The following is a 576,716-nucleotide window of genomic DNA, read 5'->3' as shown; positions in this document are numbered from 1 at the left end:
TACTATGTTTTAATCTCAATAGTGTAAAGGGGTGACCTCAAATATGCTAATTAATTGTTGCAAACGATCTTTTAAGTTACAAATTCAGACACAAAAAAAGTTCTTTCTCTGAATAAACAATACCTTTTTTGTACGATGGATTTGGATTCTTGACCCTCGAAATACGGGGAATCATCGCAATCTGGAAAATAGGGTTACAATAGTTTTATCAGGAGAATAATCTAAAATTTTGATCCCCTTTAATGTTAGTTTTACGCATTTAGTCATACCTGAAAAAATTTATAAGTAAATCGAAAAATGATTGCGCGTAGTTATAAAATTTATGCAACGGTAATTCCATGACAAAAATAATATTTAGTGATTATTTATTTTAATTAATACAAGTCGAAAAAATTCTGTGCACAAATGTTTGCATCATTTTAAAGAATGTAATTTTATATGGCAAAACTTGTACGAAATCGGTCGAATATTTTCTGAGTTATCAAATTTTAAAAATGTCGTATATTTGAGGTTTCCCCTTTTAGCCGTTAATATCGAGTCCTAGTACATGATCATTATTCACAGGGTGTTCCGTAATTTCTATTTATTTATTTTCTTGCTATCATTCATTGCAATTTTGATTATTATTTTGTAAGACTTCGCGAAATCCTAATTAAAATAAATTGCGTGACACGTATTGGTTATGTTGGAGGTCTAGTTTTTATATCTGGTCTGTATCTGTAGTTTGAAGGCCCTCGATAAGAAGTATTGAAAAAAAATATCCTGAATTAGACAATGATAATTTACCTAAAATATTCATTTAAAGTTTAAATAATATTAAATGTTTAAGAAATAAACTTCAGAAATTTACATTAATTAAGCGTAACTTCCTTTCTAAGGACGAAAACGGTTCTTTTATGCGTTGTTATTTAAAATGAATGCACTTTCAGTTTGGCATTATTTTAAATTACCGAGTACTCTCAGTTTATAACAACCCTCGTTGAACAGCAGATCCAAGTTTTTTTGGGGTTTACGACTACCAATGTTCAACTCCGTAACCTTGTGATTTTGAACCCAGAAGACAAAGGAACTCCCTGTATCAAGCTAGTCTTCAAGGAGGACGTTTTGAAGGAACTAACACTCGATTGCGTTACAAGGGGTGGAAAACCAATTACACAGCAAGGGGATTCTAAACCATGATCTGTCTACCACTGAGGATGTTTTATGTCAGCTTTGTGGTCTGTGCGAGCCCGCAGCAGAATTCGTATCAATCAACTACCATTGGGATTTAATCCTGTGTCCTCTCCTCACGAGGCATCATCATTTGACATGTTAAAAAAAAATTTAGGTGATGGGGCGTAAAATTAAATGATTTCTGCTTAGTGGTCCGTAAATATCAAAGATCCGTGAGACCACGGTAGACCACTGCTAATCCACATTTAGAGGTGTTGCAATATGAAAAAACTACCACTTTAAAATTAAATCAAAAAATTATATGAATAAAGCTTGTGACACAATTAAAACTTCTTTCTGGAGTTCTTTTCTTCGGTATAAAAAAAATAAACTAACTTTGAGACTCTATATTGGAATTACGGATTTAATTTGACATTATAATGGGTGCTAAAGTTATTAGTGTGTTTTTATCGATCCTACTAAAGAACTTCAAATGCATTTTTTTTTCCATTTATAATAAATAAAAACATTTTTCTTCTCTTTGAAAACATGGACTTGAAATTCAAAACTGTAATAATTGAGTGGAATTTTGAATAATAAATAATACTAACAACAAAAAAGAGAATTAAAAAGAAACTACTAACTAAAATAATTAGATTACTTTATTTGAAAAGTAAACATAACCTTAAAAATAGCAGAAATACAGCGCTTATTATTAATTATTTACAAATATGCTCTTTGGCAATACAATTTCCAACTGAGCAGAATGGATATTTTGAAAAATGTAAAACATGTTTCTTTCATTCCAATCATTAAAACATTATTTAACAGTTTCATGATAAAATTAGGTTTTGTGTAATTATACATTTATCACTTGGGATGCACAGCCTTTCTCGGAACAGAACTGTGGAAAAATGATGCATTCAGTTTTTATGCCAGTAAGCAATAAAAACATCAATTTATCTAAATTTGCCACTAATGCTGTATAATTAAAACCTCAAATATATATTTTTTTAAAAATGTGCTTACTTTCAAAGTAAAGAAAAGTTGCATTTTTCACATGCTCTTTTTTCACACATAATTTAATATAGCGTTTGTCCTAAATTAAACTATATCATAACAAACTTTATCAAGCCCAAAAAAGGAAAATACTTTTAGTACTTTTTGTAATATATATAAGCTAATTACAACTTTAAAATCATAATATAGTTTGAATAAGGTATGCTTGAACATCCACAAATGATCTTAAAATATTCTGCTTTAAGAAATATCCACATGTTTTTAAGAATTATATTGAAATTTGTTTGAAAAACAATTAGAAGTTATTTTTATACAAGTTATACAGCATTATTTAACAATATTTTTTTCAGCTATATAGTTGTCAGTGCTCACTGACCACTGGAGGGTCACAAGGTTGTGCATGACCACAATGAGATGATTTGATTCTGACAAGTCCTAAACCAAAGCCAAAATAAAATAATTATTTTTTCTTGTCTGATATGGTGTATTTATCATAGTTCTTGGTTGGATCATAGGGTTCCCACCTGGAAGCAGGGAAAATATGCTTGTTTCTTTCATACCAACTACGAAGAAGGACCTTCCCCGCGTGGGATTCATCTTTTTCAACTGTTGCGTCACTCACAAGGCGAACGTCGTCATGGACATCAAAGCTGAAGAGGGGACCACTTTTTCCCCTCGCTTTTGTTACAATAAAATCATAGAATGTGTAATGATGAGGGATTATCAAGTCCTCTTTTACGTACATCAACTGATCCCCTGTGACTGCTCTCAGTTCGTGAAATTCCTTCCTTAACACTTCTAGGCATTTCTATAGAAAAGAATTCAAATTATTTCACATAATTTAATTTACAATTTCAAAATATTACTTCTGGTGTCATTCAAAGCAATAGAGCGAAATTAGGAAATTTTGCCACTAGTGGTTAGCTGTAGAATTTTTAACAGTAGCCCCTTTTCTAAAAATTGAAAATACAAAAAAAATAAAAACTTCTGATATTAATAATGTTATTTCTTTTGAAGTATTCCTTAAAATAGGGTCGTTTTTAAAAGGAAAAATAATTATAAAATCTAATATAAAATAAAGCAATCTTCAGAATATTATAAAAAATTAATATAATAATTGCATATTTATTTAAAATAATAATAATACTAACTAAATGCACATGAAAGCTTTATACATGAGAAACGTTTCAATGAAAAAATGGGTGACTGAGTGGCAACTGGCAAACAATTTTTTAATCGCTCTGCAGAGGATCAAAATTGCGATGGCATGTCATTGGATCATCCTCAGGGATATTTCCCATACTGTCACCAATAGCCCATTGTGGAGCTCCAGTGAGACATAAATAAAATACTTACTTACCTAGCCATTCATTTTGATCTATATTCCAAGCAGCCATGCCAATTTTCAATTGATGTTTATATTTTAGTAAAAATATCTATGAGATGATCAGTTGTCATCAGAATTTCACATGAAAATTTACCTCAATCTACAGATTTCATTGAAAAAGTGATCAACATAATAAAATATCTTACACGCAATATTTATGAAAAGTTACAATAAAAATTTGTTTCTTCAGATGTCGATCTGCTACAGGGAAGATTACCTATCTCTTTTACACTTGAATAGTGACAGCAATTCAATTTTATGAAAGTAATGCACCCAAATTTCTATTCAATAAAATATATTATTTTTACTTAATGAAATATATTCAAGACAATCAAAATCACGTATAAAATGTTGTTATGTTTTGATTTAATTTTTAATGTACTTTTAACAAAGTAATTCCATATTTTCCTCTATTGATAGATGCAAAGAGTTAGTCTGTCACATTAGAATTGCTCATTTCACACAGGGAGCGTAGGCAAACTTTTTGACAAAAAATAAGCCCCTTTTAAGCACTCAAAAAATATTTTTAAAATTTTATAATTAGGATATGTGCACTCAGAAAAGTGTTTTCTTCTTATAGTTGAAAATTCTTTATATATACATTAATAAAATGTAAAATAATTTTCTAAGACTATAAATGATCAAGATAAAATAATTAGTTTCTGACAAAGAACTCTTTTCTTGGTTATATTGGTCACCATAAAATCGAAAAAAATCTCATTTTAAAAAAAGGAAAATTAAGCACTTTATTAAAACACCCAATGGAAAAAGCAACTTTAAGGGTTTTTAAAACCTGAAAGCTGAAAATAAGCACCTTTATGCACTTTTTAAAATTGCTACGCACATTGTCACAGTTCCAGGTGTAATCTTTATAATAAAAAAAAATTCTTCATATTTAAATTTTTTTAATAAATGATTGAATCAATATTACGCATTAAAATTATTAATTATGCCTTTTTCGTACAAAGTGATTCAGTTTCAAGACTCCATAATTCACAATCAAAGAATTATACTAATTAGTAATGCAGGGTTTCCATTCAATTTCAGAAAAAAATAATAAAACCAGTTAGCAACCATTCTTTGGTACTGTAAGCATTTGAATAGATCAGATAGACAATAACTAATTATTTAAACTTAAGTTATTTAGTATTTGGAATGACTTCTCATTTTGATAAGTATTTGTAATAAAATAGCTAGCAAATAACTGCAAAATTACCAGTAGGAATTGATAAATACTGTGGCCCTTCTTCATTTTCACACTTCTTCTATGACCAGAACCATCCCAATAGCTGAAAGTAATCTCAATTTCTTCGTTTTTTAATTTTTCTTGCTTTTGGACCCACTCCTGAAAAAATCAATTAAAAAACTACAGAAAAGTATCATGTTGATCATAATCCAATAATAAAATATGCTTCGAATCTTTTCAACAACTAGATGAAATACATTTTGTATACAAGCATGTGATGTCATGGAGATAAATGGTACCACAAACAAAAAAGTAATCGTAAAATACTTTATTACATTATATATATATATATATATATATATATATATATATATATATATATATATATATATATATATATATATATATATATATATATATATATATATATATATATATATATATATATATATATATATATATATATATATATATATATATATATATATATATATATATATATATATAAAATATATATTTTTTAATTGAACATGTAATAATTTTTTATTCTAACATTATGGGTGATATTCTAGCATTGCATTGGGGGAAGGGAAACGCTCAAATTATTTCCTTCTTGGCCTCTTGTGAATAATCATCACACTAAAAAAAATAATTAAAAATCCTGAAATCGGTATCAGTCCTTGCCGATAAAAAGATAGACGACGAAATCACGTGAATCGGACATCTCGAATGTGTATTTTGCTTCGAGATTAGGTAGTTGTAATAAATAATATCGCATAAAAAAATATAGGATTTAAAAACTATGGAGAAATAGCCATAGCAATAACTGCCAAAAATTCGAAAGAATTATTGCCTTCAAAAGTAAATGCACAATTTGAATTCTCCAGAATGTTTGAAACATATCGGGATATTAAAAAACCAGGTAAAAATCAATATCAATTAAAAAAAACGAAAATACAATCAAAACATTACATTGATTTAGAATACTTTTGACATAAATTGAGTGCGTCAAAAGTGACTATCTAAATGCATGATTCAAATATTATGTACAAATTTCTATAGAAAAGAAAAGTATATATTTTTTTAACTTTTCAAAAGAGAAATCTTTCTGCAAGAATTCTGTAACGTTCTGCGACAATGTTGCCATGTCACTGCGACTCTGCCACTGGGAACTTTGTAGCAAAATGTATTAAAAGCATTTTAAAGAATTTCAGAAAATCAGCTTCAAAATGTAAAAACATGGCTCTTCTTTAAACAACTTTATACAGCAGACTTATAAAAAATAATGTTCTAATAAACAATTATGGTGTTCTTCAATCAGGAAAAGTTCTGACAATTTAACTTTACATACTCTTCCACTCAGACCTTAAAATTATATTGAAAAACTAAAAATTAAATATAAATCAAATTAAATTTAACTAATGATGCTTTATTTAAAAAAATGCATACCTGGCGAAGTTCTTCACGTAATTTTCGTTCTTCTTCCTCTCTTTCTCTATCAGGTAAAAAGCTAGTGTCCACATCTGGATTTTTAGTAATTTTCTTCTTTTTTATAGCGGGCTCTAAATTGCTGTTGTCCGAATCTGATAAAGCTTTTACGTCTTTAAACGACGAAACACTTTCCTCTTCTTCACTACATTCTTCTTCTTCCTCATCATCCATTCGAAAAGAAAGAGCTGCAATCTATATTTTTAAAAGAAAAATTACGTTACAAGTGTGAAATGTATACAGGGTGCTCGAAAATGGGTCGAACAAATGAGAGATATGATAAAATTCTCCAAGAGGGTGAAAACTTACCATAAAACATGGGGTCACAAATAATGTTAAGAGGACAAAAACTGCACACAAAAAAGAACCACAAGCCTGCTAAGAATCTAGAGGAGGTCAGTTGGGGTTTGACCTACCTGTATTAAGCACTTATACGCTGTTTGCTTTCAGGTCTTTATATCGCTTTTAGGCCATTGTAGATTATACACAGCAGGTATCACTTCAAACAACTCACGTAATAATCATCAATGGTTCGTCAGCCCAGGGTGGGCCTTGGCATTTTCAAGAAGTTTTTTCGAGGCTAACCTTTATCCCGTTAGCATTTTTCAGTTTGTGATTTTTAAGATCAAAAGAATCTTTTCTGGGCCATCTATCCATCTTAAATTCGGCCTGCCTCTTTTTTGTGTGCCAAGTGGTCAGGCATTGAAAACTCTTATCATGGCACAGTCTTCATCCATTCTGATAATGTGGCAATGTGGCCTGCCCATTTTATAACTCATGTAATAACTAATCAAATAAATCAGTCTGCAGTAGGCCTGGGCAATATACCGTAATACCGTCATTTACCGGTATTTCTTTGATACCGCGGTAATGATATTCGGAAGTATATTCTTCGGCAATACCGAGTTATTGAACTTCGGTATGCCTGCACCTCTCGGTACTCACCGCTAGCCAATATCTTCGGCCGACCGGCGGCGAGGAAGTGGCGGTATGGTATGGTATCTAGGAGGTATTGGTATGGCACGTGATTGATTTAGGGGTGAAGAACTCAAAGGCTTGCGCATAATATTTACGGTACCTCCTCTCGGCAGCTAGAAATTTCTCCTACAATATATTGTGGTATCATTTGACTTTAAAGCGCATGCGTCATATCCGTGGTATTGGCGATATCGGTTTTCAAACACCCGCGCGTTATATCAACCCTCCATGGTATACTTAGTTACTGATTTTGGTTTCATTTTGAGAATAGCGTGCTTCTGATTTTAAAAATATCCGAGATTGTCGGATCTCCTTGTGATGTTTATAATTGTGTTGATATTTATAATTGTTGATGTTTATAATTGTGTTGATGTTTATAACTGTTTTGATGTTTATAATTGTGTTGATGTTTATAACTGTTTTGATGTTTATAATTGTGTTGATGTTTATATTAGTAATTGATGTTTATATTAATAAAATTTTTCTGTTTTAAAATAATGATGCTTTATAATTAGTTGATTCCATGGGATAATTATGCTGCGAGCTAATATAGGATAAGTACCCCCATTTTTTTTAAATGATGCTCTTTAAACACATTAATTTTTAATTGCAAAATAGTCTTAGCATTTATAATATACATAAAAATTTAATTACCGCGGTATATCATAATATCGTGATATGAAGCTCACAATATACCACAATATCGAAATTCTGACATTGCCCAGCCCTAGTCTGCAGTTAGCAAGTTTAGCATTTAGACTTTCATAGTTATTGACTTAGCATAGACTTTCGCAGTTATTGTTTCTCAACATTACGTCCAAACCAGTTTGGGATTCTTGTAATTTTCACACTTTCAATATGGTTCACAGAAAGTTTCCATCTTCTTAATTTATTTTATCTTCACTCTGAATATATTGGGCGAAATCTGGAGCTCTTTGTATAAAACAAAAATAGGGTAGAAGCACGTATAAAACAAAAATACAGTAGACAAAAATAAAGAAAAGAATGGTAAAAAAGTTTGAATTATTCAAAAGCTTGATTTAATGAAGAAAATAAAATTACCATGAAATTACTAATAATTTTAATGATGATTTACTTCAGCTGAAAATTATTGCAATAAACTAGAAATTCATAAACATTCAGCTATGTGTGAAAAGGTTGGGGTAATGTAATGATGAACCACAGTTTGTTAAAAGAAGTTGGAGAAAAGTAGACCACAATTCTCATGCAGGCAATATGATGTATTTTGAGTCGTTATCAAATGGAAAGTTCGGAAAGCAGTCGGTCGAACTATTTAAATAAAAGTGCTTTAATCAGTTTGCTTTGAGGGGATCAGCAGCAGAGTGAATCCAACAGTCTCTGTGTCCAAAGAAAGCTGGTTGGATGCACTCTGTACTCATCTGATCTCAATCTGTGTTACTTTTTTCTAAGGGGATCACCACTACTTCACATGATGCTTGTGGACACATCAGAGGGTCATACAATGCATATTTGTCGTTGCTTTGACAGACATCAAAAGCATTTCAAACAATTCTTGAAGTTATCTTTTTTTCTAATTTTAGAGCATCCTATACTCAAGGTAAGAATCTTTTAAATTAAGATTAAATAAATTACCGATATACCAACTGCTGCAATTGTTTAAGAAGTGGTAGACAGTTAGCTAAGTTTATAGAGCAATAAATTAACAAAAAAAGATGCTTCTCAGTAATGATTCACATGGTCAAAGTGAAGAGCAGAAAATATCTTTGATGGATGGAGCTAAAGAATAAATGGACCTTGTTGTATGAAGAAAAAGTTAAAGATAAAAAGAATAAGGTTCACACTAGCAATGAAAATTTAGTGATGTAAAAAAAAACACCTCAATTTTTTTAATTTTTTTTAGTGATCCATAATTAGAAAATGTTGAAAAAAAACCTTAAACTATACAACTATGTAGTTACAAGGAAATCTTAGAGTAAATTTTTTATTATACACTGACAATGCACGATTCTCACATCACATTTTAGAGCAATCATTTTTTTATGTCCCCTATTCATGATAATTCCATCTTAAAATCACAATGTTTTTGCTTTTTAATTTCAATTTTATTGCTAATTCAGATGTTTTTTTTTTTTTTTTTCAATTGCCTTCTCAGCAGTTATTTGTCATAGATTTCCACACAGTTTTTAAACTATAGATTTTTTAAATATATTAACGATATGATATTCTCAAATCATACAGTTGAGTAATCAGTTTTTGATTCACTCACTTTGCAATGGTTTTATTGAAAATCCTGGTTCTGATGATTGCATTTTTGGCATCTTTCTTTTTTATTTTAAAACAATATAAATGGCACAAAAAATGTAAATATTTCAAACAACACATTTGTCTCCAATGGTTATGATTTTAGTAATATTTTTTAATGACTTAGCAACAAATGTCACTTTGTCCTCATATAGGCATGCACCTTTGAAAAATTCAACCATCAATGTAATTTATTATTTCACTAAAATTTTTTAATTTTTTTGATAATTCAAAATTTTTTCTTACATTCACTTTCAGTTTAAATCAAGAAGGTCTGACTTTAATACAATAATAGATAACTAAAATGCATTTCAGAGATATTATATGTGAAATAAAGTTTTTCAACATAAAGCTTTTTTACAAAAATAAATAAATGAAAAAGAAAATTGAAGACAATATTATTGTTGTTGTTGTCATAGGCCATTAAGGCAAGGGGTGGGATTGTTTTTGTTTTCCAGAAGAGCCATCTATAGCCAAAAATTCTATTTTTGCACACACCCACGTGTCACACCTGTTTATAGGGCGGACCCTTTCATACATCCATTCATTCATCCATAGATCATAATTTTGACCTGAACCACAGAATGATCAATCACCAATTCAGCATCCCCAGAGGTATAATTTGTTATGGAAACGTGGAGGACTTTGTGACCCAATGGGCTTAACGTGCACCAGTCACAATTTACTAAACGGGGAGTCTTCGGCCAGGACAATATTGATTAATCAAAATTAGAATTGTAAACAAAAAATTTGCAAACTTGTCTTTTCTGTCTTTCTTTGGCTTCTTGCTTTTCCCTCATTTCTTTCTGCCTCTGCAATTCTTTCTCGTGTTGTTTCTGAGCTAATTGTCTTTCTCTTTCTTTGACTACATCTTCCTGCTTAGCCTGAAAAAAAAGCACAAAATTTAATTACATATGTCACAGTTTGTTAAGAACTGTATCTGTAAAGATTAAAAGTTCTTCATTTGATACACAACTCATAAATAAACAAATCAAATTAACTATATTGTTTTAAAAAATTTGTATACAATTAAAAATCTACTTTTCAGAATAGAATTTGAAATAAATATTTTTAACTTACATCTTACAATTTAATAGCACATTATGGGAATTTTAAAACTTTGTAAGAAACATTTTATAAATTTTTTTTTCTAGAAGAAAAAAAAACATAATATATTTTGTATATAATCGATAAGATATTCAATATACCATGATTAAATTAAGTTGTAGATTTAATGTTATTCATTTGCATTTTCATATATTTATTGAACTTTGAATAGATTAGAAAAATACTTTTTATTATCTTCAGAAAATCTTTATAGCAAAATAAATATACAGTCATAATTAAATTTAGAATATATACGAAATCAATGAAGTCTCATTGGTCAGAATAAAAGAAATCTTTTTATCTTTCGAATATCTTAATAAAAAAATAAATATACAGTTGAACTCTCATTATCAAATGCCCAAACATGCGACACTTTGTTTTATAGACACCCTTTTTGTAGAACGTTAAAAAGGTTCTGACAAACGTTTCATCATTATTATGGTCAGTGTTGTCAGATTACTGTTGTAAGGAAGAATCCAAAATATAGCCACTAAAAAGGAACAATTAAATAGAAAATAAAAATGCAAAAATTTTTCTTTGCATAATATTGAGATTTATGAAAGAAAAATAAAACACAAATTTCTTTTTAAATAATAAAAAAAAACACTTTATTATAGCTACTGTTAATTTTGAGTAATTTTACGCACAGTTTAACGATTATACATTAAAAAATTTTATTTAAAAAGTTGGCCGGATTACCATTTTAATTTTCCGACATACCCCTTTTCCCGAGGATGTCAGTTAAATGGAGTTCTACTATATTGACAGATTTAAGTTTAGAATATTGCAGTGAAGCCAGTATTGGTCAGTTTTATCTCAATCAGCAATGCTTTTTAAAAATAAATTCTAACCAAAACAAAATATAAGAAATAAACTCTCTAAACTTTTGATCAAGTAATGGATTTCATACATAGCAAAACATGTTTCTTCCTAAATTATTTACAGTAAAAGTGGTGTATTGAGAAGAAAAGTGCATATAATTTTGCTGAGCTCTTGCACATTGAGAAAGTTATGTAGAATAAAAATTTAATACAACATGAAAATACCAAACTGCAAGCAAACAAAAATCTTATGCACCACATAAATTATCTTAATTTTGATCAACATGGCTTACTCTTTCATAAACTAAAAACCGTGTGGGATTTTAAATAGAAATCGAAAATGTTTATTGTGACAACTGCCTAAAATTTCATTTACTAATATTTCCCTCTTACAAATTATTATGGTACTAAATCAAAAAAATTACTATGATATAAATTATTTTTCCATGCAAACATTGCACTATAAAATCAATTACAATGGAATTAGGATTTAAAAATAAAGTTCTTTTTTTAATCCACTGTATTTCAATTGGAGTTTTCCTTCGTATGTATTTTAATTCAAGTATTTTAAAAAATTGCTCCTAGTTACATAGATATTTTAAATAAAACTTAAAAAATTTAACTGGTGACAAATATTTGTAATTAAATGGAGAAAAAATGCTTTTGCTTTTTTAAAGATGACATTAGGACCACAATTAATAAAATCTCCATTCGAACAAAAAGCTAAAGAAGTTAAAACTATTTTCATTGCATTTAAAATGCATAAATACAATAAAACATAACCATCTGATCGAACTAAACAAAATAAAAAATCACATTATTAAGATAAATATAAAAAGTTTTCATAAGTACTTTTCCTCCCCCTCACAAAAAAAAATTAAAAGTGGAATTTTTTTACTTGAATAAACATTCATATTAATATTTCAATTAAAAATTCTTACAGGTTACAAACCATATTCAAAATTCCATGACTATAAAGGTAACTTCTTAACTATACGTGTTCCATAACCAATAAATAAATAATGCCATAATGAAAAACAGAAAAATAAATAAGCAACATCAACATAATTCAAAAGCCAAAGAATAAAATTTTCTCCCATTTTATTCTTTAAGCAAAAATTGTCAAAAAGTCAAAAAATTTTATTTTAATTCAATCTAAATCAGGGAACCATACATATGTTTTAATAATCTGTCTAAATGATGTTCATTTGACAGGTGAGCATCATAGAAGATATACTTTAGTATGTAAGTATACGCAATTACCAAATTGAATCGTAGCAACGAAACTTTTCCAATATTTTTTTCTTATTTAATCAAACATAAATCTAATAACCACATAAAATTTATAATAACATTAAAATGTATCATTAGTATTTTATTATATGTTATTTTGTAGGCGTGGAACTGATAAAAAATAAAAATCATTAAACTTTATTTATATATGTATCTATTTTTAAAAAAAGCATGTTTTACTTAAATTTTTTTGGAAAATTGGTTCAAAATAATATGGTATTAACATCATTAGTCATAGAAGAAAAGTACAGATAAACATTTTAAGACAATCATTTAACAACATTGATTTGGCTCTCATAAAATACTATTCATTAAAATATTGAATATTATGGGGCTGAAACTATAAATGACACACAAATAAAGTTTTATGAATAATATCATCAACTTCTTTGTAATTACCTTCATTTCGTCCAGAGTCACTAAACCAATGGTACTCGATTTCAACTGCTGTTCAACTGCATCATAATGAGCAGCGAATTTGTTTTCAATATCAGACAATTTCATTTCTTCTTCAATTTTTCTTTTTCTATGCTCCAATTCTTCTAGAGCTTTTTCTCTCTTTTTTTTCAATTGTAAAGCTCTGCCAGCTTCACTGGCTGCACCTTTATATAAGGCCATGGTTTAATCAGATATTCCTAAAATGAAATTAGTTATATGTTTAAAGGAAACTAAAGAAAATAATTGTATTTTCCATTTTATCAGCACATACAATAAAATCAACTAAGCAAACTCACCAAATGCCAATAAATTCAATTTTTTATAAGAAAAAGCTGTTTAAAAAAATTAATAAATTAGCTGAATTTACTTGAAAATAAAATAGTACCAAAACTTTTAAACTATATGGAAGAAGAAAAAAAAAGAATTATTTAAGAGAGTGCTGATTTTAATATGATTTAATAAATCATTTGTAGCTATTTTACACAGACTTTAGATATCTCACTAAATTTTTAACTACAGTTGAATTCCTCATTGTTATTTTGATACTATGAATTACAATATCATCTGACTACTTACATAATATTTTATCATATTTTAATGCTTAATAAGTGCAGAAATGCAATAGTTTGCTTCATAAAATATAAATAAAATTGAATGGAATACTGCTGCGTGATAACTGAGCAATTCTTAGATAGTATTCCATCGTTGCATAAGTAATTTTTCACAATACTTTCCACAATAATTTTAAATTTTTCTGTTAGTATACGCTTATTGAGTATCCATAATACAAGAAAGGTTTAAATTCCAAATAATAGAGTTCATTGATTTCTTTTTAAATTAAAGAAAAAAAAAGTTTCAATATATTTAATTGTATGAAGATCAACTTTAACAGAAAAAAAATTAACTCTTTAACAATTGTAGTTGATAAAAGCATGAAAAATAAAGAAATTACTGAACAAATTAAAAAGATTTCAACTTTTCAGAAATTTTATTTTTAATTACGCTTAATTAGATATACTATTTTAAATTTAACAATATTTTAACCATGCTTCTATAGACTTAAGTATTAGATAAATATTTATTTATCTACAATTTTTTGCGAAACTTCAATGAGTTATAAAGTCATAACTCTTTTGAAAGGTAAAACTCATTCCAACATCAGATTTTAACAACGCTCAAATTTTTCCCTCAATTAAATGTCAATGGAAGTGAGATTTAAAAATATTAAAAATAAAAAAAAGTCGAGAGTTGCTCAAATAACAAAACGTCATTAAAATCCCTAGTTTACATTAAAAGAATGTTAAATAAAACAATGAAGATTTGATGCGCGTGGTTATGTTCTCTTATGTTTCAGAACGTTACTGAAATTTTAAAACTAAAATAATGTCTTGGTTTTAAAATTATTTTTGTGATATCACTGATTTTAATATTATAACAAGAAATTTTTACATTAATGGCATAAAATTGCACTATACTTTTATAAAAGCAGCTCAGGAACTTTATGAAATATGTTCTAAATATCCAAATGGAGTATAAATATTGAAAATGAATATAGAAAACTTCCGTTAAATATTCGTTTAAATAATATTATAATAATTTTTAAAAAAAAATCTTTATAGACGCCGATTCAACAATTTTTCTAGAAAGCAGTTGTTGTTATTGACAAAACGACAGGATCGGTTCATTTTCTGGAAACTTTTCATCTGCTAATAAATTTTGCATATAGCTTACTTTCTAGCAGTTATTTTTAAAACAAATTTAATTAAACTATTAATTTACTATTTACTACTTAAACTATAAATTTTATTAAATTAAAACTATTTTTCGTAACTCACTCTTACCCCGAAAATACATTTGAATTATAAAAATAAATGAACCGTTTTATGTTGAAAATCAGTTCCAGGGCTGAACTGTTTTTGTTTTGTTTCGATAATATTTCCCGCGCGTTTTGTAAAGGAAATTGTGGAAATAAAGGAAAATAAATCTCTTGTTATAGATATATATATATTTTACTAAAATTTAAATTATATCACTGATTTGAATGTTATAACTTTATCAATATATATTAAAAGATGGACGTCACAATTAATGAAATAGCGGAACAATTAGATGAATTTTGCATATCTGTTCAAGATGAAGAAATATTACGAAAACGTAATAAAGCAATTTCTTTTTTTTTTTCTTTTTTTAATAAATAATAGCTGATTTTAGTTCATGTTGTTTTTTAGTGTTATCATGGAAATTATTTTACTCTGATATATTTGTCGCGTCTAATCTTTGACATCAGACTATCTACTAATTGAACATAATCTTTTTTCCTTTAATAATACAGGATTCGAAGTCCTCCTATAAATTCTATACTTCCTAAATATATATTTTAAAACCTTGAATAACACCCTATGCTGTCTCATATTATCAAATTAGTCCTATAAATCCTATTTTTTCCACATTGTTCTGTTCGTATATAATTATCGATGTAAAATACTTGGTTTTTTGTAAATTGGGATAGATACAAAAAATTCGAAAATATTTGGATATTTATAAATTTCTCAGAAAATTGAATGGTTATTTGTTTACAATGTTACATATATTTATGACAGTTAAGTTTTGCCTATATTGTTAAGGGTTAATTAATTATTTACTTTAAGAAGAAAAAATTATTAATAAAGTTTTGAGAAGAAAATGTTTTTCAGTTGAACATGTAGATTATAGAAATCATAGTGCTATAGTAGCGAATTCTTGCAGTTTAATTCTCCTTGAATTCACATTTCTATTCATAAATCACTATATTCGTGGTTTTAAAACTAACTTTTAAACTAGGAAAGTTTTGCCAGAAATATATTTTTGAAATGCAAAAATTATTTGTTTGTTAAATAATTCATTGTAGACAGTTATTCGTGCAAAACTTTTCCTGCATATGAATATTGCACTGTTCCTTCTTCGATCTATATTTAGTTGTGATAACTTTCTGAATAATAATGATGCCAATTTGTGAGCAACTTAAATTGGTTCTTTCATAAATATTCTTTCGTTGTTTCTGAGAAAAAATGCCACTTTTAGGAGAAATTAGAGCAGTAGAAATGGGTGAAGGGGTATTGTAGGAGGGAGCTTCGTCAGAAATGCTGATGAAACTGGCTTATTTTATCAGCTCATGCCAGATAAAACAATGGCATTTAAGGGAGAAAATTGTAAAGGCGGTAAAAAATCAAACCAGAGGTTAACTGTTCTACTTTGTGCAAACAGTACTGGAACAGATAAACTGAAGCTGTTCGTTATAGGCAAATACGCTAAACCTAGATGTTTTAAGAATGTGAAAAGTTTACCAGTTGACTACAAGGCAAACAAAAGAGCCTGGATGACAGAAGAAATATTTAACAACTGGCTGCTTGATGTGGATAAGGAGATAAAAAGAAAGAAGAAAATAGCTCTCTTAGTTGACAACTGCACTCCTCACAACAATCCTCCAAATTTGAAAAATATAAAATTGTTTTATTTCCTCCCAAATTGCACATCGATTCTACAGCCATTAGATTTGGGAATAATAAAATGTTTCAAAGGATACTATCGAACAAGATTAATTCAGAACGTTGTTTATAATCTGGATAATAAACTCCCAAATCCTTATGCAGTTGATGTAAAAAATGCATGTGATTGGATTTCCGGAGGGTGGAATTCATTGACACAATCCACCATCTAAAATTGTTGGAAGAAAGCTTCTTTCTTTGAGGATAAAAGCAACGGAAACGCAGAAACTGAGCTTACTGAAATCACTGATGAAAAAGAAAAATGTGTGGCAGGCTTAAATTCGATTGTCAGTGATTTCCAAAGATCATCTAATACATCATTTCTGTTTAACGCAGATGAATTTTTAAGTTTAGATAATGATGTGTTGGTTTTCAGTGGTGCAAGTCATGAAGAGATTTTAGCAGAAGTTATCGTGGGTGATCAAAGTGATGAGGAAGAAGCAGCTGACTGTTCTCAAAACAGGACTCAAATTTCACCCGAGAATGCCATATTGCTAATTAACACTTTGCAAGATTTTGTTGCAACATTATCAAATGTAACTGATGTTCATTTGAATTCATTAGATGGACTGAAATCTATGAGCATGGAAATGGCAATTGCTTCCAAAAATAACCAAACAAAACTAACCGATTATTTTTCTAAATAATTTCTGTTTTGATTCATAAAATTGTAAGTAAATTTTTCTTGTGTGCTGTTTCTTAATTCTAAGTAAAATTTTCATTTGGAGCCTATAAAAGAAGTTTAATTTATCATTAGTTTTAAACGTATACTTTTAAATTTCAAACCTGTCTATAACGATAACCTGCCTATAACAATATTTTATTTAGGTCCCTACAGTATCATTATAGACAGGTTTTACTGTATTTTAAAAAAAAAAGCACTTATTCTCTTATATTGGAAGATATTATGTTCAGATAAATTGTGTTTAGCAAAGTTATGTTTACTTTAAATATAAATAAATCAATATTTATAACTGATTTGTCAGTTCCAGGAAAGGGCCAAAACTTGGCAGAGATACTGAAATGGCGATCTCTCCTAAGCTTCTAAAAAGTTTCAATAAAAAATTGATCTTATCAAAGCTGATGAAATATCTGATTCAATTTTTTGACGTAATTTAAGTTACCAAATAATTTTACTTTTTAACTGTTAAAAAATATGCAATTTGCATGTTAAGTTACTATTTTAAATATTTCCATCCTAATTCTGTCTTTCATTTTCAGTTAAGGAGCTTTGTTTTGTTTATAGTTGTTCAGCTGAGGATATTGTTGCTGAATGGGTATCCTATTGTGTATCAAAAACTGTGAAGAAGGAGTGCATTCCACCCACACTACAACTTCTAGATCAGTTGGATAAAGAAGTACATAAATAATTTCATTTCATAATTCATTAAGTTGAATGTTTAGTGTTTCCTACTGCTAAATTTAAAACATGTTCTAACAGGGAGTGAAGCATTTTTTGAAAGTGCTTAACAATGCTTAATTTCTTTTTTTTAAAAGACCATAAAGGTGCTTTTTTCATTGGGTGTTTTTAACAAAATGTTTAGCTTCAATACTCATTGTATTTACATTTTAAAATTATTAAATTTTTTTTGATCATTTCATGAAGGAAATACTGAATCAAGTAACAAATAAAAATAAACATTTTTAGGGGCCATTCACTAATTTACACTTGTAATAACAATATATTAGTTTGCTTATTTCTTTAGATATCTTTATAAAGTCGGTATGATTAATAATATTTATCTTGTTAATGTTTTGTTGAACAAGATCAGGGCTGTAGGGCGGATAATCAAACAACTCCCAGTCAAATTTCGTCAAAACAGCTGCTGTACGTCGAGCCGTATGTGGACGAGCATCGTTGTGTAGGAGCACAACACCTGCAGTAAGCATTCCACACCTCTTGTTTTGAATTGAACGGCATGTCGCAGTTTCTGCAATATTTCACAGTAATGGTCAGCTTTTACTGTTTCACCACGTGGAAGGAAGTCAATAAGAGGAATGCCCTTCCTGTCCCAGAACAACATGCACATCACTTTCCGTACTGACAGCGTCTGTTTGAATTTTGTACTTACCGAAGATCCACTTTGCTGCCAATGCATTGGCTGCTACTTGGTTTCCGGGGTGAAGTGCGAAATCCAAGTCTCATCGCCTGTGACGATCCTGTTGAGCAACTTGTAGCCGTCATCGTGATACCGTTGCAGAAATGTCAATGCTGCTCCAAATAGACCCATTGGCAAAAGCCTAGTGTTGCAATATCTTGAGCTAAAAATACCGTTTCATTTCCATTTAAAGTTGTTTTTCTGTTAGGATAATGTTTCTATAAAAAAAATTTAAAAAAACAGGTGTTATTTGAAAATTTCAAAATTTTGTTTCTGAGAGAGCTACTTATTTATTTTTACATCATTCTTCAGTGCATAGATCATAACACATATGTACAAAATTTTATTTCATTCACTTAAACAGTACACTCTTCAGGAGGTTGCATGCTGACAAAGTTATTTTATTGTCACCCTGTGTATCATGGTTTTTATTTTAAAATAAATCACTGATCCAATGATACACATCAACTGATGTATATCTAAAATTTCTGACTGTGATATCAGACATTTTAATATTTAGATTCTATTTGAAAGTAATATTAATGAGTTAGAGATACAAATGTTTTAATCTTTTGTTCTGGTGCTGATATTAAAAATGCTAATAAATGTAAGCAATATTCTTAATAAATTACAAAATAAATTATAGAAGATTCATAGGAATGCAAAAAAAAAAAACACACACAGTTGGTTACTAATACATTTTAGTCATGGCAAACACTGAACCCATTGTATAAACAGGACTTTCACATTCTGATACTCAGAAAAAGGTTTTGAACTAGATCTGTAACTCACTATTACTGAGCTTGGCTGATGAAAATATTCCAGCTACTTTTTATAAAAAATTCAATAGCCTTTGTATCTGTTAAACAGCATAATAGATCAGAGGTCTGTCAGGGCCGAATTTACTACCGTTTAGCGGTACCTTCACAAATTCAATTTTAGGTAAAACGGTAGTTTCACTAATTCAACTTTAGGAAAAACGGTATTTTCACAAAATACTTTTTCTTAAAATTTTATTTTTGTCTCCCTTAAGAAACGATAAATCTATATTTTTACCATGTTTTAGTGTTGACTTTTTAATATAATTTTTAATTTTTCACAAATTATGTCAAAATTTTCACAAAATAGATACTTTTAAGAAAAACCTAGACAGACCCCTGTAGATAAATGTAGTATCTAGCTCCTACTGTGTATTAAATTTAGTCATTTGTAATTAAAATACTGTGTAATTTATAATGTCATAAATTTTTTAATTGATTTATTTTTATTTTTTAGAAAGAAATGAACTCCAAATCTTCGAAATCAAGAAAATCTCAATCAGTATCAACTCCAGTTTACAATTCTAAAACAATTGATTTAAAGTATCCTTTCATATTTGAAGTAGGAACAAACTAATTAAAAATAGTACAATTTTTAATAAAATAATTTATTTACTTAAAACACTGTTTTACATGGTTTCATGCTACTAATTTTTGTTTAATTTTTTTTTATTTTAATGGCGGGCACTTGGAACTATTGTCCATTGGCCACAGAAAGTGCAAGAACTGCCCAGTGAGCACCTGTATCGAAGCCACAGCGGTGGAGCAGAGTCGCCCACGTCACACTACCAAAACCCGTTTATAGGGCGGGTCACATTCAGACACAAAGGAGAAAGGACATAGAGCACAAATAGAGAGAAAGAAACATCCATGCCTTGCCCGGGATTCGTACCCAGAACTTTTCTGATGTAAGGACAGTTCCCTGCCCCCTACACAGGCCAGTCGGCTGTTTAAAAAGTATTATATCTAAGATTTTTATTCGCTAATGTTTACATTATTCAGTTTTATAAAATATTTGGATTATCTGCTGTTTGCTTTTTTTTTTTTTTTTTTTTTTTTTTTTTGTTTAAATATCTATTTTAAAATTCTTAATTATTGAAAGCTGTAAATAAAATCTATTTTCATTACTTTGTTTATGCAACTGTAGTTTATTATCAAGGTAATTGTGACTTTGAGCAAAAGTATGATAGTTATTCTAATATAGTTAATTTCAGTTTGAGCAAATCATTTCAAAATTTTGGTGTTAAAAAAAATTGGGGTGAAGGAATATTTATTTTAAAATGAGGCAGCAGATTTGTGAGATGAAGCACCCGAGATAGGTGTAGAAAAAAAATTTCTATGGCTGAAATACGATGAAAAAAGGTTTCATTATTGTTGACATTTAAAATTGGTGTTTTTAGTCTGATGAATTTCTCCTCTAACCCCCTATACAAATGTGTGTCCTTAAAATAACCATAGATCTTCTGAACACTTTGAATCTCCAACAATGGTAAGGAAGTTAACACAATAGATTTAACTCTTATTTTCCATGAAACAATGAATATGTACACATTTATTTATTCTGATTAGGACAATCGAAGAAATTTGTCACTTCTTGATAAAAGTCCACAGTTTTCTCCCAGTTCTATGACACCTTCATGGTATAGTATGATTTTAATGTGTTGAATTTATACTTTAAATGTTTTATTATTTTGTGTTGTGTAAATGTTTTATTACTTTAGATTTGATTTTGCTTAAAGCTCAATAATTCATTACTTTGTGAAAAGTTACCATTCAAACACATACTGATAAATATAATTTATGCAGGATGTTTCACAAAAATTGGGTGAAATTTTAAGAGGTGATTGTAAACATCGAAACAAATAACCTTCATTGAAGAATGCATGTTCAGAGTTGAAACACAAAAGGCTGTTGTACAAGGCAAAAATATACAAAGAACAGATAAGTGACAAAAGCAAGTTGTATTGACATTACGTAATAGGGGATTTGAAAAAGAGAAAGAAAAAAAAACCCAGCTATTAACTGTTGCTACTCATGCAATTCAAGTGTGAAGAAAGATTTTGCTTTTTTGTATGTGAACTTTTGCCTTATTTGATGAAACACCCTGTATAATAAAACATTTTAAATTAATTGAAAAAAATTAATTATCAACAAATTCTCTTCAGTAAATGCAAATGTAGTTGAGCCACATAGTATAAATTGATGTTACATAGGTGGACAGCAGCAAAAAAATTATTCTGGGAAACAAAGGCTGCCGCGTGGGGTTGTATAGGGGAGAGAAAAGTTGATCGCCAGAGCTGGTGGTATCTCGTCATCCGGAATCTATCGTGGACAAATCTCAAATTTACATCAGATGTACATCAACAATGTTGCTCAAAAGGTTACGCTAGATTGATCTTCAGGTCAGGAACTTCGAAGTTGTTGCATATGGAAGACATCTCTAAGTTGCCATAGCTAAAAGAATTCTCTGGGCTCCATAAACATGACCAATCCTTTTATTTAATTGTTTCAGTTATAAATAGAATACATCAACTGTTCATGATTTATAACACATTTTCAAGTCCAACATGTGGACTATGTCCTCCCTGTGTGCTCCAGGGAGAAGATAGTAATTTAAATTAACATTGCAAAGTTGCAGAAGATTGTATTGAATTTAATGATGCGTCAAATAATTAGAAAATAAAGTACAGAATTTAAAATAGTGATATTAAATACTTCGAAGAAAATCAAAAGTCTTAGAGCACACAGGGGGAAAAGCATCTAACATGCAACCAAAAAAATAATCAACCGCTCTCGAGCGTCCTGCGGTAAATACTTGTCTATCTCCAAAAGATAGTGTCCCCTCCTTAGTGGTAGCGAGAATCTCTAAAGACCAGCTAGGAGCCGAGCCCTGGAGATCTCGCAAAGGCAACAAAGAGAGCGCTTCAGTTGGAGACAGCCCAGTAGGTATTTAGAAAAAGCGAACATTGTGATGATCCCATGATCACATCACAAATTCCGATCATGGGATCATCACAAAGGCATTCCAAAATCATTGATTTAAACAAATTGAGAAATCAGAATTATGGATCTTTTCGCTAGTATAACACAAATGAAAGTAAATTAGTGTGATTCACTTATTATTTTTGTAATGTGCAAGAACTATTGTAACTGTATTTAATTTTGCTTTCCCAGAAATTGGATTCCTGTACAAATTACAAATAAAACGCAGCAATAGTTTTATTATTCTTACTAATTACCATATTTCTTGCACTATTTGCAGCTCCCGCCAATAGATGTAAGTTGATGTACTGTATATTATTTTCTGGTCCTTATGATCTAGTCAATCTCGAGCCTTAGCACAATTTAATGTTTTTAATAAAGAGCTTCTTTCTCCATGGTGCTTAAAGATGCTTATTTTCGTTTTTTGAACGCCCTTAAATGTGCTTTTTTATTGGGTGTTTTTAAAAAGTACTTAATTTTCCCTTTTCAAAAATTAGATTTTTTTCTTTATCATGTCGATTTTTGCCACGTATTAGGCAAAAGCGCGGTTTTCACATTGTTCTTTTCAACATTCAAACACAATGCATTTCAGTGTACTGTCGATCTGTGGCGTATGAAAGCCCCAATCATTTTACATGTTTGATGAAATACTTGAGAGTCTGCATGTGCGTATACTGTATACTTAGCTGGGCTCAGTGAGATTCTTGAACTCTCATGTGCTACTCTGCTGCATTTTGAAAGATATTCTCAATTTCAGACTTTATTTTCCACCCTCTGAAATAAAACCGAAAAATCTCTTGATCTCTATGGTGGCTAATATAATCGAGAAAAGAGTTCTTTGTCAGAAACTAGTTATTTTATAATGATCATGTAAAGTATTTGAAAATCATTTTGCTTTTTGTTAATGTATATAGCGTTTAAAAAGTGCTTATTTGTTGTTGAAAGATTTGTCTACGCACCCTGTTCTCCTCAAGTAAAAATTTCATGTTTTATTTTTCAGTTTTACACCATCCCGAAAATATGGATCAAGGAATAATGCCGGAGACGTTTGCCTGTCTTTCGGATCTGCTGATGTAGAGTGGAAGCATTCTGATGAAATTTTGTGTAGCATAACTGCCTTTAACGAAAGCATTGCTCTTCAAAAACCATATAATTATATGTGTGAAAAATTAAGAGACTATGCTTCCATTTTGAATGATATGATTCTGGATGCTGCAAAGTTGTTTGAAGAAAAAAATAATATTGAAGATTGGGGACATATTCAATTGCCATCTATGGTAAACAAAAAATATCTTTTTCAGGGTGCATCTTTTTTCAGGAAAAGGAGGCTATTGGGAGACTTTTCTGTGCTGCTCGTGATGTTTTTTTAGCATAAATCGGGTTGACAACCCCCTGGATCATCTGAACACAGTTTTTCCTTAAGAAAATTTTAAAATTATGAATTGCAAATTTGATTCATCACTTTTTAATGAGTTCAATTTTGCACAGATTCCATTGTATTTTGATTCTCGGTCGCCTTTTCAATGGCTACCAAATTCTGCATGATTTTGAAAAGCTCAATTTTTAATACATTATTATGATCCGTAAATTTCGAATTTGAATCATCATTTTTCATGCCTTATATATATATTTACTAAATCATTTATTGATAAAAGGGAAATCTTTTTAGAAAAGGTATCCTTTTTTTTCTAATGGAAAAGTATTTATTTTTTTTACTGAATTCTAGTAATTAATTTTCTACGAATACACTAATTTTTTTGTTATAAAAATTTAGTGCTAGAACGCTAACGTTTATATAAAAATTATCATATTTGCCACCAGCTTTACTAAATGGATCATGGTGTATGACAATAAGTCATTTAATAAAATTGTAGTCATATTATTGAAACATTTTTGTTCTTATTAAGGCAACTATTTTCATGCTTTAGGCTACTAAAAGCAAATATTTTGTTCATTTTTTTTTTCTGTGGCAACCCTGCTTTTTGAATTTTACAAAATAATGATCAGCACTCAAGAAAAGCTTCAGCATGACCTTGACCTTGTTTGAAGAAAAAATATGTTAGTTACCCAAATATTCCGGATAATTGGATCTCTACTGTAGAATTTAATCTTATTTTATTAACATTCAATTATTCTAAGATACTTGGAAAATGTTGCAATTGTTGTATTTTCCAACCTATTCAGCCATTACTATTGTTTGATCATCTGATTAAAAATTTACAAAACATCTCTAAAGCTAATATTATAATTTTTTAATTTTTCACCTCGCAAAACAGCTTTCAAACAAAAATTATTGTGTGTCTTAATTCTTATTACATGTCTTTTTTATTCTATTTTTGTAATGTCATATCTGTGTTTTCATTTTTTTTTTTTTTAAAGTATTTAATTGTTGATTTTATGAATAATTGTAATAACTTCGATGAATGTTTGTTTCTTAAAACAGGAAACAGTTCCGGTTGTCGGGCGTATTTGTTCAGACAATACTGGTCGATTAAGTGCTTCTTCGCTGCTGTTAGAAGGATCTCAGGAAACCAGCTCTGGGCAATGCATTCCTTTGGATGTTAGCAGTTTAAAACAATTTTCTTTCTTCCCTGGACAGGTATAACATTAAAAAAAAAATTACCATTTTCTTAGCTTTAGTTAGAGTAAAATACAAAACTTGTATTGATAAAACTACTTTGTCCTTACTTGTTCTGATCCAAAAAAATTCAAATTCATCAAATGAAAAAGAATTAAAATTTCTTTAAATCTCTAGCACTAACTGTTGAGAAAAAATAGACAACAAAATCACACGAATTGGAGACTTCAAAGAGATGTTGCGAGATTGCTTGTTGTATTAAATACAGGGTATCCACGCACATGGAAAGCCGTGAATTTCGGTATTGAACAAAATTTGTCATGATTTTAACTATTTTTTTTAAAAAAAATCATGGATAGTCATGGATTTAGGTCACCGAAAAATTTTATTTTTAAAATGGAATTCCCCCCCCCCCCCAATTTTATGGTGTTCCGAATATCTAAATTTGTAGCAAGATCCTCATTTAGAGTCATATTTTATTAAAATATAAAAAGTTTTTATCATGTTCTTTAAAAATTATGGTGTTTTTTCAAAAAAATGAAAGAGAAAACATTTCTAGCGCAAAGTATCTTTTGAACTTCTGCGATTTCAGAATTATTATTTATTTTTTTTATTTTATCAATTTAAAAATATTTACTATCGGTATAAATTGAGTGTTTCAAAAAATTAATATACTCTTTAATGCGCAATTTGAATTTCACAGGCTGAAATAATGTCAAATGAGAATTACCAGAATTTTAAAAAGTGCTTGGAAATTCGTTGCTGGAAAACTGGAATCGTCACATTAAAAGTAAATTAATCAAATGCAAGAAGACATATTTTGAAAATAATTCTGCTAGGGAAGAAAACAACATATTTTGAAATATTCTCAGGGATGTAAGAAAAAGCAGAAATCCGCTCTTTTTTTCCCAATTTTATAAAATCTCTGACGAAGTTCCAAAAATTTTATTTTTTGGGGGGTTCAATTATTACAGCCCCCCCCCTCATAGCTGCCGAAGCCCAAACCGCCTGAACGATAGCGTACGGAGAACGAACCTTTTTTCCCTGCAGTTGGAGAAAGCATGATCCTCAGGAGAAAAGGGGTAGAACTTCGACAAGTGTGCCAACCATGACTTCCACTGTGGAGCAGAAGGAATGAGGCTCTTGGTTGCTGAGAAATTCTAAATTCCACCTTTTGCCTTGTGTCTCATATCATTTGATGCATGATTTCTATAGGAATAATCATCGACTTATCAACAGCAGTCGATTTGATTACTCTTAACAGCCAAAACTTTGCTATCTCATATTCAAAAATAAGGGGAAGATTTATACATAGAAATAAACCATCAATAGTTTTTAAGAAATATAACTTAAATCATGATGTACTTCTGAAATGACTTGTAAAGACTTAAGCATTTATTGAAACTTCTTTTATATGTTGATACTTATTTTACTGTTAAAAAAAAAATATTTAAGCATATAGATTATCAGTTTTTATACCTCAGTTTGCCTCACTATTTAAAAAAAAAATGAAACAAATTATCTTTTTTTACTGAGGCAAAGAATTGGCATTTTTTAACATCCATGTATTCTCAAATTTAGATTTAATTTTATGCAGGTTATTTCATTTTAAAGTTTCTTTAATAACTTTTCAGATTATTGCTGGTACTGGGGTTAATAACTTAGGAAAAAAGTTTATATTAAAAAGCCTATTTGAGGTATGTATTTATCACCAACAATGATATATTTGACTGTCTCTGTTATGTCAAAACCTTTAACTTATTGAATAAGCTGCTTTGTTAATTTCTACTCTTTATTATGCAGTGAATTAGATCTTTTATCACAAGTGCAACTAACTTGCTCCATTTCATATTAACTTAAACTTAGTTGCTCATCTTAACTTCATAATTGAACATCACAAAATTATGCCTCTTTAATCTAAAATTTCAAATAATCCAAATTGATGTTATTTCAAGTTAAGAATCCTACAAGTTCTGATGATAAAATAATTTTGCAGAATCATCGTGTGTACTAGAGTTGTTTAAGCGTCTAATTTAAATGTCATATAAAGTGTGATATAGTTAAAGGAAGGGGGGAGTGCAAATTTGCATTGTAATGTAACAACAAAAATTTTAATGTGAGAATCCTAATGTATGTGAATCAGTTAATCGCACAATTTGTTTCCATTTTCACAGAATGTCTAGAAATAACTGGACAAAGTTTCAAACCAAGTATTTTATTTCCAACCAAAGTTTTAAAGATTTTTATGTTAAGTATTTATTCAAATATCATACAAACATGCGTAAGAAAAATGGTCCAGTTAACCATGCATAATATGATATTTCTGCTCACAGAACAATGTGTGGCATTTTTTACTTTAATTTTTACAACACAATAATGGCCTCCTTATTCATCAGACTTGAGTCCAATGTATTTCTTTGGTCCATCTTTTGACAAAAATTTGTTCTAGTCTTTAGATGAATTTCGCATTCCTATAAAAATGATTTGGAGCGAATGGTACTAAATATTGGTTGGTTAAGCTGAGACTAATTACAAAAAATTTTGTTTCATATTTACTAGTCTGCATTAATGCTAAAAGTTGTCATTTCGAAGTTTTTTTATTGTATGTTGCTGGTAGCAATGTTTCTTTGTTTATTTGACAGTTTGGTTGTGCCATTGCAATAAGCATTCTAATTATTTTGTATATGTCTTTGAATTATTTCTTAGCTGCAAAAAAAAAAAAAAAAAAAAAAATCCAGATGCATTTCAATAAAACATGAATGATATAGTCTCATCCTGTTAAGCAATAAAGTATTTCCAACAAAATTAACAGCATTGCCTTTAGATTATTCTGTTTTCTTGTTATTTTCTATTGTTACTCCTTACAATACATTCTTAGTTTTCATAAAATTTACCCAGCACTTATGATAAGTATTTAAAAAAAAATTTCTTGTGCAGAATTCTCTCAATTATCCAGGTTAATAAGTATAGAATAAACATGTCCAGGGTAACAGAATAAAAAGACAACCATCTATTCTACAGTAGAATGTGTATTCAAAAGTAATTATTTTTTATGAAATATTATAAATATTAAAAAATGCATAATTATTGTAACTTTGCTATATTTTGTGTCTTTTTTTTTTTTAATCAGTTGGTAGTAAAATATATGACCTCCCCCTTTATTGTGTATTTATAAGTAAGTATGAGTTATCAGGATTTGTGTTTTTATTTTCATCTTCTTCTACTTGAAATACAATGGAAATAAATTGAGTTATTGCACAAATGTAAAAATTGGAAATCTTTTTTAGGGCTTGTACCCACCTGTCTCTTCTAAAGCTCCTGACTTGGCTAACTGCATAGGTAAGCTTAACATCGTCGTAAAACTTTTAATTTCATTTCAAATTACACTTTAATATCCCTTTTACTTAATATGTGTACAAAAAAATTATGTTTAATTTTAATGCACTGTAAAATGCAATTAATATCTTAGTGTAAAATAAATATTTTTGTGTGTTTTAAATAGAGATATATTGAATAATTTAATGCTCAAACAGTGTCATGAAAATCAAAAATTATATTTTTATTGGATTTTAAAAAAAATTTGTATTAAATAATATTTTCAATTAACTGTATTTATTTTTATGGAGTGTTGTGAAGGTCTTAGCTGTGATTGTGGATAGTATGTCTATGTGGTGCACATTATGATGCCTGACATTGGACAGTGTGCAAAAAAATAAAATGAGACACCCTTGAATAATTTCTGATCTAATCATGCACTACGCCTCAATCTTCGTGGACGTGTCTTCAAATATACTAATTAATTAGTGAAGATGATATTTTAATCAGACAGAACAACATACTTTCTCTGAATAAACATGCCTTTTTTTCGATGGATTTGAATTCATGACCCCCAAAATATAAGTCAGGTTTGGTAAGGTCAAAAGTTTGGACCCCTTAATATTAATTTTACTTTTTTCGTATTTCATCATATTTCTACTTTTTAAGCGAATTAAAAATTATTTCACTGAAATAAAAAATTCGTTTTTTTAAAGATAATTTCATGCAAAAAAAAAATTTTTAGTAACTATGGGGACCATATTTCCTCCTTCCCCAATATTTTAAGGGCCAGAAACCAAAATCCACCAGAAAAAAGGTATGTTTATTTAGAGAAGGTACGTTTTTGTATCTGATCTTTTAACTTAAAATATCGTCTGCACTTATTAATTAGCATATTTGAGGCTTGTTAATTAGCATATTGATTTTTGACTATTATTATATTAAACAATAAAAAAAATTTTCTTAACGTTATATCTTGCATGGAATTATTTTTGCATAAACAAATTTTATAACTGATTTAAAGTTATCGAGATATTGTATTGTGGAATGCAAAAAAAAGTAAAATTAACCTTAAGGGGTCCAAACTTTGGATCTCTCTCTCCTAACCAAACTATTGGGACCCTATTTCATTTAAAAAAAGGTATGTTTATTCAGAGAAATTGCGTTTTTGTGTTTGATTTCGAAACTTAAAATATCGTTTTCACTTATTAATTAGCATATTTGAGATCACTCCCTTGAATCATCAAGTTTTAGTCCTAGTAGTGAATATCTGATCATTAGATCTTTAGTTATTCAGGCTGTTTATATTTTGCATTCTGTACAGATCCTAACGCTCCTTAATTGGGTAATATTTAATATATAGCATTCCTTAATTTGATTTTTTTCTTTTAGATATGCAATTAAAATATTCATTTTTTACAATAAAAAATACAATTGGAATTACTGAAAAAAATACAGTTGAATCGTATGCATGTCATTCATTGGACAGTAAACATGTCAATTCTTTTATAGTTGTTCAACATTTCAGCAATACAATATCTACAAAGCATATTATCTTTAAGCAGTCAAATTTTTATCCTTTGCAAGAGAATCATTCACGTTTATACAAGATTTTGACTTCATGTTTGATTTTGTAGCTTACTTAGTGAGAGACTTCCCTATATTAACAATAATATCGGATTTAAATATAAATATGATTTTTTTTTTTTTTTAATTTAATGGCAGAACCTGAAAAATTGCTTACTAATTATATTTAAGGAAAATTATATTGAACTTTTTCAAAACTTTCTCATTAAATTTACAGTATTTAAAAATAATTGTTGTAACTGACTAAATATACTAAGAAAAATCCACCATAAATTCAAATGATTTAAAATTGTGAGTTTTTGAACTTTTTTTTTCTGTTGCATGTTACTACTTTAAATAGTTAAAAACTTTGCATGCATGCAAAGTGTTGTGAGTTAGACAAAAATTTTTAAATTTTATTTTTACTATAGTGTATGCATTGCTGCCAATTCTACTGGATTTACCAGTGAACTACTGGATTTTGCCATTTTAACCTGCTCTACTGGTGTAGTAAATTTTTAAATATTTCGGAAAATTCCCTATAATTGATTAAGTTTTCGAAAAAGGTCCCTATTGGAATAGAATTAATACACAACTTATTGCCTGCTTGAATATTTAAATAAATATTAATACATGAAACGAGACTCATTTATAGTAATCAGCTTAAAACTTTTCGCATTAACTATTAATAAAAAAATATTCGTATTTGCTTTTCATGAAAACTACTTAAAATTGAAAGTTACAGTAAGGGTTAATAATAAAAAAATCAAATTCATTTAATGCAGTCCATAAATGGACAATATTGCAGACCTTTTATCGTTATTAGTTTAATAAAAAAAATTTCATTTTGATGATAATAAAAATCCCTAAAATTTCCTACATAAAACATATTTAAAATATTATGTAACAGCTATCGTGAAATTTATATTGTTAGGTAAAAAATCTATTGGATTTTTTTCTATCCATGTTGGCAGATATGATGTCTGTAACTAAGTCTTGTGTTTCAATAATTACGATAACTTTTCTAGAGTCTTTGAGTGTTGTAATAGCTGCTGGTCCATTTGCAACTTCTGACACATTTTCATATGAACCACTTTTTGATCTATTGAAATATATCAAGTCACATCAGCCTCATGTTGTTATACTGGTAAGTATGTAAAAGATTTAAAATTATTGTAATGAATATTTTATTTTATTATTTAAAGTATACTTTAAAAATATTTATTATTAACTTGTAAAATAATTTCTTTAAATAAATAATTAATAATAAACAAAAGTTTAATGTTTTTAACAAAATATTAAATATATATATAAATATAATATTTTGTTTATAATAAGTTTTTAACTAAGTTAATAAAACGGTTGTAAAATCTACTCTAATTACTAAACATACTTCTGTTAAAACGAAATGTGTTGATAATATTTCCAGGAGTATTCCAAGAAATCATTTTCTTGTCTTAAGGCCCTTTCTACGCTGAAAGACAAGTCAAATTGAAGGAGCTATGGGTGGGAGAATGGGAGGAATAGGCGCGGACATAGGGGGCGGAGATATACTGAGCGACCATGAAAGTCCGGGTTACACTTTTTGGCAAAACTCAATATTTAAAGGGAGCGCCAAAAATAGATCACGCAACTACACTTATTACTTTTTCACTGTTTTTGGTGTATAAAACGGAGGTAGTGTGGTTCCTTGTTACTCCTCTTATTTATTTAATTATTTTTACACCATTCATATTTCCTCATCATTCCAAATATTGGTAATATCAAATAAAATTTAAAATAATGTATGACACTGTCGTTTATTCCTTCATATTAGGAATGCCTTAAAACATTTACTCTGCTCTAGAAAAAGATTTATATTATAAATATTAATAGTCTAACAATAATTTTGTATAAATTGTTTTGGGTCTTTCAATCTTCTTTCTGCGTATCCCCAACAGTAAATAAATATTACAGCCTCGATATCATTTTGAATTTTCTTTCACTCACGTAACTATGTAATATAGCGTGTATACAGTAATTACATCTCCGAATATTTCAGACCATATTTTACTTAAGAATTAAAGAGCGCAAGGGTTTTACTAAACCGGGGACAATTAACTTGCATTTAATGGTGATCCTAAAGGTATATTCAAAGGTTTGTTTTATATTTCTGATGTTATTGAAAAATGTGAAAACTGTATTTTTCATGATTCACGACGAATAAATCTTAATGTCTTTTTCTACATTCTCTTGGAGTTTCAATAGATCTAAAAAAATACAACTGAAAAATTAAATTATAAACTTTCAAAAATTTAATTTTAATGCATGCAAAATTTTTTATTTGAAAAAAAAAGTAAGTAACTTTAAAATAACACAGTTGTCATTTAAGGATTAAAAGAAAATGCAACATAATGTGAAATTAATATTTTTACAATGTCTAAACAAAATAATAATTCATAAAATCCAAGTTTAAATTAAATATAAAAGATAAATAGCGTAATTTCTTAAATGTGTGCTCCGTATATTTTATAAAACAATGTGTAATAACAATACTATAGACTAGTTTTTTACATGTTATCAGTTATAAACCGTTATACTAGATTTTTTTTTTGTTAAAGCTATCTTTATCATTTGAAATAGTGCTGCAATTCTAAGACAAGAATTTTGTTTTAAAATTTTTTAAGCAGAACTAACGTATAGTTACCATTAAATTATAATTGACAAAAATCAAAGAACAAGCATTTTATCAGAGACCTCTACAATTTTTAACAATCACAGGTGGTACTTTAGTAAATGAATAAAAGGTAGCATATACTTTCAAATGTAAGCATTAATAAGTTTACGAGCAAAACAAAAAGCAAGTAAAAGAAAAAAAATCTATATATCTAACTGATTCGAGAGGTCCTAGCTAACAAAATTATATACTTACTCTAGCTTTTGAATTGGATTCTTCAAAAATACTTGTAACAACGAGTTAGAGGATGATGTTTTAACATGAGAGTTATCTTAATTTTATTATCTGCTGGGTCTTAAAAAATAGTAGTAAAAAATATATTTTAATATATCATTTCAAAATTAAGTACAATTAATTTTCTTTAACTTTAAATTAATAATTTTATAAACTTTTCTGCATTCAGGTATAGATACTTTAATTTTGTAGATGAAAATAGATTAAAAAAAAAAAAGCAAACAAAACTGTTAAGCTAGTCTCGCTTTTTATAACACATTGCTTCGTTTCATTAGGAAAAAGCCGAACATTTATTTGCTAAAACGAGTACACTATTGCGGTAGTCAACCTTAAAACCGAAAATTAAACATTTTCTTTCATTTTAATTTTCTTAATTTTATTTTTATTACAAAAATTTTAACGCATCCCATAATTTGCGACACAGAAGAAGTAAGAACCACAGAGCCTACATAGTTTTCAAATAAAACAGAAATCTTTGTACAAATTAAAGAATTTTTGATGATTTGGGTTAAAAAGTGTTTGATTTAAGTACTTCACAAAGCAAAAGAATAAGTAAAGCAGTTTATACAAAGTAAAATGTATCATAAAAACTAGATGAGAAACATTCAAGTAATTTTCTCTAACGAAATCATGCTTTATTAATACTCAAGTACAGATCTCGGCAGTTATCAATTTATCTCTTTTTATTAGATATAATATTATCATTTTGATAATAATGTATTTTAAACTAACTCTACGTATTCCATGCATACTTTTCCAAATAAAAATGTTTAGCGGGTAGTAAAAGGGTATCCTCTTTTCTTTATTATTTTATTCTCAGACTATTTACAATGACGCGGAAGTAACACTCCCTTCTCCTTCTAGTTGAGGGGAGAGTAAAACTGGTTCTTGAGCCCTGACCCCCCAACCCCTAAGAATTGTCTCCAAACAAATGCCAAGAAGGCTTTTGGAAACCAGCCTCAATCAGAACCATGAGCTTGTAGGGAATAAAAATAATTATTTTAATGATTATCTATAGTAATTTTTTTTTAAATTTTTAATGCTTTCATAATTTATAATATTATTTTTATAAAATTAGTTTATTTTATTATTAATATTTTATTATTTTCAGTTTATTTTACATTATAATTTGTTTAAATTATTATTTTTATTTTCGCCTCAATGCTTTAGCATGAAAAGCATACTTATTAAAATTAATTTTTAATATTTTTTTCTTCAAATTTTGTAAAAAAATTAAAGAATTAAAATCTAACTTAATTTACTTTTTAATCCAAATATATGACATACATAAAGAAATTCCATGATTAATGCAATTACTCTCACCTAATAAACATTAAAACTAGTAGACATTTACAATAAAACAAGCTAATCTGCTCTTGATATTTAATTACAATCCATTTAATTACAAAAATGTATAAGATGTAGAAAAGGGATGAAAGAGTTGAAAACAAGCGAAGATATTTATCTCAACTACATGTTTATTATGCCATAATGTTTTAACTAATAAAATCCAATAAATGCGTTATAGAGTATTTGAAATCAAAATCTCGAATAATATCTAAGTGAAGTTCTTAAATCAAGTCATTGTCCCTTTTCATCTTTAGTTATATTATTTAATCAACATGACAGATTGGGTCACTGAAGTATTCCTAATTCAATAACATCCTAACGAAATTAAATACTTAATATCCCCTCAAAAAATAGTATACTGTCCCCTCAATATATATTGAGGGGATATTAAGTATTTAATTTCGTTAGGATGTTAAAAATAACAGGCAATTGCGAGGATTGGAGAACGAATCGAGTATGAAACAAAGCCTTCTAGTAATTCATATTATCACAATATATAATGTATTGCTCGATATGTGTTAATATATAATATATTGCTCGGTATGTGTTAATATATTGCTCGGTATGTGTTAATATATAATATATTGCTCGGTATGTGTTAATATATAATATATTACTCGATATGTGTTAATATATAATATATTGCTCGGTATGTGTTAATATATAATATATTGCTCGATATGTGATAATATCCTATATATAATATATTGCTCGATATGTGATAATATCCTATATATAGACTATCAGCAGCGTTTATTTCCGATGACAACAGCCAACAATACATTTGAAATTTAGTGCAAAAGAAATTAAACTATAAAAACTGAGGTATTAGTGAAAAAAGTGAATTAGAACAATATCACGAGTAATTGAGTAGTTCCGGAGTGCGAGGATATGGAGAGCGACTGCAAACAGAAAGATGTACTCCCAATTTTCTAAAAATACATTGTAGAATCTGTGAAGAAGCTAACTATTTTCAATGGTAGTTTAATTTATTCTGCTTCAAAGAGTGAAAAACAAGAATTATATTATGTTTAACTTTTCACTCTTAAAAATAAATAACTTAAAGCTATTATATCGAATTTAGTTTTTAAAATTTTTGAATAATATAATTAAAACAGGGGATCCGGGTAAATACCTTAACCATGATAATCCTAAATGGTAATAAAGAATACTATATATATATATATATCAGGGGTCTGTCCAGGCCGAAATTTGCTACCGTTTAGCGGTACCTTCACAAATTCAATTTTATTTAAAACGGTAGTTTCACAAATTCAACTTTAAGAAAAACGGTAGCTTCACAAAATACTTTTCCTTAAATTTTGTTTTTGTATCCGTTAAGAAACATTAAATCTATATTTTTACCATGTTTTTGTGTTGATATTTTAATATAATTTTTAATTTTTCACAAATTATGTCTAAATTTTCACAAAATAGGTACCTTTCAGAAAAACCTAGACAGACCCCTGTATATATATATATATATATATATATATATATTGTGTGCACAAGGGATGCTTGCTGTGAGTACTTTATTCTTTAGACATAACTCAGAAACGCATTTTTCTTAAAAACAAATACATAAGTTATTGAATCAGAAAAATCCCCAGAATGATTAAAGGAGCCAGGATAGCCTGGTTAGTAGGGCACTGAGCTCATGTCCAAAAGGTCGTGTGTTCGACCCCAACCGGCCGAACATTCCCTGTGTTTGCATGGTGACTGATGCACGTTAAATCTGTCGATTCGTAAAGTCCTTCAGGAGTTTCATTGTCTTTTGGATTGGTTCAAATTACAAGGCTATGGAGTTAAACATTAGTAGTCGTAAATTTAAAATTGGGTCAATTGTTCAACGATGGTTTTAAAATATAATTATAAAAGATCAGTAGTAGCTCAGGATAAAAAGCTCGCCTCCCAAATGAGGAGAACCAATTTCGAATCTCAGCGATGGCTGGTAGATATGAATTTTGCACCTGGCGACCCCCCAACCGCAGTACTGTTTTAAAATATATCAAGTGGTGGACGGACCCTGGGTTAGAGTCCCCGTGCAGTTGTGCTAACCGTAAGAAGTTTTCCTGGTTTTTCTCTCTATGTACAGCAAGCGTAAGTTAGTACCATTAAAACACCTTTCACGGAGACTAGTTTCTCCCAATGCTTGATCCAAGAGTTCTCTTGTCTTCTGGGTTGGGCTCAAAATTACAAGACTATTAAATTGAACAATGATAGTTGCAGACTGAGAACTAGGTCGGCTTTTCAACACCGGTTATAAAATTAAATTAAATAATTATAAAGATAGCTACGGAGGCCCAGGGGATAAGGCATACGCTTTCCAATTTGGAGACCCAGGTTCGAGCCCAGAGGTGACTGGTTGATACGAAGTTAGAATTCCATCAGGGTTAGAATTCCATTTTCAGTTGAGCGAAATGTGGGAGATTTTTGTGGTTTTCTTCGCCATGTAATGTGAATGCCGGTTATTAGTTTAATGAAGCTACGAAGGTTAGTTTGTTTCAAAGCTGGATCCAGGAGTTCCATTGAATTCTGGTTTATTGTTTTAGATTAATCAGCTTCGAAATGATAAGAGACTTTAAAAGTTATGACTAATTAAAATAAGTCTAACATTGATTTTATAAAAAATTTGCTGTATAATTTCTGATTAAAATAGGTATTTACAAGCTAATTTAATCTATCATGATTAAATTAATATTAGCCGATTCTTCACTACTTGTAAAAGTATTGAATGCCTGTTATATAAATTGAAAACAAATCGTTGAGCGTAGTAAATGGCATACAAATATTTTCGGCATGCTCATTTAAAATTTCTTCAAATTTAAAATCTTTATTGTAAGAAATGTACTCACAATATTTAAAAATATGAATATGTTATCAAAATGTTTGGCAATCCTTGGTAGTTTAAAGTTATTGTATGAAAAAAGAATTTACTAGAAATTAAATGGTTATTAGAAAACGAAGCAGGAGTATTAGTTTATCGACATTTCAGTTGCTGATAGATATGGTTCCATTTTTTATGGAAGATTCCGATAAAACAAATACATTGAAATGTTTTTGTGATAAGGAGAGCTATGTGTGTGTATATATATATATATATATATATATATATATATATATATATATATATACCTATCTATATACATACATATATTATGTATGTATGTATAATAATCGGTCAAAATAATCGAAACAATCCACTACTAATGCATTTTTTCATATTTTTCAAGGAATACTTAGAAAATTATTTTAGAACTTTTGAAGTGTTAAAGTCATGCGTTTTCTCATATATATTAATAAAGTTTAAAGCTTTTAGAGATTTGAGGGACCGGTAAAAAATTAGGAACTAAGAATAATGTTTCTGAATACCTTATTCGAAAACAATAAGCGAAAAGCTTGTGAATCATGTCAATAACGTTGATTATCATATGAAATAACAATCGTATACATACTAATATAATTAAACTTCTGTTATAAAACAATCTGATTTTTTTAATATTTTGAAAAGTTGTTTTATTATGCATCAGAAAGTCTTATTTTAGTTTTATTATACATAAAAGCTAAGCAAGCGAGGCATGTTAGTTCATAGTAGTCCACCATCTCATTTTAGTTGAAAGATCGTCTTCTCCCCTATATTAGTCCCTGCTAGTACAAGTAACACATTTGAATAGCCAGAAAAAAACCGGTTTTATGCATATACCCCATAGTAACAGGAAGGGATGGATACAGTTTCTCGTTTTTCTTATATTCATTATTTAGCTTATTTCCTTTTTCTTTTCTTTTCAGTTTTCGTTTCTTATACTGTTTACGCTGTTTCGAAAATATAAAGTAAACGCGCGAGGGAGGCGAGATGCGAATACATGGGGATGGGACATAAAGATTGTAGGAAATTGTATTAGTATAAATTATTTATTTCCGAAATCTTATCAATAATGATTTACTATATTTTATTTTCTTTAAAAAAACTGGCAACTGTCAGGAAAAAAATTAAGATTGTAAGGAATAAAATAAGATTTCACTATTTGTGATTACAAAATATTCATAAACATTTATTTTTTTCAGAGAAAAAAAACTGTCCCGTATCTTTATTATAACTGTCCGAAAATATATTGATACTTATGGATTAAAAATAAGAAATGATTTTCTTACCGGTTTTCAATATTTCCATTTTTTTTCTCCCTTTTACTTCTTTTTTTTTTTTTAGTAATTGTCGTTAAACAGCCAACCCAATTTCCAGTTTATGACTACCAACTCCGTAGCCTTGTATTTTTGAACACAATCCAGAAGACAAAGTAACTCTTCAATCAAATATTGGGAGAAAAGTTGCCTTCGTGGAAAACGTTTTGAAAGAACTAACACGTCTTTGCGTTAGGTGGACATGAAAACCACGAAAACCTACCACGGATAGTCCTAATGGATCCATGATCCGTCTGATTTTTTATTAGCATTGCGCTCGGTGTGAGCCGTGGGCGGATTTCGTATGACCACCTATCACTTGGATTCCAAATCGAATCACCTCATTTGGAGGAGAGCACTCTATCCCCTAAACAACCACGGCTCTTCCATTTTGATATGTATGTTACCGCCAAAGTTTGTAAGTCAACATTCTGTGGAATGTCAAGGCGTTGTTATACCTAAACTAGCCAGTGCCTGAAAGGACTCTTATTTCTCACATTTTCTAAGCATTCAATGTAATGAAAAACCTGCAAAGTATAAAATATGTCTATGATTCATTTCGAATGTAATGAAATGTAATTCAAACGTCTTTGAAGCTTACCATATCAGAGCAAGTAGATTAATTTTAATTTCTTCATTTGTATATGAAAATTTTGTTTCCCTTCATATGGCATGGATTCTTCAAGGCATAAATTTTGTTTTATCCAACTTTCATTTTCTCTATGCATCTTGAATACATTTATTTTATGGCACTCTAATTATTTTTTACGAATAACATTTAAATTATTGAGGAATGCGCGTGATTTACAGAATAGCCTTATCAGGATCTTTTTTCTTACTTTGCCTAAATATCATTTGTCATTCTATAGAATGTGTAGCTATTACATATAGTGTCTAGGGAAAGTATGTAATAATTCTCATATTTCGTGCTTGGCAAAAAAAAAAAACTGGCATTCTATGCAATGTCATGGAATGCCGGTGTTTTATACTTTACCCCGGTAACAAATGTATTATTTATTGAATGTATTATTTATAAGAAAATGTATTATTTATTGAAGGGGTAAATCATGTGTTATTTTCTGAATATAAATTCATGTATCTAGTTTCAAAAGTTTAATTTAGAATTATTAAATAATATAATTTCTCATTCCATCGAAATTAGATTATTCCATTAAATAATCAGCACAATTTCCCATTAGAAAATTTATATTTTTTCTGAATTTTTTTGTTAGTTTGCTATAAAATTGCGAATAATAAAAAAATTAATAACAGTACATATTTTTACTTTTCAGAAGAAAATAATGTTTACTATTAGTTGAAATAAAAAGAAAATTGTATTTTGCTAATAACCTGAAAGTTGTAAAAATCGCAGAATCAATTTATTCCAAATAAAGCTTCATATAACTTTTCCCCTGAATTCCTGTTTTTAATGTATGGGTAAATGTATATTTTGTAAACTCAATTTAAATAAAATTTATTGAGAGTAAATCAGAAAATTTCACAGTTAATGTTTTTAAATTTGTGAAATTTTTTTACCGATAACTCAAAAATAATTTATTAAAAACTTTTGCAAATTTTCCGATTTGTAGATTTCTATATTTTAATGAAAGAAATACAGAATCATTCATTCAGGGGAAGGGGGTTGATTATGAGACGGACGCGCTGCCTTGTTCGCTATCGAGGCTCGGTGAGGGGTTACTAACTGCTGACTAAATAATAATAATAAAGTATAGTGTCTTTCTATTTGTATAATACCAGATTTCAATGCATACCCATAATATTAATTCTTATCTTTTATTCCGGAACTTTAAGAATCGAAGGAAAGATCAAAGACGTAAAGCGTTTTCCAAAATAAAATTCGCAAAACATTAAGAAATTTCTACAAGTAAAGAAACTTACTTATTCTACCAGTAAGGAGAGGCTAAAATTTGGCTACTTTTTTCGAATGAACCGCCATTCCTTAAACCAATCAGTGACCAGCCGACTAAGGGGGTTGCTTTTACTTCACTTCGCATAATTAGGTAAATCAACGCCTTCATTGTAGGTGGCAGCACAATAACTCAGTTAGCTTAGATTTAAAGTTCAAATTTCGTGATATCTTTGTACCATTTTTCTTGGTCAAATTTAAAAATAATTCTGTTCTTTTTTTTTAAATGAAAGATATGAATTTAACCTTAATTTTCCCTTCTTAAAAACTAGATGAGAGAAAAACTACTATGGATAAAAACTGTTGGAAGTTGGAATGAGTTTTTCGAATTTAAAAAATAGTAAAAAAAATTTTTAATTTAATTCCAGACAGGATAATAAAGACATTTTTATTTTCTTTCGTTTCCAAAAAACAGAACGTTATTATCTTGAAAATTGATGATTTTATGCAGTACTGAACTGTCCATAGAATAACGTGGGGGTTGCTTTTCTCCCGATCGAGCGAGCGAACGGCCTTAACTATTTTTTTTTTATGTATATATTGTATTAGTATATTTCATGAATTAACCATTGTGTATAAGTTATTTTTATTATGATTTTTACAAAAATCGATTATAAATAAGTAAAAACTAGCAATATTTATGAATGGTCTTCTTGGTTTTTTAATAAACATAAAAAAAATTTAAAAATTACTTAAAATTTTGTTCTTTTTTATTTGGTTTAATATACACTATTATTTTATATTTATTTAGATTGGCCCATTTGTAGATATCAAGAATGAGTTGATTGAAGTAAGCAGTTATTCTTTACAATACTTACTATTATTATGTTAGTTCGTTATTTTATACGGAATTGCATAAAAATTTATGATATTTTCTTTCAGCAATATAGATTCAAATAAATGTTCACATGTAAAATTATTGTTGGACTAAAAAGCATTCTGAATCTAAGCAAATTCAACTGAAAAAAGTTACTTTAAAGTTTGTTAACCTATCTTATAAATTAGCTATTGGGATAATACAGTGGATTCCCGATTATCTGAGTTAACGTGGACCACGATTAACTCGGATAAGCGAAAAACTCAGTTAAAGCGAGGAGTATAAAAAAGGAAAGAAAAAGAAAAGTTATAAATGTAATATATTTAACAAATGCGAAATTTATACGAATGTACCACATACAATTCATATTATAATTAAAAAGCTTACTTAAAAACACTTAAAGAGCATACTTTATGAGAATGTAAGAGTTTTAACTTAAATAAGTCCTTAATCGATTTTTGTTTTTCATTACTTATCAGCTTTTCTGCAACAATGTTTCACCCTTTTTTTAGGGATAACAGGATTGCTGGTGTCGCCTCTTGTTCTATATATTCAACAGCTTTTAGTCCATCTGTATGAGAGATTTTTATATGTTGATTTTCATCATCACTTCCTCATCTTCGCTGAATTCATTTTCAATATTGACGATCATGGGTAATCTCGTGTTGTTCGTCAGCTTGTTTTCCGGAGTGTTTGGAAGATAAAATTCAGAATTTTTTTCGGTGGTAGTTTTGAAAATAAACCAGTACAAAAAAATTTCTTTAAATATTTTATAGCTTGGTTAAAGAGTAAACTGGGATGATCGGGGCTCTACTGTGGTTTTAAAAGATCTACATAATCTTAACGACTATAGTTAGCTTGTATTTGTTAGTAAAAGCAGAAAAGAGATTAATAAGTTCTTCTAGACATGTAATGTTTGCATGATCTTAAATATGTATCAAATATGATCACAAAATGATTAAATATGATCTGTAAATATGTATGAAAGAGTGGTATTTCATAGATGCTAACTTGCTGCGGACAACTGATTAATATTTTTGAGTGCTGGTCTTTTAATGTATGATTCTTGTTTTAACAAATTCGATTTTTACACTTTTTACTCACCACTTCTTAGGCTTGTGTAATATGCCACAAAAAAAATTTTTATAGACTATTAATAATTTTCCTTGTAATGTGTGGTAAAATATTTTTCAATAGCTTTTTTTTTTATTGTATATAAGAATAATGAAACTTTTCATTTTTTCCCTGTTATTTAGAAAAAATGTAGCGGCAGTTTTTTTTTTATTTTTTATTCCATAATTTTTAATTTTACGGAATTATTGATTTAAAGAAATATTGCTTAAATATGAGTTCTAATTACATTATTGTTAATATATGTTGCACCGTTAAAATTAAAATTAGTGATTTTTGAACTATCTTTTACATGGGGAAAGATATTAGAAAACAGATTGATCCATCCAACAGGAAATAGATGACAATTTAAATTTAAAGAAGCTATTTAAACGAAAAATAATGTTTATAATATTAAGATTAAAATTAAAGTAATTTTAAGTTATTATAATCATTAACTTATATTTAAATTCAACTTTAAAAATGTACATCAGACTCCAAAACTTTTACATCTGACACCGAAGTAAAAAGTTTCAAATTAATTATATACCATATTTTGTAAGTCAAGAACTGCTTAGAATTCTTTATTCACATGTCAGCTTCAAAATTCAGTCAAGTTTATATTAAAATTGCAAACAAATTTACAGAGAAGACAATTTGTAAATGAGTTTTCAAATTTGCAGAAAGACAATTTGTAAATGAGTTTTCATCTTTTGCTTTTGTGTGATGGTCGTCCAACACCAACAATTTAATCCATTTAATTTGAACTTATTATAATCAGTTTTTATAAAACAAATTGTTTTTTGATAAGTTATGATGTACTAAAGAGTTTTTCTAGAAATTTATGCTCATGGAATTGTCCAGTTGTAAAAACAAGAACAATGAACTAATCTAAACTAAGAAAACATGTGGTTAGATTGAAATTCTTTAAATATTTTAATTTCAAATAAGAAAAAAAAATGTAAAGAGTTTTATCTAGTTTTTTTCTATAGAATGTGCAACCAGAATTTCGCATTTGCAACATTCATTTTTGAAAACTGAATATCCGTTTAAAAAAAAATAATGCTAATTCTAAAACAACAAATTTTATAAAGAGCACTGTTTGGATAAAATACAGTATTAAATGGCTCTATAATGAAATATAGATATTTATGATGTATAATCAAAAGGAATTATTTTCTTTTGCTTAATGAAAATATATTAAACAGTAATTATCCTAGGTTTTTTGGATGAATTTGTATTTATCATTTGGTATACTTTGTGAAAAAACTACTTAAAATAACACGTTAAAATATTTCTAATTCAATAAAAATAATATATTCTGCAAGCTAAACATATTTTCTCCACATCTATCTGAATTTTTTAAAAATTAATGTTGTACCAAAACATTAAAAATTTAAGAAATGAAAAACAAAATCTTGCTGAGCTGTTATAATAAATTTAGTCTAATTATTTTTTCAAGGTGATATATTAAAAAAATAAAAAATCTTAATTAAAATACTAATATTCGCACTTTTCTTGTACCCATCCCTGCACTTTTTGAAAATAAAGAAAGTACTCTGACCAGAAAATTTTAAGTTTTTTACCTGGAAAAATCAGAAATTTGAAGCCTGATTTGAGGGGCCACCCTGTTCTTTTTTCAACGGATTCCGATTTCTTACCCCCAAAATATAGGGGCAGCCTCAATCTGGGAAATATAATCCCCATAGTTTATTCAAGAGAGCTATCCAAAGTTTGGACCTCATGATGTTAATTTTATTTTTGCTTATTTTGCAATATCTCGAAAATATCTTAAACAAATCGAGAAATTCTTACTCAAAATTCGTTTACCGAAAGACATTTTTATGCAAAAAATAAATTTTACCTAATATTTATTATCTTTTTATTATTTTATTTAATACTAGTCGGAAAAAGTTTAAATTATAACCTATAAAAATTTTTACATCATTTTAATTTTGCATAGCGAAATACAAAATTTGAGCAAAATTGGTTGAATAGTTCCTGAGAAATTAAATTTTAAATATATTACTTTTTCAAAATTCTATGTCTTAAGAACTGTTCAACAGACTTTACTCAAATTTTGTATTAAATACCGACTTTAAAATGATGAAGAAAATAATTTATCTTACAATTCCAAAATTTTTTCGACTATTAATAAATAAAAAATACTAACTGAAATGTATTGTGTGCATGAAATTACCTTTGTATAAATGAATTTTATAATTGTGTGGTAAAATTTTTCAATTTGTTGAAAAGCTCTTGAGATATGGCGAAATACGGAAAGAAAATTTTTTTTTTTTAATTATAAGGTCCAAACTTCGAATCTTTCAGCTGACTTAAATATGAAGACCATATTTCCCAGATTGTGGCTACTTCCTATGTTTTTGGGGTCAGAAATCAGAATCTGTTGAAGTAAAAGGTATGTTTCCTTAGAGAAGTGTGCTTTTGTGTCTGATTTCGTTTCTTAAAATATCATCTGCTCTAATTGATTTACAAATTTGAGGTCACACCCTCGAACTATAAGGATTGAATCCTAGAACGTGAAGATCCGATCATTTGATCAAAAGTTATGTTACAAAATTTTTATATCTTTTATTTATTTTCTGACTTTGCTTATGAATCAATACTGATAGTTTATGTAGACTAATAAATATCTGTACCATACTCAAATCAATATCTGTGACATACTCAAATGCTGTATTAAGCAATAAAAATTATAGCAAAATATTATAATTTGAAAGGGAGGATTGAACTTTACAACAGTTAAAAACATATTAAAACTATTTTTTGGTATGATTTGTGTCTCACTAAATTCTGTTCTTTAGAATGGAGATGTTAATGAAATTTATGAAGAGGTGTTTAAGAGAATAACATCAGAAATTGTGAAAAGTATAGATCAGTAAGTAATTATTTTAAGATTTTAGATGCTTTTTACTATCGTATCAAACTTTTTTAAAAAAAAATTAACATATTAAAAATCAAGCAGAATAATCAACAAAAACTGGATTTTATATTGAAATCAACATTTTCAAACTTAGTACACAGTTTTTTTTTTTTTTTTTTTTAACTTAAATCAATTTTTTAATTTTTTTTCATGTCTATAAAGTTCTTTCATGTTCAAAATATACTAATGTTCTATGTTTTCTGTATTAAAAATTTTAACAATTATGTATCCGGTAAATTTAAAAACTAAAAATTGAATTATAGTTTTTCACATATATGTGTTTTAATTTTTGTAACAATTTTTCACAGTAATCAAAAATTGCTATATTTTCTTTGTTAGTCTATTATATATTAGTTAAAAAAAATTTAAAAGAAATATATTTCTTCCTGATAGCGCAAATACGAGGGTTCTTCTTGTTCCTTCGTCAAGGGATGCTCACCATGACTGTATATATCCAACTCCACCTTATTCCTTGAGTTGTACTTCAAGGGTAAATGAAATTTGAATTATTTTGGTTTAATAAAAGCACTCTGTTAACAAAATAATAATAATAATTCTGTTTAATAATAGCAACTCGTTAAACTAACCGGTTCTCATTTTTTGGAACCACTTACTATGAAACATATTTTAAACAAATGTAATAACTTAAAATTTAGATATAGCACTATTTCTATAGCTTTGGTCCAATGTTAACTTAATTAAATAGATATAATCCACATAATAAATTACTTCAAGGACATAAGTTTTCTCATAAATTTAGCTTGGAGCTAGTTGTAGATGCAGTATATCCACAAGCTTTATGCATAATACCTTTTCCCCCAATGGTTTACGACCAACCGAACCACATATATATATATCTGTGTGATATAAAAAATTTTAACATATATTTTTATGTTATTTCTTTTTTGTTTGAATTCTCTTTTTCAATTCACTGTTCTGACCGAAACCCATTCTCATAATTAGTAATTCACATTTTCTTCTAAAAGTAGATTAAAAATTACAGAGCTAACAATTCTAAGTTTTTCCGCTAAGGAAGCGTGAGATCTGAGAATTCCGGTAACCTGATGTGTGGGCCTATTGCAACTCATGCTGTTTCCTTTTAAGCATGTGACTTAAAAGATGGAAAACTTACGAAACTTTTCCCTAACATAAAAATTAAAGCACATTGATTTTAGTGTGATTTTGATGCATTCTCTCAATACCAATATTGTTTACTAGCTCTGCCTTCACAGCATTATACATCTACTGAAATAAATTTAATTTTGTACCATTTTATTTCTGAATTTACAGTGGATACAAGTGCATGATTTCAGACTCCTGTCCACTGTAAGGCAGTTATAAAAAATATATATATTTATGCTATAACATTTGTTACAGATACTGCAGGTAGCTTCTGATCCTTGTGTAGTGAATATTGAAGGTGTAATATTTGCTATCTCCGCAACTGATATTTTGTTTCATATGGGAAAAGAAGAAATATCTCAGTAAGTAAGGATGTTAAATTTATTATAGAAAAAGTATACTCTCAAAAAAAAATCGAGATAGCATGTTCAGAACTAAATGTGTTCTAAATAGTAATAATAATGATTAATTAATTCCTAAATAGTATTTTAAAACCTAGAGTCATGGAACATCAGAATAAATACTAATAAATATGTTAGCATAATATTTCACACTAAGTCTCAATGCAGCAATGATAATTTTATTTTTAAAAGCAACACAAAAATAATGATGCTTTAAATATAAAAGAATTTGTTTACAAAAAGCTTACATTAATAGAGTTTATTTTAAAAAATAAATAAAAACTACCATCGTGACCTGTCGACATCATTTTCAAAATTGCTCACCAATCAATTTTTCTATTCAAAAAATAGCTACCAAGTCATCGCTTTTCATGTTCTCGAAGCATTTTATGAAACGTTTTAATGTGTGGGCAGCATTTTTTCTTGGGATGCAGTAATGTTGAGTGGTAATTTTTCCAAAAAAAATTCATTTTTTACTTTGAAACGTATTCAACATAGCAAGAAACTCTTCCACATGGGATTTCAAATTAATATTAGGTGGATATGGAATGCTAAGAAACAAAGTAATTTTTTTTTTGTTGATGTATCAAGGTTTTCGAGATATCGAGAGTATACTGTATATTGAATAAGTAATTAGTCATAAATTTAGCTCATGATATACTGCTTACAAATAGTATATAAAATATATTTGTATGTAAGCCTGTAAGTAAGTTCTTTTAAAGACATAGCTCATTGATCTTATAAAACTTTTGTTCTGGTATAACTGTCACTGTATTAATATTGTCTACCCTCTGTAAGCTAAACATTTACTTCATAAATAATGCATCACTTTTAAGAAATCTTGATTCCTTTTTTATCTTTAAAACAAAAATGCTTCAAAAAATATTTTACCTATTTAGATAAAATGATAGATGGAAATTTTTTTTTATCATGAAATCTGTAGAAAATGCAAAGTATTATTAGTGTTATCAAATTTAGTAATTTCAGATGGTATGGGTATAATGTTCGAACTTACAATTTGAATTCTGTTGAAATGGTCTCCTTCACAAGTGTACAGAGTACCATCAAAAGAGGGAAACCTTTAAATATTGAAAATCAAATTTAGTAGACTATAGCGCCCAATTCGATTCATCGGAGAAACTGTATTGAGATGATCTTGACCTGGAACAGGCTTTACTGCATTTACACGTAAAATAAGGTACTAATTAATGCAAAAGTCCTTCAGAAAAAGAAAGAAAAAATTTAAACATATTTGAGGGACAGCTTGCAAGTCCAACTGTACTTTTTTTTCTTCCTTTTAAGTGGAGGCATAGAGGACCATCCAGCTGGCTGCCTCGAGCAACTACTATAAAAATATAATAAATACGTTGAAGAAAGTTATTTTCAATAATTTAATGTTTTTCAGATGACTGGAAATTTTGCAGTCAATTTAAAAGTGTAGTTATTAGTGTATACAATTTGATTTCCTCTTAGATTTTTTTTTATTATTACCCTAATGATACTTAGATTTTTATGTATATTAGAAAATAAAATGATTACAATCCTATTTTTTTTAACAATCTGCTGATTTTTTTCTTTATTCTTGACATTTAAACAAAAATTTATTTAATTTTATGCTTTATTAAAAAGAAGAAAAATACTTGTTTCTTAATACATTTGCAAACAACAGAATTTTCCTTACTTATACCAGACATTATTTTTCACTTAAGTAAAAAAAAAAAAAATAGTTTTGAATCACCCTCTATTCTTTTTTGATATTTGAGTATATTTTCATTTATTTACTTGATTTTTTAGTGTCTCTTTTTTTCCCTGATTATTCGCTTCTTATCAGTTCTTGAAATCTCATTTACAAATTTTGTTGTGGTGTCTCACTGTCTTTCTTTTTATATGTTCTGCATAATAAACTAAATATTTATTTATTTTTAAAGTGGACAGATGCCAGATCGATTGGGAAGATTATGTAGTCACATACTAACACAGAGACAGTAAGTTATAGAATGTATTCTCTTGTATACATGTAATAAATTTATTATATAACTGGTATCATTATAACTTGTGATTCAACAAATAGCGATTTGGACGAATAGCAACATTTCTTTTTAAAAAAAGTTATTATTGAAAATAAACAAAACCAACTTTATTATTGGTAGGGGGTAATGAAAATATACTATCTATTACAAATATTTAATATAAGCAAAAAAACAGCTATGAAAAATAAAATTGAAACAAATAGAAAAAAAATCCTCTTAGTTCTTAAAACAAAACTTTAATGGTAAAAATAATTTTATTTTATATTAATTTATAATATTGAAAGAAATAAAATAAAATTGAAAGAAATAGAAAAAAAATTCTCTTAGTTCATTAAACAGAACTTTAATGCTAAAAATAATAATTTTATATTATAACCGTCTTAAAACAGCCGACCTAATTTTAAGTTTACGACTACCAATGTTCAACTCCGTAGCCTTGTAATTTTGTTCCCAAATCAGAAGACAAGGAAACAAGTATTGGAATAAATTTGCCTTTTTGGAGGACTCTTTTATAAAACGGAACCCACATTTGTGTTACATAGAGTGAAAACCTCCCACTGTTAGCCTGGCAACAAGGGGACTCTAACTCATGATCTTTTTCCCACTGAGGATATTTTACATCAGCACTGTGGTCAATGTGATCTGGTTGTGGAATTCGTATCTACCACCCATCATTGGGGCTTGAAGGAGCCCGAGCCACCAAGTATCTATAAAACTTGAAGAGATATAGTCTATCAGAAACAATTTTGAAAAGGCTGCGCTATATGCAAAAGTGAATCAGAAAATATTTATAAAAAAAAAATGATATCTTAATTTTTGAAAGAAAAAATATCAACTGAGCATCTCAATTTTCAAATTACTATATTTTCAAGAAAAGGTGAAGAAAAAGAATAGACAAATAGAAATACTCTTAATAATAAAACGACTATAAAAACAAATGTTTTTTTTTCTTTTTGAAAAAGTGCTGAATAGGAACCGAAACAAAAATGGTTCTTAACTTTTAAACTAAAAATTTATTGCTAAAAATCGCTGCTGTTGCATTATTTATAATTTTTTGCATTGATCTAAGTATTTTGTTTTTTGGTAGATTATTTATTAGACTGATCAATGTATACTTTTTTAAATCCTAAGAAGTTCATGTGTATAAAGGGACGCAATTAAATAATTGAATATTGCAAAAAAAGAAGAAAAAAAGGTTAATGAATTTTGGCCAATCACTATTGATGTCAATGAAAGCATTATAAGAATTAAAATCATCTGACACCAGTTAATCTGAGAATGAGGTGAAAAGTTGCTCAAAGCAAAGGAATATATTTCAACCCCAGTATACAAATTAACTAGTTTTTGATGTTTTTAATCCTATCATTGCTCTTCCCAACTTAATGATAAGTCAAGAGTTAAGAAACCATACACAATTTTAATTAGTGATATCTAATGTGCATTTTAATTAAGAAATTTAGAAATATCTATTAAGGGTGAACATAATTTACTAACAATAAATTCTATGGTAGTTTAAAAAAAGAAAAAAAACTTTATTTTGATGTTGCGTTGTTCTTACATTGATAATTTTTTAATTTAGCTTTTATCCATTGTATCCTCCTAATGAAGAAGTGAACATTGAGTATCTGCATTATGAGGCAAATGCTGGACTTCCTGTTATGCCCCACGTCCTTCTCCTTCCATCAGATTTTAGGTACTTTATTAAGGTATGTACATAAATTTATTCATTCATTGGGTTTAGTTACTTTTGCAAGATACTCCTCTGCTTTTCCACTTGTTTTGATTTATTTATAATTTTTACCTGACCTCCATTTTTTTTATGATTTTTATCTGATTTCCGCTGTTATATGATTAAAAAAATTTGGATTTCAAGGAAGTGAAGTTTTGAAATGAGGATGAGCGGCATTTTATTAAAGCACAAAAAAAAATCTATTTTTTTTCTTTTCTTGTCTTGCATAAAAAGATTATTGCAAAAAAATTAATCATGCAGAACTCTCAAAACTCTTGCATTTTGAAAACACCTCAGATTTAATATGAAATAATCGTGACTAAAGCGCGTCAGAAAGTGATGTATCAAAAGAGTGATTCAAAATTAGCAAATCATTATGGTATTATATCAAATAGAAAATCAGAACTTTATGGAAATTCGAAGCACTAACTGTTGAAACCGCTCTCAACGAATCCGTGTGGACGATAAAATCATTGCAAATATAAAGCATTAAAAAGATGTGTGGTTCAAAATTTTTCATTCCAAAACAATATTGCATTAAAAAAAAAACATGTCGAAGTTCGTGTCACTAATAACTGACAAAAATGCGATTGATAATACCATGTAGATGGCCAATAATCGTATTAGTTAAAAAGTGATTCTTCAAATGCACGAATAGAAGTTTGTTGATCGAAATAATATCTTAAATTGTATTATTTCTATCGATTCTTCCATATTAATTGAGGTTTTAAAAACCTAGAGAAAATCCATATTTAAAAAATATTTCACACGCAAGTTCACTATGGTTGCTAATTGAGTGGGTCAAGAAGTGATTACTCTAACGCATGATTTGGAATTTACAAAGATGAAAAACATACTTTGATGAACTGCATTATTGGCCAGATCCCATTCTTTGCAAAAATTTTATGTGATTCAACACAATTTATTTGTCACCAAGCATGACAAATGCATAGCTGCCAACTCTACTAGATTTTCCAGTAGACTACTGGATTTTGCCAGTTTCTCCTGGTCTACTGGTTTGATTTAAATTCTCCTGATTTTTGTACATTTTAGAAAATTCCCTAAAATTTAGTAAGTTTCCTAAAAAAATCCCTATTGCAGGGCTGATTGTGCTCCGGAAAAAATCCTGATTTCCGGATTTTTCGCTAACAGTGCTCCGGAAGTTTCCGGAAATCGAAAGTACAAACGTTTCAAAAAATCATAGATCACTTAAGTTTCCGGAAATCAAATTTTTAAAGGTGGAACTTAAAAACACAGTTTATTTAATTTGTTTGTAAGGGAGAGCCACAGAGATACTTTATAAGCTTATATTCATGATTAATATTCATTTTTTATCACTAAATAGTTGTTATAATCATAAGCTCAAAAAAAAAAAAAAAAAAAAAGACATTTGTGAATTTTAATTACTTCTCCAGGTCATCATAGGTATGTGTAAATGGTATAGTTATGTGTAAAATTTTAAATATATTTTTAGTAAACTAAGAAATATTGAGAAAAAGGAAAAAAACCTTGTTTAAATTTTTTTCTAATTTTTCAATTTTAACTTCCCCCCCCCCTTCAAATTCAGGAAATTTTCCGGAATTTTGACTTGGGCTCACAATCACCCCTGCTATTGAAATAGAATTTTTGTACAGATTATTGCTTGCTTGTTAGAATATTTAAATAAGTATTACTAATACATTGCCAACTAGAAGGGGGAAGGCCGGAGAATGTTTTCTCTCGCTTCAACATTCCGTCTGATCTAGAGGTCTCCGTTGAAAACCGCTATAAGACTTTTAAACGCATCAATACCGCATTTTCATTATTTTTATAATTCAAAAAAGATTTTTAAGAAATTCTCAGTAGCATATTTAAGATTTTTAAGTTTAAAATAATATTTCTCAAATTAAGTTTGGAAAATAAGTCTTTGGGATTTTGAATATGCAATATTTCAATCAAGCTTTTGGTTATTGCTCAGAATGTAATATAGTTCCATATTTTATGAAGAAAGGAATTTCTTTTAAAATTATCATTAGCAGAAATACTGCATACTGGTAAGACGTGCTTGAATATTATTCCAGTATGTGATGATTATTTTCCATTTCAATTCTTTTAAGAAAAAGCAACGACTAAAAAACTGCAGTGAAAAATTAAGAAAGCAAAATGAAGAAATAGAAAAATTATAACACTTTGCTTATATATTTTATATTAGTATTATAATAATAACATTCCACTATTGATAATTTTTTAATATTGTTTGAAAATATTCAGCCATTTTGATTAAAGATTTTAATTTCATAAGTATTAATTCAATTTTGAAGTTGTATAGAAACCTCAAATGAGTTTTAAGAAACAAAAATTTTTACTTTTTTTTTATCCAGTTTATATTTGGAATTTACACTCTACGTGTTAGCTAGTTTAGGTTCAAATTTTACAAAAAATAGTCTCTGATTATGTTACAGACAACTATGAATTTATAAAAATTGTGATGCAGATTTTCTAAGTAAAATCTGTTACCAGAGTTATTATAAATTCTGATTATTATAAAAACAGATTATGTATGCAAAGTTACAGATACTTTTTTTCTGAAAGCTGCTCTAAAGCAGCACTATTACTTTTGTAAAAAACATTTAGTGCTGGCAGCACATTTTGTCTTTCCATTTTGGTTGGGTAAACAGTCTTTAAATTTAACTTAAATGCAAGTTTAACAGCATTCTGTTTTTCATACTGAAACATATTATTCAATTGGCAAAATCTTGGCTCCAGTTTTATCATAATTTGATTTGCATGCAGTAACACAACATCTATTAGGCATTGTAAACAAATTAAAATTTGATAACAACTCCAAACTTTAAACAAATAAGCATGTAACCGATTAATTAGCACTAAACAAGCATGTAAACGATTCAATATATACAAAGCACGCCACTTTGCTTTACTAATTCTTTCACTTCGTCTTCGTTTCAGCTACGTTCGCCGGTCGGACGGAATTCGTGACGTCACAAGTAAATATGAGCTAGTTCTCTGGCCTTTCCCCTTCTAGTTGGCCATACATAATGAAATTAACCTCATTTATAGAAATCAGATTAAAACTTTTTTGTTCTAAAATGTTCAGTTTATTTTTATTCAGAACTCTTTTTTTTTAAATTAGTTGGAAAAAAATATTTTATCTATCTTTGATGAATTAAATGCGTATAAATATTTGAAATGAGTAAACATAATACATAACATTTCAAGTATGTTTAATGTCAATCATAACTGAAAAATATGACAATTTGTCTATTTTGATTACTAAAAAAATCCCTCAAATTCCCTATGTGTAAAATATTTAGAACATTATACAACAGTTATTGTGAAATTTATATTATTTCGTAAAATCTGCTGGATTTTTGCCTATTCATGTTGGCAGCTATGCAAATGAAAAATTCTATTGGATCCAAAACTAGTGAATAAGGTTGCTATTTCTGTGGATGTGGTCTTAGATCTAGAGTTGACAACAAAAAAAAATTTATTGCCCGACAGTTAATGTGTTTTTCTTCCGGGTGGCGTATCTAAAACCTTATAATTCCCCCCCACCCCACCCCATAAAACATAACCTTAAAGTTTCTAGACTTTTTGTTTTCCTTCTAGGATGTAAATGGTTGCTGTTGCATCAATCCTGAGAGATTAACAAAACATTCTAGTGGTGGAACATTTGCAAGAATGAAAATAAATCGCATAGATGAGAAAATATATGCCGAAAAACATTCTATTATTGACTATGTTAAGGCAGAAATTGTCAAAATATAAATATACTTCTCTCCATGTATATGCTTTTGGTATGTATATGCTCCATGTTATGCCTATGCAAGTTCTTAATAAATATCTATATTTTATTACCTTTTCTATATTTTGTTTTTAAAATAATTTAAAACAAGAAGCTATATTTTTTCACTCTTTATGTAGACCAAAAACATATTTTCACTCAATAATGAAGTCAAAGATTGCTTAATGGAAGCATTTAAAAATAATTTTATTATTTTTTTGTAAAAATAGAAAAACCACATTTCTTTTATAAATTATTCAGAATACAACATGTTCACAGTTTTCTCATATTGAAGTGGTTGCTATACAAGCCCTCTTTACATGTTCAAATGGAAAAAGAGGGGATCCGGGATTTTAAAAGGAATAAGAAATGGATGCAAAAAAGCTGTTTACAGTGAAGTTTTCTACCCAGGATATTAACACTACTTGGGGGGTTGATTTATTTACTTTCAGTTTCCCTTATCTTACATAATAAAAAATATTTTTTTCTAAAAAAAAGAACAATTTTAAAAATTGGTTAAATCAAGACAAATCACAGTTTAGCTTTAGTTAATTCAAAGTGACTAAAACGATATGAAACTTAGCAAGCATATGCCTGGCATGTCATTAATATATTACTGATTCGATGTTATTCTGGTGTATCGCATATTTTCTGTATTGTTAGATTTTGATTTTATTTTGCTATTGAACAGTATTTGTACATGTCCCAATATTTTTATAATTTATACCAGCACAAACCCTGTTTTTCTCTTTAAAGTCTAAGATAATTTATCCTTAAACAACTATTCAAAAATTGTGAATGTATGCTATGCAAAAAAAATACCATAGAAATTTCAGTAAGTTGTTTTCCAAAAGTTACAACACTGTATAAACAAATAGAAATTTCATTAATAGCTAGTCTATGATTTGTTTGGGTGAATAATGGAATTCTAATATTTGGATAAAAAAATGTAGATGATTTTGATTTCATTTTGCAAATAAAATGAAATCAGTAAATTATTTTATTTGAAAGCAAATTGTTTGAAATATTTTTCTTGTTTCAAAACTCAAAAAATGAGATACATAGCTAAAAAATTAAAGGTTCTTTTAGAACCCTGTAAACTTTACTTTTGACAAAAATTTTGCTACAAATACTTCAGTCTCTTTTAATTCTAAAAACCTTAAGTAATTCACATTTTCTAAATTCAATATAAATGTGACTATAAACCCATGCTTTGTCACTAAGCGCATCACACGCTTAAAAAATAATTTTTTTCGTTTTGTTAGTAATCACTAAAAGCAAACAGCATTCTCAGAAAAGCTATATGTTCTACAAACCATTTTTTTAAAAACCTCTTAACTTTTTTAAATTTCTATAATCATAAAATTCTTATTTTTTAGTTTTGCTTCAATAATTTTAGAATGAAAAGTTGATATTGTTCAAATAAAACATGTTTTAAATTATTCTAAAATAAAACTACTTATTTCCGAATTATTTAAAATGTATAATTAATCTCGAATGTATTATTAAAAATTGCCTCATTATACTAGTAAAAAACTCCTAGTATTCCTTTTTTACTAGTAAAAAAATATACTTTTTTGTCCATTGTTAAAATTTTGTCGATTTACTATTTAAACGATATTATTTTTGTGAAAAATATACATCGAAAGAGGAGTTGAATAAAATAATGGAAACACTTCAAGATTAACACATTTTTTGATATTTCTCAGAAATTAAATGGAGAATCAGTTTGTAAATTTTGAAGTGTCGTGCAATTTCTCATACATAACATTGAAGTTTAAAGCTTTTTGATGTTTGACAGACCGTCAATTAATTACAAATGGAAAGAAAAAACAATTTGAAAGCTCTATGCCTTAACTGTAGTAATAAATTTGCTACAACTATTATTTTGGTTATTATATATATGGACATTTCTATAAAAAATATTTTTTTTATCTTACATTTTTTGACTTTAACTTTAAAATTTGTTAGAAATGCACAAGATATGAGTGATTAAAGTAGTTTTTTTATACTGTGCATGCTCGGAAAAAAATTTAAAACTTTTTTTATAATTTTTTAGTGAATCATATTTGGCACCTAATTAAAAAAAGTCTGATTTGAATATCTCAAAAATTTAAAAAGTTTTAAGCAAGTAGTTTTCCTACTTTTCAAAATGATAAGAGATTTTCCACAAATTTCCTTTTGTATTATTAAACAAGATTTATTAAAAATGACAGCAGCCTTGTTGGGGATCATCCCTCATAAAAGTATCTTTCTTTATGCATGTTTTATTTCCTAATACCATCACACTTTGTTGTACGGACCATCATTAGAAGGATATTATAATTTGTAAATAAATCTTGTTTCATAGTACAAAATGAAATTTGTAAAAAAAAAAAATTATAATTTTGAGCTTTTTTTTAAAAAGTAAGAAAATTGCTGGAAATTTTTTAAATTTTTTCCCGTGCGTGAGCAGTATAAAAAACTACTTTAATTATTTGTATCTTGCACATTTTTTACCGATTTTTTCTCTAATTTTAAAGCAATAATTTTGTACTCAATTTTAAATTGATCTAAATTTTCTGTTAAATATTATTGAATATTTTCAAAGTTATAGCAAAAAAAATGTAAGACAAAAATAATAATTTTTTATTTAAAAAAAAAATATTCCATCTCTATAAATATTTAAACTGGGTTTACAAAATTTTGTGCAATTATTGAATATAATAACCAAAATAATAGTTACCAATTTATTACTGCATTTTTTGACATAGGATGTTCAAAAACATTTTTTTGCTTTCGTAATTTATTGACAGTTTGTAATCAAATCTCAAAAAGCTTTAAACTTCATTGATACGTATGAGAAATTGCATGATCTAAACACTTCTATATTTATAAACTGATTCTCTTAAGTATTTTTTGAGAAATATCAAAAAATTTGTTAGTATCGAAGTGTTTCCATTATTTTGTCCAAACCCTGTGTATATACATTTGGGGAAATTTTTTTAGCAGTCTCCTATGCTGGTTGATACAAGTTATCTGTTTATTTTAATAAGCATGAAGCTGCTAGTTTTCGCTTTCTTATGAGTTAACTTGTTGAATCATGGTTGACGAATACTAATTTTCCTGATTTCTATAGTTTGTTTTCGATTGAAAAAAGCTTTTGAAAACTTTAACCAAGTTTGTTTGTTTGTTTTTTTCTATTTTCGGGACCCAACTCCTGATTTTTTTGCTCATGGTCACACTTACTTATGTTCAATAATAAAATCTGAAGAACTTTTACTAACTTTGATTGCTCTTTATCTGTAACATATTAAAATTTATTTAATTGTTTAAAAATAGAAGGTTGATTTGAATTGAAGCTTTTTTTTTTAAATATTTTAGTGAGAAAAAAATGCAACCTTTAGAATATCAAATAAAAGTGTTATTTTGCATTTTTATCTTACAATGGAAAATTATTTCTACAGAAACGTAATGCAGGTTTTCACTCCTGCACTGTCTAGCGACATATTTCTAGGTCTTATCTAGCGACATATTTCATTGATCATGCAAGTAGCCACCCATGCTTTTCTTTAGAAATTCACATGGTGTGTAGTGTTTCTAAAAAGTGCTTACTTTCGTTTTTTAAAAGCCCTTAAAGGTGCTTTTTTTATTGGGTGTTTATAAAATGCGTTTAAATTTCCCTTTTCGAAAATAAGATTTTTTTTTTCTTTACCATATCGATTTTTGCCATGTATTATGCAAAAGCGTGCTTTTCACATTGTTCTATTCAAAGTTTTCACAATTCATTCAACCACAAACTATTTGGGTGTACCGTCGGTCCTTAGCGTGTGAAAGCGCCAATCATTTGACATGTTTGATGAAATACTCGGGAGTCCACATGTGCGTCTACTGAGTTGTGTTCGGTCAGATTGAATGGAATCTCATGTGCAACTCTGCTGCATTTTGCAAAATATTTTCAATTTCAGGCTTCATTTCCCACCCTCTGATATCGAACCGAAAAATCTCTTGATCATTTTATAATGGCTAATATAATCAAGAAAAAGAGTTCTTTGTCGGAAAGTAGTTATTTTATCATGATCATGTGAAGTCTTTGAAAATTATTTTGTTAATGTATATAGTGCTTAAAATATTTTTTAAGTACTTAAAAGGTGCTTATTTTTTGTTGAAAGGTTTGGCTACTCACCCTGATTCAATTTTCCACCTTACAAAAAATTTATAAATACATTTTGGATTTCTCAAGATTCTTCCATACCCACCAGAAATTTCCCTTAAATATGGAAGCGAGAAGCATTTTTTTGCGTCCCATCTCATTTGAAGTGTGCAAGGCTCCAATTTAGTTTGAAGTAAATTAAAAAGTCTAAAATAAAGAGAATCCTTGAAAGATATGCTTTTCAATTAAAAAACTTCATTAGCTTCAAAAATTAACCTCTTAACGATTGGTTAATTTTCAAGAAAACAGTCATAAAAGTGCCTACTTTTTTTTTTATCCCTGAAAATTATATAAAAATATGTGTATGAACAATATATTCATTTTTTATTTGTTGTTAGCTTGCCAAAATTCTATGACTTAATGTTGGTTTTCCAGCAAGCAAGGAAAATTTTAAAAATATGTGTTTTAAACATTAAAAAAGAATTTTATTAAACTTACGTATAATATAAATAAAGATTAGTAATTTTTTTCTTGTGTGATAAATTTCAAAGCATGAGATACGTCAGAATCTGGACAGTAGTTTCCTTCCTACATCTCTTATTGTTTTTCATCTCTTCTGGAGCAACAAATTTGGCATTCTCTTGATGGATGACTGCCATCTGGTGCATAAAATGAGAAATAAAATGTTTTCCGGGAAAAAGAAATGAATTAGTTTTATTCTTATTGGCGCATTACTACTGAACACTCCAGCCCGGAAGTATCACGGGAGCGAGAAATAGAGTGAGGAACCTCACCCCGTCATTTTCACGGGAGGAAGAAGGAAGGGGTTAAGGTGGGAAAAATGGATGTATTTCAAGCTCCCAAAGCAAACATCTCATTATCAAAACAAACCAAAATGATAACTTTGATACTTGGTATCGGTTTTGAGAGCGCGAAACGCATAAACTTTTTTCACCTTAATTTTTGAAGTTTTTCTATAGACAAGCATACTGAAAAACATAATTAGAATTCTGCTCATACTGAACAAGTTTAAAAAGTAAAGACTTATCATTCAAAATGGATCCCACTCCAAAAAAAAAATTTAAGCATCTTAAATTTGCAAGTGTAAGTTATGAGGCTAAATAAAGAGACAGATCTATTTTTTCCTTATTTATTATTTACATTATTTACAATATCAAAGACTATCAGTTCAGTAACAAATAAGAAAACTACACAGAATTTGTATAATAACATATAAACAAAGTAAATTTTTTCCAAAAGAATTGGAGAAAAATTATTACAACATCTATGAAATGTTTGAAGATATCGAAGAATATCTTTTTAAATTTTAATGATCACCAAACATAAACATATAATTTTAACGCAAGTCTGATAATGTCATAGTCTACAAATAATTTCAATTGAATTATTTGTAGGACAAAATCCGAACTTTAAAAAATCATAAATAACTTCTAGAAATACTAGTTAAATGTTTAGAAATAAAAGTATGTTCACCACATACGTTGTCTTTTCAAAATTATACTAACTTCAAAAACTTTCATACCTGAATTATTTGTTTTTACAAAAATAGGTTGAAAATACCTCATAAAATTAATATGTAACAGTATTTAAATGAATTATTTCACCATTTGGGATTTTACACTAATTAAAAGTACTAATTTTAAGTACTTAAAAATATTTTTTAAGTACTTAAAAGGTGCTTATTTTTTGTTGAAAGGTTTGGCTACTCACCCTGATTCAATTTTCCACCTTACAAAAAATTTATAAATACATTTTGGATTTCTCAAGATTCTTCCATACCCACCAGAAATTTCCCTTAAATATGGAAGCGAGAAGCATTTTTTTGCGTCCCATCTCATTTGAAGTGTGCAAGGCTCCAATTTAGTTTGAAGTAAATTAAAAAGTCTAAAATAAAGAGAATCCTTGAAAGATATGCTTTTCAATTAAAAAACTTCATTAGCTTCAAAAATTAACCTCTTAACGATTGGTTAATTTTCAAGAAAACAGTCATAAAAGTGCCTACTTTTTTTTTTATCCCTGAAAATTATATAAAAATATGTGTATGAACAATATATTCATTTTTTATTTGTTGTTAGCTTGCCAAAATTCTATGACTTAATGTTGGTTTTCCAGCAAGCAAGGAAAATTTTAAAAATATGTGTTTTAAACATTAAAAAAGAATTTTATTAAACTTACGTATAATATAAATAAAGATTAGTAATTTTTTTCTTGTGTGATAAATTTCAAAGCATGAGATACGTCAGAATCTGGACAGTAGTTTCCTTCCTACATCTCTTATTGTTTTTCATCTCTTCTGGAGCAACAAATTTGGCATTCTCTTGATGGATGACTGCCATCTGGTGCATAAAATGAGAAATAAAATGTTTTCCGGGAAAAAGAAATGAATTAGTTTTATTCTTATTGGCGCATTACTACTGAACACTCCAGCCCGGAAGTATCACGGGAGCGAGAAATAGAGTGAGGAACCTCACCCCGTCATTTTCACGGGAGGAAGAAGGAAGGGGTTAAGGTGGGAAAAATGGATGTATTTCAAGCTCCCAAAGCAAACATCTCATTATCAAAACAAACCAAAATGATAACTTTGATACTTGGTATCGGTTTTGAGAGCGCGAAACGCATAAACTTTTTTCACCTTAATTTTTGAAGTTTTTCTATAGACAAGCATACTGAAAAACATAATTAGAATTCTGCTCATACTGAACAAGTTTAAAAAGTAAAGACTTATCATTCAAAATGGATCCCACTCCAAAAAAAAAATTTAAGCATCTTAAATTTGCAAGTGTAAGTTATGAGGCTAAATAAAGAGACAGATCTATTTTTTCCTTATTTATTATTTACATTATTTACAATATCAAAGACTATCAGTTCAGTAACAAATAAGAAAACTACACAGAATTTGTATAATAACATATAAACAAAGTAAATTTTTTCCAAAAGAATTGGAGAAAAATTATTACAACATCTATGAAATGTTTGAAGATATCGAAGAATATCTTTTTAAATTTTAATGATCACCAAACATAAACATATAATTTTAACGCAAGTCTGATAATGTCATAGTCTACAAATAATTTCAATTGAATTATTTGTAGGACAAAATCCGAACTTTAAAAAATCATAAATAACTTCTAGAAATACTAGTTAAATGTTTAGAAATAAAAGTATGTTCACCACATACGTTGTCTTTTCAAAATTATACTAACTTCAAAAACTTTCATACCTGAATTATTTGTTTTTACAAAAATAGGTTGAAAATACCTCATAAAATTAATATGTAACAGTATTTAAATGAATTATTTCACCATTTGGGATTTTACACTAGTGCGGGGCAACAATTTGTAATATTTTATATCTTATAAGTATTAAAGGTACAATATTTATCAATAACTATAATACTGTGATAATTATTTTCAGAAAGAACATCAAATACAACAGTGTAAAATAGGGATTATGATAATATCCCGAGTATTATTGAAAACAGTAATTTAGTACAATATTATTGTTAGTGTTGATAAAAATGATATTAAAATATAAAAATAATTCATTAAACCTGGGAAAATATTGATGTTTCCTGAAAACATATCACATTAATGAAATTCCAATATATTGCCCAGCACTTCTGTACAGCACTAATGCATAAAAAAAACACAAAATTTTTTTTATATTTAAAATATATATAATGAGCTTTCAAATTTTGCCCACCTAACTGTTGCATTAGAATGATTTGTTATCCAAATAGTGTCTCGTTTATTCTTATTTTGTTTATAAAATAGCTTTTTAAAAAAAGCAATTCTTGTTTTTTTTTGCGAATAATTCTATGAATTGGTAGAAGTTTTTCATAGATTTCGGGAGGTTTCCACTTTAGTTAAAGCACAAAAATAATTGCCAACAACTGGACAATGGTACACAAGGAACAAAAAAAGAGGTAAAACTTGTAGCTAACTCGGGCAAGCAACAGTAGCAATATTGGTAACCGTTTGCATCAACTGAAATCAACGAGAGAAACTACTTAGTTCCAGTATTTGAAATTAAAAAAAGTATAAAGCAACTTGCCTTATTCTATCCTTGAAATTTACCTGATTCTGCGATTTTTTTTTTTCCTCTGGTACCACAGTTCATTATTTATAGTCAAAATTTGGGAACCATTCAAATGCAAGTACCCTTGCGGAAATCTTCCCCCACTATATATTATTCTCTAAATTTATTGCGAGGCCTGAGGCATTCGGTAAATTCAATTGACACAAACAAGTACCCATATGGAAATGTCGAACTAGATTTCAATTTTTTACTTTTGTTTTAAAACAAAAAATAGGCAATAAGTGAGTGATGAATTATTCTACAGCAATTCTAGTTGGTATACTAGTAATTACCCACATTTTGGAGAGCTAATTATATTTTTATAAAAAAAATATTGAAATAGAGTTTTACTGTACTTAGGCTTTACAGAGTTTTTGGTGGTGTCAGATCGTGCTTTCAGTTAATTTTAAAATGAGGAAAAAGTCTTATCTCACAATACTGCAAGATGAAGTGAGCGTCCCATAATTGGCTTTGTATCTAGTTCTCTAACAGCTCTTAGTGCTTCTTTAGGATTTTCAAAGCATACTCTAGCTTCACCAGTAGGCTGCTGATGTTCATTGTACCGGCGCATAATGTTATCTTTTGTAATTCGAAAGCCACCGAAAAATTTCAGCAACTCCTCTAACCCAGCATTGAAGTGCAAATTATTTACAGCCACAACACAGCCAGGAGCTCCAAAACCAGTTGGACCCATATCAGGATTTCTACCACTTTCAGGCCTGGGCCCTCTCATCCTCCCCATAGGAGGTCTAATGTGCCTGTCTCCCATAGGTCGCATGGGTCTTCCTCCTCGCATTGGGCCAGGAGCCCTGACACGTTCCATAGGAGGACCATCCATGAAATTATTATCTAATATTGGTGCTTGAGCTAGTAAAGGTCGTCTAGGAGGTCGATTATCATCAGCAGGCTTTCCTAATAATGGTTCAGGTGGTAACGTACCCATTGTTAATATTTCATCAAGTTCTTGAATAGAAAGAGAGTACATGTTAATACGGCAATTATGCAAAAACTTGCCATTTTTGCTTACAGCAATGTCTACTTCACGTTGAGTTGAAACTTCAACAAAAGCTTGACCTGTTGGAATGTTATTATCAACAATAATATGGATACCTAAAGCAGTGATATCCATGTCCCTAAAGAATTTGCCAAGAATGTTGCTATTGACACTTTTAGGCAACCCTCTTAAACCAATGCAGAAACTACCACGAACAGGTTTTGACAGTGGTGGTTCAGATACATCGTGATTTTGTAACGAATCATCGAAATCTGGACGACGACCACCAAATTTATTAGGAGACATTCGAGGTTCTCTATGTAGAGATTCATGTGGAGGTTCCCTGTTAGGTGGCTCTTTCATTGAAGGTTCTCTCATAGGCTGCCCTCTCATTGGAGGTTCCCTCATTAAAGGTTCTTTTAGTGAAGGTTCCCTTTGTATAGGTTCTTTTAATAGAGGCTCTCTGGGCATAGGTTCTTTTGATGAAGGTGGTTCTCTTTGCATAGGTTGTCTCAGAGGAGGTTCTCTTGGCGAAGGCTGTCTTTGCATAGGTTCTCTTAAAGGATGATCTCTATGTGGAGGTTCTCTTTGCCTAGGTTCTCTTGATGGTGACTCCTTTGTATCAGGTCCTCTAGAAGAAACACTTTCACCTCGAGCAAATTCTAACATATCTTTGTTAGAAATTTTAATTGTTATGTATCTATGGCCAATAGTCTTGCCATTCAATACAAGACCCTGTTTGAAATCTGCCATGCTTGCAAACTTCACAAAACCTGTGCCAGAGCACCTACCATCAGCTTGTCTTTCTAAAAACATATCGAGGATACGAAGATCAGCAAAAAATCTCACGACATCCTGCTCTGTACACTGAAAAGGAAGACCTTTCAATTGCAATATCATATCTTCCTCTCGAGGTGTTCCCTTTGGGCGATGTTTCATAGACTGAACCGCTACAACAGCCGATTCAAACGCTGATACTGGACAGGGTATTAGTTCAATTTGAGAATTCCTTATGAAAACAGGTTGAGAATTCATAGCTTCATTGAAATCTCTGGTGCTCGAAAATTTAACGAATACTCTTTCAACTCTCTGATTATTTCCCTGAATGCAGATATTGGATGGATTCAGAGGTATGTTACGAAATAAGTGTAATACGTCTTCTATTCGTGTATCAAATGGCACTCTGTGAAGCTCCATGGTTTGAGTTCTTGGACCATGCCATTGTTTTCTGTCTGCAGTAGAGCGAGGTGGAGGACCCTCACTATTCCTTGAAGGCATATTCCTTTGTTCAGGAAGTAGATTATTTGATGCAACTGGTTCATTTATATTGTGACTATAAATTATAGATGGTTCTTCAGGAGGATCAAGGTCCATAGGAATTGCTACTGAACCCAGATTATTAGTCTTAGGATCAGAAACATTTTGCAAATTCTGAAGTGTGTTTGATAAACTATTCCAATTTTTATTATTCATTGGGGCGCTTTGTTGAGGCCAGTCAACTCTAGACATATTGGAAACATGCTGATAACCCGTAGATAAATTTTGCTCTTCGTTGGTTTTTGGCAATATTTGAGGCTCCAGCTTAACACCAAGTTTCTGAAAAACTTCTGGCAAAGGAAAAGAAGGTGGTTTCAGAGGCAGTGTCGCATCAGGTGCAGGTTCAAAACGAGACTTTCTTTTTCTCTCAGCAGATTGATTTAAGGTCGCTGGTGGTATTTGAACTTTTTCTGGTGCAAAAGGTTGCTGATACGCCCCAGTATCAAAAGTCTTCTGCATATAAGAATTAGGTGATGCAGAACTTGTTTGGTTTAGCACAGCAGCAATGTTCACTTTATCTAAACCAAAACTTCGATCCACTGAATTAATTGACAAGTTATTAGCAGGTGGATTGTAATAGGGTGTTTGATAAGCTTTGGACATTGAAGGATTATTTGGATCTGTGTAAGGAAAATTATTACTAGAAGGAAGAGCCGAAACAGGATAATCTTTTGATGAAGCAGCAGTTACAGAATTATTGTAATAAGCATTGTTAGGTGCCACAGAATAATCTTTAGAGGCCGATGGATTTAGAGAATTATTAAAAGAGTAGTTGTTAGCACTTTTTTGATCTGGATAGTTATGATAAGCTTGATTGTTACTTTCTTGACTTGTATCTGGAAATGCATGTGATCGACTGCTATTATGATCTTCATCAGGAAATCTGTTTCTTTCTGAATAACGGTTATCACTGTATCTATTAGAGTCTTCTTTTGAATACCGTCGGTCATCTCTACTATTCCGATCACTCCTTCTATCTCTAGAATCTCTATCACGGCTGCTTCCACGACTAGAACGAGGTGGACTTCGACTCCTATCTCTCTTTGAAGAAAAGGACCGCCTGTTATCAGGACTCCTACGTCGATCTCTCGAATCAATTCTTTCCCGGCTGCGCCGTCGAGGAGGTGTGGGACTTCGACCACGGCGTCGATCACTTTCAACAGGGCGACGATCGCTTTCGATGGGACGTCGATCACTTTCAATAGGTGGGGGTGCTCGTATAGGTTGCTGGAATTGCTGAATATTAGGAAACGGCGGAGGTTGCATAGGAGGGACAATTTGTGCTGACTGTAAAGCCAAATTTTGCTGTCGTGCTCGCTCAATCACCCTCGCCATTTCCTGCCTACTACTAAGAAGCAGTTTAATCTGCATTTCATGTATTTTACCACCATCTTTTGCCATGGCTAACCTGGCATCCTCATCAGTGCTGAAAGCTATAAAGGCATCACCCATTTCACCACCTACAATATGGACACCGCCCTCAGGGATCGAGAGACCAGCAAAATATCGACGAATATCCGATGAATCTGCTGCCCATGGCAAGTTTTGCAATCGAATGATAATAGACATGTCTGCAAAGAGAAAAAACAACTAACATGAACAAAATTTTAATAAAAATATATTTATTAAAACAAAATTAGAATAAAAAATACAAGGAAAAAAACTTAAAACAATAAATTTTAAAACTTGTTTTTTTTTTATGAAATTTATTTATATAATCTTCAAAAGTTAGCAAAAAATTCGTATTTTAAAAACACCATTTTGAAATTTTCTCTCTAAATTGATTGTTTTCAAAATTTACAAAAATCGTAATTATATAGATTAGTTTAGAAAGTTATCCATATTTAAATAGTTATGTAATGAATAATCATTCTCTAAAGAAATTATCTATACTCAAGCTCGCATAAAAGACAAGCATTTTTTGCATCCAGTGAATCAGATAAAAAGTTAGACATGCCACAGCAGATTAGGAGTGAAAACGAAAAAAGCTGAACTTATTGCTGTAGCAAAACTTCAGTTATTAAGTTTGTTAAAATACATCACGATATTTTCGAAATTACAAAGTGAAATAAAATTAAGAAGAGTTATTCTATCAAATTAAATATAAATTTTAAAAATTTATTTTTTGATAAACATATTCAGTAACTTCCTTTCACATTCACTAAGAGATTCTACTGTTAGTTACAAAACGTTATAACTTATTGAAATCTTAATTGCAATTATTTCTTGCTAAGAGCTGATCTGAAGACTTAATATTCTCTTGAAAATTGCAATTTGATTTAATATTTTTAATTAAATTGTTTCTCTAACTTTACTTTGAATGAATGCAACTAGACATTTATTAAATAAAATCAATTTGTGAATAACTCCTTCATTAACCAATGTTTTTTTTTAAAGAAATTCGAAAATTGCTGAAATAATAATTAAATTATAATCATTTTAAGTAAATAATACTAAGAAATTAATTCACATTTTTATAACAATTAATCTCCTTAGTTCTTCCTTGCAAGATTTCATTTCATCTTCTAAAAATAATAAGTAAGCATATGAACCCAATTCACCCTTCTTAATTTTTTATGGTAAGAGAAAAAAAAAATCTTTTATTTCTATTTCTAATATTATTCGAAAGTCCTAAAATTTCAGCAACCATATATTTAGTGGTAGAATATATACCTAAATCACCTACGTACAATTTGTGAATGGTCGCTCAGTTCAACATGGCAATTTTAAGAATTGTTAAGTTTTTAGTAGAAATCAGGTGACAAAAGCGTAACACAAAAATGTCTAAAATTATACATGAATTTCAAGACAAGCTTAACAGTAAGAAGAAATTTTTTTTATCTGATTTTGAAAAAATTGCAATATGAAAAGGTTAGATATATAAAAAAAAAAACGTCCAATATTTGTAATCTACATATCTTACTGCTGAAATATCAATTATCAGTAAAATAAATGAAAATGTGTTTTTTTTCTTCTTTTAAATAATACTATTAATATGTTCTAAATTTCTTTAGAAACTTGACTAAGTCTGTTAAACTTTGTAATATTTACTTAGCAATTTTATTTTAAGAAATTTAAAGGAATAATTTTGATAATTTGGTTAAATTGACACTCAGTAAAAAAATTATTTTTATTTAGATAAATATTAATCTACATAAATACAATAAAAAAAATTTGAACCATCAAATTTTTTAGTAGAAAAAAAAGTAATCAATTAAGGAAAATATAAAGCGAATTCTAAAATCTTCTAACTAGCTTTTGTTTTAACATTAAAAAAAAATAATAATATGCATGTATAGTGCGAAATAAATAAATAAAAAATATATTTAAAAAAGAAACATCCTGAATAACTTTTGAACTATTAGGACTCAATGTTTTAGGGGCGGAGTGACCTCAAATATGCTAATTAATTAATGCAAACGATATTCTAAGTTACGAAATCAGACACAAAAGCGTACTTTCAATATTATTTTTTCCATTAGAACCATATTTTGATTGTTTAAAATTTAAATCAAAGGTATATTTATTCAGAGAAAGTACCTTTTTGTAAAATTTGATCATTAGATCAAAAGTCATTCAAAACATTCGTTTTTTATTTATTTTTGTATGTTTTTAAATTAAGTAAAATTTTTAAATTTTACGTTAATAACTCTACAACGTAGCTTTTATATGAAAACAAATTATTTTATATTTGCTCTTGCTTTAAAAGTTCGCAAATTATAAGTTAAAATATGCGAACATTTAACGCTTAATAATTAGGCAGAGCGCCAAAAGAATTTTAATCACGGATTTGGTGTAATGTTATATTCCATGAAAATTAGTTTCATTATATAACCACCGTTGAACACCCTACACAACCCTGAGTTTATAACAATGCTCTGCTCCGTAGCCTTGTAATTTTAAATTGAACCTAGAAGACAGGGGAACTCTTTGATCAAGCATTGGAACAAACTAACCTTCCAGGAGGACTTCTTAATGCAACTAATACGCATTTACGTTACAAGGAAAGAAAAACCACGAAAGGAAAGGACACGGTTAGTTCAGGGGATTCTAACCCATTATATGTCTACCATTAAGGGTATTTTACGTTTACACTGAGGTCGGTGCAAGCGGGATATGAAAACTTATTTTATTTTATTTTATAACCGGTGTTTAATTTCAGACCCAATTATGAGTTTCTGATTACCAGTGATAAACTCCGCGGTTTTGTAATTTTAAAAGAAATGAAACCCAGAAGACAAGGGAACTACTGGATCAAGCATTGGGACAAACTAGCCTTCGCGGAGGACTTTTTGATGGCCGTATTTAAGTTGCATGGAGAGGAAAACCATGTAAACTTTTCACGATTAGCCCGACGGCAAGAGGATTCTTATGCATGATCTGTCTAAACCAATGAGGATATTTCACGTAACAGTGTGACCGTTGCGAGTCAGGAGCAAAATTCGTACCAACCAGCCACCGCGACTCATGAAAACTAATTTTATTTTATAACCGTCGTTGCCGACCCAATTTTGTGTTTATGACTAACAATATTCAACTCCGTAGCCTTGTAATTTTGAAAACAATCCAGAAAACAAGGAAAACACTGGATTAAGCATTGGGAGAAATTAGCCTACGTGGAGGACTTTTTGATAGAACTAACCCGTATTAAATGTTTTCTAATACATGCGCGCTCGGCCTTAAACATATTGCGACTTTTACTAGTTGCATTGCGTAAGAAAAAAAGTTATAAGGGGGTGGATAAATAAAACAGCTCGGTCAATTACACTTTTATTTGCATGTCGAGTGGGATTGTAAAATCAGGCATATTTCATGTCTTCACTTTAATTATCTTATTCGTAAAATACTGTAGCATGCTTATTGCATAAAATAAAAATAATGAGATGTTTACCCAAATGAGTTTTTTTTATTAAATAATTTATAACTAAGTATACAATCTAAAAAAAAAAGAAACACAACTTCAATAATTTTCACTAAAGAGGTGAATCTATTTAGAAAAAAAAACCTCCAGAAACTTAGAACTTCCCCGTCTTTATGATGCTCTATTTTGAGTGCAAATATAAATAGGCAAGCGATGACGTATTCATATACTTATACATTGAGATACGCAGAGAGGTGATGCACGCATGCTAATGCAAAAGTATAGCAACCTGCCTCTAGTATGACTCGACTTACAGCCTGTTTAAGGTAGATGGAAAACAATTCCTAACAAACCAGGCAACAATTACCATGTAAGATATTTGCTCTTAATAATCCCACCATTTTAAGAAGAAAAAATAGATAAGTTATAGAAGTTCATATGACACATCGTAAGATCTTTTCCAGACTATTTATGTATGTTCGGTCATTCACAGTAACACACACACATATATATGAAAGTTATTCATGTTTAAGTGCAGGCAAATTAATTAATTTTAACTATATTTATATTTCAATCATCTCTTCACCACCCTTTAAACTATTAATCTTTGGAATAATTAAAAGTTAGCAGGTCTCAGTATTTATCAAATAACACCAACCTTTTTATAAAAATACTAACGTCTGAATAATATTACTCATTTTTACTAAAAATTTTGAGTGCGACTTTTATTTTTCATTCACCATTACGATTAAATTTTGAATGCTTCTATTTAAAATTGCATAACGTGATGAAAAAAAATTTGAATATCATTCAAATTTTTACAACGTTATTGAATTAAACAAAAACATTTTTTTGATGTTACCTGATTAAACAGCCTTTTAAATGGATTCATCATCATTAAAATTCTGGAATCTTTAAAATAGGGTTAAATCAGAAAAACGGCTAAAATTTTGAAAACTTTCGTGTCAATTTTTGCTTATTTCAGATTATCTTTGGAAATATTTAAGCTAATCCTTTGCTCTTAATTATGAAACTCGTTCCTAACTAAGATAATTTAATGCAAAAATTAAATTTTTATGACCATTATTTAATTTTATATTTGTCAATAAAAACTTTTTGACCTAAGGGCCGAAAATGCCTCATTACAAAATGTGAATGAAAATGTTCAATTAGTTTCTGAGTAAAGAAGTTTTATTTCAATTTCCATACGTCGTATTCCCTTCGCGCATTGTCTTCGCCATTTAAAGTTGCATTGATTTAAGTGATGTAAAAATATGCGTACCTTACAATCAAAATTTTTTGATCGATCTTACATTTATAAACAAATATATTTTAATAAGTTTCATTATTATGTGCAAAATAATTTTTTTCCTTACAAAGTTAGAGAGTTAAGGCGTAATATGTGGAAAAATTTTTTTATTTAAGAGATCGAAAATTTAATTAATTGAAATTTTGATCTAATTTTAATTCAATTTAAAAGGATAAATAAAGTATTGCGTGCAGCATATTTTCTAGATCGCGACTTAGTCATTATTTTTTGATTTACCAGTAGTCCAGTAGATTTGGTAGTTATCCAATAAAAAGTTACATTAATTGTTTGTCATTCATGAAAGAAATCAACGTACTCAACACCTCGAGAGTCCCAAAAGAATCTTGCGAGTCCTTTGATAGCAAATAACAAAGATTTCGCCTACGCTAGGGGTGCACTACCTGCGGTCCGCCAACCCTCGATATGCGGCCCGCAGCAGAAACCTAAACAAAATGGGAAAGAAAAAAAAAAAATTTTTTTAAAAATAAAAAAATTCAGAAATTTAAAATTAAATAGTTTTTGAAGCACCCTATCTCAATGCAGTTTTTCGATCGCTTTTTTTTTCATCATTTTTAATTTTAATCGTTTTAATTTTAATCATTTTTAACCCGAAACATTCTTTAAATCAAAAATTTTAACTTGCATTTATTTTAATAACTAGAATATTTATTTATTTTTTTAATTTAATTCTATGAACAAATTTTTTTAATGTTATTATTTATGTTTAAATGGACTTTTAATGGTATTATGTAATATGATAAAAAACATGAATTTTTTCACAGTTTAATTATTTCAATTTATCTCATTTTTTTTCTAATAAATCGATTCTGATTTTCTGATTCCATTTTTTCTTTTTTTTTATCCTAAGTAATCAGTTTTACAGTTTCTAATTTTAAACATTTAAAAGTATTTAATTTTATGCAAAGATATTACAAGGTTAACTGAAAAAAAAAAAATAATTTAGTGCTTAGAACAATGATGTTAATATAACAATTACTGTCAATATATCTGTCTAAATACTTTGTCATGCAGCCGTTCATTGATCAATCTGATGCGCATGTACTATCAATCAGGTAAATCCTATAGATTGGTGGAAATCTGAAATTGCTGGGAATGTTAAAAAAGCTGTATTAGATATGATTTCACAGTTATTTTCAGGTCAAGCTTCTTCTGCATCTGTTGAGTGAGTTTTTTCGACAATGGGTTTAGTACAATCTAAACTGCTCAAATCGCTTAGCAACTGAGAAACCTGGAAAACTTGTTTCTATTTAAACAGTTTAGCAACAAACTACTGTATTTATGTCATTCTCAATATTGCTTTCATTAATTTCAAATCACTGAATGTCTATATTATTAAATTAAATAACCCAGAATTGTGCTGTCTCTTTTATCAATAAGTATTTTTTTTCTCATAATATATTTACAGTATCTTAGACATTATCAGATTTTCTATTAAGAAATTTTGTGAAAAAAAATTCCAATGAGTACATAGATTTTTTTAGCTTAACTTATCTATTTTGATATAGGATTAAAAATGAATATTTTAATATAAAAATATATAGATTACATAATTAATTATTGATTGATGAATGACTATACTAATATGAACACAATCTGTTACATTTATCCAGTAATTTTTGAAATCAAGAGGGAAAAAAAAAATTCACAATTTTAAACTAAAATTACGATTTGCTAATTGAAACTTTGTTTTAATAGTTAAAGTATTCTTTAACTTCTTTATTTCATCTAGTCTTTAAATTTCAATCATGCATTTGTTTCAAAATGGTTGCTATGCATTCAAAGCTATGTATTATAATAAAAAATTGTTTTAGGTAGTTAGAGCTTCTAAAATATTGTTATAATATAGTTTCAATATTAATTTAATTTTGATTAAACATTTATAAAGTTTTTTTAATCATAAATCAAAGTTATTACAGTGTATTTGAATAAAAGAAAATCCGATTTAAATAAATAAAAAAATCACAAACCTTGCCTTAAACTATTTACCTCTATAATTACGCAAAATAAACTAATAAATTTGAACATTTTAAGTTTTTCAAGACAACACTGTGTTTCTATACTTTTTTTTCTTTCTATTTCTTTGTATAAAATTCAACGACATTTTAAATAGTTTTTAAATGTATGGACTTTTCTCAGATTGAACATTAAGAAAGGAAAGAAATAATTGTAATGTTTGACCTTTACAACAACTACTGAGTAACTCATTTAACTTTATGTATACAGAGAGAGAGAGCTGGGTACTTATAAATTCCCCCCTCCATCGAATGATGATGCAACAATGATAGAAAGCACTTCACAATTCAATGAATGTTACACAGTTTTTCTTTTTCCAACAACTCTTCGTTAATGTGTCTTCCGGCGTTAGTTAATGCAAAACTTACGTATTTATAATTTAATGTATTGTCACTTATTTTAAGCTTTGTTAAAATTTTTAGCCTTAGCAACGAAACATAAATGCTTTGTTACAATGAGGAACCTGCATGCGTAGGGTAATTGCGTAATCTTCATTATTTTGAATAGTCTAATACAGCGGTTTCCAACTGGCGGCCCTCGGGCCGCATCCGCAGCCTTTTTTTGTGGCTCGCGGACTAAAGTATAATAGTTGTCATTTTTTGATGACAATTATCGTAAAAAATCTATATGGGCTTGATAATACTTCTCTTTCGCTGAAAAAAAAAAATTTCGTTTCTGTGAAATTTAAAATACCAACGGCGCAAAAAAATTATTTCTCAGGTTTTACATACAAGAAAATATTTATTCAAATACAAAAATAACCGTGTATGTTGCTTACTAATCTACTTCTAAATTTAATTTCTAATTTAATACGTTTGTTTTGTACAAGTTGATAAGAATCTGATAGTAATATTAAATGTCCGTCATTTGACTGGTGTTTTTAATTGCGGCCCCCGGCCTCATGTAAGTTGGAAACCCCTGGTCTATAACATAAAACTCTCAAACAAACTATCAAATCAGTATGTTCAAAATTGACCTGTAATTTTTAAAATCATAACTCAAAATTAGCTTAAAACGAAAGTATCTTCACGTGACTCAAAAAGAGGCAGGGATTGTTTCTGACTTCAGTATATAGTACATGGTAAACAAAATTGGCCGAACCTAAACTTGTCATATGATGCGTTGTCTTACAAAGGAGTTTTATTCTATACATATATATTGTTTTATTGCCAAAATTGAGTTAACTTTTTGGTTTAATGCAGAGAGAGAGAAAGGATGTTTGGTTTGAGAATTTATATTTTTAAATCAAAAATATCAATTTTGCAATTCTAAAGTGCTGAAAGAAATAAGAACTGTTTCAGAATTTTTCACCTAATGGTTTCATCCCAGATAGGAAATGGAAATATTTAAGATCTAGATTTTTAAGTTTTTTACTGGAGATGCAAATAATTCCTAATCCCTTATTTATTTATTTTTAGTTATTTTTTTATTTTTAAAACCGTTTTTCCTGAAAAACTACAAAAAATAAATAATTATTTATTTGTAATAATTTTTCTTGTGTGCAATATTTAATTTACTCAAAGTAATGTACTGGACGCGAAATATGCATTTGAAAATTTTATACCATTATTAGCTAAAATATTTTTGCAAGATGCATTTCACAAAATAAAGTTCATACAAAATTTACCAAAAAAAAAAAAACACACACACACACAATAGCGAATTGCTTGTGTGCGTAGAAAACTTAAAAGTGTGATGTAAATAAAGTACATTTTCTTGAATAATTGAAATGAAATATGATTTTTTAGTTTTCCTTCTTTAAAATTTAAATATTGTTAAAATTGCTAAGTTTGTTTCGAAGTTTGCTGTTTTAGTGACAATGAATAAATTATAAAAAAAAAAAAAATTTTAATTTCCAAAATTACAGAAATAACTTTGAAACATGATTTTGTAATTTGAGGTCTGTTTTTTCCCCCCGATTGAATTCTCCTCCCCCTTCTGAGAAAAATTTCGTAGGTGCCCTTGAATGCAAAAGAAAAAGTGAATGCGGGAAAAAAAAAAAGTTTTATACTACTTTCCTAATTTGTACTTTTTTTTCAATGACCTTTGAAAAGCATTATTATTATTTTTTTATTATTATATTATTACTATTATTTTATTTAAATGTTGGTTTATTTTTTCGAATAACATACATTAAAGTATGAATTATTTTAAAAATTCCATGCTGGTTTGATCGCAGACTGAGCAAATTGAAATAAGATTTTAAATAAAAAGTTTAAAAATTTTCTCAAAAAATGGCTTAATTTTTATTGTTTACTTCTAAAATATTTTATTTAATTGTTATTAGAAGTGACGCAAAAGATTTCAAGGCCTATTTTTTATTTTAATTCTTTTTACATTTTTCCTCCGCCCAACTACACAAAAATAAAATGCATTATTTTTATTTCTAAAATTTCGATTTCAATAAAGTAAAAAACAAAAGAACGTATGTTTTAGCTAACGAAGTTAAACCAGAACGAATCGGAATAGGTAGTTTAAATTAAAGAAAAATATTTATAAAAAGGAATAACCTGTACAAGACTCTTAAGGAAAAAAATCCTTTTCAAGAATAAAATAAGAAAAAGTTCGCAATTTCCCCCAACCCCCTTCTTTTTGGTCATCACGTTTGATGGCTTTGCACCAATCCTGTCATTTTTCGCGTTTTGGTACATTCATATTTTTATTATTAAATTTTATATGGTGCGTTAAATGTAAAGCTATTACAACGTGATATAAAACTATACTTGTTGTAAGTGCTTTGGAGTTATTTTCATCAATGTTCTACGAGCTGCTTTTACTGTATCAGAAGGTGATGGGAGTCGTATTTTCCCTATATTTTGACGTCATCAGCCGAGATGGGAAAACTAGAGTGCCTGCATTGAAAAAGAGTGATGACAATATCCAAGAGCGCATGCGCTGCCGTCTAGGGGAAACTGCGTTTTAGGGGGCGTGGCTAATCTAGCAATGTTAAATATTAATTACAAAATAACTAGTTAACCCACTGAACTAAAATTGGTGTCTATCGTCATAAAATGGTTCGAAGTTTTATATCAAAAAATACCACGCAGGTTCCTCATTGGAATGATAACACTTATGTCCGCATTTGGATTTATCTTTAACCGATATATTGAAACTGGCAAAATATAACAACTTTTGGTGCAGGTCGATAGATTAATTCGTCAAAATTTATTTATAACAGGTATTTTAATACAGTGAAAGAAGTTAATTGAAATAATTTTTGTTTGAAGATCAGTTTTTTTTATGTCACTACCATCCCTTATAAAAAATTCAAAACATATCAGTGTGCGTATAGCGGCTTTCAGAACTCCACCAGACATCAGTCTCGCGTCGTGGCGGGTACCATGGTTACGAGGAAAAGTCGCTTCGAATAGGGGTGTGGGGGTGAATAGTTTTGTCTTGATCTTTGTATAGGTCAACGTGAGTAAACTAATCGGTACATTCATTTCTCCATTAGAAAAATGCTATCATTTGTTCTCCTCAGAGCAGCACTATAGCCAAAATTTTCAACAACAAATAAGCACCTTTTAAGCATTTTTAAGTACTCAAAGAATATTTTAAACAGTGTAAAAAATATCATAATGAGGCAGGGATAACAAGTTTTAGACAATTGACAATTTTATCCTATTTTAATCACCATTTATTTATAACAGGTAAAAAAAAAAAATGTAGACATTTAAAAATTTTGCCAAAAACCCAAAATTTTTGCATAAGGATAATTATTATCCATTATAAATATGAAGTATTTTTAAATTAACATACATGTAAAATAAGTGTTCCATCTTTATCTAGTCCCTTAATTTGCTTACTTATTGAAAAAAAAAAAAACAATTATCTTATTAAAAAAACACTTAACAATCGTTTTATTCTTTTATATGTAAAATCAGTTTTCATATCCTTTCATTTTTATACATCTTTTCCCTCGAAGCAAGTGATTACGAAAAATAGTTTTTAAGCCCTCTGTACTTCATTTTTCAGTTTTGTATGAATAAGACCGAGATTAGAAACTGTTCTTTCGATTGATCTTGACCTTCTTAGCTATTATAACATAACAAAATACATAACATGTAATTAGGAAATTTATACTAGTAACTGTGTTAAATATCGATAGTAACTTAATTAAACCTTTGAATTGATTAAGTTATTAACTCATTCAAACAAACATTTATATTTTTCGTAAATTCTAATAAGTTGACTTATCAGGGAATATATTATATTCATGATTTATTGGAAATATTCCTGTACATAACTACAAGCAGGAGTACTGAAAATTCTTTGTCCCTTCCTCAGAAAAATATTTTTTTATTGAAATTTTTCGAAAACTTTTATCATTTTTCTCTTTTAGTACAATAACTTTTTAAAAATATTTTTGGAAAGTATTGTTTATATAAGAAAAGGAATTTGTTTGAATTTTAAAAAACGAGCATAGGTTAAAAATTATTAGAAATCGAAATATACTGAAATAGTAATAATTTATTAAATTTAAGGTCCGATTCACAAACGTAAGGAATTCAAACAAATAAATACCCAAACTGACATTTAATGTTTTTAACGAGGAAAATTTTGCTAAGTGACACATTTTTTAACAATAAAACACTTTGTACGAATTTTTGCTCAAAATCTTGTTTGTGAACATTAATAATATTTCTTTTTTATTAAGTCGAGATCAGACAATTATTGGCGACCACTTTAGTTTTACTTACTCTAAAAAAATCAGCCTAAATTGTTGCGTAAAATATTTAAAATCAACATTTAGATTGATAATTAACCACTCATAGTTATTACTTGAAATATATTTAAGAGTACCATGTTTTTAGAAAAACCAATTAATAATTTAATTAGGCTATTTTTATAAATGATATATAATAAAAATTGTAATAGATAATGCAAGCATTGTGCATGATTTAATGTTAAATAAGGAAACTTGTCCCAGGTTTTTGTCAGATTTCGACAATTTTTGACATTTAAATTTCAAACCTGTAGTTAGGATATGCGTACTAATAAAAATAGATTTTTCTTTTACTGTTAAAATTTCTTCAAAAATACATTAATAAAATGCAAAATAATTTCTATATATTAGCCACCATAAAAACAATTTATGCGCAATTTTAAAGATATTCAATATTAAGCGGTTCTTTCTATTTCTAAATTAATAATTACATTATTTAATTATGTAAAAGAATTCATTTAAAATTATAATTAATTTAAATATTATTTAAAAAGTCTATCGAGCGTATTTTTTAGAATTAAATGAAAGTTATTTATAAAACCATATTTAACAAAAGATTAGTATTACTGATCATACCGAATTTATAAAATTATGTAACGAATTAAGCAATCTAATAAATTCATATTACAAATGTAAATTAATGATTGGCCCTAAAAAAATGTTTATTATTATTTGTTTCTTGGTTCAGTATTTCTTTAATGATTTAAAAAATATTGAAGTAATTTTGAAATGTAAATACAATGAGTATTGAAGCTAAACATTTTTGCCTAAGTAAATGTTTCCATGGTCCCTACATTCATAATATTTAACAAATCAGAGATAATTGAAATTTTTCAATTGAAAATCAATTGTTTGTTAATAAAATCATTAAAGAAATGAATTAAAGTTTTTTGGAATGACATATTGTCATTAGAATTTTTTTGCAAAACTAAACATAAGATTTTTTACTGCATTTAAAATATTAAAAGCTCCTCATTTTATACTTTTTAAAATCTTGTTTCTAAATAATATTGGGTTATCTCATAAAACAACTTAAGAGTACTGAAATTTTTAAAAGTAATAAGCCAAAAAACAAAAATTAAGTACAATGAAAGCTTATAAAAATTTTACACTTAATATTCTCAATTTTTAACTTAAATGAATGAAAAAGGGGTGGATATTTTGAGGTGATGAAGCTTAGTGATTCTTGACTGGTCTAGAGGCCTATATGAAAAACGTAATTAGTAAATGATCCCCAAGTCAAGTTCAGATGGCCATAAGCTATTAAGCATTTTTTAAAAACATCCAATGAAAAAAAGTACCTTCAACCCTGTATATTTATTATCAGCAGAAAACAAATTTAAAATCAGTGAAAGACTCTTGCTCTTAGCATAATAAATAAGGATAAGCATTATGAATAAATTAAATTATTTTCAGAAAAAAAAAAAACGCTTTTTTTTCTTTTTGTAACTATTTTAAACAGTCAATTGAAAAAAATATTTCTGTGCTGTTTGTGCTCTGCTGAACGCATTTACACATAGTTTAAATTAAATTTAAAAGAATACTAGAGGTTCATTATACGTAAATAAAATTCTTGCTGAAATATGTTAGCCCAACAAGTGCAGATAATTTTTTAATGGTCAATAATCTCCTTTTAAATGCCACACTTTCCGGTAGAATAGGTTGAAATTTATTTCTCCATTTCATAGAGTACCGTACCATATTGAATGACCTATTTAACAAGAGAAGTTCATATTTTGCGTTTTCTTAGTGAGTGTTAAAAATCTTCACCTATTTGACGAAAATAGTAAAAAAAAAAAAAATTGGAGGAAGGTGTGACATGACATGTTTTTCTTATCTGAAATTTTTCTTTCGAGAAATTTAATAGATAACTAATAAATGTAGTTGAATAAATGATTCACTTACTGATGCATTTAGCAAAATATATATTTAAAAAATGACGATCGGACTAACTTTATTAGATGCTATCGAAGTTTAATGTTCAAAAAGTACGATTTCATAACTGCACGCATGACATTTCTACCTAAATAAAGGAGGTATTGTTTTCATTTTTTTCCCTCCAGGCTATTTAATCAATAGAACGAACAGTTCAAAGGTAATTCTTTTTGCATGAACTCACGGACACTATTTTTCACGGTCTCAAATTTTGAGACAAAAGCAAAAGTTTTTTCTTTTCTTCTTGTACGTTTAAGAGCACTTTTTACACATAAGAAGCCCATTTCAATTTAACTAGTGTTAGGTTTCATTCAACTAGAGTAAAAATTCATAGGAAACAATATTTTTCTTTACAAGCAAGTTGCGTACACCCCCCCAACTCTTAAAACCGAACTTCTAAATTTATATTATAGATTCCAGCTTTATTTCATTCAATATAGAATTAAAAAAAATACACGAGAAACGCAAACTCACTTAGTTATATGATTATGCCAGATGTGTAAAATGGTGGTACATTGAACCTTTTTTTTTTTTTTGCATTAAATCCTTATAATTTCGGAACTTGTCCGAATAGTCTCATTCAATCCAAGGGAAGATATTTTCTTTTACATCTAAGCTATTTTTACTTTTTTTTCCCTCTAATTGGTACTTAGATATCAAAACTCTCACTATCTTATTCATTATTTTTGTCGCAATTCAGTGTTTCTGACTTAGATGAAAATTGCATCTCGATCTCTATTAATAATCATATGTTCTTATACGTGTAAATTTAGACATAAAAACCCTTAAAAAGTTACAAAAAATGTTATAAGTCTGGACTCCTAGACGTCCCTTTCTTATAAAAAAAATGCCATTTTTTAAAATTTGACTTTTTTAATAAAATATTTAATCAACGCCTCAAACTATTTAAAAACCTATAATTATGTTTGTTTTTTTAATCCCTCCTTAAGTTTTGATTTATTTCATAAATCTTTACGTATGTACTTCATATACACACAAAAAAATAAGTGTATTTTTTTTTCCCTCTATAGGTAGCAGCACTCTTACCTGGAAATATTTCCAAGGAAGAAAATGTCGTTACCATCAACATACTTGCTGTCTGAATGTATCAACCAATTTCCTGTTAGGAAATGCTTCCCTAGATGATTAGTAATATTTACTCTTATTCTTAATGGCAGCATGCTAAAAATAAATTACTTCTCAATTTTTAGATCCCTAAATCCCGCCCCAAAGACATGTACATTTTAGGACTTCCACAAGCACAAGAATGATTCAATTTACACAGATGTATAAACTATAAAAATGTATAAACTATTCCTAACATCAGGTGTTAGAAGTAAAAACTTATCAACCAGGCGCAAGAATAAAAAGTTAACATGTATAATTGTTGTCCAATTTCATGATGGAAGAAACAACTAAAATCTCTTCCCCAGGATGTATCTATCAAGCCTTTTTTTTTCTCTCTCTCTCTCTTTGAATGAAAGTGTTGTGTACCACGTTTGTTAATTTTTCACAGTAGCATTCAATTTTCTGGTTCTGTAATGCTAAATGAAAACATTATCTCTTTGTAATGTCACCAATTCATTAACCTTGATTTCTAGGTGGATAAGGCTTTTCGCATTAATAGTCTATCTTAGAATTAGCACTTTTTCCAATTTTTTTTTCATTGTTCCAACTTCGCCTTTTTAGTTTGTTACCTTCAATACTTATGAGGAATATTCTTATCCAAAATTATTATATTTATCGTGACATTTTAATTAAATTGAATACTGCTATGCGATTGCACAAAACTAAACATTGCCTAAATCCTAGATTATACTTTGATAATGCGTAATTAATGCAAATGTGTTTTTCAGTAACGTAAAAGTAGCAAACAAGGCTCGTGAAGTACTGTGTATTTTAAAAACAAAAAATAGAAGTGTATACAATAACAAATTGTAGGGAAAAAAAAATTTTTAAGAAAAAGGATTCAAAATCTGATTTTACTATAAAATGAAAACATTAATTGGGCATTTTCATCTTTGAGAGAGCAATAAGTTTTTCTATTTGGTTTGTGAATAGTGAACTAAGTATAGAAGCATTAGAAATGCAATTTGAATGAATAAGCTATAAATACCTATCATTCTTTAGATTAGTCAATTGAATAGTGTTCTAAGAAATCGTAACGATGTGTGATTGGCAATTCGTTCTTGCATTGAGATCTATTTATTTTTATCACTATCACTCAAAGATCAAATTATACTTTGCTGCACATGACCATTAACATGAGCTTATGTAACTAAGCTAAGACCTCTAGCATAATTTAGAAACAAAATTTAATTGAAGATTGTTTCATCTAATTTGGGTATGTATTTCAGTGCATACTCAGGGGTCTGTCCAGGCCAAATTTACTACCGTTTAGCAATACCTTTACAAATTCAACTTTAGGAAAAACGGTAGTTTCACAAAATACTTTTTCTTAAAATTTTATTTTTGTATCCCGTAAAGAACGATAAATCCATATTTTTGTGCTAAAATTTTAGTATAATTTTTAATTTTCACAAATTATGTCTACATTTTCACAAAATACGTACCTTTCAGATAATCCTAGACAGATCCCCGATACTTATACTTAAAGCTAACAGGTAATGAATGTACAGTGAAGAGCTTCCACCATTTATGAATGTAGTTTTCGTAAGCTTTAAATAAACACAATAAAAAAAAAATTGAAAATAAGGTTTGGAGTTATTTACATTTACTCCAATTTTCAGAAATGTAATTTTTCATTTTTAAAAATTAAAACTGTTATAGGAGTGTCTGTATATAAGTCTATGAGTAGTACCATAATACTTATTTTCCTATTATAAAAATATTTTTCTTGTCACATTTTTTAAAACATAATTTGTTCATGTACATATTTTTTTATTCATTTTTTTTTAAAATTCATAAACTAATTTACTGCAAGTAAATTTCTTTTCTAATCTTTAAATTACACAATTTAATTAAAATAATTTGCGTTTAAAAATAATGCTTCAAATCAAACACGGTTTTTTTTTTAAATTTTCTCTAATTTAATTTCCAATTTAAATACTTCCGGTTGGAATATAACAAAATACCAAATGAAAAAAATATTTTACTTTCCTATAATTTTTTTTTTCAATTGTGAGCATAATGGCGAATACCTATTACGGTAAATTAACATAAATATGCAATTTTTAACATTTATCTAGCATTGCATTCATGCAAAAATATCTTGATAAATTAATATGCATAAATTTAAGGCTAAGGAAACTAAAAATGCTTAAAATAAAGCATGCCATCCTGTTTCGTTAAATACTATTACTTTAATTTCTTCCGCTTGTTATTTATAAAATTAGTTTAAGAACTGAATAAGATCAAACTTTTTGTATGTCCTGCTAAACAGACATTATGCTCGATAGAATCCAAGAGCATAAATGAGAATAAGATGCTATTCTGATTTATGTTCTATATTTTATCTTTCCTTTGAAACCACGGTTTTGTACTACATACACACAGCATGCTTTCATTAATTGTTGTAATATCTTAAATTTTTTTTATTATACATTTATTGAAATTGTATTTTAGATATTTTTCTACGTATCAATACTATTTTATATAATGCTACATTATATTAATAAACATGTTAAACTGAAAGTTCTATTATGGCGAAGTTTTTAAATTTTAACTTTTATTAAATCTTCAGCACTATTTTACTTGAGCTTACCTGTCTCATGTATAAAAGGTATGTTTTATTTTTGCAGCTCACCTGAAATTTTTATTTCTCTTCATCATTCTATGATTTAATTGAAAAAGCCTTATTACTTTAAATATTTCGTGCTCCTAGATGTTAAAAATCGTAGAATTGAGATTTTTTTTTTTTGGGGGGGGGGGGGAATACTTATATTTCTTACTCATGTAATTAATGCTGATACATACATATTTTTAATTTATATACTGACCTGCAAGAATAAGGGAGGAATATCTCTCTCTCTTATACATGTATTATTAAAAATTTAATTATTAGAAATTTTAATGTAATGTATGAGCATATTTAAGTATTCTTATGCAGTCGAACTTCATTAACGCGAAACTGCTCAACGTGAAACATTGATTTAAATTAAACTAATGTCTGGTCCCGTGAGTCAGCAATCAATTGTTGGTGTATTTTACATGTTTAACATGCAATTTTTAAGCTGATTCGCCTGACATGAAAGGAAACTGGACACGACACACTTAATAAGCATGGAAATAAAATTCTTATAATTCATTTTGAGAAATGCTATTTGTATTTTCTTCCTTTGTTAGAAATAGCAGATCGGCAAATAAATAAAATAGTTGCCACCTTTTAAGCTTATTTTGTTTGGTTCATAATAGTATTGTTTGCATACATTAATATAATACATAACATGTATTAATAATATGTAAATTGTTTCCATGATGGATCGGATAAAACAAAATTCGGTTAACTTGAAATAATTATTATGATAGTCCTGTCGATTTCGCGTTAACAAGGTTCGACTGCATTAGTTTTTATTTTATTTATTTATTAAGCATGCAAGGATATTAGTGCCACATAAGTGGACGTTTCATAAATTGTCTATAGAAAATCTTATCAGCTAAACCGGTTTGCTTGAAACATTTTTAATGGTTTAGTTAAATCTAAATCAATATAATTTAAGATAAATTTTAAATAAAACAAAAAAAGTGATTAAAAAAATACAGGAGCACATCAACAATTCTTGCAACTCAAAATTTGCTTAGTTGGTATGACAAAAACCAAATTATATTCAGTTTGTACTAGGTAATAGATATCTTTTATAACATGTTTTCTTGTAGGAACTTTAAAAATGAGTCATTTAGATCTTAAACCAATCATAATTGTTACGAAACCTTACGAAAATTGTTCAACTATGAGTAAGATGAAATGAAAATTCTTCAACACCTATTCTTATAAAAAGTATTCTATTTCGAGCCGAAACCATGCAATTCAAGAGGGTTAGTAACACAAGAGACCATATTAGCTTAAAATATATGTACGGTAAAATTCAGCTTAGTGGTCCAACAAGCATTATCAATGTTTTCTAAAATAGCTTAAATATGGACGTTATTCTCATGTACATACCTGGAAACCTACAATTTTTAAAATGCAGATTATATGCATTTTCAATTTTTTTTTTATTCAAAGAATCAACAGTACAGAGTATAATGTTCCTCAAGTGGAATGTAGTGTTTTAAAGCAATCAGCTCAAATAAATCCGAAATAAAATAAAAATTTGATGCTCAGTAAATAACGGCAGTAAAATGGGGTGTAAACGCAGACTACGTCTGTGTAAACAGTTATTACTATTTAATAGTTACAAAACAAAACCACTAAAAAAAACTTGTGAATTGAGTTTTGTTTCGGAATTTAATTCTTTAGTTTTAGTAGAAATGAATGAAAAAATGTAAATGAAGGATAACTCAATTTTTTTAATAGAAAATTAATGAGTTATTAGCTCAACACACAGTTTGAAAAAGTCTTCATTAGATTATCTCATACATAAGGTTAAAGTATTGGGTTGTTCGGAAATTCATTTCATTTTTTTATGGACATGAAAGTTGATTTCCTTAGAGTGAATAAACATAGAATTGAATTATATATTGTCAACACTGGCCCAATGCCTTTTGCCATGCATTAGCATGATTCCACGTTCTTTAAATTTTTGTTCTTTGCTGGCAAAATACTGTTCCAGGAGATAGTTGACCTCTTCATTTGAAGTAAAGGTTTTACAGTCTAAAAACATTTCTAGAGACCTGAACAGACATTGTAGACTACCCATTTCTTGTCCATAGTGATGATGCGCTTCAAAAATGGATCATTCTTTTGAAGTTTTCGAAGCAAATCCCAGACATTAAAGCAGAAATTTCTTTCCCTAAAGTCTTGAGGAACCCATGTCAAGCTTTAAGATAAAACTTAAGCGTTTCAAATGATTATGAATGGTCGGTCGAGTTAGAAAAATTTAATCTATCAGTGATCTCACCAGTTATTTCCGGTTCACATCAGTCAAGGTCTTTATCGTTTATTAAGGCCTTCAATTGGCTTTTCCAAACGTGCTGCATCTTTAACATCAAAATTTCCGCATTGAATCGCTTTCCATATTTGAAAGGGCACCGACCAAACACTACTGCGTAGCATCAATCGAACTTTTTCACAAGCATGCCCTGCTATATCAGCTGTCAAACTATTTAATGATTGTGCGGCTTAAATGTGAAGTTGGTTCTAAAAATACAATTAAGGCCTCGTCGGGAAAAACGAAATTACTTACCGAACAACCCAATATTATTTGAAATAAAACCTATGAAATCTTATTCCCTCACTTGCAACTCGTATCACGTACAAAAAAAAAAAATTCTTCCCCAATTAAATACCCATACTTGCATCTCTATATTTAAATGGTGCCGTTTCTATGTATTAAATTTTTGGTCTCTAAATGGGTTTTTTATTTAGCAAAAAAGTCTGAAACTCAGAAATCATAATTTTCGGACTTATAAGAGATTCAGAAAGTTTGATGTTTTCGAAGGTATTATTATTTGGGTAGAAACAATGCAAAAACATAACAAGTTCTGATAGAAGTGCAAAACAAATTTCAGTAAATTTGAGGTTTTTCAGTGTGCAAAAGGGAATTGGATAAGTGTTAGGATGACACTCTCATTACCTGATTTAAATTTAGGAGGCTAATTTGTTTCTTAAAATGTATAAATGTTTCTATTTCCCCTGATGAGATAATTAAGAAACTTGGATTGTTGTTTTAATTCTGCTTATGGGAATAAACTTCAGAAGCAAATGTTTATTTTCTTTTCACCTTACGTGAAAGATAAACACTTTCGTAATTTGAATTATGGATAAAATTGTTCTAAATTCTTTTTATGGGATAGTTTATAAATATCTATTGTTGTTTTAATTTTATTTAAGGGTATAAACTTCACAAGCTTACACCCATGCTATTTTCTTATTTCCTCTGTGAAAAAAAAAATTACTTTTAAGTGAGGGATCAATTCTTATACTTTTATGAAGCAAAGTTTGAAAAAATGCAGTTCAGGACTAATATTCTTATATACTCATTAAAATAATAATTTTAAATATGTTTATAACTAAAATCATTGTACTCACTCCTTGCTATAATCCCATATATTTTAAGCGTGACTGCTTTGTTTTTCTTATCTAATACCTTTTTCAGTATCTTATTACAAAAAAAATTAGAAATTTCTGGCACATTTTTTCTTGTCACTACTTGAAAATAGCCTATTTGTAGAGAATTGCCCAGTGGATAAAATTAAGTTTTAAAAAAATTTCCTTTTTGTGCTTGCTTTCTTTTCTTTCTAACTATAAAAATTTAGATCCATGCCAAATAATTATGCTATAAGAACTACAGTGAAACCTCGCAGGAGTTATCACTCCCCGTTCCACAGTAAAATGGTAACGAAAGTACATAATTTTTAATAAACGATTTTAATTTTAGTCAATGTTATTTTCTTGATGCAGAAATGCCATCGAGGTATAAAATTAAACGTCAATAAAAAAAAAAAGATCCCCATTGAAATAATTATGAGTAAACACAAATTTACCAATTATGAATGAAAGAACTATTCTAAATAAATAAGCAATTCTGCCTTTTGTTTAAGCTTACATTTAATTTTATAATATAAAAATAAATTAAAAGATGAGGTTTGTTTGAGATACTTAGCTTTTTCCAAAAGAACTTTTTTTCTGATTTAACTTCAGACTGTAAAAATAAATTATTCATAGCACAGTCTTTAGTGTGCACTCTGACTGCAACTCTAATTAAGAGTCCCATAGAAATATTTAGAATACATTTTAATCTACTTATTTGTTGTTAAATTTTTTGCTTTGACATTTTCAGCATTTGGTGTGTATGTTTGCCTGGTCGCTGGGAGAGGTTTTCACTAAGTCCATGGGAAAAATTCTGTGCCTAATAAAAGTGGTCATAAATAGAGGAGGTTGCTACATAGAGGCGGTCTTCCCTGGAGGTTTCATTGTATATTGTATTCTACTGACAAGCTTTACACTGTATTTGGAGGCAACATTTAAGTGGCAAAAGAAAAAGAACTTCATAAAAATTGTGTGAGGTTTAATCAGAAGTTATGTTGTAATAACTTTTTTTTTGTTACCATGTTTAAGCTAAATGCATGTCTTAGCAGAGTTACTTTTAATGTATGTAGTGAAACAAACTTTGACCACAGGAGATTTTTGTGTTCGATAAGGTACAGTATTGTAAGGAGCATATTTTAATAAAAGAGCTCAGAGCAGATTTTATTAAAAATTGTCTAGAGCTATATATAGATAACTGGATAGAGTTGAACAGGATTTATGAGTTTTTTTTTCTGTTTCTTTCTTTCTAAGTAATTGTTTTTTATTATTTTTTTAATTTGAGTATTTGTGTTTAAGTTTTGAAATAAATTTTCAGAACTCAACGTCAGATCTTTCTGTTAGTTCTGACACTACAATATATGTATTTTTTAAAGCAGAAGTAAACTACATTTACTTCAACCAACACCTACCAGCAATAACACCTAAGTGTTGGGAAGGGATAATTGTCTTGGTTGTGAACAATCTTGGCAATCATTTTTTAAGTGCAGGCAGCTTGATTCTGTTTACAAAAATTTATCATGCTTTCATTAAATGTACATGTTTTATCTCTCTCTCTCTCTCTCTTTTTTTTTTTTTTTTTTTACCTGGACCTACAAATATTTAGAATGTCATGATTGTTACCATAGCAAGATATCTTCATATAGAACAAAAGTTAATTATTTCTACTTATGCAATGTTAAACCATGGGTTCAGTGTTATCATTAGCTGTTTTTGAAATGGTAGCCCAGTCTGCATGTCCTAATTCAGAGATAATGGCAAACTAAAAAGTGCTGTCCTCTTTTTATTTGGGGGGGGGGGATGATCCTTTTGTTCCTTTTTTTAATCTTAAGAGATTGCTTTGTATTCTTTCTTGGTAACCATAACTATTGCAAATTATTTTTAGGCTAAATTAATATCAAATATCATTGTTGCTCATATTTGAGAATTTTCACTTTAAGAATATCAATATATTTAAGAAAATCAGTGCACTTTTCTATTTCTTGGGATATCTCTGCTAGTGTATGAACTTGCTTGAGTCTTGGAAACTTTCTGACAAAATTTTGATATTAACCCAATTTATTTAAAAATTGCTTTTTAAAACTAATATTGACTAATAATCCTTTGTATAATTTCATTAATATCCATAAACATCTAACTGCATTTATCTATTGTGCTATTTTAAACGAAATGAAGAGGAAAAAATTTTATGAAAAGAGTTAACAACCAGAAAGATTCAGATACCAAAGAAGACTAAGGACAATTGTAAGATCTGTTTCTTTTTTAAAGAAAAAAAATATGACCTTTTCTATGCCTTTAAAGTTGAGTAGTACAAAAGGGGAAGGGACATAATCAGAGCTCATTCTAGGCAGAAAAAAGGGCAGGGTGCAAACGTTTAAAAAAAGGGCATTATTATTCTAAAAGGGCAATAATTTCTTTCTATGGGCTTTTCACGTTCTATGAAAAAACATTGTCAATTAGTGAAAGAAATTTTTTTTATTTTACTAACAGTAGCAAAGCAATCATATTTACTCATTTTTATTAATAAATTAACATATATATCGAGTTATTGAGCTAATTAACTTAGCAATTTATTTAAAATGCTTGCATATATTTATAAAATAATAAATGTATGTTTTTAAGTGTCTGTAGTTATGATTTAATAATTAAATTGATTAATAATAATTATGATTTAATGATAGTGGAAGCAACTGCAAACTTTCTAAGACAAGTGCAACAAGGGGGTGTGATGGCTATTTTTTCCGTCATATAAATCTATGTATTGACAGCAATGACAAACTAAATAAAAATAGTTGAAAATTTAAGAAATCCATTGTACAGTTTGGAGAAAAAATAAAGAAGGATTGAGGAAAGAAAGGGTTTAGAGTCTATTACATCAGGGGCAACAGGGTGGATTCTTTTGACTAAAAGGGCAACAGGGTGGATTCTGTTGACTAAAAGGGCAACAGGGTGCTGCGCCCTGTTTACCCTGCCTAGAATGAACTCTGATATAATTTTCACATCTATTTCATGGTGCATACCTCTGACATCTTAAGATTTTCTAATTAGATTCATAACTACTGAAAGAAATGTTATAAGTTTGTATTTAAAAAATGCATGAAAAAATTTCAATATACAGCTATAAAATAATTGCTTACTAAAAAAGTGTCTTAACCTGCCTGTAATTCAAACTTATTAAATTGCTTTCTCAGTCGAAAAAAAGAAAGAAATTTTTTTCTCATTTTTAAGGCTTTTTAAATAAAAAAAGGCACATAGAACAATTTTTAAACAAATAAATCACTCTTCAAGTACAAAATTGTGCAAATTTTAAATATAAAATTTACATGCTAAGAAAGATTAAACGTTTGCTGTAATGTAATTAGTAACAAACTTACAGTCTCACCATTATCAGAGGCACAATATAATTACTTTCATACCTTGCATGGATTTGCAAATTTTACGGACTAAAATCATGAAGGATTTACAAATTTTAAATTACATATTTGTAGTCGTGAAATATTTCTTTGTATTAAAATTATTTAACTGTCAACCGTGACAAAGTCATTAACTATGTCAACACTTCTCGATACTCAGCCTGACTTAACCCTTCGACTACTAACAGAACTCATTTGTCCCAACAAATGTTTAAAAATTACTAATAGACACATGTATCCCACCATGAAGTACGGCCGGGACATATATATTTCCCAGCCTCTAAATTGATAACCACTTGACAGAAAAATCCTAAATTTGCCTTATTTGTGACCTATTTTGTCCTTTTGAATAATAAATGGGACAAAAAAAATCATTTTTTAAAATTCGTAGTCAAAGGGTTAAAATCTAAATATTTTAAGTCAAGCTTTAAATTTTACATATTCAGCTTAATTGATAAGCAGATTATGTACAGTACTTTGTGTGTGATTATTGATTTCATTTCCAACAAAAGAATGCATGGTCTCATTCAGACCTGTTCCATAAAAAAAGAAGAAATTATTATATTTGATCTCAATGTGAAGCAATTTACTAAAAACTCAGTTCTTTGATTAAAAAAAATCTATTAACAGACGAATTCTTTTTAAATCATAAGGGAACGTAAAAACATTCAAATTAAATATATATATATCAAAAGAATTTTTTCTCTTAAAAATTCATATCATGAAAAAAATTAAATAGTTAATACAAGATTTTGTTTATGATGAAATAGCTAAGTTAACTGACTCTAGTTAATTCTCAAAATGAAAACAAAGTTCATTTTACATCTTTGGTTAGTACTAATATTTAGATTGAAATATACACAGTTCATGAGTAATTTATTTACAATAATAAAGGGGACTTATTTGACGCTTCATAGCTTTTGTGTATTTTATGATTATATTACAATTGAAAATATTTCCTACATTGCAGCTTTTATTTCTTTTTTTTTTCACAATACTGTTTAGTTTGAGAACTTCCATTTCCTTTTTTATAATTAAGCTAATGATATTCTCAAAACTAATAGCAAAATGAACGTGAAATATCTTTTTAGATCACTACATTTAACTAACTAATTCCAAAATTAAAACATAAGAAAAAAAAATAAACTATGGAAAAAATAGCAATGAAAAATGGTCACTGAAAATAATTATAATCTATTATCTTTATTATATTTCTATCATCCTAACTGCTTAGGCAACATATTAGCCTACTGTTTGAAGAATTCAATGATAAGCTTAAAAAAATTTCTCTTTATTTTACTCACCACCAGACTTAATTATTACCCATAAAAATCAAGGCTAGAATAAGGCACAAGCAGAAGAAAACATTTCAACACAGGGATGACAGTAGTCAGAAAGTAAAAAAGAGGAAATCCTAGAATATATAAATATCCAAAAATTTGACAAAAGTACGATTTTTAAACTTGTAAACCATGTCATTATAAATCACATGCATGATTTTAAATTGAGAGAATATGAATCCCGATGAGGCATTTAAATCACGTGAATATGAAACTCTATATCGAATTTAAAAAAAGCAAAAATACAAATCATGATGCGTAATTTTTAGATCACGTAAATACGAACCACGATGCATAATTTTTAAATTGCATGAACACGAATCGCTACATAGGGTTTTAAAAATGCGTAAATACAAATCACAATATTGGATTTTTAAATCTTGTAAATAAGAATCGCAATGCACGATATTTAAATCAACTTAATAGGAATCGCAACGTTCAACTTTTAAATAGAAATAATACAATGTTTGATAATAAAATCACGATTTCATAAATGCATAAATACAAAACGCAATATTGGTTTTTTAAATATCGTAAATAAGAATCGCAATGTGCAACTTTTAAATAAGGTTAATACGAAAATCGATGAGTGATATTAAAATCGTGTGAATAAGAATCGAGATATTTGCAGAGTCTGGATATGGGATTTTCATAAAGCTTGTTTGTATTGTTTTTGTTAAGACATAATAAAAATAAAAATTTACAAGATTAATTGAATGAGCAACTAAACATTTCAACTGCAAATACACCTCTATTTTTTTCGTTTGCTGTCACACCAGAAAACAGGAAGCAGCGATGTCTGAATTACGAAAGACGAGCTATCTGGAGGACTGATAAAAATACTGAAAATCTTATTTTCTGTGCATAAAATCAGAGAAAATAGCTAAAATAAGCAGGGTTGCAAAAAACCCACCTGCCCAATAAAACCCACCCTAAAGTGGGTTTTTCTAAGATTGATATCTTTTCTTATCCTGTTATATATAAGAGCTATTCTATTGAAATATATATGTAGTCTAGCCTAAACAAAATTAACCTATAGTTAAGAAACTAATTGTGTTGGAGACTGGAGAGTCACCTTGCTGGCTAGATTTGAGTGTATGGCCATTGATTATTCAGTGCCATAGATTCGTTCTCCATGCAAATAAAATATTTTCCTCAAATATTTCTTAAGATTAAAATATAAATAAAAAGAAATCCTGTGTGAAATGACTTGAATTCATCAGTAACAGGAATGACTTGACATTCATCAGTAATGTAATATGCCAAACAAAATGATGCTTGGAAATGTTGAAAATTTTGTTTAGTATCCTAATATTTTACTGCAAATAGTATGATTTGATATAATCATGTTGGGAAAATGCAAATATCTGTTCTTAAATATCTTTTAACAACTTTTTTTTCTAATTTTACTGACCAAAAATGAATTAATTTTAAATCATAAGCAGTTAAACTCAAATTAAAATACAGTTTTATCAAAATTATTGCTTTTTGACATAATGGTAAAAACCACGGTATAAACCGTCATGTGTCAAAAACTTCCAACCCTGATTTATTTGTATTAATTATCTATATGAAGTCAATTTATAAAATTAAGCCTAATTATTAATATTAAAATAAGCTTTTTTAAAATAAGGTACCTATCCCTGCCCTCTCTTTTGAAAACCCCTACATAAAAAAAGCAAAAAAGTCCAATAGAACTCAGAAAAAGCTCAATAAAACCCACCCGGGTTGGGGTTTTCTACAAAACCCCAAATAAATGAAAATAAATAAAAACCCAACCCTGAAAATAAATAAAAATGCGGAAAGGTTAGCAGTTAGGGTGTAGTTTGAATTTTCTGTTTATCTTTGAAAATGGTAAATAAATATAACTATTTTATTTCAACATCTGAATTTCTTTTTTAAAAAAAAAAAAAGCGGGATATTTATTTAAAAAAAAGAAAGCGAAATTCAAGAGACAAAACCGAAAAAATCTCATCCCTGTCAACAGATCCTAATATATTAAGGCTTACAAATGCACACGTATAATTTTTTTCAACTTTTAAATACTTGTTTTCAATTCAATATTTTAAAAACAATTATTTTAGTAGCTGCTTTATAGAAATTTGTTGCATAATGGTTCATTAAAACTAATCATAAAAGTTTTTATGATTAAATTGTAAGTAATGCTTCTCTTCTAAAATAACTTTTAAACATAAATATCATTTATACACATTTAATATTGAGATAGATAAAATTTTTTAATATTGAAGGAAAATAAATTATACTACATAAATTATTATAAATCATACATTTAGCTGCCCTGTTCCGTAAAAATTGAATATCTTGAGACTTAATTACATATTAGTGCTTCGTGTGTGCAATGTTTTTTTATTTGCGTATTGTTCTCTGACATGCCAACTACAATCGTCAAGGTGCCAAAAAGATTATTAACTTGCAATTTTTTAAAAAAACAACAGGTAAACATTTGCTCGGGAATACCTTTCAAGTTTCTGTGATGTTTAATTTAGTTTCTTCTGGGCTGCTGCCCGGATCTGCTACAAATTATTCTGCTACAAATTACAATATGGAAATCTCCCTGAAGTCAGTGATTTGCTCAAGACCTTGTATAAGCAAAAACACAATAAAGGTAAAAATTTCTCATTAAGATTGATAGAAATTTTTTATAGAGTCAATGGTAGATTAACAAAGATTATTCGCACCAAGCTTAGATTTAAAAAGTCACTTATTAGTTTACTGTATTTAACCAATGTTTGTTTCATTCCCATTTGTATGCTTAATGTTAGGATTATAAAAAAACAATACATTCATAAACTTACATATTGAAGCTTGTTGTACAACACTCAATCATTTATCAAACTGAAGGGAAAGCAAAATAGTCATTTCAAATTCACAATATTACAACTAAACAATTTCAAATTAATTGACAGAACTTTTCAGTTGCAAAGGCTCAAAACTAATATCAAATTTTATGTCTTTAATTTTGCGACTTTTTATGAATCATGAATAATAACGGGAAGTTTTAGCTTGTATTGATTAATAAGAATTATAAATAAAAGGGATTACAGTTCTGAAAAAATGGATTCAGCCTGGAATCGAAGGTAATGCTAAATAAAAGTGTTATAGAATTGTTTTCGTTTTCTTTTGTAATATGAAAAGTAAATAATGCTTTTTATGAATTATTTACAAGATTCTTACGCCTCTGAAACTCAAAATGTTTATAGATATTTTTAAAAAAAAGTAATATTAGGAATTTCAATTATGTATCATATACTATTCACGAATTGATTAATTAAACATGAGACATCATATTTCACTGCCAAAATGGCGTAAATCGAAAATGGCGCACGATAATAAAATGAGAGATTACCTAAAATTTACTTCTTATTTATGTTCTCAAAGATGATTAATTTATGACGTCATGCAGAACAAATAACATCCAAAATTAAAGAAAAAGAATAATGTAAAGCTTCAGTATAGGTTTTAAAATAGTCGCAATATAATCTTCTTATTCAGTAGATCGCGAAACATTTTCTTTCACCATATTTTGATTCTTTAGAGGAGTTATTGCCACAAACAACAAGCTAAATGTCTGTTGCTTGGCTATGGTGAAAAGAAATTTTAGCAGCACCTAGCGTCAAATAAATAAACTATTTTCTCTCACGAGAATAATTTGGAATCGATTGCATTTCTTTTTCGTTTTAAAAACAAATAAAATTCAATTTATTATTATTTATTATTAAATTTATTACATTATTGGATGAAATTAAACTTGTCATGATAGTTCCTTAAATTTCGCGCTATTTCTTGTTTTATGATTTTAAATCGATGTTACTGCTCAGCCTTCCTCTACGAAATAGATCTGAATTTATACCTAAAAGAAAAAGTAATATCTCCTAATAAACTACAGAATTTATGTAATTGTATATAGCAATAGTTTGCTAGATATTTGATAATTGAAAACTAGTAACTGTACTAGCTCGCTTTCTCATGCTTGATCACAAAACTGCTATTTTCACTACATGTTATTTTTTTCGCATTTTGCCCACGTTAATTATTTGTTGTTGTTATTAATTTACGTCGCACTAGAGCTGCACAATGGGCTATTGGCGACGGTCCGGGAAGCATCCCTGAGGATGATCCGAAGACATGCCATCACAATTATGATCCTCCGCAGAGAAGATGGCACCCCCGCTTCGGTAGCCCGACTACCTACACATGAAGTCGAGCACTTTACGGTAGAACAGCTTAACGAGGACCAATGCCGCACACCCTCGGTCCCTACGTAGGCTGATCCAAGTGGTCACCCACCCGCACACTCACCGTAGTCAGTGATGCTTGACTTCGGTGATCTGCTGGGAACCGTGTCAAAGGCGGCGCCAGTAGGGGGTCAGGGGGGCTGGAGCACCCCCGTCGGGCATGGCCAGCCCCCCCCCCCCCCATCGGGAAAAATTTAAAGTCTCGTCGGGAAAATAGTCTGGTCACATTTTTTTTTCTAAAAAATGTCAAAAATTCATTTACAAATGCCTAATAAAAATTTTTGTAGTTGACTTTTTATTTATTTATTTTTAAGAATTAGTAACAAAATTTAGTAAAATATATTGTAAATTCTATGTAATTGTAGTTTCACTCCACTACTCCTAACTTTGCTCATACATTGTTAAACTAGAGTCCGGATGCGATCAGACATGGTTGAAACTGAAAACTTTTCGAAGACCCATAGAAATCCTTTCCCCTCAAACACATCTTGATTTTCTTGGAAACTTATCTTTCAAACTGCTATTCTTTTTTCTGGAGAACTGAGGAGGGGATAGATAATCACCCCTCTTTACTGGGAGAATAACTGACAAAAGCCTGAGGGACAGAGAGAGAGAGGCAGGTCCTCTTTACAAATTCTTTTTTATATAACATATGTTACATAAAAAAGAATTTGTAAAGAGGACTGTTTATTAATGGTTTATGGGATCACATAATTGCCTTGTGAAATTTTCAAGCAAAATGAAAGTAAAAGAATAAAATAAAAAAAATTCAGTTTTAATTTTTTCATTTTTTTAATACTTTTAAATGAGGAAAATCATTTACTTATTCGGATTCAAGGTTTATATTTTAATCAACGCATTAAATAAGCAGTCGGAAAAAAAAGAAAAACAAACAGTAACAAAATATTTGTAATTTATTTTAATTTTTTTGGCAGATTTAATTTTTTTTTTAATCATTTTCTTAGCAGTAAAAAGATTGTTGATTGATTCAGAGAAACAATTAAACTGTCCGTATTCAATATCTTAAAATATATATTAATCAACATAAATAGATTCTCATTGACTTATTTTATGTACAGTGTATGAAATGGAAAAAGGGAACACCTTGATTAACTTTTGATTTAATCGTATATTCACGTATAAAGAGTCAATACCATATTTTTACGAAAAAGAGCACTAAAGCGCATTTTGTTCAGGATAAACATGCAAGTTTGTCAAAAGTTTAGTTTTAGGTTTTTAATTTTCAAAATGCGGAAACAGCCGCAATCTGGAAGATGATAGTGTCCAAAGTTATGGCAAAAAGAGAGATGGAAAGTTTGGGTCCTTTAATTTTAACTTCATACTTCGATTATTGCGCATTATCTCGAGAACTTCTTGAGTGTATTGAAAAATGTATACATTAAATTACAAAAAAAAAAAGAAGAAAAAAAATTATACACAAATTTTTAAGCAAAAATAATTTTAAATAATTATTTGTTATTTTTTACTAGTTTATTAAATAATAATAAAATATATTGAATTGTATGCTCTACATATTTTTACATCCTTTTAATTTCAAAACACAAACTTTCAGAGCAATCGATCGATTAGTTTCTGAGTTCAAATTTTAAAAACGTCGGTTTGTTTAAATTTCATTTATCTTTAATTATTCAATCAATTTTATTCAAATTTTGTATTTTACAATTTAAAATTACCTTCCACAAAATAATATAAAAATTTGTATATCTTGCTATTTTATTTTATTCTATCCGTCGTTGAACAGCTGACCTAATTTTCGGGTTTACGACTACTAAAGTTTAACTTCGTAGCCTTGTAATTTTGAACCAGAGCCGTTTTTAAGGATGGGCCCATTTGGCCCTGGCCCAGGGCCCCGAGTTCTGATGGGGCCCCCGAAAAGTCTAAAATCTCATTGCATTAATTGTTTTTTTTTTTTTTTAAATTCTAACTCATTTATTATTTATAACTCAAGAGGGCCACCAGATCCCACTTTTTTCTTCTTTTTTTAAAGTTTTATTCAGAGATTTATTCAGATTATTCTTTATTTTTTACATAGTTGGATGCTTTTTAAAATCTAATCGAAGTGCTTACAAACATAAAATAATTGTTATTCTTCACTTTTCTAACCAAAAGAGCAATAAAACGCTTTTTCTACTGATGAAAATATCCCCACTTTTGTAGCTACCACCCACAGAGTTGTTAAATAGCCTCCTCACTTTACATTGTGAGAATATGTTTTTAGCTTCTTGATATTGCCTAGGGCAGGGATGGCGAACCAATGGCACGCGTGCCATTTATGGCACGAGACACAATATTTTGGGCACGCCATCGATCACAATTGTTATTACACTATGAATTGTTATTACACAAATGTTATTACACTATTAAGCATATGTAACAATTAAAATAAAATTCACAAAAGCGAACAAAATAATAAACAATCATTGATAAAAGAATTAACAATTAATGCTAAAAAAAACAATTAATAACCATAAAAAACAAGCTAAAAATAAATAACTAGCAAAAAAAAATAATAATAACTGTCCTGCTTAAACTAACATCCTACAACTTAATATAAGTTATTTGTCATCTAATCTGCAACAACAGAATTCACATTGATGTTACTTTAAGTTGTTTTAAGACATGGCAAAATGTATTTCTCTTTCAATGTAAATAAAGAGTTTTGAGCTGATTATTATAATTAGAGCCCGGATTTTGATGACCTAAAAAATCTCAACTAATGCCCTTAAAAAGTGCAAAAAATGCCCTTAAAAATCCAAAAATTGTGCAAAAAATGCCTTAAATAAAGTAAAAATATTGAATTAAAAATTTTTTTTGCTCTCTAAAATTATTATGAGTCATTTAAAAAATATAAAGCAATGCAATACTTGTTCTACGTTCATTAAAGTTTGAAAAATTCGTTTTATATTCTAAAATAACAAAAAAAGGAAAATATATTGACACCAAAATATTTTTATTTCGTATAGAAACTTTAATGGATATAACAACTTCCATCTCATAATATTACTAAATATCAGAATTACATTGGATTATTAAATCTTTTTTGATAATTTGAAATGTAAACGAGCGTCTCTTGTCTGAAAGTAAATTTTCATTCCTGCAGAAGCTTCTTTCAACGTCTACTGATGTTATAGGTGAGTACTTGAAAAAGACGGTCTCACTTACTTACAATTCTTCTTCAATTTGAAAAGATTTTGCTTCACCTGTTAATATTCTATAGATTTTCTTCATTGTTTGGAAGCCAGTGTAATAATGAAAATTGATAAAAAAATAATAAAAATTGGAAAAAATTAACAAAAAACTTTAAAAAATGCATTAAAATGCAAAATACGCCCCAAAATTTAAAGAAAATTTTATAAATCTAAAAAAATGCTCTAAAAGACAAAAAATGTCCAAAAATGCAAAAAATGCAAAAAAATGCAAATGTCATCAAAATCCGGGCCTTAATTATAATTAATAAGTATTTAGTACTATTATTTTCCAAATAATCACGAAGTCAAAATTATTTGGCACGTCTATGACCTCATTAAACAATTTTTTAGAAAAATTGGCACGTTGGTGTATAAAGGTTCGCCACCCCTGGCCTAGGGGCTCTTTTCTCCTAACTTCGGAAATATCAGATATCCACAGAAACACCCTTTTGTTTGATTTCTGGTCATAAATTTCTAAGAAGAAAACATTTCTAGGGCTGTAGATAGGGGGAGGGTCTTGTTAGAATCTGTCTTGAGATTTCCATACTGTCCTTAAATTGGGACTCGTTCCATTCGAATTTTTCTCTCTTACAAAATTTAGAAGATATTTTTTCTAATTTATTATAAAAGCTTTCTTTCCTTTAATCATCCTAAATGTTTCAACTAGCATAATTGTTTACTTTATTTAATTATTGTAGTTGATTTAATTCTGTTATTTTTCAAATCAATCGTAAGAGAATGAAATAGGAATTTCTATATCAACTTTTTGTAGGATATTAAGAAGACATAAATCTTTCACATGGAGGTAAGCAAATGTTTCTATTAAATCAATTTTTGTAAATCAATCAAAACGTGAAAGATTTGAGCAGTTTTTTTATATATACATTGAGATTTTTTTGTTTTGTTTATTTATTTAAATGGCGGGCCACTATTCAATTCCCTCTTTGACTGGCCTGTTTGCCAAAACTCTTGATTTGGTCTGTTCCGGATAAAATTGATATAACAAATGTAATTTAATTTTAATTTTACTTACTGCTAATAGACAGAAACAACATATGATTTTGTTTAATAGAGCATTGAAATCAAATGATCATCAGCTAAAAAAATGTTAAAACATGAGAAAAAAATTGTCTAAAACTCCTGTGTGATCAAATTTTCCATGTTTCCCCTAAATATGAAATATGTTTAATTTGTAATATTATAGTTCGTACACGAAATTAATTAATTTAGTTAGCTTACGATTTTATTGTTTATTGATCATTCTATTTTTAACTCCTTTTTGTTGTCATTATGTGTCTAAAGTTAATAAGGCTTCTCAATTTTTTCATTAATAAGGCTTTTAAATTTCCTAATCAAAGTCGAAGCAATTTCTTAAAGTTATAAATCGAAACTATATATAAAAATTTGACAGCTTTGTTTTTATTTTAACAGTGTGCATTTAATTTAATGAAATAAAAATAAGTAAAGAAGTGGAAAAAATGTAAATAAATGACTGAATAAAATAAAAAAACTTCGTTGTCATATCATCTTTTGAATAATTTGAGTATTAATAAGTTATATAAAAATAAGCAAATTTTTAGTTTAAAAGGTAAAAAAAAAATTTGATTTGTTTAAAAGGTAATTATGCTCCATCATTCGATCATGAGACTATTTAATATCTGTTCCTAAGGATCAGAATTCTTTTTCATTTTACTTTATTGTAAAAATGATATATACTTAATATTTTCATGTGATATGCTGCAGTTTTAAGTACCTAAGAGATGATTGAAATTGTCAATTCAAAAATAAATTAATATTTAAACAATTAATACGTAAAAAAATAATTGTCGCAAGCAAATTAATATTAAGTAAGAACGAAACAAAAATGATATCAATATATGCTGAATCACTACTGAGACAGGTGGGATGAACGACATAGAAACCAATTTGATTGAATAGTAAAACTAGAAGGTGTTTCTAAAATCCGGAAATCAATCAAGCTTCAATTTTTTTTTCTTTTTTTTGTCACGAAATTTATCAGGGGCTATTCGTTAGATTTCAATATGTGTTATGTTTTTTCATAGATTAAATATTAAACATTAACAAATATTTGTCTTTTAAAACCTTTCACTCTATAATAATTATTAATTCTATATTAATTCTATAATAATCTTATAATAATTATTCTATAATTGTAATTCTAAAACTAATTACTAATTGATATAAAGCGTTAGTGTGTTTATATTAAATGTCTTCCATCGGCGGAACCCCGACATTACGATTAAAGTTTATTAAGGTAATTACGAATATTATAACCCAAAAACAGACTATTTTTAAAATATTTAATTCGAGGAACGTAGATTTCTCCTCGTTTTACCATTTTCAATCTTAAATAAGGTTTTATATCCGACAGTTAACTTTGCAGTCCTTGAGTTATATCTAATCTAGTTTTGAATAATTTTTGGTGTATATACATAAGCTGAAAATGAATAAGATAAGCCGAATTATGGTTTACTTCTAAATCATAGATTCTCAACCTTTTTAACGTTGCCGCCCCCTTAAGGAGCAAAAAACATTTCAACGCCCCCCTTTGTGGAAATCCAGTTATTCAGAGGATGGGACTTAGTTAGGTGTGCTGAATTATAAGAGTCAACTTTTTTAAGCAATTTTTTACGCTCTAAATTTGTTTGTTTTTTTCTAAAAATAATGTGTACATTAACTATATAATTTTCTCACGGCAATTAATCGCACTTTATTTGTTATGATAAAGATAAATACGTTTAATGAAAAAAAATACAGCAAAGAAACATATGCTTGAAAAGAATAATTTATTCTTAATTAGATAATCAAAAAAACACCCAAAATAATTTTTTAACACTAAAAAGTAGTATTAACGAAACATTAAAGAAACTATGTTAGTGGGATGATTGTATTTAATGGTTCAGAACCAATTTCTTCACTCTCGGTTCAATACTGTTAGTGAGATGAAGACGCAAAACCCCTTGTTGCACAATTTCGAGTCGATTTCTCTTTTTTGTGACGAGATTCGTAACAACACTGAATTCACGCTCGACAAGTTAGGAGGAAGAGGCGATTGATGTTACCTTTAAGCAAAAATTCTCTGAGACGATCACCACTTCAAAGTTTCATTAGTTAAAAGTTCGACCAATTCCTCGTAAATCTGAGCTTCTGCTGTTTCAATATTCACAAAAGGGTCGATAACCCATAAAAAAATTGAGGGACTTCCAAGAAACAAAACATCTTTAAAACGGTCAGAAAAGTCCATGTGTAAAGAGTCAAGGTGTTGACTATATTCTTTTGCATCATCAGAGCAAATTTCGTCTGCTTGTCTGAACTTATTCCAACCAAAATTCTGCTTCCACAAAATGAGTTTTTTTTAGAAAGGCAGAAATGACTGATTTTGTAGGGATCAAATTGAGCTCGTCGCTTTGAAGTGGTAAATTTAAGTCATTAAATTTTACAGATAAATCAACCAAAGTCTTTCTTAAATTATAGCAATCCGCCTCTCAGAGCTACATCTCTGTTTTCAGGGAACTCTAGACCAGAGTCGAAAAGATTCCAATACCTATTGAGACAGAAGCTTTTGGAAAGCCAGCAAATCTCAGTGAATAGTAGCAAACGATTGAATTTTTCATTGTTTTCTTAGACAGCTGTCTGAATAATCAATCGTAGAGCATTACTGTGAATTTTGCTCTCAGCCGATATCATGGGTGAAAGCCCTTATATAGCAAGACGGAAAAGAGAAAACCCTGGTACGTAAAACATTTCATTCCAGCATTTTTTTCGAAAAAAATGAAATATCTGTAACTATCAAGATTTCTTTTATAATTCTGGCATATATATAAAACTGCTTCTTTTCCAAGATAAAGTAGATATTGTTGAAAAATTTAAAAAAGGAATAAGTAAACTCCTCCCCATAACTAGCTATAACTGGGATGGTTTTACTACCAGCCTTTCCTCTTTTCCGTCTCGCTTTCACCCCTGGCCGATATGGCTTGACTTGACCTTGTGGCTCATCTTTCCTTCGGTTAGACTCCTCCCCCGAAATCAATTGTTTTTCAGCATATTAATTTATGCAATTTCTGAATGTATGCAATGAATCATTGCATATTGCAATGATTGATGCAAACACTCGCAGAAATTTTTTTCCCTACCCTACTAAATGCTGTCTGTGAACACAGTGAACAGCTAAAATATCTGGTACCTCCCTTTCCAAAAGGGCGATAAACCCACAATGTCGACCCACCACTGCGGAAACCTATCAGTGACAATGGACATAATATTCGCAAGAGGAATGTTTTTCTCTTTAAAATAATCTTTGACAGTATTAAAAATAGATTTACCTTAGATATCTGTAATCAAGCTTCTTGCAAAAAATATCTCTTGAATAATTTTTCCTACCTTTACGAATCGGACCTATGCTTAAAGTAAAGCCTACATTACCTGGCAAGGTTGATTCAACAACTTAAAGGGAAAATTCGTTGGGTATCAAAAGTTTGCATAAAGAGTTGCTTCAGCCATCTCGTCATTTCGTCGCCGCACTGTATCGTTACTTATGGGATATTTTTTTATCACATTGGATGCGGCTGGTTGGTGTAAAACTGTTTCTAGAACTTCCTTGACAATCGGCAGTATAAACTCTGCTCCGATGGTATGAGCTTTCCCAGATTTAGCAATAAGTTTTGATATATTATAAGAAGCTATCAAATCATCGTCTCATTTTTGTGATAAGGTTGCTAGTAACCCTGAGACCGAAGGTGCCTTCAGAAACGTGAAAAAAGATGTTCGTGAAAAATGACAAATCTTTATTTTGTTTGTCAGGATGAGTTTTTTGCGAATGCTCCTGCTTAGGGTAAGATATCATTACCTCATTAGATTAAAATATATTACAAAGTAAACACATGGGTAGTTGAGAGTTCAACAGTGATTGAACAAATCCTAACTTTAAGTACGGGGCACTGTATTGACACTTCTTTTTGTCAACCAACATTGTTGGTTGCAGCAAAATATAAACGATGAAAAAACAATCAACCAATTACTCAAAATTAATAAATAATTTAGGATAAAGAACAAATTCGCGCATGTACCTGACCAAATAAACTATGAGATCTAATCGAAACTGGGGGAGAAACCGTAAGGAAGCTAGCGAAGACCATTATAAGAAACACGGAACACGGATCAGATCAAGCATTCATACTGGAAGCTTATGCACTTCAATTTCCACCAAATGGCTTGAATAAGTCAGAGCTGATTCATGCGCTGAGCTGTGTTGGTTCGGATCGGAGAATAGGTGTCCTATAAGTTCGTTTTATTGCTAGTATAAATGGTGCATCGGATAATTTTTATTTATTATATTAATTTAATATTTTTTTCCTTAATATTAATTTCAGATTAATTTTATTTATTAAAAAAATCTTAATTTAATAATTTTATTTGTAAGTTTTAAAATTAAATTTGGATGACAAAACATGCTCATCGCCCCCCTACAGCCCAAAACATATCCAACGCCCCCCTACTGCCCAAAACAAGTTCACCGCCCCTCTGCATACTCCCACCGCCCCCAGGGGGGCGCTATCGCCCCCGTTGAGAACCAATGTTCTAAATGAACTGAAGATACTTGTTATAAACGTTAAAAATGGTAATTTGGAAAGCATTTTTCAAGAATGTCAAGTATCCAAATGACTTAATTTATTGAATTTAAAAAAAAATTTTAAAAAATATCCGCAAGGCAGGTTTGTATGGATGGGTGATCGTGTAAAGCTAAGGGTGGTGGCGCTAGTGGTAAAATTGCTCTTTCCAGACTTCCGGGTTACTGCTTCCGATATATTTTTACGCCGCAGATTGAAAAAACGCGCCATCATATTATTGCATCATATCTTTTGTAGTATTTCACATGTACCGAGTTCTTTCTTTCAGCCTTTAAACTTCAGCATTATCATATTAATATTATAATCATTAGAATATTTTCTAATTAAGCTAACTTAAAAATAAATTTTTCGCGACATTTTATTCAAATGTAGCCAAATAAGGGATAAAATACAAAACATGGCAAACCTTAAGAATTATTCACAATGAGATATTAACTTTCCAAAATTTTTTTTGGCCTTACGACCTCTGAGAATCAATACATTTCAGAAAGCTCTTATGAATGGTACAATTATGTTTAGATTTGAACTCAAATTACAATAACAAAACTGCATAGAATATTAGGCTTGTTCACACATCGCCTCGTAGTCATAACATGAGCGGAGGGATACACCGGAAATTTTCTAAATTTCTTCCGGTTTAAGGACGCTTGTTATTGTTTACATTAGACTACCCATCCATATTTGGGGCTGATGATTATGAAATCTAACACAAAACTGTGAGATCGGGGGCTCTATTCCAGCTGATGGCAGTTTTAATTATTATTTCTTAATACTGAAAAATGTTTTTCGTATTTTTTTAAGTATGCATGTTAATAACTAGTAATTTAACAATTATTTAAGGAACTGGAAGGCTCCGCTACCTGTTCATTTTGCTCACTAACCCTCGTGGTTGCTTCTGCATTCATTGCAGGTTTAGAGGAAAAACGGTTTATTTCCCTTTTTTTCTACAAAAATTACGATTGAATTACCATTTACATTTTGAAGGTGATTAAATTTAAGTAAATCAATAAAATTGGTACCAATCAATAAAATTGGAAAATTGGTACCTGCCGCAGAGTTATTACTCAATAAAGTTAGACTCAAGGGATAGAGCATTCTCCTCCGAATGAGGTGCACCGAGTTCGAATCCCAGTGATGGCTGAGTGATATGAATTCCACACCCGGCTTTCACCGACCACAGTGCTGACGTGAAATATCCTCAGTGGTAAACGGATCATTTCTTAGAGTTCCCTGGGTATCAGACTAACCGCGGGAGGATTTCGTGGTTTTCCTCTCCATGTAACTCAAATGCGGGCTATCAAAACGTCCTCCACGAATGCAAAAATTTCTTCCACTACTTGATCCTGGAGTTCTCTTGTCTGCTGGATTAGGTTTAAAATTACAAGGCTACGGAATTAAACATTAGTAGTAGTAAGTTCGAATTTTTGGAATTTTTTCTAGTTGTGCATAAATTTTTTATTGTTTGAGTAGAATATTTAATTGAGAACACTGTAGAATCTTATGATGGATGTGTATATATTGTTTATTTATTATCAGAACAAATATGTCTATGTCATATTAATTATTTTTCGTATATTAAAAATTATTGCTTATTTTCAAAATTATATTAGCCCCCCTGTCGGGGCATTGCTGACCCCCTGTCGGGCTAAGTCTAGCGCCACTCTTGAACCGTGTCTTAACGATTAGTCCACTGCGGGACTTTTTTTTTCAGGGAAAGGGCATATACCCCAAGAGCACGGGAGGTCTTAGCGACCTCTTTGAGATTTTCCCTATTCGGCAAATTTTGCTTTTGGCCTTTCGACATATATTTATGACCTTTCGTTTTCTTTCTTAATTTTTATTTATTAGAAAATGCAATTAGAATCAGTCAATTTTATACGAACTTCATTTAAAATTTTAAAGAGCGAATCAAAAAATAATGCACGACAAGCATATATATCAGGCTGATCATACACATCATGCATCCATTTCACAATTATTGTATTTTCCTAAATAAATCTTATCCTCTCTTTGCCGTTGGAAAGCTCATTATTCAAACAAATCGTCATGGACCTAATATTTTCGATTGAGCCAGTTTCATCAAAAATTGAGAGTTAAGGCGAGGGAGGAAGTTAGCGACGTTCTCTTGGAAAGCTTTCTCATCATTTTAAATAAAAATTCAAACGTTATGTAGACTAGAGCCCCTGAATTAGTAGTTTTGAAGTAGTAAGTAAATGTACATTATTTTCCAACCGCAAGGACCAGACGGCGCTTACCAGACTTACCAGCAGCCACCTTAAGTCTCTTTCTTTCGAGGGTAGAGTCTTCTCCCCAACATATCCCGGACTGTCTAGGACTGGACAAAAGGGACATTCTAAATAGCCCACTTTTGGTGGCCGACTTCCTCCGGGTCATGAATTTCATGGACATTGTTTAGCCCTGCTAATTTTGGGGATAAGGAAGAAAGAAGAGGAAGACATTATTTTGCATCCTGAACCGGTAATCTTGACTGAAGACAAGTATTTGGAAAACTTTTATAGAGGAAGAGGATAGCTTTAATGTAGACGAATGCTGCACGAAGTTCAAAAAATAAATAATAATAATCAATTTAATTACATACTCAAAACGTACTGCGGAAACTTTTTAAAAAAATTTTGAGTTTATAAAAATGTTTACAATTAAACAGCGCAAACGACGCAAAGTTGATTATTAACTGGGGTGCAGCGTAAACCCACCTCCTCGTGGTGTATCCTCGTCAACATATTTATACGGCTAACTGGTCTGGTTTGAATCTGAGAAAATCGCAATTTCTTTTATTGGGTCATTTGTCGCTCCCATTCTTTAAACGACCCAGTAAGAGAAATTGTGATTTTCTCAGACTCAAAATCAGCACTCGAAGCCATACATAACGGTAAGACATCAATAACGCAAGAAATTAATACCCATCTCCATTTACTAAATATCCGCTGCACTCTCCAGTGGATCCCAGCTCATGTAGGAATCGAGGGGAACGTATGCGCAGATGCCCTTGCGAAGGAAGCACGCGACGAAGATCAACCTCGAGCTGTCACCTGTGCTGCTGTCGCCAGGCGAAGGATATTCAACCAGCTTTTTAGCAAGGCAGCAATCCTCGATCTAAACTGCCCTAGAAACCTCTCCACTACAATAGCTAGGCTACGTACTAGATATTTCAAAGGTATGAAGATCTCACACACCAATATAAAATCCTATCCCATCTGCAAGTACTGTCCTCATTTGCAACTAACTCCAGACCATGCTTTTGACTGCCAGGCCATTATCGGCTCCCTCTTTCAACTTGGAGCACCCCCCATCGAAATTCTCCACAGCCATCGGGCTCCAGAACTTGCAAATCTTGCTATCAAGACTTTTGGAGGACTCTAATCTTTGCACTAGCACTGCATGCATAGATACGACAACAACACAACTGGTCTACAATTTTTTGCATGCGTTCTAAATTTTGTCCAAAGCTTTACGACGGTCATCGGAGAAGGGGGAAGACGGAAGTTGTTACGGGGCATGACTACCTGAGTGAACATCTCCATACAATTGGTATTTTCGACTCCCCTCGAGATCTTTGTTCATTATGCGATCTGGGAGAACCTCTGAATAGAGCTCATCTGAGTCGATGCGAGGCACTTCGTGGCTCTGCCGGCCGACTCCGAGACCGCCCTGCATTGGAGAGCTAGAGAATGCGCCCGAGGCTTCAATGACTTCGGTCAATATTTATAATTGCTTGCTCATTGTTTTGCATTGGCTTGTTTTTATAAATGTAATATATGCCTTGCAATTGGAAATAAATAAAAAAAAACTTATTTTTTTTATATCAAAGGAAAATTCCTGCCACCGTCACTTCTGTTTCAGAAAATATTAACAGAATATGCTTCTCATTGACATAGTTCGAAAACTATTAGATGAAACAATATGAGATTTTGCACTTTTCTAGGAAAATATATCTGACACCAAATATTGATGTGGCTATTTCGAGCCACTAATTTTTTTCTTCTTTTTTTGCAGAAACGTATTTTTATGTCTTTAAATGGATAAATCGTCTATTTTGAAGTAGTAAGTAAATGTACATTATTTTGCATTCTGGACCTGTAATCTTGACTGAAGGAAAACTTTTAGTTTATTTTCAAAAAGAGGGAGCAACGTCGGAACGTCGCCAACATGGTAAAATGGGTTATATTAGTTAGTAGTTTTGATTCATACGTCCTTGTGAATAGAAAAAGAGCTTCATAGAAAATGTGACTTAAGATATGTATGTATGTGTGGCCTTCTGACACAACTCTGTTTCAATCACTGCTACTCTTGCAAAAGAAAATTTAAAAAAAAAAAAAATCATTTTTAGCACATTAATATGTAAATTAGATGAAATGAAACAAAATTTCGACTTTATAAGTTAAAGGAGGAAGCATAAGAAATTTAGCATACTACTAACACCATATTAAAAATATTTACTTCCTTTTTTCATATTAAATTTATATTTCACGAAAAAGCTAGCACAGACTTTACAGAGATAAACTGTTTTAACTCTGCTGACGGCGTTTATAGCACCTGTGAAGCCTGTCATTCTGGTCCACTTGTTGAACCAGAAGTAAGTAGATGGAGCCTATCTGTGAAGAACGGCTTGAAGCACATCTAGCTTTAGATCAATCACGTTGTCAGGGAGGAAAAGTTGACTACAATTCGCGATCGCAACACTCGAATACGCCATCTGGGGAGAGACCGGTTTCATGCCTTTAGCCCTTCTCCCTTCCCTCTCCTCCTCTTTTCAGTTATATGGGAATGTACTACGATATTTTTCCCTTTTTTTAATATTTTTCCTTTTTACTTAATAAAAATATTTTAAAAAATTTCCGTGATACTTTTCTTTAGAACTATGTTTAATGTAGTTTTCAGTTCCATATAGTTTTTCAAGTTAAAAGATTTTAATCTATAGGAAAATCAAGAGAGAAACTAACGTACTTCCTTCCTCTATGACTTTCCACACGCTAATGGGGAAAGCATGTGAAGTGTTGCCATAGGAAAAGAGTTCTGCTCTACGCCACCTGCAGCCCATTTCGATCGCCAATCTTTTAATTTGCCACGGAATTGTGGAGCCTCAAGCTTCATGACCCACAACAAGCTTCTGTGGGATGCTTCTCTTTAGTAAGCAAAAGGTTAAAAAAAATATTTAACATCATAAAAATCATTAATTTTTAAAACTTAATCAAACAAGTCCATTTTAGGGTTATGGAGCCACTGAGGAAAGATTTCAACCTTTCCATTATTACCTGTGTCAGTTTTCTTCTTTTATAGAAAAATCTTGAATAAAAATTATATAACTTTATAAATATAGTTAAATTATTAACTATATTTATAAAGTTATAAGTGAATGGCAAGACCAAAATTTTTTTTCCCAACATATAAAGATTTACAACTTTGAAAAATGCAGATTACACGCACATTGTATTTTGAATTGAACACACTAATGAAAATAATTTTATTTGCAAAGAAATGTAAAAAATAATTAGGAATAATACTAATTTCTAGGAGCGGTTCAAAGCATTAAACAATTTCCAAACCCATCGCATCTTGGACATCCATTTTTTGCAGAGGAAAAAATTAAAATAGTTTTTATTTCTCAGAATTTCACAATAGAAAAAAAAACCTTTCATATCAGCAAAAATAATACATGCACATATTTTTCATTTCACAGGTTGTCATTCACTTGGCTAAATTAAAATCAATGATTCATGCATTTCTTATTTGTCTATAACATTAAGCGAGACTTATTTACTAATCATTTGCAAAATGATTTTTATTTTCTTAGCATTTTTTTTTACATTTAACTTCAGCTCAAAATGATTATTCATGATCTTTTTTTGTTGCATAAATCACAATTAATGGAACTTTTATAATCATTGAGGGGAGCAAATATCCACGGTTCCATGCCATTATCAATGACACTACTATAATTGCTCGGATCCCAAATTGTATTTCTATTTTTACAAAGTAATATTTGCTGAAAAAACGAAAATTTATAACCAGATAAGTATATCCCCTCCACATACCATTAAAAAAAATCTTTCAAATTGAACTGATTATCAGAAACACAATGTATGATACTTTCTAAAATTTTAAAGAAATTTAATGTTATAATAAAAAAAATGTCAGAAAATTTTAAACAAGCCACAATAGAATTTTAATAAAAAATTTACTTAAAATTGAACCAGTTTTTTCTCCCAAATATTCTGTTTAAAAGCAATTTCAGTAAAAATTGTTTTAAAAAAATTATAATTTTTTCATTACAAGATAACAGAGTAGCACTAAGGTTAAGAACAATGGTATGGAACAAGTATTATTTTATCAGTATATTGTATTAAGTTTAGTGCTGTCGGAAAAGAAAGTTTAGTGAGAGTGTTATACAAACATTAAAAAAAAAAAGACTAATTGAGAAACTCTGATTTAAAATAAGTCCCCAAAAAATTCTGTCTTGGGACAGGAATTAACGAAATGCAGCAGAGTACGAATATTTGAGAAAATTATACTCTGTCAGTAAAAGGTTATCCCTAATTAATGTGGTCAGTGATACCAATCTTAGTTAAAACAATTTTCCAATAACATCCAAAAAATTAAAAAAAATCATAAAATTAATAATGCAAACAAGAAATTACAATACAGTTTTGAGAAATGATACAATTAAATAGTCTCCATTTCTCCACATTTTTCATGCTTCGGTGCTCGCCAATAACACGCTATTAGATACAATGCTTTATGGATAGTTCAACTGTATTAATTTTCTAGTTTTCATTAAAGGTTTGACATATTTCATCGTAAAAATGTCATATATGCTAACATGGTAGCAATTGTGACAGTTTTAAATAATAAAATTAAAATAAGATTTTTTCTAAATAAGTTTTGGAGTAGTTTCCAAAAGCTGTTGCAAGCAGAACTAAAATCTGACTTGTTACACAATATGTAAATTCTCACTTAATTTAATTTTAAAAACTGTTTATAGAAAAAAAGAGATAAGAGTTCTACAATATGAAATTTACATGGCTTTTTTATGACCTAGAATGTAACTTTTAATGAGTAATTAAAACATTACATCAAATTTTAAATGTATACTTCGACTAAACTTTCTTTTTTCAAAAATCAGTTAATTTTACTCTCACTAAATTATAATAAATAAATATATGAAATGCAGCATAAAAAGGAATTTTTTTTTTTTATTAAACACAATCACAGATGGTGATAATTTTGACAAAATGAATCAAAATACAGACAAAAATGAAATGAGTAGATATTTAAAGAGATAAAAATAAGGTAATGGGACAATGGTCACTTCCAAAAACATCTTTTCTAATGACGTTATCACAGAGATGATCAGTTAACTTCTTGGACAAAACAAAATAATCTAATCTCCTGAAACAGGAAAACAAAAACACTAAATTAATATTTACACTCATTAAATTAGATTAAATGCAATAAAATTTCCAATCAGAAAAAGTTTAGCAATAAAAAAATTATTCATTGGAAAGGATTTTTTTTCATTAGTAAAGTTAATAGTTAAAATAATTAAATTTTACACAGTTTGCATGTTATAGTTATCAGACTGTTCTGATTCACCGTTAACTTTGAGCCCAAGAAGGCTATAAATACACGTAACTGTCTATACGATGTTCTTTCCTATTTCTCCTGTCCCAGTGTATGTTCCAACTGTGTAACTCTCTGTGTTCTAATAAACATGTCTTTCTCTGATCCACTGATCTCTGAATTTCATTACATCAACAGTTTCAACAAAATTTTACTCTATATAAACCTCATTTCAAAATCATTTTTTTTTTAATGCAGCAAAATTTTCTCAATAATAAAAACTTAATTGAATTTGCAAAAGTAAACTTTTTGGGGTCATTTCTTGAAGAACAGTTTTGATGAATCATAGTGATTTTTTACCAAACTGTTTTGTAAACAGCTGCCAAAAGTCATTTGTTGTTAAATTAAGATTTTGCAAATCAAGTCTTTATCAATTTTACTTTAATAAGTTTAGAGAAATCCTTTTATGTTTTACAACCAAAAAAGTATGTAGAGATACTGTCTGTCTATCTCGTTATGAGCTCTCAGTGCGTCGAAAAGCCGGCTCATTTCAGGAAGCAGTTGGGGCGGCTACCGCCAAGTATATTAGTAGTGGGGTATTAGATGAAACTAATAGCTAAGTGAAAACGAGTTTTTAGCTCCCCATACCAAAACACTATTTTCTCCTCATAATAAATAGACTAGTCTATTACTTTCGCAACCTGCACCTACAAGTCTCCACATCAGATGTGATAAATAGACAGTACATAAAACAAAATTTCTAGAATACATGTTATTATATATTTATATATCTGAGTAGCCACTCAAATCAGGTTTCAAATTTCCCTGATTTTTCCACTTAAAAATCCTAAAATTTACAGGTCGATAGCCCTTTTCTCTCCTCATAAAATGTAGGATGGGTACAAGAAAAGTGTCAATATTATAAAGTATTTAATTTAAAATATTATTTTTTTAATGTTATTTTATCATCTTTGACTCACGGTATAGAGTGATAGCCAGGTCACCTAATCGGAATGAGGTGACCTGGAAAGGTTCTCTATTCTTTAAGAAACCATTGGAGCTTCATGTGGCATTTTAGTTTAACAGGGTTATAATGGACCGAATTTTGATGCAAGCAAAGTATTGCTAAGGTGATGGTATTTCAATTGTTTGGCAATAAATTTTGGTCTAAAAGTGGGTATAACACATGGTAAAATAATTTTAAATAAGAAAATAATTTAAATTAGTAAAAAAACTCAAAGAAAAAATTCCAATTTTTCTTTAAAAATCACTGATTTTTCTAGTATATAAAAAATTCCTTGATAATTCTAGGTTTTCGAGGTGGGTGGCCACCCTGATATATATACATGTAGTTTACAGCTATTTCTTTCTCATACACAAAATGATTTAAAAAAAAAACATGATTAAAATCATACATTGATAAGAAAAAAATAATAATTTAACTTTCAAATATTGAGATGGAAGTCACTTACCATCCAACATTTTTTGCACGTGCATTCGCCATATATGTCCAGAAAGTGTAGGCATCCCCTGCATCAGGATATAAATGGCGAAATGAATCAATGAAGCCTTCAGACAACAGGGCAGAAAAACCTTCTCTTTCCTCTTTAGTGAAACCAGCATTTTTCTTATTATTCTTTGGATTTGCAAGATCTAATGAACAATGTAATATACATTAATTATAACTGAAATTGTGTTTTATATACAGACAAGTTACAAGAATTTCCTTATTGTTGCTTTACCAATACAAGATTTAATCTGCATTAAAGGGCTTGAAAATTGCAATGCCAGGCATACTAGAGCCACAGAAAATTATGTTCTTTAAAAAAAAAAACAAAAAAAAAACTTATATGTTTGAAATATTTAATCAGAAATAACAATTAAGCTATCCCTTTTAATATTGACAAAAATCTGTGAAGTTGCTAGATAGGATGGATAAATGATTGTAAAGGTGAAATTATATTTGATAAAACCCAAATGTTATTTATTTTAATTATACAAAGAAGATTTTATATAAGAACATGGCTTATTATATTTATAAAAAAAATAATGAACTGTTTTTTAAAGACTGTTACTAGGCACTTTAAAATAACAGCACTAGCAAAACTAAAAAGTAGACATCAAAATAAGATTTTGGAGTCACATAGAGCCTTAAGCAACAATGTGTAAAATTATAAAAGCAGAGATACCACAGGTGACTAAAAATGTAACTCAACTAATTTTTGTTTATTTATTCTCTTTAATTATTCAATTCTAATTACCACTATTACTTACACTTCAAATTATTCATATTTAGAGCAAAAACATTTGTTGCATTCACTTTCAATAGTTAACTCAAAAAAAAAAAAAAAAAAAAAAAAAAAATGCTAGAAAAAGTTGCTGAGAATATATTTTAATGAAAAATTTATTTTATTAGTCACCGCTTTTTGGATTTTTTGTTTCCTGTGGCAACCCATCACAAATTATAGAATCTGCAATGTAACATCACAATAAAAAGGCTTTTTATAATATTCAAAGCAAAATAAATGCAAGAAATTTTTTGTTAAAAAATTAAGGTGTAGAAATTATTAATTTCATGTTAGAATAAGATGTCAAACAATACAAATTGAAAACAGGAATTTTAGATATTAATGCAAAGATATTATTTACCGAAGGAGAGAACAAATAAATAAAATAAACTTTGAAAAATAATTATAATATTAATAAGAACAAAAAAATTTATGAACAGCAAGTTTTTATTTGTGATTTAACCCATTTTTGGCCAAATGTGCGTAAATGCATCATTTTGATAAATATTTTTTTATTAACACTGTGGCAAATATTTTTCAATAATTTTATTTTTCTGCTGTTTTTAAGGTTTCTGAAGACATCTATAAAATATTAGTAATTCAATTGGAGTAAATACTTTCTGTTGAGAAATTTTCAAAACATGCCTGTTTTTTATTTTCAAAACTGTTATTGAAAAAATCCATCTTTTAAAACTGTATAATTATACCACTTGAGATTTATTTTATGTTTCCATAATGGGTTAAAGTTGTAAGTTCTGAAAGTAAAATTAAAAAAAAAAAATAATAAAAAAAAAAATACACAAATTTTTAATTCAAATTTAATGGTGCGTTAACGCACCATTGGATGAATGCATTTGAAATAGGCAAAATTTGAAAAACCCCTTTTTATGCAAGGCTTCAGAGTTTTATTGAAAGTTTAAAGTGATTTCTATAAACATTTACTAGATAGATTACTAATTCTCTCTATACCATACATTACTCACTCTCTGGATACCATATTCTTCCTGGTATCCAGAGGTATATTTTATTCTGTATACTCTTTCTGGATATATTACACTTCCTCAAATAGATAAGTACTGGTCTTTAGATGAGTATAAAGGACTGTGAATAATTCGGAAATGCAAGAGTCGAAACAGATTTAAAAGCATAAAGCAAAATATTTATTTGTCGGTTAACTCTTGTCCTGATAAAACAGCCATATTTGCTAAGCTACACCCATTTTTTATGCACATAAGTCAAAAGTATCTACAATTTGGAATATTTTCTCTACATATGTCAATTGAAGAAGAGGTTACTGCCTTATTACAGATGGCAGTCATCAAAAATGTTTGTAAAGCAGAAGCTTGTAAGGTTTGGATTTAAACTTTGGTATTTGTGCTCATTTGACATATACCTTTTCCAATTCATTCCTTATAGAGATGCTGTGGCTAACAGTAATAAACAAAATATACCATTAGGAACAAACGTTGTTCTGAAGTTACTTAGCGTTCTTTCAAAACCTCAGACGTACAAAATTAATTTTGATAATTTTTTCTCTGCCTATGGTTTATTCGAAATTTTGAAAGAAAAATGTTTCTTTGCATCTGCACAGGCTGCGAAAATCGTATAGCTGGTTGTATATTGGATGACTCCAAAAATATAAAGAAAAAAAGCATATTTTCTTTTACGTTTTTGTATTCAACGAGGATGCAGAAACATGTGCATTAAAATGGAATGACAATGCTGTGGTAACAATTGTTACTAAATACAGTACCATTTTGCCCCTTGTAAATGACAAAGGAAACAGTCGCAAAGAAAGAAAAGAAGTGATTTCACAACCCACCGTTATTTCGGATTACATAAAGCATACAGGAGGTGTAGACCTACATGACAATGCCATAGCTAATTACCGTATCAAGATTCAAAGTAAGAAATGATGGCGGCCATTATTTACAAATATCATTGATAGCGTTATAGTAAATTCAGGGAAGCTTCATAGAATTTCAACTAGCTGAAAAATATCACTTGAAGACTTTAAATCTTATACAGCTATTGCCCTATTAAAATATGATTCCAAGAAATATCCATCTGGATCAAAGTACATTACAAGTTACCCATCTTAACAAAGGTCCCCCATCATCCGCAGCTATACCAAAAGAAATATGGACTGATAAAATCGGACAAACAAGAAGTAAGCATGAAAAAAAGCCTGCAGACGATGTAAAGTGTGCAGAAACCACACAATATATTTATGCATCAAATGAAGCCCATTTGCATCCAAAATGTTTTGAATGTTTCCATTAAAAACATAACTGTTGAATTAAACAAATTGTTCATTGATCTGGCCAATGCCGCATATACACACCATTTTATTTCAAAAATAAAATATTATTTTCTACGCACAAACTTATTTTTTGTTAAAAGAATGTAATTTAAACATATTTCAATGAAAATAATACCGTACTTTAAAAAATTTCTACCCTTGGCCTAAAATGGGTTTACATAATTAATATACAATGAAAACAGAAAAGTAAAAAAAAAATTTACCTATTTCTTCATGAGCAACATTTAAGTCACCACAAAGGACAACTGGTTTTTTTTCATCCAAGTTCTTGATATAGGTGCAAAAATCCTTATCCCACTGCATTCTGTAATCTAAACGGACCAATTTTCTTCCGGCATTAGGTACATCTGTTTGATAAAATTGAAAAGTCATTCCTCATTTTAAAAACCGTTAACTCACAATGCAGTTGATTTGCAGCTCATACAAGCAATTATTACTTAGTAATTAAGCTGAAAGAATCCCTAGCAACAATTTTACCTTGGCTATTGTATTGTATTGTATTGAGTTCAAAATTGACTCAATATGGGTCCTATAAGAACATGCATCTAGGGACCAATATTGGGATGTCTAGATTTTTTAATATTGGCATTAGAATAGCCTATATAGGGCCTACATTGGCTAAATAGTAGATACAAAATATCTGGTGAATGTGACAATTCTATACAGGACCAATATTGGTTGTAAAGTGGCTGTAAAATATCGAGTGAATAGGAAAATTAGGCCAATCTCAGAAAAATGAAAGCCGTTTGAACCCTTACTGAGACAAGATTCATGAATACTGGCCCAAAGAGGACCAGTGTTTTCACTACAGTGCGAGAACGCGAGAATCTCGCATATTTTTTTATATTCTCGCATTAAAAAATGATTACTGAGAGAAATTCGTGCATTCTATAAACCAATTTCAAAATTCGCGAATTTCTCGCATTTTGAAAAAAATTTCTCATTTGCGCCATTTAGAATAATACGTTTCACTTTTCTTCCTGGATCTTTTATTATTTTCAACATCTGCCCCATTATCTAGCTTCCCTATTTACCAGTATTGTTCAGAACCTTTAAGAACAACAGAACACCATCCTTCCGAACCACGGAACCTCTTTCAGAACGCATTTCTCTGCAACCACGTGTTTACCGTAGGTAAGGTTTCTTCATGTAAGACGTTAAAATTTTTTGCTCGTTAATGTAAGATGGACAAATACCTTGTAAAGCCAATATCTTCTACTCCGAAACGGACAAATGAAAATGAAACAAATGTGGGTAGAAACGATCAAAACGAAACAAATACGCATTTGAGCAACCTAATGAGAATAGCTGATGAAAAAGTAAATGTAGAACATTTTCCATATGATGATGCAGCAAAAATATTCAATGCTTTAATTAAAATGCATTATAATTAAAGAAATTATTTTTTTTTTCAAGTCTCTTTGTGTTTTTTTTTTTTTATTATTATAATTTTTGAGATCTCACCCTGTTTTTGAGAAAGGGTGAGAAATTCTCACCCATTTTTTTTCTGAGATGAAAACACTGAGGACCCAAGTTATTTTGCTGCTAAGTTATATCACTTATTGAGAGGGAAAAAAAAAACAATTGCTAATAAATAATTACTAAGGCAAATAAAGAAAATTGCTGAGGGGAATAAAATATAAGGAATGAATGAAAAAGAAAAATAGCTTTTGTTTCTTAACTTTTCCATAATTACTTAACACTGAAAATCTCGGCATTCTAGATTTCAGTATTTAATGAAATAATATCAGTAAGAGAAATAGGAAGAAAAAAAAAAGTTTTTCATTCATGATATTCCTTGATTACAATCAGTTTCTATTATTTAAGCCTAAAATGGATAGCAATGTAGATCTGCATCGTAAGTTTAATATCTTATATCTCATTAAGTAACAACTGTTGCATAGTATTTTATTTATTTATTGTTATTATTTTTTAAATAAAGCAATTTTATTGTTTCTAAACAGCTTATTTCTTTTTCTGTGACAATTTTCATGAAATTCATGCATATTCCATAATACAAAATTCTTCTGAGAAACAGTGTTAAGAAATTTTAATAAATATAAAAGTTAGAATTCTAACATCGTATTTCGTTACATGAATATTTTACAATTGGTATTTTGATTCTAATAATTTTGAATTTTGAGAATTTGATCGAGACAATTATATTCTTGTAATAAACTCAATTCTCATTAAATCAATAAATCTTATCAGTAACATAACTACACATTGTGAAGTAAGAACAGTCCGCATTTTCTTCCAATAATCAAAATTGAAAATATAATCCCCAGTGTTCATCTGCACTTTGATCTCTATAAATGCACCTGCTTTGTCCTTTTAGTAAAAATAAGCCTCGATCCCTTAAAAACACTGCCTTTTTATTCATATTCCATTTTTAAGAAAAATTAATGAACTGTTGAAATAAAAATTACAGGCAAAATTATTTGCGTTTATAGGTTTAATTCTGATTACTATTACAAATATTCACTTTGCTCACTTCATTTTCAACTGATTAAATTTGTATAAGTTTCTCTTTTTTCAAGGGGGTAGTATAATAATAATAGGCTGAGCGGTAGCGCTGCCGTGCCGCAGATCCCTGGTTCGATCCTCGGGCCGGGCAGGGTTTACTCAGCCTTTCATCCCTTCAGTGGGTCGATAAATGAGTACCAAGCATGCTTGGGAATAAATTTTTTAAGTGATTTTAAATAAATTACTACGTTAAAAAAAAATTCCATTTTAAATGTTTATTTTTTTTAAATAATTTTCAGCATTAATTATAGAAAAAAATCTTTTAAGCTGTTTATCAAAAAAATTTTGCTTTTCTAGTTCACTTTTTTTCTTGGAAAAAAAAATGCACAGAAATTGTTTCTTAGCATACCTTTAATTACTATTATTTATAAACTACACATTTTTCTCTTATTTAAATAATGAGTGAAAATTACTTTTTGAAATATACACATAAAATAGTAGATGACGGTAACTTTAAAATTGTTGAGGATCAAATTCAGTTATTACATGATATTACGCATTTTGATATACAGTAGAGAACCAATTATCCGGGATGCTCGGGACCATCGCTATCCCGGATATCTGAATTTCCCGGTTTTCTGGATCGACCAAAAAGTGTCGTTAATCGATGTTTTATCGAACCCGAAGTACAAGGAAAAAGTGTAATGCATAAAGTAAGAGAAAAAAAAAGGTACTCCTAACTTTAAAAAGAAAAAAAAAAAATGGTAGAAATATAACATTTAAAAGAATAAAAAAATTTGCAAGTTTAGACAAGAAAATCAAGTTTAAAAAATACAAAATTCTCATATTTATTTTTTAAAAATAATTACAATTCCTAAATTAAATAATATAAACAAAACCAATGATTAAATAACGCAATATATTTCATACCTAATTATACGGGGAGAAACGATAAAATAAAAAGAATACTTATTAATCTAAATAAAAACACTTGAAAATTATCGAACCGAAACGATAGTTAAAAAAGGCACTAGCATAAATATTAAAACCCGGAACAAGGCAAGATCAACGGAATTCAAAAAAAAAAAAAAAAAAAAACCTAATGATAAAATTTATGAATAAAAAGAATTAATTTATTGAGTGCGAAATTTATCGCGAAAAGAAAAAAAATCAAACGTAGTGGAATCAGAAAAACAAAACTGTAATCTGCTTCATAAAATAATCCTATGTTTAAATTAATAAACAATTCTCCTTTTATTTTATTTTTTTTTTGTTGATAAAAACAAGATTTTTAATTACAGCAGATGTGATTCCACACCAAGAAAAACTTGCAATTGATACCGCACTTCCAAAGAATGAGAATTTATTCAAAAGAAAAAGATTTTATTTTTATTAGTCGATGTCAAATAAATATATTTTTCTCTTTTCTTTTTCTGTTCACTGATATGCTTGCAATGCATTTTCCCCACCCCTCTCGTAAATCAGGCAGAAAACGAAATCAGCATGCCACACCCTAGAGTTTGATTGACGGCCTAAAGAAAAAAATCAAGCATTTCTCCCTTCCCTGCCTTCAAGGTCACGGAGGAAATGACGTTTCTCTGGGAAAACGGGGAAAAAGATTTTCCCCTTCCTTACATTTTTCCTCTACTCAACTTCAAGGATGAGTCCAATTTCCGCTTTTTTCGTTCTAGATTAAAATGGCGGGAAAATCGAGCAAAATTTTTCCCGGTTTTCTGGATACCGGATAAATGGTTCTCTACTGTATATGATATTTCACTAAAGATGCATAAGAAAGTAGAGTAAAAATCAAAATACATTTACATTACGATTATAGTTCAGTAAGGAAGCAGTTCTTTTTAAAGAGTAGGTAACTAAATTATTTTGGGTGAATAACAGTTGAGGCTTTTTAAAGTGAGTTTATTATGAATATTGACTAAAATATCTTAAAACAGGAGATGAAATTAAGAAAATTTAGACACTGGTCCACAGGACTAGTAGTAACTAAAAAATATAGTTAGTCCATACATATATTATTGGTCTGTTTACATGGATCTATTAGACTTTTAAAACAGGATGTCCACTCAAATCAGTTTTAAATTTCTCTGATTTTTCTAGGTAAAAATTTTAAAATTTCCAGGACAATAGTTTCCCCCCCCTTCATTTCTTTCACACAGTGTAAGATAGGTATTTTACCCAAAAGTAAAATGCAAATTTTCTCAAGTATTTTATTTAAGAAGCTTTTTTTTTTTAAATATATAATATTGAAAAAATAATTGGATTAGATTTATCTTAACAATTTAGCAACATTTTATTTTTCATTTTTTTAATTCATATTTTTAATGTCTTATGACAACTTTTTGAAAAAAATAAAATAAAATAAAGATAGACGTGAAGAAAATAACATGTTTAGCTTGTAGAACATATAGTTTTTATTGAATAAAAAATGCTTTAATGAGTTACTTGAAGTAGTTTTTGCAAAAAGTGCATCAAAAGCAAATACAGAGTGCCAAAAAAAAAAAAAAAAATTCTTGGACAGGTATTGTTAAATATATTTTTATTAAGAAAAAGAAAATAATTCCAGACAATGATACACTAATATATTTTGTAATTTATTTCTGCTTCGAAATTTAATAATTTATTTTCTTTTAAATATAGAGCTATTTCCCAGTTTTTTCACACTATTTGCAAAAACTGTAGAGAATTCAATGATTATATTTTCTTTAAACCAGTATCTAAACTTAAATATTTGGATAATGTTGTTGCTTTGGAATTAGCACTATTATTTACAGAGATATTCAGCATTTAAATGCAAAATTGTCGAATATCTTGCTGTGCGTACTCTAAAGAGAAAAGCTACATAAAATTCCTTAAATTTTTGTCTTTTTTTAAAATAATCAAAATATTTAAAGAATTACAATCTAGCCACATGCTTTAATAGTTTGGATTAGTTAATTGTTTTTCCCCCCGACAACTAGAAACAAGTATCTGAAGAATATAGAAAGAAAAAAAAATCTATTTTCCTACTTCTTAATAAACACATATCAATGAAATTTTCAATATTCCATATTTATACTTCATTTAATATGTTTCCTATACATTCCTTACTTTTTGACAGCTTTTTAGGGAAAAGGAGAAACAGTATCGGAAATATCATCTCTGGAATGTAAGGAACATTTACGAACTTTCGACAGTGGGATTAATACACAATTCGAATTTTGAATCAAGTATTTACCAATAAAATAGTAAAATTGTTGCTTCATCGCCAGAAAGAACAAAGCAATTATAAACTTTCGACATTGTGATTGACAGCATAATTTGAATTTTGAATCAAAAATCAACAAAACAGTAAAATTAAATCTTATCAAAATATAGCTGGTTCCATTTTTTAAAAATGTTTTAAAAGATTAAAATGAAATTGAGAAAATAAGCATCAATTGGTCTACAAACATTGCTGTTAGTGGATTGTAAGAAAAAATGTTATAGGTTGACTAGGTGAAAAAAAAAATTAATCGATTTCATAGGGTGAGAGTATGAAAGCTTTCAGAAAAGGGTGTGAAATAAAATGTATTGTTATTGAGTTAGGACCAAATAATTTGTGAACTTAAAAAAAATATCCCCAAAGCATCAAAACGAGCTCAAATGATTCCAGTCCACAAAGACAAAGAAAATCCCATGGTTTTATGAACAGGTGCAAATATACTTCTCTCGCCCTACAGCATTGTCTCTAAAGGGGTCAGAAGTTTCTCAAATTCTTTAGCAATCTGGATGAGTTTCACAGTAAGGTAGGTTGGAAAAAAAAAAAAAAAAAAAAAAAGAATTTTTGAACTTTTTTAGCGAGGAAAAGTTGCCAATTGTATTAAAACAGTATAAAATCTTTCCTTTGCGTACTTGAAATTTAGAAAAACTTGAAAAATCACACATTTAAAATAAAATTTCAAGTTGGCTACAGCTTTTGAACAAACACGCTTTAGTTTTTTATGCTTGTATGAGGGTTAGAATTTCTAAATAAATTTAATACCTGATGAATAGCTCAATTTTTTAGTGTTTCAGAAAAAAAAAGTTAATTAGTTTTTAATAATTTTTACCGATTATTCGTAATTTTTACTTAGTTCTTCATAACTGTGGTATTTCTCCAATGCTTCAAGCACCAGCAAAATGTGTGATTTAAGTGCATGAATATCTTCACTTAAGTCGTGTAGCATTTGGGAAGGATATACGTGTGAAGGAATGACTTCAAAGCAATCTGATGGCACAAAATTTCTGGCAGTTTTTCTTCTTCTTTGGAATGGTTTGTCTTGCTTTTAAGATAATTCTTATATACAACCCAAGGACTAGGTTGACAAAAGTTAGCAGTCTAGAATGGGGTAATAGAACTGGAATTAAAAATGTATAGCAGATATCGTTGGCGGACAGGATATTGTTGTAGCAAAGACCCAATTTCGTACCACAAACGATGAACTTCAAAAGTTACAGATTATTTGAAATTATTTCGTTAATAAGAATTCTTGTGTGATATAACTTTTCAAAATGCCGCGAGAATTAAGTGAAGATGATATTAAATCACTGATCAATTACGGAACATCAGAAAAATACTAGTTTCCCTGTCAGTCCCAGGCTTTAGAGAGATGTGTCAAACTTTTTACAACAGCTAGAATAAAATATCTTAACATGAAGATCTAGATCAGTTCAGCCTCTTTTCTCTAAAAAAACAAGACTTTAAATGTGTAGTAGACATAAAAAAGAAACCTTAATAGTTCACTAAGCCAAAGAATACTGCTCATCAAGATATCTCAATGAGAAATCGTCATTCAAGTGCATTTGCTAACATTTAAACATAAATAATATTATTAGGCCTATGGGGTGAAATTTAGGAGTTTTTGATCTTGAAGAATGTAGATGGCAGCACTTTATTGGATTTTTTAATCATTTAAAGTTTTTCGAAAGGGGTCAGCACTAAATTTATAAAGATCTGGTAATTTATATCTTATTTTAATTTTTCTAACTGTAACTATAGATTTCTTATATGTACACATGCTCTTATTAGTATTTTCTCAGTGTACTTTTGACTTGTGCTTTTTTTTTGTAATGTATCATTGAATTTTCATCTTTATTTCAATATTTGAATTCATTTTCTTATTTTGTTCTTTTATCATGAAGCCTTAGGGCACAGTCAGTTTTGGTTTAACTACTGACTACAGAAAGGTTCCAGTGTGTCCCCTGATGAAGTGCTGTTTTGGCTAACATACATATCCTTAAAATTTAGATTTTTGTTTCTACCTTTTCATTTAAAGAGCAAACAGAAGATACTTAATAGACTTTTAATTTCTTTTAAGCAAATGTTTTATTCTTATTGCAATACGCAACTTTAAGACTCAAAGCATTCCCAAATTCATATTTTTCAGACCCACTCTATTTTCAGTGACTATCTTACCTTACTTACTTTAACGGGATCATAATACAGCAAGTTTTGATGCAAGCACAGAATTGCTAAGTTGACAATAAATTTCCACCCAAAAAAAGTGGGTCAAATGGATAGTAAAATAATACTGAATTTCCCCCCGATTTCTCGAAAATTTTATCCAAATTTCCCTGACTTTACCAAGAAAAAAAAATTCCCCGATAACTCCAGGTGGGTGGTAAGCCTATAAAAAAGTTCAAAATAGAGAATGTGTAGTGTTCACAATTATGACAAATGCTATTTTGCGACACAAAATCAAAACAGCCTTCTTTAAGGTCTGAGTTAAAATTTAGTGGTTCTGGACCACCGTAAATTTCAAGCTCTGCTGAAGTTTGAATTTTTCAGTGAATTTATTACAGAGATGCAACTTAAATCAGGAAAAAAAAAAATTCCCTTGTTGCGTTAGCTATAGTGGGCTAATTGTTCTAATTTTAATTGAGGGAAAACTTAAAAGGAACAGCTTTTAAAAATACTTAAATATCCTATAGATTACGTTTTGAGTAGTCACCATTTTTTTAAAGACAAAACAAAATTCACTGTATTTTCCCAGTAAGTAAAGAAAAAATATAAAATTCCCTACATTTTTAGGTGATTTATAAATTTTCTGTATTTTCCAAGATTTCCCTATTCTCACCAGGGAGAGGCGGCAACCCTGTATTACATAAAATAATTTTTAATGAAGAAAAAATACTTACAAGCTGCCACAAGGTAAAATGCTTCATATTCAGCAGTGATCACACGACCCTCTTTGTCATGTTCTTCAACTCCTAGATACAATAATACAGATACATCAGTATCATCTCAATAAACCAGTGGTTGGAAAAACTAAAATTTTTTTTGCAGCTAACTGCTTTACTAAAAATGTAGTTAACGACACCTACTTTTTATATGTATATAAAAGTGACGATGATCTGATCTGAATTAGATCAGATTTATGAGTTTATTCCCATTAAAAACTTTCAAAGTATATATAGATCGCCTCAGAAATTAATCTGATGTTGCCACTCAACTTGGCGCTAATAGGAAATGTCTTAACACCGCGGTAAAATCAGAGGGTTTTTAAATGCAGATAAGTTAAAGGCAGGGCATCTGCTACATTTTAAGATTTTTAAATTCATGACTTTCCATGACTAATTCCTAGAATTTTTCATGACTTAATGAAGTTACTATTTTTTCCGACAAAAACGCAACAAGAAATTCAAAAACGCATTATAACATCATATATTGAAATGATAGGTATAACCAGAACTGTTATACTTTGTATATTCATATTTAAAAATTTTAAATTTAAAAAAACAGAGTAAATAAAGAGTTGAAGCAATAAAATAGCTGAAAAAAATACAAAAGCAAAATTTTTTTTGTAGAATTGTATTCTAAAGATACTTTTCTTGTTCATCTGAAAGGAAAGAAATACTCCTGATTTTTCTGTTCTCATTTCAGAATAAAAAAAATTCACCAATGACTGGCTTGCTTCAGCTAGAATTTCAAATTGATAAAATAAAAATAATAACAAAAATTCTGAAATCACAGAAATTTTAAAGAAGAAATGATTTCGCTCTAGAAATGATGTTTTTTCTTTCATTTTTTGAAAGAACACCATAACTTTTAAAGAACATGATAAAAACATTTTATATTTTAATAAAATATGACTGTGAGTGGGGATTTTATTACAAATTCAGATATTCAGAACACCATGAAATGGGGGAGGCAGGGTTGCCACAGTAAAAAATGAACAAAAATAGTTGCTTTTAGTAGCCTCAAGCATGAAAATAGTTGCCTAAAACTATAAAAATAGTTGCCTGAACAGGAGCAAAAATTTATCAAAAATAGTGGTTGATGTCAGAAATTTTAAATCGTGATACATCGTCCTTTAGACATCGGGATTTAGCACATGTTCAGAAATTACCTATGGGAAATCAATCAAAAATAAATAAAAAGGAATAAATCTATTACAAAAGAAAATATTAATTCTAAACATATTCTACTATAATATCAATATCATTGCTTAATTTTTTCAATTAAAATAATAAAGAAGTCAAAGTAAAAGCAAACCCAAGATTTATTTCATTTTTAATTTAAGAAAAATGAAATAAATCTTGGGTCTAAAAATAATAATACTGTAACAAAATATTTTACATGCGTGCATTAAAATTAAAAGAAAAAAAAACGAAAGTAGAAAACAAACCAAAAAAATGTTCACTTTAGAAAAATTATTATTTTTTTAAAATTATTTGTTGGAAAAAAAAACCATGCTTTTGAAACATCATTAAACCCTCTTTTATTCAATTATTTTAAATAACATAAAGTAGTATTAACTAATGGTCAAATTCTGTACTGAATAAATGTAAAAATATTTTTACTTATTTATTATTATTTTCATTTTTGAAAATAAAATTGACTAAAGAGATTTATTTCTTTAAAAATGACACTGACTATCTAACAAATCATAAAACAAATATTGAAAGAATTTTAATAAAATTATAAATAAATAAATAAAAAAAAAAAAAAAAAAAAAGAAAACTTTAAGTACTAATGTTAAATTATTAAAAGGCGTCCAAATACTACTAAACTCTTCATTTAATTTTGTAAATTTTTTTTTTGTTTTTTAACTAATAGCCAAATTTTTTTAAAACTTTGTTTTCAGTTTCTCAAAAATAAAAGCAAATTAAATAAAGGTAAGCTTTATTTATTAAAGGTAAGTTAGGTATTTATTAAAGGTAAGTATTTTTTTATAAATAAAAACAACTGAACATTTATTGGTTTAAAAATAATCAAATTATTATACTTATCTACATTAAATAAATTTGAAAAAAAAAAAAAAAAATAAATAAAAACTAACTTTTTATAACAAAATTAAGTACAAAATACCCCTATTAAATTGTATCGCTTAAAATGAAAAATAATAATTGAAAAAAAAAACGTATGAAGAAACTTTTTTAATTTATATTTTCTTTTCACTGATCTATTGAGTTCAGAGTGAAAGTTTAAGATAACAGCGATTGTGCAGCAATCGCAAAGTAACAGTAGGTCTCCCAATAGTCGCCTATTCCTGAAAATAGTTGCTTTTTTTAGCCTTTTCAGGCAAAAAAAGTCGCCATAGTCGCCTAAGGCCGAAAATAGTAGCATTTTAGTAGCCTGTGGCAACCCTGGGGAGGGGTTATTTTTAGATTCCATTTTAAAAATTAGATTTTTCAGCGACCTAAATCCATGATTTTCTTTAAAAAATAGTTAAAACTAAAAATAGGTAGTTAAAACTATGACATTTCATGACAAATTTTGTTCAATACTGAAATTCATGACTTTCCAGGTGCGCGGATATCCTGCAAAGGGATTTAATCTCTCCTGCTGCCACCTTCAAAAACTACTTTTTAAATGTAGTAATTACACAACTACATTTTAAAGGTGAGTTTTCTAGAAAACTACTTTCGTTTTCATGCACCCCAATTTAACTGAGTTTTATACAAATTTTAAGTACAGCTGCAACTACTGATAATACAAAGATGAGTGGATAGGATGATCATAATGTTGATCTTATTTTGAATGAGCCAAAATCGGTGTTGACAAACAAAGATTTTTTTAAAGATAATGACATTTCCATAGAACAAAAATATCTTGTTTAACAACAAAGAACATTCTATAAAACAAATAAGCTAATTAATCATTCAAATATGACTTAATTTTTCTAAGCAGAACACAAAATTGTATACATCTAACTTTGTGGTTTTGAGTAAACCGAAGAGATGTTTTAAAATCAAAAGTAATATTTCATAATTAAATTATGCTTTCAAGTATGAAAGAGAAAGATTTGAAGGTGAAATAAAAGGTTTTATTACATTAGACGAGACTATCTACTATAAAATCAGTGACAATTTATAGAGCAGGAAAACAATTACAGTTCACATTTAAGTATTGTCATGTCTATTCTCAATCAACATAGTTTTTGATGGTTAATGCAATGGATTTACCCATAGTTTTAAAAATCTCAATATATTTAATAGTAAGGCATTAATACTATACAGGGTTTCGAATTTCTGACGATTTTCATATGTGTCGATTTCATTGTAAATGCTATCGGATCTTTTTATTGGAAGTTAATTGCAACAAATTTCCACGTAGTTTCTAAATTCGTGATTTTTTAAAAATACATTTTTAGAGTTTTGAGTGGAGAATTTAAATAAACACGTTTTGATATGATTGATTTGCAAGAAATTCAAATGACCTCTGATCCTAAGCATTCCTAGGAGGTTTATAAAATTGAGATATTTTTAGCACATTATTAGGAAGTGCGAGTATCAAATTGCTCATTTCGATAACCACTTTTTGATGTGGTCTACTTGTGCCAATTTTATCGCTAACATAAATTATTTTACAGTCGTTCTTTTGGCAATTATTGCTACCTATTTCAACAAGGTTCAGAAAGTTTACATTTTTAAAGGTTTAGTATTTTAATACACTATTGCCACTCTTTAAATTCGAACCTATAATTTAAATACATATTTTTTGGCGAGCTTTACTTGTGCTGATTTCATCTAAAATACAAATTGATTTTTGATCGTTTTTCGCAGTTATTACTGAGCTTTTCTATCTGAATGAAAGAGTCCTGATTGTTTTAAATACACTATTATGACACTTAAATTTCTAAACAAGCAAAACTTTTTTTAAGGGGGAGAAAAACAACATTTTATGACATGCTTGTTTATTCTGATTATAACATAAATTTAAGAGGTTTTTCTAAAGTTTTTTTTTTGGCAGTTATTGCTACATTTTACCATGTGATTTTGAATATTCCGATACTTTAACACAGTATTATAAACTGAAAAATTTGATTGTTTAAATTTTTCTTCTGTCCTTCAAAAAATAGTTAAGATTTGTAAAACCTTACAATCTATTTAAAATAAATGCTAAATTTTATTTTGCACTTTAAGGGTTTTGTTTCAATTAAGCATTTTAAACTCCACAAACTTTCCTTAAAATAAAGTAGTTAGCTTTCAAATATTTGCTCACAAGAATATTTATTTACTTTTTTTAAAAATTTAATTACATGAACATTTAAGTTTTTTGTTAGAATCTATGCTAAAACAGACTTTTGTATTATGTAATGTGATAAAAGAAAACCATGATGTTTCTCATTGTTCATATTTATTTCAATTCATCTAAATTTTTGCTGATAATAAAATGTATTTTTTTTTTAAATAATTATTTTTGCTGTCTTTAATTTTAAATACATTCACATGCGAGCTTTCATCAGTCAAATCTGCTGTGCATGTGGCCTTTCACTCAAGAAGGTTGTGCACCCTTACGTTACAAATATTACCACAGCATTGTTGTAAGTTTGCGATAGGGGTAAACTGTTAATTTTCAAATTCCTGGTTGTTGCTAATGCTTATTTAAAAGCAGACTTATTTTTATTGCAATGTTGATGGGCTTAAAAACTTGCATCAATCGATACACAAAATTACTTTCGTTTGAACCTTGTTCCTATTCTTAAATAATGGTAAAAGTAGTTGACAGAAATAGCAACCAACTACTTTTGTTGGAAAAGTAGCACACTGCCCTAAAAAAAAGCAACTACAACAGTTTTGCTATTTGTAGCAGCCAGGGTTGGGTTTTTGATGTCAAAAAGTGGTTTTTGACATGACAAGGGTATAATACTGGTTTAAATCGTCAAAAACCCATCAAAAATGTCAAAAACTGAAGTTTGCCAAGAAAATATATAAACTTCAAAACTACCAACAGTTGCCATGCATTATATTGAAATTTAATTATACTATAGGTAATCAGCAGGTTTTAAAATATTTTTTAATTAAAATTAAGGTAAAATAACAGATTTAAAATCTCAGAAATTTATATTCAAATGCATGTGCAGAAAAATTTTGCACAAAAATTGTTTAAATATTGATATTAAAATTTTTTTTCTTCTTCTTTTTGATACTTAAGAAAATTAAAAGTTTATTATTATGCATTTTTGACATATAAGGAACATATAACTAATATTTATAAGGAACCTACAAGTTATGTTGTATAAATACAAACTTGATACAAGTGTATAAAATTTTTTTTTTTAATGTTATACCGAATATCTTTATTATCCAGTATGTTAATTTGAATTTAAAAGTAGTTATATTTATGAATAATGATAAATATAATTCATATTGTTTATTATATTTATTTATAATTATTACACTTATCATTTTAAAACAATTTTCATCTCTTAATTTTTTTTTTCTCTACTTGTATTAAGAATACAAATAATGCATATCTTGAAAGCAAGAAGTAATTATTCAACAGCTGAATATTTAGATATTCAGCAAAACTATATCGTATTCAGCAAAATGAAATTCACAAGTATTTGGATAAACTAAATTTTCAGCATAGTAAATGAATAAGCTGAATATACTGTAAATCGACACTAACTACTCCGTGTATTTAACAGAAAGCACTTAAATTTGTATTGTCTTATGTTAAAAAGATTATTAAGAAGATTTAAAGGAATATTAAAAAGATTTTTCTTTAAAAGAAGATGTCTAATGTACAAAACTGCTAATGTTTATCTTTAAAAATGTCTAATTTTTAGTATAATCTATACTATACACTAAATTTGGTTATAAATAAATTTCTTAATAATATCACTGCAGATTTTCAATAACACATGAAAATGAATATACATAATACTACAAAAGATGTGAGTTTTCAAAAGTACAAGATTTTGGTTACTATTCAAAATATAAGTGTTTCTTCAAAATTTTAAATTTATTTTTTCTAGAACATATTTAGAAACACTATCGTTTAAAAAATATATAAATTTTATGTATTAATTAAATTTCACATATAAATATAGGTTTTTGACATTTTCGAAAGTGAGGTTTTTGACGTGACGGTTTAAACTGTCAAAAACCTGCCAACCCTGGTAGCAGCATTGTTAATTGATGTGACAGTTTTGCCACAGCAATTAACAATATAATACTGTAAAAAAGTTAAACAATTTAAAATTAGAATAAGATAACTATAATTTTCAGATAAAAGGTATGATGGTAGAAATCTTTTTTCTCTGCCCCTAATGGATAAAAAGAAACATGGTTGGAGTAAAAATATATTGTTTATAAATTAATTACAAAGGTAGATTAATTTATGCATTACATTATATTTGGTTTGTGAGCAAAATCTGTTAACCAACATTTTTATTGACATAAAATGTATTGAACATTTATAAGATAATTTATTTTAATATTCTATGATTCTTTTTCAGTTAAATAAAAAATAAGTTTTGCGGATTTTAAAACTATTTCTCTTAAAACAAAATTTTATATAAATTTTAACATTTACACTTTATTTTTGATCTTCTTATTTTTGATCTATTTACATATCCTGTTATATACCAAAACAGCTTTCAGATCATATAAAAATAAAGCCCATAAAATTTAAACCAAAAAGGAAAAAACATAAATAAGAATCCAGCAGGCTGGCTTTTTCCTCTTGAAAAAAAAAAAAAAAATCTGAAAAGAACTGATTTGTAATAAGATAACTAATTAACAATTAATTTCATTATTAAATTAACTACTCAGATAAAAGGTCACATATTATTATGCATCAGCTTCAGACTAAATGATAAAAAGGAATAAATATTTTAGAAAACATAAAATTCTAAGAAATGAAAATTCTGATTTAATAAATTTTGGAGAGCTACCTATTCCATAGTTGACAGAAACAGGCTTCTTCTTACTCAATAAACCAACTCCAGAATAACCGTCTTTATCACCAGCCAGCCAGTATGAGTGATAGTTCGGAACGTTAACCTCCTTTGGCAACATTTTTTCAGAACATTTAGTTTCTTGAAAAGTAACAATATCAGGATTTTCATGTGTAACATAGGCTAGACCATTCTTCTAAAAATAGAATTTAAAAAAAAATGAATAAGAAAAATCAAATGTAAAATTTAATTGCTATTTGAATTTGATAGTTACCTCTATCCAAGCTCTAATACCGTTTACATTCCAAGATGATATTTTAAGGTTCCAGGGTTTGCCAGATGGAGAAGTGGAACTATTGCCAAAATCAATTAATGTGACATCAGGCATTTTGTCTTTTTTAGACTGGCCTTTGGACTTGGGTTCACCCTTAGGCATTTTTGGGGATCTTTCACCACTCTCTTTGGAGTCACCTTCTTTCGATCTTTTACCACCAGATTTTATGTTTTTGGTTCCACCTTTTTGGGTCACTTTTGTTTGTTCTTCACTTACCATTTTATCAAGAGTTGCATCCCGTTGAAGTGTCACTTTTAAGACTTTGGCTTCATGTTTGTTTTTTTCTTCTGCAGAGGTTTTCCTTTTACGCTCAATGGATGGAAGATTTTTCACCTGCAAAGAAGCTTCTTGTTTTTCATCTTTAACATCAATTTTCGAATTTTCCTTTTTAACCATATCTTGACTAGGCTCACTAGAATCTACATTAGATTCTTTATTACAGAAGTCTTGAACAGTATCTTTTTGATTAGCTTTCCTCCTACCACGTTTAGAAGGCACGTTTGATTCTTTGCTAGGAATATTTACGTCACTTGACTCTTCTTCCATTTTTTCTAACCCAGAAGATTTATGGCATGATAGAACATTTGCTTTCTTTCGTCCACGCTTGGATGGGACTTTATCTCCAGTTTGATGCTCTTCACTAGGTATTTCTTTAGATGCTTCTTCATTAAAATCAATTTTTTCTAAATCGGAAGATTTATCAGATTCTAATGGGTTAGCTTTCTTTTTTGTACGTTTCAATGGAGCTTTTTCATCACCTTGGAGTTGTTGATTCTGATTGTCTTCAACTGATTCTTCTTTAATCTTGTCATTATTGGCTTTTCTTTGCCCACGCTTCGATGGAACTTTTTGTTCAGCCTGCAGCTGCTCGTTCTGAATATCTTCACCTGGTTCTTCTTTAATCTTCTCAGTAATGACTTTTCTTTGCCCACGCTTCGATGGAACTTTTTGTTCAGCCTGCAGCTGTTCGTTCTGAATATCTTCACCTGGTTCTTCTTTAATCTTCTCAGTAATGGCTTTTCCTTGCCCACGCTTCGATGGAACTTTTTGTTCAGCCTGCAGCTGTTCGTTCTGAATGTCTTCACCTGGTTCTTCTTTAATCTTTTCAGTAATGGCTTTTCCTTGCCCACTCTTCGATGGAACTTTTTGTTCAGCCTGCAGCTGTTCGTTTTGAATATCTTCATCTGGTTCCTTAATATTTTCCATATTAGCTTTTCCTTGTCCACGCTTGGAAGAAATTTCTTCTTTAGCTTGAAGTTTTTTATCAGATGCATTTTTACCATTTTTCTTTGGCCGGCCACGTTTCAAAGGAACTTTTTTCTCTTCAACTTCGTTTTTATCATCAGAACTCTCGACTTTATCAGGTTCTGTTTTGTCTTTATCACTGATGAATTCAGATTTACTTTTTCCAGAAGTATTTGATTTAGATGACTCAGTAGTAACAATTTCAAGATTCTGTTTTGCGAGAGATTTTTCGTTACTTTTATCAACTACAGGAACTGATTCAATTGTTTCAGTAGCCACTGGAACATTTTCAGCAGGAACATCAGCTTTCTTCCTACCACGTTTCAGAGGAGCTACTTTACCTTTCAGATTAGTGTCATTTTCTATATCATCATTAGTTATTTCTTTTGCGTTTTCTGTTTCCATTAGCTTATTACTAACTGAAACACTTATAGCTTTAGAACCATCAGAACTATTAGCTGTTTCTTCCACAGTTTCTGAAGATTCATTCAGATTCTGAAGATGTCCATTAGATTTATTATCTTCTGTAGGTATATTAATATTATGATTTTCATTTGATTTTTTATCACTCAATTTGTTTAAATTATTATGATTCAGGTTTTGATAATTTTTATTCACTTCTTCAGATTTCATGTTTGTTTCACTTCCATTTTGCATTACCTCAATAGTAGTTACCTTTTTACGACCACGTACCTAGATTAAAATGAAATAATAAATAACAATAAAAAAAGATACTCGACTAGCTCTCAGTATTAGTAACATTATTTCAGTTTATCATCTGATAAATCCTAATAAAATCTTTATAGATGCACTAAAATATTAAACTTAGCGATTATTTTATGGTAGATCACTATACTGAAAGTTATCCAAAATTCCAAGCATAAAATCTATTTGGCACCTTGGCGATTGTAGTTGACGCAGCAGATCAGAATACGGAAATATCCCCCATTTATTAAATAAGATAAAACTTGAAGGAGATATTTCTGTATTGTGATTTGTCACACCAACTACACTCACCAAGGTGCCAAATTAATTTCAAACAGGAAAAATAAAACATGTTGGGATTTGCTCCAGGGTGGCTACTAGTTATACCCTTCAAATTGGTCGCGTACTGTAATGTTTTTTACTTTCTCGCAGGCCAATGCAAGGCCTTGGCAATTATCCTGCCACAGATCACAAATATCCACACTTGAATTAACCCTAGTATCCCTAATAAATTATTCTGGATTCAAAGATTAATAAAATATTTTTTTAAGTCAGATTTCAATAATTGTATCAAACATAATTTATCTGTGATAAGTACCAAAAATGAAAAAAAAAATTCCCATGCTTCTATTTTCCACATTTTACTTAATTTTTTAAATCAGAAAAGAGCCATAATAGTTTTTTTCTTTTTATTGATATCCAACTGTCCATCGAGACAAAAGAAAGGCTACGATTATGGACATCTGACCAACAATCACATAATGTAGTTTCGTTTTTCATAAATATTCATTATGCAACTAAACAATGCTATACAATTATATCATAATAAAGGTACCAAAATATTTAATGAATTGAAGATCGGATATGCAATTATAAAACATCACGCAGTCAAATTTAAAAGTTACCGAGTTTAACAAAGATCCTAACTAAAGCACATGTTCTGATTACAAACCAGGGCCTAGAAAAAATATTCGCAAATAAATAGATATTAATTTTAATAAAAATGTAATTAGACCAAATACATGATTAGAAAGCTTATTTTTATACCGATTTTGGAGGCATCCTGATTGTGAAAAAATAAGGGACCTAAGATAAATTATAAAATCTTATGGAATGATAGAAAAGAAATTGCAATAACTAATATTTTACTCCAAAGGCACTTGTTCGTAAAAATTAAAACTGAAACTGAAAATGAGAGTTGAAACAAATTTCCTACTGCGCGCCAAATGATAACAGAAAATAAAATAAAAAAACTACTTCAACTTTTACTTATGCATTTAGTCGGAACATTTATGGAGTGAAAAAGGCTGCCGCAAGGCTGCGCTCTGTTGATTAGCATAGTTCCTTAAGTGCTGATGACACTAGGCAACCAAGTGGAGGCAACTAAGTTAAGAAACCGGTTTTTGGTTTCTCGTTTGTGATCACACGTTACAACCTTCGCTTGTTCAACCAACTCTGAATAGTCCAATACCAGAACGGCACTGGTATTGGACTATTGTAGTATATAACAGTTCAATACCAGAACTTATATTTTTCAATAAAGTTTATTGCTAACAACTCTTTTAATTATCATGGAAGCGATTATTGACGATGTACTTGAAGTAGGCGTTGAGCCGATAGCTGAGTTTCTGAAAGAAGAACTAGAACAGAAAAAAGGTGATTGAAAAGCAAAATAATTTCTTTCGTTTGCTTTCAAAATTTCATTAGTACTCGGAAATATCTGTCAAAGAAATATCTATCAAAATCTGTCAAAATGGGTTCAAAAAGCTTAGCGTTCAAGCTATATAATTTTGAATTTTCAAATATTTAATCTATCTTAATAATCTTATTTAATATTTAATCATATTACTATAGTAATATGATAGTTTTTTTTCATTCACTTTTAAAATTCAATAATAATTTGTAACTTTTAATATCTCCACAGAGGAAATTAGTTTATAGGGAATTAGTTTATTCGCATAATCTTTGTTATTTATGTCCCAAAAACAAGAATACGTTTGAAAAATTTCAAAAAAAAAAAAAAAAAAATTACATATACCACTAGAATTCCATTTAAAACTAGTCATAGTTAGAAGATTAAACCAAGTTCAAATTTAAGAGATAAAAATTCAGGATGCGTCAGAATCAGCACGTGTATTTTGTTTACTAAATGGTTGCTAGTTAAGGTTGAAAGTATTTGGAAACTACTATATGACACGTTTTAACTAATCTGGTTGCTCCACTAAAGTTGAAAGGTTTTAACTTCAGTTGCTAGTTGAAAGCAGGTTGAAAGCAACCGGGCAACCATCATATGACACGTTTCAACTTCACCGAAACCGCTAGTTGCTTTCAACTAGGTTGCCGTAACGCTCGACATGAACTATAGGAAGATCATAGTAGGAGCCTTAGCCTTTCAACGTAATAGGTACAGTCCACAAAAAAAAAAAAAAAAAAAAAAAAAAAAAAAAAAAAAAACGAATCACCCTGAATAACTTTCGTTCTAATGATCGAATTTTCACGAACTAAGTGTCAATCTTAATGGTTCCTGGGGGTGACCTTAAATATGTTAATTAATTAGTGCTAACTACTAATTAAGTTACGAAATCAGACACAAAAACGAACTTTCTCTGAATAAACATATAATTTTTTTTACATATTTGGAATCTAGACACTTAAATTAGGGGGGTAGACAAAATTTTAGAGAAATTGGGTGGTAAATTGGGCCGCAATAAATGTTTATATATTTGGCGATAGTCCAGAAAACCGCCAAAAAAAGTCACTTGTGCGAATGAAAATTTTAAGATAACCCATTGACTAATTCAAAAGAGGAATGCTTAATTTTACTAGGTTGCTAGGCAAACAAGTTGCTAGTAAAAAAATTGAAATAATATTCTGTGATTGCTCGGAGAGGTTTAATTTATTGTTAATAGAAAATATCTAGTTTCTGGGAAATAAACAATTTTTTAGGAGATTTCTGTCCAAAAAGCAAAAAGAAATTTATCTTAATCTCCTTTGAAAAGTAAATTTGAAGCGATTTATAAATTATTTATGATAGTTTTTAGAATTTTAATACATGAACTTTTCATCTGATATTATTTTGATTATGCTGTTTTTACTATATTTATTCGAGGATTTCATACTAAAATCAAATGAACATAACTTATTATAGCTATATACGAAATTTTAGGGATAATCATTTTTACAGCTTTAATCGAGTTTTCTAGGCAAGAAAGTTTGAAGGAAAAAAAGTGCTTGAAAAATAAAATGTAGATTGTGTAGTAATTCTAATGCACATTCACAAGGTTTTCTATAATTTACGATATTTCTTTTTTCTATAACTCAAGGAATTGCTGAATGCTTAGTGGCATTTTAAAAACATTGAAATATGTTATGTTTAAGAATAAGATATTGAAATAATATGTTGCATATTGTATGATTCATTGTTTAAGAAATCGCTTCATTCTTCTAGATATTTAAGTTACATGGTTTTCTTCAGATAAATAAAGATGATTAGCAAATAGCATCCTCATGTATCGATACATTCTGAAACTTACGTTCGCAAATTCACCATAAAATGTCACACAGCATATTCTTCAATTACGATAAGCTACATTTACCACCAAATACTGTTACTATGATTATTTTTGTTAAACAGAGATTGTAAAATCCTTAAGATACTGAAATGGGGGCACAAAAACTTAAAAGGTAAAATATTTAATTTCATTAACTCAAAATATCTGATCTCAAAATTTTAATTTTTAAGTTAAATCTAACTTTTACAATATTGATGCTCTTACTCTTTTAAAGACCACGTGAATCCTGTTAAAATATTAAAATGCATATGTTTATTTTAACGAGTGTAAAATCCTTATCAAAATAATGATCAAGACCCAAACAGTATACTTGACGATAAAAACTCAATTGGCTTCAAAACGTATGAAGAGAGAAGTAAAAGTCGACATGTTTCGAGTGTTCAAGTATAATCGCCCATTCTCAAGACTTTTCAGGCTTCAATAACTTGTGACTTTTATTATTGGACACTCTAAACATGTCTATTTTTATTATCATCTATTATTTTTTTAAATCAATGAAGTTTTTATATTTTCGATTCAGTTTCTTGGGATAATCCATTTAGTTACACAACATATAAATTATTTCACTCGATATTAAAATAAGTTTTATACAAGTTATGGGCACAGGTTCTTAGATTGAAAAAAATAATTCACTACTTTGTAAAAAAATCAATGCAGTGCAATTTTTTTTTTTTTGCTGCAAGTCTTAACATTTTAATTTAAGGACATAAAAAAATTCCGTTTACAATTGAAATTTCAAAAGTGGAATGTGAAAATAGAATGTCCCCTAGCACCAGGAATCGAAATTAAATAGTTACAAGGAACTACTATTTCAAACAAGTTAGCGTTTCCGTCCTACTCGAAGTTGTTTGAAAAGGTATTTTTTATATATGAGTATTGGGATTAGGGGTGCTTATTAACTGGATTACCAAACGATGCAAAATCAATGAATAAACAAGTTTTCCTTTATTGGGATTTTTTCAAGTTAATGAAAATAAAAGAAAAATTTTAATTTTCCTGTACTTTTAGTCATATTATACATCTAAATTATGTTAAAAGTACAAAAAACAACTACTTACCAGTGAAGGAACAGGCATGTTTCTTCACTGGGAATAGATTTCCCAGTGAATGAACAGTATGTGTAAAATATGATTTTACATGGATAATTAGTAGTTCTGCGATATAGAGGACACCTAAAATTCAGTTAAAGGTTGTATGAATAATTCCTATAACAATTTCATTTCAAAATGCAAATTTAGTTGCTAAATTTATTTAAAGAATTATAATAATAATTTATTTATTATTTATCTTTATAAATGTAGTGATTAGTTATTACATCATACCTCAGACACCTTAATAAACTATGTTTACTGACTAAATATAACAACTAAATATAATAATAAAAACTCGAATGGAAATTTTTTTTACAGGCTTTCGTGCCAATAATTAGCTAAATTATTATTTTATTGCGGTGTTTAATTTGCTGACTGGAACTGGTAGGAAAAATCCATTTAAAGACAATTATCCAGGTGAAAAATGGGTGAAGTTTTTTTTAAGGCGACATGCACCGATAACTCAGTGCAATGCGAAGATAATTTCAAAAGGCAAAACTTCCCTCAGAGAATAATATTCGAAATACTGGTTTTAAGAACTTTAGAAGAATCTTTAGGGGGAAGTAGTTCTGGCATCCTTTTAGAAAACGACTGCATTTACAATGCGAACGAATCAAGAGTTGAATACTGCCCTCAAACGGGAAAAATCTTTGGCCCTAAAAATTATAAGGATTTATATTTTAAAGTACCTAGTAAAGAAAAAGTTCCTCCATTGGTAGTTTTTCCTTACTGAAGAATTCTTTGAGATATTACAGAATCAGTCCCTGCTATATATTTCATTGGAAAAAGCGATTCATGAAATGAAACAATGACCGCAGCAATGCTTCACAAATATATTGCAGATGTTTCTACACATGGCTAATTAAAAATGCTATCAAATTCCCTATTTTGCTTGTTTTGGATAGGTAAAATCTCATATTAATTTGAAACTGAGCAAGTTATGTTCATCAAAACAAATTTTTTAGTTTAGTTCTCTAACTAATTTAGGGAAATCTTCCGTTAGATCTTAAAAGAATTGTAAAGCAATGTGTCGAGAAAATTTTACATCCATTTTTAAATAAGATTTTGAGGCATCAACTGATGAAGTTAAAATGCTTTTATGAAATGCGATATTTTTTCATTCGATGTAAAAAACGTTGACTTTTACAAATGCATGCAAAACAGACGCCAAGAGTTAATGAGCAAGACAACTTATCAACAAAATACATGCTTCGAGAGTAACGATGCACTATTTCTTCAGAAGCTTGAGAAAGAAATCTCACAAGTTACATTGCAAAGTTTTAAAGGAACATGGACGACAGAAAAGTTTAATCTCCCAAATATCCAAAAGCCTGTGCTTTTTTCAATATTGAAGAATTTATTTCAAAAAGAACATTTGTTTAATCAAATTTTGGCACCGAAGCTGATACATACAACTAACATTGATAATGAAAGTATCTTGAAAACTGATTTTGATATAAGTCCTCTTGAGGCATTGTTAGTTGCGAAAACAATTGGTTCCATAAGTAAATGGTAAGTACTGCTGAAGACCCACTAGATATAAATCAATGAGGGATGGATTTTACTCAAACTTCGAAACTCCTTTTTCTCATTTATCATCCAGTGAGGAATTCTAGAAATGGTACTGGAAAATCAAAAGAAATTTCGAAGATACATTTACATTGGCCAAAAATTTGGAAAAAAGAGGAAGGTTAAATCAAAAGAAAAAAATTACTTTTTTGCATTAACTTCAGAAAAAGAACGAAAATTTAAAGAGATTGAAAGAGCTGAAAAAAAGTTAAAGCAGAAAATATGACGAAGAAAAAAAAATACTTAAAAAGATTAAAAAGTAGCTTAAAAAATATGGGGAAAGGAGTTAACAAAAAAGTGATCTAATTATAATAATAATAAAAACATCATCTGATTACGCAATGATAAACATTCATAATTTAGAACGGACTATTAAACTGTGAGAGAAAAAAATGAAAAACATTTTTTTTTAAAATTATGTATTCAAACATATTTTACTTTCCATTCCATGACTGAAAAAAAGTAACATTTTCCACGTTAACTGTGGTCATATGTTGTAATTCCAAGAAAAATCTTGTTTTTAGACATTTGTGTGGCCTATGGATTCCTAATGAGCATCAAACATTCTCTAAATTAAGTGTTCATTCACTGGAAAATTTAGTGTTTATTCACTGGTAAGAACTGCTCCTTCACTTGGTTATCTTACTAATTATTCAAACCACCAAAAGCTTAAAACAATATTATGTAAGTCATCTAACTTTTTTTTGCATAATTTGTATTTAATAACAAATATGCCGACACCATCATTTAGCTAAAATAACAAATTTTGAAATTTTTATGATTTTTTCTTAAAGGCAAGCTAAGCTTAAGTGTTCCTTCATTCGTTAATTTACCCTATAAGATGTTGAGAAATTTGCGATTTGTGAGAGATGCTTAAAAATGTTGACTACGTATTTTTTTTAATATTTATAAAATATATATTCAAGAAATTGATAAACATATTATTCCAAATCTATGTATACGTATGTATATTATTGAAATTGTATCAGTATTGAAATTGTACCTATTTTATAAAACTAGACATTCCTTGAATAAAGTGTTTTTTATTCAAAATGCTTTATTCAAATTTCTTTACTAATTTGCAAATAAATTATTAAGCGACTAAAAAGGAAACATTGTATTTTATAGTTAGAAATAAATAAATGTAAAAAGATTAGCAAACGATTATTAGCGAAAAAAATATGAATGAAATTTTACACTACGCGCGCGAAGTCAAGTTCCTCGCAAGTTTATCACATTTTAATATTTATCGCCCCATTTAATCATTTCTTTATTGTCGCCAAATTATTTTTTTAAAAACAATTAATTTTAATTTTTCCCAGCTTCTAATAAATGAAAACAGTTGAAACTTTAGATTTTTCAATTGAAAAATATGTAGATTAATATGGTATAAAAAAATTCATACCTTATAATACAAAATTTTTTCATTCTCAATTTAATTAAATAATAAAAAATAATTATTAAAAATTATTTTTTTCATGAAATTATCTTTGGGTAAATGAGTTTTATGAGTGGGAGCAATTTTTTGAAAATTGTTTAGTTTTGAAAATATGACTAAAAACGTAAAAAGTGAAATTAACATTAAGGGGTACGAGCTTTGGATCGCTCTCCTGACCAAACTATGGGGACCATATTTCCCAGATTGCGGCTACCCCCTATATTTTGAAGATTAAAAATACAAATATGTAAAAAAAATACATGTTTATTTAGAGAAAGTACATTTTTGTGTCTGATTTCATAACTTAATTAATAGTTAGCACTAATTAATTAGCATATTTGAGGTCACCCCCTGGAACCATTAAGATTGACACTTAGTTCGTGAAAATCCGATCATTAGAACGAAAGTTATTCAGGGTGATTCGTTTTTTTTTTTTTGCGGACTGTACACTGATTAATTAGGCACACTGATTGCCACCTTTACATTTATCTTTTATTGATGATCATCATGGGTGCCGCGAACTTATATTTTTAGAAGGGAGAAATAAGTATTTAGCCGAATGAAATTCCTAATTTAACTGTATCATAAATAGTCATGTAATTCATTTGCCTCAATGAAAAATGATTTTAATTTGATTCTATATGCACCACTGATTTATTATTCTAGTAAATGAGCCGCGATTAGTCAGTAAGGAATGTACTATTAGGAAAAACTAGGGTTCGATACCCCGTGGCAGCTTGAAGTCCTGCAGATCGACAGATACCATCTTGTTTGGGAAGTAAAGTCTGTTTGTTCTCAATATTTGACCTCTTTGCAACAATCAGGCCATTGGTAATGAAATCAAACTTCCACTCCACAGCAAGTTCAGTCACGACATCGCACTTTGATGCGAAAACCTGTTAGTTTTGTCGGCTGCCAGGATCAAACTCTTCTCTCTCCACCAGCGGTATGAGTGGCAGGCCGCGCCACTGGAGCGTGCCCATGGAAGTGGACAGCTATGAAAGTCGAGGTGTTATGGCTTCGGCTGGTATGGGTCTGAGGGGATTTAATTATCGAATATGTCAACCTTCATCTATCGAAAAGTACCTCAAGATAGAATCAAGTTGATATGTCTTAAATACTAAGTGAATTGGTATTTAATATTTGTAGTGGTAGTTATGCCACAGGTCTCAGTGACCTTCAAGTCTTTCAAGAAGCCACCCTGACTTTTTAGAGGTACAGAACTGAAATCTTAAAGCCATAAGATGTTTCCTCTGCCAACAAACAAATTTTGATGTTTATAATCTCGCTTTCTTTAACAGTATTTTTAATAAAACTTTTGCTCAACTATCATTACTTAACGTTAACTAAAATAATAATTTTGATTCCCTAATGTGTATGGTCTTTATTTCATTTTTCACTAAGATACTATAACTATAAGTGATGTCCCGTAAATAGTGTGACAAAATTCTAAGGGATGTGGGTAAGGCTACACCATGAAGTCAATGTGATGCAGAAATGTCATCATACGCAGCTAAGGGCATTTTACTTATTATGTACGTATCGTTCGTGTACCTCTAAACCGATGCTTTTACTCATCTCAAATATCTTTACTTCGTGTTAATTTATATTTTCTTATAATTATTATAGAAAATTGAATTCAAATAAGTTCAGAAGTTGCTGTTATTATTGTCATTCACCTAAAGTACTTCAAGTGGAGGTAACAGCACCGGCTCAGAGGCTTTCGGTATTTATAATCTGTCTGATATTTTTTAAGTTGATTTCAACCTTCAGGCTAATTTGAATCGAGACTCCTTCAACATAGCTGAATTCATTTAGGCTTTATTATTGCAATAAGCATTTACAATGAGGTTATTTACAACAGGCTCTCTCTATACTGGCCCAAACTTCTTGAAATAAGTCAAGTTAATGGAACTATGAAGGATTAATTAACCTAAAATGTCATAAATAGGCTATTGCGAAATGATGGCTTGCCACCTTTAACTAAGTTATTCACGGCCCATGAATATACGTTACTGTGAAGGACCGGAATGGGTGGTTGTTGACAATCGCTTTGGTAAATGTCCGAAATATATACTAGGTTTAGTTAAGTGCCAGTATACATTTGCCCGGTATACCCTACACTGATGTTTTTATTCTTAAGGTCAAGTGCCACTACCTTTACGAAAATTTAAGGTATATTTAAGGTTGATTTGAGGTATTTTTGAGGTTGTTTTGAGGATGCTGAGAAAGCAGCAATAAAAATTATATCTCGTAAAGGTTGTAACTAAGGTGTACGAGTTTGTTTTATATAGACTTCAGCTTGTTTTGAGGTTGTTTAAACTTCACTTCAAATCAACCAGACTGATAAGGTGATTTTTAAGGTATACTAGGTTGATTTTCTTACACTTGTAACAAAAGAGGTATTTATTGAGGTATATGAAGTCATTTTATTTATACCTAAGCTTATTTTGAGGTTGTTTTAAATTCACTTCAAATCATCCAGACTGAAGAGGTGATTTTCAAGGTATACGGGGTTGTTTTTCTTACACTTGTAACAAAAGAGGTATTTATGAGGTATAAAAAAATCAACCTTATTTCAACTAACGAGAGTGAGGTATTTACGAGGTATAAAAAAATATACCTTATTTCAACTGAAGAGAGTGAGGTATTTATTGAGGTGTATGAAGTCATTTTATTTATACCTAAGCTTGTTTTAAGGTTGTTCAAAGTACACTTCATACTAACTAGTTCACTTTCCAGAGTTCCGTACGAGCCGGCAAATGGCATGTGTGTTGACAATCGAAAGTATATTCGAAATTCGGTAAGTGTTCTTGACATTTATTAATTTAGTTTTATCACTTTTAATCAAATATGCTTCAATTTTGAAACTTAAATTTTATTATTTTTGTTTTAACGACGTGTCCTGATCTTAAATAATTTAAGTTGGAGGATATTCGTAGAGGCTATTATTGTAGGCTTATCAATAAGAGAGAACAATCGAAATATTTCTCGTCGCTGTTTAGGGTAACGTTACTGGTGAATCGCTATAGCAGGTTACGCACAGTATATTTTATTGTTTGTAATTTATTCAAATGTAACTATTATTTTTATTTTGCTTAAATGTATATGTTTTAACGTTGCAGTATGCAAGCTGATTAATTGAGTAAAATGTTCATAATTTCTTTTATAAATAAATCATTGAAATTTGAAAGATTTTTAAAGTAGCAATTTTGCTTCGAAATTCTACTATAACTGTATGCTTATCGTTTGCTTGGATATCTATTGCAAAGTTTACATTGTTGTTTATGAGTGAAAATATGTATAATTACACTGCATTTTAAATCTGATTAACATACAATTTCTTTTTGTAATATATATATATATATATATATATATATATATATATATATATATATATATATATATATATATATATATATATATATATATATATATATATATATATATATATATATATATATATATATATATATATATATATATATATATATATATATATATATATATATATATATATATATATATATATATATATATATATATATATATATATATATATATATATATATATATATATATATATATATATATATATATATTTACAGAGCTTATCGACAGTTCCCTGATATTGCTGAGATGACCAAGGCTGTAAATAGAACATGTGCAGCAGCGAAGAAGGAGTGACTAGCAAGCTACTGCTCAGCCTTTCCCTAGGAAATAGTTCACAATTTATACCATAAAGAAAAAGTAATCTCTCCTAATAAACTACAGAATTTATGTAATTGTTGATAGCAATAGTTTGCTAGATATTTGATAATTGAAAACTAGTAACTGTACTAGCTCGCTTTCTCATGCTTGATCACAAAACTGCTATTTTCACTACATATTATTTTTTTCGCATTTTGCCCACGTTAATTATTTACTAAGCAGATTGTTATTACTTATTAGAATATTGAGCAGAATTGAATTAAACCTGATTTCAAGTTTATATGACGTTTCAAGGTTATGAGCTTTTTCATGCGGATGTTTATGGTTCACTACTTAAATTAGCGAATTTCTTAAATCTTAAATTTTTTAGAAATAAGTCAGTATAGTTTCTTAATCAATTTTAATGCCGAATTGCTAAACCATTTATTGTTGAAAGTAATATGCATTTTTTTGAATTTCATCCTATGGGATGTGTTTTTATATTTAAACAAATGTTTGTAACAACTAACTATTAGTTTTATTCTGCTCGGTATTATAAGTTATATAGGAGATATTATACTCAACTTATTTTAAAAGTATTATTTCAAATCATTCTCTCTTAGACATTTTCCTCACATAAAATTACTCACAACTTTAAAATAAATGCTCTTTATCAGCTTGTAATTTGTTCTATTCGATTGAGTGTAAAAAAAGAATAAAAATTGGTACATAACTTTAAAATTTTAATTTATTAAACAATTGTTGATTCTTGATTACATTGACTAAAAATATTAAAATAACTATTTTTCAAGAAACTCTGATGTGATTCACAATAACGGAAGTTCTTTTCAGAATCAGTGTCAAAAATTTATAAAAAAGGTATTAGTTTCATGAAGTCTGACAAAAAGTTTAAAAATATACTGGGTTTATTGAGTTTCAAGATTTGTAAGAAAGAAAGAAACAAAATCTAATGACCAAACTTACAAGTACCATAATGATACCAGATGTATAGAAAAATAAAAAGCGTTAAAATTGCATAATAAGATCGGAATTATATATTTGAATTTCTGTAAATGTTGTTAATGGTAGTACTGATGTCTTCAGTGTATTTTATTTTGTGGTTGTGGTACCTGTCATGCTTTTCAGCTACGAGGATTGAATAGAAATGGCAGAAGAGTAATACTATTTATCTGAAAAAGAAAATTAAATTCATCTAGTTAATTTAAGTCATAAAAAAAAGCAATTTCTAATATTTTAACATTTTTAGACCTGTCACTATTATTGTAAATATGACTTTCTTACTAATTCGTATTTCTTTTCTCTTAGGTTCCAATAATTACAAGTTTAAACAGGTAGACGGAAACAATATTTAAAATAATTTTGCTGGTTTGTAAAAAAATTAAATTTTAGTTTTAAATAGAAGTAATTTGAATTTTAGCTGACTAATTATTTAAATTTGTAGTTTTATAGCTTTAAAAATTCAAGCATCTTAGACAACTATCTTCTAAAAATATGAGTTCCCATAAATATCTTTTACTAACTGTAGAATTTGGATAAGTGATATTTTAAGATGATTTAATTCAATCTATTAAAATTACAGAAGAATTATGCATTTGAAACTTTCTTTTATAGCTTAACAAAAGAAGCATTTACAGCCGAAGCCATTTAATATTAAAACTTCAGGTTGATAAATGAAGATCTCTACTAGTGAAAGAATGTAATGATATACATTATTCTTCATATAATATATATAATATCTTTATATATATTATATTTTTTATATAGTGAGGTTAAAAATTAATAAACTAGGTGGTCCGTATAACACCTCACCTTCGTAAGTACTAAAAAAAAGACAGCTTTGGGTTGAGCTACATAAGCCTGAAGTGTAAAATGTCGCATCTTTGGTTGATAAATTAATACTTCTAAAAATACAAAAATATATACTTGAGGTTACGAAACATAACCTAAGGTAGAACATGGAACACATGACGCTAATAAAAAATAACCTTTCCAAGTGTTGAAAATACACTTCAGGTTGATTTATAACAACCAGAAGTGTAAAATGGCACACCTTAGGTTGAAAAATATATATCACTACAAGCATAAAATTAGATACCTGAGGTTGAAAAATAATTACCTGAGGTAGAACAAATACACCTGAGGTTGATTTATAATAACCTGAAGTGTAAGACGACACACCACAGGTTGATCAATATATACCTCTACTAGCATAAAATTAGATACCTGAGGTTGAAACATATATACCTCTTGAGGTATATTTGAGGTTGATTTTGAGGTACTCATTTGCACCCTTTTCAAACTAACGACGTAACCTCCTTTATACCTTTAAAATATACTTAGTTTGTACCTCGATTTTTTCATAAGTGTACTCAGAATGCATTTAATCGGTACTCCGAACACCGACGTTTCTCCTCAGCAGATGTTAAAATATCCAATAAATATAATAATATCAATGAGTAAATTAATATGAAATGAATTAATTAATATCAAATCGGATGTAACAAATATTTTGGACATTCACCAAAGTGACAATGTGATTGTTGACATTCACCCGTGAAAATCGACATTCTCTTGAGTTCGGTCGGTTCTAGTTTCACTACACTTTGAAAGTACATAAATTACAAGACAATCACATTTTCCAGAAACGCATTTTATTATTTATATTTAAACATGCTTATAACATATGAAACAATGTTTTAACAATTATAATCTACCACTCTTTGAAAAATGAAAAACAATACGCAAAGAGATAGATAGAGAGAGACAAAGATAGAGAGAGAGTAAGAGCTAAGGGTGTTTGTTTTGCAGGTGTTAAAATTATAATTGTAAATTTTTCTTTTTTAAAACAGATGATGATGACACAAAAAAAAAAGTAATGGGCGGTCTGCATCTGTTTGTGCTTTTCAACTCCTTTATTTTGAGATAGGCTCCCAAAGTGCCATCTGGTGAACATTTTGGTAACGAACTTGGTCCCCGTGCTGACCAACTGGTAAGATTTTAAAGGTTACATACAAACTTAGATATTTTGTTTCCATTAGACAACGATACACAATGCAATTTCGCCAGTTTTGAAGGACAAATTTACAGGTTGAATATCATGATGATTAACATAAGAACGTATGCTTTACAAATTTGTTTTTAAACAATCCAAATTATAAATTAAATACTTTATTCTTAAAAGAATGAAACACTTGAATCAAAGTGTTCCAAATGATGATTAGGCAGAAAAATCTCAACTTACGCTGCACTAGGAAATGTACCAATTTCGTCAAATTAATTAGAGTACATAGTTCGGCGAAAATTTTTACATTCAAAAATGTATACATTTTTTAAAAGGCTTGATATTATTCAAAGTACAGAAATTGAAAGGATGAACCGAGCTTTGTATATTTTTAGAACGGATGTGAAGAAAAAATGCTGTAAAGTTAATTTTTGTGGCCATGATTTATCGATTGTGTTGAATTAAACTTCAAAGTGATTTAAGTGAGAAAATGTTAAACCAGGACTGGAAATAGGCTCTCGTAGAGGAATCTTGAAAAAAAATTTTTAGGCTTACCCTGGGTCACCTAGCTAAATATAATGAGGATAAAACATGGCATACAAATTAATCGCAACTGTAATTCCTATCCTACATGCTTTAAGAGGAACTGTAACTACTCTCTCAGTCCCGCGAGATCTTATAACAAAGTAAACAAAGCAATCCGCCACTTGGCAATACCTTTGGTCGATTGGCATCAAAATTATGACAAACAACCCTAATCCATCAATACGAAAAGAATCGCTCACTCAGTGGGAAGGTAATACTGGCGATTAACAGCAAACGTTTATGTTTACATCTGCTATCAGAACTCGCTGTAAAAGAACAATTATTTACGATCTAGTTTGTTTTTCTAATAAATGATTTGGAGGTAAATGATAATCAAATTTATTTCATGAATTGGATCATCATATAATGAATAGTTAATGAATAGTAACAAATGAATAATTTTTCTACATTTAACAAAACCATACATTTAGTAAGGTGAAAATGGGTAAAAAAGAAATGCAACGTGAAAATAAATCGTAAAATACATAGTTTTAAAATTTTACATGCAGAAGATCAAAAACGGTCTTCTAGTAGACAGCAGCTTTCAAAATGAGTGATATTAAAATTTTGATAAACTTTTTTTTTGCCTAACTTATATTTTGGATTGTTTAATAACATTTATTGTCAACTAAACAGTTATATAATAGTTATATAATACAGTGTTATACATTTACATTTACACAAAACAACTACTAGCATTAGTTATTCACACTTAACGCTGACAATTATTAACATTTAATGACTATGTATAAGTTAGTATCTTATTGACATCAAAACGCAAATAATAAAATTAATTGCTTTTTATTACAATATATAATGTGCAACATATAACAATGTATTTTCATGCAGCAGAATTTGAAAAGATAGATTCTTCATATAGCCTAATTTTATAATTTATATTGATGTAGTTCAATTTGGGCAAATGTAATTTTAAAGATTTATTCTGTTGTTCCTTTTTTTTCGAAGTAAAGGGGGGCATCAGTGTTCGATAAGGAAAAAATTGGTCGAAATTATGCTTTACTCCACAATAAAAGTCTTCATTGTTTTCGACCACTAAGAAAATGTATTCACATTATTAGAATTCAGCGAATTATTATTTTTTCCCCTCTAGCCTTAATAATAAAAGGGCATTGATGAAGTAACATTACGTCAAAAAAATTTATTAAATCAAAATCGGAGGAAAATTTTTTTTTTAAATGAGGCAATAATTTTGAGGACAATTCCAATTTCTTTTATCTATTTGCATACTTTCTGCTTAAACAAATTTTAAACAGATGTTGTTTTTGGCAATGGGAATTACATTTTTAAACAAATTTTTATGACAATTTATTTATTTCTGATTTTAGAAGATATAAAATAATTATAGCATCGTAACTTTTTTTCAATTTGTTTTAGACAATTAGAATTTACTTAGAAAATTTTTCTCGTTTAAATATGGCAGATAAACTTAGCGGATTAATTTAAGATTTTAACATCTGTTCTTTTATGCAGATCATTTCGGCCATTTTTGTACAAGCAGCAAATTTTGAGTTTGATTTAAAAAGAATTTTAAGATATCTTAGATTTTAAACATCTAGGCTTTAGTAGCAATTATTACTTGTATAGTATTAAAAAGTTTTCTTTTTAATACTTAATGTATTTGAGAATTACAAAGACAATTTTTGTATTTCATTTAAGAGAAAAAAAAACATGCCAAATGATTTGAAGTTTTGGCACATACGAAGGAAATGCAGCCGCCATACAAAATACAAAAAGGCACAACAGTTGAATTGAAGGGTGGGAATTCTAAATATATGATTTAAAACGAAAATCTACTCTCGTTGTTTACAATAGAGTGTTTCTGGTAAACAGGCACAATAATGTGTAAACCACTTTTGCTTGTGTTGTTAGACTGGAAACAAAAGCTGATACAACATGTTAAGTTAATAAAAATGACAAAAGCATTGCAATTTATTATCTGCACTACCTAAAACTTTTGCCTACCATAAAAAAATTACATGCTATAGGTAATAATAGTTTTCTTTTTAATTTAGAAGATAAAATGTGTGAATCGTTTTATCCAAAGAGTTAATACAGAAGAACAAAAATAATGGAGTTAACTTTTAAAAAAAATCACACAATAAGGAGTTAATTTTTGTATATCGAAGAGGCAATGCTAAATTATTTAATATAAACACATATGCGAAATTATTTACAATTATGCTGTGATATAAATCACTAATTTGCTTACGATGCGATAAATAAAATTCTGAACACTTTTTTGATTAATAATTGTTTTAAAACACTCGCATTTATCGGACACTTTTTCTCTACGGCTTTTGCGCTTGCATTAAAAAAACACACGTACAAAATATTTCTATAAAAAGGTTGAGCTTGATCAGCTACCCGATATACTGTCTGCCTTTGTGTATGGATCCCGCCAGAGGGCATATCAGGCAACCGTAATTTCCTAGCTATGCAGTAAGAAAACTGTAACTTTAACTGTTGCTTAAGTTAGGCACGAGCAAGATGCACTGACGGAAACGCGATCTCGTTTTAAAATATAGTGCATTTTATTTTTTTTCGCAGCAGCGGGATTCAAGTTGTTCGCGATTTCCCTGTCACAGTACTATCACAAATTCGCTTCATGAAAATGCAAATACACGCTTGATTTCTTTTTATTATACTTTCAGCAAAAATAATACAACAAAGCAAGTGCAAAAGCCGCAGAGATTCTACATTTCGAACACTAATTTTTCGCGAACGTTGACACATTCGCAATTGCTAATACGCGAATACGCACTCGCTTAGTAAATGCATGATAAAAATGGACCTATCTATATGATACTTTAGATTGAAATTCACAATGCGCAAGTTTTTATAAACATTAATCCAGAATTGTTTTTGGATTTATTTTAATTCATTCAGACATTATTTTTTCTTTCCAGAGTGAGAGGAAAATTCTATAGAATAGTTTCGAGAATGTACAAATTTTACGATCAAAAATCTATAGGTGATAATTTGAGGAAACGTATTGTGATTTTCATCTACTACAACATTTACCTTCATTAACAATGCAAAACAAGTTAAAAATATTTACATTTCGAACAAAAACGAAAAAACTATTGGGACTTTAAAAGAAATACATATAATTCAGTTTATCTAGTTCATGTATAATCTGTCAATTTCAATCAATCGCAACACATATTAGAATCTTTATGCAAAAAAATAAATTTCTTAAAGAATGCCCAACACACGCCAACATACTAAATCTTATCAAAAATGGACTACAGTTATTATTTTATTCGAAAGGATTAAAGGCGCCAGAAGCCTAATCCGATCTTTCAAAAACTCTACATTTTGACGCATTTAATTCCACAACACGAAGATACATCATGCAGAGTGTGTGTTATGTACGAAAACCAGTATAACAGGTAATAAGTGTTATTTTTTAATGACTCACTCAAATCATTTAGGAAGTTATTCTTTTAGCCATCTTAAACAACAGTAACTTTTACGTTTCAATTTTCAAAGTTGAATTTTATCGGGTATTTAAGAATTTGAATCACGAAGTTAGCTTTTTTTTTATCTATTAATAACTCTTACACATTACAAAATTAATAATGGAAAACTCTATTCTATTGAAATAAAGCACCATTTATGACACAATTTATATATATGCAGTTTTCAATGTTTATACTATTCAGCTTAGAATAGTACGACAAAAATATTATTAATGTTTTTTTGAGACATTCAACCTTTGACACATGAAACTTAATTGACAGTTTTGGGACACTTTTTTAACTTAAAAAAAATAATTTTGGATAAAAAAAGATCAATATAAATATATAGAAATGAAGAATTTTATCTTATCTAATTAGATTTAGTGTTGTTAAATTCTTTCGTTTAATTGTTTTACAATCAGTTTCAAATAAATAGAGCTACATTTTTAATAAAGTTTACTTATTTTATGATTTAAAAGAGTAATTATGAGTTTTGCAGACAATTAAGTTCAGAATATTTCGAAAACACAGTTTTGCATTATAAAAATAATTGTGAGGAGAAAGATAAAAACTAATTACTTTAATTCAGATTAAATATTATTTTTGAAATCTATTTCAAATGACTGAAAATTTAGAATCAACAATTATTGGATGGTTCATTTCGTTTAGCATTAAAATCGTTATAAGCAATTAAACTATAAAGATAAAAACTTCTTTACTTAAAATCACTTAAATTTAGAGTTTTTTTTTTCTAATAAGGATTTTAGCACCAATAATTATCAGTTCTGTATTTTAGAGCACCAGATATTTTACCTAAATTAGTTTTACCCACTAAATTAATTTAAACATTTCTTGTAAGCTAATCCGCTTTTCTACTCATAAAAGATTTTATACGCTCTGCAGTTTCACTGTTGACAAGATCCGAGCTCTTCAACCCCCCCTGCTTCTGAATTCATGACGATTGTAAGACGACACACTGCGACTGTAACGTTTGAAGAAATTTTTGCAGTTTTTCGTACTGTTTGGAGTTTTTCATAGAATTCAAACATTTTTATAAGGTTATTTTAAATACTTTTTCAAATTTAAGGAGGTGGGAGTCGCGTCATTACAGGTTTTTTTCGAGATCCACCTTAATCCTTCATATTTTTCTGAACGGAAATGTTCGTGAAGTACGAAATATATTTTTCCCATAGATATTTTGAAGAACTGCGTCAATTCATAAGTAACAAGTAAAAGTAACTGTTATTTAAGATAGCATCCGTTTGAAAGCCATTGTTGGTTGCTCTTCCTAAACACTCGGGTGTTTAGTATTGTTTAAGCACTTTAGAAGGAAAATATAGTTCATTATAACAGATTTGAAACACATGTCCATCGCCTCGACAAGTATTCTCACTGATAAATGCGTATAAAGGAATTTAGGACATGAAATTTAAGGTCAGACATGTTTAAGGTTACGATCGAAGTTATTGTTTTTATTTTTTGAAATTCTCAACAAATCACACACACATACAATACTTTACAAAGAACACATAGACGCCATTTGACGAACATGACTTTTCTCTAAGTAAGCTAAGGTGTCAATTTGTTTTAAAGACAAGTGCATTATTATATAGAATGGCACTCATTCACGGTTTATGCGAAATACTTCCACATTTTTCTGCTACGCATTTTAAAACATACGGAGTGCACATTTTTTTTTTAAATATTTTTAAATATGAGGTTATGTACACATTATCATTTACACAGATTGTACAAAATGCTTTGCGGCAGTTTGTAGAAAGAAGAAATTTAAACCATTAAAAACATGAGTTGACACCTAAATTTCATGCAATGAGAAAAAATTGCTTTTGATACAAGTAAAGTGAATATTTATACATTATATATATAATATTGTATTTATATATAGATTCATATATTTATATAATATACGTCATTAATTTTTATTTACAGCAATTAAATATATGTGAAAAAGGAATGCTTTTTGGACCATTTGGGAAACTTTGTTCATATATGGATATCCAGGGAGCAGAGGACTAGTGGGGGAGAGGAGCGGCGAGGGGTCGGAAAACAGTTGAGTTTAGTTGTTTCACTGCAAGGATAAGAAATTTCAAAAGCCTTAACTTAGTTGAAAAAGATGAATTAAGTTTGTTATATTTCCATTGATTCCACTACTAGGTATTAAATATTACTTTTCGTTAAGACAAGGAATAAAGGATTTCTGATAATAATTTTTTTTTAAAAATTAAAAATACTGAAACTTTGAAGTATTTGTCAAGTACACATAATTTAATAAAGAATATCTATTTCATTATTTGATAATTCTTAAATATTGCTTCATTCAAAAACAAAATAATGATAATTATTGGATCTAAATTGTATTTTACAACTAAAAGATAAGAAGTAGTAATAAAGAAAGTTAATTGTGTCGATTGGAACATTGCAACTTTTTATTTAAAGAATGTTTAGATTATAAAATAAATTTGAAATTATGATTGAAATTAGTTTAAATAAAAGTTGTAAATTTGAAACTTTTTAAATGATGTGAAACTTATATTCCAGAAACTGTTACAACAGTAAGAATGAAAACATAAATTCGCATCATTTAAGAATCAAAATTAATTCATTCAATTACCACTATAAAACACGACAAACAGGTAACAAAATTTACTAAATAATGATATGATAAAAACTAGCCTGACATAAAAAATAATTTTGTGATACATTATGAATTTTACAAAGCAATATTTTCAAAAAAAATAATACTTTTTTAAAATAAAGAAAATTGCTTATTTAGTAACCAATATAAATCAAACACTATTTTCAGTTGTATTCGAAACGCTTCATTTCAAGCCATGACAAGAATATTTTACATCCATTTATGCACTAGCTTTTCCACTGAGTTTCAACACATGTGGAATTTCCTTACGCACCATTCATATTCTTTAAATGAAAACTCGTAAGTTGAAACTATTCCTTCCATTCTCCATAGACATTGGTGAATCAGCAAAAGTAATATCGGGTTCGTAAAAGGTAGTTCTGTTTTGTGAACTCTCGCCGCTGATGTAGTGAGTTGAGTCAAGGTAAGGAGTTCTGCGCTTAGAGTAGTATTTACTTTAATTGACCTACAGTAGGAAGTTCCTCTTTTATTTGTTAAATATCACAATTCTTTCAAAAGGGTGTCCTGAAGCGAGCACCTCTACGGGATTCTATTAGTTACTGTTGAGGTGGTGATGGACGTCTTTTTGAGAAAAAATTATCTGTCTCCAAATTTATCAGATCTGAAACAGTTGTAAAAGTGGTGATGGAAGTAAAAAATATCTTTTAATTAACTGAGCAGTTGTGTAAGCTATGTTGATGGTAGAAAAAATATCTGTTTTAAAGAATGAATGATAACTCAAGTTAGAAGAAGTTGTGTTATTAAAAAAGAATGGATCACGAAAATGAAGTGTTTAATGATAGTAAAATATGTGTCGCAAATGAGTTAAATGGTTCATGTCTGAAGCAGTTGTGCTGTGGTAGGAAATGGGATATAAAATAAAAAAATGGTGGATTATAGTGAAAATAGCTTCATTAAATTTCAGAATTGAAATAACTGCCTTCATAAAAAATAGTGGAAAAATGAAAATGAATAATGATTATTTCAGAAAAAAATATCTGTCTCGTATTATTTAATTACGGCTCCTGTCGGAATCAGTCGTGTTGTTTTAATAATAAAAAATATACTATGAAAGTTAAAACTGTTAATTATAGCGAGTATGATCAATTGCAGTGAAAATAATTTAGTTTGCAGTTGGAATTCAATTTTGAAACAGTTTTGTTATTCGGACCGTCATAGTGAAAAGTGTTGCTGAGTAATTAATTAATTAAAACACCCAGAATAGGAATTGTATAAAAAAAAAAAAGATTCCAGTGCAGAAAAAATACCACTCAGGGCGATTTTTGAATTCGAACATTGGAACGAAAGAGTTATATTTTATTTAAAGTTCCTCTAATACGCTTTTTTTAAATTCAAAATTAGTTCTGAAATAATTTTGTCATTAAATAAATCTGAATTAAGATTATAAAATGAATAAAGTGAATTATGCACGCAGTCATTGCTTTTAAAAAAGTAGATTTTTTTAAAAAATTTATAAGAGAAATTAAAATGTTAAAAAATAGTATATATTGATAATTCAGTTAAAGGTTTTTAGATTGGGTTGATAATTCATTGAATTTTTATAATTCCAATAAATCTTATAATTCTCTAAAAGCATTCTCGAATAATACTTCAATAATTGGATGTGTTCGCATTGCGAATACACTATAGGCATAAATTAAGATCAACAGAGATATGAATCAATAAGAGAGTAATAGAGAATACTATATTTAATTTGATACTATATAGTAATAATGCTTACGAGTACTTAAAGAATAAAGTTTTATTTTCTGAAGCATAAATGCAAGCAAAAATGTTCTATAAGGGTATGCAAAAACTATTTTAAGGACGTCAAAATGTTCCAATTCATAAGTGTATGTAAAAATAATCGATTTCATAAATTGATGTAAAAATAATTTATTTCATAAATAGGTGAAAAAATATTTAATATCGCAGCGCGTGTAAAAAATGTTCAAAATCAATAATTAAGCAGCCAAAAAAGAACTGTTCTGATCAGGTATTTTGAGACTGATAGTTTTTTCTTGTTTTTCGATGTCCATGAGACCACCGGAATCGACCACTAATTTATTCGAAAAAATGTTATAAAACGTTGAAGATTAATGAAGGAGCAAACATCCTCGTTTTGTTTAGTTTGGAAGCAGCAACAACTTCTTTTTTTTTTCAGAAGAAAAGTCCAACAGTTTGTATTGGAAAATAAGTTCTTAATTCTCCTCTAGGTGAGTGCAGTCTTCAATTAAGCACTTATGGCTAACACAGGGCTGAAAGAGAAGAAGAAGATGTTTAAAAAGAGGCTAAAGGAAAAACACAGGGTGAATAAAAGTACAGAAATGGATATACTCAGGGCTTTCAACCCTTTGAAAAAATGTTGGTAGCCGAAAAAATAGAAGCACCTCATCCGCTTTACCTCTTTGAAATTTCGTGGAAAACATTAAATCAAATGCTTATTAAAATACTTATTACGACATAAAATATTAGAAATTTTTCAAAATAAAATACCAAAATAATACAAATCTTCAGATGCGTAATATAAACAGATATGCGCAATTTCAAAATATTATATTTTTGCAACTAAATACGTATATTATCTTAGAATTTGCGGTTACGCTTCATAAGATTCAAGTTCGTTTTTTTTTTTTAACGCAAATTTACAAAGTAAGGAGCAATTTTGGCAATTCGTCCGAGTCTGCGGTACCCGAAAAATTTCGGAGGAAAATTCTGAAATTCTGAACTTTGCACAAAAATGACGCTATTGCTGTGAATAAAAACAAATATTTCCTCTTATTAGATATTATCATGATATAACATATTATTAGTGAGATATTATTAATGCCAGGTTAATTTCGAAAGTTAACTTTTTGATGCAGATGTTCGATTTCGTTGTGAATTTTTTACTGTGAATGACCAAAATGAGTGGTTGTTGACTATCACGTGGTCGCCTTTGGTGAAATATATACCTGGTCTAGTTAAGTGCTACTGCCCGGTATACCTTAAACCAGGGGTGTCAAACTCGCGGCCCGAGATCAAAATTTTTGCGGCCCTGTCAATATGTCCGACGCAAAGTAAAAATAAAATAGAAATATTAATTAGAATAGAAACTAGCATATAATATTATAATATACTTTATTTATAAACTATACGGATCATTTTAAATTGTACGCGCAAAAATGTAAAATTCTAATTGGCTTGCAGCACCTCTCATTCCAGGGAAACTGCATCGTATCAAAAATACGCAGAAAAAATTTCTAATCTTAGAACAGAATTTGAAACAAGGTTTAAAGATTTTAATTCTTTGGAAGACAAGTTTTGTTTGTTTTCTTCGATTTTCTCAATAAATATAGACTCAGTACCCAGTAATATGCAAATGGAAATGATTGAGATTCAGTGCGACTCAAATTTGAAGACAAAATACATTGATGTGGGTGTGCCTGAATTTTACAAATACTTACCTGCTAAGTTTGAATATACTCGAAAATTCGCATATGAAATTTTTTCCATGTTTGGAAGTACTTATCAGTGCGAGTAATTATTTTCTGTTATGAATGGAAATTAATCTCCTGTCCTAAACCGTATTAATAACGCTCACGCTGGGCCAATTTTGAAAGTAGTCTCGGCCAATAAAATTTCTCCCAAACTAGGAAAGATAGTAGCAGAGAAGAGATGTCAAATATCAAACAATAATTTTACTTTATATATATTTATTACAATGTACTATAGAAAATAAAAATATTTGTTTCCTTGAACACTAATATTTTTTTTTTTTGCGGCCCACCTAAAGTTAAGCATTGTTTATTTGGCCCAAGTTAGGTTTTGAGTTTGACACCCCTGCCTTAAACTGATGTTTTTTTTAAGGTTCAGTGCCACTGCCTGGTATTTATTTGGACGGCATGCCCTACATCAATGTTTTCTTAACGTCAAGTGCCCAGTATGCATTTAATCGGTATTTCAAACACTGATGTTTCTCCCAGCCTATCCTCAGAAGATATTAAAATATCGAATAAATGTAATGTTATCAACGAATAAATTAATATCAAATCGGATATGGCAAATGTTTCAGACATTAACCAAAGTGATTGTTGACATTCGCCGGTGAAAGTAGACATTCTCTTGATTTTGGTCATTCACTGTAATAAATTCACATGGTTTTTTTTTTAATAATTTTTTTCGGCTATTATACCCATGGATTTCAATGTAATTTTTAAAATGCCCGTATTTTTTTGAATGAAACTATATTGACTCAAGAATCTCTTGAACATGAAATTTTATCTTTATCTTGAATTGCGAACATGAAACTTTATCTTTAAATTTTCGAACACGTTAGTTCGAATTTGCATTTATTATCAACTTGATAAATCAAGGGTTAACTATTGCAAATCCACAATTATTTTTATGCATTTCATCATGATTTTTTAAATGATCTTTAAACACGATATTATAGCAAAACACGGAATTAGAAATTTAAGGAAAACGCGATAGTGCGAATACAAGGAAAATTAGGATTTTTTTCTCCGATAATTTTCAAAAACACGGGCAAAAACGGAAAAAATATCGTTAGGGCAACATAAATTTTAAAATATTAAAAAATTTTCAGTTCTTAATTAAAACGCTAATCATATAGTCACCACTCAAAATTTACGAGTCGCTAATAGCGACCGTATGTTAGGAGCCCTAGATAAATATTTCTCAAAATAAGATCAGTATTTAAAACAACAAAGACAACAATGTTAGATTTCAAAGATTCAGAAAGAGCAGATTCCGAATTAAAATCAACAGTATTTGCAATCAAGTATGAGGAACTGAGTCGATCAAATGTGTAAATTGAGAAGGCTAAATTTAACAGCTCTATCGATAGGAGACTTGAATATGAAGGGTCGGGTGGTTAGAGAAAAATAGTTAAGAGCATTGAGTTGCTTATTATCATTTGGTGTTTAGACACTGAAGAAGGTTCTTGTTCAAAGAACAGAAACTATAGTATGTCCATTTCTGTACTTTTATTTGTGCTTTATTCACGTTGCGCTTTGCTTTAATTATATAAGATGATTTGATTGTTAGAAACATTTGATACATGAAATTGTTATGTTAGGCTAGATTTCAGATTAAATTGTCGCACTAAAGAGGAAGGTTACATAAGAAAAAATGAATAGAATTGATTGATAACTTGCACAAAAAGGTTATGTTAAACAAAATGATTGACTTTAGTTGTTACGTTAGGCACGAAGGTTATATTTCACAAAATGGTTAGATTTGACTGTTACATTGGATAAGGAAATTGTGCTAGGCAGAATGGTTAAACTTTAGTGTTTACATGAGACAAAGAAGAATTTATTTGCAAAATAATTTGATTTGATGTTGCAGTAAAGAAGAGGTTATATTTGATTAAAGAATTATATTGTTATAATAGAAAAAGAGGTTAAATCGGATAAAATGATTAAATTAATTGTTGCATTAGGCAAGAAGGTTGTATCAGACAAAGTGGTTAGATCGCTACATTAGATCTTATAAGAAAAATCATTATAATTTATGCGTAAAACTAATCTCGTATTGAATGAAATCGACATTTTCAACCAAAATGATGATTGCAGATAAATTAATTTTAATAAGTATATTTATCTGAGGGGGTATAATTAAATAAGCTTAAGTTTTTTAAGTTCTAGCTTTGGAAGTTTTCCTTCTTACGAAAAATAAGCACATATTAGCATTATTTTTCAACGCTATTAATTTTTGTTTTAGATCTTGGATTCATATTTATCAAAGAATATTTACACAAGCATTAGGCATTTCTATCGTTTATTTATTCATTTACTGTTTTATGAAAATATAGAAAGAGAAAACATTATTTTAATAAGTTGCGAATATATAGTATGCGGTGTTGGCAATGGATGCCAACCATTGGTCAACTAGTATCTGGTAACTTTAAATTTTTATTAAATTGTTTTTTCCTAATATTTTTAAATCGGAGCATTGATGCGACATACTTTTATCACTGTTTAAAGTTTTGATAGTTTCTATATTACTTCTCAAAATTTCCGTTATTAATTTATGAGGTTAGATTTTATACCATGGAATATAGCTACATTGAAATGAATTACTTAAAATATTTGTTTACGATTCATGCAAAGGATACTAGAGAAGGTGTACAGCTCATGTTTAATTATCAAATTTCTCTTATGAAACAGTAAGGACTTCATGTAGACTTCTGGGAAGAAAATTAAAATTTTGCATCCATTTCTTTTATTTCAATAAAGATGCAAGAATCACAAAACAAACATATACGGCACATCACCATTTAAGAGTGGCAAGATTTGGAGGGAATATTACACAAACAGAACAGTTCCTTTAGAACAGCACACTGTTAGAATTCTGAAATTGCGGTAAAATAACCGGCAGCAGTCTGTCCATCCGATTAACCATAAAGTTTATGGTTAGGTCAATTTTTTTAAGCTTTTACGGTGTTGAAAACGTTTACAATTGGTACGGGTAAAAAACCGTGAATACAAAACTACAGGGTTTGTTACCATTCACAACTTGCATAGTGTCTAAACCACAAGAATAAAACTTAAATGGATATTGGAGCTTTGCGGGTGATGCTCCATTTATGCGTGAATGATAGTTTCGTGTTGTGTTCTGATAGTCCACGAGCGATTAATTTTCAAAGTGGCCGGATCGCGCTATTAGTCAAAAATGACATCACAATGTGTGGGAAAGAAGATGGCATGCATTGGCTGGCAATTACTTAACTTTGGCTGCAGATTTCGTTTTCATGTGTGCTCTAATTTTATTTCATTCTTGTAAACGTTTACGTAATATCAGTATAAAGTTTAATTTCAACGACTTTTGACTGTAATAGAAATTATCGTAAAATTGTATGAATTGTAAATATCATTACTTTTGCACAATTATAATAATTAAAAGAAATATTTATTTAGTCGTATGTATTATACATTCTAAACATTTGTTAGATTGTTGTTTGTTTGTTCCAAACATTTGCTACATTGTTGTTTGTTTGTTCTAAACATTTGTTACATTACAGTTAAAAATTTGAATAGAATTTTTATTTGACTGTTGTGATTGAAAATGTTAAAATAACAATGAAATAAATTGCTATTTAACCATTTTTACAGAAGAATTTCTAACAATGTAAGAAAAAGTAAACAATTGATTTACTTTTAAAAAAGTAAGTCATTGACAACTTGCTTACTCATCAACTTTATTTTTATGACGGAAAGTTTAATTTAAGAAGAAATAAGAGTATAACCTATAAAATGAAACACTTTTTTGCCATACAGCAGAGTTGTATCAAAATGAATTGCTCTTTGACATTATGCATAATCAAATGATATCAGATGAATTGCACAGTTTCTGTTAAATTCACCAATTTATTTTCTAAGTTATTTTTTGAGAAGCAAATTTTAGATTACTTAAAAAAAAATAGTAATTAAATGTAAAAGTAGTTTCTTCTTGTTTAGGACGTTTTGAGAATCCACGATCTCTTTAACTTGGTTTTAGCTATCGGCCCGACCTCGGGGCCACAACAACAAATACACAACAACTTTTAAAAAGTAAATCATTGACTTACTTGTTTACGACTCAAATTTATATTTACGATTGAAGGTCTTATTTGTGAAATAAGGCAGAATGGGGTGATAGAACCTAAATAAAAACAAACACTTTTTACAAAATGAATTACTTTTCGATATTGACTTATGCAAAGGATAAAGTGTACAGCTTTTGTTTAATTTATTATTTTCCTCAAGAAGTTAGTTTTTGGGGCAGCAAGATTAATGTTTGCTAATGTCTGCTTAAAATGTTTAAAAATTAAATGTTTAATAATCGTAATGTTTGCCTTAAAAATTTAAACGTCTGATTTGTGATTTGCGACTCAAACTTAACTTTAAGTACGAGGGTTTTATTTGTGAAATAAGGACAGGTCATGTAGAAAGGAAAAAAAAAAAAAAAAAAACAGTTGTGGAAAATGCATGATTTGTGGACATAGAGGACGTAATTATCATGAAAATGAAAGATAAGTAAAAAAGAGTCCTTCACGAGAATTAAGAATAAGAAAACCTTGGTAGTAAGAACTGAGATTTAATATCTCTCTAAATTTTAACTAGAACAACTCAGAAAATGACGCGAAGGAACATTTTATTTCAAATCGATACCAATTCGAGTTTTTGTGAACAGTTTAAATAGTGTCAGAAAACAACAACTTATAATTGAAAAAAACTTACACTAAGATCACGCGCATTCACTCCATGAATGAATTATTTTCGATTCCGAAAACAAATATCGGTGTACTTTGGATATCATCAGTACATTGTTTACAATCAGAGTACGAGTAGAGGTTAGTTTGTTGGCGCCAAAAGTTAGAAGGTTATTTATGCATTAATTTTTAAATCTCTGTGAACTGTATTAAATAATTGTATAATGTATAATTTCCATCCACTTTTTGTTATGTTAAGCCTTATTTGAATGGATCTTGATATTCTCTCCGTTCAGCGCGTATGTTTGACCTACAAACTAATTTTATTTAACGAATAGCGTATCCTAAATGAATGTTACTTACTTTATTGTATCGTAAAAATAACTTTACTGTGCTTCTTATCTTAGTGTAATAATAAATTTTTTGTTTTACTGAATATGGTGGCAATATTTCATTCCAAATAGTGTTAAAAAGCATTCTTAGGTTTTAACTAAACCAGTAAATATCTTTAGTTCCTGGTGTAGTGTAACGCTACTTTGGTGTAAAGTAATAGTCACCCTTTTGGTGTTAAGATTCACTTAAAGTTTTTTCAGTGTAGGAAACCGTTAAGATGGGTATTTCTACCCGACCGACTCGATTAAGCCTAAGCTCACCCTACTTTATCATCCAAGGCAAGCAAGCAGAGAATCTGTAATATTAAAATGAAGAGTTTGTCTTTCTGTGTGTCTCTCTTTAATAACTTCTGAACCGGTTATGCTAGTGTCGTGAAATTCAGACAGTGGATGAAAGGAGATAATTTCAGCCCCTAATCCTTAAATCGTTCAAAAATTTCAGTTATCTCGTCCTTGAATAATAGAATTTTTTCATTGCCTTAGAGCTCGATATGGATACAAATAAAATTGCAGACGAAACTTTTCCTTCCAAATATTTTGAAGATAGCATCAGTGATGTTAGCATTCTTATAATTCTCTTTAATCAAAAAAGGAGTTTATTGCACGCTCTCTAATATTTAATCTATTTATTCGCTATGTCAGATAAATTCAATTGTGAATAGTACCATAAGTGAGCTACGTCATAAAATTACTATTCCTTAAGTAATCTGAAACCACGTACTTATTTTTGTTATAATTATGCTTTTGAAATGCTTTTCTAAGAGATTAAATAACTTAAAACTAACGATAATTGGAATAAAAAGTTATGTACTGATAAGCAAACTGAATGTAGAAATAGTATTAAATCGTTTCAGAAAAAGGTTGAAAAATCACCATACTGTTATGGACGCCAATAATGGTTGATAAATTTTGGTGAAAGGCAACATCAGGGCAAAATCATGAAAGGTAGTGGTTGAAAAAAAAAAAGCTGCGTATTACAGAGCAAAATTAATAGAGAAATGATACAAATTGATTTAGGAAAAGTATAGTAAATTGCCTTGTTAATACGACCTGCGTGCGAAAGTTGAGCACTTTACGGTAGAGCAGTTTAACGAGGACCAATATCACACACCCTCGGACCCTAAGCAGGCTGATCAAAGTGGCCTCCTACACTGATCGTAGCCAGTGATGCTTGAATTCGGTGATCTGCTGGGAACCGTGTATTAACGATCAGTCCACTGTGGGACACACAAAGAGAAGGTAAAAATATCTCCCCTCTTCTTATAAGATGAAAACTGATAAAAATTTTCAGTCTGTTTTCAAACGGCATCTTGAGAACAGTTTGGAGTGGATTTTGAAAGCTCCGTGTCTCGGAAGTGACTTAATGTTAAAACTTGGAGGAAAGTGACTGCGAACGTCAAGGAAGGAGTATCTTCGAACGCTTAGATGTTACGAATGCAATTGGCTGAGTCCTCAATTTAGGACTTGTGCCCAGCAATTTAATTTGATCTGACCGAAAGTGTTTAGATTCGTATGATTAACTATAGTTGATAACCACTTTAGTATCAATAAGATACCCAAGGCAAAATTCTTGATGGTTCCATCAAAACATTTTGATGGTTCACGTTGGTTTCAGTGCGATTCATGATGGTGCAACATCATTTGATGGTCACCATCATCCAACATTTTCCATTATGCATTCATGGTTTTTGATATGCCGGCAAATTTCCATCATTCCATGATGGAAAATGCTATTTTAAGTTTGATTCTCATGAATCAACAATCCGTGATGGTTCCAACTATACATTTCCATGACGGTTTAATGGGAATAATTGTTGGTTCTCAGGAAGATACCAACAAAACAGTCTTCTTATGTTGGTTCATCATAAATCAGTCCGAATTCGTACATTGGGATGATGGCTGTTCATGATCATTTTAACATTTGATTTCTAAGAAGCTATGATGGAAATTTCTGTTGGTTCAACACGAACAAACCATCTAAACAAGCTGTTATTCTTACGTTGGCCAATCATAAATCATTTCAAATTCCTACATTGGGATGATGGTTATTTACTTTTGGTTATCTTCGAAAAATATAATGGTTCATGATGGAATTATTGATAGTTACCATCAAGTTTATGTTGGTCCCTCTATGGAAAACCATCAAAAATTTTGACTTGAGTATGTTATTTATATATATATATATATATATATATATATATATATATATATATATATATATATATATATATATATATATATATATATATATATATATATATATATATATATATATATATATATATATATATATATATATATTATTATTATTATTTTTTTTTTTAAATTCTAATTTATTTGAAAGTTACTGCAATTTTAAGTGTTTTTTTTGCGAATTCTTTCTTACTCTTTTGCTTCATTTTATATTTTGATTTGTTGTTCAAAATCTTGAAGACTTAATTTGAAATTATAAAGGTGTGAGGAACAAGAAGTTTGATGGAATAAAAAATTAGAAGTCAATTGTTAGTTTGAGAGTCATTAACTCTTTACTTTGCGTTTTATGTTACAAATCGCTTTTGACTTTCTCATTCACATCTGGGAAGTCTTGAGAATGGGTGCCTACTTTTGAGTGCTTGAGGCAAATCGACTTTTATTATAATAGTCATATTTTTTTGGAAGTCAATCAAGTTCTTATTCCAGTAATACTGTAAATTGGCTGAGATTGAAACAAAAAGTGAATGATTTTAATTTCCACTAATAATTAATATTTTTTAAAATTAAAACAGCTGTAAATGAGAGAGCTATGGTTCCTTAAAGTAACTTCGGGCTTGCATAACACTGCAAAGTTAATTTAACTTGAAATGTAGGTGACTCAACTTACTACATTTAATGGTCACTCTTGAAAGGAGATAGGTTCGCTTAGTGAATTGTAATGAAAAGAGATGGTGTTATAATACCTGCGAGCGCTGCGTAGGAATTCGACTTGGATAACTGGCGATGCAACGCTTTGCTTGGCAGTCATAGGATGGAACAAACAGCGCCATGACAGCCCTGTGGAAGTAGAGGATGAGCGGTAATGTTGCCCGTGTGAAGTGCTGGAAGTCGCCAACTTTGACTGCTCACTGGCTAGCGCAGAAAAATTAAATAGTGAAAATGTGATTTTCAAATGAACATAAACATAAAAATAAAATGTAAATAAATAGTCCTTTGTGATCGGATAAATTCATAATTTGCCAGTCGAAAAAAATAATCGTGCATAGTGCTCAAAAGAAAAAAAGAAAAAAAAAACGTTCTGAATAGACTTTTGATCTAATAATCGAATTTTTATGTAGTTCTACTCATCTTAATGGTTCGAGGGATGACTTCTATTAATGAGTGTTATTTTAACAACGAAAACAGAAATAAAAACGAACTTTCTTTGAATAATATATTTTTTCTATCGATAGATCTATCGATAGAACTTCTCTTTAATTTTGATTTATTTACTAATTTTTCAATTTGCACACTGCGCATACTAAGTGTATTTATAATTACTATAAATATTTGTTTATACAAAGTGGATGTTTAATTCTGCTAATTTAGGTTTAGAAAGTACTGTTTTATGATTTCAGATCTGTATTTTCATTATTAATAAGCTGCGGTGGACAGAACTTCTGCGAAATAAACCCAAGCTAAGAAGCACCAAACAAAGAGTGCCACGGTCACAGGTTCGGGGTTCTATCCTCGGACCGGGCAAGGTTGACACAGCCTTTCATCCCTTCAGTGGGTCGGTAAAATGAGTACCAAGCATGCTTGGACCCTAGAACACTGGGAGTTCAGCGTTTAGCTGACCTCCGAACCGGAACATCTGCGTCTGTACCTCAGAGCCGAAGGTCAAGACAACTGTGATGGGCACAGTTGGTCTTGGCCCTTCATGAGCTGTCGCGCCACTGATTTTCAGTTTAAAGAAACACTTTTGCTGTTTACTTTTTCTTCTTCGAAAAAAAAGGAAACACCCGTCATATAAGACAAAGGCAAATAGGTTAAGGGCAAATGGGTTAAGTTTATACATAGTTTTTATACTAGTCGAAATTATTGGACGAATGTTAAAAGATAATGTAAGGAAAAACGCGATTACACTTCAACATAATTTTTAAAATAATATTTTGAGTTTTACACTTCTCAATAGACTTAATTGTACAGTAATTACAGTAATATTAATAGGGTTGCTTACCGTTATGACTGACATACAGTTGATTAAATACAAATGACTATACACGAATATTATGAGTATGACTAACTGTTGATTAGGGACAGCATCTTAGTAATTTAATCAATTTTAGTCATTATTAAAAAAAAACTAAACAATTCATTGTTTAAATTTTTTTGAAAATAAAAATGAATTCTTCTAGCACGTACCCCTAGCGTAGTTCTCGTTGATATTGGACTTCTTCGTCAACTGTTTGAAAAATCTCTTCTCCAAGTTGTTGCTCTAAATTTGGAATACAAAATATAATTTAGCATAAAAGATTTTCAAATAATAAAATAGTGTATAAGAAATATCTTTATTTATAAAAACTAATTCTACAATTTATATATTACTATTTCCATCTAAAAGCAAAAATGGTTTGATGCAAGAAAATCCTTTGATTTTTATCAAAGAAATAATTTTCGATATGAACAAAAACTTAAACATTTTTTTAGAAATCTGTATAATTTTTAAACGGCTGAAAAATTTGTTCATAATTAGAAATTCAAACTCAATAAGTTATACGGTAGGTACATTATTTGGTACTAATTTAAGATTATAGAGAAGGAATCGTTTACTGTAAGATAGTATTTATGCTTTTTTTTCAAATTCGACCCATTTTAGGAAAGGTATTAATCTAAAACATAATTGACGCTATTTAAACAGTGACATCATTAAATCTTATTTATACGAGTATATTTATAAAGCGTGCAGAGCGCAAAAAAGAAAAAGAAAAATAATAAACGGACCACCTTGAATAACTTTTGATTTAATGATCAGACCTTCACATTCTAAGGCTCAATCTTAATGGTTCGAGGGAGTGAAATCAAATATGCCAATTAATTAGTGCAGACAATATTTTAATTTGTATTAGTGCAGATGATTTTAAAATATACGACTTTTTAAAATTTGATTTCTCAGCATATATGCAACTGATTTCGCTTAAATTTTGTATTTTGCCGTGTAAAATGATGCAAAAAACTGTACATCTTACAATTAAAATTTTTTTCTCCTTTATTAAATAAAATAACAATAGATATTTACTAAAATAAATTTTTTGCATGGAATTTTCTTTGGAAAAATGAATTTTGCAACTGTGTGTAAAACTTTTTAATTCACTGAACAAGTTCTCGAGATAGGATGAAATACCCCAAAAGCAAAATTAACATTAAGGGATCCAAACTTTGCACCATTCTCCTGACCGGAACTAAGGGACACAATATTTTCAAGATAGCAGCTACCCAAATACAAATTCGTGGAGAAAAAAAAAACGGTTATTCAAAAAAGTGCGTTTTTGTGTCTGATTCCTTAACTTAAAGCGCAAGTGATGGCTTGCATTAATTATTTAGCAAATTTGAATTCATTCCCTCTAACCATTTAGATTGAGTCCCAGAACGTCAAGATTAGATCAACAGTAGTTTAGGGTGGACCGTTTATTTTTTTTACGCACCGCATGCATAAAATTTTGCGCATAACTCAAAAAAAGCAAACTATCTATTTGAAATCGAATCGTTTTATTTGAAATCGAATTCATATTGAAGATAACGTTATTCCCCCTTGATGACGATGATTCGACAAAACAGACATGGTTGCAACCAAAACAACCGTTTCAGTATTACTTTTTCCAGCTGCTTATAAAACGTATAAAAAATGTATGTTATAATATCTGTACAAATTATCGTAGGTATGTCAAAAGTTACGATACATAATTAACAGAATTAAGAGTCATTTTTTTTGTTGAGTGACTATCTTGTAAACTAAAATTAGGACATAGAGGATTCTATTTTGAAGAAATATCTACTCATCCAGAAATATCTAAAAATAAAATTTAGTAAAAATATAAGAAGGTTGACAAAAAAAAATGTTTTCTCCTGTTTTACTTCTTTTTAAATGCTAAAAAAAGTTTTATTTTTGAAATTGTCGAAAAGCAGATAACCCCAATCCATCTCAACTAAATTTTTATAAAGGGAAAAATAGGATAAATAAAACCACCGATACTTTTAAAACTATGAAAATTAGAATTGTAAAAATAAAATAATTTAAAATCATCATACTTAACCTTTTCATTTGTAATTGCAAATTAGTATTCACTTCAACTAAACTTTATTCCAAATTTTAAATAATAGCATAAACAACAGATGAAAATGTATTTGTGAGAAATCAATAATTAAAAATGAGGAAAAGAATAACTTAAAAAATAAATAAATTTCCTTAAAAAGGTATTACAAAAGACGGTTGCGTCAATTTTATTCATTTGTTTATTTAAATGCTAAGAAAGAGATCAATTTCGCACCATTTGAAGAAATTTTTTTTCTTACTTTTCAAATCAATCAATCATTTTATTTTATTTCATATTTTCTTCTGCATCAGCAAATTAGCATATGCTTTACTTAAACTTCAATCTAGATTAAAATTAATAACGCAAACAGAAAATGAAAATGCATTTGCAATTATTATCCGCAATCATCAATGAAAAAAAAATTTAAAGAAATAAATAATTGCTATTAACATTATAAAGATTCTTAAGTATGCCCTAGTTTAATGAATTAGTTTATTTTAAATGTAAAATAAGAGCTCATTTTTGCATGGGCAGGAGAGCGGACCAATCAAATATTGGAGTTTTTTAAAACAATAAAAATTATTATTTTTGCAATTCATTCCTTACCACAGTCTCATTATTTTTATTTGTATAAGCATACGTAGTATACATATTTTCAAAAACAATAAATGTATATATTAAAAGACATTGAATGAAGGGGAATGGTAGACACTGAGAGCAGTGCATAAAAAGCAGGCAATTATACAACATTTAGCATTTTATATCAAGCTTTCAATCACACAATCAAACCACGTTGATTTACACAGAGATAGAGCACATACCTGCACTGCCGAATACACCTTTTCAAATTCCAAAATAAAGCACAAATTCAAACTATTATTTTTTCGTAAAATTTCTACAATATTTACTATAAAAATTTCCATTCATTTAAAAAATCTTTTTAAAAATTTCAAGAATAATTTTTGATTTTTATTGCGAAAAAATGTGTAAACTTAATTTAAATGCTATTTTTTCTCAGCTGCATACGTCAACAGGTAAATAAATGGTATTAGAAAAATATAGTATTTCATCTAATACTTTTCAAACCCTAATATTGTTACTTATAATTATATTAACTCCCGTGGAATAAAATATTGCGTGCCATATCTTTCCAATGGAAAATATTTATAGTTTTCATTACCAGAATTCAAACAGTAACTATGTTATTCTTTTCAGTCATTTGAAAATGTGACATTCGATTAGACAAATCATTTTTATACATTTTCTTTTCAATTGAAATCAACTAAAATTGAATAATTTCTTAAAAATTCAGAATAAAACGATAAAGAAAATGACTGAATCGTAATCATTTCAGGAATTTTTGAATTTAACAATTCAAACGATTGTCCACTTAAGAAAGTCTTCGCAATTGTGTCGATTCATAAATTTGTTCCAATAGTAGAATATAAAATTTCAATGAACAAAAGTGTTTTAAATTAAATTTGGGATGTGAAAAAAACTGTGAACTCAGTAGTGCAGGTGCGAAAAAAATGAAGAGAAAGAGAGATAGAAAGAGGTAATACTTTTATAAGGAAGTTGTCCGGCACTTATGCAGTGTGTTGCTGCTGCATGCACAATGAAAAAGGACAAAACAATTACAACACAAATACTCAAGGCGAAAACACCTATTAATACATTTTTTTTTAAAAGAAAGGCAAGCATTTTATCTCACAGCTGCTACGGGGAAAACATTTAAAAGCAATGAAGGCGGGTAATGTTTGTTTCTTTTAAATCTTTTCCTTAATGTATGAACATTAATATAAAGAAAATTATTATGGTAGTGTTGTATAGATTTTGAGTCGAACTATCAACTTGCTATATTAGTTTAAATACAGAAAAAGTGACTCAATTGGGCACTTTCACTTCAAGAAAGAGATTACGGATACCCACATATGTGACCCACGAAGTCAGTGCCTGCTGATCTCTTATAAGCAAAATGGCGTGTTCATCTACGTTTCTCCACATAAGTTATATTATTTAACGTAAAGTTAATTCAATACAGCGCTGTATCGCACATAGAATTCATCGAAATATAATTCCTTCTCGTCCATATCTTTTACTTAGCTTAGATTTATTATTTGCTTATGTACTTTATTGTAACCATGATATATTTTTGTTTTGTGCACCTGGCAACTTCGATGCATAATTAGTTTGTTCTATATGGCTTCATGCCTGATTTTTTGTGAAGCAAGAAATATATTGCGAGAGAATTAAAATCTTGGTGAAAGAATATAGAATGTGTCAAGAGAATCGATACTTGGCGGGCTGGGATAGAATTGAAAAAAAAAACAGTTACTAACGTAAATAAATGCCACGTTTCAACAAAATCGAGGTCTAAGTCACTCGCAGGTTAATAGTAACAATGCTCAATAATCAGTATTAATCAAAGTTTTTTACATCTCTGAATGACTGCATAAATTTTGTTTATAAACATCAATGTTCTCAGTTGTTTTGTTATAAAGTTTAATGTATCGTTTGAAAAGGCGTCAACAATAAGTAAGTGTACATTACTTTGATTTTAAACATTTCAGTGTTTAAAGTGATATTCAAAATCGATAAAAAGATTACGGAGGTTAGTTAAAAGGAAATATAATCTTTTCAAATAGAATAGGTGTTTCAAGATTGTGCGATTTCCTCACTCTCCACTTCCTCTGCGTTACCATGGTTCCGGTAATTCTGGTAAATATTGTTTTCTTCCCACATAAGTATGGTAAGTAAATTTTTGAGCAACTCATATATAATTTGTGTTTCATTGTATATCATAATTATACTCAAGTAGCATAATTATGTAATCTACGATTAATTATTACAATTGTTGAGATAGTTATAGAATGATTATCTTTGACGTAAATGTAACATTAACACTTAAATATAACAGCTGTGAGATATTTTAGTACTGAAACATCCATTTTACACATAAACAATGAAAGTAAAATAAAATCATTTTAGTACATGTATAAATGTCATAATTATAATTTTATACAAAAGCATGCAAAATATATACAACGATCCACATATAATATACGGAGTACATGGGTAAGTAATATAGTTTAATTATTTGCATGGATATATAACATATGAATAAAATTTCATAATAATTTAATACAAACCATCAAACGATAAATTGAAAAACATTCTTATTTCAGCTATAATTTCTGTTGTTAAAAGCAGCAATTTTTGAAAATCTCTAATTAAAATATGTTAAAAAATTAAATGAAATGAGATATTTTATGGATATTTAGAAACTGCAGAAAAATAATAAAATGGTTTCTAGGAGTTCTACAATAAATGCTTAGTCAGGATAATGAAAACAATCTTTCATTTTAACATTATTTAATATTAGATTTAAAATCAACTTAAACTTGCGTGTCACTTATTTTTTTAAAACTAAGACAAATTCAAGTTCGAATAATTGTCTTATTATAAAAGGACTTTTATTATATTTGTGTAGAAATACTTCTCGGTCATGTAGTTGGGATAATTTCAAATTAATTTTAAAATATTTAAAACTAAGTTTATATAATTTCACACTAAATTTAGCTACGTTAATCAAAGCTTAAAAGTTACTATTATTAAGTTTGAAATAAAGTTAATTATTAAGTTTTTGTTTTTAAGGAAATTAAATAAAAGACACTTTTATAAATAAAATTAAAAATTTCCTAACCAGACCACATTCTGCATAATATAAGAACTCAATTGCTTTTTGAACTGCTTTATAAAAATATACTTCTTGTTTTTTTTTATTTAACATTTAATACTATTTTATGAAAAGCTAAAAAAAATGAATTAATGATTTTATTCAGAGAATATCATCAAAATTGTCCAATTATACAATTAACATAAAAATAACACTTACATGCAAAAACAAATTCATAATTTAAAATCTAAAAAAAATGACAGTAAATGTTCATTATTATGTTATTATTCCGAGGAAAATACCTTCATTCGCCAATAAAGCTGAAGTTTTATAAACAGATATATTTCACAGTTAGAAAAGAGTATGTAAAATTTCTTTTGTCTACTTCAAAATCGCAATTTAGTTACAAAATGCTTAAAAATTAAAATTTCACTTCTACGCATGTACTCTTCCCATACCCACACATGTGACCTATGACGTCAGAGCCAGCTAATCTTTATCAGCAAAATGGCGTATTAAAGTTGAGCTAAATTTCTCTTCATAATAAGTTGAAATGTTAATTAACAATAAGTTAATAAAATACAGATCCGTAACGCACATCGAATTTAAAATTTAATTCTTTCTCGTCTACCTCTTTTACTTAACTTAGATATATTATTTGTTTATGTAATTTATTGTATATATTTTTATTTTGTATATCTGGCAACTTCGATGCATTATTAGTTTAATGATTGTTCTTGCCTATTTTGTGTTAAGTCGCTGTGTAAATATATAATGAAAGAATTGAATTCTTTCGGAAAGAATCTTTGTGAAAGAATTCTGAATGCGTCATTTAAGAGTATGGATGCATGTTTGACTTGGCTTACTCTAAATAGAATGGAAGGAGCAGTTGCTAACGTAAAGAAATGCCACGTGTCAACAATGAATCAGGATCGAGATTCCCACCCAATGTCACTTGCAGGTATCTCATTGATTTCTATTTTTTCTGGTCACAAAAGAGTCACATATATTTTTAATCAGATGGTTTTTCAAAAGAGATACGTCAAAGTTAGCTCCAGACGTTTGAACAAATTACAAATGATAGTTACAAACTAGTTTGTACCATAAAAATGTATTCTCTAGTTTTATTGCGATAATTTTAATTAAAAAATATACATAATGAGTGATATAATTTTCGAGTCAATGATTACAAACGCTTCATTGTAATCGTTTTCTAAGTTTTATTTTAAAATAACTTTTGAATGTTTATAAAATACGAAACAAATGTATTTAAAATATTTGAACTTATTCCTTTAACTCATTTTCACAAAATTCATAGAAAATATTTTTCGTTGAACTAGATAAATTTTCTTCATTGAACAAGTTTTTTAAACGTCTTAAGATTATGCAAAAATTATTTTTTATCCGTTGTTTCCAAAACTTCAGTTTGATTGGCAAGAAACAAACAGGGTGTCTTTCTTATTACATTTACAGAGCATTTTTTTCTTATTTATGTTAAGACTCTTCAATTTTCAAAGATACTAGAAATACAATAAAATAATATTTGAATGGAATAAGAAAATATATTAGTTCATAATGAACTTCTGTTAATTCCGTCATATGTTTCAACATCGAATTTAATTACAAAATAATTTAATTTTTTTTAGAACTTGTGCTGTGTAATTGATTACAATAAACATTGCTTTAATTTCTTGTGAAAATTAATTATAAAGAATTTTATAAAACAAAATTTTTTAGTAAAAGTTATTTATGAAACATTTTTGTAATGTATGGAAGAAACGTATACCATTATCTGGCTGCATTATTATTTTGTTGTTATGGGCAACAAATTCTCCCCATCCAGCTTCAATTAGATGGGTACCCGTTTGTCAGGAAAGTAATGGCGCATTGTCACCATGATGTCGTCGAATAGGAAATTTCGGAGCTTTAACCTCTAAAAATAATAAGCCTCGGTCCTGACCGGCCCGGATGTAAAAGGTTTGGAACATTACATCTGTCTTTTAGACGAAACTATGTATTTCTTTATAGACTAAACTTGCTTGAATCAAAAAACAAAAGGGTCTATCAGTACCATTGTTCTACCAAAAACGTATATTATCATTGCTGTTGCAAGTATCCGTACCAAGAAGAAAAAAGAAAAGTCGTGAAGTTTCGAATGAATTTTAATGAATTCTCATGCATTTAGAGCCCGAAGCTTTGTGAAGTTAAGGTTAATAAGGTTTTTGTCGTCAAAAATATCAACAATATCGCCAAAATGGTTGATAAGTAGGTAACGGTTTCACTATCATTCCCTTATTAGTCTGTTATTGTGAGCTGTTAAAACCCTGTAAAGTCGCCGAACTAAAATGTGGATTCAAGGGAAAGGGTGGATGGGAAACAGAAAATAATTTTATTATTTTTCCGTGGAAAATATGAAAAAAACAACAACATATTATTTCATTTTTAAGGAACTTTTTCGTATTGAACAGTAAAATCGGCGCTCCTCCCGAAAAAGGAACGAAAACTGTCAATTTTAGGCTTAGAATCTAAAGCGAAGATTGTCAACATAGGCTTATCCACTTTTTATTCCTACCGCGTTTACTTGTTCAGACTATAAATATCGTTATTAACTATTTATTTGTAATCTGTACACTGTACTCAACTGGGTCAGCCTATGTTATTTCTGGCTATATCTGCCCAAACCATAGTAAATTTGAAAAAAATAAAATTCCATTATAATAATAAATTACAATTGATTATTAATGTGAAGGGTGATATCTACCTTTCTGATGTCATCTCCTCCATTCTCGAAGTAGAGGGTCTTTTGAGCGGGATTATTGAGTCTGGCCATTTTCATGGATCCTTCGTTGTTGAGGGAGGACGAAAGACACGGATACTTTTTCGGATCATGAGGGTGAAGTTTATACCACCTGGACTGCTCATCGATCACGGAAGAATCTGAAAACGTTTCGTTTAGAACACATTTTAGAACATAAATACTTTTGTTTTTTACGAATCGTCACTTTATTAACTTTCAGTGAAGTTCTAAACGTTTATTTTATTTCAATGAAAATTCCACGATAAGGGCAATAGAATACAGCTAAGTACAATGGAGAACTTGTAATTTGATCTTTGTAACTTGTGCCGATCACAGAAGAATCTGAAAACACCTGTATAACTTATTATCGACTAGAACACCTTATTCTGTAACATTTTTAGGATCGAAATGTTTGTTTTTACTCATCGAAATCTACGTCACTTTAACAACTTTGAGTCCGAAATGTTTATTTTATTTACAAAAAATTCTATAATAAGCTGAAAGCAATGACAATAGAATACAAGCAAGGGCAACCGACGACGGCAATGGATTCAATGTTGGAGAATTGAAGACTTGGAATTTGATTCCGCCAAAGAACAAAATGAGTATTTTTTGAGCCTCAGATTATTTAAAATCTAATAGGTTTTAAAGATAATAGTGTTAAGGCGCAGTTTTTCAAGGATAAGATGGAGACAATGGTAATAGAATAGTTCAGATACACTTTTGAAGAGAATTGTAATCTCTTTTCATTTAAGACTCAAATGGATTTTTGGAACTGGACATTGTTTAATAATATGGAGGACTTTGGACAACATTATAATAAGCCACCCTTTTACAAATTGTTGACATTTTTATAAAATTGTTCCTTTCTTGTGCTCCTACACTGTAAAAAATAAATACTCAAGTTTCGCAATTATTTCTTCGTTTTTGACGAAATTGATTCCTGGGTATATGTCATTTTGTCAAAGTGACGAAATAACTATCTTCACTTCCTTGAGGAAATGAATTTCGTCAATAATAAATAAATATTTCGTCATTCTATTTTTTTTCCAAAGATTTCGCAGTGCCTAACTTTTCCCATAATCACTTTATCGTGGTCACAGTATAGCTGGCTCAATGTCCTTTTCATAACACATGAGAGACAGAATGAACAGAGAGATACATTACACCCCTGCCAGAAGCGGGATTCGAACCTGGGATCTTCCTGTTACGTGGCCAATTGCTTGACCTCTATACACGTCGATAGGCCTGTTTTGTTACATTAATTTTGATCGTCTAGTCTTCATTCTAATTAACAATGTCATAATATACTGAGATGAGGTTTCGTTTTGAGGAAATATTTTCGTCATATACTTAAGAGTTTCCTTTTCATCACAAATCACGTGACTTCGTGGCGAACTATTTCTCAAAATTAGCGAATTGTAGCTCCAGGATTGCTGAATCGTCAAAAGTGAGAGCTTTATTTCTGAGAGAGAAGATAGGCAGTTTTCAAATTTCCTACTTTCAAAACTACTATCATCATATAAGAGAGAAATAAGAATTTAAAAGAGAAAAAAAGTTTATATTCTTAAGTATAAATATCTATAGTGTTGTCCAGCTATTGTGAAATTTTATTGTGAAAAGTAAGTTTTTTCGAATTTGAATTTAAAGGCTAAATTTAAAAACAGATTGTAAATATTTTTAAATTATGCAATTTACATTAATGCTTAACCATTCATTAATAAAATTGGCAATTTTTAGTAATAAATGGTTAGACCAGATATATAGCATAATTTATTTTTAGTGTCTCTAATAAAAATAAAAATAATAAAAAATTACACAAGTATTAGGTGCAAGCAATATTATAAATTCAATAACAGGCCCTTAAACCATAATTACATTAATTAGAAAAATGTGAAGAGGCTTAAAATGTATTGCCAGTGTTCGGAAAGGATTTGCAATCGTTTCTTTCTCTTGGTGGCTGCAGTTGTCAAAAAAGTAATGATAAAAGGGTTATTGTAGGCCTTTTCATTGCAATTTTGAAAGCAGCGAGAAACTATTGAAAAAGATGTGTTTTTCTAATAGGGTTGTGGAGCTAGAGACAATGATCAGTGGTATTTAGAGACGTTAAGAAAGTTAAGAAAGAAAAGCGAATCTCAACTACCCTTCAGTGTTATTATTTTGCATGACAATGATAGACTTGACAAGTCGAAGAAATTAAGGTACTTTACCAGAAGTTGTAATGGAATAACCAAACATTCACCTCATAATTCAGATTTGTTCTCACTACGTGAACCACTGTACCATATGGACGAACAATTTAAGGTGTGAATGATTCAAGGTACATTCTCACTGCTTGCAATTTTTTTCGCACCTTATGCCGTGAGGATGATCCTTCAAACACCAACCAACAAATTTTCACGAGCATGAAACATTGTTTTATAGTGGAACAATTGTCTCAGCAATTGCATACTGTATTTTTCAAATTATATGACTCAATTTTTGACTCGTTATATATTGACTGCACATAATAGTCATAAATTCCACCAATTATATTGTATCACCAATAAAAGTGAATGCAAACTGATTGGTCCAAACTTAGTTTTGATTCAAACTTATTGAGTAAAAAATTCCACGTGTAGTCAGAAATGTATAAACTGACCTTTGAGATCGATGATGACCTCTCCGAGAAATTCTGGAGGTCTGTTGATGTCGTAGTTCCAGACTGATATCTCTAGATGTTTCTTCTTCAGTTGTTCCAGAGAAACCTCCGGATAGACCATTGTCTGCTTCCATTCCGGATTGCTGCATCGTGAAAAGTAACGAGTGCGCCGTTGATTCTCGAAGCTAGGAAAAAAGAACATATAAATTTATAAAATGCCTCGTGCGAATCTTTCTATACACTAAAAATAGATCCTCCTTTTAATTTTAAGACCTAAAAATCGCTCTTTCACAAAGATTCATAAAAAATCAATATTCCAATTCGAAGATTATTTTCTAAAGTGAATGGGTAATAATGTTCAGAAATAAACGCATTAAGAAAATCACCCAAATTCCCTATAGTCTGTATGGGCGTCATCTGTTAAAAACGAATCAAGATGGCTAAATTTTCCCTTTTGGATGACGTTCGATTACATTAAAGATTTTCTTACCACCCATTCCCTTTCAGAAATCCTGAATAATGAAGACGGAGCAGAACAATGACTTTTTCATGCTATAACTACGGCCCGAATGGTTAAACCTCAAGATCCTGACTCAGGAAACCCCCCTTTTTAAAGAATTTATAATAAGATGTTGTCCGCACTTACTCTCCAAGTACGGAAAGTGAAATTTTGCTTTACAGTTGTCAGTGTGTTACGCTTTATGTTTGGAAAAAGCCATTGTTCAGTTTCAAGTCAGGATGACGGATGAACTAGTTACCGAAAACTGACTCATAAAGAACCCTTACTTATAAGAGGGGCTCAATCCTTCACTTATAAGAGGAATCTGTATATTTAGGTCTGAAAAAGTTGAATACAGATAGTTTTATGAGCACTGAAGTAGCGTTAGCAACAATTTTTTTTATTATATTGCATGGTTTATATTACATTGATTTTAAAGATAGAATAGTAAGAATGCTATGCTAAAACTGTACGTAAACGTTTTTAGTTGTTTTTAAAGATTAGGTGTCTCAAAAATAGTTTAGGTTTGCCATACAGTATGGATCTTGACAACTTCATGCTACAAATTCATCCATATTCATGCTGAATAGGAATTTTTGACCTAACTAAATAATTACAGTGAGCGGGAATGATGGTATGTATTTCTTATGTTAGTTGATATTAGTTGATGGTAGTTGATATTTTTAAATTTTTATTTTTTTATTTTTAAAAATGTAGTGTCAATTAGAGTCAAACGGTAAAAGAATTTAAACGGTATTGTTCAGCTCTGAATTTTTTAAACTAATCTTTTCAATTATGCTTTATATATAAATTTGCAACATAAACTGAGAATGTATAATAATATTCGTTTAGTAATTCCTTTTACTAAAAATAATCAAATTAATTCATTAAAATGTTTCATAGTAGCGAGACTTATGCTAGATCATGATCTATGAAAGCGTTATTCATCTGTGCTTACCATCTTTCAGGTAAAAGATAACACTTAACGTAAGGATCTGGAAGCCCGCTGTTATCTCTGGAAGTCACTAAATTCCTCGCTCGAACGATCGTAACATACAGGATCTTCGCCTTAGAATCATGACACACTTGGAGCTGAAAGAGTAAGAAATTCTATTAAACTGACAAATTAACAAAAATGGAGTTCGGATTAAAAACTGAATCATTACCTGTATTTCGCCAGAAATGTTTTCTGCTCGGTATTTCTCCTAAGAAGAACAGATATTCATTCACATACAGATATTAGGCATGATGTATTGCGAAAATATATGAATAAGTATTGAATGAATAATTGAATTTTTAGTTGAAGCACTCTGTTTAAGATCTAAAACAATTAGCGCTTCTGGATAAATAAGTTACGAAATCATTTAAAAGTGCTTTCTTTAAATAGAAATAGCATTTGAGTCGACCGATTCCGAAAATATAGGTGGTCTCAATTTGAAAAATATATTGAATACTGTTGAGTCTGAACATCAGCCAAAATTTTGTGCTTTTTTATGTTTCTCGCGTATTTTGTCGTATTTCTAGACCTATTTATATGAATCTGAAGCTTTTTTTCTGCATACTATTATGATTCTTTTTATCCTGCAGGCACCAAAAATTACTTGTTAAAATTTTTATTATTTGATTTTATCCACTGGGATAAAAGATTTTGTATTGAAAGATTAAAAAAAAGATTGAATTCTCTAATCTAAGTCATTTTAAAGGACATCACCTAAAGTTTGAAAAAATTTAGTTATGCAAATCGAATACAGAAAATTAAGTTAAAAAAAAATTTTTTTTTGAACAAAAATATACAAATTAACAAAAAAAGAAAGAATAATTGTATTGAAAATGTACACAATGCCGTAGAGCTAATAAGAAAATAATTTTGACACCCATTATTTCTGAATGTTTGAATCTTGTAAATCAACTGTTAAATCAGCGGTAAAATGTTAAACACAAAAAATATTTAAAGTTCGAAATCGAATATTTAGTGACATGTCTTTGAAGCTTCAGCGACCCTCATGCTAAAAGGTTTTTCTATCATTACGGACAAAAACTTATTGGAAATAATCTATCAGTCTGATGTAAAATTACAGAGAGATAACAATCTGAAGAATCTGTAAAAATACTGAAAATTGTTTGCACGGAACTCCTATAATTTTACAGGGAAAAATAAGTAATTACTTCTCTAAATTTCGTAAATTACTTTTTAACTCTAGGACTCTAAGTTCTTTTGGGCTTTGAAGTCACCGGGAATTATACTCTAGAGCTGTGATTGCCAATCTTTTCATCACCGTTTTATCAACGTTAGCCCGTTGAGAGGGGGGGGGGGGAGAGAGAGGCGTTGGTTGTTTATAAATTCGAGGCTCATTTCTGGTGGAATCAACCAAAATAAAAAATTCTCGTTTGCCGTCATGTAACAGATTTTCCAGAAATTTTTCTTTTTGTAGGAAAGTACTTTATGAAAAACCACTAAAATAATTTTTTTCAGAATTTTTCAATCAAAATTAGGGTTAGGGGGCCATTTTGAAATCTGACTCATTTGAACAAAATGGCGTCACTTGGCAAGGTGTTTCATGCTTTCTTAACCTCGATAACTTTTTTATTTAGGAACCAATTTTGGGTTTTTCAGTATCATTAGAAAAACTACCAGCTGATCGCGGCGATGAATGGTCGATACGAATTCCGCATCCGGCTTGCACAGTCCACAGTGCTGACGTGAAATATCCTTAGTGGTAGACGGATCATGGGTTAGAGTCCCCTTGCCCTCAGGCTAACCGTGGGAGGTTCTCTTGGTCTTCCTCTCCATGTAACGCAAATACGAGTTAGTTCCATCAAAAAGTCCTCCACGAAGGCAAATTTCTCCCAATACTTGATCCAGGAGTTCCCTTGTCTTCTGGATTGGGTTCAAAATGACAAGGCTACGGAGTTGAACATGAGTAGTCGTAAACCCAAAACAATTGGGTAGAGGCTGTTCACCGACGGTTATAATAGAAAATAAGAGACTATGTGATATAACTATTAAAAGGATAAATATATATCAAAAAATGTTTTATAATTTGAACTAAAAAAATTTAGGGTGACATTTTTGGCAAATTTTAAGATTTTTCTGCAGAGAAGTAACAACACTTACCATTTTGATTTTTTTCTCATGATGCTTAATAACACAGTTTTTAACATAAAAAATTAGGAGGATGCTTTTTGTTTTTAATCTTTAATAAAATAATCAGTGGAAAAAAACTTACAAAGAATAATAAAAAAACTAAAATACAGTTAAAATTTTTATAAATTTATAAAAATACTATATGATAATTACTTCTATTTATTTACATATTTTTTTATAGTATTCAATTTAATTTAATTGACATTTAAAAATGTTGCATCATTCGGATTTTTTCACTTTGAAAATTTTCATCTAAGCACATATTAGGTGTTATCAAAAACCTTAATAATTGTGCTATTATTTATAAAACCATTCTCATTCGATAAATTAAGAGCATATGGTTAAATGTTTTGATTTTCATTATAAATAGATTGTGGGATTCTTAGTTTGGCTTTTTCCTCTGTTTATTTTTTTAAAGACAAAAACTAAAAGCACCCTTCTAATTTTTTAATGTTGAAAAGTAGGTAATTAAGCATCATAGAGAAAAAAAAGTTGTTACTTCTCTACAAAAAAAAAAGTTGTTACTTTTCCACGAAAAAAAAATTTCCTGAACTTTTTTTCAAAAATTAGTTTCAGTGCAAATTTTAACACATTTTTTTATACATATTTAGCAATTTAATAGTTTTATAACGCATAACTGGTACTTTTATCTTGTGGCTTGCCAAGTGACGACATTTTGTTAAAATGAGTCCAACTTTACTAAGTTTGGTCGAAAAACTCTGAAAAAATAATTTCAGAGGTTTTTTGCAAATTAATGTCCTACATGAAAATCTGTCGACAATTCAATGCATCCATGGGTCGATTTAACTTGGATATGATTGCTTTGATGTAATAATTTTAATTTAATTGTATTTAAACATGCCTCCAAAATAAAATGCAATTACATTCATGCGCACTGATGAAGTTTTAGGTCTCTTAGTTTCCGGTTAACCTCTGGTTCATGGAAATTTAGAAACCGGAGAGAAATACACCACAGTAAAAAGAAAGGAAAAAATTTAATTCTACTCGAGTGGCCCGGTACTACATGATTCATGGACCGATACAGGCACTCGGGTTGGGGACTACTACTCCAGAGTATATTCCAAATCACTAAAACTCAAATGGAAGACCCGAGTTGGCTCGTTCGCCTCTCAATGAGGTAAACTAGGTTCGGATAGCTGCGATGGCTTGTCGATACCGCACCGACTGCAGTGCAGACGAAACATATTCTCAGTGGTAGAAGGATCTTAGGTCAGACTAGCTATGAGAGGTTTTATGTGATTTTCCTCTCCATGAAACACAAATGAGGGTTAGTTTTTATCAAAAAGTCCTCCACGTAGGCAATTTTCTCCCAATATTCCATTCAGGCGTTTCCTTGTCTTCTGAATTGGTTTCAAAATGACGAGGCTAAGGAGTTAAACATTGGTAATTGCAAACTCCAAAGTGGGTCGGCTGTTCAACGCCGAATACAAAACATAAAATAAAAAAACCCAATGGGAGAAAAGACAATACAGCCAGATACCCAGATTCTAGCTGAGGGAATCGAACCCCGTCCGTAGCTCAGTAGGCGAAGATTCTACCCACGAAACCCTATGGGTAACTGCTTACCAACGAGATAAATTACAAGCATGAAAAATATGTGAAAGAAAGTTCTTTTAGAGAAATACGCAATGAAAAACCGGTATTTTCCGTAACCTTGTTATAACTTATATTTGTTTGGACAAGATTTTACGTAATTTGACGGAAATTCTCGCTGCCCTTTTACAGTGTAGACTTAAAAAATAACAAAACAAACTGATCGTTAAAAGAGATTGATTTGAACCTTGTTCTCTGTGGTATCTCCTTTTCCCGTGGGTGAGCCAATCCTTTGTTGTCGATTTGAAGACTGTCGGTAACCTCTAGAAGGGGACGCCGAGCCACTCCTTTCAGACTCCAGGTAGTTTGAGTTATGAACTCCTACAATCAGTAAGATTAGATTTGCATTAAAGAAAAATATAGTATATATATATATATATATATATGTATATATATATATATATATATATATACAGTACAATAAAGACAAAAGGTATAAAAAGAAAAAAGAGAAAAGCGAAGAAAATTAACAAGTTTTATTTACTGCGCATAAGCAGCAAGTACATAGTACTTATAAAATAAGTTAAAAATGTGGAGAAGACATGGAAAATAATAAAGATTTATGAAAAGAAAAATATATAATTTCAATAATTTCTCTTTTCATGAATCTTCATTACTTTCCATGTTTTCTCTACATTTTTAACTTTATATATTCTTGTTTAATATAATCCCTTAAAAATGAGCAAAGATAATAAAAACACTAAAATTACGCTTTAGAAAGTTTTTTGTTATTTCTTAAGCACTTTTTCCAGTAGTTTAATATTTCAGAATAACAATTATACTCATGGATGACCCAACTTAAGCTGATTTAGGGTTTGAATCCATTACAATCTGCCATTATCAGTAAAACATTAGAAACAATCCAGCACTTTCAAACGAAAAAAGTGCGTGCCATGATTGGTGTCTGTATTGATTTGACTTTTTGTGAGGCTGATTGGTGGCTATGGTTAGGAGTCCTCTTTGATAATGAAATTATGTTTCCAATAAATTCGATATGAATGAAGGTTCAAAATGGTTACAGTTAGGCAACATATGATTACGAGTTATTCTTATCATAAAATACATTTAGATTGTTATTCGTGAGTAGCTGTTGGTACTGATAATATTCCAAAACAAAGTCAGATTGATAAACTGTTTCGATATTCCTCTTTAAAACTCTTAAATGATTTTTACAAAGAGCTGTTAAGGCCTAAACCTCCCGAAATTATAATATAAATAACTATTTAAGGTATTACAGAACAAACTCCACTTATTGGAATACACTTCTTAACTTGGCTGTGAAAGTTTCTAGGAACAACTTTTAAAGTTTTTTTCGGAATGCTCTTTAATCTTTATTTTCTTAAAGTCTTTGGCATTCTTAAACCTTGTTCGTTCAGCAAATCCCTTTATTTCTGTAAACCAAAAAACAAGAAAATAGTAAATCTTTTTCTTGTTTTCGAAACTGAAAAAATTAGCTTAAGAAACAAGTTTCAAGGATGTCAAAGACACTTAAGAACTTTAAGATTGAAGAGCATTAAAAAAAAGACAGAAATTTCTATGCATATCCAAGCACAAAAGAGCATGACGGTAAATTGGAGTTACTTCGGAAAATGAGCATGTAATGTATAAAAAATGAGTCATTCGAAAAATGAGTATGTAGTGAGTTAAATGAATATGTAATCCACATGAGTAATATTGTTATGTTATTTACTGATCATCCTAATATTTCACTTTGCATGAAAGACGGGATATGTAGCATCGATTGTTTATATTAAATAAATGTAAAGTTGAATACTAATTAAAGTATAATGTATCGAAAACTGGTAAAACGCAGTTGGATTTCTAATAGGAAATACTTTGTTAAGTATAGATGTAAGAAGTAAACTATTAGAAGAAGCATATATTCAGTAATAATGTTTTCAAATTCTACATAAATACACAAGTGTCCTAAAATACACATAAGAAATAACTTTGATAGAAAGCACAAGTTTTAAGTAAAAAATTGGAAAGTTTTTAAGTTAAGTCTATAGTCTATAGTTTCGTTAAGTCTATAGTAAAGAGTTAATGCATATTGAGTAAATGGTTTCCGTGGTTTTGCTACCAGATATGCACTTTTTCGTTCGAATTTTTGAAAACCAGTTTGCATAGATAGGCGAGAATTATTTTTAAAAGCTTTCAACTTTCTTCTTCAATACGTAGATGGTTATGGGCTAGTTGGCGTAAACCTTAGAATTTAAATAATCCCAAAATGAAAATAAATTCTGCTGTGTTAAATCACATGGCCAAGGCAGAGCTTTGGGCAATTTTACAAGCCATTTTCTCGATTAAAGAAAACGAAATTAAGGACACAATAAGAATATACTCAGACTCATTTTCAGGAATACAAGCCTTAACTAAACCTGCCGATAGTGACTACATGACTACTATAATCAAAAACAATTACACACAAAATATAGTCTTACACTGGATTAAAGCCCATGTGGGGTTTAAGGGAAACGAAGAAGCAGATAAATGGGCGAAAAAGGCATGTGAAAAGGAAAAAATAGACATATTCAATCTCCCTTCCAAAAGATCGGTCAGACTAGATTGTCGAAACCAAGACGTGATAACATGGCAGAATAGATGGAACAGCTCAACCTCAAAGGGCAGACATACTCAAAGTTTAATACCTGAGGTCTCTTATAAAGTTCAATATAGCGACTTCTATATAAACCAATTTTTAACCAATCACGGCACACAAAAAAACTATCAACGAAGATTTCATAATAAACCTTTAAATTGCGATCAATGCAGAGTAACAGACGACTTGGAACACATTCTACTAAAATGCCCAACTTATGAACATAAAAGAAAATTATACTTTCCCAAAAATCTTAGCTACGAAAAATAAAGAAATACCAAAAAAAGATAAAAGAGGGTATAAGGGAAATCATCAAAGATCACTTTGAAACAAATACACTAGAAATAATTTAGTTAAGATGAAAAACAACTAATTCCCTAAATAGAAGTCAATGGAAACGTGTGCAAATAATAGAGTGAAATATATGACGAACGCAATATACCTCATCATGTTCATCTTTTCATCTGTATAAAGAACATTTTAGCTCATCATGTTATAATTTTGTAAATATTAATACCCGGATGCCCCCATAGGGGGCGGGACGGGGTATAGACGGGGTATAGCAATAAAATCCCAAAATAAAAATAAATTCTGCTGTGTTAAATCACATGATCTGGGCGGCCAAATGGGATAATCAAAACAGAAAATAACGCGACTTGGAACTGACTCAATGCTTAAAATATTGTTCAGCAATGAAGACGCGTTGTTCAAGTTACATAATAAATAACAATGGACTGTTGGACAACCACACGTGATCCTTATTTCTTACCTTGTCAACATTTTATTTCACACATTTTTACAAATTTCAAATATTGAGAGAATTTTTGACTCTATCCTTTAGGTACGAATCAGACCAAAAAAAAAAAAAAAAATATTTACCTTCATCCGCCATGGAATGGAGGTGGTAGTCAGCGCTGTCGTAGTTTCTGTTGTAGCCGTCCGTGTCGCCCCTTGACGTCCTGTAGCTGCCTGACTGGTGATAGGACTGGTTGTTGGACCGTGAGTGACCGCTCTGCTGATCGGAGTGACCGCTACTCCGAGACAACCGAGATTGATTCTGCGGTTGCTGATGATGGTGATGATGATGATGAGAGGATGATCGAGAACTCAACATGTTGAAGTCGCTGCAAGATAACATATTAAAAACTCTTCGTATATCTGTTTCATGGTGACAGATGTTCGTGGCTGGGATTTAAAGGCACTGAAATCTAGCATGGATACGAGTTGGAAAACGAAGAGTTCAATTTGCTGTTAGTAAACTGAAATGGAATAGTTTCGAATACGAGAAGAGTGTTAGTCTACAAACATTTCAGATTCCAAGACCAATAAGTAAGAGTACATTGTAAAAAAATGTTGGTGTATAGTTGCCACCCCATTTTATATTGATGTAAACTAAAATTTTCACAGTGTATATAGTTACATTTTTATTCATTTTTTTCACTGTTATAGTTTTATTTATTTATTTTTTTGTTTGTTTACTGACAACACACATTTTCATGCGCATTCGAATCAATTTAATGGTTTCATTTCAGAAACATTTGGTTTCAAAAACAGGCACATTTTTAGAAAAAATTCCTTCAAACAATCGTTATTTTATAAAATTTTTTTGCAATTTTATCTAATTTTTTGCAAGATAATTACAGTTCTGTATTGAATAAGGTATCTTAACAGCAAAAATGGTAGCAATTCTTTTCAGCGAATGAGATTATTAGATTTGAAACACTGAGGGTAATTTTTGGTTAGCCGGGTACAGGGAAATTCAATTATTATATTTTTACTCTTTTATTTTATTTAATTTTTCGTTAAAGTCCATTTTGCTCATTTTTTATAAAAAAAGACTAAAAAGAAGTGGATGGAGGTCTACATTTTTTGGCGAATTCTTGCATGCTCTCGGCTAACCGAAAAGTACCAAACTGAGTCTCGAAAAATTAGCCCAGAATTATCAACAATCAGACAAAGATGTTAATTGAAAAAAGTTAACTATCATTGTGTCCATATTATGGTATCGGAAAAAATAGGTAATACATTACAGCAAGTGTTCTCAACGTTTGTGTTGGTCATATTCTAGAATTCCAGATGGATAGACGTCAATTATTTTTTAAGAAGAATTTATAATTTTACATGGAATTTTCCTGAAAACTGAAATATTTTTATCGGGCGTCATTCTGCCGCAAAATCATAGGATTAGGATTTCTTATAACATAAGACATTAGAGACAATTACAGGATTTCTTTAAAACAGCTAAACTATAGGGCATCAAAAATATGCTACACACCATCAATTGAATAATACTGAAAATTTTTGCTAATTACTTCATGGATAAATTATTTTGTACAGTGATAACGTATGTGTACAAAGTACTGAAGCTAAAGTAAAGGCTGATTTGCTTTATCATGGTTAAGTTGGTTTATCTTGGTTCAGAAATGAAAAGAGGGTGACTCGTAAATTTTTGAAAGCGATGGAACGAAAAGTCTCGTTTTGAGATACAAAACAGAAATTTAAGCACAGACATTTTTTTCGTCTCCTTATTAAAGTTTAATCTGATCATTTTGACAGTATATTTTTAGTTAGATAAAACAAAGGGTTACTCAAATGAGAAATGGATTTGTGCGCTAATATATAAAATACAATAAAGTTAGCAGAGTTAAATGGATGAAAGATAAGGGAACTACTAACTGATCATACTTTATTAGCCTGTTCAAAGGAAAGCATATGAAGTGAATGTAAAGTCATGCTAGAAGGATGTAATAAGAACAGAACAACATGAAATAGTAATATTCTTTGTGGCAGAAAGGGGCAGCACAGCGTCTTTTTTTCAGACAAATCGCTGCACATATATCACGAGTCGTACCTTTTCGACTAACATGAATCGAACATGTCAACCGAAACAATAAATTATTGATGATCATTATATTTTTTTTGCCTTGTGTCTCGACATATCTGATGTTACCAAAACCGTGAAACCATTTATCCATAGCAATTTTTCTAGACAGTATTCACCATAAACGGAAATCATTTGATGAAAAATCACACTCACTAGCTGCCTCTAAAAATCATAATACTGAGTGTTGTTCTGATCTGGACGTATCTATTTCAGTACGACTTTACATTCAATTTAAATGCTCTCACGTGAGCTGGTGAAAAAGCTCTCAGCACTTAGCAGTGAATTTTAACTTAATTCACATGGACATAACAATTTTTCAATTGCGTAACACTTATATTTTCATCGTTTTACTATACTTCCTACGACTCTTGTAAGAAATTAAAAAAAAATCAAATTATTAAATTTAAAAAAAATTTCTGAGATGAAAATGATTCTTAAATTTGTGAAAGAGAGAGGGGATACCTGCGAATGACAATTTCCACTTCGTCTCCTGAGGAGGCGATTATTCTCTGAACTTCTTCGTAGGTCTTCCCCGTCAAAGGAACACAATTCCACTCCAACACTTGATCTCCTACAGAAATTACCCACATTTATTGTCATTTATCAATAAAATAAAAACATTATTTAATAATATAAAATCTGATTCTACGTCCTTTATCTTATAATCACCTTATTCTTAAATTTTCAAAAATGCGTCTTGATTTAACCTAATTTTGAATGCTTAGTTAAATGCAAATCCTACTTTTGAAGAATCCATTTTAAATAGAATAATACATATGTACCATTATTTAGAAGAGAAAGTTCAAGATGGTATTTGGAATAGAATGGCATCGCACAAGAATCGATTTATAGAAGAATATATTTAAAGTAAAGTGGAACTATTGACTACTGCTGTTCAAAGTAGAATGATACCATTCAAGAATCTATTTTGAAATAGAATGATATCATTCCAGAAATTATGGAGTGAGGAATAGTATCACTCGAGAATTAATTTAGAAAAGAATTGTGTTCAAGAATCTTTTAAGGGTAGATCTTGAAGAATCTTCATGATTGTTCATAAAATTCTACAATGAGTAACCGAAATGATAAGTTTAATTGCGATAGAACTTAAAATAGATAATTATATATTACAGTCATTATAAGATGTAGCAGAATTATTGCGAATATTAGTACGTGCCTCACTGTGTTCATTTACGAAACGTAGCGTAATGCATCTTTTACATTATCTATATATTTACTTTAAAAAAAACGTCATCTGCTACAGCTGTAAGCGATTTAAAGAACGATGAAAGAAAGTCTCTCTGAAGTCAGAAAGTAGCTTGAATTTATTGAGTTCCAACACAAAAGATGCAGGGGCTCATGAACAATTACCAAAATGTATCAGTTCATGGGATATAGTAGTGGAAACAAGAATATCTTACCTTCCCTGACTTCTCCCAGCGTTTCGACGACACCTCCCGGATATATCCGGGCGACGTATGCTCCAATCATTCCATTGCTCCCTGGGATCTCCTTCCCACCAACCACTTTCATTCCCAAGCCATTACCTGCAATTGGAGAAGGAAATAATTCATTTTGAGGAATTAACGACGCCGGCCACGCACTTGAGGCCTGACTTGCTCTATAGATGACTTCATTTGGAGGAGAACGTTTATTGCCACTTCGACTTATTGCTTTAGTAGATTGGATCACAGTTCTTTAAACAGGCAGAAAGTTTCTCGATTCATTTGAAAAAGAGACTAAAAAACGATTTATATAGGGTTATAGAGAAGTAAAACTAACAGGAAATCTGAAGAGGGATACCTGCAGGTGGCGTAGTGTGGGTTTCTCTTGAAACGTGGCGTTTGTTTACATTAGCAACTGTTCTTTCCATTATATTTCGAGTAAGTCTAGCATCGATTCTCACAAGTGACACATTCTAAACTCTTTCACAAAGATTCTTTCCCAACAATTTCAATTTCGTCACTATATATATGAGCAGATACGTCACACAAAGACAGGCACCAAGCCACGTGGAGCTTAAGCAAACTAAAGTTGCATCGACGTTGTCATGCACACATAACAAAATGTGTCACGGTTACAATATAATACATAAACAAATAATAAATCTAAGTTAATTGAAAGATGTAGACGAGAAAGAATTACAGTTCAACTCATTTGATGTGTGATACGGCTCTGTATTGAATTAACTTATCGTTAATTAATATTCTAACTTATGAAGAGAAACTTAGCTTAACTTTAATACGCCATTTTGCTGATAAAGATTGGCTGACGTCATAAGTTACATGTGACGGTATGGGAGGTCTTCTTCTTGAAGCGCAAATACCCAATTGTTAGATTTTGAAAGGACAAAATATTTTATGGGGGCATTCTAGAAAAATGAATATCTCAGGATTCCGTTAGAATCTCAATTTTTTTAAAATGGATTATTTGATGTGTTGATGTTGAATTTCTTATCAATGATATAACAGTTGCGAAGCTCTTGAAAGTGATAAATTTAGGGTATGAGAGCTCTGCGCTAATAATCATGTCAAAAATTTTAAATGCATTTTATTTTTCTAATTCTATGATTTTGACTTCTACAAATAGAAATGGGGTTTGCCTGAATCACTGCATTAAGGAGCCATGCCTAGTTCCTAAGTTGCTGTATCTATCCATATAATTAAAATAGGAAACAAAAATGACTAGTTTTCAACACCAGAAATGAAAATTTTTAAAATTAAATTTTCATGATTATTAATTTTTTTTATATATATCTGGATCTTCTAGAGCTCCTTCTAGAATTGGGTCACCTAGCGTTCTAGAAATCCTAATCAAATGTCTCCAACCCTTTTGACTGCTCTGGTGTTTAATGTGAATGCATAGCTTCCAAAGGGCAACTGAGAATTTTTGAAAAGTCCGACGAAAGAAAAAATGAATGTGATTTAAAGCTGTTTTTAAGATCTGAAACAGAAAGAGCTTTACAATTTGAATAAACATTTCATATTTACTTTATTTATGATGGGGAACTGTACTCGAACCCAAAGCAATAATATTACTTTTGCTTTACCCTGTATGGGAGTTAAAAACATAATTATGTTTGGCATGTTTTCTTCTTTGCGTAAGAAGCTGTTTGTAATTTCCACCTTCTTCAGTAGAAGTATTTGTTTTACAATAGCATTCCCACAACAGTTCATTGTGGGCCATGGAGATTAAAGCATTGTTTCTCAGTATTTATATTTCAATTGATGAGTTAAAATTTCTATTGGTAGGAAATGTTTACGTGAAGATTGCATTTTTTTTCAGGATGCATTATCCCAAGAAAAACCTCATACTAATTTTTTTTAATTATTATAATAACTTTAAGACGTAACGGCTTTTTCGAATTTCAAAACCATTTTGATTTTTGTTTCATTTCATTAATGAAACCAAAATTGGCTTGTTGATTTTTAAGGCGAAGATCTTCGATAATTTTTTTTCTTTTGAGAAATTAGCTTGAAATAAAATATAACACGTTACTGTCTGAAATGAAAAATATATCACTTTGATGTATTTAGTTTTTATATTAAATTAAAAATATTCAGCACTTATTTTACCACTCTTTATAATGTGCCATGAAACAAAACGAATTAGTTATTTTAAGGCTGTTTTACGAAGGCTCTGTTGTCACTTTTTTTTCACGCACTTGTTGTAGTTTTTTTCCGAAAAATGAGCTATTTTCCTAACAATGACTGATAAGTTGAATTTAGTCTATCTTTAGTCAGAGCCCTCTATGATATTTCTGAAAATAATGCAAAAAGTCATTATGAAGAAAAGCCACAGTTTTGTAAAAATGAAAAGCGTTTGTGACCTCATTTTTTAATACTTAAAAGGTAATCCAACCCTTTATTATCTGGTCTTATAAAAATTAGGAAAAATTAAGAATTATTCATTGATTTTGATGATTATAGATTGATTTTAAGAATTATTCAGTGATCTAGATGGAAAAATCTTGCTAAAACGGTGATTTTTTAAAATTGAGAAAAAATTTTAAAATATTTATTTTATTGTTTCAAAGCACAGATAGTTCTTTATGGCAAGATTGTATGTATTGTTAAAAATTGTTGCTTTGCCTCAAATATAAGGCGTTTAAGAGGATGTTATTCCGCTGTAAAAAACCCTTCACTTATATAAGAAGTTCAAAATTGAAATAATCGAAAAAGCGAGTTCAGACAAACTTAGAGTTAATCAACAAATACTGAAATTATTTTCTTCGAAATATCATAATGCAAACAAGTTATGACATAGGAGTGTGGAATTTATCCTGCATTTTAATATTTTTAAATCATTTATTTAGCATGTAAAACTTCATTGTTTAATCTGAACTCATTTTTCTCTTAAATTGAAATTTTTATCCAACTGTATACCGTCCTCTTAAACTGTGGCTTATTTTATTTTACTTGTCGAAATAGCTTCGAAAAACGCTGTTAAGTAATAAAATGTAATTTCTTTTTATCGTTGAAAAAGTGAATCAGTACTTACCACTTACGGAACGGTCTTTAGGATCTCGAGTGAGCAAAATTCTTTTTACAGGAAAGTCGTACTTTTGACTGGTTTTCGAGTTCTGAAAAAAATATACACAATACTTAGTACAGCACATTATTTGTGCTCATTTTTAATTTTATAGTTACAGATGTGATTTTAAGAGCTCTCTTATTTTAGGTTAAATTTTTGACTCCATGTTTTTTCTTTTCTTTTCTAACACGTTTTGAGGATTTTTTACGACATAATATCTAAAGAAAAAGTGGGAAATAAGGGCTCGACTTTATTAAGTTGGTAAAAAAACATCCTGCAATTACTTTTAGAAATTTTGCAAATTCATTTTCTCAAAAAATTTAAACTATAAAATGATGCGTTTATTAAATTCGGATATGTAACTTAATATTGCACTTATGCTTGTTTGTAGGTTTTTTGTTTTTAAATATTTTGATTTCTTTTTTGCTTAAACTGACAAAAACTGATCTGGATTAAGCTGAAAAAGTATTTGAGCGTAAATTGCGTGAAAATAAACATATTTCATAAAAATCTGCAAATAGTCAACGGTAATAATACTAAACTTCCTTTCCAAAAATGCTGATTGCACAATTCTATTTGTAATAATTTGTCAGAATTTTTCTAATTCTGATCAGGTGACTACTTTGCAATTTTCATATATGGCAAGATACTGCTGCGTAGAGTAAGTAGCAATTGGGTATTTGCAACTCGAGAAGAAGATCATCGATACACGGACACGTGACCTATGACTTCAGTGCCAGTTGATAGCTTATGAGCAAGATGGCGTCTTAAAGTCGAGCTAAGTTTCTCCACATAATGTGACATTAATATGTGTATTTAACCAACTAACGGGAAGATTATTAAATACAACACCGTATCGCACAGAAAGAATGCTAAAATATAATTCTTTCTCGTCTAGGTCTGTTACTTGACTTAGATTTATTATTTGTTTGCGTATTTTAATGTAACCGTGATATATTTTTCTTTTGTGCACCTGGCAACTGCAATACATAATTTGTTTACATTTTACACTTCGCGTATGTCTTTGTTCTAAATAAGAAAGATATGATGAAAGAATTGAAATATTTATGAAAGTATATAGAATGTGTCACTTAAAAGAATTGATATTCGAAGGGCTTGACTTGCTCAAAATAGAAATGGAAGAACAGTTGCCAACATAAAACAAATGCCACGTTTCAACAGCCAATCAGGATTGATCCACTCACACTACTTCACTCCAACGGCTCACACTACTCATTGTAGGTGGCATAGTAGTAGGCATTGTAGGTACTACTCATGGCATTTGTCGATTCACGAGTCAATCAAATTACGACACATACGCGTGACGTCGCTTAAAGGCATTTAATTAAATCTGATATAAATCACATGGTTAGGTATAATTATCTTCTCGTTGCATGTACACCAATATTAACTTAATTTAAAATATAATTTCAAAGAAAAACTTTTTACTCAAATCGCTCGAAAAAAAAAGAAAAGAATTAGTTCAAAATACTGCATTTTTTTAAAATTCTCCGAATGAAAGCTTTTTTCCGATTCGGAGTTGAGTTCGAGATTTCAGAGTCGTTCAGAAAACGAGTCGAAGTCAAACATTTCCGGTTGCTCAACTTTGATTATATGCTGGCACCTCTGCCTGCGCAGTATGACTATTTTGTTTTACTCGATTCTGGAATCTAACAGAAACTATTGATGTTATCGAACACTATTCGAACGTTTAAAGGACTTCTCATACTTGATGTGCACTCAATGAAAAATGACACCTCAAAGCTTTATAATTTCGCTTCACATAATTAATTAAAATCTAGTTCATGTAATTTATTAATCAAACTATTTATTAAAAATATATGTGCCTATCTTTAATTGTATTTCTATGTATATTGGTTGACGAAAAACTAAATTATTGCAACTGTCGGAGTTTTTTGTTTTATCAATATAATTTTAATTTGTCAAATAGATGATGTTATAATTGTTGTGCTAATTAATTTTAATAATCGTTACATTTTTTAAAAAAAATCAATGTAATTTTCATATCTCTATTATTTTTTTTAAGTAATCTAGTATTTGTTGAAAATTTATAATTATTTAGACATTAACTCATAAGTCAAATTCTACGAATGTCTGTTATATAAATGTCTGTCACAATCTTCAATCGTATGTAATGTTTAATATATATAAAATAAAGTCATATGGCGTAAACTAAGAATTTTCCTTATAGCTTTTTCAATAAGAGGTGTGGTGTTTGTATTGATAGTCTAAAAAGTTACACCCTTTAATTTCATAAATTGCATTCCACTCTCGATAATCTATTTCATTGAATCCATTATGTTTCAATATGGAATAGCTTTAACAGAAGTTGCTTGAATAAGAAAATTTTATTTTTTAAATAAGAGTCAAACAATTTTTTTTACCTCATTGTAGGTATGCAACTACGCACACATTCTTGAAAATTTAAATTTTTTTGGTTCTCTTTCAGTTATTTTTAAAGAATTTGTTAAAAGTATCGCTAATAATAATAGCTAATGATTCGCATGACATAAAAACGTAATACCACACTAGCATAAGAATAAATTAATCGTTTTTGGATTAAAAAAAAGTAATAAACAAATAAAGAAAAGAAATTTATTATTTTTCATTTATTACTTTACTTTAAAGTTTATTTAATTTTTTGAAGCATTTTTTCTAAGCAATTTTCCCTCGAAAGTACAATTTCGCGCCTAGTAATTAATATACCAAATATTTTTTGAATAACCTAGAAATCTGTATAAAGATTAAAATAATATCAGCACGCTTGAAAAAAAATAAAAACCAATACTATGTGGTGAAAAAGGGAGCCATCAAAAACGCTATTCTAAATATGAAATAAATTCTATTTATTTTAATATAATATATATTTAAAAGTTTTTTTTTTCAATGTCCACCTGTGTTAACATCCGTCAATTCAGGCATTTAGAGGGCGATTTTGTTGGCCTCTCTTTCAGGGGCACCTCTCTTTTAGGTGGGCTAACGTCGCTCCCACAGATAGTACAGAGAAGGAAAGAACATCCATGCCTTGCCCGGGATTCGAACCCAGAACCTTTCTGATGCAAGGGCAGTTCCCTGCCCCCTACACAGGCCGGTCGGCTACATAGTTTAAAGTAGTACATGAAATTTCAAACTGATTTCCAAAATAAACTGGTAACCCCGACATGGGTTTATAAGAAATATATTTAAAATGAAGAATTCTTTTGTAACGTTTCGTTATTCCTTTCTCATGTAATCCATTTGCTTTAAGTAAATAGTAGCGTTATTTTAAAAATGAATTTTAAAGAAATTTTCTTGAAACGCTATAATTTATCTAAAATTTAACTTAGGATTCGATTCTGAATTTTTTACAGGACATAAGCAAAGGTATTATTTTAATACCAACACATTTGTGAGATAATGCAAAGAATTTTAAAAATTTAACTTTCTTTAGAGATACTAGGACACCATGATGGTCATAAAATTCCCGTTAATAACTTGAAATAACTTTGAATAGGTAGTTCAATATGCTCTTTTTAAAGCTATATTAGTTCGGAGAAATTGAAAAATGAAAAGGATTTTTTAAACTAGAAAAAAAAAGAAGAAAACAGCTTAATTTTTTAGATTTTTATTGAACTTCCTTTTTTTCTCGACCAAAACAAAATGTAATATATTTACCAATTATCAAGTACTGGAATGATTTAATCAACATGTCAAATTCCAAGCAATTACAAAGCTTTACACTTATAGGTTAAATATAAATCGAGAAATCTTGCACGCATAATGATAAAAAACGTGATTTGAGGAAAATATATTTAAAGACAAAACTTTGAATAAATAACTTTAAAGATAAAACGTGAGTTTGAAGACTATCCCAATTTAAAAAATGGGTCTATTATTTTTTGTTTTGTTTCCAGTGAGCGATTGTTAGTACTTTTGCTGTAACTTTGAAAGTTTTCTGTGCATTATACTATACATGGTGACAAATTACTCAGAATAAAACAAATCATCACACATATCTTTTCAAAATTTCGATAATTTTGTGAGAAAAAACAATTTAGGCCTTTTAAAAAGAAAAGTGTAGCTTCCGTTTGTTTTTCTGTCGTCGCAATTTCGAAGGCTACTTCATAACTGCTGTGCGTAGCATGACCTCATTTGGACCTTGTGCCACTAAACCCTACATTCAATCAATTCATAACTGCTGTGAATTAGAAAGCTGTTATGACTGTCAAGTTTAATGTATCTTTAGCCAGCGTCTTCTGTGTTTATTCTGAAAAGGGTGCAAGACGGAATATGGAATATGGAAAAAAATCCATAGTTTTCAGAAAATGATAAGCGTTTGAGGTTTCATTTTTTTAATATTTAAAAGCCTATTCCATTGCCGCATTATCTAATCTCATACAAATTTGTAAAAAAATGAGAATAATTCATTGATTTTGACAATTTTAATGTAGGTAGAGAGATATCGCAAAATCGGCAGTTTTTATTAAAAGAAAATATTAACTTTTAAAAATGCTTTAGATATTTGTTCGTTCTAAAGTCCAGATAATTCTTCCCAGCATATAGTTTAAAATTATTGCTTGATTTCAATATTAAGTCACTTAAAAAACTGTCAGTTATTATATACTGAGCATGACAACCACTAATAAAGGTGAGAACTGAACTTGGGTAACAACTTGAGTGAGAAAAAAACTTTCAGCTTATTCGAGAGTAGCACGCAGGAACGATGTGACCAATTAGTGTAGCTGATCTTGCCAGACCATGTTTGTATCGAAGATTAAATTCTTATTGTTGTTTATTTAACCTGGCTGGCTTTTTATTAACGTACTTTATTATCTAATTTTCTATTTATCAACTATGCTTTATTTCAGCGTTTTAGAATATCTGTATTAGTTAATCAATGCTTGTAGATTAGACCAGTGGTTCCCAACTTTTTTTTCCGGTTGCGGAACTCTTTATGATATTTTGGGGGGAACACCAACTTTATAAATGAAGTTCATTAACGACTGTTAAGATACAAACTATAAAAAAAGACAACGAATTAATATAGAAGAAACTGCATCATTTTTTGGTATATATTTGGTATTTAAATAATTTCATAAAATTAACCGAAATATTAAATAAGTAATAGATCATCGGTTGAATGCAAACATAGTTCCAATTTTCAAAAATCAGAGAAAAATGATCCTTTATTCTTCAATTTAGCCATTTTATTTTGAATTGTAAAGTTCGATGATAAATAATGATGCAATTATTTGTAAATGCATATTCTTTTCGTATTTGCTTTCCGTTTTCGTATTTTCTCAAAACAATATATTGTTGTTGGAAAGTATAAATATTTATTTAAATGTTGTTATTTCTTTTTTCATTTTTCGGAATATATTCGGTATTTAAATAATTTCATACAATTAACCGAAATATTTTTTAATAAATTATAGATCATCGGCTGGATAAAAACATAGTTGCAGGTTTTAAAACTCAAAACTGGTTAAAAAAAATTCCGAACCTATGGAACCTCAGTGACTTTTTCGCGGAACTCTAAGGTACCGTGGAACACCTTTAGGGAACATACGCCAGAAAGATTTGCAAAAAATATTATCTAGCGTTGCTGCTTCTAAAGAAACACTAAAAGCTGAGTAAAGAGAGTGCAGAGTGAAGATAAAAACAAAATAGGTTTGCGTACGTTCTTACTTGAGCTTTCCGCAGGTAGGTGGACTGGTGACGATCTCCTGATGACTGTGAATGTGGTGCATGACGTCGCACGTCATCCAAAGGCTCTCGACTGTCAACGTAGTCGTCGTCGTAAGGAACTCCACCTGCAGATAAAAAAAAAGAATTTTTAACCACCAGCAAAAACATTAACGAACTGAAGTTTCGAATCATAAAACTGGTCCAATAGAGTGGTGCTTTGTAGCATTCTATAGCACAATATGAATTGCTAAAGTTTTCACGTTTCGTATCAAAACAACGATCTGTAGCGTATAGTGCCGATTTGACGTCTTGATCATAAGACTGGTGGGCTGAATCACATAATATCGAATAAATGCTTAAAGGTTTTCACGAAAACAACTATCTGTAGCTTACGGTGTGAATCTGATGTCTTTAATCCTAATATTCATTACAAGACAGACGCTTTGAATCATAATATCGAATATTTGTATAAAGATTTTCATCAAATCAATAATCTGTAGCTTATAGTGTCGTCTTGAATTATAATATTGATCATAAGACTAGTGCGCTGAATCATAACATCAAACAAAAAAAAATGTATGAAAGTTTTCAACAAAACAGCTATCTGTAGCTTACGGTGTCGATCTAACATTTTGAATTATGTTATTGATCACAAACAGTGTTTCCATATCTAATATTAATCGTTTAAAAACGATGTATAACAAATTTATAGAAAAAAAAGGGTTTCAAGGTAGAATACATAAACCTTTGAATATATGTAAGACAGGCTTGTTCTATGTAAAAAGCTGGGAAGATTGTCTCTTATTTTATAGGTACTTATAATATTGTATATTATATTATACTAGCTGTACCCTTCTTGAGTTGCAATGCTTTCAGTTTGAATTTTAATTTTGTATTTAAGTGTGTAAATGAGATTTGCGATTATGATTTGAAATAAGAATTTTATTTAATGGTGAAAAAACCAGTGATAGTCTCAACAGTTAATTCTCTAGGATATCGTTAGTGCATTTTCAAACAGACATGTATGGTGATGCACACGCACCATGAAACATATTTCGGATGATGATCTGAAAAAAGTCTGGATCAATGGCGACATCAGGTATTTCTGCTGATATGAGCTGACCAATTTGTCATGGTGTGATTTTTTCAATTAGCCAAATCATGTGGCAATTCTCTTTTTTTGCCATTCAATAGAATACATCAAACACCGTGTCACCCCAAAAACATGACGCTTCGCAATAAAACCAAGTATAGAGCCTAATATTTGTTTTAAGTCACGTGCGGTAATGCATCATGAAGATCCGATGATGTTTGAGTAGGCTACAAAAGCTCCTTAATTTTAGCTCAAGTAGGGTTCCATGTGAATGTAATAAATGAATCTGGCTGCCCATATGCACACCGATACTTGTAGCAAAGAATGAAGTCATTTGGAAACACGAACGTACCAACATATATTCGCCAAGAAAAGTTTCTATTGATTTGCTTGACCCGATAACACCGTTTATAATGGCTCGGCTGGAGACGTTAAATCTGTTAGTTTCACTTTGCCTCCAGAACAGCAAATTTCAGCTGTTTCATTCTTAAATTTGAGTGTACTACAAAACATGCATAATTGATCCATTTTTTCGATGATGACGGTTGGGTGAAGACTATAGTTGGTTGTCGGATCATTATAGTGAAATGTACTGAGATTCAAATCAGAGTATTGGCAGCGTCTGAATAGTGAAGTGCGTTCTTAATTGATTTTCATTCTTGCATCTCGTTGCTCTGATACTTCCGACGAACGGGCTAGAGTAGTGCGTAGTTGATTCGTTAACAGTCTTCTTTCGCGTTGCTCTGATGTTTCCAACGAACGGGCTTGAATAGTAGTAGTTGATTCGTTAATAGTCTTCTTTCGCGTTGCTCTGATGTTTCCAATGAACGGGCTTGAATAGTAGTAGTTGATTCGTTAATAGTCTTCTTTCGCGTTGCTCTGATGTTTTCAACGAACGGACTTGAGCAGTGCGTAGTCGATTTGTTAACAGTCTTTGCTCCAGTTGCTCAGACTCGATTCTTGATTAGTTTCAAGTCTTTTTTCCCGTTGCTCCGATGTATCTGAAGCACGGGTAGTTCTCTTTTTGCGTGCTTGAGATGACTAAGAACGATTCGTTTAGGCTGCATATTTTTGCAAATATTCTCTCTCAAACAAAAAGAAATGTAAAAGTTGACAGCTGTCGCGAATTTGCTAAATCGAAAATTCACATATTTATTTTAGATAATAAAAAAAGCAATAAAAATGAAATAAATAAGAAATATAATAATGATAAAATTTAAAACAAAAATCTATTTCTTAAATGAAAGAAATAAAATGAATGTGAATTCGAAAACTTTGTAATAATAAACAATCTGATAGTTTTCAAATGACAACTGTCAGCAATGAAACCTTCAAAAACTATATTTACTTGTGCTAACCTAATTTTTTATTTTTTTTATCTACAATGGCAGACATGAAAGACAAATTTGTTGCTGAGAACAATACAGAGAAAGAACAAAAACGGAAACAAGAACTACATAAAGAGTCTATAGGTCATTAAAAAAGTATCTCGCCTGCCAATAACGTTCCCACAAGAGCCCAGGAGGAAGTGCAGAGCAACGTATCAGATGGTTAGCGTCCATTTCTTCTTGCAGGTTACATAATGGACAAAAGGGGCTTGAAAAGATTTTGATTCTGTATAAGTGTTTTGATAAACAGTCATGGCCAGTGGCAAGGCGAAAAAGAGCCACAGATTTTTCTCCTGGCCATGACGGAATATCTTTAATTCCTTACAGTCAGTCCTTATCTTTATTTGCTTCTTGGAGTTTTGCCTCAAATGTTGTTCGAAGAGAGATTTTTATTAGCCTTTTTGCGGTGTAGAAAGGAACTGGCTTAAGAGATATTTGTAAAATCTTGGCGGCTTTTTTGGCCAAGAAATCTGCAGTTTCGTTACCTTGAAGTCCACAGTGCGCTGGTACCCATTGCATGGCGAAATTTTTGTAGTGTTGGTCAAGCCTGTGAAGGGCTTGACGACAATGTAAAATGTCGGCAGATGCGGGGGCTTGGGAGGAAGCAGTAGCTTGGAGTGCGGCTTTGGAGTCAGAGAGGATGACTATGTTATCGAATTTCTCAAGGTGATTCTGAAGTTGTGATAGAGCAACGCTTATTGCCGATACTTCTGCATCGAAGGCTGTTCTGGACGAACCGAACGGGGTGTAAAATGTAACCTAAAATTGCATACTAAATATAAATAATTGTTGAAAACGTGCAATTTGAATGACATTTGCTTTTGCCTTTATTTTTATTAAACATTTTTCACAACTTGCGATCGCAACATTCGAGTACGCCGCCCTCTAACGGAAGCCTGAAAATATCGGGCATTAATTCAATCATAACCATTGGCAATGACGGACGCCATTTTCTTAGCAGCAAATAAGAAGCAAAATTTCCCTAAGGAAACGGTAGAAGAACTTGAAAAAACTAACCAGAACATGTCAAACATTGAAGCAGAACACGCCAAGCATTTGAAGAATAATTTCTCAGTAATTTTTACCTTTCTATTACCAACAACATAACTTCGGATTTCATGATGACTTGCTGTTACAGATGTGTGTATTACGGTAAAATTATTTTTTCTGTCTTAAATTCATTACAAATTAAAGTGGAGTCAACATTGCTCTCGTCATTTCAATGAATAAATGTGAATTCAGAACGTACAGATCTGTAATAGTTATAGAATATTCTTCTTCTTTATAGAATAGTAAATATTTCTGAATCTATGTAATTCGGAAAACAACAATAAAGAATCCTCCGAATTACTTAAATTAAATAGTATCATTTGTGCTGATTATTAATAAATTTTTATCGTTTTCTTGGTAATAATTTTTTAGTTTTGAAAGAATAATTTCAACTAGAATTCAGCTATTCTGTTTTCAAGCTACGTTATTGAAATTCCTATCGAGATCATGCAATTATTAAATTTTGATTTATTGTTACCTAAAAGTAATGAAGGAATAATCTATGTAGATATTATTTGAAAATAAAATTTTCAAACGATGAATATTTCATTTGGAATTCTCCGGATTTATAAAGAAGGTGAGTGTTATGATTTTCATAATAAAAAATTTGCTTGTAATTTTTTTTTCTTATTTGACAATAGTTCTCCACAGAATGGTTTTACGTCTGACTAAGAACTATAAAAATGAAAAAAGGAAACAATATGACAGTTTTTTTATTTCAATATGAGGAATTTTTAAAATCGTTTTTTTTTTATCCTAAGAATTCTTTGTTTTACGTTTTTTGGTTTATGATTTTTAGATAAAAATTGTCGTCAAAATAATTTTTTTGAAAAATTAAATGGTATAACATTATGTGTTTATGTATACTTCTTGCATATTCAAATGTTTGAAGTAATATGATTCAGAAAAGTATGGAATAAAAATTCGGTGCTTATGTCTTAACGCCACCGCTGCTACAGATTTGGCAGTTTTTAAGTGCCGCCAATCTGCACCTAAAATTTTTGCGACAAATCATAAAATAAAACACTTTATTTAAAATCAAAGTAGTCAATCGGTTTTCGGTGAAAAATGGGCAGATATAAAGTTTAACACAGATTCAAAACAAACCCTACTTTCGTTCACCTGATGATGTCGCCATATTAACGCTAATAAATAGGATTTCAAATGAGATAACATTTCCAAAACGTACGTTTACCAAGATAAAGTTTCATGTCATGGGAATTGGTACATTTTCGCTTTTTTGGTAAAATATTTCGCTCCTGAAAAAATAAAATTGCATCTGGTTTTGTTTATGGTAAATCCCAAGGACGAATTTTCGTAGCACTAAAAAATGGCGACAAAAAAGAAATTTTTTTTTATTCTTTATTTTACGTCTTTTAGTTTCGAAATAATGATTTTTATTGAAACTTGAAATTTTTTGATAAATATTGTTGCCAAAAAACTTTTTTTTACAAAGTTAAATTTCATAAAATTATGATGCTTTCGTATACTTTTTGTTTATTTTAATTTTTGAAGTAATATGATTCTTAAAACTATGGAATGTAAGGTTTAAATAGGTCTTTCATGTTATATCATTAAATTTAGTAAAACTACTTCTCTGGCATTAGGTTTTAACTCTTATAAGAAGATGCATATTTTTTTCTGTTTATTTACAAATATTTTTTCCGATGTGTTTTGGATGTTCCTTCTCTAAAAAAAGAGATACCATTTTGCTTTCGCTTGCATAAAAAAGATTATTAAACATTTTTCTTTTTTTAAGTTTAATAAGCCACAATAAAGAAGGATCGTTACAATGCTACACGCTACATTAAAGACGTCTCCAGAGTAACTGAATGACTGTTCTTATAGAAAACGCAGGTATTCGTCTCATACAACAACGCCTACTAATGTTCATAGGAATCGCGAATACTAAATCCGTGATGAAACCAATAGTTACGAAATCTATTCTCGTTGAGTTCACGTGCTTGTGCTCACCTGACATAAAGAATCTTGCGCGAATTGGGTATAACATAGCCTACGTCACAGGTTGTGTTGTTCCTACTAAATTTAACCCATGAACGGCATTTTCTGCGAGCCTAACTTCAAGCCACAAATAAACAAACGAAGTGTTCGATGGTTTAAATAGCTGCTCGCCAGATTTTATTGCATTATAAAGAAAAGTTATTGAAACTAAATACAACTAAATGAACAACAACAACTAAAACAAATAACAACAACTACTAATAACAATAACTAAATAAACAACAACTAAATTCCATTCGTTTAGCATTGCGTCATATGTTGTTCCTACTAAATCGAAGTAGTTGTGTTTTTTTCATATTATACCCAATTATAATTAAATTCTAAAGTATATGTAATTTACTTTTCTAAATGAATAGAGCTATAAGATAGAAAATATCACTGTTGTCATCTTCAAGATATTTGAGAACTGAATCGCTTATAGCAAAATTTAAAACAATGGGTCAATGGCTAACTTTTAACCAATCAGAAAATTCCATTTCTATTTTCGTTGATACCGCTGGAACGCTTTGTCGCAGAATGTTCTAATGTTGACAGTGACCTTCCTCGTGCTTTGAACTATCTGTATGCCAAGTTTCATAGCTTTCTGTCGGATGGTTTAGGAGTCTATGAAGGGCAGACAGACAGGCAGGCAAGCAGGCAGGCAGGAAGGAACACATTCATTTTTATATATATAGATTAATAACTTTTAATTAAAAAGTATTTGAGTGAATTTTATGTATAGTTTGCGTTAGTTATGCTTATATTATCACCACCTACTTTAATTTTAGTTTTATAGTCTTGCACATATGAAACATATATTAATGTAAGTATGAAATATTATACCAGTGTCAAATATTATGTGATTTTGTAGGAGTGCCCAAATCTGGAAAAGTTTGGGAACCCCTGGGTTAAGGTAACTTTTATTTCGAAAGAAATACTTACTGAAAATAAATGAAAATGTTTCTTTGTTTCTATTGACTATGGCAGAAAGAATGCTTGAGAAACCAAGTGAATTGAAGGCAGAGGATTCATTTCTTGTTTTTCTGAGGGACCACCCATGGCCAGGAATACGATTTCAGCCCCAAACACGTGTCTCATTCCATTTTGACCTGAACCAGAGAAGGACCCATCTCCAATTCAGTATCCCTAGAGGTATTGATTTGTTATGGGAACTTGGAGGACTTAGTGACTCCGACAGATTTAACGCGCACATGTCTCCATTTAATTAACGGGGCTTTTCAGGCGGCGATATTGATGAAATAATGATTTAAAAATAATGCTTTGAACAAAAACAATAATGAATAATATGCATTAGAAATATTTGGATGTGGTGTTCATCATCAGTGATAATTTTAAAAGGGATAAGAAACAAAGTGATTAATTTAAAAAGTCATAAAAGGCCCAGGTTCTCACATTTGAATTTATTGCACGAATGAAATCTACTATCACTAATATCTAACATCCATATAAAAGATGTAAATTGGGATATTTTTTAAACCTTTTGATTCAAAGATATGGTAAATCACATTATGGCTCAATACTTACATGAGAACATAACTTCTTAAATTTGGGAATTCGATTGTTTTCAAAATACCACATGAAATGTTTTTTTCCGTAAGCTCTTCTTTATCTCCTACGTTTTTCAATAAGATCTTTATATTTTATGTCCTTCAATAAGTTCTTTATCTCTTGCATCTAACAATAAGATCCATTTATCTTACGTCGTTCAATAATATTTTAATATCTCAGATCTTACCATAAGATCTTTATATTTTATTTCTTTAATAAGACCTGCATATCTTACGTCTTATAAGAGATCTTTATGTCTTACGGTGGGGACTGACAGCAAATTTAGGGTTAGCAGTATTTTATGTCACACATGATTAATATTTTATTACGTTACCTGATCTGGAGTAGTGCTGTTTGGAGGGTGGATCACTGTAAGGCTGATGGTGCAGTGGTGTGCTGCCTAGGTCTTGCAGAAGTTTCCGAGACCGGGTAGGCATATCTGGTAGCAGAGGCATGGGCGCTAGATCCGCCTCGGAGTCTGTCACCGGGGGTGAGTAATCGTAGAATGGGTCATTAAGGGGATCTAAGGGGTCATCCTCCAAATATCCGTATTCGTACTGCCAGGGCTGGCTATGAGAACGACTAACCCCATCATATCTGAAAAAAATTGAACAAACTCCATATATATATATAGTATATATATTAATAAAAAAGGGAAGCACGCATCTGTAAAACTCTTTTAACTCAAAATTAAGTTTAAACTAAAGAGCTTGGTTGAAAATCTTGGATAAGGTACAAATTAGCGATAATTTCTGCCCCTCCCCGAGTGAAATATGCCCCATTAAAGTTTTAGTTCATTTAAACTAACTAATTCGTAAAGTAACGAAGACGCCTGGGCTTCTAATGAAATTACCTAGCTGATTGGAGTTTTGTAGTTAGCGAGGTGCATTGCAAAATGATAACAGCAGTTTGTAAAGAGCCGTATTATGCAATCAGCTACCAATAGGCGTGGCGAATCAGAGAATAGAGCAATCGCCTGCCAATTAGGTGACCTAGATACGAACCCCAGTGATGGTTTTACCACGGTCCCCACCGACCGCAGTGCTGACTTAAAATATCCTTAATGGTAAACTTATCATGTGTTAGAATTGTCTTTCTATTTAGTTAAATTAGAAAGATTTTTGTGGTTTTTCCTTCCCATGAAAACATCATGCGGGTCCATCAGAACGTCCTCCATAAAGCTTGTCCAACTGCTTGATCTAAAAGTTCTCTTGTATTCTGGGTTGGGTTAAAAATTATGAACTATAGAGTTAAATAGTGACTATCACAAGTCTAAATATGACTCAGCTATTCAACGCCTTTTACAAATTGAAATATATATTAGTCTATGGCGTATATACATTTCATTAAAAAAAGTATTTATTTGTTCATTAGTTGAACGGAAAATAGTTTTACTTTCTTCGTTAAATAAGACTCGAAAGCATTGACTATGACCCTTTGTTAAAATATTCAACGACCTCATATGAAACACATCTCTAGACGTCATTTCTCATATTAGAGAGGAGAAGAGAGACAATAATGCTCAACGAAGAGGAAGAACTACAATGTAATAATTAAACACGCAACAGCGCCATCTTTAGCTCATCGCGGAAAGACTATTTTCTCAGCTGACAACAGTCAAAAGGATTAATTTATGATACAAGTTCAGGACCAGACGGGTTTAGCTATTGTGCAAGGTTGTACAGGTGTTTTGTTAAAGTTTGGCCACGTAAGCAAGTTTCTTGAGAGTTTTCATAATTAATTTCGCATTTAAGTAACTCAAGACGAATCAGTTTGGGGACATTACAGGTTAATTAAGAAGCTGAAAAGAGGCCGTTTACAATTGTTTCTTATGAAACTGACTTAATGAATAACGAGGGTAGTAAAGGTTTTCTTTCTTTTCTTTCAACTTCAGAGCTAACAAGCACAGGCAAAAGTTTAACTGATATTCAGCTCAAATGGAATGATGCCAATCTAAAGTTACAAAAAAGTTGGTTTAAGATTTTTATTACTTGGTTAAGGAGAAGAGAGGATTTTTCGTATCATTTACAGAAACTAGTTTTGGCATCTGAACAGTGCATTTTCAAATTTATGTTAATTTTCATTTAGCATTTATAGATCAGTTACGCACTTCGTCACTCAAACATGGCTAAGCACTTAGCCTTATTTTTAGTGTTCTATCTTTTAACGACCACGTTGGCTAGAATACCAGGTAATTTTGACTCTGGTCAGATGACGTAGACAACGCCTGTGCTGGTACCCCTTTCTCTGAACTTCAGTCAACGAGAGGACTTTCAGTCACGGCAGATTTAACGTTGCTGCCAGCAGTTATTTTGTTGAATTCAGCTATTCAACCAGTGGTGTGGGGCACTTCAAATTTAAGCAAAACAACAAAATTAATTCGCCGAGCTTAAAATGAATATGAATTTTAAGCAAAAGCATATTACTTCGTTTAACACGTTCATTGCCAGCCGTGTGCAGGTGGTTATACTATAATTTATCATTGAAGAAGGGTATTCTATAAAGATAGAACCAAAGTTAAATTTTCTTATTTTAGCAACCATTTTAGTTTTATTATACGTTTATTTTAATAAACAGTATGCTCCCACGATTTGCCTGATGCCAAGGGGACTCTAACCAATGATCCGTCTACTACTGAGGATATTTCACGTCAGGACTGTGGTTGGTGCAAGCCGGATGCGGATTCGTATCGACCAGCCATCGCTGGGTATCGAACCCGGTTCACCTTTTTGGGAGGTGAACGCTTTATTCCCTGAGCCATCGCGGCTCTGTTATGAGGTTTTATAAGGATCTGTGACTTTATAAGAGAAAGGAGACAGCTGACCACTCGGACAAAATTTAGTAGTAAGCAAATTTGATACAATCACAGCTTATATTTTAATTTAACAAATCAAATAGAATGATAGCAGGCAAGACGAAAGACATTTTTTTCTCGCTATGATATAATGATATGACTAAAATGATATCACAAAAGAAGAAGGACAATCGGATTTGTATATTTTCCTTGCTTAAATATTTTGCTATTTTAATCAGATCCCTTGAACTGATATCCCGCAAGACATTTATTTTCCTGGCCTCAATATTTTTCTAGTGTTATAAAAACTCCTAAAATGATAGTATGTAAGATAAACGATGGTTGGATATATTTTCAAGATAAAATATTTTGCTATGATATTAAGATCTCCGAAAATTATTTCATGCAAAATAGAGGATATTCGGATACATTCTATCGGCTTAAATATTTTGCTATAATAATAAAAACTTTTGAAATGGTTATCATGCAAAAAAGCATGCTTGGATACATTTTCTTGAGTAAAATGTATTTCTTTACTATAATACAATACAATACAATTTCTTTATTATAATAAAGAAATGGTAGCAAACAAAATAAATGATGTCCATAAGAATATGGCATACTCTTTGCTAGATAGTGAAAGACAAGTATAGAAATACACGTACTATAATTTTGATTTGACCAGACAAGAATCTTTATCATTGCCTAAACACCTTTTTGGCGTTTTATAGTCACTGAGGGAGATTCTCATCTAGAGAATCGAATGTCAATTTCTGCACTTGATTTGAGCTTTAAAATGAATGACGGTGGATACATTTTCTAAACTTTAACCAGCGCTATGATATCAAGATCTAAAATGATAGCATGCAAGATTAGACGATGCTACTGTTACGTCAAGCATTCAGTTATCATAATTTTGCGATCTACCTACACTTGTATGTCATTTTGATTTATGTTGCTAAGTTAACTTTCAAAAAATTCTATGGCTGACAACAGCACTTTTATTTTTTAAGTTGTTTATTTTTATTTCTTTTAGAATTCGTTTTCCTTTTTCAGCGAAATGTTTTTAACCTAACAGAATTCTTTGCCGACTGATATATGAAGAAAATAAAGTAAATATTTAAGTGTTGTGAAAAGAATCTTATTTAGTTGTACAAAGTACTGCAGCTACAGTGTATATATTTCTATCTAAAATGTATTGATGGGATACTAAGATCTTAAATGAGAGCATGCAAAATTGAAGATGGTTCCACAAATTTTCCTTTTATGGCAAAAATATATTGTTAATTGAAGATTAAACTGTTGAATTTGCATGGAGGAAAGTGATTCTCGAATGATACGCAGGCGGAAGAGGAAGAGTAATCTAGGTCATGGTAGATGCCCATAGATGTAAGTAGATGATGGTTGGAAATATTTTCCTTGTTTCAGTTTGTTGCCATCATATCAAGATCTCAATTTATAGCGCGTAAGATAAACGATGTTTGGATAGATTTTTCAGGCTGAAATATTTTGTTATTTGAAGATTAGACTGATGAATTTACTTTGAGGAAAGTGATTCTCAATTGATGTAGCGATACGTGGGCGGAAAAGGAAGAGTAATCGAGGTTGCGGTAGATGTCCATAGACCTAAGTAGATAATGGTTGGATATATTTTCCTAGTTAAATATGTTGCAATATCAAAATCTGAATTTATAGCGTGCAAGATAAACAATGTCTGGACATATCTTTCCGGATAAAATATTTTGTTATTTGAAGATGGATGAATTTACCTTGAGGAAAGTGACCTCGAATGATGTGGCGATACGTAGGCGGAGGAGGAGGAGTAAGGGTGGCTGCGGTAGACGTCCATGGCCTGCAAAGCGTCCTGGTCCCGGGTCGACTCCTGCGACGACCCTCCACTCTCCAAAGAAATGGGGCTGGTGTAAAGGCGGTCGCCATACGCTGGGCTCACATAGCCTAGAAAAATAATTCTCATTTAGTTGCAATCAAAAGAGATAAATAGAAGACAATGTTAAAGGAAGTCCCAAAATGTTGCGTTTAAGAACATGTTGATGGGGTCTAGACTAATATTACGAATATGACAATTCGACAAATGGTAAATACGCGGGTTTGGCTTTTACCATGTTACGCTACAAGATTTTAGATGATGTGTGATTAGCTTTAACAAATCGAAGAAAGTGTTTAGAAAATATCAATGAATAGAATCAATGAAAAATAAAAAGATTCGTAAATAGCTTTCTTATATTTACATAGGGTAAACCAACTAGTGAAGGAACACACCCCAGTGAATGAACATTTGATAAATATTTTTTAAAATTAATATTTTAAACTTTTCTACTTAGATTGATTGGTAACAGTAGCTTACTACCTAACAATAGGAAGTCATCGAACAATGCATTGGGTTGCCTGATCATATAGTCTTCTCTGGAAAATTTTTTGAATTTGTTAGTATCTGTTCAGCATCTTGATTCTATGACAAACTTTTAAGGTCACTGTTCGTATTTATTATTTTAAAGTGCAATTAATTGCATACAATAGTTCTATTTTCCTCACTGTGAAGAGAGGAATTCAAAATGTGGTTATTGGAGTTACGTTTGATTTATTTTAAGCATCATCTCATAAGCAAGTATTGAGATTAGGGTTTTTTTTTTTTTAACTGGATTACCAAACGATGAAAAACCAATGAATAAACAAGTGTTCCTAAACTGGGATTTTTTCAAGTTAATGAAAATGAAAGAAAATTTTTGATTTTCTTGTACCTTTGGTCATATTATACATCAAAATTATGTTAAAAATACAAAAAACAAGTTCTAACCAGTGAAGGAACAGGCATGTTCCTTCTCTGGGAATAGATTTCCCAGTGAATGAACAGTAGGTGTGAAATATGATTTTGCGTGGCTCTAAGATAATTAGTAGTTCTGCGATATAGAGGACACTCAAAATTCTGTTAAATGTTGCATGAATAATTCTTAAAATAATTTCATTTGAAAATTCTAATTTAATTGCTAAATTTATGGAAAGAATTATAATCATAATTTATTTATAATTTATCTTTATAAATGTTGTGGTTAGTTCCATCAAACGTTAGACAGCTTAATAAACTATGTTTACTCATCGAAAACTAAATAAATATATTGATAAAAACTTGAATAGAACATTTTTTGCTGGGTTTTGTGACAATAATTAGCTAAATTATTATCGTAATGCGGTCTTTAACGTCATGACGGATACGAGTAGGAAACATCTATCTGAAGACAGCCATCCAGGTGAAAAATGGATAAAGTTTTTTTAAGTCGACATCCACTGATAACTCAGTGCAATGCGTAGATAATTTCAAAAGGCAAAACTTCCCTTTCTAAAACTGAGAATAATATTCGAGAGTGGTTTTAAGAACTTTAGAGGAATCTTCAGGAGGGAAGTAGCCTTGGCATCCTTTTAGAATGTGATCGCATTCAGGTGTTGAATACTGCACTTAAACGGGAAAAATCTTCGGCCCAAAAAATTATAAGGATTTATATTCTATAGTTCCTAGGAATGAAAAAGGACGGACAACAGTTTTGGTTAACATTTCAGCTAGTGGAAAAAAGTACCTCCATCGATAGTTTTCTTTACTGAAGAATTCCTCCAGGTATTACAGAATCAGTTCCTGCTATATACTTCATTGGATTCATGAAGTGAATCTATGACCACAGCAACATTTTACGAATATATTGCAAATGCTTCTTTCTACCCATGGCTAATAGAAAATTCTATTACATTAATTATTTTGCTTCTTTTGGATGGGCATAAATCTCATATCAATTTGAAACTGAGTAAGTTTTGTTTATCAAAACAAATTCGCTGGTTTAACTTTCTACCTAATTCTACTTGTGTGTTCCAGCCTTGTGATGTAGGTGTATTTCGAGCTTTGAATTCTTAAATGAAACTTCAGTTAGATCTTGAAAAAAAAAGTCGTAAAACAATATGAAGAGGTAATTTTACACTTTTCTTAATAGGCTTTTGAGACATCAACTAATGAAGTTAAATGCTTTTATAAAATTTTCAAATGTTTCCATTTGATGTTGAAAACGTTGACTTTAACAAATGCATGCAAGACAGACGCAAGGAGTTATTGAGCAAGAAAGCTTATCAACAAAACACATATTTCGATAAACGAGAACTTCGAGCTTAACGATGCACTAATTCTTCCGAAGCTTGAGAATGAAATCTCACAAGATATGTAACAAATTTTTAAAGGAACATTGATAGAAGAGTCTAATCTCCCAAATATCCAATAGCCTGTGCTTTTCTAAATATGGAAGAATTTATTGCAAGAAGAACATTTGGTTAAGTCAGACTTTGGCACTGAAGCTGAAAGAACTAACATTGATAATGAATGTATCTTGAAAACTGATTTTGATATAAGTCCTCTTGAGGCATTGTTAGTTGCAAAAGCAATTCGTTCTATTATAAGACAAAAAATGGTAAGTGCTGCTGAAGACCCACTAGATATAAATGAATGAGAGATGGATTTTTCTCAAACTTCGAAACACCTTTATCCCATCAATTATCCAGTGAGAAATTCTAGAAATAGTACTGGAAAATCAGAAGATATTTCGAAGATACATTTACATTGGCCAAATATTGGGAAAAAAGAGGAAGATCAAATCAAAATAAAAAGAAATAAATTACCTTTTGCATTAACTTCAGAGAAAAGACGAAAATTTAAAGAGACTCAAAGAGCTGTAAAAAGAGTTAAGGCAAGAAAGTATGATGGAGAGAAAAAAATACTTAAAAAGATTAAAAAAAAGCTTAAAAAAATATGGGGAAAAGATTAAACGAAAACGCGATTAAATAATAGTAATAAAAAATCATCGGATTACACAATGATAAACATTCATGATTTAGACTCGACTATTAAACTGTGAGAAAGAAAATTAAAGAAAATTACTTTTATTCGGTATTCAACCCCATTTTACTCTCCATTTTATGAATGAAAAAAAAAAGTAAAATTTTCCACGTTAGCTGTGGTTAGATGTTATAATTTCAAGAAAAAATCCTTGTTGTTAGACATTTGTATGGCCTATGAATTCCAAAAGAGCATCAAAAATTCTGAAAATTAAGTGTTCATTCACTGGAAAATTTAGAGTTCATTCACTGGTGAGAACTGTTTGTTCACTTGGTTATCTTACTACATATTAATAGAGTCACCAAAAACTTAAAACAATATTATGTAAGCTCTCTAAATTTTTTTACATAATTTGCATTTAATAACAAATATGTTTTGCACTGCCATTTAGCTAAAATTACAAATTTTGAAATTTTTGTGATTTTTTTAAAGGCAAGCTAAGCTTAAGTGTTCCTACACTGGTTAGTTTACCCTACCTACAAATGTTGATTTTTTTAAAAATTTACTAAACTCTTGTTGTGAATAATTTATTTCGGTATTATGGCTTAATGATAAAAAATGCCTTGTAAGGTGAATAAAATATTTTGAGCCATATTGAGTCATTGTAAGGGTCTCATTATTTTAAGATAAAAATTTTTAGTTACTGTCGTAGCAGAATAAAATAAAAAAAAACTGACCACATGAAGGAACTCTTTCAGAAACGATGCAAATAAAATGCATTTGTAGTATATGTAGAGGTTTAATATAAGTTAGAATCACTTGATCCTCAATTTACCTCAAATTTACATATTATAACATGTATTAAATACGATCAATAAGATATTTCTTTTCCTTCGGAATATCCCTAACCCTCCCGGTACTAGTTCTAATGAAGAAAAGCACCATTGTTACACGAATGTACAGTAAGCGAAAGAAAAAAAAGAGAATTGGTCCACCCTGAATAACTTTTGATATAATGATCGGATCTTTACGATCCAGGACTCAGTTTTAATGGTTTATAGGGTTGTACTCAAATATGCCAATTAATTAGTGCAGACTTCATTTTAAGTAACAGAATCAGACAAAAGACACAAAAACGTACTTTTTCTGAATAAACAGACCTTTTTTTGACGGATACGTATTTCTGATATATAGGAAGTAGCCGCAATCTGAGAAACATGGGCTCCATAGTTTTGTCAGGAGAGCGATCGAAAGTTTGAACCTCTTAATGTTTATTTAACTCTTTGCGTATTTCACTATAACTCGAAAACTTCTTAAGCAAATTGAAAAATTTTTGCACAAAATTATAAAATTTGTTTATCTTAAGACCATTTCATGCGAAAAATAAATTTTAGTAAATATTTATGAATTTTTATCTATTAATAGTTGAAAAAAGTTTGAATTGTTAGGTATACATTTTTTAAAATTATGTAATTTTACAAGACAAAATACAAAATTTGCGCAAAATCGGTTGAATAGTTCCCGAGAAATCAAATTTCAAATATACGACTTTTTTACTTTAAAATGATGTAAAAAATTGTAAACCTTACAACTCAAAATTTTTTCGACCATTATTGAAAAAACTACTAAAAGCTTATTCAATAAAATAATAAAAAATAACAAATATTTACTAAAAGTTATTTTCTGCATATCGTTATCTTTGGCTAAACTAATTTTATATTTGTGTTCAAAATTTTTTCAATACGCTTAAAACGTTCTCGAGATATGGAGAAATACGCGAGAAGTAAATTAACATTAAGGGGCCCAAACTTTGGATCGCTCTCCTGACCAAACTATGGTGACCCTATTTCCCGAATTGCGGCAACCCCCTATATTTTGGGATCAAAAATCCAATTCCATTGAAAAAAAGGTATGTTTATTCAGAGAAAGTGCGTGTTTGTGTCTGATTTCGTAACTTAAGATATCATCTGCACTGATTAATTAGCATATTTGAAGTCACTCCTGAAACATTAAGATTGAGTGTTATAACGTGAAGATCCGATCATTAGATCAAAAGTTATTCGCGGTGGTACGTTTTTTTTTGACTTACCATACAATGGGTCAAATATAATTTTCCGTCAAAATATTTAAAAAAAAATTAATGTATATAATTAAGGATTTGTACTCAAGGAACGAATATCCAATGTGTTGACTTTTTACCGCTCAATCTATTTCACTGTGATTCTGAACGCGAATCCTAAACTTACTGACAATAAATAAATAAACAGAAATCCTCTTCAATCTCAAAATTAAAATAATACAAAATTTTTATTGCTTATTAATGCTTCTATAATTGCTATAATTGCTTATTAATTACATAATTGCTTATTAATTATAATTTTAAACTTCTGAGAATGTTACCCAGAATTTCTCAATTTTTGACTCTATTCCTCTTCTGCACACACAAATCCACTCCTTTTCTCCCATATTTTAATTTTGTTTTTTCCTCTATACACTCCATGCTCAATAGGTATAGAGAGGAAAAATTCTATTCAAACTTGACTAGATGCCAACACTTCCAAGGCTATATCCCATTTTTTTTAAAACAGTTCAATGGTTTTTTAATTAACAAAATTCGATTTCATTTACATTTTTTTTAAAAAAGGAAAAAAAGTAAATTTTTTAAATAATTTTTAAAAGTAAGTAATTATTATTTTTTTTAAAAATACAATTAAAGTTAAATGAAAAAAATGTCTAAAAATTGTATTTTACTGACCTGTGGCATCTCTAACTCTGGCGATTTTGTATAGCTCGTCGTGTAACCTGGCGTTCTCTTCTATATGCTGCCTTCGTCTCGCTATTTCTGCTTTAATCTTCGCTTTCTTCTCTTCCCTCTCGTCTTCGTCTTCTGAGACATAAGGTGACGGGTGCCATGACCGTGGTTTCCTCAGGTGGTGGTGGCGCTGCGCCATGCTGTACCCACCCGTTGTCCGGCCATAGGGGTCTAAACCCATGCCGAAAGACATTAAACCCGTGTCGGTGTGTCGACGTAGCCTACGAAAGACAAAGTTGAAAACAAACGTCAAATTAATTTCTAAACATAATTTTATATAAATTAATTTGATATAACTTGGAAATGTAACTGTTATGCTTAACAATTAAATTGTCAAGTTACGTCAAATCAACTGTTGAACACAATTTTTGTTCAAAATGGTTTATTCTGTTAAGTTGGATCATTTTGAGACATATTCAGATGTCATTAAGGAACTTTTCTATTCACTGTGAAACTTCAATCTGTTATAACTTCAAAGAATGGTAGCAAAAACAGTTCTTTTTGTGCCGTAAGAATGCTTGGTGTATATTTGATATTTTAGTAACTTTAAAGTTTATAATAACTAGATAAGAGTTATTTTTAAAAAATAATTAAAAGTACGAGCAGAAACTTTAGAGCAATATCTCCCCGAATTTGATGTTGAATATTCAAAAAATAAAAAAATTGCGTAAAGAAACACTTTAAAAGACATTCAACTTTCACATACAATTTAAAGGGCGTATGTTAGCTGTAAACACCTAAAATGGAAGATATTGTGCCCACGGGCATGCACACCATACGCATATTATTTCCGCTTCCTGAAACACTATTTCAACACACCATTATCACCAGTAGAATGTTGACAATCACGTACGAGTTTGTTTTTTTCCACGCTGTTGTTTCCTCCGTAATTCCGTAAATAATCTACTCCACTTTTGTGCCATTTAATCGAGAAGAGGTAAATACATTCAAGTTGAAGACCAGGTAGAACCACGAAACGTGAATCTGTTTGGGCAGACAAATTGGCCACCGCAGGTGACTTGTAAAAAGATTTATACACCTTCTATCTGCAATTAAATAATAATACGGACGATTCAATGCAATGTTGCCGAATGCAGCAAAATAAGCTTGGAGTCGCGAAACGGTGAGTCCTTGCAAGTAAAGGACAATGTGGATCTGCGGAGAGATGCATTTGTTAAGACTGACCAGCTAGTTCTCACAAGCGGCTAGTCTTCAAGAAATCTCTAAATCATACGATTTGAAAAATTATATGATATCCCATAATTTGAAAAAACATAATCTCTAATGATGTATCCTAATAATACTATTTAATAATAACTAGGAGGCTTTGCCCCCTGATCGCTGGCGCTCACCAACCCCCGGAACTGCTTTCACAGTTCGTTTCGGATTGCTTCGCAATCCAATGCTCGCTTTGCTCGCTCATTGGATACGTTCTTAACGTCTAGTTTTTGTATACTTTTTTGACTACTGAAGTTCCGAAAACTTTTCCCTGTAGAAAATTCTAAACCTGTACATTTCAATATTAATTTGAAATTGCAAGCAGTTCACATATTTTTCTTAATCACACTATTCTAAATTTCAGTTGTTGAGAAAAGTAACTGTTGTAAGTTTTGTTTTAAAGTCTTTCCCACCAGAGGGCTAAAGCCATGTGTTGTAAAACAATATGAAATAGTAGCCTGCCACTGAACGCCGGATGTAAAGTATCGGCTTTGATGAAGATAATTTTGTATTTTTAATTCTCTGAAGGGCGCCACCTTAATAATATGGAATTTGTAAAATAAATGTATATATTTCTGATTGTTGATGAAGCCCATCATTTTGTGTTTTCATCAGTGTTCAGAAGCACAGCAACTATAAGTTTTTTATTTTATCACAAAAAAATAAAATGTATAAAAAACAAAGAAAAGAGTAAGAAAATGAGTATAGTCATAGAAAAAGTTAAAATCACAATATAGTATTTGTCAGTTAAAATAAAACTTTTTGTTTAAGTCATTGCTAACAATTCAAATTTCTCCGAGGCAATTCTAAAGTATAAATTAAGGTAGTATTGTTAAGTTGAAACACAATATTTTTAGTTTTGAATGTCTTCAATTCAATTTTTCACAAAAACGATTGTTTTCATTGTTAAGTTCAATGTCAACAATTCAAATTTTTCTGAGGCAACTCTTAACCTCTAAATATTATTTTTTTATGTACACATTTCTAAATGTCAGTATTCATCTACAAAACAACATAAAGTCCACAAATTTTAGCATGAAGTTGCAAAATGTAATGAAAGAGGGTCATAGCAATAATGAAAGTAGAAGTAAAGTTACTACTGTAAAATTAAAACAATATTTTTAATCAATGAGCCAAGTTCTTCAAGAAGCGGTTGTAGAAGTAGGTTTTTTATTTAAAACTTTTCATAGAATTTCGTTAAGAACACAATTGTTAATTTGGGCATTTGGCGATACAACACTTTTAGAATTGAAGGATTTGTTACGTCAAGCGCTCAGGTATCATAATTTTGATCTAGTTGCGCTTCTATGTCATTTTGATTAATGTTGCTAAGTTAACTTTCAAAAAATTCAATGGCTGGCAACGGCATTTTTATTTTTCAAGTTGTTTATTTTTCTTTTCTTTTAGAATTCGTTATTTTTTTAGCGAAGTGTTTTTTAACCTAACAGAATTCTTTGCCGACTGTTTTCTGTATGAATGAAGAAAATAAAGTAAATATTTAACTGTTGTGAAAAGAATCTTATTTAGTTGTACGAAATACTTCAGCCAAAATTTGGGAGCCACGTAAGAGAATTATATATATTAGATCAGAAACACATCATTAAAAGGCAGAATGCTTTGGTGTTTTCAAAACAAAGCAAACGTTGCCACCGGCGGAAAAGAAATACAGCCAAAATTTGGGAGCCACGTAAGAGAATTATATATAATAGAATTTTAAATCTTTACTATTTAATTATCTGTCACATTAAAATATTTCTTATATAGCGTCCGAAGGAGAAAAATGCTTATGACGAAGTGTCTCAGAGAACTTTATAATTCCCAGGTAAAATATAACGATTTATAAATGAAACATAATTATTTACAAATAAAATGTAACTTTTCAGTGATAAAAAGTGATTTATATTCATAGATAAAATGAAATTATTCACTGATAGAACGTAACTATTCCCAGATAAAATGTAACTATTTCTAGATATAATATAACTATTACTATTCACAGATAAAATGTAACTATTCGCTGATAAAATATAATTATTCCCAGATAAAAGAAAACTATTCACATATAAAATGTTACTATTCGCAGATAAAATGTAATTCGCAAATAAAATGTAATTAGCCGAAGATAGAATGAAACTATTCTCAGATAAAATGTAGCATTATATAAAATTTGAGGAAACATATTGTAGAATATGTTTATAAAAGTTGTGTGAACAAGACAAAAATTGTTATCTCAGTGATATTGAAAATAATACAAAAAAAATTATCTGAATAATTTTTTTCAAAAAGAAGCATTTTCTCTAAAGACGAAAAAAGAAAAAGAAGATCCATTTTGAAAAAGTTTAAAAAGAGTTTTGTGGATCTTCCTTCATTTACCGTTTGGTATCTGTTTGATCGATACGGAATGTCATAAATAGAAACAGAGACTCCGTTGCTAAGTTTCCCGCAACGGACATTCATTTTTTGAAAGGAATATTTTGTAATTTAATAAGAATAAATTGCTCACTTGCATTCATGAATAGAGTGCACTCCACGTTGACAGACTTTGCTTTAGATTAAAATAATTGAACTCAAAGCAGCACACATATTGATAACTTTTTTGTAAAAACATATAAAAAAGTTTAAAAAATACTTGTGTTAGAAAAGAACAGAATTAATCTCTAATGGAATGAATATTAGAAATAACCATTTAGTGTTCACCATAATATCTGATTTAATAAGGCAGTTCTCTTGAAGTATAAGTGAACAAATAGTGCACTCTTGTTTATGAGTGCTTCAAAAGAATTTATGCTTCATTTTGTGTTCATATATGGAGAAAGGTTCTTGGTTATAAAACCGAAAGTATTAGCACAAATAATAGTTCATTCTTTGTACAATTATTTGTGTTTCACGTCCACTTCCTGATTTGTTGAAATAGCCGCCATACTCACCGGACTTTTTCTTATTTATTTAAATCAAGCCTACGTTCAAAAAGACTATGTAATGATAGCAAAAGTGATTGAGTAGGTTATTTTGTTTTCTGAGATCTTATGACTTGAATAAAAGAAATATATGGAATAGAAGATGGGATAAGGATAGAGGTATATAAAAGGAAATGACGTTATAATGAGTTGCTTTTTGAATAATATATCTCTATCCGACTAAATAATTCTCTCACCTATACAATTTTCTTCTGATTTTTTCCCTAATGAAATCAAGTTTGATAGTAAGTGGACCTTTTAATTCAAAGAAATTTCTTAATATATTTTGAAGTGGTATTGCATTGTGTGTAATTGTTATTTAAAATAATTATATTATTACATACTAAGTAATACTATTATCATTATATAATAAAAACAATATTATTATAATATTCTCATACTATTATACTATTATGTAGTTTAGGAACCTCTATTCTCCTTACAGCATGAGGAAAGAATTCATTCTCTAACTATTCTAAATATACACTAAAATGCATCTGTCTCTGAGAAAAGTGTATGAATTGCACTAAAACTATTATGTAATTTATAAACCTCTATTCTCCCAACAACATGGCAAAACAATGTATTCTCTAATTTTTCAGGAAAGTGTATGCACTGTACTAATACTATTATGTAGTTTACGAACCTCTATTCTCCCTACAACATGATGAAACAATGCATTCTCTAATTATTCTAAATATACACTAAAATGCATCTGTCTTCGAGAAAAGTGTATGCATTGTACTAAACCTATTATACAGTTTACGAACCTCAACGTAGTGAAGCAGTGCTTACTCTAGTTCTAAATATACAAGAAAAAATGCGTTTTTGTTTTGAGAAAAGTGTATGTAGTTTTCGAATCTCTATTTTGATTTCCGTTTGAAAAATTTTAGCTTTTCTTCTTCACTAATTTTGCACTTAAAGAGCCACATATTTATTTACTTAAAATTATTGCAACTACTAAAATTGAACTTATTTCATCAGAAAAAAATTATTTTAAATATAAGATCTAATTTTAGGTGATTTATTCTTTTTTTTAAAAAGCGTTATTATTTTAGTAAAAATGAATACCTTTCCGTATGTTTTAGCGCATAATTAGAAATAAAATGAAGAATTCGAATCTCTGATTTCATAATTTTCAGATTAGGGAGCATTGAAAATACTCATAACCATAATAATACAAAATGAGTTTCAAACCTGGAACATCAAAATTTAATGGTCTATAAATCAGAGGAATTTGAATTTTCTCCAGATCAATGGCAATTGTTTTAAGTGCATTCATCGTATCTGTAGTGTATTTTTGGTGGCAACTACTTGACACTAAATTAATGTTGTGAAACACCACAGATAACTTTTGGTTTTCTTGTTTTTAATCACACCAAGAACCAAGCGTAGTTCCTAGCGTAGTTAAACATCAATATTTTTTTTCTTTTAACACTATTTGGCCATTACCATTACCACCATTTTTTTACTACCACCATTTTTTTACACGATAATACTAAAATGTATAATAACAGTAAGATATGATACTCATAGGAGTCGGTATTGTTATTTTTCCGATAAAATATAAAAGAACCATTCATCTAGGCCGCATATGCAATTTGAGCGAAACCGGTCGAATATTTCTTGAGAAATCGAATTTTAAGTATCTGACTGTTTTTAAATTCAATTTCTCAGAAACTATTCGACCGATTTCTGTATTTATTCATGTAAAATTATATTCTTTAAAATGATGTAAAAAATTACCTTACAGTTCAAAAATGTTCCGACCCTTCTTGAATAAAATAATGGAAAATAATAAATATTTACTAAAAGTTATTTTTTGCATGCAGTTATCTCCGGAAGTAAAATTTTTTCAGTTCCCTTGAAAAGTTCTTGAGATATAGTGAAATACGCAAAAAGTAAAATTAACATTAAGGGGTCCAAATTTCTCTCCTGACCAAACTATTCGAACCCTATTTTCCAGATTGTGTCTACTCCCCATATTTTGGTGGTCAGAAATCTGAATCTGTCGAAAAAAAGGTATGTTTATTCAGAGAAAGTATGTTTTTGTGTCTGATTTCGTACCTTAAAATATCTTCTGCCCTTATAAATTAGCATATTTGAGGCATCGAACCATTAAGATTGAGTCTTAGAACGTGAAGATCCGATCGTTAGAGCAAACGTTATTTGGGGTAGTCCCTTTTTTATGCTCACTGTACTTGGATCCAATCCCACCCTGCATATCAGTAATTTTCTTGATGATTTCGCTGTACTACATTTGTGGACGCTGTGATGAGAGGTCACTGCGACCTCTCCAAAAATGTTCATTATACGAGAAATTTTGTCATCAAATTTAGACAAATGAAACAGTTGACAGTTGAAAGCGTTGCAAATGGAACCATAAATTTTTTTTGTTTGTAATTTATGTAACAAAGAACATAATTTTTTTTCCTTCTTACAACTAATGAACTGTCCTTTTACAATAAGTGTTTTTTTCACTGCTTCCACAGATAAGGGGCCGTAATAACAAATTAAAACCTGTGAAAAAATAATAAATTTTATTTTAGGGGCATGAAAAGGGAAATTATTTTTCAGTTTAATGCTAATTTCCTGCAGAAAATATATAATACTATATGATAGTGATAAAATTTAAATTTAATTCGAGAAATTGAAAATTATTTCTTCTTTCAAACGGATAAGAATGCGACTTCCATAGTTGGGAATTTTACCTTAAATTTTTTAAAACTGCTTTTAGAAGTTAGACAGAGACGTTGAAATTTCTTTTTTGCTGTAACGTTGTTTGCAGTTATAATATTATCGTAAAGTAATTACACTAAAGAGCAATTACTCTATGCTGAGTTTTGCTAGAGTAATTTTTAAGTAATGCTTGCTAAAATTGCAGTTTGCAGATTTTTTCAAAATGCAAATAAAGCCAATTATTACTGAAAAGGCGTGCATATAAGAACGAAAATGAATTAATATTCCGTACCCCAAAGAAGATAATAAAAATGTTAAGAACTTATTTATCCCGTTTTTTTCTCCCAGGTTCGAAAAGTAAATAATTCGAATTAAACGCATTTCCGAAATTCCATCCACTCGCATTAAGCAAAAAGAAAAGGAAGAAAGAAAAAAATAGCTGTTGCAATGCGGATATTGTTTTTCGTTTCAACCATTTCGCATTTCATTTAAAGCTTCTACCATTTGTCCTTTTTTTCTTGCGTAAAAACCTTCCGAAAACAGTTATGTTCCTCTTCATCTTTTCAAATTTCTTAACTCCCGCACGAAAAATTATTACAATATCCGTTAGGTGGCGCTCACACTGGATGGCACGTTGCCAAAACAGCTTAAGAAATAAAGTAAACGTTTTCGTAGCTTCCGAAGAATGGAAAGAAAGCAATGCACGTCGAATAAATGATTTTATAGGTTTTACGTCCAGGCTTTTAAATAAACTCGACAGGCGTGCTTCAATTTGCAGTTTAATCTCAAACCTTACCTTTCACGCATTAAAAGACTTATAACTGAATTCATAAATGCAAGCGATAAATTTTTTTTAAAATTTAGCTTTACTATAAAAAGGAAAAGATTAGTGCAAATTATTTCAACGAATGAACATAATTGTTTAATACTTTATAACTCTATTCTAAAGTCTAATGGAAGGGTAAAATCGCATTTTAACTGCGTTACATAACAGGCTTGTCAGTTTCGATGGAAATATTTTCCATAATCTCGAAACTCGTGTGAAAAGTATAAATTTCTTTTATCGGTATGCATTAGTAAAATTAAAAAGGCAGTTAAAAATTATAAAGAAAAAGATACAGAGATACAATCACTACAGAAAATAGATATGAATACAATCGATATTAAATATCAACTTTGACTTTCATTGATATTATAATTTGCATTATAATTTTTTTGTATAAAAAATATACGTTATTCATTAAATGTTATTCATAATTAAAGTAAAAGGAGATGTTTATAGTTGTCGATATGATGGCTTTAAGGCATTCTAAAATTTTTGAAACTTTCCCGGTGTGTGATAACATCAGAGTAGAAACATTTTTATCTAAAATCAGTTCTATAAAAACCAAGTTCTTTAATTTCAGCAAAATCCACAATACCCTTTACGAAACATAGACACTTCTAATGGCAAAATAGATGATCAGGAACATTTTTGAGCAAGAAAGGGTGTTTCTCATTTGTCATAAATGAATACAATAAAAAAATACAAAAAATGCTATAAAAATACTTAAACATAATGCGTCAAAGTCAGAAAATGCGTATTTCACATTTGCTATAAATGAGTACAATAAAAACACAAAATGCAAATGAATGAAATAAAATAAGAAATACCTGAAAAAAGATAAATAAAAAATACGTTAAAATTGAAAATACAAAAATACAACAAAAAAAAGTACCTAGAAATATAGCAAATAAGAAAATATACACTTTTCATACTTCATAAATGATTGTAATTAAAAAAACATAAAAAATACGAACTACCAAAAAAAAAAAAAAAATGCAAACGAAATACAATAAAAATACCTTGAACTAAAAAAATGCAATAAAAATACATAAAAAGATTTGTATGAAGATTATAATTCTTTACTGCAGTGAATCCCAATTTCTTTCAGCTACTGAACCCTAAATAATCGAACTTCTTTTGGAGGAACACAGATTTTTAAAAAACGTTCATTAGCAGGTGTAAATATTCTAACAGAAAAAAAAACCAAAAGAAAAAAAACTACAAATTTATTTAGAAATATTTAATGTAAAAGGAATTTTTTCATTGCTTCGTCTTCAATTTTTTAAAGTTAGGATTGCAACGTTGTTGCTGTATTAGTAAAGTCTAGTGATTTTTTGTCAAAGTTGAAATTGAATAAAATAAGTTAAATTATTGTTTTTGAAAAAGAATTGTTGCAAACAATAAGACTGGTTATCAAAGAAAAATAATTTTCATTCTTGAATTCGTTTATTTTATTTTGAATTTCAAAGTTTGATGAGAAATTCTGATGCAATCATTTGTAAATTAATATTTTTTTCAGAAATTTATTCAATATATTGTTATTGAAAAAAGTATTTTTTAAAATTTGCGATTTCTTTCTTATTGCAATTTCACTCAAATAATTTCTTAAAAACAACATTAATATTATATAAATAATGGATTATTGGTAGAATACAAATAAATGTATCACAGATTTCAAAAAACATCACTGGTTAAAAAAAAGTTACCGAATCCCTGAAGTTTATACGGAATCCTAGGGTTCCACGGATTACCGTTTGGAAACTGCAGCTTAATAGAGTATATCATAAGCAGCGGCGCAAAAAAAGCTTGACTATTAAATAAACTTCATAAATTTCTGTCTTGTCTAATAATTGCTTTTTTTTTAAATTTATTTTTGCTATTTATTTACTAAGCATCTTCAGGAAAGGGAATTTTTATTGTCTAGAAAAATTTTCCATCGCATTTTTTTCTCCTAATAGGAGAGTGTTGTCAAGCTTTCCAAAAAGAAATTCTCTGACGTATTAGACAGCTTTTACTTCTTTTTAATAAAGTTAGTATTCAATTATGAGGAAAAAAGTTTATTAAGAGAGATGCCACTTAAACTAAAGAGCCCTCAAAAAAAAAAAAGAACCAGTTTTTGATTTTTATTCTATGGATAGATGCTTTGAAACGTTTTTCCAGAAAAAGGAAAATGGCAAGATCATTCAGTTCCTCGAGATCAACGTCAAAAGTTTCAGACAATTCTTTCCTTGTTTCAAAATTTTTATTTTTCATTTTTAGTTCTAATAAAATGCAAGTACTGAACCGTTCATAAAAGTAAAATTAAAGTTTAGTTTAAATAAAAGTACCGTACCACTAAATGTTGAAATCCAATCAAAACTTCCAAATTAAAAGAATGGGAAAGACATTTCTTAAAAATCTGTTACCGCTCTTTACCAGTTATTATTATTTTATTTACCCTGCAAAAATGTTGAACACTAAAAGATTTTTGTGCATGAAAAGTTAACAGCAATATTAATTCTCAAATTTGGTGATATTTTCCCCATTCGTAAGAAATTATTGAGTTTTAATTGCTTTTACCCAAATTAAAAATAAAAAAATTGCTTCAAAATTCTAAAACAGGATAACTTAGAAGTCAATCATTTGAGCATCAGTCAAATGTCACCGATGACTTTATTGAAATTAAGTTTTAAAGAGTCCTCTGACGATCAAGAGATCAAGCTAATTCCTATCGTTCGATAAGAAAACAAGGCATGAAGGAGGAACATTATTTCGAATAGGCCACAGGACATTTTGACACAATCTATCACTGAAAATGTTTTTTCTTGGATAGCGATAATTAATCAGTTTGTGTGAAAAGTGTGTGTATAGGATGCCTCAGATATTTTTTAATTTATTGGTAAAATATATATTTAATGGCTCATGAAAAAGGTTTTATTGACAAAGCGTTACAGAAAAAATTATTTTGATAACTTGCAACAGAAGTTAGAATACTCAAAAAAGTCTACGAAAAAACATAAAATCTTGGATCACATTATACATTCCATCTAGTAAAATTTTTTGAAGAAGTAGAAAAAAAAGATGTAAAAAATATCTGAAGAAATATGATTCTTTGGCACTGACTTTGCAAAAAAAAAAAAAAAAAAAAAAAAAAAAACTACCCACCTGTGACATTTTTATTCTTACCATTTTTTTTTTATAATTTTTATTTCTTTTACCTCATGGGGTTGTTTAAATTGGGTGAAGGTGGAGTAAGGGGGGCTTCCGCTGTCGATTGATCGTTTGGCTCTCAGAATTCCAAGCGAGTTCTAAAACTGACATTGGATTCGACATAAGAGAAACTGATATTGGCATCACGCCAGCCAACCAATCAGTCGTTTTGCTCTGTATAACATTTCAAGGGAAGGCATAAAAATAAATGTTTGAAAAATTTAAATCTAAAAGTAAAATTTTTGCTATGTCCCTTATAATATTTAGCTTCTCTTAGGAGAATGCTGTTCGAAGTTTATTCTTAGATATTTAAATGTTAAATGCAGTAAGGAAGAATTACTTTAAAGTTTTATACAGAATTGAAAGATAGCCGGAAAAATATATATTTTTATTCACAATCTATCCATTGTCATAAAAAATGATATTGCAGACTGTGCCTATGAGCCTGATTTTAGTCCGAAAATTTTTTGTAAAAAATAGCAATTTAATCTCTGAAATAATTCGGTACAACTAATAAAAATAACTGGTCAAATCTAACTGATAGGAATTACAATGAAGTGGTTAGAATCACTCATTGAAAACAACTGATACACATCATTGATTATAACAAGCAGACATGAATCTTAATATAAAAGAGTCAGTAAATCATATCTGGAATCATTAAATCTAAATAATACTAAGCATTTACAGAATTATCATCGATTTAGTATTCAACTTTAGATGAAATGGAAAATCGATTCAGCGATGTACTTTAATGCTTCTGGTTCGAGCCATAAACATTGCACAAATTTGCAGCAACGTTGTTGTCGTGTCTATGCATACAATGCTAGTGCAAAGATTAGAGTCCTCCAAAAGTCTGGATAACAAGATTTGCAAGTTCTGGAGCCCGATGGCCATGGAGAATTTCGATGGGGGTGTTCCAAGTTGAAAGAGGGGGCCGATTATGGCCTGGCACTTTGATGAAGTGTTAAATTCAACCATGTAGTACGTACTAATATAATTTAACTTGGCTCTGCATATGATTTTATTTTGGAACCGCTGACCTATTTATAAGCAACCCACCCGGTTTTGGGTCTGCATAGTTTTGAGCCAGCCTTGTAATTTTGAACCAAGTCCGGAACACAACGGAAATTCTGAATCTAGCCTTTTGTGGAGAACATTTTGGTGGAATAACATTAAGCGGGGAAGGAAAATGTATTTTAAATATTTATATTTTATTAACTATTTTACATTACAATGCGTAATACATGAGATGAACGAGAAATATACACAAATGCGTATGTTACAAATGTTCAATGAATCATCTTTTAGCCTGGTTCACTTTTCTCAAAACGGCCGTTCTAAGGACATTTTGGGGGACATTTCGTTAAATGTGATTTTGATCTGCTGAATACGAATTCGATGTTTCCAACTTTGATCGGAAATTCAGAATTCAAGATGGCTGTCAACAGAGTGGAAGTTCATTCAATTATAATATTTTGTCTCTACCGAATGTTTTGCATCCAACGCAGTCATTTGCTTGTAGAACACAATAAGAATCGTTATATACTGCTTAAATTGCCATTTACAGTTCCTGGACATATTATTAGAGGCACTATAGGATTCTATGTAAAATCTTAATTATCAGGTGATAACTATACAGCTTTGTTGTTTTTCAGCGACTGAAACCGGTTTGTACTTGTTAATTAGTGAACATTGTAATTCAATACGTTAAAAAAATAATACATTAATGCAAATAGGAAGTATATATAAAAAAATCTTCTAAATAAAAACCCACTACATGTTTGTTTAAATATAAAAGTATTGCCTATAAACTCGTGGAAAACATGCAATTATTAAAAAACTACAATGCGTCGAATAATTTGGTCAAATTATTATAATATACTAAAATAATACCTGATATAATAAATATTCTATATTCATGTAATATATCGTCTAATTTATATCGTCTCATTTAACCCATTGATACACGAGCAAGTGCAAACCGGTTTCAGTGACGTAAAAGCAATAAAACTGTATAGAGTATCACCAGATAATTAAGATTTTAGATATAATCTTAGTGTGCGTCTAATATTTTGGCCAGGGACTGTAATTTATTATTGCTTTTGTAAAATACTTTGTAGATCTGATGATTTGACAGAAATAACAGGCATTTCTATTTTATTATTACCACGTTTATATAAACTTGCCTTCGTGTATGTCTGTCCGGGTGGAATTTTGTAATCGATTTTAAACTAACTTCCCGACTAGCTACAAACTTCAAATTTGGTACATAGTTCAAAATTGGATGACAATGCATGAAAATGAAGAGAAAAAAAGGCATACAAAGTAAAATAAAATTAAAATTTAAAAAAAAAATTATTTTCGAGATTGTCTTTTGTTGTCGATTCCATTATTTCAAATTAGTATTACATGTGAGGTGAAAAGATTTTTATTGTCGGAGTATTTTTATTGGCAGAAAAATCACGTGGTAGGATCCAGTTTTTCCTCATTCATTTCCAGATTGTTTTGGTTGTCATCAGCATAAAACTAATGAAAGTCGTAAAGGTATTGTTTTTCTACAAAGATTTTTGTGTCCCTAATTTAAAATGAAAGTTCTATTATTATAGTAGTGGTTTTGTAGTAGTCTTGACTACTCTTGACTAAGAAAAATAATCTAAATAAAAATATATATTTTCAAAAACCACGTTCTTTGTAGTGAATAATAATAATTGAAAAGTAATAATTTTTAAAAAATATAAAATAAAAAAATTATAATTTAAAATAAAAAAATTCAAAATAAAAATAATATTTTTAAGAACCACGTTTTTGTAGTGGAGAATAATAATTGAAAAAAATTGAAAAACGAAAAACATGGGGCGCATGAAATACATAACAGTACATATACACATACACATTTTCTTATTCATACACATGCACAGCCACATATACATCCTCATACATATGCATATACACAAACATATTCCACATCCACATTCAGATACAATTTCAGATATACATACACACACTAATATAACATTACTGTTATGTATTTCATGCGCCCCACGTTTTTCGTTTTTCAAATTTTTTTAAAATTATTATTCTCCACTACAAAAACGTGGTTTTTTGAAATATTATTTTTATTTTCTTTAAAAATGCATATTGCTGGTGAGTCTGTATATTAATTCTGCCAAAGCAACATGCTGTGTGGCATCTCCTTATAATATCTGGTTTGAGTGGTAAGTGCTGCTTCCTCTCCCTGCTTGCTTTGCCTTGCTTTGAAGCTCTACACGCCTGAATAAAAGGAACAGAAATTTACGCCACACATTTGAGTGGTGCTTTTACTTTGTTATAGAGTTTTTAATCAGTTTTAGCCTCGTTCATTAAAATTTTATCTTCAAATGGAGTCTAATACACAAGTCTTATTAAAACCTTTTTTTATGTCATATAATTTGAGTTTTTGTAATCAATGCATATTTTTTAAGCTTTTGTAGAAAAAAAATATGATTCTAAAAGTGTGTCTATAACATGATGCGGGAGAAAATGAAAAAATTTATAAAATGTTTTTTCATCTTTTATTGACTATTAGGTTATATTTGTTACGCATCCTTTTATCCTCGAATCTGAGCACTTATTATGCATGATTATTTTCCATCGCCTGACAACCCTAACTCTTCACGTGATTGATAGATTTTGAGAGAATTTTCATTCAAGCTTTTAAATGCATGTTTGGCATTGTGCGTCCTTGAGGTCAGTATTAGAAGTTTACAAATGTTTCGTAAAGCACCAGTTTATATTTATGGGGAAAGATAATAAGTTAGAAACCTTGTGCCCACTTATATTATTTACAAATGCCTACATTTGGGAGATGAGCCTACTGATGCCAAGTAGTATTAAGAGTCAATGAATGAGTCAAAAAACGTGAACAATGTACGGATAAAGGTACAGAAATGGACAAACTATAGCTTCGGTTCTATAAACAAGAACCTTCCTCAGAGTGAAACACAAAATGACAGTGACAAGAGAAGCACATGCAAAGTGGTTTAACCAATAGAAGAAGAGAAACAAGTTTGAATAATTTAATAAAACGAAAGCAGATAAAAAAACGAGTTTGGCTGGAACTTCAGGATGCGAGAGGTAAAAATTAAATAACGAAGGAATTCCGATTGAGAGTTTTCACCGATTGAGAGACGTTGGGAAATTAGAAAGATCCTCAAATAAACTACTAGAACTTTTTCAAAATATAAAATGATTACCAGATATCAAAGTCATTAGATGAAGAGCAATGTTGAATGATTTTTGCAGAAGAAAACTCAAACTTAAAGTTAGAATTTAATCTGTTTCTGATCTCCCCTTTTTTGTTATATTGTTCAAACTTGTTCCTCTTTTTCTATTGATTAAACCACTCTGAACGTGTTTGTATCTTTATTTTCCCAATGCCAGTTTTTAGTTTAGACACCCAAGAAAGTTCATGTTTATAGAACCAAAACTATAGTATGTCCATTTTTGTACCTTTATTTACGTTGTTTTGTTTTATTTATAATTTGCAGCTCAAAGCATTATCCTATCCTCATTTGGAATATTTAAGTCTATATTTTTCTGAAATTACACTTAACACTTACTCAGTGGTAAATATAGTAAACACTTACACAATGGTAATAGTTTAACACTTGTACTAGCGCTATTGTCAAACACTTACATAAGCGCAATTTTCAAACACTTACATAAGCGCAATTGTCAAACACTTACATAAGCGCAATTATTAAACACTTACACTGTATTAATACATATACTTTTACACAGTGGTAATATTCAGAAACCTATGCAGAGGCTTCTATCGCCTGGTGGGGGCTTAAAAATATCTCAAATAAATGGGTATAGGGTATGCAAGCTTGAGGAAGAACTAAAGGTGGTTTGTACCCTCTAATGGCAACCATCCTATCGTTAGTCTCGAAGTTCTAGAGCACACTAGGTCAATACTTTCCTCTGCAGAAGAGATTTACTTACCATAAAAAAACATGATAAATGAAACATGCATTTGATATGTGCAGTGTTTTACTGTCATGCTATTTACACAAAAAGTTTGCTTTACGACATTATACAGAAACTAGTGGGCTGCGCCCCCTGCTCGCTAACGCTCACCAACTCCCGAAAATTGCTACGCAATCTTATATGGTTTGCTTCGCAAACCAAGCTCGCCTCGCTCGCTACTAGCTTAGGTACATTGCAAATGCACAAAATTCTAAGAATTCAAAACAATCATTCAAATCCATATAAAAATCTTTTTTTTTAAAAAAAAAATTACATCTTTTTAGTAAATACTAAGTCATTAAAATAAATTTGAACTCAAACAAATGACATGTAATTCGTTAAACCTATTAGAAATGTGCTATAGTATAATTCGTGAAATAAATCAAAAATCGTCAAATAAATTCGTAATATATAAATTCGTGAAAAAAAGCGCTTTCGACAAAATACTAAAATAGAGATCTATCGACAATGACTACTCACTTCTGCCTAGCTTAATAGTATGAGATTGCCACAACTGATGCTCTCTGGTTATTTCAGTTTCCGTTTTTAAAAGTGCTATATGTTGAACCACCTCAGTAGATTTGGCATATGACATTTTTAGCGGAAATCATTGGTCGATTCGCCGTGTAAGAGAAATAGTAACGTAAACAAAACAGAGCAAACGTTGCCACCAGCGGAAAAGAAATACAGCCAAAATTTGGGAGCCACGTCAGAGAATTATATATATTAGATAGTACTTAAAATAAGGAATAAAAAATTAAATTTAAAAAAGTCATATTTATCAAACAAAAAGTTCAATTTAGTTTGTATATACAGGAGGAGCTTAGCAGATTGTTTCGCAGCCAATCGATGCTCAAAATATTTATTGTATTAATATAGATCATCAGATCTAGTTTTTGATTCTACGGCAATAAAATTTTAAAATTGCTCAGTTATCCCATTGTAACTTCTTAAAATAAAAATCTTGTTTTTGAATACTTAATTAATTTTGACTTGCTATAAAATACTTTAAATATTTTTTTAACAAAGGGAGCATTTAGTAACATGACGAAAAGTAAATTTTTTTATATTGTTTTATAATATGAAATAATTTTTTCGCATTTATTATTTTTATTGTTTACGTTGACGTACACATTTTTAATTATTATTATTGCCAAGAATATAACCTATTTAAAAGTAAATTTACCGTTTAACTAGGTGTCACAAAATGTTGCATAATAAGGTAATATTATATGATAAATTTATTATATATTTCTTTTAAAATTTTTATTTTACTACTTCTTTAATTTTGAATAATAATCAAACTTAGAAACGCAAGTGTTACGGAGAATAATGAAAAGAATGATGAGGAATAACGGATGATAAATAGATATGACAGGTAAATATAATCAAACAAGGGATAAATAAATGAATAATTTACAAGTAAATGCCTTCATAAATTTTGCTATTTTTGTGCCAATGATAGCCAAAGATATCTAGATTTTCTTATGCTTATGGATGGCCATATCATGTGACTCTTTTGTCCAATGAAAGTTCTTCAAGCGGAGGGACGACAATTATTTTTATGATACATAGAGTTAATAAAAGAAAACAAAATTTGCCCGTGAATAAGGATAACAACGGAATCTCATAAAACAATGTATACATTTTTGTTTTTATCTTGATTTTCCTAGTTTTTTAAGGATTATATCATGTGATTTTTTTGTCCAATAAAAATGCACGAAATGATCCATGTGACTATTATTTATTTATTATAGATAGAGATAATTGAAGAAAATAACAATTTTATCGATGAATAAGCATAATGAAATAATATATACATTTCTATCAATTTATAATTCATCTCATTTTTCCTTGAAACCACAACGTATTATGTGGTTAAAGACAAAACGGTATTTTGTAAGAAAGAATAGTTATTTTCGTCCCTTGCACGAAAATCATCTAGGGATGCGGTAAAACGTGTAAGCAACAGCTGTGACTTTCCACCCGTTGTCATGGTGACCAGCAAGAAATCCGAAAATTTCCCCGGAGGAGCTTATATTAGGGTGAATAATTTAAATGTGTTTTAGAATAAAAATAGAATGATTTTATCTCTAAGATATTTGAGTTTTGTAGTATGCTGCTAGAGCTATTAAATTTGAATATGTTTAGAATCTTTTAATAAAAAGAAATATAATTAAAGTTGGAAAGTAATTGTGAATTATTTTTACTTTAATATGAAACATATTATATTTTATACAACTAATTTATACTCATGAGAAATACGCTGTAGAAAAATAAGCAATTCTAACATTATAAATTTATTCAAAATAAGAATTAGGTAAAAAAATATGTAGTATAATATACTTTCCTTCATTATTAATAAGTTGTACTATGAAATGAATACTTTATAATAAGCTACAGAATATTTTATAAATATTTAAAAACGATATCAACTTTAACTTTTAGTTACTATCACCAAAGCATAAATTTAAAATGAGTTCCTTAATGATCTAGAATTGCAGTTCAATATATCTTTGTGCTCCGTATGTTCTCAAATTTTATTAACTTGCTGTCGTTCTTTCTAATGCCAAATATTAGCGAGGCTATTGGATGAACCCCAGCAAGGCACAGCTTCTTTTTTTCAGTGGTGCCATCTATGGCTAAGAATCACGTCACAGAACGTTTATAGGGCGAACTCATTCGTTCATCCACAGATCGTAATTTAGACACGAACCAGAGAAAGATCCAATTTATTACCCCCAGAAGTATTGATTTGTTGTGGGATCATGGGGGTCTTCATGACCCAAGAGATTTAACGTGCACCAGTCACCCTTTACTACACAGACCGTCTTCGTTCGGTGGGGATTTATATTATTTTATAAGTGATATTTTTTATCTATATACTTTCTAATATGCACTTTCTCTCTTGGGAATATTCAAAATCTGTAATTGTGATAGCTTTTCCGTTGTGATCCTCAGAACATATTGTTCAGAGTTGCCAAAATTTATGTTAGAAAGAAAGGTTCTACAACTCTAAGGAGTTCATTTATGTTTCAAGAATTCCAATTAACTCATTAACGTTAACTTTCTAAAATTCTAATAAGCTCATTAATGTTTATTTTCTAAAATCAGACATGTTCAATAATGTTAACTGTCTCTAAAATTAATAATTCCTTTGTGCTCTGTAAGTTCTTGAAGGAAGTTTATGTTTATTATGTGAAGGTGCAAAGTAAAATATAGGTACGGTGCGCGCAAGAAAAAGAAACTGTCCACCCTAAATAACTTTTGATCTAATGATCGGATTTTCACGTTCCAGGGTTCAATCTTAATGGTTCACAGGGCTGACCTCAAGTGCAGACGATCTTTTTAGTTACGAAATATGACACAAAAGCATAATTTTGCTGAATAAATATTAATTTCTTTTAGAAGTATTCGGGTTTCTAACTCCCGAAATATAGGGGGTAGCCTCAATCGGGGAGACAGAGTCTCCATAGTTTGGATCTCTTTATTTGACTTTTTGCGTCTTTCGACACATTTCTAGAACTTCATAAGCGAATTAAGCAATTTACATACAATTATAGAACTCGTTTATCCGAAGGTAACTACGTGGAGAAAATATAACTTTTAGCAAATATTTATTAAAAATTTGAATTGTAAGGTATACAGAATATTTTAAATCATTTTAAGGAATCTAATTTTACATGGCAAAATGCAAAATTTCAGCGAAATCGATCAAATAGTTCCTGATAAATCAGATTTAAAAAATTTCTTTTGTGCAAAATTTGATTTCTCGGAACTGATTTCACTCAGATTTTCTCTTTTATCATGGAAAATTGTATCTTTAAAAATGTTGTAAAAAATTGTATGCATTAACTGTTCAAAAATTGTTTGATTGTTGTTAAATAAAATAATAATAGAAAAAAATTTACTAAAGGTTATTTTTTGCATGGAATTATTTTCTTGATAAATGAATTTTATAACTGCGTGCAAAATTTTTTCAATTTGCTTAAAAAGTCCTCGAGATAGAGTGAAATACGCAAAAAGTAAAATTATGGGATCCAGAGTTTGGACCACTCTACTGACCAAGCTTTGGAACCCCCAGTTCTCCCTACATTTTGGGAGTTCGAATACTTTGTCCAAAAATACTTCGATGTTTATTCAGAGAAGGCATTTTTTTCTTGTCTGATTTCGTAACTGCACTAATTAATTAGCATATTTGAGGTCACAGCCTTGAACCATTCAAATTGAGTTCATAGAATGTGAAAATCCTATCATCAGATCAAAAGTTATTTAGGGTGGTTCATTTTGTAAGGGGCATTGTTCATACAGAGTTGTGTTAAAGGGAGGGCAAACTCACTTATTGCATTCGACTCCAAAAATAAGTGTAATTAATGGCTTCATTGGTTTAATTTAAAAATTAGATTGAATTGCTTTATTTTATAGTTTTAAAATTTCAAGTTATTACAATAATTCAGTTATTAAAACCCCAGGTACTTATCAACAGACCTGACACACAAATATTTAAATTTAAATGAAGCACCTCCACAATGCAATTTTTGCTTTTACGGTAAAACGTTTCCTGACTCAGTCTATGAAATTTAAATCTAAAAGGCGAGAGTACTTTAACTGCGACTTTCCGACTTTATGATTTTTAATTTGAGACACACCTCCCTATAGCCAAACCATGGTTCTTGCGCCAAAAATTGACATCCATCCATTAAATAGTAAGAAAATGTGCTTTAAAGATGGTGTTTTGTATTAAACTTTATACATTCGGCGTAGCTAAAAAACTGAATCCAACTCATCATCTGTTGTTAAATTTCTATCAGAAATGTCCACACTGAATTAAAAGTTCACGATTACTAACCTTGAACAGCTAATTTATTTTTATTGTTCCTTTGCTTTTAAAATTCCTGAAGAAAACCTTTATTTTGTTTCATTCATTTATAATTTGCTTTGTTTAAACCATTAAAAGCAGATTTGGGGCAGTTTTAATCTAAACGTGATGGAGTTTAAAACGCATTTCGCAGGAATAAAATGGTTTTTCAAAACTTAAAAAAAATATGTCTTGTAGTGAATTACTTAAGTTAAGAATTCATTTCACAATTAATTTGTGAAAAATTTAAACGTATTCCTCATTATCTTCGAGTGCCATAATTGTAATCAAATTAATAATAACTATTTAACAAATATTGTTGAAGGTTCATTAAATATTTTCTACAAGCCTTTATTAAATATCTTAATTTATGTTAAATAAGCTTTAATCAATTGATTAAAAATATAGTATTTGATCAAAAATATTTGATTGAAAACATAGTATAAGTAATATTTTTATTTCCTATATTGCAATCTATTTTCCTAGATTCTCTGGAATTTTTTTAATTAAATTTTAACTGTGTTGAGGAGAAAACTAATTTTTAGCGGATTTATTTTAAGCTGAAAATGCAACAGTAAAAATTTTAATCAAAAAGGTATTCGACTCTTTATTATTTCATACCCCGAGGAAGGTTTACTTTTAATAAACATCGATGCAAATTTGGTAGTGAATGCCTAGTCATTTATACTTAGCGAAGCTTAATTATTTGCTTCAGGTAAATGTTAGTGGAAGGTATTTAATGTCTGTCTGGATATTAACCGGTGAGTTAAGGCGATGATGAAAAAGAAGAAAAAAATGTAAAAGATGCTTAAACAGGACATATTAAGGTAATATTCTTAGAATAGTCGTTGCAAGGAAATAAATATTACTAAGTAGAGGTCAACGACACGTAAATAGATTTCTTTAGAAATAACAGTGAAGCAAAACTGTTTTATAATATTGACTGAAGAGCAATTAAGATGGGAGAAAAATAACTATTACCGAAAATTTAAAAACTATTTAGGTGCTTATATCACTATTTATGAAACAAATCACGTAAACTCAGCGATTCTGCGGCATTGTCGTATTAAATACGTCAGAATTCGTAGAAGGGATTCGTACTTTGAAATGCGTCATTCTCTATAGAGACAAAAATAATATTCATAATATATTAGTAATAGTATAGTACACGAGAATTAGGTCGGTGAAATTGACCCAACTATTAAAAAAATGACATTGCTGCTTTTACTTGATGAAGTATTTGATTAGTTCTAATTAAAGACTTAGAAACTCTTTTCTTAAAATTCTTTGCTTTGTTCATCAAAAAGTGGGATCAATCTAATATTAATAAAAAGATACAAAGGGTAAAGAATTCGTAGTTTGTTTTTCTTTTCCACTTTTGAAATTATCTTTTCGTTCTTTTCTGAACTGTTTGAACACATTATTTGAAGTACAAATTTATATTCAAGCGTAACTTCTTACTTTTTGAAAATTTAAAATATATTAAGTGATTCATATTAATTTAAATAGAGGCCCGATTTTCGTAAAAAATGACCTGAAATTTCTAAATTATTGAGTGCTTAAGGAACCATAGTTTCCTAAGTTTAGCGGAATCTTTGAAAACTCAATAAAAACTTTCTTCAATATCTTTAACTCTTTCAGGGGTGGGGGGATTAAACAATGTTATATATTAAACAGCGTGATTTTTAATCAACTACTTTTTATTTTCACAAAAATAAAACAAATTGCTGCATTTTGGAAATACGTACGCTGACAACAATTCACTTGGTTTTCTTTTTCTAAAGTTTTTGATTTAAATTTTGTGTCCCAAAAAACCGGCTAAGAAGTGTTGCTTTGCGATCTTTAGTTTTGTTTTCACTTGCAATGCTTGGTTTTGCAATACTTTAAACGACGCACAATGAATATAATATTCTACTTGAATGGGATCAATTAAGTCCTCATAAGTTATAGTATAAGATGTGATAAATAGCCAATTCCGTTTATTATTAGATGCTTTTTTTCTTCTTTTTTTCAGGAAATCAACTCGATTTATTTTAAAGAAGTTTGATTGCAGAGATAAGAATTATCTTCTATTCAAGCATATGAATTTATAAGATGGCGCTAATAATTTCCAGGATTGATTTAGTAACTCCAGAAAATATCATGTGAATTACATGCTCATTTAATATGCTTCGAACTTAACTCCACCTCATATTATTTATTTCTGCATAGAAGTATAGATGCAAAGAATAATATGCATCGAACTGTATAAGAGGAGAATTGACAACTCCCCTGTTGTTTTATTCTTCTCAAAATTTAGAGATGTATCTATAATTTTTTACGGTTTACGACTACTAATGTTCAACACCGTAGCCTTATAATTTTGAACTCGTATCGACCAGTTATCTCTGAGGTTCGAACCCGGTTCACCTCATTACAAAGCAAACTCTCTATCACCTGAGTCCTCACGGCTCATGTATCTATAATTAGAATACTTTGACCTGCTGTTGTTGTTATTGTCGTCGGCCATTAAGACAGAGGGGGTGCGATTGTTCTTGTTTTTCAGTGGCACCATCTATGACCAAGAATTCGACTTCCGCCACATTCATATGTCACACCCGTTTATAGGGCGGACCCATTCATTCATCCGCAGATCGCAATTTCGACCTGAACCAGAGAACTATCAATCTCCGATTCAGTACTCCAAAGGTATAATTTGCTCTGGGAGCATGGACTACTTTGTGACACGATAGATTAAATGTGCACAAGTCACCATTTACTACATGCGAAGTCTTCGGCAGGTTGAATTCGAGCTCCCGCTCTCACGAACATGAGTCCAGCGCCCTGCCAATCTCGGCCTATTTTGACTTGCTCATTTATTATGAATGAGCAAGCTCAGTTCGTATTTTGTTTGCCTTATGCTAACAATAAATAAGAACTACCGCTGACATTGATTTTTAGCAGCTTCATAGTAAAGATTATTCCATTTTATAGTGAAAAATATCTGTATTATTATGGAATAATATAGAATTTACAGTGGAATAGTATTATAGAACGATCTATGCTCATATTTTATTTAACTATAAATTCGAATGCTTTGATCCATACATTTATGAGGAATAAATTTATACGTTAAAGGAATAACAACAAAGGAATAAACAAATAAAAGATGAATAAACAACCTCTGTTTATTTTTCGCTTAACTAACGATAACAATAAACAAAAATGATTTCTGGTGTAGTTCTTAGGAATCTTAATGTGAAAATTATTCTATTTAATAAGTAGAAAATTGAATCGAAATGTAGTGGAATTGTATCCTGCTAATAGTTAAATAGTGCTTACAAAGTGTAAAGATGACATTTTATTTCTCTCGTCATTCAAAATGAAAAGTGTTCAATTTTCGTTTCGATTTTCGTATTATATTGTAATAGTCTCTCTTGTTCATAATATAAACAGTCATTTTAGGTGAGGATTCATTTTACAGCTGGAAGGACAAATCACTGTTTGTCTCACTCATGATAATGACACATAAGAAGTACAACCGTAGACTTCTCAAAGCAAAGAGTATTCCATTTTGTTAGCATAAAATGCCTTTTATTGAGTGGAAATATATACTTAATTCACGATAGAATAGTTTCCGTTTTATAGCGGAATAATATTTCTTATCGGATTTATTTTATAGTGTAATAATAACTATTTTAAAGTGGCACATTATTAGGTTTACAATGATATAGTATTCGATTCTCTGTGGAACAGGGTTGATTTTAAAATGGAAAATAGGAATGGCATCTATTTCACAGTGTAATAGTTGCCATTTCATACTGGATAAGAATTCATTAAGTTAAAAGTATTCAATACAACTTATTGCGTTTTTTATTTTGTCCGACTGTATCAAATGTTTATAGGGTATTTCGTATGTTATTATTTATACTAATGTTTTTCACGCAATATATTTGGAAGTAAATTATTTTTATATCAGGATTGGAACTAATGTGAAAAAAATTACTAATAATTGCGTCTTTTCATGTTAAACCTAATATTCTATGAAATAAAGACCTTTTAATAAGCCCCCATTCATCTCCTAAGTAGTGCAACGAAGATGGAGAGGGTACTACCGTATACTAAGAACAAAAAGATTCAGTTACCCAAATGTTGAAAATATTTTATGGACTCCTGATGGAGAAAAAAAGGAGGAAAAACAGTACTAACATGTACATAAAAGAAATGTCCAAAGCCAAGAGTGCTTGGTTTGATGTGACACTGTTTGTCCCGAGGACACATTACCAATGATATAGCATGAAACGGACTTTCTGAACTAATAATTTTGAAATATCTTCACTATTTCAGCAAACTGCAAACTAAAAGAATACTTGCAGACTTGAGAGACACGAGTTTTTATGAAAGGCGAACGAGTCATTCGATTTTGAGCTTTATGTGTGCCAGTTTGAAAAAGAATAGGATGGGTGAATGGGCAGTCTTACCTGGCCAAGTCTCTGGAATATTTTCTCATGGCCGGCGAGTCACGTGTCTTCGAGAGTCCTAAACTATTGACGGAAGTGTCTCTGAGGTGTATCCTGTCTGCTGTCATGTCCGTGAGGGAGGATCTCCTGGGATAGGTTGAAGAACCCCGGAAGAGCGCTGAGCTTCTGGTGTAAGGAGAGGAACTATAGAGACCGTCCGTCCTCAAGTGGTCGTCGATGGATTCGAACTCAAACGATTTGAATGGCATACTACTGCTGGGCTGATAAAATTTGTACCTGGAGAGGGGGTCATCCTGTCACACACAAAAGAAAACAAGAGTAATTAGAAAGGGGTTAAAAATTATATTTGAAAGAAAAATAATTCCACAATTATAATATTGGAATAAGTTTGAATGTTTTCAAAATCCCACTTAACATGTTTACACTTAACGCAAGAAACTTGGGTGTCACATAGAAAGATGAATTTGGTTTTTAATCTCAATTATCATCATAAAGCTAACTGTCATTTTCTGAGAAGTTGCCATTGTAAAGGCATATTTTTAAAACTTGAGAAGCAAAAATGAGTCGAAATATTATTCAGTTACTCTTATGAACTTTTATTATTTGATTTTTGGAATTCAATATTTATTCAATACCTTTATGACTTGTAATCAATTTTATGCTGATGACAATCATGCCAATATGGAAAAGAATGAGGAAAAACTGGATCCTTCCACGTGATTTTACGCACGTGATAAAAATGCACTGACAAAAATGGAAAACTGCGACACCATCATTAAATTTTTATGTATAGTAAGAAAAAAACTAGCTAAATTGGTAAAAAAAATAAAATCGACATATACAATGTAAAAATACCTCTCAATCAAATTCATTTTGGAAAAATTTAAGAGCTGCAAAGAGTTTAGAACCTAATTTTGAGGGAAATGCTTGCCTGTCGCAGTTTTACCAAATGAAATTCCTCAACGAGATTTAGCTATAATGAAATTCATTTAATGAAATAATTAAAAAAGTTTAATTTAATTATAAGATTTAAGTTCACAGGGGTCTGTCCAGACATTTTGTGAAAGGTCCGGATTTTGTGAAATTGTGAAAAAAATTACTCACATTCTTTCAACCAGGGTCCTGCTTTTATGAATTTGTGCAAATAGGGTCCGGTTATTGCAAAAAACTTTTTCAAGGAGTTTTTAAATTGTAAATAGATGCAAGATTATGCTCAGCACTGTAAAATTATAATAAAAAAATTAAGTTTTCAAAAATAAAGAGTAATTGTTGCTTCTATATTAGAGATGCAACATACAAATATTTGGTATTCAGCCTATACTGCTGAACGCAGAGTATTCATTTCGGATGAATAATGGTAGAATCGTCTACCGAAGACAAAACTTTATTCGTTTACATCCAATCTTTCTTGTTTTCTGCCCTGGGAAGAGTTTATTCAATTAAAAAAACAATAATGAAGATAAACAAATTTGTAAAGGGTCCGATTAAAAGAAAAATCATTTTGTGAAGGGTCCGTTTTTAAGTTAAAATATTTTGTGAAGGGTCCATTTTTATGAAAGGATATTTTGTGAAGGATCCGTTAACGGACCCAAATTTCTTCTAAACAGACCCCTGGTTCACCAAAAAGAAATTCATTAAAGAGCTTAACAAAATGATTTATCTAACAGATTTAGCTTCGCCAAAGGAAATTCAGCTAAAACGCTTAGCTTAACGAAATGATTTAACCTAATAAACGGATTTAGCTTCAAATGAAATCAACTTAAGAGTTTTAGCTAAAACAAATAAAATTCACCTAACGCATTTAGAATTTTTCAAATGAAGTTAAAAGGTATTTAATTTAATCAAATGAAATTCATCTAAAAGGATTAGCCTAATCAAAAGATATTTTGCTGTACTAAATGAATTTAACTCCAGAGTTCGAAGTTTACTAAAACAATGAAATGAAATCACTCATTTTTTTCCTAATATTAATTTTCCAACTGCTAATAGTTTTATCATAATTAATTTTTACTAGTTAACTATAATAAAGTTGAATGGATTCATTGAAATATTAGGATTTTTCGGGGAACGATGTGTAGCTTTACTTTTCGGTTTCTCATTTCGTTATGAAAATAGTTTCAGCTCCTATAACTCCAGGTTGCCGATGAGAAAGTTCTTTTTTTTCCCTTGAAAAAGTAAAAGTTTCAATTTTGAAACTTCATGAATAGAGAGTAAAAGAAACAAGACACCAAGAAGCTCTTCTACATTTTCAAAACTTGTTTCTTTCCTTTCGAAGCGTAAAAGGACCGATGCATTCCGAGATTCTATAATTTTTTTTCTCTCTCTCTTCCGCTTCTTCAATCTCTTCAAAAAGAAAAAAAAAAGGAGAATTTTCTTCTTTCCACTTCGATAAAACACTTCTGACGTTGAATTAGATTGTAGAAGAATTTTTCAAAGACGTCCAAAAAGGGTTTCTGTATGTTGAGTTAAGCACGTTGTCGGCCATCTTGGATTCCGGAGCATGCAATTCGCGCATATGGTAAACAAAAATGAGCCGTTCTATTTTTTTATCAAACGTGAAGAAAAAAAAGAGAGAAGGATTGTTTTGCATTCTTTAAAGAAACATTTTGTAAAACTTTTTAAAATAATTTTTAACATTATTTTCTAATGAGTTCAAAACCGACTTGGAATAGTAGTGATCGGAAGTAGAGCACAACAACTACTGTAGTCGCTACATTTTTGTAGTTTGTAGTGTAGAGTGTTACATTTTTTTTTCAAAAAAGATGCAGTGAGTAGTACGATACAAAAAAAAACAGTAGCTTGTAGCGATTCTTGGCAACTACTTTTTCAGGTTAGCATAATAAAGAAACAGATTTCTAACATTACTAATTTTTCGAATTTGATGGGCAGAAATATTCGCGGGTCTGACAATGGATGCAATTTAAAATCCCAAGAATCGCCCATTTAGAGAAAAGTATCGCTCATGCAAACATGAATAAGTATTTCTAATTAATTCTTCGTGTTTAATGTAAGTCAATTTTTTTTCAAATCCATTTTGATCATACGTGTTAATTAATTTCTCGAGCAATGATCGGTTTCGTAAAGTAGTGAGTATATCTCGAAAGTAGTTTGTAGTTAACTACATTTATAAAAAAGTAGTTGTACTTAACTACATTTGTAACAAAGTAGATTCAGTCGTAAACTACAAAAATAATGTAGTTTTTCTGACCACTGGTTTAGAACAACAATAATGAAACTAGAAAAACCACTTTAAAATGAACTGTACTGAACTGAAGTTTACTGTACTGTTTTTTAATTTATGTTACACCTGGCGTTGAAAAATCATCCCATTTCTGGGTTTACGATTATCAATACTCAACTCCGTATCTATGTAATTTGGAGAGCTGAGAAAACAAGGGAACTCTTGGGTCAAGCATTTGGGACATTTGCGGAAGAATTGTTTTTTTACTGTGATCAGGACAATGAGCACAGAGAATATTTTACGTCATCTCTGTGGTCGGTGTGAGCCGGGTGTGGCATTCGAATTGACCAGTCATCGCATTCGAACTCGGTTCACCTCATTAGGAGGTAAGCGTTCTATCCCCTCAGCCACCACGGCTCCTAATTATCAACCTCAATGCTTTTATTATGATAATTGTGGATATATTTGCAACATTTGAGAGAAAGTATTTTGACATGAAATAACCATAGAGACTTCTCCAAAATTTGTCTTGACTCGGGTTTGAATGATACCGTTTCATATATATATATATATATATATATATATATATATATATATATATATATATATATATATATATATATATATATATATATATATATATATATATATATATATATATATATATATATATATATATATATATATATATATATATAGTATTTTTCAATTCAATTTTATTTAAATTTTTAAAAATATACTAAATGAAAAAAATTATCAACACTGCTCATGTCATACAGTGCACCTCAAGTATAATGCAAAATAATTCTTTATGACGTGCAAAATTAACCGATAACCGACTAAAAAACAAGTATTTGCCACAATATGAAATAAAAATCAAAATAAAAAAGACAATACACACCTCTGTTAAGGACTGAATTTTTTTAACACATGGAAACTAACAGAACTCGTTGAACAATAGAATTTGTTCAATTATCAATACGAAACCTTTCCCCAGCTTTGAAGGCTGAGGGAAATGCGCGCAAAGAAAATTAAACATTTAAGAGGCTCTATTCATCATGCGTAGTCTATTATTGTATAGACTCCGTAAAACAGTGCTATAGAAACAAAAAGAGAGCAACTAGTTTTAATGTCCACATTAGGATTTAGACCCGTGAATATTTGTTACATTCTAACTTAAGCAGACCCAGTCATTGCTCACACATCACATCACCCAACAGTGATCAAGCATTTAGTCTCGTTTTTAGAATTCTATTTTTTAAAATACACGATAGGAATACCAACTAATTTTGATCCTGGGCAGACGACGTGGACAGCGCTTGAGCTAGCACCCCTCTCTCCAAAATTACACAGCAGAACCAACGAAAGAACGTTCTGCCACGACACGTTCTTTCACTTATCTTAAGACACTTATTTAAAGCACACTTTGCTGTGTATACTCGCCAGTTGTTTTCTCGACTAACAGGATCTAATTCACGACTTCCAACCAGCGGTGGGAGTGACGCCTCAACAGACTATTGTTCACAGAATGTATTCTGAATGAAAAAGGATGCGCGGCTAGTAATGAAGAGTATTTCATTCTAGAACATCACTTACCATGAAGTCATCCCTGCCGAGTGAGGAAAACATGGATAGTTTTGTGTCGGAGGCGTGTCTCCTGTGTCTGTTGCGCCTGGCTTGTGGGCCGCCTAACCGACCTCCGCCGGACGTCAAAGGCAACGTCGTGGAGCCAAGCTTCCGAATAGGGTCGTATGTAGACGTCTCTGGCCATGAGGATTGCGAGAGTAGCCCAGATAGGTCAGGGTCAGTGATACGGCGTCTAGAATTAAAGCACAATTATGAGGTTTCTTAAACATGTATCAAAGGACATCCATATCATAAAGGCTTTCTCGAAATAAGATCGAAAATCTCAGAGCTATAATCATATTAACCTGATTAAAACAAATTACTCTTCTTTACTATGTATTTCCAAGGGGAGAAAACGTTTTGAAATACAGGAAAACTGTGTGGAATTGCTGATCATTTTTGAAAAGAGTCTCTTAATCGAGAGTCCGTCGTTGTGTTGCTTTAGTCTGACGTTAACTAATATTAGGTACTACTACAATAACAATAAAAGAAGAATTAATGTGCATGCCAGTCTGTATGTCGAATCTCTTATAACACCAGAACCGTTTGTGTTAGTACTCGGAAACGTGAACAGTGAGTACTAGGGTTTATTTTAGCCCTCGATCATAAAATTAGTTTAAAAAAACCAATAAACAAAACGAAATTTTCTCTTTCGTGAAGCATTATGAATTCAAATTAAACTGCCAATGAATATGTCTTATAAATGATTCAAAAGTTAGCAGTAGAAATGCTTGTCAATTTACAGTATTATGTGATCAAAAACAATTTTCGAGTTCATTGCATGTTCTTCAGATTTATTTTTGGTTCATTGTGTCATGTAAACTCAGGCAAACGTTAACTTGGGATAACACGACCCAATTCGTAATTTGAAAATTATATCAAGTCACGTGAATACTTTTCTTTTAGCTATGCTTTCAAGCGCTTTTTTCCCCCTCTCCAACTTTTGTTCTTAACTCAGTATATTTGTCTGTTCTTGCGTTGCCTTGAATCTCTTATAACTCTGGAACTATTTGTGCTAGGGTCCTGAAATATGGACAGTGGGTGAAAGTGGTGACATCGATCCTGAAAATCATTTAAAGATTTCAATTGGGTACTTGCCCAGACTTATGACATCATCTCCAGCTGATCGCCTATAAACAAAATATCGTGTTAAAATTGAGCTTGGTTTCTCCACATAAGTTAGAATGTTAATTAATGTGAAGTCAATTAAATACTGAGCCGTATCGCACGTCAAATTTGTACATATATAATTCTTTCCCATCTACATCTTTTACTTAACTTAGATTTATTATTTGTTTGCGTATTTTATAGTAACTGCGATATATTTTTGTTTTGTGTACCTGGCAGAGTCGATGCATAATTAGTTTGTTTATGCTATACGTGGCTTCATGTCTGTCATTGTGTTAAGTAAGAAACACTTAGTGAAAGAATTGAAATCTTTGTGAAAGAACATAGAATGTGCCACTTAAGAGAATTAATACTTTCGGCCTTGGCTGACTCGAAATAGAATAGAAAGAACAGCTGCTAACGTAAACAAATGCCACGTTTCAACAAACAGTCAGGATCGAGATACTTACATTGCGTCACTTGCAGGTATCCCATTGGAGAGTTGCGTGAAAAATAAGCTTTTCGGTTAGTATTAGCTTCAGCCTGATAATGTCTCAGGCAATTTTCCAAGTATGGTGTTCATTTTTTTTTAGAGAAGTTAATCTTGAATATTTCAAGATTTTCTTATGAAATTTTTAAACAAAGCAGATAAAAAAGCGGTGGTTTTTGAATATCAATAATAACATCAAAGGCACATAACTACTTTCTGTACCAATATCAAAGTAAAGTTTTGTTACGCATTTTAAGATAAACTTTATTATGAAATGAATATAATTCCTGTAAAATTAGATGAGACTATATCAACTCGATTCCTATAAGTAACTCGGAATATTTTTTTTAATTCCTTTTTCTTAAAAACCGATAGAATAGTTGTTTTTAAAACTTAAAAAAAAATTATTAAAAAATTAAATAATGGAACGGTAATTGTAAGAAATATAACTTATTTACTAAAGTGTAAATTCATCCAGTAAATTGCTAGAATATAAAATGTTCGCCGCCATCAATAACACTGGGAAACAAATATTTATAAAATATACTTGATCTTGCTTCATTCGGATGTGGGGATTTTGAATCTGAAATTGTTGCTTCTAAAGCTACAGATTTTTTTAAATGACATTTTTAGCCTATTTTTTTGTCGAAATGCACAGATGCTATATCTAAGAGGGGGTGACGTAAATGTTGCGAGAAACTTTTGGGGAAGGATTAAAATTGCTTAGGAATGACATCCTACGAGGAGTTTCCTCTATTTATGACCTGCTCAGAAGCAAGTAAAGAAACAGTTTGTAGAAGCCCCCTCCCTCTTACATATAACATTTTTAAACTTTGAAAATATTTTGACAAACAGTAGACTGAAAATGAGATTTTAAAAAAAAGAAAGAAAACTATAGCTTTCAGAGAGAAACTAATTGAAGATTTTAAATCAGTGACGTGAAAATTCCCTAGATTCGTTAAAAAAAATCTCATGTAACAGAAAACAAAAAAAGTGTAGTCAATAGTGTAATTTTATGTTTGCCCAACAATAGCAAGTACAGTTTTAAGTTGTCTTTCAATTTTGAGAATGATCACGTAACACTGTGGAACAAAAATCATTTTTCGCGGTCAAAAATTAAAAAAATGAAGTTATAAGAAGAAAAAATCTCAATATGGTTTTTTGTAGTAAAATGTCCAAGGAATATGACACTGTATTTTATTTTTTTGGTTTATTAATGGAAATAGCAATTAAATGGAAACAAAATCAAAATAAAAAAAAAATTACATTTTTAGTTAAATTTTCACTAATATGATAAATCCTTATAGTAAATAAAAATATTAAAACTATGCATGATTTATACATAAATTTATTTCTAAGATATATATGATTTCATTATTTTACATAAATGCTATTGAAACCAGAGCCATTTCCCTATTTCTGCCCTGTACAATGAAATTGTAACTTTAGGGTGCTCTATAAAAAAAGCCTTACGTTGCCGAGGTAAAAAAGAAATGTGTACATTTGTTTGGTATATATACTCAAGAACTAAAGAAAAATTAGCTGCGAATATTTGCGAATTTGGCTGATATATCGATTTTTATAGTTCGTGTCAATTTTATAATAATGATAAAATTAATGAAAAAAATTATAAAAATAAACTTGAGATTATTATTTTTGTTATAACATTTTCAAAATTTTTTATATCTAGAAAAATAGATTCATTATTTTTTTTTAAATTCGATAATCGAATTTGTAATTAACAATCTTAAATATTTTGATTCAATTTATTTAGTTTAAATTTGTTTTGATAAATATTTGTGATTTTACATCCATTACTTTATTTATTAAAATTATTAACCACAAATTTGTAATCAAAGATCTCAAAAACTACTAGTAAATATTTTTATTTTATTTATTTACAATTTTTTCAATAATCCTCCGCCATTTTGGATCCGCCATTTTGTTTTTTTGAAATTTTGACTTCATATTTGAAATCAGTGACCCAAAAAACCTATAGGTGATCAAATTTTAGAACATTGAAGTTAATTTTCTAATTTTGACCGCATTTTTCTGATTTTGTCCCACTGTGCGTAATAGTGATTGATAAAATTTATTATTTTTTGCTTTTTTGTTTCTTCAGAACAGGCATTCAGATGATCAGATATTACTGAATTAAAATCAGTCTGAGAAATCATTTCTAAACATTTGAATCTTTCCAAAAAGAATAAACGAATTTCGATTTTTCAAGTCAATTTTTGAAGAACATGTTAAAATGAAAACAAAGTTTCTACAACGCATAGTTCTAATATTCTTTGGTGCTTAATAATTTATGAAATTCTTTTTAAACTAGATTTTTTTAGATAATAAATTGCTTTTGGTTTTGAAAGTTATTTCTTAAAACATGAAGTTACTAAATTCGTGCTTCTCAATGTATTTTATAGTTTAATGACTTTGGTCACGCTATTCTGGAATATTTTTTTTCCAATGCCCACCTGTGTTAACATTTTTCGTCAATTCAGGCATTTACAGGACAGATTTGTTGGCCTCTCTTTCAGGGGCACCCTATTAGGTGGGCCAACGTTGCTCCCACAGTGAATGAACAATTTCAATATCCTTACAGTTTCAGTTATCTTTCAAATCTTCGTTATCTTTCAAATACTCGGGTAATAAAAAAGCTACCAATTTTTTTTAATTGAAAGACATGTAAAACATAAATGTTAAATTTATGCTTAGTTATTAAAAGTATTAGACTATTTTATGATTAAAGCTTAATAACATGCTTAATAGTTAAAGTTTTTTTTAGATGTAATAAAATATTATAAAACCCTTGTATAGTATAAAACTAAAATTTAATTTGAGGTTTTACATAATTAGTAGTAGTTCTCAAATATTGAATCAACGAATTAGAAACATTTCATTTATTCTTTGCTTTAAATTTAAAAAAGGAATGTTTTTTTAAAAAAAAAAATCTGAAATTAACTGTTAAACTAAAAACTACTCAAGTACACGAGGATTAGCTTAAACCTTTTTAAAAAATATTCCTAAAGGTTCAGTTATTACGTTTTGAAGTAATGATTTCAGTTCTTTTGGTCATTATCGTATCGATGTATTCATTAAGTTTTTTTTTCTTCCAATTGTTCGAATCCATTAATGCTTTATTCCAAAAGTTGAATACTTTCTAAATATTTCTTTCGTGCGATGAAGGTGACTTTTCTAGAAAAAATAAATGCTTCGAAGTTCCGGTGAAAAAAATTAAAAATACCATCAAAAGGCCTTTTAATTTAATTTTATATGAATCTGGAAGTATATTTTCAGCATTCGAGAGGTTATATAGCCATTTATAGTTGAAGTAGAAACTTGCATTTTTTCAAATGAAGGAAGTATATATATATATACTTCTTTTATTTGAAAAAAATGTTTCTTATTTGAAAATATGTTTCTTTTCACATTGTTTACGTTCAACATTATTTTCTTGACCGTTTATATAGTTTCAAAAAGGAGTCATAAAATTTTATTAAAACTTTCTAGTACAAATAACTAAAATGAGCATTTTTATCATTATTATTTCCAGACAATTATATGTTCGAAATTTCTTATAATTAAACTAATAAATGCTTTAATAGTTAAAAGATTTGAAATTCTATGTTATTTGTGTATTAGTTTGAAAAAAAGAAGAATCACGGTTTACCCTGAAAATTACGGCATAATATTTCATATAAATTATATCTAAGAAATATGTTGAAATTAATTTTTAAATTTTGCAAAACTTCTTTTCTGTTTGACTAATATAGTTTCCAACCCTAAAGTACCTTTGAATTATTACTTTTTTTAAAAAAATATTCTGTCTTAAGGTAAGGAATTTCAAGCACGGTTAAGCCTACAACTTTATAAATGATAGGTTATTTATAATTCGCGATCGCAACGCTCGAGTACGCCCTCTATCGGGAGCCTGTAAATATCAGACATTAATTTATCCCGTTTTCATTTAGTTCCATCAAACTCATCGGCTATGACGGACGCCATTTTCTTAGCAGCAAATAAAAATCAAAATTTCCCTAAGGAACAGCTGAAGAACTTGAAAAAACTAACCAGAACATGCCAAACATTGAAGCAGAACACGCCAAGCATTTGAAGAACAATTTCTGAATAATTTTTACCTTTCAATTACCAACAACATAACTTACAATTTCATGATCACTTGCTGTTACAGATGTGTATATTACGGTAAAATAGTTTTTTCTGTCTTCAATTCATTACAAATTAAAATGAAGTCAACATTGCTTTCGTCATTCCAATAAAGAAATGTGAATTCAGAACGTCAAGAACTGCAATAGTTATAGAATATTCTTCTTTGTTATAGAACAGTATATATTTCTGTATCTATATAATTCGGAAAACAACAATAAAGAATCAACCAAATTATTTGAAATAGTGTCATTTGTGCTGATGATTAATAAATGTTTTATCATTTTCTTGGTAAGTATTTCTTAGTTTTGAAAGAATAGATAATTTCAACTAGAATTCAGCTGTTCTGTTTTTAAGCTACATATTCAAATTCATATCGAGATCTTACAATTATAAAATTTTGATGTGTGGTACGTTATCTAAAAGTAATAAAGGGATAATCTATGCACATATTATTTGAAAATAAAACTTTCAAACGAAGAACATTTCATTTGGAACTCTACGGATTTATAAAGAAGGTAGGTGTTATGATTTTTATAATAAAAAATTAGCTTGTAAAACTTTTTTTTTCTTATTTAATGATAGTTCTCTACAGAATGGTTTCTTACGTCTGATTAAGAACTATAAGAATAATAAGAAACTATATGAAAGTTTTTATTTCAATGTAAAGAATTCTTAAAATCGTTTTTTATCCTAAGAATTCTTTATTTTCCGTTTTATAGTTTATAATTTTTTGATAAAAATTGTTGTCAAAATACTTTTTTTGAAAACATAAATGGTATAACATTATGTGTTTATGTATACTTCTTGCATATTCTAATGTTTCAAGTAATATGATTCAGAAAAGAATGAATAAAAATTCGGTACTTATGTATTAACGCCACAGCAGCTACAGATTTGGCTGTTTTTAAGTACCGCCAATCGACACCTAAAATTTTTGTGACAAATCATAAAACGAAACACTTTATTTAAAATCAAAGTAGTTTATCGGATTTCGGTGGACAATGGGCAAAATATTTCGCTCCAGAAAAAATAAAATTGCATCTTGTTCTATTTTTGGCAAATCCCAAAGACGAATTTTCGTAGCACTGAAAAATGGTAACAAAAATCGAAGAACTAATCATTTTGGAATTCTTCTGATTTATAAGCAGGTAAGTGTTAATTTTTATAAAATTAAAAATTTTTAAGTAGTTTTTTTCTTGATGATAGTTTTCTATAGAATGGTTTTCTACATCCGATTATGAATCAAAAAAGAAAAAACATGAAAGTTGATTATTTTAATATAAGGAATTTTTAGAATTGTTTCTTTTTTTGTTTTGTATCGTAAGCATTCTTTACTTTACGTTTTTAAGTTTCTAAATAATGATTTTTATTAAAACTTAAAATTTTTTGATAAAATTACTTGTCAAAAAACTTTATTTACAAAATTAAATTACATAAAATTATGAAGCTTATGTATACTTTTTGCTTATTTTAATGATTGAAGTAATATGAATTTTAAAACTATGGAATGTAAAGTTTAAATAGGCCTTTCAGGTTATATCATTAAATTTAGTAAAACTATTTCTCAGGCATTAGGTTTTAACTTTAATAAGAAGATACATATTTTTTTCTGTTTATTTACAAATATTTTTCAGATGTTCCTTCTTTAAAAAAAAAAGAGATACCATCTTTTTTTCGGTTGTATAAGAAAGGATATCAAACATTTTTCTTTTTTAAATTTAATAAGCCGCATTAAAGAAGGAACGTTGCAATGCTACACGCTACATTAAAGACGTCTCCAGAGTAACTGAATGACGGTTCATATAGAAATCGCTGGTATGCGTCTCATACAACAACGCCCCCTATAGTTCGTTGCGATCGCGAATATCGTTTTCTAATTTCTATGATTAAAAATCTGTCATTGATAGTTTGTTAACGCAAAAACTTTGCTTTAATAAAAAAAATTATATTTTAAAGTGATAAACGAACTTTTGTAAGCGGAAGAATTTTTAAAGGAATTTTTCTAATTATTCAAATCCTGTCACTATCTTTAACTGTAGTTTGAAACCGAAAAATAACTGTGTTTTATTAAGAAGAAAACATCCCACAAAAAGTATTTTTAAAATAAAGAAAAGAATATAGTTCTGTAAGCAAGCGATTCTTTCATGAAAGAGTTTTTAAAACCTTTTCTGTCGCACGACAGGATTTGCGACCTCAACGAACTATAGGGGGCGTTGTTGTATGAGACGAATACCTGCGATTTCATTCAGTTACTTTGGAGACGTCTTTAATGTAGCGTGTAGCATTGTAACGTTTCTTCTTTATTGTGGCTTATTAAATTTAAAAAAGAAAAATGTTTAATATTCTTTCTTATGCAAGCGAAAACAAAATGGTATCTTTTTTTTTAAAGAAGGAACATCCAAAACACATCGGAAAAATATTTGTGAATAAACAGAAAAAAAAAACCTATCTTCTTATTAGAGTTGAAACCTAATGCATGAGAAATAGTTTTACTAAATTTAATGATATAACATGAAAGGCCTATTTAAACTTTACATTCCATAGTTTCAAGAATCATATTACTTCAAAAATTAAAATAAACAAAAAGTATACATAAGCCTCGTAATTTTATGAAATTTAATTTTGTAGAAAAGTTTTTTGACAGCAATTTTTATCAAAAAATTTCAAGTTTCAATAAAAATCATTAATTGGGTATACTATAGCCTACGTCACAGGTTGTGTTATTCCTACTAAATTTAACCCATGAACGGCATTTTCTGCGAGCCTAACTTCAAGCCACAAATAAACAAACGAAGTGTTTGATCGTTTAAATAGCTGCTCGCCAGATTTTATTGCATTATAACGAAAAGTAATTGATATTCGATTTTTGATTAATAATTGATTTATGTGGATAGTGGCATTTATGGGGATAGTGGCATAGAATTTAGCATTGCGTCATGGTAAATGTTATTCCTACTAAGTGGAAGTAGTTGTGTTTTTTTAATATTATACCCAATTAGAAAATGAAAAACGTAAAATAAAGAATGCCAATAAAACAAAAAAAAAATCTTTTTTGTCGCCATTTCTTAGTGCTACGAAAATTCGTCTTTGGGATTTGCCAAAAACAAAACAAGATGCAATTTTATTTTTTTAGGAGCAAAATATTTTACCAAAAAATGAAAGTGAGCCAATTTCCATGACATGAAACTTTATCTTGGTAAACGTACGTTTTGGAAATGTTATCTCATTTGGAATCCTATTTATTAGAGTTAATATGGTGACATCATCAGGTGAACGAAAATAGGGTTTGTTTTGAATCTGCGTTAAACTTTATATCAGTCCATTTTTCACCGAATACCGATTGACTACTTTGATTTTAAATGAAGTGTTTTATTTTATGATTTGTCGTAAAAATTTTAGGTGTAGGTTTGGCGGCCCTTAAAAACTGCCAAATCTGTAACAGCGGTGGCGTTAAGACATAAGTACCGAATTTTTATTCCATACTTTTCTGAATCATATTACTTCAAATATTAGAATATGCAAGAAGTATACATAAACGCATAATGTTATACCATTTAATTTTTCTGAAAAAGTATTTTGACGACAATTTTTATCAAAAAATTATAAACAAAAAACGTAAAACTAAGAATTCTTAGGATAAAAAAAGCAATTTTAAAAATTCCTCATACTGAAATAAAAAAACTGTCATATTGTTTCTTTTTTTATTACCACGTTTATATAAACTTGCCTTCGTGTATGTCTGTCCGGGTGGAATTTTGTAATCGATTTTAAACTAACTTCCCGACTAGCTACAAACTTCAAATTTAGCACACAGTTCAGAATTGGATGACAATGCATGAAAATGAAGAGAAAAAAGACATGCAAAGTAAAATAAAATTAAAATTTAAAAAAAAAATAATTTTCGAGATTGTCCTTTGTTGTCGATTCCATTATTTCAAATTATTACGTGTCAGGTGAAAATATTTTTGTTGTCGGAGTATTTTTATTGGCTGAAAAATCACGTGGTAGGATCCAGTTTTTCCTCATTCATTTCCAGATTGTTTTGGTTGTCATCAGCATAAAACTAATGAAAGTCGTAAAGATATTGTTTTTCTATAAAGATTTTTGTATCCCTAATTGGGTATAATATAAAAAAAAACACAACTACTTCCACTTAGTAGGAATAACATTTACCATGACGCAATGCTAAATTCTATGCCACTATCCACATAAATCAATTATTAATCAAAAATCGAATATCAATTACTTTTCTTCATAATGCAATATAATCTGGCGAGCAGCTATTTAAACGATCAAACACTTCGTTTGTTTATTTGTGGCTTGAAGTTAGGCTCGCAGAAAATGCCGTTCATGGGTTAAATTTAGTAGGAATAACACAACCTGTGACGTAGGCTATAGTATACCCAATTTAAAATAAAAGTTCTATTATTTTAGAAGTGGTCTTGTAGTAGTTTTGACTACTCTTGACTAAGAAAAATAATCTAAATAAAAATATATATTTTTAAAAACCACGTTTTTTGTAGTGAAGAATAATAATTAAAAAATAATAATTTTTTAAAAATATAAAATAAAAATTAAAAATTAAAAAAATCATAGTTTAAAATAAAAAAATTCAAAATAAAAAGTAATATTTTTAGAAACCACGTTTTAGTAGTGGAGAATAATAATTAAGAAAAAAAATTGAAAAACGAAAAACGTGGGGCGCATGAAATACATAACAGTACATATACACATACATATACACATTTTCTTACTCATACACATGCACAGCCACATATACATCCACATATATATGCATATACAAAAGCATATTCCACATCCACATTCAGATACAATTACAATTACTGATATACATACACATATTCTCAAGAGCACACATACACACACTAATATAACATTACTGTTATGTATTTCATGCGCCCCACGTTTTCCGTTTTTCAATTTTCTTCTTAATTATTATTCTCCACTACTAAAACGTGGTTTTTAAAAATATTACTTTTTATTTTGAATTTTTTTTTCATTTTTATAGTTCTTAATCAGACGTAAAACCATTCTGTAGAGAACTATCATCAAATAAGAAAAAAAAATTATTTACAAGCAATTTTTTTTATATAAAATTCATAATCTTCTTCATAAATCCGGATAATTCCAAATGAAATGTTCTTCGTTTGAAAATTTTATTTTCAAATAATATCTACATAGATTATTCCTTCATTACTTTTAGATAACATACCACACATCAAAATGTTATAATTGTATGATCCCGATATGAATTTCAATAACGTAGCTTGAAAACAGAATAGCTGAATTCTAGTTGAAATTATTCTTTTAAAACTAAAAAATGATTACCAAGAAAACGATAAAAATTTATTAATAATCAGCACAAATGATACTATTTCAAGTAATTCGGAGGATTCTTTATTGTTGTTTGCCAAATTAAATAGATACAGAAATATTTACTATTCTGTAAAGAAGAAGAATATTCTATAACTATTACAGATTTGAACAGATATCTGAATTCACATTTATTCATTGAAATGACGAAAGCAATGTTGACGTCACTTTAATTCGTAATGGATTGAAGACAGAAAAAATTATTTTACTGTAATACACACATCTGTAACAGCAAGTGATCATGAAATCCGAAGTTATGGTTTTGGTAATAGAAAGGTAAAAATTATTGAGAAATTGCTCTTCAAATGCTTGGCGTGTCAAATGCTTCAATATTTGGCATGTTCTGGTTAGTTTTTTCAAGTTCTTCTACCTTTTCCTTAAGGAAATTTTGCTTCTTATTTGCTGCTAAGAAAATGGCGTCCGTCATTGCCAATGGTTATGATGGAATTAATGAACGATATTTTCCGGCTCCCGCTAGAGGGCGTACTCCAGCGTTGCGATCGCGAAAAGAACACTTGCTCATATAATCAGGTTCTACTTCCATGTCGCTTACAGATATCCAATTGACTGCTTTTTCTGGGAGACATATTTTATTATTAACAAGTATGTACAGTATGTCTAGAGGAAGATTGACAGATTTTAATATTAAAGATATCAGAAACAAAGGATGACTTAGGAATGTATGTTCATTGCGAAAGCTGTAAAAATTTTATACAGAAATTTTGGAAATTAGTTTCAAACGTTGCCAACGGTACTGTACACTGTTCAAATTTCTTGATAATGAATTCAAATAAATCCATCATATTTCAAAAACAGAAACAGATAATGTTCAATGGAAAACATAGTGCCGCCTAATTCTGTGTCATGGCATCCTTTCATTTTCAAGCGCTAAAACAGAGCGCTAGGGAACGGGATAGCCTCGTTTATTGGGAGTTGGGTAAATGTCCAAGAGGCCATGAGTTCGATCCCTACCGGCTTAAAAACTCCCAGTGTAGTAAAGGGTGACTGGTACACGTTAAATCTGTCGGCTTATGAAGTCCTCCCTGCTCCTATAACAAATCATACCTCTGGAGGTACTGAATTGGAGAAGGATCGTTCTCTGGTTCAGGTCAAAATTACGATCTGTTGATGATTGAAAGGATGTATGAATGGGTTCGCTCTATAAATGGGCTGTGACGTATATATGATTGAAGTCATATTTTTAGCCATATATGGTGAAACTGGAAACTAAGAAATGCACACACTGCCTAAAATTCGATTAGTTTCACCTAGAAGGCTTGCTGGTATTGACAAATGTCTTTAGAAACGACAATGACAGAACAGATAGCTCTGGTGGTCTTCGATGGCTAGCAGCGTCATCTGTAGGCAACTTTAGTAACTAATTTCCAAAATTTTTATGCAAAATTTTATAACTTTGTCAATAAATTTACCACTTGTTTCATTCCTCGTTGACCTTTAGTTTTTGAGATTTTCATTTTTGAAATGAGTCAGTCCATCGTTGTAAAAAAAAAAGAAGTAAAAAAAAAAAGAGGGAGTGTTTACCGTTGGTCAGTGACCGATCTAAGTTCCTCCCGCAGTTGCTGCTTCAATGACATCAGGTAAGAGGGCAGCTTGGGGCCCGTGTCTGTGGTGGCGTGATCCAGAAGGTAGGAGGCGGAGGTAGATGGCACAACTCCCACTCCGCTGCTGCGCAAGTAGGAAGATAAGCTGTGGGGTGCGCTTAGGTCCCGACGACCCAGCATGGTTGTCGTCTGCAATAATGTGTTTGGATTTAAATTTTATTAGCCATAAACTACAATGTCATACAAAGGCATAATTATTCAGTTATTTACAAATCAATTTCTTTTTATGGCTCCCAATTTATGCTCTTTTTAACACTTCCATTGCGGCTATAGTACATCGTTGTCCCACCCTCTGCTCTGCAGTTGAAAGAAGAGGCAAATTCCCTTAAAACCTATTTGTAAATTCATATTGGACACGCTGCAATTTTGTTTGCGCTGTATTGTAATCTTTCAATTACAATTTAAAAAAACCTTGTGTAGAGGACAAATTCCTGGAAGACGATTTATCTCATCCGTGACGATGAATAAGCAAGCTGGTACTTTCGTGCTCACAACAGTATACACTAAAACAATAAAAAAAATGCCTTCTCGATATTTAAGGAGCATAATTATTCGAACGGGGATGAAAAAGTTCCAAAATTGTGAAATGATTTTTTTAGCAATTTGCAAGAAAAAACGTTGCGTCAATCGATGACTTACTCAAAAAATGTTAAAGAAAGTTTAGTCTTTGACAATAGCTCTTAATAATGGATTTTTGTGGCATAGAAATTGTACCTCCCAGGAATGTTTAAAAAAAAATTACCTCACCAATGTTTGCGAACTGCAAGTTGGAAAAAAAACCGATGCAAATAATACTTTAAAAATATTCTTTAAATGTAAGCGTTCTTGAGTATTTAGAGCAGTGTTTCCCAACGTGGGCCCACGCCCCACCGGGGGGCAATTTGATTGTTAAGGGGGGCAATTCGAAAATGGACACGAGTTTAATCCTTTTGCTTCGAGCCATTTAAATGCAATGCTAGATTTCGGAGTCAAAATTGAAAGAGCAAAGCAAATTCTTAAATAATTGCGGCTAGATAATATTATAAATTCGCTTGACAAGACCAAAATATCTACTGAGTTTTTGGCGTCGTCAAGTTGACCTCTCTGCGACAAATGGCAGGCTTCAAGTGGACCCCCAGAAAAAACCATACTATAGGAGAGAATTTAATAAAATCGTCAATATCAGCATTTCTTAAAATGGTTCTTGAGAAAGATGCAAAAGTTATGCCACTCAGTAACAATACTGTTAGCTGAAGAATAGACAGAACGAGTGAAGATATTGAAAAACATCTTATTGAAAAGCTGAAAACTAGAAAATTATCAATGCAAATGGATGAATCAACTTTGATAGACAGTTTGGCAGTATTGATAACTTACGTAAAATATATTAATAAAGGGCATTTTGCTGAAGAAATGTTGTTCTGTAAAAGATTAGAAAGTAACACTACCTCCAAAGATATATATAATGAGCTAAAAAACTACTTCGATGTCAATAATATATAAATAATAACATAACATCTTGTGCTGTAGATGGTGATCCTAATATAATGGGCAAGAAAAATGGCTGCTAGAAATTGATGAAAGATGAGAATCCAGGAATGATTTTTGTGCATTGTGTTATTCATAGGGAAAACTTGGTAGCTAAAAATAGCTCGCCTGTTCTAAATGAAGTACTACATTCAGTAAATGAAGTACTACATTCAGTAAATGAAGTAGTACATTCGGTGTATCAATGCTATTAAAACTAATGACAAATGAGAGCGTCTCTTCAAGCTATTTTGTGAAGAAAAAAATGCAGACCCTATGAGAGTTTTACTTCACCCTGAAGTAAGATGGCTCTCTAAAGGGAACTGCTTGAAAAGATTTGGAAAACTGTTTGATACTCTTAGTGATTTTTTAAGCGACAAACCTGAAATGAAGTATCTGTTAGCAATCGATGATAAAGCATTTGTGAGTTATTTAGCCGATATCTTTGAATAGCTAAATATATTAAATAAGCAACTTCAAGGAACAAAAAAACTCTTGTTGATGTAAAAGCAAAGACATTGGGTATCATTACCCTTATTGAGTTATGTCAGAAATATATTAACAACAAAAACTTTGAGCAGTTTCATTGGCTCCAAAAGTGTGAAGCAAATGATACTGTTTTACTTGTTATTGTCGATCATCTGAAAATTATATCGGCTGATTTAAAAGAAAGATTTTCTAGTTTAAAACAAATTGAGTTTTCTATATGAATGATACAGCCAATGTTAGAGGATTTGTCTGATATATCAAATATGTAAGAAGAACTAGCAGAAATGCAAAATGATGAGTCAGTTAAAATTTCATTTATTATAAATGGAGTGATGGCATGGTTTTGTGAGGAAACAGAATACCCAAATCCAACCAAATGTGCAAGAAAACTTTTGTTAACGTTTCCATCTTCATATTTAGCTGAATGTGGATTTAGTGCTGTAAATGATTTACTCGTAACAATAAAGAAATAGCCTGGATAGAACACAACTGGGAGACTGAAGCTAACCAAATTGAAACCTAACATAAAATCTCTGTGCACCAAGCGCCACACTAAATTAAAATATTAAATTATTATAGAAAAATCTTTATTAAAATTATTTTGAATTTGAATTTTATTTTTTCATTATATGTCTTGAAAATTTTACTGTGTTTCGTTAACAATTTGATAGGGATTTCTTCCGAAAATCTATCATTTAAGTTTCCTAAGTGAACCATTCAATTTTTTTATATTTGAAATTATGTATATGTTACATTGGGGGGCATAAGAATTTCAGAAGGGCTTAGGTGGGGCATGGCACAAAAAAAGGTTGGGAAACACTGATTTAGAGTAAATAGACACAGGCAGACTTTTGATTGCGTACATAGTCTGTTTCGCAAAGACAGCCTCAAATATATGTTTTTTGGAAACTTAACTCAAAACAAGAAATAAAAAAGAGCAAACATTAGGGATTGTACAGTTATCAAAATTCATAGATTTCAGTTGAGAAAGACGGGTGCCTGGAACCAGTTTGGGACAGAGAACAGTTGAAAAAGACGATTGTCACCTTTAAGCTTCAATCGACAATCAAACGAGTCTATGTATACTCGTCTTCCTTCACATCAAGCTATTTTGATGTCAAAGGTAATCTTAACGGAACACCCCGTATCAAATAAAGTGAAATCAATATTAAAACAAACAATTTTTTTCGCGATGTTGCCTGTTAGATAATTAGTTAAAATTCCATGAAAAATTTATCTTAGAACAAAAACTTTTTTTCCCTTCGTGGGAATTATTTGTCGGAAAAATACCCTTTTTTTTAAAAAATCTATATGACATTCTGATGAATGTTATTATGGAGAATGATATTTATCTAACATATGATAACAAAAATGCTACAATAAAACAATATTTGATCCAAAGCAATTCCATTGAGAATATAAATTTCAAAGTAAATATTACTTAACATTCTCGATAATCTGTAAACTGATACTAAATTATTCTTTGTACTGTGTGCCAAAAAAAAAAAAATACGGACCATCCTGAATAACTTTTCTATCTAATCCTCACATTCAAGGATTCAATCCAAGAGGTGACCTCAAATATGCTAATTAATAAGTGCAGTTAATATTTTAAGTTATGAAATCAGTCACAAAAACGTACTTTCTCTGAATGAACATACCTTTTTTTCAACGGATTTGGATTTTCGACCTCCAAAATATAGGGGGGTAGTCGCAAACTGTGAAATACGGTCCCCATTGTTTGATCAGGGGGGGGGGTGATTCAAAGTTTGGATTCCTTCATGTTAATTTTACTTTCCGCGCATTATCGAGAACATTTCGGTTGTATTGAACAGTTTTTGCACACAGTTATAAAATTCGTTCATCAAAAGATAATTCTATGCGAAAAGTAAATAGTTATTATTTTTATTATTTTAATAAATAATACTTGACATTTTTTTTTAAATGTAAGGTATACAATTTTTTACATAATTTTATAGTATGTTATTTTACGTAGCAAAATGACTTAAATAGTTTCTGAGAAATCGAATTTTAAGTATCTGACTTTTTTGAAATTCAATTTCTCAGAAAATATTTCAACCGATTTCGCTCAATTTTGTATTTTGCCATGTAAAATTATATATTTTGAAATGATGCAAAAAATCGTATACCTTACAATTATTTTCTCAGAATAATAATAACAAAAAAAAATGTGGTTGCTAAGGCATCTTTAAGAAAGACAACTATTGAAAACTATTCTTTTTAAGGAATTATAGCAGAATGCTTGTGAACTCACTGATAGACCAATGGAGGATGGTATTGATGCTAAGACAGAGGAGGTTGTAGTAGTAAGCGAAGATCCAAGCAGTCCACCGTAATCTGTAGACGTAAGAAATTTAAGGTAAGTGTCCGTCGAAGAGGATAAACCTAAGAAATCCAGGTCCGAACTCGTTGTCGTGTTTAATGCTTTCGTCAAGGACATTCCGTCGTCCAGTGATGTTGTCCTGAAATCACATTTAATTGTGCTTCATGAGTTGCGTCTACAACATTATAGTTTATCTTCTTTTGATTCTTTCGACTTGTTGGATTTTAGGATATTTTTATTTTATTTTAATCTGAATAAATATTTGATGATGGAATATCATTCATCAGCACAATACTTTTTAAAGAAGGTAAAGAATTATTGCTTCGGAGAATTGACTCTTAAGAGGACCGAAAAGAGATTTTAGCGCTTTTCCCACAAAACAAAAGAAATGCAATAGCATGGATAAGTAATTTAATACAATTTCTTTTTTTTTTTAGTTTTCTTTTTTATGGTCTTTCGAAATCTAATTCGACTTAAATTTGATTTTGAGGTGTTTCTTTTTATAGGTGGCTAAAACTTTGTAAAAAGATTTATTTTTCAGAACGATACTCTTTATTTACATGACAGCAAAACATGATTTTAAAATTCAATAAAACGTGTTTAAATGATTATACAAGGTCCGGCTATTAATTTCCAGGACTGAGGTAACTGTAGGAGAAAGAAAAGCCGAAATATGGCGCTAATGATTGCATATTGAAGAGTGTTTCCTTGTGCATGTGCAGTGCAATCGGCGCCATTCTGAAGTGAGTGGTTCTCGTGGAAAGGCGCATTAAAACGGAGCTCTTAAATTCCTGTTGTCGAAGTGAAATGGAGCAAAGAATTAACATTAAATTTTGCTTCAAATTGGGCAAGACAGCTACAGAAACCTACAAATTGTTAAAACAAGTTTATGGCAAGGAAGCATTATTTCGCTCAAGAACTTTTGAATGGTTTAAACGCTTTTGAACGCAAAAGCGTGGAAGATGATCCGCACACAGTTCGGCCGCAGTTCGCACGCAAGCCGGAAGCAATTGAAAAAGTTCGCGTCCACACATTGCGTTTGCCTGTGAGGCGATTCTTAGAACAGCATGGTGTCGTTGAGTCGCAGCATCCACCTTACTCGCCAGACCTAGCACACAGTTTTTCCTGTTTCTTAAACAGAAAAATTCACTGAAGGAAACAAGATTTCAGGATGTCGAAGCCTTCACGAAAACTGTAACGTCACTAATAAAGAGCATTCCAAAAGAGGACTTTAAAACTTCTTTCCGAAATTTGTACAGCCGAGCACAGACGTGTATTACGGCTTATGGGGATTACTTCGAATAATATTAAATGGCTATGTGTTTAACTTTTTTTTCTTCTGAGTTATTCCATGAGTCCTGGAAATTAATAGCCAGACCTTGTATTATGATAGTTTAGTTAGCTAAACTAAACGCAGTGGCATGACAGCCCATGAAGGGCCAAGGCCTACTGTGCATATCCCAGTTTTCTTGACCTCGGGATCTGAGGTGCTGACGCAAATGTTCCGGTTGGGTGGTCAGCCGAAAGCGGAACCTCCAGTGTTGAGTCCCCAAGCATGCTTGGTACTCATTTTATCGACCCACTGAAGGGATGAAAGGCTTAGTCAACCATGCCCGATGCGAAGATAAAACCCTGGACCTGTGGGACGGGAGCATTTAAGTAAGCTATATGACATTAAAAAATCTTATTAAAATTGGTTCGTACTGTTTTGCGGTATTTGTGCCGGTATTGCGGTGAATAGTTAGATGCACAGTTTCACGGATAGTTAGCATTAGCGTAAGAAAATAGATCACGCGATATGTGTTGTTTTTATTTAAGTAATTTTTTGATACTTTTTAAAATTATATATAAAAAAAAAGTAGGGTTCGGAATGTTAAAGAGAGAATACCTCTGCGGTATCCTCCTGTCCCATGATCTCTCTGAGGATGTGGAAAGAGGCATTGCACCCATCGAGAGTGTGCGAGTTCGATCCTTGGTTCGACGTAGGGGGACGGAGGTAGGCTCTTGGTCCAAAGGCACGGGCGGCAGACGACGTCGTATCTTCTTCCCGGCCTCCATATCCATACTCTCTTGATCCTAAAAACAATAATTAATGACATTCGCAATTTATTTACATAATTTTATACAAAAAATTCAAGATTTGAAGGGAATGGATCGAATTGTTCTTGTGAAATAAAATAAAATAAAAATCGTTTTCGAGATGGCTACTTTATGAAAAAAATTAATTTAACATTATCCTCTTGACAGATGATTTTCGTTCGTACAGAAAAGCGGTGAATGAAGAAGAACGTTTCCTGCTTAAAAGCATCCAGAACACATATATTCGTTCTTATTTTGTACGAGAGAGAACAAATTTACCTGAGAACAAATTTTCCCGTGTACCTGCATTATGCTTTCCCTCACCTTAGTTGAAGTGATAGGCATTTGAAGTACGTTAAGTGGTAACCAGTATAACATCTAGTTATCTGTTTTGCCTTTGAATCTCTTTAGAGATTGGTGGCAAGGATATTTGGAAACACATGTTGTTACTATTTTAGATTTGCCATATATTAAGAAATTTTCTTTATGTCTATTTAGTGTGGATCTAAATATCGATCCAAAACATCAGTTCAATTACAAGATAAATTTGGAACATTTTATATCAACTGGGCCAGTTGCCTTTTAATAATTTTGGATTTTTTTTAAAGAAGAAAAAAAAAACCCCGCTGAGAACTGCCAAAGTTAAATTCTGGAATTCCCTGAGCCTGGAGGTTTACACCTAGTTCAAAAGAAAACAATCAAATCAAAACTCATAGCCGGTGTTCAAATTATTAAAAAAAAGTTGGACTAAATTTTATACTGCATAACTAATACTAATGGTTAATTTGGACTAAAATTTTGTGGAAATATTTTAAAGAGGGCTGCTGATGTAAGGATCAAATTTTAGGGTTAATGGATTGACATTTTTATCAATATCATAATATTATAGAAGTTGGCAACCAAAATTGGATTTATTTTTAAAGTTTTAGCACTTGTTTGAATTATTCAGTTTTAATTTTTTAAAACAGTCATATCACCCAGTTGAAGTATAGTAAGTCATAATTTTTCAAAAATATGCTTTATTTAATTTTGTTTTACATTTTAACTATTTGACGCAAAAAAGTTCACTCAAAAAAAGGGAAAGTGGAAAAAAAATTAATGCTTCTAATGTTTGTGGAGAGGCGGAACTTGTTGTTTCTAATGTTTGTGAACGATACATATTGCTGTGTTTAATGTCAATGGAATGAATCGAACTTAATAGAACATTATGATTCAAACATCCAGGAATCGTGCAGTTTCAATGTGTGGGGAGGTTGGAACTTACTGTTTCTGCTTGTGGAGAATAAAATTTGATCTTTCTAATGTTTTTTAAGTATTGGATATTAGAATCTAGGATTTTTGGTGAATGTGGGAAATGGAACACTGTTTCTAAAGCTTGTTTACTTAAAAATATATATATATATTCAATTCATTGAAACGGAATATGTGAAGCATAAGAAATAATGCTGACTACACTATTTTTTGGGATATATACGCTCGTGATAAAACGAAAATCTAACTTTTAAATATTTATAAAGTGCATAATGGCAGCATAAAAGTGTTCAAAACACTTTTCTTTAAAGTGTACTTATGTTTTACTTCCGTTTTTATGTATAAATCTTCTCTTTTTTTCAACTGCTAAAAAAATAATAAAAGAAGACTTAAAAAAGACTCCTATCACCGGTTCAAAGAGTCATTTCTACAAGTTCTAACTAATTTCTCTTTAACTCTACTCAAAATTTCGGATATAGGAGGAAGAGAATCTCTAGTCGCTCATAAGTGTCCCTCAGACCACATTAGAATGCTGCCTGATGGACGGGAGATGGTAAACAAAGAATAAAATCAAAAGGGAAAAGAACTTTTAACTTCTCTTAGGAAATGGTAGAGCAATTTGGATAATGGCCGACTGTTCGCATTGTTTGTTTCGTTCGGGAAAAGACTCGTAGAAGGAGGCGTTGCTTCAGAGTTAAGTGGGAAATAAATCGGATCAGAGATTTGGAACTGTTAAGAAAGAGGAATAAAATTTGCTTGTAAATGCTGATTTGTTGATCTGATTTGCCCGACTGTAAAAAGTCTTTGATGGATGGGAACGGGAACATTTTCTTATGAGAATCTGAAAGATTATATGTATGTATGTATATATATATATATATATATGTATATATATATATATATATATATATATATATATATATATATATATATATATATATATATATATATATATATATATATATATATATATATATATATATATATATATATATATATATATATATATATATATATATATGATGCACATATAAGGAATATGACAATTCACTATCCCTTGCTCCAAGATCTAATACTATAATACTAAAAGAATTTTTTTTTTTAAAAATTACTACCCAGCATTGCTGTTAGCATTTTAAAATGACTTTGCACTCGCATTGACTGTTTTGTATAGTTCAAAAATTTAATTGAGCTTCAAAATTTCATGTTTCTGCCATGTAACAAACAATGTTTCCAATAATAACTAGCCTCAAAACTTCCCATGAAATTTTCAATATCTAATTTTTTTTATCTCAACCGGCGTAAGCATTTCCAGAATACACGCAGAGGGTATTATTTACAAAAACTTCGTTTAAAATATTTTTTTCTGTCAATAATTTGTTTGTCCCAAGAAAATCAGTCATTTTCCTGGCTACTTTTGTTTAGTGGTTTTTAACCAAAATAGATAGCGCCAGCGATCAATATCTTATGTTAATAGATTGATTAGATACGCTCCTATATAAACATGCCTTGTTGCATGAATAAAGAACCAATTTTCTGGTTCAAAATCTATTTCAAAACTTTTTTCAAGGAGAGTAGGTTTTGGTGTTGTCATTTTCCTGGCTTCTCGAAATCATTAATAACATAAACTGCATAGATTTATCTGAGTTATTTTAAAAAATACTGTTGTTTTCTGCAGAATATGAACGTCTTAGGTCAAAATATAAAATTAAGTAAAGTTATATGCTATAAAATGGCGAATTTGTCATTATCCTGGCTGTCATTTTCCTGGCTCATGAATGCCAGGACATTGAAGTGTTACCAGAAATGTTTTTTAACTGCTATTACTTTTAGGAGGTAAAGCAAATATTAACCTAATACCAAGTTTGTGTATGATTGTAATATGCTTGGATGTAATCAAAGTTATTTATTTATTTAATGACTGATTATTATACACAATTTTATTCTGTACATATCAGCAAAAAAAAATATTTTGTTTCTTTCTACAGTGGATAAAAAGAATTGATTTAAGCAATTTATGGTCCATCTAACATAAAGGCTTAAGTTGAGTTACTTACTATTAACTTAAAATGACTGTTTTTTGGACTTCTAAAGTAATATGTCATTTTCCTGGCATTCAAGATTTGGTGAATTTCTATTTTATTTTTTTTTCTCTAGCAAATGTCAATAAACTGCACTGCAGTCTGTAAGATATTAATAAGTGTAACTAAAGAAGTATACAAAAGAAAATTAGATTATTTTGAAGACTTTAAATTTGAAGAAATTTTTTGGTCCGAATTGTCATGTTTAAAAGGAATCACCCATATACATATAATAAAATTCTTTTAGAGTCTAGATCTAGATAATCCATGAGTATTTGGCTAATTCAAATAAATAGGCATCTTATTAATTTATATCAAGTTTAAATAACAGATTACGTTGACTTTTTCCATGGATGACTATAGGGTTTCCCATAGCAGGGATATTAGGATTTAGCAAGGATATCCTAAAATTAATCGAACGTCATTCAAATGGGAAAATTTAGAGATTTTGAAGTGTTCCAAAAAATATTGTCTTTCAAACAACTGGGAATTTTTGGTTGGTGATGATTTTGAATATCAATGAGAAAGAGACTGGTGCTCAATAAAAATGTATGGTTTACGGCAATTTTCTTAGAAATATAGAGAAATTTCATCCTGCTAAATTGTTTTAAATTAAACTAAACTTCCCCCGCCCCCCTATAGCTGCAGAGGAATTGAATCCGTCGCATCCAAAGTCGGTATTTCACCCCGCAATTATTTAGGGATTGCATGGGAAGGGTTTTGATTATGGTTTACACGTCAGAATGACAGAAATTCAACGACATGGCCTGGAACATGGCTGCACACAAAAAGACTTAGTTTTCGAAAAATATTCTATTGACGGGAAGTTTAACTAAATGTGCAAATGGGAGTACGATGTGTATCTCAAAATTGCATTTTTTTTTAAAAAAAAGATTATAAGTTTCGAAGTCTTACTTTAATCCCAGACTTGGCGACATATTTCGATAAACAAGGGGAACGTTTATTCTTGAAAAGAAAAAAAAAACTATATGACGCTGCAAGAGCATTTGATTTGATTGGACCACTAAAAATGGCGATTCTTATGTTGGCATGTCCTTAACACTAAACATACCATAACCGGTCAAATGACCGCTTAAGAACTTTCGCATCGAAAATCGTTTTTGTGCCCATTTGACTTGATGATTTTTTCTAACAATTATATACAGTTCTATTATTGTTATTTTGCATTTTGTTTGCTTCAAATAAAACTTGTCGTGTCCCCTATCTCTACCGCAACCGGTCATTTGACTGGGAGAAAAATGTATTGTTTTACAAGGTCATCGGATCAGAAGTGACGATGTTCAACGTATTGCACTCGATGAGTTCCTTCGAAGACTTGTTGCGTAGTTAGTTTAATCAGAATAACTGTGAATTCAAATTTCAATAAAGTACTTCATATTTTAGAGTGGCATGTTTGTGCAAGAAAAAGTCACAGAAACTAAATGTTTCGGTAAGTAGCTAATATTTTAATTTGATAGCTTCACTCCATTTCTAACTAACTGCTAGTTTTTACCCAGAAAAATATAAAAACAATCAAGACAGCACAAGTTCTTAGAAGAAATAATATTAATTATAAGAATAATTATGCGAATTACAATTCTTATAATTCTCATATTTTCTTATAATTATAAGAATTTTAGAAATAATAATAATTAGAAGAAATATGTTTTCTGAAAATGTACAATGGAAGCACCCGGCATATGTAAAAAATGCTTCGAGCAATGAATTAAAAACTCTTATTCTTTGCGTTTGTAATACATAAAAATTGGCAATATACAATTTTCTTTAATTATAATAACGTTTTTTAAGTTTACTTCCTTTCTAACATCCACGTTTCATATATTGCATCAAGAAACATAAAATCCGCTCAATTGACCGGTTGTTATAGAAATAGGTATAGATTAAGTGTTGGTATGTTTAGTGGAAGGTGACCTTGAAAAACACCCGAAATATCTAGGATTTGTATTACATCCAGAGATCCTTAAGTAACACATCGACCATCTTGTACTAAAGGCAAAGAAACGTCTTAATATACTTAAGTATATATCAGGAAGAGACTGGGGTGCTGATGCCGCGACCCTTAGGAGCAACTACACCACTCTTTTACGGCCTATTCTAGAATATGGATTCCCTATCTACAGTTGTGCTTCCCATACAAATTTGCAAAAACTAGAGAGAATCCAACTCAACGCTGCGCGGATCATCACTGGCCTCCGAAATTCCTGTCCTGGTGATATTGTACTGTTTGAGGCTGACCTACAACCTTTGAGCCTCCGAAGAAGGACATGCATGGTAAAATATTACAGTAAACTCTATAGTTTTGGATCACAAACAGGACTTCGGATTTACTAACGAAGTGGCAACAGAGTCAAAGGCTCGAGCGAAACAGCCTTTTCAGTCAAGTATTTTCGTCCAACATAACTTTTGGAAACGTGGAACAGCACTTCCTCAAGCAGAACATAGACCCTGCGGAAGGTCTTTCGGAGGTGTCTTTCCCCACCTATCTCCCGGTGGCTGTCAACAAGCAAAATGATCACCCTGCAGTTCTTAGACAAGCAGCACTTGAGAGAATCTACACTATCCCAACGGAGGCTGTTCAAATATATACGGATGGATGCAAGGACGAAGACAATCACACCGGGAGCGGGATCTTCATCAAAACTCAGATGAGCGAAATTAAGATCCAGAAAATGAATCCCGACCACTGTTCCGTTTTAGGAGCGAGCTTATCTCCATCGATGATGGACTTGCCTCAATAATGTCACTTTCAATTCCGAAAGAGATTTGGATCCTTACCGACAGTAGAAGCGCGATTCAGCACTTGGCTAGCTGGCACAGAGCGAGGGACAATACTAGCACGAACATCCTGTGTAAACTTTTACACCTCTCCAAATATTGTCGAATTCATGTACAATGGATACCCTCACACGAAGATATATCAGGCAATGAAATGGCAGATAGTCTTGCCAAGGCAGGTGCAGCTGAGGCCACTGCGCCTCCAGTGTCTCTTACATCCTCAGAGCTCTTCTCCATTACTAAAGCCAAAAATCAATCAGCATGGCTCACTCCACCCAGTCACAATTGGTACCAGGGTACCAGACCGGGTAGCTGTTTGACAGCTGACAAAGACCGTCAGTCTCAAACCGCCATCACACGTCTCCGCTATGGACACCTGAAATCACTGAGGTACTCTGGAGGAGAAAAGTGCTTTGCCTTCTGTACCAAGTGCTCTTCGGCCCAGGCATCCCCTGAACATCTACTGGACTGCCTCGGTCTTTTAAAACAAGACCTAATTGAAAGACCCTTACTTGTTTTAGACTTTTTGAAGGTGAACAATCTCATGGACCTTGTCTAGCTAGGCTAGAAATGGGGATTTGAAAGAAGAAGAAGAAGATGTTTAGTATTAACAAATCAAGTGAAAGATAAGGAATTTTTACTTTTGTTTCATTGTAAAAGAAAATCGTCTACGAGTAACAATATTTATTATTCTTTCATCTTTTTCGTTAAATGTAAATAGAAAAACGTGTATTAGTTCAGTTTTTTAGATATCATTTTTATTAATTCTAATTACTTGTTAATTTATTCTTCAAAGAGTTTTGTTTTCCTCATTTCACACGATTTAAGAAACCAAGCAAAAAGAAGGCTGTGCAAAGTTGTTTTAAGAGATGGTGATGTTGATATACGTTCGCTCTGGGAGTTTGACCTCCATTTGGCGTGCATTTAGATTTGTAGTTTTACTGGAATCATAGACTTGGCAACATATTTCGATAAACAAGAAGAAAATTCGTTCTTGAAAAAGAAACAACAATATGACGTTGTAAGAGTATTGGTTTAGATTGGACAACTAAAATGACACATCCTATGCTGACAACAAATTAAATGCGAGATAAGAAATGGTTTTTACTTTTGTTTTATTGTAGAAGAAAATCGTCTGCAAGAAACAATATTTACTTTTCCTTCAGTTTCTTTAATTACTAACAGAAAGACGCACATTTGTTACGATTTTTGGATATCATTTTTATTAATTCTTATAGCTTGCTAATTGATCATTCAATGAGTTTAAAGCTGTGCAATGTCCTTTCAAGAGTTGGTAATGTTGATATACGTTAGCGCTGAGAGCTTGGCATCCATTTGGTGTACATTTCGATGCAAACAGCTTGCAACAGAACATAATTTATGCAAGAAATTCCTTATTATTTTCAAAGTTTTAGTCACAGATGTTGATAAGAAAGTAATGATAATTACATCAAACATTCTAGAAAAAAGAATTGTCCTTTAGATTCAAATCCGCCCCACTAATTTATTATTATCTATAATGATGTTACGATATATTTAAGGTCTGGTAAATCTAAAAATTTACTACTGGAAATAATCTAACTTTTAACCAAAATGGAGGAGGATTAACTTTTACATGTTTTTCATGTTAAAGTAAAATCCTCCTCGCTCTTTTAAATAAGTATATCGCAATAAAATAAATTTTTTTCTAAACAAAACTGACTTTCCTGGTCTCACAATATGTTGAATAATGCTTGCGTATTAATTTTTCCATAAACATTGATTCCTTTTTAAAATAATTTAAACATGGAAAACATATTAACCCTAATACAGATCGTATAATATTTTCTTGAAATTCAATGATTCCTTCTCTGGCATAAAGATGTTGAAAACCTAGTGTAAGAGTAACTCAAGTAGAAAGATCATCTCATGGTACCTGTCCGGGCAATTTGTGAAAGTCGAAGTTCTTAAAATAGAGTTCCTGATAACAATGGCTTGTTCCAAATCCGGAAAAGAAACTTTTTCAAGCCGGATAAGAAAAGGAAAAAAAAAACATCGTTTCCATAGTAACAAGTCTTTTCAGAAGAAGAGTTTCTTTTCCATCATCTAGAAATTCATCCTTATTTTTCTTTTCTTTTTGAGGTCTCTTTCTAAAATGCAGTCCTAAATTTTTCAGGAGTTTCACCGAAAAATTGTGAGGATATTGGTTGCTTTTCAGGATGTCGTTACATATGGAAAACTGCTTTGGTAGCTATGCTCAATTCGTAACTGCGAAATAGCGCTTTCAAATTTTTCTGGTTTCTGATGCGTAATGGCTCTACGTATTTGTGAAACCCATGCATATTTACATAAATTACTTTCCTGAATTCAGTTTTTTTTAATAAAAAAAAATACCTTTCAGGTTGTTTTTTAATGTTTATTTGTTTTTTAATGTTTAATGATAGAAAGCTCCATATTCCCATTTTTTATTCATTGCAATTAGCACTAAAGTTACAAATTGTACAATTTTTTACCAGTTAAAATTTTTTTTGTTAGTTTAGGACCTTTTTTCATCCTATTCAGCTGAAATTTGATTATTAGCTTTTATTAACTTTTAAGTGCTTCATTAAAAAAAACTAAATAAAGTAGAGATGTTAATAGAACAAATGTACTTTTTATGCATAATATTATTCTACCTTCTAAACTATGAGTCCAATCAACTCATAGTTTACTTTCATTCGATTCAGTTTCAGAAGGAAAAAATGTAGGAAACAATATTTTTTATGTACAAGTCCTAAATTGGACTGATATTTTTCAAAAATTTGCATCAAGAAAACTGCTAAGACAAAAAAAAAGAAGCTCTTGCAGCAAATTCCTGCTCCTAGGCATGCATTTTTCTTTCTGTATTTCAGGTTTTAGTTCAAAAACCTTTTCACAGATGGCGCCTTTTCTACTCTCTTTATTTTGTGTGCTTATTGTGTCCTCCGATTATGATACATGATTGCTATCGTATTGTGAAATTATCTATCTTATTGTTTGTGGATTACAACTTATGATGGTCATTTCGAAAATATTGAAATTTGACTTTTATTCATTACAAAATTTTGAAAAAATGTAATATCAATTGAATTCCAATATTTTTTTTTATTTGATTTGCATTATTCGTTTATTTTGGACTAAAATAAGGGATTGGGAAAGGTCAAATTTATGCTTTGTTTACATGAATTAGCTACAAATAGTCCTTTTTTTATTTTTAAAAAAGCTTCATTCTCTATTTTAAAATTTTTTTAAGAACGACACTCCGAATTAGGACGCTATGTGGATAGCAAAGTTTAAATTACAGATCCCTGTGTCAGCGGTTCCTAATTCCTTTCAGCTATGGAACACTAAATAAAAGCCTTTCTATTAGCGACACCCCGACTTCATACTAGAACAACTGCTAACATATTTACTAAAGAAAGACTACAAATTATATTGGAAATCTACGCTTATAATAAAATAAAGAATTCGTGCGTGTGTGTGTGAGTATATGTCTGCATATCGAATTGTTGTAACACCGTCGGCGCTAGAACAACATTAAATATGAAGCTAAATGATTTCAATTGTAAACATTTACGAAATCTTAGTTCCGATTTTTTAATTATATTTAAAACTAGCTCTTCTTACGGGATGAAAAAAAGTATTATTCAACACTACAAAATCATGCACAAAACTAAAAGACACAATTAAACTGATTCCTATTTTTTTAATATTTTTTCCCCGTTCTTCGTGGCTATATGTTATCAGGTTAAGCAAATCATATTGTTAGAAGTTCATCCCTTCAAAATAAATATGAATTATATTCGGTATCATTTGGCATAATGCTATTGCTTGAGGTCATTTCCCGATACTCAAAAAATACTATAATCAACAGATTTTTCCTATACATTTCATTTCGATGGGCTTCCTCCTTCCTCAAAGGTACAAATATAGAGAGATATCGAACTTTTACGTAAGCTTCTTAACGTAGGATTAAAGCAACTGAGCAGGCTCCTTTAGATGCTACGTATCTTTACGTTACGTCAGCGTGATTTACATTACACTGTTGTTTTGTGGCTACCTTCGAACTAAAACCATCGACATGGAATACGAATTTGAAGAAAAGAATCGTGTGATCTTACAAATATTGATTCATTCAAGAAAAATGTTTTTAATTGGTTAATGTTTAACATTATGGTTGTATAATTGCACTAGTTTCATAAGAAACTAGATATATTTTCGCTATTTCAGAATTATATTTATTTTATGCGATTTGGTTAAAAGAAGTTAAATAATCAATAGAAGTTCAATAATATTTTTTTTAAATAATAATAATAATCTGCATCGCTGAATTCATCAAAATCTATAATCTACAAAATTTCTCTACTCATTCATAAGCTGTCTTATGTAGAGCAAAGCAGCTTGAATCGTATGCCACAGCTTTAAGGAAACAGTCTACAACCATATTTGTTTTGATTTTGTGATCAAATGATATTCCAATGCTTTTTTAACTTACAGATTTTAACAAAATCTCTTACTTTTCACTTAGATAAGTTCACGGGTGCGTGCACAGTTTCACCAGAGCTGACGCATGCGTACTAGAAGTACGCATGCGTCACTTGCTTGATTGCGCTATTACTTGAAATCTTACTCACATGAGCGTACGGAAGCTAACATAAATTTTGCGAAATCTCCCTATTATTGACGCCAGTAATGTTTAATTAAACGTGGTATTAAATACTACTGGTATTGCAGTTATAAGTAATGGTAATGAGGACCTATTACACTAGTATGGGTGCATATTGTAGGACTGCGCTAATAGGGTTTTTTACCACACTCCAAAACGGAAGTGTACCATTATATCACCATATTTCACATTCATGGAAACTAATGGAAAAACATTTTAATTATTTCCACTTCATATTCCATAGTGCGACTTCATAGTGTCAGATTTAACATAATATGCGAAGTTCAGTTCATCAAAAAGAACCGATATTTCGATGGTCTGAAAAATATTTTCATTAGTTCTTGTAAAGTTTCCGTTGAAGTTTATAGAAACTCGCTGTAAAAGTGTAATGAGATACCTGCAAGTGACGTAGTACGGGTATCTCGATCTCGATTGAGTGTTGAAACGTGTTATTTGTTTACGTCAAAAACTGTTCTTTCCATTGCATTTCGAGTAAGCCAAGCCCGTCAAGCATCCATTCACGATATATCAATAAATGAAAAGTCATATCAATGAATGATCCATCCTATATTCTTTTGCAAACATTCTTTCACAACGATTTCAATTCTTTCACCATCTATTTTTTATTTAACTCAAAGACAGGCATGTAGAACATAAACAAACTAGTTATGCATTAAAGTTACCCAAAACAAAAAATATTTCACGGTTATAATAAAATACATAAACAAATAATAAGAAGACAAGAAATTATATTTCCATAAATTCAATGTGTGATAAGGCACTGTATTTAATTAACTTCGCGTTAATTGACATTCTGTAGAGAAACTTAGCTCAACTCTAACACGCCATTTTGCTTAAAAATGATCAGGTGGCAATGACGTTATAGGTCACATGAGTAGGTGTCCGTGGTCTTCTTCTTGAAGTGCAAGTACCCAGTTATCAATGTAAGAAACACGTGATTTTTTATACTTTTTGAATCCTTCCCATGCATTGCGAGATTATTAACATTGATTTTACTTTTGATAATCTGCATCCAAGGAATCATAAGAAAGTTCTATTTTAAATTATATGAGCTGAAGCTAGCAAATCACTCGATTTATAAAATCTTTATCATACCCCGTGGAAAATTCTTTCCTTGGAATTTTGCCCGTGGACATTAAATACTGATTGGATATAAGTTCAATTGATCTTATGTAATTTAATCAGACTTTTGGATTATTGAATAGATGTCAATATAGTTTCATGTTTAAAAATATAAAAAAAACATAACTGGCTAAGAAAAAAGACATTTTTTCCTGGAACTCTTATGACCTTTCCGCAGAACCCTGTGTTTTTGCGGAACGCTCTCTGGAAAGTGACAAAAATTGTAACGATACAAGAGACACTTCATAAAATAATTTCGCGAATTCACATCGCAAAACCGATTCTTTTAAAGATATAAATAATTTCTACGTGTGTCGTTCTTTAAAATGATATCATGTAGTTGGAGATCGAATTGTAACATTTTCCCCAAAATGTTATTCGATTGTTGGATTTTTCAGGGAAAAACGTGACTGAAATTGTAAAGATACGAGAGGTATTTTAGATGTTATTCTGGAAGAATATTGCTTTAAGCCTAATCATTTTCCACTTTTACAAATTTTATAGAACAACACCACTTGTTATTTAATACACCTTATAGATTAAGTTTCAATTAATTCTTCTTTCCCTACATCCTGCCAAATTCTGACGTGCACGAGGTCGGGAAAACTTTTTTCTAAATATTAATTGGAGGGTACTTAAATATTGACTACTAAGGGATGCCTTTGAGTATAAGCTGTAACTTTTCCAAAGAATAACAGTAGAATATCGAGCTTCTTTTGACGAAAAAAGATGTTGAGCGATAACGGAACTTTTAATAACGCGATATATTGTGAGAAAATATCGATATTTTACGATTTATGGAGATATTGTATTTATAACTAATTTACATACATTGAACACTATTTTCTTGCCCAAATGGAGAAAAAGAGACATGTTTCTGAAACAGTTATATTAACCATAATTTCTAAAATAACCGAGTCATTTTACTAACTAAACGCTATATAAATTAAGAGATAGAAAAAATACGTTTTTTTGTTGTCATATTTAAACAAAACCACACATTTTTATGAATTAAATGAATGATGCCTTCGAAACAATACGTTTTTGTCAAGTCCAATGAAATTAGTAACTAACTCGTTGTTTTGTACGGAAAATATATCTACATAGAAAACAAATATAGATGGCTCATAGTGTAGTCAGACCGTTTGATCACGTGATAAATGCGTTTAATTAAATAAAATGACGAAATTTTTCTTCATTGCCGATGCATTTTCATTGGCCGTGAAAATCACATGGTAAAATCTAGTTTTAAAAATATCTTTTACAGTTCAAATATCGTGCCTTTAGTTTGAAAAAATATTCACGATGAGAGAGATTTTCAATATTTTCATCGCGATAAGTAAGAAAATATTGATCTTTCACCCTATAGAGTGAACAATACATCGAGAAAGAATCAAAAATGTTTTCTGGCCTGTAAAAGTTGATGTATCTGAAGTTCTTTTTTTTTGCATTTGACAAAATGTGAGCTATTTAGTTTATGTTGCAGTAAATGATAATAGGAATTTTATCACTGTTTAATATTGTAAAGTTATAATAAATAACTCACCCTGTTTAATATTGTAAAGTCATAATAAATAATAAGTAAAATAATCATTAAAAAAATACTAATGAAAAAATACTAGAAAATACTGACTAAATGATTTAGTTTCTAAAAGAAAAAAAACTAAATGCTTCCTTAAATACACTTTTGTAAGATCAGAAACAGTCTTTGCATCAAGTATTTTTTATTAAATGTATTTCCAAAGTATTGCAAATGTTTTACTAATGCAAAGTAAAAAATAGCACCCCATAAATGCTGCAAGCGTTTTAATTAGTTCACAAATGTAATTAACGGTTTAAAAAATATCTCGATAAAAACATTGTGGTAGCTATTTCATTGTTATTAATTTTACTTCAAGTTAAATTTGTAAAGAATTGTTCAACGGGTATAATTTTAAAGAGATTAAAAAAGTTTTTAGAGAAAAATAACGGGACGATATAATTTTAAAGAACTTCAAATGCCTTTTTGTAAAAAATTACTAAAGAGAAAAGTAACGCAATTAATAAAGAAGAAATTGGAAAAAGCTTTTTGCGAAAACTAACGCAAAGAAATCATATTGAAGAAATGAACTGATCTTTCTGCTAAAATTAACGCTAAGAGATAATTTTAAGGGAATTAAAACATCTTTTTGCGAAAACTAATGTAAAGAGATAATTTCAAAGAAATAAAAAAAAAAAAAAAAAACTCCTTTGGAAAAAAAAAAAAAAAAAAAAAAAAAAACGAAAATATATAATTGAAAAAAAAAAAAATTTAAAAAGATTTTTGCCAAAAATAACGTAAATATATAATTATAAGGAAATGAAAAATTTTTATTCGTAGAAGTAACGCAAAGAGAAAATTTTAAAGAAATTAAAATATCTTTTTCTGAAAAACGCAAGCAGAGAATTATTAAAGATTCGAATTAATAAAGCTTTTTAAGCTTAAAATAATGTTAATAATAAACTAACAGTTTGTCATCAAGAAAACGTTTTCCGCCCTATTAATATTCTTTTCAATTTGAATAAGGCTCCTTATACGAACATATTTTCAACAGCGTTATTAAGAAATAAAAAAAAAGTTATAAAAATGTAACAATAAAATTCCTCCTCTGACATTAAGATTTTTTTTAAAAAATATTTCCCCATCATTTGGGTAGCGAAATTTCTCGAATTAGAATAAAGTTGAACACAGAAAGGGGTGAACTAAGCAAATATTTACGACGTACTTCCATCCAAAAGCACATTGTTATGCAAAGAACATTTTGCAAACTAGGGGAAGAAATTTCTCCTGCCTTCTCGAACCTTTTCTCATATTATCCCCAGCGTAGGGAATATTGTTTTCTTTTCGGGGAAAACACACATCAAGATGAAACTCGAGTAACAAAGCCTCTTCCATCTATGGGGGAGAAAATGCTTTTGAGACTTCTTGAAAACTGAAAAGAAGCACTTTTTTTTTTTTTTTATAATAATAGAGAATTTTATTTTATCCTCGTAATTCTTTGTTAGCATTCGGGAGAGAAAGTCAATAAGTAAGTTATACTTCCTTCGATTGTTACTCAGTTTATTTAATTTATATACAATAAAAAAGATTTCGCAAAAAGTCGTTTGATTTTGAAATAGAAAAACTTCAAAATTTTTTTTAACGAGTTCGCGTTGCAATAACATATTTAATTTCTCAAATAAGTTGTATTTTTACTGTGCCGATAATATTCCCGAAATACTTCATATCGGTTTCACTTTACTCCATTTCGTGAAATAAATGTTATTTTTAACTTACAGAATCGTTTACAAATCACCCTTTTTAAACCTATTTTATGATAATAATTTCACTTCACATTTAAAAATAATATCGTCACATACGTCACTCCACGAATCATGGAGGGAAAAAGATACCGCAAACAAGGAAGGCAACATAAGTGTCATTTGTCATTGGGATACATGCAAGTGACGTAGTATGTGGTATCTCGATTCTGATGGGTTGTTGAAACGTGGCATTTGTTTACGTTAGCAACTGTTCTTTCCATCATATTTCGAGTAAGCCAAGCCCGTCAAGTGACACATTCTATATTCCTCAAGAAAGATTCTTTCTCAACGATTTTAATTCTTTCGTTATATATTTACATAGAGACTTAACACAAAGACAGGCACGAAGCCACGTGGAACATAAACAAACTAATTATTCCAGGTAAGTTGCCAGGTACACAAAACAAGAATATATCACGGTTACAATAAGATACATAAACTAATAATAAATCTAAGTTAAATAAAATACGAGAAAGGATTATATTTCAACACATTCGATGTGCCATACGGTTCTGTATTTAATTAACTTATCGTTAATTAACAATCTAACTTATGTAGAGAAGCTTAGCTCAACTTCAATATGACATTTTGCTGGTAAATATTAGCTAGTGCTCACGTCAATTATAGACTTTTGTCTTTTAATCTAAGATTCCTTTAATATTTTCGTTTCAAAGAGCAAAATTTAAAAGACTGAATTGTAAACTAAGAAAAAATTTCGTTTGTTTTGTAATAAATTCTAAAGTTAAGTATGAAATTCCAAAAGCATCTTTTTTATAACAATTTGTTATTTCAATTAGCGCTCTAACGAATAATCGCTTCAAACTAATTTTTGTTTTAAGTATTTTAAACGTGATTTTCCCAACCATATTATTTATCGCACAATTTCGAGAAATTTCTACTAATCTCTAATTATTTCAAATTTTCTCAACCAAGCTAGTATTTATTTCTAGTAATTTATATTTTTGCAACCAGAAGTGGAAAAAAAACTGACAAACTCATGACAAACAAATTATTTACAAAAAAATATTTCATAATAAAACATACTTTACATATAAAAGAGAGAAAGAAATATTTCGTAAAAAATTTTTTTTGTTTGATTTGCGATTCAGAAGCCTCAAAATCTGTTTACTATCTAGATAAAACTCAAAGACGCCTCGAAACAATATTTAACAGTAAGGATTTTTAACATTTCCGTATTTATTAAAATGTTCAGTATAAAATTTTCAAAGTTGAACTTTTAGAATTTTTAGGGAGAAAAATGTGGGAGGATTAAAACGGAAGATCCCTTTAAATTTTGAAAATAAAAATAAAAAAATAATAAAATGAGTCTTCAACTCTGAACTGGGTCGGCTGTTTCACGTCGGTTATGAAATATAATAAAATTTTGTCAAAAATTGTTAGTTGGAGATTTTTACTTGTAATGATTGTCAAATTTCAGTAGCGTTTTTTTTTCTCTCCTTTCATAGATATTAATTTATCACTTCCAATATGCATACTTTTTTGATCTCTTTCCGCCAAGGATTCTAATAAATATACACTAAGTACGTTAATTTCAAAAAACTGTGTAAATATAGTACATTATGTATCGCAGAAATCCAATCCTATTCTTAAATAAAATTCAGTTAAAAGCCAGTTTAAAGACAAACATGCAAAAAATATAGTAAAATCTATGTCAAACCTGGGAAAGCGGTTAAATAGCAAAATACCACCATTTGTTTTCAAATACATATGGAAAAAAATTAGAGAGAAAGTTAACTGAAATACGACCGGAATACAAGCAACACTTTTGTTTTGATAAATAGTTATTCACAGAAAAGCACAAATGAATGTAGGATGTCCTCTGAAAAAGTCGTGTTTCGAATTCATATTCTATTTCATTTAACTTTTTCTCTAATTTCCTATAAATATGTTATGTATCACAAAACTAATATCATTTAGGAAAAACATTTTTTTTGTTAGTGCTATAAAAAGGTGCAAAAAGTAGAATAACATTTCAATTCCACTTGATATGAATATCTTGAGCCAATTAAAACAAAATCGCGTTAACAACTTTTAGAATAACTTAAACAACGAACATCGAAATTTCAGATTTTAAAACAAGAGAAAAATCTTCCAGTTTTCGAAATAATTTTTGAATTTTTACCGTTTAGATCCTGTATTGGTATTAATTTTTAGGAAATTAAAGTTTCATTATGGATGCCATTTACCTTAACACAAATTACAAATCATCTTAAATAACACACAATAAGAAATGTAAAGGTAAAATATGTTTTACCGCATGCTAAAACAAAATTCGCCTGTTCTATGACATTTCGGAAAAAAATAACTAACAAAATTATAGTTAACCATCCTATTAATGTATTTCAACCTTTCGTGATGGAATTTCTATGACCTTAAACACGGCTAAATAAACAAGTAAAAAACCAATAAATGCTCTGGAAGAGTTTTGAATAAGATAAACACCGTAGCAACAACTGTAAATAAATAAATTGACTTGTTCATATTTTTTTTTATCATTTATATTTACCAACTTTGAATCAACCGTTCAAAAATCATCCTTAAATAAACAGCTGTAATGGCAAATAATTTTAATGCTACGATATCGTGTAAATTTTCTGAAATCTTATAAAATTTGAAATTCAACTATTAATCTAGCTCTAACATTGAAAGAAATTTTTGAATATAGATTTAGGGAACATGGATTTAGGAGCGCCCCCTGTAAGATTTATCAGTGCGCCATATCTCAGATTTACCATGAAAAAAAATTCAGATTATAATATGAATGAAAGAATTAGTGGATAAAGATATTCGGATATTTATAATTTTTAGTTTAATTTAAATTTAATAAAATGAAAATAGTAATTACGACGAAAAGGTCGGATTTAGGAACTAAGTTGAAACATTGCATGGAAAACATAAGTCACACTCTTACAGTAAATATATTCTTGTTATTTTGTGTGTCTTCCATCTCTCCATTATGTGTGTGTGTGACTGTGTTTATATTATTTTCATGCAGTTATGGGCCAATTTTCTCTCATTCTAAGTTATTAAAATAGGATTACATTCCTTTTTTTCTCTTTAAAATAATAGAGAGAATTTAATAAATAATTAAGAGAAATGAAACTATGGAAATTACATAGTATTTTGAGGGTAAATGGATATGGAGGCTTATTTCAACTAGTGTGATTGCTGGTACCAAAACTGGTCTGGCATGAAGAAAAAGAAACATAAACTAAGGCCAAAGAATCAAAATTTTGGGGCATTATTTAACGAAGATTCGGGTCAAATGTAAAAAATAAAAAAAATATTTTAGAATTTTGTCAAGAGGCATGGATAGGTGAACTAAAACCTGTAAGAGACGTAGGCATGGGTAGAAAGAGGCATGGATAGGAGAAAAACTAATCGTAATGGAATATAAGAATGGGGTAGAATATTCCATTTAATCGTAAATGGACTATTCTACCCCATCTGCTGAATTCGACACACATTGTTCCAAGTCCTACTGGGACTTGGTTTGATCAATACTTTCGGACCGTTCTTTCAATGCAAAATTCGTAGACAATCAGGACAGATGGAAAAATCGTAGTTAGCGACGAACTATACTTTGAGTACTCAATTTGCTATCAATGTGTACACAAAAATCTTAATTTTAAGTAAAAATAATTTAAAACTTTATCCACACAATATGAATCTTTAAGAATATGATTATCAATTAGATACTTGCAATTAACCACATGGTTGTAAAAGACGTGTAAACGTTACAGCATAGAGGCTTGGGTTTATTATCACGCTGAATCAGTTTTCGTTCAAATTTAATTGGATACCTGCCAGCTACGTCAAGCGTGTGTCGTACGTGATTGGCTGACCTACGCATGACGTCGCTTGCAAGTATCCAATTACAACTTTGTTATCATTTATCAGCAACATTTTTTTTTCAAACTTATGTGTTTAAAATTAAAAAAAACAGCCAGTGTTTGTGAGTTTGTACCTTTCGTGGTGTGGGGCTGATGGAGGTGTTGAGTGCCGAGGGGGAGATTCCGCCCACCATCCCTGGTTGCTGGACACTTAGGAGACCACCAGAAGATGAAGTATCGTAGATGGAGGATGCTTGGGAGGAGGAGATGCGCGCACTTCCCGGTGCCATCATGGGTGAGATGGGTCTCTGGAAGGAAGGGGTTGCAGTTCCGATGCTAGGGGTGGTACGGGGGGCCTGGGACTTGCTCTTGGGCGTCTGTGCTGCTATGGCGACCGCTGCATGCATCTGTTCCATAGTAGGCTGAGGCAGACGCCTGTGAACCTGTGCAAGAGAACATATATATATATATATATATATATATATATATATATATATATATATAAATATATATATACAAGGTCCGGCTATTAATTTCCAGGACTGACGTAACTGTAGGAGAACGACAAGCCGGAAGATGGCGCTAATCATTGCATATTGAAGAGTGTTTTCTTGCGCATGTGCAGTGCAATCGGCACCATACTGAAGTAAGTGGTTCTCATAGAAAGGCGCATTAAAACGTAGCTCTTAAATTCTTATTGTCGAAGTGAAAATGGAGCAGGAATAAACTTTAAATGTTGCTTCAAATTGGGCAAGACAGCTGCAGAAACCTACAAATGATTTAAAGAAGTTTACGGCGAGGAAGCATTATGTCGCTCCAGAATTTTTGAATGGTTTAAACGCTTTTGAGACAGCGCGAAAGCGTGGAAGATGATCCACACACAGGTTGGCCGCAGTCGTTACGCACGCCGGAAGAAATTGAAAAGGTTCGCTTCCACACATTGCGTTGCCTGTGAGGCGATTCTTAGCCCAGCATGGTGTCGTTGAAATGCAGCATCCACCATACTCTCCAGACCTAGCACCCGCAGACTGTTTCCTAAAAATTCTCTGAAGGGGACAAGATTTCAAGATGTCGAAGCCATCAAGAAGACTGTAACGTCACTATTAAAGAGCATTCCAAAAGAGGACTTTAAAACTTCGATCCGAAATTTGCACTGCCGAGCACAGACGTGCATTATGGCTGATGGGGGTTACTTCGAATAATATTAAATGGCTATGTGTTTAATTTTATTTTCTTCTGAGTTATTCCATGAGTCCTGGAAATTAATAGCCGGACCTTGTATATATATATATATATATATATATATATATATATATATATATATATATATATATATATATATATATATATATATATATATATATATATATATATATATATATATATATATATATATATATATATATATATATATATATATATATATATATATATATATATATATAATATAATATAATATAATATAATATAAATAAGCCTCCTAACCTTCCGCTGGGATTGGGACTGCTGCTGCTGCTGCATCGGAGCTCCACCAATGACGACTCCCGGTTGGTGCTGCACGAGAGATGTCTGTTGCATAACGTGTTGCTGTTGTTGTTGCTGTTGCATATCGTGCAACAAAACCTGCTGCTGTTGCTGCTGACTTTGGAGCTGCTGATGGCTTTGTAGTTGCTGCTGTTGTTGTTGTTGCATCTGCTGTTGAAGATGCGCTTGCTGTTGTAGTTGTTGCTGTTGCTGTGCTATCACCTGCTGTTGTTGTTGTATCATGAGCTGTTGCTGCTGAAGCTGGAACTGCTGTTGCACGAGATTCTGGTTCTGGTCCATCTCCGTGCCATCTTTGTGAGAAAAAAAACATATTTTACGATTTGCTTCTTTTTTCTTGTCTAAACACTTCACAATAGTGAACAATACTTATTAATAGTTACATTGATATCTGCGTAAAATCTCATCGTCCAACAAACTCGGTGCGAAATCTGCGAAATTTTCACGAAATCACTTTATGTCGTAACCAATGCTTATTTAATGGGAATTAAATTGTATATTTAATTGTATGGTAACCAATTCATATTTATTGGGAATTAACCAAAAAGTTAAAAAACATTTTCACGAAAAATTATGGAATTAGTGTTTTAGTACGTAAGATTAAAAAAATTGTGTCACAGTTTATTTGTAAAATTTTTTATTGATCCTCATCAATCAGCTTCCATTTTTTGGTTTTGACAGAAAATGGTCGTCAGGATTTTACACGAAAACAGTAAAATTTTATTTGTAGTTAGTAAAGATATGCAAATTCAATAAGCATTTTGCAAGGTTATTTTTCTTTTTATGGTATTAAGATGATCAAGTTGAAGGCTATTTTTACAGAGTAAAAATAATAAAAGTTAAGGCTATTTTTACGGAGTTAACATAATGTGAGATATTCAAGCTTTGTAGAGCAATACGTGGAGTGAACGTTGGAAATATTAGTACAATATTCATCAGTCAGGTTACGCAATGCGCAAAAAACAAAATGAGCCACCCTGCATAACTTTTGATTTAATGATCAGGCTTTCGCGTACTAGGGCTCCATCATAATGATTCACGGGGGTGATGACTTCAAATATGCTAATTAATTAGCGAAAACGATGTTTTAAGTAAACACAAAGAAGCCTTTTTTTTCTGAATAAGCATATCTTTCTTGACGGATTTGAATTTCTGAACTTTAATAAATGGTGGGGGGGGCTTAATCATAATCAGAAAAATATGGTCCTTATAATTTGATCAAGAGATCGGCTGAAAATTTGGACTACTTAATGCTAACTTTACTTTTCGTGCACTTCACTATATCTCGAGAAGTTTTTAAGCGAACCGTAGCAAATTGTAAAATTCGTTTATCTGAAGATTATCCGAAGACTTCATTCGCTTTTTCCATTTATCCATGCAAACATATTTTTTAATAATGATTTATTATTTTTTATTGTTTTGTTTAATAGTAGTCGACAAAATTTTAATTCTAAGGGTTATACATTTTTACATCTTTATCAAGAGTATAATTTCATGTGTAAAAAAGCAAAATTTAAGAAACTATTCGTCTCAGATACTATTTGACCGATTTCGTTCAAATTTTGTACTTAATTTAAGAAATTACATTCTTTTAAGCGATATAAAAATGTGTATTTTTTACCTTTCAATTTTTTACGACTATTATTAAAAAAAATACAAAATAATAAAAAAATTATAAAAAAATAATAAAAAAATCATTAAAAATTATTCTTATCCCCCAAAAAATTATTAATTAAAAATTGCGATTCACTTAAGGAAAATCTCGAGAAATGGCGAGATACGCAAAAAGCAACATTAATATGAAGGGGTTCAAACTTTCGACTGCTTTTCTGATTAAACTATTAGGACCCTATTCCGCTTATTGTGGTTACCCCTATATTTTTAAGGTCAGAAAACCACATCCATTTAAAAAAAAGTTATGTTTATTCTGAAAAAGTACACTTTTACGTTAGCATATCCTCCCCCCCCCCGGAATCATTAAGATTGAGTCTTATTAAAAGAAGATCAGATCATCAGATCAAAAGTTATTCAGGATGGTGCGTTTTTCTTCCCATTTTTGATCACTGCTTATCCTGGATTTTTTAGTCTTTTGCCCTGCTCATATTTTCATAAATTTATAGTTGACAGTAGAGAAAATATAGGAACCATTCTAGAAAAATTATTGCATACAAAAGGAGAGGGAAGTCATGACAAAACACTGTTAATGAACCATTTGCTATTAAAACCCTGAATGTTTATTTTGGTAAATTGCCAATGGCTGGACTTGTCAACATAATTAATCCACGTTATTAGTTTTGATGATACGTTGGAAATTACTTAAATCACGTATGCAGAACAGATTTAAAAGGAAGAATTACTTGGTATAATTGACGTTGGGGCCATTCCGCCACTACCAACTATGCCGCTCATTTGCTGTTGAGGAGCCGTTGTCGTAGTTGTAGCCACTAGACTCCGTTGCTGACCGTCGTCTAGCGTGGGCGTGGTAGCCAGACCGAGCGCCTTGTTGAAGTCGGCCAACATGCCCGATATCGTCCCGGAGGTGGCTCGTGGTATCGGCCTCAGCTGGTCAGCCTCCTGGCACTTCTCCATTAGTTCTTGCTCCGCAGCTTCAAGTGAAGGTGAGACATCCATGATGGGGGACAGATCAGTCCCTGGGGACCAGTCCTGCTGCTCACCCACCTTTTGACCCTTCTGTCCCTTCAGTTGTTGCTGCTGCTGTTGTTGCTTCTGCTGCTGTTGTTGCTGTTGCTGTTGTATTTGCATTTGTTGTTGTTGTTGGGTTGTCATCATCATTCCTGGAACCAAATCCATGGGCTTCGATTTCTGAGAATTCATTTGCATTGACAGTTGTTGTGGTCCTACTTGATTCACTTGCTGTTGTACCTGCTGTGAAAAGAAACACGTTCGTAAAAGAAAATTAGCGCCGTAGATCAGGTTTAAAACTAATGGAAGAAATTTCAAGAGTGGTGAAATAGTTATTTTCATTTTATTTTTAATTGAAAATTATACAAAAAACTAACAAGCTATTATGCAGTATTACTGGTGTATTTTTCAAATTTATGTTCACCTATTTCATAAATGTTTAAAGATAGGAAAAATATGCAAAGATACGTAAAAATTTGATTTGATAGAAAAGGAAATACCGTAAAGATTAATGGTGTACATGCATTGAAAATGATTTAATACCATTATTCCTAAATTTTATACTTGGATATCCTGGGGGTATTCTCCCAGGGTGGCCATAAAGCAACAAAAATGTAAAAATATTTAATTTTTATACGTTATTTTGCGAAATGTACTGGGCAGATAGGGATACTCAGAAAGTGTGTCACTCATTGAATACGTTTGAGAGCCTCTGACTTAAACGTAGTCAATTGCAGAAAACGGTATTTTGAAGAGGATTAAATGCATATATGTAAGCGTAATTCTTTTAAGAATTTGCACTCAAATCAACGGCAAATTTCAAGCGATTTTGCATTAAAATATCAAATGCATTTTGAAATTAACTTTTTAACTACCTCGAGAATTAAATACACTTTTAGTTAGAAAAATATCTAAGGATTTGTTGAGATAAAAAAAAATAGACCGCCACTTACTGCTTGTTGTAAATTCCATTGATTTTGTGGTTGCGATTGCAATGGCTGTCCTTGTTGCTGGGGCTGAGAATTGGGCCACATAGGCTGCTGTTGCTGCTGCAGCGTCTGGGACAGCGCCGTAAGAGGCACGGTCCTAGGGATGGTCCCACTACCCCTCCCCATGCCTCCACTCACTGCACTGCTCGGTATTAAGGAACCAGACACAAATCCTCCACCACTTGACGATGTGCCCAAAAGAGATACAGATTGCTGACCAGTGGTCAATGTTGTCATGGGTTGTTGTTGCTGCTGAGGCTGGAATGGCTGGCCCATACCTGCAGGAAATTCGAAATTAAGAGAAAAAAAATATTTAGCAATCGAACATATTTTGCCAGTTTGAAAAGTGCCCCTTAAAAAATCCGAAGTAATGCAAAAAGTTTAAACGAGGTGGATAGCTTTCAACTAAATAAGTCAGTGAAATTATAGTTTTTATTTCTAACTGAAACCACACACACACATAAAACAAAGGTATGCTGAAACAGAGATTATTTTGAACTTAAAGAAGATTTTCTCAAACATTAGAAAGAATTCAGGTTACTATTTTGAAGTAAAAATATGTTTAGAGGTGCCTCTTGGCAAAAATCGATTACTTTTGTGCTACGCCAGGTCAAAAACAAGGCGCTGAAAACAAAACATAATCAAACATAAAACTGGAACGAAATGTATTTCCTAACAAAATAAAACAACTCATTAACGTAAAAATGAAAAGTTATGTTATCTAAAGTGTGCAGTAGAAAAGTAAATATTGGTCTATCTTATTTACAGGGTTTTTTTTGTGGGTTGCCATAAATGAAACAACATTGCTCAACCTGTCGACTAACTTAGCGATAATCCAATAAGGGACGCCTCGAAATAAAGTTTAACTATTTTAGTCATTGCTTAGACGAGTTATGAAATAATGAGTTTGACGTCTTTTAATCAGGTAAGTCAAAGATATGATTGCTTCCAATCTAATAAAACTTTAGGCGCAGCTACAGTTATGACGAAGGTTATTTGTAGACCCTTGGGTTAAGCATTATGTTTAGTTTCAGTTTTGCTTAAAATAAATGTATAAGTTTCACTCATTATAGTATAAGGTTGAAATTCAAAAATATTTGGTGCACATATGTGAATTTCACAGAACTTTTTTTCGGTACTATTTGAATGTGAAAGTCTTCACGTCGAATGTTTTGTCATTTATAATAGCGAAAAGAATTCTGTTAAAGTCCCGGAATATTTGGGAAGCAGAAAATTTTCGGATTTCCATATGTAAATATTTTGAAGAGTCGCCTTATCTTAACGACTTTTTATCTTTGTTTTCTTTTTATTTTCTGCAGCCAATTTCCAAGACATCAGATGAATAATGATCAGTATCAAAATGTAAATAGGAGGCCTTTTTTATAGCAAAAACATTTTGTTTTGGAATGTACGGGAAAGTATTTTGAAATCTGAAAGCTCTTCGAAATCGAAGAAAAATTAATAAGTAATTCTAACCTGTACGATATCCTATGAAAGTCAAAATATTGATAACGTTGGAATATCTGAAGAAATTTATATTGGATAAAAAATGAATAAAAATTGCTAATTTATGGTAATTTTAAACAGAAGACTTTTGAATAAAAATAATAGGATTTTTAGATTCGAGAAGGAACATTTATTTCAAGTCTTGGTTTTTGCAATGCATTTTGTAATGCAATTACTAACTTTTTTGCAGCATCTTTCAAATATTTTAAGATTATAGTTTAGATTAACTAGAATCTTATTAAATTAAATAATAAGTAACTTATTACAGTCATTTCTTTTTAACTTACATTTTAAGTCATAGATTTTTTTTGTTGTAAGAAATGCATGAATTGCATTATGGGCTGATTTCTTGACTAATTATTCTGTTTAATAATTTTGTTTAATAAACAAAATATGTATTAATATTTTTTTATTAAATTAGAAGAGTTTTATGTAAGATATTTTTATTAAGTACTGACCATCCTTAATCTATATTTTTAGAAACCTAGTTAAAAATGAAGTAAAAAAATATGGACACGAGAAGTCGAAAAATAATATTTGAGTGAGGAATAAAAAAACAAAAGGCGGAACTGAAAACATCAAAACCTGTTTGATTGCACGAAAGAAAAAGGCGATTGTTAAAAATACTTTCAAGCTTCATCAAACAATCAAACTGGTTTTGATGTTTTTCATTCTGTTTTCCTCACCAGGGCTTCCATAAATTTTGATAGTGTTTTTGACTTTCGGTGAATATTAATTCGGTATACTAGTAGTAGGTAAAATTTTTTTAGTTCATTTTTGACAAACATTTTAAGAATCTGCTTTTTAAGTCGATGCTTAAAGGAGCCTCTTATAAATAAATGTATTTAGCATTGTATTTCATAACTTGATGAATTTCTGCACTGATTTAGAAGGGCTCAAACCATTATAATATATATAAATCCGATCATTAGATCAGAAGATCCAGAAGGATTTGGAATTTAAATAATTGTAAAAGTATAAGATTTGAGTGAGATAATTATTTACAAAATACTTAAACATCACAAATGTTAATCAAAAGTTGACAGGCAATGCATTTTATTTTAGTTAATCTTTGCATTCAACTATGTATGTAATTAATTAGCAACATCAGATTTTCCGCCAAATGAAGTGAAGTTGTGCCAAAGTAGGGAGATATTCTGGCAACTTTTATAAATGGTTGATCTCACTAACTCCATTTTACCAACAAAGGATGTAGCGAGTGGGAACATTTGGTTGTCATGGTAACCATTTATCGTAACGAGTTAAAGTATACGATGAACATCTTCTTTAAAGGTTCTTTTTTGTTCCCTATCATCAGACGAGATGAAAAAATATCACTCCAAATACGGTTCAACCGGACGTTATAGAAAAATACTCAATAAAGAAAAGAAAAAAAGTTGTGTGGTAATGAAAGTAAAGGCGAAAAGAGAGAGAATATCGCTTCAATATAAATAAGAAATAAAATAAATAAGATTTTGATGTTTTTTCACGATGGATACTTGGAAAACTTTTAGCAATTTAAAATAGTGCATAAAAAGTTTTGGCCATCTAAAGTTTTACTGAAAAACTTGTAATTAGATGTCAAATATGTGTTAGCACCTTTTTTTTAAATGAAAGGTTTGGGAATATACAGTGATAATGTCTTATTTACATTCTATATCTTAGAAAAGTTTCCATATAAGTACTTAAAAAGTTTCTAGAATTTCGAATTGTTCACAGGACAATACATTTAAACATCTTATTTTCTGAATGAAAATTGAGATTTTTTTTTTTCATTATCAAAAACGTTTTTAAAATTTCCATCTAAAAGAATTCATAATGTGGCTTGTTATTATAGTGTCCTAAGACTTTTTTTAAGTAGATTAGATGTATCCTTTATTTAGTAAGTAAATGTTTGATTTGTTACAGCAGGAAACCATCAAAATTGTTTTCATAACTTTTATGATGCATTTTGACTGGCTATATGGTTTATTAAGTAAAAGAAAAACGACCATTTTTTAATAAAATAGCTCACTCATTAAAAGTTATTCTATTTTTTTATTCAGTAAGGAAAATTTTTAATGATATTAAGTTTAGTTCTATTATGTGCAATTAAAATAAGCCTTGTGTGATATAATTAATATGTAATACATAAATAATAAATAAGTATAATTTAAATTATATTTATGGGTAAACAAAATAGAATCTTTAATCATCAGAAGTTATTAAATTTTTTTTGCCGATCTCACGCTTAGAACAAAATTTGATTTATACTATAATTCATTTTGCAAAGTACCCTCTTAAAAAAACTCATCACTCCACAAAAATTTATCTCATTTATCCAAATAATATTTTTATGCGAGTACTTAAAAAAAAGCTCCCCCCCCCCTTTAATATAAATCTTTATTTTTTATCATAAATTCCTGGACTGCTGTTCGACCGGTGCCATCACGTGACGTATATCGGGGCAAAATCGTTTCCAAGACGACGAAGCGTAATCAATTAGCAATGACACGGGTTACTCGCTCTCTCTTTTACGTGTTGTGCACTGAAGTAAAGTGGGGGGGGGGGAGAGAATTCATGGGCCTTTGCCCAAGAATGAATGTTGGGGTTAAGCCTATCAGTCAGGAGATAGTCTTAGAGAGAGCATTTCTGAAAAAGCATGTCAAACATTAAAGTGTATCGTCTGCAACGATATCTTCCTTCATTTGTATAATTACTTAACTCATTTTATAATTTAACTTATTTAACTAAAGTATTTGCTTTAATTTTACTATTTCTTTATTGTCTCTTTTTATACTTAAGATAGAGTGATAAAAAATGGGCCGGGATAGCCTGGTAGGCAGGGCGCTGGACTTCCGTTCGTGAGAACGGGAGTTCGAATCCAACCGGCCGAAGACTCCCTGTGTAGTAAATGATGACTGATGCACATTAAAATTTGTCGGGGGTCATGAAGTTCCCTTAACAAGTCGGTATCTATGGGGGCACTGAATTGGAGATGGATCTTCCTCTGGTTCAGGTCAAAATTACGATCTGTGGATGAATGGGTAATCCCAATAAACGGGTGTGACGTATGGTGTGGCAGAAGTCGGCGCCACTGTAAAACGAAAACAATCTCGCCCCTTGCCTTAATCGCTTAGGACAACGACAACAGCGATAAGATTAAATGGGCTTCTAGTTCTGACCTGTTTTTGGTAAACACCTGATTGGGGAAGATTTATTGATCCCCTTAAAATTCCCTGTTCATTTTCCGGGATTTTATTATAACCTTTGAATAGCTGTTTTGAAAGGTCACGGGTGGGTAATAGTCATTGATGACTCCTTTTTAAATAAATTATTAAATAAAATGATAAATATTTACTAAAAGTTATTTTTAGCACAGAACTATCTTTGAATAAGCAAATTCTATAAGTGTGTGCAAACATTTTTCAATTCGTTTAAAAAGTTCTCGAGATATGGCGAAATACACTAAATTAAAATTAACATTAAGGAGTCCAAACTTTGGACCGCTTTCTTGAAAAAAAAATGTGGGGACCACGTTGGCACCAGATTGCTGCTATTCACTCTATTTTGGAGGTCAGAAATCCGAATCCGCTGAAAAAAAAATGTATATTTATTTTGCGCTTCATTTCGTAACCTAAAATATCGTCTCCGCTTATTAACAAGCCTATTTGAGGTCAATCCCTTGAACCATTCAGATTGAGTCCTAGAACGTGAAGATCCCATCCTCAGATCAAAAGTTATTCTGGGTGGTCCGTTTCTTTTTGGCGCACTGTACATTCTTGATAAATTCCACTATTCTGTTCTTAAATTGATTGAGTAAACTTTCTAACATAATTTTAATTTGTACAAATACCTGAAAATGATCTTGAAAAAAAGTTGTTATACTTTTTTTTTTAATTAAGAGACACACAAACTTTTCGCGGGATCGTTTCCAAAATCTTTAATACCCTCCCCCCCCCCATTGATGACCCACTAATAACTATTTGGTTGTTGCTCAATCACCAGTGATTTTTAAGCTCACTCATAAAAAAATAACTTCTAATGCAGTATGAGTATAACAAAAAGATATTTTATAAGCAGTTTCTTTCTCGTACGAAACGTTGAACACTATGAGAACATCTCAATCAAGAAGAATGAGAGAGGTACTAAATGAAAAAAGCGTCCTCCTATTTCAAGAAAATTTATCATTCATTTTGAGTAAGAATAATGTCTGTAGATCCTATTCTTTTCTTAGTGTTCAACCGCAGATTTTCTGGTAGCATTACAAAGCTCTCCTTCCTTAAAATCTGAACTAGATCACTCGATTTCATCAATGACTCCATTTCCCTAATAGTGTGGGTTTTAATGTCCAACAACTAGCATGAAACTCGGTCAATGAGAAATTGTCAGTAGATTTTAATTCCTAATTTCGCTTACTGAGATTTTATATAAAAACAAAAAATCAACATGCACTCTTTTAGTAAATACTCAATACGATTTCGTGAACGTTTTAACTGGATACAAAAAGAGTTGAAAGCGATCGATTGAAGTATGATCAGTTGGCAAGTATGTTAGGCGACGTCAGCTCAGACATCTTTATACCAAACATGTACCTATTAGAATTGAAACATTGAATTTTTTAAATGAATCTTAAAGATTTTTTTTCCATAAACACACGTACAATTTATTCAGAGCTTGCGAAATATAATTTTAATTTATCAAAAAGAAAAAAAATGATTCAATGCTCATTGATTCATTGTGTTGAAATACTTTAACTTTTTCTATATTGCTAAATTTTCCATTTAGGGAATTCCATCTTAGTATAAAAGTAGTATATAAGTAAAAATTAAATTTTTCCACAGGCATTTTTATAGATATGAATAAATTTTTATGTATTACTATTTGGTACTAAGATATTCCAGGAATGGAAACATATTTTAAAAATATTTTTCAACAAGCATAGTAAACAATTTCATAGCCTTATGTGATCATTATTGATCTGATAAAAACCAATAATAATCATTATTTGATTGCATAGGATTATTTGATTGAATAAGTATCATTAAAAAACGATACTTATTAAGAAAAAAAAATATTATAAATCAGGAAAATCCTTTTTTGCTATGAAAGATGAACCGAAGATCTCACAAAAAACAACTTCGCATCTAAAAAAAATAATAATAATTCCAATGATTTCAATGGCAAAGTCGTACCAGAACATTACTTGAATATATACAAAACAAACATCTAAGGATTTATTATCACTGAAAAAATTAGTTTTTCCCCCTTTCTCTACCAGGAGGGATTGGAATTAAGCGTCCCACAATTTTGAGACCAACTGCATAATATTGCAATGAGCTCAACATTGCACATGGCCCACATTTACTTCGCATATTAACTGGTACTTATCGTTTTGAAGATGGGCGAGTTTCGAATCTCCAGGTTAATTGAACCGACCCCAGTTCTACACATAGTTCTAAAACCAATGAGCCTCCAACATTCTTGGCTATTAAGTCGTTAAGGCTCAGTGGATAGAGTGTTCCAATGAAGTGAATAAGGTTCGAATCCCAGTGATGGCTGATTGATACGAATTCCGCATCTGGCTTGCACCAACAAAAGTGTTGACGTAAAATATCCTGAGTAGTACACTTGCCGTGAGGCTAACCGTGGAGTGTTTTCACAACTTTAAGTAAATGTTCCATCGAAGAGTCCTCCGCGAAGGCAAATTCTTCCCAATACGTGATCCAGGAGTTCCCTTGTCTTCTGGATTGGTTTCAAAATTACAAGGTTACGGAGTTGAACATTAGTAGTCGTAAACTCAAAACATTAAGTCGGCTGTTCAACGACGGTTATAAAATAAAATATTCAGAGAAATACAAAATAGAAAAATTTTCATTTGTGAAAAAAAAAGGAAAAAAAAATATGATAGGCCATGAAAAATAATAAAGTGCTTTTTCGATTTTTGAAAAAAGAAAGATAACATTTCCTCTACTGAGGATATGTTAAAAATTATATGTGAATCAAACAATCGTGAACCAATAGCTAAAAAATGTGCCGATATAAATAAATGTCTAAGAATATTCCAAATGTTGTCGAACTCTTAAATTAATATTAACTCTAAGCATCATGTGAAAAATGCTTTTGAATTTAATAGTTTATGCCAATTAATAAATATAAAGGATAGTTCGCCATTAATTAGGCACTAATCACAATAATACTTTAAAATGTTAAACTAATATTACTTTGTGAGATAAAGAGCCATTTTTTAATCAGGTAACATATTGATTTAAAAAAAAGTAAAATGGCTTTGTTCCTTTTCAAACTACTTTCAAGAAAACCATTATTTTTAATATTCATTTTATATCTCGAATTCAATTTATTAATTAGTATTTATTAAACTTAAATTTTTAGGATGATTGAGATGTTTAATTTAAGATGTTTCCAGAGAAATCTTACAAATATATCTTTCCACTAAAACTTTAAATCAGTATGCTGAGTAAAAAAAGTTTATGTACAAATTATTAAATTTCAAATATTCCAATTTAAAGTAGTTAGTTTTCTTTATTATTTTATTAAACCAAATTTAAACTCAACATTGGGTCAGTTGATCGATACGGTGAGAGCTCCAAGCTGTTCGAAAATATAATAATTTGATAAATTTAAACGGTTTTCATCTTACCGACAGCATTTTTTGTCACTTTTGAGCAAAACAAAAATTCCTTTTTTCATCAACATAAAACATGCATTTAGAAATTGAGATAATGATTAGTGCATTTTAAGAATAATGATCAAATCATTTCAGGTGCAATGCTCCCCAAGTAAAAATAGTTTGCATTTTATTATTATTCGGGATTTTAACTTTTATTTAATGAAGTTTAATTTTCTGAAACTAATGTTTTAAATATGAATAAAAAATTATTATTAAATAAATAATAATGACTTAACGTAAAGACTATTAATTGAATCAATCGAAAACTCAACCGTTAAACGATACATTTTTTAAAGTTGAAGAAATTTGGTGCTGGGTTCAAAAGCTTGAGTCCAGGAACTTTCCCATTTTATTAAATATCATTAACTATTCAATGTATACGTAATTATTTTTAACTTAGTTCATAAAACATCCAAAATAAAAAATATACGATGTTTCTAAATTAGTGCTTTTTAAAAAAAAAAAAATATTTTTTTTATTTTAATATTTAATTCATTTTTGAATCAACATGATTTAAATGTATCCATTTTTGTTGATGATAAATGTTCAAGGAATTTTTAGAAATTCAGATTTCAGAAACACTTTCAATCTTTCTCTTCCCTTTCATGGAAGCTGTTTCAGTATTTTTAAAAATAATAAATACCAGAGAGAAAACAAACTCATTTAAAAAATTGATGAGAATCTTAGTTTCAAACTTCGAAAATTTACATAATTTTTCTAAGAATAGTATAAATAAAGAAATAAAAAAAAACAAGTTTCATTGAATGAAGAGGTTTTCTTAAAGGAAGATTTAATTTAATTTTTATTTAAATTTATTTTCTAACAGTTTCTAACATATTTATAAGTAAATAAATTTCTAGCCAACATCGATTTATTGATTATGATTTAAAACAACTATAGTACTATAATATCAATTACAAAATTGTCGAAAACGATTAGTACAAATCTTTTTGGTTATATTAATGTCGATATTGATCATTTAATTATAATTTCTATTAAATGATTTTTCAAAATCGCATTTCTATAATTGAATTTTTATTTGACCTCAAAAACTGATAATATTACAGCCTTTTATGTACAAAAAATATGTAACATATTCTTCATTTAGATAGCTATTTTTATACTTTAAGCCAAATATTATGCGCCTTAACTTAAGCAAGTTTAGAAATTTATGTAAAAAATTCGATGTTTAGCTTTTTTAAAATGAAACATTGAAATCAAATAAAAATGCACATTTATAAAAATATAAGAGAATTATAATTAAATTGAAATGTACAAGTAAATTAAAATAGAACAATAGAAACATATGAGTTCCATAGAGGGATTTCATCACGTGACACCCCGCTTGCATTTATGTAGGAACTTTGAATATGATCAGGACATTAAAAAGGTCGCTTGTCAACTTAAACATCCAGCTCTCAGAATACACTCATCTTGTAAATAATATGCCATTTCATTTTATAAAACTAGCCGACCGGCCTGTGTACGGGTTAGGGAACTGCCCTTGCATCAGAAAGGTTCTGGGTTCGAATCCTGGGCAAGGCATGGATGTTCTTTCCTTCTCTGTACTATCTGTCCTTATTGTGTGAGCAACGTTGGCCCACCTAATAGGGTGCCCCTGAAAGAGTGGCCAACAAATCTGCCTCTCAGGTGCCTGTATGACCTAGGTCATTATCCAAGTGGGTATTGGACAAAAGAAAGAAATTTTTTTTTCATAATACTTCGAAGTACCCTGATTAAAAAAACAACCTTTAATTCAACTACCGATTGCACTGGACGATTTTTTTATATCATCGAGTAGTTCATTGAAACTTGAAAAGATTGGAAAATTTGGAAAGTATTTAATAGTGCGACTCTAAAATTAAGTAAATTAGCTTATTACCGCTGCCCTTAAACTAATTAGAAGAAATATCACATTTCGTTTAATGAGCCAGATTTATTTCAGGTAGCTTGCATTAGGCCCAGAGAAGTGAACGCTTATTGCAAATAGATTTTTTAAAGGTTTATGTTATGAGCCTAAGTGAATTCTACCTGTTTTAGTAAATCTTTACACATTTTCTAATTAGTCTAAAGAAATTAAGGCTTCTTGTAATAACCTAAAAATAAAAAGCAGATAAGAAAACACGGAAGAATCTAAATAGCTTGACTAAATAGCTTGCAGGAATATTGCAATATTCCTGCAACATTAGAGTGTTCGCCTCTAATGTTGGCTGGTCAATACGAATTCTGCTTCTGGCTTATACCTACCCCAGTACTGACGTAAAATATCTTCAATGGTAGACGGATGATGAGTTAGACCCTTGTCAAGCTAACCATGGGCGATTTTCCTGTTTTCCCTCTCAATGTAACTTAAATGCGTGTGAGTCCCATTAAAAAGTCCACCAAGCACGTTCGTCCCAAAACGTGATCCAATAGTTCACTTGTTTTATGGGTTCGTCTCAAGATTACAGAGCTACCGTGTCGAATATTGGTAGCAGTAAACCCAAAATCGGATCATCTGATCAACGTCAGTCATAAATTAAGATGACGCGGATATCTATCGGCTTGATTTCTTGAAAAAATTTCAAGAATATATTTATCTATATTACGGCCACCTTCCTTACCGATATCTATCAAAACAAAAAATAACTGGTTTTCTTACGGTAGTAATATTCGGGACTGATGTTTAATGTTACATTTATTGCATAGATACGACAATAGCGTTTATATTCTTAAAATGGGATATCAAAATTATTACAAGCATTTATCTTGACTCACTCCTGTTTCCCGAGGGAAAAAAGGCATTAGCTTTAATTGAAACGATACAAATCTCCTCATAATTTTGATTTATTCTCCATCTTTCCTTAGAATTCACCCATGACCAGAGGCTAAAACATGTGATTAACCATGATAAAGAATCCATCTTTCAAGGGACCCATACTTTATCCCCAAATTCTTGGGAAAAAGAAAGGAAAGAAATCTATTTTCTTCATAAAAATATAAGTGACATTTTCCCTTTATATACATAAATAAAACTTTATTTCTTACCAAAGTGACGATCATAAAACAGAAACGTTCCGTTTTACGCGCCAGAGGGCAATAAACAAGATACAACGTGAGGTTGGCTTTATGACGGATTTGGATATTTTCGCTGATTTTGCATTCTAGACTGCTTAGCCTTTAGGTACAACTTGAGCCATTTTTTTTCTCCACCAGGGTTTTGATTCAATGCTAACAGAAAACGATAATGGTATTTATTCCAAGTAGGGTAGGAAGCGAAAAGTAAATAATTTATTTTACGACGATGGGAAAAGGTATAAAAGTTTGTAGGGAGGATTAGCTGTCCTGTAAAGTTCATACTTCATTTTCTTATATTTCTCAGATTGCTTCGTGAAAGCAAACAACTTATTCGCGGGAGGATTAGAGATTTTCGATTTCCGTTTTTGAGCGTTGCTGCTCTACTTTCCAAATCCCGTTAGTGAAATGTTAATCCGGAGACTATGACTTGTTCTTTGCTTTTCATATTTTAATATTTGCTTTTACGTATAAGCTCATTGGAACAACTAAAAGAAAATATCGCTTTGCTCATACATGCCTGCAATACTTGCATGGCATTTAGCTGGGAACTTTTTCTAAATAGAAGCGTACCGATTATCCGGACCCATTGAGATCAAAGCCGATCTGGATAATTGAGCATCTTTAAAAAACTTCTATAAGAATATTTTTAATTAACCTTTCTTCAGACTGTTTCCAGGCTTAGGATTGGTAATTTTATGTAGTAGTGCAAATTATAGATTGCTACAAATAACGTGTTTGAAAGTTTTAATTCTTAAAACTTTTATGAAAACCCTTATAAGAAACTACCCACATTAAAACTGAGTGGAAAGAATGTAAAGATCTTTTCAACGTCACCTAGAACCAAACGAAACCATTTTCGATCCCTTTCAGATATCCTGAAAATAAAATGAAAAAACCTCTTCACGATTTGTTTTTTTGAAGAAAGTGGAAAAAACGCACGATCCTTAAACGATCCGGATAATTGGACAATCTGCTAAATTGGCGTTTGGATAATCAGCGTTCTACTGCATTTGAAATAGTAAGAAAGAATGTTGTTTTGTTTCTAGGTGCTCGCAAAATTTTGCTTCTGTTTACTTGCTGTTTTACTATATATACTACTTTAAATATTTTGGAGAGTTTCATACTTCCAGTTTCAGCCTATGGTCCATCTACAAATTCTCTTTTTTATTTAAATACTTGAATGAGTAAGAGTTGATTCATCTTGCCGTTTTGGGAACTGCAGTTTGCCCATATATTATAGTCAGGATAGCCAATCTGACAAAAATATTTAGAACAGTTATTTTCTTTTATTAAAAAAATAAAATAAGTGGTTGTCAAAGCTTTTGATTTTTTTTATTCTTATGATTCATTATGGGTAAAAAATGTCTAACCACTAGCAATTAAAATAGAGCAGAGCAATCAACAGGCATTGTAAAATTGTGGAAAATAAAAGCTGAACAGTTTAACTGTCAGCACAAAATATATTAATGAGAACGCTTCGACCCCAAATACATTATATATAAGACCGAGCTTAATTCACAAAATACATTAGGCTAAACTACAGTTAACTAAATTAAGAATATAACTTTCAATAGACAGCCTGAGTCGAATATACAAAATACATTTATGTGAACAACCATGTCGAAATAAATCTTAAAAATGTAACTGTCAGTTGTGGAATATAGTTCACTGGGCCCAATGCAAGCCCCACTCCAATACATGATACTCAAAATACCTGATACTCTTAAATTCATTGACTTTTGAGCATTCATTCATTTCAATTTTATTTTTCATAAATTTTGAAAAACTTATATTACAATTTCTCTAAAAATGATTTCAAAGTGGAACCATTCGAACTATTTTTCCATAACTTTTTCGATTTCCGTAACTTGATTCGAATCCGGGTCACCTCATTGGGAGGGGGGGGGGCAAGATCTCTAACCCTTGAGTCACCACGGCCCTACATGATAATAATGACTTAATCAGACTTTCATCGGATATACCCATGCTAGAAAACAATTAAAAAGGAAATATTCTGTTTTTTTGTTTTGTATTTTTATGTGCCAACTTAGTTGAATTGAATGTGTGAAATTCTGCTAGTGATCTTAAAAAACAAAAACAAAAAAAAGTCACAGTTATTGGTGCCTGAATCTTAAAACAAATCTATAATTTTAAACTGTATATATCTGTATTCCGTAAAGAACTATTTGGGCTTTAGAACGAACAAATAACTAAAATATTTTAAATGTTAATCAACTTTTTCAAAAATCGCCAATTTTGCGACATTTTCTATCTAGATGAGAATGATCAAAATCAATGCCTTATTATAATTTTTTACAAATTTTTATAAGACCAGGCAATGGAGCGTTTGCGTCACTTTTTAAAGATTAACTTTTTAAAGATTAACTCTTTAAAGATCACAAACACGTTTTATTTTCTCAGAACCATGGCTTTTCTTCATAGCAAGAGTCAGCCCCATTTTCAGAATAAGCATAGAGGGCGCTGGCTAAAGAAAGACTAAACTCGACCTAACAGTTATAAATAAATGTTGAAATATTCGCAGCAGTTTTGAAAATACCATATTATTCGTAAAAAAAGAGTTATTTCATGTGACAGAGTTTTTATAACAGCCTAAAAGAATTTATTTTAACGTCTGTCATACAATTTCATTTAATTTGATTTGCATATTTTGCTCAATGATTTTTAAAACTACCATGTCTCTATAAAGTTGATTTATGTTAAGCCTAAATTAAAGGAGTTCTTTTTATTACAAATAAATATTCTTTATAGATTTGTTTCGTCGTTAGCGTGCTGGATTCATCATTTATCAAGCGAGTGTCAACTCTACTGTAAACACTGCAGATTCTTAATTTTACTCTGTTACAGACTTTACCTGAATCCTCTTTTCTAATTCGTGATGGCTCAGGGGATAGAGCGCTCGCCTGCCAATGCGGGGAACCGGGTGCGAATACCGGCGGTGGCTGGTCGATACGAATCTGCATCCGGCTTGCACCGACCACAGTGCTGACGTGAAATATCCTCAGTGGTTCAAATGGATCATGGGTTAGAGTCCCTTTGCCGTGAGGCTAACCGTGTGAGGTTCTCGTGGTCTTCCTCTCCGTGTAACACAAATACGGGTTAGTTCCATCAAAAAGTCCTTCATGAAGGCAAATTTCTCCCAATACTTGATCCTTCCCTTGTCTTCTGGATTGGGTTCAAAATGACAAGGTTACGGAATTGAACATTAGAAGTCGTAAACCCAAAAATTGGGTCGACTTATCAGCGACGGTTATAAAATAAAAAAATAAAATAAAATCCACAATCCACAACCTCTCACCGATCACAGTATTTACTTAAAATAACCTTAATGGTAGACGGGTCATGGGTTAGAGTCCCCTAGCCGTGAGACTAACCGTAGGGGATTTTCCTGGCTTTCTCTCCATGTAACGCAAATGGGGTTAGTTCCATCAAATAGCCCTCCAAGTAGGAAAATTTCTCCATTGCATTGCATTCAATTGTCTTCTGTATTGGGTTCAAAATGACAAGGTTACGGAATTGAACGTAAACTCAAATTTGGGTCGGCTGCTCAACGACGGTTATGAAATAAAATATAAATAAAATCAGATTAAATTATGTACTTAAAGAAAATTAGCTTTTCATAATAATCACATTTAAGAGCAATGAGCCTCTTAAAAGAACTCGTGAATAAGTCTCTTTTATTTTGCAAATCAAAACACGTGGCTAGAAAATTACTATGAAACATCCTGTCGGACAAAAAAAGAAGAGAATAATTTTTTTTTTCCTACTAGAAGCATGGTTGATTTTCAAGAACAGAGACTATCAATATCTGTCTTCTATGGAATGAGAGGCAGACGAAAGGGTAGACTAAGTTTCGTGAATAGCATGCTGATTATTTCTCAAAATAGGAACTTATAAATTAGAGCTTTGATGTTCCAGATCAGAGTCACGCGAATGTCACACTATCCAAAATGAAGTTGACAATAATGTGCAGTGATTACCCAGATTTCTAATAAATTTCATAGATGCACTTCAGACTTTTCGAAACTCTTGATCAGATCAAAATCAGGATAAAAACTTTTCAAAAAATATAAATAACGTGTCTAAACATGTGTTCTCCCTCTCCTGTATCTCAAATAGTATTTCTAGCACACACGAATGGCGGCTTCCCAAATTAAATAGAATAATGTAATCTTAATATATTTTAATGTGCATAATATCTGTGCACCAACTTACATATTGCAAAGTGCAAATTAATTAAGACAATTATTGTTATTATTATTTTTTTTTTTTAGATCTTCACGTAAAACACAATTTGAGACAAATGTTGTGCGTATTTTCTTAGCAAATGAGGCTGTTATCGTTGCAAGGTAGGGTGAAAGAGGAAACTGCGAAACCCTCCCACTGTTAACCTGACGACAAAAAGGTTTCTGACCCATGATCCGTCTAGCACTGATGTTATTTTACTTTAGCACTAGAGTAGGTGTGAACCGGGTGCGGAATTATTATCGACCAGCTGTCACTGGGGTTCGAACTCGGGTCACTTCATTGGAAGACTTTATAGCCTGAACAACCACGGCTCTAGTCTCATGCTATTGAAAAGTACTATGAACATTCCACAAGCAAACCTATCGTAGAATCCATAACTACCCAGCTATTATGACAACTATGTATTGCGGCATAGTGTTATTCCATACATGCCTGACGGAACATTTCAACATGGCCATAATTCAAAAATGGCGCAAAGATCCATACAGAAAAGTAGAAATCTTATGTAGTTGATCAAAAGTAGTTGATTCTCATGAAAATTCCTCTATTTTAAGTATAATTGAGAGATTGTTGAATATTCTGAAGATTTATTAACCAAATATTGATACCAACCAAACCAAATATTGATTGAACCAAATATTGATTCTAAAAATCTAACTTAATGAGTGATTTCATGACTTAAATTTCGATAATAATGTTATTTATGTTTTTGAATTGCAACAATAAGGTAATTTATTCTTGTCAAATTTCAAAATGAGTTACATAGTTCGTCAACAGGTGCTGTTGGTAAATGCGAAAAAAATTATAAAACATTTTTTTAAGATAACTATCATGAGTCAATGCTCTGAGAGCAAAATCATCATCACCATCTATTGACATACTTTGTAACTATTTTTGAAATTGGAAGAGGAAAAAAGTTTCGCTTCCCAAGCAAACCATACATTTCTATCTTTTGTTTTTTCTTTATTTGATTTTTTAAATCATCACCCTATTTTAAAGATCCCAAAAATACCATAAAATTCCTTTTTTTGTTGTATTTTTTAAATTCTACAACTATCTACTAGCATCACCATAGTATTATACCAATTCAAAATTTGCACTCCGAAAGCTTGACGATTATTTTCCCAGTGCTTTAAGTAATATTTCCCTTGCTGTACTTTCATCTGTCACTAAGTTCATAACTGATATCTTTGAACAAACTCAGCTTAGTAAAGTTTCTATTATAAGAGATTCGATATAATTCCGCTTTATTTCGTGACCGAAACGTGTTATAAAAGTAAAATAAAGTTATTAAAAGTAACTTTGAACTAGAAAAGTAATATTGAAGTAAGAAGGGAATAAAATTACAAAGTTTGCATTACTTAGAATGTTTTGGAGCAATTTTAAACATTATTATTAACGACAATGCAATATAATGAACTGATGATGAAACGTTTATCATAAATGATAATGACAACGAAACATTTTTAAGTGTTCATCATTCATACTATTTCACTCCGAGTTGAAAATATATTTTACAGCTATTATTTGATCAGTTGAAAATTTTATAAACAGACAATTTTTTTTCTTAAAATATTAGAATGATGCCCCATTCAAAACCTTATAAAATGAAACATAGCTTTATTGTGAAATCTATGAATGAATAAACCAATCGTTAACTATAATAAATAATGAAAATAAAAAAACTTAAATGTAAAAAAATGTGTACAAACATAATACATGTTTGTATGGTTATTAAAAAAGTAGTATACAAAAGTAATAAAAAGACTAATTTTTAAATTTAAAACAAAACGCAAAAAATTAACATGAAAAAGTAAGGTTTTTTAATTTCCATATTGTTTTAAAATGCATGGAAAAAGATTTAAATCAACATATCCTAACTGGCTGAAACTGATTTTTTTTAAAATTCTTTATATTGAATTAGGAGGGAAGGTAATGATTTAAAGTATCATGAATGGATTGCATATTTACTAAAAATAAAACAATTACTGATTATTTTGTAATTTTTTGAAGAAAGAAAATTACAAAAGGAAGAAATAGTGAACAGTAAAAAATGCTTCATTGTTGATTTCACATAGAGTAATTGTGCTACTCACTATTGTTTTCTAATTCATTGTGAAAATTGTTAAGTGAGTTAATTTCTATGAAAAGTGTCACAATGAAGTGAATAGCAACAAAAGAAATTCAAAAGAAGCGTAGCACACTATACTAAAAAATTGCAGCTGCTTTTTCATGGTGTCAAAATGAGAAAATATACGATACGATTTCTTATCTAGACATATGCAGCCGACAACAGCAACACATCGAAAAGTATTGAAAATTAAACAAAAGCTTGGGAAATAATTATAAAGTATGTCAAATTCTTTCTTTAAATGATGAAACAATTTATTGCCTAGTGCTGTTTGAATGACGCCCACAAATAAACAATTTGGGTTTAACTGTGCATTTTACTGGTCTAAGGAGGCTATAATAAAAAATATAAGAAACACCCCATTTACAGGTGCCTGAATGCAGACTACTGACGTCACAGGCCTGGAAATGTACGCCATTTCTGAAGTTTAGAACTCTTTTTTGCAATGTAAACGAAAAATAACCACGTGATGGGAAGCGCGAAGTATTAAAGCACCTTCTTTTCAATCGACAATGCTTTGCTTGAAAGCAAGCTAGGAGAATCGAAGGTGAAATCAGATTTTCGCTCTTCTTGTGACGTCACGAGGCTGATGTTACGACTCATGTCAATGGAGAGTATATAGAAAAAATAAACCTTACATTAAATACAGAAACAATACCGAGACTTTTAGAAACCTTACAAGCGTTTGATACATTAACGTTTTGTCCATGTCATTGTATTTTCCACGGCAGTATCGTCATTGGATGGATTGTCTTTTCCATACTGTTTCAGGCAATTTGTGTTATCCTTATTTTACTGACTTTCATAGTTTCCACTCAATTTGAATAAAATTCTGTTATAGTCATTTGATAGACTGTCTTTCCCATACTTCTCTAGTTTAAAATTGTATTATCCTCATATGATTGATTTCCATACTGTTCTAATTAATCTGTATAAAATTTTGATATCAATTGATTGACTGCCTTTTCCATGCTGTTCCAGTCACGATACTCATGTTGATCTGACTCAAGTGAGTGCAGATATATTTTTTGAGGATTACAGCCCAGTTAGCGAGCAGCATTTTGGCAAACGTTATATTTTCATTTTTATTTGTTTGGCATGAAAAGGTTGGCAAATTAATCCTTTTTTAAACTTAGTAGAAATGTTAGTATGTGAGACTTTCTACCTTAAAGATTGAATAAAGTCGTGAAAAGAAAGAAAGGATAGCAAAAAATCTCTTTCTCGTTATTTTCTTCCTTCTTTCTTTTTTTCCTCTTCTTTAAACTTTGTTTTTGCCTTTTTTTCATGCATGCTTATGTCCAGGCGCTACCTTTTGTTTGTGCTGAAAACTTAATGATTAAGCCAACCTTTACACTTAAAGTGTTAAAAAAGTGATATAAAAGCCTGTTCAAATAAACCTTGTTTCAGTGATGGTCATAAAAAGTAAAATAAGCCTTGCGAAAGTGAATTTCCTGGAACGATTTCTACTCATGATTTGCAACTGATGATTCATCCTCGATTCCAGATTTTTCTTGCCTTTATTTGTAAAGACAGATTCAGTTCTTATATTTTAAAGAGCTATTTATGCAAGCTAAATCCGAACTTCATTGCGCGTCAACTAGCATATTTAAATTGAACACTGTTTCAAGCCTGCATGATTTATTTTCTAATCATTTGGAAAACTTGCTAGGCTTTGCGAAAAAAATGGTTTCTGATATTAAAATCAACTTTACACTGTGATCTAGGAAATAGTGGTTACGTTTTTGCCGTTTTGGAAAAGTAAAACAGTCATTAAATTAATGTAAAATAATGCTTGCTGTGAGCCAGGAGATAATTCATCGAATGCTTGCAAATATGTATTGATCAGATCTAACGATAGGGAGGAAAAAAAAACATAACGGTTTCTTAATTTAAAGCAAGGTTTATTTAAGATATATTTATCATACATTTTTTATTACAGCCACGGGAGAAACGGTTAGACTATATTTTGAGGTGCCCATAGGATTATTACCAAGTTAGTCGCCAGGATAAGCGATGTTGGTTTACTTATGGCAACCTGCATTAAAACTTCTAAACAGTCGATATTTTCCTTTTTACTCCGCACATAAAATGAAATTTATTTCTATTTTTTTTTTTTTGGAGTTATTTATTTTGATATGAAATTCATTTTGTTCATATTGCATTTTTTTTAAATATTTTAATTTAGTTTTTCGTTTTCGGTGCCATTTTATTTAGCAGGGCAATGCACATAAACAAAATGCAATTTGCGCCAAAAAACTGTTAATTTACATTAAGCGGCATCTAACACCTAAACATATATTTTTTACCGAAGAAACTGCAAGTTATGTTTTTTTTGTATTTTAATTTAAATACATATTTTTTATTCCCAAATTTCAATATAAGTTTTCTTATTCGGCTAAAGAAAAAATAATTGTTTTTATTTATTTATTTTTTAATTTTTATTTTATTTTCAAGGAACCAATTTTACATAACCTCATCAAATTGCGTTTTAAAATCTTATATTAAAAATAAAATTTCGAAAACAGTGTCTTAATATTAAAATGTTTATGCACATTAAATTAAATCAATGTTTTCCCTTTCCTCTATCGAATTTATTTAATAATTTTATTTAATAAAAATCCTCAACTGGCACGCGAACTACCGTGTTATGAATAACAAATAAGGCTGAAACATACAAAGATTTTCAATAATCCGTTTTAGTAAACCAAATGAAAAATTTCATTTATTGCGAATATTTCCCAATATTTTTTTTCGTTAATAAGTTTTAATGACAGTATAGTTATTTTTCTAATTAAAATGCATAATGTCTTCCCAATATCTTTCTAAACTCTCTAGTACCTAATTTATACGTGAATGATTCCATTATTTTTGAAGCAGGTTTTAATAAATTAAACTTCTAAAAGTATTCACAGTTTATAATTTCAAATTATAATTAGAAATTTCTTCTGAAGTAAATGGTTTTTTATTATGCGTATTTACTCTTTTCAAACATATTATTTGTTAAGGATTTTTCAATAATTAATTATTAATTTTTTCAATTGTTTGGTGTTTAAAATTCAATAAAAAATTTAGTTGAAAAAACACCGAAGAGCATTTACACTCACGCTCATTTTTTTTCTTTAAAAAAAGAATATGACACCTTATGAAATAAAAACAAAAAAGAAGAAATCAACATTTAAGATGAATGTTTAAAGTAAAAGGTTGGCAAAAAAACAAAAAAAAAACATCAATTAAAGAAAAACATATTCAGGCAAACTTAGGAAAAGGGATACACAACAATCATTGGAAGACAGAGAGAGAGAGAGAGAGATAGAAAAATAAACATCCAATATAGATTTCATTCCCATTCAGAATATTTACAGCCAGTTGACGGAATAGATACAGAGAGATGAGAAAGAGGCATTCCGGTGGTAGTGTGCAGGCCCCAACACATTGACATTCCTGGGGGGGAGGGGTGGGTGATATCCACCTAGATGGGGGGGAGTGTTTTGTGGGGGATGCAATACCTCTCCAACGGAGTAAAGATGAAGCTGTGTCCGGGTTGAGGTCTCCGTCCCATGTTCCATGGGACATCGGTGAGGTCAAGTCTTCCTCTTCCTCAGGGATGGTGTACACCTCCCCCGGGCTGCGGTCGTAATAGGGGAGGGTGGAGCTACCTCCTCCCCCCCTGTTGTCCTCGTCGCTGTCGTAAGCATCTTCCTCGTCGTCATCTTCTTCTTCGAGCATCAGTCGTATGCTGGATGTCCGGTCGCTGAAGCCGTCGTCGTTAGCATTCGCGATTCCCGGAGAACTGTCCTCCCCCGAGAGGACTGACCTTCCCCAGTCATCGTCGTCATCTTCCATCAGGAGATAGTACTCGTTTGGACCTGTCTCTGTAGGGAGGGAAACTACATCATCTACTGAACCTGGATGTAGGTACTCACGTGACATGGTCTCGTCCTTCCGGTTCGGGTCTCCAGCAACCTGCGTGAGGCAAGAAAAAATGAGACAGACATCAGTTGCCAAAAAAGAAAAAAAAGCCTTGAAAGTCTGTTAATTAAAAAAAAATCCTAAATCATTAATTACAATTTTATTTCGTTTTTCAAAAAAGTTAGTAGTATTTTATTTACGTCACTCTAGAGTTATTAATAACGGGCTATAGGTAACGGTCTGGAGGAGGATTCGAAGACATGCCATCATTTTGATCTTCCGCAGGAGGGAATGGCTCCCCTTTTTTGGTAGAAAGTCAAGCACTTCAAGATAGAACAGCTTAACGAGGACACATAGCGAGCACCATCGGTCCCTACGCAGGCTGATCAAAGAGGTCACTCACCCACTTACTGACTGCAACCAGTAATGCTGGAATTCAGTGTTCTATTGAGAACCGTGTCTTTACAATCAGTCCACTGCTAGGCAGTTTTTTTTTAATTTTTTTTAAGTGAATGGGATCTTAAAATGCAAAGTCATACTCGTATTTTCCTAAGATTTTAAATTTCAGATTAGTTTAAAAACATTTGTCAGATTATTTTACTTTTAACTTCTTGTCCAAAAGAGTACCAGAACCCTAAATTAAAGTAATCTTTTAAAAAAGAAAAAGAAAAAAAAAGCAATTGTTTTATTTTTATTCTGAATGAATACCATTCTTTGAGAATTTCGAGAGTAAATATTTTTGTTCTAAATTTCCTAAAAAGAATGAAGTAATTTATTAAAAATAAACTATATTTTTTTCTGATCCGGTGATAGTAAGAATTGCTTTAACTTCTCCAGTTCCGTTTCAGTCGTAGTTTTCTAAATATACTATTTTTTTACTTTTAAGTCCTATTATTTTAGGAATTATATAAGACTTATCTTTGGAATTCATGCATTTCTACTGTCACTCAAGTCATTTACAGTTTGAAGCTTTATATATTTATTTCTATTTTCGTATTTTGTAATTTAGTATACTTTTACTACATATATATATATATATATATATATATATATATATATATATATATATATATATATATATATATATATATATATATATATATCCTATGTAATGTGAAATAGGAGCGAAAAATCATACATATACACAGTTCTTGAATTAAAAGTCTTTAAGATGCTAAATTTAATATTATTTAGGATGTTAACTATCTTTCTTCATTCTTCTTACTGAATAAAAAGCTAGTTTTTTTTTTATCACCAAGTAATGCATGAAATTCGAAGTCATATTTATTAATTAAAAAATATCTCATTGAAAACTTTCTAACTAAATGAAGGAAACCAAAAATATCACGAATTTATAACGAAGGTTTATGCTTTTTTTAAAAGTTCCGGGTCGCTATGAACATAAATGGTGTAAATTTATGGCAAACTAGTCTAAAGAATGTAATGAAGAATTATCTAACATAAAACACATCCAAAATAACACAAATTTAATAAAAATAAAATCAAAACTAATCTTAAGTATCTATTGAAACTAACATAACAAATGAAGTTTAAAACAACAGAAATTTAATAAGAATGAAATCAAAACTAATCTAAAAAATTTAATGAAACCAACACAATAAATGAAATCTGAAATTGAACAAATTTAATAAGAATGAAATCGAAACTAGTATGAAAATTTAATGAAACTTACACCATAAATGAAGTCTAAAACAACACAAATTTAATACGAAGATTTACAGTGTTAGAAATTTGGAATCATTTATGATCCATAATGGAGTGTCTTGAATTTGCTACAACTTTAAATACAATACTAAGTACAACCACAATCGAACCTCTTTAAAATTTGGATTCATTTTAGTATGATTAATGTGAAGAATCAAATTAATTAAAGCGTAAATATGGTTTGAGAAAGTACTTAACTATAGCTCCTGTGTTATGTGTATGGTACTGATATTATAAATCAACTTTGAATAGATTTTTCTGAGTTTCTATTTGTGATGCCTAATGAAACATATTTGTAATTTTTCTTTGGAAAAATTAAGAAACAGACTGAAATTTATAATTATTTTTCTTGTTGGGTAATATTATTTCTGCTAAGAGTTTAGGGAGTTAAAAATCCCTTACGTTTATCTCTCGAATATTCCAGTAAAGCTTTTAAATACGTTAATCAAAAGTCAATCTAATTTGTAAAAATTATTTTGTATAAACACCTTTTCACTTTACGTATTTCGTGGCCCAGCGTTGCAGAAACAACACGATTCGTTACATAAGCGTTTTAATAAAATGTTCTGAATTCTACTACACTTTCTGGAACAACAATAACATATACTTGATAATATAAAAACTAAAAAAATACTGACTTAAAGAAAGTCGACTTCGTTACAAGTGCTGGAAAACAGGTGCCCATTCTCAAGACCTACCAGATATGAATAGCGAAAACAAAACAGATTTCATTCAAACATGTCTTTCACAAAACAGAGTTTTTTTTCTTCAAATTCCCATCTTGTGAATTTTGAGAATGGGTGCCTGCCTTCGAGCACTCGAAGCGTGTCTAATTTTTTCTCTTGATTATTTTTGAAGCTAGCAATTTCCCCCCATTATCAAGTATACGATAATATGGTTTAACTTAGTATTATATGGTTGAAGCAAATACGAAAGATTTTATGGCTCAACATGTTCCAAAATTCTTCACAATTTTGCCCTAAAAGTAACTTTGCCTAGATAGTCCTATACTTGAACTTATTTCTGGTTTTATTAAAGGAGAGCAAAGAATTGATGTCTAAAGTTTCCTTCTCGTTCCCTTGAGCGTTCTAGGCAGGGGGTGAAAAGAATAAAGACAGGAAGACACCAACTTCCTCAGGAAAATGATATCTTTATCGATTAATACGTTGAGGTACAGGAAAAAATACTATTAGTTATATATTTGTATTTTGCGTGTGGGCGTCTGTTTGGTAGATAAAATATCCCAAGTGTTAATAGTAGTGTGTTAAGAGTATAAAGTTCAGACCATTTGATATGATTAAAAAAATGAACTGAGATTTAATTAAGAGAATAATTCAATGAAAATTCTAAAAGAAATAGAAATGACGCTCAAAAATAGTAAAGACTTAATCTTAAAATACAATGATATGTTACAATGATATGTTATACAATTGAACCTTAATTGTGTTCAAAATCAATAGTTCTTAATAAAAAACGACTATAACTGTCTCTATTTGTACTCTTTGCAATCAGAACACGCGTCTCAAGGTTATATGATTTCCTCACTATCTGCACTTTTTCCCTCTCCGTTACCATGGTTTCGGCAAGTTTTGCCTTTTCCCAAAGACAGACCTTTCACTAAGAAGTTGGAATGTACTGGCAGGGGGGGGGGATAATTTGCTTACAATTTTTAGATATCATTTTTATTTTTTGAAGCTATGCAACGTCGTTTCAATAGTTGGCGATGTTGATATACGACCTTGGCATCCATTTGGCGTGCACTAAGATGCAAACAGTTTCTCTCCCTAGAAAGAATGGTTTTTTCTTATCTTGCAACGGAATGCAGCTTTTTTTATTTTTCTGACTTATCTGAGGTCTTCATTGTACTTTTAATTTCATTTTTATTGTTTATTGCATCATAATGTGTTACAGCCATTGTTTAATATTACATATTAAATGTTGCGCCCAAGTATGACATTTGATCATATACCGAATTCTTTTTTTAAAAAATGAGATTATTACTTTTTTTCTTCTTAATGTAATAAAAAGTTATTCATTTATTAATTATTAAGTGTTTCGAATATCATTCGCATAGACATATTGAGATTTTTATCAATAGTAGTGGAATAGGGTATGTCTATCGCGATGGGTCTAATCATATGCTGCACCACTATCATTAAGAGAGTTGCTGTACATTTTAATGCTTGTGTAGATTTGATTGAGCTTGTGTGCAGTCTGTTAGCCTTTTCGAAAGCTTTTTTTCCTTTATTTTAATTTTTTTTTCATTTTCATAATACTTTTTAAAATATGAATAATTTGTTTGACTTGGCGATATACGATGCTATAAAAGAGGGGAAAATAGAGGAAGTGGTTTAGTTTAAAGTGTCGCAGTTTTGGCAAAATATATACTCGGATGGACGAAATAGGTGGATTTTCTTTAATTTATTTTTAAAAGTTATATTTTTAAAGAATATTTTTAAAAGTTATGCAATTTTACTTTAACTACGGCTCTTTATTTTCTTATTTTAATATTTTACTATTTATCACATAATTTGTGAATAATATTTGAATGAAAAAAAATTGCATATTCACTTGTCATGTGTTATGTTGTAATAGACATTATGTTAAATATTAATATTAATTGCTAAGATATTCATTTATTCACTTGCTTATTCTGTAACTTTTTATACTAAAGCAAATAGCTAATGCTAAAATTGATTAGTCTTGAAACTTTGCTATAGGTACTAATTGAAATAAAAAAATGCTATATATTAAAATGCAAAACGAATGGAAAAATGGTATGCTAGTTTGATTTAGAGAAATGTGAAAGAATCTATTATTGTCGTCAATAATGCTTTGCTAATTTTAGCGATACGTTGTTGATATATGTTCGGTGCTTGGAGCTTGGCATGTACTTGGCGCGTACTTAGATGAAAAGAGGCTTCCTCCTTAGGGATTTGCAATTTTTAATATGAAATCAAAATTGACTCTTCCCCTTACACTTTTCTTTTAAAATTATTCCACTCAGTAATCGTTCACGATCAATTTAAGAGCACATATAGTATACTTGTATAGCAATTGGCGATGGTAAGCAAAATAAATATAGGAGTACCTATAGTATGCATGTATAGTGTAGTTAGAATGAGCTTCATTCAAGATTTATATTCAATAAAACTATTCAATTATACAACAGTTTCAATAAAGCTAAGAAAATATAAGGGCACTTTCTTTTTCAAATTCGACCTGTCTTTTTGTCTAAAATGGCAGATGTAGTTCTACATGTTCCACAAAAAAGATTTATTTTGAGTAGTATTAACTATATTTTTATGAATAGCTTTTTTTTTTCTTTTCGGAGAAGTTTTAGCTCTTCATAAGGATACGAAGTTTCTATGAATAGAAATCTTTCGTCGATTATGTATCAACTTTGTCATTTTTTTATTATCTCCATTTTTAAAATGCTTACGTTGAAATCAAAGTACATCAGCTATTTGTGAGATGCAATACGCTATTTCTGAGCATTGCTAGGAAGCGGGAAAAAGGGTTAACGTAAACATATCACAAAAACTCTCAGATTTGGACAATTCAAACCATCTATGATTTGAAATTGTATAAATTTATGTGATTTCTATTTTTGAAGTTATCTTTCGAGAATGGAGAATAAATCATAGCGAGTCAGAAAACAGTAATAAAAAAGCCTAGTTTTAAAAAAATAAGCAGATATTCTAGATATGTTGCTTAATAATAGTGAATGAAAAAAATGCATTTGTCTAACCTTTGAATGGAAAAAAAACTGGTATATTCCTCAATGAGATAAATACCGTTAAACATTCACTTATACTAATGTTAAAATATCTTTAGTTAAAAATTAGAATATTTGGAATAAAATTTACAATGTATTTTTATGTCATTTAAAAAAACATCAATTTTTATATATCACAGAAATAAGTTGACAATATGCATCGATAATATAAGTCATTTATATAAGTTACGTGGTTATATAAGTATTTATATATGTTACATTAAAATAAATGATACAAATCATAAAACAGTACCATAAAATGGAATAATTTTGTCCCAATTTTCCCTTTTTTAAATACATTTAAACATATTCATCCTCTTTGCATATGTTTTACAAAATTTTTCACGAAAAAGAAAAATTAAAGAAATATTTAATAAATATTTCAAAATTATATGTATTTTCTAAACTTTGTTCTCTCTTCACAAATATTATACTTTTAATGAATGAGACAATCTTATCTCAATAAAATGTGACTTTTCTAGTTTCTTTTTCAACAACAGTTTTAAGAAGATCTTACATTTAAAATTACGACTTCTCAGGAACTACTTGACTGATTTCGTTCAAAGTGTGCATTTTACTAAATAAAACTTTCTTTAAAATTTAAAAAAAAAATATGTATCCTTTACAATTCAAACTTTTTTTTTTACTTTTATAAAATTAAATAATAAATAATTAATAAAAACTATTTTTTGTGTCGAATTATCTTTGAACAAACAAATTTTATAATTGTCTATACAAATTTAATAATTCGCTGAAAAGTTATCATTAAGGACGTCAAACTTTGGACCACTCTCCTGACACAACTAGGGAGACTCTACTTTCCAGATTGCGTTTTACATGTTAAATAGGGGAGGGGGGGTAAGAAATAGAAATTTGCAAAAAAAAGAACAGAAAGAGCGTTTTTGTGTCTGATTTCGTAATTTAGAATATCGTCTGCACTAATAAGCAAATTTGAGGTTATCCCTTTAAATCATTAAGATTTTGACCTAGTGCGTGAAGATTCGATCCATAAATACAAAAATTAGGAAGGCATATTGAATAACATATTACTTTTATCGATTCTTTTATTCACTGATCTATATAAATAAGGCTTGTACGCAATGGTGTTCTGCTTACAAAATGATACAAATTAACGTTATTCAGTAAACATGTTCACCACGTCTTACTAGTAGTATCGACATGTTGATAAAAGCATAAGTAGTATATTTTCATTGACTACTCGCTACTTAATGTTTTATATGTATCAAGATTTCAGAAATCTCAAAATTTTAACAAGGGCATCTTAGTCTACAAATTACGTGCCCGCATGGTACTTATAAATACTCAAGATTTTTCTTCGAATCTGTATTAATGGAAACATATAATTGTATCTGTTCTTAAAATGTCGGAAAATTTGAACATTACTCGCATCAGTACTTTTATTATAGGTATAAATCAAAAGTGTTAAGTAATACATATAAATAATGAAGTATTAAGCATTGTTAATAAAATAAAGAAGTATCAAGATCGAATAAGCACTGTTCTACCGACGCATTTGGTTGTGTAAAAGAAAATTAAAAAATAATAAAGTAGTTTTGTTTTATAGATTCTTAGTTATAAAATTAAATTTGGTAACTTTTAGATCAAATATAAATTTTTTCTCCCTTCTCTATTGTCTAATGATTGCACATTTTGTCAAAATGTAAGGAGTATTCCCTGTTTAAATATTTACTTGCCCAGCCAGGCATTTAAGAATACAAAATCTATACCCAAATGGAATTTCTACACGCCCCATTTATATCGACTGAGATAATTTTTGAAGTCCTGATATGTATGTGTATTTTGTACGATGTATTACCAATGTACAGGTTCCGTAATAAGTTAACAAGAAGTTGTGTTAGGATTTTTAGGATTGGAGTTTTTCCTTCTATTGAGCTGTAGAGAAGGAGATACTAGTTCATTTTGTCTTAATTTTTTATTATTAATTTTGCATATTAAGTTTAAAAAAACAGATATTTTAGATACGTTTGAAAAAAAAGTATGGGTTTTAATAGATAATAAAGGGGGAGTTTAGATAATATAACGTAAAATAAGTGTTCTATTGTATAATCAATGAGGAATTTATATAATGTCTACAGTGAAATAAAGGTTTTATTGTAGAATAAGGGGGGAATTTAAATTATGTAACGTAAAATAAGGGTTTTATGGTATAATGAAGGGGAAATTAGGGTTACATAATATAAAATAAGGGTTTTAATGCCTAATAATGAGGGAATTTAGATAGCGTAAAGCAAAATAAGGGTTTTATTGTTTAATAAAGGGAGAGTTTAGATTATATAAGGAAAAATACGGGATTTATTATATAATAAAGGGAAAATTAAGATAATGTAAGGTAAAAAAAAAAGTCTTAGCGTATTCTAAAGATAAGGTCTTTAATCTATAATAAAAGGGGAAATTATCAAATTTTGATAAGTGTTTCATATTTATTGGTCACATCTAACGTTTATACAGCTGTTTAAGTAGCTAGTAATCTAACTCTTTGAGTAAAAGTATATAAGTAAGCATAGAAATATGAAAGGGCTTATTTATGAAACAGTACATGAGTAAATATATAATTATAAAAAGCTTATTTTGGAGTGATGACTTGCCTTTTGACCTGCCATTGTGTAAGTGGTTGTGTCTTGGTGCCCAGCTGCCATGGCCGCACTCTGCTGTTTTCTCCGGTTGGAGCAGGTGTTACACACCCACACCGACCTCTGAAACGATACAAAAGAGATTTTTAATTATAATTAAACATTCTTTTTGATTAGCAACAAATAGTACTTAGTAAAAAGTATAGATTTTTTATTTTTTTGTATAAACTTGACTTTCATAAGTGACGATCGCTAAAAAAAATTCTATTTTTTGACATTTCTTAACTTTCTTTTCTGTCATTTCTCATTTTTTAACGCCAACCAATTTTTATGATATGAAATTAATTGCTAGCATAAACAAAAACATAATTGTTTATTAATTTAAAATAGCTTTATCATTCATGATTGGCTAATGTGTTTTTACACATAATTATATCAGTAGGGATCATTTTTATTGACGCTAAGTTTTATTCTTCGATCCGGTTTTCATGATACCAACGCAAGTGGTATTTCCTCACCAAGAATATGACACTGACTAAAATTAAAATCGTTTGCGAAAAATCATGTATACCTTCTATAACATTTTGAAGTCAATGGAGGTAACCCCTAAGAAAGACTCACCATTTTACGGTGGAACAGAAGATGTTTCGCTCCCGAGAGGTTTTACTGTGTAATCTTTAGAAATTACAAGTATTTTAAATAGACAATACAAATATTGGTTACGTTTGAGTTTTATTTAGCATCTTATAATAAATTCCTTGCTTGGTTGGCTCTAATGCCACTTGCCACACGGGCAAGCCTGCTTGGGGTAACCGAGCAAATTTTAGGCAGAGTGTGCGTTTCTTGTTTTTCATTGGCGCCATTTATGTACCAAGAATTCGACTTCCGCTACACCATACGTCGCACCCGTTTATAGGGCGGACCCATTCATTCATCCACAGATCGTAATTTTGACCTGAATCAGAGAACGATCGTTCTCCAATCCAGTACCCCAGTGGTATTGATTTGTTATGGGAACATGGAGGACTTTTGCGACTCGACAGATTTAACGTGCATCAGTCACTTTACTACACGGGGAGTCTTCGACCGGCGGGGTTCGAACCCACGAATTCTCGGACATGGGCCCAGCGCCCTACCGACCAGGCTATCCCGGCCTGCATAAAGTCCTTAAGGAGAGTATCCCCCAATCAGGGTCTTGGGGTTTGGCCTTTGGAGCTGCAGTTTTACAAGCAACTACATCATAAAAAGAGCCAAGCGAAATCTGGCTGTCTAGAAATTTATTTTGGGATTCTGAAAGGGAATCGGTTACAAAAAATTCCTTTTCGTTATCGAACGTCATCCAAAAGGGAAATTTTAACAGATGGTGTTACATAGACTGCTTGGAATTTCGGGGATTTTCTTACTGAGTATATTTCTGAAAATTATGACTCACTAAATTCCAAAAATAATATTTTAATTAGAAAATTGACTTTTTATGACTTTATTTATAAGAAAAAGTGATTGCTACGTCTTAAAATTAATGAGCGAAATTTATTTTAAGCTATGAATTAACATAGAAAGATTTGTTTGAGATATTCTATATTACATAAATATATATGTTTATAAAATATTCTTAGCGTTCAAAAGGCATATTAGTTGAAAAAAAATTTTACTATTGATGAACATCAATTTCTGACATTTGGGAAAGATATTTCGTACATAGAAAATTAAAAATTGCAAAATTATTGTAACTATTCCAAATATGAATTTCAACTTTCAATTGTGGCAATTATAATTATTTCCTCTGTTACTTCAAAAAAAGTAACATATTCCTGTTCATTAATGACGATAACAACTTGGAATGCATAATTTCAACTTTTTGACAGTAATGTTATCCTATCTCTAGGAAATTATAATGCATAAAGACATAAATGAATAAAAGTGCCTTGCAACATGATTTATAGAAATGCAATTCTCAATTAAGCTTCACTCTCTTTCTTCTTATAAGATTATAATCTTAAGTCCAATGACAAGATAATGCAAATGCCATTCTTGCAAGATTAAAATCACTATTTAATTGACAAAGTGAATTGCAAATGGCTTCCAATTGAAAACAAGGGAGGAATTTCATTGGTTATTGGGAGTTAAATAAGACTTATCTGTCTGGAGATGAGACAGTCTGTTGTTTGAAATGTTTAGAATTTTATTAACCATTTAAGGTATAGTTCTAAAGGTAAGACAAAAAAATTTACAATGCATTTATTATTAGTTAATTTTCTCACATTTTTAATTCTTCTCTCTTTTACTTTTGAAAGATGCAAATTAGAACATTTGAGACTGTTTCATTTAAAATGCTATGGTAAATAACTTTGCCTTTCAAAATAGCGCTCATTTTAAAAATGTACTATACATTCTCAATTTTTTTTAAATAATTATAGAATTTACACAGACCACAGATTGATTACCGCATTGTTAAAAAATGTCACCTCTAGACAACGGTCAGTGATCAGCAAAAAGTATACTAGTTACTGCCCGTAAAAATAAAATTATGCTCATAAAGCTATCATTACTCTAAAAATACAAATCTGCCAATGAATGTTTTTTTTCTCGAAAATTAAATTGCCTTTTGACAGAAAATTAGCATTATACTCGTAAATGTTATCTTCAGTCCGGGCGTTGTTTTAGACTCATGCTATTGGTTTGTGTGATCAAAGCGAACGATTCAAAGTATATGTCAGTGAGTGAGAGAGTCCGTGGTCATTAATGTGAGAGTTCGTTCTCCGGTGCAGCGGTTCCATATCTTTGGCACCGTGACCAAACATAGCACCGCTTTTGATTAAGATTTCTACATCCATTTTAGAAAAAATAAATTTAAACAATTACTTCGTAACTAAGTACTCATTTCCATAAAAATACAAAATGAATCTTACTAAATGCTTAACGTATAGCGAACTATAGAGATGTCAAAGTAAGAAGCTGAACAAGTTCACTGCCCACTATCATTTAATTCATTTTTGTTTGCACCATTCCTATTTTCCAATTCTTATTCCTGTCCAAATGGAAACATATTTCTATTGGCTGAATCTATAACTGATTAATCATTGATGTACTTTTATTGGACAGGCAAGTGAAGTGGCGTCAGTCTTTATTCAACTCTACTTAAATTATTACTTAAGACAACAAAATGAATCAAAATAAATACAATGTGACGTAGTGTGGGGCATCTCGATCGTTGTTGAAACACGGCATTTGTTTGCGTTAGAAACTCTGTCCTTTCCATTCTATTTTGAGTAAGCCAAGCCCGTCAAGTATCAATTCTTTTAAGTGACACATTCTATATTCTTACACAAGAATTCTTTCCCTATGATTTTAATTCCATCACACTATATTTCTTACTTAACACAACGACGAACACAAAGCCATGTGGAACATAAACAAACTAATTATGCTTCAAAGTTGCCAGGTACACAAAACTAAAATATGTCGAAGTTCGAATAAAATACATAAACAAATAATAAATCTAAGTTAAGTAATAGTAGACGAGAAAGAATTATATTTCAATAAATTCGGTGCGTGACATGACGCAGTATTTAACTATATTAACGTTAACTGACATTCTAACTTATCTGGAGAAACTAAGCTTAACTTTAACGCATCCATTTTGCTAATAAACGATCAGATGTGTGAATATACGTGATCACGTGTGTGGATATACGTGATCGTCTTCTTCTTGAAAAGCAAGTACAAGTTTAAATTATTTAACACAACTTAAATGTTTGCTTAACACAACGTAAAACACTAGAGTTCATGCTGCCATATAAGAGAAATATATGCATAGATAATATTTCTTTGCATCGCGCTTTTATCTTTTGAAAATTTTAGAAATCTTCAAAGTCTTAGTATCTATATATTTTAGAACAACACTGAGGAACAGTTTGATTTAACGATGCGAAGAAAAATAGCGACTTATTGTTGTATTGATCATTATGTATAAAATATATAAAGGATCTTTGTCTTGTTTTAGAAATTGAATGCTTGAAAGACAATATTTTTAGTATATATGATAAAATCCCTAATCAGTATAACACTTCAGTATAAAATATCTTTGAGTAGAATGGCAAAGGCAATTAAAAGCCTTCTCGTGCATTGATGATAACTAATATTATCTTTGAAGCTTCACCGGGAAATTGTTATTGAAATGATATCCCATAACATCATTCGCGTAACCATACCAAATATTTAACAACACAGTAAAATCCTAACTCTATGAATAAATTGACCACCGGAAGTGTCTTATTGTGAAATGGTTCGCTATAAAGTGGGCTTTTGTATAGCTTCGAGTGATGTTTCATAAAATTAATGACGCCTGTTCATCATATTTGTAATGATTTTAACTGGAGGCTCTCCTTGTATTCAAACAAGTGAGAACATTTTTAGTTGCTTGAAATAGTGTCATAATTTGAATGGACTGTCGGAGAAATTATACAAACAGCTCTTGAGGACATTACTGAAGGTCATAGAAAGGACACATTGAGGCGAGATGAAAGGTTATGGGTGACAATTGTAAGTACTGAACAAGATTTGATAATATGTATATTGGCTTAAGGGCATTTCACAAAAGGTCGGAACGTAACATCTTCAAACTCGGACAACAATTCTGTTGAAATTTAGTTGATAGTAAACATTTTTGAGAAATTTAACATCACTGTTTGGTGACAGGGATTACAATTATTATTTTTTGGTGCCAAGTACAGTAATATACTAATATGAATTGCAGTTAAAAAGATTTGATTAATAATTTTTAACTTAACTAGGCAAAAATATTACAGTTATAATATATATCTCTTTCTCTCTCTCTCTCTGTATATATATATATATATATATATATATATATATATATATATATATATATATATATATATATATATATATAATCAAAGAATGAAACCGATTCGGAAAAAGACTATAAAAGACTATAAATAACATTTAAAATCACAAATCAAAATGGAGCAAAAGCAGATAAAACCAAATTTGTCTTATTTAAATTCAGAAAGTCAGAAATACAATTCTAGCTGAAAACGAAGAATATTTTAAGATATGTGTGTTAGCAAGAGGACACTTCATCAGGGGGACACACTGCCTGCCAACACAAGGGAGCCTTTCTGTCGTCAATGGAAATGCTAAAAATTGACTCTGCCCCGAATGATTAAACAAATAGGAAAAAGAAATTAGAAAATTTGAAATGTGAATGCAATGAAAAAGTAATGATTAAAAAATACAATTACAAAATACAAAAATACAATTAAAGTACACAGAATAAAACTTAATAATGAAACGCCAACATAAAGGAAAAATAAAGTTACAGTTAAAATAACCAAATCCAAATAAAATATAAATTGCCTAATCAGTAAGAAAACTTTAGAAATAAATCAAGTGCTGACCCCTTTTGAAAATCCTACAAAATAAAGCAAAAAACTATTTATATGGGTGATTCTCACGAAATATGACAATTCACTGTCCCTTGCTGCAAGATCTAATACTATAATACGAAAAGAACTTTTTTTTAAAAAATTAATAAACAGCATTGCTGTTAGCATTTTAAAATGACTTTGCACTAGCGTTGGCTGTTTTGCCGAAAGTTAAAAAATTTAATTGAACTCCAAATTGTCATTTTCCTGGCATGTCCCAAACAATATTTCCAATAATAACTAGCTTCAAAACTTCCCATACATTTTTCAATATCTATTTTTTTTTCAACCGGTGTAATCATTTCTAGAACAAACGCAGCGGTATTATTTACAAACTTAAAATGATTTTTTCAGTCAATAATTTGTTTGTCCCAAGAAAATCTATCATTTTCCCGGCTACTTTTATTTAGTGGTTTATAACCAAAATAGATAGAGCAAGCAATCAATATCTTATGTTAATAGATTGATTAGATACCGTCCTATATGAACATGTCTTGTTGCATGAATAAAGAACCAATTTTCTGGTTCAAAATCTATTTCAAAATTTTTTTCAAGGAGAGTAGGTTTTTGTGTTGTCATTTTCCTGGCTTCTTGAAATCATTAATAACATAAACTACATAGATTTATCTGAGTTATTTTAAGAAATACTGTTGTTTTCCGCAGAATATAAACGTCTTAGGTCAAAATATAAAACTAAAGTAAAGTTATATGCTATAAAATGGCGAATTTGTCATTATCCTGGCTGTCATTTTCCTGGCTTATGAGTGCCAGGACAAGTGTTACCAGAAATTTTTTTTAACTGCTAAGGAGGGAAATATTAACCTAATACCAAGTTTGTGTATGATTATAATATGCTTGGATCTAATCAAAGTTATTTATTTATTTAATGATTGATTATTGTACACAATTTTATTCTGTACATATCAGCAACAAAATTTTGTTTGTTTCTTTTACAGTGGATGAAAATAATTAATTCAAGCAATTTATGGTCCATCTAACATGAAGGTTTAAGTTGAGTTACTTACTATTGACTTAAAATGACTGTTTTTTGAACTTCTAAGCTAATATGTCATTTTCCTGGATTCAAGATTTGGTGAATTTCTATTTTTTTTCTCTTAAGCAAATGTCAATAAACTACACTGCAGTCTGTAAGATATTAATAAGTGTAACTAAAGAAGTATACAAAAAAAAAATTATATTATTCTGAAGACTTTAAATTTGAAGAAATTTTTTGGTCCGAATTGTCATGTTCAAAAAGAATCACCCATATAGATATATATTTGTGCCAAGAAACAACAATTATTGCGAAGCAATAATCGGAGTTGTTGAGCGTCAGCGAACAGGGAGGCTCAGTCCCCCTAGTAGAACTCTAAAAGACTTACATATCAACCAGTTGTTCCACAGAATAAATATATAAATTCAGAGAGATTATAAATAATAGTTGAAATAAATATGTTAAACTGAATAATACAAAAATACTTTTTATGATTGATTCGGCAACTGAGAAATCATATTTCTTTCCTATTTAATGGATTACAAAAATTATATATTAAGATTTTTTTTTCCCTCAAATGTGCAGGCTTTTAGAAACGGTTGTTAATGTAAAAATATTAGATTTATCATCATTTTTTGCAGATTTTAATTAAAATAAAAATAAGTATAAAAAAATAAGAAATTTGATTCAAGTAATCTCTTGTACAAATTTATGGCATATAAATATTTCATTATTTAAGCCTACTAAAATCTGCTTCATGTCCAAATTTTGAAGAAAAAAATTTAAATTTATCTTTTTTATGTAATTACGGATAATAACTAAAAAGTTAATCATGCTTATCTAGTGCTTTTAGTTAATTAAATTAATATAATAAATTATTACATAAATTGTGTTAAGTTCTTCAATAATTTGTTTTTCAAAAAAATATTTTAGCGCATCTATGAGTTTACTTTTTTATAAGCAAATGGAAAAAATAATTCTGTTAAAATTATCGTACAGTATGGTAATAACATTGGTAATTTTTGGCAAAAAAAAATCATATTTCTGGGTCATGAAAACCAAAATATACGGTATTTAAAGCATTAGTGTGGTAATTGTTCAATTCATATGGTAATGGTTTAACGGAAACTCTGGGTTTCAAGATTATAGTTCTAATAACAACCCATTTAGTGAAAAATACGAAACTGAAAAGTAAATTTTACCAAATAAATGGTTTTTATGCCATGCTCTGAGGAAACATGAAAAAATTGCCAAATTTTATCACTTATTATGAAAATGTATTTTATTGTTCATTTTACTAAAATCATTAAAAAGCGGTAAGAAGAAAAATTCTGAGTTTCTTTGTGTTTCCATAGAGCCTTAAACACGGTAAATTTTACCATATTCTGGTAGTTTCGGGTCCATATCTGGGCTTTTTTCATTTCATGTATTTCGAAGTGAAAATTAAATTTTCTGCCATTTTTTAAAAATTCAAGTCGTAGAAGAACAACTGAACAAAATAATTCGAAAAATAAAAAAAATCAGAAACGTTATCGAAATTCTACAAGTGTTTTCATCCGGAATAAAATGAAATGGATAAGTATAATGTAACATACTTTGACAATTGCAGAGAAATGGATGAGGTACTTATGTGACAGATAAAAACAATCGGCTTAATGCTTCAGACAAAGCGCCACTCCAAATCGAATCGCATTCCTATCTAATACAGAAAAAAAAAATATCGTGAAGCGATTTTTTATTGTAACTGAAAAAAAAAATCAATTTGATTACACTGTTTTTCCTTGAATTGAATCAGAAGTTATTCAAAATGTTTTTTTACTAGATGTTTAAAATATTTTATATGTTATATGTTGCATTAATTTTGTAAAGCTTATTTCACTCTATAGTAAATTTCATAACTTATTTTTTTATAACCCACATTAAACAACAGGCCCAATTTTGAGTTCAAGACTACCAATGTTCAATTTCGCAGCCTTTTAATTTTGAACCCTATCCAGAAGACAAGGAAACTCCTGTATCAAGTATTGGGAGACATTTGCTGTCGTGAAGGACTTTTTGATCGAACTAACCCGCATTACTGCGAAAACTCCAACGTATTTTGCATTACTGCGAAAACTCTAACGGTTAGCCTGACGGCAAAGGGGTTCTAACCCATAATCCGTCTACCACTGAGAATATTTTATGTCAGAACTCTGGTCGGCGCGAGCCGGATGCAAAATTCGTATCGACCGGCCATCTCTGGGATTCGAACACGGTTCACCTCATTGGAAGGTGAGGGTTGTATCCCCTGTGCCCCAACGGCTATCTTTATAACTTATATTTTTTAGTTTCGCCAAAGTTTAACAGCCGATTTTCAAAGCTAAATGCAATGTAGCCAAAGCAATTTTCAACCGAGCCCGGAAGACAAGGAAATTTCTGGATTAGTGTTAGAACAAAATTACTGCAGTTAAGAACTTTTTAAATGAATTTAATCCACATTTGCTTTAAATGGAGAAGAAAACCGCGAAAAACACCCATGAGGACTATGGTTCTTGAACATTCCATGACTATACTGCCGTGCAATTGAAAAGACAATGAAAATGCCTCAAGATAGATTTCTAAAAATGTGGCTAGTCAACTATTTTCTTTCTATTGCTTGTGATAGGAACGATAAAATAAAATTTCAGAAGCTGATAAAATAAAAATAAATTACTTTTATTTATTTATTTATTTTGCAATATGCTGCTTATTGTGCAAAATGCCAAATTTATATTAATCTCAATTTTGAATTTTTTATCGCTTTACATTACTTTTCTATTGCTAGGCAGAATAGGTGTTCCATATCAGCACTGTTGTTAGTGAGCAAAAGTATTAAATAAATTGCCCAATCAACGCCGAGATTCAAACCTCAGTCGCCGTATTGGGTAGCAAATGCTCTAACAATTGTGCCAGCCGGTTTTTGGGATTCGAACTTGAAATGCAAACCCGTTGTTATAGCACGCTAAAATTATTTTATTATTAATCCTTTAGCTTACTTTAAACTTCAGTTTCTGGTGATTTTTAATTTAATTATTAAAAACTATGAGTATGAAAAATAAAAAACAAGAGAAAAAATATAATTTTATCATAAACAAGATAACTTTTTAAAACAAATAATCATTCTTCATAGACTTCTGTCGTTCAACACTTTTAAATGTACACAGAATGAGAAGCGAGACTAATTTTAATAATTTATCGCATATAAACTACAGATGTAAAACAAAGGACCAAAGAAGTTTGAATGCCTTTGTGAATAGAATTTACACAAAAGCAACTCCCTTTCTGCAAAAGAAGAAACAAAAACCTCATTCGACCATTTTGATGATAATAGGGAAGTAACATAGAATTTATCTTTCCGGGAATTTTTTTAAACCGATAATCATAGCAATCCCGAAGAGTATACGAACTCAACTGAACGAACATTTTGGCGTTTAAGACATACACTTTCTTTTGTGCCACAATAAAATTTTGATAAAATTAAGTCAAGTTGTAGTAAATTCGGGATAGACCCTTATGATGTAGGGAAGTTATTTTTGTCTCTTTTTCGCCTATTTGACACACGGAGAAGAAAAAAATTCTGGTAAAATTGCCGTCCTGTACGGTAATGACATTTCTGATTTAAATGTTTTTTTATCTGGTAATAAAAAACAAAATATACGTTATTTAATCTATTCATTTATTCATTTTTTCGTTCATAATTATAGCTCTTATTACCACACATTTAGTAAATAATACAAAACTTTAAAGTAAATTAAACCGAAAAAATGACTTTTATGAAATTCTCTAAGACATCATAATAAAATTACCGCATATTTTAATACACTTTTATAATTATTCATGCTACGCGGTATTGCTGTTTTTACCAAACTCATTACCAAAGTACTTCGGTAAAAATTACCGAGCTTTTTGGGGATACCCGTGGAGAAACGCCGCAAATTTTACCATAATCTGGTAGTTTTGAAAATACTTTTTTTATTTATCAGTGGATGGAATTCATATGTCGATTTAATTAAGACGAAGTACCTCAAATATTATTCTATGAGTTTTAGAATTCTTAGTTTAAAAAAAAAAAAACTTTTAGATTTTTTATGAGCAGTTAGAAATTGCTGAGAGCTTTGAAGGTTCAGTGGTTAAGTCAGAATAAAGAACTGGGATTCCTGTGGAGGTTAGAAACCCACTCAGTTTCATATCGAAGGATATCCGTTTATCTCGGAAGAAAAGGCGACCTCTGTCTGACCACATTGTCACAATCATGTCATGGGACTCGGAATTGTGGAGCCGTCCGTGACCCCCCTGGCTTACAGCGGGCTGTTGCAGGAATACTTTACTTTTCATTAACAAAATTTAAAACTGAATTTGGTCAAAACCATTTTACAAAGTTGTTAACTGATGATTGTGAACACATGTTAAGAAAGTATACTCTCGAAGTTAAAGGGACTCGAAAAAAATTTCGACATAACAAGTTGACAACTAAATATGTTCTGAAAAACGAAAGAATATATTCAAAGACAGTACTCTAGAAAGTTGAGTCATTAAAAACATAAAACTAACTACTCATAAATATGTATGTAATGATAGTTGACTGTAAATCTAAATATAACAATGATCATTTTATTTTTAAAATGAAGACAAAAATAATTATGCATTAAATAGAAAATAATTGGTTCACAATAAACTTACATTGTGGTTTTTCTGAAAAAATTCATTTTCTACTTCGTAAAATATCCGATTTAACAAGATTTTAAGAAGAAACTCTTCGACGTAAGGAATTCAAATTGACATTATATGGATATGTAATACCAGGAGGAAAAATATTTTTTGACGAAACAAGATTTTCGAGGTATCGAGAGTATACTGTAATTTTATATCTTCAAAAGTAGTACTCAAATATCCTTTTACAAAATCTATATATATATTTCTCTTACACGGCGATAAAAAAAAAGCCTCATTACAACTCTCCGAATGGCAACGCTGGGAAATCAACCAATAATTGCCGCTAAAAATGTCACATGCCAAATCTAGATTGGTTGGCTCAACATATAGCGCTTCTAAAAACGGAAACGGAAATAACCAGAGTGTAAAATATTATGTGCTTATGCGCATCGTATTTTTTGTTAAATAATTTATTTATTATATATCAGTTTATAGATGGTAACGAGAAGAGTTTTGTGGTTGCTATGGTGACTAATTAGAAGGTAAATTGTTTTTTTGAGTGAGTGTGAGATTTGTTTTTTGGAACTGCGATGCTGTAATTTTATTGTTTAGTTAATAAATCTTCCTTTTATATTAAACGTGATAGTAGTTTCCTTAATTATTTGATTCGAAGTCCTTGGAGTTTTATTTGAGGTCAGTTTATTTTGTATTTTTTGACAAGAGAGAGCATTCTCACCAAACGAGATTTCTTCGGAAATTCAATGTTTTGTTTATGCAGGGTTTTTCCATTGCAATTTCTCTTATTTAAATTTTTAATAGACTTAATTATAGCCAAAATTTTAACCTTTTTAAAGAGATATCAGTTTTAGAAATTTTATCTTAAGCTTTTATACTATAGCACATTTCTAATAGGTTTAACGAATTACGTGTCACTTATTTGAATTCAAATTTATTTTAATGACTTAGTATTTACTAAAAAGATGTAATTTTTTTTTTAAAAAAAAGTTGTTATATGGATTTGAATGATTGTTTTGAATTCTTAGAATTTTGTGCATTTGCAATGTACCTAAGTTAGTAGCGAGCGAAGCAAACCATATAAGATTGCGTAGCAATTTTCGGGGGTTTGCGAGCGTTAGCGAGCAGGGGGCACAGCCCACTAGTTATATATAATGCCTAAAACTAGCCGGCAAAGTATGAAATGATTTATATTTCACACGTTGCCTAGGCATTATATATAATGCTGGATGCTACTTAGGCAAAGTATGAACTAAACGTCCTGATTAGGTTATTATGTAAATGATTTGCATGTTACTGTAAATGACCGAAATCGGTTCTTGTTCTTTAAAATATTATTTCACAAAACTGGTAGTTGGTGTAAAGTTTAAGTGCCTTTAAATCGTTGTTTAAGAATATAATAGTAACGTTTTCAAAAGAATTGAAAAAAGTATTTTTGCCTTATATATATTCTTCTTAAAATTTCTTTTTGAAAAATAAAAACAAAACTAATTTATTTTTGTATTTCTCCTTCAGTCTTTATACAATGATTAAAAAATCAAAAATATTATTTATATAGAACTTCTCTGTACCCAATCATGATAAATTTCCTTCTGATACAAGAGTATCCCATTTCTATCAATATCTGATTAAAATCTAAAAACAGTTTGCTTACTTGTGTAATGCTTCGACTCGTGGCATAAAATATTCCATTATATATTTTCAACATAAAATATCTCAAATAGTTACATTGCCGTCGGGCTAAGTGATCGGATTTTTCATCGCCTCTCCCATATGAACCAAATATCGTCTAAAAAAACTTTTAGCCTAACCAAAATGAATTTTTCTTTTTGGAATGTTATTTTTAATGCAGACGTTTATAAACCAGTATATAAAATTTCAAATTAATAATTAATTCATTAGAGATTAAAGTTCAAAGCAAAAGAGAGTTGTAACTCAGCTTAAATATGTTCATAAGGGGTATAAGCGCTCGTGCGTTGTCTCTGACAACTGAATGGGATTAGAATGGCGTTCCAGCCCTACTTAAATGAAAGGTTTAAATGAGCAAGCTGTAAACTGTGAGGCTGGCAGCAGAATTTACGGACTGAATCTCCAGCACTATCTTCAATAATCTAAATTTTTCTTCATTCATCCAAATTTATCTTCATTTATCCTAATTTGTCTGCGACTTTAACGCAGTCAAATTAAAATTATATTATTTTAAAAATTCAGCTTAATCTAAGAAATTTGTAGCAAAATTCTTCAAGGTACTTAAAAACTACACAAAAAAATTCATATCTCTTTAACTTAATTTGAATGCAAAATGATACAAAAAAATAAAGTGAATCCTTATAGAGAATAAGTCAGTAATCAACTGAAACGAAAAGATTCTTTACGTTGCGGTGTTCTCTCAACTAAACATTACAATTTTGATTAGAAACAAGTTAAAAAATGTTTTGAAAAGGAGTCTCAGAAATTTTTGTTTCCATTTTTTTTTCACAATCTGAGGCGAAAATAATCTTGCAAGTGTTGTGCTGGAGAGTTTGTGTGTATGCGGTAATTTCTTTTATATTTTATCTACTCAGCTCTTTTTACAAAAGGTGTTGCATAAATGCTCACTTCATTCTTCATTCAATACTTTACTTTTACATTGTGCAAAGTTTACAATGTACAAAAGTTCGAATTTAATGAGTACGTTTTTTTTCTCCAATTCCCACCTGACAGACACTCGTCACTCAGGTATCAGATTAGTTGGCCACTCTTTCAGGGGCACCCCAATAGATGGGCCAACGTTGCAGTTAACAGAACGTTAAACAGAATTCGACATCTAAAATTTCGTCCGTTTTAGAACATTTCCTTAAATTCCTGAAGTACGACATCTGTTTCTAGCCATCTATAAAAATCTAATGATGTTTTCCATTGTTGTCGGTGCATTTTTATTGGCCGGAAAATCACATAGTGGCATTACCCACATTAATTTTTTCATTGGTTTGGTAGCCATCAGCATAACATTCATGTAAGTCATAAAGTTATTGTTTTCCTATAAATATTTTTGATTACCTAATTTAAAAGTATTTACCTTTTCAGTTAATATTACGTTTTTGATTTTGCTTGTTTTCTAAATTAAGAGTTTAAGATAATTGTTAATAACGCATAATTCTACGTTACATTTTAAGATCAAGCTACTGAAATCGGTGTCTGATCTTATTAGCAGTTTTACAATTACTACTTTTGGCAAAAATTACATTAATCTACTAATATGAATGAGGGTTAAAGAGATTCGTTAAATGGTTTAGAACTTCTAATTTAGAACTTTAAGCTTCATGCGCAAAGAGATGAATGCAAAAATTGTATTTAAAACGTATCTGTTTGGTAAGCGAAAATATTTAATTACAGTCGTGAACTAACCAAACTTGTTATAATAATATACTTTTAATTTTAAACGTCATTTTAAAGAATGATTTCTTAGAAAAATGATTTATGTTCACTAATAAAACTTGGACGCGGGAGGTGGTGGCACAAGTGTTCTTTTTAGTGCATCTTATCTTTAGTTGACTGGATAAATATGTTCATGAAGTGTTAAAAATATCTATGCCAAGAAACATCAATTATTGCGAAACAATCATCGGGGGTTGGTGAGCGTCATTGAACATTGAGCTCAGCCCATAGTAGAACTATAAAATACAGACATATCGACCCTTTGTTCCTCCATGGTATAGAATTAAAGTATATTTATAATAGATTATAAGTAAAATAATTATGCTAAACTGAGAAATGCATAAAGGGTTAGTGAGCGTCAGCGAGCAGAGAGTTTATAGTCTCCTGGTAATCTATATTTTATGTACAGTTTTAGTTTCAAGTTTAAGACCGTGACTGTGGGCTCGAATTTATTGCCAAAGATCAACCAAAGCGTACGAAATTGCTACGAATCCATCTAAGTGTCAATTAAGGGTTTATCTATCAAAGCCAGAATGGCTTGTCAAAGGGTTGCTTCCCACAATAGTGACATTCTAGTCATTTACATAATTTAGAATGCAATATTAACGGGCTGTATGTGTAGTTGACACCATAAGACAGATCCTATTGTTTCTGGTTAAGCCAAACATGCTATGACACGCTTTAAATGACATGCAATCTACCCGAAATTATTTCTAATGCGTATTTACGTATTCAGAAACATCCAGCAATGAAAGCGCCTGCTTTCAACAAATATTTTTATTCTGTAGTTTTATCAACTTTCAGTGTGAATAGAAAAATCTTAACGTCTTTATATTATATCTATTGGGTCGTGCACAAAGTAATTTCGTTTTATCCCAACAAACGACTTCATTGGATTTTTTTTTTCATAACCATTTTTGCACTTTATTCGCATAATTACTATAAATTTTGAAAACTGACCCGTGATGATGACTCGGGATAGTGCATTCGACTTCCAATGAGGTGAATCGGGTTCGAATCCTGCACATGCATTGCACCGACCACAGTGCTGACGCAAAATATCCTCAGTCGTAGACGGATCATGGGTTAGAGTCCCCTTTCTGTCAGGCTAACCGTGGGAGGTTTTCGCGGCTTTCCTCTCCATGTAACTCAAAAACTGGTTAATTCCATCGAAAAATCCTCTACAAAGGCAAATGTCTCCTAATACTTGATCTAGGAGTTCCTTTGACTTCTGAATTAGTTTCAAAATTACAAGACTACGGATTTGATAGTCTAAAACTCAAAATTGGGTCGCCTGTTCAACGACGGTTATAAAATACATAATTTATTTAAAAAAAATGTATTCATTGTAAGAAAATAGTCTTCCACTTTCATAAGGAAATAGCAACATTATTACCTAATTGACCCATTTATTCTCATTTCTACAAACATTTAAAATCATGCCGCGATAAAAGCGTCTGTTTTTTTACATACTTTTTTATACAGTACCTTTTATTAACTTTCAAAATGAATAATAAAGTTTTTATCCCCCATATCTGGACTATTAATTTTCTATCACTGGGAAAGTTCTCGAAAATCAGTTTGATACTTGAATCACGCTACTGTACAAATGCGTTGCAACTTTATAAGGATTTCAATTTAGCCATATTTGCGTAGTATTGTGCAATCAGGTTTGAGATGGATTATTATGCACGATAATATGGTTCAATTTATCAAAATAATTAGCTGGCAATAAGTTTTTAATGTCAAAATTTTTAATAACGTAGAATGTATACATCCTTCCTGCTTTTAGAAGCTCTCCCGACAGTTAACAGAAATTTGTTATTGTGTCAAATAAACTATACTTTTGTGCAAATTAATCCTACTTCAGCAAGATTTCATGATGGAACTTGAACTGAAACATGAAGCAATTTTGAAAATTATTCATCACGCTTGTTTGTAGTTCAATTACTCACTGTTGGAAATTTTATTCTACAATTACAGTAAAATACAGTCTGTTCATCCAATTAACCGTAAAAATTACGGTAAGGAATGTTTTTCACTTAACGGGTGTGAAACCAATCACAATTAGTATGGTTAAAAAATATGATTACAAAATGATACGGTTTTTAACCATTTATAACTAGCAAGGTTTCAAAATCATACAAAAAATTTAACTGAACATTGGAGCTAGGCTTTTCTTTAGGTAACGGGCATGTGCAGGTAACCTACCTTGGGTGTGTTTGGTAACCTACCTTGGTTCAATTATTAATGATACTAATAATATTTTAGAAGAAATCAACTCGAAGATACAGAAAGAAAATAAATGTTTCTATTTATACCAATACTAATTCAAGAACAAACTTTTCATTATGGAAATCAAGTTAAAGACCAAAAAAACACAATGGACTCTGACGAATCTAACCTAATATTCTTCGAAAAGAAAATTTTGAGAAGAATTTTCGTACTAATTTTAGTAAATAATAAACAGTGAAATATAGTTAACTTGGCTATTTAATCGGATAAAAAAAACATAATTCGATTTATTTAATTCAGTTGTTGGGCCTGGGCACAATGAAAGACTGAATGTTAATAAAAATCTAAGAAAACTTTTAAATTTGAAACCTTTGGACACGAGACCAAGAGAAAGAGATGGTTAAACGATACCATCGAAGATCTGACCACCTTGAAGGTGAAAAACTGAAAAGCCAAAAATAGGAAAGTCAGAAACGATATTTTTCGGCAGGCCAAGGCTCACAGCAGGCTGTAGTGCTGTATAAGTAAGTAAGTAAGGCACACATGGTATCATTGTTAAATGTAGTGTTTCTCAACCCGATTTACTCGAAAAACCGGTAAAATACTTCAGGTGTTTTATCACGGACCTATAAGGTTAGTAGTTTGGACAATTGGAATAATTTTTACGCACACACGATTATGGCATTTAAATAATTTTTTAACCAGTTTGTTTCTAATCATTCATTTGCTCTATAGAATGAAAAATATGTTGAGCCTAAAAATATTTAAGCATGAATAAAATTTTGATTCATTCTAAGACAGATATGAATCGGTGAGCGAATGATTCAGAATGAATGGTTCTAATATCAAAGCTCAACTTTAAACTGAACTTTCTGACAGTGCATGAATAAATTTGACTTAAGTTCCAAAGAGCATTAAAATCTAATATCAAATAACTGAATCGCTCACAAGATAATACGAGGTAATAATGTTTCCTTTCCCAAAAATAAAATAAATTCCGTAGCGCAGCATTTCATCCATTCTCTTTCACATCGTATAGCACATGGAGCTAAAAATAAATACGTGTCATAATACTTCTTTTGCATGATAAGGAACAATAATGGACCTCTGGAGACAAGCTATATCTTTCGAAGAGAGTTTGGACTACGCCTTATGTAGCAGGGCATTCATAACAACCTATTTTTAACGCTATATTAGATGTGGTTGTTGTTGTAAGAAATAGGAGGTGTCTTTTTCTTTTAATAGTTGAATGCTTCTGAGGACGCTATTTTTTATTTTATTTTAATATTTTATAATCGTCATTGAACAGCCAATCCAATTTTCGAGTTTACAACTACTAACATTCAACTCCATAGCGTTAGGAGAAATTTGCATTCGTGGAAGACTTTATGAGGGAATCAGCACGCGTTTGCGTCACATGGAGTGGAAAATCAAGAAAACTTCCCACGGTTACCTTGACGGCAAGCGGACTCTAACCCATGATCCGTCTATCACTGAGGATATTTCATGTCAGCAACGTTGTCAGTGTGCTCAGGGTGCGGAATTCGATTCGACCAGCCATCGCTGAGATTCGAACCCGGTTCACCTCATTGGAAAGCGAGAGCTCAATCTCCTGAGCCACCGCGACTTAGGATACTTATTTTATTTTATCACCATTATTGAACAGCCAACCCAATTTTGAGTTCACGACTACCGATGCTCAACTCCGTACGGAATCCGTGTATATTCGTATTTAGGATACTAATTAAACCGATTGTTTTTTGAAAGATATAAAATTACTTTTAGAGTAAAATTCAAATAACTAGTGGATTCCTCCACCTGTTCGCTAGCTCTCCACAACCCCCCGGAGCAATTTTATATTTCGTTTTTCAATGAAATAACATTAATAAAGAATAAAATAATTTTTGCTGAACCAACATAAGTATAATTAGAACATACTTTAGAACACATTATTTGTTGATAAGCACTATTAGCTTTTAAATTTTTAATTCTTTCCAACTATTAGCTCAGTTTGTTTTAGCTTTCCATTATGATATACATAGGGAACAATAAAATGAAGCTTATCTTTTGGCTTTTTAGTATATTTTGATTTATTTCAGGAAGCTTAATGGCTTTAGTAATATTAAATGTTTGTTTCCTAAAAATTTGTCTTAAAAAGTTTCGATTAATAACGAATTTGTTGCAGTTGTATTTTTTGAATACTAAGACATAATTTCAAAAAAGAAAAATTCTGATTGATTTAATGAAAAACAATAAGGATTAATAAAATAACAAAAATATATAGCAGAATATGTATTCCTACAAATTGGAGCAAAATGACTGCTAAGTTTCAGCAGTCCTCATGGTTTTTTTTTCAAATGCTCGAATGAAATGAAGCTAATTAATTTGACGCTAATGCCATCTCTATGATTTTTAAGAAAAATTCAGTAAAATAAAAATTTATAAATAAAAGTTTCATAAAAAAGTTTTAATAAAAGTTCATAAATAGAAGTTTTTTATGTTTAGTTAACTGATGTAAGTATGAACGTAGATTGAACGTCATGAAAACAGATGCGTAAGGGTTGCTTTTTTCAAATTCTTTTTTGTAATTGAAATGGAGTAATTATAGTTGATAAATAATTAAGAGACTAAAGGAGTTTCATAAAGCTAAAGTAAACGATGCCGGAAAATTTATCAATAATTTTAATAAATTGTTATTCGAAACAAATGATTAAGTGTAATATAAAGAGTAGGAATAATATTTAATGCAATAGAATAGAAGTTAACAAAAACAAAATAATAAAATGTTAATGCTAATAATTTATTTTAAAAACTATTTTAATCCACGTTTTATCAAATGTTACCAAAACAAAATTCTGCTCATTGTTAGTGTATAAAACGCAAGAATAAATGAAAAACTGTTTCATTAAAATCACTGATTAATTTACAGAAATTACTTATTAGTGGCTAATGAATAATGATTTCAAATCGAAGATAAAGCTTTAAAAAAGAAAGAAACAGTATGTATAATTTTACGAATTGAAATAAATTATAATGCTACAGTACATTACGAAATGTAAATGAAAGAAAAAACTCCAATTTAGTTTAAGTTTCTTTTGATAATATGAACTAAACAGCAACAAAACTCGCTTAACAACTTTTATACAATTTCAAAACTGTAGCATTATTTATGTAGATATCTTAGATGGTACCAAAAACGCTGGTCTAAATTTTCAGCATTTATTATAATTTATTTCGTTAGATAATCTTAAGTAATAATTTAAGTAGTCTTAAATAATCAGTTAGTCACTAAGCATTTATTTAGATTCATTTTGTCGAGTAATCTTAAGTAATAATTTAAATAGCGTTAAATAATCAATTACGCATTAAGTATTTATTTATAATCACTTTGATGCGCAGTCTTAAGTAATAATCTTAATGAAGTTAAATAATTAGTTATACGTTAAGTATTGACTCAAATTCATTTTGTATTTTTATCAAAATAGAAACTTAGATACGAGCTTATTGTTTCGATTAATTTCTGATCCTTTCTAAAATGGTTGTAGAAATATTATAAATATTAACGGTGCTATTATGGTGCATCATACCACTTATTGGTGACGGAGCTATGGACCGAGATGTGTCTGAAGAAGTAACTCTTAACAGAGTAATTGGGGGTGAGTTTTAATCTTATCTAATGCCTTCTGTGATGAAGGGTCCAGAACTCATAATTACGATGGTTCATGTGATTTAATGACAGAATTATTACTAACATTCAATTTTTCAAGAACTTTGACAATAATCTTGGATGTCATTTGAAAATAGTTAAAATTTAAATCAAAGTACTTTCTAGTGTTCAAAGCCACGGACAACAGCTAGTCTCTCAGATTTTGATCCGCCAAATATTTTAAAAATGTTTTATATCCATCTTGAACAAACAACCCTGTGAAATGATAAGTAGCCCCATAAAAGTTCCTCTATACCATTTTTAAAATATGTTTACTGTATCGGACTTATCCTCTTTTTCATTTATATGGAATCCCTTCATTCAATATTTCATTTCCCTGTCTTTCTCTGTAACTTTGTTTGAAATTCTAAACAAAAACCAAACACTGAAAACAGAACTATTTATCATCGAAAAGGCAACTTAAGAATGCGTAAGGCGTTTAAAGTTACACTTTACGAACTTGACATCAAAGATTTTCTGGTACTCCTGAGAAATATTTCTGAATTTACTCAAGAGAAAAGAAGTTTATTTGCGGAAGTGCTTTTTATTAGATGTTATGTTTCTTCGAGATTGAAAAATGAAAAGATTCGCTATTCGTCTGTGTCAACCTTTCTCCGATCATTGAGTACAATTTTCTGCTCACTTGGCTGCTTTTTATGTTTTTAATATAAATAGACTCATCAAAAGAAATGCTTCTGAAATATGCATAACATATTTTCTAACATTTAATAAAGTAAATTATTACCTTATGTCATACTTTTCCAATAAATAAAAATCACTAATATAATCTTTAGTCTTTTTATACCTTAAATTGAGTGCAGAATAAAATATATTTTCAGTCTCTACCTAACACATTAGCATAGAATTCGAAAACCGTTATAGGGTTGCTAATGTTTTGATTTCATTAAAATTCGTTAGTTTGCCCCACGCTTTCTTTTCCGCCAACACATTTGAATGAGTAGGGCTAAGAAAAGGAGCCTCGGCATTAAATTTTATCAATTAATATCCAATACATGGATTCCTTAACTTTCCTTGGCGAAAACTATGCTGACATTCACATGAGACTCGTATATTTGATTTCTTGGTGGACGTAGGTATACAGGTGGACTTATCCGGGCCGCTTCTCCAAATTTGTAATTCGATAATGCATGTTTATATTAAAAATTGAGATTAATCTTTACTTTGGAGCTCCACACAAATTTCAAAATATAAAGTATTTATTACAATTTGATTCTTTATTAAGCAATTTATGATTTTTGTAAAATAATTGCTAGCCTGCATCCGTCTGGAATAAAATATGGACAGTAAGGATTTTTTACATAATCATCGAATCTCTTCAACAAATAATAATTTCTTCCTCAAACCACTAAGTTTATGCTTCTTAAAGCTATTTTAATCTTATGTTGATGTATCAGGAACCACTCTATTCACTTTTTTGTTCAAGAAATATGTTAAAATGAATTTCATTAATTAAATGAAATCACATTTTGGGTAGTTACATCTGCCTCAAAATTTGGACAAGATTCGAATTTTGTGCCATCTGTTCCATAAAATGCTTCCAATAAAAAAAACATAGAGACATCAAACTGTTCAAGGTTGTTAAAAAGCACGAGTTTTACACGAAAAAATTAAGCTCTTTAATTGGATATCTGCAAGTGGCGTCATTGTAGGTAAATTGTGGTATTTATTTGAGTAGTTTTCGATTCAGAAGCCTATCAGGTTCGACACAAATGCGTGACGTCGCTTACAGGTATCCAATTAAGTCTTATTTAAATCACATGGTTAGACGTAATCACTTTGCTTCTTTTCAAATTGCAAGTACCCAATTGTGGACCGAAATGTTGGACATTGCTGAATTGATATCTAGTTGTTTCGTTTTGGTGATTGGAATTGGCTGTCCAGATCATGCAATTCAGCCTCGTTAGACTTTTTTGTTGAGGCTCTTTGGAATCTAAAGTGTTCCACAATTTCACGGTTACAGATGTTTTGATGACTAAATTATAGTACTATATGAATAAAATTAATCAACATTTATTCTAAATAGTCATCGACATGTTTGAAAAAAGAGTATATTATAAGACAACAAAATCTTCTCCATTACCCAATGTGCTGCACACATCCCTTTATACCGTGTAGTTAAGGAATTAATATAAAAATTCACAGTTTTAATTAAAAGCATGCAATTTCTATCAAAATTACATCTTACATGGAACTTAGAATACAAATATCCAATTGCCTTTAAATAATAAATTACATTTATTATTTTAAGGCATTTTAATGCTTTAATATAGGTTATTTTATGTTGAAAGCTAAGACTAGTAGCACTCAGCTTTAAATAACTGGTTTTGTATACAAGGCACTTTATACATTCTCTTAATAAATCTATTTTTAAAAAATAAGTAAACCTATATTGACTCACTTTCCTTTGAGTTATATACAATTAATAGGCTATAATAGAAAACATAAATGTTGTAACCAAACACTAAATCTAAGAAAACAATGTCATTAATGCAATTTTTTTTAATACTCTATTCATAGGAATTGAAGAAGGTAGTTAGCACTAAAGAAAAGAAAATGAAACGTGAGCAATACCATGACAATATGTGTTATTTTAATGAAAAGATAAAAGCTTAGTATCTGAATATGCTACAAAACTAATTAAATTATGACTTCAGCATGGCTGCCTCTGTTATCCTTACAGTAAGTAATTGAATGGGCTTAAAGCAAAATGGTAGCAATTTTACGCTTTATTCAATTATTTTTCACTCAGAGCAATTATTTTAAGCTTTAAAACTTAATAATTGAATTGACGGGGAATTTTACGTCAGGGAATAACTTTCAACACTCAAATTATTGTTGTCACATTTTCAGACAGTTTAAACTATTTCGGACAGTAAAAAAAAATTATAATGATATTTATAAAAGAGATAAACTATTTCTCTTCAGCTGCTCGTTTTTTTCTTTGGAAATAGTTTATGTCTTAAAAAACTATTTCATTTAGTTGACACATTGCTTTTAATATTTGGAAAAAAAACTGCTTGTAGATTTATTTTTCATTTGTTGAGGTGTTTTCATGAAATAAAACTTTTATACCTAATATTTAATTTAAATGAAACGTTTATGCCTAGGGAAAATATTTTTAAAAAATTTTTTTTTCATTTCGTTGGTGCAGGTGAAAAAGTAGTCAAACCAAAATCACCAATAAAATAAATAAATAAACTTTTGTATAAAATAAATAAATAAAGTTAATTAAAATAAATGAACAAAATATAAATATAATAAATAAATAAATAATATAAATAAAATAGAATTTATTTCTGCCAACAAAGTGGAGAAGATACTATTTTAAAATTTCTCATTCAGACTTTTTCTTTTTAAATTTCTCATTTAGATTTAAGTACAAAATCATAAGCTTAAAAATTAAAGCAAATTTAGTAAAACTAAAGTTTATGTTTATATTTAACCAGATATTGCATTAATTTAACTGTTTTTCAAATGAGTATATAGTATATTTAAAACAAGAGACAAGACAAAAATCCTTTTACTGTGCATGAACATAAAAGTTTTTAAGCTTGATAAAGTATTACTGACTTAATAACTGATGCACTTTAAACTAACCTGTTCATCACTTTCTTTGAATTTTTTATTTGTTTACAAAATAAAAATAAATTGAACCATTTTTTACGAATAATTTGAGCTTGGGGATAAAAAAGAATAAATTTCTTGGTATCCTCCCAAAAAATTTACTTCAAATACAAAAAGTATAAACAAGAAAATGTGCAATGACAGGTATTCGATGGTATGTTACCTCACATTGCGTAAATATTTTATTTGACGATTCAATTTTAATTGCACAATAGATTGTTTTAAGATGTCTTAAATTAAAAATTACTGAAATGATGCTTCGAGGGACTCAGGTGAAGTATATTTCACAAACACAAAAACATTTTCTCTCAAAAAGGTAGTTAACAATTAGTTACTAACATAATAGCATAATTACTAACAATTAGTTACTAACATACCTTCGTTGAAACTATATTCGCTTCATTCATTATTTTTTTCTTTTCCGGTAGCAGTCAGGTGACCATACGTTTGGCATTTTTCAATAAAAATAAAACATTTTCTTCGGAAGTTTCACGATTAAAAGATTTATTCTAACAAGTTTGAATAAAAGCAAATTATGTCATCAATTTCGCTACATTAAAACAATTATCAGTTATTAAAAGTTTATTTTTGCATACACATGTTTAAGATAGTTAATTAAAATACTCAATTCAGATATTATAATAAGGAAAGATAAACTGAATGTTTAACTAAGATTTATACTTATTATTTCAACCATTTCAAGTTTGCTTTTAGAAAAAGCATTTGTCCAATTAAATGAGAATTTGAAAAAGAATGCGAAAAGCGTTTATATGCCTTTTAAGAAATAAAAGAATATCAAATATAAATAATTCTTTGTTAGGAATAAATATGGAATGAAACATACAATAAAATATTATAAACTTTGAAAGGGAATAATGCAGCAAAGGAATTTTCGAAAATGAAAACGATCATTGAATATCAATGAAATGTGCTTAATTAATTACATTTAGGTTGTTTTTTTTAATAGAATAACAAAAGTTGCTAAAAACAAATATCTTTCAGCGCATTTTGCAATTATGTTAGTGATGTAAGATAAAAAATCGTCGTTTTCTTGCATTTTTGAGGTCCAAATTTTAGTTAACTTCGTTTCTTTTCTCTATTCAATGCAGAAGTCCATTATAAAAAATTTTGTTGAACAATTTTTTAATATAGTGTTGATAAATTTTTTCATGCGCAGATGGCTATAAACGTGATGCAATACTACAACACATTGGGAATTTTCCCCAATACGCATAAGACAACTTACAATTTTATAACCATCAAGCTTTTATCTAATACTTCTTTTATTTTTAATTTGTTGAATAAAAAATTAGTAAAAAGTCAAATTGATAAGAAAACTCCATGAAAACCTTTTTGCTCTTATGCGATTAATTATAAATAAATAAAACTTGGCTTTCGATTATTTTTTTAAATTTGTTCATAACCTGTGTCCTTGTAAATTTAAATTAAAAATTGTTATAAATTTTTAAAAAAATGAATGAAAGCTTTTTTTTTTACCTCTTCTATTACAGTGCCTCTTACTTTATTTTAATTTTTAAATAATTCATAAAGAAGAAATTTTCTCAAAAACTCTTTGCTTTTATTTTTTGTGAAAATACAAGAGAATAATAATTTAAAGAAGCTTCAAATATGCACCAAACATTTAATAACAGCATATTTTCTTTGAACTGACTTATATTCTGACATTTTAAACTTAAGTAAAAAATAACATTGGATGAAAAAAAAATGTAAAAAATATTGTTTAAAATATCCCTGAGAAACTCACTTTTTAATGAAAAATAATCTCCAAGGATTTTACCTGTCATCGAAGCCTTTCAGTGTAACATTTAAGCTTATTTGGTAGCACTTCATTAAAAAAATTTTTGTCCCTTCTATTTTGTGGTTAGGGTAATTACGTGACGCAAAATATTCACTTGGATAATAATTACTCATGATACTAGTTTCGAAATATGAGAGGAAAAAAAAAGATGGAAAAGACAAGAATCTATCGTGCTCTAACGAATGAGTAATGATGGAAACGACTCCTGGTGGCCTCTTTAGCAATTATCGATCACTTCCCGGCATGCCCTTGGTGAAGGTCTCGTGATCCCGTTAGGTACCAGGTGGCAAGGTCTATGTGAATTTGTTATTGTGTAGGATCCTTACTGCTTGGTTTTGAAACTTTTGTTTTATTCTTTCGTATTTTTAGAGTGAGAATAATCAATATGAGTTAAAAACGAGAGATTCATTCATGAACTGAGAAAAAAAAAAGAATTTTTTTCCATCCAAAACAGAGTTAAATTTTTGTAAGTGTGGATTCTTTATTGCAGAAATTCATTAAAAATGCACAGAAAGCATTTTCAAGTATTTTTTCATGAGATCATTTCGAAAGAGTCAAACGTGAGTTGAGAAGCAAAATCCTCGTCAAACAATTTGTCTAGATTTTGAACTGAAAAACAGAAGATTTCTAAATTTGAACTTATATTCTAAGAGCTGTGTAATTTTTACTTTGAAATTTTAAAAACATATTTTGAAGCTTAAAAAAAAAAAATTTTTATAATATTCCCTTTCAATCATATTGTTTAAGGGAAGTTTTCTGAAAACGAATTAAGGGGATTCATTAAATCATGTTACGTAATTCTGCCCCACTAACAGGGGGAGCTGATACCAGTTATAAATAATTTAAAAAATCACTCATGTAGTGTGTATGAAAAGGAATTTCAGGAAGGACTCATAAATACACCCTCAATTTATCATATTTACATTATGATAAGTTTTGCAAATATGATAGGATACAATATATTAAGTTGATACAGTAACTAAATTTATTGTTATCAAAATTTAGGTACTTTGATTATTCATCACCCCAACATCAGTTGCATCACCACAACAAGCCATTCACATAATTGTATTGCATAAATTTTACAAAGTGTGTTGTTCTTTTCTCTCTTTCAGAAATTTTTGAGAGTTTCTGAACTACAACAACCATCAAACTTATTCTAGTGCTAAGTTGAGCCATATTATTGTACTTCTTAAACATGATGACACGATACTATGGTTCACTTTGTATGCAAATATCTTTTAAAATTAATCCTTAATCCTTATTAAAATTGAAATAACGTTACTTCGTATTATGATTCGTGGAGCAGATGTTATGGTTTCATAGTTGGCCTAATTTTCTGAGAGTATGTACCCTCTTTACCTCCTTCGAACCTTACGGGATATGTCCCATTAGACGGTTCAAGTAGACTGTTGGGCTGAATAGATCCCATTTTAACGTCAGGTTTTCACATCGTTGTCTTTTCAACTTCTCTCCTTCCATTTGAATGATTGGCAGCACTTCAAAGACTGTCATGGTGACGTGGCTTTAAAGAAACCATATATTTTTGGCGATTTACGTATTCAGAGCGGAAAATAATTGAAATTGAGATGAGAAAAAGTGTGTGTTATAATATAAGCATTATTTCTGTCTTTTTAAGTTGTTTTGAATCTTAATTTGCATGTTTTTAAAAGATCAACTGTTTCAGTTGGAAACTGGGGGATTCACTTAAAAACATCAATGGACATCAATACACCAGACACTACATCAAAGGAAAAAAAGTCCAACTCTTCGAATACGAAACTAACGAGGGAAACTGCTAGGTTCGGTACGCTGTACCAGAAAAGCAACTTACAAGGTGAGAAACATACTCAGATGTGGGAGAGCGTCATTTGAACTGAGATCCAGCGTATGCGCATAAGAAGCAAAGTGACAGGAGGTACGTCACGCCTGAACCGGTTGTTGGACAACTTTCCGCCAACAGCCATTTCTTAATCTTATATCAAAATGTGTTAGATGATATAAATGTATTCTCAAAGAAATATCTTAATGAATATTACGGTACTGTTTATCAATAGCGTAAAAATACAAAACAACCCAACGATTAAAAAAAAAAGGAAAACTTTTTTTCTTCACCCCAAAGCTTCCCAGTATTGGTTAGGAAGAGAGGAGGGTGTAAATATGTTTCAAGAACCTCTGCTGTAGTGCTACTAAATGCTGTTTTTTCCTTTACACAAAGGGACCGCACCTCACCTTGGGGGACTGGTTTGCATTACATCAATGAAATCTTCCCCCATGTATATTCTTTGGCTTAACTGCAAGAAGTGAGTCCAGATTTTATTTAAAAAAACTTATTTTTAAGGTTATCAATGGTAGTAAAAAAAAATATTCTGCCAAACGACATGTTATACTTTTTCAATAAAAAAATAAGAAATCAGTCTTGAAAGGGTTCATCAAGAATTAAGCTACTCATTTACTTAAGAAAAGTTAGTAAGACGATGAAGTGTCTGATGAAAAGTTTAATACTATTTTGGAAATGAACATTTCTTCCGTACTATAGAATTCTAGAATAGCACATCGTAAAACTTCTATGAATACTCATCACACGCTTTAAATACCAGTCACAAATTTTATTTTAAAAATATAAGCGACTTCTTTATGGAGGCGATGAATACCAAGTATGCTTAAAATAACTGGAACAGCAATTCTCTCTGGACACTCGCCAAGGATTGAATACTCTTTGTTTGCAGGACAGCGCCTGATACTTGGCTCTGAAAAACTTTATTTTCTTTTGAAGTTGCTTTTAAATTAAATATATAAATTTTAACTTCTGAGTTATCTTTTAAATAAATGATGAAGCTCAAAAAGTAAGGTGTGAAAGAGCTAGCGTGGTAGATGTCTACCAGATTACATTTGTTCAATCTTTGAAAGCTGGACATACGAATATTTGGGGATAGTAACTTAAGCGCAACAAGAACAAATATGTTCCATAAATAGATTATAATGAGAAAATACTTAAAGCTTTAAAGTAGAATATATATATATATATATATATATATATATATATATATATATATATATATATATATATATATATATATATATATATATATATATATATATATATATATATATATATATATTCTACTGTATTCCTTTTCCGCCGGTGCCAACGTTCGCTTTGTTTTATTTACGCTACTATCTCTCTTAAACGGTGAATCGACCAATGATTGCCGCTAAAAATGTCACATGCCAAATCTAGCTGAGGTGGCTCAACATATGGAGCTTTTAAGAACGGAAACTGAAATAACCAGAGAGCATCAGCTGCGGCAATCTCATACTATTAAGCTAGGCAGAAGTGAGTAGTCTTTGTCGATAGATCTCTATTTTAGTATTTTGTCGAAAGCGCTTTTTTTCACGAATTTATATATTACGAATTTATTTGACGAGTTTTGATTTATATCCCGAATTATACTATAGCACATTTCTAATAGGTTTAACGAATTACATGTCATTTATTTGAATTCAAATTTATTTTAATGACTTAGTATTTACTAAAAAAATGTAATTTTTTAAAAAAAAAACTTTTTTATATGGATTTGAATGATTGTTTTGAATTCTTAGAATTTTGTGCATTCGCAATGTACCTAAGTTAGTAGCGAGCGAAGCGCGCTTGGTTTGCGAAGCAAACCATATAAGATTGCGTAGCAATTTCCGGGGGTTGGCGAGCGTCAGCGAGCAGGGGGCGCAGCCCACCATATATATATATATATATATATATATATATAAATAAATACAAGAAAACACTAAGAAAGTTAAAAAAAACAATAAGTAACATTTATTGCGCTTAAGCTGCAAGTAAACAGCACTCATTAGATAAGTTCAAAATGAAGAATAAAACAAAGAAAAATTATAGACATAAGAAAAAAAGGGGTGGGAAATAATAAGTAAAAAAACAACAAACAACATTTTATTAAAAAAAAAAAAAAAAAAAAGTGAAATGTTAATTAAAAAACCGGAAAAAAAGCCGGAATAAAAAAGATATAATCTTTTCTTCAGCCCACACAATTATATCCGCTAAACAGAGTGCTTTCTGATATTGTATCAATAAAGCCAAAGCAAAATATATTAATACAATAGTGTGAGCAGCACTCAAAAAAAAAATTTTTATAAAATAATTACATAAAAATAGATCATAAAAAGTAAATATAACATGTAAAAACAGATAATAAAATAAAATAAAAATAAAAAATAAAAGAAAAAGAAAAAACATTAAAAAGGGGGGACTATAAAGCGAGTAGCAAAATCATAACAACTTACATGGACAGTTATTTTTCAAGAATGATTTAAAAATGTTTTCGCAGAAAGATTGCCAGATTACAAAATATGAAAACAAAAGATGAAAACAAAAGCGCAAATTGAGTGTAACAAAAGGGTTCTAAAGTGTTGTTCTTACTGCACTGCTGAAGTGATTTGTTATTCTGAGTTTTGATTTGTTAGTTACCAAGGATGGGCCCGAAATGAATGTGCACAAGGTAATATTATACTGGATAATTTTAAAAATTGATCATAAATAGTTTTAGAAGATAGATGTTTATTTAAGAAAAAATATAAAATAGAAAAGAGAAACATAAATTGCCTGCTTTGCAAATAATTTTAGCCGCGGATTTGCACGATATGGATTAGCACATAGAAAAATTATTTAAATTATCAAAGAAAAAATTCCTTTCAATAGATAATTTTTAACACGGATTTGCCCGAAATGGATTTGCACATGGAAAAATTAACAGAGAAAAAACTTTTTAGCAGATAATTTTATCCACGGATTTGCCCGAAATGGATTTGCACATGGAAAAACTGTATAGATTAACAAGGGAAATTATTGAGCAAAGGAATTTTTAGTAAATAATTCTAACCACGGATTTGCCCGGAATGGATTTGCACATGGAAAGATTACATAAAATAACAAAGAAATTATTTAGTGAATAATTTTGGCAATGAATTTTGGCCTGAAATGGATTTGCACATGGGAAAATCATAAAAATTAACAAAAAAAATGTTTAGAAAATATATCCACCAAAATATACGATTAATTCAATGAACTATTGTATTAATATATTTTGCTTTGGCTTCATTGATACAATATCAGAAAGCACTCTGTTTAGCGGATATAATTGTGTGGGCTGAAGAAAAGATTATATCTTTTTTATTCCGGCTTTTTTTCCGGTTTTTTAATTAACATTTCACTTTTTTTTTTTTTTTTTTAAATAAAATGTTGTTTGTTGTTTTTTTACTTATTATTTCCCACCCCTTTTTTTCTTATGTCTATAATTTTTCTTTGTTTTATTCTTCATTTTGAACTTATATATATATATATATATATATATATATATATATATATATATATATATATATATATATATATATATATATATATATATATATATATATATGTATATATATATACATTTTAGTGTAAACAAAATAGCCATTTTTTAATAAATGCATTTTTATCAATAAAAAATATAAATTTAGAAAAAAAAAAAAAAGAATAAGGAAGTACAACAGAAAATATAGGATGGCATGGAAAAAGGGGGTACATAAATTGAAATAGGAAGGAAGTAATAGTTTAGAAAATTATTTGCTTAACGGTTGAAAAAAAGAATAGCTTTTTGAATGGCATTCCAATCCACTTTTTTTATAAATAAAATTTCTTGTATAGTTATTTATTGTTGGAATAATTCTCCATAATTATTTTTAAGTATCCCCAATCATCCCTCTGGAAAAACTACGAAATTTCTACAAAATTATTAGTTAGGTAACTGTTTTACAAGCAAATATGATATTCTGCTATTAAAATATTTCAATTGCCCCATATCACTCATACAGGGGATTCTGGCGGTACATGAATTTATGTGTGAAGCATTACCTTCTTCTTCTTCAAAGGCGCGACAGTCAGATGTGGATCCTTGTCTTCTTTTACCAGTTCATAATTTTAAGATCTTGCAAAAGGCAATCAATAGGACGCAATCCTCCACAAACATTATATGGTTCGTCCATAAAATCATTTTGACTCTTCTTCCATTGTGACGAGATGTACTGCCCACTTTATATTTTAACGAATTTCACAATCATCTCGAAAAGCTATGAATTATTTCTTCTATGACACTTTTTAAATACTTCGAGTATTTTCCTTCCAAAGTATTTTCTCTTATCCAGCATTTCCTTACCTTTCTGCGTCCGTGGCATAAGTTAGTAAAAGGAAAGAGTTGCCCAATTGCTTCACTTATGTTTATCAATCACATATTTGAATTTGTTTTGCCATTGTTGATGTAAGGCAAGGAGTGCGGTGTTTAAAGCTGATGAATTTTTTGTATACTTTTTATACTGTGTGTAATTCGGAAGAAGATTATTTCTATTAGATCAAGAGCTGCAATTTTCAGTAGTTTCTATCGAAGTACTAAGGATCTTTATCGAATTTCACATCATCTACATAAAGTAGATATCATAATATAAGTTATTCATAATGAATCTATAATTATGAATAATATTATAATGACGAAATTTGGTGTGGTTGCAATTGTATGGTATAATTGAAGATTATGATAAAATCAGGATCAGTATAAAAATAAACTGTTTATTTAGTAACAGTCGTAGAGCTCGAGATACAAAATTAAAGAATATTTTATGCAAAAGACTTTTTAAATGAAATAATAAATTTTATATAATTTTATATAAATTATAATAAATTTCATATAAATTATAATAAATTTTACATAATTTCATAAAATCTTATAAAATTTTATGACAGTAAAGACAGGTTAAGGTAGATAAATCCCCTATGACTAGTCTAATCAAAAGCCAAATTATAAGTGATTGAATTGTTGCAAACAGACTGTTAGGAGCATGGGAAGAGATCCATGGTCGTCGATTTATCTAAAGATAAATAGCCAAAACAAAGCCAACATCTAGTCAGCATTAAATTTGAAAAATAATTTGGGAAAAGCTGATCACCAAAAAGACTGTGAGAATTAGTATAACCCTGTAACTAAAACATTTTCGCGGTAAGAAATGAAGAGTCATAAATAGATTTTGCTTTCGATTGAGTCGCGACAGTGAATGAGTGAGCCTTACATTGGCTTTGAAATAAAAAGTTAGCCGTTACATTGTTTGTTAAGAAAAGAAAAAAATATTTTATATGCGCTTTTTATAAACCGTAATAAAAATTAAATAATTGGTTTAATTTAATAAAATTCGGTTAAGAATGATTTTAAAAAATACGTTTAAGAAATTAAAGAAAAGGCTAGGAAATATGTAATGCCTGTTGTCGCATCACAGATATTATTTCCACTTATTAAAAAGTATGCAGTAGTCACGTCTAGTTCATATTTGCATAAAGGATTCTAAAGGGTATGAATATGGCTATTTTCCACTTCAAACAAATTTTCTGGCATTGAATGTGTATAAACAATCATTTAATTTACTCCAAATTTGTGAAATCTGGAAATTGGGGCATTTTAAACCGTCTTCGTGCTTTGTTTGATACCATGGTAAGCAGTATTTCAACCAGTATCAAACAAATATAATTTTTTTAGATTTAAATGCTATTCAAACTTGGACGGATTAAGTTTATTTTGATGAATTATTTATCCATTCGCGTGTAATATTTTCAAACGCTTATTTGCATTTGAGCTTTAGTGCTTTGGCTCAGATGGGTCACTAGTATTTCTTCCATATATTTCTTTTTCTGACTCTCTAATTACGCGTAAAATAAATTTTGGTTCTTTTAAATTATAAAAAAAATCTAATTGTTGCTGAAAAAAACTATTAGATTATAGGAATTATATTTGCAATAAAATATAAAATAGAAAAAAATATTTTGAAATTTTTTTCATTCATATTCACAAATTTATCACTCAATAATTTTGTACGTAAAAGAAATTTCAATATTGAATGACTGTTTCTCTTAAATCTAAATGACTGCAAATTTGAAGCATTATTGTTTGGAAGTGAGCGGCGTCTGGAAGATTTTATCCTTAATGCAGAAAAAGACACCGATGTTTCATGTTGAAACTCATAACCTTAAATTATTAAAATACTAAATATAATATTTTTGACCTAAATTTATACGAAATAATAAAAAAGGGTTTGAAAAATGTGTTTAAAAAAATTCTACGTCAAAGGATTATAAAATCTGCTATTTTTAAACTACTTTTTAAAAAAGTTAATAAATTCTTAGCTAGCAAATTTTTCATGTTTAAAATGAAATGTAATAATACTTTTGGAAGAAGAAAAATATTTGTATATTGCTTCCATAAAGTAAATACATTTTCCGTAACATTTTCAAGACAAAGCAATTTAATTCAGTCCCAAGGCATCCTAAGAGATATGCATGGGACTAGCAGTAGCAACGATGTAAAAGTTGACTAAAATGTAAATAGAGTTTTGTAAATAGTGTATAAACTTCCGATGACCAGGAAAATTGGCGCCAATGAATCAAAATTGACACCTCCTGTTGCCTATTGCAACCAGTGCATAGTTAATGAGACTTCAAAAAAGCTAATTTATAAAATAAAAAAAAACATTGAAATCGATTTTTCAAGGCAAATGATTATTAAAATGTGTGGTCCAGTTTAGTTGCAAAAATAACTAAGGATAGAAGTACTTTAAATTCATTCTATTTCAACGAGAACAAAAAAAAAAGCTATTTCAATTACAAATCTTAAGAAAATAACTCCGTATTTGATATATAGTTTTTTTTGTTTGTCAAAACGCCGTGTTGTTTGGCACCCTATTTTAGTTTTGTGGAAAATGGCATCTTGCACAATTTTGTTGCTGTTTCTAACAGTAAACAAATCAAATATCAAGAAACGAAAACAACACCTCTTTATGTATCGATCCAAATTAAAAGGCATCTCTTGTAATTGGTTCATTTTATTATGGTACTTGTAAAACAGGCGAAGGGGGGTTTGTCAGGGAGTGCCTTTTCGAAAAGACAGCGCCCCTGCACTCATCATTGTAGAAGCTGCTCAAGGACACGCGATTCCGGGGAAATTGTTTTCGCCGTAATTAACGGCAGTTGTGAGCAACAACCATTAGACGCGGCTATTCGTTTGGAGCTCTGTAGTTTAACACGCAATGGTTGTCTATAATTAAATGACCAAAGAGCCAATGGAATGTCTGTCACACTAAATATTCTTCTTTCTTTTGAGGCTCGTTAAATTACTATTTCGTCTGTTTGGAATTTTACGCAACTATTGTCTGGAAGTTTAAAAATTATAAGTACTGGATACCACAAAAAATGTAATTTAACTCAACACTTTCTTCAATTTAATATCAACATTTTTATTTTATCACAAGAAAAGGTATGATGCAATTATGTGGGAAACAACAATTCTTCTAAACATGTACTGTTTGCAAAGTTTGAGCTATTCTGATTCTATTTTTAGGTTTTCTATTTAGACAACGGGAATAGGTTTTAGAGATGCAGCTCATTTTTTTTCCTGATGTCTTGGATTTGTAATTTTGTATTTAGACAACAAGAATAAGTTTTAGAAATGCAGCCCATTTTCTTCCATTTCTTGGTTTCGTCATTTTCCATTGAGACAGCGGGAATAGGTTTTCGAGATGCAATTCGTTTTCCTCGATTTCTTAATTTTGCAATTTTTCATTTCAACTGCAGGAATAGGTTTCCATTTTATTTTACCAACATTAAAATGCGAATCCATGTCTGATGAGTGGGTTTCAATATTCAGCACTGTAACTTTATAGTTTTGAATCTAACTCGCAAGACAAGGGAAGCTCTATATCAAGCATTGCAACAAACTCAATAACTACACCACATTTGCGTTACATAGAGTAGAAAACAACGAATGCCTTCTATAGCTTTCCCTGACAGAGGAATTCTAACCCATAAATCATCCATTGGAGATAACTTTACTTCAACACTGGGGTCGGTGTGAGCTAGAAGCCATCACTAGTATTTGAATCTCATTAGAAGGGAAGCTCTCTGTTCCTTGAGCCACCTCATCATGAAGTTGAATATACTCATTTCACAAGAATAGGTTTAATAGTTTCACAATCTTTTCTTTTTACGAGAAGTTTTTTGAAGTTAAAATTCCATATCCTTAAATCCATAATTTTCCAAACATTGGAAAGGGATATTAAGATCAAAACCATTGTAATCCACCAATAACTAATCTTGAACCCAATCCAGAAGACAAAGATATTCCTAGATAAAATAGTGGAAAAAATTTGCCTTCGTGGAAGACATTTTGATGGAACTAACCGTCACCATTTGCGTTACACGGAAAGGAAAACCACAGAAATCTCTCACTGTTAGTCTGATGGCAAGGGGACTCTAATCTATGAAACGTCTACCATTGAGGATATTTTACACCAGCACTGTGGTCTGTGTGGAATAATCATCGGGCAGCCATCTCTGGAATTCGAACACGGATCACCTCATTGGAAGCGAGTGCTCTATCCACTGAACCACCACAGCTCACATTATTATTTTAATTATTATTAGAGACATGTTTCGAAACAACCTATCATTTCTTACGTCGCAAAGCAATTGTTAAAAAAAAAAAACAATATAGTGACAACAGATATTTTAATAACAATAGAAAAATAGGGTACTTATCCATTTCGCCTACGCAAGTAAATTCGGCTATTTCATTCATTTATTTTTTTAAGCTTTTTGATTTTATTTTTGATTTTTATTTACTTAATTATTAAATAAATAAATTAAAACACATATGAATTTGTCCTTTTTTTTTATTGCCGACTTTATTGTTTTCGCCGGCAAAAAGGATAAGCACCAAAAATATCGGTTGTTCCGCAGTAAAAAGTTGCCACTTATTTTTCAAAATAAGCCATCACTGATCAGTTATAAAAGCGATGCAAAATCCATCTTTAAATACTAACTTGAAACATAAAAATCAATAATATATCATGCTCTATATTGCTTGAAAAAAAAATAGAAATTGAATTTAAAATAAACAAAACTCATATTGTTGATTGTAACGTCAACAGTTGGAATAATTTGAAAAAGAAAAAAATATATATATAATCATTTTACTTATTGAGATCGCTTTTTCTTCCTTCCTATAATTTTAACTCTTTTTTCCCCTACTCGTTGTTTTAAATGCGCGATAAATTTATTATGGAGATGATGCAACATTTATAGACATTGCTTACATTTATTTCCATTTTCCATTTTTACAACTTTATTTATGCCGTTAGAAATCAAATGTTTTCTCGAGCAGTTGTAATAAAAAAAAATAATCCTATGGATAAATTAATAGGAGGCGATCAAAAATTAAAATAATTTGAAATATGAAATTACATTGAATCTGTATTTCCTTTTCCGTGTATTTTTCGGTTTCCCCTTTTGGTTGTTTTGTGCGTGATAAATCTTTTGAGAAGGCAAAGCAACATTTACAGAAGTTTCAGACAAGTTCTTTTCACATTTTCAGCCTTAGGGATTTTATTCTGTTTAAAGTGACTGGGGTGAAAGGGAGGAGGAAGTTCTAAAAAGAAAAATTGTTAGAAAATTAAACAAGCTGTACATTTTTTTTTATTGTCTTACTTTATTTTCCACTGGTTCAAGTGTGATTGAGAGTTTTTTCTTGTTATTTCATTCATTTTTATTGTATTAGCCCGAACCACTAGCTTAATAAACGTTTTTTTTTTTTTTTTTTTTTTTTTTTTCTTTTTACTTTTTTTTTCCAGTTTTTTTGCAATTTCTTCAGAAATCGGATTTTCTGGTTGGCAATTGAATTAATTTAAATAAAATTTGACGAAATAATAGCTTTTAAAAGAAAAAAAACAACATTTGAAACCTGGAGTTTTGTCTCTTTTTTTACAGTTACATGAATATCCTTACCCTGTAGAGTATTATTCTTGTTTGGTTCAAAATAGGGTAGAAAATATTCTACCTAAATTTAAAGTCACAAAAATTTCATTAAAATTAATAACCAATAGACATGAATACTGAAATTTCTACAACCTTAAAAAATATCGTTGTAACTGTTTCTTATTATAAATTTCTTTTTTTTATATTTTAATTTGAAATTTTACAGTTTTCGATAATATGTTGAAAAAAATTGTCACTTAATGAAGGGTACATTGGATGATGATGAGCAGATGGACAACCCCTATTTTGAAATGGAGTCGTCGAGATCGAAAGATTAAGTCTTAACAATGTACATTAAACTTGAAATTAACCCATTACTTCACATTTCCTAAATTCTAGAGGGCTGAGCTCTAGTGATATCCAAAAAAAATTTTATTATAATTCTTTTTAAAAATTCATTTTTTGGTGTTTAAAAGTCAAAAATTTAGTTGCCTTATTGCAACCATCTTAGATAAGGGCAGGGATAACCTGGTTGGTAGGGCACAGGGCCCATGCACAAGAGGTCGTGGGTTCGATCCGCACCGTCCAAAGATTGCCCGTAAAGTAAGTGATGACTGATGCACATTAAATCTGTCGTGTCGCAAAGTCCTCCATGTTCCCATAACAAATCAATACCTGTGGGGTACTGATCCTGAAGTTTCCTTGTTCAAAATTACAAGGCTACGGTGTTGAACATTATTAAAAAAAGAGTTAATAACTGTTAATTTAAAATATTTGAACATTTTTACGTGTTTAGTTATGTGCGATTCTTCCCTCCTCATAACCTTCTTACAAAAGGATCATGAATTTGAATTCTCCGTCGAGCTAACGGAAGAAGTCTTTCGTGGTTTTCCTCTCCATGGAGTGCAAATCCGGGTTAGTTCGATCAGAAAGTTCTCCACGAATGCTAGCTTGTCCGAGTACTTGATCCGAGAGTTCCTTGATTTTTGTGTTGGGTTTAAAATGACAAGGCTATGGATTTGATAATTAATTGTCTTAAACTCAGAATTGGGTCGACTGTTCAACGCAGATTAAAAAATATAAAAATTATTGGAACTATATTTAAGAAAAGGCTCTCAAACCATTGAAGATCTTAGTACGATTTAAATCTGATCATTAGATCAAAAGTTACTTAAGGTGATTCATTTTTTACTTATTTTGCATGTTGTACTACGTAACTCTATTTTAAAATAAGTAACCAAAGGTTTAAAATTATCTAGGTTCAAATTCAATTGAATGCTGAAAAACAAATGGCATTTTTTTTTAAAAAATAATAAAAAACCGACAATGATCAATACAAACAATTTAATAATTTGAATCGTATAATTACCCTTAACATAAAAAATCTTAAAGCCAAATTTTAATTCTGATATCATATTATCTTTCTATAAAATTTCCCAATAAGTATAATTTGAAATGACAAATGGGAACCATTTAGATAATTGGTACAATTTGTACTCATAAGATGCGTAACATAGATAATGATTTATTAGTCCCACTGCACCTCATTTCTAACAAACAAAAGAACTCATTATTTGAAATCAATTATCTTAACTTACTCATCTTCGAAATATTTATTTTTCTTCTCAGAGCAATTTGGATTTGACCTTCTAACGTAACTACTAGTAGTAAAGTTGATGGCGATAGATGCTATGAAACTCTTTCAGTTATTTTCGACTTAATTTTATTATAATTGCTCCTTCAGTTTTTTGTTTTTATTTTACTTTGATGTTTTCATAATATTGAATCTTAAGCATATGAATGATGATCGTATTTAAGTAAGTAAGCGGTGTAATTAATAATACGAATAATATATTGTTGGAAAGAATAACTGAAATCACTAGCAGTTTGTCTAATTACATGCATAAAGCGTGAAAAAGTAATTAATTTGCACAGCTCACATCTAAAAGAAATAAGTATTGAAATAATATTGAAAAGAAGAAATAGTTCTATTCATTGATAACATATTAAAAGCGAATCAAAATAACTAATGAAAAACTTTTATTTCAAAATTAACAAAAATTTGAAATGTGTTCATATTATTGAATTTGCAACTAAGTTCTCATAATTTTTTCTTAATTTCAACATACCACATGCTTTTAAATGCTATGGGTATAATGTTTATAATCATTAAAACGAGCTTATTTTGTTGTCTCAAAATAATTTTTTTTCGTTCGTGATAATTTATGTTAATTTTCAGATCATTAAGGCGGACTATTAGATTGAGAAAAAATATCAATTGTGAAATTTTTTTCCTTTTCGTTTAATCAATATTCTAAGACAGAAAAGGCTGCTCGTGATATTTGTGTTAAGCATTAAGATCTAAAAAAACCGCTCTAGATTGGGATACAAGCTTGAAAATTGAAAATAGAATTGTTTACTCAAGGAAGCACTTTCTTCCAGTTGAGCTCAATAAACCAGTCCTCCCCTCACAACATTAGACTTAAACAAATATATATATATATATATATATATATATATATATATATATATATATATATATATATATATATATATATATATATATATATATATATATATATATATATATATATATATATATATATATATATATATATATATATATATATATATATATATATATATATATATATATATATATATATATATATATATATATATATATATATATATATATATATATATATATATATATATATATACTTAAATAAATAAATACACTTAAATAAATAAATACACTTAAATAAATAGTAGGATATTAAAATGAGTTAACTTTTTTAGCGCCTGTTGAATTTAAATAGAATGCCTTTTTGAATTTACTAAATGAGGACATTTTGTTTGAATTTCACCATTAAGTTAGTCAATGTATCTCTTATAAGTGGGTATTGCTATTTTGTCAAGTATCAATCATGACAACGTAGTTTTTTTTATGAAATTAACATTTCGTATGAACTTTTGAAGTCATTTGTTATGTTGAATGCCGTAAAGAGTATTTTAAACTTTTCTTTTATATCCCGGTTTGAAATCTGTATGGTTAATAAGAAGCCTATGAAGAAGTGTTTTCTTATTAAACAGATATTGGCAATAAATTTTTTTTCATCACTAAAACTGTGGCTTCCTCAAGAAACATTAGCTTACTAATTTCCTTACGTACGCAATTATTTTAAGAATAACCCTTTGTAAAAAAAAAACAAGAAAAGAAAGAATTATATAATGGAACTATATTTTAGGTAACTCAGCACATTTTTTTTCTCATTATAATTCTAATCACAATTTTAACAAAGCATGCATTTTGCCTATTTTCAGTTCAACGGCATTATCGTTTACTAACGAGATGTGCACGCATTTTGAAAGAACAAAGAGTCGGTATCATAAGAGGAATAAGAAATTAGATTTATCTGATTCAGAGCTAGTATGCAAATTTCAAAATATCGTGCAAAAAGACATGTTCAATAATTCATTTAAATAATGAACGTGTCTTATTATATGCAGCGAGAAAATGAGGGTTATTATGTTAACAAAGATTATATTATTTTTGCATTAAAATATAGTTAAAATAAAATAAATATACGAGATCAATACAGTTCTAAAAATATTTATAATTAAGTGGGAGGATCAGTCACTGCTAGCTACTCTCTCGTGATTAGTTCTCACTCATTATTTGCTTTTTTGTAAGAAACGATATTTTTCACAAAAGCAAAAAATAATCTGTTAAAAACTGCAATTACTGTAATTTATTGATAACAACAATTTGTTAATATGTTAATCTTAACGATATGAACAATTTCCTGGATTTTAAAAATAATCCTATGTACTCGAAAAAATTAAACTAGGAAATACATATTGTGTTACTCAATAAAAAAATAAATTAGAAGTAGTTTTACTCGTAAACGAGACTTGTGTCATTTGAATAGTTCAAATAAAAAACAATTCTCAATCACTCTTTAATTAAGTTATTTATTTTTTTTAAAAAATTCATTGTCATTATCAAGACCTGTCAACATCCTTTTCTCTCCATTTCTCCATCCTTTTCTCTCCATTTCTCTTTGTTATATTCGACATCATCAACTCTAGAGTGAACTTATAAAATAAAGAATTCAAGAGAGATAAATAAATTTCCCTACAACAATGAATAAAAAAATTGCAAAAAAAAGCTCTTAAAATTTCAAAAATTTACGAATAAATTGAGACTTCAAAAAAAAAAAGTTAAATAAAGGAAAACTCGAGTTAATTTCACGTATGAAAATAACACTATCATCACACCAAATTTTTACGTTGTAGTTAAAATTTCGTAAACTGTAAAGCGTCCTTCGTGGTATTTTTACAGTGAGTAATTTTCAAACGGATCTGTAAAAATTAAACATTTCTTATTCTATCATACTTCTTGAACTTTTTTAAACCCCTTCTTAATTTGAAGTGTCTAAGTCTTATACCTTTTGCGCAGAAAATAAAATGTTACGTAATACTTTGTAAAAGAATGAGAAAATAATGGTATAAAAAGGCACTTAAACTATACTTACTTTCGTGCAATTAAGAATTTCGACAAAAAAAATTCGCAGTAAGTTCATAAATAAAAATAGCCCTTTCGTGAATATTAAGTCAAAGAATATAGAAAGCAGAAAAATGTACAGCTCTTCGAATACGTGACTAAGGCGGGGAACTGGTACACTATAACAGAAAAACAACTTACAGGATGAGCAGCAGATTCAGAAAAGCATCATTTGAACTAAGAACCAGCGAAAACGCGAAAGAAGCAAAGTGAGAGAGTCACCGGTTGTTGGACAAATCTGCATACATGGCCTCCATTGAGAATAGAAACCCGAGCATTCACAATGGCTTTAACTATTGAGCCATCACAGATTAACAAATCATTTTTTATTTAAAAGTTTCTTTTCACTTTGAATTAAAGTTATCTTTAAATGAATAAACCTACCCTTCCTTCCCCAGGGACGAAGGTTCCACACTTCTGGCAGAAGTTCTTGCCGCAGTCTCCGCACATTTTGTTCGTTTCGGTGGCTAAATCAACCAACTGACACAGTGGACACAGCAACTGCGGGCAAATGTCGGTCTCGTCTTTCGCTCTGGAAAAACAATACATTTTTAATGAATCAAAGTTACAATATTATTATAATAAGTTTTTTAAAAAACTATATAAACTAATTTGGCTCAAACAAATTTTTAAATGAATATACTTAGGGATACTGCACATTCTCTAAAATATAAAAATGCACAAATGTAAAAAACATGGAAAAAATTACAGAACAAGAAAAAAGGGGAAAAAAAAGAAAAATAATAAGAAACCGGGGAAAAAATCCGAAAAAAAGGAAGAAAAAAATAATAAAAGTCCGGAAAATAAAATATATAATCCTTTCAGCAGCTCACACGATTATATCCGCAAAAAGGAGTGCTTTCTAATATTGTATCAATATAGCCAAAGCAAAATATATCAATACAATAGTGTGAGGAGCACTCAAAAAAATTTTTACAAAAAATTTACAACAAATAAAATAGAACACAATAAGTAAAAGTATCACGCAAAAACAAAAGATAAAGAAAAAACAGAATAAAACATGAAACGAAATCCATAAAGCGAGTTTCGAATTCAAATGAATTTACATGAACGGGAAATTTTTTAGGAATGATTTAAAATATTTTCGTAACAAGATTGCCAGATTGCAAAAAAGGAAAACAAAATCGCAAATTGAGGTAAAAGCGTAAACAGAGGGGTTTTGCATTAAAGTGCGTTCTTGCTGCATTACTGAAGTGCGCTTGATTTGTTAGTTACCAAGGATGGGCCCGAATATGGATGTGAGCAAGGTAATATTATACTGGATAACTTATAGAAGTTGACAGTAAATAATTTTTGAAAATTAACAGTTATTTAAGAAAAAAAAATTAATAGAAAAGAGAAAGAAACTTGAATTGCCTGTTTTACACATAATTTTAGCCACGGATTTGCCCGAAATGGATTTGCACATGGTAAAAATTACATAAATTAACAAAGAAATTTTTTAGTAAATTTATTTACTATAATATACAATTAACTAAATGATTTTATATAGAATTTAATTACTAAAGTTTGGTATTCATTGTTTTTTTTAATCAAATTTTGAAAGAGTTGGTCTATTTTTTTTTTCTTTTTTGAATAAATAAATATTGCTACATATTCTTTTAATTCTATTCATTTCATTAAAAATGCTATTTAAATAGATGTTCCTAGAAACATACGGATTACAAGTAATTAGTTTATTTATATTAAAATTAAAATAATTTCTTTTATCGTATAAATCAGCAAATTTCGAAATCGTTTACATCAGTTTTCTTCTTTTATAATACCCAAATCCAAGAAATTGAAATTAATATAATCATCATGATTACGAAACAAGATTAATTCCGCGGAGTAAATAGTATTTAATAAAATAGTATAATAATGAAACTTAAAGATAATTAAATCATCAATTAATCTAAAAACAAATTCAATATTAAGAGTATAATTTTTTACATAATAATGAAAAACCAAGTTAGCTAACAGAGATGAATATTTTGATCCTTGTGGTATTCCATCAAAAATATCCTTTCCATTGTAAAAATAATCATTGAAAAGGCAAAAATTAATTAGAATTTCCCAGTAATCGAAATCGCAATAAAGGATATTTTTAAAATCATAGTAATAATTCAAAAGGACATCTTTTAGTTAGTTTAGAAAGGGAAATGCTATTGAAATGATCCTGGAAATCAAAAGTCGCAATAGAATTAATTTATTATGCTTACCTAGTTAGGTAAGTATTAGATCCACATGTGATTGTTCTAAATTTTATAGGAATTTTATGAAATTTAGGACTGATAATTAAGCAAGGAAATTGTATATTGCTAATTTTAATTTTCAACCTCTTACATAAAGCTAAAATTCTTTTAACGACTCTGTCATTATTTAAATTACTAAGTTTAAAATTTTTACTATTTTTTAACTACGTATTTAAAATTTATTCCTTATTTATTAACTCCGCATTTGCGCTTTTGGTTTTATATTTTGCAATCTGTCAATCTTGTTACGAAAATATTTTAAAATATTTGAAAATTTCCCGTTCATGTAAATTCATTTGAATTCGCTATTCGCTTTATGGATTTCGCTTCATGTTTAATTCTGTTTCTTCTTTAGATTTTATTTTCTGTTTTTAAGTGATATTTTTACTTAATGTATTCTATTTTATTTGTTGTAAATTTTTTGTAAAACTTTTTTTGAGTGTTTCCCCACACTATTGTATTGATATATTTTTTTTGGCTACATTGATACAATATTTAAAAGCATTCTTCTTGACGGATATAATCGTGTGAGCTGATGAAAAGATTATATCTTTTATTTTCCAGATTTTTATCAATTTTCACCCTTTTTTTCGAATTTTTTTTCCGGTTTCTTATTATTTTTATTTTTATTATTTTTTTCCTATTTCTTTTTTATTTAGTATGCTATATATATATATATATATATATATATATATATATATATATATATATATATATATATATATATATATATATATATATATATATATATATATATATATATATATATATATATATATATACTCTAAATTTAAAACTACCTTTTCTGGATAAGTGTTGGGGAATCATTTTATTTAATTTTTTGTTATCCATTATTTTTAATGTCAAGAATCAGAATGCGTGAAAGAAAGCTGATTTATTTAGGACGTTTTTCTTCTCATTTTGTAACTTAAACCATCGTCCATAATAATTATTAAAGAAATTTTAAAATATGTTGACATTCAAATTGCATCTCAGAATGTAAAAATTCATTCATTTAATTTAAAAGATATTTAATGTTAAAAAAATATTTAAATGTTTAAAAGATATTTAATGTTCTGTAATTCCCATTTATCTGAAATATCATTTCTTTCCCAAACTCAAATACTTTACATTTAAAGTTTAGTACGCTAAGTTTCATACTGATTTTCATAAAGTTGTATACTTTTGTAAATTAATATTAAAATACTAATTTACAGGATTTATTTACAGGATTTAATCTAATTTGAATCAAATTTTTTGTAGGCAAGATTCTACGAAATTAATTGCGCAAAAAAACTAAGGGAAACCAGGAAATAGCTTTAGAATGTGGCATTCACTTACACCCAAATAGGATTTATGAAGTTTGCTTAGTAAAAATTAAAACTCTTATAACTTCTAAACTCATTTAGTTCATTGTAAAACAGCACGAAGGATCCAATACTGTCTATCTAACAATTTCGAATGCTTAAATGGGTGTTAATACAGAACTTTAATTGAAATCCATAAAAACTTTTATGACTTTTGAACTTTAAATTCAATCCACCAAATATTTAGGAATTTATATTTCACTTACCTAAGTAATGGTTTCTGACACGTAAATATATATAAATCATGACTTGTATATTTTTTATACTGAATACTTACCAAGTCCATAGTATCTTTTGAACTATTTATCCAATATATTTGGTTGTGGTGTTTTTGAATTAACAAATAAATGGGATAGAATATCTCACTTGACTAAATAACTATGCATAAACTTCACTTTCGATTCCCCTTATACTCCTCAGTAAATTCAAGATGGCGGCTAGCGTTCACCTCGTGGAAAGGGTCAAACTCTAGGTTTTCATCATATTGGGCACAAAGTTCAACTTTTTAAAAACAATTTCAAGCTTTCCTATTTATTGTTAAATATTAATTATTAGGCCTATTTATCCGTGTCAAAAAAAGTTCAATGCAGAATTATTGACAACCTTAAACCTTTACCAATATTAAAAACTTTTAATTTCGGATACATACATTGTTAGAAATTTCTCGGACAGATTGTTAAATAACAATTTATTTAATTTTCATTTTACCATATTCCAACAAAACCCAAATAACCGCTAATAAGAGGATAATCAAACTGTTAACTGTGAGAAAAACTGTTTAGTAACTGCTTTCACCAAATACGGTTAAAAAATCAGAATTTCATCGCACCAACTAAGCTCATCTAACGAAACCCCTGCAGCTGGGTACATATTATAGAAGAGGAAGAAAATGTGTGTATTTCATGACCAACAGAATGGGGGCTCTAGTCCCAGCGTTGACAACACCATATTTCCTCCATTCCTTTTTAATACATGAAAGGCTTCAGTACTTCCCAATTTGAGACCCTGGTCTGTTTGAAAAAGAAACTCTCATTCATGCATAGATGGCAAGCTGCTTAACTCGAAAAAGTCTATCATTTCTCATCTCTTACGATAGATGAATCAATCGCAAACACTAATTAAAACACTTTCCCCGGTTCATTTGATAAAACATAACTCAACCACAACCTAACTCCAATGCCTATTACCTAACAAAAAGCCTAGCTCTAACGTCCAGTTAAATTTATTTTTAACGGTTGCTAATTGTGAACGGTCAAAAAATATTGTACTTTTGTATTCATGTTTTTTGAATTATACTAGTTGTAAGCGGTTTCAAAATCGTAAAGGTTAGAAATGCTCTTTACCGTAAACTTTACGGTTAATTGGATGGGCAGACTTCTGCCAGTTATTTTACAGTAATTTTAGTATGAAAAATGTTAACAGTTTAGTTGAACATTCAGTTTTTGTCAATTTTAATATATGACGCTCTAATTAACTTATTTTTAACTAATTACGTTTCAATTTCTACAAATTTTTAATTCCTAATTAAAGTAAAGTTTGCCTTCATTATTTTTAACGAAGTGAAAGAATATACCAAACTTTATCCATCAATAAACGGCTATTAATGGTATACGCTTTAGACATTATTACTAAATTCCATCTCAGAGAAGGAAGTTTGTAAGAGCATCTGATGTATTAACTTGTCAATTTGATTCCTTCCGTCCATTAGTTTTGAATTATCGATTCTTTTCATTTTTTTTTTCCTGATGCAGAAACTTCAGTCAGTGAAGATGATTCTTTAAAAATGAAATTCTTCCTTATCTACATAGCAGCCCCCTCATCGATTCTCTGACGGCGATTGTTGCCATCGAGAAAAATAGTTGTTTTCCATTACTTTGTTGGAATGTTTCTTTTCCAATTTCTTTATGAATGCGATTGTTGTATTGAAAGGGAATGTAAGGAGTTTTTTTCTTACATTATTTTAAACAATTCAAAAGTCAACCTTTGACAAATAAATAAATATGTATAGACACAGTATTATGATTTTAATCTCTATCAACAAACAAGTTCAAGGATTTCAGCTTTTTATCTTGTTCTTTTAATTTAAATCTCGCTTACATTTTGAAAGACTTTAATATATATACGAACATTTCAATTTACATTTTCATGATAAATATTTTTAAACTAACAGCTGAATGCTATTCAACTCATTAACTCTTGGTGCAAAATAATTTTAAGCTGGTTTGAACAGGTAGACCTGTAATATCCACCTGAGAAACAGTTCGTGTTAGTTAACAATGAGCTCTGATGGTAACGTCTCATGCATGCACGATCATGAAACGTCTTATGCTTGTACTTTTTTTATTGCAACCTCTACACAAGTGCAGAAAAGAGTAGTGACGTAGATTTTAAGTCGAATTACGTTTAGCAGTCAATCGAGTTGCCATACCGCATTTGAACATGCGCATCCCAAATTATGCACTAAAGTGTTGCCGTCGGTACAACGTCCTAAGTTACGGATATGTGTGCAAATTACTAATTTTTAGCAGCGGATATCTGTGCAAATTACTAATTTTATTTAGCTCTCTCAAGCAATTAATGAGCTTCAATCTCAAAGGCAAACCTTTTTTACCAGCACAATACACTACTTTTCAGTTGCTGCTAAAAAATTAGTTATGTACAAACTGTCCTACTATTCCTTTGTTTGATTTACGATTTAAGCTTTATGTTCTTTACTTGAAATTCTATACTTGAACTTGTTCCTTTCTTCTCCACACTTGATCCGTATTTCTTCTTTGTTCGAATATCTATGCAATTTACGATTTAACCTTGATGCTCTTTTCTGCTTCTTTCTCATTTGCGATTTAAACTTTATGTTCTGTTTACGCATAATCTAAGATTCATGCTTTTTCTTCTATTTCTTTTTAACTTACAATTTAAGCCTTGTGTTTGGTTTTTGTATGATTTAAGCTTTATTTTCTTTGCAAATATCCATGAAATTTAAAATATAAGCTTACCGTTCTTTTCTTGAAATTCTGTACTTCAATTTCTTCTATACTTCTCCATACTTGTTCTATATTTGTTATTTGCTTGAATATCCATGCAATTTACGGTTTATGCTTTATGTTCTGTTTATGGATGATTTAAGCTTTGTGTTCTTTTCTGTTTCTCCTTAATTTTTAATTTGAGTTTGATGTTTTATTTGTGTATGAGTTAAGCTTTGTGTTCTTTACTATCATCTTTGAAATTTACGATTTAAGCTTTATATTCTTATCTTGAAGTTCGTTTCTTGAACTTGTTCCATAATTGTAATACACTTCTATATATTTGTTCTACACTTTTTCTTCTTTTTAACATCTATGTAAATTTAATTTAATTATAGAAATTATTTAATGAACATCAATCTCAGGTGCAATAATTTTTAATAGATTAGGCAAATAGAACAGAGAAATAAATCACATTCATGCCCGAAGCGGGATTCGAACTCGGGATAATCATGATATGAAACGAATTTCATTACCACAATACAGATCGGTTGGCTTATTTCGAGATTCTAGTTTCGATCGTTTAGTCTTTATTCTAGTTTCGTTATTCTTGTAAACAATTGGGACAGGATAGCCTGGTTAGTAGGGAGTTGAGTCCACGATCAAGAGGTATGAGTTCAATCCCCTCCCGCCGGAGACTCGCAATGTTGTAAATTGTGACTAGCTCACGTTAAATCCGTCTGGTCACAAAGTCCTCCAAATTCCTATAACAAATACCTCTGGGGATACTGTATTGGAGAATGATCTTTCTCTGGTGCAGGTCAAAATTACGATCTCTGGATGAATGAATGGATGTATGAATAAATCCTCCCTTTAAAACGGGCTGTGACGTGTGTGTGGCTGAAGTCGTATTCCTGGCCATAGGTGGCACCACTAGAAAAGGAAACGCATTCTCTACTTTAAATTCGCTCAGCTTCACCAAGCGGCTTAAAGGTATTTGGCAAGTGGCATTAGAAGCAACAAAAACATTAATCAGTCTCTCACAATACACTGCGATGGGGTTCCGAGTTGAAATATTTTCGTCAAATATTTGAGAGTTCCCGTTTCGGCACACATCACGTGATTGCGTGATGAAATGATTGTCCACAATTCTGAAATACAGCTCAAGAACTGCTGGATCGTCAAAAATGAGAGTTTAATTCTGAGAGTGTAACCTAATCTTACGTAAGAGTTTAAAGATACTTTAATGCTAGAATATATACCATAGTACCATAAAATAAACACTGGCTGCAAATATACTTCATTTTATTGATTAAAACTTGTGACTGCAAAATTTATTTTATTTTAGTTTTCCAAGTTTTAAGAGACACTAAAAAGGTAGCTTAACACCCGTTGCTCTTGTGTGATGCATCAACTTACCATAGAAGTCGTATTTTTTTAAGTATGATATCCTAAACATAACGAGAAGTGAAGAAATAAGTAGAAAATAAAAACATTTTTTCGTTTCTTAATTAAATGAAAACATTCATCAGTTAACTGCTTTGAATGGAAATTTTTATCTTTCATGTGAATTTAAGCGATGTAACTTTTTATGGCATTTCATTTTATATTAGTCCGTAAAAAACACAAGTGCTTAGGACATAAAAAGGAACTCAACTACAAATAAAAGAAATATATATATATTTTTTTTTTACCTCGAAGCACAAGGATAAAAAAGCTGGAAACATTAAGTATCATCATAAAATTTTAATATTTTCTTTTTCCCTTCAACTTAAATAAACCTTTAGTATTATTCTTATGTTAGATGAAATAATATTCAAATTAAACACCTTAGTAATTTACGCCTCATGTTAAATACATCTGTAACATTATTTTTGCTGTATCTAGTGAGGCCATTTTTTTATTGTCAGAAAAAAATTCCTTTTTTGAAACTAATTTAAATTTGCTTTTATATTCTCTAAAAGAACTAACGTTGTTGGATTTTTAAAGACTACGTTGTAAAAAGCTCAAGCTGAATAATTTCATTCAAAAATATTTTATGAGCAAATTAAATTTTTTATTCATGATCAAGTTAATGTAAAAGTGATAAATACCAGTGTCTCCTATTCTAGGCCCAAAGAATAAAAATTTTGGCTATAAATTACTCCAAATGGATGCAATAAGCAGAAACTTTGTTAAAAACTAATGTATATGGCACATCAATTTTAAACGATTAGTCTCACTTTTAATTGATTTTAAGAAGAACTGTTCATCTTTTTTTATACTTAGCCTGTTGCTTTATAACATAAAGTATAATTTCGAGCACTAAAATTGAATTTTCTTGTTCAAATATTTAATGATGTAATGATTCTTAATCTGTAAAAAATTGTACGATCGACAATTTAAAGTTTTTTTTTCAAAAAAAAATTTACTGTTTGGAAATAATATAGGTAATAATTTCCATGAAATCCAAACAGAACGAAATGTACTGATAGAGGTTTCAGAATAATTGATATAGACATATTTCTGGGATATAATCATTGAAATATATCTGAGACATTTCTGGAACTTATAGCGAGTGGTGACAATGGTGACCCGGATGTCTGACGTTTACTCTCCGGAGAGCAACTAGGAGATAGAAAGCCTAGTGAACTCTTGCGCACTATGCAGAGAAGAGCTGAATCCCACAAAATCTCAGATTCACTACTGTTAGAACTATTTCTAAATCAGCTACAGCAGCATGTTCAGTCGATATTGGCCGCAATCCCTTCACTAAATTCAACTAGAGCAGCAGAAATCGCTGATATAGTAATGGAAGTGTCAACTTCAAGTGAAGTTAGCGAAGTTTCTTCAAACCAACAATGCACCTTTGAACTTTTAGAAGAAGTTAGAGCTCTACGAAAGGAAGTAGCAGCATTGCGGACACGCAGCAGGTCTCGCAACCGGAATTATGCACAGTTTCGTAATCGTCAAAGCCAATCCTCATCTCCACATCGAAACTGCAAAATGTGCTTCTATCATCGGAAATTTAAATCTGATGCTAGAAAGTGTGTCAAACCCTGCATCTACCAGAAAAACCAAGAAAGGCAAGAGTGAATGCGACTAACATCTTGCCTCCAACAAATTGTCGCCTTTTTGTTAGAGATAGACAAACTAACAAACAATTTCTAGTGGATACCGGAAGTGACTGCTCAATTATTCCAGCAAATAAAAAAGAAAAAACTCTTTCTCCTATTCAGACTTTTAAAGCTGCGAACAATACCATCATAAAAGTATACGGTAAGAAATTGTTAACTTTAGATTTCGGTCTTAGACGAAAGTTTAATTTTCCATTTTATATTTGTGATATAACTAATCATATTATAGGTGCAGATTTTTTATACTATTTTAATCTTAAACCTAATATTAGAAAACGTTGCTTAAATGATATTACTACTAATTTAAATTCTCATTGTATTTTTAAAAATTCTGACATTATTTCAATTAAAACTGTTCTTGGTGAAAATTATTATGAAAAATTGTTAAACGAATATCCTGAAATAACGAAACCTATTTGCTCAGACCAAATTGTTAAGCATAATGTTGTACATCATATAGAAACTTTTGGTTCACCAGTTTTTGCTAAACCTCGGCGTCTAGCACCCGATAGGTTAAAAATAGCAAAAATGGAATTTCAACATATGTTAGATTTAGGCCACATGCGCCCTTCCAAAAGTAATTTTTCATCACCTTTACATTTAGTTCCCAAGAAAAATAGTTTGGACTGGCGTCCAGTAGGTGATTATCGAGCTTTAAACGCTCAAACTGTTAAAGATAAATATCCAATTCCTAATATTATGGATTTTACTAGTGAACTACATGGAACTAAAGTATTTTCTCACATTGATTTAATTCGAGCTTTCCATCAAATACCTATAGCCCATGAAGATGTACATAAAACTGCAATAATAACTCCTTTCGGATTATTCGAAAGTACTCGTATGCAATTCGGACTTTGCAATGCAGCCAGTACTTTCCAACGCTTTATTGACGAAGTAATTAGAGGCTTGGAAGGCGTTTACGCTTTCATAGATGATATATTAATAGCTTCCGAATCTCCCGAAGAGCATATAAAATATTTAAAATCACTTTTTGATAGACTGCAGTATTTTGGTTTAACAATAAATCCCTCTAAATGCTTATTTGGTCAGAATAGTTTACAATTTTTAGGCTTTAAAATTTCCGAAAAAGGTATTGAACCTTTAAATGATCGCGTTAATGCAATTCTAAATTTTCCAAAACCAAATACGATTACTCAATTACGTAGATTTCTAGGATTATTTAATTTTTATCGACGCTTTATTCCTAATGCAGCTCATATTTTATCACCTTTAACCAAGTTTTTAGAAGGACAACGAAATATTAAGAAATCTAACAAATCATCAAAAAAATCTGATTTACCGTTAATTTGGACCGATACTTCAAACAAATCTTTTTCTGATGCAAAACAAGCAATAGCCGATGCAACTCTATTAAAATATCCTAAACCTGGTGCTAATTTAAGTCTGTGGACTGACGCGTTTGATTTTGCAATCGGCAGTTCTTTAATGCAATATCAAAATAATGAGTGGGAACCAATTGCATTTTTCTCAACAAAATTAAATAAAAGTCAGCAAAATTGGTCAACATACGATCGCGAATTATTGGCAATATACGCGTCAATAAAAAAATTTCGTCACATGCTTGAAGGTAGAAGTTTTACTATTTTTACTGACCAAAAACCTCTAATTTATGCGTTTAAACAAAAACCGGAAAAATGTTCCCCACGCCAATTCAGATATCTTGATTATATTTCTCAATTTTCAACTGATATTAAACATGTAAAAGGAAAATCTAATTCAGTTGCTGATACTCTATCGCGAATAGAAATAAATGCAATTTCAAAACCTCCATTTATAGACTTTAAAAAACTAGAACAAGAACAAAATGAAGATTCCGAATTAAAAGAAATATTAAATTCAAATAATTCATCTTTAAAATTAGAAAAACATTACTTTTCTTTGGAAGATGTTAATTTAATATGTGATTTTTCAACTAAGTATCCAAGACCTTTTATTCCAAAATCATTCAGGCAAATTATTTTTGATAATTTACATTATTTTTCTCATCCTGGAATATATTCAACTACAAATTTAATTTCTAAACGATTTGTGTGGCCCAACATGAAAGTGGATATCAAAAATAAAGTTCGTTCTTGTGAGAAATGTCAGCGAGCTAAAGTTTTTCAACACACTAAAGCTCCTTTTAGTACATTTGCTCAACCCGACGCAAGATTTTCCCATATCCATCTGGATTTTATTGGCCCACTTCCTATTTCTGAAGGTAAGCAATACTGCCTTACAATAATAGATAGATTCACGAGATGGCCAGAAGTTATCCCTACTACGGATATGACTGCCGAGACCACCGCAAAAGCACTTATTCACGGTTGGATCTCTAGATTTGGCACACCCGTTACTATAACTACCGATCAAGGCCGAAATTTTGAATCAACTCTTTTTCGAAATCTCACTAATATCTTAGGCAGTAACCACATCCATACTACTTCATATCACGCGCAAAGTAATGGAATGTTAGAACGATTTCATAGACAACTTAAAAGTTCTATAATAGCACAGGAAAATAATAAATGGACCGAAATTTTACCAATTGTTTTATTAGGTATTCGCACAGCTTTAAAAGTTGATATTGATGCAACTTGTGCACAACTTGTTTATGGTACTTCCTTACGTCTACCTTCGGATCTTTTAAACTCAAATTCTTTATCTCCACCAGTAACAGAAAATTATGTCACAAATTTAATGGCCACAATGAGAAAATTAAGTCCTGTACCAGCATCAGCACACAGTAAAAATAAGTTCTATATTAATCCTAATTTAAAATCTTGTTCTCATATATTTTTAAAAGTCGATAAAATTCGTCCTCCACTATCCCCTGCATACACTGGACCACACCGGGTAATTGAACGTTCTGAAAAAACCTTTATTATTGATTTTCATGGTAAGAAAATAACTGTCTCAATAGATAGAATTAAACCAGCTTTTCAAATTTCTGAGAAATTAAAAATAAATAAAATTCCAATGGTCGAAAAGAAATTATCTCCAACAAAGGAAGAAAAGCCAATTGTAACAAAATATGGTCGCCGTGTGCATTTCCCAAAATATTTTGTTAAAGAGTATGGAATATAAAAGCATCTAAATATTTTGTATCTATTAATTGTATTCCAATTTCCAAGTTAATTTTTTTTCCTAATTAAGACATATATTTGAATTTACTACTTTGTATTTTATGATTGTTTTTAAACAATCATTATTGGTATCGTGACTTTGTCACTGGGGGGATACTGTGTGGTGATAGGTTCGACGCTCATCGTAAAATCAAGTTTATTTCATATTGTTATCTGTTTGTCTTTAATCAATTGTGTTTTTACTTATTTTTGAAGTGAACTGAAATAAGAGTTCTGACGTCATCATATTAGAATTGTATAAATACCAGCACGCACATGACAGCCTGTCAGTATTTTCTCTCATCACCTGCTGTGATGCTGCTTCTTGTAAATCAAACCAACTTGTATATAAATGTAAATATGTTTAATAAAATATTAGTATCTCAAAGGAGCTATCTTCGCTTACCTCAAACTTATAGCGCCTATTAACTGTTACAAAAGTTACTTATAATTCTATTAATATTGTTATATTTAGTATAATTACTGAATTTATCGATTCTGCTGTTTCAATTCTCATTATTTAGTTCATCTCTTCTGTAGTGAACTATAGAGAATTATAGTGAGCTTCAGCTATTAATATTTACATAATTTTATATAAATAATAATAATAGTAGGACATATAACTATAGTATTTATATAACTCTTTTTCATAGATAACACTCCCCTTTACTATTTTTTAACCATTAGCTCTTCCTTATTTCAAACACCTAAACCTTGGTTATATATTACGTAACTAAATATTTTTACCTTAAAACCAAGAGGGTGGGGAATTCCTGGCAAGTGTATAGGTGGCAACAGCTTGCACATTTCAGCCAGGATTATTTTACCGGTTACTCCATTTTTTTAAAATTAGTACCACGACTTAAAAAAGCACATTAATCCCACTAATATTACCCAGTATTCCCAACTTCGGTCTTTTTTCCTGAATTATTCATAAATGAAAAATTCATAGCCAACATTATGCCTTAAAATCTATATCTCCGGGTCAGCCTGCACTTGAAGAGCTAATCGTGACAGTGCTAGTTCCTGAATAAGTATTGCAATAATGTTATATAACATTAATTGGAATGGAGACCTGTTACTACTCGCAATATTTGGAATGTGTTACATTCTGAACTGCCACCGTAGAATTTTATAAATTGACTGATAAATTTGATAGATATTCAATATTTTATCACATATACCAAATTTCCTGTTGTTTATTCAAAATCAACGAATTTATCACATTAACACATGTTCTTTGACGTTAAGGAAGAACAGCCTCAAATGTGAAATAGAAAACAAAATGATTTTTTATTGATTTTCAAGATGAGGACAAGTTTCAAAGAATGATTCACACAGTTAAATACGTCCATTTTTCAAAATGGTATAAAAATCTCACTTCAGCCGATTAGAGAGTTAACCCTTTAACGAATATACGAAAAATATTTTTTGTATTAGATTAATCTATAATATTCAACATGATTTTAATTTTAAACTAAAATGTCGCCAAATAATATTTTTCTAGAATTTTTTTTAATTTTTAATTTAACCAGATAAAAGTATTGAAGTAAATTGGGTCTAACTATTTTAATCTATATAAAATTTACTCCAAAAACAACACTTCTTCAATGTAAGAAAAAAAATAAATAGATAAAAATTCGATTCGAACTTATACTGTAAAGCCAACTTCTGACGACGATGTTTAGAAAGAAAACGAAAACGGAAAAGCAAAGAATGAAGAAGGCATTTAAGTTGAAAAAGTAAGAAAAATTGCTGTGATAAAAAATTCAAAACTCGGACAAATATTGCCTCAGTCAACTTCCACGTCAAAGTATAACATAACGGAAGCACATTAAAGGAACAGAAAGAGCGAAGAAAACATTCCAAGAAAAGAAACAGACGATATAAAATTCTGATGCGAGTAATGTCTTGGGGCTCTGTCTGTAGCACTGCAAGCGATTTCTCCGGAACAGAAAGGTAAATTTAAGCGATGGCAATCGACAGAATGACGGGATATTGGATTTGTCCGCTTTCCAGTCAATATTTCTTGTCGCCAAATAATGTTAGGAGCAATTCTTCCTTTTATTTTTAAACAAGGCCATTTCAATTGTTGATGAAATGTGTCGGTATTTTATCATTACAAGAAAAACCGAACATTATAATAAAAGACTATCGATTGAAAATTAAAATCAGAATGTTTTTAGGAAAGGTTAGGTAGATTCATTTATCGCATTTTAAAAACTTGCAATGTTTAGTTATTTCGTATAATACATTTTCAAATTGTTACAAGCACTAGAAACTACGAAAAAAGTACCGACTACAGTAGTTTCACTACTTACTGACACGAATAATTTATTTCACAAGTTTTAATGTAAATTAAGTACAAAGCGTGAAGAAGCGCTTATTAAAATGTAATGTTGGAACCAAAAAAGGGGAGAAATAAATCATTTTCTGTCTAGTCCATTTCACGAATTATAAATTTTTTTTTTTTTTTTACTTGCACCGTATAAGATAATTTGGCAGATTTTCCTTTTCCCACTTTTAAGAAATCTTTTACTCAATACAAATATCAAAAACTCCTGCACAAACTAGTCTTCAACATAAATCAAATCTACAGAAAGTTGAAAATTCGAAATTTTGCCTCTCTTTTCAAGACATAGGATTATTACGAAGCAATTTGTAAAATAAGAACTATATCTTACTCCTAAGATGGTAATGACATAACTTTAATTTACCCTAGGGTAAGTTATTTTCTTTGTCTTGCATCATTTATTCCCCAATAATGTGCTTATTCAATTACTCAAGTGACACAATTTTCTCTCGAAAAGCTCTTAGAGTAGCAAATATTTTTCTATTTTGTATCAACAAAATGTTTTACACTTTATTTAATTGCTGAGTTGTATGACATGAATTGTAATGTTATTTTCAAATATAGACGAAGAAGTAATTAGTAACGCTTATGTTCATTTCTTTCATTAATGTTGATGCCTTCATCTTTTATAAATTTATTACAATTGGTTTTCAACTATTAGAAGCTTTTATGAAATCTATCATTTTTAACGATGCCTTTTGTTCGTTATTTCGCATGTTCAAAATATTATATTCAAAATATTATATTTAAAATATTATATTTAAAATATTATATTTAAAATATTATATTTAAAATATTATATTTAAAATATTATATTTAAAATATTGTATTGAAAATATTATAATTAAAATATTATGTTTAAAATTTATTTTTAAATATTTAAATTAATGTCATATATGAAATTTAAATATTTTACAGAGATAACAAAAAAATTGATAACTCGAAAAAAGTTTTTTAAGAAAAACATTTCAAAAATTAATAAGAAAGCTATGAAATCGTGAAATTAATTTTGATCGATCCGTAATTAGTTTTCATAAAGAATCAAATAAAAAGATTTTTTTTCAATTTGACTTCAAAATTCAGTATGCCTGCAGAATACAATAAACGAAAAATCCTTTTCTAATACAGAATATTTTTTTCTGAAAAACAAAATGACGTTTGATCATTTAAATATCATCACCCTCATTTAAGAATGTTAAATAATTACCGAAGAAACAAAAACGTATCACTAATAGCTCAAAGCCTTCTTTTTCAATATTTCAAACAAAATTTATGCTTCTATAAATATTTTTATATTTCCTTCATTTGAACCTAATGACAAATGTATTTCAAATGTAGACATTTTCATTTTTAAGCGCAGATGCATAGCTTCCTACATAGCCTGATATTCAACAACCTTCTGTTCCATTAACCTAATGAAACTTTTCTTTGGAACAACTATTCTTATTCAACTAATCACACCGAAACCGATAGTTGGTTCCATCGACTTGTAATTATGTAACTCTAATACGGAATTGATGTCTTTGAGCACGTACGGAACAAAATGAAATCTATGGAGATTACATAATACAAAAATTACGGTACAGCAAATTGCCCTGAATGTGAGACATGGGATTTATTCAACATAGGATAAAACTTCTTCAGCGGTGGTATAGGATCCTGATGAGGCATGAGATTTATTCAACATAAAAGAAATATATGAATAATAAGATTGAACTTTTCTAGAAGAAGTAATTCTCTTTTTAAGTTATTAATTACTACATTTTTAATTTATCAATTGAAGTGATCTGTAGTAATTGTAATATTCGTATTAAGCTTTACTATTGAGACAGTGGCAACTTTATCGACGTTTCATGAAATATACCTTTTTTGTGTTTTTTTTTCTATAATTGTTTGATTATTTTAGTTAAGAATATCTATTTTATCAAGAAGAATCTGAGATTACGATAAAGTGAGTAGCACTAAAAATATTTTGAATGAGATAGCTTACTTTTATTTTATGTCTAATTAGTTAACATCTATCTTTGATAAAACGTTAAATTAATAATAAATATTTCAATAAAAATGTCAGATGTGGGATTTATTTAACATAGAACAACAATAAAATTAAACTTTTCAAATTGCTGTCAAGGAACTTTTTGAGATATGGGATTTATTCAACATGAAAATATATGTATATGAGTAATCAGGTTAAGCTTTTTCGGCTGTAGTAATACACTTTTAAAGTGTTAATAATAAGTTTTTTCATAAAAATGCGAGATGTTGGATTTATATAACATAGAAAGAAAATTTATTATTAAGAAAATCGAAAAAGATAGCTTATCAAGCAGTAACCATTATGGAATTCTTCAAATTGTTAATGATTATAATGATTAGTTTTTAATAAATGTTCCAATAAAAATGTGAGATATAGAATTTATTTAACAGAGAAAAAATATCTAAATAATAAGATAGAATTCATCAGGATCATTTTAAGATGTTTAATAAATACTTCGATAAAAAGTGAAAATTTCATTTATTCAACATAGATAAAATATACAAGTTATAAGAATGAACTCTCCATTCTTTAGCATTACAGAAATTTTTTAATAAGTTATAAATAAATGGTTCAAAGAAACTTTAAACTGCTGATAAAAACAGTACCAGTAATTACCAATAAGGAATTATGACCAGTTTGTATTATTGTATATGTTAAATTTTCAATATTTTTTAAATAATATCTACTGCAAAAATTAAAATTACAAACAAATACAATTCTTACAATAGTCCATAGTTCCTTTTTTAAAGACAGATTTTAATCGATTTCGTCGAAAACTTTTATTACCGGAAAAAAAAGGATTTTTTTCTTTCAATTTTTCAATCCTATTTAACACAACGAGGAACAGTTCCCTAATAAAGAAAAATACAGATGGTCCAGCTATTTAGAAAATTGAATAAAATTTAATGATATTTTAAGAATTTTATAAATTAAATAATCAGCTTAACTTGTTCTCACCTCCTTATTTTTATTGGTTTCGAGGGGAAAAACATATAATAATAGAATATAAATGTTTGCAGCAATTGAAAACTATTATGTTATCCTCTATAAAACCGAACAAACACTTTTTTAACTAAACTTGAGAAAACTATTGTGTTACTTTAATTAAATTAGGCATGATATCCTATATTACTAGCTTTGTTTGATAACATATGTTAAAAACTTAACATAACTAATCAAAGACATCATGAAAAGAAAATGATGACTTACTAATAATTCAATTTTCTTAAATCTCTCTATTCTAAAAAAAAGTTTTTGCAGTTAATTTTGTCCCCTGAAAAACTTTTTAACTACGTGATGAAAATCTAAGATTAAGGAATCAATTCATTCAGAATCTTTCAGGGAAGACATTTAGGGCATTCAAATCTTTTACATAATTTTAAATTTTTATTTATTTTAGTCTTAAAGCACGATTTTGCAGTTAATAATGAAGAATAACCGCCGTTCACAACAGCCAATCACATGTCTGAAAACGGCAAGCTTAAAAAAGCGATTTACAAGTCTGAATTTTCTTTTTCAGAGATGCAACCAATCACAAAATAGTTAGAATTTCATTCTTCAGTTTTACAACATCTCAACTTATTTCGTATTGATATATTGATTAATCTGATTATTTGTTTTCTAAAACGTTAATTCGTAAGTTTAATCTGGTTTTAATTAATAAGGCCCAGGGCCAAACCTTCGATAAAGTTGGGCTATATATTGAACGGCCTATTTTTTCTCATGGTCAATTATATGTGGCATTGTCAAGATGCACAACGAAGGAGAACATTAAAATATTTATTAAAGATGATCCTGTCATTAACAATATTGTATATAGAGAAATATTATAACATATATATATAATGTCAAATTTATAAATGTATTTAGCGTAAAGAAAATGCTATTGGTGCATTGTTTATTTTAATTCCGCAAAATTAATGTTTTCATTTATAGTTATTTTGCTGAATATTATTAAAATATTTTTTTTAAAAATTACCCTGTTCTTAACAATATTGCTTATTGAAAAATATTATAGTGTTTGCATATATATATATATATATTAATTAAATGTGTTAAAAATATATTCATTTCTTTGGGACAAAGTCTGTATTATTGTGATTATCATTTTTTTAAACAAGTTTCATATTAAGATTATATCTGCACATTGATGTTAATTTCTGACAATTTTGGCTCATTTAGAGAACAAATAGGACATAGAAGGAACTGTAGTCAACGAAAAAAAGTGACATTGATATTGACACACTGCTTATTCTGCATTTAAGAAAATTAATTCTTTTCGATGATAACAGTTAATATTCAGTTTAATATTGAAATATATGAAATCAAAGCATTCTTGGTTTTGCGAAGCAAACCAAGCAAGAATTGTGAAGCAATTCTCCGGGGGTTGGCGAGCGTCAGCGAGCAGGGGCGGAGCCCTCTAGTTATACAAATAATTGAACCAGTTGTAAAACTGTAAAGGTCTATACAATTTTAAAAGAAATTTTTAATACTTCTAAAAAATTGCAGAATACCTTGCCAATATTAACAATTCAATCGTTTCTTAAAGTTAGGAGTTCATTTGTTAATTTTTGAGATAAAATTTGCGAATCAGAAGATTTTATGACTGAATTCTCAATCTGTAAAATCTGTAGTGTGCAGCGACTTGGGAATTGAAAAACTCTAAAAATTGTGCGAATGATTACTTTTATTCAAGTTAATACCGAATACCCACTTCAAAGAGTGTAGTTAAATCTTCACAACAATAATTGATAAAACTTACATCCATCTGCATATCGTTGGTTAAGAAGATTGGGGTTTTTTTTTTCAGAGCTCCGTAAACTTGTCAAATAAATAGTGTATATTTAATTTATTTAACTAAATTCTTGTGTGAAATGATGGTAGGGGATGTTTTAAAAGTATAACAAATGATTTCGGACCATTATTAAAAGTTTAAAGGTGAATAATTCTGCAACTTCTAGTTAGTGACACTATTGTGGCTAAGAGGGGGGTGGTTTGTTTACATGAAGTGAAAGACGAGTTTTTGTCAGATTTAATTGACGAATTGATCATTCCCTATTTAATACTAAGTTAGTTCCAATCCTTCTCAATGATTAATAAAAAAAAAATTTCGATTGTGGTTGATTCTATACTTTCAATCTTCTTTTAGGATTGATTTGATAAACTACTCATATCAACAGTCATAAAAATACATGTATGTTTTTAGATGTATGCTTACACATGCGTAAATCTGTCAACTGGGAACTTGCACTTCAAGAAGAAGAAAACAACAAATGCAAACACACGTGACCTATGACGTCAGCGCCAACTGATCGTTTATAAACAAAATGGAGTGTTAAAGTGGATCTAAGTTTCCCTACATAACTTAAAATGTGAATGAACGTATAGTTAATTAAATATAGTGCCGTATCGCCCATCAAATGTGTTGAAATAGAATTCTCTCTTGACTACGTCCTTTATTTAACTTAGATCTATTATTTGTTTATGTATTTTATTATAACAGCTATATATTTCTGTTCTGTGCACCTAGAAATGCATAACCTTGTTTATGTTTCACGTGACTTCGTGCCTGTCTTTGTGTTAAATAAGAAATATATTGCGAAGGAATTGAAATCCTTGTGAAAGAAAATAGAACGTGTCATTTAAGGAAATTTATACTTGGGGGGGCTGGGCTTTCTCGAAATAGAATGGAAAGAACAGTTGTTAACTTAAACAAATACTGCGTTTCAACAAAAATCAAAATACATATACCCGCACTACGTCATTAGCAGGTATCCCATGTTATAAAATAATTTTATATTATTTAACTTCTATTCACTTCAATTTTGTTCGAATTCATATTAATATTCTGTCTGTTCTGTGCGTATGTTTGATTAGCAAACTAGTTTTATTTTAAGAAATAGTGTATACATGCATAATACATTTATGATCCTTGCTTTATACTGTATCCTAAAAGTAACTTTACTGATTCTTAAGTGTATCATTTCTTAATATAATATTTGGTTTAACTGAATAACAAACATAGGGTAACGGCTACATTACACCGTACAAGAACATGTGTTTCAGCAGGGACAGTTCTTTGTTTTGTTTAGTGGAGGAACACTTAGTGAAACACTTAGTGAAACACTACTGTGATGTAATGTAGTTATCACTAATTTTCATACACTAAATGTTTTTTACTGTGTAACTGTTCAAATATTAACCATTCTCTTTTTACTCATTTATTTAAATGCAAAGTACAAGAAATTAATCTAATATGTTGATAACCAAAGTTTCAAATTTTTTGGAAAATCTTTTCTGATGGAAAAAAAATCCCGCGATTTTCATGCAAGCACTACAATTTTTTTCAGCGTGATGCGTTGTTTACTATTAGAAATTCCAGAAACTAGTCAATTGTCTAGCTGAAAACAATACCGAAAAACATTTTTCAATCAAATGTTTAACCTTTCAAACAGTATAACTCATGTATATATGTTACCGTGAATGAACGAAATCAAGAGAATGTCGACTTTCACCGGCGAATGTCAGCAATCACAATATTCACTTTGGTTAATGTCCAAAATATTAGTTATATCCGATTGGATGTTAATTTATTCGTTGATATTATTATATTTATTCGATGTTTTATTATCTGCTGAGGATAGTTTAGGAGAAATATCACTGCACTAAGTAGTGGTTAAATGTATAATGGGCAGTGGCACTTGATCTTAAGAAAACATTGATGTAAGGCATACCGGGGAGTCACACTTGAAGCTTGGAAAATATTGATGTAGGGCATACCGGGCAAATGAATACCGAACAGTGGCACTTAACTAGACCTAGTATATATTTCGAACATTTACCAAATCGCCTATGTGATTGTCAACATTCACCTTTGGAAGTCAACAACCACCCATTTCCTTCATTCACGGTAACATATATATCTTAACAATATTGTTGATCTATCCAAAGATTCCAAGAGCTTGTCCAAGGAAGTGGAAGTGAAGCTTTATTTTAGTTACACTCTCCAAAAACCAAATTTAATATTTAATGATTTTCATGATAATACGGTTCAAACTAAACCTTAAGGTTTGAACAATACTATGGTGCAATACGCATCAAAATTTCGAACATTTTAGAATTCAAAATAAGTATAATAGTATTTAGTGTTATAATTATATGAATGTAAGAACGTCCTATATATTTATTATTCATACAATCAATTTATTAGCACGAGATTTAGATTTTTTCATCTTTGTTTTCTTTAGAATATTTTTTATTTAGGTCTTAGTAAAGGAGGAATTTTATTTTAAACAATAAACTTATATTCAATTCAATTCATTTCTGACGCCTGCCGTCTTTAGCTGATAAAATCGTAAAAATGACTGACTCTAGACAAAAGAATTCGTGGAGTTCTGTGATTTGTGAAACATACTAATCGTTTTCCGATATAATTCCCTCTGTCAACCACTTGGGCGCCAAGAAAAACAAATAAAAGTTACAATTCTCGACAAAAAAAGAATTTGTTTTGGAAATTGAATTGCTTCGTTGATTTTTGCGTTTTCAAATCAAATTGATTAAACAAAGGGAAAAAATGTATTTCACGAAGCAAAAGTAATTCATTGCTTAAAAAAAAGAGGCGAAAACGGCGAATAAAAATAATTTTCTGCTTTATGAATACAAAAATAGAAATGTTGAAGAAAATCACTATGCATAAAGCATTAAATGTGAAATTTCGAAAAATATTGTTAGAAAAATTTTTTTTTTTACAATAACTGGTATTTAATCTCTTATTTAACATTAAACATTCACATTTTATTTCACTTTTCACATATATAAATCATTATTTCTCTGATCGAATCATAAAGTAGGTAGACCATGTAAATTTGCGCACCTTTGCTCTGTCCCGAAATTCCTGAGCTTTAACCTCCGTAACCTCCGAGGTTCACAAATGGGCTGATGCGATAAGGCTTTACTATTACATATAAAATACGTTTTTGAACATTTAAACATAATAACTGAACAAAGATTGAAATGAACAACAAAATCAAAACTTCGAACTTTCCCTTATTCACTGCAAAAAAAAGTTTCTCAAAATTGGACGAAAATGTGTCAAAATATAGCTCTAAAAATTATAGTGTCGAATTTGAAAACTCTGTGTATTTATATATGAGTGAGTATGTCTTTGTATACGTAATTGAGCCTTTTGATCATTCTCCTAGGCTCAATAATGAGTACAAATTCGGCCCTATTTGTTTCAGAGCTATTTTGACACATTTTTTCCTCCATGGTGAGAAACCCTTTTTTATAGTACACGAGTAGCAGGCAAACATTGCATCCCAAAAACTTCATATCTTAGTTTTTAGAGATTTTACACCGTGTTGAACCATAATTTTGTCCAAACAACTTTAGTACGGTGCCAAATTTAATTGAAACGCCATGAAATTTTCTTATAACACATAACGGTTTAATTGGAATATAAATATAATTCAGAAATGTAGAACCAGAAAATAGAAATTAAAATATTATATAGTAATATAATATTTGAATAGAAACATCAAACTTTGAAAACTTATTCGGGTCAAAGCAAATTTGCACTATGTTATGATTCGTCACTTCATCGAGATCTCACTGATATATTTCCAGTCTACTTTATTTAAAAAACAATCGAAAAATGCATATATATTCATGAAATTTATACGGACTGTCCATCATAGGGTGGACCAAAAAAGCGTCTAAAATCTTTTAGCGTACACACACAAGTTGAAAACTACCACGGACGATACTATTTAAAAACGATCCAGTCTGACAACGAACGATACTTTTCTTAAGGCTTCACCTCCCCCAATGAGCCGCTGCGCCCTCTAGCTACACTTGAACGAAGCGGTTACTTGATGCGAAAGTGTTGAAAAGTTTATACTGTACGTTTTATAACTTTATGTCCTTTTCATATTTTTTTTTACTTCTGTATGATTATATCACGAACGAGGATTATAATCAAGGCATAAATCAATAAAATCTGTGTGTAACTGTGTTTGTACAGTGCGTGGTCAAATTAATAGACGCACTATGAGATTCTATGTAAAATCTTAATTATCGGTTGATACAATACAGCTTTATTGTTTTTACGCGACTGAAAACGGTTTCACTAGTTTACGTTCGTGCATCAATTGGTTAAATTGGACAATATATAAATTCGACGATTGAATAAAGGAAACGATATATTACATAAATATAGAATATATATTTTATCAGGTATTATATTAGTACATTATAATAGCTAGACCCAATTATTAGACACACTGCAGTGTTTTGATAATTGCATGTTTTGCACGAGTTTATAGGCAATACTTTTGTATTTAAACATACATGCAATGGGTCTTTTTACGAGAGATTTTTAATACACTTTCCATTTGTATTTATTTTTAAAGCATTGCATTACTATGTTAACCCACTGATACACGACCGTAAACAAGTGCAAACCGGTTTCAGTCGCGTAAAAATAATAAAACTGTATAGTATCACCCGATAATTAAGATTTTAAATAGAATCTCATAGTGCGTCGATTAATTTGGGCAGGGATTGCCTATAGTTTTAAAGTTGAGTATTTTTTATTTTGACTTATACCACTTATGGAATAAAGAAAGGAAAGCAGAAATTTATGTTAATGCTGTGGAATTGTTTCGGCATTCGTGTTGAAACGGAAAATTTTTTGATGAATGGCAAATCTTTTATTTAAAGTTCTATTATAGATAAAAAAAAGTTTTTCTGTCATATTTTTATTTATTCCCGATTGCTTAATTCTGTCTTATGATAAAGTCTACACTAAACAGAAAAGAGAAATTCTACATTGATAACGTTTTTCCTAATTCATTCTTCCATTAGTTTAAAAGGATTTATGGTGCATGTTATCCAAATAAATGTGTATTTTAATCAACATTTAAATAAATAAACTTAAGAACAAGAAAATTAAAAAATTTATGTTAAAAAGTAATTTGTTTTGGAAAATGTACTTTTGCTTTCATTAGCGCATGACATCCTTAAAGAAGTAATATTTTATGTAAATTAAGCAAGACAAACGATTAAAAAGATTTTTATAATTTTAATTAAAAGTAATCAAAGCGATAAAATCACCCATTGAACCATTTGCTAAGCTTCTTACTGCAGCATGGCGATGAAATCATTTGACTGAGAGGGTTACCATTTTTCCGTGCTTTAAAAAAAGCGTCTCTTTATGACATACTTCGACATTGGAACGAAATCTCGTTATTTCTCTGTGTCAACAACCAAAATTAAGAAGCATGCGAAATATTGTAACTCTAAATTTCTAATCTTCCGCTTACAAGCACCAAAAGCTGATTAAAAATATTTAAAATTTAAAAAAAATAACAAAATAATTCAATTTGTTGATAGGTTTGAAGTGAACTACTTCTTAACCAAAATATCCGTACAACAAGTTTAGAATTAAAAATTTATATCTTCTACCGACTCAACAGCTTCGATGATTTGATTACACAGTTAGAATTTTCTCTCTAAAATTACGGTAAAACAACAGAGCTGTCCATCTAATTAACCCTAAAGTCTACAGTTAGGGACATTTCCTTACCTTTAAGCTTTTGAAACCGTTAACAATGAATAGGGTTAAAACACTGTGATGACAGAACTCAACGATTTCGTAACTATTGCATGGTTTCAAAATCATAAAAATGAAATTTAACTGGACATTAGAGTAAAATGATGTTAGGTTTTTGGTCAGGTAATTCGGTTAGGTTGGAGTTTGGTTGTGGTAGAGATATGTTTTGTTAAATGCCGCTAAATTAGCTTGTTTAGTGGTTTCATCTATTGTGAGAAATTAAAAATGCTAGCGTTTTTTCTGTTCATCAGCTCCGCGGGGTTGCCATCTATACGCAAATTATAGTTTCATATTCCAATAATCTAGGGTCACCAACTCGTGTATTAAAGGAATGGAAGAAATATTGTAGTTTCAACGCTCGGATTCAAACTCTCGTTCAGATTGCTCACGAAATTGACAGATTAATCCTTTCGACTACAGCTACAAGGAACTGAATGGCTTTGTAAGTTAAGCCTTGAAGCTTCTCTGATTGTATTAGGTGAAAACGGTCAATAAATAATTTTTATCACAATTAACAGCTTTAATGCAATCTTTTCTATGGTTATTACATTGTTTTGATTGAATATGCTAAAATAAATTTTTTTAATATTTTATAGCCGTCGTTGAACACAGAACCAATTTCGGGTTTACGACTAAAAATGTTCAACTTCGTAGCCTTGTCATTTTGAACCCAATTTAGAAGACAAGGGAAATCCTGGATCAAGTATTGAGAGAAATTTGCCTTCGTGGAGGACTTTTTGGATGGAACTAACCCGCATTTGCGTTACTTGGAGGGGAGAACCACGAAAAACTCCCACGGCTTAGCCTGACGAAAAGGGGACTCTAACCTATGATCTGCCTACCACTGAGGATATTTTTTCCTCAGCACTGTGATCGTTGCAAGCCTGGTGCGCATTCGTATCAACCAGCCATTGCTGGGATTCAAACACGGTTCACCTCATTGGAAGGCGAACGCTCTATCCCCTGAGCCATCACAGCTCTTAAAATAAAAATTGAATAGTTTGTTCTTTAACCATTCTTTCCGAGAAACTTTTAACAGTTAGAATGTGACAGTGGAAAATATCAGTTTAGAATTATAAACCTTTTTTTTTTCATTCTAAAAAAAATAAATTTCAATTTTTATTTTTGTTTTCAGATTTTTCTACATTTATGAAAAATGTTTTTTCATTTCGTAAATTCTGTTATCCAACAACTGAATAGTAGAAGCATCAACAAGCAAATACTCTCATAAGAAGAAATTTATAATATATTTCAGTTTCGTGCCAAATATTTTAAAACATAAGCTCCCCTTGCTGACAACTAAAATATATCTCGCAGTCTGAGACATGTTTTCTTATTCCTTAAAACTTCGCTTAACTTAGAAGAGAAACATTCGACTGCAAATCTATATGTCAGGCTCAAATATCTCAAAGCCTTTTCAGCAAATTTTATTATGTCGTTACTGAAACTGAGTTCGTATTTATCAGATAATCCAGACTAAAAACCATTTTTCGTTCGCGTAGAAACAGAAATGTTTAATCAAGTTTATTTAGTTTGTTCGTATTTATTTATTATTATAGCCCACACTGCGAAACAAAATTATATTTATGATTTGAAGACTCTTTTTTTATCTTATAAAAACACAACATAGCCTCCGTATAGTCTCATAAATATTTATATCATGTCATTTTGGAAATTAGACATTTTTTGTTGTCCTTTGAAAAATAACGTTTCTGTGATATTATTTTTTTTAAAAAATGTTTTTGCGATGTTCCGTGAGAAATAATATTTTTGCAATGTTTTTTTTAAAAAAATAACGTTTCCAGAATGCATAGAGTAAAAAGTTTCACGAAGTCAAAGATTCAGAGATATTTCTTTCATCTATAGTAAAAACAAAACATAGTTTCCTTATGTTCACTTAAACATCAATAACATGTGATTTGAGAAATAAATTGTACATCTTTTTTGAAAATTAAACATTTTGGTGATATTATTTTTTTAAAAAATAAGTTATAGTTTTCGTGTGATCTCTTACACGTTTTTGTTGGGTAATTGCGGAAATTTATAATTTTTTATTGTTCTTTCAAAAATTACCTTTTTGTGCACATTCTTTAAGAAATATAAGATTTCTGTGGCTTTCTTTGAAAAATAACATCAACATAATAAGCAAATAATAACATTGCAATAAGCAAAAGCACACATTAAATATAAATAAAATTTAATCAACAGTTAAAATAAAACAGAATTGCAGCAAAATCTAAAATGTAGTAGAAAATACATTTTTTTAATATCAAATCCAAGCGCCATTACAAATTATATGACTGAAAATGTAAGAAAAATATAAACAGCTAGTGATATTTTGTTCGTTCAATTCTAGGTAAAAATAAAAAACTTTTACTAGCATATTCTAAAAATATGAAGTCCCCTAAGAGCGGGAAATATCTTTTTACGACTGATTTGCTGAACTTATCTAATAATAGTTAAATTAGTTTGTCTTGCTGAGAGAAAATTGGAAATTTAAACTAGAACTGATTTTTCTTTTCCTGGAATAGTTTTGGATTGAGAAATTTACAGTCGATGAAACCAGCGTTAATGAGTTCTTTCCTCAAAACTACTTGATACGAGAAAATAAAATTTCAGAAACTAGTTTGATAAATTTTCGCGAACGTCAGATAAGTATGTAAATGGGGTCTATAACAATCTGATTAAGCGAAAATCTACGGCCCGTGTTATGTATTATATATTAAAAAATATTTTTCCTGGATATTAAATGAAGAAGATGTTGCTAAAGATTATGTTCTCAAACTAGTCTAGGATCTTAATTACGCCATTAGTTAATTTAATTAAGTTCTTCATTTTCTCGTTTTACCAAGTATTTGAAAATTATTATTAATTTTAGTTTAATGTTATGAGAAATGATGCGGATTATCTTTATTTTCTATTAATTCCAATGTATATCAAATTTGAAACTTCTTTAGAAGAGATCTGCATTTTATTTCAGAAATAAAAAAATTAGAAATAAATAATAAATAAATAAATAAATATTAATAAATAAATAAATAACAATAAATAAATAAATAAATGGCAATAAATAAATAAATAAATAAATAAATAAATAAATAATAAATAAATAAATAATGAATAATAAATAAATAAAAGGTAATAGTAATTAAATAATGAACAAAAAAAAATACAGAGAGTTCTATATCATGCTTGCTATTTTCAAATACTCATAACAGAAAATTGAATAAAGTTGAAATGGATATTTTTAACAGCAAATTCATGAGACTGAGTATAAATGTTTTTACCAGAGCCCAGAGTTCTATTTCAAAATTTTTCGACAGGTGCTACAGATAGTAAAGCAATAAAGTAAAGAAAAATAATTAAAAACCACATCCGTACATGACAGAATACGTCATGTCACTACGGTTGATATTGGATCCTTCCAAAATAAGGTCTATATTCAGAAATAAAGTCATTGTAAGGTCTTGAAATAATGTGATGCGATTTTCGATTAGTTTGCAATGGTTCCATCAGATTTCTTTCTCTATCAGCAGTGCCGCCTATCGAAAAGATTTTGAACTTATGTCAGAAATTCTAGGAGAAAATATATAGACTCTGTCACATGAGTTGCAGCAAGAGCTGTCATTTTTACTTTAACTGTTTTTCTGTTGTAAATTGTAGAAAACAATCAAATTAATTTAAGGCATCCTGTTTATTCTTATTTCTATTCACACTTGGACACTCATCAGCCATCTCTCCAACAAATTAAGTCAGAAAAGAATAATGTCCTTCGTTTCACAGTTAGGATAAAAGTGAGATTCATGAATGAGTCGAAAGCACCACTCATTCATGTGGCCACTTCCCCAATTTAGACATAGATCTGAAGAGGAAAGAAATTTTCTCTAGACCACGGAACTTTCAATTCCATAAATTTTACAAATACGTATATCGCATGTACTCAATGCTGCTATTGGGATCGAACCCTGCTCGACCTTCCGGACAGGCATCCAGTATTTTTCCATTGCAAAATAAATTCTAACCGGCATCTATGGTTTTGATGTGAGATGAAAGAAATAAAACTCAAAATGCATGTTAAAGAATTAGTATTAATTTATTTTATAATGCTTTTATACTAAAAAATTATACTTTACTCTTTAAAAACAATAAGTGAGATCGAAAGGTAAATAAAATACATAAATATTATTTTTTTCCATCGAGTTAAATCATAAACTTTTTTTTATTTTGGCCCATATCATGAAATGATCTAGCAGGGAAATGTTATGTGACTTAATTTTGTTTATTATGAAAAATTGAATTTTACAATTCAATACTTTTTTATTCAGTACCAATTTTCTTTCCAAAACAAAATAAACAAATTAAATCTAATTACAAATTTATAGGTTCTAATTTTGTTTTCCCTCAATCATATTTTTTTTCTAAAAAAAGTTTTTGAGTTAAGCGTCAGACTTGTTAAAATAGGACATAGTTAGTGTTATAATTTTGAATTTTCATTAAACGACGTTTAAAAATCATCAATAGTAATTTTTGAAACTTACACGTATTTCTTTGTCATATTTTCATCAGTAGATACATTGGGTAAAAAGTTGAGATGCGTTTTAACAAAAGTTATGTCAGTCGAAACAGATGCAGTTAAAAAGTAACAGCATTAAATTAACAGCAAGCGACAGAAAATTTTCAAAAATAGTTATGATTTCCAAATATTCGAAAATATGGGATCATTAACAAAATAGTTTTTACTTTTGATGATGTAGAAACTCTCCCAGAAATCCAGGTCGATGCATTAAATTCATTTATAAATGATATGAAGTGAGAGGGGAAATTAAACCTATGACCTGTACGGCAATTTTTTTTTTTTTTTTTTTTTTGCAGAAGATTAGCGGTTTGTTTTAATCCATTAATCCTACTGATGTAGGTGAACCAATGTGTATAGGTTTTAATAAAAGATTTTATTACATTTGATTTTTAAGCGATTTTTTTAGTATTATTAATTTTATTCACAAAGGATTACATTCGTAATTTTATTATATAATTTTCACATCATTTTAAACTACGTAATGCAATTTAAAGTATTTAACTTCCAGCAGGAAAAATAATTACAGTAATATTAATTCCAGTATTCCTTTCAGCTACGCAATAATATTATAATATTAACTTGCAAATGGATCACCCAAAAGAAACGCGACTAGGAAATGTATTTTCTCCAACAGAAAGTTACTTTTTATCTAAATTACCGTCCAAACTGTTTAAAGTCAATTTTATTCACGATTAAAACGGCTGAACGAGTAAGATACTACTTTCTTAATCAGGCTTTTTAAATCAATACGAGCCTACACGAATTTATCTTCGCAGCTAATTAATTTTATAGCCCATTATATTGGCATAGTTTTTTAGTTTCTTACTTTTAAATGCTTACTTTAGAGCAATTTCTTTTAACGGAGACTGTTAAAATATTTTCAACTATGAAACTGGCTTTCAAATTAAATTCATAAGTACTAAGTTTTGTCATTTGCGAAGAGATAATGTTTCAGAAGTTTACAAGAAACAATTTCTGTTAGTAATATAGTATTAAAGAAATAATTCCAAATTATTTTTAAATATGTTCTTGTGTCCACAAATCACGTTATTATTATTAATCTACAAAAAAAAGGAACAACTACGCAGACTTATGGACGAACAGACTTAAAATAATGGATAATTAGATTTAGAACTCTTAATTAATATACTTATAATTGTTGATAAGCCGACCAGGTGGCCGAGTGCTTGCCTGACTGCGGAGCCGATGGTTGCGGGTTCGAATCCTGCTCAGGGCATGGGTGTTTCTTTCACTCTCTGTGTTCTACGTCCTTTCTCCTTTGTGTAAATGTGACCCGCCCTATAAACAGGTTGTGTGACGTGGGTGACGCTGCTCCACCCCCGTGCCTTCGCACACAGGTGCCCACTGGGTAAAGAGAAAAGAGTAGCAGTTCTGGCATAAGAGGCCAACGGGACAAGACATCCCCAAGTGTCCGCCATTTTAAAAAAAAATAATAAATAAAAAAAAGTTATTGTTGATGAACAGAATTAAATCAGAAAATTTCGTTTTAATAATACTCATTTTACCTAAAACGTAATTGATTTTGATTGGTTTTACATTTTGATTGTTATTATATTTTGATTATTGCTATCTTAATATTAAAAGAAACGTGTAATACTTAAAACTTTTGAGAAATAATTCTCATCTTAACTCTTTACTGTTCACTGTATCATTTATGATACAATAAGATCAAGTTGAATTTTGGGATTTTTCCTGCATCAATTTATTTTGCTTTCATACGTTCTTTCATACATAAATTTAGGATGATAATAACCATAATATTAAAGAGCTTTCACTTTGCTGTCTTAGGAAACTTATTATTATGTAAACTTCCGTTTACCTTCGAAAATTAAACTATCATCATTGGAATGTTGAATGTTAACTATACATGATATATTCGTTCTGAATAACGTTTTTTTCTTTACTCAAAGTCCTAAAAATTTATTATAAATATTTTTACACTGATACTTTCTGAATTCACCAGTTACAACTGACAAATGTATACATCATCTAGGTATTATTTTACTAGTACATAATTTCCCAAGTTTTCCAAGTAAATTGGGATGAATTTAGTCTTGAATACCAGTTATGCTTCTATATTACTTATAATGAATATTGCGTTCAAAGAGTTAGTGAGGTGTATATAGATCCATAATATTTAAGTCAATGATATATTTTATCCTTAGCCTATTTTTTCTTATAAATCCTTGTGCTAAAACATCCATATCAATATATTTTAAAATTAACTTTTTTGTTTTAATTCCTATTAAATATACGCTGGTTACAATTTCAAACGATATGGTGTCAATTTGGCGAAATTATCGCCAACTTTCCTGATCGACAGATTTTTTCACAAGTCCCGTTTTTAATTATTATAAATAAGTAAAATATTTAATGTTGGATATTATCAGATGTCGATATAAGTCGTCCACAATTAACTGTGCAATTCGAAGAGCAAAGATATTATAAGAAAAAAATGGTTAGAAGTCAATGAAATTTCAACAATAAGCAAATTAGGATCAAAAGTTTTGTTTTTAAATGTTTAGAAAATTTTATGTTGGCTATTATCAGATCTCGATGGAAGTCCTCTAAAGTGAGCTACTGTACAAATTAAAGCATACAAAGCAAACGAAATACTTAGAAATGTCAACTAATTAGATTCCCTTAACATCTAAAGCTCTCTCATTATTTTCAAAGATATAAGAACCTATCAAAATAAAATGACTCAATAAGTCAAATCAAATGAATAACATTTCAAAAACTACTTCTACGCTAAGATAGAAATTAGCGGAAGTAATTATGCCGCTGAGAGCACTTCTCAGTGAAAAGTTTCATTAAAGTGTGCAGGAAAAAGAACATTAGGAACTTCAATTGGGTATAATATAGCCTACGTCACAGGTTATCTTGTTCCTACTAAATTTAACCCATGAACGGCATTTTCTGCTAGCCTAACTTCAAGCCACAAATAAACAAACGAAGTGTTCGATCGTTTAAATAGCTGCTCGCCAGATTTTATTGCATTATAAAGAAAAGTTATTGAAACTAAATACAACTAAATAAACAACAACAACTAAAACAAATAACAACAACTACTAATAACAATAACTAAATAAACAACAACTAAATTCCATTCGTTTAGCATTGCGTCATATGTTGTTCCTACTAAATCGAAGTAGTTGTGTTTTTTTCATATTATACCCAATTATTGTCCTGTCAAAATATCTAAACAAATATTGATCTTAAATATAATTAAATATAAATAACAGTTAAATGTTTAAATGGGTTGTCCTAAGTTAGTCTGATTATTTTGAAAACTAGCATGAAAACAGTTCACAATTATTTCAGAAAAATCATTTAACCATAATATAAATCCCTTCCAGATGTCATGGTTTAAGCTCAATTTATTTTCCAACAGAAGGCGCTACGAGTTTAAAGGGATTGGTCAAAAAAAATGATTCAAAGAAAATTAATCAGAAAAAAATGAATTAAAATCACAACAAGACACATAACATCATGTGATTAAAACTGATAATGTATATTTCGAAAATATAGTAGCACGATTTTTAAAATTTGCCATGGTATTTTCAATTACTTTACTTTGACTTAAAACAGATACTATCTGCAGCGCAATCTGTTGGAAAAGTTTTGAATTAAAACTAGACACTCTGGGAGAAAACATTTATGTCATGTTACATGAACCTGCTGCAAATTTTTTTTAAGCTATTAACTATGTTTTGTAATTTAAAAAAAAAAATAGTCAGTCGAATTTCTAATATACTTAGTGTTTAAGGTTTTACATTTTTGGCTAAAATAAAATTTATTTATTTCTGATTTTAATTGTACTCTTAAAAAGGGGAAATATTTGACGTAACTAGATGATTAAATTAAATAGCTAAATGTGTCAGACGATAAAGAAGATATTGTAAAAGTTAAATTGCAACAATAAACTTTTTCATGAAATATTTTTTTCATGTGTTTTTTCAACTATGACTGTTTTTCTGCTTTCGGTAACTAAGTCAGAAAAGTTAAGACTTAAATAAAATAGTATGAATACAAAACAAATGTGGGTGGTTTATAAGAAAGCTGTATTTGAAAAAAAAAATTTGTTAAACTAACCTCTAAAAATTATCGAAAACTGCTACGGAAATAGTTGTAATTCATTTTGAGAGTAGAGTAGTGATTCCCAATTTATCATTTTCAATTTTAATAAAACTTGAGACAGGAGAACATAAAACCAGATAAACTAAGTCTCCAAAGTTTCAGACCAAAATATTGAAAAGAAAAAATACGAAACTGCTCAAATCGCCATACGGGAAAAACTTTTTATAGATGTAACTATTACTGTACAGTGAAATTTTAGATTTTTTGTGAGAAATGTTTTCAGATTTATTGCAACTTAAATCAAATTTCGAAATTGAAGTTTGATTATTTTTTTAGCTTCAGGTATCTTGGATACTTTAATCCATTTTCAATTTTGAATAACATGATAATCATCATTTTATAGTTTGCTGAGTCAAAAAAATTTCTCTCTTATGCTAAGCCGTATAAGCAAAAACTTTTTTTTATTAAAAATAAATAAAAAATTGAGGAACCCCTTCTTGTGTTGCTGATTAAAAAACTGTTCAGAATTTGAAAATAAATTATAAAATGTTGTAAATATCAAGCTTTAGAATAAACAAAAGTTTTGTCTTCATTTGAGATTACGTCAGTAACTAGGAAAACCTATTTTTCCTTTGTGTTTATCCTTTCAGTTTATTTCCATTTCCTCACTCACAATAGACGCACCAAACTTCAGCAATTTTTAACTTATCTCAGCAGAGTTTAGCACGTGTATCAAATTTAGTACATGCATACCAAATTTTTCATTGCCTTTTTTTAAGTTTCACTTTTTAATTTTAAATAGTTTAACATCAATAGGTATTAATTTTTTTTTTTTGAATAAGTAATTGCTAGATTAATGAAACAAGCTTTAAACGCATTTTGTTATTTTAGCATCAGGCTATGTTATTTTCAAATCTAACTTTAAAAAGAGTTCATTTTGTAGGAATAGGAATTTCGGAATAATTTAGCTGTAAAATGATATGATAATTGTATATACGAATTTTGAAATAAATTATAATTTAAAATAAACATAATATTAATATAAAAAAAGGATGCTTATTGAAAAAAATAAGTTTATTTTTATTTACAAGTAAACATCTTTTTTTTTTTAATTTCACATTTTTTGAAGAGTCTTTTTCTCTAAGTAAGAGAATTTATGAAATGACTCAACTTGCCCATATTTTATTCACAATTTTTACAAAGAAATTCTATTCACACAGGTAATTAAAAGAAAAGTAATAATTAACTTGATTAATTCTTTTACAGCGGAGTAATGAAATTAGATAAAATATACTTGCAAGTCTGCATTTCGATGTAAAACCTTTTATAAAATTATAATTCTTCAAGTTATCTAATTTTCCTACAGATTAGGTTTTTTTCCTTTCTCGAGGAATAAACTTTAATTAATATCGTAGTCATTCTTCCCTCCATTTTCCGTATTAAAATCATTAATTATTGTGATGAAGCTCTTAATCAGCTTCTATTTTAATTTGTTGCGAAAATATAGAGCTCATATTATATTTAATTTTGTAACTGGAAAGAGATGTAATTAACTTAAAAATATGTAATTCAAAAACTGTTTCAAGATAGAAAATATAGATAAATAATGGTGCAATGTATCAAATTTACACAAATTAATTTATTCACTCTGAAGCAATTAATATCATTTACTTAATGATGTTTGTTTTCCAAAAACAGATACGAGAGATAAAATATGTATCAGAAATTGGAGCACTGAATTAAACAAACTTATACTGAGGCAAATAATGTAATTGACTTAATAATTTGTGTTTCATATCAGGAAATATTGTATTAAACTGATCAAATTAATTTATTAATATGGATGTAATTTATGAATACAGAAGCATATCACGCAGCTAATTTAAAAATACGTATTACGAAAACTATTTTAAGAAAGAAAATAATGGATGGAAAGTGTGCGATATGTACTAAGTTTACCAGATAAATTTATTAATATTGATGCAACTTATGAATACAGAAAAAAATCACGCAGTTAATTTAAAAATGAGTATTTCAAAAACTGTTAGGAAATATTGGATTGAAAGTGACTCAATGTATTAAGTTTAACAACTAAATATATTAATACTGAAATAATTTACTAATAGGGGAGAAAAAGAGGTAGTTATCTAAACAATGTGTTTTTCAAAAACAGTTTTAAGACAGAAAATATCTATCAAAAAGTAATATACTATATTAAGGGGAACACATAAATTTAGTAATACTGAAATAATGAATGAATTTTTAAGCAAAATGGGGAAATGTTAACTTTATGTACTTTTAAAAAACAGTTACAAAACAGGTAATATTGTCCAGAACGTGACCCTATGTATTCAGCGTATTATTCGAACAAGTCATTTTATTAATACTGAAATATTTTATAAGTATTGAGGCAAGCGTTGTCATTAACTTAATAAAGTGAGTTTCAAAAACTTTATTGGAGACAGAAAATATTGACCAAGAAAAAAAAAGACAAGTTGACCAAATTAATTTATGAAAGCTGAAATAATACTTATAAAGTCACGTAGTTAGCTTCATCTGGAAATTATGATATACTAAGTCATGGTTGCGTCAACAGTAAGGACACCTTCAGAAACTCCTTCTTAACCTCCTTATCTTTTAGGTAAAGAGTTCTTGACTTCCCAACTCCTTCTGGTGGATAAACATTCGTGTTTAAGTGTGTGTTATGAGAATAAACTCAGAATAATTCTAAACTCTAATAACTCTTCTCAATATTCAGTTCTGAATAGAAAGTATAGTGTGATACGATTTCAGACAGATAGAAAATATTTATAGTTAGGAACGTAATAAATGTAGAAAGTAATAAAATAAATGAATAAATGCAATAAAATTATTGAACTGAAGAAAAAATTAAATTTTTCAACAGCAGCTACTGTATTTTTCGATAATTGAAGTTTAAATAAAATAACAACAACATGTGCAATTTTGCTTATGTAGTTAGGAACGTAATAAAAGTAGAAAGTAATTTAAAAAAATAATAAATAAATATTATAAAATTGAAGAAAAATGGAAATTTTTCCACAGCATCCATTTAATTTTCATTCAAATTGCCAATTTGATATTTGAAGATTAAAGAGTGATTCCTCGTAATCATAATTGGGGCAAGGTGGTCAGCACTTGTGCCGCTTTTACTTCCCAGGCAAACTGGTGCCCCTCGACCACAGTTGGATGAACGAAGTCGAGTCTTCTGTGAATTTAGTCCCTGAGCCATCAAGCAAAGTAACTGCTTAATCTTCAATATTGATATGTTTTATTTACTCATTGAGACTATTCGCATGAAATATGTGTTTAGTTTTAACGAAATGGATAATTTATCAAAATAGTATAAGAACGCTGAAATAAATTTTTTGTATAATTTAATAATATTATTAGTTTGGTTAAAAAAAAATTTTTTCTGTAATTGTGTGACAGTGATTGATTTTCTGTAGAAATTTTAAGTTTCGAACAAATTCTGATTTTTTTTTCTGACTACACGCCTTTTCATTTTAATTATACCTAGTCGATAACCAATTTTTTTAAAAATCTTTAGCTGTAGATGTTACTGTATAATGTAATAACATTTGACTTAGCATTAAATTTAAGAGAAAATTCTCCAACACTAGCTTATTACTCTTTTGTAAAATTTACACTGTTAGAATTTTCATTCTAAAATTACAGTAAAATAACCGGCCACAGTCTGTCCATCCAATTAACCGTAAAACTTACAGTTAGACGCATTTCTTTACTTTTACGGTTCAAAGCCCGTTAAAACTGGTAAGGTAAAAGAAAAATAAAACATGAATACAAAACTAAATCGTTTTGTAACCATTGCGTAGTTCCAAAACCGTAAAAAAGAAATTTAACTAGACATTGGAGTAAGCTTTTCGTTTTGCAATGGACATTAGAGTTAGGTTGTATTTGAGTTGGGATTTGTCAAATGAACAATGAAATATGACTTAACTAACTCTTCTGGTAGGGCCATCTATGAGAGATGGGAAATACTAGATTTTTTGATTTTTTGTTGTTGCTTTAAACAGGTTTGTGGTGCTGCCATCTATGCGTGATTGAGAGTTTCGCATCCCAATAATCCAGGGTCGACAGTTAGTAAGTTCATGACACTGGAAACTCTTCATGTGTAGAACAAATGCTATAGTTTTAAAGCTGGTATTCGATTTCCCGTTTAATCGGTTGACCACAGTATGTGTTCCGTTGCAAGAAACTAAGTGGCTCAACTATTTGGCTAATTTGGTGCAGATAAAATTCTGATTGCTTAACCGTATTAGGTGATAACAGTTAATAAACGATTTTTCTCACAGTTAACCATCTTTTTTTGGTTATTTGTCTACTTTGGTTGGGTATGATAAAACCAAAATTAAATAAATTGTTATTTTACTATTTTTTCCTAGAAATTTCTAACAGTGCACATCATTTTTTGTGTCTTTTTTTAGTGTATCTTAAGTAATAAAATAGGAGTAAAATAATATTTAGTCAAAAGTACTAAGTCAAAAATAGCAATCTGGCAAATCCAATAACCATAAAATGCTTAATCTCTGGTTAACTAACTCCATTCAAAAATATATGCCTAACATAAAACTTTTAAAGCGATACATTTAAATATTGGACAAAAACCTTTTACTCAGTTAAAGCTATAAAACTAAATTTAAAAATAGCTTCAGAAGAATAAATATACGTTATAATCACACAAAGATTTTGTTACAGTAAAAATCAATTTTATATCTATACCTCTCAACTATTACTTAAGAGAACTTGGAAAACGATTGGTTACTCTAAGAAAAAAAAATGAAGGGAAAAAAAAGACATAAATCTTGGGTAATGGCTGAAAATGATACCCTTTCTTTTTAAAAATTCATTTATTCCTCATCCTTCCATTAGACTTCTTGAGGAACTAAAATAGACTCTAAGTAGGATTTTATACAGTGTATCGTGGTTTCAGACCAATAAAGGATATATTCTATATATTTTATAATGAAGTAGGTTTATCAAAAATTTATGTGCCTTTCGACCTGACGGTTCCTTCTTAATATTTGCAGAGTTTTTTATTGGCTTTGTGATGCATCGTTCTAAAAAAAAGAGAGTGGTCAATTTAGAAATTTATAGATTCGACAGTTTTGCTTACTGCGGCTTTGCTTGAGTGAATTTATAACCCTACTGAAACACTTATAAAAAATTATTGTTATTGGAACATGTAAAGGAGAAGTTATGGAATCGAAAGACCGACAATGATCAGCTAGAAATAGGGTACTCATTCATTCAATCTAAATTTATTCCATTTATTCCACACTTTGTTTTAATCCTTTTATTGTTTTCTTTGGAATTTATACATTTTTACGATTTTATGTGGGAAGGACTTAAGAGAACCCATCACCTCCCTGACTCATCGAACTCTTAAACTCCTGACCCCGAATCGAACAAGATTCCTTCTACTTTCCTTATTTTGAGAATAAAAAAACTAAATCCATTGAAAGAAAAGACACTTATCATTTGACGATGCTGTCGATGAAGTTGCCAATGAAGAAGCGGAGAATTCAACCATTTCTTAAAATCATTTTTTTTTTTAAATTATTTTTTAAATAAATAAAAAAATAGCTGAATTTACTAACGCCGACCTAATTGTTAAGCACCAAAAAAATGTTTCTTTAAATGAAATTGACTTTTGAGTCGAACTTCGTTACTTAATGAATAGGTGTCGCTAACAAGCTATCCTATTTAAAGACATCTTTCAAACCATTAACACTAGAAAGACTGAAATACCTATATTACCCAAAAGCAGTCAAAATGACTGCATTGTGAAAGATTTGTTGTTGTTGTTAATTTACGTCGCACTAGAGCTGCACAATGGGCTATTGGCGACGGTCTGGGAAATATCCCGGAGGATGATCCGAAGACATGCCATCACAATTTTGATCCTTTGCGGAGGGGATGGCACCCCCGCTTCGGTAGCCCGACGACCTGCACGCGAAGTCGAGCACTTTACGATAGCACAGTTTAACGAGGACCAATACCGTACACCCTTGGTCCCTACGCAGACTGATCCAAGTGGTCACCCACCCGCACACTGACCGTAGCCAGTGATGCTTGACTTCGGTGATCTGCTGGGAACCGTGTCTTAACGATCAGTCCACTGCGGTACGCATTGTGAAAGAATAACTAATGTATAAAGAAATTTTTTTAGCAATTTTTAATATTTTTGACATTATTTTCAGTTATATAACAAGTTAATCGTAAATATAAACAATAAAAAAATTATATGTCGTACAAAAAGTCACAAAATTCTAAGAAATTGTGTCATCATTGTTTTTCTAATTGAAATTAAAAAGCAGTCAAAATAACTTCCTTGGGCAATCTAGTGGTAAGACTAAATCTTTAAACGTGGAGATCTGACCATGAGATGAAAATTTGTCAGAGTAACATCTTCTTATTTTGACTCACTTTTGCACATAGAGTCAATGCTCGGTACTTGCAAGATGATCCAAACTATTTCAAAATTCTTTTTTCACAAAATCAATCGATCGACTTAGCCATAATTAACAGTGGGCCCGAAAATAAACAGTCTCCAAAACTCGCTGTGGAGAGTATTTTAGTTCGGATTTTAGACTTTTTCACGGCTTTTGAACATTTTCTTGTCACGAGTCTTTTTTTTTCTTTCTTTTTAGTACATAGTGTCGCCGTTACTAAAAGAAACCCTCACGTGCTTCGAATGGTGGCTACCTTCTTCCATATTTTGAGGATCAGGAATAAGAATCCATCGAAAAACAGGTATTTATCCAGAAATCAAACTGATTTTTTCTTGACTTTGTGGTTTAAATATCCTCTGCACAAATTAAATAGCAAGCTATACTCGGATTTCTTACATTATTTAAATTACATGCTACTAAGTAAAAAATCGATCACGCGATCGAAGGTCATTTAGCTGTTCAGTTTTAGTCAAGTAATTATAGCATAAAAGGGTGTTTCTTCAGAAAAAATAACACCCAAGATATTAAAAAAAAAAAAAAGAGCAGCTTTTATGCTATTAGAAATGATACCTGAACTTCCCAAACTACCCTTCCCCCTTTTTTGAAGAAAATGGAGAGAACTGAATATTTTCTAAACAGGCACTCAAACTTTGATTGTTTCTGATGCATTGTTTTACTCTAAATTGAATGAAATCACTTCGAAGATAATCGATTTCGAAGATATTAATAATTAGTAATCATACTGGGTTTCATGTACAAAAAAATACAAATTTTTGCTTGTACCGATTTACGTATCTGATATTGATGTCTAAACAAGTGAGGTATTGTTTCCAATGAATTTTTTTACGCTAAATTTATAGAAGTTATACACGAATCAATAAAATGAATAGCTTAAAAGTTGCAATCATTCTCATGTACAAAAAGTAATATTTCTGCCAATACTTAGTGCCTGTATCTGTACATTTTCCGATTAAACTTCTTATGCTGAATTGAAAGAGATTAAATTCAATTAATTGAGACAAAATAATTGGGAAACAATACCTCACTTCGTAATGTAAGAGGCGTAAATAAAATGCACGCACAAAACTGCACTTTTCTACAGAAAACGCTTGCAACTTGTAAACTCGATCTGTTGCATTCAATTCGGCTTAAAAAGTTACAATAACAAGAATATACCTTACATGTTAATACAGCTCCTCGGTAGGAATGTAAAATGTATATGTTACTGTGAATGACCGAAATCAAAAGAATGTCGACTTTCACCGGTGAAAGTCGACAGTCACAAAGTCGCTCAACAACAGTGTAGGATATACCGGGCTGCGGCACTGGACCTTTCAAAAACATTGATGCATGGCATACCGGGCAAATGTATACCGGGCAGTGGCATTTAACTAGACGTAGTATATATTTCGGACATTTACCAAAGCGACTATGTGATTGTCAACATTCACCGGTGAAAGTCAACAACCACACATTTCGTTTCTCACAGTAACATATACATAAACAGATGTTAAAAAAAGAAGTTTTTACACATAAAAACTCCTCTAACTTTTGAACTATTTGTTCTATCAACTTGTGTATAGTTTATTTGATTTGGTATAAAAAATCAATCATCACCTTTCAACGAGGTGAACCGGACTCGAATCCCAGGGATGAGTGCTCGATTCGAATTTCGCATCCGGCTTGCACCTAACACAGTGCTGACGCAAAATATCCTCAGTAGTAGACAGGTCATAGGTTAGAGTCTCCTTGCCATCAGGCTAACCGTGGGCGGTTCCGGTATTCCTCCTCTCCATGCTGGTTAGTTCCATCAAAAAGTCCTCCATGAAGGCAAATTTCTCCCAATACTTGATCCAGGAGTTCCTTTGTCTTCTGGATTGAGTTTAAAATGACAAGGCTAAGTAGTTGAACATGAGTAGTCAGAAACTCAAAAATTGGGTCGGCTTTTCAACGACGGTAACAAAATAAAATAAATAGGGAAAAGCTTACAGAGGAGAGTTTTCACGCTGCATTTATAAAAACATAATAAATGCCTACGAAAAAATCTTTTCTACAAAAAAATCTTGGGTATTCATTTTTCGACGGAAAAGTCTCATTTTACTGGGGCTCTGAGTGTGTAACTGATGTTCCTTCCCGGTGGAATCGAAATTTATGAATGGTCCCTTCAATCAATAGATGTGTCGCCAGCGGCAAAGTTGAAGAGAAATTCACGATGGTGATTTTGCGGACGAGATCGAATAGATTGGTCTGGAGAGATAGATTTATCTTTTCCTGGGTTTAAATAATCGGGACAAGCAAAATCGAAGCTTCCGATTTATTCCAATTCAATTTGAATACCAGAGAACAAATCAAGCGTGAATACTCCAGAGTATTTAATTTCTTTCCCAAGCATTTACACAGGTGAATGATTAACCGCTTGATTCAGTGAATACGCATAAGTTGTATCTTAATTTCCGAAAATCTCTTTTCGCCATAAAGTGAATTGCTTGCGATGTCGAAAGATATTTTCCTTCAAATGTTGCCTTTTCAGGATTTATCTGAAACAATCATCTATAATAGTAGCATAAATCAATCTAAATACAGCGGTAGTTCCTAATTTTTTTCAGGTATGAAACCCTAAATGATTGAACTTTATTCGTCGGAACCCCGACTTTATAAGTAATAATGCGTATAAAAACAATATAAAAAATAAAGCATGCAAAAACATTTGTGAAAGCATTAAACAATAAAAGGCTATATTATATTGAAAATATTTAAAAAGAGGAATGAAATATTACATCGTTTTTTAATTTAAAATCTTGAATTAGGTTTTATATCCAACAATTGAATTCCCCACTCCTGGAGCTTATTAGTTTTAAATTTGTTTGAGGGGGGGGTTGGTTTAAAGATAAGCGGAAGAAAAAACTTTAATATGGTTTTAGGTGAAATGAAAGCTACAAGAGCTGTTGAAAATGGTTACCACGGAAACACATTTCTTTATGAATGAATTTAATTATTTCACTTTGAATTGATAAGCTCGAAAATGTTAATACAATTTTTCATAAATGAGAGTTACTTTCCAATTATATTCAGGGCACTGTTATTAGAAAATTAATATTTCTTTAGGCAAAAAATTTTGACATTTCTTTCTCATTGGCATTTTACTTTAAGTAATTTCATAAAGACAACCGAAATATTAAATAAATAAAAGATAACGAGATTTAAAACTAAATGAGATTTTAAAAGTCATTACTGTGAGGTGAAAAAAAAAGTCTTGCTCTCGGAACGCTTTTGACTTTTCCACGAAACACCATTTGGGAACCGCTGACCCACCAAACAATTAATAATATTTAGATAAAATAAAACATAATTAAAATGTTTGTTTCACTATAATGCTTTTAATCTAGATTTAGTTGCAATAGCAAATTGTTACATGAAGCATTATTATTCACCATCATTGTTTTATTTAAAATGCAGGCCAAAATTCAGTTTTCCTTAAATGTTTCGTACTTCATTTTACATTTATTGGCACAAAAATGAAAATGTTAACAAAGTAAAATGGAGATATTATTCCAGGATACGGGGTTAATGCGAAGGACGAATTCGACGATTGAATCGATGCTCACAACTGTCAAAGAAATGGGGAGGAAAAATAAACTTTTAATATCCTTTATTTAATTTTTACAAATAAATTGATGACGGATATTTACTCTATTTATCTGAGTCTTTTAATACTTGTAAAATATAAAGCCTCCACTCATTTGACAAAAGCCTACAATTTGAGATATAAAGTGTGCGGTATTTTAGGTTCATTATTCATTTTTACAGACAATATAATTCCGCAATCAACGGTTTTTGATAGTTAGTTAAATAGTACTATACATTTGCTTGTTAGTACAATAAAATATAAAATGAAATATAGTGAAATATAATTCCGTAATGAATCGTAAATTTTTTTCCTTTCAAAAATAGGGCAAATAACGTACGAAAAAAAAGTCCCCTAAACTTGTATAAAAAACCCAATCAATATTACTAGAAATTATTGACTCAGTTATGATTACAAAAATTCTTAAATTCAAACAATTTTTTCCGGGCAATAATTCCCTTTCATATTTAACATAAATAACTTGAGATTGCACTCTCGAAAGTTAAAAGTAGAAATTTGAATATTGAAAAATATCAAAAACAAAAGAGAAAAGGTAGAAAAGAATTTCAAATAAATATAATTTGCATAAAGATATTATATCAAAATTTAATTATTACAAAAAGCTTGCATTAACGATATTTTGCAAAAGCAATTTCTTTAAGATTTTCAATTTATCATTTCTCATATTTCTTAGTTTTTAAAAGCCATGTTTGATTATATTTTCGAAAATTTCTTAAGCGTATTTTAGCTAACTTCTAGTCATAATTCTTTACGAGGGAAAGTGTTCTAAAATATCTAATAATTTTTTTTCAGCAAAAAAGTCATTGTTTGCAGTGATTGGACAGCTCCAACTTTAAATTATTTGTTAAAAAAAAGTGCTGCTTTATATTTATGGTTTCTCCCAAAAAACTATTAATTTTTTATCGTCATTTTTAACAGCGTCGAAAATAAAACCTCGTAATTGTTTCACTTTCCTAAAAACTCATTTCACGTATTATGTAACGGATAGCCTACTTGTGTCACGTGTGCCCCTTAGACATAAACAACAAACATTTATAGTCACTAAAAATTTTTGATGTGTTTTCTTTTCAAGTGTTTTCTTTTTTTTTTTTCAATATTAAATACTATTACTCGGGTTCACATCCCATCTGTGGCTGATCAATGCGATCGACTCATACCACAGTGCTGACGTAAAATATTCTCAGAAAAAGATCATGGATTAGAATCCTCAGACCAGAGGTAGGATTTTTTCATGGTTTTGCTCTTTTTGCAAAATAAATGCGGAGCAGTTCCATCAAAAAGTCCGTCCCGAGAGCAAATTTCTCCTAATACTTGATCCAGGAGCGCCCTTGTCTTCTGGATTGGGTTCAAAATTACAATGCTACGGAGTTGAACTTTGGTGCTCGTAAACTCAAAATTGAGTAGGTTATTCAACGACGGTGATAAAATGTTTAAATAAAATATTAAATACCCGTTCTTCAATAAGTCAGAATGTAAGTAAGTAAAAATGTCAGTACTGGAAAACGCTACGAAATCATGCATAAAACTGAAAGACAAACACCAATGCAATCAATAAAGTTAAAAACATTCATTTTTTTCATTTATTAATGTTTTTTCCTTCAGTAATATTTTTTTCATTTATTAATATAAAAAATATTAATTAATATACTAATATTAATTAATATACTAATATTAATTAATATACTAATATTAATTAATATACTAATATTAATTAATATACTAATATTAATTAATATAGTAATTATAAAAAATATAATTAAATATTCTCTTCGTATTGATTTCAAGCTGATAGATTTTTAGTAGTTTACCCCCTCACGATAAATATTAACTGTATTCAATATCATTTGGCATGATGATGTTGCTCGAAGCCAACTATATACATTCTTTGCCAGAAAAATTATCACGCCCAGGAAGACTTCTCTGATTGAAGCATAATTTTACATACGTAAGTACAACGTTAATATAAGTAAATGATTCGAAAACCAAAACAAAATTCTCATTTATTACAGAGAATAGTACAAATGAATGGACGTTTCAGTATCCTCTTAGGCCACCTCCAGCGACAACGACGAAGCAAATGACGCGAATGACGACACAATGTTTAAGTTTTACATAAACCTATTTAGAGAGGCTAAGGATGGTTAATTTTTTTACTTTAGAAATTGTTGTATATTTAGAAAAATGATTTAAAAGAAATTTCTTGCATGCTGAAAGGTTTTTTTTTTTTTTTAGAATTTGTGATTCTTGGACAAGTTTTGAAAAGTGGCAACTATTAAAAATTCAACTGCTGGTCACTGGGTGGTAAAAACGAGACTAAGTTTTTCTCCGTAATGATTCATATGTGTAGGTGCTTTGGTAATATGCTTTTACGGTCATCCAAAATGGATAAATAACTTTTTTTTTCTTCAAAAAGAGTCACACTTCCAAAAAAAAGCCACCTCTGTGATATATTCTAGAAATAATGAATATATGATCAGTTCACTCGTATAAAATCGCTGTTTTATTCCTCAGTTTAACTTAAATTAAAAGAAAAGTTCATTTTCAATTAATATTGACACTATTTTAATAGCATTTCAGCCCGAACAAAATCAAACTTTGGCATTAAAACTACCATCACATCCAAACATTTCTTTCAAAAACTTCCCTGCAGCACTAACCAGCTGAAAGTTATAGGGTCAGTTCCGCTGATTAAATTGGATTTCGACAGAAAAGAGTTCTATTCCGCTTCTCCTAAACTGTTGGCGATAAGATTCCTGTCTAGACAAGAACTATTTGGCAGGAACTCAATAAGCCCTCGATGACTCTTTTTAATTGAGCATCACATCTATTTTACAGCTTTCACAAAATGCGTCTTCACCCTCGGGACCTCTCTCACAATCTCTTCTTGATAACTACATTATTTAAATTCAGAATTTAACTTTCGACTTCGGAGAATCTGATTTTGAGAATATGACGAGATTATGTACATTTCTCAGTTTCCGTAAATAAGTGCCGATGAGGTTACAAAGACTGTGAAAAGAATATGCAAATATTAATGAGAAAAGATTGATTTATCTAAAACCTTTCCCATCATCTGTATTTAAAATGACTAGTTTTATAGTAGAATCTTATTTAACTTATAACGGAATTAGTTAGTAAGATATTAGACTGTAAACTATAATATCGCTCCTATTTTCAGTTGAATTATTCATTAAATTAATTGATGGATCCATTTTGGAAAAATTTGTACTATTGTTACTTTTATTTAAATTTTCCTTATTATTAAAAGTAAAGTTTTTAAAGTTATGATAAACAGCCTATTTCCATTCTGTTAATATACCTTAAGGCAGGGATGGGAAAACTACAACCCTCTGGCCAACTGTGGCCCGCCGGAAGGTTTTATGCTGCCCGCGGATAGAGTTTTAACTTCCCGATCCGTAGCGAATATAAACAAGATAAATTATGCATCCATTATTTTTCCTACCTTGTTTAAAGCTATTTTTGTTCTTTCTTTCCTAAAAAAGTTACTAATGACCTTTTTACTTTCTCTTTAGGTGGCATTAATGGAATGGAGTTTGCATAGACAGCTTCAATTGGTAAAATGTTGAAAGCAGAAGTTCTTTATAGAATAGCCGTAGATTAGCTCCAACGAGCGTTTGTCTTTCTCGAGGAGCAAACGTATGGAATCTAACATAGGTGAATTGTACTTGACATGTGTCAGACAGCGCATTTTAAGCTCTAACGAACGGATTTTTCTGCCGGTGCTAGTTCTATCATTATTTATTGCGTATAGAAAGATTGCGCACATATAACGTCATTGTAAATAATGGTGAAATTATTAAATGTATAAAATGGCTAGTGCTTTTCTGAGTTATTTGTAGAAATTGTTAGCCCTAAGATAGCTACTAAAAAGCTCAAAGTTGATTCAGAGTGCCAAGCGTTCAATGATGAAGAGGCTTGGAAACAATTTTTTTACAGTTGTAAAGGATAAACCAGCATGCCTTATCTGCAATGAAACTGTAGCAGTTTTTAAAGAATACAACATTAACCGACATTTTACAGCCAAGCAAAAGAATGCCAACTACGAAGCAATGTCTGAATGTGAAAGAAGACAAAATGCTGAAAAGAATTATCAGGCCGACAAAATTTTTTCAAGAAGGTAAACAGTGTCCAAGAAACAGCTACGCATGCAAGTTACATTGTAGCATACAATATTGCTAAAAATAATAAATCTCTCGGTGACGGGGAGTTTGTTAAACATTGTATGCTCCAAGTTTGGGATGTTTTATGTCCAGACATGAAAAATAATTTTGAGGCTGTAAGCTTATCGTGAAAAACCGTGACTTCCAGAATCGAAGTCATCGATAAAAATTTGACATCACAATTAGAGTCAAAAATTGCTCAATTTGAATTTTGCTCAATAGCTATGGATGAAAGCACTGATGTAATAGATACTGCTAAATTAGTGGTATTTATAAGATGTGTTGATGAGAACTTAGGAACTAGGAATTACCTAGGAACTGGCGCACATGCATTCTTTAAAGGGAACTACACGGGATGTGATATTTTTCGTGAGTTTCAGGTAGGGTTTTTTAACTTTGAAAGTGGCCATAGCATTTCGACTGATGGGGCACAAAATATGACAGAAAAAGAAATCTGGATTCCTTGGACTCTCTAATCAGAACTATCCCTTGAATAATGTTAGTTTTCTACATTGTGTTATACACCAAGATGCTCCGTGTAAATCTGCATTGAATATGAAACCTGTGCTTGATGTAGTAGTAAAACTAGTTAATACTATTCGATTTCGTGGGCTTACTGACAATTCCGAAATGTTCTTCAGTTCATGCAATCTGAATACTCTGATGTTCTGTATTACACGAAAGTATGGTAGCTAAGTTCAGAATGTGTTTTCGAGCGAGTTTGGTAGCTGAAAGACGATATTGTGTCGTTCTTCCATGAGAAACAGTCTTCAGCAGAGTGAGAAATATTAGAGGATACAGAATGGCGTTCAGGCTTTGCCTTTTACAGAGATCTTCTTAGTCATGTGAACAACTTGAATGTTGAGATGCAAGGGAAAAATCGATGATGATGTCTGGGACCATCTCAAAGATTTTAAACTGAAACTTAATCTGTTTGCTGGACAGCTAGCTAATAACGACTTGTGTTATTTCTCGACGTTAAATTCAATACCCTCAGTAAATAAGGAAAAGCATAAGAATGATGAAGATGGCTCGAAAAAAATCCATTTTGAATTTGAACGCAAATTTCAAGATTTCAGTGACATTCAAACAGAATTAGATATTTTTAAAATGCCTTTCAACGTAAATTATGAAACAATGAGGTCGGATTTGCAGCTTGAAGTAATTGAGTTGTAATCTTACAATCATCTAAAGCAGTTGTTTCTAAACATGCCAAAGTTTGAGTTTTGCAAATCATTACCAAAAGCTAGTTTCCGAACAACAGCGAAAGATCTATCTCACCTGCAACAAATGTTTCTCCAATGCAGCCAGCCCGGCCCACCTCCTCAGCTGTGTGGATTTTGAAAAGGAGAATATTCTGCGCGACAGGGTTTTGTTTTTTGTTTTGCTGAGGGTGAAGGGACTCATGGACCTGGTCTAGCTCTGCTAGACCAGTGGGGATAAGAAACAACAGTTTCCGAAATTTAATATCTCATGCCCAGAAAATAAGTGCTATGTTTGCTTCATCTTATATATGTGAACAAGTGTTTTCAACTATGGACCTTTGAAAAAATAATTTCTGAAGTAGACTAACAGACTAGCGTTTAGCTTCCTTCCTTAAAATAAGCACATCTCACTTCGAACCTCAATATAAGGAACTTCTAAAAATGAAATCGCAGCTTCATTCATCTCATTAAATATATAAATTAAAACTTGTGAATCGTTTTTTTTTTTTTAGAAGTTTTTACTCTGCCCAAAATACTTTTTTTTCTCGAATTTTTGCCCTCGACCAAAAACGGTTGCCCATCCCTGCTTAAGGCAAAGAGATTATACTTGATGTCTTTAAACAAGAACTATTGTGATCATTAAGAAAGTATTTTAGAATTTTAATTTGCAATTTTTTTCTCTTCTCCTTTAAGAATCTTTATTTTCTTTTCCTTGTTCTTGCTCTCTCTCTCTCTCTGTATATATATATATATATATATATATATATATATATATATATATATATATATATAGTACTAATTTTGTACTCCTCTTTAAAATTTTGAACGTGCTAAGAGGTTCTGTCCCTGTTTGTTCGGACAACATTGCTTTGCTATCGTCAATGTTTTTCTCTTAAAAGTCAATGTTTTACACAAAAACTAGGAATATTTTGTTGATAAATTATATAATTATTATAATTCTATCTCAGAGCATTTGGTGATAAATTAATTAATTTTACCTATTACTTTGATTTAAACAGTCTTTGATTTAGTGAAATCTTTTTTAAATATTTCAATATATTTAAGAATTTTACGTGGAAAAAAAATATAATCTTTATTTTTTTGTTACTTTCGAGAAGCGTCTCAAACAACTCAAACGAGTGCCAGTAAAATAAAGAATTCTAGATAAATAATTGAATTTTCCTACAACAGATAATTAGGCAATATTTTACTCAAAATAAAGGAAAAAGTCGCATAAAAACACTTAAAAGTGCAATAAATTTCGAAGAAATTATAATTTCGAGCAAAAAAAATTGCCTTAAGTTCATAAATAAAAGTAACTTTAATGAGCACTTCAAGTTTCAACGCTACGTATCTACAGGCTGCAGAGTATCCCGTATAGTAGCTTTTACAACAAAATTAACAATTAATAATTCGCGAATGAATTATCGAATGTTGATTTTTTTATACCATCATATTACCTGCGCATTTTTTCTACACAAAATCACAATTTAAACTTTCTAAAGCTTATAGCTTTTGTGCAAAAAAAATATAAATAAATAAAAAAAAAACAAGTTGTGTAAAATTGACCACTCAAAGCACCGGCGGTTCTTACGATATTTTAGTATTGAGTGAAATAAATCATAGATGTTTATGAGACGTTAATAATGTTTAAATTATTACTATCTTTAAAACTGTGTAAAATCAGAGTTTTTTAGACGCATTAACAATGATTGCACACTTCGTTAAAATCAAACTCATACACATATTATGTACAGACTGCTAGTTTTTATGAATATGCGTTAGTGATTCAACCATAAAAATCACGCAGAAGCTAATAATTGGCAAGTGAATTGAGATGTACAGTAAAATAACATTGTATTTGATTTATTGAAAACATATCAGGCGTATACAATGAAATCTCTCATTAAATAATAATCTAATTTATTCCTTATTAATTAATATTGTAGATAATTTTGCTTTCATATCTGAGATCTCTTTCAATCAGATTAATTTTTTATTAACATTCGTTCTGACAAATCAAGCTATTAAAAATGTTACGTTTTACTGACTTGTATTAAGGTGATATGGTATTTAAAATAAAATAGCTTCTGTTTATCAGATTTTTTTTATCGTACCTCAAAACTTCACGTTAACAATCGATTTTACGGTAAAAAGTACTGGCACGGTAAAAAACAAAACACGGTAAAGTTAACAAAAATAAAAAGTAACAATGGCCGAATTTTCAGTCGGATTTTTTTTTTAAATAAAAACCCTTTAAACAATGACTAAACTTATTCTCTATTCACAATACTTTTTAGTTTAAAAAAGCTTTTGATTCACAGAGGGTGAAAAAAAATAGAATTTTATATTAATGATGTGCTAGAGAATCTAACTACTTTGTAAGAATCATTAAATGGATATCAATTGGCATTAATTATGTTATTTTCTGTTCTTCAATTTGAAATGAAGCCAGCATTCAATGAAACAGAAAGATATTTCCTTGAAATAACTAATAGAATCTTTGCAAAACACGAGTTTCGAATGCTTATCTCTTATGTCCACTTTGATCGCTGCTTTAGAACAATTAACATAATCGTCTGCTCAAGTAGAGATTCAATCTGCATTAAATCATCGTTAGTTTAACTGAGTGCTCTTACTTCATAAATTAACAGACTAATCAACAATAATATAAATTATTCATCTTAAATGGCTATGTTAGATTAAAACAGATATCAGCATATGATGTGAATAAATGAATTAAATAATTCTAAACGCGCTTTAGTTTATGGATTTGAGATTACTTCATTAATCTTGATGAAAACTTGAGGGGTTAAATGCATCAGCTTTTTTATTATTGTATAGTTACTTACAAGTAAATTAAATTTATTTTTAACTTTTTGAAAGGTGAACTTCATAAAGAGCACCATTTAATAATCGTCCTTAAGCAACTTTAATAATTTTGAATTTACGACTACTAATATTAAACTCCGTAGCTTTTTAATTCTCAACCCAATCTAGAAGATTAGGGAACTCCTGGATCAAGTATTAGGAGAAATTTGTCTTCGTGGTGGACTCTTTGATCTTAACCGCATTTACGTTACATGAACAGGAAAACCATGAAAACCTGTCACGGTTAGCCTGACGACAAAGGGGACTCTAACTCGTGATCCGCCTACCACTGAAGTTATTTTACATCAGCATCGCGGTCGGTGAAAGCCGGGTGCGGAATCTGTATCAACTGGCCATCTCTAAGATTCGAACCCGGGTTACCTCATTGGAACGCGAATGCTCTATCCCCTGTGCCACCGGGGCTTAAAGAGCACATTTAACGTCACGGATTGTTTCCCACATTGCCAAAAAAAACTTATAATTAATTCTCTATTAATACAGTAAATTCATTTTTAACAATGGCAACGGTTAGTAAAATCTCTTAATTTAACTGTTTAAGCCCTAATGTTAAATTTGTAGAACAAGTCTCTCCTTAAAACTGTTAATGACTCGTAACTCAAATGTTTCATTCTTCCAATTGGAAAGAAGCTGATTATTCTATCAACAAGAATATATATACAATATAAAATTATCGATCGTACTATAGGTATTCTGTACGAAAATCAAGCAGTTTCTATGTTTTCAATCAAATTAGCTGTTAAGTGAATGAAATATCTGAATCATTTATATGTAAATCAGTTATCACGTTATTCATAAAGGCTCTTTTCTCATTACTGCACAATAACAGACTGGTAGGTAAACAGTTTACCCAATTACAATACAAATTTAATATTTTTGCACTTTGTATACATCTCAAGAAAACTAATTAAACATTAAACTGTCATATGACCGGAGTCAGAATAGCTTGGTTAGAAGGACATGGACTCACATTCGTGAGAACGGGAGATCGAATCCAGCCGGAAGAAAACTCACCGAGCAGTAAATGGTGAACTGGTACACGTTAAATCTGTTATGTTGCAAAGTCCTCTATGTTCCTATAACAAATTATACTTTTGGAGGTACTGAATTGGAGATTGTTCACTCTTTCAGGTCAAAATGGCGATCTGTAGATGAATAAATGGAGGTATGAGTGGGTTCGCCCTATAAACGGGTGTGACGTATGTGTGTGGCTGAAATTCAAATCTTGGCCATAGATGGCACCACTGGAAAACACTGAACTAATTCTACAAAATTAGGCAATATTAATATTGTTTAACAAAGTATTTCATTTTTAGACGGCTATTTGATATATTACAGATGATAATGGATCTATTGATGACGAGGAATTTAAGGAACGAGACAAGCTGAGAACATTTTGTATATAAAAGAGATACTTTTGGTAAAAATGTCTCATTCGAGATACACTTCTATGGTATCATTGATTGCATTTATTTCAGTCATATTCCTTGAAAAAAATTCAAAAGCTGAAAAAACACACTGCAGGATGCTTATTAAAAACTTGGCATACTTATGGATCTCCAGCTGCCGGTCTGTTTAATCGATCGAGATTCGATTTCAGTTAGAATTGTTTAGAGGTATTGAGCTTAGAGAGAGGAGAACGGCAGCAAAGTGGCAGTGACGATTATGAGTGCAGAAACTCAATGTTTTCAAATGGCAAAACCCATTTTTTCACCCTCAAATATTCAGCAAAAACCCTAAACAGCATTGAAACGGTACACGTATCACAAAAAATAGACGCATCATGTACGAGGAACAAAAAGCAACTCTGCGTATGGCCGAAAAACAATCAATCTTAGCGCACAGAGGAAATTTCAATATAAGACAAAACAATCACTGATGACTACACAGATCGAGCGAAAGAATAAAGGAGCATGGAGAATAAAACTCGCATACTACCCTCATGTGCAAAATTTTTCACCGATAAAGGAGCATAGAAAATATTGCTTGCATACTACCCTCTTGTGCACAAAACTTTCACCAATAAAAGAGCATAGAGAATATAACTTACATGCTACCATGTTGTGCACAAATTTCACCCATTTTATTCTATGTGGAAAATGTGGATAGAGAAGTTAATATCTTGCTCGAAAACTAAAGAAAAAATCGATAGAAACATCCAATACATGCCTTCTCTTTTTTCTATTTATTTTTCCGGTGGATTAATGGAATTCAGCGGTGGTAGGCCTGAAAGTATAAGAACTAAATAAAAAATAACACGTCTGTCTCCTGGGTACTCAATACTTCCCGAATATAAAACACTATCTTTTTTTTCCACCCTAATAACATCTCAACACAATCAACACAAAGTGTGGGGGTGGGAAAAAAGAATAGGTTACATATCTCACATCCCCCTTCTTTTCCAATGTCGATCCACTTAAGAATGAACGACGGGGTACTAATGGATGGTATAAAGAAATCCCTCGCTCTACCCTTTAAAGAATGCTATACGTGAACACGTCCAACACACCAAGCTGATGATAACAAAAAGAATTGGCCTGACGTTTTCTGTGGAAGAGGATCTTTGTATGGAATGCAACGTCCCCTTATCGTTCTAACAAGAAATGGCTGAAGAAAAAAGAATTTATCGAACATCATTCGTACGTGAGAATTGGATTTCACTTTTTTTTTTTAACACAATAATACCAGCACTAGTAAGTATTGTCGATGTATTTTGCTGCTGGGATTTCGAAGTTTAGATACGATGTCTATTAATGCGAAAGACATCTCGACGGCAAGAATTTATAGAAATTTAAAGCTCTTTTGTTCTATTTTTTGCTAGATAGGGTTATAGAGTTTAATTTCGGAGAAAAATCTTTTTCCTTTTGGTACATTTCACCAGAGGTTTTTCTTTGTTTCAAATTCTGTTATGAAACTTAATCTATTGGGAAAGCATCAAACGATTCAACAATTTTCTAGGCTGACCTTTTCTACAAAGCATTTCTTTGCCATTAAGTTCAAAACAAAACATCATAAATTGTATAATTGATTATTATATTTGATTTTCTGTAAATATTACATTCATTCTAATCGAGAAAAAATGGGGAATATATTCAAAGACAAATAAATTGAACTGCATTAATTTGAAACATAATACAAGTATACAACCTAATAATTAACCTTATACATATCCTTGCTGTGGGTTAAAACTAGGCAACTCTTAAAACTAAAATAAAATCGGAGTTTTATACATATATATATATATATATATATATATATATATATATATATATATATATATATATATATATATATATATATACTTCTGCTGTCACATACAAATTGCATGATAAGTTTTTTAAAAACAAAACATCATAAATTGTATAATTGATTATTATATTGATTATTATATTTGATTATAATTGATTATTATATTTGATTGATTTTCTGTAAATATTACATTCATTCTAATCGAGAAAAAATGAGGAATATATTCAAAGACAAATAAATTGAACTGCATTAATTTGAAACATAATACAAGTATACAACCTAATAATTAACCTTATACATATCCTTGCTGTGGGTTAAAACTAGGCAACTCTTAAAACTAAAATAAAATCGGAGTTTTATATATATATATATATATATATATATATATATATATATATATATATATATACTTCTGCTGTCACATACAAATTGCATGATAAGTTTTTTAAACAAAATTGTTTACAAGATTTATATTCTGCTTCCAGAATTATGTCTAGGATTTATTTCTGACTTCCTATTTACTCGGGGACGAAATGTCTGGACACTTTACGAATCATTCATCATCATGCAACATCTATAGAATATTTCCTCAACATCCATTTGTAATCTGTCATCCAATAATCAGATTCTTTATTCAAAAATGATTTCATAGTTCTTTTCGACACTTTCATTTTGGAAACATGCCTTCTTTGATAGTCTTGTTATCTTGACCATCAGTAATTATTTTGTTGCTATTTTAGAAAACTATTCAATATTCAATGCAACATTTGAAATTCAATGTGTGAGTTACGTAACTTTTGGAGTAACATATATATATATGTGTATATATATATATATATATATATATATATATATATATATATATATATATATATATATAGATATATATAGATATATATATATATATATATATATATATATATATATATATATATATATATATATATATATATATATATATATATATATATATATATATATATATATATATATATATATATATATATATATATATATATATATATATATATATATATATATATATATATATATATATATATATATATATATATATATATATATATATATATATATATATATATATATATATATATATATATATATATATTCTTTTTCATTGCTCTGTAATTTTTTTCATGTTTTCTCCACATTTTGAACTGAAATTGAACATCGTATAAAATTGTTTCACTGTAATACTTTCAATTGATTTAATCCTAATTTCATATTATTTTTTAGAAAGTGATTTTAATTTAATTATACTTCGTTTAAGATTTATTCTCAAAAACTTATAAATTCAAGATTAATTCATCTAAAAGTATCTCTGGAACACACGCCCTTATATGCCTTTCTAACTCGTTTTTAAAACAAATAACAAAACAACGATTTTTTTAGTTACCTTCATTTATTCCATCCATATACAATAAGCATTCTAATAAAAAAATGCTTTTAATTTATTTTTTTGTAGTAAATATCAGTTCCGAAAAGGAAAACTTATTACAGAAGATTTAAATAGATCATTTTCAAAAATTAATTCAACATTAAAGAATCATCTAAAAGGACTCATATGAACTAAAATAATTACATATAAAATAATTACTAATGCTAATTATTTTTAAAGCAATTAATATCGTATTAAAAATGAGTTCTAATCTGAAATAGGTTGTCGCACACAACTGTTTCCAGATAAGTAGTTGCACGCTCGTATTAAAAACGATAGAATACATTTTATAGGTACTCCAGGAGTCATTCAAAATCCATTTCCCATAAAATCGCAACAAAAAATAAAATGATAAATCCAAAGAGGATTTCAGAAATTCTTCAGATAAAAAGATGCGAAACCATCTTCTTTTTTTATGTGGTTTTAAAAGATGTAGCCCCAGGAAATGACCGAATCATTTATCTGAAAAAAATATTTTTTCTAAGCATTTTCCATTTTTTTAGGAAGCAATCCATTGTTGAAAAGTTTGTTAGAGGCATTCAAAGATAAGAACTGTCTCATTAGTGTCATGATTACTGTGATCATCATTATGATCGGGAAGAAATAGAATTGGATTTATTATAAACAATTAAATTTAGTTAAACATCGTTGTGGTGGAGAAATGAAAATTTTGATCATTTTAAGTTATAATGTTCCTAACCTTGCATATTTTCTTGCAATTAATAATCTTTATTAAATTAATAATCAATTGATAATAATTCAATTACTTATCACTGATTATTAAAAATTTGGGAAAAAATAAATATTTATAAATCAAATATCCAGTCGTTGCGTTTTTTTTGCAAATGTATGTGATAAAAATAAAATGTATTAAAATTATAAATTTAAAACAATACATACTTTTATAGTAGGTCGTATTAATAACTTATTGATTCAAAGGGCAATAGTGTGAAACAATTGCATTGAACAAATCAAGATTTCCAATGACGTCAACTAAGTAAACAAAAATCTTGTCATCAAGGTTCTTGTATATGAATCACAATAAGACAGGTTGAACTTTATATATAAAGTTTAATGCTGGAAAGTTTTTAAATTATTTACATAAAGCAAATAAATATTCATAAGAAAAGGATTTTTACAGAAACAAAGTTCAACATCAGTAAAATTATAATCTTAAATAAATTATTAAATTTTAGAGATTAATAATACATTTAATTATTATTAGCAAAATAATATGCAGAATTGTTATTAAAACTACTGAATACACATATTTTTAATCCATTAAGAAGATAAATAAGTCAAATAAGCTGATATTTTTATATCGACTTTAACGATAGGGTAAATAGTGGATAGGATATAAACTGTTTTTATTATTACTTTTAAATAGGGTGACCCATAATAAATACTCTTTATACTGCATTTTAAGACAATAATAATATTCAATACTACAATGAAGAATTTTGTAATGGTTATCATCTTCTCAGTTAAAATGTAATGAAAAACTAACATCCAATAACAATTACGTTTAAAACTTCTTATGAAGAAAAATCAAGGAATAGTTCTGAAATTCAACGGAAACAATTTTTTTTCAGTAAAACTATCTAAATTAAAATTAAATTTTACAATAATTTAGATATTTTTGTATCCTAACCTTTTCTCTAGTTCTGATTCAACACAGGGCCCGATATCGTACCTTAATATTGACTCATAATATTTATATTGGACCACGTATTATATTACCGGGCACTAGTGTACCCTACCAGAGAATACAACAGAAATTGGACAGATTCTTACAATTGCATATTTTGTCTATTAACCAACATGGAAGTATGATACCTTTTTCATCTGATAATTAACTGATCTGATAATAAACAGATAATTAACAGATATCTGATAAGTAACAGTCATCGGATAATGAATACACATCTTTCGAGAAATGATCATTAAAATGTTAATTATTGTGATAAACTGAAATTAAGTTGTCTTTTCTTTTTAAAAAATGGCTTGGCCATGTCTTTTTCAGAAAAAAAGAGCAAAATAGTTTATTTTTTATTTATTTAATTTTCAATATTAGAAAATATTCATGTAAAAGAACAAAATGATATTTCCACAAAATTCTTAGTTTCATTAAGATGTAGTAGTATTTATTAAACTTTATAAACATCTCGTTTTAGAAAGCGTTTGTATACGTTAGATTCATATTTTTGAGTAGCTATAAAATGTCACCTTCACGCAGGAGAAAGAAAATGTTTGAGACGTGAGAAAGGAACAGACTGTTTCTACATAAAAAGAAACAATTCTTCAAAGCAGATTGATGCATGTGAGCCGACTACGTGTCGGAAGGATATTTATCGTTTGCAAAGGTGTTTCAAAAAGGAAAAATGTATTCGTATACTTCGTTCGTAAAATTTTTTCCTACAACAAAAAGATGTTCTGAATAATACGTCAAAAAATTCAAGTTTTCTGGAGAGTTCATTATATTTTTTTGAACCGAAAACAGACATTGTGTGCACTTGATCATCGGTTCAAATATATACAGGATGTTCTAAACAGACTACCATAATATATTTCGATGTATATATTAATCATTTAGAACGATAATCGTCTTCCTCTATTGGCATAACAGCCCTTTGTGAGGCCAGAGCATTCCTTAGAACCTACCTCCATTTTGTTCTTTTCTTTACAATTTTTCTCCAGTTAGTAATGCTTAGGATTTTGAAATCTTCTTCCACACTTTCAAGCCATCTGATCTTAGGCCTACCTCTAACTCTAGTTCCCATTTTTTTTGTAATTGAAGATGTTGAATGACAAGGAAGAAAAATCAATTCGACAACTGTGCCCGCAAGCCTTAAGCTACTTATTTTGATAAATTTGTTTAAACTAACTTCCTTGAATTACCTGTATAGTTCAAAGAGCCATAATCAAAAATGAAAACCAAATAAATATCCGCGTTGTGTTCTGAAAATTAATATTTTAGCTGGAAAAGTCAATAAACGTTTTCAAAGTTTAACAAATCACAATATAGGATGAGCAGAACATTAAAACTTAATCGAATGCAAGTCAAATTTTTAATTGAAAATTATATTTTATGAGAGTTAAGAAGAGTATAGTTAAAAAAATTCAAAATAAAAATAATATTTTTAAAAACCACGTTTTTGTAGTGGAGAATAATAATTAAAAAAAAATTGAAAAACGAAAAACGTGGGGCGCATGAAATACATAACAGTAATGTTATATTAGTGTGTGTATGCTCTTGAGAATATGTGTATGTATATCTGTAATTGTATCTGAATGTGGATGTGGAATATGTTTGTGTATATGCATATGTATGGGGATGTATATGTGGCTGTGCATGTGTATGAATAAGAAAATGTGTATATGTACTGTTATGTATTTCATGCACCCCACGTTTTTCGTTTTTCAATTTTTTTTTTATTATTATTCTCCACTACAAAAACGTGGTTTTTAAAAATATTATTTTTATTTTGAATTTTTTTATTTTAAATTATAATTTTTTTAATTTTTAATTTTGATTTTATATTTTTAAAAAATTATTTTAGAATAGAATTTTCTAGAAAGAACGTGGTTTTTAAAAATATATATTTTTATTTAGATTATTTTTCTTAGTCAAGAGTAGTCAAGACTACTACAAAACCACTACTATAATAATAGAATTTTCATTTTAAATTAGGGACACAAAAATCTTTATAGAAAAACAATACCTTTACGACATTCATCAGTTTTATGCTGATGACAGCCAAAACAATCTGGAAATGAATGAGGAAAAACTGGATCCTACCACGTGATTTTTCTGACAATAAAAATCTTTTCACCTGACATGTAATACTAATTTGAAATAATGGAATCGACAACAAAAGACAATCTCGAAAATAATTTTTTTTTTAAATTTTAATTTTATTTTACTTTGTATGACTTTTTTCTCTTCATTTTCATGCATTGTCATCCAATTCTGAACTATGTACCGAATTTGAAGTTTGTAGCTAGTCGGGAAGTTAGTTTAAAATCGATTACAAAATTCCACCCGGACAGACATACACGAAGGCAAGTTTATATAAACGTGGTAATAAAAAGGGTATAGTCATGAATAATTTACTATTAAAAACTCGAAAACAACTCTCGACAGCTCCATTTAGTGAATTTGCCAAAAAATTATCATTTTCATTTTTAGACATTATTTTTGTGTGAAAAATGAAAAAATCACGTTCATGTAATTTTTAAAAAGGTGGGATTGAACGAGAAAATAATTCCAATTAATTTTCCCATTTCAGTACGATTCCAATAAGATTTTCTATTTTTCATTCATATAAAGACATTTTGCAGGTAAAAACTATTTACAAAAAATTAGTTGTAAATTGAAAAACATTAACTTTTCCATTTGCAAATTACTTTACAACAATAGATTGTAAATAAAAAAACATTCGATTCCAGCTGCAAATTATTTAAGATCTGTAGATTGAAAGTTTTAAAACTTCTGAAGGATCATTTCAGCATATTTTTGTAGAAAATATGAATGCAGTGCGACCCATATATTTTAACATTTGAAAATAGAAAGATTTAACATTAGAAGCATACTAATAGCGTATCTTGCATTATCAGCATTAATAGCATTCTTTTTATTATATAACCGTCGTTGAACAGCTGACCAAATTTAGAGTTACGACTACTATTAATGCTCAACTCTGTAGCCTCGTCATTTTTTTACCCAATCCAGATGAAAAGGGAACTCCTGGATCAAATACTGGGCGGGATTTGCCTTCGTGAAGGAACTAATAGAATTTGCGTTATATGGAGAGGAAAACCACGAAAACCTGCCACGGTTTGCTTGAAGGCAAGGAGACTTTAAGTCATTATAGTCAACCACGGAGAATATTTTAAGTCATCACAGTGGTCGGTGTCATCCGGTTGCGGAATCCGTATCCACCAGCCATCGCTGGTATTCGAACCCGGGTTACCTCGATGCGAGGCCAACGCTCTATTTCCCTATAATATATTTTAACAATAGAAGTTGAAAATGTCATTTATCTGCGTTTTTTTACAGAAATAATTCTTTGTTCTGTGGATAAATACGTCCAAATAAAATTGAGTTTATTCTGATTATGGAATTTAATATATATATTTATAATTTCTAAATTTTCTGAAACGCATAAAAACTTTTACTCAGAATTTCCTTAGTTTATGATTACGTATACCCTCTAGTAAGTTCAAACTTTCTTGATCTTTTTTCACGGAAATCGTCATGAAATAACAAATTTCAATTTCTCAATTAATGCTAAGCAAAATTTCAAACAGTTGCGATGATCTGAGATACCTTATTATAATAACTAAATGGTTTCTTTGTTTGGTAAGTAATAATAACTCTTTGTATCCACTATTTTATTTTCATTTATGTTACTTATTTATTTATTACAACCAAAAGTTAATTTATGATGTATAATCAACGTTATAATAAAATTGATAATGTTATAAATGCTTGTACAATCTGTCAGATACAATTATTTTATTACTAAGCATACTTTGAAATAAATGTGCTAATTTTAAATGTATTAGAAAAAATTTTAATTTACTAATATTATTAGTAACTAAATTTCTCTGTTTACGGTAAAGAATATCACCTTTATTTATTTATTATTTTATATATTTACTTTATTTCTTTGTTTGCTTAATTATTCCAGTATTTTAATTCAATATTTTCTTAAATATTTCAATTATTTACTTTGTTTTGTTTCTTATTTATTTAAATTTTTTGTAAATTCACGATGCTTAACCATTCTCATTTCTATTAAAAAATGTCTTAAATTATAAATGGGTATACAGTTGACAGTTAAAAAGATGTCATAGATAAGTATAATTTCAAATAAATATTTTAATCGGGAATACTTCTCGCAACTTCAATTAATTCATTAATATTACTAATAATTAAAAGTATATTTACTTATTTATTTATTTTATCTTATTTTTTTGTTTTATTTTTTGCACAATTTGTTGATTTGTTTTAGTTACAACTGAGTATTTGAAGAATGCACTCAGTTGTAACTAAAGTTTCGAAAAAATTCTCAATCTTATGCGTCTGTGAGTAATCTAACTCAGTCTGCAAAACTTAAAAGCATTACATTTATTATTATTATTATTATTATTATTGTTCAAAATTTAGATCTTTGAACAATTGAATTTAAAAAATATACGAGTTGTGTATGAAATATTGTCAAAAAAAAGAGTTCAAATTGTAATTCATTTCAGTTCTCAATCAATATTCTTACACGGAGAGGTAAGAAGAAAATACATCCCCCTTTTTAAAAATAAAAAATAAAATTCAAGGCCCTTTTAGGTTCTCGTTTCCGTTGCCTCTTCCTTTCCGCTCTAAATTGCTCTTTTGCCCCTGCAAGTATCTTATTCTGCATCACACTAATTCAGAAAGATACTTTTCTCCGCATCCTCCTTTCTCCCGTTCAACTATCATTTCAATGTGTTTCCGGGTGCCTATTTCTATCCAATTCAAATTTTGACGATGCCTCTTTCGTCGCGATAAGAATCAAGCTTTACATAGTGTGTGTAAGACGATTTTTTTGATATACTTTTTAAAATATTTGGTTCAATTTTATTTGCAATAATTTTTTTAAGTAGATGAATTAAAAACGAAACTGTTGAGTTCTAACGTTAGAAAAATATTTAAAAAAATGCAGACGATATTTATCGAACTCTGTATTTAACATGAATAAAAGAAGTATTTATTTTCAAAAAGAAAAGATTTTAAATACAAATATTGGAGCTAGTAAAAAAGAGATATTTTTTGTCTCGTTTGAAATAAACGCTCAACACATTTAAAAAAACGCTGAAAATTATTATTATGCGTCTTACTGAACTAATTATTGCTATTTACTCTATTATGCAGTATTTGGTCAGGGAAATACAGCGTTTAGGAAAGAAAATAGAAAATATGGAGAAAAATTCTTCAACATTTTGATCTTTTTTTCTTCGCAAAACCGTTAAAAAGTTAAATTAAATTAGCACTTTTAAGCATGTATCGTATTAATTTTTCCGTTTTAAAAGTTCTGATAAATATTTTTGCTATTGAAACTTTTAAACGCCTAATTTAAACTAAAAAAGTATTTTTAATGAATCGAAAATGAAAAAAAAAAACGCATGTAGAAGAAACATGTATACCAAAAAAACATATACTATTCAGAAACTGTTTATCGCTGGCTGTATTATATTAAATATTTAAAAAAACAAGTTAAAGAAATTCTAAAAATTCTTTAGTTCTCATCTCTTTCTAAAGATGTTGTATAGTGAACTGATATTTTACCATCAGAATGGTGTTAAAAGTAAAAACTAAACGATAAAACTATTATCAAAAATTTAACTAAAATTCAAGAAAAAGTTGAGATAGTCGATTAAAGTAGTCTCTACTAAGCTTAATATGACGCATAAATTTAATCACTGACATACTGAAAAGATGAAACCTGTTATCTTTGAGGGGAAAGAATTGAAACAAATATTTTATTCCTTTATTTTATGATATTCTTTAAAAAATATATATATTAATTTTGCCGAAAGAGAAGTAGAGATTTAAAAAAAAGTTCATTTCTTATGTGAACAGTTTTTTACAAAATAATTATTTTTTAATGAATGACTTTATTACCTTACAGACTTTCAAATAGCTAACTTAGTAACAAAAAAATAATAGTTTTTAATTTATAACCGACATTTGATTAATTATGTATTATATAAAGATCTACCAGTAGAGATTTGAATTTTCATATTGAAGTAGAAATTAAAAACTGACATTTTTTACTAATTTTTATTAAATTTAAATTTTATTTGATTTATTATATGTTATATAAAGAAGTATATAAATAATTCCACACATAAATCTTCTACTCTCAGAAATTTGAATTTGCATATTAAGTCGAATTGAAGATGACATTTTTTACTTATTTTCATTAAGTTTTGAAATTTGTTAATTTAACAGTATAAAAAAATTGAAAACAATACGGGCAATTTTGAAATAATTCGAAAAAAGATATTTCTTCAGGAAAATTGTAGAGAAAAAGAAAAAAATTTTTCAATAATAATAAGTTAATATTTAATTTTTTTTTTTTTTTTTTTCATTTTTCTTATACATCAGTAACAAAAATTAAGTTTAAAGTAAATAAAAGTAAGAGGGACAAAAAGTTTTTAATATTTTTAAATTTGTGAACTTACCGTTTGTGCCTCTCGTAGTCTTCATCCAAATCCTGAGCTCGTGCCATAACAGATAAGATTTTTTCCTTTTCTGCTTCAGACAAATCGCTTAAATCTAAACCCAAATTCTCGTCCATCATCAGTTGTTGTTGTTGCTGTTTGGCCTGCTGCTGCTGTTGTAATTGTTGCTGTTGTTGTTGTACTTGTGTCAGGGGTCGCAGGGGCGTAACTTGCTGGGGCGCCCTTGCTTGCGGAACTGGTGTTTGCGGCACAGACCCGCGAAACCTCGCTGGTTGTTGTACTGGAGGTTCAGCCCATGGTTGAACGCCCACTTGAACAGGGCGAACTGGTTGACTCTGCTGCCTAGGGCCACCGCCAGGAAATGCACCCCCCATCACCGGCTGGGGTGGGCCCGGGCCACCGGGCCGGAGTATCGGTCGGCCTGTTGGGGCCACTTGCCGCATGCCCGGTGCCTGTTGAGTAGGGCCCCCGAACCGGGGCTGAGGAGGTCCGCCGCCCATTCCAAAAGGGGTACCCTGTTGCGGTTGTCCGGGGGCGGCGGCTCCCCCTTGTTGGCTCTCTTCATTCCCCATGTCAGAAGAGGGTCCGTACGCGCCCTGGTTTTACGGCGCCCGGTCGCCACCGGCAAGGGGGCCACATGGCGATGGCGATGAACGCCCTGAAGGGCGACCTACTGTTGTTTCGCTGTGACACTCTTCGGTGAAATTCCGCGGTTATTCAGTCACTCACAACACTCGCCCTCGGGTGGGGCTGTCACTACTCGCTCAGTTCCTAGGGTTGAAAGACGACGCCCCTGCGTCGGCGCGGCATCATGGCGGTCTGCGGAGTGACTCATTGGAATTCCGGGGGTGATCGGCGGCTAGGGACCATTGCGCAGGCGTCGCTTCTGGAGAAGGGGACATTTTCTTAGAGCTTTTCGGCTCTGCCACCCACTCTTTGATTTGTGAAATTGTAAAACGATTGAAAGAAGCATCAGAAAATCAATTTTTTTTCCCTCCATCCAATCAAAACTAATAAAGAAATTTCAGTCATTAGTTCTGGAATACTTATGGACATTTTCTCTCTATTCTTCATTATAATAAATTTAATACAATATTTTGCACATGATCTGTACTTATTAAGATAAATTATTCCATTTATTAAAAATCTTTTTAATACTTAAAATTGCTCTAATTAATATAACATCTCTTAGAAGAATTCTAGATTAAAAAATAAAATAAAAATTTTAACATTGAAAATTCCTTCTAAAACGTTCATTCCTTTGATGAATATAATTTTTTTTAATAAAGTTGACACTTAAATATTAAATCAGTTTCTAACAAAACGATTAACTACATATAAACGAAGAAGACGATTTACTGAATAAAATTATTTTTCTATAGAAAATAATATTTTATGGAAACTGTTAATTAACAACAAACTTTTAGTTTTCTTTGCCTTTCTCTATTCCGGCAGTCATCATTATTATTTATTTGGATAACATTTGATCATCCATGACTACTGATTAAAGTACAGTGAGCAAAATAAAAAACGGAGCACCATCAATAACTTTTGATCTAATAATCGGATCTTCACTTTATAGAACTCAATCTTAATGGTTCGAAAGGGTGACCTCAATTAAGCTAATTAATTAGTGCAGACGATATTTCAAGTTACGAAATCATACGTAAGAGCGTACTTTCTCTGAATAAGTATACTTTTTTTTTCCGTCGGTTTTGAATTTTTGACCCCCAAAATATAAGGGGTTATCCGCAGTCTGAGAAATATTGACCAATAGTTTGGTCGGGATAGGGGTCCAAAGTTTGAACCCTTTTATTCTACTTTTTGTGTATTTTGCCATATCTCGAGAAATTCCGAAGCGAATTGAAAATTTGTTAAACACAATTATAAAATGAGTTTACCCGAAGATAATTCCTTGCAAAAAATAACTTTTGATAAATATTTATAAATTTTCATTATATTTAATATTTACTGAGAAGATTTTGGATATTGAGACATGCAATTTCTTTCTTCAACTTAATGAATATAATTTACGTGGTAAAAATGCAAATTTTCAGCAAAATCGGTTGAATAGTTCATAAGAAGTTTAATTTTAAACATCTGTTGTTGTTTTTTTAATTCAGTTTCTCAGGAACTATTCAACCGAATTTGCTCAAATTTTGTATTTTACCATGTGAAATTATATTCCTTAAAATGATACCTGTGTACCTTCACTTCAGACCACTCTCCTGACCAAACTATGGGGACCCTATTTCCCAGATTGCGGCTACCCTCTTACATTTTGAGGGTCAAAAATACAAATCCGTAGAAAAAAGATGTTTATTCAGAGAAAGTACGTTTTTGCGTCCGATTTCGTAACTTTAAATATCGCTTGCACTTAATTAGCATATTTGAGGTCACCTCCTCGAATCATTGAGAACGAGTCTTAGAACGAGAAAATCCGATCATTATAACAAAAGTTATTTACCGTAATCCGTTCTTTATTTTGCGCACTGCACAACAAAAACTTTCAGTTATTCCAATTATTTTAATATTAACTGTTCTGATAATGAAAAATTGAAAACATAAATCGTTTGGTTTTACTGATTTTTTATTTATTTAAAAGGATACTGAAACATTTTTAGAAATAAAAATCAGTTTCACATTGCAGCGATATTTATGTAAATCAAGTTAAAATCAGCATTTTCTGAAAAACTCGATTTTCAATCTTCCACGTAGAGTATTTCATTTCATTTTTATCAGGTTCCCTTACATTTTTAACATTCCAAAAATTTTACTTTTAAGCAATTAAAACTTCTTAACTTCATTCAAAGAAGTATAAATTGAATAGCTAACTTATATCGCTTGGAAGCAAATTTATATGTCCATAGTTATTACATAATATAGTTACAGTAATAACTGTATTATAGTTAATAATAACAAATAATATAACAGTTAAAGTCTTATAGTAAATGTCGATATTTGTCTTTCATATACTGAACTTATCAATTAAAAGTAACGTAGTCCTATACGTTGTCCCTGAATTAATTTCTTCTCTAAAGTAATTTACTTTCTCAATAAGAGCTATCATCGAGTTTTTTGATGTTCATCTTTGCGTTACATTTTATTTTGCCGGGAAAAAAACTATTATTCTAAAAAAAATAACGAAAAACAAATGATTATTAGAAAATCTACAGCGATGACGATGCAATAAAAAGTTCGATATCGAATTAACATTCGATAATTAGTTCTAAAATTATTTATATTTAAATTGGGAGTAAAAAATACCACGCGTATCACTCCGCAGCTCCGAAAATGTAGCTTCAGTAGTGAAGATCATATCTAAATTTTAATCATTATTAAGTTATTGCAAATTTGAGTGCATTTTTTCAGATCTTTTTTACTTCTCTTTTGACTTTCCAACAATGACCATGCATCCTTTTTTGAATAAAAAAAAGTGGTAAAATTTATTTATCTCATGAAATTTTAATTTTAAAAGTTCGTTCTTCTTTCTAGAAAAAAGGAAAAGGTTGCACTAAAATCGTTAAGGTTTACCATAATTGTTATTTTTCAATTCATTCAACCGAAAAAATTTTTTTGAATAGTTATTACTTCACAAAACCGAAAGAAAGATAAAATGGCCTTAAGAATATAAGTTCATAAAGTAATAAAGTATTAAAAAAGTGGCCAAAACCACACTTTATTTTAAAGTAAGTTGTTGTTGTTGTTGTTGTTGTTGTTGTTGTTAATTTACGTCGCACTAGAGCTGCACAATGGGCTATTGGCGACGGTCTGGGAAACATCCCGGAGGATGATCCGAAGACATGCCATCACAATTTTGATCCTCTGCGGAGGGGATGGCACCCCCGCTTCGGTAGCCCGACGACCTGCGCGCGATGTCGAGCACTATTTTAAAGTAAGAAAGTAATGCTTTTGCATATAAGTAAATGTCGCCAGGTGGCCGATCGGTCAGTCTGCGAAGCCAGTGGTTGCGGGTTCGATTCCCGCTCAGGGGATGAATGTTTCTCTCTGTGTGTTGCTCTCTAATGTATGAATGTGGCCCACCCTATGAACGGGTATTTGTGGCAGTGTGGTGTGTGCTTGCTTCCGTGACTCATGTTCACAGATGCCCACCCGGTAAGGCTAAGCAACACTTCCGGCATCTTCCGAGGCAAAGGAACGAGAGATCTGTTCCTGCTGCTAAAAAAATGAACTAAGTAAAAACGTATAAGTCAATGAATATACAGGAGAGCTCTGATTATTCACGAGTTCCGCTAAGTGGTCAAACCGTAAAAACGAGTGACTGAGTATCTTTTTTTTTTAAAGAAGGATGGGAAAAAAGTATGCATGAATACTTTAATGAGGCATTATTGTATTTTTTTTCTATTACTATTCGTTGTCAGAGTGATTTATACGAAGATTTCTGTTATCTGCTTAAAATATATTTGTTAACGGTGAATGAGAGAAATGGGTGATTGTTGACTTCCACCGGTATATGTTGACAAACACATAGTCACCTTGGTACATGTCTGAACATGTATACTAAGTATACATGCATACTAAGTCAAGATAAGTGCTACTGCCTGGTATGCATTTGCCCGGTATGCCTTACATCAATGTTTTTGTAAGCTCAAGTGCCCAGTATGCATTTAACCGGTAATCCGAACAATGATGTTTCTCCTAATCTATCCTTAACAAATATTAAAATTTCGAGTAAATGTAATGTTATCAACGAATAAATTTATATCAAATCGGATATAACAAATATTTTGGACATTCACCAAAGCAACTATGTTATATATTGACATTCGCCGGTGAAAGTCGAGATTCTCTTGATTTCCCTCATTCACTGTAACATGTATGAATACCTTTTAAAATAATTATTCGTATTTCCACCTTACTTATGAGTTTTCTCATATTATCCGCGCTGCTCAACTCTATTCTTCCCATTTTCAAAAAATGCACTGTGGTTGCATGATCGGCAGGATATTGATAAATATATTATTAATAAATATAGTATTCATTATACTACATACTATGAAATTATACTATTTATCAATTTCCGTCATAAATCATGCATCAACTGACTCAAATGTGCTGTGAGGGTCAGAAAAATGGATTGTGTTTTGTAACACGAAGACATTATATAATAAATAAAAAATGTTCGGCAAGTAAAGTAAGTTATGCACTTTGGCCATCAACTGTATCAGCATTTGTACTCCAAGTCACTATTTGTGAATATAAAAGTTACAAGAATTGCACTTTTTTTTTAACTATTAGTATGCTCACTAACCACCGTGATTGTTTGTTTGTATTTTAAGTGGATATTTTTCAAAAGAACAAAAAAAAAATTATATTAAAATATACAAATAATTTTTACAAATACTTAATTTTACAAATAATTTTACTGTTACAAATGTATATAAATACGTACTATTATTATGAATGATTTCAAAAAGAATCAACCACTGCATTGAAAAAGGAATCAAACTTAGAAAAAAAAACAGAACGTAAGGAAGAGAAATAAAAGATTAACTCATGAACAATATTCAACGACTCACTTCATATTATTCTGTCGATACAACGGATTTTATTTCTGGAATTAAGTTTATTATATACATACATAGTTAAAAATTTCGATATAAGATATTATGCGTGGCAGCCTTTAAACCCTCTCTTTTCTAAAACTTCTTTCAACATCAACTAAAGCACGCGCATATAAAATAAAGACTCGAGGAAGATAAATGAATTTGATAACAATTATATAGTCATTACTTAAAGCAAAGAAAACATTCGCGAAAAAAGCAGTTATAATTATCAAAATTTTCGAACAAATTTGATTTAAAAATTTTTTTTTAAAAAACTTTATTTAGTTTCATAGACAAAATCAGTCCATTCAACATGTCTAATTTTAACTTAATTGCATTTTTGAGGGCTTCAAACTGATTTACATTGCATTTTTTACTCAAGTTCAACAGTCAATCATTCTTGCACTAATTATCAAATATAATTTTTTTTTATTTCATTGTAATACATATACATTTTTCTGTATACCTTCTTAAGTTCCAGTTCCTAAGTTCCAGTTCCTAAGTTTTCTGCGCAGCAAACCAAATCGTAACATAAACATCCATTATGGCAGCGCATATGATTCTCACTCTTAGCTCTGAATCGTGGACTTATAAACTAAAGATCTCGAGAGAGATAAATGAATTTTTCTTTAACAATGCGTGGGGAGAGCAGATATCGACAACGTCAACCTTCATCTATGAAAAGGTGCCGCAACATAGAATCGAGTTAACATGTCTTATATACAAGTGAATTGGATTTGTATACTTGTTGTGGTTGATACACTACTAATAGATATATAGTTGTTAATTAAAGAAAAAAAATTTAAGAAAAAATTAATGGATTAAGTATTTTAAATTGTAATAACTTTCGAATAAATTGGAACTTCGAAAAAAAAAATTTTTAAGTTCATAAATAAAAACAGCCTTCTCAGCATGACGAATTTCAACTCTGCGGTTGTGCGGTTCTGTAGAGCGACTCGCGTGACTTTTTTTTTTACTACAAGTTTAATAGTTTTTAATTCTCGAACTAGTCATCAAATGTCCTCTTTTTTTTATTCCATCGTACTTCCGGTACTTTTTTCTTTCGTCACTGCGTCATTTTAAGTATTTAAGCTCCAGAGTTTTCGCACAGCAAAACCAAATCTAAGGTAAAACAATATGAGAAGAAAAAGTTGGAAAAGTAAACGCACGTAAAATTGCTTTCATTTAGAACAAATTGGAATTTCAGACAAGCACTTTCTCCGGCACGTCCAATTTCAAATCCATAGCTTTTTTTCTGCAGTTCCCATAACATATTTTACATCAAGTTTAACAATCAATAGCTAATAATCGAATGTTGTGAATTCCAACATTTTTTTTCTGCATGTGAAATGAAAATATTGAGATTTCTTTTCATATAACATAAGAAAGCAACATAGGGGAATATTTATTTTTGGGGAATAATTTTTTGATAATTTCCAAATATGTTACAAAGAGATCTACTAAACTCTTTTGAATTCATTAAAGGTCATTATATCTTTCAAAAGAGAACTGTAATATCTATAAAATACTATTGACTTCTTAAACAACAAATCTCATCCCTTCTAATAAATGTATTTTCTCTCTATTACATTTTAAACATATTTTGTTCCAATATTTTATTTTTCATTGAATCTGTGCTGAGTAAGTTGAAACTAAGTTTTAAAAAAACAATAACTTAGTATTACTTTTCCTTAAAAGAGAATAAAACCTAGAGCTAAGAAATATACTTTTAGTGCAAAAAGAAAATTTTATCTTCCGTCTTTCTATGATACTCATGAACTTTCCAAACATATTGAGAATCTGATTCCAAATTTTTCTCCCTTGTTTATCAGACATTTTCTTCTAAAAAAATTCCTTTTAAGATATTAAATTCTAAAGTCCCATAAATAATTGTAGAAAATGTATTGTACATGTTCAAATAATATCCCCCCTTACAAAATATCGCAGTCAGCAGAAAATGTTTTTTTTTTCTTTTTTTAAATTGATGTGTTATTAGAATATAGAAAAACTCTGTATTAATATTTTCCACAAGTATAATTTTACAACTAACTTCAAAATTTAAATAAATTAACATTTACAGAAAAAAAACAATTTAATTCAAAGTGTATTTTAATATTCATCGTTTCTCACAAAAATAATACTTTAAAGAACAATATTTTTTTAAGAAAATGTTTCCGCACGTTTTAATGAAATCGTTTTTTGATTTTCGTTTTTTTTTAAATTTTGACATCTGTTTTTAGTAAAAATAAGCTAAGGGATTTTTTGAGAAACAAATTAATTTACCGGCATACATTGCCAAATTAATTCTTACAAACACTCTTAAGATGATGAAAAAAGTGATGATTTTGCACGATAATGTTAATAAGGCTATATTATTTAACAGTAAAATTGACGTTCTTTCTGGACAAGTCCTTAATTAAATTATAAACAGAAATACATGAAAAGTTCACCAACCATAAAGTAACTTACTAAAAATATTTTGATTTTGATGATTTTTATTTTCTTAATTGCAATATCATTAATTTCAAAGATATTTTTCATTTCTCAATTTATTATACAAAAGATAACAGCCGTCCTACTGCTACGTACATTCTCATTGGACAAAAAAGATCAGATTATTTATAAACAACGAAGTTCCAAACATCTTTGGATATTAGCATAAAATTAATGAAAATTTATAACAGTGTTTACTAACAAAGAATTTATTTATTTATTTAACCCTCCTTTAACGACGTTTACCCGTAAACTTTATCATCCTTTCTTTTAATATTTGTATATTGCGTTAATTGTTTTTTTTATTATTATTCAAAATTAATTCTTAAAATTAAAAGTTCAAAAAATATTATTTCATTATTATAAAGTTATCAAATAATATTACCTTATTATGCAACTTCTTATGATAGTTATTGCTCTTTCATAATTTTCATTTCATAAGAAATTTATGTAATACTGTGTTCAATCAACATAATTGATTCAAATGAATACAAAATAACTACTTAAAATTCTGTTGCCTTATTTAGAATTTACTTTCCGTACTGTTGTTAAATAGTAAGGAAAGGTTCAGGTTTCCTTACTGTTGTTAAATAAGCTCTTGGGCAAAAAATATCTGACGAATTATTATTGTAACCAAAAATTAAATAAGAAATTGAAAATAAGTTTGTAATTAAGTTGAACTAGTTACCGAGTGGAATTATTAGATTTTCCAGTAAAATCGGAAATTTAATTTATGGAACCAAACTTGTTTTAAGAGAATAAAAAATTTTGTATCTTATATAGAATAAATTTTTATTTTTAAGTAAAAATCTATTTTTAAATCTATCAATAAGAAGCGACAAGAAGCAAGTATTGAGATAAATTAACCTTCGAGGGAGAAGTTTTGAAACAATTAACCCGAATTTGCGTTACATTTTAGAGAAAACTACGAAAACCTACCACTTAGTCCGAAGGTAAGGGAATTTTAACCCATAATCCCTCTACCGTGGAGGATTTTACACGTCAGTACTGTAGTTGGTAGGAGGCAGAATTCATATCGACCAGATATCGCTTGGTTTCGGTTCTGGGCCCGACATTTCTTTGCGTTTGATATATCGGCAAAAGACATTATAGTACTTCTGTCATAGCAAATTGGTTTATGCGAGAAAGCAAATAAATGATCATCCCATAAGCTCTTAATATTTGACAGATCGAGGGAATATTTATGCTTGCTTTTGGGTGACCTGTTACGTACCAAAGATGCGACCCTAGCTCATTTGGGCAGCTTTTATCAATAGAATGACACATTAAACATTGCACAACTTTTATCGGCATTAGCGATTTTCAACAATTCTGGTCATTGGGAGGCTTTATGCAATATTGGGGGGGGGGGCAAATCTCCTGTTCGCTGCCGCTCGCCAACAGCAATGATTACTTCGCAATAACTGTTGTTTCTTGGCAGAAAACAATTTTTCTACTAAAGTTAAAGTTAATCACTTAATATATATATGTACTAAAAAGAATTTCGGTTTTCTTACACTTGCGTCTCACCATCCAAATATTTATTAGTAGTATAAATATTTAGATCTATTGGTGAACAAAAGTAATTTTTCTAAGTAACCTCTTTTTTAAATAACATTTATAGTGTTGCTACATTATGCTCCCCCTGCTCGCTAACGCTCGCCAACCCCTGCAAAAAACCACGATGACTCACTTTTTTTTCTTGTGTTTGACATAGATTTCGTTAAGTAAGGCTTTTCAATTCAACTTCGTCAAATTAAGTACTGGACGAATCGAACAGGAGGTGAAATCTTTATTTGCAGCGGTTCTCAATTTTTTTCGGCGTTGGAACCCTAAATGATGAACCTCCCTTTGGAAGAACCCATTTAACCCATAAATTTGCTTTTTTGGCCTATATATTTGATAAACTAAAAGAAAAAATTGAGTTTCTTAAATTAGCTAAAAGAGCCAATTTCACAAGCCGTCATTTTACAATACTGTTTACACCCTTTAGGCCTGTTTAGACGATCCAATTTCTTGGACAGAGATTGATTGATATTGATGAAAACTTGTTTTGCTTTGAGCTTTGATCGTGTAAACAAACATCCAAGAACTTGGTCCAACTTCTTGGACGATAGTAGAGCATGTTCTACTTTCCATCCAAGTTTTTTCTCCCTTAACCAATCAGCGTCATAGGTTTTGTGACGTCAACAATCAGGCAGCAAATTATGTCATCTTCTTGTCTGTTTTCATACATTTTAGTCCAAATAAAGTAACCTGTTACGGTTTATTTGTGTTATTATGATTTTATTTGAATTTATTTAGTAATTTTAAACTTATTTAAGTATTATTTTATAATGTTGAATATGAACAATGCGCATGCGCAAGTTTTTCTTTCAACGAATCAGTGACATTCAAGAACTTGGATAGTGTCAACGAATCATCCAATTTCTTGGACAGAGAAATCCGTCCAATTTCTCGGATTCAAGAAATTGGACCGTGTAAACAGGCCCTTCTTCACCTCATTGTTTACAACTAGAAACAAATTTTTTTACGTCTTCTTCTCCGAGTATTACAGCAACCTATTTCTGTCATACATAATTTAATTAAATCTTCTGCAATGTTGTGTCCAGATCCACCCATCCTGTAATTTAACAGGAATGGAGAATTCGTTTTCATTGAAGATTTTTGCATGCTAAGCATATCACAAACAAGTCTTGTCCCTGGCGAACGAAACCTTAAGGTTACGCGGAATACATTTTGTGAACCCTGATGTATCACAACAATTCTGAAGTTCAAACGTTTCTGATTAAGAACTTATCACAATCTGAACTTTTATTACGAGGTTTTCCATGAAATATAAATACAGTATACTCTCGATATCTCAAAGCGGAAGGGACCGTTAAAAAAATTGAAACAGCGAGTTTTCGTGATAACAAGTTTAGAATTGTGTTCTAAAAAGTAAAAAAATATATTATAAACTATTACTCTAAAAAGTAGAGTCATGAAACATAAGAATAACTACTAATAAAATATATGTAATACTAATAATATGTATACTAATATATAATACTAATAATGTAACTACTGATAATATGTATGTAATGATAGTTGACTATAAGTTTAAATACAGCAAGGATCATTTTATTTTTAAAAGTAAGACAAAAATAATTACGCATTAAATACACAAGAATTGATTTTTGTGATTGTGATTTTAATTGTGATTAATTGTGATTTTTTCCCAAAATATTCACTTCCCATTTCGAAACAAATTCGGCATAACAAGGTTTTGAGAAGAGACTCTTCGATATAGGAATTCAAATTAATATTATGTGGATAGATATTGCCAAAGGGAAAAATATTTTTTTGACATAACAAGGTTTCGAGTTATCGAAGCTCGAGACATCGAGAGTATGCTGTAAATGTATAAAATGATAAGCCACAATGCCTTTGTGGTTAAGGCACTAAACCGTTATTGTGATGAACCAGGATTCGATACCCAGGGTCGGCTTAAAACCCACCCAGCTTAAGATCAATGGATACCAACTTTCCTGGGAAGTAAAAGCGACCTATGCTGTCCACATTGCCACAATCAGACTGTTAGTTATAAAATGGTAGAGCTTTAACCTCCATCCCAGCGGTCTGTTACGAAAATGCTTTATTTTTATTTTATTTTTTTATAAAAGTAAAGTAAATATAATAGTCAATTCCTACTTAGGTCAACACAGAAAAATTTTATCTTAGCTCTACTTTTAATTAAATAGCTGACCAGGTTAGCGTGCCTGACTGCGGTAGCGGGTTCGAATCCCGCTCAGGGCATGGATGTCTCTCTCTTTCTGTTCTATGTCCTTTCTTCTGTGTGATTGTGTGTGAATGTAACCCTCCCTATAAACGGGTTTGTGGTTGTATGACGTGGGCAACGCCACTCCACCGCCATGGCTTAGCCACAAGTGCTCACTGGGTAACGATAAGAGAGTAGCAATTCTGGCGTTTCTGAGGCCAATGGGAAATAGACCCAAGTGCCCGCCATTAGCCAAAAAAGAAAACTCTCAATTAAATAGTTACAATTAATATAAATACGCATCTACATATGGCAGAATTAACATATTAAGTGGCAAAATAGAAAGATAATTTCCTTGCAATTTTCTATTTATGGTGTTGGACTATTATTTTTGTTTGTTACTATTTATTCGCTTTCTATTTTCTTTTTTTTCTAATTTATGAATCTGATGATGTTTATTCCTAAATTTATATCCTGCTAAATATGTTATATAAGAGAAATTTTTTCCCCTCTGAAACTAAAATTAATTATTTAAATTTAATGAATGAATTAATGTTTTAAAAAACTGTATTAATATCAAGTGTCAGCCACTATACGTCTAAAAAAATGTATTTGAGCTTGAGTGAGTGAATTAAAAGTATTTTATGAACGATTTAAAATTTGAACAAGATAATAGGGAGAATGTGAACTAATAATAGGAATTAAATGAATTTCTATGAATGAAAATAAATGTGTAATTACATTTCTTAAATATAAATTGAATGTATTTTGCTCCCACACAGAAACTAAAGTCAAAAATAACAACCTACTGTAAATACATAGAGTCCTGATCCACGGGCAATTTGATAATATAGCCTGTTTATATTATTCAACTATAAATCTTTAGCACCTCATAAAACGGGTAACATTTGCTCTCAAAAATTCGCTTCCTTATAATAACAGCCTTTTTCACCCTCACCGTTAACTGTGAAATCGTTTATCTGCAAGATGCAAATACAACAAAGCTTGGGTTATTTCACGTCTAACTATTCTAACAAAACCATTATTGAATAAAAATGTCATTTATTATGTTGGTTATGCTTAACAATATTTTAAATTAACTAGTTAGTTGAAAACTATTCACTTTTTTTTTATCTCTCAAATTTTTGTTTGTTGAAATAATTGAGATTTTTTTACTGCATCGAACGAGGGCGTTGCTATAATTATCGTCTGCAGCGTCCATTCGGGCTGTCATTTTGGAATTTTTTATTTCTTTTTTTTTCTACTTTTAACTTTTTTCCCCCCAGTAAAACGGCGTTTACTGACATAAAGAACTACTTCGTAGATTAATGTGACTCTGTATTTGACATTAAAAGATTATTCTTCCAAAAAATATGTGTGTATCGCAGAAAATCGATTTGAAAATATTTTTTCTCTAACTTAAAAGTATCGATTTTTTTGTGAATTTTTTATCGTCATTATACTAACAACAGTGTCAGGATCCAAGTTTTGAACCTCTACCGTTCGCATCAATTACTTAAAGAATGTGTTTGCTTTACGCACAAAGCTAAGAGAATAATTCTATAGACAAGCATTTCAAGTTATTAATCCTTTTTCTTTTTTTTTCTTTTTTTTGTAATGAAAAGGACAAAAATCCTTAAAAATTAACTGTTTTATTTTTATTATTTTATAATAAATAAAAATAATCGAAACATAACTAAAATTGTGTGACGTAGACATTTTTACGGTACTTAATATACGAAGTTCTATAAATAAAAATATTTATAATTTAGTGAGATATTAATGAATGCAATAATTTAATTACACTTAATTAAAAACTCTATAAATATTTCTTTTTTAATTTTATATTTTTAGGTCATGAAAAAGGTCTAAGCTAAGTGTTACTTAAAATAATTTCAAAGAAAAACATTACCATCTGCTACTTTAAACGCGTTTTTCTCAAACTCACTGCATCATTTTTCTCAATCATGAAAATCCTAATTCTTAAATTTGTGTCTACTGAAACCGTTTACTATTTGTTATTCGGAATTTCTTTGGACCTTTGCAGCAATAAATTTGACTTTAATCGTTGTTAGGAGTGTTCTAGGTGTCCTTAAAAGCTTGATATGAATAACATGAAATAATTAAATAAAATGATGTTACTCTGATATTGCAGAATAAAGTGACCAGCATATACATTGTAGAGAGATCCCATGGGCCACTGACTAAACTTTATGTTAAAATTCAAGGAAAAAGGCTTGGGTCAAAGGAAAAAGCACTTTTTTCTCAAATTTATTTTTTTTTCACCACGTGTCGCTCAACAGACACTACAAAAAGTTAGCATGTTAAATAAAAAAATTCCTATGTATTCGCCTAATCTTGCCAATTAAGATGTTAATATATTCCGATAATAATATATTTTAGATGTTAATATATTGCGAAAGACAACAAAACTATCATTACAGTTTTCTTAAAATATTTCATCCAATTCATATGAAACCTGAATTTATCCAAATGATATGAAAATAGGTTTTTCAGTTCACTAAATCGTGCAATTGTTTTAGAAAAGGAAATTTTAAGAAATAGGAAACGATTCATATAATTCGAAGAAAAAAGGGCATAGCAAAAAATTTTCTTAAATTATAAAAAATAAAAATTAAAACACACAGAAGCTAATTGTGAAGTAACGCATTTCATTTTACCAAATCTAGTGTTTTTCACTCTCATCCATAGAGATGAAATAATATCGGGAAAATGTTTGCCCTCATAATGAAACCACGTGACTGGACTGCGAATCGTGAGAAAAAATTTTCTACTATCCGTGTCTCCTTGTTATTTCGAAGGAAGAAAATTGATTGGGAAAAATCTAAAAATATGATGATTTACTGCACTGTATTTAGTTTGGCAAAAAACATTTGACATTTCACGAGTAAGATGTCTTTTATTGATACTATAATTGTCTTATTTAGCAAATAAGTGAACTAATATCTTTTCCTTAAAATACCATAAAAATCCCGATATTTCATTTTTTTTCTTTCAAAAATCCTAATTTATGCTTTGAAAACTATCTTACAAGTATACATAAACGAATGAGAGCACAACTTGGCTATAAAGTGATGATTATAAAATGAGAAAAGTAATGATAATTCATTATTAATACATCATTTTGTTTTATTTTAGTGCTAAAATGTAGTGGGAGCATTTTTGATGACATTGCTGCGTCTTTCGTTCTTCGTTTATTTACGGTATATTTTTTTACTCTCTATAATGCTTTTGAAAGAATTGATTCTTAAAAATTAAATCTTTTTTTTTTTAACTCAGCAGCTTGCAATGCATAAATTTAGTTCATAATTTGCATTTACTCAGAGAGAAGGTTATTAAAGAACTATTGGATAAACGGGGCAAAGTTTTTTAACGCTTCATTATGAGTTCTTTAATGAAATCGTCATATCTTTTTAAATTGAAATCGTCTGCTCTAATTATTATATTGCAATAATACATAAAAAATAGAGTACTGACAGTTGTATTAAAGCTGGTTAACCTTATGAACGGAGGTATAAAGTGTAAATAAAATCGGAAAGTTATAAAATGTGAAGTGGATGTTCTTTTTTTCTTTTCTTCAATTTTTTAAAAAAAAAAAAGTTTTTTAAGGTGATGCAGCTTCCTTTATTCCCAAATTTTATGTTATTTTTTTACTCCTTGGCATATCTGAAATCATTTCTTGTAAATGTTTTCAACGATTCCAAATGCCTGAAAATATATCCATGATTTTACAAGATACAGTACTAATATTAAATCTATGTTAGATTAAAATTCAAACACGTTGTTTAAATATTTCAATATCAATAAATAAATTTAAAAAATTATTATACAGGGTTGTTACAAAATAACTTCAGATGCTTTTAAAATCAGCTGAGTCAGAGTGTAATAAGTTTTATTAAAAGATACATTTTGACCGTCGTTGGAACCATTCAAAAATTAGAATTTTCTTCATTTTGTAGAAATTTTAACAATTTTGTACAGTTTATGCGCATTAAAAATATGGAATTCTAAAGAAAAATTTAGTAAAAGTCTGGTCGAAAAATAATACGATATTTTACTGCTCCGTTAATCTTAACACTCTTGAAACTTTTAGCTTTCCTTCGTTGCATGGAGAGAGAAAAAGATTTCACCCTGAATAACTTTTATTCCCAATGATCGGATTTTCACATACTAAGTGTCGATCTTAATGTTTTCTAGCGGTGACCTCAAATATGCTAATTATTAATTATTTATTATTTAATCAGACACAAAAACGCACTTTCTCTGAATAAGCATATATATATATATATATATATATATGCGTTTTTAGTCATATCTTTAAAAGTATTTGAGCAATTTCAGAAAAAAAAATTGCACCCACTCATAAAGCCTATTTACCCAAAGATAATTTCATGCAAACAATAATTTTTAATTATTGTTTAGAATTTTTTATTATTTAATTTAATTGTGGATGAAGAAGTTTTGAATTATGAGGCATACATTTTTTTACCTTGTAACTCTATGTATTTTTCTACTGCAACATCTAAAGTTTCAACTGCTTTTATTCATTATTTTATTTTGAAATATTTTTTTTCCAGAAACAATAATTTGGCGACAATGTGGTAATATTTAAATGAGGTGATTACTATTTAAATTTGGTTAACTTACGAGGAACTGGGCTTACACACGCGTAGCGTAAAATTTTATTCATATTTTTTTCGCTGATATCCGAATGTTAAAACTGGCGAACAAGTGTCAAAAGTAGAGAGAAGTGGATTCGAATTCAAAGGAAGGCACTGGCCCACCCTGGGCTGTCTAGCCAGATATGATGATGATGATCCGAATGTTAGTCTTCTTTCTTTTTAATTATGAAATAAGATTGAAAAATCTCTCAAAAATTGACGTCACGCAATCATTCATGTCTAGCGAGAATGGGAGACTATTTTTAAACGCTTGAAACATGTAAGCTTTTATTTCCATCTTCCTCTTTTTTTAGCGAATGTTCGTGAACTCAAAAATAGACACCCATTCTCAAGATTCTCTAGATTTGAATAGGCAAAACAAAATCAATCTGAAAAAAATTTTTAGGTTCTAAAGAAAGATGGATAAAGAAAGGGAAAAGCAAAATTCGAAAAACCGCGGTAGCCAAGAGGGAAACAGAGAATAAATACGTTGCCTGTGCAACCTTGCCTACATCGGACTAAACAGATGTGGTTCAATCTTAATATTTTTAAGGTGTGACCAAAAATACGCTAATAAATAAGTGCATATGATATTCTAAATTACAAAATCAGGTAGAAAAAAAGTATTATGTCTAAATAAAATACCTTTTTTCTTTTTTTTTTTGACAAATTCGGAGGGTAAATTCAATCTAGGAAATAATGTTCTAATAGTTTGGTTTGGAGAGCGATTCGCAGTTTTGACAATTTATTGTTAACTTTTTCTTTTTGCGTATTTCGTCATGTCTCATGAATTTAGTAAGCGAATTGAGAAAAATTTGTGCACAATAATAAAATTCCCTTACCCAAAGAAAACTCCATGCAAGAATAATTTTTAATATTTATTTATTATTTTTTATTATTTTATTTCATAACAGTCTAAAATTTTTTAAATCATTTTAAATAATGTAATTTTATACGGCAAAATACAAAATTTGAACAAAGTCGGTCAAATAGTTTCTGAGAAATCAAATTCGATCGGATATTTAAAATTCGATCAAAAATAATTCAGCTTATTCCGCTTTTTTATTTAGCGTACTTTTGAGTGAGACGGAATTAAAAACACAGAACGTTCAATAATTATTAATTTTTAACTTCTAGACTTGTAGGGGGGGGATAACATGTTTGGTCGATCTTTAACCCTCTGAAATGCAACTGCGAAGTTGAAAATTAGCTTGCTGAAAGAGTCGTTTTTATTTATGAGCTTTAAGCCTGTTGGTTTTGAAATTTCAATTTATTCGACAGTTATTTCAATTTTCAGTTAAATTCATCAACGAGTAAAATTACTTCTCATTTATTTCTTTTTAATGAGTTACACTATCTGTATTTCTTAGATCATGTATAAAGTTAAATTTTATTTTTCAATTACAGATAATTATTTTTCAAATCCACGTGATCATCCATTTCCCTGCAACTAACAGACAAACTAACTAGACAAAATGTTCTTACATGAAACTACAATATTTGCATTTTCTTAACAAAATGTTCTTTGTTTTTGTGGAAGAGACGTCAATTCTTAAGACAAAAAAAATAAATAAATAAATAAATCTATGATAATTGCGTAGCATAAACAGGGGTTGTAGAAAGGAACGAGCAGGATGTGGAGCCTCTAAATTACATAAATCATAATCATTCTTTATGAAAATGTATTATAATTTTGTGATTGTAATACATTGCATTTAAATGTATTGTGCCCAGCATTTAAATTTCGACTTATCTGCATCAACGGTTTTTATTATTTTGAATTGACGAAATTAAACATATGACTTCATCACATTAACCACAACGTGACCTATTTAACCTTAATCGGTAGAAAAACCGTAAAAATTTTTTTTAGACTAAGTTAAAATGGAATAATATGGAAATTAAAAAATGGTATTAAATAATTTTAAAAGCAATGTGAAGAGAGCTGCAAGAAATCTAAAAAGTTTGTTAAAAATATGTTATAAAATCAATAGAAAAATTGCTTATCTCTACATTTCTTATCTTTTACTGAGATAAAATATCGTTGAAATTATTATTAATTGAAGAAATTATTACATAATTAAACATACTGATGAATGAAAAAAATATTTTCAGAAACCTCTTCAGTTAGCTAACTGTTTTTGACACATCACTTTATTCTTTCAATTCATATTATCGTTAAAATACTCCTCTTGTATAGTGGGATGAGTGGGGGGAAAATACTTTAAAGGGCTTAATAACTAACATTAATATCTAGCTTATGAAAACTAAATATTAGTTTTCTAGATATAGAAAAATTTCGATTAAAATATTAAAAAAATGACATTGAGCGAAATAATTTAATTTGACATATAGTGTTAATAAAACTTTTACAATATTTCAAATATTGTTTTGACATTAAATAACTAGCATTCTATGAAATATTTATATTTGTCTGTAGATCATGCTAATTTGTAGTACTTTGAAAAGATTCAATAATAAAAAAGAATTATTATTTTGAAACTATTATTATCAAAATTATTAAATATTTTATTATTAAAATTATAATACAGAAATTACATTGCTGTTTTACATAAAGCAAAAATAATTCGAATTAAATTAAAACTAAAATTTCTCAGATTATAATGTTTCTTCTATTAAATTAATTAGTATAAATTTAGCTAGGAAGCTCTGTCCACTCCTTGTGTCAGCCTCCATGATTGATACAATCATTTTTTTTTGTTACATCTGCATAAAAAGATATTCAATTGAAAGGTTTGAAAAAACTTAGATTGCTGATAAAAACTATCCTCTCACGGTAATTAAATAAAAAAATTTCAGTCCTTTTGTTGTAGGATAAAGACCAGAAATTTTCATGGTTTGCCACTTCTTGTAGCGAGGAGACGTTGCTTGACTTAACAAAAGTTGTCCCCAACGATGAGTTAGTCTTAACGCATTCAATATTACATAAAATATGTGGCAGATAGGAGAAACGAACTACATTGAAATAAAAACTTGATATAACTCGAAAACTTGATAAACTTGATATAACTTGAAAAACTCGAAAAATAAATTTTATTAACAAAATTCAGTTAGCCTGCAATCATACTTATTTGACAAAAAATTGTTTTTCATGAAAAATAAAAACATTTTTGAAAGAAACAATGATAAAACAATGAACGGGGCTTGGTAGCAAATAAGAAAAAAATCACCAATTTTTCTTTATAATCTATCCCAATTTATTTGTATGCATTATTTTAACTGTATATTTTGATTGGAGACAATTTTAGAAAACACCGTGAATTGAATTGTCCTGTCGTTTAATTATAACAGAATTATAGCTATCACTCCGCTAAATAATCTTTTTAATTTTTTGCACAATAAATCCAAAACAAATTAACATCATATAGAATTGTTTCAAATTTAGTAATTTTGAAACACTTTATTTCAAATTATTTTACTGTTTTCTTTTACCATAACCCTACTAAAAACGATTTTCTTTATTACGTTATAGAAACACCTTTTTTTATTTGTTTTTCTCATATGCATAAATTGTATTTTTTTCTTTTTGTACCCAAATGCTCAATAAAAAACATTTTTTTCTGCCAAACGAATGTCATTTTAATCTCATACAGCCTACTACGTGTGTCGATTATGTATCAATAATTCACACAATTCTCCAAGTGCAAGATCAACCTCACTCAGGGCTGAAAGCCCATATATATCAAGACGGAAAAGAGTAAAAACTGGTAACAAATAAATTTCATTTTTAAGCTTTTTTTCGGGAATAATAAAAATCCTCAACTACCAATTGTTTTTAACGGATACAATTTTTATATTGAATTACTTCTTCGTTGAGAAAAAATTAATGACAGTGAGTTGTTTGTCGTTGGGAATAGATTAAATCCTCCCAAATATTATCTAATATTGAAATAGTTCTCCTACCAGTATTTTCTCTTTTCCTTCTCGCTTTCAGGCCTGATCCTCACTATCCTTTCATTGTTTTGGGCATTAAGAGTTTCTTTACATCTTCTATCTCAAATTCAAGAAATTCTTCTTTGGAAAACCAACCCAAGATGTCATGCATCAGTTGACATAGATTCAAACGTGGTTGCACATGTCTGAAACTATTGCTCTCAATGTTTAATATTTGTCAACTGAAAATTCACAACTCCAGGAGGCATTTTGATTTGAAACACTAAATTTTATAACACAGAACTTACACACCAGCCCTGAGCAGTCGGTGGACGAGAAGAAATTTTGCCCCCCTGTATTGGACAAAGGTTTTAGATGCATATCCGATAATAATGTACAGTCGGCCAAAAAAGGAAAAACGAACCACCCTGAATAACTTTTCATCGAATGGCCGGATCTAAGACTCAATCTTAATGGTTCGAGAGGATGATCTCAAATATGCCGGATATACTTAGTGCAGACGATATTGTAAGTTATGAAATCAGACACAAAAACGTACTTTCTCTGAATAAACATGCCTTTTTTTCGACGGATTCTGATTTCTGACCCCCAAAATATAGAGAAAAGCAGCAGTCTGAAAAATATGGCCCCAATAGTTTGGTCAGGAGAGCAATCATCCAAAGTTTAAACCCCCTAATGCTAATTTTATTTTTCACGTATTTCGCCATTTCTCGAGAACTTCTTAATCAAATTGAAAAACTTTTGCACACAATTATAAAATTCGATTACACAAATATAATTCCACTCAAAAAATAAATTTCAGTAAATATCTATTATTTTTATTGTTTTATTTAATAAAACCCGGAAAAAATTTCAATTGTAAGGTACACGATTTTTTAAATTCTTTAAAAGTATTTAATTTTGCATGCAAAAAAACAAAATGCAAGCTAAATCGGTTGAATAGCTCCTGAGAAATCGAATTTTAAAAAAGTCGTATAAATTAAGTTCGATTTCTCGGAAAATTTTTGACTAAATTATGATAAATTTTTTACTTCCCCTCGTAAAATTAGATACTTTAAAATAATGTAAAAAATTTTATATCTTACAATTCAAAATTTTTTCGATTATTATTATATAATATAATAAGAAATAAGAAATATTTCCTGGAATTATTTTTTTTTTTTTGTGGAATTGTATTTGGTAACCAAAGTTTTTAATTGTGGGCAAAAAAAAAATTTTTTGTTTAATAAGTTCTCAAAATCTGGCTAAATACGCAACAAGTAAAATTAACATAAGGGGATCTAAACTTTGGATCTCTCTCCTGACCAACTTAAGGGGAGCCTATTTCTCAGATTGCGGCTACCCCTTATATTTTGGTGGTCAGAAATCCGAATCCGTCAAAAAAAAAAAGGTTACGTTTTTGTGTCTGATTTCGTAACTTAAACTATCGTCTGCTCTAAAAAATTTGTATATACGAGGTCACCCCCTCGAGCCATTAAGATTGAGTCCTAAAACGCGATAATTCGATCATTAGATCAAAACCTATTCAGGGTTGTCCCTTTTTTTCTGGCGCACTGTATACAATTTACTTTAGCATAGTTTATGAGCTAACAAAATAAATTTTACCTAAATGGAGACTACGAAATATAATGTAATGTAAATAAAAAATTAAAGTCAAATATATTCACTATTCAGTACACAAATCAGTACAAAATTAGCGTGCATTATGCAATTAAACATAATCAGACGACAGAAACTACTTTTCTCATTTCCTGAAAAATAGCACTGCTTTCTTTCTTCGCAATAAAACTATTGTGGCATAGAAGATGACGGCACGCGGAGACTTGTCTGAAATGTGAGAGAAGAAAAAAGCATTTTGGAATAATTTCTTCCTAAAAAAGAATTTCCGGAAATACGGTACATTTCCAAGTAAAATTTTACTTCAATGAACTCACGCAAGATTATTGAGAGAAGATATGACATCTGGTTTTTAAAAAAAGTTAGTTGTTGAGTATTTTTAAAAAGAAGTAAAGAACTTTGTATCATTATTATTTCTTTATTTATACAGCCTTTGAAGCTTGGTGCTGATACAGCACCAGTTGTTCTGTTTTCTGACAGAATCAAACTTCCTACCAGAGTGCGTCTATTTGCAGTGTCCAGAAGCCCTTTCCTTCCTGGTAGATTAGCTTGCTAACCCAGCAGATGAAGCTAAAATTATATGAGAAAAAAAAGTTACATTGAAAACACTAAATTTAAAACTATTAAGCATTGAATGTTTATTTCAAACTTTAATCATTTCACATGAAATGTATATATATATATATATATATATATATATATATATATATATATATATATATATATATATATATATTGATTGATTGATTGAATATATATATATATTAATTGAAGTGAGTATTCCACTATATAGTGATACAAAAATATTTCTCAAATTCAATACTTTTTAATTTTTTTTAAACATAAAGCGCAATGACACTGAACTCTCAAAATATTTTTGTATGTTGCATAAGCCCAACAGGAAATGCTCACATTATTTTTTAAATTTTTAAAATAAAAATTATAATTCCTTTTCAACACTGCTCTTCATTCAGCGTAAACTCACTTTGAATAGACCACATTATTGTTTATTTTTCAATTTTCCAGAAGTTTAAATAAAGACGCTTAACTTATTGTTTTACAATATTTAAAACAGAAAATTTTAATAAAGTAACAATAGTATTGTCTAAGGAATAAAATTTCAAACATTCCAAAATGTAATGGTTTTAACTGAAAAGTAGTCGGTTAATTAATAATTATTTTAACATGGCAAACTTGTTTAAAGAAAATTACTTTTTATATTTATCATTGATGCAGAGAAATTCTGTCAGATGCGAATAACCAAAAAAAAAATTTTTTACGAGCCCATTCTAAACTAACTGCAATATTTATTATTTATAGTTAGACAATACGTTTTAACATAGTAGTCAACTACTACGCGTGAACTACTCATTGTCAAGAAGGAACACAATCACAATATTTTCTGACTTTATTAGATACATGATCATTTAATTAATTCTTGAATGCTTTGGTTAAACTGTCAAGATTATTAAGGACACTAAATGTTTCTAAATCACCATCCTCTCTAACACATTTTTCATTGAAATGCTTCATATTACTTTTCCAGCTGATTTTTAACTAAAGGAAAAACACTATCTACGTTTCTACTTTAAAATTTTATGTATATGCATTGAAATTTATGAAGGTTAGTAAAAAATTTCTGTAGAAATCTAAGCGATTCATTCTAGCTGTCGATCGCGAATTATATGGCGATGTCAGCAATCGTGAAGAAGTTACAATTCAACAGTTGAAAAAGTTTTTCCAGTTTTACATCGTTCGCGAACAGAGTTTACTTCCACTCATATTTTCTTGCATTTTCTGGCATAAAATTGCATTAGCTAATAATGATAATGAAGTAATATTTAATCTATTGCGTTCTTTCATAAATAAATGTTTATTTATTTGTAATATGCGATGCCCTTTCACAAAAAAGTGGAGCTGGACCAAAAGTATTGAAATAGATGATAATTTTAAATGCTCGAATGTTATATCGAATACTATTTGATCTTATATAATATTAGCCCTAATGTTAGAAGATAGAATTCAGGAGTCTAGAGTTTTTTCAGGAGTCTAGGGAGCACGGAAGTATTATATAATGTCCTTTTGCTGCCTGGGTGAGTTTTGTCTCTGGGGTTTTGTTAAGTAAAATTTCAGTTACTTAAAGAATAAAGTTACTTAAGTATTTCTCCATTTGATTTCAGAGAAAAAAGAAGTTGACGAAAATTTATGAAAGTAAGTAATTAAAATATTTTTTAAATTATTTTCTGTATTTTCTCAATTATTACAAAAAATGGCAACTTAAAAATTTAAACAATTATATTTTAGTATTTTATGGATAGAAAAAATTTAAAGTTAAAATTTCCGCTTAGTTCGAACTATAAGTGGCGTTGCTGTAAGAGACTAATACCTGCGATTTTTATATGTATAGTCATTCAGTTGCTCTGGCGACGTCTTTAATATAGCATGCAGCATTGTAACGTTCCTTCTTTGTTGTAGCTTATTAAATTTAGAAAAGAAAAATATTTGATATTCTTTCTTGTGTAAGCGAAAATAAAATGGTATCTCTTTTTTTTAGAGAAGGAACATCCAAAACACATCGGAAAAATATTTGTAAATAAACAGAAAAACTGAATATGTATCTTCTTATTAGAGTTAAAACATAATGCCTGAGAAGTATTTTACTAAATTTAATGATATAACATGAAAGGCCTATTTAAACTTTGCATTCCATAGTTTTAAGAATCATATTACTTCAAACATTAAAATAAGCAAAAAGTATATATAAGCCCATAATTCTATATAATTTAATTTTGCAAAAAAAAATTTTGACAAAAGTTTTATCAAAAAATTTTAAGTTTCAATAAAAATCATTATTTAGAATCTAAAAAACGTAAAATAAAGAATGCTTACGAAACAAAATAACAGTTCCAAAACTTCCTCAATTTAAAATAAAAAACTTTCTTGCTTTTTTTAATTCATAATCGGTCGTAGAAAACCATTCTATAGAAAATTATCATCAAATAAAAAAAAATTATTTACAAGTAAAATTTTTTATTATGAGAATCCTAACACTTACCTGATTTATGAATCCAGAGAATTCCAAAATGATTTGTTCTTCGTTTGAAAACTTTATTCTCAAATAATATATACTCGTACATAGATTATCCTTTCATTACTTTAAGATGACATACCACAAAGTAAAATTTTATATTTGCAAGATCTCGATATGAATTTCAATATGTAACTTAAAAAAAGAATAGCTGAATTCTAGTTGAAATTTATCATCAAAATTAAAAAATACTTACCAAGAAAACGATAAAAATTTATTAATAATCAGCACAAATTATACTTTTTTAAGTTATTCGGATGATTCTTTATTGTTGTTTTCCGAATTATATAGATTCAGAAATATATACTATTCTATAACTACAGTTCTGCATGTTCTGACATTACATTTATTCATTGGAATAAAGTAAGCAATGTTCACTTCACTTAAATTTGTAATCAATTGAAGACAAAGAAAAATGTATTTTACCGTAATACACACATCTGTAACAGTATGGAAGTTATCGGTTGCATGTTTGTTGATAATAGAAAGGTAATTATTATTGAGAAATTTCTTTAAATGTTGGGCGCGTTCCATTTCGGAAAGATATACCAATGTACTGGGTCGTTTTTTTAAGTTCTTCTGCCTTTTCTTTAGGGAAATTTTGCTTCTTATTTGCTGCTAAGAAAATGGCATCAGACTTTGCCAATGATTATGATGGAATTAAATGCCTGATATTTTCAGGCCTCCGCTAGAGGGCGTACTCAAGCGTTGCGATCGCAAATTCAAATGTAAATAGATCTTTATAATTATAATAGAGCTTTATAATTTAAAATTAAAAATAAGCACTTGAAAACAATTAATAATATTAAATACATCCAAAAGCTCATTCTCTAAAAAAGAAAGGAAAAATATATTAATAAAAGTTTAGCTATGGATGGTGTTTTCAGTAGAAATGTAAACAATAACAATCTCGAGCTGTATACCTGCTCTAATTCCGATTAGAAAGTTTGCAGCTGCTAACTACATGTTATTCTACGAGGCGATATTTTCAAACGGATAATTTTGTTTTCAATAAAAGAAATAAATTAGATAATTTCTAAGCTCAAATCTGCCGTATTTCATAAGATATTATGTTATTATGTAATTCTGGTGAGTTTGAAGTAAAAATTTGTTTTAGTTATTTAGAAATATATTGTTAAAAAAGGTGACATGGTTGCTAGATTTTGAATAACTCGCTTTTTTGGCAGTCTTGATATGGCCTCTTTCCATAAGTTTATTTCTGTTTGTTCTTGTTGCACGCTGTGCACCATCTTAAGTTAGTGTTGATACTTTTAGCATTGTAAACACAAGTATTGTTAGCATTGTAAATACAAGTAATAAGTAATCAAATACATTGTTTGCAAGAATCTCAAAACACAATGATGCCAAATAGCTTTAAAATACAACGGAAACAGTAACCCGGAAATTTAGGCGGTACCCAACTTGCAGCGTAGTGTAGAAAACACCATCCACTCAAATTTTATTTCTTAAATAAATTTGAAATATTTATTCAAAAATATCAACTGGACATAACTTATACTTTGGAATAAGAGGGAGGAAAATTGATCATAACAGAATTCGGTATTATAATTTTATTTAGTATTTCTGTATTGCTAAGCAAATAAGGCGTGGAATAACATTATAAAACTAATGCTCCATGTTTTATTGCTTCACAACAATACAGAAAATCTTATATTATTATGCACCAAAACCAATGCAAAATAATTTTACAACGAACGTTAGATAATATTAGTTTGTATAAAATATAACGTCGATATTTTCTCAGCAATATACAGGTATAACCTGTATATTGCTGAGAAAACAGCGACCTTTTGTATCGTTCTAATATTCGAAAGATATACAAGGTAAAGTTAAATTTTTCTGGTTTTCTGATGTTATCTAAATCAGATGCTACTTGGGAATATATAAAAATAATATATAATTCAGTAGTCACAAATCGATAGTTGCGCCATCTAATAAAAATTTGAGTAAATATTTAAAGTGGTCTGAACTGATCTTGCGCAATCACGATAACGACCCATTGCTCCTTACAACGCTTAATGCAGTGAAAATCTGACTCAAAAAATGTAGAAGGTGTTTTGGTTTCGAAATCGTAGACGGCATCAGTCTGTAAATGTCAATAATAATAACAACAATGGGAACTGGCGGCGACGTGTCTCGGTTTATATTATTTTCGATAAATATATTACTTTTAACGAACCAGGTATTATTCAATAGTTAAATAAATGTACCTTACTGATTTTGTAACATGTTAATAGTTCCAATTACCAGAAATCAGTTTTTCCCAATAACAAATAGTACATGAAAGGTGTAGCTAAATTATGTGTTTGGATAACTTAGATTAATTGCTGTATTTTTAATCTTGCATTTGTTTTTAGTAACACTTAAGTTTTCATTAAAATATAGCACATCGTTACTTTTTTATTGTTTGTATTCAATGTATTTTTTTAATTTGTTAATTTCTAATTGACATTGCTAATGTTAGCTTGATAAAGTGAAATTTCTCACTTTAAAAGCAAATTTTAAACAGAACTTAAGTTTGATTTGATTTGAATTTAACTGTTATATATCACATATTAATAATGTGAATGCTTGTATAATATTATCTCGTATAAAAACAGATTTTAAAACCATTTTTTATCCCTTGTATACATTTAAATCTATAACTATTGTACATATTATTATTGTACGTGTTAACGGTTCAATTATTTTTTCCCACTTTTGGCCGACATTTCAAGTAAAATCAACTTTTATTATAAGTGCAGACAATTTCTTCTTTTAGATGCATTTAAATATTTGCATTGTATAAAGACCTAAACATTCCTTTTCTCAATATATACCTATAAAATGCTGATATTTCAATATGGTGATCTGTCACGCCAACTACAATCACCAAGGTGCCAAATAGATATTAAACTTACACATATATTTTTAAAAAAGCCTTTGCCCAGGGATGGTTACGAGTAATACCTTTCGAGTTTACCCCTTTCTGTGTTAGTTTTTCACGCGCCGCTGCCCTAAAGTAGCTAAGACTTGGCTATTCTGCCATAGATGACTATATGAAAATCTCCCCTATAAAATCTTAAATTATGACTCACAAAAGAAATGTCATTCTGCTCAGTTTACCAATGGGTTTCCTATGTCAAATTAAGTTCGTATTCTGTAGGTTTTAAATTGCATTGATATAAGATTGTTGTGTATAGTAAATGTAGAGTAGGTTGTTTCTAATTTCTTGAATAATGTGCAAATGTAATAAAACCTGGATTATCTGATCATTGATTGCTTGATTATCTGACACATGTAAAAAGTGTCCCAATACATGTTTCATCATTATTGCAACTGACGATTCTCAATTAAACTGATTCATTCATATTTAGAATGTGTATATTTAAACTTAAACATTCAATTCAGTAATATAACCACAATATCAAAATTTGCTAGAAAGCGGCAAACAGAAAGCAAAAAATTATTAATGATTTTTTTTATGCTATTGTATTGTTATATATAATAAAAAAATAAGACACAAATACGGATTTATTTTTAAAAAAATTTTTTGTCACTAATTGTTTTAAGTAGTTTTACATATAATTCAATATTTATGTACGCTTAAAATCGATTTTAAAAAGGTTACCCAATTATCTGACAATTTCAGTTTTCTGGTGTAGCCCAGGTACCAAGAATGTTGGATAATAGTGGTTCTCAATGGTCAGAAGTATTAAGAGCGAAACTACTTAGTCCCTGTTTCTATTGGTAGTTTGTAGTGAAGTAGGATTGAAACAAGTGGTGTAGTGAGTAATGCAATTTAAACAAAAAACATGAGTTTATGCTGGCTCCTGTAGTTTAGTAAGGAAACAAGGTTCAAATGCAATTAATTGTTTGAATCTGATTGGTGGAATTTTTAGACGAGTCCGACGATATGTGTAATGAGAATGCCTCTGTGGCCAAGCATTAAAATAAGAATTGCAATTGATATTCCAGAGCAGATAGTTTTTATAAATGGTTGCAGCAGTTGTATATTGCATTATTTTCTGGAAATCTTATTATTAAAATCGTTACATATGATTTTAATACAGATTACATGTAATTTTTTGAAAACAGATTACATGTAATCTGTTTTCATAAATGTGGAAGAGGGTAACTACCTTTAAGGTTCATAACGATAATATTGGCAATCAAAAAGGGCTACTGCTGGTGAAGAGCGGAACTCTTTCCCAGTGACAACACTTCGCATTATTCGACTATCGACGCTTGAATACTCATAAAAGAAGAAAGAATGTTAATTCCCATCTTGATTTTCAAACGGATTCAAATTTGGAAACCATATAGAACTAAAAATTATATTGAACATTGTTCTGAAAGAAGCATTATAACAATTTTTGACAATTAAATGTGAAAAATATTTTGTAAGGGGAAAATATTGTAGTAATATCTTTACAACTGAGCAAGGGAAGGGTCTAGACATGGACTTGGTCTTCTTCCCAGATGATATAGACAAGTGTTGTAATCGCAAATTGAACTCCCCTGACCAGCATATATTTATTTTAGTGTGATAAAGAAATATGAAAACAGGGTTGTATTTTTAAAAAAAAAAAAAAAAAAAACTTTGTCTGTTTAACAAATTGTTAGTATTTCAAAATTGTGTGCTTCTACTTTAAACTGCCATACTTAGAAATACAAATGTACACACATGAAGCACTAAAAGAGTATGTTCATGTTATTTCAATGGAAGGGAGCATATTTTGCTCCATCATTTATGATGTACTTTATTTCTCCTAGGATATAAAAAGCACTAATCACTTAACAAAATCACAAATATTTGATAGATTCCTAGCATTTCTTAAATTAAATATTCGCTTTCTAGTAAGCCATAAAAAAAATTTAAGGTTGAAGGAACAAATTGATAAAAAAAGTTCTTTAAAATAATAAACGGGCTCATTTAAGCATGAATAAATAAACATAAATTATTTCTCCTGCTTAAATGAGCCAGTATCATTCAAAAAAATTTTGAATATGGGTGTAAGTTAAGCTATCCAACGAAGATAGAGTGACTGTATTTCCAAAATAATTTGTATTTGTAAAAGTAATTTGTTTGACTATATTTCGAAAGTAGTTCCTATAATTAAAGAAGAGAAAAAAGTTGTAGTTTTGCCAAATCTTTAGGGTTGTTTCTGTAAATAAGAATCTTTTTTTTTTGTTAGAAAATTTAATAATAATGATAAATCAATGGTATAATGTCAACTTGAAGTTTGTGTGCTTATTTTGTATTTTAAGTTTTGCTGTTGCAATACATTTTCATATTTTGTTATGAATGCATTAACTATTAAATTTTCTTTCAGGTTTCTGCCTATTACTGCAACCATGATCTGTAAGTGTTATATTATGTTTGTGTTAAGTGTCTAACCATTGATATAATTAACATAGTTTAATAATGAAGCTCTAGATTATTAAAATATAAAAATTATTTATATTTAAAAAAAAACTTAATACTTTGTTAGAAGTTATAATTTTTTTTCCATAAAAGATTTCCGCTTATGTAGATGAGTTTAAAATATGGATTTAGATTTTTATAAATGTATATAAATATTTTCTTTCCAAGGTTTTTTTTTTTCCAAATTAGATGGCTTTTTTTTTTTTTTCTTGCTTTGAGCAGTCATTGCAATATTCTTAGTAGAGACATCTAGTTAAAGAGTTAGCCCTTTGCCTATACATACTTAATCATGCCATTGCCTAATTCACATTATTTGCTATTTCTCTTGCTAATGTTCATCTTTATCTTAACAGCTCTAATGTTTGGAGTTCATGCTAGTAACTTGGATGACAAATTTGTTACTTGAAATATTGGCATTATCATATTAAAATTTTGTGATTATAAAAAATCAGAAGAAAATTTGTCCTACAGTACTACCAAAAAAGCATTTAAATTTACAATAAAATTGTTGCCAATCAAGTATGTCAAAAAGTAATTGCTCAAATATGTAAATTGCAATCAGCCTGTTGTCAAAGCAACATAAAGAAATGAGAAATAAAAACCATGTGTTGTTTAAAATTAAATTATTGTGCCTAAATATGTATAATAACTGAATTATGCCAGTTGATATATTCATCTTAAAATATGGCAATAACTTTTGTACTTATGTAGCTAAAAGTTTTTTTTTTTTCACGTTAGTCTACCATTTTTGTATTTTTGGACCAATAAATGAAATTTAAATGATCTTATAGACTGTTGAATTTTCATTGCTCAGGTGAATATTAATAATGCTCATAAAATTTTCAGACTCTGTTAAAAAAATTCATTTTGATTGTCAGAAATTTTAATTTTGTAGTTCAGCCACAAAATGTATTTCTGCATTTAGTTGCCTCAATTATCAACACTAAAAATTATTGGTTCAGTAAAAGTGAAATTTTCAACTTAGGCTCATGAAAAATCTTCAGCAGATTATTTGTATAGAACTAAGGATTTACATGTTTGTTTGTTGTTGCATATTGTCAATAGATTTTTAAAAAATTCTCTCCTCTATAGATGTAAAGAGGATCAATATTGTTGTGGAGACAATTTGTGTTGTGAATATGTCTACTCTCCTTGGTACTTTTGGTAAGATACAAAGTTTTGTATGTATTTAAAATTTGTATATTATTTCCGAACTTTGAAAGTTATCATTGTAAATTTAATTATTCCATGTCTACTTTGGGTTACCTTCAATTAATTATTTAAATGTTATATATATATAATGTTTTTGACTAAATTTTACCCAATTGCTCATAAATATTAAATTTGATAGGGCTGGAGTTGTCTTCATGATTTTAATTCTCTCTGCTTGTGGTGGTTTATTCCGCTACTGTTATGACAACAACTCTTCTTATGTGATCCTCCAAACTACTGGTGATGGCTATTATCCAACAAAATGCTTAGATGATGACAAGGCTTTAAACAATGTAAGTAGAAGCACTATTTGTTTTACATTAAAAATATCAATTTTTTCCATTTTTTTTCCACGCTATTGCTTGCTATGTTCACGCTATTAAAATGGTCTCAAGACTTGTTAAGTGAAAGTTTAATTGCTATAATATAACAGTTCCTTTATAATTATAACAACTTGAAAATAGGTTGCTAATTAATGCATAATATAATATAAGTGTTAATAATAGTAATTTTAAACTTCAAAAAGAATAGCTTCAAAGTATTTTATCTCTTTTTAGCATAATAATTTAGTTGAATAATTTTGCAGTTTTTATTTTGGTTAAGTGTTTTGAGTAATTGCAAATATGTGGATCTTTCTGTTTCAACTTTTTATTAAAATTATTTGTATATAAAAAGTTAACATAACCACAGATTGGATTTGTTTCTTTCATTGGCAACATCAGAGACTCTATTGCATTAAAAAATAAATATTTAAGTAATTCAAAGAAATGTAAGTATTTTGTTACATCACAATAACCCAAAGAATGAATTTCTATGATCAGATTACTAAGTGTATGAAAAAAATATGTTTAGTTTCTCCAATAAACTCAAAAACACACTGACCAGAAAGCACCCCAGCTATTAATCAAATTTAATTAACACCTTGATTGAAACTGTATTATGTCCATTTTTGTGCTTTAGTCTACACAGCACTAAGTGTATGCTATCATCTTTTTGATAACACATGGTTTATAGAAGTAACATTTGATGTTTATAGAAGTAATTTATCCTATCCTCCTTTCTGATAACACATGGTGTTTATAGACATAGCATTCTGTCTCCTTTTTGATAGCATTTGGTGTTTATAGAAGTAGTTTATTCTTTCCTTTTGGATACATTGTGTTTATAAAGGTAGAAAACCCTATCTTCCTTGTGTTTAGAGAAGTAGTATACCCTATCATGCTAATGGATAATACGCGCTTATGGAAATTTTCTTATGCAATAAATTAAATAGCATGCAAATATTTTCAGGTAATTATTAACAGAGATGCTCCACCAGCTTATTCAGTTGCCCACACACCCGACAACTATCAAAGATTCTCGTATTACGAACAGCACAAGTCGAGCAGCTCATGAACCAAACTTGTCATTATTGATCTGTGTGCTCATTAAAGCTTAGTGGGACCACCATTAAAAAGGACGTTTGGTTCTACCAAGATTCATCTGTGTCGTCTCCTCACAAATATATAGACTGGTTACCTGTGTGTGTGTATATTAACAAAAGGGTTTCTTAAATATATTTATTTTCAAGATTGAGCAGAATATATTAGTCATTTTATAAATAATTGTTATTATTTGGTTGTTGTTGTATTTAAATTGGATTTAAAATATTTATATATACTATGGATATCAGGTGCTGATGTATTTTAACTTGTAGTATTAGTTTCAAATTGGCTGCTATGATGAAATCAAGACTATGTAATGTGTTTTAGGGTGTAAACTTTATTATGTGCAATTTCATGCATAAGTCAGGTTAAGTTAACAAAATTCATTTACTTGTGTAAAATGTATGTTGATATTTTTGATGTTGTAAATAACACAAAACCACTAAGTAACATTTTTAGCACATGGATATTTAGTTCCTTGTTAAATACTTCATTCATAGCTTTCAATTTTTGAAAACTGTAAAATTTATTTTACTGATGTACCATTTTATTATTTTTAACATAAATCCGAACATATCTTGAATAAACTCAGAATACCATCCTATATTTTGAAAGAGAATAAACTTCACATTTTTCTTTAAAAGAATAATTAAATAACTTAATGGATTACATGTATAACTAATTTCTAAAAAAAAAAAAAATTTCGGTAAAAAAGAAAAATTTATTAGCAAACTAACTTTGAAACCTTTAAAAAATATAATATTGAAATGTTTAAAAAATAATTCCTAAATAGCATCTCTGGAAAAGTTTTTTTTTTCTTATTTAAGTTTTCATTGTATATTATCACACTGTAATAATTTGTAAATTAAATAAGTAATTAAAAATAAATAATTCCCTTTTAACTTCAAACTTGGTTCAGCTACCAGAAACCTTATTTGATGGTGACAATCAATAGAGAAATATATATATATACCAATAATTATAATGATTTAAAAATATCATTATTTTTGTAACACTTTTTCCTTATTCCATTTAACTAGTGTAAAATAAATAGATGTAACTATTATGAATTAGTGAAATTTTGAAATATTTTCTTGCATTGAACATAATTTATAGTACCTAGTTTCTGTAAAATTGTTTGCTTCTGCTATTGCAGTGGTTCCCAAACTTTGAGTCAGGGCACTTTTTTTTTTCTTAAGATTTTTGCACAGCCCTCCAACATAAGTAAGAATATGACTGATTATAAATAAGAGATAAAAATAAATGAAACTCTTTTATATGTTATTCAATAAACTCATGAATATCATTAACATTAGTTTCTAGCAGCTCTCAGGGAAGAGAATGAGGGAATCAATGACTAATGAATCTCACTAAGGGAATCAATGATTTAAAAAAAAAATTTCAAATATTCATTGAAATTGAAAGAGTATTAAGTTTCATTGATAGTTGTACTTTTTACAATTTATCAATGATTAATAAAACTAAAGTTATTGAATTTTTTTTTTTAAATAATATGCCTATTCTTGTTGTGAAAGAAAAATATATGAGTTAAAAATAAATCACCTCCTAATAATATTTTTTAAAGAAAATTTTTATACTATGTATTTAATTCATTGATTTCAATATTTTAAATGCGATTGAAATTCATATATTTATTTGCCGTTCAGTTATGAGTAAAAAGAAATGAACTTATTTAAATTTTAAATGCCTGTAAATTATAAATGCTTCTTAAATGAAGATTCTAGTTATAGCCAACTTTGATATGTAAATATATTTGTCAAATTAATCATCATGCTAGATAAATGTTTATTGATTAATTGCTGTTTGTGCATCTTCCAACAGCTCTCTTTTTTTTCATATGGAATAGTTTTTATGAGAAAATGGTACAAAGTGTAACATAAAATACTGATATCGAGCAATCAAAAGATTTTGAGGTGCTTAATTTGAGGCAAATTGAATAGTTCCTACTCTCCCCTCTGCATAATAGAAAGAAAAAGATGCTCAGGTAAATATAGTGGGAATATCTTTAAAATGCTTACTGCTTCAAAACTATACTTGGTTTTGAATTTTTTGTTTATTCTTTTCACTATTTTATTTTTTCTATATTCTTTTGAAATTATTCTTTGATTTTTGCTTTGTTTCTGAAGTTTTTCTAAATACTTTTGATTTTGTATATTTTTTATTATACTTTTTTTTTAAAAAAACAGCCAATAATTTTATTATTGATACTGATTAAGGTACGTAGTAAGTCATAAAAATAGGTCCATTTTTATAAATTCTTCGCAAAAACATGTGAAACAATTATCTCTTTGTATTAAAATTTAATTTTGAAAATTATAAGGATCTTTATATCTCTAAATATTTCTGATGAAAATTGAGACTGATGATGATTTCGATGAAATAAACTTTAGCAACAAATAATCTTATGGTATTTGAATGGCATAGTTTTATTTTTCTTAGATTCAATATATTGTATTTGTTAAAGAAAAAAAAAACACATCTGTAGATTGTGTTCTAAAGGCTAGAAAACTGAATGGAAAGAGAAGAAAAAGAACTACAAAAAATAAAATTTTTATTGTCATGCTTTCCCATTGCGCCTTTGGGATGGCTCAGTTGCTACAATATTTTTCTTTCTGTTATGCAGCATATTACTATATTTGAATATATGTATTATTATATTTGTAACATATTTGTAATCAGCACCTAAAAAAATTTTATCCAGTATCAAAATTTTATGTTACACTCAATGCCATTTCAGTGTTTTCAGAATAACTAATCATTTGCACTATTTTAAATTAGTATTATTATTATATTAATGTTCTAGATTCTGTTGCTGTTCTCATTTTTGTTAATCGATTGCAATTCAGAAAAATTTTAGCTAATTTTAGTGGTGTCAAAAATTTCTACATTTATGAATTTGATTTTTTTTTTCTTATCTTCATAGCACTGCATATCATGTCATACTGTAATATTAGATAGAATATCGCTTACAATCAAGAATAGAGTAAAAGAAAAAATTTATCAATTGTCTCTGATAATTGGAATATTAATGAGTGCCAAGTTAGAATCAATTTCGAAATATGTCTAGAATAAGCAATATTGTTGACAAGAATGTGTATAAAATTAAAATTAATCGCAGGTTTTATAAAGTTTGCCAAATTTATATAAAAATTTTCAGAAGAGCTTTATTTCTAAATACATATAAATACAGTTGTTCATACGATAAAACCAAAATCAATACAAACAAGATCTTTACTGAAAAACAAACCTTCATTACATGAACTTAATGTTTCTTTTTATAACTCATCCATAATGATCAATTTGTTAAAAAGACCTTTCACATTAACATTTATTTTATGGCACTTTCTGTGGGACTCATTAACACATGAATTAACTAAAGAATTATTCATTAACTTTTGAGAATTAACTTATATTTCTTTTTTTTTTACTATTTTTCAAGTATAACATAAAAAATTAATTGAAATAAAAAATTAAGTTTTTATGGAAAAACTAATTGAAATATTGTTTCCACTTGCAAACTTAAGAAAGCTTAAATGTTCTAAAAGCAGAAATCTAAAGCATATCTTAGGAAGTTTAAAGTTACGAGTGGAAATAAGGTATTAGCAACCTTCTTGTATTTAATAATGGGGTAATAGCCCATGGACGGTCAAGGCTTATTGTATCCATGCCAGTTTTCTTGATCTTGGACTCTGGCTTACAAAACCAGATGTTCCAGTTGGGTGATCTGCCGAACGCAGAACCTCCACTGTCCCAAGCATGCTTGTTTTATTGACCCACTGAAGGAATGAGTCAACATTTGTCAGTCTGAGGATGAGACCTGTGGCATGAGGACGTAAAGCGTTACCACTTACCTACCAGGCCTCTTGTTTTAAAATCTTAACTGTATATATTAGACCTCACATCCAAAACAATTGGTTTTAAATGTATAATTTTTGGAATTTGATTTTTTTTTCTTTCTTTTTTTAATTATGGATAGTGTTTTCAATTTAAGAGTAGACATAAACAAATACTGGAATTTGATCATTTCTGTTTCCAATTAAAAATTTTGTTAGTTTATCGTTTGTGTAATTTGTTTGCAATTGAAATAAATAAATAAATGACGATATACTCTCCAATTTTTTAAGATTTATATTTTCTTTATTCAACTCTAATGGTTTCAAATAAATATTTCATTAATTAATTTATGTATATTTTTTTTAATAAAAAAAGGAATAAGTAGTCTTGTTTGGGAAGTAAATGGTGTTTTGTCATTCTTGATTTGTTTTATTGTTTGTCTTACTTTTTATGAATCATCATTGGTTTAAATTCAGTTAAGTTAAAAACATATTAAGAAATTTTAAAAAATTATTCTTGTAGCTATTTAGCTAATGGAGGAAAAAAAACTTTATGTGTTAAATTAAGACCTTTTGTAACTGAGTATTTTAATTTCTTCTCCCTGACAAATTAGGCGCTCATGTTGCATATGTGCTAATAAACTTGTGTATTCATTGTTTACCTTTATTTTGTAATGATGACACTAATATTTTTAATTTAACAATAATCAGTACATGAAATCAAATATAGCAATATAATAATTAATTATTATAGAAAATGGGAATTGTAAACTCTCTCTTGTATGTAGAAAGCACTATTCATAATTTTTCTGGCTGAAAAATATAATTCTATGTTTCAAAATCTTTTCAAGTTTTTAGATTCCACTGCTTATTAGATTATTATTATGCCCCATTTAATATTCTATTAATATTATTTGTGCCTTATGGTAATGTTCAGTTAATAATTTTAATTAGTATAAATAGCAATGCAAATCTAAAAATAATACTTAGATTTAATAATTTAAATTTCCGCTGTAAAAATTAAAGTGCCAATCAACATGTGTATAAAATGAAGAATGTGAAACTGACTTATGCTTGAATTCATATCATTATAGGTATCTTTTACATATTCATCTTGTATATGATTATTATGTTCATCCTTCTGTAGTTTTTATTCATTATCAGATATTCTAATAAAAAATGTTTTAAAAAAATAATTATCTTCTTTTTAAGATATCAGATTCTGCAGTCCTCCCCACTTAATTATTGAATAATCCCCTTTTGCAAATAAAATTTAATTGAACCAAATTATTTATATAAAAACCGTTGTTAAATTTTCACATTTAAAAGAATACTTATGGTTGCCATGTTTTCCCTTAATTGCATGAATGGGGAAGAAAAATTATTTTTTTTAAAAAGAAATGTTTCAGCTGCTAAAATGAAATTTCCAGTTCAGGAGAGAATACACTGACACTTTGATAGGGACTTCCTGTCCAATTCCTAATCCAAAGAGGTCAAGGGATGGTTTGAAAATCAATCAAATCTTGTTAGCATTTATATACTAAACTAGGGGGGGTTTTACCCCTGTTTGACACACTTGAGTCACGCACCATTTAGAAACTGAAAAATTCAAAACAGTCTCCAGTTACAGATTTCTTTGGGAAAAAATAAATAGTATTATAGTGTGTAATACTTTTTATTCGCATCAATTAATTTTTACATCGCGTAATATTGATTATTAAAATTAGTTTCCTTAAAACATTATGCTATGTATTACATACAAATATTACATAAAATTTTGTAATAACATAGCATTTAAGATAGATTTTTTTCATTCCATTTATAATCAAATAAATATTTAAATACAGTTAGCTGGAACCAATGGTATTTGCATAAACGGAGCTGACAGTATTAAATGCTGAGTCACACTAAATTCAAGATGTTTCTAAATTTTCATACAGTTTATAATGAACTGTGACTTTCTTATTCATGTAAATATGCAAGCCAATGTAAGGTGTCATTACTCTTTATTGTTTTTAGGAAAAATTCTTATTTAAAATCATTTATCATAATTTACAAAGCAATAAATTTATTTTAACTTGGTTTTAAAGATAAATTATTGCTTTGTGTTTCATAAGAAATTTTTATTTCAAAAAATTCGATTGTAGAGTAGATTACTGATGAGATTAATTTGCCTAAAATATTGATGCAAATTTATTCAACAGATTTATTAATTATTATTTTAATCAACTGATTTTTTAATAATATTCAATCACATAAATGATTTTAAAAGAAAATGAATAAATCTTTGTTTCAGCCTTGCTTAATGACAATGATATTTTCTTTTTTGATATTTATTGTTGACAAGATTATTAATATCTGCCGTAGAATTTCAATAATTCAAAATTGAACAAAATAAAAAATCTTGCATTATCCGAACTTCCCTTTGTAAAGATTATTTGTTTTATGTACCTGAAAATGTGTTGAACCTATTGCTATAATATGTATATGTATAAGTACATATAGCTATTTAGAAATATTTTTAGAGTTAAGCAACATTATATTAATTTATTGAACAATTTGACCTAAACAAGCTCTGGATAATCATTTTTAGTAACTTCACTCCTGCTTAAATTTAAGCAGGGATGGGGCAACTAAGATTGCAAGCTAATGCTTTGTGGCATTTGTTTTTTTTTTTTACTCAATATTTGTCCAGGAAGAGCAGTTAGCCTATCACTGTGGTGTGTTTAGTATTTTAGAAAGCAATTATTCCATGTTTCAAAACATTTTCTGAGATTGAGGTTTTACTGAGTTTTTCTAATGTAGCGTAAAGAATCTATAAATTTGACTCATTTTTTACCAACTTTGGTAGGAAAATATAATGTTAAAAAAATGCCCGTTTTGGAACAGATGGAGGCATAAATTTCTTTGGACTATTTAGAGCACAGCTAGAATAAATAAGAGAAATGTATGTTCGAAGTACTTTGGTTGCAAAAATATTTGCTTTAAAAAAGCAATAACATCACCAAGCCATGATAAACTGGCTGCAATTTTCTTAGATTACTATAAATAATTGAAAAAATTATAAAACCTAAAGCATCAACTAAACAAACAAATTTTAAGGTTTATGCTATATAAGGAACATTTCTAATTGCTTTATGGAATTGTCTATTAAATAAGCCCAAGGCATCAACTAAACAAAAACAACTTTGACTTTTTTCTTTCTTTCTTTTTTTTTTTGTTATCCTAAGACGTACCAATAAAATTGGTTCAGCTGAAATTGCCTTTCGCATGACAAAAATCTTCGTAGTTAGAAATATTTGATGGGGGTAAGCAACTTAAAATATTGCTGTTACTGACATTTATATATTTGCATGTAAATCATAAATGCCTCCAATATTTTCTTGATAGATTGTATTGAAGAGAGTGCACTCCCCCAACACAATCATTTTACCAAATATTTTTAACACGTTTTTTTTTCAACACTATTTTAATTTTCTATTAACTTTTTGGCAATATCGTTATTTCTATTTTGATAACATTTTACTATGTAATAAATCCAAAAAAATTCATAGTATTTTTTTTTTTTTATTAGTGAAGCTTTGATTTTTTTAGAAAGGAGTTGAGGGCTTATTTCTTTAAAAGTATATATTAAGAATCTTACTTACTCCTTGGTGCTATCACCCATGAAAGATCTTGGCTTCCCTCACCACAAAATTCCAAACTCTTCGATCCTCAGCTTTTTTTCCATAGTTTTTAAGTTACATGATTTTCGGGTCTCGCTCAGATTCCTTCAACCATCCTTTTCTGAATCTTCCAACACTTCTCCTTTTTATTATTTTTCCCAAAAAAGGCATTTTTTAAACCTAGATTCTCATGCATTCTTATTAAGTGACCACCCAACCTCTGTAGTCTTTTAGACTCATGTTAATTATATCCTTGTTTTGACATAGTTTCTCTATTTCTAGATTCGTTCTGATTCTCCACAAATGGCCACACTTTAGAGGTCGAAATATTTTTCGCATAATTTTTTTTTCCAAATTTAAAAGCAACTTTCCTTATAGTGTGTAGTTGTTCAGGTTTGGCTGTCGTAGGTTATAACTGGTCTCAATATTGTTTTGTAGATTTTTAAATTTAATGTACGTGATATACAAGATGATCTAAATAATTTCTGCTGTGAGGAAACACATATGTTTCTTGCTGTAAGTCTGACCTCTATTTCAGTTTTGATGGAATTATCTACTTTTATCATAGATGTCAGGATTTAAAGATCCCTTCAAACTCTAGTCGATCATTGACTGTTGGCATCTGATACCTCCAGTCCTTTACTATGTATTTGGTCTGTTAATTATATTATGAATATGTAATAACATTTTTACCGTTCCCAAATAATAATGTATACACTTTCAAAATAGTAAAAAATAACTTAAATTTCCTATTTATTTATTTAAAAAAAGCTAAAAAATAGAGAAAACTGTTTATGTTAATATTTTATTTTTTATTCACAAAAATTTATTGGTCTAGTTTTCCCAGAGGTCTCGAGATTCGCAAAAAATGGTGATAAAAGTATCACTTCAACATAGCGCCGCAACATTACAATTTTTCAAAACATATATACAAAGTTACAGTACAGAACCCGTTATCCGGAATTCGGAAAACCAAAAAACCGGAACGAAATTCGATAAATTTTCCCGCCAATTTAAAAAAAAAAAAAAAAATTTCGCTCATAAAATTTTAGGATTTTTCTTTTTTTTTTGAAAGATGTTTACCTTACAATCATTTTGGAAATAATCATTAGTGTTTTACTTCATCGTTTTTTCTTCTTTTTAAGATTATTACCAAATATTTTTTTTAGTTGGGTTTAACAATAAAAAAAAACGGCTTTTTGTAGCGATTCAGAAAACCGGAAAAATCAGTTATCCGGAATAGCGATGGTCCCGATCGTTCCGGATAATCGGTTCCCTACTGTATTTTGGTCCGATCTCTAAATCTGAAAGCAGTGTTCTCCCCCCCCCCCCGAGTGTTTTAAAAAGGATGGCCCACCCTGCCTGCCTTTTTACAGAGGTAAATGCACCCTCCTTGCCCTTTTTGTAAAAATGTCTCCCCCTTTTTTTTAGAAAAAAAAATTTTTTTTTTATGTAAAAAAAAAAAAAAAGAGATTGCAGTAGCAGAAACCCAGAACTTCAGATTACCATAACTACAGCAAATTATTCTTAGGATAAGTTAATATGTATATAATATTCTTTCTCATAATTATTTGAGTATTTTGAATACTGATTTGAAGGGTTTAAATATCATATAGCTAAATATAATTGGTATAATTTTTAAGATTAGTGCCTTTCAAAGCTGAAGGTGCCCCTTTGTTTTTAGAAAAAGCCCCCTTTTTTATTTTTAGGGAGATCTTTGGTTAAAGTGTCTAAAACAAGAATATTCTTACTAACTTATTAATGAATATTATAATTGCACTTAAGGCTTGTGGAAATCTAGCATGTAGAGTTTACATTAGAGATTAAAAATTTACTCATAACTTAAAATAAGTTTAGTGTTAAAATTTCTCAACTATTAGTTATTAACTATTTACTTAAGAAATATGTAGTAAAACTAAAACTATTCAAATATGAAGAACCAAAAAATCCCTATCACTAGGTCACCTAGATCAGTAGAATTCTTTATCTCATTTTTTCAACATATTATTCTACTAAAGCAAAAACCGATGTGACTATAACAAATGACATACTATTAGTATGTCCAAAAACACTATTAGTATAGTTCATTTATTTACTATTTTCTATACGATTAGTATGTTCATTTATGTACTTTTATTTGAGCTTTATTCACGTTTTTTACTTTATCCTACATTTCACAAAGTATAACTATGCTTTGTTGGAAATTATTCTACCATTAATTATAAGCAGGAAGATTCATTAGAAAGAGATTTTAAAAAAATTATAGTCAACTCTTTCTTAAAACTCAAAGGCAATGTTAATGTATATATCCATTTAATGTTAGTTTGAAATGTTACAGTTTTAATTTACCTACTGCCTTAGTGTTTATTTCATAATTTGTTTTATTAAACTATAGGAAATATTTACTTTTATTTATTTATTTATTTTTTCTCTAAAAGATTTCTTTCAAAATTTTGCTTAGATTTTCTTTTAATGAGCATTTAATTCCTTTACAAAAAGACATACATGAACCATATCACTAAAAAATAGTAGAATATGTTTATGAGAAACTTTTTTTTTTTTTTTATTTATTTTGCAGCTAATGTGATACTTAGCAGCCAGCTTCTAAATTCACAATAATTTTAGAAGCTGGCTGCTAAGTATTCTTCTTAGCTCTTAAAATTTTGCAAGTTAAGGTTAATACTCTTTAAAATATTTTCTTTTATAACTGTCATTGGACAGCCGACTAAATTTACAGTTTATGACTACCAATGTTAAACTCCATATCCTTGTAATTTTGAACCCAATCCAGAAGACAAGGGAACTCCTGGATCAAGTATTGGGAAGAATTTGCCATCATTACACACTTTTGCATTACATGGAGAGGAAAACCTTCCACAGTTAGCCAGACAACAAGGGGACTCTCTGACACATGATCTGTCTACCACTGAGGATATTTTGCATCAGTGCTATGGTCTGTGTGAGCTGGGTGAAGAATGCGAACCAATGAGCTATTGCCGAGATTCGAATCCGGCTCATCTCATTGGGAGGCGAACGGGGCTCTATCCCATGAGCCACCACAGCTCTTCTTCAGAATATTGGCGTTACTTTTCCCATTATAATAAAATTTAACCGGAAAAAAACCACCATTTTAAAAAACTAAAACAAAAGAGTTGAACAATATGACACAAGAAAAATTTTGCTCTAGAATCAATAATTAGTAGCTTATATGCGAAATCTGCTGTCAGCATTTTTTGAAAAATATTTGGTTTAGTTTATTCAAATTTTGATCAGCTTTACTATGAACATACCCAATATTTTCTTTAAGTAGTTAATTATTTGAATTCTATAAAAATATAAGTCACCATATTTTGCAACGCATTCTGTTATCAAACATTTCCATAACTGTTTTATCTCAGAAACAAATTCAGCAGATTTTGAATACGTGCGAGTGAAACATGTTTTATAATTTAGACCAGTGTTTCCCAACCTTTTTTGTACCATGCCCCACCTAAGCCTTTCTAAAATTCTTATGCCCCCCTATGTAACATATACATAATTTTTAATATTAAAAAAATCGAATTGCTCACTTAAGAAACTTAGGAAATTGTTAGCGAAACAAAGTAAGTAAATTTTCAGAACATATAATGAAAAACTAAAATTCAAATTCGAAATAATTTTAATAAATATTTTTCTATAATAATTTAATATTTTAATTAAGTGAGATTCTTGCCCTTGATGCTTGCTGCACGTAGATTTTATCTTAGGTTCCAATTTGGTTAGCCTCAGTCTCAAGTCTCCCCGTTGTGTTATATCTAGACGATTTTTTTTTTACCAATAAAATCATTTACAGCTTTAAATCCACATTCAGCTAAATATGAAGATGGAATCGGTAACAATAGTTTTCTTGCACATTTGATTGAATTTGGGTATTTGTTTTCTGTTTCCTCACGAAGCCATGCCATCACTCCTTTCATATTAAATAAGGTTTTAACTGGCTCATCATTTTGCATTTCTGCAAGTTCTTCTTGATATATCAGACAAATCCACTAACATGGACTGCAACATCCATGTTGGAAAATAAACTTGTTTTAAATCAGAATATCTTTCTTTTAAATCAGCCGATAGAATTTTCCGATGATAGACAATTACAAGTAAAGGGGTATCATTTACTTCACATTTTTGGAGCCAATGAAACTGTTCAAAGTTTTTGTTGTTAATATATTTCTGACATAACTCAATAAGGGTAATGAAGCCATATATCTTCGCTTTTGCATCAACAAGGTTTTATTTGTTCCTTGAAGTTTCTTATTTAATATATTCAACTTTTCAAAGATATTGACTAAATAACTCACAAATGCTTTACCATCGACTGTAAACAGATACTTCATTTCAGGTTTGTCACTTAAAAAATCCCTAAGTCACATAATATTTATTGACCACAATTATTTAAGAAATTGCTTTTTTCTTTCGATTTTGTCACCGAAATCTCGCATTGCATTTAAATGGCCCAGAGCAAAAGGTTTAAACTCATGTCGAGTCCATTTTTGAATTGCCCCCCTTTGCAATTAAATTGCCCCTCGGTGGGGCGTGGGCCCCACGTTGGGAAACACTGATTTAGACATATTTCAAGCTAATTTATAATGAAAAACAATTTACTGAAACAAAATATGCTTCTAAATTAAATATAATATATTTTATTCACAAAACATAACACTATTTTAATTTACCAACAAACATTTTTGTTAAAAAAAGACATAGAGGTCAAAATCAATTGTCATATTCATAAGTTAATGTCCCATAAATGTTATTAAAGTACTTCACAAAAGCTTCACAATGTTCACCTGGTTCAAAGTCTGGTGACCCTCGAAGTCTAATATTTCTTTGCTCAAAAAATTTATATACGGAATAAAATATTCTAGGATCCCCAGTATATATAGCAGCAGATAGGTACTTTTGAGAAGAAAGTGAATCAACAGCTCCACACATTCTAACAAATGATAAGGCTTGAAGAATTTTTTTCTGCGACAACAACACTTCAACTATCTCTTCATTCGTATTCTGGAGTCTTTTAAGCATGTCTAACGCTAATTGATACGCTGGTGGATAAACACTCTCAAGAGTTAGCATCAAACAAGCTAGCTGTTTTGAGTCATTTAGTATCTGATACTGCAAAAACTGATGAAGCTGATAAAACTGCTTATTCTGAACCATAATATTTATCAGCAATTTACTCAGATAATGTTGAACAGACTGCTGATATTGGATCAGAGAACGAATGTACTCGAGCAAGACAGAAACGGCAAATTTAGGGCTTATGTTTTCTTTTTCAAATATGCAGAATACATGAGAGAACATGTCTGCTTGATCAATTACAACAGTTGGTTTATGGGTTAATGTAATTTGTGGACTGTTTTTAATCGAATCTTGCCTTTGAAGCTCGGCGTTGAGCTTGAAGATCTCATTTAATTTATCGAATATTTTTGCTAAGGTATCGAGAGGTAACCGACCGGGAGACGTCAAAGCATCGTGACAAACTTTTAATATTAAAGATTTAGAGGTTTGTCTCAATAGCAAGAAATCGACTAGTAAACATTTGTCTTCTAAAACATCGACAACAGGATCTAGATTCATTTTTACATACCACATAAAACCTAATTTAGGGTCGATAATAACATTTGGTAAGAAAACAACCCAATTAGGCGAATATAACTCGCACATAACCTTTTGCTCTAACGAATTTTGACTAGGCATTGCGGGAATCGTAATCACAAAAGGCTTTATGGGGCATCTAACAATTGGGGTATGATAAGATATGAATTTGTCATTGTAACACGGTAGATTAATATCAAACATCATTGATTCTTTAGATGCTTGGTGATGAACTACAATAATATTATCAATGACATTGATTGCAAAACGACCACTCTTATCTAACCGCAATATATCTGTTTTACGAGGGGGGCCATCTTTGATAACTTTATAAACAGCAATCTCAGCCCCCGGGGTCCCTGCCGTACGAGGTTGATGACGTAGAACAAATATACAAGTTCTATTGTATACTGTGGCAATACTGACATCCCTTTCGAGTAAGCAAACCTTCTGCAATTTTGGAGCTGCGGGCAAGTCTATTTCAAACCTTGCCAACTTATAACATGTACCTTGACGAAACTGAAATGGATGCATTACGTTGCATAAGCTTCCTGATGATATTAGAAGCAAAGAGTTATCTGGATGATAAACATACCAGTTACAGGACAAACTCCAGGATTTCAAAGATTTTAAGGTATGTTTTTCAGGTATAACTTGGTAGTGCTCGATACCTTTATCCATCACAAACACAATTTCATTCACATTGGTCCAAGAAAATCCCAAAATTTTCATATTTTTACCTTTGCAGCTTTGAGAGTATTCAAGACTATCTGGCTCTTCGTTAAAATTCATGAATTCAATGGATTTAAAACTTCTTTGAACAGATAATATTTTTTTATCAGGAGAAAACTTAATTGACATAACATCGCCTTTATCTAGCATGCGGAAACTGTAAGATATTACTTCTTGTGGTCCCTTCACAACAACTCCTGTAGTTCCACCAGATCTAACTGCAAACACCTGACAGTTAGCTTCATCATAAAACACATTCGTTAAATTGCTCACAGGTTCAAACTGCACAGTATCATTACTTAGCTCTAATATGTGATTATCAATAGCAGATTCCATAATTAAATCTAGTTACAGTCTCATATGTTTAAATAAATATATTTGAAATTTTTAGTTTTTTTTATACATTCAAAGAAAATCAATTTCCAAGTTTTAGCATTTCCACATTGCTTGTTAACGTCTTTATTATGTAAAGAGTTTGAATATAGTGTCAAAAACCACTTAATTATTGATTCTTAAAACTCATAGTGATTAGTTCTGACTATGAGTTTAAAAGATCCAAGCGAGATATCTAAAAATTTTATAAATATTATAGTTTAAACTATTATTTCAGTAGAACTCGAAATACATTATTTAGTCTAAGAACTTGATGGAAAAGGACATAAAGCTATCAAACGCGCAAGTCGTCCAAACTAACACATTTTAGCAGGAAAACAAATTCTAATTATAAATTGGCAAGTAGTAAAGTTTTATTTGCTTATCTTTGATCATAACAAAAAGGAGGTTTTTGTTTAGTTTTAATTAATATCACTAAACAACGTTTTTGTCTCCCTATTACTGTAATATAAAGGTAAGCCTAATTTAATTATGTATTTAACATCTAAAATACTTTTCTGTTTCTTAGAGGAAGAAAAAAAAATTACAGCAGTTGAATATTAAATTCTACTTCAATTTTTTAAATTATTTTAAAGTATACGCAAAAATTAAGAAATTTTTAGCGTAAGAATAGTACATAGTTGTAAAAGAAATAATTACCGGAAGCGAGCGAATGATATTAATTACCGGAAACTGGCCGACGGCTTTGCATGTGATTCGTGAATGACAAGTCTTATTAATTTATAACTATCGTTTTACATTTCAGTTTGATAAAAAGACTCCTTTACAGGATGGCAAAAAATATGGAATTACTAACTGAATTACTAAAAATTAATGTTTTCAAGCTGGGTGAATTTACTCTGAAAAGCGGTGTTCCTTCTCCCATTTACATCGATCTGCGAGCGATTATAACATTTCCTGACATTGTGAAGAAAATAGTCGAGGACATACGTGTTAAACAAAATGAATCTAATATCCAAATGGATGTCATATGTGGAGTACCGTACACTGCTCTACCTATTGCATCAGTATTTTCTGTCCTTTACTCTACTTCTATGATAATGAAAAGAAAGGAAGCCAAAAATTATGGTACCAAAAAAATGGTGGAAGGAATTTTCACGAAAGGTATGAAGTGTTTAATTATTGAAGATATTGTTTCTAGTGGCTCAAGTATCGTCGAAACAGTTGAAGTATTGAGAAAGGAAGGATTGATTGTTACTGACTGTATCGCTATTTTAAATAGAATGCAAGGAGGAAAGGAGAATCTAGCTAACAATGGTATAACTCTGCACTCGTTGTACAATATTAATGATTTATTTAAAAGATACTGCGAAATAAACGAAGTAGACAAGACTCTCGTTAAAAATGTAACTAATTACTTAAAAAGTAATTCATACATTCCCATGAAAGTAATTCCTTCTGATATTACCAAACCATTTCAAGAAAGAGCTTCATTATGCAAACAACCTGTATTAAAACGCTTATTTAATATCATTAAGGAAAAAGAAAGTAATTTGTGTGTATCAGTCGATGTTGTTCATTCTAAGCATCTTCTGGAGATCACAGAAAAAGTAGGTCCGCATATATGCATGCTTAAAACCCATATCGATGTTTTAAATGATTTCACCCCAGACGTTGCAAATTCATTGGAATCCTTATCTCGCAAATTCAATTTTCTTATTATGGAAGATCGCAAGTTTGCCGACATAGGCAATACCGTTATGCATCAATATTCAGATGGATTGTACAATATCAGTCAATGGGCCGATATCGTTACCGTGCACGGAATACCGGGATCAGGCATCATCGAAGCTTTGAAGTTATCGAGTAAAGGACAAGAGCGTGCGTGCATACTGATAGCCGAAATGAGTTCAAAGGGTGCACTTACTGATGAATCCTATAGGAATAAAGTTATTGAAATGGCAAAGGAACATCTTGATTTTGTTATAGGATTTGTTTGCCAGCAAAAACTTTTAGGGGATGATAATATTATTCACATGACCCCTGGTGTGAATATTTCTGCCGAGGGCGATACTTTAGGACAACAGTATAAATCTCCCGAATCTGTTATAAGCAATGGAACAGATGTTATCATCGTAGGCAGAGGTATTTGCAATGCTGAGGATATTGTTTATGAAGCTGTACAATACAAAACAAGAGGTTATAGTGCTTACCTTAAAAAATGCCAGGTTTAAAAATGAAGTGCCTAGCAAAAGTCAATGATTTTTTAGATTAAATAAACATTTTGTTCCTAAATGCATTTAAAAATAAATTGTTGTAAACTTTATTAATCTGTTTAGTAAAAACAAACTCGCAGAACCTGTGACCGTGGACTAGATTTATCTTTCAAAGCTTATAACTTAGCCTCTGAACAACTTTATTAATAAAAATCTTTTTTTTTTCAATAAAATATATATATGAATATTAAAAGAGGTTATTTTGAGCCTTCAAAAAAAATTACCTTTGGATTTGTCATCCTGCTCTTTTAATCACTTATTGTCTTAGTGCAGGCCTGAATATTAAAACCATTTTGTTTAAGTTTTTAATTATTTATGGCAGTCAGTTCAGTTTTTGCAGAAAAATTTATCATGAATTTTACTTCCCACTATGTAAATACATGTTACTTTAAATTGTGATCTAAATGCTTACAATTTTACCTTATTCGAGTTAGCCTCCAACGTGCCAATTTTTAGTTTTTGTGGCCTGCCATCAAAAGAAGGCTGTACATTCCTTGTAAAAGAATAAAATGTTTTATTAATTTTTCTTACTGCTTAGTTTTTAAATGACTCTAGCTTATATAATTTTTTAATTAGTAAAATTAACATAAATGTGTTTTTAGAAAACAAATTAAATCATCTTATTATATAAAAACGAATATATTTTATACAGTATCAGAAGCTTATAAATCAGTTTTTTAAAAAAAGGATTTCTTTCTTCATATTATTTGTATTTGACTAGTGATTTCAATGTCTTCATGAAAATTGACTTTCAATTAAATTAGTTTTCATATTTCCTGTATGAATGTCATTTGCTTTTATAACATTTTCAATCAATCAGGATACAATAAATATTTTTGAAGCAAAAATAAATGCATTTGATTCTTTATTTCTATTTCTTGATTGTTATCTGTTTGCTAAAACTTAACTTTCATGTTAAAAAATTCATTCAAATCATTTCATAAAAAGAAGAAAAAAAATTTATTAGAAAATAATGAATTACATTTATCTATATGGTTTCCCCACCTCTATATTGCTGTCTGAATAACAAGCCACTTATTCTTTTCAATATATGTTTGAAATATTACAAACATATTTTTAGTATTTCATATAAAATAACATTGCTCATCTTTTTATTAATTTTTTTCTTTTTTGTTGGAAAACACAGCTATTAAAAACATAAAGCTATTATTTTTTTAATGATTTCTTACAAGTTGAATTAAAAATGAAACTTTAAATTTTATATTCAAATAGATTATGCAGATTAAACATTCTATTAAATGATTAACTTGAATTTTCAAATACATATGAATATCCTTCGCAAGTAGTCAAATAAGACGCGACAGTTGACATGTTAAACAGGAAATTAGGCATATTACAAACATAGTAAGACTTTAGAAAAACACATTAATACTTCATTTCTTACTGAATCAAATGATAATTTATGCTAATTTGATAGGCCATGACACACCCTGATGTATTTTTCAAACAAATTTAAATATAAATTTTGCTAAGAGGAGGGTAAAAATAAAATAAAAACTATCATTTGTTCTTACCTTTTTTATTCAAATCTTTCTTCATTTTTTAATTTGTGTTTACCAAAGATGAAAGACCTCTTATAATAAAAGAAAGGCATTATAAATGATTGATTTTACTATTGACTGCTTCAAGAAGCTACTCAAGTGTTCCTGTATACCTACCTACATTGTAGATGTTGGTAAAAAAAACATTTAAAAAAGCAGGTATGAAGTATATATCAAGGAAAAAACTTCAGTTCTAAAGTACTAGCTAGACTAAAATTCTAAACAATTTTCACAATGTTAACATGTAGGTAAAAGTACTATTTAGAAACCAAAACCATAAAATTATGTAGAAAATGAAAAACTGTAGCATGTTTAAACACTGATATTAGTTTTAAAGAAAGTTTCAAATAGAAAGTTTCAAAGAAATATCAGAAAATTATGATGTCAGAGATGTTTCCATTCAGTTTATACTTCATGTTTCTATGCTGTTGTCTTTTGACACTAAAATATATGTTAATTTCTAGCCTGGTGTAAAACTCTATTGGAGGAGAAGTCAATTTATAGAAATTTTGAGCACATTGTCAAAGGTCTGTAAAGAGCTGACAGCTGAACCCTCTTTCATAGAAGGATGCTATCACTGTTGAATAAACTCAAAAATCTCGAACATGTTCAGGAATCTCGCTGAACATTATTCACTGTTAAACTTCTCCAGCATATCTGAGTCAATGCTAGTGTAGCGAATATAAACTTAACTTTTGCCTACTCAATGTCCAATTGTTCATTAACAAGATTTGGATTTAATACGTGGAGAGTTTCTTTATCCCAAATTCAAGAATTTCTTCTTTGTAAGGCTAACCCAACGTGCCAAATCTGTTGACATAGATTGCAGTCTTTATGTGATGCATATATCTTTACATTTTTAAGTACTCTCCCTCTTAAAGTCTGAAACTATGGCTCTCCATTTTTTAATATTTGTAGACTGAAAGCTCATAACTGTAAGAAAAATATGGTAGTTTTATTTGCAACACAGCAGTTTTATGGGACGAAACGTATTCGCTAGTCTTAAAATTAGAGTTTATTCATTTCTGTTTTCTTGCCGAAATATTTAAAACTTGTGAATTAGAAATTCTTAATTAAAACTAGCTGCTAATATTATCTAACAAGGGTTGAATTTTTTGTTGATAAAGATTTAAATTAGAAATCTTTAAAAATTTAGCTGTTAGGTAATATTAAGTAATGTACTTGAATTTTATATTTTTACAACTTTTAAAATACATGATACTAATTTGGGTTTTTATGTGAGAAATGTTAAAAAAGATTGACTTCATTATTTATTTCAGTTGATTCTGCATATTATTTTAATTCAGAAAACATTTTAATTAAAAATTTATTGTAACAGAAAAAAAAATCGCTAAAACGGTTCTTTCTCTGAAATGAAAAACTAGGTTGAGTAGACAGCTTGAAGAAGCAGATGAGAAAATTTTAAAAATTTTACTTTATTGAATTAGAGAAAATTTTAATGTGGCTTCCTTTAACTTATAATCCAATGAATTATGTTTTAGAATAGTGGACCATATATATATATGGTCCACTTTAGGATGTCATAACGAAGTCAATGTGCTGTATGGGTAGCTATGTTATTTTCCAATAAAAGTTTAAAAAATACTAATTTTTATTAACCTGTCAGAAATATATAAGTGAAGTTTATCAGAAAAGTCTGAAACTTAAAAGATTTTGAAACTAATTTAAATTTTTTTAAAAAACAAAAGGCTAGGTTCACTTTGCATTTTTTTTTACAGAAGTGTGTATCGCAGAAAACCGTATATATATATATATATATATAATAGCAGTACAAGGTGGTCTCCCCTCCCTATAAAAATATATTTATTAGAAGATACCCATGTTTCTCATATAATGAATGAAGAATGCTGTTCAGATAATATGATTGATTTCCATTAGTCAAAATGAAGTAAAGTTATATTACTAATGAAGGTTTTCTCAAAATTAATTTGTAGTATTTTCTTAAAAAATTTATTTTGATAAAATAAAAATTGAGTTCTTTTGTTTATATTTATATATATTTCAATTTTAGTTTAGAAATTAAAGTTCTAAAGTAGTTGATTGTATTAAATTAATAATTCCAAGAAACTAAAGCGGAAGGCATATTTTTTTCGCTTTCAAGAAGCAAATGAAGTTTTTTATCATCAAATATAGTTGATTGTATATTTTAATAATAGAAAGTATTAATAAAAAATCATTGGCTGTAAAATAATTTGAGGCTTTTTTTTGTATTAAAAATTATGAGGTTTAAATATTTATTTGCTCATACAAACTTTTAAATTAAACGTTTTTATTTATTTTGATTCAAAATATGAGTAATTAAAGATATAAAAAAAAGTGATTAATAATCATATGTATAAAAATTTGTAGGTGGCGCTACGACTTATTAAACAAATTTAGAAAAAGAACTAATTCCATTAAAGAAATCATTTTTGTGAAGAAATTGTCAACCGGAAACGTGTTTTCTAATGTTGCGAAGGTGTTGTCTGGGTAACGTCCTCTTCCCAAATCAAACTACTAAAAAAAAAACCTGTTGATGGAAAATTCCTAAACTCATTCATCAAGTGGACTTCGACAATTTTATTTATTTGCTATTTGTTTGACACTGAATAGATATTTTTGGTTCGCTGATTTTGCTCTTTGGAATAGAATTATTTCAAATAAGGGCATGTATTTTACTTTTCTTCTCAGAATTAGTTGGAAAAAATTTTGATATCCAGAAATTTAGGTAAAAAAATTTTTTCTGTGCAACTGTCTTGTTAGTGACAAAATTCCTCTTCCTTAAATTTGTTTTTAGTTCCGTTTTTAATATGATCGCTTATTTAGTAATGTTTTGCACGCTATCAAAATTTACTCTTGCTTTTGTTTACAAAATAATCATTTAAATTAACAGGTGTTACAGAAAATTTAAATATCTCTTATGTGTCTGATAAAGATTGGTAACAATACATTTTGATACTCAAATAGCAAATAAATTTTATAAAATCTCTGTAAGCATCATTAAAATGAAACTTATTATGATAAATTGAAAAAGCTAAGTATTGCTTGCTGAGTAAGCGATTTTTTAAAAAAATTTTTAAAATAAGTAATTCTTTATTTTATTTAAATCGGATTTTTTTACTGGAATTTTTAAAGACGCTTTTAAGAACTTAAGTTTATGATTACATTTTTTAATGTACCTATAATTGAAATAATCTTAAAAATAAATCATAGCAATGCATTATAAACTGTATTACTGTTGTTAAAAATTGTTTTACAAAAATATCGGAAAATGAAGGTTTAAAATTATTGAAAATGGAATAGAAATAATGTTTGCATAATTTTTAAAAAATAACAAAATAATTTTTGTTGTATTGCAAAATAACTTTTAATAATAATTTTTGAAAAATAAACAAATCACGGAATTAGTTTTTAAAATTATTTTTATATAAATATTAAACTGAATGACAAAATAAATTATTTTGCTATATGTCTTACTTCAACTACAGGTTGACTAATAATTCATATTGAATTATTTAACTTTCTCATTTGTTAAAAAATCACTCTTTAAATACAGTTAATCTGAATTTATCTTTAAGCAGCTTTTTTTATGCCATATTAGAATTTTTTTTTTAATATTTTATGTTCACTACGATTCAAAAATACACTTGCTTCATTAAAATGAAATATTTTTTTTTGAAATTGTTTTTTTATCAAATTATAAATTAGTAGAATTTTATTAGCCATTATGTTTTTCACAAACAGAAAAAAAATATTCATATTTCCTAACTTGTCTGTGAGTTTTCAAATCTGGTTACAGCTTGAGACGTGTTTAAAAAAAATGGAATGTCAAAATGTCTGTTTACAAAAATTGACAAAGCCAGTGGCATTTCATTGGTGAGTTAATCGCTAGCGAAATGGAAAAGTATCCTAATTTTCTTTTCGAAAAAGGTTGACAGCTATTAAATATGTTTTATTCCATTTATAAATTATTATATTTTTTATCTGAATTTTTATTTTTTTTTTTCATTTTTAAAAACAAAAAAATAATCGGCATTTATTTTTAGAATTAAAATATGTGGGTTATTTAAAAAAAAATTTTTATTTTGAAACTGAAATTAAATTTTTTTTTATAATTTTTTAAACTACACAATTAAATTAAGAAAATGTAGTTAAAAATTTTTGAAGTTTAAGATTTATATTAACATTTTGTAATTTTTTTTTAAAAATAACCCATATATTTAAACTAAAAATTTTTATATATATAATTTTTTTTTAAATTTTATTTTTTAAAATACTTAATTTTTTTTAAAAAATTAATTTAAAAAAATAACAATTTATAAATTAAATAAAACATATTAAATAGTTATCAACCTTTTTAGAAAAGTAAAGTAAGCAATAAAATTCAATTGTTCCAGCTGGGACTTTAACAAATAGTCTAATCACATTATGAATACATATCAGCTTGAAACTTTTTGTTTTTTAAATGAACTTTAATGGGGCATATTTTACCCCAGAAGCAGCAAATTTGTATTTATCCAATATTTTCAACTGTGCTTTTTAATTTTGTTTTAATAGGAATTTTCAAGATTCTCTTGTTAATTTGAATTCTGAAAAATTTTAATGAATTATTATTTTTTTTTTTAATACTTCTAAGTAATTTATTTTACCTGTATTATGTGTAATTTTATGCTAAAATATTTATGTCAGTTTTCCACAATCTTTGAGTGATTTTTGTTTCAATGATAACTTTGGTAAATAATAATGTATTAATTGAATTGCTTAATGTAATTATTTAAGTAATATATTCAGAGTTCTCCTGGGAATAAAAAAGGACTGCGCTTCCTCTCAGAAAAAGGCACTTAGAGTTTTGAAGGGGCGCTCAATTAACACTGTGAAAAATTTATTAATATACCTCGGAAAAAGATAAACTTATAAAAATTTAACCAGTTGAGAATACTCTATACAAAATAAATATTTGGTATAGTAATCAGAATTAACACTATAAATACAGATAATTTTACCAATGAATTTAAACAATGATAAATTTAAACAATGAATTTTTTTAAAAATGGAATATGAATAAAAAGGCAGTGTTTTTAAGAGATGATAACTTATTTTTACGCAATGGGCAAATAGGGCGCATCAAAAGGCAGACAGGACCAGCCGTCCTTCAAAAAATACTTTGGGAGAACACTGTATATTTATTTTAATTTTCTTTCGCAGTTGTCATACTAATGTCTAAATTTTCTACTAAACATGAAAAACGAGTATTTAAGTTAGAGATTTCTGGAATGCAATAATACTTATCTATTTATTTGCAATACTATTTGCAATACTAAAAGCAGAGTCCATGCTGAGGACTTCAAATTATTAGCCAGTCATTTAGCAATAGTAATGAAATAATTGCATTAAAAGAAAAATAATTAAATAACTCATAAATTTAAAGTAACTCATAGAACTTAATAAAACAAACTAATTTATTGTTAAAAAAAACTCAGATAACAACGTATCTTAAATAACTCATAAATGACACCACAAAGTCCCAATGAATGAATGTACAAAATGAATACATAAATTCAGGTTTAGTCATTTTTGATTCCTGCTGAATTAAAGTCGGAAAATATTTTTATATATTTCTCAAACTTAAATCAGGGGTCTGTCTAGATTTTTCTGAGGGGTACCTATTTTGTGAAAATTTAGACATAATTTGTGAAAAATTAAAAATTATATTAAAAAATCAACAAAAAAATATGAATTTATTGTTTCTTACGGGATACAAAAATAATATTTTAAGAAAAAGTTTTTTGTGAAGGTACCGCTAAACGGTAGTAAATTTGGCCTGGGCAGACCCCTGCTTAAATGCATAAATGCAATCCTCATACTTCATTGAAACAAACACCAATCAAAATACAGATGATTGATTTATCACTCGCAATATTAATTTTCAAAAATTAAACTTAATATTTGAGTTTAAGAAATTAAACAGACATGTTCTTATGTCAGTTTGAAGGATGAAATTTTCTGCAAATTCAATGTATAGCTTTCATGGAGAAGTGCGCAAGTGTGTGAACACTATTAGTAAGCACCTATCACCGTTCTCAGGTTTAATTTTTTATTGATTTATTCACAAACATTAAGTCATTTGTAACAAATTGTGCTTAATTTTAAATTTTAATGCTTACTATGTGTCATTTATAAGCAGGGTTCGTGATTTTTTTGATTTTTTTAAAAAAAATAAAAATAATCCGATTTTTTTTTATTTAAATCTGATTTTTTTTTTATTCAAATACACTGTAAGAAATTTAATTTATGATTAAAAATAATTTATAAATGTTTAGTCAAAATTAAATTAACATTAAAACTATATTATAACAATATTTTAGGAGCTCTAACTTACTAAAATAATTTTTCGTTATAATACATAGCTTTGAATGCATGGCAATCATTTTGGAACAAATGCATGATTGAAATTTAAAGACTAGATGAAATAGAGAATTTAAGAAGTACATCAGGGTTCTGTTTAGGTTTTTCTGAAAGGCACCTATTTTGTGAAAATTTAGGTATAATTTGCGAAATAAAAAATTATATTAAAAATTCAACACAAAAATATTGTAAAAATATGGATTTATCGTTTCTTACGAGACCCAAAAATAAAATTTTAAGAAAAAGTATTTCGTGAAATTATTCTACAGTTTTTCCTAAAGTTGAATTTGTGAAGGTAAGTTTGGCTTGGATAGACCCCTGTACTTTAACTATTAAAGCAAAGTTTCAATTAGCGAACCATAATTTTAATTTGAAATTGTGATTTCTTTTTTTCCCTCTTGATTTTTAAAATGACAAAATAAATGTAACAGATTTTGTTTATAAATGTAGTCATTCATCAAAAAATAAATAAATATTTAATCTATATATTTTTATATTAAAATATTCATTTTTAATCCTACATCAATAAAATATAATGTAGGTTTTAATTCCATGCTTTTTCAATCAAAAGGTAGAATTGTAATTAACATTATTTGCATTTTTTTTGGAAGAAATTCATGTTTATTAATTACTTTCTACAGCTATGCAAGTCTATATTAAGTCAGACAGCATTAAATGTTTACTTTAATCTGTACTTTCAATCTCAAGAATCGATAGATTTTTAAAAATGTAATTTCAAATGTGTAGGAATTTAACGCACATCAAGAAAGAAAGTAATTTCGTTAACTAAAATTAATTATAGCAATTTATTTAAAATAAATTTTAAAACTAAGATAAGAAAATAATAAAAGTATCAATAATTGAAACACTGTTTTTTAACTTTTAAAATCAATATATATATAAAAAAAATCAGTTAATTTAAATCAATGATTTCTTTAAAAAAATCATTTGATTTAAATCATGATTTAAATCAACAAATCCTGTTTATAAGTGGTTAATATCAGCACAATACTATTTGTAAGTGTAATAAATTTTTTTTTAACGTCAATATTTTTAATTAAAAAAAAACAATAGGATTATATTCTTTTTACTTTATAAATTTAGTATATTTTTACATATACTAAATATATAAATTATTTACACATTACTAAATTTATTTTTTTAACCAACTTAGGATATTTAAGTTGCAATTTGAGTGTTATCAAAATACTAGACAATTTTGGATTATATATTAGCATATAGCTTAAAAGAATATTAGACTACTATGTTTCAGTATCTGGTAAGCAAGCACAGTTTGCATAGCTATCTGAAACTAACTGTGAATGCTATTCTAGGCACTAGTAAACAACAGCAATTAGAGCACTATATACCTCTAGTAATTCATTTCTGCACCATATACATACATTATTTTTTGAGCTTTTAAATGTCACACAATGTTTTATTTTAATATTGGGAGTAAAAATTAGTTCGGTCCGTTTTCAAAAGATGACTCTGGCTGTTATGATTGTTTCATAGTGGCAGCTGGTTTTGGTGGTTTCAGAGAGGTTAGACATCTGTCAATAATATTAACTTTATATCGCTTTGAGTTTCATACAAAAATCCTTTGTTGAATATGTCAAATTTTGTGGTAACTAAGCAGCATTTGCGGGAGGTTTTGTGTTTCTGCTTTAATTGGAGGAAAAGTTTAGCTGAAGCACATCGAATGCTTGTAGACGCTAAAGTGGGATGTTTTATCGCACTCGCCATATTTGCCGGGCATTGCTCCTTCTGGTTATTGGTTGTTCCAACGGATGCAGCACGATTTGGCAGTTCACCGGTTCACTTCTTTGGCAGAAATCGAAAATTGGCTCCTAACTTGGATCGCCTCAAAAGATGAGACATTCTTTTGAGATGGAATTCGAAAATTGTCTGAGAGGTGGGAAAAAGTAGTTAGCCAGCGATGGACAATACTTTGATTAATCTGCTCATTTATTTTGTTCTGAAATAAATGCATATTTGACCACAAATAAACGGATCGAACTCATTTGTACTCCTGATACAATTATAATCTGTTTTATTTACCAATTAATTTGAAGTATTATAATTATATTTCAGTGATTTGTAATGAAGCTATGGAGGATATGGAAAAGAAAAATAAAATGTTTGGGTTTTATTTGCTTAATTCCGTTATTTTTAATGGTCATTGTCTTCTTCAAATCTCACTTCATGTTAGATGATGAGTTTGAACCACCTCATGTTAAGAAGGCTAATGGACAAGAGGAATATATTGATAAACGAGGAATTCATGTAATTGTCGGGCATTATATTGGAAATGATTTACCTTGGAACCCAACCCCCAATTTGACTGATGGTAAGCTGTTCAGTATTTTTTTTTCTGTCATATACTAATTTTATATTCATTCATTTTTCATATTAAAGAAAATTTGTATTTGTAGTTTGCATTCTTATTGATTCTTATTTATATGATTTAAATGGAATTTGTTCATTTTAAATATATTCCTATTTAGAAGAAAATTTAATTAAAAATATCAAAAAGTAAAATTATATACATTGATGTTGAATGTTTACCTAATTCAAACTATTAAAAATCATGCCAACTTTTTATATGTGAACTAAGTAATAAACATGTGGTCGTCATTCTAACAGTGTTCTCCCTAAGTGCATTTAGAAGGGTGGTTCGCTCTCCCTTCCCTTGGATCCCTATAAATGTGTCCTTTTTTGTAAAAATAAACCACCCATCTCTTAAAAACACTGCCTTTTCATTCATATTCCTTTTTTTTTTTAAATTAATTCACTGGTTTAAATAATAATTACACATTGGTAAAATTATCTGCTTTTATAGGTTTAGTTCTGAATACTATTACAAATATTTTCTTTGTTAGGATTATTCTCAACTGCTTAAATTTTTATCAGTATCTCTTTTTTCAGGGGGGGGGGGGATATTAATAAGTTTTTAATGATTTTAATTTTTAAAATTATTTTTTAAATAAATAACTCTTTTTTTTTAATTTTAAAAAATGTATTTTTTAATGTTTATTTTCTCATAATTTTCACCTTAAATTATATACAATTCTTTCAAGTTGTTTATCAATTAATAGTTTTTTTTTTTAAATTTATTCCCAGTAATATTATGTATTAGCATGCCTTTGATTATTTTAATAAACTACGAATTTTTCCCTTATTCTAATAATGAAAGATTTTTTAGATATACACATAAAATAGTATAAGCGTGTAATTTAAAAATTGTTGAAATTGATTATCATATTCAGTTATTTCATGATAGGACACATTTTGATAAATTTTTACAGTGTTGAAGAGTGCCTTTTCAAAACTTAGAGTGCTCTTTTTTATTCCAAGGGAGAACCATGATGCTATAAAGCAATCTTTTGCAAATGAAATAAAGTATTTATTTCTTAAAGTTATTATTACTTAAATATTTATCACCCTAGTAGTATCCAAATATTTTTAATGAATGATTTATTTTACTATTTATCATTGCTTAATAACTGTAATTTTTTCCCCCTAGAAATTTTAAACACCAATGGATATGCTCCATTAAAAAATGCTGGGGCCATGGGTGAGGCTTATTTTGTATTACCATCTGAAAGAGAAAGAAGCAAGACACTTTTTTACATCAACAAATTTAATCTACTTGCGAGTGATAGAATTCCTGTGAATAGGAGTTTGCCTGATGAACGAAGAAAAGCGTTAGTATATCTTTTAAATGTTCTACGTAATTTTGGTTAACAGATAATTCTCTGTAGTGAACTTGTTGTAGTGACTGAATGATTATTTACAGGGCAAATTTTTTTTTCAAATAATTTTAATTATTTTACATGGTTTATAACCAATATTGCAATGATAACAAAATTTTTACCAGAATGCAAGTGGTATGGAAGAGTAGAATCTAAAATTATTGTATATAATTTTTGATCAACAATTATCAAAGTTTTATTTACTTAAGTTTCCTTATTTTTATTTCCTTTTAGCCTTTATAATTTTTCTCCCCATCTACCAAAAAAATAATTCTAATCTGTGCGTTCTGACAGGGTCTACTCCTTTTCTTGTTGTGTGTGTAAATTATTCTTATACCCTTATTTTGGCAAATATGCTTAACAGTGCTATGCAAATGTCTTGCTAATATGTACAGTATACCCTCGAAAATACAAGAATGGTCTGTGTAGCCCTGTCAGGCTGTTTTAGGACCACTCCCACAGCTGCTCTTGAGAGCTTACATGGGCTTCTTCCATTAAACTTACGTATTGAAGTTGAAGCTAAGACAGGCATGAAGCCTCTTATGCACCTTAGCCTATGGAAAGAGTCCAACACTTCCAAACACTTGTCATGGGGTTATCTTGTTTCACAAGTGATGGATATACCCTCTTCAGGGGTCTGTCCAAGCCAAATTTACTACCGTTTAGCTGTACCTTCACAAATTCAACTTAAGGAAAAATGTTAGTTTCACAAAATACTTTTTCTTAAAATTTTGTTTCTGTGTCTCGTAAGAAACGCTAAATCTATAATTTTGTGTTGATTTTTTAAAAATATAATTTTTAATATTCACAAATTATGTCGACATTTTCACAAAATAGGTACCTCTCAGAAAAAGCTAGACAGACCCCTGCTCTTTTATTATGCCTAGTGATTATATGTCACTAAAACTTTTCACAAGCCTTTCAAGATCCATTTTCCTACTAGAGATGAATGGTTCAATTCTCCTCGGTGGCTTAAATGGTCTAATATGGTACACTTATGGTTCAAGGCCTGGTCTGAAATCAGGAGTAGGAATTTATTGTTCCAATGATGGTACCAAACTTCACTTTCCCTTGGATAGCTATGACACTGTTTTTCAGGCTGAGGTCTATGCCATCATCTTGTGCTGTAAGATTTGCTCAGACAGGGGATAACATAATATGACTATCCGCATCTGTTCCGACAGTCAGTCTGCTCTCCTATCACTGTCAAAGTGTACATTCACCTCTTTGCTAGTGTGGGGATGCTTTTCGGTCCTCTGTGACCTATCTACTCATCGCAGGGTATATCTGCATTAGATATCTGGACATATGGGTATTCTTGGAAATGAGCTAGTTGATGAAGCAGCATGGGCTGGCTCTAATGCAATTTTCTGGGGCCCTGAACCTGCATTGAGAATTTCTCTCACCTCTTTTAAGGTATTTATATTCAAGCTCTATGGCAAAATTGCTCATGAGCAATGGCTCATGAGCAATGAGCAATTTTGAGCAATGGCTGACGATCAGAGACAAGCTAAGGAGCTGAATCATGACTGTCCTAGTGTACGTCAAAAAGAGCTTTTAAAGCTTAATAGAAACAGTTTGAGGAAGATCATCGGTCTTCTTACTGGACACTGCATCCTCAGGAGACACCTATACATAATAGGAATTGAATCCAATTCTCTTTGTCGAGGTTGTCATCTTGAAGAAGAAACATCACGATATATACTTTGTGATTGTGAGGTCTATTCTGCTCAAAGATTTGAGCATTTGGGGCAGCATTGCATTAAAACCTGGGAACTACATGATATTCCTGTAAGATGTTTGCTGAATTTTATTTCAGCTATAGGGCTTTCATGCTAATCATGATTTAGGATTTGGGTACAATAGACCTCTGGTCGATCTGCCCTGCTCTTTGGAGCTGCCCAACCTCTAAGTCTAAGTCTATACCCTCGGTAGCTCAAAGTTGAAGGGATGCTAAAAAAATTTCGAGATATTGAGTTCAGAACTAAATGTGTTTTAAAAAAGTAAACAAATGTATTCTAAAATATTACTCCAAAAAGTAGAGTCAGGAAATATATGAATAACTACTGATAAATATATAGTTGACTTATTTTATTTTTATTTTATTCTATTTTATTTTTAAAATGAAAACAAGAACAATTATGCATTATATAGAAAAGAATTGGTTTACAATGAACATAAATTGTGATTTTTTTTCAAAAAATTAATTTTAAATTTCGAACAAAAAATTTGACATAGCAAGTTTTTGAGAAGAAAAAAAATTTCGACATCGGAATTCATATTAACATTAGGTGGATGTATAATGCCAAGAGGAAAAATATTTTTTTGATGTAACAGGTTTTTCGAGATACAGTGGCTCTCACGTACTTAAGGACATGTCTTTATGAGAAGTAAAATCCAAAATTTAATGTTCACGCATAAGTTTATTGAATTGATAATTATATATTGGAACATATAACTTAATTTTAATATATTTTCACAATGAAAATCATTTATCTAACTGTTATACTTAAATTATGTAACATTTTAGAAAAAATATGCATTCCGCATACTTAAGGACAACAAAATAAATATTTCTTAATCGTTAGTAAAATTAATAACAATGTAAAAAATTTAACAAAAAATAAAGATTTGGAGCTAGCATTTAGTCGGAAAGCCTTTTGCGGCAATTACTGCTTCACATCTACGAGGCATCGAATCTACTAATCTTTGACATCGCTCAGGAGGTATAGCTGCCCAGCCTTCTTGGACACATTTCCATAAATCATCTAAATTTTTTGGTTTTTGCTGTTTCACATATTTATCCACATCTATCCACAGTATTTCGATCGGGTTGAGATCGGGTGATTGGGAAGGCCACTGCAAGACCTCAATTTTCTTGCTTGACAAGAAGGCCTTCGCAGTTTTGCTCGTGTGCTTTGGATCATTATCTGCTTGCATGATTGGTTTTCTTGAGCGAAGTTTCCTGTAATAAGGCAGAAAAACAGTCTTGATAATGTCCACATACACATGCTGATCCATAATGCCTTCGTTTTTGCTGTTTCACATATTTATCCACATCTATCCACAGTATTTCGATCGGGTTGAGATCGGGTGATTGGGAAGGCCACTGCAAGACCTCAATTTTCTTGCTTGACAAGAAGGCCTTCGCAGTTTTGCTCGTGTGCTTTGGATCATTATCTGCTTGCATGATTGGTTTTCTTGAGCGAAGTTTCCTGTAATAAGGCAGAAAAACAGTCTTGATAATGTCCACATACACATGCTGATCCATAATGCCTTAGATTTTGTGAATTGGACCACATCGTGAACATTAGGTGGATCACGATGTGGTCCGCCTACCATTGCACCCCGCACCATCACCTAGCCGCCTCCACCTTTTACAGTTGATTTTGTACACCATACATTAAATTCTTCATCGACTCGACGCCTCACATAACTTTTGCCATCTGGGCCCATTCTGTTGAACTTCGATTCGTCTGTAAATATAACTCGATTCCAGTCAGCCGATGTCCAGTTTCAGTGTCTTTTTGCAAAAGCTAATTGAGCTGCTATATTCTTCTTTGACATCAACGGTTTTTTCCTACATATGCGACCCATAAGCCGAAACTCATTTAAACGCCGTTTGATAGTATTAATGCTTACGTGCTTGCCTGTTAATTCAACGAATTCTTTTCTGAAGTCCGGAGCGGTTTTGTGACGATCAGCTCAGAAATTCGATCTTCTCGTTCGGTAGTTTTGCGAGGACGTGGTTTTCGGGATGCTTTTTCAATACTTTTGGTCACTTGAATAGATTTCAATGCTTGGAAAACTGCTGCTTTTGATAATTTTAACCGCCTGCCAATTTCTCTAATGCTTGAACCTTCTTTTCTCAGAGTATCTATTCAACATCTCTGTTCATTGCTAACAGTTTTTCCTTTACTCATAATAATGTTAAAATTTGTACTAAAAAAGAGAAAAAATAATATTAATTTAATGTTTTAAAGCATCAAACAAATATAATGTAGTAAATTACACTTACATTGATCGATAAATTGATTGTAATCGTTCAATAACTCCTGATTAGGCGAACTGTCCTTAAGTATAAGAAACTTAACAAAATACTATATTTTTTAAATAAACTTTTATGAAATACTTTTATGAGCACGAAATACTTTTATGAAAATTCTTATGAACACGAATGAATTATTTGAGGATTGAAGTTTAACTAAGGTAGAATTCGTCATTATAGATATCTTGATCAAAACATAATATTCATCCAATATAATGACGCATTTATTTTGAAAACACAGTCCTTAAGTAGGTGAGCGCCACTGTATCAAAGTTCGAGATATGAAGAGTATACTGTAATTAGTTTTCATAACATTTATCTACATTGGCAAATGATTTCATTACTATATGTATATTTTCATACGTGTGATATCTAAAAACTGCGGAAATTGTCAAATGTCTTTTCCGGAAAAACAAATCAGATTAAAGTTGTGAAAATAAGTCACTGAGGTATATCTCAGTGTATAGTGGGCCTCATAAAACTCTCTCATGAAGCAAGAAGTGAATAAATTTTTTTCTTTGTTTAAATTACGTATATAGCTGCCAGTTATACAAAATGTAAAATATGTCACAGAATCGTGAATGTTACCCTTTTAAACAGTGATAGTTTTATCTACCCTCTTATTATCTATATATATAAAAATCTCTTGTCACAGTTTTAGTGTTTAAACTCCTCCGAAACGGCTTGACCGATTTTGATGAAATTTTATATGTATATTCAGTAGGTCTGAGAATAGGTTTATAACTAATATTTTTTCTTTTTTTGGACAAATTTAACGTATATTTTAAATATATCTTTATTTAATCGTATTCGGATCCAAACTAGACATAGAAACATAATAAATCAAAAACAATCTTCACACACGTTGCAACAAGTCATATTAAACTCTAATACTTATGCTCATCCTTAAAAGAAGAGCATCAAATATATTTGCAAGCATATGATTAAAGACAGTGATATGGCAGTATTTCGAGTTGAAAATACCAATGTGACTGCTCTTCCAGTGAATAACAACGACGAAATAACGCTGTACCGAATTGGCCGGTACATCAGCTCCAATGAAGCTGTTTGGCGTATCTTTGGATTCCCAATTCATGAACGGGATCCAACCATTAGCCAAAACTGTCAGAGCGTATATTTCATGAACGTGACTGCGATTGACCGAGCTATAAATCAACCAAAAACTACACTCACCGAATTTTTTTGAATTGTGTAATCGTGCAGATGCTTTTGGTGCCTTTGCACGGATATTACTCGACTCAGAAGTACCACACTATTTCACATGGTCTCAAACGAAAAAATGGACACCCCGCAAGCAAGGCACTCCGGTTGATGCCTGTCCCGGTTTATTCAAATCAAGCGCCTTGGGGAGAGTATTTACAGTCAATCCAAGGCAGACTGAGTGCTTTTATTTTCGACTGTTGTTGGTTAATGTCACCGGCTCATTGTCATTTCAAGATATACGTAAAGTCGATGGACATCAGCATCCAACGAATAAAGATGCATGCCTTGCACTTGCTGGAAGACGACAACCAGTGGGAATGTATGCTTGCTGAAGCAGCATTGAGCTGTACTGCAAAGCAAATTCGTCTACTATTTGCTATAGTATTAACTACATGTTTCCCGGCCCGTATAGAAACGTTATGGGATAATCACAAAGATTCGATTACTGATGATATACGGTATTAACATCGCACATGTTGCAACGATCTAATGATAACATTCAGCGATGCTATGTACAATGAAGCACTGATTGCTATTGAGGATCTTTGCATTATTATTGCCAACTTGCCACTCAGTCATTCGGTATACCTTCGCCAAATCGAAGTGCATCTTATTTATCAAACGCTGACACGAATCATGAACTTCAATACAATACGATAGAAATGGCAGCGATTGTTACTCGCAATGTTCCACTAATGAATAAGGAACAATTTTGACCGCATTATGCTCGCAAGTTTCGGCAGGACAAGGTGGATTTTTTTTGGATGCACCTGGTGGAACTGGCAAAACATTTATTATTTCGCTAATTCTCGCTGAAAACGATCAAATAATGGCATTGCGGCAACTTTATTGGATGGAGGCAGAACAGCTCATTTAGTATTTAAGCTGCCACTAAATATTCAAAACAACCCAGATGCAGTGTGCAACATAAAAAAGCAATCGTCTATGGCCACAGTGTTGAAACACTGTAAAATTATCATCTGGGATGAATGCACTATGGCACACAAACATTCGCTTGAGTCGTTGAACAGGACATCAAATCATTTGGCGGCACTCAGTTACTCCTTTCAGGTGATTTCAGACAAACACTTCCCATCCTTCCGTGTTCACCGCACGCTGATGAGATCAATGCTTGCTTGAAATCCTCTCCAATGTGGCGTAATGTTGAAAAAGTTCAACTAAAAGTAAATATGCGTGTCCAAATGCTTCAAGATTCATCTGCTGAAGCATTCTCAAAACAATTGTTAGATATCGGTGATGGAAAACTTACTAAGGATGAGACTGGATGCATAAAATTACCGGACGATTTCTGCACAATCATTGATTCGCAAGATGTTCTCATTAACCTAATATTTCCCGATGTACACACACAATACATTCATCATGAGTGGCCGGCAGAAAGGGCGATTTTAGCAGCAAAGAATGTGGACGTCAGCGAATTGAATTTAAAGATATAACAGTTATTGCCAGGTAACTTGGTGACTTATAATTCCGTTGATGCAGTTTGCGATCCCATTGAAGCTGCAAATTTTCCAACAGAGTTTTTAAACTCTTTGGATTTACCAGGCATACCACCGCATAATTTAGTACTCAAAGTTGGATCTCCGGTTATTTTGCTTCGTATTTTGAACCCACCACGGCTGTGCAACGGCACACGATTAGTCGTGAAAAAATTATTGAACAACGTTATCGAAGTCATGATTTTAAATGACTAATTCCGGGGTGAAAGTATATTACTTCCAAGAATCCCTATTATTCGCACAGATGTGCCAATTCAATTTAAACGCATTCAGTTCCCCATTAGATTGGCATATGCAATGACAAGGCCAAACAATGTCTGCTTGTGTCTTAGATTTGAGCACACCATGTTTTTCACACGGACAATTTTACGTGGCATGCTCTCGAGTGGGCAAACTATCCTGTTTATTTGTGTTGGCTAAAGATGGAATGACAAAAAATATTGTGCACTCCATTGCACTAAGAGATTAATATTGTTGACTAATATTTTCAGAATTCGTTGTATATATAATTTTTAAAAAAGTTACAATAAATTTAAAAAACTATTATTTGGTTTGTTGTTATTTTCACATTCCGTCATTGTTCACAGCGCTCCATGCCTCTTCCACTCATATACCACATACGCACACACTTACAATAAATAAGATATATTTTCATACTCTTGAAATAATTCATATGGCAAAACAATGTTTGCCGGGTCAGCTAGTAATATTATAAAGTTTTACATGTATTAATTATATCCTTATTTTATTATAAAGTGTTAACATATATTAATTTATTTTCTAATTTATATATTATTTATATAGCATTATCAACTTTCAAGAGATGATCGAGTTTTAGCAATTAAAATTATTGTTAGTCTATAATTGAATTCTGTTGTTGTACTTTAAAAAAAAAAATTTTTTTTGCATGATGATGACATCAAATACTTGTAATTACTTTTTCAGTTGTAGGATAAAGAGATATGATATTCAAAAACTACCCTCTACAAGTGTTATAATTGTCTATCATAATGAAGCATGGTCAACACTCATGAGAACAATATTCAGTATCATTAACAGATCCCGGCATGAATTAATCAAGGAAATAATACTTGTCGACGATGCTAGTACTCGAGGTATTATACTAAAACATATTTTAACTAGAATATTTTTATCTTACGGAGAAATATTTTAATACCAAATGAAGAAAAGGGTCTTCTTCTAAGTTTTTCATATCCACTCACTTTTTAACTAGATTAACTTCATCCACTAGATCAACTTCAACTCCATAATTACACGTTAAGAGTTGTAAGAGTCATAAAAAAATCAGGTTAACATAAGCATTAATAAAATAGCAGCACAATATGAAATTAAAATGATTTAATAATTTGATTAATTGGGTATAATATGAAAAAAGCACAACTACTTCCATTTACTAGGAATAACATTTACCTTTTAGTTTAATTAATAAATTGAGTTTTAAATATGTTTACTAAATTCATAAACTTCAGTAAAACAACATTATAAGTTATTTCCAAAGGAACTAGACTAATACAATTCCAACCTGGTGAGTAGCGACAAATAAACAAGACACTTCGTTTTATGCTTTTACTTGTTGCTAGAAATCAGGTTCGCAGAAAATGCTGTTTACTAGTTAAATTTAGTAGGAATAACACGATCTGTGACGTAGGCTATAGTATACCCAATTAGAACTTCCCCATCTTTGAGATCTGGAATATGTAATTATTTAGTATTAATATTTTTATTTAATTTCAATCTAAAATATTTTTTATGTTCTTTTTATGAATTATTTCTTCATAATTAACTTATTCATGATTCTGCCTTGGCTAGCAATTTTAATCTAGCCATGAACACTGAGAAAAGAGAAGCATTTTATAAATAAAGCCTGTTGATTAGCATAATAAAACAATCCAGCTCATTAGACAACAAGAGTATGACATCAATTAATGCAGATTTTTGTACCCATTACTTGAATGTTATTGCATTTTTGAGAGTATCCAGGGGAAAAAAAGCATTTGACCAATTGGTAATTTCTCACTTTTGTAATTAATTGTCATTATATTTTTATTTTTATCTTATTACTGTCAATAATATAATAGTAAGGAGTTTTTTGTTATCATGCTACTAGCTTAAACCAAAACTGCTCATTGCAACATGCTCAATTTTCGAATCTATTTCTCCAAATCTTTTATTTTTTATTGACTTTTTATCATCAGATTCACACATTTATAATTTAACAGTTATTTCTTTCAAAAATTGCTCAACTATTTTTAATTATTTATGTAGCAATTACACCAGCAACTGATATCCACAGTCTAGCACAAATGTGCCAACAAAAAGATTGCTATCATTCTAAATAAGTAGCTAAAGTATGTTTTCTCCTGCAATTAAATCACTTATACATGTGTCTGTTTAAAATTATGCTTTTTTTCAACTTTTGTAGCAATCAATGAAAGTTATAATATATATATGTAATACAGAATTTCTCATGTGAGTCTTTCTATATTAACTGATAAGCTTAAAACATATGTTCCTTATCAAGTTTAAGATGTAGAAGTCGGTTTCTCACAAAGAGCCATAAAAAGTCAAGATGAACCAGATAAAAGATTATTTTCTGAAGTTAATGGGCAATTATTCGTCGAGGAAGTACACAATAAGATAGTCCCAAAAATTTCCCAGAACCAGAACGGCGCTATCTTTTTAGTGAATCAAAATCTCTAAATTTTATCAATTGAATGGGGTTTCATGAAGATAAGAAGATCCTTGCAACCACTCCCTCTCAGAAGCTCCCTTTAAAATCTCGGGACAGCCAAAAATGTGTATATTTTTTCATATTTCCATGGCTAGATAAATCTGGGCCAAAAGCCAGACATCCCTGAAATGGGGAAACCATCAATGTAAATATCCCACAAACACTGTTTTCCACATTCCATATAACATAAGAAAATGCCTTTTTAAAAGTAGTAGCCTAAGTCTCTTCAGTTATCTAGCCTTTAAAGGCATAACATTACATATATATATGTATATATATATATATATATATATATATATATATATATATATATATATATATATATATATATATATATATATATATATATATATATATATATATATATATATATATATAACGTCGTTGCCAAGTGGAAGGATTGAAACTGGTCTTAGGCCGGGAAGGAGGGTACAAAATTTATTTATTAGTCAGAGCAGTCATGAGAGTGTGTTAAAGTGAACACGAAAAGTTGTGCTCCTCGATTATATGCTAGGGAAAATCTTGCAAAGTAAAATCCGTAAATTGTTTCAATTTAGGGAAAGAGGGAAATCTTAGTAATTGTAATTGGTTTATCAAATGGGTCGAGCATTTCCCACAGAAAGCAAAGGAAAAAGTGTCCTGCTTTTAATTAAATGCATACTTCAGCCAAAAATAGATTTAAGAACAGGATGTGGCTTTTAAAAGTGTGAGAAGTATTTCGATTAGAATAATTAATTAGGATGAAGTTTTGCAACAAAGAATCTTAACATAAAAAAATTAATAGAAGCTTTTTATGTTACATATATATGTAGCATAATAAATACAAAAAAAGCAGAAAGAAAATTAAGAAAAACTATATATATATATATATATATATATATATAGCATAATAAATAAATACAAAAAAAACACAAAGAAAATTAAGAAAAACTATATATATATGTATATATATATATATGGTTATATTTATAAATGAGGGGAAAAGACAATAGACAGCTTATGTGCAGTAAATAAAACTTATTGTTTTTCTCATTTTTTGTCCTTTTTATATTTATTTATTGTGCTATATATACGAGGGCTGTACAGAAAGTATCGAGACTGAATTTATTATGCAAAAACATACATACATAAACTGGTTTTGAGTCAATCTCCTTCGAAATATGCTCCATTGGCAGTAACACACTTGGCCCAACGATGTTTCCAGTCCTCAAAACATTTCTGGAACTCAGACTTTGGGATGGCCTGAAGCTGCTGCGTCGAATTCTGTTTTATGGTTTCAATGTCCTGAAACCGGTGTCCTTTTAAGGTGTTCTTGATCTTGGGAAAGAGGAAGAAATCTGGAGGTGTCATGTCTGGAGGTGTCATGGAGTAGGGAGGATGTGCTACTTGGATTGTTCCGTGTTTTGTCAGGAACTGCTGCACAAGATTGTGCTGGTGTGCGCTGGGGCTCCGTCATGATGAAACATCCAGCGATAGGACGCCCACAACACCGATCGTTTTCTACGAACAGCCTCTCTTAATCTCCTCATGACGTCCAAGTAGAATTCCTTGTTCACTGTCTGGCCCTGGGGAGCTACTCATGATGAACAATTCCATCTGCATCGAAAAACACAATCAACATGACTTTGATCTGAACACCAACGAATTATCTTTAGTTAGTCGACAATGTCACGTGGTTATTGTACTAACATCTTTAATTGGTTTTAATTGGAGTTTTGCTGATCTCAATCACTCCTACTTGTGCATTATCACGTCCGGGTCACCACAATGTTGAGTACGGCAAGAAATATGCCCTATTTCTTCCACTCCTATCTTTTATTAAACCAAATTCTTAAAAAGAAAAACAAAATTATTCTACATATTTCTAAACATAAACTAGAGTTCTATTACACAAGTTAAAAGTTATTGAAGACATAAGAAAACGCTTTTACCTAATTCTCCATAATACAAAATTTATCTAATTCTTATTTCAAAACGTAACAGCATCTTTAAGGGAAATGAGTTCCTGAAATTCGAACAATAGGGGTAAGGGATAAAAGAGGTAAGCAGTAGGGAGTCATCTAAGGCCTTAAAATGAGGGTTGAACGCACAAAGAAGATAAGTAAAAAGAGAGCATTCCAAGAGAAACATGACAAAAGGATGAAAATTCTTATGATTAGCAATATGGTATTAACTTGAGACTCCTCATTTTCAAAGTGAGGAAGTTTTTGTGCTGTGCATAAGTGAGGGGTGGTTTTTAAGAGCAGGGCATAAATCAATAAAAGTTATCACTGTTTTTCTATATCCCCAACCAGGACTGCTTGAAAAGCGCGCATATGTATGAAACACGTATAAAAGAGAGCGTGCATAAGTGAGAGATCACTGTATGTATAATATGGGATTTTCTTTCCCAATGATGTATTTTTTTTGTTTATTTAAGTATACCTCAATCTTTGAAACTTGAAACAAAGTTACTACTTAACTATCTTAATAACTTTAAATGAAAAATAAGAAAAAACTTGTTAAAGTATAAATGAGACATCTCCATTATTTAAGGATCATTTTGTCTTTTTATTTACTTACCATTTAACTTTTCTTTTTAGGGATTCTAATTCATAGCTCATGGGTGAAATATTTTTTGTTGTCATTCTAATTAAAGAAGAATTAAATTCAGCTTTTTAATCTAAGTTTTCACCTGAAAATGTGTATTGAAAATATTTGAATTTTCAATAGGTTATTCAATTTTTTTAGCTTTTTTTTTTGTAAGAGCTTTATGTGGTAAAGATGTACAAATTGTTGCAATAGAATATCTTAAATTTGAAATATAAGAATTGAACATATTGCAAGCATAAATTTAAGTATATTTATCTATTTATCTTTAGTATATTTATCTAATGCCCATCAATATGTATGTTTCTAAGTATAAAACAGTGAAACAAATAAAATAGAATAACAAATAAATGTAAATAGAATAATATATGTTAAAAAACATAATAAAATTTGTAAAATAAAAGAACTATAAAATATTTCAAAATTCTCCGCATCTACCTTACTGTTATTAAATTAATTCTATTATTCATTTTTTGAAATGAAATTTCTGAATTAGTTTATAACTATAGAATATATTTTATTAGGGTATAGTGTGGATTTTATTGGGGTATAGTGTGGAAACTATGTCTTTATTGATAATAATGTCTTGATTGATAATGATTAGAAAAATAAATAAAAATTATGAATTGAGTGATTTTTATTCTTTTACATGAAAGCCTTTTTAAAAAAGAGTCTTGATAATTATGTTGCCCATCTTCCTGTTCCTGTGAAAATCATCCGATCTGCCAATCGCACTGGGTTGATCCGAGCTAGACTCCTTGGTGCGGATGTTGCCTCCGGCGATGTTCTAACTTTTTTGGATGCACACTGTGAATGTTCAGAAGGATGGCTTGAACCATTACTGGCTAGTATTACTGAAGACAGGTATTTTGATTGATTTTAATAATCAGAAGTGAGATTATTGTATCAAAGGATATGCAACCTGTGGCTAAATATGTCATTTGAAGTTTAGAACTTGGCTTTTCTTTAATTATTAATAAGACATAAAATATCCTCAGTGTTGACGGATCATGGGTTTAAATCCTTTAGCGGTCAGGCTGATTATGGGAGTTTTTCCTCTTCATGTAATTCAAATGTGTCTTAGTTCTATCAAAAATCCTCCACGAATCCAGGAGTTCCCTTATCTTCTGGATTGGATTCAAAATTGCAAAGCTACGGAATGGAGCATCAGTAGTCGTAAATCCGAAAAAATTGGGTGGCTGTTCTATGATGGTTATTAAATAAAATATTGATAAAAAATTCATACGAAGAAAAATATTTATTTAACTAGTTTATTACAAAAACAATTTTTTTTGTTATTTGGTGCTCCTGATTTTCAATTCACTTATTGTCTTAGTGCAACACTGGATTTACTGGTAATCATTTCCCTTTTCATGTTTTATTAATGGCTATGGGTTCAATGCAAGAAAATTTAATTTCTTATGAATTTTGTTTGTTACAGCATGTATATATTTTAGTTTATATTAGAATATTTTACCATTACAGTTTATGATCTTATTCTTGTTTACCTCCAATATGGCATTTTTTAATTTTTGTGGCCCACTATCAGAAAAGGTTGTGCTTCCTTGATATAATCATGTTGTTGTTGTTTTTTTTTTCTCTCTTAAAAATATAAACCAGGACTTATAAATCTAACAAATAAATCTCATTATATAATTTACTGTTTAGTTTATACTGGATATTTATTCCCCATTTCCTATAGTTATTTAGGAATTGTATCCTTCTATCTAGGGTGAGCAAGTTTTTGACAATTGATGGTATTATCTGGTTTTAACAATCATGACCTAGTTTTTGACAATTGTCAGCAAAATTTTGTAGTAAAAAATGATTATTAGCTATTAGAAATATACGAAAAATAGATACAAATAAAAAAGCAATAAAAACAGACAACTCTGAATGCTTTTGATCTAATAATCAGATCTTAATGTTCTAGGACTCAATCCTAATGGTTTGACAGGGTGACCTAAAATATGTAATTAATTAGTGTAGACGATATCTTAAGTTATGAAATCAGGCACAAAATCCTACTTTATCTGAATAAACATACCTTTTTCTCAAAAATTTTGCCACAATTTCGAAAATATGGTCCCCATAGCTTGGTTCGGACTTCTTAATATTAATTTAACTTTGTGCATATTTCGCCACCAAGTTAAACCATAATTAATTTCTGTAATATGATCTACTGGTTTTATGGTAATTAGCTGAGTTTTAATAAGAATTTTACGAAAGATTTGTCATAGTTTCAAAAAAGTTTTTTCCTGTGGTAGCAAGGATAGTGTATTAATATTTTAATGAATAGGAATTTTAAAAAAAAACTTTTTTCTGACACTACTTATAAATATTTTAAAAAATTTATTAAAGATCGATAGAGAAATGAACATGCTACAAAGCCTTTGTCATGGTCTTATAAGAATATTTGTTTTTTAAATTTCGGCTTTAGTTTGCTATGATTGATAAATGAATTTCGCACAAAACTTAAATGTTGAAGGGTTTTGCAATAAATACCAAATATACTAATGTAGGTATAAAGTATAATACTGATATATACTGGTTGACAAAATTAAGAGATGGAAGACATTTTCCCAAATATCTCAAAAAATACTGAATATAAATAAATGAAATTTGGTATGGATATAGCTTATTCCATGATAATAAAGTATGCAAAGCAAAAATGAAAGTGCTATTCACTGGCAAGACCTATTGCCAATAAATCCAATGTAGTCTGAACTTAAGGATAAAAGATGACAATAAAAATGAGGCTTGTACAGTGTGTGTTACCTCTAGTATGGTGTATGATCACCCCTGACAGACAGACAGCATGCACAACGAGTATGCATGCTGTTAATAAGGGAGTTAAGGAGGACTTGTGGAAGACCCTCCCATTCTTCCACCAGAGCAATTTTTAACTCCAGAATGGTTCTGGGGGTAGATTGGCGCATCACAATAGCTGTCCCAAGAGCATCCCAAGCATGTTCAATAGGATTCAGGTCAAGGGATTTGAGTGGCCAATCCATTCGTTGAATATCCTCGCTTTCCAGATACTCATAAACCATGAGAGCCCTATGTGGTCGCGCATTGTCGTCCATAAAAATGAACTCGGGACCAACAGTGCCAGTGAAAAGACTCACATAGGGCTCTAGGACCTCCTGCCTGTACCTCTGGGCATTCACGTAACCATTGTCAAACACATGGAGCGGTGTGCGGGTATCTTGCATGATACCTGCCCAAACCATGAGTCCTCCACCAGCATAATGGTCCCTTTTGATAATGTTGCTGAGATGGTATCGGGTTCCAGGTTCCCTCCATATCAATAACCGTCCAGAAATAGCGTCATAGAAGAATATAGCGTCATAGAAATGTGCGAAAATGCTTTCCGTCTCTTAAATTTGTCCACCAGTGTATTTGGTAATTATTAAAACTGTACCAATACTGCAGCAATAATAAAATCGGTATTATAGAAATAAGTGTCTTATATCCTCTTGAAAGGGTCTGTATCACAAAAAATTACTTGATAGCGGTAAATTTTGACTATGAGTTGGCCACGAGCTATATTACCATGCTAAGTATGTTAAATTTTTGTTCTGATGAGATGAACTATAAAAATTCTAATAATGCAACATTTTTCTTAATATAATAACGTAAAGACAGTGGGAAGGGTAACAAATAGTAATGAATAAAAAAATTATTTTTGCTTAATTGAAGAACTTAATGGAAATTTTCAGAGTTTCTATAATCAGGGTAAGAAAATAAGTATTTTTATAAGTAAAGCTACTTTTTTACCGATTTATTAGAAAGCGAGATTAATAATACTATGCCTTATTTTATTTACCAATGACTAATTTTAAAATAAAAATTATGTAAGTATGAGAAAAAGTAATGTGGATAAGTTATGTCAAGATTAAAGGGAAAGAGAAAAAACAATTTAACATTTCATTAAATACACCCATATTGAAGTAACACCTTTCACTGATTCATAAATACCCCTTAAAATGTCACTCACCTGGTTCTTCCACTAGGCACTTTAATTGTGTCAGAATATGTCTTTCAGTTTTGTGCCTGATTTTGTAGTATTGTTCAGTACTTAGTAATTGGGGTTATATTTTTTTTATACCACGGACGGGTACTCAGCTAATTATTAATTTAATTATTAATTATCAGCTAATTATATAATTTTATTTAATAATAGTTGAAACATTTTTAAATTGTAAAGCGTACAATTTTTGACATAATTTTTTAAAAGTTCTTGAGATATGACGAAATATGCAAAAAGTAAAATTAACATTAACGGGTCCAAAATTAGCGGGATCGTTTTCCCAACCAAATTGCGTGGACCTTATTTTTCAAATTGGGACTACCTTCTGTATTTTAGGGGTCAGAAATCCTAATGAATCAAAAACAATATTTTTATTGAGATAAAGTATTTTTTTTTTTTTTTTTTGTGTCTGACTTCATAACTTAAAATATCGTCTGCACTGCATTATTTTGAAACAGTAATATTGAGTCCTGAAATATGATTGTTGTTGTTGTTGTTGTTAATTTACGCCGCACTAGAGCTGCACAATGGGCTATTGGCGACGGTCTGGGAAACATCCCGGAGGATGATCCGAAGACATGCCATCACAATTTTGATCCTCTGCGGAGGGGACGGCACCCCCGCTTCGGTAGCCCGACGACCTGCGCGCGAAGTCGAGCACTTTACGGTAGCACAGTTTAACGAGGACCAATACCGCACACCCTCGGTCCCTACGCAGACTGATCCAAGTGGTCACCCACCCGCACACTGACCGTAGCCAGTGATGCTTGACTTCGGTGATCTGCTGGGAACCGTGTCTTAACGATCAGTCCACTGCGGGACCCTGAAATATGAAGATCATTCAGAGTGGTTATTCAGGTTCATTCAAATTAAACTGCAAATATAAGTTTTAACAATAAATATTCGGAATCGAACAAAAAATTTCACAAGGTGAGATCAGACAATTATTGGCAACCACTTTAATTTTACTTAAGCTAAAAAAATTTACTTAAATGACAGCATAAAAGAATTAAAATCAATATTCAGATGGATAACAATTAACATACCATTACTTGTAATATGATCTGAATAGGTATAATATAGCAAATAATAATCTTAATTAATGTTTTTTAGAAAAACCAATTAATAGTTTCAATAATTCTGGTTATATTTTTTTATGGATGAAACATTATAAAAACCTTAATTATGGTTGTAAAAATTTCAAGCATGATTTAACTTCAAATAAAATGTTCCCAATGGCAAAGGAGAAAACGAACTATTGACAGTTTTTAACGTAATTGTCTATCACTTCGTTTGAATAAGTTTTTCTTTTCAGGAAGCATGTAGTTTGTCCAGTTATCGATATTATTCATGATGAAACATTTGCTTATATTCGAAGCTTTGAACTGCATTGGGGAGCCTTCAATTGGGATTTACATTTTCGTTGGTATCCCGTGAGTGAAAGGGAGTTGAGGTCTCGTCAAAATGATACGTCTGCACCATTCAGGTTCATTCATTTTTTATTTTCTAATTTAGGTTTTTCTGTAGTGTAATTTTTATCAATTTTAGAAGTTTTTAAAGCAAATGAAAAACTTCCAAAAATTTGTCTTAACCCATTAATGATGAGTTTGATAATTTTAGGATTTTTTCATCACATTTCCCTAAATTTTAAGATTTTTTCCTATTCTTTAATAAGAAACAAAACAAGTTTTAATGGCAGATTTTTTTTCAGTAATTTCTTGTAGATTTTATGATATTTTGTATTGAGACAAACAATATTATTGAAAAATGTCAATTTGATATCTTTTAGGATTTTTCATTGTGTTTCTCTAAGTTATGATTTTTTTATCTATTTAATAAGCAAGTTTTGATGGAGGATTTTTTTTCTGTAATTTTTGAAGCTTTTAATGACATTTTATATTTACAATATTATAGAAGAAACATGTGAATTTGATAGCTTTAATGATTTTTCATCACATTTCTCTAAGTTTTAATGATTTTCTACTCTCTTATGAGAAACATAGCAAATTTTCATGGAGGATTTTTTTCCCCCAGTAATTTCTAGTTGATTTTATGACATTTAGTATTAACGCAAATAATGTAACTGAAAAATGTGAATTTAATATCTTTAAGGTTTTTTCTTCTCATTTCTTTAAGTTTTATTGATTTTTCTACTCTTTAATAAGATTTAAAGCAAGTTTTCATAAAGAATTTTTTTTCAGTAATTTCCAGTTGATTTCATGACATTTAGTAAATGACGCAAACAATATCTTTGAAAAATGTATATAAATGAGTTAAAATTTGTTTTCTTTTTCATAGTTTTAGGCCTCAAAATTTCATTGCGTTCAAAAGTGTGAAGCTTTTTTTATAGTTTTGTAATTCCTATTTCGGTTATTTAAATGCAAATTTTATTTTATTATTTAAGGACGCCTGTAATGGCTGGTGGCTTATTTGCAATCGACCGTTCTTACTTTGAAGAAATTGGTCGATATGATGAAAGAATGGATATTTGGGGAGGAGAAAATATAGAACTATCTTTTAGAGTGAGTAGTTTTCATTTTGTTGTAAAGGAATTTAAGTGATACCTTGCATTCTGATAAGCCTCCTATCATTGATCAAATGATTAGTTTTCTATGACAGGCATAATGCATTCATTTCGTTCTCCACAATTGATAGTTTTCATTTTATTTTATAACCAATGATAAACAACTGACCCATTCTGGGTTTACAACTATCAATGTTCGACTCTATAACCTTGCAATTTTAAACCCAACCCAAAAGACAAAGGAATCAATCATTGGAACAAACTTGATGGAAGTAACCTACATTTTTGTTATATGGAGAGAAACACTATGATGGCAGGGGAATTTTAACCTATGATCCATCTACCACTGAGAATATTTTACATCAGTACTGTGGTTGGTGCGAATTGGAAGCAGAATTCATACCAACCAGTCATCACTAGGGCTCAAACATATATCGCCTCATTTTTTAGGCGATTACTCAATTCCCTGAGCTACCCCGGCTCACTTTTAACAATGTAGTAGTGAAATCATATTTTATGTGATTAATGTCTTGGTGCAAATAACATTTTGGCATAATGCTTTTTAAAAGCTGCATTTAAAGCAATAATAACCAGTCAGAATAGGATGTCATGTGATTGTAATCTTGGTAAAATTACATGATTGAAAACCTTTCCTTCAAACTTCCAAGCCATTAGATTAGGTGAGGCTAAATGAAGTTTAAATGTGACTAAATAAGAAACATTATGCATTTAAGGTGTATATTAATGAAAAACAATTAATCATTTTAGCAATAAACATTTTGCGTCATTCATTATAATACTCAAAATGCTTGAAATCTTTTAAATTTTTTATTTCAAACATTTTTTTAAGATAAAAATATTACCTGCATAAAATAATCAACTTATTTTATTTTAGAAAGAATACAATAATGTTGTCCTTAGTATTAAAAGTAATTTAAGTGTCTCTGAACTATTTCTAATCTAGTAATAATTTAACATATGTTAATCATAGACATCTACCATCTGTGAATATAGTTTAAGTAGTTTTGATTGTTTAATCTCTTGTAACAAACTTCCAGCTCTAAGAGGAAACAAATTAGTGCAAACAACAACAAAAATTACCCATCTTTAAGTTTTTCTGAAAAATAAGATCTAGTCTTAAAATTGAATATTAATTGTATTAACCACATATGCATATGTGATTTGGAGTCATTTTAAACAATGTTCACATCATGTGGAATGAGTAAAGGAAGGATTAGAGTTATTAATAAAGCATTAGACTGAACTTTTTTTTAAGGAAAAATTCTTGGTTAAAGAAAAGCAACTGCAATTAATATTACTTATTTTAATTTATGTAACTTCAGACACATATGCATTACATGAAATAAATATTGCTTACTGTAATTTGTATGTTATAAATTTTTTAGTATCATTGAGATAAAGATTTAATTTCTATCAGTAGTTTAGTGAATGATAAGAGAGTCAACTATAGTAGGGAAAAAAAGCAATTATAATTTAACCTGCTAACGAACATTTACTCATTCAAGCATGAAAGTAATTATTGAAATCAATGAATAAAGGTCCACCTTGATAACAAACGTTGAAGTAAATCCATTAGACATCTGGAATCGGTTTTTCCATTGGAGATTATGTTTTGTGTCCAGTATATTTTTCTTTATATAATTATTTTTTTATCTAGTAAGAGTATGCAAAAATGTTATGTATTTTACTTATTTAATCATAATGTAGCCCTTAGTCCGCTCGATAAATATTTTCAAAACTTTTCATGATGCCATGATTTATTATTACTATTTACTCATAATTGCATAATTTAATGAATAAGTTTTTCCTTACTCTACTTATGTTCTTAAAGTTCATGAAAAATTTTTAACATGTGTGAATAATTAAAAAGTTTATCAGAAATATGCATTTTATTTCATTTCAATCAGATTTATTTGTTAGATAATTTCCTTTTAATATTTTTCTTTAAAAAAAACTTTTATTTAAACATTGACAAATGTATAGTAATCAGTAACACCAGGTTTCTACAAACCTGTTCATCAAGACACCTAAAAGTGACACTTTTTTTTATAAAATTAAATCTTTTTTTTTTTTTTTTTTTAATCTGAATATTTAAATGCTTTCAGAAAAACCATATACATGGGTGATTGTGCTCCGGAAAAAATCCGGATTTCCGGATTTTTCGCTAACCGCGATCCGAAAGTTTCCTTAAATCTAAAGTCCAGAAGTTTCAAAAAATCATCGATCACATTTTTATATAAAAGTTCTTGTATATTTTATTTAAAAATATTAGAACTAGAATTCATATTTGGAATCTCTTATCATTTGTAAATATTTTTTTGGATAGAATAATAAATGTGATTAGAGATAAAAGTAAACTTACACATAATTATTCATTCAAATTATGCTGCATATAATTCATTTAGAATATCATGTTTTGAAAATTTCAATGATTTAAATTTATAAAGATATGAATTTTGATAATATATTTTGATAATATATTTGATGATAATATTACATTAAAAGTAATATTTTTTTATGTGATTAAAGAAAGATGAAACACAACTTTTGATTCCATAATGTAATTAGCATCAAGGGACAGTACTTCTAGAATTTCATTGTTTTTATTTTCAATGTGCATTTTTTTTTTTTTTTTTTTTTTTTTTTTTTTTTTTTTTTGTTAAAGTTGGTGGATTTGCGTCAATATTTATTTTGGAAGAATTGAAATATAAAAGAACATGGATTTGTACAGTTTGCAACAAAGAAAAATAAACACTCGGGAAAACTTTTGATGTAAGGATTTGATTTTCACATATTAAGACTCTATCTGAATGATTTGATGCCTTAATATGCAAATTATACTAATTAATTAGTACAGACAATATTTTAAGTTATAAAATCAAAAGCAAAAACATACTTTCTTAGAATAAACAAACTTTTTTTGATGGATTTGGATTCGGTGCATTTAAAATATGGATAGGTAGTCGCAATTTTGAAACTATGGTAACAGTCGGGTGAGGGTTAGAATGTTTGGACACTTTAATGCTTTACTTGTTGCATATTTCACTTTTCCTCAAGATCTTTTAAAGCTAATCTGAAAATGTTTGCGGATAATTAAATACATAATTTACAAATTACCATTCCCAAGATGATTCCATGTAAATAATTTTTAATAATTATTATTATTTTATTATATTTCATTATAGTAAAAAAAATAACTACTTTTGTTTAAACTATTAGTTATCGTAATCTAACAATCGAATAACTTTCAGAATTCAGAATATTTGCAATTAAAAAAAATCAGTGAATATGATAATTTTTATTATCAGATAGATGATCTTTTGGTCCATAATTTATTATTTTCATAAGTGTCTTATAAGATTGGACTGTTTTAGGTGTGGCAGTGTGGTGGTTCCATCAGTATTGTACCTTGCTCACACGTGGGTCATGTTTTTCGCAAATCTTCTCCTTACTCATTTCCTAGGCCTGGTGGAGTTGGAGCTGTTCTTTATCAAAATCTTGCTAGAGCTGCTGCAACATGGATGGATGAATGGAAAGAGTTTTATTTTAAAATTAATCCCCGTAAGTGAATGGCATACACAAAATTGGGTTTTTAAATGTTTGCTTTCTTGCTCTAATACAACTAGTTGCTTTGTTTTCTTTTATTAAGCAATTATTTTAGCAAATTCTTTTTTTGTACTTATCAGCTATAGAGACCATGAAACTAGATGTGGACCAATGCCAAATTCTGGTTTATATTGACTGCTGGTTACTGTTAATACACATGGATGTATTAAATACAAAAATAGTGATAATTTATTAAAAAACCACAATTATCAAATATGATAGTATCGGTATCATTATAGATTACTTAACTCATAACATAACAAAAGGATAATATCCCTAAAATTTATACAATTTAGATATCGATACAATTATAACTGATTTATATTATTACATTAACTTCATATTTAATAATTATCGTTGTGTCTAATATTTGCGATATTAATGTTTTGTTATATCGCAATTATCGAGTGAAATGTGTTTATATTTGACAACTATAACTATCAATAATCATTGCTGTATTGTATGTTATACATCTGTGTGTATTCATTCAAGATCAGAAACATTTCCTCGAGAGCACCATGAATGAAACATTGAAAATACTTCAAACTTGGTGCATTGATAATAATATGCTTTTAAATAAAAACAAAACTATGAATCAATTCTTTTCCCTCCGAAAAATTACGATAGATTTTGAATTGAAGATAGATGATGCTACACTAAGTAGGAGTGATTGTACAAAATATCTAGGCGTAACACTAGATAACAAATTAAACTTCACCGATCACGTGAAAGTCACTGTAGAAAAGTGGAAGGCAGAATATCAATGATGAAAAGACTTGCTGGAGCCAAATGGGGATGCAATCAAGCAACCCTGAATACAACGTATAACGCATATGTTAAACCCATAATCAAATATGGTAGTGAGACCTTGAATTCTGCGGCAAAGAGCAGTATTGACAAACTAGAAAAGGCGCAAAATAAAGCCCTCAGGGTTATCGTTAGAGCAGTAAAAACTACCCCAGTCACAGCAATGCAACTGTATACTTCCAACCTTCCCATCAACATCGAAATTCAAAAGCAGTTCACTCGGAAGTTACATCAAAATGTTGACTTCACACAGAGCAGAGTGGATTCTAAATCAGAAACCTAGTACTCTCAAAACTCAAGTTTCACCAGTAGAAATATGTCAAAACACACTTCAAGATCTTGATGCTCACATCCCCACTGAAAGCACATATAAAATTATCAACAATCTTGAATATGTAGACATCGAAAACAGCTTGACTGTAGGGAACTTAAGGAAAAAAGACAGTATCGAGGCAGAGCTGAGGGCAACTGCGTTGCTAATTATCCGCGAAAAATACCCGGAAAGCGACTGGCTACATGTATATATCGATGGATCTCAGATACAAGATAGATCTGAAGCCGGTGTTTTTTGTAAACTATTTTCCCAAAGTGTCCCTGTGGGTCATTATATGACCAATTTTGATGCAGAGATCCAAGCAATTTATCTAGCATTACAGAACCTAAAAACAAGATCTAATGAGTTCCTAAGGGTGGTTCTATTAGTAGACTCCATTTCTGCAATTCAAGCAATCACAGAAAACCAATGTTTTAAAACTAAGCTATTAAACGAAATTCAGCTCGATATAAACCTCCTCAGGAAAATGAATAAAGTTTTAGTTATACAATGGATCTCTTCGGATATTGGTATCGAAGGCAGTGAGAACGCAGATTATCTGGCAAAAAAACGGAACAACAATGCCTCAAGAAATAACAACCGTCACACCTGATACTCTTAAAAAATACGTTCTGAAAAAACTCAACGAAATAAATAATTATGATTTAACTATAAAATCAAAAGGCAAAATATGGACAATTTAAGACAATTGGAAATTTCTCTGTTACCAACCCCGTAAGGAAGCAGTCTATTTTAGGCTTAAAACAGGCCACGATTGCTTATCAGAACATTTATATAGCATAAAAATTCTTCCCAGCAAAACATGCCCAATTTGCGACACAGGTGTATTAAACTCTGATCACCTCTTGTTGTGCAAGGGACTAGATTGGAACTCCCAGAAAAGTGGGAATGTCACTAAATTGTATTGGGACGCAAGAACTCTTATGAATTGTCTCTAACTTTACCTTTTTCATGTTAATGTTTAAAATTTTACATTGCTAAAATTTTACATTGTTAAAATTTTTATTGATTTAAATGTTTATTGTTCTTTTTTGTTCACTTTACCTAAATTGTTGAATTGTTCAAATCTCAAGGGTACGTCAAATTCGCACTCACTCTAAATCTTTCTGAAATTCAAAAAAATATTTTTTAATGACAGTATTGTTACAAATGATGGATGAAATAATTTTGCACTCATTAAAATACTGCAATTTCAAATAAATTAAAATATTTTTTATTTAACTTTATTCTAGAAGCTGCCAAAATGAACAGAAATGTTGATGTGAATGACAGACTAGAATTAAGGAAGAAATTGAATTGCAAAAGCTTTAAATGGTATCTTGAAAATGTTTGGCCAGAACACTTTCTACCCACTGAAAACAGACTCTTTGGAAAAGTATATAACTGAAAAAAAAGTTTTTTTTATTTGTTAATTTTTTGTTGTTGAATATTTTCTCTCTGTTGGTTAGTATATAATGTAAAATAATTAAAATGTATGTAAAATAATTCATAGTAATTTAGTTTTTTAGTATATTTGTGATATTATATAAAGTAGTCAGATAAATTTAGAATTTTATTACTATACTTATGATCCTTTGATTAGTCTATAAAAGCAAAATAAATTTCTACATATAGATATCGTTTATCGTTCTGCTTGTGAGGACATCCTATATGCATCTCTGAATTCTATGTGAATTCTGATTGTCATTTTATAAAAAACATCTTGAAGCTCAAAATTTAATCAGTTGTTCTAACTATATAGATTAAAATAATATAGTTATTCTTAAGTATATTATTGAATGCATTGAATAAGTTATAAAAAAAGATACCCATTTATAACATTTCCCTATAAATCTTCTCTATTAAAAATAAAATAACAAAATCCATTAATAAAGAAATGTGTTTTTCTGATAATCATTCTCAGCTTTTTTATCGGTTCTTTTTCACTTTTATTGCAACAAAAACCGTAATTGAACTTTGTTTTATTCATTTTAGCTTATGCATATAAAATTATTTCAGAACTAGACGAGATGCCGCTTTAGCCCTGTGAATTCAATTGTCTGATGAAAAGCCTAATTTAAAACAATGAAAATATCCCTTCATTTTAAATATTTTCAAAATTATTAGTATTGCATTCAGAATAAATTGTAATGCATTTAATAAATATATTCACAATTGCTAATGAACTTTATGACGTCAGGTGTTCTTCTAAAAAAAGGGTGATCATTTAGGATTCCATAGCTGAAAAAATTGGGAACTTCATATCTAATTAATGACATACTGGTGAAAACCTCTCAAGTTTTCCTAATAGTATTGGGGTTGTTTCTTAATCCAACTACTAATAGGAATATATTTTACGAGGGAAACTTAATTTTGCTTGTTACATCTTTTAAGGTTAAATTTTTTGAAGACTTCAAAAACAAACATTCTTTTTTAAAAATTTTATTACTATCACTGAGGTACTTTAATTGGATGAAATAAACTAGTTGCAAATTTGTCTTAACTTTGAAATGAAATCCAACTACATTTGCGAATAAATTTAATCAACATAGTGAATTGTACAGAAAACTTTATTTGTAACAGTTTTGAACGTTTCAAGGTCTTCAACATTTGACTTCAAAAACAAATATTATTCCTTTTTTTTTATAGTCAATGAGTTATTGTGATGTGATATAATGAATTAGTAGCAAATTTGAGGCAACTTTCACCGTCCTATTAATTTTAAACAAATGCGTTTAAGTTTTAATTAAATCAGCAAAATTGTAATTTTTCAATTTGCTGCAATTCTTGTGAAATGAAAAATAATTTTTTTTTGTGTTTGTGGTGCATACGCAATAACAAAATTTAAGTTTAATGTTCTCCTTTTTATTTTCAATATAATGAACAGTATGTATTTCCTTTTTTATTAGTCATCTACTTATATTTCACTTCAGCTTAAATTTCTCATGTGTATATTTTTTTTATAGATTCGTAGTTTGAAAAATGATAAATGCATACAAAAAGGTTCTGTATCTGCTGCACAGCAAAATATTGGAAAAGTGAAGTTGTTTCCTTGTGTGTTTGAAGTTTATCCAAAACAGGTTATTCATTTTTAAAAATTTTAGCATAGTATATAAAAATAATTTTTTTTAAAATTAACTGCTCAAATTTAGTAAGAGAATACTTTGTACTGAAGGTGTATTTAAAAATCTTTTTATTTGAAATGAATTTTCAAATATTTAACAGTCACAGGTTTAAAATAATAAACATTCACAGTACAAAAATTATAATGCTCTTTGTCTTTGTAGAGAAACTTAAAGTAATTTTACTTACTATTCAAGTTTTTAGACTATCTAAGCTCATTTTTATAAGAAGAGTTTATAAAATTTATTTTTATGTTCTTATTAGTCAACAAGCCATTTAAAAAAGCAATAAAGTTTAGTTTTGAATTTGTTTTCAATTAAATCACTTATGATTACCAAATTTATCCAATTAAATGCTTAAACATGGCGCGTAGCGTTTTTAAAAAGTGATTAAAGGTGCTTATTTTCGATTTTTGTTTTTTAAAAGCCCTTAAAGGTGCTTTTTTCATGGGGTGTTTTTAAAACGTGCTTAATTTTCCCTTTACGAAAATGAGATTTTCTTCAATTTTCGCCACGTATTATGCAAAAGCGTTTTTTTCAAATGTGTTTACACATTGTAAAAGACCATGTAAAATAATAAAAAGCTATCAACTGTGTAGCTTTTTATTACTTTACATGGCCTTTTGTAATTATAAAAGATTTTAAACTAATTCAGTGACACCTTTGTAAATTGACCACTTGTGATGTATTACTTTAGTGGTCAACTAACTTATGGAAGGACGAACAAGTTTTTTTGCTATTATTTCTTATATCAAACTATTCTTATATATGCCATGTTAAACATATTATTTTCTTTTTTTAATGTGTTATTGATAAAAATAAATATAAATGCATTCTGGTATCCAAAAGTTAAGAATACTTTTATATTGGACAAATACATGGAAGTATTCTTAACTTTTGAACACCAATGTAATTATTTTTTTTTTTTCGTATTAAGTAGCAAAAGGAATTACAATTAATTACAGATATTTTAATATTAATATTATATTCATTTTACTCAACCTCGTGAATAATTTTAATACTTTTATCATGTCATTAAGAGCATGCAAGAAATTATAGCCAAGTTTCCAATGATATGAAGAAAACAAATTTAAAATATAACTTTATTGAAAATGTAGCTTTAAATAAAACATGGCTCGACAGAAATAAATTAAACGTATTATCGCTGTTCTTATTCTCCACATTTAACTAAAGCAGTAATTGTACAGTTCGCAAAAAAAAAAGATATCACCCTGAATAACTTTCGTTCTAATGATCGGATTTTCACGAACTAAGTGTTAATCTTAATGGTTCTTGAGGGTGACCTCAAATATGCTAATTAATTAGTGCTAACTATTAATTAAGTTACGAAATCAGACACAAAAACGTACTTTCTCTGAATAAACATATATTTTTTCTTACATATTTGGATTTTTAACCTTCAAAATATAGGGAGTAGCCGCAATCTGGGAAATATGGTCCCCATAGTTTGGTCAGGAGAGCGATCCAAAGTTCGTACCCCTTAATGTTAATTTCACTTTTTACGTTTTTAGTCATATTTTAAAAACTAATAAAGGAATTCGAAGAAAATTTCACCCAGTCATAAAACTCATTTACCCAAAGATAATTTCACGAAAAAAATAATTTTTAATAATTGTTAATTACTTTTTATTATTTAATTAAATTAAGGATGAAAAATTTTTGAATTACAAGGTAGGAATTATTTTATACCATATTAATCTACATATTTTTCAATTGAAAAATCTAAAGTTTCAACTGTTTTTATTTATTAGAAGCTGAGAAAAATTAAAATTAATTATTTTTAAAAAAATAATTTGGCGACAATAAAGAAATGATTAAATGGGGCGATTCATATTAAAATGTGATAAACTTGCTAGGAACTTGACTTCGCGCGCTTAGCATAAAATTTCATTCATATTTTTTTCGCTAATAATCGTCTGCTTATCTTTTCATTTTTATTTTTTTAAGCTATAAAATACGATGTTTCTTTTTTTGTTGTCTAAAATTCTATTTGCAATTTAGTAAAGAAATTTGAATAAAATACATTTTATTCAGAGAATGTGGAGTTTTATAAAATCATGCTTCTGATAGAATATGATTATACAACAGATTGTGCTTCTTTAATGTGATTATTTTTTATTTTTCAGTTTTTTTTTCTCAATAACTGATAAAATTTCAATAATATACATACGAATGAATAAATTTGGAATAAAATATTTATCAATTTCTTGAATATATATTTTATAAATATTAATAAAAATACGTAGTCAACATTTTTAAGCATCTCTCACAACATCGCAAATTTCTCAAAACTTATAGGGTAAACTAACCAGTGATGGAATACTTAAGCTTAGCTTGTCTTTAAAAAAAAAATCATAAAAATTTCAAAATTTGTAATTTTAGCTAAATGACGTATTTGTTATTAAATGCGTGTCGACATATTTGTTAATAAATGCAAATTTTGTAAAAAAAAATTTAGATAACTTACATAATATTGTTTTAAGCTTTTGGTGGTTTAAATAATAAGTAGTAAGATAACCAAGTGAAGGAACAGTTCTTAAATTGAATAAACACTAAATTTTCCAGTGAATGAACACTTAATTTTGAGAATGTTTGATGCTCGTTAGGAATCCTTAGGCCACACAGATATCTGTCGCCCTGTAGATGCCTGAATTGACGGATGTTAACACAGGCGGGCATTAGGAAAAAAAATCTTTTAAGTTTTCGTGCCCCCATTTCAGTATCTTAAGGGCCTTACGAGCTCTGTTTAAAAAGAGAGTATCATATCAGATATATATATATACATTTCACTTTTTTTTTTTTTTTTTTTAATAAAATATTTTTTTTTTTTTTTTTTTTTTTTTTTTTTTTTTTTTTTTACTTATTATTTTCCGCCCCCTTTTTTTCATATGTCTATAATTTTTCTTTGTTTTATTCTTCATTTTGAACTTATATATATATATATATATATATATATATATATATATATATATATATATATATATATATATATATATATATACAGTAGGGAACCGATTATCCGGAACGATCGGGACCATCGCTATTCCGGATAACTGATTTTTCCGGTTTTCTGAATCTCTACAAAAAGCCGTTTTTTATTGTTAAACCCAACTAAAAAAAAAGAAAATATTTGGAAGTAATCTTAAAAAGAAGAAAAAAACGATGAAGTAATACTCTAATGATTATTTCCAAACAAACATCTTTAAAAAAAGAACGAAAAATCCTGAAATCTTACGAGGAAAAACGCATTTTTTTGAAAAAAAATGGCTGGAAAATTTATCGAATTTCTTTCCGGTTTTTTGATCTTCCGGTTTTCTGATTTCCGGATAACTGGTTGTGTACTGTATATATATATATATATATAAGAAAACAAAAATAATTATAGTAGCAGTATTTGGTGGTAAATGTAGCTTATCGTAATTGAAGAATATGTTGTGCGACATTTTATGGTGAATTTGCGAACGTAAGTTTCAGAATGTATCGAAACATGTGGATGCTATTTGCTAATCATCTTTATCCAAAGAAAACCATGTAACGTAAATATCTAGCAAAATGAAGCAATTTTTTAAACAATGAATCATACAATATGCAACATATTATTTCAATATCTTATTCTTAAACATAAAATATTTCAATGTTTTTAAAATGTCACTAAACATTCAGCAATTCACTGAGTTATAGAAAAAAGAAATATCGTAAATTATTGAAAACCTTGTGAATGTGCATTAGAATTACTATACAATCTACATTTTATTTTTCAAGCCCTTTTTTTTTCTTCAAACTTTCATGCCTAGAAGACTCGATTAAAGCTGTAAAAATCATTATCCCTAAAATTTTTTATATAGCTAATTTTGTATATAGCTAAAATTTGGTATAAGTTATGTTAATTTGATTTTAGTATGAAATCCTCGAATAAACATAGCAAAAATAGCATAATCTAAATAATATCAGATAAAAAGTTCATGTTTTTAAATTCTGAAAACTTATAAATCGATTCAAATTTTCTTTTCAAAGGAGAATTAAAAAAAAAATTTTTTTTTTTTTTGCTTTTTGGACATAAATGAACTTAAAAATTGTCTATTGCCTAGAAACTTCGAGATGTTTTCTATTAACTATTAATTAAACCTCTCAGAGCAATCACAAAACATTATTTCAATTTTTTTACAGTCAGAAATTGGTTGCCTAGCAACCTAGTAAAATTAAGCGTTTCTCTTTTGAATCAGTCAATGGGTTATCTTAAAATATTTATTTGCGCAGGCGGTTTTTTTGGCGGTTTTCTGGACTATCGCAAAATATATAAACCTTTATTGCAACCCAATTTACGACCCAATTGTTTTAAAATTTTGTCTACCCCCCCTAATTCAAGTGTCTAGATTCCAAATATGTAAAAAAAAATATATGTTTATTCAGAGAAAGTGCGTTTTTGTGTCTGATTTCGTAACTTAATTAATAATTGGCACTAATTAATTAGCATATTTGAGGTCACCCCCAGGAACCATTAAGATTGACACTTAGTTCGTGAAAATCGGATCATTGGAACAAAAGTTATTCAGGGTGATATCTTTTTTTTTTTGCGGACTGTACAGTGCACAAAAAAAAAACTCCCTGAATAACTTTTGAATGAACTAAGAGTCAATCTTAATGATTAGAAGGCCTCACCTCAAATATTCTAATTAATTAATAAATACAGATAACATTTTAAGTTTTGAAATTAGACACAAGAATCTACTTTATCTGAATAAACTTTTTTTGTTGTTGACAGATTCTGATTTTTGGCCTTCAGAATACAGAGAGCAGTCATAATCTACTAAATATAAACCAAATAGTTTAGTTTGAAAGGTTAATGATACTCTTACTTTTCGGGTATCTCTCCGTAACTTTTTAAATGAATTTAAAAAGTTTTATACAATTATAAAAGTTGTTTATTCAAAGTTAATTTCATGTGAAAAATAACTTTCAATAATATTAATATTCCAAAAAATCTTTGAATAGTAAGATGTATAAAATTTTGCATCCTTTCACAGAAGGCATTAAGTAGCAAAATATAAAATTTCAGTGGAATCGATCTGACTGTTTCTAAATTATCAAATTTTAAAAAAGCAGTTTACTTAAAATTTGATTTCTACTAGAATGTTTGATGCATGCAGTTCATCAAACATTTATACAAATTTCAAAATAAGAAAAAGTCTTTAAAATAAAAGTGTTCTTTTTTTCTCCAGCTTTTTGTTTATAACGAAAAAGGGCAAGTGATGACAGATGAGTCGATATGCTTGGACTCACCTGAAGGTGCTGAAGACACTTATGTTGTGATGCTAGCTTGTAGCGATTTATTGAGACAGAAATGGAAATATATTCCAACTGTAAGTCATGCTGCTTATTTTTAAATGCTTACATAAAAGTATGTTTAATACATTTTTGTTTCTATAAACATATACAGTCGTCCCCACTTAATCGCCCCTCGGATAATCGAATAACCCGCTTATAGTGAACCAAATCTTTTTATATTAAACTAATGTTAAATTTCCCCGTTTAAACGGTTATTTGTTGTTTTTTGCCCCCGCTTAATTGCATAAAGAAGTGGTACTGAAATGAAAAAAAAATTTTTTTTTTTGAGAAATGTTTCACCAGCTAAAATACAATTTCCCTTTTTAAGATAAGGATACAAGATGGTAATTTCAATAGGGACTTCTTATTCATTAGTAGGTGCTTCGGATGAAGTTGAAAAATTAATCAAATCTTGCTGCCAGTTATACATTGGAGTAAACGAAGTGTGTTTTACTCCTCTTTGACTTACTTCACTCGCACATCATTTAGTATGTAAAAAAGGAATAGAATGATTTGTTTTTAGGTCAAGACTTGTGGTCCCCTCTTGATGCATTATTAAGTTTTAAAAATCTAATATACTAGTGTAAAGAATATTTTCTCTAAAGTACTAGAATATTTGCTTAATCCTGTGAATAATTTTGAGTTGGTTGCAAATTGAGAGCGAAAAGGGATGATTTAAATTAATTGAAAAAAAAAAAGAATCTTAGAATCAATAAATTTCAAAAAAAATCCCCAACTAAAATAGCGCATTAATTAGGAATTTCTCAAGTTTCGAAGATTTTTTAAAAAAATAATTCTGAATGCGTTTGAAAGGAATATGCACAAGTCATGAAAATTTTAGTAGAAACTAAAAGGGAAAATCTAATTTTGATAAATTGACGAATTAAACTGGTACAAAAAACAGTCTTCAATTATAGAATTTTTCGGATGGGATTAAATAATATTTCAGTTCCAACATGATTCACCAACATTGATTTATTTTTATGTAACTTTAAATGATATTTTTTTATGATACTAAGGCAGAAAGTTTTAATTATAATTATTTATTGATCATAAAACTGATTTTATTTCATCGAAACGCTACACTACGCCTTAAATACCATTAAAAAGTAAAATTTCACAAAAATTCAGAATTTAAGATTGATTATAGCACTCCCCTTTTAATCGAATAACCCGCTTAATAGCATAGATTCGGCTGGAACCGATGTTATTCCTTTAAGCGGGGTTGACTGTATATATATATAAATTCCAAATTACAACAGCGCCAAGCTGCTAACGTTATAACTAGAAGTTTTACTTAAGCTGATTCTTTATTAATTTTACGGGCAGTGTTTGTTCTTTTAAAAAGGATAGTCTATTGGGTTATTTTATGGACAGTGTGCATTCTTTTACTTGGGATGTTTCAATATTTATAGTATGTGCAATGTTACTTATTTTACACGCCCATATTTACTACAATGTAAAATTACAGGAGATTCATAATTGCAAGGGCTAAATATGGATTTTTGTCTTTTTGAAGAAATTAATCAGATTGATGGCTGACCACATTGCCATCATGTGGTTGGTCATGAAATGGTGGTGCATTAACATCCATAATTCCCATTGGCTGACAATTCTTTTTCATTTTTTTTTATAAATTATAATAATAAATGTACACTGTATTGCATCTTATTTTTCTTTCAATTAGTAGCTCTATTTTTGTGTACAATATATCTCCAAACTTTTGCTGTAGATTCAGACTTATACTTAGCAATTAGGAGTTAATTGTTTTGCAGTGACTTCAACATTTCTTACTATCAAAAAAGTTCTATTAATCTCAATAAAAACAACCAGTCATAGATTGAATAAATTATCAGTTGCTAGTTGAGAAGGAGTATTAATTCCAATCATTTGTATTTAACTATTACAAATGTTACTTTTTAACTCCAAAAGAAGTATTAAAAGCATGAATAGAATGCTTTTTATTGAACAATTTTCTTAATTTTAAAGTTAGATATTTTTTATTTGTGTATTCTCTATACTTTTATTAACTTTTCAATGTGTTTTCGAATTTTTATGTGTCTTAAATTTTATAGTAAAGTGTAGAATGGTTTATCTGTATCTCATATTTTTTATTCTTATTATTCTAGAAGCAAATATTTCTTCATATCAAATCTGACCTGTGTTTGAGTCTTCCATCAAAATCAAGACCTGAAGCTTTAACCCTTCAGACATGTGATGGATCCACGAGCCAAAAATGGGATTTTGAATCTGTGGATTGGACAAGTTAAATTTTATTGATTACATTAATTTCCAGTAGATACGCCCCACCTGTGAAAAACATCGCTAAAAATTTCAATAATCATCCTATAAGCTTCACTGTCGTAAAGGTGGCATTTCCATTTTTTACTCATTAACATAAGTATAAAATATCACTAGATTTATTCAATTATATTGACAAAAAGTACTATATATACAGGGTTCTCACAGTCTTTAAAAACTGCTTAATTTTAATGTTGGAAAATAAGGGCCCGTAAAAGTACTTAATTTTGGTTCAAGATTTTTAAAAGTGCTTAATTTTTTGGCATCACTATGGTTGAAAGGAAAAATTTTTCAGTTCAATTTTTTAAAACAAAATGTCGTTCTTTTATCTCTTAGAATTAAACAGCGCATCGAGGGTAAAGCATATTAGAGAGACAAAAATTAATGTGGGGGGGGGAGCTACAGACAAGGGGAAGAACGCGTGTCCTTTCATTAATATATTGGTTCTTTCATTAATATGTTCTGCCTTTTGCCTAGAATGATACCCTGTGAGGAAAGTGAAGCATTCTAAAATAAAAGAATAGTGTGGACAAGGGGGATACTGCACATGGGGGGGGGGGTAGTTTCAAGGTACCTAAGTTGAAGACCCACACTAACCTTCAAAATTGACAGAATTCAGTTCTACTGGTAACCCATCTGCTTATAACTATTTCCTAAAATCTTGAAGTATTAAATAAATTTGTATAATATTTCAATGTGTAATAAGTAACTGTACATTTATAGAAAGCATTAGTTTTTAAATAAATCTACTGATATCGCAAAATTGTAATGTGTGGCTTTGGGAAATTAATTCTTCGAATAGGCCACACATCTTGACAAGTGAAGTTTTTAACACACATACGCTGTGGCTTATCTACCAGAAATTACTGCACTTTCAATTGCTGTCAAATCAAATTTTTGTTCTCAATTTTAAGTTAGCTTAAATATCACCATTGATTATTATAAAAAGAGAATCGTCGATCATACTCTTGGAAGGAAAACCTATGCATAACTTAAGTTTTTTTTTTAATTTATACTGTTGTTTTTAATTGTCTTGTCCTTGTTTAAACTGTTGGGTAGGATTTATTAGGAAAAAGCAGGAAACTGCTGATCGGTTTTGTTTCAGGGAATTTCGCTTATTCTAAATCTCACTCTCTTTCTGTGATATTTTTTTTTAACATTCCTGTGTGAAGGTGCACTTCTACAATGTTTCATCGTTATGTTTTTTAATTATTACTGAAATTTCATAAAATTGTACTAATGCTATTCAAAAAAATGCATGATATTTTATTCTGGGTGGAGTTATTATGTGATATTTTTTAAGTGAAAAATAAAAAGCACCAATATTTTTATTATAAATACTTGTGTTTAAAAACTTTTTGCTGATAAGCAATAAATAAGTGCTCTGGATGATTTAAAATGATGCTACATGATTTATATATGAATAGCTTTTATAAAATCTGTTTTTAAATTATCTTTTTTTTTCATTATAAATATTTGTGTGTAAAAGGTTTTTGCTGATAAGCAATAAATTAGTGCTCTGAATGATTTAAAATGATGCTACATGATTTACATCTGAAAGTGTTTTTTGAAATAATGTAAAACATTTTATCCAAGCTGATGTTGCAAATGATTTTTAAAAAAATTAAAGAAACATAGAGAGGCATTATTTAAAAAAATTTTAAACAATATTATTTTCCATTCCATTGGTATTTCTATCTTTCTGCATCTGTTTCATATCTTATTTTAAAAGCTGAAAATTTCTAAGAAATATTTTTTTATAAAAATCTTTGGAATTTTTATATGGTAGTTACTTTTTTAATATATATTTTAATTAATTTGTTTTTGTGGTAGGCAGGCAATTCTTGCAATTAAAGTTTCAACTGGAACTTTGTATCAGGCAAAAGTGCAAGTTTAAACCATTTCTTGACTGTTACAAGCAGAGTTTATAATCATTCAAAATTAATTTGCTTAAAAATATTATTTAACACCATTTACTATTTTAATACTATATACACTAAAAACTGTGATTTTCATGATATTATTTGCCAGAATCAATGGTTCAAAACAAGTTGGGGATAATATTTGTGTAGATTGATCAAGAGATATTTTACAAAGCATTTATACAATCCCACTTACAAAAGTACTAATACTACAACAGTAACAGTACCTGTATAAGATTCATATTAGAGCAGATTTATATAAATATGGTAAGCATATCTTCTGAAGAAGAATATATTCAAATTAAAATCAATTTTATATCCAGTAATAAAATATTTTTTGTAATATTACAAAATTTATAAGTTTTTATTCAATATTTATGCATTCCAATTCAGTATTAATGTAGTTTTGAGTCATGTCCTTCTTATTTCCTACTACTTTATTTTCTTAGATTTAAACTTGTTTTCTGTTAAAGGTATCATTTTTAATTCATTAATATTTCATTTTAAAAATTTATTCGTTGTAGTATTGTGTACTTATAAATCTGTAACAATGCCATAAGTAAATTTTATTTTTTCAAAAAAAATAATAATTACCATAAGACACACGCATGCATCTACAATGGTTTACAAACTTATATTCATAAGATCATCATTACATTTTAGCATTTTGATAAAGCTCTTTGACTGATTTTAGCTCAATAAAACCCTGAAACCTACATTTACATATACACTTCATAATGTATTTTATACAACAAATTTCAATTCCTTTATTCAGGTTGAAACAGCTTAAATCTTGTTATCATCCAAGTGGTTATTTTATACTGTTTGGTACATTTTGTGTTGTTTGTTAAAGTCTTCCATTGTTTTTTTAAATAAATATTTTGTACCTGACAGTGTTTCATTACTTGTATGCTCTGTTACTTTTTTTCAACAACTATTATTTTTGAAGAAGAATACTCTAGAGCAGTGTTTCCCAAACTTATGACTTTTGTGTACCCTTTCTAAATTTTTCGTAACGCTGCGTACCACTAATTTGAAAATAAATGTATTTTTTACTATAAAAAAATTGCACGAAAGTTAAAAATCACAACTGGCTGTTGACACCACTAATTATTAACTGTTAACTCTGCAAAAAATAGCCGATAGAAAAATAGGTAATCGTAAATTTTCATGGCTAGCTTTGTTCTGAAATAAAATATTTTGGAATTTTCGTTTGTTGCAAGATATTTCGCAAAAGAAAGCGTACCCCCGCTAAACTGTTCCCGTACCCCTGGGGGTACGCGTACCACACTTTGGGAAACACTGCTCTAGAGTATCTATTTTTATTTCTAATTATGTTAGTTTGTAATGATAACAGTTGTGAAAAGTGTGTTCATATTGCCTTTTTTTTTGTCATTATTTTGATTCATAAAATAGATGGCTTTGGGAATTCCAGGGATTTGGGTAACCTTTTTTTAAATGAAAGATGAAAAAAGAAACTTTTCTTTCTCACTACGGTTTTCAGTGAGCAGTGTTGTGTCTCTTTCTACTTGGGCAAAAATGTTTTTTCTGTTTCTCAACCTCTCAGAATTTCGCTACTAGCTCAAATTTAAGTTTTATAGGAAGGAAAAGAATTCTAAATCCAGTTGGTTTTTTAAGTGTCTGTTACTCAAAAGTTAATTAAAAAAAATTTTTTTTTTACATAAAATCTGAGATTGGCTATATTTATTGTTATTAAAAATACTTTCAAAACAGAAAAGCGCTGTGGGCGATAAATTATAAAAAAAGCACTAATTTCCTAGGGATTTTAGATTTTAAATATGTTTCAAAACCTCACAAATCAGAATAAATTTGAAATTTAGTGTTTCTACTATTTTATATATGATTATTTTTATTTATTAACATGATTAATAAGGTGAAAAGTGAAACAATTGGTCATGGGCCAAAAAATGGTTAAAATCATCAAAAATTTAATCTCTTTATTAATAAATAGTACTCCTTTAAAAATAAATTTTGAATTAAAATTTTAAATCTAACCCTATTTGACAAAGTTATACATAATAGTATCATGTAACAAGCAACATTTTGATCATAAAAGTTTATAAACTCCAAGACTGTTGATTCACATACTTCAGCGAAAATATATAAGAAATTGAAAGAATATAATTATAATTGAAATAAAGAAAATAAATAAAATTTGTCCTGATAAAATTCAGACAGAAAACTTAAAAAAGTTTTCCAAATTCAAAATGTTTTATAAGAAAATATTACCTAGCTGCAAAGAAAAAATAAAATTAATTATAAAACTCAGATAAAATTTATTTTAAAAATTTTCTAACAATAACAAATTGAAAATAGACATAAATTTATTTCTTAATATTCAATAAAATAAATTTTATTATACAGTTTTAGTTACTGCTAGCTTCTTCTTAGGTTTTGTCCATGTGTAAACACCATGACTCAATATAGCTAATGCACCATATGCTGCAAAGGTTATCTATAATATAAAACATAAGCATAAATGTAGTTGAAAAGTTCAATGCCAAAGTGCTAATCAGTTTCTTAATTTATAAATTGTAAAATCCTTTCAGGGGCAAAGAAATAAAAACCATCTCATTAATTTTTTACAATAACTTAAAATTGCAATAGTTTTTATCTCTTAAACAACAAGGTTTTTATTAAACACTTTTAATTTTAAAAAATACATTAATAAAGTTTTTCATTCATAAAATTAATTTTAGATGTGCATACAATGCAACGACAATTCTTAACTAAAATTTTGATTTAAATTTTTCTACCCTGCAAAGAGTCAAACATGAGTGCCTGCTTTTAATCTATACATTTGTTGTTATTGTTGACGTATGCCATTAAGGCAGAGGGGGTGCGATTGTTCTTGTTTTCCAGTGGCGCCATCTATGGCCAAGAATTCTACTTCTGTCACACCCGTTTAAAGGGTGAACCCATTTATACATCGATTCAGTCATCCACAGATCGTAATTTCGACCTGAACCAGAGAACGATCAATCTCCAATTCAGTACCCCCAGAGATATTGATTTGTTATGGGAACATGGAGGACTTTGAGACTCGACAGATTTAACGTGCATCTGTCACCATTTACTACACGGGGAGTCTTCGGCCGGCAGGGATCGAACCCATGACCACTTGGACATGGGCCCAGTGCCGTACTGACCAGGCTATCCCGGCCCATCTATACATTTACTTATAATTTAAGCATTCTTTTTATTTGAAAAGCTACTTCAACAATTTTCAATATAATAAGTGCTTGAAAATAATGGTCCATTGGTTCAAGATCACTAGAAAATAAATATTAGTGGTCTCCCGAACCAACAATCAATGCAAAGGGCTGCCTGGTTTTTTGTGTTATGGCCTGTTTAAGTGTCACAGAAAAGCACATTTCATCATCAACCCCAATGATAGCTTCACAACCTACATTGCTTTTTCTCAAAAAAGAAAGTTACTATAGCCAGTTAAAATATATTAATTTATCAAAAATATTACTGGTTTATTTTTGCCACCGCCCCAATTTTCAAGAAAAAAGAAAAGAGGCTTTACAATCCTGCTGGGCTTCTTTTTCAAACTAAAATCACTGTGCTGACTGTAAAAAGATTAAAAAAAACTGTTAAAAGACTTAGAAACAGGTAAAATGCATCTTACTATAATCGTAGTAATAAAACCGAACAATTATAAGGTTCCAACATAATATTGAAATAACTAAAATTATTCTAAAATTGCAGAGTTTTACTGAGTTTTTAACTATTTTCTTGCTAGTTGTTAGCTATTTTTTTTAATTTTAAATGTTTGAATGCTAATAGATATCTAAAATACTTGCATTGCAAAATTGATCTGGATTACATGAACATTATTAACTCTATGTAGCGACCACCTCTATTTACGACCACTTTTAAGAGGCACGGAAGTTTTTCCATAGACTTGATGTTGAAGATAACCTTTAGGAGAGACCAGTGATACCTCTCCCAGCGACCGGGCAGATATCTGCCAGGGCTAAAGAGAATAGAAGAACTAGTTCACTCCGCTCTTAGAGCTGAAGCTACGATTTCCCTCCTCATGACGTCACTGTGTCCACAGATCTCGGAGATCGCATATTATGATAACTTCGCATCTTTCTCTTTTTAAAAATAAGTTAGTCTTTTTCTGGTTATGAGCTTTCAAACTTTACGTAATTAACACATATTTTCGTTCATAAACATAGTTCAAAAAAACTTTCTTGGCCATTATATTACGAAAAATACCATTTTAAACTTATAAAAATGTTTTACTAGTTGGCGAAAATTACACTATAAATACTTTATTTTAAAAAGTTCAGTTTTAACTTTAATTATTAAGAAAAATTAAAGCATATATCGACACTTTTTTTATCTACATATTCTCTTATAACAATAAGTTGAGTTAAATTTAGAATCCCTGATTTTAAAATATGCCGTTAATAGCAATTTGTTCATACTTAATCATTAGGAAACATCAACCTTAAACGCTAATTACTAAAACAAAATAATAATTTAGGTTCATAATGACATTAGAAATTTTACAATTGTTTATAGATATTTAAATTTACGATGATATAATTTAGAGATATTTAAATTTAAGAGAATATACTTTTTAAAAAAAATCATAAATATTTAGAATAACTACATTAAAAAATATGTTATGAAATTAGGTGAATTCCAACTATATACTATATATTTTATTTATACTTTTTATTTACATTTTAATTTTCTTTGACTTTATCCATTTTTTAATTTTTTTCACCTGCCTTTCTTTTTGAAGTAACGAGGCGGTTTCAATTTAGATAATGAATTTTTATAAAAGTTCTTAGCTACAGAATAAACGTATTGCTGTTTTATATTAACTGTGTCATTTCGGAATACATTCTTTACATAGTAGTTCATTTACTTTAGGGAACACGCCGAAAATTATATTTTTTCCTTTTGTTTTTCTATCAAAATTTTTACACGTTGCAATCGCGCAAACTGGCATTTCGATAATAGTTTTAAATTCTCGTAAATTCACTGCAAAAACTGAGGAAAGTCATTAAAGAAAATAACAAATGTCTTAGAATATCTCGCAAAAAGAAATGCTCCAATATTAGTTAGAGCTAGTAAGGCCGAACGCTCCGTTCTTGAAGTAAAAAGGAGAGCTTTGCGCCAAAGTGACGTCACTAGAGAAAATCTGAGGATTGGCGCGGCGAGAGCTACTTCAAAGGAGTGAACCAGCCCTTCTATCTTTTTAGCCCTGGATATCTGCACCAAATGCGGGAAAGATCAAATAAGGAAACACGAAATAATATCAAAACAAAAAATTTAACAAAACAAATAAGTAGATTAAAATGTATTCAAAATATTTGTGTGAGGGTCTTATTTAGCGAACTCTTTTTTATGATACAACCTCATGTTACAGTCTGAGTGCACTAAAGATGTTGCTATCCATGATTTACTTCAAGAGTTGAAAGTTTTTTAAAAAAAACAAACATCCTAAACAAACAAACCACTTTTCATCTTTTAAAGCTAACTCATTTTTACGATATAAAATTAAATACAAACTTAAACAAAAAACTAAATTGTTTATTTATTTAAAATAGCTTTATCATTCATACTTGGTAAATTTATTTTTAGACATAATTACATCAGATGGGATCATTTTTTAGACGCTAAATTTTATTCATCTATCCGTCTTTTCATGATGCTAACAGAAGTGGCCTTACGGCACCACGAAAATGACACAGAATAAAATTAAAATCGCTTGAGAAAAATTGTGCACTTTCGATAAGAATTTTGAAGTCAATGAAGGTAACCTCTAAGAATGACCAACCTTCAGCAATGACCATTTTACTGTGGAACAGAGAGTTGGTCGCTCCCAAGAGGTTTCACTCTAAATGAAATAAATAAATTTAAAAAAGCACTGACAAGGAGAAAAATAATTATCAAAAAATAAATCATTTGGGCAGTGCAGCAGTAAAATTATTCAATATCTAATCTGCTTTGAAACCGCACAAACAAGTTTAAAATAAGTATTGTACAAGACATTAATTATATGTTATTAGCATTACTACTGGATTTACTAATCATGACTTACTAGTTATAACATTCAAATTAAACAAGAATTACTACACGATTTTAATGTAGCAATTAAAGAAGTGATTCGTGGATAATCTAAAAAGTAATGTAGTGATTATAGAAGTAATTTATCGAAATTGTAGTTGTAAATGCAACAACTATAAAAAAAGAAATATCTTACATTAACTCTTCCTCGAGTTGTAGAGGTGTTGAAATATTTTTGCCATCCTTTAAACTGTGCTTCATTCACTCCCCCAGCCATTTTATGCTACCTGGAAATAAATTCTTTAAAGAAAGATGTTCCTTATCCTTAAAAAATAGATTTTTGTTAATTATTACTGCTTTATACAAAAAAGAAATTTTGCTTTTAGTATTCAGAAATGTTTAATGCTTTGCAGTAAAAAAAATTTCGCTTTCAGTATTCAGAAATTTTTAATTATCACTGCGTTATACAAATAAGAAATTCTACTTTTAGCATTCAGAAATTTTTGATTGTTACTGCTTTGTACTAGAAACAAATTTCGCTTTTAGTATTCAGAAATTTTTAATTATTACTGCTTTATATTAAAGAGAAATTTTACTTTTAGAATTCAGAAATTTTTAATTGTTACTGCTTTGACTAAAACGAAATTTTGCTTTTCGTATTCAGAAATTTTTATTTTTTACTGTTTTACACTGACATAAAAATGGCTATTAGTATAAAGAAATTTAAAAAAGAAAAAAGATTTGTAATGCATAGAGCTGTGAGGAGAGAATATTCTCAAAAAAATAATCAAGAAAAACAAGAAAATTCTTGTGAAGATAAAATTTAGAAAATAATTGAGAACATTCCTTTTTCTTCAATCATCAAAATTGTGTATTAAATGTGGTTCAATTATTATTCCCAAACAGATAACAAATTCTGTCTAGGTATAATCACCATACAATAGATTCTTAGTAATTTTTATCTCAAGACTTTTTTTTTTTTTTTTTTGAAAGTTTGAGAATTTTTTTTCTGAACATATAATTTTGATTTTTGTCTTTTTTTTCTGAAACAAAAATTTAAAATTTTGTAAGATTAAATATTTCTTATGAAATCTTTATTTTAGTTTTGAAAAAAAAAATACCAAATTGTAGGAAAGAAATTTGAAATTAGTTGACAAAAAGCTGGTCTAATTCTTTATAAAAATGAAAGTTTTTTAAAATCTTCCAACGAAATTTTGTATTGTTGACAAATAAATATCTTCATGATCAGAAGATAAAAAATTCATTTTCTCTTGTACAATCTTTGTTGTCTTCATTTACTCTGTGATTAATAGCTGAACCTGGTACTATAATTCTTAAGAATACAAATTCTAAAATAAGAATAATATCTTAGGAGCATAATTTATGATTAAAACTGTTTTGAATGTTTTCAGAACAATGTTCAAGGAATGCTGGTTTCATTTTAATTATGGAATATTGTTACTATATCAAATTTATTATTTATGCTTACACCTAATACATTTTTTTATCTTTATCAAATTAATTTATTAAAATAATTATTTTAGAATTGTTCCGAACAATTCATGAAAAATGTTTCTCTTTTATTTTAATCTGATAAAAAATCTTAAACAAAATGCATTAAAAATTATGTTCAAATAATTTTTTCGAATCACTGTTCAAATCATTTTTTAATAATCAGAACAAATTATTTCACTGTTTATATTTACATTCATTATTAAAGTATTTTTTAATTTTTAAGGTATTAATTACCAAGTAAAATAAGTACTATTATACTTGGTACTATTATATAGGTACTATATATATTGTACTATATATATTGTACTATTATATTATATAAATATTGGCTAGGACAATATTCTTGAATGTTCAACTTGATATGAATAATTCCGATAATAATATTCTTCAGATGATTATTACCGAGAAATTTACATCTCTATTATGAATATGCACCTGGATTCAAGTGTTTTTTTTTGCCCAAATTGGCCATAATAGCTGCCAATGTTAGGCTTGAATTGTACTTCTTATCACAGATCTGTGTGATGTAATAATCGGGAAGTGGGGGTAGAGTTTTAAACACTGAGCAAAGTTGTAATCCGTGTTTATTTTAAGCTTTATTGCCAGATATAAATTTGCCTGGAAATTCAAGACACTGGTGTTTTAAGATTAAAGAAACGCCCAGATTTTTTTTTCTCTTCAATTTATCTACATTGCGCAGATAAATTAAGAATGCTCAAATTAATTTAAGTAATGCACAGTATCCATTTGAAGTGATGTGCCCTATGTCTAAGTGTGAAATTAATTTTAATTGAAGGCATTTTATTTTGAATGGCGGAGTAAGTAGAGTGTGTGTTAAGAAATAAATCTGTTATATGTGAACAAATTTAATATGAGCATGAAGTCAGTTTTTTATTATTGTGCATTTGCTGAAACAAGGATTAAAGATTGGTTTATTTCAAGGTCTTTTGAAGAAAAGAAAAAAACATTTTATAAGAATAACTTCAATATGTTTATTCTATGTCTGCTTAGCATCGTTAAATAATATTTTTGCGTTTATTAACAGCTGTGTTTTTAACATTTATAGCCGAGAAAGAAAAACAACACATTTACTGTAGCAAAATAATAGATTGGTATTATTTCAATATGTAATCTACCTCTGTAATAGACATTCATTTTTTTAATAGTTGAGTTTTAGTTTTCTTCTTTCCGAGCTATTGCCTATCATACATTTGTCCTGAATACCTTGCATTGATGTTTTTTTTAAGACTAAGTACCACTGCACAGCATACATTTGCCTAGGAAATTCTACACTGAGGTATTTTTCTTAAAGGTTTAGTACAATTGCCCAGTATACCCTACTCTGTTTTTTAAGGTTAAGTACCATTGCCAAACATACCCTACACTGTTGCTTAAAATTGACTGTAATATAAATGAACTTGGAATGTCCGATTTAGCATCGAGTGCACATAAAACAGTTCCCTGGAGGCTAACATTTAATATAGATCTGCAGTCATTTTTGAAATGGGTGTTATGTGTTTAAAAATGGCCGTAATACAAGTCAACTTTAAATTTAATAGGGTTGAAATATTTCATTCTGTTTTTGGCAAAAGACGAAAGCAATGCTAATAAAAATGCATCAAAAGTGGTTAGTAACAACAAACATTGAGTGAAGTTGCACAACAAATCTGTTCCAGAAATTCTTAATTGCTACTACTTGACACTAAAAGAAAATTTCGTTCTTGGTATAAAGAAATCTTTATTCTACCTTAATTGAAAATTCTTAAAAATAAAATTGCATAGCATACATCATTTTAATTAATGATTTTAATCAAAAACCAAAAATGGTTGTAGAAGCTGAAGATATGGGGGAGATTTCCACATGTTTCACAAGTTTTGGCAACTTCTGGGCAGTGGCCCATGAGAAACTAAAAAAAAAACATCACAGAAAGGGACCAACTCAAAAGTTATAACTCGTAACCACCTCCAGACAAACGTCTACAAGTTTGTTTTCTTTTGCAAGTTGAAAATCTATTTGGCACCTTGGCAACTGTAGTTTGCACGACATATCACGATATGGAAACACTCTCTCAGAGAAACTAAAAAAACATTACAGAAAGGTAAAATTTGTAGCCATCCAGTTGTTCTTTTTTTTTTTAAAAAAATTTGCAAGTTTTAAATCTATTTGGTACCTAGACGATTGTAATTGGCACAACAAATCAAGATACGGAAATATCCCCGGCGTTGAAACGTAACCAAAATCAGTGACAATATTTACAATGAAACAATGAAGAACTTTCTTTATACATGTGTTACAAATGTGGAATCTTTATTCTTTGAGTTGAGAAAGAAAAGTTAAGAGTTTGGTCAGAACGAAATTTCCGAATATTTTAAATAAATTAATGTGTTTATTAATCTTCCTTTTGCATAGTAAATATTTTTGCAGTAAGTACATAATTTTGATAAAGATGCAAAATAGCATAATGTAACAACTGGTTATGATGTATACTGAAAATGAACTTGCAATAAAGAATTTAATTTAAGCTAATGATTCAAAAGTTTCAAAGAACTTAGTATTAATATATATATATATATATATATATATATATATATATTACAAATTCACAGACAAATACAAATTCACATAACTAATATTAAGACAATAAAAATTCATCTTTCTGAAAAAAATATACCATTATAGATCATGCAAATGAAAAACGAAATAAAATTATTATCAAAATATATCATGTACATACATTTTAAAATTATAATTTAGCTTAAAATCAATAATTTGAGATTATCTGGAAAAATATCATACCGAAACTGCAAATATTGAGAAAGAAAGGACAGAAAAATGCAAAATTTTAAGCGAACTTAGCTTATAGCTTTAAATCTTTATCAGTTGATAATCTGAAAGAACATGAAAGCTACAAGCAACTAAGTATTTGAAAGTTTCAAACCAATTAAAATCTCTCAGTGAAACTCGTCGCTTTTTTTGCTCTCAATTCAAAATAAACATAAAATGTTTTCAAAATCTAGATATATATTCAACAAATTTAAGTTTTATTTTAAACTTAGTTTATTTGAAACCGGTGACATTTTTGTGAACGATAGCACACTGAAACTTTTCAGAGTGCGACATTTTTTTAATGCTCATAAAATAATAAACTAGCACCTTTTATCTAATCTCTTGCGCAACTACAAACCTTGATTAGAATTAATACTTGACTTTTCAACTGATAAATTTGTTTTTAAATTTTAGGAAAAATAATCAATAGCTTTGCTTTCCGTAAAATGTTATGTAAATGTAACTCATTTTTATGTGTGATACACTTTTGAAACATGTAAAATAAAATAAAAATCACCCTTTATAACTATTAATATTGACTGTTATCATTAATTAGAATTTGTGTTACCTATTTTATCGTACAATTAATTTTATTTGAAATATTAAGAATGAGTGACATTATTAATTCATCGATTTCAAAAATGAATAATTTTACGAAACTTTTTAACAGATTATTATACTTCAAATTGCCCCAGTATAATAAACTGCAAATATATGTGTTTAGTAGTTCTTTTATCTTGGTTCTCTTGGGATTATTAGTAATAGTTAGTCTATCATATTGGCATCGTACATTGTGTAAAATTAATGAAAATGAGTTACTTTTATCAAGCATTTCTCCTGAGCGAAATCTTTTGGATATTAGTCAAGAAAGTATGGATTACTCAACAGGATTAAATACCAGAATTTATTGTTTGAAAAATTACATGAAAAAGCAAGATCTAGCCACTTGCTGTGAAAATAGCCCTTGTTACAAGACTTCTAGTGAAAGACATGCATCATCCATGTTCCTTCCTGATGAATCCGATATATTTGTGACGGAAGATTATATTCCGATGGTCAGTGTTCCAACCGTAGTGCAGAAGAAAAAATTAGTGCATGCTTCAGGTTCAGGTAAGAGATAGCAAGGATTTCTGTATTAGTAGGTACATACTATTTTAGAATTGATTATTTTGGTGTGCAAGTACCTTTACACAAATCTTCCAAATTTTTTTATTTTTATTCAGTATGTATTTCCTTTTATAAAATATATTTTGTTAACATTACTTCTGTAAAATTTATTTATATTAGAAAAATCAATCTAATGAAAAATTATTACTATAGAAGTTGAATTATTACCATAGAAATTATTGTAGGAAGTAACAATGTTATTGAATAATAATTAGAATTATCTTGAAAATAACTTTTTAAAGTCAATTTGTCACAAATGATAGCAGTATTACTAAACTTGCTAAAGTCTTTATCAAATAGCTTTGTATTTTTTATAGGTTGATAAAACTTATATTTATTATAGTTTCAACATGTAATATTATTAATTATATAATATAATTGTATATATGTAATATTATAATTGTATATAATATAATAATTGTTTATTATATAATTGTATATTATATAATATTGTAATATAACTAGTGGGCTGCACCCTCTGCTCGCTAACGCTAGCCAACCCCCAAAAATTGCTACGCAGTCTTATATGGTTTGCTTCGCTTACCAAGCTCACCTCGCTCGCTACTAACTTAGGTACATTGCAAATGCACAAAATTCTAAGAATTCAAAACAATCATTCAAATCCATATAAAAACTTTTTATTAAAAATAATTACATCTTTTTAGTAAATGCTAAGTTATTAAAATAAATTTGAATTCAAATAAATGACATGTAATTCGTTAAACCTATTAGAAATGTGCTATAGTATAATTCGTAAAATAAATCAAAAATCGTCAAATAAATTCGTGAAAAAAAGCACTTTCGACAAAATACTAAAATAGAGATCTATCGACAAAGACTTCTCACTTCTGCCTAGCTTAATAGTATGAGATTGCCGCATCTGATGCTCTCTTATTTCAGTTTCCGTTTTTAAATGCGCTGTATGTTGAACCACCTCAGCTAGATTTGGCGTGTGACATTTTTAGCGGCAATCATTGGTTGATTTTCTAGCGTTGCCATTCAGGGAGTTGAAATGATGCTTTTTTTTTCACCGTGCAAGAGAAATAGTAACTTAAACAAAACAAAGCAAACGTTGCCACCAGCTGAAGAGAAATACAGCCAAAATTTGGGAGCCACGTAGGAGAATTATGTATAGATATAATATATTGTAATATAATATTAGAACTTATTAATAATATAATAAATTATAATCGCAAAATAAAGGAAGCCAAAGTTCTTTCTGGGAATAAAAAAAGCAGTGTTTTTTCCTCACAGAAGAAGGCACTTTGAGTTTTGAATGGACACTTACTTACCATCGTTAAAATTCATCGAAATGTGTAAGTTTATGTAATAACTGAATTTGATCCTCAACTTTAAAATTACTGTCTTTTTCTATTTTGTATGTATATTTGTAAAAGTAATTCTCACTCATTGTCAAAATAATGGAAAAATTTGAAGCTCTTTATAAATAATTGAAACGAAGCTAAAAGACAATCTCTGGTTATAAATTTTCTGGTTATAAATTTAAAAAGTAATGGTAAGATTTAAAATCACTATAACACTCATAAATATGCCTCCCAAATAACATTTTTCTTGCAAGTTGCAAGCTATAAATGAGGCAGGCTCAGTTTCAGCTCAGGCTCTATATCTGGAAAAAGTTTTTAGTAATCATCCTGTGGTAAACATATTTTGATAGTTACAATTCTTTTTCATTGTAAACAAGCAAAGAAAAAAACATGCATTTCAATTTGCTTCATTTTAATCTGTATCTTAATTTTATATTGGCAAATTTTTTTTATTTTAATGGTTTTTAAACTTTATGAATTATTTAGAAATTATGGTGAGAAACTTCAAAAAAATGTAGATAATCAACATTTGGAATCAAAAATTAACAGAGCTGTTGAAAGGTTGAAAATGCAGTTTTAAATGTGATGGTTTTGCTGCTTGAGCTGTTTAAAATCCAAATTCTTTTTTCAGTACTGTACACTCTCACTAAATAAGGCAAAATATTTCATCAGTAGTAAAACATGGAAATTGTATCCCTGTAGAACAAGTTGAGAATAAGTTGACTGTCTAAAGAATGAGACAAGATTGTGATTATTTTTGACTCAAAAAGAAATTAGGTTTTTTCTCCCAAATAAATGCTCAATTGATTAGTTTCTTCATTTTATTGCAAAACAAAGTATTATTTGTTTGTTTTTATTGCATAAACATTTTTAAAGTGCTAGTAAATTAGGTGATAAGTAATTAACCCAGATATAAAAAACAACCATTGTACATACGCAATGAAGGAGCATAAAGGGCACACAATTTGCTATAGCATTAATTGCAACAAAAGTGGTGAATGATAATATCACTTTGACCAGATGTCATGCTTCACATTTGATAATGCACATATTATTTTCAAGGATGTAGAAAGAACCATAATGTAACTTTTTTATAAATGATTTAAAAAACTAAAACTTTATTTAAAGTTATTTAAACCAAGGAATTTAATTTGTCTAGAGATCACAAAAGCATCTGTATTGGAAAAAAATAACTTATTGAATAAAATAAAAAATCAAACTTATGTGCATTGTTACTGCATGTTATTTAACTTGTTATCCATAAAGTAAATAACAGATGTTTTGTAATATATTAAATTATAGAATATTACGCTTCCAGTATTTACAAGAATGAAACAAAAATTTAAAAAAAAATAATAATATATATTTTTTTTAAAGATATTGCTTATTGAATATGTATGTGTAATTCCTTGAGACTTGCTCCAAGTTGATTAAGAACCACTAGACAGATTAACTAATGAACCGTCATTATTTTCTCATAGCTATAATATTTTAAAAACTTTCAGACTCTAAACAAATGAAATTTAGTTGAATAGTTTTATAAAATAATGTTCAGAAAATGGAATTACTTTTAGATGAGGAAATTTTCTTTCTCTCTGCGAAACATAAATGCTTTGAATCCTAACATTTTCTGTGTCACCTATTATTAGTTAAAGTTACTTATTTGAAATACAAAAGTAGTGTTTGTGTTGCCATTACGTTAAAAAAAAATACAGTAGGTCCTTGATTTGTCGACGCTGATCAGACTGGGCGAAACCATCGTTAATAACAGAACGGGACATGAAAGTTCCCGTGAAAATTAAAACTTAAATGCATGCTAATTTAATCACATCTTTGTTAAATATCTAAATGCAATCTGAAGCTTAACTATAATTTATTTAGTAGAGAAGAAAAACTTACATTATTTTAAAGAAAACGAATTCCACATATTTGTTTATTCTTATTTTGTCTTAAAGTACACTATGAGTTTTCTACTTTTTCAAGACGTCAATTTCTTTCTCTATTTCTTCATGTTCTTGGGAGCATAACTGCTGCTTCATTGAATGATGATGGAGGATCTGAAGATTCTCAGTCTTCTTCATCACTTTTAAATTCAACAATTTTGGCTATTGAAATTATTTCTGATTCACAAGTCATTAGATTACTATCACATTGCGAACACTCCATAATGTGAGTATTGATCTTCTGTTCTGAAATGCTTTCAGTTTTCGACTTGGTCAGAACTGATGTAAAACTACTTTTCTTAAAACCATTAACAATACCGTGTTGGGAGACTTTTTTTTTCTCAGGCAGACGATATTAAGTTTAAAGCTTCTAACATTAAACATCATATATTATCATCATTCTTCTAACATCATATTTTCTATTTTTGTTGGATATTAAAAGTTGTATAAGACTCCAACTTGCCAGTCTTTCAGGAAAATAATATCAGTGAACACTCTAAATACTAGGATTTTTCTTTTCTCCCTACATTTGTAGGAAATGAAAGGGAAATAACTGAAAAGACATTAAAAAGAAGAAATTGATATTCATGACTGATGTTAAATCTCAGTTCTACTGTATATTAGAGATGAGCTCGGGCTCGCTTTTGGTGGTCCGAGCCCGAAGAATTTTAATGTTAGTCCAAGATGCATGGGGAGTCCAAGATTTTGTGATCTCGTCACTTGGCTTTTGATGTCTAAGCAACGAAACCAGTAAATTAATAAATTTTTATCACCAACCTGTAAAATTAAAAGCATAAAGAAACCAATTAAAACTCCAGAATAACTAAAACAAAAATTAAAAAAGAAAATCAGTATATTAAGCTGAATAAAAGTCTCATAAGCAAAAGCAAATATCTCCTTAGGAATAAGAATGGGATAGGGTACTTTCTAACAGGAAAGGAAACTCACTTGACACTGTGAAAATTTATCTAAATGTGCAAGATCATGTGATAACTGAATTCGGTGCTCAACAATTTTTAAGTTACCGTCTTATACTATTTTATACATATATTTCAAAAAGTGGTTTTCACTTATTATCTAAATAAGAGAAAAATTTGTAGTTTAATTAAAAGCATGTTAAGAGACACTCTCTGTGCATACGTTTTTTTTCTTCATAAAAAGTAAAATAAAAAAATTATATTTTGATAAACAACTTAAAAAAATTTTCTGTAATTTCTACTGAAAATTATTAGAAAATAAACATTTAAGTGCATTTTTTTTTTAAAAAAAAGAGATATTTATTTAAAACATAATTTTAAAATTTAAAATCACTTAAAAAATTTACTGGTATACCTCCTTGAAAAAGGAGAAACTTATGAAAATTTAACCAGTTGAGAATCTTAACAAAGTAAATATTTGTAATAGTAATCAGAATTAAACTTATAAACATAGATAATTTTTGTGCGTTATTATTATTTTAACAGTTATTTAATTCTTCTTAAAAATGGAATATGATTAAAAGGCTGTGTTTTTAAGGGATGGTGGCTTAGTTTTACAAAAAGGATAAAAAAGACACATTCATAGGCATCAAAAGGCAGGTCGCCCTTCTATAAATGCTAAGGGAGAACACTGGCAAAAGCCTCGAACAAAAGAAGCAGGTCGCTGAAATTTTTATACCTTAAAAATTTTACATTCTTTATAACAAAGCCAAACTTTTGTTAAAATGTTTATGAAAATTTTATCATGAAATCGAACTTGCCCGAAACCTTTTTTCAGTAAACGAGTCTTATCAGGTTCGGGCTGAGCCCGTCTTATCTCTACTATATATATTTCTTGAGACACTCTGCCCTGACTATCTCACTTATTAAAAAAGAATACTTTATTTTAGGTATCTATTTGTGGCATAATAAATTTAAAGCTTAAATAATGTGTAATTTTTCCAAGTAATTTTTTTTTCTTTAAAATTTTTGAAATTGATGCATTGTTGAAATTATAAATTTTGTGTTTAAAGAATTTGTTTAGCATTATTAAATAACTTAGTTAAATTAATTTGGTAACAGTGCAGGTTGGCATATGAAATTCAAAATTTAAAGTGAAACATTTACCTATAAAAGTTTAGTTTCTCTCTTGCCCCATCATTTAATTAAGTATTTTTATTTTTGGTTTTCATATTGCCTTCATCTATAAATGCATAAGTTTGGTTCATGTTTAAACTCTGCAAAAACTCTGTCAGATCCGGAGCATTTATATTTCTTTTAAAAAGCCCATTCAAACCAGTCCCATGTGTGTCATCAAAAGTTAAGGTTTTCAAAAATCTGCACTGATCTATACATTACACAATATCATCTAGCATATTTTTATATATATATATATATATATATATATATATATATATATATATATATTACGAATAATAACGAAACAATGCAACATACTTAAGCATGTAAACCCATGCATTTTTACCAGTTTTTTTTCTTTACCCAAGCATAGTCTGCGTATATTTAATTCAAATTTTTTTTTTTTTAAGAGTCTGAAGCCTTGTCAGCTGTTAACGTGGCTTTGAAAATGAAAAATTCCAACAAATTTGAAAAAGCTCTCAGACTATTTCGCCATGCCCTAGCTTTGCAGCCACTTCATCCAGATGTACTTAACCATTACGGAGAATTTGTTGAAGAGAAAGAAGATGATTTAATTAAGGCAGACGAAATGTATTTTAAAGCCTTGACTATCTCTCCTGATCATTCACATGCTCTCACCAATCGAAAAAGAACGTTACCAGTTGTCAAGGAACTGGACGAAAAAGAACTGAAAAGAATTGATGATAAGCATGTCCAGTTGATAGAATTGAATCACAACAGTCCTGCATTTAAGACATTGAAACGGGAACTTTATTTTCAGCACATCTATCATACCGTTGCTATCGAAGGAAATACTCTGACCTTGGATGAAACTAAAATGGTGATTCAGACTGGTATGCCAGTCAGTGGGAAAAGTTTAGTTGAACATATGGAAGTAGTAGGTGTAGAATCTGCACTGCGTTACGTCAACAAAACATTGGTTTCAAAAGATGATATTACTGTTTACGATATTTTAAAAATCCATAAGCTTGTACTTGGCCACGTGAAACCTCAAGTGGCTGGCTCATTTCGTCAGTCTCAAGTATTTGTAGCAGAACACACTCCCCCTCATGCATCGGAAGTGGTCCATCTCATGGAGGAATACGTCGAATGGCTTCAATCTCCCGAGTTTCTGCAATTACATCCTATTAAACAAGCTGCTTTAGCTCATTATAAACTTGTCTATATCCATCCATTTATAGATGGAAATGGCCGAACTGCAAGATTAATCATGAACATGATTTTAATGAGACACGGCTATCCTCCCGTCATTATTAGAAACAGTGAGAGAAATCATTATTTCCGCACTTTGCAGCTTGCCAATGAAGGGGATGTCAGGCCTTTTGTACGATTTATAGCAAAATGTACTGAATGCACTTTAAATGTTTATTTGCATTCTATTGATTATACTAAGTGCTTAGCCTCACCTACAGTCAATAAAATCGATAGTAACAATAATATTATAGCATTATGAGAAATTTTAAAATTATATTTATTCTTTTGATGTGATATTTTTATTTGTTTGGGTTTTTTGTTAAATTTGTACCAATAATTGTTTATTTACTTATCAGTTTTCAAGTTCATATCATTCAAACATACCAAACTGTTGATTGTGTTAGCTAATTAAGTCATATGTTCTTTTGTTTCTATAGAATTCAAGTTGTTGTTTACTGATTTCTTTCTTTAAACATGTTGTTTGATGTGTGTGCATGATTTGATATAATGTCAAGTTTTAGTAATTACAATTTTTTTTTCTTTTTAGGATTCATAAGGGTTATTTTCACAATTCGTTAATTTTTACCTCCACAAGCGATATTTATCATTCTTTTATATTTGTCTGACATGTTTATTTCAAAATGAACTATGTTTCCACTAGTCTGATAGAATTTATTCCTATTAAATGTGTCATACTATCTTTCCTTTTCCTTCTTTATCCATATCATTCTTAAGATTGCTCTTGCTAAAAATAATTTTTAATTTTGTTATTGAATTAATTAAAACTTAACTGATATTGACAGAACAGTTGTAACAACATTTGTCATGTTATGAATCAGCATATGTGTATATGTCAGCATGTATTTTATTCTTTACTGAATTTAATCTACTTAGGTAGATTTGTTTATTTATTACTGTATTTTTTTCTGTAAAATCTTTTTATTTTCTGTACGCATAATGCAGAAGCAGTGGGTTGAATTTATTTGATTCAGATTTGACATTCCATTTTTAGATGCACATTAGTACAATTTTCAATTTGTCTTTCATTTTTACTCATACATTATTCAAAAGCCATAATTGCTAATTATGGTTTATTATTATTTTTCATATAATTTGCTACATTTTTTTATACTTATTAACTTAACTAAGCGGATTTTTGTTTATTTGTTCAGTTTATAAGCATGGAGTAAGAAAAGTCGATGGAAATATTGTCATGCACCTGCCAAAGGTGATTGTATTTTGAGGGTACCCCGTAATACCGGGTTTTTCGTATTGTCCTCCCGGATCTAAAAATTGGGAGCAGGGCATATGATTTTTGTGGGGATTCCGCGTTTCTCAAGACAAATTTTCTCTCGGACATTCGGTAATCAAGATTCCACAATCTAAAATTCAAATTTTGAAACTTTTGTTAATTCCCGTTCGTAATTTCTGTTGCATTCACGCGATTCTTCCGTCAATGGGTAAAAGTTCTGTTAGATTCATCTGGTTTGGTGGATTTTCGTCATTTTGAATATTTAAAACTGCACTGGGATCGCTCTTCTAATTCACGCTGTTTGAATAACAAACATCGATTTTAGTATTTAGCTGATTTGAAAGTTGCACGATGCCATTCGCATTCACGTAATTTAAGAAGCCATTGTCGCGATTTTTATTAACGACGTTTTTGAAATCAATTTTGCGATTCGTATTCCCACGTTTTTAAAATCCAGTTACGCGATTCATATTCACGCGAATCCTATGTCACAATTCGCATTCACGCGGTTTCAAAGTCCAATATTGCGATTTGTATTTATCCGTTTGTAATATCAAGCATTGATTTTTACATGATTTAAAACAGTGTTTCCCAAAGTGGTCCATATGGACCCCCAGGGGTCCGTGGTACGATTCAGGGGATCCGTCAAAAATAAAAACTGATTTAGGGGTCCCTGAACAACGTGTGAGGTTTAATATAAAATAGTAAAATTGTGATTGGTTTTTATTATTATGGAAATTAAGATAAATAGAATAGTGGCGATTTTTACGTCCTAAGTAAACTATAAGTAAAGGTGGGTGCTTATAATTAATTATTAACAGTGGTTTGTTACAAATTAAACAGTTGATTTACAAATCTTTTATTCCCTTTTTAAAACATAACAGTATGAAAGAATCGAAGAAAAAACACCGAAAATACAGTGTTGAATATTTGAAGTATGTCTTTACTTCTTCATCTGGAAATAGTACTTTACCTATGTGTCTTCTATGTAATAAAACTATAACAAGTGATTCAATGAAGCATTCCAAGCTTAACGAACAATTGATAAAAATCCATAGTGACAAGAAAGATAAAGATTTAACTATTTTTGAAACAGTCAAAGAAAAATATCTGAAAACACCGTCACTGCAACACTTTATGGGGACAACATCTAAGCTAGGTGACGATGGATTGCATGTTTCTATATATTACGTGATTGCAAAGTCCGGAAAGCCTCACACTATTGAAGAACTTATTTTACTGTCTGTAAGTGAGATAATACTCACCGGGTTGCACAAACCAGCTTTTAACATTGTAAAAAGAATTCCACGGAGTAATAATAATCTACAAAGAAGGATTGACAAAATATCTCAGAGCGTAGAAAATTCTTTATGTGAGTACTTAAAAATATCTGAATTTTCTATACAGCTTGACGAGTCCACTTATCCAGGAAACAAAGCTTTAACTTTTAGCTTATGTAAGATTTGTAAAAGGATAAAAAATTTACCAGGAATTGTTATTTGCTAAATGTTTGGAAAGCGATACGAAAGGTGAAACGCTATTGACTGAATTAAAAGCAATACCCTTGACTAATATCATTTCTGTAGCTACTGACGGTGCTCCGGCAATGGTAGGAAGATACCGAGGTTTTCTGGCTAACTTAAAACAAGCTGCAGCGAATGTATTTTCAGTACATTTGCTAAACTTAACGAAACTAATTTGAAACTACAAGATAAACAATTAAATTGAATCAAAACTAAAATCATAAAACTGCGTTTGTTGCGAAGCATTTTCTGTATAAACAAAACTTGGGAAGCGTATATTGTTCTCTCAGTGTCAGTGCCGTAATGAACCTCATCACAAAAACAGTAATACAAAAACAGTAATACAAAAACAGTAATGATTAGAAATTAGTGCTCACAGGCATTGAGCCGGACATAAATACACTCTTAAAATCTCATCACGTTCATCCAAATCATTAATTTTATTTTAAACAAAAGATCTAATTTTAATAAATAGTTCTTCAACAAAATGTTTTTTTTTTAATTTGTTATTTTTATACCGTACATATATGCTGTTTTTCACTTGGGGGCACGTGGGCAAGTTTTCACTATAAAAAGGGATCCTTGGGTTTAAAAAGTTTGGGAACCACTGATTTAAAAGCTACTTATTGCAATTTGCATGCGCGTGAATCCAATATCGTGATCCATATTCACGCGATTTTAAAACTCCAATATCATGATTCTTGTAAAAACTTTTCTTAAATTAGTTACTATATATTCTTCATTACAAATACCATTTCAAAAAATCATGTTAAATGCGAAACATGTATGGCATATAAATTAGTATCTTGATATAGATTTTTTTGCACATAAAATTTTCACCTTATGTCACAATCACTCCTGACCTGTTTCCCAAGATTTCTTCCTGGGTTCAAGATGAGACCTTCTCATCTCTAGTACATAGCACTGTGGTGGTTCAATTTTGTTGATCAAAAGACTATCTAGTCTGACAAGGTCGAATTTGATAGGGTTTCAGAGTGTAATAGTAATAGGTTCTGCTCTTTTTCTTTTCTTTTTTTAAATTTATAAATGTGAGGGAGATTTCGCAAATTTACGTTAGCTTCCGTATGTAAGATTTTAAGTAATGCGCACGCTCATTAAAAAGTATTATTGTAATCATATATATCATTGTCAATCATAATTGCATGCGCAATGTATAAATGAAAAAATATCAAGCTTACGTAAGTGAAAATAAGAGATTTTGGGAAGATTTCCGTATCGTGATCTGTGGCAGAATAATTGCAACTTCCGGGCAGCTGCCTGTGAGAAAGGGACCAACTCGTAAGGTGTAACTTGTAGCCACCCCCGGGCAAACATCTACATGTTTTTATTTATTTTCTTTTAAATTGCAAGTTTAAAATCTATTTTGCAGCACTTAGGTGATTGTAGTTGGCACGATACGAAAATATACCCGAAAATTTGCAAACATCCGTGAGGTAAAAACGCTAACATAGTGGAAGAATATTTTAACAAAATCAAAACAAATATTTACTTCAGTTGTCGACAATTTATTTAAAGCTGTTGCATTCGATTCAAAATGCTTTGCTCTTCGTAAAACTGCGGATCTGTGAGCAGAAAAATTTGATGGATTCTACATTTCAATGAATTCAGCACATAATTATTGTTAGTAGTATTTAAAAAATTATTATTGAACTTGTATTGATTATTTAACTAAATTGTATAGTTAAAGTCAATATAATTTTGAAATAGCGAAAATATAGTTTCTTATGGAACTAGTGCAATAAGACAACCATAATATTAAACACAAACCAATAAAAAAAAAACTTTTTATTGAATGAACCAATGGTTGTAAGATCACACTATTCATTTTTAAATTTCATCAATTCATTTCTTCAAATTCGCATTCTATGTCCATGTTTTGAGTTCGAAGTTAAACAGGAAACAACATTTAACAGCGTAAATCACGGCAGCATGCGTAGCATTTAAAATAAACTCGAGCATGCGCAGTTGCTTCAATCTTACGTACAGACAACAGAAGCTAACGTAAAAGTTCGAAATCACCCTTTTTGTCTGAAAAAGAAAGTACAGGAGTTAAGATCCTGTGCGAATTTAACCCTGAAAAGAAGGTTGTTTAATTTTTTGCAGCTACCGTTTGACACAGGGCTCGAAAAAACTCAGAAATTTTACCCGTTCCCGAGGACGGCTTGTCCAACAATGCACCCGTCCACCGTTGAAACTAACCCGTCGCTTTTAAATAAAAAGAAATATAATTTTCTCCTATTTATTACAAACATTTATATAAATTGCACAATGAATTAGTTGTTACTAGGATTACATTATACAGTAATAAAAGAAATACTAGGTTACTAGTAGTAACCTAGTATTTCTTTTATGAAATAATTTAAATGACAAGGGTCAAGTTATCCGAGGGTACTGAATTTTTTAAATGAATCAAATATGACGTTTGCCAGTTCCAAAATCAAGCCAATAATTTATTACAGAGGTCTCTGAACAGAAATCTGAAAGGGGTTTTCTATTTAGGTAGATGTTCATAATTGCTATTAAAGCTTCTTGTTTAAGACCAGTACGTATTGTGTTTTTTTTGTAAGTTTATTGCTGCAAAACCCCTTTCGACCGCTGCAGTACTCCCAGACAGAGAAAACATCAATATATGAGCAGTATGTTGCTGTATTGTGGGTCATTTTGCTGCCTTGTAACTTACAAGACTCTTGTAAGATAACAAAAATTGAAAATGTATCACGAACATTAACGGGAAAATGGCCGTCCGCGCGGACGTCGGATTCGAGAAATTCGTTGTCCGCGGAGAATTTTTGACCGTCGAGGACGGGCTGTTTTTCGAGCCCTGGTTTGACATGACAATCACCAGTTGTATATTTTAACTTTAAAAAATACTTTTCTTTATGATCAAACGCAAGAAATATCATAAAAAGAAAAGTGTTTAGTTCTCTAAAACTCAGTGACTCTGAAATACTGTTCTAATTGTGCCAACTAAAATGTTCCATGTTATGAAATTGCTTAAATGTATTTCGAGATATTATTGAATTGTGTACTTTAAAAAAGGACTCTTTGTTTTTTCAATATACACTTCATTTCATAAGCAATATGATAAAAAAGTATGATTATATATACACATAACTAATGCTATGTGGTTATGAACATGGTGATATGTGTTGAGCTGTTTTAAACTTTCATTACTTGATGATTTGAATAACTTGTGTTTTAGTATCTATGTAAGCATTTTGTAATGTTTGCTTTATTTATACTAAATGCGTAGTTTATTTATTTATTTCTCATGGAGTTTATCCTGTTTATTGCTATGGTCATATGCATGTGTCGTCCCTGCAGAATTAGTTTCACGTCAAGCGCGTATAAATTAGCCCAAAAGTTCAATGTTAACACACTTATTTTGTCTTTTTTTGGGAGATGTTTTCTCCTTTTTTTTCTGTTTAAACGTCCCCCTCCCCTCAAGAATTAAACATCAGTGATGCCCATGAACATCATGATCTAAAATTGTATAACAATTCTCCAGTTGAAATTAGGTAATTTATTTCCTCTGTTATTGTTGTTATACAGTGGGCCAAAAATAAAAATTAATTTAAAAAAAAAAAACGGACCACCCTGAATAATTTTTGATCTGATCTTCACATTCTAGTACTCATTCTTAACGATTTGAAGCGGCAACCTCAAATATGCTAAAAAAATTAGTGCATACGATATTTTAAGTTACGAAATGCGACACAAAAACGTACTTTCTCTAAATAAACATACCTTCTTTTTTATTAATTTTGGACCCTCAAGGTATCGGGGGGGGGGGGGTAGCCGTATACGGGGAAATAGGCCCCAATAGTCAGGAGAGCGATCCAAAGTTTGGACCCTTTAATGTTAATTTTACTTTTTGCGTGTTTGGCTATATATCGAGAACTTTTTAAGCAAATTGAAAAAATTTTCACACAATTATAAAATTCGCTTATCCAAATATAATTCCGGGGAAAAAATAACTTTTAGTAAATATTTATCATTTTATTTAAGAATGGTCGAACAAAAATTAAATTATAAGGTCTACGAATTTTTGCCTAATTTTAAAAAAATGTAATTTTTTATAGCAAAATGGTCAAATAGTTCCTGAGAAATCTAATTTTACGTATCTAATTTTTTGAAATTCGATTTCTCTGTAACTATTCGTCCGATTTTTTTTTATATTGACCGTCCTTATTATTTACTTACAGAAACCATGTCAAAAAGGAAGTTTTAAAAAATGTGCGCAGTGGGGACACATATAAATATTTGAATTAGGAAGAAACAAAAATTTCGACCAAGTTTCTTGACCACAAACTCAGTCGAGGTTTCCAGTACTGTCTTTACGCATGAGCAGAACAGGGCAATACCCGGAGGGGAGGCCCAAGCACTCGGGGGGCTTTTGAGAATTTTACTTTTTATAAAAAGTATGAATTAACAACATTACCTTATATTTTTTTAAATAAATATATTCTATATGTATAAAGTGTGCATTTTGTTTTTCTATCTACACATAGTGATTGATTATCATGCAAGCACAAATAATTTGAATAGTTTATCACCAGGAAAACTTAAACAGGCACCCGAAATCTATATTTCAATGAAGTTTTCTTTCTTTTATTAAATTACGAAATTTACTTAAATAACATCCGCGTCAATAATAGGATGGCGATTTTTACGTTGTTTTTCTAAACGAATTATACCATTTCTCCATTTATTTCGCATTTTAGTACATTGTAAGTTTTTTTTTTTAATTCGTTTAGTACTTATTACGAAAATGAATGAAGCATCATCGATTTTTTACATTTTGCTTAAACGAACGACCATTTTTCTGACTTAGGGAATTATAAATAAGTTATTAAAGAACGTGCAATAAACTCCTTTTCTAAATAATGTGAACTGTAAGAACATTGTGCTGGAAAACATCAATGATGTTACCTTTACATTATAAAACCGTTCATAGTTTAAGTTAAAACAATGGCTAATGCTCAATCAATCAGAAAATTTTAATTTTTCAAATGTCTCTCGCATGATAAAATTAAAATTTTTAGACGAATTTTAGGATCGAAGGCTAAATCCACCCCGTTCACCCCTTGTCCAGATTTTAGGACGCTAGGTGTTCGGAGTCTTAAGAGAGGCATAGACGCACGAACTTCGCATTTTTTTATTATAATTGTAGTCAGGACGATCTACTCACATGTTTTAAAATGACAAAATTGATCCCTCGATAAAAAAAATACGAGGTCTTGCATAAAAATTTGATTGATTAAAATAATTCGGCAGGTTTCACGAGCCCCAATCTGTTCTTTATCACATTTCTGTGCTAATTAAAGGTACAGTGGGTTAAAAATAAGCTAACCACCTTGATTATCTTTTAATCTAATCATCGGATCTTCACGTTCTATGACTCAAACTTAATGGTACGAAGGGATGACCTCAAATATGCTAATAAATTAATGCAGACGCTATTTTAAATTGAGTAATCATACTCAAAAACGTGCTTTCTCTGAATAAATTTTTTTTAAAAAAATTTGGATTCGGATCTGTGAAATGGGGTCCCCAAAGTTTCGTCAGGATAGTGATTTAAAGTTTAGAACCCTTAATGTTTTATTTTCTTTTTGCATATTTTGCCAGAGCTTTTTTAAAGAATTGAAACATTTTTGCACATAATTATAAAATTCTTTTATCCGAAGATAATTACATACAAAAAATTAATTCTAGTAAATATTTATTATTTTATTTAATAATGGTCGAAAAAATTTTGAATTGTAAGGTATGCAATTCGCGATCGCAACGCTCGAGTACGCCGTCTAGCGGGAGCCTGTAAATATCAGACATTAATTTATCACGTTTTCATTTAGTTCCATCGAAATCATTGACAGAATCAGACGCCATTTTTTAGCAGCAAATAAGAAACAAAATTTCCCTAAGGAAAAGGCCGAAGAACTTGAAAAAAATCTCCAGAATATTAGTAAATCTTTCAGGAACAGAACACGCCAAACATTTGAAGAAAAATTCCTCAATAATTTTTAATTTCTATTATCAACAAACTTGCAACTGATGACTTCCGATTTCGGATACTGTTACAGATGTGTGTATTAAGGTAAAATGCATTTCTTCTGTCTTCAATTCATTACGAATTAAAGTGAAGTCAACATCGCTTTCGTCATTCCAGTGAATAAATATGAATTCAGAACATACAGAATTGTAATAGTTATAGCATATTCTTCTTCGTTATAGAATAGTATATATTTCTGTATCCATATAATTCGGAAAACAACAATAAAAAATTATCCAAGTTACTTGAAATAGTGCCATTTGTGCTGATTCTTAATTAATTTTAATCGTTTTCTTGGTAAGTATTTTTTAGTTTTGAAAGAATAAGTTCAACTAGAATTCAGCTATTCTGTTTTTAGCTACATATTCAAATTCCTATCAATTATAAAATTTTGCTGTGTAGTATGCTATCTAAAAGTAATGAAGGTATAAACTATGTATCTATTATTTGAGAATAAAGTTTTCAAACAAGGAACTTATCATTTTGGAATTCTCCGGGAATTATAAATCAGGTAAGTGCAATGATTTTTACAATAAAAAATTTGCCTGTAAATATTTTTTTTTCATTTGATGATGGTTCTCTACAGAATGGTTTTTTACATCTGATTAGGAACTATAAGAATAATAAAAAAAGAAACAATATGATAGTTTTTATTTCAATGTAAAGAATTCTTAAAATCGTTTTTTTATCCTAAGAATTCTTTATTTTTAGTTTATAATTTTTTGATAAAAATTGTTCTCAAAATACTTTTTTTGAAAAATTAGATGGTATAACATTATGTGTTTATGTATACTTCTTGTATATTCCAATGTTTGAAGTAATATGATTCAGAAAAGTATGGAATAAAAATTCGGTACTTACGTATTAACGCCACCGCCGCTACAGATTTGGCGGTTTTTAAGTGCCGCTAATCTACACTTAAAATTTTTGCGACAATTCATAAAATAAAACACTTTATTTAAAATCAAAATAGTCAATCGGATTTCGGTGGAAAATGAGCCGATATAGAGTTTAGCATAGATTCAAAACAATCATATCGCCATATGAACTCTGATAAATAAGATTCCAAATGAAATAACATTTCCAAAACGTACGTTTACCAAGATAAAGTTACATGTTGTGGGAATTGGTACATTTTCGTTTTTTCGGTAAAATATTTCCCTCCTAAAAAAATACAATTGCATCTTGTTTTGTTTTTGGCAAATCCCAAAGACGAATTTTTGTAGCACTAAAAATGGCGACAAAAAAAATTTTCTTTTGTTTTTGTTTCGTCAGCATTCTTTATTTTACGTTTCTTAGTTTCTAAATAATGATTTTTATTGAAACTTGAAATTTTTCGATAAAAATTGTTGTCAAAAAACTTTGTTTACAAAATTAAATTTCATAAAATTATGAGGCTTATGTATACTTTTTGTTCATTTTAATTTTTGAAGTAATATGATTCATAAAACTATAGAATGTTAAGTTTAAATGGGCCTTTCATGTTATATCATTAAATTTAGTAAAACTATTTCTCAGGGCATTAGGTTTTAACTCTTATAAGAATATACATATTTTTTTCTGTTAATGTACAAATATTTTTTCTATGTGTTTTGGATATTCCTTCTCTAATAAAAAGAGATACCATTTTGTTTTCGTTTGCATAAGAAAGAATATCAAGCATTTTTTTTTTTTTTAAATTTAATTAGCCACCATAAAGAAGGAACGTTGCAATGCTACGTGCTACATTAACGACGTCTCTAGAGTAAGTGAATGACTTTTCATATAGAAATCGCAGGTATTAGTCTCATACAACAACGCCCCCTATAGTTCGTTGCGATCGCGAATTGTTGACATCCGTTTAACGTATTTAATTTTCAATGCACAATCCAAAATTTGAGCGAAATCGGTCGAATAGTTTCTGAGAAATGAAATTTTAAAAAAGTCGTGTAAGTTTAAAATCCAATTTCTTAAGATCTATTCAACCGATTACACTCAAAATTTTGATATTTTTCCATCTGAAATTAAATTCTTTTTGGATGACGTAAAAAATGGCATACCTTGCAATTTAAAATTTTTTCGACAATTGTTTAATAAAAATAATAAATATTTAGTAAATTTATTTATTTATTTACTTATTTTTTTTAATGGAATTAGTTTTTGATAAGTGAATTTTATAATTGTGTGCAAAAATTTTTCAATTCCCTTAAAAATCTCTCATAATAGGAGTGTTTTAGTGTCTGATTTCATAACTTAAAATATAGTTTGACTAATGAACATATTTAAGCTCACTCTTTCGATTGAGTCCTAGAAACACAACAGTTACTCAAGGGTGTGTGTACATTACATATATGCTCTCAAAAACAAGTATACTCGTTGTTTTGAGAGCATACTTCTATATTCTTCTACAGAATATCAAATTATAATTCAGACAAATTATATGATAATTAAAGCTAAATTATCAAAATAATTTTGATTCAATTGTTTGTAATTATTGCAAAATTATACAGTACAAATATAATTATTTAGTAAATTAGGAAGAAGAAAAAACATTTAATTCAGTAAATTTTGAAACAACTCCTAGTCAAAAGTCCAGATGCGTCAAAAAAAGTTATGTACATTTTTATGCGTGATTCTGCAACTTAATTAATTATTAGCTTTATTAATTTACATATTTGAGGTCAATTCTAAACTATGAATATCCGGTCATATTCTCAATGTACATTGTCTACCCATTTGTAAAGTTCTTTATTCATTAATTAAGGTAATATTTCATAGGTCAATAACGTACGAGGATGAATGCCATAACATAGATTCATTAAATGTTAAAATGGGAAAGAGGGCTTAATATGTGAAAAAAATAAATCCCCCTTCAAATTATTTCTTAAAAAAATGCATGATAAACATTTATTTTGACCTAATTTCAGGAAAGAAATTTGTTTCCAATAAGCCTAATTTAAAAATATTTTTTATTTACATATTTTTGAAAGAAAAAAAATTGTAAATCATTCATTTCTTTTGGTTTGAATATTGAACGGATTCCATCATAAAACATAATCCCTTCCATTGTAAAAATTACGACACGCTTTTATTATTAAACACTAAAATATAATTTTTATCCAGAAATATGCTTAATGATATTTAAATGATTATTTCACCATGCATAAATTGTAGGCATTTTAAACAAAAGTAATAATGAAATTCACTTATAAATTTTTCAAAAATAATAAGTGAGTCATTTTACTATTTTAATTAAGTTTATTTTCTATGTTTTGACCCACTTCAGGAAAGAAATTTCGTATTCTAATAAAGCCCGATTTAAAAATACTTTTCATTTTATTTATTATGATCGTATAGATTCCATCCCTGAACATGAATCCATGCGAGCATAAAAAATATGATAAGCTTTTATTGCTGAACAACCGTGTAAAGAAAGGCCATCGAAGCCTATGCGGAAGAACTCAATTGCCTAACTATGAGACTTTCTCTTTTTCAATTAAATAATTTCCAGCAACGCCCATTTTAGAACTTACGATTTTTATACGCAACTTTCTTTTGTGTTCCCATTTGTTTTACGAGATAGGTCATCACTATCTTTTAAAATTCTTTCATGCGCCAAAAAGAACAGGGTAACTTTGTACTATGTAGACTAAATCAAAGAACTACGTGAATAAAGCACAACGCTGTATGTCCATTTATGTACTTTCATTTGTGCTTTATTCAGGTCAGTGGCGTAGTTTTGATGTATGATGAGGTTGGGGGGGGGGATTATCACCTTTCTGTTAAGTATATATATATATACATTTAAAATGTTTAGATTACAAAAAATGAATAATGAAATTTTTTTTTTAAATCTGCATCCTACTTGATGTATATTTAGCTCATTAATCAAGTAATGTATAATTTCGGCGGGATTTTACTGATTCAGGTAGTTTTTAGCTTTAGTCTTCCGTCTTAAGCCGTAATTAGATTATCTTAAACAGATTACCATAAACAAAGAACCTTTTTAATAAATTCTCAAAATCTCTCATGTTCTTTATTACGGTTCAAATTTCAGAAAAATTTGAAAGCAGAGGCGTCATATTATCGTTGTGCCAAACCATTTCGCCATCGCAAGTATATTCAGCAATTTAATTATTTTCTATTTATTTTAATTATTTCCTATTTATTCAAATAAATAAAATCGAAAAAATTGAGTTTGCTTGCACCCGAATTGGCGATTTTATTATCTGCTCCGGTGAAATGGATAAGTACCCGTGTTTTCAGGAGAGGGTGTTTTCGATTTATAGAATAAAATTCCAATTGTATCGAATCATTGATAATATTTTTGCACTTTATGTTCCTAAAATAAATATTTTTTTTTGTTTTCAGCAGTTTTCAATTTTCTAAATGAACGCTTGTATTTTGCAACACTGAGAGGAGAAGCAGTTTCTGATACAATAGCAGTTAATTAGCTAAGAGCGAACTTCGGTTATGTTCTGATGTTTTCACTTTATATAGCAAATGTCTTTTATGTTGCTAAAATCATGTTTCATGTGTATCGCATTTCATAAGTGAGATAATGGTCTAAATTTACCGATTGTCAAACAAAAGTTTCGGAACAATGGAATTTTTGGGGGGGTCACAGGGAATTCAATTATACATTTTAAAGCGTGCCTATTTCTTTGGAGTCAAAGAAAATAAAAAGTTATAAGATAAAAATCAAATGCCGGAATTTATTGAGGGATCTCTAGCGAAATAGATTGACTTAATAATAACAAACATTACAATATGAAATTATTTTCACTATATAGCAGAATAAGTTATTAATTGAGATTTATTATAGTAATAAAAACAGAACTGTTGAGATTGAAATGTTCGAATCCGAACTTTTCTGAAATCTCAACTCCGACTTTCACGGAATCCTTGAAAAATATTGCTATTATAACTAAACAAATATTAATTTCAATTTATATGTGTACGATTAGAATTAAGGGTATATTTAATTTAAAATGGCATTTTATATTATAACATAACATTTGAAGAGAGAAATTTTAAAAAATTTATTTGTACTATGCCATTATGTAAAAAAAAACTAAATATAAAATATTAAAAAAAAAAAAAAAAGCTAGATTTTAAAGTTTTATACTCCGAATAATCAGGAAAAAAAATATCCGGGGATTTTTAATATTATTTGCGTTTCTGAACATCTCATAATAAGTTTTTTCTGGGAATATTCTAGAACTTGAAAGTACTACTAATGATGCATGAATTTCATTTGTATATCGTTTTAGTTAACTTTTTAAATGAACTAAATAAGTTTGGAATTAAAATTTATGCCCTCTTTCAATTGTTCAATCATAGACGCAAAAGTAATTAAATATGACACATTAAATTTGAAGTCAGTTATTGTCACAAAATTCCTTTAAGATATATTTTTGTACCTCTTTCACGACGAAAGTCCATTTAATGAAGTCCTCATTTCTTTTTCGCATATCAAGTGAGTGAACTGTCATAAGATAGAAACGTAAACCTACATGTTTACACATTTCTGAATAAAAAAATTTTTTTTCGCTTGATAAGCGAAAAGATGAAACTGAAGTATATAAGTTGAGAAAAATTAAAAGGTCAAAAGCAGTTAGTTCATACCAACCAACAAAGTGTTCGATATTATGTTGTAATTATACTTATACTGGTTCAATAATCATAATTTTATTCATTGTTATTTATAGGAAAATTAGTATTAGACGTGCTGTTACGATTTATAAGTACTATATATAAAGAAAGCGTGCTCAAAGAGGAAAAGAAAGCACTTGATGACATTCATGAGATCATAGAAAGAATGAGACCTGACGTCATACATGATTTAACTGTTAATATTGAGTGGAGGAACATGACGTTGGTTTTATAACCAAAATATGTAGTTTGTGTCCGGTTCATTTCGTCGACAGGCCGTATCACCGACACCCTTTCATCGACGGGGTGGATTTGCCGACAGGGTTATTTTGTCGGCATCGGCAAAGTCATTTTGTCGACAGGTTCATTTTGTTAAGAGGGTAGGGTAATGTGAAACAAACCCTAAAGTATTTTTAGGGTTTGTTAGGTTGCGCGGTATGCAATTTGCTTCTCAACGTAATTTAGTGCATTTTTACGCAATATTTTTACAATATTGTATAAAACAAATGCTATTATGTAGCTTTTATACAAAATAATTTCTACTTTTCTTATATCTAAATTGTAATAGAGCAAAATGCTTGTTCTTACGATTGGTAAAGATTATCTTCGAATCATTACTAAGCATGATACCCTGACCGTTTGCAATAGCTCATTGTGACTTTAACAATTAAATTATTTTTAATATCAAATCAAATAAGATATCAAGAGAATTATATAACATATAATTCTCATAAGCATAAGGATCATTCTACCAGTTTCTATGATTTTTTTTTTTTGTTGAATAAATTTATATTCATTTTCAGATCATTAAAATGGAATAAATGATAAGCATTTTCGACACCTATTTCGTTTTACTTTTAATCAAAGTTCTAGGGCTGTAAAAGCTACTCGTGACATTCGTGCTGTGTAAGGAGATGGTGTCATAGCTGAAAGTATTGCTCGTGATTGAAATGTCCTGTCCAAAATTATGACTTTGTGATGCAAAATAGAGCACACAAAATAATATTTCAGGAGTGAAATCTAACGAATCATTATAGACCTCCAAGGAAGGCTGAAAACTTCGAAACTCGTTTGATTGCCGTTGGAAACAGAGAGATATTGAAAAGTAAATGTTAGAAACCAAGTTTCATCAGGTAATCAAACTGCTTTTCATCTTTTTTTATCCCAACTTCCACACTAGTGATTCAGCGGCTTTTTATTTCTTCTTCACTTCAGTATTAATTTTCGATATCAAATGTTTCTTAATTTGAAGTTTTATTTTATTTTTGGCAAAGGTTCTAAAAATATTTATTAAAGGCAGTCAAGGCGGAACATCTTCGAAGGTAAGACATCTACTATTTCATTTTCTGTCACTACATCATAAATATCAATTAATTAATAAATTGAATATTTTGGATTATTTTTGTTACCTAATATTAGATTTAATAATGAATGAATGATTTAATATTATCACTATTATATTTTGTAAACAAACCTATGCAGTAAGCTTGTAATTTATTTTATTTAATATATTTTATTTATTTATTTTATTTTATTTTTATTTATTTCATTAATTTTGTCTTATTTATTAATTTTTATTTTATTCAATTTTATTTATATTTATTATTTTATTTAAAAAAAAAAGAAAGAAATTTTGGAAGATGAGTGAAAAAATATAAAATGTAAAGAATGAGTTTCATAAACGGAATTCTATTTATTTCTTACAGTGCTATCAACAGTTGTGAGTTGTCAGCTGAAAATGAACAATGTGCAACAGTTTTTAAAGCTATACAGCAGACTTGGGCTTAATTGTAATCTTTGGCAAATGTTCAAATAAATTCCGATGTCTTCTTATTTTATTTTCCTCGTAAAAGTCTATCAGATTGTGTAGGTTGAGAAATATGGATCACTATTTTATTCTGACACGGAAGTTGTAAAATTTCTTTTCTCTAACATGCAATATCTCGACTCCCAAGTATCTCATAAAATTAATTAACCAAAAATGTTTTTTTAGTTATATTTTTCGATACCTTTTTGAAATCTGTCTCTGATATTCCTTATTGCACAGATTTTTTTTTTTTTAATTACGGCAGTTGTTTAACTAAAACAAATCCCAAAACTCTGAATGATTTTTTATATTGAATAGTTTTTCACGAATTGGTATGCATTCTTCTAATTCGCTATAACAGTCTCAGAAGTACTTGAAATTAGGGAGGTTCTTTTTTTTGTTTCTCTTTATTTTTGAAAACGAAAGAAAAATGCAATTATTTTTATTGATCAAATTTGCGATTTTTTTTTTAGTTATTTTTTAACGCATTGAAAATCTTTTCAATATTTTATTCTTTACAATATTTTGTAAAACATCGTTTTCAAATAACAAAAGTATAACATTGCAGAAAAATAATATCTTGTGTAATGATTTTTTTAGGGATGCTAGAGAATTTAAGTCGTGAATCAATTTTAACATAAACTGTGATTTAAATGAAGTGATTTTAATAAAAAAATATTTAATAGAGCTCACACAGAGCCGTTTTTAAGGATGGGCCCTGGCCCAGGGCCCCGAGTTCTGATGGGGCCCCCGAAAAGTCTAAAATCTCATTACATTATTATTTTTTTTTTAATTCTAACTCATTTATTATTTATAACTCAAGAGGGCCCCCAGATCCCACTTTTTTCTTCTTTTTTTAAAGTTTTATTCAGAGATTTATTCAGATTATTTTTTACTTTTTACATAGTCGGATGCTTTTCAAAATCATCGAAGTGTTTACAAGTATAAAATAATTGTTATTCTTCACTTTTCTAACCAAAAGAGCAATAAAACGCTTTTGCCACTGATGAAAATATCCTCACTTTCGTAGCTACCACCCACAGAGTTGTCAAGTAGCCTCCTCACTTTACACAGTGAGAAAATGTTTTTAGCTTCTTGATATTAGGGCCTAGGGGCTCTTTTTCCCTAGCTTCGGAAATATCAGATATCCACAGAAACACCCTTTTGTTTGATTTCTAGTCATAAATTTCTAAGAAGAAAACATTTCTACAGCTGTAAATAGGGGGAGGGTCTTCTTAGAATCTGTCTTGAGATTTCCATAGTGTCTTTAAATTGGAACTCGTTCAGTTCGAATTTTTCTCTTACAAAATTTAGATATTTTTTCTAATTTATTATAAAAGCTTTTTTTTTTCTTTAATCATCCTAAATGTTTCAACTAGCCTAATTGTTTAATTATTGTAGTTGATTTAATTTTGCTATTTTTCAAATCAATCGTAGGAGAATGAAATAGGAATTTCTACATCAAATTTTCGCAGGATATTAAGAAGACATAAATCTTTCACATTGGAGGTAAGCAAATATGTCTATTAAATCAAGTTTGGTAAATCAATTCGATTTTAGGGAAAACTTGAAAGGTTTGCACAGTTTTTTATATATACATTGAGATTTTTTTGTTTATTTATTTAAATGGCGGGCCACTATTCAAATTCAGTTCCCTCTTTGACTGGCCTGTTTGCCAAAACTCTTGATTTGGTCTGTTTTGGATAAAATTGATACAACAAATGTAATTTTGTTATATTTAAAAAAAACAATTATTATTCCAGTGTTATATTTAAAAAAATTATTAATATTCAATTTCTGTGTTAAATTTAACTTATAATTATTTATTATTATAATAATTTTACTGAAAAACCAGGTATAACTTAAAAATTGGTATTCAGTATTGACAAAAATAGTTCAGGTATAATTTATAAAAATTTATACTGTTAGGTTCGTAAACGTGGTTATAATTTATTTTTTAATTTCATGGATCATTTTAGCCTATAATGTCCTTTAATAAAATAATATAATAATAGATCGTATAGAGTTTGAAATAATTATTCAATGGTTTATATTTTTGCGTTGTGTACAATTTAAATCAAAAATCAAATAACGTATCTAAAATATTCAAATAATTACGTCGTGATGTTAAATTAATTGGTATATTCATACTTTAAAACTAACATTTAAATTCAGTATTTACTACCTCTCCAACGCGCTCGTGCAGGCCATCCATGTGACTCGAAAATTTGTTAGCAATATTAATCTGCTAATCTAAACAGCAATTTGGATTGGAATTAATTTTTAACAATGATAATTGGCATTATTTAACGAAATATTTAATTATTTAAAAAAAAAGGATTATAGATAATCTTAGAGAAACATGGCACTAGATTGCACGTGCACGGAATATCTTCCTATCCAAGAATTAGCACGAGGCATACTCAGAATTAGAGACAAATATTACTTTTAAAAACAAATGTATTAACAAAAATCTTGGCTACAAAATATGTAATAACATTCTTCTTAACACACTAATTAGGATATTAGGAATTCAATTTTTTTTTAGGTACAACATCTCCAAAATAAAATTTAAAAATGTTACAATAATTTAAAATACATTATGGAGAATAATTCACATTTAACAACTTATAAAAATTGGGCTGGGTTTAAAAAAAAAGAAATATTAATTAATCGCACGTGCTTGAAGATTATCGGCGTAATTAGAATTTACGTATCTATTTTAAGTTAATTTTATATTAAAATACTTTTAGACATTATTAATTAAAGACGATCGACATTGTTAATCGATAAAAATTACTATTATATTATTAAAAAAAATACTTATCGGTCATCCGGTCCCTGGATCCAGGGCCTAGTAGCCCTAAAACTCCTAAAAAGATAGCGAGTTACCTTTAAGAAAAAAATTACGAGACTGAATCACGCGCTCCGCGTCGAAGATTCGAAAAAAAGGAGGGAAAAAAACAGCGCCCTCTGGCAAGCTCTGATTGGCCCTCACGCCATTACATCATCCTTACTCGGCTATTTTCTGCCTGTTGGGGAAAAATCGTTTACACGCGACCCAGCCACCAGCCAATTTTACAAACAGATTAAACATTAAAAATATAATAAAAATAGTTTTAACAATTCAATTTACTGGTTTGTGATGTCTCGATTTTTTTTTTTTTTTTGTTTATAACAAATTAATATATAACATTCCATCCCGTCAAGGGAAAAAAAAAGAATTTTTTTTTTTTTTTTATAAGACTTATTGACAAACCTCCCCATAACTATCTACTGAACACACACATTAATCGAAACATCACAACCTCACAACATACTGGCTTATGACCCATGAGTGAAGACCCGTATCAGAGATGGTTAAAATCGCAATTATTACACAGTTCACCTCTATGAAAAATGACAGTCTATTTAGTTTTTGTCTCTGTTCTGCTATCTTTAACAGTTCATTTGTAATGTGAGGACTGGCTATCATCTACTTTTTATCAGTTCATCGAAAATCTTGGTGACAAAGGTAGGTATGGTAGGAGTTAGGAGGTCGGGTGTTAAGTTGATTCACGTGGGCTCCAAGTCTGGGGAATTGCTGTAAGTTAGGGCAAGTGGGCTCCGGATTCTTCCACCTTTCTGCAACCGTGCTTACTATACATTAGAACTACTGGATGGTTGTGGTATACGAGTCTATGGGCTTCTCGACCATGACACATCCTAGGATTGTTACTCCATGTAATTGGAAGGTCCAGAAGATGCTGAAGATCTGATTTATTTGCAGCGGATGTTATTGAAATTTTGGGTCATCCGTCCAGCGGTCAACCTTACGTTCCAGGTGGCTGCATTTACTCGGACAACAACCGTGGCCATCGGTCGGTGTCTTAGGTCTCTGAAAGATCAACCTTCTCTCCTCTTCCATGGTAACTCAGTTCAAATTCATCCTTGACTTCAGAAAGATCAACTTCTCTCCTCTTCCATGGGAACTCAGCTCAGGATTGTTCTTAATTTCAGAAAGATCAACTTCTCTCTTCTTTCATGGGAACTCAGCTCAGAATAACCCTCCAACCCCTCTCTACCAATCACCAAGCAGCTGCTTGAATTAGTTGGTGCACTTAACATCTTCTTACTTGTTAAAGTATTCTTATCCACAGAAGTTAACAATTTCTTTTATCTCTGATCGCATCCTCCCTCATGAGTTCATACACATAAAATTAAAACAGTTTTTCATTTTTTACCTTCCTCTCTTTACACTACCAAAACTTTTAATTGTTTTGCATTACTATTATGTCCATCGACACCAAACGTATTTCATCCTACATCTTTATTTTTTTTTTATCTCATTAAATTATCTAATTTAATTATCTCATTAAATCCTCAATTTTCATAAATATCAATTTCGATACATCCTCTCAGCCTCATATGTAATACTTTATTAATTATAGTATCAACTCAAAATCAATTTCGTCAAGCTCAATTAACTCATCATTAATTCAAAATTAGCTCAATTATTTAATCAATCATAATTCCATTATTAATTCATCACTGAATTTTAAATCAATTAATTCAATTACAAATCACATTACCTTTTCCTTCGAGTGCGTAGGTTATAGTCATGAATTTTTTTCTTCACCTCAACAACTGGAGAATTAATTTCCTCATTGTTTACATAATCCCTATCTACACGAGTGTCTGAAAAATGTTCGAGTCGCAAAGGTACCTTGGTTAATTTATCAATATGCACTCGTTTCATGCTACCACCACTCACAGGCTCGATCTCAACATTAACTGGTGATATAATTTTAGTTACTTTAAAGGGACCCGTGTTTAGTTTACTTAACTTCTTAGAAGTTCCCTGTTTGAAGGTGGGGGTGTATAAATAAACAAAGTCATTTAATTTAATATTTTTATCTTTTGAAATCTTCTCCCTTCGAATTTCCTGTTTCTTAGCCGCTTCAGTGAGATTTTTCTTAACAACATCAAACGACCTCCTTAATCTGTCTTTTAAATCGAAAACATAATCTTTAATTTCTGCATATGATAGTCTATTCTCCCCTGTTAACAAATTATGTGGGAGCTGCAATTCTCTCCCATACAAAATCGAAGCTGGTGTAAAACCTGTTGATGTGTGTATTGCAGTACGGTGGGCTAATAGAGCAAAGTTAAGATGCCTATCCCAATCATTTTGGGACTCATTTACCAGGTGACTTAATGAATTTAAAATTGTAGCGTTAAGACGCTCTACAACTCCATCACTCTGTGCGTGGTAAGCACTAGTTGAGTGTTTTCTAATTCCCAATTTCTCGTAAACTTCAGATATCGATTTAGACAAGAAATTTGAGCCTCTGTCAGTAATTAAGTGGTTAGGGACTCCGTGACTGGCAATAAAGGTTTCAAGGGTTCTGGCTACCGTATCCGACTTAATATCCGGAGTAGCATAAGCCTCTGGCCACCTGCTGAAATAATCCGAGAAAACTAAAATATGTCTGTTTCCCATAAATGTTGTCGGTAAGGGACCGAGAGCATCAATAGCAATAAGCTCTAACGGTTTTGATGTAACTGGTACTCTTTGTAAAGGAGCCAACTTATTCGGTTTATGTGCCCTTCTTTCATTACAAGATTTGCATGATTTTATATAGTAGTTAAAAATATGTTTGTACATTTTTGGCCAAAAGTAGTATTGCTTAATTCTGTTTAAGGTTTTAGAAAATCCCTGGTGAGTAACTGTGGGTGAATCATGGCATAACTTTATTATTTCGGGTACTAAGTTTAAAGGAATTACAAGTTTATCTTTTTTCTTATCTTTATAATTTTTAAAATTGCAATAAAGTAAATCATTCTTAATAAGGAAACGTAATTTTGAACTGGTGTTATCCTCATTTTCTAACTCGTCTAAAACTTTTAAGCACAACGGATCTGATTTTTGACTTAATTTAATTTTTTCTAGTAGCTCTGATTCAAATGATATTAATTCTAAACTATTTACATGATTTATTTCTCTCGATAAATAATCCGCGGTAATGTTTTGTTTACCAGGTTTGTGAATTATCTTATAATCAAATTGCTGTAAGGTCATTACCCATCTGGCTATACGTGACGTGGGATCTCTTAATTTTAAAGCGTATGAAAGGCTAGCTTGGTCACAGTAAACCGTAAAATGTTTAGCGTACAGATATTGCCTGAAATGTGTCACCCCAAATACAACTCCCAACATTTCTTTTTCTACAGTAGAATAATTAATTTCAGCCCCTTTTAACTTTCTGCTCGCATAAGCAACAGGGTGGAGTAAATTATCTTCGCCATACTGACTCAATACCGCACCTAAAGCATACTTTGAAGCATCTGTGCTTAAAATGAAATCTTTTTTTAAATTTGGCAATAATAAACATGGTTCGTTAATCAAACATTTTTTTAGTGTATTGAAAGATTCCAGCGCTTTATCATTAAATTCAAATTTAGTGTTTCCTTTGATTAGATTTGTTAAAGGTAACGCGATTTTAGAAAATTGTGGAATAAATTTCCTATAAAAACCTACCATGCCTAAAAAGGATTGTACTTGTCTTAAATTTTGGGGAATTCTAGCATTATTTATTACATCAATGTTATTTTTATCCGGGAAAACTTTACCATTTTCAACAGTAAATCCTAAATATGTTACATTTGTCTTTAAAAATTTACATTTCTTTGGTTTTAATTTAAGCCCATGCTTGCGCAATCTATCAAAAACGATTTTTAGTTTTTTTAAGTGTTCGTCTACATCATTTTCTGAAGCTATAATTATATCGTCAAGATAGACCCCAATTTGTAAAGGTCTGAGACCAGACAAGACTATTCCCATTAATCTTTGAAAAGAATTTGGTGAATTTCGCAATCCGAAAGGGACGCGCATCCACTCATACAACCCGTTTTCTGTTGCGAATGCTGTTTTAAAGGTGCCATTAGGATTAATTTTCATTTGATAAAACCCCGCGCAAAGATCTAAAATGGTGAACAATTTTGCTCCAGAAAGGTTGTCAACAAGATCGGTCATATTCGGAATCGGATGTGAGTCAGGGAGTGTTTTTAAATTTAGTTTACGAAAATCAGTGCATAGCCTGTACGAGCCGTCTTTTTTCTTTACTAGTACAACCGGAGCTGAATATGGAGATGTACTTTCTTTAATAATTTTATTTTCAAGTAGCTCATTTATTTGTTTTTCCATTTCGGGTTTAAGATGATGAGGTACCTTGTAATGACGTTGCCTTACCGGTATATCGTCAGTTAAATCTACGCGATGTAAAAGGGTGTCGCATCCTGAAAGATCTTTTACGCTTTTTGCGAATATTTCTGGGTAGTTCTCTAAAAATTGTTTTAAAGTTTCCTGCTTTTCTCCGTCTAAATGATCGATTTCGATATCACCTCCCCATGCCTCAAAATCATCTCCAAGTTGTGTAGTCTCCAAGGAATTACATTGCTCTACACGTGTTTTGCTTAAACATTCGAGTATTGCGATATTACAGTTTTTATTTAAGTGTATACATTCGTCCTGGGTATTAATTATTGTTATCGGATAAACATTAGACTCAGAAAAATTATTGATGTTTCTAGCAACCCAAACACCTAGATCACTGAATTTTTGAACATTAGAAATTAGTACCTGTTCAGTATGCTTAAAATTCTTTACTCGTGATTTTACAAATATTATCTGTTCAGATTTAGGCTCCAAAATATACTTGTTTTGAGTGTATAATTTGATTCCAGTTGCATTTTCACATAGATTACATTCTACCTTATCTATTTTGCTGTTTGTCCAATTTAATCTTAAATTTTTATTCTCGATACAATTCTTTTCGAAATTTAGGTTAAATTTATTTCCTGCCAAAAATGGGTTACCTAAGACCATGTCATAATCTGAATTTATTCGATTAGGGGTTATAAAAAAATCTTCCTTAAAAAGATTATCATTTATTTTAAAATGTATGTTAACAAAAGAATTGATTCTGGCTGTATCACCCGTAAAATTTTGAACTAGCAAGTTACATTTTTCAATTTTAAATTTACACTGCATTTCTTCCAAAATTTCCTTGGATATAATATTGAGAGATGATCCTGAGTCTAACATAGCAACGTAATTTTTTTTATTTATTTTTAACTGAATTTTGGGCAAGGGTACTATACTTTCTTTTCTCATGATGTTTAAAGATGGCACTATGAGTGGGGTAGCAACGGAAAGACGCGCCTCATCTATTCCCCCCCTTTCTCGTTTAAATCATTTGATCTCCGTTTTTGGTAACAACGTTCCTCTAAGTGGCCATGCCTTCCACAAAAATTGCAGATTAAAGTTCTGCACGCGGGTGCAATGTGTCCTCTCTTGTTGCATCGTTTACATATTTTTATTTGATTTCCTGGCCTAGAATTTTGATGGTCATATTTACTATTACTTTCCCTACTCCTGATTTGCATTTGCTTAATGTTTTCTGCTAAAATCGCTATTTGCTCTTTTAATTCCTTTATTTCTGAGCTATTTTCTCGTGTATTTCTTAATTCAAAATTATTGACCTCTTCGGTAGTGGGTCTCGCGATTGATAATGTTTCCTCAAAGTTTATGGCATGGTTTTTAAATTCCCTATAGTCGGTGAAACCCGCAGCTCCTATTCCCTTTAAAATCTCACCTTTTATGCCTTGTCTGGCTGCGCTGAGTAATAACTGCAGCCTGTATGATTCGAATGCCTCACTATTTTCTTCCGGAATGCAATTGTATGAGATGCTTTCAATTCGGGACAAAAACTGCCTAACACTCTCTACCGGTAACTGGTAGGCGGAAGTCAGCTTTCCAATACTCGCAGTCACTGAATTCTTCCTCTCAAATCTAGTTTTTAATTTTTTAATAATATCGTTAAAAGATACATCCCTATCTCTTTGAGTGTTGAGGTAATCTTGTGCCTCTCCAGTAATTCTCAATTTTAACGCGAATATCTTGTCTTTTTCTGACCAATCGCAGTGTTCTGCAATTTCGTTAAGTCTGTGAATGAATTCATTTAAAGAGGAACTACCATCAAATTTCGGAATAAAATTTAAATAATCTGCAATAAAATTTGAAGTTACTCTGACACTCGGAATAACAACGGGAGTACTGCTCGCAGCTAAAATTTCCGTGTTTTCACCTGACTCATCCATAATGGTAAATTTTTTAACTAATCATCAAAAATCAACCTAATATTCAGTATGACAATAACCTAGCTCACCTACTACTATAATAATACACAATATGCAATAAAAAATTTTAAAAACATATATTACAAACCTTCATTGATATACACAAAATCATAGTAATTACCATAATAGAAATAAATAAAAAATAATTCTGAAAAATAACATGATAAAATTTTACACTGCAAAGCATAAGTTCATATTGCATACATATATAATTTTTTTTTTTCGAATTACACATTATATAACCACTTATTTTAGTAGTAGTATTTACTTTAATTTAAGCTTATCGCGACTGGTCATGGCACCAGTGTTATATTTAAAAAAATTATTAATATTCAATTTCTGTGTTAAATTTAACTTATAATTATTTATTATTATAATAATTTTACTGAAAAACCAGGTATAACTTAAACATTGGTATTCAGTATTGACAAAAATAGTTCAGGTATAATTTATAAAAATTTATACTGTTAGGTTCGTAAACGTGGTTATAATTTATTTTTTAATTTCATGGATCATTTTAGCCTATAATGTCCTTTAATAAAATAATATAATAATAGATCGTATAGAGTTTGAAATAATTATTCAATAGTTTATATTTTTGCGTTGTGTACAATTTAAATCAAAAATCAAATAACGTATCTAAAATATTCAAATAATTACGTCGTGATGTTAAATTAATTGGTATATTCATACTTTAAAACTAACATTTAAATTCAGTATTTACTACCTCTCCAACGCGCTCGTGCAGGCCATCCATGTGACTCGAAAATTTGTTAGCAATATTAATCTGCTAATCTAAACAGCAATTTGGATTGGAATTAATTTTTAACAATGATAATTGGCATTATTTAACGAAATATTTAATTATTTAAAAAAAAAGGATTATAGATAATCTTAGAGAAACATGGCACTAGATTGCACGTGCACGGAATATCTTCCTATCCAAGAATTAGCACGAGGCATACTCAGAATTAGAGACAAATATTACTTTTAAAAACAAATGTATTAACAAAAATCTTGGCTACAAAATATGTAATAACATTCTTCTTAACACACTAATTAGGATATTAGGAATTCAATTTTTTTTTAGGTACAACATCTCCAAAATAAAATTTAAAAATGTTACAATAATTTAAAATACATTATGGAGAATAATTCACATTTAACAACTTATAAAAATTGGGCTGGGTTTAAAAAAAAAGAAATATTAATTAATCGCACGTGCTTGAAGATTATCGGCGTAATTAGAATTTACGTATCTATTTTAAGTTAATTTTATATTAAAATACTTTTAGACATTATTAATTAAAGACGATCGACATTGTTAATCGATAAAAATTACTATTATATTATTAAAAAAAATACTTATCGGTCATCCGGTCCCTGGATCCAGGGCCTAGTAGCCCTAAAACTCCTAAAAAGATAGCGAGTTACCTTTAAGAAAAAAATTACGAGACTGAATCACGCGCTCCGCGTCGAAGATTCGAAAAAAAGGAGGGAAAAAAACAGCGCCCTCTGGCAAGCTCTGATTGGCCCTCACGCCATTACATCATCCTTACTCGGCTATTTTCTGCCTGTTGGGGAAAAATCGTTTACACGCGACCCAGCCACCAGCCAATTTTACAAACAGATTAAACATTAAAAATATAATAAAAATAGTTTTAACAATTCAATTTACTGGTTTGTGATGTCTCGATTTTTTTTTTTTTTTTGTTTATAACAAATTAATATATAACATTCCATCCCGTCAAGGGAAAAAAAAAGAATTTTTTTTTTTTTTTTATAAGACTTATTGACAAACCTCCCCATAACTATCTACTGAACACACACATTAATCGAAACATCACAACCTCACAACATACTGGCTTATGACCCATGAGTGAAGACCCGTATCAGAGATGGTTAAAATCGCAATTATTACACAGTTCACCTCTATGAAAAATGACAGTCTATTTAGTTTTTGTCTCTGTTCTGCTATCTTTAACAGTTCATTTGTAATGTGAGGACTGGCTATCATCTACTTTTTATCAGTTCATCGAAAATCTTGGTGACAAAGGTAGGTATGGTAGGAGTTAGGAGGTCGGGTGTTAAGTTGATTCACGTGGGCTCCAAGTCTGGGGAATTGCTGTAAGTTAGGGCAAGTGGGCTCCGGATTCTTCCACCTTTCTGCAACCGTGCTTACTATACATTAGAACTACTGGATGGTTGTGGTATACGAGTCTATGGGCTTCTCGACCATGACACATCCTAGGATTGTTACTCCATGTAATTGGAAGGTCCAGAAGATGCTGAAGATCTGATTTATTTGCAGCGGATGTTATTGAAATTTTGGGTCATCCGTCCAGCGGTCAACCTTACGTTCCAGGTGGCTGCATTTACTCGGACAACAACCGTGGCCATCGGTCGGTGTCTTAGGTCTCTGAAAGATCAACCTTCTCTCCTCTTCCATGGTAACTCAGTTCAAATTCATCCTTGACTTCAGAAAGATCAACTTCTCTCCTCTTCCATGGGAACTCAGCTCAGGATTGTTCTTAATTTCAGAAAGATCAACTTCTCTCTTCTTTCATGGGAACTCAGCTCAGAATAACCCTCCAACCCCTCTCTACCAATCACCAAGCAGCTGCTTGAATTAGTTGGTGCACTTAACATCCTCTTACTTGTTAAAGTATTCTTATCCACAGAAGTTAACAATTTCTTTTATCTCTGATCGCATCCTCCCTCATGAGTTCATACACATAAAATTAAAACAGTTTTTCATTTTTTACCTTCCTCTCTTTACACTACCAAAACTTTTAATTGTTTTGCATTACTATTATGTCCATCGACACCAAACGTATTTCATCCTACATCTTTATTTTTTTTTTATCTCATTAAATTATCTAATTTAATTATCTCATTAAATCCTCAATTTTCATAAATATCAATTTCGATACATCCTCTCAGCCTCATATGTAATACTTTATTAATTATAGTATCAACTCAAAATCAATTTCGTCAAGCTCAATTAACTCATCATTAATTCAAAATTAGCTCAATTATTTAATCAATCATAATTCCATTATTAATTCATCACTGAATTTTAAATCAATTAATTCAATTACAAATCACATTACCTTTTCCTTCGAGTGCGTAGGTTATAGTCATGAATTTTTTTCTTCACCTCAACAACTGGAGAATTAATTTCCTCATTGTTTACATAATCCCTATCTACACGAGTGTCAAAAATAGTTTTAACAATTCAATTTACTGGTTTGTGATGTCTCGATTTTTTTTTTTTTTTTTGTTTTTGTTTATAACAAATTAATATATAACAATTTTATTTTAATTTTACTTATACTTAATTTCAATAGACAGAAACAAAAAAATGATTTTGTTTAATTGAGCATTGAAAACAAATGATCATCAGCTAAAAAAATGTTGAAGAATGAGAAAAAAAAAATTTAAAACTCCTGTATATCCAAATTTTCCATGTTTCCCCTAAATATGAAAAATGTTTAATTTGTAATATTATATTTCGTACACGAAATTAATTTATTTAATTAGCTTATGATTTTAGTGTTTATTGATCATATTTGTTTCTATTTTTAACTCCTTTTTGTTGTTATTATGTGTTCAAAGTTAATAAGGCCTCTCATTTTTTTTATTAATAAGGCTTTTAAGTTTCCTAATCAAATTCGAAAGAATTTCTTAAAATTATAAATCGAAACTATATATGAAATTTTGACAGCTTTGTTTTTATTTTAAACGTGTTTATGTGTTTATTAATTTATGTGTTTTTTTACTCTTAAAATAAAAAAAAATTTAAAAATTATTCAAAAAAAAATTTTTTTTCTCTAAATTTACTCATAACGGGCCCCCAGATAATGACAGGCCCAGGGCCCCTATAAACATAAAAGTGGCTCTGAGCTCACATTAATATTTTAATATTTTAGCAACCTTTAAAGGAGCAAATATATTTAGAAATCGCTTTTCTATGCGCTTCTGTCCAAGCAAGACACTGATTATCTTAACTTTTCTGAGAATACGAAATTTTGTGCATCGAAAATAAATTAAGAAATTGGAAATATACCTCCCACAGAAAAAAGTTTTACAAATATTCCCCCCCCCCCAAAAAAATTTTTTTATTTATTTATTTTTTTCTTATCCAAATCTAATGGTGCTTTTCATATTTGTGATTTTGAGGACTCGAAGATATAAATTATTTTTGGAAGAAATTATAAAATAAATAAATTATAATAAATTGCCAATGATGATATTAAAAAACATTAACCCCACCAATTTTTTTTGAAAAAAATTGAAAAATAAGCATTGGCGATCACAACGCTCGAATACGCCATCTGGGGAGAGACCGGTTTCATGCCTTTGACCCTTCTCCCTTCCCTCTCCTCCTCTTTTCAGTTCCTTTTCTTAATATTTTTCCTTTTTATTTAATTAAAATATTTTTTTAAAATTTCCGTGATGCTTTTCTTTAGAACTATATTTAATGTAGTTTTCAGTTCCACATAATTTTCCAACTTAAAAGATTTTAATCTATGATGAAAATCAAGAGAGAAACTAACTTCCTTCCTTTCTCTATGACTCTCCACACGCTAATGGGGAAAGCATGCGAAGTGTTGCCATAAGTAGAGAGTTCTGCTCTACGCCACCTGCAGCCTATTTCGATTGCCAATTGAATCTCTAAGCATTGAAAAATATTTAAAATTTTACAAAACTGCCCCTCCCCAAAATGATCTTGGAAACTTGCCTTATAGGCTAATTATAGCTGATTAATTAATTAATTAATATGCTAACAAATTTATATTAATATACTCATTTAATAACTATTATGCTAAAGTGCATCTTCAGATAAATTTCAGAACTGATTTTTCATTGCAGGACAGGGAGACATCTTCTAAGAGACATCATCTTCTAACATCTTCTTTAGAGCAGAATTCTGTTCATTGAGCTACTATTAATGGTAGCTCAGTGTCCAATTTTTCTTTTTCGTCGAATATAGTTTCTAATAATTTAACATTATCTTAATTGTGTTATTGATAAATAACAGGGAGTTCAGCACAGCATAGCACAGACTTGGCGAAGCTTTTTTGATTAGTTTAATTCCAATTTATTATTTTCGGACGTCCACTATACCCCTTGTTGTTGTCATTGGCCATTAAGGCAGAGGGATTGTTCTTGTTTTCTATAGTGGCTGAGAATTAGACTTCTGCCACACCCATACTTCACTCCTGCTTATAGAGCGGAGCTGTTCATACATCCATTCATTCATCCATCGAACGTATCTTTGACCTGCACCAGAGAACGATCAATCTCCATTTCAGTAACCCCAAAGGTACTGATTTGTTATGGGAGCATGGAGGACTTTGCGACCCCGACAGATTTAACGTTTACCAGTCACCATATACTACATAGGGAGTCTTCGGCCGGCTGAATTCGAACTCCCGTCCTCACAAACGTGAGTCCAGCGCCAACCAGGCTATCCCGGCCACATACCACTTGTTATTTTTCTTATATTTGCCGTTTAGTGAATATCTTGCTTCGAATAGAAATCGAATTTTAAAAATATTTCTGTTTAAGAGAATTTATTTCGGAGGTAAAATATCCAAAATCAGACACTGTAAGCATTAAAGGGAAACTGCATACGATAAAATACTAGACATTTTTTAATTATTGTCGATGTTTTTTACAACATAGACTGATAGAAAGGGTACCTTACATCAATGAAATTAAAGGAAAATATTAATCGTTATTATGTTATGCTCTCCTTATAAC

At 29.7% G+C, this 576,716-nt stretch overlaps 11 protein-coding genes and 1 long non-coding RNA gene across 32 annotated transcripts; 6 read left to right on the top strand and 6 right to left on the bottom strand.

Annotated features, from left to right (window-relative positions):
- Window positions 1-1,796: 1,796 nt before the first annotated feature.
- On the bottom strand, window positions 1,797-14,858 carry LOC107451841 (protein FAM50 homolog). The gene is made up of 6 exons (XM_087152533.1): window positions 14,629-14,858; window positions 13,115-13,350; window positions 10,253-10,378; window positions 6,195-6,428; window positions 4,776-4,904; window positions 1,797-2,980 (listed from the first exon to the last, which is right to left on the bottom strand). Exons 2-6 carry the CDS (start codon window positions 13,331-13,333, stop codon window positions 2,633-2,635), a joined length of 1,056 nt encoding a protein of 351 aa, XP_087008659.1. The 5' UTR covers window positions 13,334-13,350; window positions 14,629-14,858; the 3' UTR covers window positions 1,797-2,632.
- Window positions 14,859-15,048: 190 nt separating this feature from the next.
- On the top strand, window positions 15,049-54,456 carry PolA2 (DNA polymerase alpha subunit B). Of its 2 annotated transcripts, XM_087152531.1 has the most exons (17): window positions 15,049-15,307; window positions 17,899-18,035; window positions 20,052-20,137; window positions 21,053-21,083; window positions 21,164-21,234; window positions 23,577-23,853; window positions 25,020-25,175; window positions 26,789-26,851; window positions 28,442-28,493; window positions 31,064-31,182; window positions 41,193-41,231; window positions 45,194-45,267; window positions 45,706-45,802; window positions 46,690-46,796; window positions 48,764-48,820; window positions 50,445-50,571; window positions 54,204-54,456. In XM_087152531.1, the coding sequence occupies exons 1-17, from the start codon at window positions 15,226-15,228 to the stop codon at window positions 54,360-54,362; spliced, it is 1,734 nt and encodes a 577-aa protein (XP_087008657.1). In that variant the 5' UTR covers window positions 15,049-15,225; the 3' UTR covers window positions 54,363-54,456. The 2 variants fall into 2 exon arrangements, with proteins under 2 accessions (XP_087008657.1, XP_087008658.1); XM_087152532.1 differs by lacking the exons at window positions 15,049-15,307; window positions 17,899-18,035; window positions 20,052-20,137 and adding an exon at window positions 20,412-20,551 and having other exon boundaries at window positions 20,995-21,083.
- A 6,888-nt stretch (window positions 54,457-61,344) lies between these two features.
- LOC107451075 (uncharacterized) lies at window positions 61,345-95,291 on the bottom strand. Of its 5 annotated transcripts, none has more exons than XM_087152530.1 (3): window positions 95,052-95,291; window positions 71,406-71,532; window positions 61,345-66,490 (listed from the first exon to the last, which is right to left on the bottom strand). In XM_087152530.1, the coding sequence occupies exon 3, from the start codon at window positions 66,486-66,488 to the stop codon at window positions 63,039-63,041; it is 3,450 nt and encodes a 1,149-aa protein (XP_087008656.1). In that variant the 5' UTR covers window positions 66,489-66,490; window positions 71,406-71,532; window positions 95,052-95,291; the 3' UTR covers window positions 61,345-63,038. The 5 variants fall into 5 exon arrangements, with proteins under 5 accessions (XP_087008656.1, XP_021001427.3, XP_087008654.1 ...); XM_021145768.4 differs by lacking the exon at window positions 71,406-71,532 and adding an exon at window positions 91,649-91,758 and having other exon boundaries at window positions 95,052-95,255; XM_087152528.1 differs by lacking the exon at window positions 71,406-71,532 and adding an exon at window positions 91,668-91,758 and having other exon boundaries at window positions 95,052-95,230.
- On the top strand, window positions 70,024-87,723 carry LOC122269230 (uncharacterized). 2 transcript variants are annotated; one of them, XR_011637984.2, is made up of 3 exons: window positions 70,024-70,150; window positions 80,816-80,933; window positions 87,686-87,723. It is a non-coding gene; the product is annotated as an uncharacterized LOC122269230 (long non-coding RNA). The 2 variants fall into 2 exon arrangements; XR_006225061.3 differs by lacking the exon at window positions 87,686-87,723 and having other exon boundaries at window positions 80,816-82,496.
- Window positions 95,292-111,988: 16,697 nt separating the features above from the next.
- On the bottom strand, window positions 111,989-136,127 carry Rrp1 (Recombination repair protein 1). 3 transcript variants are annotated; one of them, XM_071186485.2, is made up of 8 exons: window positions 135,929-136,085; window positions 133,918-134,869; window positions 132,872-133,818; window positions 132,595-132,793; window positions 125,606-125,677; window positions 117,190-117,333; window positions 113,848-114,028; window positions 111,989-112,204 (listed from the first exon to the last, which is right to left on the bottom strand). In XM_071186485.2, the coding sequence occupies exons 1-8, from the start codon at window positions 135,941-135,943 to the stop codon at window positions 112,087-112,089; spliced, it is 2,628 nt and encodes an 875-aa protein (XP_071042586.2). In that variant the 5' UTR covers window positions 135,944-136,085; the 3' UTR covers window positions 111,989-112,086. The 3 variants fall into 3 exon arrangements, with proteins under 3 accessions (XP_071042586.2, XP_071042587.2, XP_015904307.3); XM_071186486.2 differs by lacking the exon at window positions 135,929-136,085 and adding an exon at window positions 135,787-135,923; XM_016048821.4 differs by having other exon boundaries at window positions 132,872-134,869; window positions 135,929-136,127.
- Window positions 136,128-157,866: 21,739 nt separating this feature from the next.
- On the bottom strand, window positions 157,867-430,639 carry LOC107436973 (uncharacterized). Of its 11 annotated transcripts, none has more exons than XR_011637865.2 (30): window positions 429,807-430,639; window positions 364,337-364,484; window positions 321,610-321,717; window positions 313,494-313,533; window positions 291,905-292,218; window positions 290,666-291,194; window positions 288,252-288,601; window positions 286,901-287,209; window positions 267,467-267,654; window positions 265,510-265,717; window positions 261,160-261,368; window positions 248,427-248,649; window positions 243,650-243,942; window positions 218,396-218,673; window positions 212,582-212,768; window positions 208,353-208,615; window positions 200,918-201,042; window positions 195,197-195,278; window positions 192,118-192,243; window positions 191,159-191,267; window positions 188,692-188,936; window positions 185,401-185,534; window positions 181,621-181,659; window positions 181,413-181,546; window positions 179,956-180,140; window positions 177,279-177,454; window positions 172,404-172,445; window positions 168,953-169,025; window positions 167,512-167,680; window positions 157,867-158,244 (listed from the first exon to the last, which is right to left on the bottom strand). XR_011637865.2 is itself a non-coding variant. In XM_043041297.3 (30 exons), exons 1-29 carry the CDS (start codon window positions 430,376-430,378, stop codon window positions 163,564-163,566), a joined length of 5,886 nt encoding a protein of 1,961 aa, XP_042897231.1. In that variant the 5' UTR covers window positions 430,379-430,639; the 3' UTR covers window positions 158,108-158,244; window positions 163,560-163,563. The 11 variants fall into 11 exon arrangements, 3 of the variants coding, with proteins under 3 accessions (XP_042897230.1, XP_042897231.1, XP_042897229.1); XR_011637861.2 differs by having other exon boundaries at window positions 313,077-313,533; window positions 429,807-430,592; XR_011637860.2 differs by having other exon boundaries at window positions 167,512-167,676; window positions 313,077-313,533; window positions 429,807-430,592.
- A 26,330-nt stretch (window positions 430,640-456,969) lies between these two features.
- LOC107436972 (uncharacterized) lies at window positions 456,970-464,496 on the top strand. The gene is made up of 5 exons (XM_016048817.4): window positions 456,970-457,131; window positions 460,265-460,293; window positions 461,449-461,520; window positions 461,708-461,861; window positions 462,859-464,496. Exons 1-5 carry the CDS (start codon window positions 457,042-457,044, stop codon window positions 462,961-462,963), a joined length of 450 nt encoding a protein of 149 aa, XP_015904303.1. The 5' UTR covers window positions 456,970-457,041; the 3' UTR covers window positions 462,964-464,496.
- Window positions 464,497-475,171: 10,675 nt separating this feature from the next.
- On the bottom strand, window positions 475,172-477,732 carry Bulli (regulator of MON1-CCZ1 complex protein bulli). The gene has a single exon (XM_016048814.4). It carries the CDS (start codon window positions 477,208-477,210, stop codon window positions 475,261-475,263), a length of 1,950 nt encoding a protein of 649 aa, XP_015904300.1. The 5' UTR covers window positions 477,211-477,732; the 3' UTR covers window positions 475,172-475,260.
- A 305-nt stretch (window positions 477,733-478,037) lies between these two features.
- On the top strand, window positions 478,038-480,335 carry LOC107436971 (uncharacterized). Its single transcript, XM_016048816.5, has one exon. The coding sequence runs from the start codon at window positions 478,038-478,040 to the stop codon at window positions 479,439-479,441; it is 1,404 nt and encodes a 467-aa protein (XP_015904302.1). The 3' UTR covers window positions 479,442-480,335.
- Window positions 480,336-483,495: 3,160 nt separating this feature from the next.
- On the top strand, window positions 483,496-528,224 carry LOC107436969 (polypeptide N-acetylgalactosaminyltransferase 13). Its single transcript, XM_087152524.1, has 12 exons — window positions 483,496-483,773; window positions 489,545-489,800; window positions 490,977-491,157; window positions 498,943-499,112; window positions 503,995-504,202; window positions 508,687-508,857; window positions 509,776-509,893; window positions 513,291-513,477; window positions 515,896-516,038; window positions 517,609-517,722; window positions 523,005-523,145; window positions 525,240-528,224. The coding sequence occupies exons 2-12, from the start codon at window positions 489,554-489,556 to the stop codon at window positions 525,378-525,380; spliced, it is 1,821 nt and encodes a 606-aa protein (XP_087008650.1). The 5' UTR covers window positions 483,496-483,773; window positions 489,545-489,553; the 3' UTR covers window positions 525,381-528,224.
- A 1,386-nt stretch (window positions 528,225-529,610) lies between these two features.
- LOC122269231 (ATP synthase F(0) complex subunit k, mitochondrial-like) lies at window positions 529,611-537,766 on the bottom strand. Of its 3 annotated transcripts, none has more exons than XM_087152525.1 (3): window positions 537,703-537,766; window positions 533,587-533,677; window positions 529,611-529,809 (listed from the first exon to the last, which is right to left on the bottom strand). In XM_087152525.1, the coding sequence occupies exons 2-3, from the start codon at window positions 533,665-533,667 to the stop codon at window positions 529,711-529,713; spliced, it is 180 nt and encodes a 59-aa protein (XP_087008651.1). In that variant the 5' UTR covers window positions 533,668-533,677; window positions 537,703-537,766; the 3' UTR covers window positions 529,611-529,710. The 3 variants fall into 3 exon arrangements, with proteins under 3 accessions (XP_087008651.1, XP_087008652.1, XP_087008653.1); XM_087152526.1 differs by having other exon boundaries at window positions 537,641-537,751; XM_087152527.1 differs by having other exon boundaries at window positions 537,578-537,725.
- An 87-nt stretch (window positions 537,767-537,853) lies between these two features.
- LOC107436968 (protein adenylyltransferase FICD) lies at window positions 537,854-551,862 on the top strand. The gene is made up of 2 exons (XM_043041300.3): window positions 537,854-538,842; window positions 544,674-551,862. The coding sequence occupies exons 1-2, from the start codon at window positions 538,341-538,343 to the stop codon at window positions 545,735-545,737; spliced, it is 1,566 nt and encodes a 521-aa protein (XP_042897234.2). The 5' UTR covers window positions 537,854-538,340; the 3' UTR covers window positions 545,738-551,862.
- The last annotated feature ends 24,854 nt before the right edge of the window (window positions 551,863-576,716 follow it).

This window comes from Parasteatoda tepidariorum, chromosome 9, assembly GCF_982258835.1.
Source record: "Parasteatoda tepidariorum strain Cologne lab strain chromosome 9, Ptep-v5.0, whole genome shotgun sequence".
NCBI lineage: Eukaryota > Metazoa > Arthropoda > Arachnida > Araneae > Theridiidae > Parasteatoda > Parasteatoda tepidariorum.
Note: the sequence above shows the minus strand (reverse complement) of the source record. Positions and strands in the feature narration are given on the sequence as shown.

Coding starts and splice junctions, on each gene's coding strand:
- LOC107436969 (XM_087152524.1), top strand. CDS start 489,554: ATGAAGCTATGGAGGATATGGAAAAGAAAAATAAAATGTTTGGGTTTT. Junction 509,894..513,290: donor ATATAGAACTATCTTTTAGA/GTGAGTAGTTTT, acceptor GGACTGTTTTAG/GTGTGGCAGTGTGGTGGTTC. Junction 513,478..515,895: donor TTATTTTAAAATTAATCCCC/GTAAGTGAATGG, acceptor ACTTTATTCTAG/AAGCTGCCAAAATGAACAGA.
- PolA2 (XM_087152531.1), top strand. CDS start 15,226: ATGGACGTCACAATTAATGAAATAGCGGAACAATTAGATGAATTTTGC. Junction 18,036..20,051: donor TAGATCAGTTGGATAAAGAA/GTACATAAATAA, acceptor TTTATTTTTTAG/AAAGAAATGAACTCCAAATC. Junction 28,494..31,063: donor TGACTTGGCTAACTGCATAG/GTAAGCTTAACA, acceptor TAACTTTTCTAG/AGTCTTTGAGTGTTGTAATA.
- Rrp1 (XM_016048821.4), bottom strand. Junction 132,794..132,871: donor GTATTAGAGCTTGGATAGAG/GTAACTATCAAA, acceptor TTCTATTTTTAG/AAGAATGGTCTAGCCTATGT. Junction 117,334..125,605: donor ATTTTACCTTGTGGCAGCTT/GTAAGTATTTTT, acceptor TTTATCAAACAG/ATGTACCTAATGCCGGAAGA.
- LOC122269231 (XM_087152525.1), bottom strand. CDS start 533,667: ATGGCTGGGGGAGTGAATGAAGCACAGTTTAAAGGATGGCAAAAATAT. Junction 529,810..533,586: donor CAACTCGAGGAAGAGTTAAT/GTAAGATATTTC, acceptor TTTATATTATAG/ATAACCTTTGCAGCATATGG.
- LOC107436971 (XM_016048816.5), top strand. CDS start 478,038: ATGGCAAAAAATATGGAATTACTAACTGAATTACTAAAAATTAATGTT.
- Bulli (XM_016048814.4), bottom strand. CDS start 477,210: ATGGAATCTGCTATTGATAATCACATATTAGAGCTAAGTAATGATACT.
- LOC107451841 (XM_087152533.1), bottom strand. CDS start 13,333: ATGGCCTTATATAAAGGTGCAGCCAGTGAAGCTGGCAGAGCTTTACAA. Junction 6,429..10,252: donor AAGAAAGACAGAAAAGACAA/GTTTGCAAATTT, acceptor TTAAAAATATAG/ATTGCAGCTCTTTCTTTTCG. Junction 2,981..4,775: donor GTATTTATCAATTCCTACTG/GTAATTTTGCAG, acceptor TCTTTTCTATAG/AAATGCCTAGAAGTGTTAAG.
- LOC107436972 (XM_016048817.4), top strand. CDS start 457,042: ATGTCAATAATAATAACAACAATGGGAACTGGCGGCGACGTGTCTCGG. Junction 460,294..461,448: donor TATTACTGCAACCATGATCT/GTAAGTGTTATA, acceptor TCTCCTCTATAG/ATGTAAAGAGGATCAATATT. Junction 461,521..461,707: donor TACTCTCCTTGGTACTTTTG/GTAAGATACAAA, acceptor TAAATTTGATAG/GGCTGGAGTTGTCTTCATGA.
- LOC107436973 (XM_043041295.3), bottom strand. CDS start 430,378: ATGGGGAATGAAGAGAGCCAACAAGGGGGAGCCGCCGCCCCCGGACAA. Junction 181,547..181,620: donor ACATTTCTGGCGAAATACAG/GTAATGATTCAG, acceptor TTACTCTTTCAG/CTCCAAGTGTGTCATGATTC. Junction 163,634..167,511: donor TTCCTACGCAGCGCTCGCAG/GTATTATAACAC, acceptor GTTTTTATTTAG/GTTCTATCACCCCATTCTGC.
- LOC107436968 (XM_043041300.3), top strand. CDS start 538,341: ATGAGTGACATTATTAATTCATCGATTTCAAAAATGAATAATTTTACG. Junction 538,843..544,673: donor AGTGCATGCTTCAGGTTCAG/GTAAGAGATAGC, acceptor TTTTTTTTTAAG/AGTCTGAAGCCTTGTCAGCT.